Below are 507142 nucleotides of genomic sequence, written 5' to 3'. Positions count from 1 at the left end.
GGGAAAGGGTTCATGATTTTAAAAAAAAAAGTGAAAACTCATTCTATTGCTTTCCATGGTAGCAAAAAATAAGAAAGAAAAAAAAAGCATGGCATCAAGATTTAAGACCCAATATTAGATCAGTTTTCCATACGCAATGACAAAGGTTAAGGAAACTGCTTCACAGGGTAACTTAATCTTCAAATGAGAATTTACCAAAATGTTTGACAGTCAAACAACTCAGATCAAAAGACCTCTAAGTTTTACCACAAAAATTCCACTTTCCTTGCAGTGCATTCAAAAGGTGTACTCATTCCAACTTCCAGTAAATCCTTTCAGCAAACATTGAAGCTAAATAAAGTGAACAATCATTTGAGACAGATGCATTGTTAATTTAAATGATCAATTTTGCAAATGCCAACTAAAATTAATAGGTTGGAAATATGAAATTGTTTTTATCTTTGTTTCATTTTAAGTGCATTTTACATGTACATATTTTGTACAAAGAATAAAACTAACTCAATTATCTTAAATCTATATAAATTGGAGTTTTTAGAATCCAAGGTCTTACAAGTACCAAGAACAGTAAATCATTCCTTAGAATAAAGTTATCTGTAATACATTTATAAATTACTTTTTAGTCATTAATTCCACAGCACACATATGCAGTGTCCAAATGCCTTTTTCTTTCAAGTGCAAAACAGAAAAAAAATAGTAAAAAAAATCTTTCTTTAAAATTAGTGTGCATTTAAATATTCAGATTTAAATTTCCATCATGATAGTAGAAATAGAAGAATCATTATTTGATAAATACTTCGGTAATCTGTTGCAATCAAGAATCATGAATGCAGAGCTGGGGTTGTAGCTCAGTGGTAGAGAGCTTGCCTAGTACATGTGAGGCACTGGGTTCAATCCTCAGTACCACATAAAAATAAATTAAAAAAAGGTATTGCATCCATTGGCAATGCCAAACGCGGTGGCACACGCCTATAATCCTAGCGGCTTGGGAGGCTGAGACAGGAGGATCTTGAATTCAAAGCCAGCCTCTGCAAAAGCCAGGCATTAAGCAACTCAGTGAGACCCTGTCTCAAAATAAAGTACAAAATAGGGCTGGGGACATGGCTCAGTGGTTGAGTGCCCCCTGAGTTCAATCCCTAGTACCAAATAATAATAATAATAATAATAATAATAAGTGCTGAATTATTGTGCATATAATAAAAATATGTGACCCCTAAAATTAAATACAAAAAGAAAACCCACAACTTTTCAATAAACAAACCTGGCAGATACTACCTTAACCAAGTGATCAGAGTTAGCCATCACCATTAATGGGACCTATTGGTATTGTGTACCTCCTGATATAGTGCACTGAGAAGAGAACAACTCAATTCTGTAGTAGTCTTACCCAAAATGCATAATCTGAAGTTAATTGTGAGAAAGTACTAGACAAATCCAAGTTGAAGGACATTCCACAAAATAATTGACCAGTACTCTTCAAAAAGCGTCACAGTCATAAGAAAGACTAAGAACTGTCACAGATTAAAAGAAACTATGTAGACATGTCAACTGCGTGCATTGTAAGATTCTGGATTGAATTCTGGATTAAGGAGCGGTGGGGTGGGGGGGGACACTGGTTAGAAAATTGTATACTTGAATAATATCTGTAAATTAGTTAAAAGAGGAGTAGTCATGCTAATTTCCTAGTTATAATCATCGTGCTACAGTTATAGAAATTGTCAATATTTGGGGAAGCTGTGGGAAGAAAATAATGGAATTCTTTTTACAAATTCTGTAACTTTTTTCTAAGTCTGAAAGTGTTTCAAAATGAGAAAAATCTTATCATGTGGTCATTCTAATAAAAACATTAAGGCACACTATTTAGAAGGAATGGAAATATCCTATAAACATTTATCTCCATTTTTATCAAATATGATTTAGGAACGAAGTCAATTCAAATGTTCCTGTGCCTGTAATTAACTAGCTTCAAAATATCTCCTCCTTGAGAGTCGGATTTGCAGGGAGGATGTGAGAGGTCGGGCTGTGAGGGAGACTCCTTGGCAAAGGCGAAAGGGAAGGATTTCAGTGTCAGGAGAAGAGGTGGAGCGGTGAGGAAGAGAGATAAAAGTGCAGAAAATTTTTCTTGACCCTCAGATTTGCTTTGCTGAGAGACTAAGCAGATCCCTATGGATGGGAACCAAGAGGGTATCCAAAGTTCCCAAATGCTGATTTTTTAACTGCATAATTATACGTTCATTCTCAATAATAATGTTCAATGTGTCCGAAATATACAACGTAAAAAGCTAACTCCCTTCATCCGTTCTCCGGACCTCTTCCCTCCCCCATCGCATCCTCAGACCATTCTCGGTGCCTTTAACCCACATCCGTGGGCGCACACAGTTTGGCCCTAGGAATCTACCCACATAAAATGGGATCCGTTATACTTATCATTCTGCTTTTTCTACTTCACTGTATTCAGTTACTATCACAAGTGCAAACGGGAGAGCTCCCCATCCGCGACTCCAACGGCCGCTTCGCGCGCCCCTTCTGCGCGCTGCTCTTCCCGCCGGCTCGAGGCTGGTCCCGCGCGCGCACTTGCACCCGCGGGCTCCCCCCCCCCACCTCGCGCTCGCTGGGCCCCCGCCCGGCTCCCGCTCCCGCCTGCCCGCCCGCCCGCCGCGGCTCGCGCCCCCAGCTCGCGCTCCAGCCCGCCCCGCCCGCGCGCGCCTACTGGACAAAAGGGACGGTTGGAGTTTGCTTCAACGGTACCAGGGGCACGTGCCCCGCCTGGATGGGGGGGCGGTTGCAGCGGAGCTGGGGGTGTCTGAGGGAAAGTGCCACGCGGCTGGGCTGGTACAGCTGCAGTGGGTGTGGGCTAGGGAAGGACTGGACCAAGGGGAAAGCTGCGGGCAGCCTCTCTCTGGTGAAGCGAGGAGGTCGCCACAAAGGGAAGAGAAGGGAAAGGAAATCCTCCTCGTGTCCCAGACTACCAAATTCTTAGGGCGTGTCAGCTCCCCAGCGTAATATAGCTCAAAATAGCGCTACTAACAGTAGATCTCCCAAACCTTGAACTTGCAATATATACGCTCCAGTCAGAAGAGTAGTCAATAAAGTAATCGGACACCTGGAGTTATGTGGCTTATTTTGTGATGGGGGTTGGTATAGTTAGTGTATATGCTATTCGATTACTCCCTGATTCCTAAGTACAGGGTTTGTCCTTTAAATTTTATTTCTACATCCATACCCCAGTTAAAGAAGACGGAGAGTCAAGTCTGCCCAGCTTTTAAAGCATGGTAATCAGATCACTTCACCTCCAACCCCTCATTTTCTTTAATGCTTTTCTCCCCACTTTCTCCTTAGGGTAGTTTACTACCCGAATAAGACAGCTCCTCACAATTTTAAGGCAATGTAAGGAGAACATCAAACTGAAATTGGTTCAAAAAATGTGTTAATGCAATAGATAAAATCAGACATAATGTGAGGATGACTTCTTCAAAGAAAAGCTGGCTGGTGAATGCTCTGGACCCAAAAAAATCTACATTTCTCCCAGCTACCAGAAAAACTGCATATTCTACCAGCACTTCAAAAGCAACTTAATCGAGGGAAGAATCTTTTCTATTCCTATTCTACCCAGATCATCTATCTATACTTCCTATGTATGCGCCCTGTTACCAAGAGCCAATTAACTATCTTTCTGATCAGACAGTCATTTTTCCCTCTGTGATGTTGATTACATCTGCCATCTTCTCAGATAATAACAATAACGTGATAACTCAACCTCCAGTCTATTCCTTTTCCAGTCCATTAATTTAACATATTTATTTGCTTCTAGAAAGTGCTCTCCACTATGCAAAATAGTGGAGATCCAGAAGAAGAAGAAAATTGTTTTGAGCAATCTTCCCCTGCCGGATATCCTTGCCTTACATATAAAGTTAAATTCCTACTTCTCTGACTCACACAAAAAGCCCTCTATAATTGAACTTATCTCTGCCATTCTCATCTCCCACAATGCCTCCAATACCTTCTATCCCCACAATGTAGTTGATGTCCAGTTCCCCACTGCCTTCAGATCTTTGTTGATGCTGCCTCACTTTTTGACTTTTTCTCCATATTCTCCTGGCAAAATCTTTTCATTCAGATTTCAGCTACCTTTTCCAAAAAGCCTTCTCAAATTCTGCTAGCTAGATTTTTTATCTTCTTTATGCTCCCATAGCCTATTATTTGACCTCTAATCTGCTTAATTCGTGTGTGTGTGTGTGTGTGTATGTGTGTGTATGAATGTGTGTATGTGTGTTCCCCACTATATTGCAAGGTCTAAGAATACAGGATCTTTTCTACCCATTTTGTCCTCTTTGGAGATTGGCTCAGTACTTTGCACATAGTGAGCTTTGCATTTGGTTGGCGCTCAATAATTTGTTCCTTGAATCAATCTGGATCTTTGTAGAATGGAAAGCAAAGGTTCCATGGAGTAAGGCAGGTCCCAGGGCTGCTACTTGCTAATTGTGTAACTTGAAACATGTTATTTGGCTCCTTTAAGTTTCAGGTTTCTCAACTGTAAAATGAGATGATTATTATACACATTTATGATGAGGATCAAGAGAGAAAATATAAAATCCCTAAAAGTATAAATTTTATTCTTTGGGGATGAAGTAATGTTGGTTAAATGATGAACTAAAAAGGGCATTTGGATAATAAATAAGTCATTATAAAGCACTTGTTGGGGCTGAGTTTGTAGCTCAGTGGTAAAGTGCTTGCCTTGCATGTGTGAGGTACTGGGTTCAATCCCCAGCACCACATAAAAATATACTGTGTGTTCATATACAACTAAATAAATATTTTAAAAATAAAAAAGCACTTGTTGAGAAAACAGATCTGCACATTCAGAATTTACATGTAGTTTAAGTGTCTGACCTAATAGGTGGTCAATAAATATTATGAGTGATTTCTAAACTTCCACACCAATTTTTAGATAGAAATTTAGTAAATCAAGAGTAATCTGTATGGCTGCTTTAGTTAGATGGTTATGTCACTATAGAGATTACACATTTACATGTAAATGTATTCAGTTCTGTGTTCACCAAGCAACTGATTTATGACTTGAGCTGAAGCCTGGGAAGACTTGCCCCTAACAAGGAAGCACCCCTACTCTAGACAGCTATATGTTTCTTAATTGTAAATGAATTCATTCCAGCTTTTTCACCAGACTTGAGCTTACTTAATGTAAGTACCCCATAATTGCTATTAATTAAGAACACTTCTGGAGAACTAGAATTGAACTGAAGTGGTGAGAACAGTTGGGTTTGGCTCCAGGAAACACTATTGCTCTGTCATTAACTTTTTTGTTTTGTTTTGTTTTTGACATCAGGAAGGCAGAGAGAGCTTTATTCTGCAATATGGAGGAAACATGCTTTGCCCACCTGCCCCAGACATAAATTTTGCAGTGTGATAACTGGTCTGGTTACTCCTCTCTTAAAGTCTAGTGACTTATAAAGGAGGAGACAAGAGAGAAGGAGCTCTGCCCTATCATTGCAGCTAATAAATTACCAAGTAGTGTTTCCTCACAGTACTTCCTGACTGGGAAACTGTCAGGAATCAGTCAATCAACCTCTTAACACACATGATCATGACAACACTAAGACCCACTGAAAAAGTAGCCCCCAACACATGAGAAGTTTGCATTCCTGAGCTTAACATACAAGGAGCGCTAGAGTACCACCCAAGGAGCAATTTGGAGCCTGAAGCACTAAAAGTCTTCTTTTACAAAGCCATAGGGTGAAGAGTTCAAGGGGCAGTTTAAATAAATCCATGCCAAAAGTTGATTAATTTAAAATCCAGCTTTTTCTTTTTTAACTATCTTGTGACTGCTTGATTGTGTACCTTCTTTTCCCAAGTTTTCCAGGGGCTACAGAGACGTTTAGATACAAACTTTTGGGTCTGGGATTTGATTTTATCCTAATTATAATCTAATAAATTAGCCTATTACTGTTTCGTGGAAGTTAGCAGAAGATACACGAAACCTGGGTCAGAGACAAAAAGCTTTATTACAAAACAGCAAGAGGCATGAGCATCTGATTACATCAATTCACTTTGCTCCCATATCCCACAGAGGTGATGCAGAAGGCCCAAATATATATGCCTACTCCCACTGTAGACTGCATTAGAGAAGAGAGGAACGCTTAGCTTGGAGAATTCATGCTTTTATAGTAAGCAATAACAAGGTTGTTTTTTGTCCCAGGTTACTTCAGCCCTCAGGGTGGCTTGCTGCAAGTCAATTCTGAGAAACAATAAAGGGTCATCCTTAGCATATCCAGCAAGACATGTACGAATGCTAGAGACCCTGAAGAGCATCTTCCAAAACATATGTTAGGTTTCTGCTTTTTATTTCTGTAGAATTGTATTACCTCCTTTAAGCCTAGACTGACATAAAAATCACACCCTCTGCCCTTTTGCTCCTTTGTAGCACAGACTTGTAGAAAGAACACAGGCTTTGGAGTCAGAGGATCTGTTGGAATCCTAGTTTTTCCATCTACTAGCTGTGTGAACTTGGCCAAGTCATTTAACAATCCCTTCTAAAACCTCAGTTTCCTCATCTGCAAAATAGCAGTAATAATACACATGTTGGAATGAATATCAAGTAGAAAAGAAATTTAGGGGAAAACTTTGCAAAAGGTAAGAGCCAATCACCAAAAATTGCAAACAACTGAAATAATGCCAAAATTTCCTTCATCTGTTTAAAAATTAGCTGGAAGTTATTTGTAATAGCAAAAAGCTGGATACATACAACCCAGGTGACCTCCCACAGGTGAATGGTTAAACAGTGATATATCCATACCATGGTGTACTACTCAATAATAAAAAGGACAAACTATCTTTAATCTCCAGGGAACTATGCTGGGGGGTGGAGGGGAAGGCCAATCCCAAAAGGTTATATACTGTATGACTCCACATAGATATACTTTTGAAAAGACAAAATTTTGGAACTGGAAAGCAGATTGGTAGTTCTGAATATTGAATTTGGAGGTAAATACACAGAACCTACCCATGTGAAAGAATGTATAGAACTAAATGCATGTGCATGAAAATGAGTATTAGTAAAACTGGGAAAGACTTGAATAAAGTCATTGAATTCTATCAATGTCAATGGTTATAATATTGTACTGTGGTTTTGCAAGATGTTATGATCAAATAAAGTGGGTAACAGATGAACAGAATCACACCATATTTCTTAAAACTGATTTGGATCTACAATTATCTCAATAAAATGTTTTATTTAAACATAGTTAGTGAAAATGGTTAAGCATTTTGCTTTCTAGGAATGAATATTATACATACCCTTAGGTAACAGAATATCATGAGAGCAGGGAACTGAGTCCTATAAGGCCACAGAATTTTTGTTTCCCTTTATATCATTTTCACAGTCTGACTTCAAGATATCTACAGATAGCTCTTAATTTGTTTGTTATAAAGACAGAGTCCTGCTAAATTGCTGAGGCGGGCCTCAAATTTACAAACTCTCTTGCCTCAGCTTTCTGAGTAAATGGGATTACAGGTGTGCACCACCAGACAGGCTAGAAATTTAGATGTCATTGAAATTTTGTTAACCCACAGGGGTTTGTAAAATATTAACATTGTTGAAATTATTACTTCAATTTCCTGACTATTCAGTTTATTAAATTTATTTCTAAATAGTAAAATCATTTAACTACCTTCATTAAAATTCAGTTAATTCTGGGGCTGGGGATGTGGCTCAAGCGGTAGCACGCTCGGTAGCGCGCTCGCCTGGCATGTGTGCGGCCCGGGGTTGGATCCTCAGCACCACATACAAACAAAGATGTTCATACAAACAAAGATGTTGTGTCCGCCGAGAAATAAAAAATAAATATTAAAAAAAGTCAGTTAATTCAAATATGACATATCAGAATCAAAAAGCCCAAAAATGCATTAAAATTTTGCATTCTAAATAAATAAAACTTACATTGCTTGAGGATTTTGTTGTAATTCCTTTTAAGCCATTATACCTCCTTTATTCTAATTGAAACCATGTGTTCAAAGTACAACTGGCCTATAATGTTCTGATTTCTGATACAAAAAAAATTATGTTCACTTATATTTTGCTTACAACATATATTTTAGCATTAATGAAATATGTCATATCAAGAAAAGCCTTTCTCTTTGATTTGTTTTTGTTTTAAATTCTGTACAATCTTACTAGGCAAACTAAGGCATTTTCAAAGACTAAGCCTTTGTCTTTTATCCTTTTAATAATTTGTGGGATGCAGTGGTAGACAGAAAAGAGGGAAACTTAGTTTTTCTTGAGTAAAGAAGAAATCTCTAGACTGATCATCTCCACAGCCTGTAAGAGCTTCACTAACTCCTTCTCAATTTCATTTTCAGTTTGTTCCACTTTCTTCATCTTTACTCTTAACACTAAGATCCAGAAATATCAGAATATATTATGGTTTTATCATTTCTTCTGTTTTTTAGTATACTGATCTTTTGATTAAATGAGGTTTTTCCCTCATGAGGATATTAGCTATTTTTTAAATTGTTTTAGTTACTACATTTTTAAAAATTGAAATTATTTTTAAAACTATAAGTTTACCTTTATTAATTTGAACATGAGAATATCTCATATCTTTGAAAAAACTTAATCCATATATAGTACTTAAGTTTTTAAATGTTCACTCAAATACATAAGTCTACATGAATCACAACACAAATATGACTTGGATCCATGTAGAAATTATATCTTAAGCATTCTAACAAACATTATTTGAAATCAAATGAGGTATATGGAATAATTAATGGTCCAAATTTTACCCTTAGGGCTGGAGATGTAGCTCAGTGGTAGAGGTCTTGCCTAGCATTCATGAAGGCAAGGGTTCAATCTCCAGAACCACACATCTACACACAAAAAAAGAGAAGAGAAAAATTACCAAATTTTTATTAATTATTCAATTATTTATTGGTACTAGGGATTGAACCCAGGGGTGCTTAGCCACTAAGCCACATCCCTAACCCTTTTTAATATTTTAGAGACAGGGTCTCACTGAGTTGCTTAGGGCCTCACTAAGTTGCTGAAGCTGGCTTTGAACTCAGGATCCTCCTGCCTCATCCTCCTGAGCTGCTGGGATTACAAATGTGTGCCACCTGGCCGAATTTTATCTTTGAAAAATTACATGTAGGATATTATAGAGTCCATCTTTTCAATTTAGTAGCTAGCCCATTAGCTGTTATGGCTTGTCATTTGTATTTTATTGTGTATTTGTTGTTTCTAATATATTTTTCTATCATCCCAAATATTTATATGATTTGAAAAAGAGTCAACATGTCTGGGAGCAATATCAAAGTCTAAAACAACTTTCACAGGCTATGAGCAATCCATCAGTTACCAAAATAACACTTCATTGGGCCAAATATAAAAATCTGTATTATCCTTAAAAAAATCAAAAAACATATTCTTCCAAATATTGTTATGGAGGAAGGAGAGAGGTAATGATTAAAAAGCACCACCATATATTCATATGCAGGACAATAATACTACATTCCTATTGCTCTCTCATCAGTTACAAAAGTCCTAAGACTGTATCCAAATGTGTGGCATTTTCCCTTAAGTAAATCCATGCCATGAAACTGCACAGAGGCTGCTGGAGATGAAAATCACTTGCTTCTAACAACAGCCATAGCAGCCTGCTTCCGACTCTATTTTTTTTTTTTTAACAGTAAAGCCCATAGTGATCTCATTTAAGAGCAGATTAATAAGATCATGTCACTCCACTGTTTCTGACTTCCCAAAAGCTAGAATCCTTGGTAGAGCACTCGCATAGTATGTACAAAGCCCTGCGTCAGTCCCCAGGACAGCAAAAAAAAACAAAACAAAACAAGTGAACAAAAAAGCAGATTCATTTTAATAAGACCTAAAAGCCTGCCTCAGCAGCCTGCTCTGGATCCGCACTTGCCCTTGCATTCTCCCTTGAAAGAGTTGTACTCCTTTTCATCTAGAGTTCATTGTGTATTTTTCCCTCTTAATGTCCCTCCTCCTTGACCTAGTTAATTTCTGCTCTTACCCATCACTTCCTCTCTTGATCTTTCAGAACATATCCACCCCTCAAATCATTTGCTCTCCTGACAGTCTCATCTTTTCCTGCTTAGGATGTATTAATGATTCAACCCACAGCAAATGAGGATATAAGTCACATGAGACTCAACTACAATAGATCTCAGTCAAGTCACCTAACTTTTCTTGGCCTCATATCTCCCAGCTATTGTGAGTTTGAATTAATTTCTTCTCTATATTTTTCTGCATTCTATGATTTCAAGTAAAGGTTATTCCAGATAGGTGTAGAGTGTAGTCTAGAATAGAATCAAATTACTTCAAATACCTATTCTACTTACTAGCTATGATATCTTAGAGAGTTATTTAATGTCAGCCTCAATTACCAGGTAAAAACAGGAGTAATCAGAGAACTTTACCATACAGCTTTCTTATGAGCACTTAGTACAGCACCAAACACATGTCGTGTGCTCAAAACACCTATTGTGATTGAGTGCTGCTTCCACTATAATTCATATGCCCCAGAGCATAAGTGGCAAATAGAAATAAAATTTAGGCCACATATTTAAACTTGTGATAGCCAAGGTTTTATAAATATATTTTAATTTTATATTTATGAATATAAATATATAAATATTTTATAAATATAAAATTAAGTAGGTAAAATTAATTTTAAAACATTTTATTTAACTGAATATGTACATAAAATATTATTATTTCAGTTAGGCCTGGTAGCGCATGCCTGTAATTCCAGCAGCTCAGGAGGCTGAAGCAGGAGGATTGCAAGTACAAAGCCAGCCTCAGCGATGGCGAGACACTGAGCAACTCAGTGAGACCCTGTCTCTAAATAAAATACAAAATAGTGCTGAGGATGTGGCTCAGTGGTTGAGTGTCCCTGAGTTCAATCCCTGGTACAAAACAAAACAAAACAAACAACAACAACAACAAAATATATACATATATATACATACACACACATATATATAATTCCTAAACATGTCATCAATACAAAATTGTTAATGATATATTTTATTTTTTAGTTCTTCAAAATCCTGTGGGTATTCTACAATTACAACACACCTCAATTCTTACCATCTAGATCTCAAGTGTTCATTCAATAGCCACAGGTGGCTGGTGGCTACCGTATTAAAAGACAATGCAGCCCTAGAGAGTTTTAGTAGCTTTTTCCCTTCTCTTCCCTCAGGCTGTCTGCTATCTAATCTGACTCACACTGGCCTCCTCAACTAATTGTTCATTCACTGGGTACCATTTCTGGTATTTAAAGTGAGTAATTGCTTAATCCCATTATTTATATAATTGAAGATTTCCTTATGAGACTGGTTAAAAGAACAGATTATCAATGGAGACCCTTAAATCTCCTGGAGATTTATAAAATTCCCATAAATTTACATATGATTATCTAAATTTGGTATTCCAAACAGAATAAATTAGAAATCATATACATTTCATCTCTAACCCATTTTTTTCAATGCCTCATTGCAAAAGTTAGGCTCACAGGTTGTTCTTCTAAATTGAACACAGTAAGGCTGAAAGATTGAGAATAGACATTATCAGCTGGGAGCACTAGCACACACCTGTAACCCATCAGCTCCGGAGGCTGAGACAGGATGACCTCGAATTCAAAGCCAGCGTCAGCAACAGAGAGGTGCTAAGCAACTCAGTAAACCCTGTCTCGAAATAAAATACAAAATAGGGCTGGGGATGTGGCTCAGTGGTCAAGTGCCCCCAAGTTCAATCCCTGGTACCTCCCAAAACAATGAAATAACAGACATTATCATGACAAACTAAAACATTATTATTATCACACCTGTTTAGGTACTTGGTCTAGCCTCCTCAAAGGATGCATATGGAATAAATTAAAAGAACACTTTTCTTTCCTGAAGGTGGTGCTGTGAACATAAAAAGTCCTTAGCTCTGTTCACTATTTTATTTTGGAATTATAAGACTATTTTATTAGATTTTTTAAAGGTAATATAATAAGCATCTCAATTATTTTGATGATTTTGATAATCTTAATCAAAATGGAAGGGAAATAGCAATTCTTTTTCCTTCCCTTTGAAAATCAAATGTTATTGTCTATAGTAACTGTACCCACATTAACTTTTTTCTTTGTTTTTTGTTCTGAAACCTTGCACACACTAAGCTTCAGCTATACTCCTATCCCATCATTAGCTTTTTTTGAGTGAATTTTTAATGTTAAAATACTGTTTTTTAAAAATCTAATGGCTAAAATTTATTGAACTATGTTCAGACACTGTACTAAGAAGTAGTGGAATTCAGAAAGGAGAAGTCAAATTTTTTTAGTTTGTTGATAGACCTTTATTTTATTCACATGTAGTGCTGAAGAATCGAATCCAGTGCCTCACACATGTGAGGCAAGTGCTCTACCACTGAGCCACAACCCCAGCCCAGGAGGAGCTGTTTTAAAAAGATTATTTGAGCCTGGCACTGTGGTATACGCCTGCAATCCCAATGACTCGGGAGGCTGAGGCAGGAGGATCACACACAGTTCAAGGCCAGCCTGGGCAAGGCCCTGTCTCAAAAGAATTTTTAAAGGGTTGGAGGTGTATCTGAGTGATAGTGTCCCTAGGTTTAATCCCCAGTTTCAAGGAAAGAGCATTTGAGTCCTATAGCTTTAACTTAATTTGATTTTTGTAGAGAAATTAAGAGTTTATAAACTTGTTTCTCTGCTTTTTTTGGGAGGGGGGACAACATATAAGGAAATAAAACATCAAGTTTTTATTAAATGAAGATCTGATTCTTTTGTTACCTGTTACCAAAAAGGAGAAAGGGAGGGAAGGAAGGAGGAAAGAAGGGTAGAGGGAGTGAAAGGGGAAAGAAGGAAAGGAAAGGCAAAGGGAAAAAGAAGATCAAATCAAAGACAATTTCTGTTTTTTTTGAACAAACAGCCACTAACAATGCTAGAATCAGACCTAGTTTAGCAAGGCATAAGCCAGCCAAGAAATTTTGTCATCCAATATGGGAAGTTGTGATTCAAACAACCCAAAATGTTGCTGCTCAAGAGACTAAAATTTTACAGTATCACTGGAAATTTAAGGCAATATAATTTGAATACATGAATTTGGTATCTCCTAGATATTTAGTCAAAAACAAAACAAAAACTTGATTGACTTACATTGCAGTGTGGAAAACTTACCCTTCAGCTGCACCACAAGACTAGCAGATCATCACATTTAAATGAAACACTTCCAACTATGCTTATCCAGCAAGTAAACATACCTGTGTAAATACAGAAGCATTTAGTTAACATTTCATGAAGTTCATATTAGCACGTGGGTCATTATTTCAACACAAATGTGTTGACATTTCAGTACTATTACACAGAAAGACCTGATTTATTAGAGCAAGACAGTGAGGAAAAGCCCTTAAATAATTCTTCATGGGAGTAGGAAACAAATAAGAGCATACTAGCAAGATTTATGGTCACATTCCTGGCAATTCCTTTAGAAATTCATAAAAGTTAACATTGTGACTAGAGGCAGGACCAAAGTATCCCTGCTCTCGTCCTTTGAAGTATCATGATTATATTCAACTTGAGTTTTTTAAAAAATATATGCTTCAAACAGCACACACTGCATGGGAAATAGAAAATAATTTCCTCTGGGAGATCTTGGGTCAGAAGGGAAAAGGTATTTAAGATAATTATTCTAATATGAACAGAATGTGAGAGTGATATAGTGAAAATACAAGGTGCTATCAGGGATTATAGGAGTTATATATTATAAATGTAGCTCTAACCATATTTAAGCTTTCTGTTCTTAAGTTTAAATAATTTCAATTTCTATTTCTCAATGCTTTGTTTACTGTCCTCCTCTGAATCCTCAGGTTTCAATATTTATCTTAGATTATAGAACTCAAAATTGTACCACCAGGTTCAAAGGTTGAATTTTGGAAGAAATGTCTTGCTTACTTTAGTTTGCTAGCATTTCATTCACTTTTGAAATAATTAAGTAAATGTTAATGATCCAAGCTGGGTGCAGTGGTGCAGGCCTGTAATTCTGAAAGCTGATTTAGTAGGTTTAAAAATTCAAAGCCACCCTCAGCTACTTAGTGAGATCTTGTCTCCAAATAAAATACAAAAAAAGGGCTGGGGATGTGGTTCAGAGGTTAACCGTCCCTGGGTTCAGTCCGTGTACTAGAAAAATGATGATGATGATCCAGTGCATATTTGTTAAATAGTCAGGGCAAATTGATTAAATAATATCTATATAATGAAATGAAGTCATAAATTATGTCAGCTGAAGATACAGCTCAGTGGTAGAGTACAGTTTTAGCAGGTATAGGGCCCAAAGTTTGATCCCCAGAACCAAAAAAAAAAAAAAAAATCAGAAAAATCATAAAAGAACCATAACCACTGCTAGTTAGAAGAAGGCACACAATGGGTTATGATTCCTATCCTAATTTACCAAAATTATATTTATATGTATGTATATGTGCTTTATACACACAAGAGTCTGGAAGTGCCAGGTCTGGTGACACACATTTGTAATCCCAATGACTGGGGAGGCTGAGATAGGAGAATTTCAAATTCAAAGCCAGCCACAGAAACTTAGCAAGGCTCTAAGCAACTTAGTGAAACCCTGTCTTAAAATAAAAACAAGGACTTCGGGTGCAACTCAGTGTTAAAGCATCCAGGGATTCAATCCCTGGAAGGAGAAGGAGAAAGGGAAAGGAAGAAGAAGGAGAAGGAGAGGATCTAGAGGGATCATCATGGCTGTCTGGAAGTCTCCTTCAAAATGGAAGGAATATGAATGTTTTATGTTGACTTTTTTTTTTTTGCTTTATTTTGAAAGAAGACAAAACTAAGATACCTCATAATATTCAAAGTTAAAGTAAATTATTAGCATGAGATCTCATAAACCTAAAAAGTATACATTGTACAAAGGAGATGATTCTTAAATTTTAGAACTTTTAAGCTAATTTTAAAGTAGACACATTTTGCATACCAAATACTAAGCTAATCACCAAAAAAGTCAGAACCATAATAATTGGAACAGGCTTCTCTAATAATGTGGTTGGGGATTTTCCAGTGTTTTGGATGCTACAAGTTCTTTTGGTTTTTAAGATTTTGCTTTTAACATGGAAATGTTCTTGGCTGGGTCACATTTTTTAGCTGATACACAACAATTTTACATATTTATGGAGCAAATACCAGGCAGCGTTTTGAGACATGTATACATTGTATAATGTTCAAAACAGGGTAAACCCATCTACTCTTCAAACACTTATTAGAAGAAAGGACTGTGAAATTAGGTGAAAGCAAGAATTAAATAGTGACAAACCCTGAGTGTTATGGGTGGAGGAGTGGTAAGAGAGCTCCAGATGTGAGCAGAGCTTTGAGTGCCAAAAACAAGTTGCTAAAAACATTACGGAGGCAGAAGGAAAGAAAGTTCCCTGGAGTATTTGCATTATGAAATGAAAAAATGTATACGAGTGTTTTTAAAATGTTAGAGTGCTCTACAAATGATAGCTAACATTTACTAAGCACTGATCAAGAATGCTGTTCATGAGCTTATTACTACATTTATGCATAAGGCCTGTGTGCATATCTACCTATAAATGAAGTAGGCCATACCATTATCTCCATTTTCCAGACAGCAAACTGAGGCACAGATAGGATAAATAACATGACCACCATCCCACAGCTAGCAGATAGTTAACCCAGGTTAACACACAAGTGGTCTTCCTCAGGGTAACTCTTAACCAAGTACCTCTTAATTTTTAACTGAATGGTAGTGTCAACTTGTGCTTTCTTCATAGACGCCAATATTTTAAAACAACTTTACTGAAATGTAATTCACATAGTATAAAATTCATCATTTAAAGTGTATGATTTAATGATCTTTAGTGTATTCAGTGTTGTAGAACCATAAATGCAATCAGTTACAGAATATTTTGATTCCTCCAAAAGAAATTGCTTACCATTTAGCAGTCAGCCTCCATTCCTACTTCTCCTCGGCCTTAGGCAACCACTAATCTATTTTCTGTCTGCACAGTTGCTTATTATGGGACATTTTACATAAATAGAAATATGCAATCTGTGATCTTTTGTGACTAGTTTATTTCATTTAGAATAATTTTTCCAAATTTCATGTATGTTGTAGAATATATAATACTTAATTCCTTTTTATTGCTGAATAATATTCTATTGTATGTATAGACATAACCATATTTTATTTATCCATCAATTGATGCACATTTAGGTTGTTTCCACCTCTGGATTATTGTAAATAATGCTGCTATGAACATTCATGCAAAAGGTTTTGTGACGGCCCTTTATGTCTCTATTTCTCTTAGATAAATACCTACAAGAGTAAAGCTAGGTCATACAGTAGCTCTGTTTTTAAGGAACTGCCAAGTTGTCTTCCAAAGCAGCTGTACCATTTAACATTGCCAAGAGTAGTGTATGAGGATTCTAATTTTTCCATATCTTGTCAACACTTATAGCCATTTTAGTGGGTATAAAGTGGCATATAATTGTGGTTTTATTTGTATTTCAATGATAGCTAATGATGTTTGCATCTGCTATGGGCTGATTGTGATAGTAATTGCCAAAAAAATGCATATGTTAGAAACTCAATCCTCAATGCAACAGCACTGGGAGACAGAGCCTTTGGGGAGGTGTTTAGGTCATGAAGCCTCTGCCCTCCTAAACAAATGCAATGCTACTGTAAAAAGGGCTTGTAAGAGGGATTCTCTCTTCTGCCACATGAGGACACAATATTCCTTGTCTCTGGAACATGAAACAGTCAGGCACCTTTCTTGGAATCAGAAACAAAGGTGCTAAGACAAGCACCTTAATCTTAGACTTCCCGGCCTTTAGAACTATAAGAGAATAAAATAATTTATTAATTGCCTACCCTGTGGTATTCTGTGACAGCAGCACAAGATGGTATCTTTTCATAAAACACTATTTTTTTTATTATTTCTAAAACTTGGAAAATTAAAACTTGTCCCAATAATAATATGGGAAAGACCCTAACCAAGGGACAAGTTTCTGACAATAGAATCCTGGTCTCATTCATCTTGTAGACATTCGAAGCACAAACGTCCATTTTTACACAGTAGAGATGTTCCATAAATGTTTGCTGAATTACCTCCCTGATGTTCTTTTGTAAGTCAACTGCATTTCCCTACAGAGTTAACTTTAGAAGGTGTATAAAATTAGTTCACAAAAGGCTTTTCAACTTATAGCAGAGCCATGGTATTAATTGCCAAGCCTGAGTCCTAGTGCCTGTGAACAGTGAGATGCAGCTCAGGAGACAGCAGAAGAAACCAACTCTAAGCCTCTCCCACTGGAGCAGAAGGGCAGCCCAAGGGGAAGCGTCACTTTTTTGCTGATATATAACTCCCATCAAGTGTGCTAGTCTGAAGTGTATAGCTTGATGATGATTCTCCTGTGAATACACCTATGCAACCAGCATTTAGATAAAGATGAGGTTTCTTCATCCTCTTTCCCTGGTCAACACCTCTCGCCAATGGTTACTCTGACTTCAACACCCTCAGATTTACCTAGGAAAATGTCATACTGAGGAGTTCTTTTTGGTAACTTCCCCCCTTTATTTCTGTACTCGTTTCTCTGATGATCTTGGAAGATGTAATCTTCATGCTTTTCATAGTTCTGCCCTGATCTGTCATATCTCCCCAAGTATTCCAGGGTTCTCCCTCTTTGTCAAAATTCTCATCCTTTGGTTGATAGTTTTTCCCAAGTTGTCCACGAGCTCCTCTAGGACCAGGCTTCTGCCTTCATTCAAAGCACCAGTCAAACACAATATCTTGGGTAGGTAGGAGGAGAGAAATAACCTGGTATAAAAATCTGCACTAAGTCAGGAATGCTGTGAAGTCTCATGTTCCTTCTTTGAAGCTGTCAAAAAAAAAAAAAGCTGTGTATTTATGGGAGAGGTATATTAAAAAGTGAAACAAAATTGCTAAGTGTTATTGACTGGATAATCACAACTATGGGGAAAATAGAACCAATAGTTATCAAAAACCAATATGAAATGCACTAAAATATTAACAATGATTGTTTGGAAGGTGAAACTAGGGAAACTCTCTATTTTCTAAGACAATATTAATGAACACATACTAGTTATAATGGGGGAAGTCATATTTTTAAAAGAGGCTATTTATTAACCAAAATTAATTATTAATCAAAGGAAAGTCCAACAATGTGTCTGTCTAAAAGAATTGAAAAGACTTGAAGGAGGTGTACCTGGGCAGGGCAAGAGGCCTTCCCTGGCTTGACATGAGATTTCCTAAGCAAACAGTACTTTTTACAATTCTTTCTCCAATGCCATTTTTGAATCCAAAAATGTTTCCAAAACACCCACCTGTTTTCCACAACATAAAACCACTTTACAAATTGAAGACTCCCCAGACCCTAGTAATAGTAGAAATTTCCCATAGTTTACTTAAAAGCTAAAATTAGAATAAGGAACTCCATTACAAAACACCTCAGATGTTGTCTTTGTATAGGCAGGAAGAGGGGTCACTGAGCAATTTTCAGAATTTTGCAAGTCAAAATTGATTTTGTGGAAAACATCTAGAAAATCAGTTGCCTCAATTTCACTTTATGTGTTTAGGAATATCCTTTGTCTTTCAATTTTTCATTAAAACTCTTCTGTATTGACAACATTCACCTGAACTTTCAACAATGCAGGCATCCACACTTCATGTGTTGACCTTATAAACCTCATTACTACTCTTGATAGAAGTAGTCTTAAATCCAAAACATATCTCAATCTATTTTTTTTTCTTTAACTTATGCTTTTTAAGTTATCTTCTCAACATTTATATTGGCGATAACTCAGTCTTAAGACAAAACCAAAATAACCATGTGTTTTTAAATGTCATTCTACATACTTATAGTGGTCATTACTTTGATTTTAAAAAAAGAAAATATTTTCTGCTTGCATTAACTTAATCATATCCCCTTTTAAATTCTTAAGGATTGTTTATGAATTTATCTCTGATCATAGAGGAAAATGCCCATAAGGCCTAGTCTCTTTTTTATCTTTTCAGGTGAGGAACAAACCCAAGGTTTGTTTACTCAATTACATAATCTCTGAAATAATAAAAAAAAAAACATTTCCTGTTAACACTGAGCCTAGATTTTTTTTTCTTGACTGAAGCCAAGGCAATTTATAAAACCTCTTCTCATGCAGCCAATGACAATTTAGTTGGTTCATTTTATAGACAGAATAAATAAGTATTAATAAGCATTTACAGAATAATAATTTAATAATTCTACTGTATTAATTATTCATGTTGATAATTTTAATCCCACCTAAATTTCCCATACCATACAAATTTGCAGAATAAGAAATAAAAACATAAACAGACAACACTGTGGAGTATCATTAATGGATTCTCCCTAGTTTAGGTAGAAAAATCTATAATTGAAGAGCAACTGTGAACAGAATGCAAATCCTGCAATTAGCAGATTATTCAAAGAACCAGTCAATTTCAAATGAACTAGTGTAGACTATCAGAGAATACAGAAATGGGAAATGATATAAAAGAGGAAAAATTTTTAAAAGAGGAGGAGATAAGCAGGTTATATTAAGTAATTCTGGCCCAAGGTTTAGTCATTACCTTTGTGGGAAATGGCTGGTTATCAAGTGTGCAGACACACAATAGGGCTATAAGCCCTTTGTCATTCACTGTGCAAATGCATGTACTTGTATAAAAATCATGCATGATTTATTTCATCTGGTTTGAAGATTTTCTTCAATTAGTTTTCTTTATAATCTCTCAAAGTAAAAGAATCTTTTCAGGCATTTTTAAGGAGAAGCACTAAAAATAATGAGTAGAACCAACAAATATCCACAGATACTAAATTAGTTAGCTTTTCAATACTGTAACAAGTAAGTGAGATAACTTAAAGAGAAAAAGTTTATTTTGGCTCACAGTTTAGAGGTTTTAGTCCTTGATCAGTTGACCCCACTGCCTGGGGCCTATGGTGGCACATCATATTGGAATCTCACAGTTAAAGCAAAATCCGTCACCTGGTGTCAGAATAGCAAAAAACAGAGGAAGGGCCCTGGGTCCCACTATCACCTTGAAGGGCACATCTCAGATGACCATATGACCTCCCTTTAGACTATACCACTTAAAGTTTCCATCATCTCCCATAGTGCCAAGTGGGAACTAAGCTTTCAGCACACGGGCATTTAGAGAACTTTCCAGACACTATCCTGGTCAACATACCACGTCCAGCCCAAACCTTCCCACAGTAACTATATGTCAAAAAACCCGGGGCTGGGATTGTGGCTCAGCGGTAGAGTGCTTGCCTAGCACCAGCGGTACCCAGGTTCGATCCTCAGCACCACATTAAAAAAAAAGGCATTGTGTTGGAAAAAAAAAAAAACTCAACTAGCCTGTGGCACATGCCTGAGGCTTAGGAGGTTCACAGGAAGATCACAAGTTCGAAGCCAGCCTCAGCAATTTAGCAAGACCCTGTCTCAAAATAAAAAATATAAAGGGCTCAGTAGTTAAGCACCTTCAACCCCTGGCACAAAAAACAAATACAAAGAATAATAAGTGCTGGAGAATATGTGGAAGAAAAGGAACATTTTCACTCTATTGGTGGGATTATAAATCAGTATGACCACCATGGAAATCAGTATGGAAGTTCCTCAAAGAACTTCCAAATATGGAAACAAAATATGACCCAGCTATGCTACTCCTCAGGATTTGTCCTAAAGAATTAGCATACTACAGGGATACCTGCATGCTCATGTTTATAGCAGCATAACTCACAAAAGCCAAACTATGGAACCAACCTAGGTGTCTGTCAATGAATGAACAGGTAAAGAAAATGTGGTACATATACACTATTAAGGTTTTTTTCATTCTTTTTTCTAGTGATAGATGGATGCAATATCTTTTTTTATTTTTATGTAATGCTGAGGATTGAACCTAGGGCCTCAAGCATGAGAGGCAAGTGCTCTACCACTGAGCTACAACCCAAACCCATTCTATTAAGTTTTATTCAGTTATAAAGAAGAATGAAATTATGTCATTTCCAAAAATGGATGGAACTTGAAAACATTATGTCTAACAAGCCAAACTCAGAAGTCAAGAGTTATATGTTTTCTCTCATTATGTGGAAGTTATAGAGAAAAAAGAGGGAAAAAGGCAAAGAGGGTACTGTGGTTTTGATATTAAGTGTTCCCCATAGCTCCTGTGTTAATGTAAGAATGTTCAGAAGTGAAATGATTGAATTCTAAGAGCTGTAACTTAATCAGTCCATCCTAGTTTGAACAGATTGGGTGGTAACTATAGGCAGGTGGGGCATGGCTAGAGGAGGTAAGGTCACTGGAGGGGTGCCCTGGGAAGGGTTAATATTTCTTGCCACACACCCCAAAACCATGAGTGGAGCAGTACTCATCCACCCTGCCCTTCCACCATGATGTTCTTCACCTTGAGCCCAGAGCAATGGAGTCAGTGGTCTATGGTCTGAGACCTCTGAAACAATGAACCAAAATAAACTTTCCTCTAAGTTGTCCTTGTCAGATATTTTGGTCATAGTGACAAAAAGCTAATGAAAACGGGGAATGTCATGAGCATAGAAGGGAGACCAGTAGAATAGAGGAAAGATATGTGTGGGAAAAGAAAGGGGGAGGTTCTAAGGAATGAAACTGACCAAATTATATTGTTATATTGAATGCATATACAAATATGTAACAATAAATCTCACTATAATTATATGTGCTAATAAAAATTGTTAATCCTAAAATATTTTTAAATGCTATTTGTAAATAACCAAAAGTTCTGGAATAGATGGGAATTTCATTAATGGTTAATAAATATTGGTCTACAGGCACTTTCTTCCCAAGCAGGTCTGGGTTTTTGTTAAGACTGAAAAAGCATTGTATATATGCCATCGTCAGTTTTTCACTGAAAAGAGAGGAGATTTCCAGGAATCAGAGTGGCCACTTCTTTTCTGTCATAATTTTGGCATGACCAGATCTGTAATGGCACCAGCAAATGTATTTTTATCATTACAATGAGATTACAATGAATTTAAGGTTGTCTAGAGTGTCAATATGGCATTTGAATCATATGGAGCCAGTCTGGAGTTCCTTTGTTATTGGGAACATATGAAAACTTGATGGTCAGCAATTGGGATCATATGGTTTTCCACATCCAGTTTTATCTTTCATAGAAAATAGCATCTGTAAGCAAACAGAGCTGATAGGGCAATAGACTATCAGGAGTTTGGGGGCTCAATCTGGTATCACTATGATTAATATTTTGAGGGATCTAACAGATAAAATACAAAGCATGCAAGAATAGGTGTGCAAGCTGGGCACAGTGGTGCACGCCTGCAATCCCAGAGGCTGACAGGAGGATCAGAGCCAGCCTCAGCAACAGTGAGGCTCTAAGCAACTCAGTGAGACCCATCTCTAAATAAAATACAAAATAGGGCTGGGGATGTGGCTATGTAGTCAAGTGACCCTGTGTTCAATCCCTGGTATCAAAAAAAAAAAAAGATAGGTGGGCAATGTAAATAGCGAGATGGAAACCCTAAGAAAGAACCAAAAAAGAAATGATACAGATCAAAAACAGTATATCAACAATGTAGCCTGCCTTTGATGGACTTATGAGTAGACTAGACACAGTTGAGGGAATTCTCTGAGCTTGAGACTATATCAATAGATTAAGTTCCAAAACTGAAAAACAAAGAGGAAAAAAAGACTGGGAGAACAGATAACAGAATACCCAAGGATATGGGACAATTGGAATACAAAAAGGAAAGAAAGAAGCAGAAAAAATATCCAAAATAATAATGACTGAGGATTTCCCCCAAATTGATGTCAGACACTAAACCACAGGTCCAGGAAACTCAGAAGACACAAATCAGGATAAATGCCTGAAAAACTTACCTAAACACATATTTTTCAACTTTAAAAAATTACCTATAGAAAAACAAATAATCACATCATATCTGATATCTGATATCATTACCCTTTTCCTCTGAAAATCATGAAAGCAAAAAAGAAAATGGAATAAAATATTTGAGAGTGAAAAGAATAACTTATAATTCTTTATTTTACAAAATTATCCTTCAAAAGAGGAGATGAAGATCTTTCCAGAAAAATAAAAATTGAAGGAATTTGTTGCCAGTAGACCTGACTTGCAAGAAATGTTAAAAGAAAATTTTCTAGAGTGAAAGAAATTATATAGGTAAGAAATTTGGATCTATATCAACAAAGGGAGACATCAGAAAATAAGTGAAGGTAAAAAAATTATTTTTCTTATTTTTAATTGATATACTAGTAAGAATTTGTCCAAAATGTATTCAATATATGTGTACATGTGCTTATGAATGCTTATGTATAAGTGAAATTAATGGTAGCAATAACAAAAGGGAGGAGAGGGAGAAATTGCAATAATTTTGTTATTATAAGGTATTTCCAACTATCCACAAACTAGCATATGTATTATTTGAAAGTGGTCATAGGTTATTTGTAAATATACAGTGCAAATTCTAGGGTAACCACTTTAAAAACCTTTTTTTCAATGTATAATTGACATACTAAGAAAGAAATAGAATCATATAAAATACTCAATGAAAACCACAAATGACAGAAAAAGAATGGAAGGCAAAAATAGGAATAAAGAATAAAGGCAATAAATAGAAAACAGTAATCAAAATGACAGCTACTAATACAATTACATCAATAATCACTTTAAATGTCAGTGATCTAAGTATACTAACTGAAAGACAGATTGCCAGAGAGAATCAAAAAACAATACCCTCAACTATATGTTAACTTATCTTAAAAACCAACTTTATTGATAGATATGTAGAAATTAGAATAGATTGACATACCATGTGAATACAATAAAAAATGAGAATGTAGTCATTTGACGAGGTGCCAATAATACACAATGGGAAAAGGATAGTCTCCTCCATAACTGGTGCTTGGGAAACTGGATGTCCACATGGAAAGAATGAAATTAGACCCTATCTTACATCAGTTACAAAAATGGCTTAAAATGGATTAAAGAATTAAATGTAAGACCTGAAACTATTCTTAGAAGAAAACATAGTAGAAAAAGCTTCCAGATATTGGTCTAGGTGATGATTTTCTGAAAATGAACCCAAAAGCTCAAGGAACAAAAGCAAAAGTAAGCATGGCTTCATCTAGCTAAAAAGCTTCTGCATAGCAGAGGAGAATTCAACAAAATTAAAAAACAACTAATAGAATGGGAGAAAATACTTACAACCATATATCTGATAAGGGGTTAATATCCAAAAAATATACCTCACAAAAACTCAGTTTCACTGCTGAGCACTTCCATGTGAACCCTGCTGTGAACACTGAGGCTGGCCACCATCTGCTTCTGTCTTGGCAGCTGGACTTCTTTCACAGCCAATAGATGCCTCTGTAGGTGCCACCTACTCCTCCAAGCTTGGGGAGGGCCAAGGACATCCCCTTCCATGCATGCTGACTATTCAGACTTCTCAGAGGATTAATTCAATGATTGAGTTAAGGCTCTCAAAACTGAATCATTTCACCTTTAAACCTTTTTGCATTGTCTAATTCGTGAGCTTTTGGGGACTCCTAGTGAATAAACCATAACACATCTTCATCAAATAGCAATATCTTCTTCATAACTTGCTGCAGCTTCTACATCAGCAGTTGCTTCTTCACCTTGCACTTTTATTTTATGTAAATTGGGCCTCTTGCCATAACATCATGAATCAAACTCTGGTACCTTCAATTTTACGAAACTTTTTCACATTTCTTAGCATTAAAATAATTTAAAGTTACTGTTTTCTCTGGTTTTACTTTGGCTTAACAGAATGTGGTTTGTAGCAAAAAAAAAAAAAAAAAAAAATCAGGAGCCACTTGCCAAAAGAAACGAACTTTATTTTTAGAACACACACACCACACCACACAGCTCCTCAGGAAAAACCCTCAGAGCCCAACTGCCACCACTAGCTTCCCACATGCCTCTCAACCTCCCCACCTCCTCCTGCTCTTGAGGCCAATTGGCTGGGTCACGTGGGCAGAGCCAAAAAAAAGTCCCCCAATGAGCAGCTCTGTGGTCTGAAAGGGCGGGGAAACAGCCCAATGAGCATTACCGCAGAGGAGCCAATCAGTTGGCAGCTAGAAGTTTGCTGGGGCCACTGTGAGCCAATCATCAGCTGGCAGCTGGAAGTTTGCTGGGGCCCCTTCGGCTGTGGCTCTCAACATCTCCCCCTCTCTGTTTAAACAACAAGCATGTGGCTTAGGGACTGTGCCTGCCTTAGGTTGTCCAATAGTACATATGGTCCTTACCCGTTATCGGATGAGCTGACCTCAAGGCGTCAGCCTCCTGTCTTAGGTTGGTACCATTGCAATTGGATCTTACCCGTCACTGACTACCAGTCCAGTATACAGCCACACCTGTGGATAGGTCTTTGTACCATGGGGGGGGGGGTGAGGTTCTTTGCCTCACCTCTGTTGGCCCCAAATTTTAGCTGAACGACCATCACAAGCAGAAGGGAGGAAGATACACCAAGCCAATTGACGGCTCCTTTTGGAAAAATTGTACCTACATAGATATTTCTCCAAAGAAAATATACAAATGGCCAACAGGCACATGAAAAGATGTTCCACATTACTAATCAATAGGAAAATGCAAATAAAAATCCCAGTGAGATATCACCTCCCACCCTCTTAGAATGGTTATCTAAAACAATTGGTGACGATGTAAAGAAAAGACAACTCCCTTATTCTACTGATGGCAATATAAATATGTACAGCACTTTTGGAAAACAGCATAGTTTTCTTTAAGAAATTAAAAATAGAACTACTGAGCAATCCAGCAACCCCTCTTGTAGGTATATATCTGAGGGAAATAACAATCAGTAGCCTGAAGATATATTCATCCCAAACTCACTGCAGTATTATTCACAATAGCCAAGGTACGGAAACTACTTAAATGTCCATTAACAGAAGAATGGATAAATTGTGGTAATATATACAATATATGATTCAGACGTAAAAAGAAATTATATCATTATATAATTTGCATGTAACAATGGGTCCCAATATTATATGTAATTATAACCCATTAAATATTTTATGAGGCAAAGCTGGGTGTAGTGGCACACTGTGGCCCCAATAACTTGGTGGGCTGAGGCAGGAGGATCACAAGTTCAAGGCAAGACTCAGCAACTTAGTGAAGCCCTAGGCAGCTTAGCAAGACCCTGTCTCAAATATTTTAAAAAAGATCTGAGGGACTGGGGTTGTAGCTCAATGGTATAGCACTTGCCTAGCTTGCGTGAGGCACTAGGTTCGATCTTCAGCACCACATAAAAATAAAGGTATTTACATCTACAACTAAAATTTTTTTAAAGGGCTGAGGATGAAGCTCAATTTTAAAAAATATTTTTAAAAAATAATTTTAAAAAATATTTAAAATTTTGTTAAACCAGAGTGACTAAATTAACTTCAGATACTGCAATCTTCAGAGCAAGGACAGTTATCAGGGATAAAAAAAATAAGGATAATGGTCAGTTTACCAAGAAGACATAACAATCCTTAATATGTATGGGTCTAATAACAGAGCCTCAAAATATGTGATGCAAACACTAATAAAACTACAAGGAAGAATTGATGGACCCATTATTTTAGTTTGAGGCTTCAATACCCCCTTGTCAAAAATAGACATATCCAAAATGTAGATTAGTAAACACATAATTGAACTCAGCAACACCAGTGGTCCACTGAATGTAATGGACATTTATAGACTACTTCATCCAACAACAGGAGAATATACATTATCAAGCTCAGATGGAACATGTACCAACATAGTCACATTCTGAGCCATACAACACACCTTGACAAATTTAAAAGAATAGAAATCATAAAATGTCTGCTTTCAGACTACAATAAAAATTAAATTTGAAATAATTATCACATAACTTGGGAGGTCTACAACTACATACCTTTGTTTTCCCTTTTTTCTCTCTAGCTTCCACATAAGAGGAAACAGTACAACCCTTGACTTTTCGAGTTTAGCTTATTTTTCTTAACCATAATGTTCTCAAGTTCTATCCATTTTCCTGTAAATGACAACTTCATTCTGCATGATGACTGAATAAAATCCCATTGTGCGTTTGTGTATGTGGAACATATAATCACATTTTCTTTGTCCATTCATTCATTGATTGACATCTAGGCTGCTTCCATATTCAGCTGTTGTGAATTGTGCTACTATAAACACGGGTATGCTGACCTTAATTTTTTAGGATAAATACCTAGTCTTTTGAGGAACTTCCACACTGATTTCCATAGTGATTGTACTAATTCACAATCCAACAATATAAAATTGTTCTTTTTTTCCATATCCTCTTCAGCATTTATTATTTGTATGATGGTTGTCATTCTAACAGGAATGAGATAAAAGTGTAGTTTTGATTTGCATTTCCCTAATTGCTAAAGACATTGAACATTTTTTTCATATATTTGTTGACCATTTGTATTTCGTTTTTTGAAAAGTGTCTCTTTAGTTCATTTGCCCATTTATTGTGTTATTATTTTTTTGGTGTTAAGTTTTTTAAGTTCTTTATTCTGGATGTTAATCCTCTGTCAAAAGAGTAGCTAGCAAAGTTTTTCTCCCATTCTCTGTTTACACTCTTCTTTTCTTTGTTGTGCAGAAGCTTTTAAATCTGATATTATCCCATTTATTAATTCTTAGAACTTCTAAAGCTCAGGAAATAATACTATTAAGGGATTCATTGACTGTGCTTATATGCTGAAGTGTTGGTCCTACATTTTTTTTTTAAGAGAGAGTGAGACAGAGAGAGAGAGAGAGAGAGAGAGAGAGAGAGAATTTTAACATTTATTTATTTTTTCTTAGTTCTCGGCGGACACAACATCTTTGTTGGTATGTGGTGCTGCTGAGGATCGAACCCGGGCCGCACGCATGCTAGGCGAGCGCGCTACCGCTTGAGCCACATCCCCAGCCCTGGTCCTACATTTTCTTCTAGAAGATTCTTCTAGTTAGAATGAAACTTATAGCATTGAATTCATATGTTAGAGAAGAAAAAATATAAGAAACTAGAAGAAAAGCAAATTAAATCTGCAGAAAGCAAAAGAAAAAATAATACATATTAAAGCAGAAATCAATGAAACCAAAAATAAGAATTCAACAGAGAAAAATCAATGAAACCAAAAGCAGCTGCTTTTGAAAAGTTCAAGAAAATTTATAAACCTCTAAGTCACAAAAGAGACATAAATTAAGATCAGAAATGAAATAAGGAAAGCTGGGGTTGTAGCTCGGTGGTAAAGCACTTTGGAGAGGGAAATAGACAATCTAAATGAGCCTATATCTAAAGACATTAAATCAAAAATTAATAGCCTTCTAGCGGCTCGGTGGCACACACTTGCAATCCCTGTGGCTCAGCACTCATTTGCAATTAGTGCAAGTGATCCAATCATATCAATAGAGGGAGAAAAAGTATTTTATAAAATTTATCAGTCATTCATGATAAGAACTCTCAGTAACTAGGAATAGGAATAGAAAAGAACTTCCTTAACTTGATAAAAATATCTACAAAACTCATATGGCTAACATCATACTTAATGGTGAGAAACTCAACATTCTCACTAAAATCAGAACAAGACAAGAACATCTCATCTCTGCTTTTGTACGTCATACTGGTAGTCCTAGCTAAGGCAATAAGATAAAAACAGGAAACAAAAGGTGTATACCTGAAGAAAGAAGAAACAAAATTATCTTTCTTTGCAGAAGAATGATCATCTATGTTGAAAATCTTGAAATAACAAAACAAAAACTCATGAAGCTAATAAACAAATATAGAAATGTTCCATAATACAATATTAATTTACAAAGAAATCAATTATTTTCCTATACACTAATAATGAACAAGATGAAATGAAGTAGAATTTGAAGTTATTAACAATACTATTTACATTAGCCCCCCACAATGAAACACTTAAGTATAAATTAACAAATATGTACAATATCTAAAAAAGCAAAATTATAAAACTCTGATGAAAGAAACTTCAAATAAATGGAGAAATATTCCATGTTCATGTTAGGAAGACTACATTGTCAAGATGTCACAAGATTGTCAGTTTTTCCAACTATCAAAAAGATTCAATATATTCAATATATTGGAGTCAATGTAACTCCAATCAAAATGCCAGCAAGTTATTTTGTATATATTAGCAAATTTATTCTAAAGTGTATAAGGAAAAACAAGAGATGCAGAAATGGCTAAACGACATTGAAGGAGAAAATTAAATTGTAGAACAATTATTACTCAGGGCTGGGGTTGTGGCTCAGTGGTAGAGCGCTTGCCTAGCACCTTCAAGGTCTTGGGTTCGATCCTCAGCACCACATAAAAATAATAATAAACAAAAGTATTGTGTACAACTATTAAAAAAATAAAACAAATACTACCCAATTTCAGGATTGATCATAACATTACAGTTTATCAAGACAATGTGGTATTGGCAAAAGAATAGACAAATAGATCTCTGAAACAAAAGAAGGAGCTTAGAAATAGACTGACACAAATATATTCAACCGATTTTTTCCAAGGAGCAAAGTTATTTCTACTGCTACCACTGTAGAAAAGATAGATTTTTCAAAAAATGATGCTGGAACAATTGGACATCCACATGCATAAACATGAATCTAGACACAGAGCATACAGTCTTCACAAGAAATTAACTCAGAATGGATCACAGATATAAATGTAAAATGAAGAAGTACAAACCTCTTAGAAGATAGTATAAGAGAGCATCTAGATGACCTTTAATTTAGTAATAAAACTTTTTAGATACAACATCAAAGGCACAGTCCATGAAAAAATAAGTTAGACTTTACCAAAATTAAAATTTTCTGATCTGTTAAGGACACTGTCTAAAAAATAAACATGCAAGCCACCTATTTGGGAGAAAATATTTATAGAAGACATTTCTAATAAATTATTGTTATCCAAAATACACAAAAAATTCTTAAAACTCAACAATAATTAAATGACCCATCCAGGCATGCTGGCTGGCAGGGAGCTAAGGCTGGAGGCTGATTTAAGCCCAGTAGTTTTTGTTCAGCCTGGGCAACATAGCAAAACACCATCTCAAAAAACAAAAAAGAAAAAAAAATGACCCAGTTACAAAACAGCCAAAGATTTTAGTGGACACCTCACTGAGAAATACAGATGGAAAATAAGCATATGAAAAGATGCCTCATATCACATGTCATCAGGGAAATGCAAATTAAAATATAATGTGATATGACTACACATCTATTAGAATTGTCCAAATCCAGAACACTGATAATACCAAATCCTGAGAGGGTGTAGAGCAACAGGAATTCTCATCCATTGCTGGTGGGAGCAAAATGTTATAGACACTTTGGAAGATAATTTGACAACTTCTTACAAAATTAAACATGACCTTACCATGCAATCCAGCAATTATTCTCCTTGGTATTTACCCAAAGAAACTAAAAAACATATCCAGACAAAAAAGTCTTTTCCAAGATGTTTAACAGCTTTATTCACAATTACCAAAGTTTGGAAGCAATAAAAATGTCCTTCAGTAGCTGAATGGCTAAATAAATTGTGGAATGCCCAGATCATGAGATGTTATTCAGCATTATTATATGAGTTGTCAAGCTGTGAAAAGACATGGAAGAAACATACATGGATATTACTATGTGGGAAAAAAATAGTCTGAAAAGGCTACATGCTGTATAATTTCAATGATATGACACTCCAGAAAAGGCAAAACTATGGAGACAGTAAAAAAGATCAGTAGTTTTCAAGGGTTAGAGGGGAAGGAGAAATGATTAAGTGGATCACACAGGATTTGGGGGGAATTGGATCTACTCTGTATACTATAATGTTGGATACTTGTAATAATACATTTGTCCAAACTCACAGAAAATGCAATGCTAACAGAGACTTCTGATAATAACAATATGTATACCAGTGGTAACAAGTGCACCACTCTGGTGGGGGATGTTGATGATGGAGGAAGCTGTGTTTGTGTGGAGTCAGGAAATAGAGGGGAAATATCTGCATCTCCCACTTAATTTTGCTGTAAACCTAAAACTACTCTGAAAAGTGATTTGTTGTTTTTTTTAAGTTGAACAGTTTTTATTTTTATTATTTTTTTAATTGATTTTATTTTTTTAAATACACGACAGGGGAATGCATTACAATTCTTATTACACAAATAGAGCACAATTTTTCATATCTTTGTATATAAAGTATGTTCATGACAATTCATGTCTTTATATGTGTACTTTTTTGCATTACAATTCTTATTACACATGTATACCACAATTTTTCATATCTCTGTATACAAAGTATGTTGACACCCAATTCATGTCTTCATACATGTACTTAGGATAATACTGTCCATCACATTCCACTGTTCTTGCTAATCCCCTGCCCTCTCCCTTCCCCTTCCACCCCTTCTCTCTAGAATTCATCTATTCCTCCCATCCTACCCCTCCCTACCCCACTATGAGTCAGCCTCCTTATATCAGAGAAAACATTGGCATTTGTTTTTTGGGGATTGGCTAACTTCACTTACCATTATCTTCTCCAATGCCATTCATTTACCTGCAAAGGCCATAATTTTATTCTCTTTTATTGCTGAGTAAAATTCCATTGTGTATATAGGCCACATTTTTTTAATCCATTCATCCACTGAAGGGCATCTAGATTGGCTCCACAGTTTAGCTATTGTGAATTGTGCTGCTATAAATATTGATGTGGCTGTGTCCCTGTAGCATGTTGTTTTTAAGTTCTTTGGTTATAGTCTGAGGAATGGGATAGCTGGGTCAAATAGTGGTTCCATTCCCAGATTTCCAAGGAATCTCCATACTGCTTTCCATATTGGCTACACCAATTTGCAGTCTCACCAGCAATGTATGAGTGTACCTTTTTCCCCACATCTTCGCCAGTACTTATTGTTGTTTGTCTTTATAATAGCTGCCATTCTGACTGGAGTGAGATGATATCTTAGAGTAGTTTTGATTTTCATTTCTTAATTGCTAGAGATGATGAGCATTTTTTCATATATTTGTTGATTTATTGTATATCCTCTTCTGAGAAATGTCTGTTCAGGTCCTTGACCCATTTGTTGATTAGGTTACTTGGTTTTTTTGGTGCTTAGCTTTGTAACAACCAAAAACAAAACAAAATCAAAACCCAACAGAGTTAATAATATCATAAGGACTCCAACTCTTGGAAGTGTATTTATATTTAGAAGACTTTATACTACAGGGCTTCCTGATTTTGGTATAAGCAGGAGTTACCATTGATTTTCCCCCAATGCTTTGAAGTCACTGAGGAGGGGGGGAGTTTAACCTAGGCATGGAAACTTTTCCACTCAGACCTCCCTAATCCAAACATCTCCCTTTTGTTGTTGTTGTTGTTCTGGAAAAAAGGAGAAGGGCTTTATGCCCCCTAGTTGTCAGTATCCTTTTGCCCTACACCATTCCCCACCCCTACAAAGAGTTCCTTTGCATGGAAAGTTTCACTTACTTCTCTTAGGCACAATGAAGCTCTTCTTCCAACATTTAGAGATCATTTCATTGATGGTCATCACATGGAATGCTCCACCCACAGTTCTCTCCCTGAATGGTGTTCCCCTCCCAAATGTTGATGTTATCAAGTTTCAGATCTTCTCCTGGAATACTGACATCAAAATGACTATAAATCTCAAACCGTTCAGTTGCAAGGGTTTTTTTTTCGTTTTATTTTGTCTTCCTGGAAAGAAAAACAAGAATCTTCTGGATCTGAAAGTCAAAACAATAATAGAATAAAAAATAAGTGGTTATCTCAGTAGATGCAAATTAAACAGTACTTGGAAAAACGCAAAACTCTTTCATGACAAAAAATAGTAACTTAGAGAAAAAAATGAATTTCCTCAATATAAAAAATGTGAACATCATGCTTAATGGTAAAAGACTGTTTTCCCCCCTAAGATAATGAAAAAGACAAAAGAAAACTGCTCACCCTACTGCTGTTCAATATTGCATTACAGGTATTCATGAGGGCAAGTAGGCAAAAAAATAAATGAAGATATTCATATTAGAAAGAAAGAAGTAAAAATATCTTGGTTACAGATGTTATAATCTTGTATATAGAAAATCCTAGGACTGGAGGGTATGGCCAATGATAGTGTGCATGCATATATGCATGAGACGCTAGGTTTAATCCCCAGCATCAACAAAAAAGGAAAAGAAAATCCTAATGAACTTCTTTTTTAAAAAATAAAACCATTAGAACTAACTAATATAACAAGGTTATAGAAAATAAGATAAATATACAAAAATTATGGGGCTGGGAATGTGGCTCAGGTGGTAGCACGCTCGTCTGGCATGTGTTCGGCCCGGGTTCGATCCTCAGCACCACATACCAACAAAGATGTTGTGTCCGCCGAGAACTAAGAAATAAATATTAAAAATTCTCTCTCTCTCCTCTCTCACTCTCTCTTTAAAAAAAAATATACAAAAATTAGTTATAGGGGTTAGGGGTATAGCTCAGTGGTAAAGTGCATGCTTAGCATGTGTAAGGTCCTGCATTCAATCCCCAGCACCCCACCCCCAAAAATACAATCTGAAAATAAAACTAAGAAAACTATTTCCATTTATAATATCAAGAAAAATAAAATGTTCATGAATTTAACAAAAGAAGTTTAAGCCATTCACTAAAAGCTATAAAACATTGTCAATAAAATTAAAGAAAATAAAAATCTAAATCTTTTTAAAGGAAAGACATTATTATATCCAGAAGACTTAATATTGTTAAGATGGCAATACTCCCCACATTGATTTACAGATTTAATGTAATCCCTGTCAAAACTATTTGTTTGTTTTCAGATAATTATGTTAATTCCAAAATTTATGTGGAAATCCAAGGACCCAAAATTGTCAATCAATCTTGAAAAAAGAATAAATTTAAAATATGCTTTCTGATTTCAAAACTACTACAGTCCTACAGTAAGCAAGACAGCATGATACTTCAAATGTAGACATACTGCTCAATGAAACAGTATTAAGAGTTCAAAAATAAACCCTTACATTTATGTTGGATTGATTTTCAAAAAAGGTGCCAAAACTATCCAGTGGAGAAAAAATAGTCTTTTCAACAAATAGTACAGACATAACTGGATATCCAATAAAAAAAAAAGCAAACTTGGATCCCTCCCACTACATGTAAAAATTAATTTAAAATGTAACAAAGGCATAAATTAACAGACATATAAAACTCTTTGAAGAAAACATAGAAGTGAATATTTGTGATTTTGGGTTAGGCAATTATTTCTTAGTTATGACATTAAAATCACAAGTGACAAAAACAAAAAATAAATTGGATTACATTGAAATAACCACTACAAATGATATCATCAATAAAAAGAAAAGGTGAACCACAAAAGGGGAGAGAGTATCATATCACATATCTGGTAAGGATTTGTATCTAGAATATATAAAGAACTCTTAAAACTTAGCAATAAAAAGACAATCTAATTTTAAAGTGGGCAGAGGATTTAAGAAATCTATTCTCCAAACATAAACTAATGACCAATAAGCACATAAAAAGATGTTCAGCATCATTAATCATTAAGGAAATAGAAATGAAAATCATAAGATACCACTTCACACTAATATAGTTATTATAAAGAGACAGTAACGATTATTGGCAAGGATGTAGTGACAAGCCTCATATGTGGTGAGCTGCCTCTGCCGCTTATGCAGATTATGGTGGCCATTACAAGATGGCGCTGGCTCCGCTCTGGTATGTGACAAACAACTCCTTATTTGGGAGAGTTGGCGCATGGTTTTTCAGCACCCTATGAGAAAGTTCCACGTGGCAGCTTCGCATTGGGGCTTGAGATGCTTTATTAAGGCTGGGAGGGGCATCCGAGGGATGAGTAGAAGAAATATCAAGGGCCTGAATAAACCGCTGAAAGAAGATTCCCGAGTTTCGTCTTCCTTGCGGGCAAGGGGTCGCGACACTCATATAGTGTTGGTGGGACTGTAAAATGATACGGCTGCTTTGAAAAACCGTTTGGCAGTTCCTCAAAATTCTAAGCACAGAATTAATCTACAATCTGGCAATTCCATACCTAGGTATACCCAAGAGAAATGAAAATGTATGTCTACACAAAAAATTGTACAGAATGTCCACAGAAGCATTATTCATAGTAGCCAGGGAGTGGAAACAACTCAGGAATCCATCAACTGATGAATGGATAAATAAAATGTTCATACAATGTGCATACAATGAAATATTATTTGCCAATAAGAAGAAATGAAGGGCTGGGGCTGTAGTTCAGTGGCAGAGTGCTTGCCTACCAAGTGTGAGGCACTGGTTGAATCCTTAGTACTACATAAAAATAAACAAATAAAATGAAGGAATGCTGTCCATCTACAACTACAAAGAAATTTTTTTAAAAAGGAGTGAAATCCTGAGGAGTACTATAAGATGGATGAACCCTGAAAAACAGCTCAGTAAACAAGAGAAATCAGTCACAAAAGGCCATATATTCTAGAACCTCATTTATATTAAATATAAGCAAATCTATGAGAATAAATTAGTGGTTGCCTAGGGCTAGATGATGAGGAAGAAGACTAAGAAGTGACTGCTAATAGAGACAGAATTTTTATTAGGGAGACAACAATATTCTAAAATTAGATTGTGGGAGTTGGGCACAGGGACACATGTAATGCCAGCTACTCAGGAGGCTGAGGAAGGGGATTGAAAGTTTGCGACCCATCTGGGAAACTTGGTGAGACACCCTGACTTGAAATTTAAAAAGGGATGGGGGTGTATCTCAATGATAGAATGCCCCTGGGTTTAATCCCCAGAACCACAACAAAAAATGAATAAAGAATTGATAAATAAGATTGTGGAGATTGTTGCAAAACTATGAATATATGAAAAAACATTGAATTGTATACTTTAAATGGATGAATTATGTAGCATGTGAATTACATCTCCATAAATCTGATGAAGTAATCTTTCTGCTCAATCAGCTATTGCTGATAATGTAGAAGACACTTGGGGTGAGGGAAGGGCAGTGACAAACCCAAACCAAACAGATTCAACCACAGGCATTTGGGTCTGTTCCCAGAAAAGAGGGAAGAAATCACTGAGTTTGGAAGCAACCCAGAAGGTATCCTCTACATTAGGAATTTCCACTTTAAAGAAGTAAAAGTAATACAAATCCTGAAACCTTGGGAGTTAGGCTTGATCTTGTGCAAAGTTCTCAAAGCTATTATTATCATTCACAGAACATGTTATTCATCTGTATTTACTTTCAACCATGGTATGGTTTAGAAATAGTTGAAATTTCCACATCCTATAATTAAACGCAACTTCTAATTATTGCTTGGCTGCTCATATAAATCCTAAATAAATCTGTGGAGTTTCTTTTCCTGGTAAAACATGAATAAATATAAGTAATTCCATGTCTGATTTACATAGTATTTTGTTAAGTGGCTAAAAGTAAATATTGGAAATATTTGGCAAGTTTGAACAGGTGTTTGCCTAAAGGAAAATTGTATGTCTTTAAGTTTAGGAATGATTTAAATCTAAGAATAATCAAAGCCCTGTCTAACTGTATCCATTTCCTTCCATTTAATGGTACTCAATTTTTTAAAAATATATACTTAGTTGTAGATGAACATACAGTATCTTTTTTTATTTTTATGTGATGCTGAGGATGGAACCTAGTGTCTCACGCATGCAAGGTAAGCGCTTTAGCACTGAGCTTCAGCTACAGCCCAAATGGTACTCAATTTTATTTGTCCTGTTTGTGTAAATTTTCATCACAAATGATCTTAGGTTAATTTTGGATGCAAGTAGTAATAAAATATTAAACTACTAGATGAAAATAACATAAAGGACCTCAATAAATAAAGAACTGAATCCAAGTTCACTCCAGACAGGAGGCACTGGATGAAGATGCCATGTCAAAATATGAGACTGGGACTTCTCAGAGCCCCAGTTAGGTACTTAGGACAAAACTCTGTTAAATAAGTTGAGGGGAGGTGGACAAACATTTAAACAACATTCTCTAATAGCCATTGGTAACATAAGAACACGATTTGGGGCTTAGAGTTCCAAGACATCAAGATGTGTGGGGAAATGTCTCTTCTCAACTCAGTCAATATTTTCAAAGTATCACATCAGGACCAAGATGCCTCCAAGACCCTGGCAACTATCCTTCCTTAATTCAGTCAGAAGTCCCTTAAGGAAGTCCACTAGGAAGCAAGAAATGAACTCTATTTCTAGGGTTTTTCCCCACAATTGCCTAGAAGTGCCAAGAAACTGTTGTAAAAGTCTTCCAACGCTCCTCATGAAAGTCACCTGACACCTTGACTTCCAAGAAAAACCCACCACAAGGAAACCAGCAGAATCAATCTAGACTCCTGACATGTGACACTGTAAGACAATAAAATGTGTGTTGTCTTAAGTCACTACATTTGTGGCAATTCATCACAGCAACAATAGAAAACCAACAAAAAAGTAACATGGATTGAGTACCAGATAACAGACATCGTGTCCAACATTTGCTGTGCACCACCTCACTCACCATTCTTATTATCCCAGTTGAAGAATGAGGGCCAGGTCACCCAGCTGTCCCATCCTAGCTGTGCCAAGATAGGAACCCATCTATCTGGGTATGACTCCATAACCCTAACCATTGCTATACAATGCTATACAATTGTTGCTACTCAATAATAATATGTATAAAGGTTCAAACTTCTAAACATACACTCAAAAACAGCCATGCACATATACATACATTCACACACACACACACACACACACACACACACACACACACACACACACACCTATAAAAATGTTCTAAAAGAAAATACAGGAGCCCCAAAGCCAAAGTCGCTAACTCCAACCTCCCGTCACCATCAACACCAACTCCTGGAGGTCTTTTCTCCAGACACACCTGCAACCGTAGCCACCCAGATGTCTGCTGCCAGATTGCCTGCAGGTTTGATTGCACGCAGCCACCTCCATCTTGGGACACTGGCCAGGGCCTGAGGGCCCAGGGTGCCAGCAGTTTTGTCACCACCACCATCTCAGGGTGCAACTATCTCTGTCTGAAGCCAGGACCTGTAGGTCCAGTGTCGGGGTCCCTGCAGGGTTGGCTTCACCTGGGATCTTCCTGTTGGGAGTGTTGGTGACTGCCATCTTGCTACTTCTTCTGAGGGTCACTCCTCTGTGTGAACATATCCCTGGTGGTCTCTCTGCAAAATGGAAGGGCATTGAGATCTTAGAACTTCAAAGTGACCAAGCCTGGGGTATCTGAAACCCAGATCCATGGGATAATGACTGGGTCTGCATGGGCCAGCCTAAGCCTGCCAATCCCATGAGAAGTTGGAGACAGGGCTGAAAAGCTTTTGAATGTGGATGGAAACAGGTGTTTAATTTTCCATAGAGGTTTTTTGCTTCTTCTCAAGCATCTCTACCATATTTGAAACCAGGTATGTTTCATGCATCAGTTTATTAAAGATTGTGATATATGAATGATATTTTTGCAATTTTGTTGTATATTATATTTCTTTTTTATTTTTTTAGTTGTAATTGAACACAATAACTTTGTTTTATTTATTTATTTTTAATATTTATTTTTTAGTTATCAGCGGACACAGCATCTTATTTTGTTTTTTTTTTGTTTTTGTATGTGGTGCTGAGGATCAAACCCGGGCCGCACGCATGCCAGGCAAGCGTGCTACTGCTTGAGCCACGTCCCCAGCCCTATTTATTTATTTTTATGTGGTACTGAGGATCAAACCCAGGGCATTGCACGCACTAGGCTAGCGCTCTACCACTGAGCCACAACCTCAGCCCTGATATTCTTATATTTCTATTTTTTTCTTTGTATGTGTTTTTTCTCTCACTTTACTGTTTTTCTGGATTCTCTATCTTTTCTCCTGCTAATGGCCAATTATTACAAGCCATCCATGGGCTGTATGTGGGCGGCCGAACATCAAAGCCTATTGAATAGGAGAATCTGGTGTCTGGGAATGACCAGTGGACATTTCCTCTGGTAGACTGCCTTGACTCATCGTGAGTCCTATTCAAGCTCTGCCACAGGTCCCAACAGCACGGGAGATGCCAATCAATGTGCTGACTGCAACCCATCAGGAAACAAGACTGCACCCTTGAAACCTTATCTCTACCTTGATGTACCCCCTTAAATAAACCACTGGAAGCATTTCCTTTTTTCTAGCTCTTGTGTGGACTGGATCTATCAGGGGCTCGCTCTGCTTCTGAAAATATACTTCTGATCTTTGTCTTTTGTTCTTCACTAATTATTCTAGACTTCAATTTCTCAGGTGGCTTATACCCTCCTTGGCAGGAAGAAAAACCTCCCCCCATGGGACACTGGCCATCACCCCACAGCCAATCTCTATCAATTCCTCTTCCACTCTAGAATCTAAAGATTTTTACTTCTGGCTTCTCTCCTCCTCCCTCGTAGATATCACGTCTTAACACTACTCCTGTTCTCTTTATCCACCATTTGAAATTGTAAGTCCTTTTAGCAAATTTACTGTATATATTGTAGAAAATAATTGAATTCATTTTTGTTTATTGTGAGAAAACTGTAGATGTCTTGAGAGGAGCTAGTATATTTAATTAAGACTGTATATTGTTTACATTGGGTGCTGTTAATATTGGTCTCCCCCTTAAAGGCAAGGTACTGGAAAACTTCAAGGGACTCAAGTCTACAGGGTAGAATCTTACTGCCTCAGATCCATTTGCTAGATGGGAAAACACACAAACAACATGAAAAAAAAACAAGGGAACAAAGCACCCCAAACAAACCCAGATGCTCCAATAACAGAATCCAATCACAGCACATTAGAAGAAATATCAGAGAAGGAGTTTATAATGTACATAGTTAAACTGATCTGTGAAGTAAAGGATAGTATAAGGAGTGAAACCAAAGAGAAAATAAGGGAAATGAAAGATCACTTCATTAAAGAGAGATTACTGAAAAAAAAAACAAGCAGAAATCCTTGAAATGAAGGAATCAATAAACTGAATTATAAATTCAATGGAAAGCATCACCAACACACTAGATCACTTGGAAGACAGAACCTCAGGCAATGAAGACCAAATATATGATCTTGAAAATAAAGCTGACCACTCAGAGAAGATGATAAGAAACCATGAACAGAACTTCCAAAAATTATGGGATAACATAAAAAGACCAAATTTAAGAGTCATCAGGATACAGAATACAGCAAGATGTTATGGTAGTATCTTTGGATACTAGGATTGTTTTCTTATTTTTATCCTTTTCTGTTTGAAGTAGTTCACAATGAATGTGCATTATTTGCATAAAATATTCATTTCTGTTTTTTAATTTAAAATGAAGATTAAAACTCACCAAGGATTGGGGCACTTATTATTTCCTTCATCTCCTTTCCAGATGCTTCAGTACTTGAAGAACCTTACCACACATCAGGCCCCCAGCTCCAGGATTTATCACTGAGCATTTTCAGGTCCCCAAGAGAAGCCCAGAGAAGGCCAAATTTGGAATCAGGATCTGAGGGCAGCATTCTTCCTATCTTTCCCCTTCAGACATTTCTATGTAGAGACCAACAAAACCTCTCTGACACACGCTGTTAGTTGGATAATGCAACAGGTTTTCCCCAACATCCTTTTCTCTTGTCTATCTTCCACTATAATGACTAGGAAAGTGAGAAAATAAATTCCTACCCTCCCTTGCAAGTAGGGATAAAAATATAATTCAATAGACTCAAGTCTACTGTGGCTTTTCTGGAAAAGCTTTTTAAACTTCCCTAATAAAGTTTTTCAAATGGTCTGTAAAATCCTTTCCCCTTCTTTCTTCCTACTTTGAATATAGACATGATGTCTGGAGCTATAGCATCGATCTTGTGATTCTGAAGCATCCAGCATGAAGACAACAGGCTATTAACTAAGAGGATAAAGTACAAAGAGTCTGATACACTTGATGTCATCATTAGCAACTGAGTCAAATATTAGCAACTCCTATCTCAAACTTATTATTAGGTGCAAAATACTATTTTATGTACTTTATTGTTTGAAAACTCAAGCAAATGCAGTCACCTCCATTCATATTTCAACTCCCTGGCACAGGGCTTTAGGGTACTGGTGCTCTTTTTTATGACATGCAGAGATCAAGGATGGAGAACTTGAAGAAACCTGCTTGTGTATGTTTTCCATATGTGGATGCCTTCACTTTCCTAATTTTGTCATATTCTCAAGCTCATATGCTGAAGCTGAGCCATCACCATATGAGCCATCACCTAGGATACAGATTTTGGCCCAGAATATCCACTTCAAGGTAGACACCTTAAGGTTAGATTCAATCAGATGACCTTCAGGCTTCTCTGCCAATGATTCTTCTCATATTCACTATCATTTTGCATCTTTTTTAAAAATTTTTTTATTTATATATGACAGCAGAATAAATTACAATTCTTATTACACATACAGAGTACAATTTTTCATATCTCTGGTTGTATACAAAGTATATTCATACCAATTTGTATCTTCATACATGTACTTTGAATAATAATATCCATCGCATTCCACCATCATTAATAACCCCATGCCCCCTCCCTTTCTACCCTTCTGCCCTATCTAGAGTTCATCTACTCCCCCCATGCTCCCCTCCCTACCCTACTATGAATCAGCCTCCTTATATCAGAGAAAGCATTCAGCATTTGGTTTTTTGAGATTGGCTAAACTTCACTTAGCATTATCTTCTCTAACTTCATCCATTTACCTGCAAATGCCATGATTTTATTCTCTTTTATTGCTGAGTAATATTCTATTGTGTATATATGCCACATTTTAAATCCATCTATTGAAGGACATCTAGGTTGTTTCCACAGTTTAACTATTGTGAATTGTGTTGCTATAAACATTGAATGGCACCAAAACAGACTGGTAGACCAATGGTAAATAATAGAGGATGCAGAGATAACCCACAAAATTATAATCATCTTGTATTAGACAAAGGCATCAAAAACATGCATTGGAGAAAAAATAGCCTCTTCAACAAATGGTGCTGGGAAAACTGGAAATCCATATGCAACAAAATGAAATTAAACCCCTATCTCTCACCATGCACAAAACTTAACTCAAAATGGATCAAGGACCTAGGAATAAAACCAGAGGCCCTGCATCTAATAGAAGAAGAAGAAGAAGACCCTAATCTCTGTCATGTGGGATTAGGCCCCAACTTCCTTAATAAAACTCCTTTGGCGCAAGAATTAAAATCAAGAACCAATAACTGGGATGGACTCAAACTAAAAAGTTTCTTCTCAGCAAAAGAAACAATCTGGGGGCTGTAGCTTAGTGGTAGAGTGCTTGCCTAGCACAGTGAGGCCCTGGGTTTGATCCTCAGCACCACATAAAGATAAATAAATAAAAAATACTCTGTCCATCTACAACTACAAAACAAAATTTTTTTAAAGAAAAAGAAACAATCTGTGAGGTGAACAGAGAGCCTACATCCTGGGAGCAAATCTTTATCCCTCACACATCAGATAGAGCATTAATCTCTAGGGTATATAAAGAACTCAAAAAGCTAAGCACCAAAAAATAATAATAATAATCCAAACAATAATAAATGAGCCAAGAACCTGAACAGACACTTCTTGGAAGAGGATATACAATCAGTCAACAAATATATGAAAAAATGTTCATCATCACTAGCAATTAGAGAAATGCAAATCAAAACTACTCTAAGATTTCATCTCACTCCAGTCAGAATGGCAGCTATTATAAAGACAAAAAAACAACAAGTGTTGGTGAGGATGTGGGGGGAAAAGGTACATTCATATACTGCTGGTGGGATTGCAAATTGGTGTAGCCAATATGGAAAGCAGTATGGAGATTCCTTGGAAATCTGGGAATGGAACCACCATTTGACCCAGCTGTTCCTCTCCTCGGTCTATACCCAAAGGACTTAAAAACAGCATGTTCTCCTTTTGGTAAAACAAAGACAAAAAATAGCATTAGTTAATACTGTAAACTGATTATTTTATAAGTCTCTACCTATAATTATTTTTATATATGACCTCTTGAGTTAATTACAAGAATTAAGACTAGATCCTGATCACTTTGTCCATGTATAAAGGCCAATTTGGATTCTGTTTTAGAAATGCTACTTTACAAGAACATCTAAATTGCTATGATAAGGTCATATGCTTAGGAGAAATCTAGTTAAAAAGAGTGTGCCTCCTTTTAAAAACTGATTTTATTATTATAGAAACTGTTCTGGAAATACTCCAGCCATGTTATTTGAAATAGTAAATCTGATCACACCTCATTCCTTTTCTGTGTATCTATCTGTTGAGAATCTATTTATTTAGTGTCTCCCTCACTATAATGCATGTTCCATAGGGGCAAGGACTTGGTTTTGTTTATGGTTGTCTCCCCCAACAACCAAAATAGTGCCTGGTCCAATTTGAAATGAGGTCCTTCAAGCTAACACGCCTTCCTGATCTAGGTTAGACACACAGCGTATCTGTGTCCAAAGAATAATGGGAATGGCTTCAGATTAGTTTAAAGTTGCTCTCACTAAAGTTTCCTACTAAGCCAGTGACAACCACTGCAAAAGATTCTACCTGTATTGGGACACAAATGAGCAGGTACCAGTTCCAGCTATCTCCCTCGTTGCTCACAGAAGCACTCAGTCATTGCAAGTTAACCTACTCAAAGGAGCAAAGAAAACAGTAGGTTAGAGGAGCTCTGATCTGTGGGCTCACTCAGCTGGGGCCAGCCCTGAGACTGCTTATGCTTTGCAGATGCTTGTTCATCAGGGGACGCAAAGGGTCTAGTCCAACACTGCTCCATGCTCTGGTACCCCACTCCCTTACATCAAAGCAGGGCCTTTCCCCACTATTCCACCTCACCTTATCAGAAGCTGGAGCCTCATGTCACTGGCATATGTTCTTCAAATACCCTGGAAAATCTCAGAAAATCAGGGGTCTAATTATTACTTTGCATTTTGCTCAGAGAGAAAATGTTTAACCAATGTCAGGCACAAAAAAAAATGTCTTTGTGGGGGTGGGGCTATGGCTCAGTGGCAGAACACTTGCCTAGCATGTGTGAGGCACTGCATTTGATCCTCAGCACCGCACACAAAAAACAAGCAAATAGAATAAAGGCATGCTGGTCATCTACAACTACAAAAAAAAAAAAAATGTCTTTGTGGCCCAATCATGTCAGTCAAGACAAAGTTAATTCTAATTCAGTTACTCAAAATAGTACAATAAAAAGCAAATGGTATTCAATAAGTCAAATTCTCTTTTCCAAAATGATATTATCACAATATTCTTTGAGAAATTCCCCAAAATGTACACTGTCATCTACTCTTCTTTCATTTTCCAAAGAGTGATAACAAATGAATCTCCTATAAAATTATATTTGTTAGGCCAGGAAGAGTGGTACATACCTGTAATCCGAGCTACTCAGGAGACTGGGGCAAGAATCTCTAAATTTAAAAAAAAAAAATTTTAAAAATGACTGAGGACATAGCTTAGTGGTAGAACACTTGCTTAGCACGAATAGGGGCCTGGCTTCAATCCCCAGTACCACCAGTTATAGTAGTCATTATACCTTTAATATGTTACCTTTACTATACACAATAATTATTTCCCTATTCATTTTCCTTTAAGTGAGTTGTTTTCTCACAGAGAAATCTCTTATATTTAAGTACTTGTATTTTCTATGGTTAGCTTGCATGCTCTCCTCATTTATAAAGTTTTTGTACATAATTTCCAAATTTCATTTTTGAACAAATGATCCATTGTTAAATTTTTCTATTTTTTCTGGGAAGAAATGAATGCTGAACAAATAATAATATGAGTGTTATAAAGAAAATGAAGATCTACTGTTAAATCTTTGTCTGAGATTCCATAAAACAATCCAAGCCAAAACATGGAAACATGGATCTTAAACCTGAGGTACATCTATAACAGACCACCTGTTTTATCCAATAAAATCTTAGACACCCTAGGAAGAGAAAGTACTTCTCTCCTCCCCCTCTCCCCTCCCCATCTCATTCCCTTCCCCCACTCCTCCATCTCATCTCCATCTCTTTCTAACAGCAAGCCTTAAGCAGAACTCAAGACTGTACTTGAATGGCTTCCTCAGCTTTCAGATTAGATGGTTAGACCACATGATCTTTATTGTTCCTGTAAGTTTTCAAATCCCATTCCATACCTTCCTTCAAATAGCAAAATACACATTTCATTGGGTTACTTTGAATTGAAGGACTCTCTCAACAACTGAAGAAAAGTACCTTCTTTAGATGATGACTTGTGTGGATAAACCTTTCACACTTCCACCTTTGGTTTGAACAGACATCCTTCCTCATCGCCACAGGAGTGGCAGGGTTCAGTCCCTATATATAATTACTGTGGAGGAACTAATTCTGACATATAGCCTGCATTACCATACACAGATGATTTCTCCAACTCCAACCTTTTCCCTGAAGTCCAGACAAATATCCAGCCTACTTCACACATCAAACAATTGGATATGGAAGCTTAGTAAGTCCAAAAACAAATTTCTAATTTTATTGTATCCTCTCCAACAATCTTCCCCAGCTTACTCTGTACAAACTCCATTCTTTCAAATAATTTGGTTCTTCTTTCTCACACACCCTTTAGCCAATCCATTAGTGTCCCAAGTACTCCACTTTCAAAATAAGTACGGGATCTGACAACTTCTCACCACCTCCATCTCCGCCACTATACCAGTTTCTAACACTGTAACAAATTAGTACAAACCTAGTGACTTAAACTGACCCAAATTTATTACTTATAATTCCATAATTTAGAAGTCTACAATTGGTCTTATCACATTAAAATCAAGATGTTGGGGCTGGGGATATAGCCCAATGATAGAGCACTCATAATAAGCATAAGTCCCTGGGTTCAATACTGGTTTTATTGAGTGAGATAGAAAGATGGGGATCAAACCCAAGGCATCTTGCCTGCTAGGCACTTGAGCATTCTCCTGCTGAACTACACCCCAGCCTAATCAAATTTAAAGTAAAGTGTCTTAGTTGTACCAATAAATAAATAGAATCAAGAGGTTGGCAGGGCTGTGTTCTGAAAGCTCCATTTTCTTTCCTTTGGCTAGCTTCTCAGCCTCATGGCCCTCTCCTCACATCTTTATAGCAGCAGAGGGTCAAACTACTTTCACATGGCATTAACCTAATCTCTCTGCTGTCTCTGTGTTCCACATCAAAGGACCCTACTGGTTACATTAGTTCCACCCAGAAATACAGAATAATCTCCCTATTTTAAGATCAGCTAATTAGTGACCTTAATTCTATCTGCAATCTTAATCCCCTTTGCCAAGTAACAAAACATATTCACAGGGATTAGGACATGGACATCTTTGGTGGGTGTGAGGAGAATCATTCTGATTGTTCTTCCTATTATAACCACTTTGGTATAAATTTTATTTATCCCTCATCTAGATTATTCTAATAGTCTCCAACCTTGCCTCCTCATGCCTATACCACTATGATTATCACAAAGAAACTAGAACATTCCACTCAAAATTTTAAGTGTGATTGGGCTGAGGTGAAGCTCAATGATAGAGTAATGAAGTGCCTATCATGCCCTGAGTTTGATTCCCAGCTCTGCAAAGACAATAAAGGGGGAAAAAAAAAAAAGTTTAATGTGATCATGTGACTCACCAGCTAAAAACCTCTAATGGCTTCCCATCTCACTCAGTAAAGCCCAAATTTAGAAGGACCCTGCTAACTCTCCTACTCAGTGTCCCCCACCCCCAAGTCCCCTTTGTTCATTCAACTCTAGTCACAATAACCTCTTTGCTGTTCTTCAACAGTCAGGCAAGTTCCCCTCCCCAGGATCTCTAAACTTCTTGTTCCCTCTGCCTGGCACTCTTCCCCCAGATATTTATGAGGCTTATTCCCAAATTTCCTCAGATATCTGTTCAAGTGTTACTTTATCAGCAAGGTCTTCTCTGAGCAGACCACTCTATCTAAAATAGAAGCCCCTTCCCCCAATATCCTCTGTCTGCTATGGACTGAATGATTGTGTTCCCCAAATTAATATATTGAAGCCCTAACTCCCAATGAGATGGTGTTTGAAGGTAGGACTTTGGGGAGGTAATTGATTTTGAGGAAGTGTTAAGGATGGAGCCTCCATGATGGGATTAGTACCCTTATAATAAGAGGCCTGAAACTACTCCCTCTCTCTCCCCGCTCTCCTCTTCTCTCTGTTATTTCCCTTCATTTCTATCTTGCCCCCCACACACACCCATGTGCATATTGAGCAAGAAGGTGGCCATTAGCAAAACAAGAACAACCAAATAAGCCAGCACTTTCACCTTAGACTTTCAGCTTCTAGAACTGTGAGAAATAAATGTTTAAATCACCAGTCTACTTGCTATAGCAGCCCAAGCTAAGACACTATCCTTACTTTTCATTTTCTTCATAGAACTTACAATATTATTATTTAATTAGCATTTATCTCTTCCCGGGGGGGGGGGGGGGGGGGGGAAGTATATGTTTGTTCTTTCACTGTTTTCTTAGTACCTGTATTAACTGAAATTCTCAGTAACAATAAATACCTGTTGGATGAATGAATGAAACTCTACTACTGCTAACTAATGCAGAGCTGGATCTTTGTACTGTTCGTTCACAAAACGTTCTCCCCCCCAGAAACAGAAGATTCTTATGTAGACAATTATAGGGCTATAAAATGAAGGGGAAGAAGTACATTTTTTTTAAATCCAGGCATAAGATATATAGAAAAAAATTAATAATTTTTAAATGTTTTGGTCATTATGAGAATACTAATAGAGGAGTGAGAGGGAAGGAATTCTGACTAGACCATTGTTCTTCAAAATAGGTCAAGAGTTTTATTTTATTTATTTTTTGTTTGTGTCCATTTTTTTTTCTGATCCTGAACTGTGGCAACTTTATCTTTGGCTGATGAAAATAATCTGAACCATCCACTGTAATTTTTAGTCTGTTTGTTGGACAAAATATGAGGAAATGTGGCCCATTTTACACCTTTTTCTTTTGTTTCAAACAGGAGGAGCGGGTTTTGCCACCCTAACCAACTCACCTGTTACCTGATATGTCCACTCAGATGGCAGAACTAGCAATGAAGTGTGGAGCAACATGGTTGGAACCTTGCCCATGCTGAGCCCCAAATGTAAGAAATTGCCCTCATGTTGAGAATCATGGAGGTGGGACAATTCACTACTTGAAAAAAAGCCACTGGTGTATTAGGACAAAGGCAATAGAAGAAAAGCCAAAGTGAAGGCATAATCATATGTAAGTTTTTCTAGAAGATCAAGCCAGTTGTGTAAAACATGGTGTGCATTCCAGCTTTATCTCTGGAATTCATATAGGTAATTTACTTTTACCAAGATTTCCCCACTTAGTTTCCAGAAAAAAAAAAAAACATTCTTTTTCATGTGGTATATGCCATTTTCTTAAAACAACTTACCTTTCTTATTAACAAAAGTTTGCTTTGGCGGTGGTTATTTTGTTTTCACAAATAAAATTCTGTGTGTGTTTATCATAAATTTTACAAAATTATATGAATGATCATTACAAACAAATGTGCTTAGCACCTGTTTTATTGCTAACAATTACCTCTGAGAATCTGTCTTTTCCTAAGGCAACTGGCTAGGCTACCTCTCCTGATTTTTTTTTTTTTATTCTAGCAACTGAAATGAAAGTTTTCAATAGAAACAGAATTACATATTCTCCCAGGATATGTTGTGTGTATTGAAACTTTCACAGAGACTAGGCTTCTGGGACTAGAATCCTTAAATATTAGTGATTGGAAGATTCCAGTAATGCTTCTTGTAGTTATTTAACTTACAGCCTCCTTTTCCTTCTTACGAAACAGGGCATTATATAAGTTTAAAAATAGTGAATTAGTTTCTCTTTCTTAACCCCCACCAGCAATGGTACTGGGGAGTGAATCCAGGAATACTCTACCACACGGAGCCTCCCTGCCGCCCAATTTAAGAAAGAATGTTTCTTATTTAACTAACTGGCAATCCTCCTGCCTCAGCCTCCCAAATAGCTGGGATTACAAGTGTGTGCCACCGCACCCGGAGAACCAATTGATTTCTAAATCCCTTCCTGCTCTACATAGTTCAAAGATGCTAGAAATAAATATTTTTAAAATAGATTGTGGTGTGTGTGTACACACACATGCGTATATGTATAGATACACGCAGTGAAAAGGAGAAAGACTATACAATGCTTCACAGCTGTGCATTAAAACTTTACAGTGCATTAAAATCAAGAAGTTTTTGTTAGAAGTTTCAGGGTGGCATTCGCCTGCAGAGTGAGTTTTGAAAAGCCAGATTTGGGAAATGGTTCCAGTTACTCCTACTCAACCTGCAGGCGCTTCACCTGTGTTCCAGGGCAGTGTTTGATGGGACCACATCCCAGCTCAACTAGGTACCCAGCGGAATTTGTAGCCCCCACTGGCTGTTCGGATGGTGAAGGCATTGCCCTGGGGGAAGGCGAGCGTGCGGATAGTGCAGTGGCTGCGGATTGGAGTGCTGAAAGAGCCGCCCTCCTCCAGCTCGCTGTGGTTCAGGTTCAATGAGCTGCGACCGCAGTCCGTGCGCAGTCCTCGGAAGGCTCCGTGCAGATTTCCAGGCCAGCAGTCAGTGTTCCTGGGCTCGGTTTGCAGGCGGGGCCTCTTGGCATCGCGACTCTGTAGGGCTTCATCACAACGCTCAGAAATCTCTTTCAGTATGGCGTCTACTTCCGCGCAATCCTGACCGGCAGCGCTGAATATCTCCTCCAAACTCCTTTTTGCAGTCGTTTTGAACAGGAAGGGCTCGGCGGTGGCCCCGCAATCTCGGGACTGCGTGATCATCAGCTTCTATGAAAGATGGGGAAGAGCGCCACCCTGGGGCCAGCGGGAATCGCCCCAAGCCGGGCGCGCAAAAGGACACCCGGGTGTACTACGCACTGCACTACGTCCCTACTCTCCTGAACCCCACTGGGTTCCCACACAGGGAGCAGAGTGGGTGTGCAATGAAACAGCTTCCAGAGCCCCGCAATGTCCCACACGCTTGCTCCCTACTTACATCCAGCACCGAGGCCAGGTGTCTGGTCCGGCTGGCGAGTTCTTTCAGCTGCACGTTCCGTTCCTTAAGCGAGGCGATCTCCTCCTGTTTCTGAGTTAGCGTCACGTGCAGCTACAGGAGGAGATCCAAACGTTCAGGGACTTGGCCACCGTGCTTGGTATCATCTGCGTGAATTAAACCCAGATCCTGACGTCTCACCAGGAATTGAGCACCCAAGGGCATTTACACTTCTGAGAATCATCAATTTATTTGACTTTTCCCCCCCACGGTACTTGGATTAAAATGTATCTTCAGTGTGGCCGTGGTAGTGACTAGTACCTGGTTGGGCAACAGGCAGATCTAGCTTCTGCCTCTGAACTTCAAACATCCTGTTTTAATTATTAGTAAAATGAAGTTGGTAAGTATGTTTTAGCTCAGTACTTAATAAATGAGAAGAATAATTTAATAAGCACGGTGCCAGGCAAAAAAGAAAGCCTTCAATAAATAAAATATTTGGTAAAGTGGAATTAATACCACTTAGTGAAGTTGGAAAGTGGGGTGGGACCACTGGAGCAATATGTGAACCACTAGCCTGTCCACAGGGGAGCGTCCCAGTCCTTTCAACCCCACTTCTGCCTTACTCCAGTCCCGGCCCTAGGATTCCTGGTCACTAGTTCAGTGTCCCTACTTGGTTATTTTCAACGAGAGCGTTCCCCAGTGCTCTCTGGTTCTGGTCGGCCAACTCCTTCCAGTACTGTTCTGGCGGCGGCACCTCTGGAGGGCGTAGTGGTGCTGACTGGAGGGCCCGGGGCTCCAACCGCTGGGAGAGGTAGGACCCGAGAGGTGATACATCGCAAGGAGAGAAGGGGAAGTCACTGACGGCCAGGGTAGGCGACATCAAAGTAGATGAGTCTGGGAAAAGGCGAAAGCTGGATATGTTGCTTCTGATTCATCCCCAGCTAGCTAGCTACAGGGTCAAAATGCCACGCCAGATGTATGCTTTATACGGAGATTTTTTTTCTTTATTAAGGAAAGCACCCCCTCATTCCTGATATTTTGGACATATACAGCAGGCGCTCCATATATATACCTGTTGAGATAACCCTAGGGTAAACAGGCAACCCTGCGAGGACTTGGAAGTTACACAAGGCCTTCCCTCCTCTGCACACTATTGTCACTCAAGCTCTCCCAGGCCACATCGCAAGGACCCCTCTTCCAGAACCCACCCCGACAAACCAGCTATAAATTCAGCTATCCAATTTCTCCACTGGAGAAAGGAAATATCCTAAATATAGAAGCCCAAGACCCTTTTGTGAGGTGATGTCCAATCATTTACTGGCGGCTGGGTTCACCACCTTCAGAACCACAAAATCTTAACTAGTCTCATTTGGAGATGGGAGACATCCCGGCTGTTATTTAACGACTAAGAGACTGCACTTGCCTGCAATGAGGTCATCCACTGTGTCTCTGAAATTCTGAAGACTGAAGTCCACTTCCGTTTCCAAGGTGTGGCTCTAAAATAAACCCGGGGGTGTAAAACGATCATCGTTGATTCTGGAGGGTCCAGAACAATCCCCAGGTTGCGCCACTTGGGAGGTGGGGGGACGATCTGCCGGCACTCGCTTTCACAGCGGAGAGTCTCATACCTGAAAACCAAGCCCTACCCGAGACAAGGAACCCAGCAGCCTTGCACTGCGCTGGTGGAGAACCAGAGGTGTAGAGTGTGCGGACCCGGTCAGCTAGACTTGGAGCCACGGATCTTCACAAGGCGCCAAAACTATTCCCTGAAGTCTTTCTCCGCAGACTGTGCGGGATATCTGCGGGTGCGGGATATCTGCGGATCTGGGCTTTGGACAGCTGGACCGTGCTGCAGATAACCAGCTGCCTCTGTGCGCTGTTCTTTGTGCACTTGTCAACCCTAACTCCAACTTACCCCCAACCAACCAAGAGGCCACGGCTCTAAGAGTAGAGAGTATGGCATGAACCCAGGTCTTTCCTCGGAGACCCGACAGCTTGCAGAGTCCTTCAATGTGGTAACTGGAAACTGTGCTTCCCAGAAAGCTCAGACACAGCTAACCAAAAAGGAGGGTGAAAGATGATCTATGATTGGAGGAGCCAGGGATGCTATAAAAAATGCTTCTGTTCAGCAACATGTGTTGCCTCTATTGATCTTTTCAATTTATTTCAGTTTATTACAAAGTTGGAGTTGACTCTCCACTCCCCCCTCCCAGGATGCACCTCCAACTTCCTGAACTGTATGAATGCTTTTCTGGCCTCCAGCGAGGTGTCTAGGTAAGTGAAGGGGAAGAAAACTTAAAGGCTGGATGCCCAGGAACCTTCTTATTCTCTTAACTTGTGGATAATTCAAGTTGACAAAATTTTATTTTCTATATAGTCTCCCAGTTAATCCTCACACCAATGTGGGAGGCAGGTAGGGCTCAGGAAGTGCTTCCCCTTTCACTGAAGGAGAATATGAAGCTGGAGAAGTGGAGTTACCCAAAGTCCTCCCACTCTTGCAATGCTAGTGCCTATTCCAGTCATCTTTCCTATATAACTCAATACCTGTCTTTTGGGGGGGGGTTGAGGGAAGGCCCAGCTTACACTAAAGATAACACTAGGAAGGGGAAGGGAGTCTCTAGAGCCATGATGGGAGGGGGACATATTCAATACACCCATCAGAAATATCTTCTCTGATTCTGCTACTGATTCATGTGTGTCAATCATATTGCTCTCCCCAAAGCACTTCTCTACTAGTCATATATTTGGGGGAAAAGGAATTTACTCTGACCCAAACTTCAAGTATCAGTTTCTCTCAGAGAAGAAAAAGTCAAATCAAAGTCTGGAGGCCTCAGTACCATTTGAGCACTGAGGCCATAAGAGGAAAGAATCTGAGAAAGGAAGGACTGAGGGACCCAGACAAACCCTGATGCAGGAACTCCGCCTTGGTGGAAGTAATGAAATATGACAGTCTTCACAGATTGAAAGGTCTCTCTCTCTCTCTCTGCAGGTATTTGAGAAAAGCCCTTACGTGAATAGATTGGAGGCCAACTCAGGAAATGTGGCTCAGGAAGTGCTTTCTCCTACAATATCCCAGGTTTTGGTCAATTCTAGACCTAAAACAATTCTGCCTTCCCCTGTGGGACAGCAGCTAGCAAATGTAGTGCACTGGTCAGGTGTTTGTTAGGGAGCTCTTTCCCTATACCAGCTCTTTCCCACAGAAATCCTGGACTTTCTAGTCCATGTGGTGTGATCCCTGGCCTTAAAGATTTGAATCCCACTTTCCCAATGAAATAACTCCGACATTTCTACAACTACAACAAGAAAAAAAAAATGCTGACACACAACATATTGTCAAATTTAAATTCAGTAGACTTAAGTGAGAATTCATCAAGAGGCCACTTGATTTTGTTGCTTGCAAAATAAACATGTTGGAGTAAGGGAGTGATCTAGGTCTCTGGGCCAAATGAAAGATGTCTTTGCTTATTTGCACATCCAGATCTTTAAAAAAAAAAAATTAAATGGCCTCTACAGTTGCAGGGAACCACACACTCCCACCTCCTGCCTTAACAATCTCTGCTCTTAGGGCCACCTACCCTGAGTCCTCCTGAGCTCTTTCCCAAAGTTCTAAAAAGCTCTAAAAAGCCTAGTTCTGAGAGGTGTGTGTGTCTTCTGGAGAGTTCTGTATGGAGACAACGACCTTGTGACCCCAGCACCTGCTGACAGAAAGCAGGAGTTGTCACTCTTCTGTGGGTAGCATCTGGATAAAATCACCTGTCCATCGATGAGCCAATCTTCTGGCCTTCTAGACCAGTGCTGAAAGGCTCCAATGTCTGGGAGTGTAAGCCCCTGCCTCTTTGCCACATGGTGGCAAATGATTAGAACTTTTTTGGGAGGGGGCAGAGGATAAAAGGACTTTTTGAAAAGTGCCTAACTGCTGAAGGACCATCTCTACAGACAGGAATCTGTTCTGTCAGATTTCTTCCACAGTCCTTTGTCCTTCTTCTCGCTTCCCCTCAAATATAAACTCTTCCTCTTTTCCAGTGTTGATCGAGAAGTTATCCATCGATTTCCACTCTCCTTCAATACCCTCAGAATGAAAATGGTTAGTGAATGGCTGGGAAGAGGGTGTTGAGAGAAAAACAGGTCAAGTATCCTGTACGCTGGTGCCCAGGGCAACTTTGCCCAGATTCACCCACTCGGTCCCTCAGTGTTCCATCTCCTCCCTGCCTTGTCACAGCTCCAGGGAATAAATGCGGAGAGGAAGGGCAGGAGTGAATCCCACTGTAAAACTTGGCTAAAACAGCTCTGGAAACAGCAGCCTTCACAACATACTATGGGGGAAGAGGACACTCGGATCTGGGAGGCTCGGGTTTCTGCATGCCTCTTCCCTTCACCAGTTCAACGTGATTGCGGTGGGTGCCTGCGACAAACCTTTGCGGAAATAAACCCACTTTTAGGAATGAGGTTTGTATTTTCAGAGGCAGCAACGCTCCTCAAGGGGAAGTACCTGAGAGGCAGCCGGGTCACCACTAGGCGGCGCGTCGGACCCGAGTAGAGAGGAGCAGTCTGCGAGGTCTTGCAAGTCTATGGTGGTAAGGGCTGCGCAGGGAGACCGAGAGACACACACCAGGCGGACCCTAAGCCTCTTGACCAGATTGGCCGCTGGGACCCCCACCAGGACGTCGGAGACACGGGGAAGTTTCCCCTAGGGGAAAATGCAGGGTCGCGCACGTGCCTCGGGGCTCACCTGGCAGGGCAGCGGGCTCCACGTCCGGGGGGTCCTCGTATACAGACACCGGGCTGCCGCCGCCGCATCCCGAAAAGAACTTCCGCGGAGGGGCGAACTAACCGAGCACAGAATAGTGAATACCGGTCAGCCCTCGGGACAGGGAGTTCGCAGACCCCTCCGGGTCCCCACCAGAAACCCCACCTTCCTCTCCGGCTTCACCGGTTTGCGGAGAGGCGGGCCTGGCAGCTCCAGCATCCTGTTAGGGCAGATGCTATCGAAGACCCGGCGTCCCGCCGCGCTGCTCCCGCACACTTGCATCCTGTGTGTATCGCTGGAATGGCGACCCGCACCCCTACGGTCCCTGCGCTACCTGCGCCTGTTGGCTCAGAAGTTAGTCCGAGGTCGGGGAAGTCGCGTGGCCCGGGAGGAGAAGAGGAGGGCGGAGAGGAAAGGGAGGATGGTTGCTCGGGAGGGGTGGCTCGCGCCTAAGCGCCAGAGGTGGCGCCTTTAGTCTCTGGCAATCTGCGCGCAGGCGGAGGCGTTAACTCAACCTGGCAACCCGGCTTCCCCCGGGAGAAGCGAGCGCGGGGCCCAGGCCCATGAGCGCCCTTTCCGCCAGCGTTGGCGCCACCGCCTCCTGGCCGCGCCAGACGCCGAGAGCGAAAGAACTGAACTAGAAGCGACCGATCCCCAACATTAGTTACTGCCTTCCAATTTACGGACAGCGGGGATGGAAGAGTTAAAAGACTCATATTTCCTTTTCTTTGCACCCCAGTCACAAAGCACGAATAAACGTGAACTGACAATTGCCAAAGGCTGACTTCAGCATTTTGTTCTGTCTGGCAGGATTTAGTGGGGATGTAGCATTCTGGAAGGGATTCCTTATAATAATCCCAGTTTACAGAAACCCCTTCCCCAAAATCTGAGCAGCATTCAGGGTTTTGACTCAGTTGACTTTTATGGAGACTCCTGAACTAATGCAAAAGCCCCACCCCGTAACACTAGCCATGCACCTTCCTAGGTAGAGGCACCTGAGTACAATCTTTAAATTTTTTTTAATATTTTTTTTTGAGAGAGAGAGAGAGAGAGAGAGAGAGAGAGAGAGAGAGAGGGAGAGAGAGAGAGAGAGAGAGAGAGAGAGAGAGAGAGAGAGAGAGAGAGAATTTTTTTAATATTTATTTTTTAGTTTTCGGGGGACACAACCTCTTTGTTTGTATGTGGTGCTGAGGATTGAACCCAGGCCGAACGCATGCCAGGCGAGCGCCACATCCCCAGCCCTGAGTACAATCTTTAAAATAAATAAAGGATCGATTAAGAAAAGTGACATCCATAAATCCTCCTCCAGCTTCTGAAAACTTACCAGTGGACAATCCCAAACTCCTGAAACCGGTCCGGCCTCCCCTGATGGTTTCAGCTGCGCATCCCAGCGTTTAGCCTGCAGCCTTTACAACTAGGCTCTCCTGCTGTGCCACATTCTTAGCTCTCCATCCCAGGCAGGAGTTTATCCCCCAGGAAAGGGGTATCTCTCAGAAACATCCTTAGTTGGGGAGGGGGGTCTCTCTCAGGGACACTTCAGAACCATCCAATTAAAAGAATCATTTGAAATTGCACATTATTTTCAAATTATACCTGGTAGTGGAAGTGAAAGATCCTCCTTAAAAATGTCATGATCCTCTTTTATTTGCACTCATTGTCTGGATTAAGAAATAAAATACCTACCGTAGGAGTGGTGGAGGAAAACCAGTGACAGACCTGGAGACCCTCTGACCACATCTATAGATTCAGGAACTGAGTAGAGGTGAAGCCAAATCAGCCAGCTAGAGCTGGTTTGATACTCAGGTGGGAACTTGGGCTTTAGGATCAAAGTGCATAAGGATCTGGACTAGAGTTCACCAGATCTGTGAGCCCAGATCTTTAGGAAAATAGGTAGCTCTGCCCTCAATAGAGTTGAAGTGAAGATGAATGGGATTATTTATGTAAAATGACTGGTGTTCCAAGTGGATGAATTTCATGCCTTTTCAGTCACACTTCCAGCTTCCTACATCTTGTTCCTGGCTCTCTGTCCACTGAGTCTTCCCTGAGTCTATCTCCACCCCTTTCTTTACCCACCTTCTGGTCTGTAAAATGAATAAGGGTGCTCTTGAGTTTTGGGGTGATCTTTACACATGGAGATGATCATAGATTTTCTAGGACAGGCCCACTTTTCAAGTCTTCATCAATGAGTTCCAAGTTGGGATAGAAAATATAAACATTATATCGTAAGAGTATCTGTGGCAACAGGAACTGGAAATATATGACTCCTAGTCTGGATGATTGTAGAACTAATCAGCAAGTTCCTGGAGAATTTAGCACCAGGAGAGACACGGATGGAATTTTAGAGGATATGGCTGAATGAGAGAGTCATTGCTGGTAAAGACAACTTCCAGTCACCTCCTTGCAGCCAGGCTGAAGGCTTCAGATTCTTTGGACTTGGGCTAGGCATTTTGGTCTTTCTCCTCCTCTTTTTTCACCATCACAAAATAGCTTTTCCACAGATAGGGGAATCATCATTTCCTTCTCCTGGTACCAAGGAGGAAATGTTCCTGGATACATGTCAACTTATCAGGACAACAGAGGTCTAAAGGACCCTAGGCTCTAGAGTACTCTCTATGTGGAGAGAAGTACAAAGAAGCTTTAGTTTGCTTTGAGTTTGTTTGCTTTTTATTTGCCATACATTTTATTTTAAATGCAGTATACATGACTGGGGATTCCCCTCCAAAACTTTTTATTATAAATTTTTTCAACCATACAGAAATTTTTAAAAGGCAAAAACAATTAAATGAACCATATATCCACATCCCCCATTAACATTTCCCTCTATTTCTTTGTCCCAAGTTGGGTTTTTTTTTTTTTTGTTTGTTTGTTTGTTTTGCCCCTGTAGGATCCTTCTCCTAATTGTGTAGGTTAGTCTTTGCTTTTCGAAGACACTATTTGCCACCTGTGCTTATATAGAGCTTCTCATTACAGTCGTACTTCAACACTTTCAAACAGATGCTACCATTATACCCATTTTTATAGATGGGATGTGGGCATATACCTGCATAAGGTCAACCATCAAATTGACTCCAGAGCCTTACTTGTTGACTCACTACTTGATACTGCCTCACATTTAAACTCAATCTCACTTAGACTCTACAACATCCCTGGTTTCAATTATAGAGTTCAAAGCTGAGATTCAGGGCCTAAAGGAGATTCTTGACAGGGAGAATGATGGTGTGACAACTGTAGCACCATAGAAACCAAGCAAGCTTCTATCTCAATTCCCAGCCCAGTTTTCCTATCTATAACATGAATCCTTATGACTGGAAGTAAGGACCATGCTTACTTTGCTTTTGTGGAGCTGGGGATTGAATCCAAGGCCTTGTGCATGTGAGGCAAGCACTTTACCAACTGAGCTATACCCCTAGTCCCTAATGAATGGTGAACACTGAGTAAATAACTGTGTGGCAACTATTTTGGGAACAGATTTTGTTGAGAATGGTTAAAAACCTATAAATTGGAGAAGCTTAGCAGTGTGGCTAAGGGTGGTACTCTGGACTCAGATCACCAGCCTTCAAGTCCTTTCTGTGTGCCAGTGTAATCCTCTGAAAACTGGGATAGTAGACTGCTTGAAACAACCATTAGATGATCAAAATAACTAATGATAAACAGTGCCTAGTAAATCACAAGCACTCTATATAACCTTCACTACTATAATCCAGTCATTACCTTGAGCTCACATGTAGCAGCATTAATGAGGTGGCTACAAGGAAATGGGCTCAATAGCCCCAACAGCCTGCAAAGCCTTCCTTTTCAACATCTGTTGGTAGATGTAGGATTCTATACTGAAATATTTCTTGCTTTTTGCCCTCTGCTAGTGTGCCTACATGGTTTCCCACCTCTGCCATCACATTCACTAGCAAGTGCAACCTATAGCCCCTCTGCACATCACAGACTTTTGTGGGTTCTACTCTGTCTCACACCCCAGCACACCCTTTGTAACCCTGGGTTGCACAGTCCTCATGCTCCTAACACAAGAGTCACAGAATTCAAGCAGACAAGTGACCCTGATTTGTCTTATTATTGGAACAGTGGCATCCCAAACCTTGCCAGATGGGTTTCACAGAGATGCTAACTCCAAAGTGAATGAGTGGGAGGAGAGCATCCCTGGAACAGTTTCAGCTGCCCCATTCTGAGGCTGACTTCACCTTCCTTCCCCAGGACAGACAGGGCAATAGCAGCATTCAGATTAAAAAAAAAAAAAAAAAAAAAAAAAAAAAAAAAAAAAACAGCCTCTTTACTGGGGAAAGGAGGAAAGACAGCTCCCTCATTTGTTTAGTGCACAATAAATTATTAGATTCTGCTATGCTGAGGTGCAAGATGGACAACCCACAGGATGGCGAGCAGGAGTCCTGAATATTCATTCCCCTGCCCCCAATACTGCACTCTTCAGAAGCAATGCCCAACCTCCGGGTCTAGAGAATAGAAGAAGCCCAAGGGTCTGCTTTATTTCAAGCTTGGGAACAGGTTGCACTTCTTGCAAATCTGGAGGGGCAGCATGTGAGTCAGAGAGGTACTGTTTATGGCCACCAGCAGCTGCAGCTTTCCCAGGCAGTCCTGCAGCGCTGTCTCTGAGTGTTCGCCCAGGCGCAAGTCCACCGGGTGTGGAAGCCGCAGCATGCGATCTGCTAGCGCTAGGCAGCAGATGGCCAGCAGGGAGGGAGCATAGCTAGAGAAGGCATAATCAGCCAGGCTTAGCTCAGCCACCCCCCGCGCCAGGGTTTGTGCTTCCAGGGCTTCGGAGACTTCAGCCTGTCCGGCCTCCACGCGGGTGTGAGTGAAATGCTCCAGGAAGAAGCTGATGGTGGGGGCACCCAGGCTGAAGTGCAGCTTGTGCAGCACGATGCATTCGAGATTGCAGAGTTGCTGCCGGGAGAAGGCTCCGCAGCACAGGGCCAGAAGCTGTTTCACGCGCGGTGGGTGCACCTCCACCTGCAACACAGTGTGCATTCATCCCCTGCCTCTCTGCTTCCAGGGCTGAGGCTTTACCAGTCTGAAACCCAGTAGAAAACTGTGTCTCCCCATCATTCCTTCCAGAGACAGAGCCTGGCTTAACCTTTCCACCACTCCACCTAGTATGTACTTCCAAAGTAGCTTCTCTACTGTTTGACTAAAAACAAGGTTTGGGAATTTTTGAGCCTGCTCCCCGACCCGACTAGAACAGAGGTGCCACAAATCTTTTGGGGATTAACTACGACTTACTTCTTGGGGGGCTGAGTGAAAGGATTCTTGGTTTATAGGAGGATCATGAAGTTAAGGCTTAGAATCTATAGATTCGCAAGCCTCTGGCAAAAGAAATCAACACACTGAAACCTTGCGCTGGAGAACCGGGTGGCCAGAGAATGGAAGGGAGTTTGGCTGCACCCGAAGCCCCATGCCTCGTCAAGATACCTGTTTGCAAGCGATAAGCAGAGAGGTGACTCCGAGCAGCTGGAAGCAGTCTGCAGCCACTGGTGTGGTGGTGAGGAAGCGGTCCAGAGTGTTCACTGTCAGGCACAGTGACTCGAACGAGAGGCCGAATTGGCGGTGCACTGGGATCAGCCAGCTGAGCAGTTTACAACGGGATTCCGCAGTCACCTGCCGAGAGGGAGGAGGAAGGCGAGGAGGCTGAGCCTAGAGCTAAACTGGGGGGAAGTGGGGGCGGGGAACTCCAGAAAGGAAGGGTCAGGTCGGCCCAGGGAACTTTCCCCAAAGAAAGCGAGAAGAGGAAAAAGCTAAGTGCCCTAGAAACTGAGAAACAGGAGGGCAGTGCCGCTGCGGAAAGAGGGCTGGACTGCTGAAAACCGAAAAGTTTGGATTCGTGCCCGGCGCTGTACCAGCTCCGCATACTCATTGCCTCGAGTAATCCTCTCAGCAATTCGATGGAAGGTAGGGGTGGATGAGAAGTCCATTTTGCAGACGAAGAAACGAATTTAGGATTGTTAAGTAAATTGCCCGAGGTCTGTAGGAGATCGGGCTCAACCCAGAAACTAACTCCTTTGCACTCTTCACTGCCCCATTAGTTTGAAGACTTGCGGCAGGTCACTTAAGCCATCTACTTTTCTCCCACTGTAAATTGAGGACCGTGACCTGGCCCTGGAAGGCCTCTCTTGCTCTGCCTGGGGGCAGGGACTGAGATGCGCTGCTCACGGCGCCGCGAAAGGTAAAAGCAGAAAAGGAGAGAGCCTGGGAGAGCAAGAGCAGCGGCGGGGGACTGGCTGTGCCAGCGCCTCACTTGTGGCTGCCTCGCCAGAGACTCCCGCGGATGGAAGCGGCTCTCCTGAGCCTTACGGAAAGCGTAGCAGCTCTGGCCGTAGTCCCGGAAGGTTTGTAGATCTAGCGGCTCCAGCGGCCGGGCACGACCCGGCAGGGGGCTACAGTCTCGCGCCACCGACTCGGCGGGGCTGTCTGCAAGGTCCGAACCAGAGCTGGGAGACTCGAAAAGGTCGCAAACTCCGGAGTCTCCTCGAGGCGTGCAGGGGTTCCGGGGCTGAAGCGGCTCTTTCCTCCGGAGGCGCGGGCGCCTGTTCTTCTTCACGGGGGCTCGAAAATTCTGGTTGTTCTCTAGCCTCCCTGCTCCGGCAGAGGGGCTGGTGGGGCAGGGGGTCACCATGGCGTAGCCAGGTGGCCGCTCTACTACCCCCAACGCCCGGGCTGCGGCAGGCTGCAAACGTACGCACCACAGATACGCGTGGGGAGGCGGGGTCCCGTGGCTGGTGCGGTCCTAAGTAGTCCACCTGCCCCTTCCCTGGACCACACCCCCTGGCTCCTCACTGGCTAAGCCCAGAGCGGCACCAGAGCCGCGGCTGAAGAGCCACTCCTCTCGGAGTTCTAGCTGCGCGTCGCCTCCGCGTTCAACTGAGCTGAGCAGGCGCTACTCACGCCGCGCACCCGCCTTCCGCCGCCGGCTAGCGCGCGTCCCGAGTTACCTGGGCAACCAGAGCTCGGCTAGTGGCGGTAGCTGGGCGCGCGGAGCCGATCGGAGTAGGAGAGTCTGCCCAGCCAGGTGAGCCACGGGCCCAGCTGAGGAGTTCCGGCTGCACGGGGAGAAAAAAGATTCTCCAGGGATTATCTGCCTGTCCGAAGCAGATGGTCTAGATACGTGCCAGCCCCTTCACGCTGGCTTTAACTCTGGTCGGTGATTTTGTAAATCAAGGTCTGTTTCTGAGCTCCAAACGAAGGTGGGGCTAGAATTTTGTCAGCAGCTTTTTTGTTTGTTTGTTTGTTTGTCTTCAGAGACCCACACCAGTAATGTGAATTCATATGCATAGGTGTTTTGTTTCAGTCACTACCCTTCCTTCCGCGGGTCTCGGGGAGCGAAGCCTTGGCAGTGCTGCTCTGTGATGCTGTGTTTGTAGAAGCTAGCCCCACAGACAGTCATTCATGATCCAACAAAACATAAAACTGTCCAAAGATACATCAAAAAGCATGGCTGCAGCCGGGCGTGGTGGCTCACGCCTGTAATCCCAGCAGTTTGGCGGGGCTGAGACAGGAGGATCGCAGGTGTGAAGCCATTTAGCAAGGCTCTGAGTAATTTAGTAAGACCCTGTCTCAAAATAAAGAATAAAAAGGCCTGGGAGCCAGGCGTGGCACAAGCCTGTAATCCCAGCGGCTGAGGAGGCTGGGGCTGGAGGATCATGAGTTCAAAGCCAGCCTCAACAAACGCGAGGGGCTAAGCAGCTCAGTAGACCCTGTCTCTAAATGAAATACAAAATAGGGCTGGGGACGTGGCTCAGTGATCTAGTGCCTGTGAATTCAATCCCCAGTACCAAAAAAAAAAGGGGGTGGGGGGCTGGGGGTGTGGTTGGGGGGTAAGCGCCCTTGGGTTTATTCCCTGGTTTTAAAGAAGAAGAAAAAAGTCTGCAGCTTTCTAAACAGTACTTTCTCCCGCACTTTTCTCCCCAAGCCAAATAAGTCTAGAAGCTGCAGCTATTGAAGAACATAACGTTGTAATGGGGTGGCAGTTCTAGTTTTATCAAAGCGCTCACAACGGGCTGTTCTGTTTTAGGTCATTAGCTTCTAACTCTCTGCCCTGAGAAGCCCAGTCCTTCCTTGGTTATTCCCTGCTCCTTCGTGAAGAGAGCTCAGGGAAATACAGATGGAATGTTGGGGAGGCGCCCAAACAGAAGGGAAGGGGTTGGACTGGACAAAGCACTGAAGGGCGCTTCACTGGTTTAGTCCACAGACTCCAGTCCTGGTAGAAGCTAGAGTCCTCCTTTGGCCTGAGTGAATCTTCCTGAGGGTCTAACCCATCTTATGAGCATCCTAGAGCATAAAGTCCAGATACACTAAGCCTGAACTTTCCAGAAGTGCTCCAGGAAGCATAGTTACTAGATGCCACACTACCAGCAGGTTTAGCCATCCCAACCTCCTTCCAGAAGAAAACTGATACATGTGTGTAATCAAAATGCAAATTTCTGTCACTAGAAATTTTAGTGAGAGGGTGGGTGGAGTCTCCTAGAGATGCAAGTGAAAGAAAATGAAGACATTTCAAGTTCTGGCCTCTGTTAATCCTATTTCCCTGTAACTCTAAGACAGCTCTTTATTCTCTCAATTCAAATAAATGGTGGCATCTGTACCTTGGGAAATTAGCTTAGACTCATCTAGGAGAAGTTTTCAAAATGCAAGGTGCCTGGCCTGTCTCCTCTCTATTGTTGGGGAACATTATGGGAGGGGCTAGTGAATTTGTAGAGAGGAGTCAGATATCAGAGTTCTTCTTGGAAAAGCTTTCTGGGTGAAGAGAACAAATTCAGGAGTTCTGATTTTTCCTTTCAGCCCAGATTACCAATGTGGTACAGTGAAAAGAGCATGGGTCAACTCCCAGGATCGAAACTATTGCTCCATATATTGGCCATATTGGACAAGACATTTCCAAGTCTCCACATTTCCAAGTCTCTGTTATATGTAGATATTATTAATTTCCTTGAGGGTTGAGTGAAATAGGTGTAAAAACTCAAAGTCCTTTTGAAATGTAAAATAATGGGGTCACCTTAAAACTGTCCTTGTGGAGACAACAATGTTACCACATTGAGACATTTTGAAAAGTAGTACTATCATTTGTTCACTTATGGATGTGAGGCTCTTATTACCTTGCTAAAAATGCTTTGTACTCTGAGGGTATTGCCTGAGTTTTAGCTCAGAATTTGTGGAATGCCCGCTATGCCAGATGCTGTTGCTAAAGCAGTGAGCAATATTGTGTAGGCCCTGCCCTTGCAGAGATGACACTCTGTGGGGAAAACAACAAGTCACTGATTTAAATTATTGAAGGGAGATAATAGTGATAACATAGGGTCTCCTGGGTTTAGGGTTGATTGAGAAAACAACATGTGCTTATTTGAAAGCCAGATAAATAAGAAATAATTTTTTAGCATAAGTATGTCCTAAATATTGCATGCTACATATTTATAGGAAAAAACCTATTCATTGTTTATCTGAAATCCAGAAATTGCATGAGACATGCTTTTACTGAGAGATTATTTTTTCATTTTCTGACATTCAAGTTTAATTGACATCTAGCAGTCCTTCCTGAATGCCAGAGAAACCTGTAGTAGGAGCAACTTGCCTGGCCTGGAAAAGCTTCCCAAAGCAAGTGGAGGTTGAAGAAGGAAGATGGGAAGAAGAGAGGAGTATTTGGGCCAGAGTATTCCAGGTACAGGAGCAGGGTGTGGGAGGTCCTAGGAGCAGATTCCTGGGAAATTCTATATAGGGCCTATCTGATACAGAATGACTAGAACAGAGTCAAGGAGAAGCAAAGAATTAGGGAGATAATAGCTAATACTATATAATAATATAATAATTATTATATAAAATTTATGTGCCAGGTTCTGTGTTATGCTATTTGTGTAATTGATTCAGTCTTCACAACAGCTCCAGGAGATAGCATCTACTATTATCCCCATTTATAGATGAGAAAACTGAGGCATAGAGAGGTAATTTACTCAAGGTCACACAGCTAGAAAATAAAACTGGGATTCAAAGTTAGCCTCGCTCATGATGCTATACTGATTCAGCAGCAAAGTCAGCCAGTGCCCTTATAGGCTATGTTAAATATTTTGACTTTATTTGAATCTATTCAAGAAGCCTGACAAAAGGAGAGAGATGATAAGTCTTTTGTTTAAAAGATTACTCTGTCTTGAGGAAAACTGTTTTGGAGGGCAAAGTGGAAGCCCAGTTAGATACAGCAATTCAGGCAAGTGATGATGATGGGTAAGGAGGATGGAGAAAAGGGATTAGATTCTAAGGATAGTTAGGAAATAGACAAAAAGGAAGGCTCAATGTTAATGTTAGGAGAAACCAGGGAGGACTGTGAGTCTGACTTATGCACTGGGCAAGTGAGTGGATGGTGATTAAAACAGTGAAGCCTCTATAGTTCTGGTTAAGGTCAAAGAGAAAACTGAGTGTTCCATTAGGTACCTCTTTAAAACAAAAACTCAACCAGGATTCAAGAATTAAAGGACACCTATTTAAATAATGAATATGTATGTCTATTTAAATAATGAATATGCATGTATAATTATAAGTGGTTACCTTTTATTCACAGTTGTTACTTATTTAAAACAATATCTCTAAGATTTTTATTGAATTGGTTCACTTTTAAAATATTTGTACATTCAATATACATTTATAGAGAGAGCGCAACTGTAATTTATAGAATCATCAAAAAAAAAAAAACATGTTTAGAATCCCAGCAACTCTCTGGGCTGAGGCAGGAAGATCACAAGTTCAAGGCCCACCTTAGCAACTTAGTGAGGCCCTGTCTCAAAATAAAAAAGGAAAAGGACTGGGGATGTAACTCAGTGGTAAAGTGCTCCTGGCTTCAATCTGCAGACCAACAACAACAACAATAACAACAAAACAGAATTAAGCAAAAGTAAACCTTGAAGGGAGTTTTTCTGACTTAGCATCCCAGTGGTAAAAAATCTGTAATTTTATTACAGGGGATGGTTTTTATGTCTTTTTCTAACTCTGAGTGTTGAATAAAACTTTATTTCTAGCTGACTTAACTTGGATGTAAGTCCCCTCTTACAGTTAGTTGCCTTTAAAGCTGAGGGCTAAATTTTATATCTAGAACTCCAATCCACTGCTTCCAAAAAGAGCTCCCCTGGGTCATTTATCTAAACCCCTGAGGGTTTTTGTAGCTTTTTTCTACAAATAGAATAGAAAAGCAAAGACTGTCAGCCATCTCCCTATTTCAGGGCTAGCATGACATCTGTACCTCTTTCCCTCTATTCTCTGTTTTATAGCTTTTGCTCATTGCTAAAAGCATTGTTTACTTTTACTCATTCATTCACTTATTCCTCAAATACTTATAATCTACTATGTGCCAGGCATTTTCCTAGTTGCCAGGAATAAAGCAGAGTATTCTCTGACTTCATAAAAACTTATATTTGAGTGAGAGAAGACATAATAATAAAAAATTTAAATTAATTATTAAATAAATAACATATTTAGTATGTTAACTGATGAAAAGAACTAAAGTAAATAAAGCCATAAAGCATGAGCATTGTAGGAATTTTATTTATTTTATTTAGTGTTGGGGATGGAACTCAGGGGTGCTTTGCCACAGAGCTATATACCTAGTCCTTTTTTTTTTTTTTTTTTTTAAGACAGAGTTTCAATCAGTTGCCAAGAATGGCCTTGAAATTGTGATCCTCCTGCTTTAGCTTCCTGATTAGCTGGCATTACAGGCCTGCACCACTGCACCCAGCTGGGATTCTAGAAATTTTAAGTTGGGAGGTGATAAAGGAAAAGCCTCACTGAGTAATTGACATTTGAGGAAAGGCCTGAAGGAGCTGAAGGAGTGAGTCACACATTAATCTGGGGAGAGGATTCCAGGCATGTGCAAAGCCCCTGAGGCAGGAGTGCATATGGAACAGAATAAAAGCTGAAAGTAACAAGAGATAAAAACAGAATTTCTGAAGAGATGCCCAGATTCTATAAGTAAAGTATTATTATTAAAATTCATTTCATCTGACCTTTTCCCTTTTTTTAAAATATGTAATTTCTAGTTGTTGATGGGCCTTTATTTTATTCATTTATTTATATGTGGTGCTAAGAATTGAACCCAGTGCCTCATACATGCCAGGCAAGTGCTCTACCACTGAGCCACAATCCCAGCTCCTGACTTTTTTACTTTTTAAAAAGTGATTTCTGGAGACTTTAAAATTACATATGTGACATCATATTACTATAGCACAGAACTGATTAGAGGGATCAACCAGGCCGAGAACTCATATAGACGGTGAAAAGGAGACTCAGAGAAAAGGACACCACTGAAAGGCTCTTAAAACAATCCGACTGGGTGATGGTGATGCCTTGAACTAGGATGGTGGTAGAGGTGCTGAGAAGTGGCTGGCGCCTAGATGTATTTTGAGCACATGCCGACATGAAGATGTAAGATACGACAGAGTCACGGATACCCAGGAGTGATGGCATAAGCTTGTGATCCCAGGGATTCAGGAGGTGGAGGCAGGAGGACTGCAAGTTTAAGGCCAGCCTCAGCAATTTAGTGAGGCTCTGAGCAATTTAGTGAGACCCTGTCTCAAAATAAAAAATGGGCTCAGTGGTTAAGTGCCCCTGGGTTCAATCCCTGGTAGGGAAGAGGAGGGGAGGTAAGGAGAGAGGAGGGAGAAAGAGAGGGAAGAGAAAGAAGAAAGGGAAGGGAGAAAGAAAGGAAGAAAGAAAAAGGCAACAATGACCCCAAATATTCTGGCCTGAGTAACTGAAAAGATGAACTTTGTCTATAACTAAGATGGGAGAGTCCAAGGGAAGGAAAAGGTTTTATGGAGAAAATCAGGAGTTTTTGATTTGAGCTTGTCAGGCCTGGGCCATCTGTTAGGCATCACATGGGGATGCTGAGTAGGTATTTGAATACACAAGTTGAGAGTTCAGGAGAGAGGGCTCAGCTAGAGGTGAGACTTTGAGTGCCATCAATATATAAGGGTAAAATCACAATTGACCTTAAACAACCAGTTCTGTGTCTTCTTCCATTATACCATCATGTTTTCCTGACATGCCACTCCCTTTCATAGAACACAATGGTTAAATCCAGTTCAATGTGGTTGTAGATGGGACCTGTAAAGTGACATCCCTGCTTCACTGCTCTACCCTCTAAACGTTTCTAAGACAGTCGTTCAGAGACAATAGTATCACATTCTCCTATCCTCATCACTGTGGTATAGACAATCTGGTGCAAGTCCAGGGCTTTTTATTTTCCCTGTTAAATGTCTATAAAATTAATTTCTGTTTATTAATCTCTCTGATTCCTGGGCCCAATGTGTCTTAAAGGTGCTAGGTAAACCTGAAATACCTTAAAAATACTTTTAAAACCTAATTAAACATAAGCCTCTATCATGAAAGTTGCTTAACCATGGTTTGACCTGTTTGTTTTCAGGTGTGGCTTATGAAATGTGCAAGGGAGTATTAATATAATGGAACCAAAGCTTTTTTTTTTTTTCCTCCCAGGTTGATATTTTAGCTTAAAGCAAATGCCCCCAACTTCACTCTGCCCCAGCTTTAGGATTGTTGTGTTGAAGTAGGAACAACATATTTACTGTCAGTGCCTTGTTGCCACCTAAATGCAGACAACTTTGATAGTGTTTTAAATAATCTTTAAACTCAGTTTGATGTCACTGAAAATTATAAAGCTCTCTCTCTTTTTTTTTAAATTACTGTAGTTAAGCACCAAAATTGAGAGGCAGTTAAGGTACTTGAAGTCAGACAAGTTTTGCTGGTATTTAGTAAACAAAGGGCAGGAATTTTCATTTTTTAAACCCAGATGTTTGATTTGCACGTCTGAATGACCACCTGGGGAGAAGGCTGTCTCTTTGTTTCCACCTTCTTGGTATTTTGCCAATTCTCAGTTCATCAAGGGTCAGCACACATGCTCAAGGGCAACCCCCTCCCCTCATGTATAGATGTGCTTTTCCCCCCATATTCCAGTGGCAGTCTGCCCAGTATCACACACTGGATAAGACCCTTGGCTTTAGAGTCAAAGTCCTTGGGTTCAAAGCCCAGCTGCAGCACACCAGCTCTGTAGACTCAGGCAAGTTACTCAACCTCTTTATTCTTCAGTTTCCTTAGCCATTAAAAAAAAGAAAGAAAGGAGGGGTCAGGGTTAGGGTGGTCAGACAGGTGGTGCATGCTTTCTACAGTACAGAAAACAAAGTGACTTGTTTCTGTGAGCCTGGAAAGCTTTTCCTTAGACTGTGATCCTAGTCTATGTGATCCCAGACTGTGAATCTCTCTGCTGGGTTCCTTCTGGATGGGGGTAGTGGGTGCTGACATGTAGACTCAGGGGTATCCGGAGGAGGCCTCCTAGCACTGTACATTCCCATTCCTTAAGATAGATTGAGATGTTGTTATGCCATTAGACTTTATGGATATTTATTATGTAGTTTTATTATTAAGTCATTGCCCATGTATGGAGAGCAGTGTTTTAGCTGAATAATTAGGCTATTTATAATGGCATTTGCCTGAAGAAAAGGTATGATTTTCAGAAAAGAAACCAGAATAAGTTAGAGATATTGATAATTTGCAAGAAGGAAATGTCTCTTTTTAATATTTGCCCCTCTCCAGGTATTTGGAGATTTGCTCATTGATCGTGTGTGTTAAAGTGATATGTGTCAGAGTTTATAATACTTTCAGGATAGTGACATATGCCATAAAATCAAGAGGCTGTAAATGCAAAGACTGATAGGGACTAAGGCAGAGGCTCTTGTGGCCGGCCTAATCACTTTTGAAGTCCTGACTACCTAAAACTATCACATTGTCAACACCTAAATTTCTAAGAAGTAGAAAGACTCAAACAGGACGTGAGTACCCTAGGAGCAAAGTTATATAACTTTGTGACACTGGTTTTGCTTTTGTTTTAATACTTGGATTATATTAGTGATCCTGACAGAACATTTGTGCAGCTTACGTGGGGTGGCCATACAGAGAGAGACAAGCAGCATAGGAACTGGGGCATTGGGAGTGCCAATGGGTAGTTCACAGTATTTTAAAAATATTTTTTAAAATATTTTTCAGAATTTTTGACCAGGTGTGTGGAGGAACACCAAGGAGGCTATGGAGTAAGACTGAGGAGGAGAGTAGCAGATGACATCAGTGAGGTATTGGAGTCAGATCATGTAGGACATTATCATTAAGATTTGCTGAGTTCTTAGACTTTTAAGTTTATTTTATACCACTGTAGCATTTAGTGACCACCTCAACCATATATGATAGGTATAATTATTGTCCCTATTTTTCAGATGAGAAAACAAGTTCAGACAAATTAAAAAGCTTTCTTAAAGATATACTGATATGAAGTATAATGTTCAGGACTTAAATCCAGCATAAAATTCACCCCTATACTGTTCTATATTTATTTAATGCTAAAAGAGAACCCCCCCCCCTTGGGCCACTGCTTTGAAAGGAGAGCAAAAACAAGGGGTCAGAACCCCACCAAGGAAAGGGGAGCCCCCAGGGTGGGAGCTGATTGCCCTTCTTGTGGTTAGTCTTGGGGATTCTGTGGTGTGTTTCACCAAGACAGGTATATTCCCAAGTATGTGCCAGGAGGTAAAAACTGAGCTGAAATCAGAAGGGAGGTAAAAGGAAGCAAAGCTTAGAGGCCAAAGAAGTATGAAGCTGTGTGGAGTGTGATAACTACCCTGTGAACCAGCCACCTCTCAGCAGGTGATCACTTAAGGAGTGAGTTTCCTTAATCTCTCAGAAATTGCAATTTCCTCTGTTTAGTGGCCTGGCTGGGAGTGAGAGAAAGCCTCAGAAAGCAGTTGGAGGGAGGGAAGCTGGTGCCTTTGTTTGAGCCAAGCTGTGACTAACAGCCTGTTAAAAAGTACATACAGCTCATCTTTCCACCTTCCATCCTGGTGCAAACCTGTATTTCACATGAAGGAGCAGATCTAAAACAAACCACTCAAGAAAGCGCTTAAAGAGTTCACCTGGTACTAGGATGTAACTGGATGCTGAGGGTTGTAAATGTCCTTCCGCTAATTGTTGTTTGACCAGATCATGGGCTACTTTTATCTTTTCTTTAGTCAGGGGCCACTGAGGAACCCACACTGGTCTTTCTGATTTCCAAGTAATTTTGATTGTCTCAGTGGCCCTTTCTGAAAATCCAACCCATGTCTGTCTGTTCCTTGATCTATTTGAATTGGTGCTGCTATACCTTGTTTTCCTAATCTTTTTTCTTTCCTGATACCTTGTCTAGCCCTAGTAGTGGGTGCATTAGGATTGATGTTATTTGTTAATATCAAACCTAGTTGATCTAGGACATCTCGTCCCCATAAATTAATAGGAAGGTGATCCAAAACATATGGCTGTATAGTTCCTTCACATCCTTCAGGATCCTTCCAATCTAATACCATAGCACTTCTATGGGGATTAGTCGCCACTCCTAGGCCTCGAAGCGTTTGAGTGGCTTGTTGTAATGGCCAATGTTTTGGCCATTCTTGAAGAGATATGATGCTAAGGTCAGCACCTGTGTCCAGCAGTCCATTAAACTCATGACCCTGAATATTTAGTTTTAGCATTGAGCGAGAATCTAAATTTAAAGACAACATAGCCCAATCTACCCCTGTGGAGCCTAATCCCTTGGAACCTCTTTCTACATTAAGACTAGAGAACTTATTATGTAGGCTGGGTATTATTAACAACTGTGCTATTCTATCTCCAGATGAAATTACTGATATACCTCCTGGAGAACTAGCTATAATTTTTATTTCACCTACATAATCGGGATCAATTACCCCAGGACTTATCATAAGTCCTTTTAATGTAGATGAACTACGTCCCAATAATAAGCCTACTGTTCCTTGGGGAAGAGGTCCTTTTACTCCTGTAGGAATGATTTGAAGTCCCATCTCTGGAGTTAATACTGCTCTGGCAGAGGCACAGATGTCCAACCCTGCGCTCCCTCGGGTTTGTCTGATGAGGGATTTAATGGACAATGTGTCCTGGGCACCACCCTGATGGTGTTGCTGGGTTCCTCCACTGCCCCATATATTTGTGGTTGTGGGCCCCGAAGCATTGGGCCCCCTAGTCCGTTTTTTGGCAATGAAGCCTGATGCCTTTCTCCACGATATCGTGGGTAAATACCTGATCCTTGTCTGTTTTTTGATAAGGGAGTACCTTCTATGGTGGTTTGAGAACGGCATTCATTAGCCCAATGTCTCCCTCTACGGCATCATGGGCAAATACCCGGTATTCTATTCCTTTGATTTCTAGTTTTGTTAAACCCTCCTCTTATGGGGCAACTCCTTTTAAAATGTCCTATTTGTTCACAATTATAGCATGTTTCTGGCCTGGCATCTAAAGCCTGTTGTACTGCAGCTGCCAAGACTTGCCCTTGTTCATTAACATCTCTATATAATTTAATATATGTGTTTAAGTCTTCATGTCTCCATGGTCTAATAACCTCTCTGCAGCAACGATTTGCTTGGTCATAAGCCAGTTGTTTTATTAATGGCATTGCTTGTTCTGTGTCACCAAAAATTTTGGCAGCTGTCTGAATAAGCCTATCTACAAAGTCAGCGTTAAGTTATTACCTTAGATAGCTGACCTTGTAAATCTCCATGTCCTCGTAAAGTCTTCCATGCCCTAACTGTGTCGGCAGCAATCTGTGCATATACAGCAGGATCATATTCAATTTGTTGCTGTTGACCCTCATAAGGTCCTTTTCCTAACAACATATCTAGATTTCTTTGAGGGTAACCGGCTGCTGCATTTCACCTAGCTGTCTCCATGCAAAATTCCTCATTGGCAACCTTCCATAACAAATATTGTCCTCCATTTAGCACAGATTTACACATGCTAGCCCAATCTGCTGGCGTCATGTCCAAGTTAGTAATGGACTCCACCATGCTTACCGTGAAGGGAGCTTGAGGACCATAGGTTGTTACAGCCTCCTTTAACTGCTTCACTGTTTTAAATTCTAAAGCACGGTGAATTCACTGCCCTCCTACCTGTTCAAATACAGGGCATGCTAATCTTTGAGGTCCTGTCTCAGGATCCCACTTATCAACTACGGGGTTTGAGGGCCACTCAGCTGTCTCCATCGGTGGGGCTGTTGGTTGAATTAAACCCTCTGGTAATAAAACGGAGTTAGTAACAGCCTCTTGTTGTGGCCTTTTTCCTAATAACACTTTTTCCTTTAATTTTCTTCCTCTCTCTGACTAGCTCGAGAGAACTTCTCTTTTGCTTGATCTAAAATGTCTTTCTCCATGGTCTGAATCTCTAACAATTTACTTAACATCTTTTCGGTTTCTTTTTTACTAATTTCTAATCTTCTGTAAAGATAATGCAACCCAATAAGATAACACAAAACAAAACCGCAACTGAATGAAACAAAAACTGAATAAAAATTCGCTGTATCAATTTTCTCTTTCTCGGGGCTAACAAACTTCAAACCTTGAGCCAACCATTTTTCCCAGTTTGCCTGAGAAATTTCTAGGGACAGGCAACTTGAAACAAAAACGAAATAAATCAAAACAAGAACACATTGTTTTTGAAATGGTCACCCATTCTCTCGCCTTCCCTCAGGGACGAGCGATTTTACTCACCTCCAAGTTTCAGATGTTCCCCGTACGGGCCACCAAATGCCAAGGTCTCGGCTTGGCACAGAATCACGAGCCACCACACACTTGTAGATTCAAACAGCAATTCTTTATTCCTGAACTCACCCCACCTCTACACCAACACGTTCTGGGAAAATCCAAAATCTGCCCGCACAATTCACGTCCTAAATACTTTTCCTCCACGAGAACTCAGCGGGAACTCAGGCAGCAGGCACGCCCTACTCCCAGCAGCAATAATCTTCAACCTCCAACTTCCCTAAAACTCCTATTGTCTTAAACCGGGAACGCCCTAAACCCAAGGACGGGGATACTTCCTCAAACCTGCAGGATACACCCTAATCCTGGATCCACCCTGGTCATTGAGCAGGGTCACCTTTCTCAAACACACATGCAAGGTCACAGCAAATTTCCAAGGCAAGTATATTAAACATGGGGTACGCTGGCAAGGATTTCGATGCGTCATTCCTACTTGGCAATGGCCCTCAGCAACTGGACATGAGTACTCTAGTTGTCTCTCTCTCTCCCACAACCAATGTTTAATGCACAAGATCCCTGCTCACATGGAGCAAGAAGTGGGGACACTGAAGGTAAAACAAAACAAAATATCCAATATCAAACAGTAGTAAGTCTGTGCATCGATGTAAAAGTGTGATGGCCTGAATGTTCTCTCTGATATACAGATGCTGACTCACCATCTTTATTGTACTTAATAATATTAAGACTGTTTCAGCAGGGCTGGGGATGTGGCTCAAGCAGTAGCACGCTTGCCTGGCATGCGTGCAGCCCAGGTTTGATCCTCAGCACCACATACAAACAAAGATGTTGTGTCTGCCGAAAACTGAAAAATAAATATTAAAAAAATTCAAAATTCTCTCTCTCTCTACCTCTCTCTCTCTTAAAAAAAAAAAAAAGAAAGAAACATTGTTAAAAAAAAAAGACTGTTTCAGCAATCTGGTGTCCTTTCAGTTCCATATCAGTTTTAGGATTATTTTTCTATTTATCTAAAAAATGCCATTCAACCTAGGGAGGCTTGAACCCAGGGGGCATTCTACTACTGTGCTACATCTCCTATCCTTTTGAGACATGGTTTGCTAAATTATCCAGGCTGACCTTGAACTTGTACTCTTCTGCCTCAAACTCTCCATTAGTTGGGATTACATGTGTGTGCCATCACTCCTGGCTCAAATACTTTATTCATTTTGATGCCATTGTAAATGAGATTGTTTTCTGAATTTCTTTTTGGGATTATTTTTCATTAGAAATGCAACTGCATTTTGGTGTCATATCCAAGAAACCATTACTTAATCCAAGGTCCTGAAGACTTACTTTTTTTTTTTTTTGCAACTGGGGATTGAACCAAGGGGAGCTTTACCACCAAGCCATACCCCTACTCCAGCACTTAAAATTTTTTTAGTTTGCGATAGGGTCTTGCTAGTTGCCAAGGGTGGCCTTTCCTTCCTGTAGTCCTCTCTGATGACGACTCCTTCTACTTCCAAATGTCTCTAGCATAAGAATTGATTTAATGGGAATAAGTGGCATCCTATCTATACCAACACTAGGATTCAACAACTTATTTGAAAAGCATGACATTTTCTCGCCTGATCTTGTTTTTCTTGCCACATTATATTAAGCTTCAGGGTATCCTCCCACTTTCCCCAATGACTATAGCACCTGGCCTGGTCTTCTCCATCCCTTTCCTGCATTCAGTGCTGATGAACCACATGCTTGTCACACTATTCCTGGACCTATCTTCAGTGACTTCAATCTCCATTTTGCTATGTATCAACAGGGAGACTCTTTAGGTTTATTATTGGAACATGTACATGTTAGACTTTAAGTTATAAAATTATCTTCTTTAACCAACCTCCCTACCTTTCACTTATTCACAATAAATTTGGGATTAGATTGTAATCCCTTTGTTTTCCTGGTCCATGGCCTGTTCTGGACCCTTTTATTTCTATCTAAACATTTTTAGTCAACATGTTTCAGTGATAGTCTCCTTCATTCTAAGATCCTATAATCATGTGATAAAAACAACCCCACCACTGACTTTATTTGCTCACCTTAAGCCATTAAGCCTTGCAGAAGAAAGCCAAGAGGCTTCCAACTTGTTCCCTGTAGTATGCTTCTTTAGTTGTTTTTGGGCTTTCTCTGATGTCATCCTTACACCCTGCTGGGTATTTCCATCTTGTCCAATAATTGGTAAGAGTCTTCCCACCTAAAATCATCTCATTCTTTAACCTACTATGCTCTTTTCCCTCATCATATCCATAAAGAATATTACTTACTTGCTGCCCCAGCTTTTCATTTACTCTCTAAAATTATGATTTGTGCCTGCATAGAAAAGAGTTAACAGAGCAGGCCAAAGGTCTTTAGAAGGAACTGCTTTCAAGAATGGCAATTTGGATAGAGCCTGGGAAGTAGGTTTTTAAAAAATTCTTGCTTTTTAGGAAAAACTGTTTTGTTCTAGAGGCATGAAATATCTATTTTTCTTTAGGAATTCTGAAGTTTTGGTAGGTATGCCTGGACTTTGTGTCTATGTGATATCCAAATGCTTGGAATGATCTAAAGTGGGCTACTCAGGGCTGCACAACACAGAAGAAGCCTGTGTAGATTTTTCTAAACTTCACATTTGTGTCTTTTCCTATTGTATATCCTTTCTCTATAATAAAAGCCTCTGAGTCCTGCATAAGTACTTCTATTTAATCATCAAATGTGTGGATAGTTGTGGGACTTCTGACAGTGTTTTTTTCTTGCAACTTTCAATTCAAACTGTTCGAAAAGATTGACATATTCATCAGGGGGAAAAAAATCTAAATCTAGTAGCCTTAGTCCATAGCATCTATTGACAATACTCCTGGTTCCAGAAACTCTCCCTCCTTGGCTTCCATGATAGCCCTATCCTGGCCCTTATTCATCCAGCATATACTAATTACCTGTATGTGCTAGGCTTTGAGCTCAGTATATATTAGTGAAACAGTCATGAGGCAAAGTATGGTTTAGTGGAGAAGAAAAAAAACAGATCTGAGAAAAGTACTATGCTGTGTTACTAACAGGGGGATGTACTTCAGTAGGATGGTTTGTTCTATAAAGATGCAGTACATTATTGCAGAATTTATGTGAAAATGCTTAAAAAACTGCTGGGCATCTTCTAGGAATTGAAAAGAAGTCTGGGGTGACTGGAGTACCATGAGAAATGGGAAAGCAGAGAAAATGAAGGTAGTAAGGTCCAAGTCATTTAGAACTTTTTAGGTTACATACAGAACTTTATATTTTGAGAGTAATGTGTGGGAGGCCAACCTTATGGGTGACTGAGTTACACTCCCCAGCTGGGTGCCGAGGTGCTCAGTCACAGAAATGGATGTGTCTTGCTACAGCCCCATGGGTGAAGTTATGCTCACCTCTTCCTTTGTAATATAATCCCTTGCCCTGTTTAGGATAGAATCTTCCATGGAAGATTGTGTGTGTCCTCTTCTCTTACTGTGCCCTTGGGTGGGGCCTACCCAGGTGTCAGTCAACCTGCTGACAGTGGACATCATGAAGACAGACTCAGCCTCCTAAAACCTGACCCCTTGCCTCATTTAAATAGCTTCTTTTCAATAAAAGGGGTCAGCGCGTGTGCTCTCTCTTTCTGCAGACCCATAAGGTCAGAGGAGCCGTCACAGTGACCCCAAAGAGAAAGGTATTTGTGTCTCTTGTGTGGTTATTTCGTGCAGCCCAGTTAGCCCAGTTTAACTAGAGTGACCCCTGAGCCTTTTAGTTGCGAGAACAGAAACCTGGCAGTTGGCGCCCAACATGGGGCGAAAGGTCTTTAAGCCGCTGGGACAGAAGCAACAAATTCTGGCTCCTAAGAGGACTCCAATTTAAATATTAAAGAAAGTTAGTGAAGTTGAAAGTTCTCTCCAGATGTTAAGCATGCTTAGGATTGCAGAGTATTGTGGGCAGAATTGTAGAAAATAAGTGAATTAGACAAAAGGAAAATCTGTGACGTTAAAATTTTTAATATTGGGGTATAATTGTAGAGACTCTAAATAAATATAGTTATTAAGATGATTGATGGGCTATGTTGTTGAGTCCTCTCCATGGAAAGTGCGCTTTTGTGGATTTTTTAAAATTGTTTTTATAAATCTTTATAAAAGATTTTTTGGGGTCTAGGATTGTTGCTCAGCGGTAGAGTGCTTGCCTAGCATGGGCGAAACCTGAGTTCGATCCTCAGCATCACATGAAAAAAAAAAAAGAGGAGATTTTTTGGTCTTTATGTTCTAAAAGTTTGCACTAGGAGAGTGAGAAAAAGGGAGAGAAAATGTGATGTTTACCTGGAGAATAATAAGTTTCAATTTTCTATTGTTTTTGTCAATACTCAGAAAGTATGTACGGACCTTTTTACTACATGATTGTCCCATGAATCAGAATGGTTGTAACTCAGTCGCTGGGGACAAGAGACTTTAGCTGCTGCTGCTTGCTGCTCGCTTTGGGGTCCTAGCCCCTGCGGCCGGAAGTGCTTTTAACCCTTGAATTACTTGACCTAAATGCCAAACACAGACTAACTTAAGATCTGATGGTAATGCTAGCGTTCGCTGCTAAAAAACCTTTGGAGCACCCACGTGCCACAGAAAAAAGTGCAGGATGTACACGAGCTGCAACCGCAGGTCGCAGAGACAAAACAAGCTGCTACTGCAGTAAGATCTTGGCCAGGCAGGGGAAAATACAGACAAAATCAAACAAAATGCAATCGGCTAGGAAAACTTGGGGAACTTTTGCTCCAAAAATGAGCAGCGGACTCCATGTTGTTTGCATCACCATGGTAGCCATGGGGTGCCTGGCCGGAAGAGAGGCTTCCTGGTCCCACCTCCCACACTTTTTTGGGCTTCCGATTGGTTCTTCCACAGTCACTCAGACAGGACTTCTAGCCCCGCCTTCCAGCCACTAACCTGTACTACTGTGTTTCAGATTTCTACTGGAGCTGCTCAGAGCCTGTATTTTTAAAAATGCCTACCTGTAAATGCTAACGAAAGATATCTTTTCCAGACAAAATTTAATGCCACAGGTTTCTATGTTACAGTCCTAAATTTAAGTTAGTTCTAAGTTAAATAACCTGACTTTTCTCTATAGTTGTGTTACTAAATAATGTTCTATTGATGAGAGATATCAAACATGCTTCTTTATATTTTACTTTTAATTTTGGAGGTTATGAGGATGCATTTGCTTGCCACAGGAACAAAGCCAGCAATGTTCCTGTGATGACCAAAAAATCCTTATTCTCATTTCTGACTATAAGAAGTAAATATGTATGCACAAGGATTTTATTTCTGTTACATCAAGTGACGTCACATAGAAGAGTACACTCCTAGTTTAAAATAAATTAAAATGGATCCAAATATTTTAAGACCACGTGGTTACATATAAAGTTAATACAATTATAATTTATGTTCTTATTCTTAATATATATTTTTTAGATATTTAGATAACCTATATTTGTTAATCTATAGAATAATTGGCACATGCCTAATTGATTAGTTAATATATATTTGCCTAATTGCTTTTCTTCAACAGAAAACCCATAATTTATGTTTTATATTTACATTTATCAGATACTCTGCCTGTTCAGTTACAGATATTTGAGATAAATGTGTTTACTATAAATTTACTTTTAAGTAAAAATACAATCTTCAAGTAGTTTCTAATTCTCAAAGTTACTGTTCAAACTCATAAGATGATAAATAATTATGTCTACAAAATATGTAAGGATTTTAACTATATTTTCATTGATATTTCTTATCAAAGTATAATAATTTGTTTATAGATTCTAAGGTTTTCAGAAATTGTTCCAAAGTATAACCAAAAAAAATTTTTCTAAAAGAAAAAGATGCTTCAACAAAGAAAAAGCACACATGGATCCTAAAAAGAAGAAAGAAATCATCTTTGGGTAAAACAAGGTCTTTATATTCATTTTCCTAAGTAAAAAAGATTTTTATATTGTTGTCTAAACAGATGATGTATAAAGTTAGAACAATTAAAAAAGAGATTTATATATACTAAACTGACTATAATTAATTTAAGGATTCCTAATTTAACTATACTAATGTGAGCTAAAATTTTGTCCATATTTTGACATGATAAACACCTATGTAAGTTTATTTCTTTAAAAAAGATCCTTATTGCCTAATAATTCTTACTGTTTAAGATAAAGATTAATTTTGGTAAATAAATTCACATTGTTGATTAAACATTAAGTATATTGAACTACTAACTTAAATCCCGATTTTAACAATTGTCCTTAGAGACTAAAACTGATTAATTCTAAGACACTGAGATACTAATTTTTACATATTTTGTTTGTTAGATAATTATAAAATTAAAAAAACATTTTATTAAGACTAATGTTCTCCAAATTAAAGTTATATATTAATTTTAAACAATAAAGGTTACAAACTTAAAAAATTCATTGACATTATATAAGTTCTCTAATTAGATCTATTGTCCATAAAAAATACAGTAAGATTTATATACCGCTCCCTACACAGAAAATAACCTTCATCATATTTTTTAAAGGCAATTAAGAGATACCTATGTAAAGGATAATATTCTAAAATATAGAGATTTTGAGACCTTCTCTCAAAAAAATTGAGGATTCTTTCTAAATTGTTAGGATGGATCGACTAGCCTATATTAAAAAATTTTAATAATCAATAAAAGGTAAATCTTTTCTTAGTCATTTAAATACTTGTACTATTATCTATAACTCAAACTAATAATACTATGACTTATGCCAAGCCTTTACTCAAATTTATTAAATAAGGTAAAGGGGGAATACAGGATCCCAGAGACACTAGATTTTACAAAATACTTTAAAAGTTTTTTCTTAAATTGTAATATTGAGAGTCTTAATGTTACTGAACATGATCCAGTAAATTAAATCAGATATCAAAGGAGAGTTTAAACCAGTCATCATGATAATGACTGAGAAACCTGGCCCAGGAAGGTCAATTTCCAGCTATAGAGTTTATAGCCATGCAGATTCACGAGCTTGTCAGGTAAATAAAAATTATGAAAAGACTTGTATGGACCCATTTTCCAGGTCCACCTTTAATGTGTCTTACAGTGTGGACTGGAAAGTCCACCCATGAAACTAAATTAATTGTCCTGACTGTAATGGTCAGTTATACCTATATATTGATTCTATGGTAAACAGACTGTCTGGAAGTATCTTTTGAGAAAAAGACAGTGTTGAAATAACAGATTGTTCTGCATCCGTATGGATAGCAGCTATAGACCAGATGTGAGTAACACCAATTAGGGCCAGTTCTGTATGAGGGATCTCTCTTCATCTGTCTCTCTCAGCTTTGTCACTATATTACAGTTTGTCTGTTGCCTGTCTCCTTCCTTCCTGAATGCATCCCCACCAGCCCAGTGCTGAGAGCTGAGCCCTCCATGGAGAAGAAACCTGAGTTTGCTGATCCTAGGGTAAATGCTGGTGTGGAGGCCATGGGGGCATTATCTATCTAGGAGACAGAGAGCCCTCTTGGGGACGATGCCATGCACAGTCCACATCACCCTGTTTGGCCCCGGAGAATGGCTGGTTAGCCAGTGACGGGTAAGATTCCTCAAGGGAGGGACAACCTAAGACAGGCACAGTCGCAGAGGGGCCATCAGGAGAAAATTTGGGAGCCAACAGAGGTGAGGCAAAGAACCTCACCCCCCCACTGGTGCAAAGGCCTAATTCTTCTCCCCTTCTGAGAGAGGTCTCCTGCCCCATTGCTGCTTCGCTCCCCACATCCAGCTCAGATCAGAACCCTAGTGACAGAGACTAGTCAACAGTGACTGCCTGCTCACCACAGCAGGAGACAAATGCAGCTACAGGAATGGGCCATGTCTGGATGCTTTTCTCTTTCTTGGTTCTCATTTTTTTCTATGCCTTTCCTTTTCCTTTCTTTTCTCATCAGGGTTATCCTTTGACAATAAACTTAATAGAAGAAGAAAAAATGTTAAAAAAGCCTTCAGTTACAACTAACAGTGACGAACATATGGAGTTTCCTCACAGTATGGTTACACTAGGCAGAAGATGATTGGCTTATGGATATTATCTTGTTTATGTAGATTGACAGGCATGCCCCACTCAAACCCTATAACAGTTGTGTACATTCCAAAAAGAAACTGAGCTACTGGACATTGACTTGAGGTTTGTCACCAGTCAGTTATCACCAGCTCCCGTGACTGAGGTAGCCAAATAGCCGAGCAACAAATTGACCACACAGAAACTTATGCTAGACAGCAGATAAAAAACCCAAGCCAGCCAATTATGCTGGACTTTAGTGACTAAGACTACATTTACCTTTATGGACAATTGTTGGAAAGATTATTAAAATAAATTTTTCCAAGGGTATTTGTATTACTGACAGACCTAATTAACTCCTTAAATATGAGAGTGAAAAAAATGATAAATATCCTGTAGCCTATGAGAATACAACTTATTGCCTCATTAATTATTGCCAGCTAATATTTCAGAACTATAATATGCTGAAGATAATATTCAGGCTTTAAAACAGGTGTATGTCTATTATCCAGACCTAGACAAACTGCTGGTCTCATAATCCCTAAAGTAACTACTTTAAATATTATTCCTTGCTTATTCAATTTTGGCCTTTGTCTTAAAACTTACAATGTATGGATTTTCTTAATGTTTGACTTAAATTACATCCAACTTCCTTCATGGTCAGATAAGTGCTGATGGAAGGATGAGAACTAAGTAATGATGTTCTAGAAGACGATGTAATGAATAATGTGAGTGAGCCCTTTACTCTATGGTTTATGGAGAGGCCTAAATGCCATGGCAATGAAAATGTCTGTTACTATGGCCAAACACAATGTGTCCCAATAAAATTGGGAAAAGATTAAAAATCTTCTGATGAGTGTTTGGCAAGGTAATAATAATCCAGATTATTGTGTTGACTGTTATAAAGATAGTATGTTTTCTACTAATTCTTTTTGTGTTTCAATAGCAGATTGTGATGACCTTGGACCAAGAGCCAAGTGACTGAAAAAAAATTTCCCAGTTACATTTTTTTTTTTATATTAAGAAAGGGGGAATATGTGGGAGGCCAACCTTATGGGTGACTGAGTTACACTCCCCAGCTGGGTGCTGAGGTGCTCAGTCACAGAAATGGGTGTGTCTTGCTATACAGCCCCATGGGTGAAGCTATGCTCACCTGTTCCTTTGTAATATAATCCCTTGCCCTGTTTAGGATAGAATCTTCCATGGAAGTGCCTTGTGTGTGTCTCCTCTTCTCTTACTGTGCCCTTGGGTGGGGCCTATCCAGGTGTCAGTCAACCTGCTGACAGTGGACATCATGAAGACAGACTCAGCCTCCTAAAACCTGACCCCTTGCCTCATTTAAATAGCTTCTTCTCAATAAAAGGGGTCAGCGCGTGTGCTCTCTCTCTTTCTGCAGACCCATAAGGTCAGAGGAGCTGTCACAGTGACCCCAAAGAGAAAGGTATTTGTGTCTCTTGTGTGGTTATTTTGTGCAGCCCAGTTAGCCCAGTTTAACTAGAGTGACCCCTGAGCCTTTTAGTTGCGAGAATCCGGCAGTAATGGGAAGCCAGTAAAGGGTTAATCACCCAAGTGTTATAGCTTTTATCTTTCAAAATAGGGAGTTCTATGAGATTTTAAAATTTAAAAATATTTTCTGTTCTTTGATGATTACTCAACTCCTGTATCTTTTTTTAAAAAAATATTTAGTTATAGGTGGATGCAGTATCTTTATTTTATTTTTATGTGGTGCTGAGGATAGAACCCAGTGCTTCATGAATGGTAAGAGAGCGCTCTACCTCTGAACTACAACCCCAGCCCATCAACTCCCATATCTTAATCATGTCTGAAGAAGACTAACTTTATGACCCTAGTCTTTTTGTGTACATGTGGTGCTAGAGATTGATGTGAGATACTTGATTCACAATATCAAAGGAATAATGGTTATATTTCAGAAATTTAAGTAGTTCTAGAGTCATGATGCTTCTGCCACTTATTATCAGTATGATTCTAAACAAGTTATTTCACTTCTCTGTGCCTCAGAGCACAGAGAAATGGGGTTAACACAGTTAACTACCTCACAGGATTTTGTGGAGTACATCAGTTAACAGACAAAACATTTGGGGCAGTAGCTTGCCCATACAAAATGACTGATCAACTTTAGTTCCATCTGTAGGACTCTAGAGTCCCTATGCCTCTGTGTGTCTCAAGCTGAACTGCCTCCAGCACCCCATCTAGCACTTTCCACTGGCATTCTTCTTTATATTAACGGCACTTAGGAGGGATTCCAAACTGTTGTCACATGGACTCCCAGCTGTCAAATTCAAATTCCTTGCTATACTGCAAGTAAAACCTAAAATTAGAGACTGTTCCTAAGTATTATTATTTACTTCCATCTACATATAAGTTGATTATTTGTCAACAAATATTAAAACTGAGTATCTATTATCAGAGTCAATTGTACTAGGTTTCTATAAAATTTTAATCTTTTGTCCTTCAGATATAATTTCTACTGCTTGATCTAAGAACGACTGTATTTGAAGTTCACTAACAATCTACTAATGTAAAATGAGAAAGTAACCGAGTGCAGTGGTGCATGCCTGTAATCCCAGCAGTTTGGGAGGCTGAAGCAGGAGGTTTGCAAATTCAAAGCCAGCCTCAGCAACAATGAGGCACTAAGCAACTCAGTGACTGGGGATATGGCTCAGTAGTCAAGTGCCCCTGACTTCTAAAGATTCTCAGGAAGCAAAACAAATAAAATGACTGAAAAATATCTAAACCTGCATGTGGTAGCACGTGATAATTCCAGCTACTTGGCTGTGACAGGAGGATTTTGAGTCCTAGGCCTGACTAGGTAACATAACAAGACCCTATCTAAAAAAAAAAAAAATAAATAAAAAAAAAATAAAAAGTAACAAAAAGAAAAATATCTATGCATGTTTTACTATCTCAACTTACCTGTTCACTTGTGGGTACCAAAAGTTTGGTTCAAAGGTGGTAATGTTAAAGCTTTGGAATGACGAAATAGGGAAAGCTATCTAACCCAAACTTGATAAATAAAGCATTTGTCATTTCTGGCCATCCTCCAGCACTATATCTTTATGTTTTCTGCTACAGAAAGAGGTGGAATCTATTTGTTGTACTCTTATTTAGGTTCCAATTTTGAGTATCAATTGTTAAATAACTAACTTCTGAAGTTGTTCTTTTTTATGGAAATTTAATTATAATTGCTTTTAAGTTCATTTTGTTTTCTGGGCTAAAATGGTCTAAATTCTCCAAACCTCAAAGGCTGATAGAGGATGAGGCAGCTACTCAGGAAATCACAATACTACGTTATAGATACTACAGACAAAGGTCTTGCCCTTAAGGCACATGGATGATACCAAAGAATTTATTGTAAATGTAGTGGCAAATACACTGAGAATAATCATCATCAAAAAGTAACTAGAAAATTACACATGTTGAAAGTCTGTGCTTTTTCTTCCCCCACAACCTTTAGGTTAATGGCTAGTACCAACATTTTAGATAATGAAATACTTAATAAGATGGTCCATTTTCACATAATTTCACGATTGTATCTTCATCTTAATTTCAGTATCCATTACTATTCTCTGTTTTAATCAATTCTGTAATGATCTGTAGAATCTTGTCATCTGAGTAAAAGGAAAAAAAAATACCCATGAATAAATTCAACACTGGCTAACTTTCCAATGTATATGCATGTAAATAAGAGGAATTCTCTTTAAAATATTTTCTTAAATTAAGAATACAAAATCAAAACCAACAATATTCACTATTTTATAATACGAGAGATGCCTATAAAATATTATTTGTTGTCCTATAAATGTTATCTATTATTATAGTTTCACTATAATTCAACAACAATAACAAAAAAAATCAACATTTTGGAAAAAAGTCAATATTGATTATATACAGGCTAAGGTCCAAAGACATAATGTGGTAAAAACGGTTTCTTTTCTTTGTAAGAAATAATTTCTTTAAAAATTCAAGATAAGATGTTTGCTTACAACTTTTTCATCTGGTTGAAATAATCTGAAGGTCCTATTGACTTTTCCATGTTCCTCAGAGTATGGCAGGATTTCCATAAAATGGGCAAGGAAGAAGAAACTGTTATCAGTTTCTTCATGTTTAGACCAAAGGAAATAAAAATTTCTAACAGGGAAGTGTTCTTGGAGAGGTGTCAATGGGGAAGTGACAGGCTTCTCTACATAACAAAGGGAACTAATACCCACTGATTTGACAAACATCAAGAGAGGAGGCATTATTTGCTAAGGTTGTTTTGTTAACAACTACTCTGAAATTGTGACTTCCTAAGAATCTCATAATCACTCTTTTAGAAAAGTTGTAATTATCAGAGCTAATTCTAAATTCTAATACTGAATTCTGCATTTACACTTGGATTAAATGCTCTGAATTTCAGTGGTTGCAATGGAAATTAAAAAAAAAAATTTGTAGTTGTAAGTGGACAAAATGCCTTTATTTGTTAATTTTTATGTGGTGCTGAGAATCAAACCCAGTGCCTCACACATGCTGGACAAGTGCTCTGCCACTGAGCTAGAGCCTCAATCCTGCAATGGAAATTTTGACAAATGTTATGTGATGGTGTGATGGGAAGCATATAGCACCAACGGGAAGATATTCTCTTCCTACAACTTTATTCTAATCAAGTCTCTATTTTACAACCACTAGTTTACAAGAAATACAGGGACTAGAAAACATGTTAAATCAAAGCATAAGAATGTAACCAATCAAAGCCTAAATGAGGAACATTCTCCATTAGAAACACAACCCAAATTATTAAATAAATGAAGTTTGTTAATTTTAATAAATTGCATTTAAAAAGGGGATGATAGTAAAGCAGAAGTGTACAGAATAAAAGACTGAAAAAAAAATGGCTACAGGTTTCTCCTATAGAGAGATCAGTATGTCTGGGATATTCCTTTGGACCATGCATTTTTATACCTGTCAGGATGATTTTTATGGTTTGGGAAGATGACTTAGGTGTCAATTTCAGATTTCTGTTGAAGGATAATTATTTATTTTTTTACAGATTAACAATTCTGCATTTGTGAGAAATGCGTGGTAAACCTAACAGGAAGTTCCTAATTCTTATTTTTTTTTTAAATAACTATGTTACTAGTTTACTAGGATGCTAATTAAGTAGCAAAATTTTATGCTCATTTTTATTATCCCTTTTTTTTCTGTGAAATGGTCAGTTTAGAAGCAAAGTTTAGAAGAGGTAGGAGTTAAAAGATTTTTTTTTTTCTATTTTTTGATACTAGGGATTGAACCCAAGAGTGGTTAACCACTGAGTTAACCCCAGCCTTTTTCTTTATTTTGAAACAAGATCCTGTTAAATTGCAGAGGGCCTTGCTATCTTTGAACTTGTAATTCTCCTGTCTCAGGGTCCTGTTCTCTGGGATTACAAGTGTGTACTACTATGCCCAGATAAACTAAAAGAATCTTAAGAGAATATGTAAATTGTGAATAATCAGAAATTATCTGAGTTTGATGGAATTCAGCATAAAATAGATTTTATTAAAATTTTTTTAGTCACATGGAATTTATAACTTCAATGTGCTATCGTGTGCTTTAACTTAAATTATAAATACTGTCTTCCACATATATATTCTCTTCCACTGTCATCATAATCAAACACTTACTTTCAAGGGACATCTTTGGATTTTCAAGCTTTTTTCTTAAAACAGAATCAATGAGAATTCTTAGCTGCTTGAAAATTACAGCTATCTTTACAGGAGCCTGTTGAGAGAAGATGATACATTGGACAAAATTGATCCAGGTGAATTTGAGTGTCTTTAAATAAATTAAGGTAAGACTATGTATCTTTCATCTTACCTGCCTTAGCAAAGCTTGATTTTTAACATAAAACACAATGGGAAAACATTAGCAAATTACTTCTAGTAGTTAAGCTATGCAAACATATTGATATTCTTACTAAATTTGATATCTGTTCCCCAAATAAAGCAACTATTATTCCAATAACTTTTCTCATATAACTCGTGGGAGTTAAGACTAAAGTTTGGGGATGGAAATTTTTTAAAAGCTTTATTGAAGTATAACTTAACAAACCATAAAAACACACTCATTGTTAAGTATCTAATTTCAATGATTTTTAGCAAATTTATAGAATTGTGCAACCATCACCACAATCCAACAATAGAAATTTCTACCACTTAAACTTTTTTACAAAGTACCAGATAATTTTTTTTTTTTTTTGTACTGGGGATTGTACCTTGTAGTGCTCAACCACTGAGGCACATCCCCAACCCTTTTAAAAATATTTAGAGACAGGGTCTCTCTAAATTGCTTAGGGGCCTCACTGTTACTGAGGCTGGCTTTTTTTTTTTTTTTTTTTAAGATGTAGATGGACACAATACCTTTATTATATTTATTTATTTTTATGTGTGCTGAGGATCAAACCCAGTGCCTCACATGTGCTAGGCGAGCACTCTACCATTGAGCCACAACCCCAGCCCCTGAGGCTGGCTTTGAACGTTCAATCCTCCTGCAACAGCCTTCTGATAAAGCTGAGATTATAGCTTGTGCCATTGTGCCTGGCCAGATACATTTTTTAAGTTACATGTAAAATTCACCTCTACAGTCCTGGGCATACAGCTATCATGGTGAAGCCTAATAAAATTTTTTAGATTTGCTTAGTTTAAGCTGGTTGTTGTTGATGGTGCTACAAAGAAACAGATGTACTTATCGCCAGACAGACTTATTGGTCTTTGTGTGGCCAAACACAGTGGAATGAATGATCTTGAATTTGGGGATCAATATTGCTCTACCAATAACTAATCCATGTAATCTAGAAAAGTATTTCTATATAGCAGCATCTCCATAGAAAGGAAATTATAAAAAATATCTAATAAGATTATTAAAATATCATATTTGAGATAATCCATATGAAATTAACTATTGATATATCTAACACATGACAAGTTAATAATTGTTACTGATAACAAATATATATATACTTTTATAATAGCAATATAATTTGATTTCTAAATTTAATAGATTTAAAACCATACAGGCAGGATAAAATAAAGAAGTCATTTATTTTAAATTGTAAGAAGAAAGTAAGCAAATCTCAAAAAAACTTAAAAATCTACTTCAATAGTATTAGAAGTTGAAAATTTTTATATAATGAATAAAATCAGCTGTGCTCTGTACCTGAAAATAGATCCAGCCATCAACAGAAAGAAGACGTTCTCTGTGTTGAACTTCTATATCACCACCAAAGAGTAAAACTGGAAAAGGAGTTATTAGGGTTGTTTCCCTCAAATACACTCTGGCATACCTTATCTACATTAGGAAAAAAAGGGGAGAGAAACAACTTCACAGTCTAAAAACAAAAAATTCATTTACCTGTTTCATATAAGCATTTTTCAATAATGTGACTCTATTTTAAATCATTCTCTTATGTGAATTTTTAAATTCTGCAATAATTACTATTATCACCTATGTATTAAAAGGCATTTTAAATATTATCTGTAAGGTTGAATTATATGCCTTGACCATAAATGAAACTATGTATAAGTAATTATTTAATGATATTAAATAATTAATGTCATAATAATGTTATGATTACATTTCAAAGTTTCTGGTTTCTAGATAAATGTTCAGTCAGTCAATAATTTCTCATGTTTTACATTTAAGTTTGATAATATATTGAGTGTTTTCAAGCCAGTGCTAGAAATTATAGATTCTTGTTACTTGGTCTTTTTTCCCTTTTGAAACTTTATTAACTGATACCTTAATTAACTATCTGTTATAACTGTCTTTATTCCAAGTAAAAAATTCAGAGAAAATTCTACTATTTTTTTGAGAAGCTATGTATGTACATCTAGATTTCAAATACAAAATAGAATAGCTCAATTTGAGAACTAAGTTAGATATTTGTTGGGACATAACTTGTTATAAATGACTTCTAGAAAAATGTTCTGAAAATTAGAATTTAAGAACAAGTACTTTACCTTCTCCTGGTATAAGAGCCATCCATGAGTTTGTAAATCACGATTTACTGAGGATGGATGTACTTGTGCTTTGCCTTGGGCTGTTTCCACTATGCAAGCCAATTTTTCTGTAACATCCACTGACTTTGTATAGATTATCTTCCCCACATTGTCATACAGTCCAGCAGCCAATACAGCTTTAAGAAGGGCAATTTCTTGGAAAGAGAGGGTCTGTGAGGCTCTGTTTTCCTCCCAGCTGGTAGAAGTTGAGGCAGATGAAAATCCTGCAGCCTTAACCAACTTTATTAATTCCTGCTTTACATCCTAGATTGATTTATGATTTTTAAAAAAGACATAATCACAATTGATTAAAATAGAGAAATTTCCAAATAACTTTGTAATTTGTATTACTGTTTTCCATAAAAAACAGACAAGATGCCAAATTATTATTTAGTTGACTATCACCCAAATTAAGTTAGGGTAGAGAAAAGAGATACTGGAAAGTAAAGAATTAGAGCCAGATCTTTCACCATGGAAAGATTTTAGATGTTATAAAATATAAGCATTTCCATGAGAGCTGTTTCAGTAGTAGCTATCCTTTTTTTACTCAATGAGGATGGTCACAGAATAATAATGAAAAAGAATTAAAGAACTGTGATTACGTTCTCTACCTTTTGTCTCTGGAAATCTCACCTTAATTTCCTAAAGAATTGGACTTCTTTTAATCTAAAATTGTGACCTAAAACATTTTTCTACCTTTAACAGTGCCAATCAGCAAAGATTACTACAGGAAGGATGAACATTTTTCAAAGTACACAGGATATAAGTAATTAAAAGGTGACATTTACACTTAGGATATTCTTTAGGCTTTTGGTCTGGGGTAAAATAAACACTGATTCCAGGGGAGGAAAGACCAAACAGCTGCTCTAACACCAGAGTTGGCAAAGAGATCTAAAACCTTACAGGTCAGAGTAGGTGAAGAAAAGGATCAGACAAAGAAGGCAGTGAGAGACAATCTGGAGGTTGGGGGAAGGTAAGGTTTGAGTTAAAGGAGAAAGGGCTAAATTGAAGAAATTGCCACCTTTGGGCTAAGTAACCAGTATTTCCACATACTGAATCTCAGTCAGTTGGCCCAGAGTGGCTATTTTCAGAATGTAAGAAACTCTATAGGATGATTTACCTGGTTTGTTAAAAAACGAAACAAAACAAAAAGGAAAAAACAGGAAGGGGAAACTATAGATTAAGAGACTTTAGGGATATATCAACCAAATTTAATGGGTATTCCTTGTTTGGATCATGATTTGAATTAAAAAAATTTATGAGATCATTAGGGATATTTAAGCACTGTATAAATATTAAGAAATTTTTTAAAAGGTGTGAAAATATTAAGGAAAACAAAAATCCCATATTTCAGATATACATAATGATCTGATGCCTTGGATGTACTTGAAAATAATCTAGAGGGCAATCAGTAGGAGAATATAAATTAAAACAAGATTGATCACATGTTGATAATTATGGAAGCAGGAAATGCTTACCCGGAAGTTCATTATAATAGTCTGTCTACATTTTAGTATATTGAAGAAAACAATTTTCCAGATTCAGAACTGTAAATTATGCCCCTTTGACATTCTTTTTTTAAGTGGAACCGAGACTGATAGAGGTTAACTATCCTAATTTCCATACTAGTGTTATTTCTAAGGAAATATTCTGCCTCTTTAAAACAAAAAATCATTTTCCAAATATATATAATTGTTAAGTACTATTTTAAATCACTTTGTCATACATATTGGTTACTTGTTGAAGTAACAATGGAACAAAAATTATAAAGTTTATTAATTCAGTAAGTATTTATTAAATTCTTACTGTGTGTCAAGCACTATCCTATACATTCTTCTTCTTCCCCCCTCCACCTAAAAATAAGCCTATCATAGTTTTCCATTTGACTTTAGAGAAGTGTGTTAATTACCTCTAGGGTTAACAGTGATGTTCTATTAAGAAAGTTCCTTCGGCAATACATGATTTCAGATCGATAGCCTCCTTCTTGCCGTGCTTTCTTCCATCTAGATAAATGAAATGTTGATAAATGAATAAAGTTTATATTTTCTTTCTAAGCTTTCTTTTTCAGAGGTTGTAACCAAAGTAAGGTTTAATTAAATTATAATCATTTAAAGAGAAAGGTTCTTGCTTTTTGTAGCAGCCACATTTATATAAGAATTTCAACTACAACATAAACTTTTTGTTTACATATAGTAATAAATTACTAAATGACTCCAAACATGATATATGAATATATGTAATCTCAAGAAAATTGTTTTTAAATTTTTTTTTTAAGAGAGAGAGAGAGAGAGAGAGAATTTTAATATTTATTTTTTAGTTTTCAGTGGACACAACATCTTTATTTGTATGTGTTGCTGGGGATCGAACCTGGGCCGCACGCATGCCAGGTAAGCGTGCTACCGCTTGAGTCACATCCCCAGCCCTTGTTTTTAAATTTTAAAGAGCATAAAACTATGAAATTCTAACATACTGTGACAAATGAAAAAAAGTTGAAATGTCAATAATTTTAATGACAAAGATTTCATTTCTTAAAAAGTAAATAACCTCAGGTCATTAGCATATTGATACCATGTAGATTCTTTCTTTTTTTTTTTTTAAGAGAGAGAGAGAGAGAGAGAGAATTTTTTAATATTTATTTATTTATTTTTAGTTTTCGGCGGACACAACATCTTTGTTTGTATGTGATGCTGAGGATCGAACTCGGGCCGCATGCATGCCAGGCGAGCGTGCTACCGCTTGAGCCACACCCCTAGCCCACCATGTAGATTATTTCTTTACCCTAGATAAGCATTGTAGATTGTCAGATGGTCTGAATCTGCCATAGCCAAAGCTGATTTTGCAAGATCTGCTTCATCTTTTCGACCAATTGGTGTGGTAAAAGGAGACTTCTCTGTCATAACTGCTGCCAGTGTTGCCTATCCATAAATAACCAAATAATTTATCATTAGAAGTATACACTGAAACAGATTTATAAAAGAAAGCAAATCATAAAACAATCACACTGTAAGTTGTCCTTATTTTTAATAATACCATATTCCATCATAGCTAACTTATATTTTCATTTTAAGTAGTAACTCTGTTTCATTTTAAAAATGCATTACTTTATTTTTATCTTCTGTAGGAGGTAAGGAACCCAAATTAGAGAAAAAAACTGAAAATGTATATAAGTGATTTATAGTCTGTCATGTAGGTAGAGGCACTCTCAGAATCACAGCTCAGTTATCTTAACTCCTACTGCTAAATCATGGAATGCCATGCCCTTTAAGAAAATATGTTTTAACTTGTTGCAACTTTTCAAACTATCATGGTAGAGGTAATTTTTTGAATTTGGCACAATCCTGGTGAGTAACCCCTTCCTCTCTTCCTTCTTCTCTCCCTCCCCCTCTCTCTTCCTTCTTTTCTCCTTTTGTGGTGCCAGGGATCAAATCTTGGGTCTCATGCATGGTAGGCAAGTGCTCTACCATGAATGACATCCCAACCCCATACCTAGATCTAATTACTAAAGAAAAAGAGAGAAAATAATAGTTGTTTTTAAACAACCTTTATTTATACCCAGAAAAGGACACAGCTTGATAAAGACAGTGCAGAATATGTGCCCAAAGATTCAGACAGATGCATAGAATGAATGAATGAATGGAGAAAACAGAATCCTGATAACTACTGGCCCAGAAAGGAAACACAGATAAAAGAAAAAAAAAATAAGTTTTGATTCTACTTTTCAAAATCTGTGGTGTTTAAAACTTCCTTTGAACTATCTACCATATATTCAACTAAATAAATATTTCAAGTGGGTTGTTTGATAGCAAAAGTTCAGACAAACTGAAGTCACATAAAAGTACCTGTAGTATACTTAAGTGAATGAATTAGATTTTCAAGTATATAAAATAAAAATTTAAAATTTAAAAATTATTTCCAAACTTGAAAATTTCCTAGCAAAATGACATTTAAAGTGAAGTAGCAGCAGTATCATTTCACTTACCACCGGATCGAGACAGCCAAATATGGCACCAAAAATAAGCATCTTGCCAATTTTGACATTGACAGGTAAAGCTGCAAGGTGTTGGCCCAATGGAGTCAGTTTAGGTTCATTTAGTTCACAAGCTCCAATTTTTCGGAGTAAATTCATTGCATTGCTGATTACTTGAAGCTGAGGAGGATCTAAAGCTTTGGATAGGAAATCCTCAGGAGAACCAAGATTACATTTCTGCAGATTGAAAGAGTGATAAAATTGGTATGTGAGCAGAAAGAATTGATACTACACAAACAGTGGAACTAAATTTTGAGTTCAGTAAAATTTTAAGCAAAGAGGGTAAATGTGTAAGGTTATCCCTATTATTTTTCTTATAGTGGGGCTGGGGGAGATGTATGTGTTTGGAGGCAAAGGTAGAAAAGAGGATGAGATCTTCTAGTCCACGTTTTTGGTTTCTTCACTACTGATTTTAGTCAAAACTCTAAGAAAAGGAGGATATTATCAGTCTAGAAGTCCTTGGTCTGTTAGTGCTTCTCAATTTCAGCATTACTAAAAGTGTGTGCTGGGTAGTACTTTGTTTTAGGGAGCTGTCCTGTGCATTATTCATATGTTCAGCAGCATCCCTCATCGCTACCCACTAGAGACCAGGAACATTTATCCCCTGCCAGTTATGAAACCCCAAAAATGTCTCTAGACAACTCCACATGTCCCCCTGATAAGAACTACTGATCTAGGTTGTATTTCAATACATATGCTGTATTTTAATAGAAAGTATGAGTATTTATGGCAAAATCAAAGCACAGTGGATTTATACTTATAAAAAGATGGAAAGGAGCACATATTAAAGAATAAGATACTTGAAAATCTATAAAGTAACATAAGGCCAGATAAGTTTATATATTTTTTTTTTTTTGTAAAAAGGGTGAAGAACAAAAAAATTAATCTAAGTTCCTAATAACAAATACCATAATATGAAGACATAATTCCTCCAGAGGTACACGCAAGATTTCAGGAACAGAATAGTCCATAAAGCCTTCAAATCTGAAAAATAAGATAATATTTATCTGGAATGCCACCTAGTATTGATTTGGTCTTTTTGAATTTGAGTGTGGTGCCATACCTCTCTCTCGTGTATAATCGAAAGCAGAAGCCATCTCGGACCCGCCCAGCTCTCCCCTGGCGCTGCAGAGCACTAGCTTTACTCACAAAAGTTTCGACCAAAGAACTCATTTGACTGCTTTCATGGTACCTAAAGAAATGTTTTAGGAGAAAATAAGTAGATAACTCACATCAAAATTGGAAAAACCCAGCAATATTTAACTCTTAACATTAAGTTAAAAGTAGGTTGTTTTGATAATGAAGTTTTTAATACCAAATTAAAAGCTCTAGTACAAGGAAAAAAGACAAGCTTGTGTCACTTACCCTTTCTCAAATTAATCTGATCAAGGATTTTTTTTTTTTTTTAGTGGAATACCTATGTAACAAGAATTCTTTGAAATAGTTTCAGAAGTGCTAGTGTCAACATTAAAATTCATCATACCTTTCATAAGGTAAGTTAAACACTGAAAACATTTCCTCTAGAGGTACAATCAAGAACTTATTTTTTATTTGAGAGTATGATTTTTCAAATATTTCTACAGTGTCCTAATATTAGGAATAGTGTATGTAATTATAAAGTAGTAAAGGCAGTGTACCCAATTTATGCAATATAAATATTAAAATATTTATAAAGTAGTAATTGTTTTGTTGGTGATTTAGTTAAGATTATCTGTTATGTTTCAATTACTGTACAAGGCACTTTCAATTAGGATATCTTCATTTTTCTCACACATAAAAAAACTGATGATTAGAAAGTTTTTACTTCCTTCAAGATAACAAATCAGAGATTTAAATCCAGCTGACTCTAGATTTATGTCCTTTTGTTATTATCCCACAAATAATGTTTTTGTTAAACAATTTATTTTAGAAACAAATCTACAAAAAGTAATGTAAAATTTTTTTAGCACTTTCCTAAAAGTAGTAGCACAATGGCCTCACAACCCCATGAAATGAAATTCTTAACATTTAGCCTCAGACATTTTAAAGTTTCCTATAGCTTTTCTAAAGCTTTTTGCTTTGGGCAGAATTAAGACATTTGGGATTTTCCCTATATGATTCTGTAATTTCTCCTAACAATTCAAGAGCCCCAAACTCTTTCTAGGTTAAAAATGTCTTGATCTGGGAAATTCAAACTTACTTATTTTCTTTTGTTCTTCCAGTATCAATTACAAATACAACATCTGGAATAGTGATACCCGTCTCTGCAATATTTGTTGCTAAAACAATCTGAAAATAAACAAAACGCTAAAACATTTAAACAACTTTCAGCAACATATCATCATTTAAACTTCTTTAGATAGTTTGAACTGATGAATTTTTAGTATTGTTCGTTTTTGAGACAGCATCTCATTAGGTTGCCCAGGCTAGTCTCAAACTCATGGGCTGACGATCCTCCCACTTTAGCCTCCCAAGTAGCTAAAATTACAAGTGTGCACCATCATGCCCAGCAGAACTGATGAATTTTTAAAAGTGAATTTCAATTTCATTCACAAAAAATTTGTTATTATTTTGTAATTAATTTGCTCTAGTTTCATCAGCTCAGTTTATTAAAGTTGATTTTTATTATAAGAAAAGCAACATTCCCCTAATTCTAGTAAATCATCTTAAAAATGACAGAAGTAGAATGGGAAACTGGGTCAGTGAATGGAGACAGCTCAGTACAACCATTCAGATTTCTTAGAAGGAAAAAAAAAAAAAAGCAGATGATTGACAACTGCTTACTATCCTGCTTCTTTATATCTTTGCTTTATGAGTTTGTCCTGAATTACCTCACCTGTAAATCAGGAGGTAGAAACAGATAAATTCTGCAGTCTAAAATCTCTAGTTCTAAAATTATTAACAGTGATTACTGAATAGTGCAATCTTCTGCATTTTTATGTTGTTGTTGAATAATTGGAGATAAAACTTAGGAAATTCTGAGTCAAATCCAATAAGCATTGCTCTACTTCTGTGTATTTTGATATTGAATAATTGCTTCTTATTCATTTATTCTAGGAAATGAAACCCAGATTATGAAGAGCTGGATGGGACCTATGTGATCATTATATTTCAATAGTGTTTAATTTTTAATTTTTTTCCTTTGGGTTAAGAGATGGAACTCTTTTCTTCAAACAAAATCTTACAGGGAAGCCCAAATGTTGAAGATCAGAGCATAGCCTCAGGGTCCCTATAGTTCTCAAGGCACAGTTAGAAAATCATCAGTTTAATTCAACCTTTCTTAAAGAAAAGTGAGGTTGAGTAGTTGTCAAAGACTACACAAATGGTGGCAATTTAGCAACTAGAAACCAGGCCTCTTGCATTACAGTCAGGCTCTTTCCAACAGCTATCTTTCCCATAGTTCCTAGATTGTGCTCAGAGAAAGGGTTCAGAATCTGAGATATTCTTTGTCAAGAAGAATCCTGAGGAGAGGACAAAATGAAAATACTGAGACTATTTCCATAATATAATGATCTTTGTACTATAAAAATATTCAGGAAAAAAACAGCTTAGAAATAAAGAATTCTCCTGGGACTTAAACAGCTCCTGATATCCAATTTCCTTCAAAATGCCTTCCTGGGAAAAGTAGTGATTTGTTTTTTTCACAAGCAACATTTATGCCATATTCTCAACTACTATTCCCGTCAAAAGTCTTGTCCCTTTAATAGCATGTAATGTAAATATTCAAATGCTTGAGTTTTAATATTGGGTTCACTTCTGACTCAAGTAGAGCACTAGGAGTCTGTCATGAGTGAGTACTTAATAATTTCCTTTGATCATAAAAAGTCATAATGTTTTCATGAAATATGATCAGGTGGATCACTATAAATTTGATGTACTGAATTTTACCTTCCTGACTCCTGGAGGAGGAAGTGTGAATGCTGCTGCTTGATCTTGAGTTGAAAGAATAGAATGCAGAGCTATCACCTTATATCTGAAAGTTAAAATCATAGTTCTTAGCAAGAGTTTCCCTTTAGAAGACACTGCAAAGAATAACAAAGTTTATTTGCATATAGAAAGCAATTTTCAAAGGTTTATCATGAAAAATTTAAACACACAAAAGTTCACAGAATAGTTGAATAAAATCCCATGTAATATGAACAAGTTACAAATTGAATATCCCTTCTCTGAAATGCTTGGGGTAAGAATTGTTTCAGATTTTTAAACATTTAGAACTTTGAATTTTGTATTAAGGTGGCTCAAATTGTATATGAAATATAGGGTCTAAAGAATTTTTTAAAATGTCATAATGTTAATGTGAAAACCATGATATCAATAGTAAACTATATCAGAACAGATGAACAGTTGCTTAAATATGATAATTTATAATGTTGTTGAGTTATTTTGTGGGGTGGTGCTGGGGATTGAACTCAGGGGCCCTCAATCACTGAGTCACATCCCCAGCCCTATTTTGTATTTTATTTAGAGACAGGGTCTCATGTGTTGCTTAACACCTCACTGTTGCTGAGGCTGGCTTTGAACTTTCGATCCTCCTGCCTCAGCTTCCCGAACTGCTGGAATTATAGGCATGCACCACCATGCCTAGCTTCTTGTTGTTTTTATAAGATTAAGTGGATTGGGGGGAGAGTCACCATATTATGCTTAATCACAGAATTCTCTCTACTTAATCATACTAAGAAAATAGAACAAATGCAGCTATAGTATGTAAAAATTTTTACTATATGAAATGCTATAATAGAAATATTAAACACAAAGATTTAACTCATTGTTTACAATTTTCACTTAAGGTGAAAAGACTTTGAAAACTCTGATTAAGACTTTTTTGTTAATATGTATTTTTTTAGTTGAGGGTAGATACAAAATACCTTTACTTTATTTTTATGTGGTGCTAGGGATCGAACCCAGTGCCTCACGTGCTAGGTAAGTGCTCTACCACTAAGCCACAACCCCAGCCCAAGACTTTTAATGTTTCAAATGTTTTTCTATCTTAAAATTACAAGGAATATAGTGAAGATTTGTAGTTACCGTTCAGAATAAAATCTTCTATCATTTGACAGGAGATCATACAACTGTTGAATATGAGCAAGACCTGGTAAAAAGATCAATACTGCTCCTTCAATATTTCTGAATTGGGGACTTTTGTCTGAAATTTTTAAAAAAGATAAAATATTGAAGATTAAAAAAACAGCATCTAAAATACTAATAAAATAGCTAATAAAATAAAGAAATATTTTATCAAGACAGAGAGACACTAGAAATATACCTAAATATACAAGAAGTTCCAGAATGAGATCCAGGTTGATTTTATGAGGATTCATGTAGGAAATAGCATGCTGAGTGCGGTTGCTGTACTTTTGGTAAAAAGGATTTAAGTCGGCACTTGTTCCAGTATAAACTGGAATGTGTTCCTAAAAGAAACACACCACAGAGAGCTGAATGAAAACATTAAATATTTTTGTAAGAAAAACGAAGTTATTTATATCCATTCAAATCTACTTTTTTCATTGTCACCATTACTGTTGTTAAAATACAGCAAGAGTACAATTTTCAAGTGGAAAAAATTTAAATTTTTTCAAATCTCTCCTATAATTTATGTATTATTCTGTGGCATTTAAAAAGCAGTCAGGCCAAGAGAGGACATAATAATTTTAATATGGTAATTTATACCTATCTCATTCCTCCTACATTCTACTTTGGCTATAAATTCCAATAATCTCTTTTGAAATAACTAAACTTTTCTAAAGTTGTTTTTTTAGTTTGTAATTCCTATCTTTGGAATTTTAGAGAAAGATTTTAGCTTTTGCTTTCTGGGGTTATCTGTCTTTTAAAAGATAAAGTAACTTTAATTTTGTATTTCCATCAGTTTGGATATTTGCATGAAATACAAATGAAATGTCATAGATGTACTCAAAATGCTGGATGTAGTACCACTGGTTAAAATGTCAGATAATGTAGCTTTCCTGATGTTTCTAAAAACACACAATTGAGACTAACTCCCTAGGAAGAATGTGCTTGCCCCAAATAGTGTCCCTATATAAGGAAGACTGGCTCTTGCCAGGAGGGAGGGTACTAAGAAGACCAATGGCAAAGATCTAGATTTTGGGCCTGCACCATCTAATCACTTATGGTGAAAAGGCAAAGTATATAAAACCACTATGAGGGGCTGGGGATGTGGCTCAAGCGGTAGTGCGCTCGCCTAGCATGCGTGTGGCCCGGGTTCGATCCTCAGCAGCACCACATACCAACAAAGATGTTGTGTCCGCCAAGAACTAAGAAAAAATAAATAAATGTTAAAATTCTCTCTCTCTCTCTCTGTCCCCCTCTCTCTCTCACTCTCTCTTTAAAAAAAAAAAAAAAAACCACTATGAATTTACTCCTTAATAATTGATCACTGCTATGAAATTGTTATAAAAGCTGCTTCTTATTTACATAGTCCTTGAATTTTTTATGTATTTGACTGGCCCAGAACAATGTAAGAGAACAATTATATTACAAATTAAAGACTATAAAACAATACTTAAAAAATGATCTTTAAACTTTATTCACACTCTTTATCTGTTTCTCTTCTACCAAACTGTACCCAAATCTACTGCGTGAGCCATATGAAATTCACATGGCAGGTTATGCCCTGGATATCAACACTAGATCTCTTTCAAAAGATTTTCTTCTTACGTGGTACTTTTTTATCCCCCCAGCTTTGCCAGTGACATTAAGGGTTATTTCTTCTTCCTCCTCTAGAAATTTTTGACAATATTCCGAGTCTTTTTCCAAAACAAAGCCTGTTTCTTCTATTATATCTTCAAGATGAAAAACCTGCATAGAGTAAGGCAGATAAATGGGTGAACCCAAATTCATTTCAGAAATATAATAAAGAGAAAAAGGGGATTATCACCTTTTGAATGTTACCAAACTAGATTATGAAAACAATTTTTTTCAGTATTACTTGGAAATGAAGAATTTTGTTAATACAGGTGGGTTTGTCACTTAAGTCTCAGGACAAATTACATTATGGTGTATTTTTTAAATGTGAAAATGGATAAAAGAATAGACTTCAGCAGCTGAACTAAAAAGATAAGCATTAAAATCAGGCAGAAGGGGCTGGGGTTGTGGCTCAGCGGTAGAGTGCTCGCCTAGCACATGCAAGGCCCTGGGTTCGATCCTCAGCACCACAAAAAAAATAAATAAATAACAATATTGTGTCCAAATCAGGCAGAAAAGAAGCTTCAAAGGCGACCCTAAGTTTGAGAATAGGTTTAAAAAAAAAAAAAAAGGAGTTCTTTAAAGCCAGGTAGCCACTCTCAATCTGGATATAATGGTTTTAATGTAGAACTAAGTTTTATGTTCTGTAGCCCTTAGGTCAGTTGTCAGAACACTCCTTTCCATCCTGTCCTCTCTCAGGCAAGGCAGCACCAGCCATGTCATTCTCAAGGCTATCTCCAGGCCCTCTCTCGACTTGTAGAACCCAAGGAATAGTTTGGGGCTCAAACTACAAGGGACTATGTTCTGGGAAAACTCTATGGTACAAATGCAGCTTTTGCTTACACACATACTACAAGAAAAACTTACCTCAACAGGATAACTTCTTCCTGAAATTCTGAGAATAGGGCAGTGTGTGAAATACGTAGAGAACTTTTCACTGTCCACAGTGGCACTCATCAGAATCAAGTGTAGATCAGAACGTTTCTGTAAAATTTCCTTCAAGATAACTAATAGGAAATCTGATTGGACACTTCTTTCATGAACCTAATATAAAGATATACCAAAATTAATCATATATAAGGCCTAGTAAGAGGTTTAAACAATTCCACTTGCCACACTGTAGGCTTCTACCCCAGGATATGGCTTGGAGATCAGACCACATGTGGCTGATAAGAGTAGGCTGTCTCTCAAACTTTAACTCTCTGCTATTAATATAAAACTCTACTATTACCATTACAGAAGACAGATGGTTTATCTACTATGTAGGAAAAATGGAGATAATCAGTAGCAATCTGACAGGTTCACTATTACCATCCACCAAAAAGAATTTTATGCCCTTCAGTGCATGCACTTTAGGGAAGATCACTGTGAATCTCCTATACAGTATAAACAAGATATATTCTAAGGATTTAACAAATATCTGCTAAATTTATACAAGTCTATCTTCTTTCTGTACTCTTATTTCTATCCCTTTTATAACAGACTGAAAGTAGCATACAAGATAAACTACATCAAGATAACAAAACTGTGTTCATCATTCACTGGCTTGGAAGGCAGGCAGTAGTGGTTAAGTGTTTGAGTTCTGGAATCAATTATTTGGGCTTAGTTCTTGGCTTAGTGATTTCAGTCAAGTTATTTAACTATCTCCAGGTCTATTTCTTTTTCTATAAAAGGAAAACACAAATTATGTAAACTTCATAGAGCTGTTGGGATAATCAAATGAGATTAAACAAAATCTTCAAAACAGAGCCCACCAAACAGTAAGTTCTCAGCATTTTGTTAGATGCTGAGCTTTGCAAAAAAAATCCAGACAGTTTTCTTTATTTAAGGATTTTTAGTCATTCGGGATATTGTATATGGTGGCCCAAAATCACATTGATAGGTAGCTAATTCAGGTGATCAGGAAAGGTACCAAGAAAAATTGCCAATAATTCTGAGAATTGAATGATGAGTTTGAAAAAAGGTAGTGGGAAGATAAAAAAACAAAACAAACAAACAAACAAACAAAAAACCCCAAACAACAACAACAAAAAAACCACAGGATGAGAAAGGGAGGACAGGGTGTTAGGTTAAGGGACACCAGCATATAAAATCATGGTATATTCACAAGGCCCTATGTTTAATCTCTAGTACTAAATAAATAAATAAATAAATAAAATAAGACGGAAAGGGAGATTGTAATGTACTTCAGGGGAAAATAGAAACTCCAGAGGTACCCTTTTAATAGTTGTGTAAGATCATGTTAGAGAGCTGAGACTTTATGCTAATAAGTCAAGGAGGGCAGTGATTAAAGCATTTTAAAGCAGGGGAATCATGTGGTTTGTGTTTTATTTTAAAAATAAATGCTCAGGAGTCTGAGGCAGGATTGAGAGTTCAACATCAGCCTCAGCAACTTAGTGAAGACTTGTCTCAAAATAAAAAATGAAAAGGGGATGTGGTTCAAAGGTTAAGTGGTCCTGGGTTCAATCCCTGGTACAAAAAAAAAAAAAAAAAAAAGGTTACTGGCTATAGTTGGTCAATGTAATAGAGGAGAACAAAACAGAAAGCTGAAGTTCAATTCATGAGAGGCTTTTATAGTAATTAATAAGATGTTGTGGTCTCATACAAGGGTGATACCAGTGAATTTAGAAAAAAGTGAATGAGCTTCAGAAAGGCAGAATAAACATGAATAGGTGAAAGGATTTAGGGGACTTGGGAGAAAGAAAGAAAAGCTTAGATGTTTTTACTTTGGGGGTTTGACTAGGTGATTGTCAGGATCATTCACTGAGATTCAGTGAAGAGAAGGGGCAAGATACAAGGAATGAGCAGAAGGGGTGATGCTGAGTTTTGGAAATGCTGAATTCCAAGTTCCTGAGACTGAAAGTATCTAGAAGGTGGTTGGATATTTACATTTGAAGGTCAGGGAAGAAAACACCTGATGGATGACATGGGTCTGGCAAACCTCATCAAACAGATGATAATCAATACAGATAAAGATTGCATTAAAAATAAAAGAAGAAGATAAAATATGTAGACTATTAAGATCACTTGGTATAGGTGTTCAGAAATTGTATGTTAGTATATGAGCAGCCAGCAAAAAAAGTTACTTAATCTACACATTGACTATAAACTAAAACCAATCATACAATTCCCCAGGGAATGGCCAGTAGTACTGTTCTGAGCATCTTCATAAAAGAGTCTTGTATAATATAATGAACTCGGCCCAACATCTCTTACATCCTTATATTTAACATGATAATGAATTTCACTGGGCTTATTTTATTCTTACTATATTGTTCAAGGGGTTGATGGTATGGCAGGGAAGCTCAATTCTGTTAATCATGTCTACAATATACGGCTAATACCAAACATCAAAGAAAACACCTTCTGGAAGTTGATCTGGTTTTTAAATTACAGTTCATCTGGATCTCTATTTACCAAGCAATTTTCTGCTAATAATTTGGAGGTTCTGGGAATTTACTGACTGACAGAAATAATTCAACTCACCTAGGAGTAAATATTTCTCATTATAAATATATTTTTTGCCTCATTCTGACTCTTGATGGTACTGATATAATCTAGGTCTAGGCCATGCAAAGCCATAGCTGTGACACTCAACATTCTGTGCACCCTATGAGTAACGCTTCCAGGGAGAAGGAGTTACCCAAGGGCCTACTAAACAGCCATTTGGCCTCCTTCTAAGGTACAATCTGCCCCCATTAAGGAAAAAAGACCCCTTACATAAAAATTCCTATACTTACCTACTACCACAATATTAATTATTAATATTTCTATTAACATTTTCTAACCAAAAGGAGGAAAATAACAAAATAATCTCCATATTGTTGTTGACTGATTAAAAATCACTGAATGACTAAATTTTTACTATTGCTTTCTTAGTGAATGAATTAACATTTACAAAAAACTTCACACCAGAGAAATTTTTAGTATTTTCTTAATAATAAAAATGCTATATATCTTATCTCTTTTTGAAAAAAAGATACACAATCAAATTACTTAACATAGATAGGCTAGTATGCCATTTAAAATAATTATAGTGTGAAACTTTTGGTATAACTCAGTGTGTATTCCAATTTGATTCAAGTAGAGGTAGGTACATCTGGAGAGAAAAAAAAAATGACATATTAATGATTTTTTTTGCCTTTTGCTTAAGAGTTAGAGCAAACCTTTTAAAAACTAAGAGGCAGCATAGTGGTAAAGAGCCCAGACTGGTGTCAGAATGCCAGGGTTGAAGAACTTACTGGCTGTGTGAATTTAGCAATATGTGACATCTATGTACTTTGATTTCCTCAACTGTAAAATAAAGATATCTATTTCATTAGGTTGCTAGAAGGATATAATGAATTTATATAAGTGTGTGTGTGTGTGTGTGTGTGTGTGTGTGTGTATTGGTGAATGATCCTTTGAATAATATCAAGCATATACCAAATATTAAAAAGCATTTATTAAATAATTAATGAGACAATGGTTAGAGAAAATTAAATAATTATTATTTTTAAAGTATCTGGCATTTGCACAGACAAATGTTACCTAGTATTAAAAGTAACATCTTCCTGTTTTTTTTTTAATTTTTATTTTTGCTGCCCTGGGGATGGAACCCATGAACATTCTATCTCTGAGCTATATTTCAAGTCCTTTTTATTTTGAGATAGGTCTTGCCAAATTATACGGCTGACTTGAACTTGGAATCCTCTTGCCTCAGTCTCTGGAATAGCTGGGATTATAGGAGCATGCCACTGGGCATGGCAGAAGTAGTATCTTTTTAATAGAAAAATGTTAGAATCCATTTGGACACAACTATAAAATTTACTTACCTCATCTACAATAACATGAGACACATTAGTTAGAAGACCATCTTCTTGAAGTTTCCTTAGTAAAACTCCTGTAGTACAATAAAGTAACCGGGTAGATTCACTAGCTCGAGATTCCATCCGGATCTGATATCCACACAAAGCATTCTGAAGGAGAACACAAAGCTGTGATTACATTCTCGCAAGTAATTTGGGAAACAGGCTGTAAAAAGTGAAATAAAAATAGGCTGGGGATGTGGTTCAGTGGTTAAGTGCCCTGGTTTCAATCCCTGGTACATAAAAAAGTAAAAAAAAAAAAAAAGAGAAAAGAAAAAAGAAGCATAAATGCTGATCTTGCTGCTATAGAGTAGTCTAAATCTATTTAATGCAATTTATTATCATCAAGTGTTTCCCTAGTTTTCAATAACATAAAACTATACATTGCTTTGTTCCCTTTAAGGAAATGATGCAAAAAACTGTTCACCTGGCTTCAAATACCATTTATATGATTATTAAAACATTGGTAAATGTTAAACTAATTTTCTACCATAGTATCTTGGAACAAAAACATTTGAGGTACTCAGGAACAGAATGTTAGAATAGCTTCTGTACTTTGGTATGTCCTTCCACCAAACTCCTGTAAAGCAGCTGAACAAAGTGAGTATCACACCTAATGGAAATCTTCAAGTCTCATCCATTCCTATCATACTTTCTTACTCCTGAAATCTTTCCTTTGACTTATGCATATGTGTGTCACCCCCTACAGCTGCAGCAAAGAAACTGTCTTTCTATCCTCTTCCTTGTATTCTATGACAGAAACCCAATTAGCTAAAAAAAAAAATTAACGAGGTTGCTCATCTTAGAGATGAAAATATTGTATGCCATCTCCAGAAAGAAAAATTCAAAGTAAATAAACTGAAAGTTACATGAACTATATTTGTTATACTTGGTTCTAACCAGCTTAATTTATTAAATGAATCCCTAATTCTTTATAGCCAGCCTGATTAAGGTTTAGTCAATTTTGCGCACATGAAATGCATAATAATAGTTGAGTCCTTTTTCCGGTTTTAAAAAAGATATGTGGTTTGAAAATAGTTTAGAATTTTCATTTATGCTGTTTTCCCCTTCTGCTCATTAAAAAGAATGAATGAAAATCATTCAGGGATGCATTCCATAGAAAAGACTTGCAAAAGATATGATAATAGATTAAAATCTGGATCTGTTTATATTTTTTGTTTGACTTTGTATGTAACTTATTTGAACATTAAACTATAAAGATAATATAGTCTTCTTTTATATGAGAATTTTAATGAGAGGATTAGTGAAGGACAATAGCATAATATCCTATTAGAAAAAACATGAGAAGTGCCCGAAACATGCTACTGCATGACCAATAACAGCTAGAATCAAATACGGTCCAGGTTCCAGTTGGATCCCAAGAGCAAAAATGAGTAATGTCATCATTCACTGAGGTGGATATCTTACCCTTCCTCCAGGTCCATTTTCACAGCCCAATTCATCACACACTCTGGTGGCTAAACTCACTGCTGAGATTCTTCGGGGCTGGGTACAGACAATGTTACATTTACTTGTTTCCCGCTCATTTAGGAGCAAATCTTCCAATAAAAAATGTGGTACTTGAGTGCTTTTACCACTCCCTGTTTCACCTGCCACAACTACTACCCGGTGCCTTTTAAGGGTTTCCACAATTGAATCCCTATGTTTGAACACAGGTAACTGTTGTCTTTCCTTTAGAAGTTTTTGATATTTGGGTGTGCTTTGCAACTTTCTAAAGAGGTTTCTAACAGGTTCTAAATCTTCTGTATTTGCTGACTCCAAAGACAGTGTAGAAAAATCCTCGTCAGAAACTAAATTTTCCCAAGATTCCTCAGGATCATCAGAATTTTCTCTTTTATTTTCAGAATGCTGTTGTTGCTGTTGCTGCTGCTGTTTCAACTTATTCAAAAGTTTGGCAATAAAAAGATCACGTGGCTTATTAGTTTCCATTTTATTTAATTCTTCCCTTTTCTTTTCTGCATCACTCCACTCCAGCCAAACATCTCGGTAAGTGGGAGGTAGTAACTGATGAACAGACTATAACGGGAGGGAAAAAAAAGCAGTATTTTATTTTCACTACTGGATATCCAAATCAGCAGATCAAAGCTTAGAAGGATAGTTACATTCTTCTTAAAATGTAATTGAACAAACTAGTAAGTTACTATTTTAAGATACATATGCAAATGATGCAAGTTCATAAGTAGCTTATTATTTTCAGGTTTCTTGATTTACTAGCTATGTGATTTTGGGGGCAGTGACTTTTTTGTGCCTTAGTTTCTGGATTTAAAAATGACTAACAATAGTCTCTTCATTATAGTCTCCTCAATGTCTTATGAATATTCTTCATAAGATTATTCCAAAGTTAACTTTAGGTCAGTACATGTGAAGTGCTTATTCCTAGAGCATGGTAAACTATAGAATAAATGTTTATTATTTATTCCTACAGCGGTACTATATAAAATGTAAATGAACCATAGAGCACTTAAAAAACATACAAAACTCCTTTTGAGATTCTGAAAGTTATAAATTAAAGTATTTTAAATGAACTATATTGAGTGGAATCTAATTTTATAGTATGAAAGAACTCAAAATTATCTCTCTGACATTGTAATTTTTATCAAGTAAATATAGCTTACAATACCTTATCTTGCAAACAAAAATAAAGTCATTACAAACTTGGCCAGAAATTAGAAAAAAATTACTATTTGGAGTTCCACTTAATTAGTAGCTAAAATTTTCAATGGCTCTAATTTCCCAGTTATTATAAAAAGGAAATGCCAACAAGCCAAGTTTTAAAAAGAACATGAATTCTGTTAAAGAGAATGGAACTGAAACCATTCCTTCAGTTGTACTTTATTCTTATCTTTCCTCAAACTGGAAATATATAATTCATATAGCCTAAAGCTGAAAAAAACCAATGTCTATAATGTTAAAGTTAAGAGACAATATAACACTAAAAGAAAACAAGCCAGTGTGGTGGCCTGTAATCCCAGAGCTCAGGAGGCTGAGGCAGGAGGACTGCAAGTTCAAAGCCAGCCTCAGCAAAAGCAAGGTGCTAAGCAACTCAGTAAGACCCTGTCTCTAAATAAAATACAAAATAGGGCTGGGGATGTGGCTCAGTGGTTGAGTGCTCCTCAGTCCAATCCGTGGTATCCCCCAAAAAGAAAAAAATCTTTGAAAAAATTCTCTTTAAGTGAACCAAATTGCACTTTTAATCTGTAAATTAGTATAGCTAAAAAATTAGATAAAAAAACTGTCTCTTTTGGACTTCAACTTCTGTTGAAGGAGAGAGAGAGAAAGATTGAGCTGTGTTTAGGGGGTGAAAGGAAGCCAAACTACAAATGGTTTAGTATTCCTTATCCAAAATGCTTGGGACCAGAAAGATTTTAGATTTTGGAATATTTGCATATACATAAGGAGACATTTTGGGAATGAGACTCAAGTCTAAACACAAAATCCATTTATGTTTCATATATACCTTATACACATAGACTGAAGACAATTTTATATAACATATTAAAATAATTTTCTTTGTGAATAAAGTTTCTTGGTATAAAATTTTCCATTTGTGCCATCATGTCAGTGCTCAAAAAGATTTGGATTTTGGAGCACAATTTTAGATTGGAAATGTCTAACCTGCACATCCATTATTTCACAAATCATTTTTGAAGCCTCTAGGCCTAAAAAGTCTCACCTGCCCTTTCACTAAACGATACAGAGCTAAAGTAGCTCCCAGGTGCTGAGCTTGCATGCCATCCTCTGTTAAGATTGTAGGGCATACTACTAGGACATCATCATCAGACTTGATTACTCTTACCCTACAGAGGAGTCAAAGAAAAAAAAAACGCTGAGGTCAGATTATCAATAAAGTGAAAAATCCATTAACAACTTAAATTTATATTAATTATTTTAACATTTTCATGAAAGATGCTGCATAAGGATTTATACACACTATGAACCTGAATATGAATTCAAGTTGCTCAAATGAGTTTCATTTTATACTTTTCTAAAAGTCATTTCAGTTAACCAGAAAAACATACCTACATTTCCAGTATCTACCTACTGGGACTTTTTCAAAGGAAGGATTTGGACTCTTAGGAAGATTCTTCCTAACCCAATCGATCAGAAATTGTTTGGGAGACTTTCCAGTCCAGCTTCGAGCAGTATAGTCAAAATTTCTTACATCATGAGATTCTTTCTTTTTATCTAAAATGGAAGACAAAAAAATGGTTCTTTAAACTAGTCATGCAGTAATATAAATTCTCTTTTGAGTGATCAAAGTCCTCTTGCCTTTGGGAACAGCACTTTTGGAAGACAACAGGAAAAAGGTTAGACAGAAAGGTTTGCTTTTCCTTAAGTAGTGACCTAGACCATAGAACAATGATTCTTTTATTCTGCATCTTTAAAAGAAACTGTCTTGTTGAGCACTGTGGCACATGCTTATAATCCTAGCTACTCTGGAGACTGAGGCAGAAAGGGTTTCAAATTTGAGGCCAGACTCAGCATCCTAGTGAAACCAGTTCAAAAAATAAAAAGGGATGGGGATGTAGCTCAGTGGTATTGCATTTGCCTAGCATGCACAAGATTCTTGGTTCAATCCCCAGTCCCTGCCACACACACTCTTGAGGAATTTATATATTCTTATAAAATGTCCACCTGAATGACAACATTTGGTAGGCTAACCCATAAGCAGTTACTGAAAAATAAGTTAGATGTCACTTTAGTTACTACTACCAACTTCAAAGGTTTCCTGTTATATAAAATATAAAATGCAAATTCCTTATTATTGCCAAAACCTTCAGTGGCCATTTCTGCCCACCAGTTGCCACTCATCCCTCATGTCCATTATGCTGCGATCACACTGGCTCTCAAGTCAATTCCCCAAATGCTCTAAGTCTGCCTAACTCAATACAATACAATAGCCACCAGGTACATGTGGCTAATTAAATTAACTAAAATTAAAACTCAGTTTCTCAAATATAATAGTCACATTTTTAGTGTTTCATATTCATATTTCCTAGTAGTAGGATTTCACAGATATAGAACATTTTTGAAAAGTATTTTTTAGATGTTGATGGGCTTTTATTTTATTCATTTATTTATATGTGGTGCTGAGGATTGAACCCAGTGCGTCACACATGCTAGGCAAGTGCTCAACCACTGAGCCACAACTGCAGCCCCTAATATAGAACATTTATATCACAGAAAGTTCTGTAAAACAATGCTGATATAAGCTCTTTTTTCACCAGCTTGCTACCAGGCTAATATCTACTAATGCTGACATAAGCTCCAAAGAAGTAAGACAGAACATTAGAAGTCTAATGTTCTGTCTTACTTCTTTGGAGGCTTTTTTCACCAGCTTGCTACCAGGCTAATATCTACTCATTTGTCAGATCTCAGAGCTTAAATCACAGCAAAGCCTTTCCAATCAAATTAGGCCATCCTGATACCTCTATGTTAAAAACCAGTTTTATTTGATAGTGCACATCACAATTCAAAATTACACATATATTTGTTTAAAGTTTACTGTCCCTACTTAGGCTACATACATGAAGAGGGCAGAGACCAGGTTATTTCGTCCACTACTATATACCCAACACTTGTCATCATGAACAATGATTCAATAAATATTATTGAAAGAATGGATATTTTAATATGTAACAATTCAGTGTAGAACTATAATATGCAATCTACAAATAAATAAATACTAGCTATATAAATATGTAAGTACTAACTATATCAAAAATTTACTTAGGAGCACACAGAAGTTCATGATCATTTATGTGTGGTGGCATGGAAGGAGCTAGGGAAGGCTTAAAGAAGAGCTGCTGTTTGGGTTGCACCTAGGGATAGGTTGGCTAGTAGCAGGTAGCAAGATGAGCAAAGTAATGGAACCATGAAACAACAAATGATGTGGCTGGAGTATATATAGCTGAGAAAACAAGGTAGAAAGGTTGGTTGTGGCAAAGAATTCTGAATGCCAGCTAAAGGGTTTGACCTTGTTACTGATGTAGTCTTTATCAGGATGAAGGTTTCTATCAGGAAGGGTTAGGGATGTAACTCCTGACTTGAGTTCCTGGGTTCAATCCCTAGCACCACGGAGGGGGTTAAAAGGTGTGTTTGTTTTAAATAGGAAACTCTCATTTCAATCTGTGTTACAGAAAAGCACCTGGTGTTTGGAGAATGACTGGAGAAGAATGAGGCTGAGACAAGGTATCTGTAATTCCAAAATGCTCTACAAGTAAGTTACCACAATTGTTACTGCTTTTTTTTTTTAAAAAAAAGCGTATCAAAGTGTAACTACATGATTACTTAGGCAGTTTGCAAAAAGTCAAAGTAACACACTTTATTACTGATATTTTGTTACTCATAAATTATATCCTGACCACTTTCCCTTCATTTTACCTTTCTCTTCTTCCATAGCAGCTGCAGATTTTTCAAATAAATTAAAGTTCAAAGCACTTTCCCCTTCTGTGGCTATAGAAGGCTTTTTCCTTTCATTTTGTTGATGTGAAACCTTTATGGCCGGGTTGAATACTGGATGGTCTTCTAAAGTTTCCATTTCTACCAAGAAAGATATTTAGTTTCATTTACTTTTTAAATTTTATATTGTTTTAAAAAAACTTCATCAGAAATAAATACAAGGGGGTTAGGGTTGTGGCTTAGCGGTAGAGTACTTGCCTAGCACATGTAAGGCACTGGGTTTCATCCTCAGCACCACATAAAAATAAATAAAATAAAGCATTGCGTCCAACTACAACTAAAAAAATAAATATTAAAAAAAAAGAAAGAAATACAAGGAATTGTGTTCATGTCTTTTTCTTGAATGGACATAGTATTTTAATGTATAAATCTGGGGTTGGTGAACTATGTATAACTTCTAGGACAAATCCAGCCTGCTGCCTGTTTATGTGTGGCTGGTGAGTTAGAATGGTTTTTATATATATTTTCAAATGGTTGAAAAAATAAAAATAAGACTACTGGGTGACATGTGGACGCTATATGAAATTTATAGTTCAGTATCTTTATAAAGTTCTATTAGAACTTTATATAGATACTTCTACATTGTCTTATGGCTGCTTTTATGTTGTAATAACAGAGTTGAGAAGTCATGACAGAAGCTGTATGGTCCACAAAGTCTACAATATTTATAATTTGGCTTGTTATAGAAATAAAGTTTGCCAATCTCAAACACAAACTGTCAGAAAAGAGCAGACATATTTTTAAAAAGACAATTACATTTCTACACCTAAGAATTTGAAAATGTTTACCTCTTTGAAATTTCCTTATTTTTTCTTGAGCCTCTCTTTGGCCTTGTTTGTTTTTTTCTAATTTAAAGGTAGCTGCCTGCTCCTTTGCATCCAGAAGTTTTGCTACAAGAGTCAAGTATCGTTCATTCTGTTCCAAATAAAATAACCAAGAAGAAATAAAAAGAGCAAGATTATCTATGGCACTATATTATATTAAAACCTATGATCTTTTGGCTTGACCCTTTGACCCAACAGATCTACTTTTAGGACGTTTTCACTAGAGAAATAAAACAAATGGAGCAGAGAGACATTTAAAAAACAAAAATGGAGTTCTGAGGAAAGTGGATGTGACAAAACAATGACATGACTCTGCCAAGCAAAAACTACAAGAGTTGAAAGCCAGACTCAAGTTATAGTGTTTTCCCCCTTTAGGTTAATAATTGATAGCAGACTATAAACACAAAAGCATGTGATAGAGAAAATAAAAGCATATGTGGTGCTGCTATGAAATAATTGTTAAGAGAAAGAGGAAAAAGACAACTAAGCAAGCAGAACAGGGTGAATTCTGGGACCATTTTGTGTAGAAGCAAACATCAAATGGTATTAAGAGGAAGCTTAGGTATCTCCTCAAATTCACCAAAATCATATTTATCCTTTCAATCTTTCCATATAAGGCACTGATACTACCATCCCTTTACCTTTGTATCTGCCATCTTTGGCCCCTTAACAATTTTATCCCCAAGGAATGTATTGCCTTAACTTTTTAAGTGGAGAGTTCAGTGGCATTAAGAACATTCATATTGCTGGGCAACCATTGCAATCACAGTGGATCTCCAGAAGTCTTTTCATATGGAAAAACTAAAATGCTATACTGATTAAATAGTAACTTCCCAGTCCTCCTCCTCCTCCAGCCACCAGCAACCCCTATTCTACTTTCTGTCTCTATGAACTTGACTATTCTTGGCACCTCATGTAAGTGGAGTCATACAGTATCTGCTTTTTGTGACTGGCTTATTTCACTTAGCATAATGTCCTTAAGGTATACCCACCTTATTGCATGTGCCAGAATTTCTTTTTTTAAGGGTGCATATATTCCTTGTATGTATATATATGAAGCATTAAATTTTTTTAAATTGTCAATGGACATTTATTTATTTATATGCAGTGCTGAGAATCAAACCCAGTGCCTCACACATGCTAGGTAAGCACTCTATCACTAAGTCACAACCCCAGCCCCTATATGAAGAATATAACTTATCCATCAAGTACTGGTTGATGTGAATTGTTCCAGCATTTTAACTATCAAAAAAAAAAGAAAAAAAAGAAAGAAAAACAAAACAAACCAACAACAACAACAAAAAAAACAGTGTAAGTATCTCTTCTAAGACTCTGCTTTCAATTCTTTTCAGTATGTACCCAGAAATGGAATTCCTGGATCATAAGGTAATTCTATTTTTAGAGGAACTGCCAAACTATTTTCCACAGAGGCTATACCACTTAATGTTCGCACAAACAGCACACATTGGTTCCAATTTCCCCATCTTTATCAATACATTTTTTGTTTTTTGGTAGTCACCACCCTAAATGGTAAGAAGAGGTACCTTGCAGTGGTTTTGATTTGCATTTCCCTAGTAGGTAATAATGTGGAACATCTTTTTTTGTGTGTTTAGTGCCATTTATATATTTTTGGAGAAATATTCCTTAGCCTGTACATTCAGTAGAGCACCAATTTTTGCTGATTTTTCCTTTGAAATATCTGTCTTCCTTTCAAATTTCAGTCATTATATCACATCTGAGTAAGTGCAACAGCTACCAAAATGGATAGGGTAGCTTTTCAAATTACTTTGAACTCCCTCAAACTACTAAATTTGAGCTAAAATGTCAAATTCTTCTTGTCAGTCAGCCAGTCCTATAGTGGCTTTTTACCATGTAGTTAACATTCATTTTCTGGGTATCAAAGTCTTCCAGCTTTAAGTGAATTCATTTATTTACTCCTAACATTTATCTTTGCACATCTATTTTTTAATACCTAAGGACCTGTGTATAATTCCACCTCTGCACCCTTGCTTCACATTATTTTATTCATTTGGCCATCTTTCTATCATTTTTTGCCTGTTTGAACTCTATGCATCTTTCAAGTTTCATTTCTTTCAAGTCTTGACCTAATGCTCCCATCAGAAGACACCTCTTCTTTCTCTGAAACCTAAAGTAGACTTAAATTGCTCTAAAGAATTTTATTTTGGGCCTGGGGTAGTGGTCTAGCAGTAGAGCGCTTGCCTAGAACGTGCGAGGCACAGAGTTCAATCTTCTGCACAAACAAAGGTATTGTGTCCAACTACAACTAAAAAAAATATATATTAAAAAAAATTTTTATTTTCATGATTTTAATAAGGCAGAAGGCTAAAAAACTCGTGTAAGAAAAAAAAAGATTTCTATCCTACCTTACTCTTCTAAACCTTATCACTAATAAGAGCTTTCTGTGTGTCTTCTAAACTTTAAGACTATCAATATGTGTTTTTCTTTTACACAAGTGGATTCATCATAATACACAGTCTTCTATAACTTATACCACAATGTTTGTTTTTTTACCTATTGACAAACATATGTGTGATCTGCAGTGTTTGGCTATTATGAGTATTTGCATACAATGTTTTCATTTTTAAGGAAATATCTGCACATGAAATTGTTGGGCCATTTGGAAAGTGCATGTTTAACTTTATGAGAAAGGGCCAAAGTTTTCCAAAGTGGTTATATCATTTCATACTCCCATTAGCAATGTATGAGTTTTCCAGTTGCTCCAAATCCTCTGTAACATTTGGTATTACAGATCTATTTTAAAATTCAGCCATTTTACAGGAAATATAGTAATATCTCACTGTAGTTTTAATTTCTCTGATGACTAGTGATATTGAACATATTTTATGTTCACTGGCTATCTAAGTATCTACTTTTATGAGGTGTCTGGTTTTTACAAGCTCTTAGGGTCCTTTGTCAAATATGTGTATTTTAATATTTTCTTACTACAACTTGCTTTATTCACTGTAATTATCTGGATCTTACATGTTCCCAAAGACCCTTAACATAAAGGCTTGGCCACTAGCTTCTGGTGGTACAACCTATAAGAGGTAGGCCTAGTGGAAGGAAGTTAGGTCACTGGGTGAGAAACTTCAAAGAGAATACTGGGGATTTAACCCAGGGGTAATTTAACCAGAGAGCTATATCCCTATATCCCAGCCCTTTTTAAATTTTGAGATAGGGTCTCACTAAGTTGCTCGAGGCATCACTAAATTTCTGAGGCTGGCCTTGATCTTAACATCCTCCTTTCTGAGCCTTCTGAGCCACGGAGATTTCAGGCATGTACCCATGACCCAGGCAAACATTTCCTCTTTATAAGTGGATTCTCTATGGTATATTGTCACAGTGACAGGAAGCTAACATATTCCTTTCTTAGTATATTCTGCCTTACATTATTATTTTATCACATGATATTTATTTTCTCTCCAAACTATAGGTTTACTCTATAAGGAAATGTATTTTACATTTCTTTATTATTTAAAGCCCTACCTCTTATAGGTTCTTTATTATTTAGCACACTCCCTACATGTAATAATCACTTAAGATATTTGATGATTATCTCTTTAAATGTGGGGAAAATGTAACATCTATAAAGAAATTACTCTGGGTCAATTTTTTACTTACTTGTTATTTTGTTCCATCTTTATATCAATCTATAGAGGTATGTCTCCAATTTACAAGTAAGGAAACTAAGGGTCAAAAGTTAAAAATCTTATCTAGGAATATTCACTTAGAAGCCTACTTACAGGGTCAAATTTCTCTTCCTCTTCTAAACTTTTAGAATTCTCACTCTTATCTTCTTCATTTTGTTGTTCAGCATATCGCAAAATCCACTCTTTCATATTTACTTCCATAGGTTTTTCTTCTTTTTTTGTCTAGGAAGAGAAAGCAAATATCTGAAAAACTTAAAGTTAAAAATCATAATCTTTATTCAGTGAAATAAAAATAAACGCAAGTCAATTTTACTTTGAGAAGTCTAAACTGGCAAAATCCAAAAAATATTTTTACATAAAGGGGTAAAAAAGAATGAAAAGAACACTGTTAAAAACTAGTATTGTTTCTTGAAAACAGGGGTTTTATGAGGATGATGCTTCCATAGGTGTTTGATAACATGAAAAATATTTAAGTATAATGTCCTAATAAACTACACTTCCCAGGGTTCACATCCTCCCACAATTCTCTTCTATAGAGATTTTAGGTTTGGCCATGTGACTTGCTTCAACCAATGAGAGATTAGCAAGACTGATTAAAGCACAGGCTTGATAAGAATTTGTATACTGGGGCTCATTGTCTAAAAATACATTTGGGCTTCTATATCTGTTGGTTCTGCATCTCTGGATGTAACCAACTTCAAATACAAAATATTCAAGAAAAATTGAATCTGCACTGAACACATAAGAACTTTCTCTTGTCATTATTTCTCAAGCAATATAGTGTAACAACTATTTTATATAGGATTAAAATATATGAGAGGATTTGTCTAAGTGATATACCAAATACTACATTGTTTTCTTTAAGAGACCTGAACACCCACAGATTTTGGTATTCTCATAGGTCCTTACAGATATCAAGAGACAAGTATATTTCTTCTTGGAAGCCAGATGCCCTGTAAGAAAATCCAACTCTTCAGAGACCACCACATGAGGAAACCCACATTTATCAAATGAAGAGACTGCACAATGAATGGATGCCTGGACAGTCTCTAGCAGAGGCCATCAGTCATGTGATCGAAGATGCCATTTTATTTATCTTTTAAAATCTTATTAATTTTGTTTTTACTTTTTTGGTTCTTTTTAGTTATACATGACAACAGAATGTATTTTGACATATTATACATATATGGAGCCTAACTTCCCCTTCTTGTGGTTGTGCGTGATGTGGAGTTACACAGGTCATGTATTCATATATGAACATAGGGAAGTTATGTCCAATTCATTCTACTGTCTTCCCCATTCCCATCCCCTCAGTACAATCTGGTGAACCTCTACTCCCCTCCACCCCCATTGTGAATCAGCATCCACATATTAGAAAGAACACACGGCCTTTGGTTTTTGGGGATTGGCATGATAGTCTCCAGTTCCATCCATTTACTGACAAATGCCATATTTTCATTCTTTTTTATGGCTAATATTCCATTTTGTATATGTATTATGTTTGAAGAAGCCATTTTAGATGTTCTAGCCCCAACAGATATCTCCTAGAACAGAACTGTACAGCTGATCCAGAATCATGAGAAATAATAAATAGCTGGTGTAAGCCACTATCTTTTCCGGTGGTCTGTTAGTGCAATAATAGATAATTAAGACAGGCTGTGATAGAAAAGTCTGGCAAACCATTTATTATTTTTAAGAAGTAAAAATGTTATAGAAACCTAATATTTGTATTCTTAAAACTATATGTACTTCACTCTGATTTTATATAACTTTTAATGTTTAATTCTTAAATTACCTTAATCTTATGGTCTTCTTCCTGTTTTTTTGTTTTAATTTGCAACGGAGGTGTAATAGTGGCTTGTATTTGAGGAGACTGAAATTTTGCCCTACTTTTAGGTTGCGGCTCTTCAAATTCCTGACTGAATCCTTCAGGAAGCGCATCTTAAGATAAAACAAACTGTGTTGAAAATAAACATGCATATGATACATAAAACACATTTGCTTTACAACAGACAACAAATACTTATTTGTTAAACATAAATCCTGAAAAAACTTAAGAGCATCTAATTTCCTTCTACCTCTTATCTTCTAAAAATAGAAATCTTAATAATGAGCCTGGTTTTACTTGTCAAACTAGATGTAGGTATACTTATCAGGCTCCCACATTTTTTTTTTTTTTGTTAAATATTTTTTTAGTTGTTGATAGACCTTTATTTTATTTATTTACTTATATGTGGTGCTAAGAATTCAAACCCAGTACCTCACACATGCTAGGGGCAAGCACTCTACCACTGAGCTACAACCCCAGCCCTTCTCCCCAATTTTTTTTTTTTTTTTTGTACAGGGGATTGAACTCAGGGGCACTCAATCACTGAGCTACATCTCTACTCCTATTTCTGTATTTTATTTAGAGACAAAGAGTCTCACTGAGTTGCTTAGTGCCTCGCTTTTTGCTGAGGCTGGTTTTGAACTGGCAATTCTGCTATCTCACTCCTGAGTCGCTGGGATTATAGGTGTGCACCACTGCGCCTGCTCCACCAAATTTTTAGAAAGAGATCATAACACTTTCTACTCTTCCTTTCTGTCATAGCATGTGGTAGTATCCTCAATCACAAAAGCTGTTTTCACTTCAGATTCTTTCCAAAGATTACAACCATGATCCTCTGTTTAATCAAATGTTATTAATCTAAAGACAGCCCTAATTTCTAAAACCAAAATCCAGGAGACCTAGCCTAATAAATTATAGACAGACAAAATTTAAATTTTCTTGCAACCATAACTTTCATGGAAAATACAGTGACAACAGATGAAGGTAAGAACATTTAAAATAAAAGTAAACAGCTACAACTGTGAAACATTTTAAGGACCAGTCAAAAATTTGATATGAATACTGAAACTATTTAAAAACATTTTAGAAACTGAAGAAATTTAATGACAATACTATTTACCATCTGAAAGATTTAAACAGAGCCAATCCAAGGCAGAATGAAGATCACCTCCATGTAAGAGTGTATTGGTCATGGCATCTTCTATGTCCTTGGTCTTAAATGAAAATGCTTGTAAAGCCATGTATAAATCCTATAAAAAGGAAATGTAAAAAAGTCACATGTCAATTTTCTTTCAATCCTAATTTTATTCTGTCATTCATTTTAAACTAGAAAGTCTGACACAAATTAGAATTTCAAAAATATCTTTTGTAAGGGAAATAGGGTTATAGCTCATGGATAGAGTACTTGTTTACCATGCACAAGGCCCTGGATTCACTCCCAGCATCCCCCCCCCACCCCCCCAAAAAGAGAATAAAATAAAGAGAGGGAGAAAAATAGTTATTTCACTCCCTCTTATTTGAAAAGTTAAATGTGCTCACTGTAGTGAGAATTTGGGAACTACAGATATATTTTTAAAAGATGGATCAGGAGAGATTGCCCATTTTCTCACTGTTCAAAGATAATATTTGTAGTATAGTATGTTTCCTTTCAGTCATTTTTCTAAAATTTGGAAAACAAATTTCAAATAACATTCTAACATAAATCTCCTCTCCAAAATTACTAGAAACTGTTCAACAGCACTTATAACAGTTACACAATATGCCTATTGGTAGATATAATTACATACTTTTGTAAATCTGAATACTGAGAATTTTTTATTAGCAGTGCTTCAATGGACATCTTTGTATATAAAGCAGCTTAACATTCTTTCTATAGCATGATCTTTAGATTGGGCAGAATTGGGTTTAAATATAGATTCTGCTTACATGTTACTTATTAATAATCTTGGGCTATAACCTGTCATTTTCTTAAGCCTCAATTCTTTCACTTGAAAAAATGGGATCAAAAACATTACTTTGTAAAATTATTCTATCAGAGAAATGTAAGCAAAGTACTAACAAATAAGGGCTTAACAATGTAATTTTGGGACTGTAACTTAGTTTTCATGTCACAATTTAAATGTGTGCACTTCTATCAGGTATAATTTCTTCTCCATTCTTGCAGACAGAAATCGTCTACATGAAATCTCAAAGGAAACTGAAAAGTCTTTTTTATCTCATATGTGGGCCTTTCTTAAAAATACCCTGGTAAAACTACTAAGGAACTTACAGAGGTCTGCAAAATACCTGTAACTTTTTAGCTGTAAGTCTTCCAGAAATCACTCCCTTGTCATTATTTTGCTTTTTATGTTCATTGATCACTCCAATAATTCTTTGCTCTAGTTTATTATTAATTACCACCTGTTGAGGTCAAAAAGGTCACATTAATTAGAAGCTAAATTATTAAAAGATTAGAAGCATATCAAACAGCTTTTTATCAGCTAAAAGCAGATACAATAATAATAATAATTATTTTTTAAGACTACCATTCATCTGACCACAATCCTACATTATACTTCAGGAAAAATGGGATATGAAAAAAGCATTGAAATAAAATTCCCTATCCCAGCCCCCAAAATTATCTTATAAAGCCTCTTGAGAAGACACTGTCCTTGGACCACCCTTGAGTTGCTATGATAAAGACAGATTACTAAATCCTACACAAAATACTGACTAAAGAAAACTTAGAAATGGAGCCCAGAAATCTGCCTTAATGTAAATCAGCCCAACCAAGCACAAAGGCTGAAGGAATAAATGCTACCCTAAAAAAAGACATATCAAATAAAAGTAAAATCTTTTTCTATATAGTAATAATAGGCTATACAAATTCTTTTTCTTTTTTCTTTTTTTGTTACCCGGGATTGAACCCATGGTTGCATAGCACTGAACCACATGCCAGCCCTTTTTAAATGTTTTTTTGAGACAGAGTTTTGCTAAGTCCTTAGGGCCTCACTAAGTTACTGAATTTTCGATTCTCCTGCCTTAGCCTCCAGAGTCTTGGGATTACAGGCCTGTGTCACCATACCCAGCAGGTTACACAGTTCTTTTGGCTCCTAGAGTTCAATTCCCACTTTTTCCTACTAATAATTTATCTTTTGTTCTTTCCCTATTTTTAACCTAAGAAACACACAAGCATCTACTACAAAAAATACCTTTATTGTTTCTTAACTGAATGTGTAATAACAGCTAAGCACAAAAATATACTTTGGGCATTCAGCCTAGACAGGAAACAGACAAATAACCCAACATGGCAATGCTTTGCAAAGATATTTTCAGTGTTGTGAAGGGACTTCATGGGGGCCATACAGGTAACAAATGAAAAGGGGAAAGTGATGGTAATCCAGGCAGAAAGCAAAGGCTTAAAGGCATAAAAATCATGTGGGATCTGGGGAAACAATGAATGTGCCACAAACTAAAGTTTTAAAGTAGAGAACAGGCAGGAAAGGTATACTAAGTCAGATCTGAAAGGATTTTATGTATGCCATGCTTAGAAACTTGATGCTTTTCCAGACCCTTTTAAATTTCTTAGACTCAACATACGTGTATGATTTATTTCTAATTAGTAGAAATTAGTTCTTAGATTACTATGCATAAAAATTTTAAATAACCCATCATTTTCTTATACTTAAGGATACTTTTTTTTTTTTTAAAGGGAACATTTCTTGAAATGACTTAAAAACTTACTCACTTTCAAAATTGATTTATCCAGATTTGCAGGACCACCAGAATCATTTGCAGAATTAAAACTATAAATTTTCGGACCTGTATGTAACAGACAACAAATAGTTAAGGCAATTTAATGATTAATATCCAATTATATTATTTTCCTGTAAATATTGTATGCTGAATTTCAGCTATCCCCTACTTTACCAAACTCAGCAATCTAGTAGTTAGTAATACCCCCTCTAAATTTTCTAAACCATTTTATCAATTAACATTCTTCTTGGTTAACCAGTTTCTCTTGAACTACAAATGCCTATATTATCTTTCAGGTTAAATCCATCATTAACTTTGTATTTTTTAATCAGATGTTTTTCTTCCTGGCATGTAGCTAAGGCAACTTCTTGGAGAATATGAGATTGTTAGGAAAGAAGATGGTAATTCTGAAGACAAAGCACTCTTCCTTGAAAGTGGGAGTGAAATGGAAGTAGGTGTTTCCATCATCTTTTCTCCTTGAACTCAAGCCCAAAGTTGCTGAATTAATTCCCTATGGCTGCCATAACAAATCATAACAGACATGATGGCTGAATACAACAAAAATTCGTAGGGCAGAAGCAAAAAATGAAGGTATGAGCAAGACCATGCTCTTTCTTACTTTATGCAAGACTCCTTCCTCTCCTCTTCCAAGTTCTGGTAGCCACAGGTGTTGCTTGGCTGGTGATAGCTTAATTTATCTCTGTCTAATTCTTTATATGGCCTTCCTATGTCTTTCCATGTTCTAATATTCCTCTTTTTTCTTGATATTAGTCATTGGATTTAGGGCCCACTCTAAATGTAGGATGATTTCATACTGAGATCCTTAACTAATTACATCTGAAAAGACTTTCCCAATAAGGTCACATTCTGAGATTCCAGGTGGATATTACTTAACTCAACCCAACAGTTGCCAAGCCTGTTCCAGTCAAGAAAAACACTGTATATTCTCAGTCCTCTAACAATGAATAACCCGGAAGGAATAAATACTATTTGCAAATTTTTGGTCACATGATCTCTTTATCCTCTTAAAAATGAGATTCCAGATAGTTTTTATATGGGTTATATCTGTTGATTTAATTTACTACATTATAAATTAACAGGGAAAACTCAAGTATTCATTAATTAAAAATAATAAACCCATTGTTAATATAAATACTATATATCTATATTTAAAAAAATAGTTTCTATTTTTTGCACCCCCGCCCCTCTTATATTTGGTGCTAGGAATTGAACTTAGGGACTCATGCAACAAATCTAATTAATAGCTAGTATCTTTGTCAGCTTGGGCTGCCTAACAAAATACTATAGACTTCTGGGTGACTTATCTAACAGAAATTTATTTCTCACAGTTCTGGAGTCTAGGAAGACTAAGATTAAATTGCCAGGTAGGTAGACTTCTTTTCTTGGTAAGTAAGTGGCCACTATCTTGCTATACATTGTGACTTTTCCTCTGTGCTTCCTTGGAGAGAGATTGAGCTCTGAGAAATCTCTTCTTAGGAGGATACTAATTCTATTGAATCAAGACCCCATCCTTATAACCTCTTTTAACCCTAATCACCTCCTTAGCAATCTCCTCTCCAAATACAGACACACTAGGGGTTAGGGTTTCAATATATGAATTTTGGCAACAGCCAATAATATCGGTTTCTGCATTCAGTCTACCATAGTAACACACTTCACGTATCCTCTGGAAAACTCCACTTTACACTCAGGAGAAAATGAGCAAAAGAAAAGACAAGAAACAATTTAAGAATAATACCAGAAGGGCTGGGGTTGTGGCTCAGTGGTAGATGCTTGTCTAGCATTCATGAGCCTCTGGGTTCAATGCCCCGCACCATATAAAAATAAAAAAATAAAATAAAGGTATTGTGTCCATCTACAACTAAAAAATTAAAAAAAAAATAATACCAGAATCTTATAAAACCTAGCTACTTTTTGGGAAGTAGAGGGTACTGAGGATTGAACTCTGGGGCACTGAACCACATCCCCAGTCCTATTTTGTATTTTATTTAGAGACAGGTCTCACTGAGTTGCTTAACACTTTGCTAAACTGCTGAGGCTCGCATTGAATTTGCAATCCTCTTGCTTCAGCCTCCCAAGTCACTGGGATTACAGGCCTGTGAAACTGTGCCCGGCTACCTACTTACTTTTATAAACCCTAAAATAAGGAATTTTTTTTTTTTCACTTTGAGACACTTAAACATCAAATTTAAGTGTTGCTTATTATGGTTTCAAAAATCGAAGTCTTTGGCTTACATTAAATTCTGTAAGATTTAATATAATTAGACATTTTAAAAGAAAAAAACTTTTTGAAGGTAACTTTGGAAAGTAACTACTATTCTTTTACTTTTGGGCAGTTTGAACAAGGGATATTTGTGGTTTCCTGAATTTCTGCTATGCTATATAGTTACATAAGAGGTACTGAAGGCTACCTGGAATATTTTAAAAGATAATACAAATTCTATAATAGTGTTAGTTTTCTTCTAGTCTTAGACTTTACCTTACTTCTAGTAGTTTCTCTTACAAATTCATGTCAATAGTCATAGAATGCATTTCTGGAGAGTCTTAATTGTTATTGTAAGCTCAAGCACACACTTAGCCTCCACAGTTATAACCCTTCTTTGTGTGTATGTGTATGGTACTGGGGATTCAACTCAGGGATCTCTACCACTGAGCTATAATCCCAGCTCTTAAGCTTGCCTTAAACTTGTGATCAAATTCTCCTGCCTATATACCATTTTGGGGGGAGGTACTGGGGATTGAACTTAGGGGCACTCAAACACTAAGCCAAATCCCCAGCCCTATCTTGTATTTTATTTTAGAGACAGGGTCTCATTGAGTTGCTTAGCGCCTTGCCATTGCTGAGGCTGGTTTTGAACTCGTTATCCTCCTGTCTCAGTCTCCCAAGCCACTGGGCTTCTTTAATCAGCATGAATAGATTCCAAGATTTGGAATACACAACTTTTGACGAAAATCCTCCATTTAAAATGTATCTATATTTCCTGACATAGTACAAAGTACAATAAGCAAAATCCAAAGTTTTATGATGCGTTACTACAAATATAATACTTATTTAATGAATCTTAGAGAAACTATTGAAAATGCTTAGCTTATGTTTTACTGATTTCTGAGATTGCTTTAATTTTCTCTTTTGTGATTCTTTCTTCTTCTCTCCTGTCAGCTGCCAATTTTCAGAATGTCAACCTAACTAACAGCTTCCCACCCTCAGCTTTTACTCTGTTACACAGCAAAAAGTGAAGGTGCCAGAATAAATGAGATATTCAACCTTATTAAGTTAGTAACTCTAAGTTTAAATACAATTCTAAGTCAGTAGGCCATGAAATGAAGTTGGTTTTTACTCTTTTGCCAAGAAAAGTGCTTGACAGCTATGTTCCTTACTGCATATAGACATTTTCCAGTAAAATTTGGTTCTATGTTGCAAGTAGTAGATGTCATAGGAAATCTAACTAGAAGGATGGTGGTATGCAGCATCTCCAAGACAAAAGTATTAGGAGTTCCAAGTTTATAAATCTGAAAGGTCATGGAATAATGCAACATTTATAACTGTCTTTTAAAATTTTATTATATTGAAATTGAGGCAAAGAAACTGATTTTCTCAAAATGATTTGGTTGATTAAAAGAAAATTAGCCAGAATCAGTTTCATATTGCCAAGTACTCTTTCTTTTGAAACATATACATTTTATACTGTTTTGTATTTTAGATCAAACAATGATGCTACTATCCTCAAAAGACAATTGCTTTTGAGTTGTTAGACTGTCTTCTAATCAAGGTTATACATTGCTCTGGTCAAAAATAAGATCTTGTCTCTATCCTCATGGCGCTAATATTCTGAAGTAATATAATTACCAAGCAACTTATTACCCAAATAAGCTATGAAAAGGAAGTACAGAGTGCCAAGAGAATAAATGAATGAATTGATGTAATCTAAGCAATTATGGCCTGTGAAAAGTATACACTACCAGAGCCACGTGACTGATCATTTTAAATTGCAAACTGGTTAATGTATGTTCCCTATTTAATATAAACACAAACCCCTCAATTCCCATTGCACTTGGTCTGGACCCTTCCTAGACCTCAGATGTCATTTAACACTTTCCTTCTCATCTCATTTAAACTTTACTATTTTCTGTCCTTCACATGTTTTATTTTGGTGATCTCACCCCCAAATATTTAAAATGACATATTTTATGAGTTTATTCATGACATCAGTCTCCCAGTATTACTTCCCTCTTAATATTTTAATTCTTAAATAAATTCAGATTTTCAGAAACGCTTTCTGTTGGAGGAAAAAAATTATTGACCTTTTTATTTTAGTCTCATTCATACCATGACAAAGCTGCTGAACTAATTATAAGTAGACTAAAGGCAGTGACGCTTCTAAGGCAAAAACACAGAAACATAAAGGACAAGGGCAAAGTAGGGAAAGGTCTTACATCTCAAGGCTTTTTTAACTGTTCCCTCTGCCTAGAATGCTCTCCACCCATTTATTTGGGTAATTAAACTTAATACACCTCCTTTGCTTAAATATCACCTTCTGTGTGATGCTTTCCCTGACCACCCTCTTTAAAATTGAATCTCTCCATACCTTCCTCTCTAATCCACCTAACCAGTTTTATGAAAACTTCACAGCACTTACTGCATCCAATGTAGAAGAGATTTTATCTTCTGCCCCCAAATGTCCCCACCATTTTTCCTCCTTGCCTTGCTATAATGTAAGCTCCTCAAGAACAGTGATGTTTTATTCTTATGGTACCCCAGTGCGTAAAATTTTGCCTGGCATATAGTAGCTCTTCAAAAACTTTTTTGATGAGATGAGAAAACAAAAGGGTAATACCCAAAATTGTGCCAAAAGCCCATTTGGTGGCACCAATGGTTTTATACCTTTAGAGTACAGCACAATTTTGATATACTCTGCTATGAACAATCCTTCAAAGTATTTAGAAAGATACAAAGAAATGGAACAACACTCTATGTGAGGAAATAAAAAGAATTGAGTGCCTTACCACTTTTTCCCTCCAAAGTAGGCCTATTATCTGAAAAGATTCAAAAAGAAAAACAAACAAAAAATTCTGTACAAATTTAGTAGATAACCTCTTGTCTTTTTTTCTTTTCTTGATTTCTTGGCTTTGATAATTTCTTTGAATTTTTCTTTATCACCTATCCATGGATTCTTTTGAGTGACAATCTGCATAACATTAGGGATGAAGATATTAATACATATCAAATATATTCCATAATTTTATAGGATATATAAAATATGTAATCCCTCACATACCATAAGGCAAGACCTAACTGTCAAAAAGAATGATATAAATAACTATAACACAATAGTTAAGGATATCTGGGTGAATTCAAAAAGGAGTTGATACCTAATATGGTATTATAGAGTTTTGACAGATGTGCTACAGACAGATGGCATTCCACAAAGAGAAAATGGCAGAAAACCAATAGTTTCATTTAGAGCAATAAGAATGCACCAGATGTCAACATACTTTATATACAACCAGAGACATGAAAAATTGTGCTGTACACATGTAGTAAGAATTGTAATGCATTCTGCTGTCATTTATTTATTTTTAAACATCATTTTTTTTTTTTTAAAAAGAACACAACAATAAGTATTAGAGAGGATGTGGGGGAAAAGGATCACTCATATATTGCTGATGGGACTGCAAATTAGTGTGCCCAATATGGAAAACAGTATGGAGATTCCTTGGAAAGCTGGGAATTGAACCACTATTTGACCCAGTTATCCCTCTCCTCCGTCTATATCCAAAGGACTTAAAAACAGCATACTACAAGGACACAGCCACATCAATGTTTATAGCAGTAAAATTCACAAGAGCTAAACCGTGGAACCAATCTAGATGCCCTTCAGTCAATGAATGGTTAAAGAAAATGTAGTATATATACACAGTGGAATATTACTCAGCAATAAAAGAGAGTAAAATCATGGCATTTGCAAGTAAATGGATGGAGTTGGAGAATGTAATGCTAAGTGAAGTTAGCCAACTCCAAAAAACTATATACCAAATGTTTTCTCTGATATAAAGAAGCTGATTCATAGCGGAGTTGGGAGGGGAAACATGGAAGGATTAGAAACTCCAGATAGGGCAAAGAGGTGTGTATCCCCTTCTCTTACTGTGCCCTTGGGTGGGGCCTACCCAGGTGTCAGTCAACCTGCTGACAGGGGACAGCATGAAGATAGACTCAGTCTCCTGAAACCTGACCCCTTGCCTCATTTGAATAGCTTGTCCTCAATAAAGGGGGTCAGCGTGAGCTCTCTCTTTCTGCAGATCCTTAAGGTCAGAGGAGCTGTCACAGCGACCCCAAACAAAAAGGTATTTGTGTCCCTTGTGTGGTTATTTCGTGCAGCCCAGTTAGCCCAGTTTATCTGGAGTGACCCCTGGGCCTTTTAGTTGAGAGAACAGAAAGCGGGCAATCAATATTAGATGAACAACTTGGATTTTCCTGCAAAGTCAGTGAGGAAGCCATGGAAGAGAATGGTATCTATAAAGATCAAAGCAACATTTTTGGAAGATCAATCTGATGCTGATATATTGGAGACTGGAGGAGAAAAACAGAACAAAGTTGGGTAGACCCATTAAGTGACTCTGTTGGTACTCCAGGGATTTGTGATTATTAGACTAGAGTGTAAACAGCACATGAAAAATGAGAGAGTATACAGAACAGATATGCAAGTGAAGACTTTACAGAGCCTGGCCATAGACTGAATGCAAAGAATAACAGAGAGCATGAAAAGTAACTTTTGGGGTTGGGGTTGTGGCTCAGTGGTAGAGTGCTTGTGTAGCATGCATGAGGCACTGGGTTCGATCCCCAGCACCACATAAAAAAACTAAAAGAAATAAACAAAATTAAAATATTGTGTCTATCTACAAATAAAAATATTTTTTTTAAAAGTTACTTTTGATCTTGGATAAACACTTATGTGGGACAAGAGAAATAAGGAAGTAGGAAAAAAGTTAATTTGTGGAGAAAAGAGCAGTTTAGTATTAGCCATGTTAAATTTGAGATGCTTGCAAAAAAACAGGTCCAGGTTAATGCTGAAATGGCTGATTTCTGCTTGAAAGCAAGGCTGGTGTATGTTGGAAAATTACCTATAAAGTAATGGAAATAGGTGAACTCTCCTAAGAGAGCTGGAGGAGGGATCTATATTGTAAAGGATAGACACCTTGGGAAAGGTTCACATTTTGGAGGAGAGTGGAGGAAATAGGAGTCAAAGAATACAACAAATGATTATCAGAAAGTTAAAAGAATTCAAAGAAACTTCAGTAAAAGACAAAGGGAAAACCGAGATGTGGATGCAGAGAGTAAAATTACCACAGACTAAATTAAGGAGAAATTCTACATATTGGTAATGACAAGCATAACAACTCTATAGTTAAAAGATAACAAACTGCAGGGTAAAGAAATCTTACCCACCTTTTAGCTGAAGGTTTGATATCTGCCCATTTCTCTAGTCTCATCTCCTTTCCTCTTTAGCAATGCTCATATTCAATGAATTCCTCAAGAGCTCGTTCTTGACTCCAAATCTTTGCATGTTGTTCATTACTATTTGCTTGGAATACTATTTCTGTCATGCCTTATCAAGTTAACTTCTCATCTTTTTGATCTCCCAGCTTGTCACCTTTTCTGAGCTCATTTACAATTCCTGCTCCTCACCATAAGAATTAGATTATCTTATTAAACTTTCCCCACACTTTGCAGCACTTACCAATTATAAAGCAATTATGCATATCTGTGTGATTAGTTAATGCCTATCTCTGACATTAGACTGGCAAGCTGCAGGAGAGGCAATGTTTCCATTTCGCTCATTTCATTCCCCCCGCCCCCATTCCAGATCCTAAGTATTTGTGTGTATGCACGTATACACACATGCTTAGCTAGCAGAAGGAAACAGTGTATTAATTTCATCTTTTGAAATCCGCCTTAATAGTGGCCTGCAGATATGCAGCAGGAGTTGGACATCTCCAAGGCGAGTTTTCAAACCAATGTACAGAGTAAGCAAAAAATGCAAGGATGCGGAACAAGAGTGAAGATAATTTTGCAATAGGTTACACCAATGTTCAGTGTGTAAGTACTGTAATTCCTATTAAGTACTGATTTTTCCAGAGCATATAGGATACTACATCATTACTAAACATGATAAAAATCAGGCAAGAAAATGGGACAGGCACGAGGAGATGGAACTCCACTACTACCTGTCTCTGCCTTAGCCTAGCCCGCTGGGTTGATGGTTCAGAATGGATCCCCATTGAAACAGCAAGAAATGCAATTACTTTGTTCTTGGAAGAAAAGGTAGAAGGGAAAGGTCAGGCTGCAACAGTGCTACTGCAGGAATTCTGGAGGCTCAGAGAGCTTAGATTTATCTCAAAGGCGGCTAGAAGCTAACAGCTCCGGGTGTGGGAGATACAAATTTTTAGCATGATTGTCCGCCCGGGTTCGAAGGTTCTTTCCTGGGGACAAGGAGTAGAAAGTTCAGGGTGGAGAGTTCCTCGTACCTTGCTTGACTCGGGGCTCCCGGGTGACGGCAACGGCGGCAGGGGGCGGCCTGGCCCCTGGCTTCTTGCTTTGGGTTTCCCCGTCGGCTCCGGCCTCTGCAGATTTGGCTCTGGAAGCAGACACCGCGGCTCGGACCACCGCAGCTCCCGGCGCCTTGTGTTTCTTGTTCTTACCGCCCATGCTGTTGCAATTGCAGCAGAAGATTCTTCCAGGTCTCGGTCTGGCCTCCACCACAGCAGAACCCACGAGAGTTCTTCACATTACCCGGCACCCGCACCGCCACCCAGCGTCCTCCATCCGGGCTTCTCAGACCAGGGCGACTGCTTCACTCAGTTGGTCAGATTCACCAGGCTCCGCCTCTTTGTTCCCCCCACCCCGCTTCGGGAACCTGCCGCATGCCGGCTACCGAGTGTTGCGGTACGCGTTCTCTTTAAAACCACTGGGCTGTCTATCCACTAGTAATCCAAAAGGAAAGGAAAAATCAAAACAAAGAAACAAAAACAGAGAAATTCCTTCGGTCGAGCGACTCTATTACTTTTGTCTCCTATGGGCCACCGTTGAGCCTCCGCTTGGCGTCACTGTCGGGGCGGTCGCGGGGCCTCTTGGGTAAAAGGAAGATTCGGTCTGAGCTCGGAAAGATGGCGGATGCGTTTGGGGATGAGCTGTTCAGCGTGTTCGAAGATGACTCCACCACTGCGGCCGCAACCAAAAAAGACAAAGAAAAGGAGAAGGGAAAATGGAAGGGCTTGCCAGGGTCTGCAGAAAAGGCCGGGTAAGGAAGACGTCCAAGATGTTTTTTTTTTTCTCTTGGTGCCGAGGGCAGAAAACACGATTCTTAGGAAAAGCACAAAATGTGTGTACTGTGAGTGAAGTCGGAAAGTGAAGGGGTTCTGGAAGAAGAGAGGGAGGATAATACTGATTGGGGGGAACCCGGTCTCGGCTTTCCCCCATACCGCCAGGCAGCCTGAGCCGCTGCCACAGCTCTTTCCTTTGGCCCACGTTACTGACTCCTATCTGCGTCGCGGGGCGGTGAGGTTTCCCTTAGGTTCTGGGCAAATGCCCAGTTCCTTGCACGAAGTCTTTTATAAACGAAATTGATGACTAGGTGAGGGGCAAAGAAGCTTGGAAGAAACGACGTGGGGGGTTAAAGGACAAATAGAAACAAGGGAGAGATTCTAATCTCTACGCTATAGATTTCTCGCCCGTAAAATGGAAATTTGATAGTGTCTACCACTTAGGCTGTCATGAAGATTAAAGAGACAATATGTGTTAATCTCCTAACATGAGTTTAGTACATAATAAAACCAAATAAATGCAAGCTATGAGGAGTTTATTTAGAAAATATTTAAAATTACTAGACCTTAAACGTGTAGAGTAATGCATATAACCACCATAAAGTGTTTATAGCAGAACAACGGAATTCTATTATTTGAACTATAGAAAATAAGGTGGTTCATTATTAATTAACAATATTTATTTTTGTTGTTGCCTGGAAAATACCAAATAGGTGAATGAATTAGGCATGATTTCATTCTTGAGGAATTTTCTAAGGGGACAGAACACATTTTAAAGAGTTGTAACTTTGCATTAGTCAGCAATGGACATAAAATGAACGGTATGTACAGTTAAGTCCTATATAAGTTTGAGATATCTGTGATGTTTTGGGGAGCTTAGATAACAGGATATTCTGGATTGAGGAAATAGTAAATTAAATTAGTGTTTCCTAACTTGGGGATGGGATAAGTAAAAGTATAGTTCAGGAAAATTACTTGATTAGTGATTGGCAAAGTATATTTAAGAGTATAGACAGTGAAAGCATGAAAGTAGGTTGGAAAGTATTTTCATTTGTCTAGTTTTGAGATGAAAAGAACCTCAGGAAGTAGGAGAAGGAAGGAAAAGATATGAATATTTTGTCAAGGACAAAATTAAGGAGAACAACAGAAGGGGGGTCAGAAGAGACAGGTTTTTAAAATGTGTATGTCAGGGAGAAGAAAAATAGGTAAATTCAGAAGTTTTGAGACAAAGTGAAGCAATGGTAATACATCCTTATGGAAATGTACATTAGGTAGTTTTAATGAGGATTGTAAGAGAGACAGACTGTAGTACTGGCAGTCTCTTATCTCAGTAAAGTTATTTGAATTGGTGCTGGTTGAGGTGGAGATCCCTATGGGAAAGTATAATGACACAGCAGAGAACTTCAAGAGAAATACTTACGACCAAAGAGAGATTAGAGGGATAGCAGAAAAACCCGGAGTGTGAAAAATAGTTTTCACCTCTCATTGAGTTGAAGGAAGTGGAAAAGTTTGGGGGAGCTTAAGTATTTTTCAATAGTTACCTGTTTAAGTGAGCAACTACAGTATTACAAAAATAATATATGTATGATTTCCAACTTTATACTTTACTTCACAGATACTAATTATTCTACTTTCCAGTGTAGTAGGGATAAGTTTAGTAGTCTGAAATATAGAAGTTAATTTATATTTTAATTTTAATAGGAAATATGTGAACATTAGAGAAGGGAAATATATAAGAAAATACAGAGCATTAGTAACTTCAGGTACTTTTTTTTCTTTTTTTTTACTACCAGGACTTTAAGTTAGGCTTTCTCATCTAGGCATTTTAGGAAAGAATCCAGTTTGCCTGGGATCATAATCATTGTGTATAATGTGAAATTCTATCTGGTCTCTAAAGCAGTAGGGCATATTCTGAAACTGTAGTGAAAATTTGAAGATCCCAGGTTCAAAGACAGCCTCAGCAAAAGTGAGATGCTAAGCAGCTTAGTGAGACCCTGTCTCTAATAAAATACAAAATGGGGCTGGGAATGTGGCTCAATGGTTGCGTGCCCCTGAGTTTAATCCCCAGTATTCCCTCCCAAAATAATAATTGTCCTATGTATTTAATACTTTAGGCCAAATGCTTTTAAAACTAGGAGATTATCAAACTATATATATATATACACACACACACACACACACACACACACTTACATATGTTATGTAAAAGGAATGTCATGTACCTACAATTTTGTTTCAGCAATATCAAGTAATGGTAAATCTATTTCCACCCATACTAGGAGATTGTCAAACTATATACATATACTTATGTTACATAAAAGGAACATCGTGTACCTATACCTTTGTTTCAGCAATATCAAGTAAATCTATTTCCACGCATATCCTCTTTTAAATCAAATACTACCTATCATGTTATTTCTCTCTCTTTCAGTATTCATTTCATCCCACCCCCTCTAAACAAAAACAAAACTAATAATAATTCTTTGATAGTGTCTACTCAGTCCATAGTGAGATTTCTTTAATTGTCTTTAAGGGGGTTTTTTTGGTAGGTGGTTTGTTTGAATCAGAAACCAGACAAAGCCAGTACACTGTTTTAGTTGTTACTCCTTAAGTCTTTTCTCCATCAATCTCCCTCTTGTTTCTTTATGTCATACATTTCTTTTTTCTTTAAGAAAGAGATAGACTGAGAGAGAGAGAGAGAGAGAGGGGAAGAGAGAGTTTTTTAAAATTTTTTTAGTTTTCGGCGGACACAACATCTTTATTTGTATGTGGTGCTGAGGATGGAACCCAGTGACACATGCATGCCAGGCGAGCGCCCTACCGCTTGAGCCATATCCCCAGCCCCTGTCTTACATTTCTTTTTGGAAGGATGAGTAAGAGAAGAAACCAGGTCACTCGTTCTGGAGAGTTTCCCACATTCTAGATTGCTTTATTAGTCATTTAACTTGTTTCTCCTTCCTAAGTATTTAGTTTTAACTTATATTTAGTTCCACCATTGTCCAATAGTCACTATTCACATGAAGCATTTAAAATATGGCTTGTCAGAACTGAGATGTACAAAAAGTATAACATTAGATTTTGAAGACTTAATATGAAAATAGAAGGTAAAATACCCCATTAATTTTTTAAACATTTTATTAGTTATTGATGGACCTTTATTTATTTGTTTTTTTATATGTAGTGCTGATAATCGAACCCAGTGCCTCACATGCCAGGCAAGCACTCTACCACTGAGCTACAACCCCAGTCCCCATTAATTTTTATCTTGGTTATAATTAACATATTTTGCATAAATTGGGTTAAGTAAAACAAATTAAAATTTATATTACCTGTTGTTTTAAATCTGTTAAAGTGATTACAAAATTTTGAATTTATACGTAGCTTACATTATATATATGCAAATTCATTTGGCAGTGGTAATCTGGAGACTTGATTAGATTCAGGTTCTTTTGTTTTAGATAAGAATAATTTATAGTGGCATGATGTATTTCTGTTGCCCTACATCATAAGATGCAGATTACCTGTTCCATTCCAAGATTAATCAGTAGGTTATAATGTTAACCAAGATCCCTCATCAGCCTTTCACATAATTGCTTTAGCATCTGCTACTGGTTGCCTAAACCCATTATTTCATTAGTAGTTGCAAAGTAGAGATTTTTCTGTTTTTATCATTTCTTTTTGCTTGAGTTACCTGTAATGTCTCTTAAAAATATTCATTCCCATATTAGCTCTTTATCTTGAATCATAGTTTGTAAAGAAAAGGCAGAATTAATGCTTGATTCTTTTCAGTTTTTAGAGAAATGAATTCCTTGAGAACATCCTTTCTTTTGTGTGGTTGCCCACCTGCCTGCCTTTCTTCCTTCTACCTGCCTTCTTCCCTTCCTTATATACTTGAAGTACACTAAACCATTACCACAATCAAGATTGAAATATTACCATTACCTCCTGAAGTTTCTTGATTTTTCCATTGAAATGCATACCCTTTCCTGCAGGCAACCACACAGATCTATCTGTTCCTATAGAACAGCTTGCATTTTCTAGAATTTTACTTGAATTGAATATTATTTAATCTGTTCTGTGGACATATCATATTTATCTGTTAATGGACATTCATTCAAGTTGTTTTTATTATTATTTCTGATGCATAGATGCCCAATTACAGATTAGTGAGAACCCTGCATGTTGGTTCTTACATCAAAAACTCCATCAATTTTAATTACTTGTGCTTTTTCTTTTTCTTTTTTTTTTTTTTTTGAGGGGGGGAATACCAGGGGCATTTAACCACTGAGCCACATTATATTCTTAGATAACCCTTTTTATTTTTATACAGGGTTTTGCTTAGTTGCTTAGGCCTTCACTAAGTTGCTGAGGCTGGCTTTGAACTTGTGAACCTCCTGCCTCAGCTTCCCAAATTGCTGGGATTAAAGGGTGCTTTCTGCAAAAGATTGTCTGAATTGCCTAAACATTTTCTGCCCCAGACTGGGATTGAGATAGGGATTTAGGATAGAGGGAGAGAAATACTGAATCTTAAAGGAAACACCCACAGGCCATTGAGATGTAAAAAGCATAGGTATAAATTTCTAGCAACAAGCTACTGACCCCTGCCCTTGTAAAATGAGGGAAGTAGACAAGTGCAGAGGACATTGGTACAAAATTGTGCAGCTCCACCCTGGATCCACCTCCGAGTCAGGCCCCTGATACAGCTCTTCTATAAAATATTGTACATCCAGCCCAAGTCAAAGCTGCTTCTCACTCTAGAGATGACCTTCATTTTCCCTTGAATGTGTATCAGCCTTCCTAAATAGAGTATGATGAACTTAGATTTTTGTTTATCCAATATATGAGAAATTATATTTCAATTACTACTAATTTATAATTTTCTTAATATGAATAAAGCAAAGCATCACTTCTTATGTTCAGAAGTTATTTGGTTTTCTTTTTTGTGAGTTGGTCATTTTTTTTTTCATATTTTAGAAAATGGATAGTTAGTCTTTTTCTTCTTAATTGTAGGAGCCCTTTTATATTATGGATATTGTTTCTCTAATCTAAATTACATGTATTTTTCCCCTTTTTTGACATTTAAAAATATTTTAATGAGCTACATGCCTTGCCCTGGTTTTACATTTTGCATGTGTATCTCACCATTTTAGTCCAGTGCCTTTTATGGTGTTGAACAGGTTTCCCAGGTATTCTGAAACAATTCCTTTACAAGTATTGTAGGTATTTACAAATGAACAAAAATAATGCATGCATTCTATTATGACATATAGCCAAACTTAACACATTAGGAATTAATGTTAACTTGCTTTTGTATAGTTCTCCAAATAAAACTTTCTTGAGTACTGGAATTATAAGCATGTACCACCGTGACTGGCCACCATTCTGTTTTAAGCCTAGTCTTTGGCATGTGTTATTCTCCAGGCATGATAACAACAATTGGTTGTACTAAACAATCAGTGCTCAATTTTTATTACAGATATATCTAAATGTCATTCAGATAGTATAAGTACTTTTAAAAACGTCTTTTGTTTGTTTTTGGTACCAGGGGTTGAACTTGGGGAGCTTAACCACTTAGTCACATCCGCAGCCTTTCTTTTTATATTTTATTTAGAGACAGGATCTCGCTGAGTTGCTTAGGGCCTCACTAAGTTTTTGAGGCTGGCAGAATGTCTTATTTTTTATACAATTTATTATTATTTTTTATATATTTTTTATATAATTCTAGACTTTACAGAAAAGTTGTAAGAATGGTATTAAAATCATTATACATTTCACCTAAATATCCCAAATATTAGTATTTTTACCCCATTTGCTTTCTCCCCACACATATATGTATATGTGTGTGTGTGTGTATGTGTGTGTGTATATATGTTTGTATGTTTATACTTTTCTTTGAACTATTTAGAATAAGGAACTATTTAGATTAAGATGCAGACATGTTGCTTATTTACCTCTAAATTCTTGGGTACTTCAGTGTTATCTGAAAATAAGAGCATTCTTTTATATAACCACAGTACAGATTGCAGTGATCAGAATTAGGAAATTAACATTGACATAGTGTTATAATCTACAGATTTATTCAGATTTTGACAATTACTTTAATATCCTTTATAAAAAAAGGGATTCTATGTTGGAGTACATAATTTGGTAGTCATGTCTTTTTAGTTTTGTGTAGCCTGGACCAATTGTTTGACTTTCATGAGCTTGCAGTCTTTGAAAAATTACAGGCTAATTTTTTTTTTTCCAAAATTTTTTTTAGTTGTCAGTGGACATTAATTTATTTATATGCTGAGAATTGAATCTAGTGCCTCACACATGCTAGGCAAGCGCTCTACCACTGAGCCACAACCCCAGCCCAGATTACAGGCTAGTTCTTTTGTAGATTGTAACTCAATTTGGGTTTATAGTCTGATTGGTTATAATTCTTTTTGGTCAAATTTATTGTTTGATAAATTTTTTAAAAAAACTTATGTGACCATTTCTTTTACTCTGAGTTTAAAAGTACTTTAGAATAAACCTAAGAAAATATGAAATAAAAAAGGAATAGTGTTCAATTTTACTAGTTATAGAGTATTCTGAGCTTTGATTTGCACCTTTCATCTGTTTAAGTAATGATGTTTTTCTTCTTAACGATGTATACAATACATGGAGCAGTAGTTTTTAGTATTCCCCTTAAAGTAAGAACTAATATATTTCCATTCAGGAAACGTTTTGATGCCAAATTGCAATCAGAGTCAACTACTAGTGGAAAAAATAAGAGAGATGTGGATTTTGAAGGCACGGATGAAACCATTTTTGGAAAGAAGCCCAGGATAGAAGAGTCAGTAACTGAAGACTTAAGGTAATATTTCCACAATAGTAAATGTTAGTAACTCTTAATTTGGTATGAAGTTTTTAAAATTGTTTATATATTGGTTTTTTAAAAATATTATTTTAGTTGTAGATTGATACAGTATCTTTATTTATTTATTTTTATGTGGTGCTCAGGATCAAACCCAGGGCCTCATGCATGCCCGTATATGTCGGCCAAATATATTATATTTTATAATATACTTTTTGCTGAGTTAGGAAAATGAACATGATATTCTTTATATACTATGCAAACATGTAAATATAGCACATTTATGTAAGTTTGGAGAATTAGAAGACAATATAGAAATGATTCATATTTTGATACTTTAAGCCAATTTTGGGAGAAGAATCTTGAAACCTGATTTTTTTTTAAGGATAAGTTATGTTTCCTTTATTTTTATCTCAAGGTGATCACTGAAGAATAAAATAGGAGAGAAGAATAAAACTGACCCAGTGGAAGGAATAAGTGGGAAGGACCATTAGAAGAAATTAGATATTTATTGTCGCATGTAGCAGTAGAGTGGTTATGAATCCTAAGACTCTTGTCAGTGAACAAGACCCATGGGTATATATGGCTGAATATTCCTTGGTATTTGAATTTCTCAGATTTTGAAAGCTGTAACTTTCTACAATGATACTAGTATTTTTGGTTGACCTGATTTCAGTTGTGGTGATGATCTTTGCAATTGTTTTTTTAATGTATTATATTCTAGTTAGGCACTACCATGAAGAGCTTATTCTTTCTGAGATTATTTTTGACCAGTGAACTAGTAAAATTATCTGCTACAAATGATGGTAGATGTTTCACTTAAATATTTAATATGTACCATTTACCCAAGCTAGTGCATAATATTACCCAAAATTAGTGTGTAATATTGGTAGTTTAAAAATCTTTGTTACTGGGCTGGGGTTGTGGCTCAGTGGTAGAGCGCTCACCCAGCATGTGCAATGTCCTGGGTTCAATTCTCAGCACCACATAAAAATAAATAAATAAAATAAAGATTTTATTTTAAAATAAAGATATCCAACTACAACTAAAAAAAATAAATAAATAAAATTGTAATTATTGGGTTCTATCCAGATACATGGATAAGTATGATTATTGACTCTAGCACAGAAATATATATAGTTTTCTTGAATTTTTCGAGTCATGTCATCAATAAACATAATGCAAGATTTTGATGAGAAGGAACATTTCTGTAAATTATAGCAACATCTAAATTAGACTACTTTATCTTTTGTGTTATGTAATGATTTTTATAACCAGCTTCATGTTTTGAAGGAATGACAGTACTTTGAAGAGGTATTTTCTGTTCAAAATAGTCATTGGAACTAAACTGACATAATTCTTTCAATATAATCTTCTTGGTGATCTATTTGTTCTGTTTATAATAAATTCCTGGAACATGTTGAATTCTCAGTATGCATTTGAGTAATGTGACAGATTTTCAGAGTATTAGTAGTACAACTTTTTCCAATATGAAATATTGATAATTGGGTAGTATCATTTTCTTTAACAATACAGATTGGGGGCTTATTTATAGAAAAACAATTTGTGTCATTTTAACAATTTTTTTTCTTTAAGTTTGGCAGACCTGATGCCCAGAGTTAAGGTACAATCAGTTGAAACTGTTGAAGGATGTACACATGAGGTAAGCACAAAAGACATGTACTGCATTAGTAACCTAAGTGGGATTTTTCTTTGTACTCTGTGGTCTGATGATTAGCAAGTAATTTAACCCTGAAGGCCTTGGAAACAATAAATGGTTTTTGTGGCAATTCATACTCAAGCGAAAGAACGTGGGAGCTTTGTAATAAAGTCTTGGTTCAGAAGGTAGCCAACATTTTTTCTAGCTACAGTCTTAAGTAAATTTTTTAACCTCTTTGAACATTGTCTTTTGAATTTGTAAAATTGGAATGATTGTTTTTACCTCCTGGAGTGTTAGTAAAGATCATATAAGAAAATTCACTGGAGTACTCAGCACAGAGTAGATGTTTAGTATCTGTTTATTCTTATACTCCTAAAGTCAACTAATGGTGATAGTTTTGCAGGTAACTTGATATTTCATGTCTTGCTCTAATGACTGATAAATTGAAGTTTCTTTGTTCTACCACAAGATGGTGATCTTTGGCTTTTAGTATCCATTTAGAAGGGAGGATTTATATTTCTAAGTCAGGACTTTGACACTATTTCTTTTTATTTCAAATATAGCAAGTTATTACTGGTAATTAGAGAATATTTTTCTTAAATATATATTTATTTATTTATACACAATGCTGAGAAACAAATTCAGTGTTTCACACATGCTAGGCATACGTTATACCTCTACCTACAATCCTAGCCCCCTGGAGAATCTTAAAGTATCTATTGAATGAGCAGAGAAATTCCAAATTAATAAAAAATGGTTTTTATATGGATTTAGAACTTTATCTATTAAAATAGCTATTTTACTAGAACGTTAGGTTCTTAAATATCTATTCCTTAGATAATATTTAGTTTTTCAGATGTAATGCCAATTTGATCATTCATTTCACTCTTAATTTTAGACTCTATTCTATCTGGGCTTATGAAAGTCAGGAAAGAGGAAAGGAAAAAATGTCTATATGTCTATATCTCCTGCATTGAAGAGCTCAAAAGTTTCCCTGTGCTCTGTGATTATCTTTAATTCTGCCATTCTGTCATCCCCTCTTACTTTCTGAGCAAATAACTTTATCAGTTACTTTATGTAGAGGCTTGAGTTGGAAAGTATTATAACCTCTTATCACCAAGCCTATCTGTCTCTGTCATTGTCTACCAAAAGAAAAATACATTACCACTTCAGGCTAACTATGATTGTTCTTCCAGTGGTCTTGACTATATCTTATCCTGTCTTCAAAGAGACTTTCTCAGTTTTCTTTTCCCTTGTTTGTGGAGTTTCCTTTTCTGTATTTGCCATTTCCTATCAGCATCTGAACATTCAAAAACTTCTCTTTTGTTGAAAATTATTTTTCATCCACTATATGTACTGTATTGTTTTTCTCCCTGGTTATAGTTATTCATTCAACAATATCTTTTGAGTGCCAGGTACATTTTACTGCATGCTGAGTATGAAGAGATAAAAGAGATACAGTCCCTTCTTAGAATTGCTATTGAATTGTCTTCTTCAGGAAACCCTGTTAAGATTTCTTAACCTTTCATTTCTTTTTCAATTTACTACAAATAGATTTTTCCCTATTTCTTTGAAATTGCTTTGGTAAAAATCACTAGTGACTAATTACTAAGTATTTAATTTTTGATCATTCTACTAGTGTTCCACTTTTCTGACTCCTTAGTCTCTATGTGCTTCTTTTTCTACCTCTGTTATTTTGTTATTATTCAGATTGTTTTTAGAGAATAAAAACACAACTCTGATTCTTATAGAAGTAAAAATATAATTTTGTTTTTGGTGCTAAATCTCAGGAATGTTAAATTCTTAATTGCTTACTGTTGATATTCATTATTCATATGTTAGAAAGTACCAGGAGAGATGTGGTAGAAGTCAGTTAACTTAGTCAGATATGGCTTACCAGTTTAAGCATACCTTGGTGGGGATCACACCATGATTTGAGGCATAACTTTCATACTCAGCTCTAGAAAATTGATTTTGTTATTGTAGCAAAGGTTGGGTACTCTAGGATAGACTCAGATTCATCATACATACAAGATGTGGTAGGGATGGGGGCTATACCAAAGAATCTCGTTTCTTTTTTTTTCCTAGTTGTTGATGAACCTTTATTTTATTTATTTACATGTGTTGCTGAGAATTGAACTCAGTGCCTCACACAGTGCTAGACAAGGGCTCTACCACTGAGCTACAACCCCAGCCCAGATGTTTTCACACTATTAAACTATCAAGGAATCAAAGTTAGTAACTTGGTCTTGGAATCATAATAAAGAGAAATATATAATCTTAAAGGAAAAACTGATGAGAACACTTCATATCCCTCATGTTTGTTTACTTGTGAGTTGTTTAAAATATCTCTTAGGTTAATTTTTATAAATTGTGCTGTATAAACTACCAAATTCTGACTTCTGGTTTTACTCTATAGATTTCATTTTGAACATCACATTTCTTCTGACACATCATTCATACTTGGTATTATTCATTGTTTCATATTTTCTTAATTATTCGATCTTTAGTCATTCCTTACTGAAACTCTACTCACGTTATTTATAGAATAAATAAGCAACTAATCTTATTCAATATTTGTTAATCGAAGTTTTGACATTTAGAAATGATTCCTAATTTCTGTATGTACCTTACTTTAACCTGTGGATTTTTACACTAACTGTTTACTTTCCTAGTGTATGGTTAGGAATGTGTAAACATTGGTGATATTAATCTTTTTAAGTCTTGAGAGTTTGGTTTTATGAACTCCAGATCTTAATCTTTACTGGAAGGAAATTAATTTCCTGTTCCAAGCAATCAGAGGTATCATTCCCTAGACTTTTCTTTCCTGTGGTGACATCCCATTTTCTATTCTTCAACCTTTTTGAGTATTTTTAATGTCAATCAATATATTAGGTATGGAAAATGTAAATAATAAATACAGTTTCTTAATAAATACAGTTTCTTCAGGGAGATAACCTTACAAGTTTCAGTTACATTACTGTTAGACCAAAATTAGTATTTTTAAATGTTGTAGCTTGACCTTTTTGCTTTGTTAGGCAGGGTAGTTAATTTTATGTCTAAGACTATTGGAAACGTTCTAGTTGATCACTCTGATTTTTTTCAAACCATCGTTGATTTTTGAAGTGCTAAATATCAGTTTTTTTTTTTTTTTTTTAAATTTTGATATCAGGTTGCACTTCCTGCAGATGAGGATTATTTACCACTTAAACCTCGAGTCGGAAAAGCAGCAAAGGTATGGACTTTGGATAACACAGTTTATAAAGTTTGAGAGACTTTTTCCTTAGAAATCTTAAAAAAAATTTTTTTTATACTTGTGTGTGTGTGTGTGTGTGTGTGTGTGTGTGTGTGTATCAGAAAGATGACAGCTAAAGAATATAGTGGGAACTATATTAATATATAATCATGCTGGAAACTAAGAATTATGCGATAGATTTTACAACATTGGAATAGTGATTGTTAAACCTTATTAAAGAATCTAATGAAAGTTGTCAACCTTTCTTTAGAAAAAAATGCACATTTGTAAGTGGTGCTGTAGTTTTAGAGGTTCTGGAAAAACAGACTGATTTTATTAGATGAATTTTGAATTCCTGATTGACCTTAAATGATTAACAGATTTTTTTTTAAACATTTAATCGTTAGTTGTAGGTGGACACAATACCCTTAATTTAGTTTTTATGTGGTGCTGAGGATTGAACCCAGTGCCTCACGCATGCTAGGCGAGTGCTTTTCCTCTGAGCCACAACCCCAACCCCTGATTAACAGATTTTGACGTAGTTTTTTCCACGTAATTTTCTGAAATAAAAAAAGGAAGTATGTAGGAGTAAGCTTGGAATTCTTAAAGCCTCATAGTTATTTTATTCTGCTTTTGTTGAATAAACTGAACTAAAGGACTACATTTTTCAGAGCCTTAGAGTACCTTTCTCTGAAATAATCCATACCTGTTTTAGGGGTTGTAAAGGTGAATTATGATATATGGAAAATGTGATGCACAGTGCCTATCACACAGCATGTTTTTTTTGTAAATACGAATGATTATTTTATTATTATTTAAATATAATGTAATAATTAAAAGATTAAATGGAAGAGTAATTTATGCCATTTGGAAAAAAAGTGTTTTTACTCTTCCTAATGTTTCCTTGTGGTGGTATATTTCCTAAATAAAATCATAAAGAAATGCTCCTAGAATGCTTTTGGCGGCAGTCTTTCTCTTGATGATAGCTAGGTTTTTTCATGCAGATATTAATGTTTTGTTTTTGTAGGTGTACCCGTTTATTCTTGATGCTTTCCAAAGAGAAGCCATTCAGTGTGTTGATAACAATCAGTCTGTTTTAGTATCTGCACATACATCAGCAGGGAAAACTGTATGTGCTGAGTAAGTAACTTTCTTTTTAAATAAAATCCTGAAATCACTAGAAAGGGATAAGAGAAGGCATCCTTGCTTTGTTCCAAGTAGTAGGGAAAATACATTCCATTTTTCATTATTAAACAGAACATTACCATAGGTTTTTCATAGATACCCCAGTCAGTTTGGGGAAGATCCTTTCTGTTGTTCCTAGTTTGCAGAATTTGTGTATGTATATGTGTGTGCACACACATGTCTGCATATAAAAATATCTGTACTAATTTTGTCTGATGTTTTTTGGGGTTATGTATTGAAATGATATGTTTTTGTTTTGATTTGTGTCCTGCTATTGTGACGAAATATGTTTATTGGCTTTCAAATGATGAATAATTCTAAGAAAAGCAGCATTTGGTCATGATGGTCTTTATTACTATGTTGTTGGATTTGGTTAGTTTAGTTTTTGTTAATTTTTATATCTGTTCCTGAAGAGTATTGCTTTTTAGTTTTATTATAATGTCTTTTTCTGGTGTTAATAACAGGGTGATGTTTACTTCTATATTTTTCTTTGGTTGATCTGACTAGAAGTCAATTCATATTAATCTAAAATTTCAACTTTTGATTTCATTGATTTTCCTCTATTCTGTTTTCCTTTTTATTGACTTTCTCTCTGATCCTATTCTTCCTTTCGTTAATTTTGTGCTTTAGTTACTCTTTTAATAGTTTCTTTAGGATAAAAAGTTGAGGTAATTAATTTGAGATATCTTTTTCCTAACATACGCATAATTTAATGAGGTAAACTTAATCTAACATTGTTTTAGCTGTATCCCACAATCTTTTTATGTTTTGTTTGATATATTTGTAAAATGTTTTTAAAATCTTGATAAATTATGTTTGATCCAAGTTCTGTGTGGTGTCATTTTCCTTCTGCATGAAGAAATTTTTTAAATATTTAATATTTAAGTTCTTTAAATATTAGTGTAAGTCTACTAATGAGAAATTATGTTAATTTGTATACCTCTAAAATAGTCTTTCTCATTTTTGAAAAGATATTTTTCCTTAGTTAGAATTCTAATATTTTTAAGATCATCTTTTTGACTTGCACAGTTTGTGACCAAAAAAATTCTCTGAGATCCTTTGTTTCTCCGTATATGTCTTTTTTTTCTGGGTCTACATTAAATATTTTATCTTTATCACTGGTTTTAAACATTTTTGCTTATGATACACCCTAGTGTAGTTTTCATGGATTTCGAGTTTGTTTTTTGCAGTGTTCCCATGGTTGTCCTTCTAGGACTCTACTTATTTTATGACAGTTATCTCAACTTACTGATTCTATGTTCTGTTTTTTTTTTTAATGTTTTATTTTGGGGTCATTTCTAATACAGCATCTCAAATTCATTAATCCTCTGAATTGTTAAATCTGCCATTAGTCTCATTTAGATGCCTTATTTTAAAATTTCAGATATTGTGGTTTTCTTTGCTGGAAGTCCAACTTATTTATTTTTTGTTCCTTATCATAATACCATAAAGTACAATCCTGAATGTCATAGTCTTTCAGGAGTATTGAAATCCTGGAAGATGTAAATCTCTAAAGTCCTGAAGATCAGTCCCAAAAAATAAAAATCCCAAAAGTTGAAAATTTGACAAAATCCTGAAAACTACAGTTTCCAATGGGGAAAAAATGTCTACATGAAAGTTGTAGAAGGATTAATTCTTGGAAGGAATTAGTGTGTTTTCTGTTGTGAGCACAATTCTGTATGTATGTGGCTCAAGCTGTAGCGCGCTCGCCTGGCATGCTTGCGGCCCGGGTTCGAACCTCAGCACCACATACAAACAAAGATGTTGTGTCCGCCGAAAACTAACTAACTAACTAAATAAATAAATATTTTTAAAAAATATTTGAAAAAAAAATGAGAGTGTTTCTAGTGGAGATGAGTATGTGAATCTCAAGTGGGTGAGGAAGATCTGCTTTATAGAGAATGAATATGAACATATTCTTTAAGAAGAGATGTGCCTAAAAGAGGAAAAACAGCTGTGATAGCCACATGATGCTTGGAAATAAAATTAACAGTCATGAAAGTTGGCCAACTCTTAAGACTACATTGGTACAGTTGCCCAAAATCTGTCCCTATAGGCAGTTTTTTATATGTTGAAATTTTTTTTCTTTTTTGTAGCATTTTTTTTTCACTTTTTTGTGTTTCTTGCCATTAGACCCAGGCAAATGATCATACTGGGCACGTGCTTTGCCATTGAATTATATATACTTCAGCCTTTTTTTCCACTATTTTCCAGCATTAAAAAAAATAAAAAAGTTATGCTCTGTGTTTCATCTTTATTTCACTTCTAATATTGGAGAATAAATTAAATAAAGAGAACTCTAATTTATGTTTTGCGTTTTTTGAAAATTTAATTATTTGAAAGTACATTACTGCAACATTGATTCGTATTTAAGCACTATCCCTGAACAGAAAAACATTGAAACTTTATCAGTAAATAAAAGAGACATCCTTTTTGTACATCTGCCTTTGTGAAAGTTAAAGTTTCTTGAGATCTTGATTCTTTGGGCAAGCTGCCCATGGAGTGGCAACCTATCAATTTTTGATAGGTCTCCTTAAAAAGATGGGTTGTTTATTACATTATTTCAAATGATTGAAATTTAAAAGCTGAGTACAGACAATTGTTAATCATAGTGATAATACATTTTACTTTTTGACCTATTATGGTTCATCTGCTCATAATTGTTACACCCATGTATCTGTCAATATATCTGAGTGTTTATGCTCACAAAAATAATATGTTAATATAGCCTGCTATATTATGTAAAGTAGCCTATTAAGTGTTCTTCTGTGTTTTATATATTTCTCAGATTTCCTTACAAATGTACATAAACATCTTCTAAAGAATTTGAAATTTTTTCTTTTACCTTTTTGAGTTTTTGAGTTTGGGGCATTTTGATTTTGGGAGATTTCAGCATTAAGAATTACAGTGTTCAGGTTTGTATCTTTCAGGATTATGACTCAAACCTGTATTTTTAATATATCCCATGTATCTTAACATTCCTTTAGTTTTTTGAAAATATATATTTTCTATATAAAATATTTTGAAAATACAGTTAGAAAACTTTTTAAATGTTCTGGTTATTACCGCTTTTGTCTGGGTTATTTTCTGATCTGTTTTGATATATTAGACTTTTTCTTTCATTATGGAAAAGTATATTCCTGCTTCTTTACGTACTGCTTTGATTGGTTGTTTGGCTGTTTTTAGTTTTTAATCGCTTGTCCATGTTGTGACTTTACATGATATTTTTCTGTTTCTCGTGCTTGAGTTTGTTGGCCTCTTAGATTTGTGGGTTTGTTATGGTTTTCATCAAATTTGGGAAATTTTAAAATATTTTCCCATCACTCTAGTTTTTTGAGGATTTCAATCATAGTTGGCCACTTTAAGTTGTTCCAGAATCCACTGATATTTTACTTGCTATTATTTTTTGGTGTTTGTTTTGATTCATTTTCGTAGTTTCTATTGCCATGGCTTCAAGTTTATTCATAACTCTTCTGCGGTATCAAATCTGCCTTTCTCCTATGTTTTTCATCGTAGACACTGCATTTTCATCTTTAAAGTTTGACTTAGGTCTTTCAGTGTTTTCTAGGTTTCTACTTAACATGTTATTTTCTTGAGCACGTAGAATATAGTTATGTAATGTTTAACATCCTTATTTACTAATTTGGTCGTTGGTCTTATGTTTCATTCCTGTACATACGTGAGATATATGTTTTGTGTTATAAATTACTTGGGAAAATGTCTTCCTATTGAGGCTTACTTTTATGATTATTTTAGGCAGGATCAGAGCAGCATTTAGCCTAATGGTGGGCAAATGTTTCTCACTACTCAGTACTCTTCTTGCTATTCCACCCAGTGTCTTGTGAATCATAAAGTTTTCCATGGTGGTTGGTAGAAATCCAAATTACTCAGTTCTGAGTGAGATTTGGTCATTTTTATCTTTGCTTCTTTGGGTTGGTTTTTGCCTGGTCTCAAATAGTTGCCTAAGATTTTACTGGTCAGTATTGTCCGAATACTTATAAAGGCTCAGCAGATATTCAGCACCCTCTCTGTGCAACTTTCTCCTCTCTGGTATTCTGCTCTGCAAACTCTTAATTGCCTTGTCATCCCCAGACTTACATGTTGATCCATTCAAGTTAGGAAAACCTCTAGGTTCTGCCTGGGATCCCCATCATGGAACTGTCTTATAGTTTTTTCAGTTGGGTGGGTAAAGGTAATCCCCATTACTCTGTCTTAACAATAATTGGATGTTTTCTGTATTTTTAAAAAATATTTTTTAGTTGTAGTTGATGCATACCTTTATTTTATTTTATTTATTTTAAAATTTTATTTGTGGTGCTTAGGATCGAACCCAGTGCCGTGCGCGGGCCAGGTGAGCGCGATACTGCTTGAGCCATATCCCGAGCTTCCTTTATTTTATTTATTTATTTTTATGTGGTGCTGAGCCACAACCCCAGCACTTATGTTTTCTGTATTTTTATTTTTTATTTTAAAATATTATGTTATTAAGTACTATATTATATTAAATATTATATTATAAAATATTAATATTTTATCACTTTAAAGATTATAATTTGCATTTTTAATGTCATCACCAAGTGATATATCTGTATTAAAGTTAGAAAGGAACTGGGCCAAGCTAAAAAAAGTAGATTGTGTTCTTAGAAGAATAGCATTACCTTAGATTATTAGAGGGAAGTGAAAGGAGAGGAAGGCAGGGGATGGGGATAAGAAAGAGAGAATGAAACAGACATTATTTATGTATGTATGTGACTGTATGACCAATGTAATTCTACAATAAATTATATATTTCAGTCATTCCTTGGTATTGGTGGGGAATTGGTTCCAGTTTCCCCCTTGAATACCAAAATCTATGGATGCTCAAGTCACTTATATTTAAAATGGCACATTATATACATGTAATCTACATACATCCTCTCATATATTTAAGTCATTTCTAGATTACTTATAATTACCTAATACAACGTAAATGCCAAGTAAGTAGCTGTTATCCTGTATTGTTTAGGGAATAATGATAAAGTCAGGTTTAATACAAAGTTTTTCCCTATCTTCTGTCTGAGGTAGGTTAAATTGTAGATGCAGAACCTATGAATATGGAGAGCCAACTGTTTTTCAATAGTGCACGGATCTAATGTAGGAACAAACACACCTTTGTTAAATATGTTTAAACTTTTATTTAATTAATATTTTTAAAAATATAAGACAATTTAAAGCAATGATTATAACTGTATTGCTGGGTTTACAGTATATGCAGTTGAAATAGATACATACATGAGATAATATTAAATAGCACAAAAAATATTACAGCCAAGATTTCAATATAGTATTTTACAGAAATTGTGATTGTGATAAAGGTGAAGAGAAAAGCAGTAGAGTAGCTACTAAAAAGGTAACTCGAATAAAAGTAAAGACTCAAAAAGGGAATTAAAATGGTATACTAAAAAAATAGTGATTTACACAATAGAATGTAGTAAAGGAGAAAACATGAAACAGAAAAGAGACATCAAAATAATATCAAAATAATTGCCAAGTCAACAACAAAAAGCAAATGTAAATCCAACCATATCAATCACTAAATTACTAAAATCATATAAAATATCTTCTCCAACCAGAAATTAAATTAGAAATAAAGAGCACAAAGATATAGGAAAATCACCAAATGTTTGAAAAGTAAACAGCATAAGAGAAAATCAAAAGGGAAATTAAAAAATGAATGAAAACAAAACCATAGTATTAACAAAATTTATGGGGTACATCTTAAGCAGTATTAAAGAGAGAAATTTAGAGCTTTAACTATTTACGCCTGAAGAATTACTTAAAATCAATGGTTTGGATGCAAATTTCCCACAAATGCTCACATGTGAGACAATGCAAGAAAGTTCAGAGGATAAATGATTGGGTTATGAGAGCCTTAACTCAATTAGTGAATCATTCTCCTGATGGGATTAATCAAGTAGTGACTGAAGGCAGATAGGTTGTAGCTGGGGGAGGTGAGTCATTGGGAGCATGGCTTGGAGTATGTATTTTGTATCTGGCCATGAAGTCTCTCTTCCTTTCTTCCTTTCTTTTTTTTCCTCTCTCTCCCTCTCTCTGCTGTCTGATCATCATATGAGCTGCTTCCCTCTGCTAGAAAGTTAAGACAAGAGTATTGTGATTTGGAGCCCAGCCTGGGCATCTAAGACTTGTCTCAGAATTTAAAAATAAATTTAAGTACTCTGAGGACTGGGTTCAATCTCTGGCACTGCCCTACCAATAAATTTACTCATAGAGTTCTTACAATGCAACAAGACTAACAAATCAATTAAAAATATCAGCAAAAATCTGAAATAAACATCAAAATTAAATCACCAAAGATCGATAAATAGATAAGTACATGAAACAGTGCTTACCAGCATCATTAGTCATCACAGAACAGCAAATTAAAACCACTATATGACATCACTACATACTCACTAAAATAGATATAATAAGAACTAATAACACCAAGAGTTGGCAGTGATACAGAGAACTAACACCTCATATATTACTGGTAGGAATAAAAAAAGGTAATGCCACTTTGGAAAATAGTTTGACAATTTTCAAAAGAGTTAAATACTTATTTTCATTAAAATGTAGAAATTAAATTTCTGGGTTACCCAAGAGAAATGAAAACACAGACCCAAAGACTTACACAGGAATGTTTTTACCTGTATTATAATAGCCAAAAACATGATCATGGTTATCTGTGGCTGAAGGTACAAGTGAATTTGAATGCAAATTGTATGGATGCAATTATATAGTTGAAGTAACTTAGTAAAACTCACTGACCTGAGTAGTTATAATGAGTGACATTAACTGCATGAAAATTATATAATAGGAAAACCCTGACATATTTTTTAGAATACTCTCTCTGATTTTCTATCCTAGGATTTGAGAGCAGGTTTCTGTATACATGTGAAAACTTTCTCTAATGTAAATTCTCCTCTTTAGGAAAAATTAAAACCAGGTTACATAAATGGCCAGAATGCAAATGACTATATACGTTAACTTTAAAAGCATAGTGCACCCAATATAGCACTATTCTATTTGTCTCTCTAAGTGAGATAAATAATTGAACTAAGAGTAGTTAAACTTATTTTTTATAATACCTATGCCTTAGGAGGAAACTAGCATCTAACTGCAACACCTTTTGAAAAGGAATGAACTGGTAAGAAATAAGTCAACTCCACTGAACAGAACTGGAGTGGGAGAGGAATGTACTGTATTTGGGGCTGGAAAATAGATCAAGACATCTGTGAAGAGTTGATGCCATAAGATGACACTGAAAATCCAAAATCACTCCTCTGTTTCTGAGAAAATTTCATAGGCTAAGAAAGTATGGACAGAACTAATAAATAGGTGACTAGATAAGTGTTGACTGTACCAAAAACATGAAATAAAATTCTAGGGGTTGGTGTTGTAGCTCAGTGGTAGAGTGCTTGCCTAGCATGTGTGAGTCACTGGGTTAGATTCTCAGCATTGCATATAAATAATAAAATAAAGGTCTATCAACAACTAAAAAAATACTTAAACATTTTTTTTTCATTTTATGGCGCATGAAATATATCACTGTGCCAAAGTAAAGGGAATGATAGGGTGATTGGTGTCATTTTATGTGTTTCTTTTTCCGTCTTTACTTTAATTGCCTCCTGTTAATAGTAGCTAATTCAGCTGCCAGCAGAAAAGGTAATAGAAAAATAAAATATTATAGATTATTAAAAGTCAAACCCAAAAAGTCAAGTCTGCAACAGACTACAAAATATCATCCAAATGTTGAAAAATACAATCTACTTTTTTTAGCTTGGCCCAGTTCTTCCAACTTTAATACACATATATCACTTGGTGATGACATTAAAAATGCAGCTTATAATTAACATTATATTAAATACTATATTATAAAATATTAATATTTTATCACTTTTAGATTATAATTTGCATTTTAATGTCATCACCAAGTGATATATGTATATTAAAGTTAGAGAGGAACTGGGCCGAGCTAAAAAAAATAGATTGTGTTTTTAGAAGAATAGCATTACCTTAGATTATTAGAGGGAAGTGAAAGGAGGCGAGGGCAGGGGATGTGGGGATAGAATGAAACAGACATTGTTTATGTATGTGTGTGACTGTATGACCAATGTGATTCTAAAATATGTATACTCAGAAAAATGAGAAATTATATCCCCTCTATGTATGATCTATCAAAGTACATAAGTGCATTCTACTGTTATAACTAATTAAAACAAATAAAAAATTTTAAAAAAGAAAATACTAGCAAAAATTTAAAAATTGTATTTTATTTTCCTATATTTTGTCCAATAGAAAGACTCTCATAAGTTTATTTAACCGAAGAATGTAAAAGAATTTTACATATAAAATAATATATAAAAACTAGAAACTTTAAAAAAAATGCAGATTATGATTCAGTGATTATAGATAGGGTGAGGCCAGAGATTATCCAGTAAGTTCCCAGGTGAGAATCAGTGTGTCTGGTGTAAGAACAATACTTTCAGTAGCAAAACTCCAGGATAATTTTATTAATTTTTTTTATTGGTTGTTCACAACATTACAAAGCTCTTGACATCATATTTCATACATTAGATTGAAGTGGGTTATGAACTCCCAATTTTTACCCCAAATGCAGATTGCAGAATCACGTCGGTTACACATCCACAATTTTACATAATGCCTTATTAGTAACTGTTGTATTCTGCTACCTTTCCTATCCCCATTCCCTCACATCTTCTCTCTCTACCCCATCTACTGTAATTCATTACTCTCCTTGTTTATTTTCCCATTCCCCTCACAACCTCGTATATGTAATTTTGTATAGCAATGAGGGTCTCCCTTCATTTCCATGCAATTTCCCTTTTCTCTCCCTTTCCCTCCCATCTCATGACTCTGTTTAATGTTAATCTTTTCTTCCTGCTCTTCCTCCCTGCTCTGTTCATAGTTGCCCCCATTATATCAAAGAAGACATTTGGTATTTGTTTTTTAGGGATTTGGCTAGCTTCACTAAGCATAATCTGCTCTAGTGCCATCCATTTCCCTGCAAATTCCATGATTTTGTCATTTTTTAATGCTGCGTAATATTCCATGGTGTATAAATGCCACATTTTTTTATCCATTCATCTATTGAAGGGCATCTGGGTTGGTTCCACAGTCTAGCTATTATGAATTGTGCTGCTATGAACATCGATGTGGCAGTATCCCTGTAGTATGCTCTTTTAAGGTCTTCAGGGAATAGTCCGAGAAGGGCAATAGCTGGGTCAAATGGTGGTTCCATTCCCAGCTTTCCCAGGAATCTCCATACGGCTTTCCAAATTGGCCACACCAATTTGCAGTCCCACCAGCAATGTACAAGTGTACCCTTTTCTCCACATCCTCGCCAGCACTTGTTGTTGTTTGACTTCATAGTGGCTGTCAATCTTACTGGAGTGAGATGGTATCTTAGGGTGGCTTTGATTTGCATTTCTCTGACTGCTAGAGATGGTGAGCATTTTTTCATGTACTTGTTGATTGATTGTATATCCTCCTCTGAAAAGTGTCTGTTCAGGTCCTTGGCCCATTTGTTGATTGGGTGATTTGTTATCTTATTGTCTAATTTTTTGAGTTCTTTGTATACTCTGGATATTAGGGCTCTATCTGAAGTGTGAGGAGTAAAAATTTGTTCCCAAGATGAAGGCCCCCTATTTACCTCTCTTATTGTTTCTCTTGCTGAGGAAAAAACTTTTTGGTTTAAGTAAGTCCCGTTTGTTGATTCTTGTTATTAACTCTTGTGCTATGGGTGTCCTATTAAGGAATTTGGAGCCCGACCCCACAATATGTAGATCGGAGCCACCTTTTTCTTCTATCAGACGCAGAGTCTCTGATTTGATATCAAGCTCCTTGATCCATTTTGAGTTAACTTTTGTGCATGGTGAGAGAAAGGGATTCAGTTTCATTTTGTTGCATATGGATTTCCAGTTTTCCCAACACCATTTGTTGAAGATGCTATCCTTCCTCCATTGCATGCTTTTAGCCCCTTTATCGAATATAAGATAGTTGTAACTTTGTGGATTAATCTCTCTGTCCTCTATTGTATACCATTGGTCCACCTGCCTGTTTTGGTACCAGTACCATGCTGTTTTTGTCACTATTGCTCTGTAATATAGTTTGAAATCTGGTATCGCTATACCACCTGATTCACACTACCTGCTTAGAATTGCTTTTGCTATTCTGAGTCTTTTATTTTTCCAAATGAATTTCATGATTGCTTTATCTATTTCTGCAAGAAATGCCGTTGGGATTTTGATTGGCATTGCATTAAACCTATAGAGAACTTTTGATAATATCGCCATTTTGATAATGTTAGTTCTGCCTATCCATGAACAGGGTATATTTTTCTATCTTCTAAGATCTTCTACTTCTCTCTTTAGAGTTCTGTAGTTTTCATTGTATAAGTCTTTCACCTCTTTTGTTAGGTTGATTCTCAAGTATTTTATTTTTTTTGAGGATATTGTGAATGGAGTGTTTTTCCTCATTTCCATTTCAGAAGTTTTGTCGCTGATATACAGAAATGCCTTTGATTTATGCGTGTTGATTTTATATCCTGCTACTTTGCTGAATTCATTTATTAGTTCTATTAGTTTCTTTGTAGACCCTTTTGGGTCTTCTAGGTATAGAATCATGTCATCTGCAAATAGTGATAATTTAAGTTCTTCTTTTTCTATTTTTATGCCTTTAATTTCTTTCGTCTGTCTAATTGCTCTGGCCAGTGTTTCGAGAACTATATTGAATAGAAGTGGTGATAGAGGGCATCCCTGTCTTGTTCCAGATTTTAAAGGGAATGCCTTCAATTTTTCTCCATTCAGAATGATGCTAGCCTGAGGCTTAGCATAGATAGCTTTTACAATGTCCAGGTAAGTTTCGGTTATCCCTAATTTTTCTAATGTTTTGAACATAAAGGGATGCTGTACTTTGTCAAATGCTTTTTCTGCGTCTATCGAGATGATCATATGGATCTTATCTTTAAGTCTATTGATGTGGTGAATAACATTTATTGATTTCCGTATATTGAACCATCCTTGCATCCCAGGGATGAATCCTACTTGATCATGGTGCACAATTTTTTTTATGTGTTTTTGTATTCGATTCGCCAGAATTTTATTGAGGATTTTTGCATCTAGGTTCATTAGAGATATTGGTCTGTAGTTTTCTTTCTTTGAGGTTTCATTGTCTGGTTTTGGAATCAGGATGATGTTGGCCTCATAGAATGAATTTGGAAGAGCTCCCTCTTTTTCTGTTTCCTGAAATAACTTGAAAAGCATTGGTATTAATTCTTCTTTAAAGGTTTTGTAAAACTCTGCTGTATACCCATCCGGTCCTGGGCTTTTCTTGGTTGGTAGTCTTTTGATGGCTTCTTCAATTTCATCCATCGATATTGGTCTGTTCAAATTGTGTGTATCCTCCTGACTCAGTCTGGGCAAATCATATGACTTAAGAAATTTATCGAAATCTTCACTATCTTCTATTTTATTGGAATATAGGTTTTCAAAATAATTTCTAATTTCTTCTGTATTTCTGTAGCATCTGTTGTGATGTTGCCTTTTTCATCCCGTATGTTAGTAATTTGAGTTCTCTCTCTTCTTCTCTTCGTTAGCATGGCTAAAGGTCTGTCTATCTTATTTATTTTTTCGAAGAACAAACTTTTAGTTTTGTTAATTTTTTCAATAGTTTCTTTTGTTTCAATTTCATTGATTTCCGCTCTGATTTCAATTATTTCTTGCCTTCTGCTACGTTTGCTGTTGTTTTGCTCTTCCTTTTCTAGCGCTTTGAGATGAAGTGTGAGCTCATTTATTTGTTGTTTTTTTCATTTTTTGAGGAATGACCTCCAGGCGATGAATTTCCCTCTTAAAACTGCTTTCATTGTGTCCCATAGATTCCGATATGTTGTGTCTGTATTTTCATTTATCTCTAAGAATTTTTTGATTTCCTCCTTTATGTCTTCTGTAACCCATTGATCATTCAGTAACATATTGTTCATTTTCCATGTGATGTAGGATTTTTCCTTCCTTCTTTTATCTTTGATTTCCAGTTTCATTCCATTATGATCAGATAAAATGCATGGTATTATCTCCACCCCTTTATATTTACTTAGGGTTGCCCTATGGCATAATATAAGGTCTATTTTTGAGAAGGATCCATGTGCTGCTGAGAAAAAAGTATATCCATTTGATGATGGTTGAAATATTATATATATGTCAGTTAATTCTAGATTATTGATTGTGGTATTGAGTTCTATAGTTTCTTTATTCAACTTTTGTTTGGAGGATCTGTCCAATGGTGAGAGAGGTGTATTGACGTCACCCATAATTATTGTGTTGTGGTCTATTTGATTCTTGAACTTGAGGAGAATTTGTTTTTTGAATGTCGCAGCACCATTATTTGGTGCATAAATATTGATAATTGTTATGTCTTGTTGGTGAACGGTTCCTTTTAACAGTATATAATGTCCTTTCTTATCCCTTTTGATTAACTTAGTCTTGAATTAGATGTGAAGATGGCCACCCCTGCTTGCTTTTGAGGACCGTGTGCATGGTATATTTTTTCCCATCCTTTCACCTTCAGCCTGTGTATGTCTTTTCCAATCAGATGTGTCTCCTGGAGGCAGCATAGTGTTGGAGTTGTTTTTTTAATCCATGATACCAGCCTATGTTGCTTTATTGGAGAGTTTAAGCCATTAACATTTAGTTACTATTGATATATGGTTTGTACTTCCAGCCATGTTTGATTATTTATCCTTTTTTTTTTTTTTAATTTAGTTTCTTTCTCCATGATTATCTTTCCCCCCGCCCTCTGTCTTTACCGAGGTACTTCCCACTGATGGTTTTGGTTATTGTTTTTCATTTCTTCCTCGTGTAGTGTTTTGCTCAAGATGCTTTGTAATGCTGGTTTTCTGGCTGCAAATTCTTTTAACTTTTGTTTATCATGAAAGATTTTTATTCCGTTGTCATACCTGAAGCTTAATTTTGCTGGATACAGAATTCTTGGTTGGCATCCATTGTCATTCAGTGTTTGAAATACATTGTTCCATGACCTTCTTGCTTTCAGCGTCTGCGATAAAAAATCTGTTGTTAACCTTATTGGTTTACCCCTGAATGTAATCTGCCTCCTTTCTCTTGTAGGTTTTAATATTTTCTCTTTGTTCCATATATTGGATATCTTCATAACAATGTGTCTTGGCGTTGATCTACTGTGATTTTGTGTGCTTGGTGTCCTGTATGCATCTACAATTTGTATAACTGTTTCCATTTTTATTTCTGGAAAGTTTTCTGTAATTATTTCATTCAGCAGGTTACACATTCCCTTGGTTTGAATCTCTGTACCTTCTTCTATCCCGATGGCTCGTAAGTTTGGTTTTTTTATGTTATCCCATAACTCTTGGATGTTTTTCTCGTGATTTTTTACCAGCCTTTCTGATTTGGCTAGACTCTTTTCAAGATGATATATTTTGTCTTCATTATCTGACGTTCTGGCTTCTACTTGCTCCGCTCTGTTAGTGATACTCTCAATTGAGTTTTTAATTTGGTTTATCGTTTCCTTCATTTCTAGAATTATTGTTTGATTTTTTTTCATAATCTCTATCTCCTGATAAAGATGCTTAACTTTTTCTTTTATCTGTTTATATAATTCGTTTTCAATGTGTTCTTTCACTGTTTGAATTTGCTGTCTCATATCCTCTTTAAGGTTCCATTCCATCTGTGTAAGGTGTTCCTTGTGTTCTTTATTTATTTTTTTTTATTTTTTATTTTTTTTAATTTTTTATTTTTTTTATTGGTTGTTCACAACATTACAAAGCTCTTGACATATCATATTTCATACATTAGATTGAAGTGGGTTATGAACTCCCAATTTTACCCCAAATGCAGTCCTTGTGTTCTTTATATGACCATTTTTCTGACGACTCTAGGTCCTCCTGAATATTTAGGCTGTCCTTCATTGTTTGTACTCCTTTTCTTCCTTGCTTTTTCATGCTGCTCATGTTACTTCTTGTTCTGTTTGACTGCTGAGTTACTGTTTACTCCTATAAATTCATTTGGTGCTTGGGAGGAAAGGTATTAGAAGGGAAGGGAAGAAGTCACTAAAGAGAATGAGAGTAAGCAGGTCGAATTCAAGGAAGGGGGAATAAGAAAATTGAAAAGAAATGAGTAGACAAAAGAAGAAAAACAAATAGGAAATAAAAAAAGAAAAAAATTTTAAAAATAATAATAATAAAAAAAATTAAAATTAGAAGAAAAAAAATAAAAAAATTTAAAAAATTTAAAAACCAACAAGAAAGAAAAATGAAAATGAAAAAAAACCCCAATTAAAAAAAAAAAACAGAAAAAAAAACCTTATAAATGCAGTCTTAGAGTTTGATTAACTTCTCTTCCAGTAGGTGGAGCTGTGCCCACCAGGCCGTGCTTCTCCTGTCAATACGCGGGAACCAATCACTGTTCAGCAGCTCCTCCTCCCAGACTGGGCGAGTCTCCAATCCTGAGTGCCTAGGGCCTCCTCTTATGTCTTGTCACTTCCCTACTTTTCTTCTAGCCAGGCCCCTCTCACCGGTGACGCTCACCACAATACTGGCTACACGCCAGGTCTGCTGCTCCCGGGAGCCCTGTTTTCATGAACGACTGGGCACACTCTCCCTGTTTGCCATTCCCTCAGACCCTAAGTTTGTAGAGCTTGGGGCTGAGAATCCTCAGCGAATTTTACTTGCCCTCCGATAGCCACCCCCCTGGTAGCTGGTGCAAGAGACCTCAGTTGTCAGCACTGATGGGAGCGGTAGACAGGAATTCCGCGCCGCCGCGGGTCCTGTGCCCCGTCTGATTCCCTTGGTCTCGCCATCTCTCACAGGAGAGCTGGGAGGGGCCCTTAAGGTTTCCCCGATGTGTGGAGAGGGAAGGCTAGGGGATTACACACCTGTAGATGCAGGTTTCAACGAAGTTATCTTCTCTGCAGTCTGGTGACGTCATTTCTCTGCCATGGTGGTATCTCTTGCAAATGGCGACAGTTCGTTTCCCTTTGCCGGGTGACCAATGCAACGGGTGGGTCCTTACTGTCTCTCCCAGGCCCCGTTTCAAACCTGTGGCCACTACCTATGAAGACTCAGTTGGCATTTACCTCCGTAGCATCAGAAGGGCTGACCAGTTGTTTCAGCAGGATGGATTAATGCTGAGTCACAGCTGTTTGTCTTCGGGAAGCAGGCGAACGGGAGCTTGAATTCAGCCGATCCGGGCTCAGTGTGTGTTCTGAGAGGCCCAGACTGTTCACCCCAGATCCACATCAGCTCAGCATTGCCTAGTGATCCTGAGCAAACAGATTTAGGCTGTTTACCACTCCCTATGCCCGCACAGCTGAAGAGGTCAGAGACTTGATCTCTCCGCGCCCGCCGCCATGTTGGATCCCTTTAATATTTTTTTTTTTTTAACAGAGAGAGAGAGAGAGAGAGAATTTTTAATATTTATTTTTTAGTTTTCGGCGGACACAACATCTTTGTTTGTATGTGGTGCTGACGCACACATGCCAGACGAGCGCACTATCGCTTGAGCCACATCCCTATCCCTTTATTAATATTTTTAACTTTTTATTTTAAAATTTGCAGACAGGAAAGATTTAAATGGAAAAATTTTTCAACAAGCTTACCATGGAGGCATAATTCAACATTTTGCAACATTTTTAAGAAGAAAAAATTGGAAATAATCCAAATACAATCAGGAGATAAATAAAACCATTGTGATCTATCCATATATAATACACTACAATTTTAATTAGATGTATAAGTGTGCTTTTGTCCTGTATATCCTTATGAATAACTCTAAAAACAATAAGTATTTCCTTATATCCTTACTAATTCTAGGCTATAATGTAAAATTTTTATCAGTCAAGCATATCTGAAATGATATTTAGTTATTTTCATAAGCATTCCTTAATGAATTATATCTTTATACCCTTACATATTCCTTTTTAAAAATTTGTTATTTTTTTCAGTATACATGTAGAATGGATTTGGACATATCATACATGTATGGAGTATGACTTATTCCAATTAGGGTCTCATTTTTGTGATTTAACATGATATGGAGTAACATTGGTTGTGTATTCATATATGAACATAGGAAAGTTATGTCTGATTCATTGTTCTGTCTTTCCTATTCCCATCTCCCCTTCCTTTTTATTCCCTTTTTGTAATCCAGTCTAATCCCCCTACCCTTATTCTATGTTTGCATTCACATATCAGAGAGAACATATGCCTTTTGGTTTTTGGGGATTGGCCTATTTCACTTACTGTGATAGTCTCCATTTCATCCATTTATTGGGAAATGCCACAATTTCAAGAATAATGGTCTTTAAGTACACCCATGTATTTATTTTTTTCTTTATTTCCTTTGTCACAGTAGTGGGGATTGAACCCAGAGGTGCTCTACCTTTGAGCTACATCCCTGCTATTATTTTTTATTTGAGAGGAGTCCTTAAGTAAGTTGCAGAGTCTGGCCTGGAACTTGGAATCTTCCTACCTTAGCCTCCTGAGTACCTCGGATTTTAGGTATACACTATTGTTTTTGACCATACAGTCTTGGTCTTAATTCCTTGATTCTTTGGTTGTGTTTTCTTTCAGCCTGAAGTATTTTTAAGAAAAATTTTCATAGATCTGTTTGTTAACACTGAATTTCCTCAGTTTTTATTTGAATCTTCTTTGTTTTGCTTTTTGTTTTTAAAGGATTGTCACTGGGTGTAGAATTCTTGGTTTTTTTTTTTTTTCTTTCAACACTCAGGACAAATCATTCTCTTAATGCTATTTCATTCTACTTTATTGTTGGTTGGTTGGTTTTGGTACCAAGGATTGAACACAGGGGTACTTTATCACTGAGCCATATCCCCAGCCCTTTTTATTTATTTATTTTTTATTTTGAGATAGGGTCTTGCTACTTAAAACCTCACTGAATTGCTGAGGCTGGTTTTGAACTTGCAATCCTCCATTCTCAGCCTGCCAAGCCACTGGGATTACAGGCATATGCCCCTGAGCCTGACTACTTTGTTGTTTCTGATGAGAAGTCAGCCTTAATTTTGGTATTCTTTTGTATTTTGTTCTCCTCTGCATATTGTTTTCTGTTGCTGCTGCTTTTCAAAGACTTTGTTACTCAGTAGTTTACTATGATGCTTACTTGATAAGGTCGTTTTTCAAATTCTAATTTGGTTGTGTTTTTAATCGTTTTGGTTTCTGTTGAGATTGCCTACTTATTGAATCTTTGTCCTGTTTCTCTTATTCTTAGAAAGTAACTTCTAACATTTTAAGGACATTTTTCTAATTGCTGTTTTGAAGTTTTTCTCTGCTAAGTCCATTATCTGGGCCACTCTGAACAATTTCTTTTCTTTCTTTCTTTTTTTTTTTTTAAATATTTCTTTTAGTTGTACACAATGCTTTTATTTTTGTTTGTTTATTTTTATGTGGTGCTTAGGATTGAACCCAGGGCCTTGCATGCACCAGGGAGTGCTCTACGGTTGAGCTGCAACCCCAGTCCCACTCCGAATAATTTCTTAATTCTGACTTTCCTTTGATTATAGATCATAATTTTCTGTTCATTTTAAATCTTCTAATTTTTTTTTTAAAGTAGGCATTTCAGATAATGCATGTAGCATGATTGTATTTTTTTTTCATGCCTTAAAATTCCTGTTTGATCATTTGGGGACAACTTTTAAATTTTTAAATTACTGGTTTCATTATTTTGGGTGATAATATTGTTTTAGTTCCTCAACTAGATCATAAGGCTGTAGTGGACAGAAACTGTATCTTAAACAAGGAGGATCTACCATAGTGTTAGAGGTGATTCTAATTTCATGGTCTTTGTTTAAGTACTTTACAGAATTTTTGTTAAAAACAAATAGTATTACTATAAATTCCATAGCTGCAGAAGAACTTTTCTACAATCAGAATCTACTATAACTTTTAGTTAAGAACTGATTTGATTACTATTATACTGGGAAAAAGAGTACATATAGATTGACTTGTTTTGAAACTCTGGAGAACAAATACCCACTGGTTTTCTATGGTTTTCTCATCGTACTCTGTAAATGTATAAACTGACAGGAAGAGAGGTTCTAAACTTGGAGGCCCATTAGTAATATCAAAGTTGTTTTCTTGCAGGAAATAGGGTAATCATTAGTAGTCCATTCGTATTGGCAATCAAGTTTTATTAACTGAATGAGCAGAGCTAAAATTAAAATGTTCTTATTCATTTATACTACTATATTTAGAATTTAAGATTTATTAGTATAATTGTAATAAATAGAATAGATATAAATGTTCTGCAAAGTCAGTATTGAAAATAATGAAGGAAAGATTGAACATTAAATTACATATTAACAATTTAAAAAAAAATTTTTTTGTAGTAGTAGATGGGTGCAATACCTTTATTTTATATATCTTTATATGGTGCTAAACCCAGGGCCTCACATGTGCTAGGCAAGTGCTCTATCACTGAGCTGCATCTTCAACCCCTACATAGTAACAATTTTTGAGATTCTGTACTTGAAAGAAGTTTTATAATTTCTTTATTATTAATTTCATTTTACATTTTTAGGTATGCCATTGCATTGGCCTTAAGGGAAAAGCAGCGTGTAATATTTACCAGCCCAATTAAGGCTCTGAGTAACCAGAAGTACCGTGAAATGTATGAAGAATTTCAAGATGTTGGTCTCATGACTGGAGATGTGACTATTAATCCTACAGCATCTTGTCTTGTTATGACTACAGAGGTAATTTATATAGTGCCTCACTTAACTTTCCCTTTTAAATTTAGCTAATATATCTATTAAATTAGAATGTAATATTTTGTCACTTTTTAGATAAAATACAATACTTTATTTTCTCAGTAGACTTATTAGAAATGAATACAATTTATTTTAAAATGTTCTAGTAACATTAAATGTATTTCCAAATTACTGCTACTTCTCATGTTATGTTGTATGGATTATTTTTTTCAAGTACTTTGAAGTTTTTACTGTCAGTGACATGAAAATATTTTGTTGGTTATGTATACATAAGTAGTGGCTCTTTTTGTTCCATGTGATTTTTTTTTTCCTCTGCATCATCTAATTGTTGATTAAAGTAGGTAAAATAATCAGCTTTTTAAAAAATGCAGTATTTAGCCTCTTATAATCATAGTTAAATTTTGCAATATTTAATAACTAAGGATTACACATGATTAACTATCTTTACTGTTTGAAGTACTTTTGTTTATAGTTTAGTAATATCCTTTCATTTTACAAGAATATAGTATAATAGCATAAATTAGGTTCTGTCTGGAGAGTCAACAAAAAGCATCTCTCACTTTTCATTTTGGTGTTCAGTATGACTTAGGCACCAAATCTATCTATGAAAATTTTCTTTTAACTCCAAAAATAAAAATAATAATAAAAAAGATTGTTACAAAGAGTCTGTGTTGTGAAGTGATGATGCAGTAAACAAGGGGCAAACTGTGGGATCCATTGTCTCAGAAGATAGTTTAACTTTCTTTCAAATCCTAGGAAGTGCAGCCCTTGGGAAAGTGCTGTGCATAAAAGAAAGTGGCTTTATATCCTAGAGAGTAGAGAAGATAATGGTTCTCTTCTTGGATTATATTTGATTAGTAATTCAAGTTGAGAAGTCAGAGATATGTAGCCATCTAATATTATTTTAATATATCCAAAGAATATCCAGAATTCCTTAATGGGAAAAAGAAAGTTTTTGTCTATTAGATGTTGTGCTAAAATCCTGCTAAATTCCCCTCCCCTTTTTTTTAAATAGATTTTAAGAAGTATGCTGTACAGAGGTTCTGAAGTTATGCGAGAAGTTGCTTGGGTCATTTTTGATGAAATCCATTACATGAGAGATTCAGGTATGTTCTATAGTGCTGAGATGTGTACAATGTATTTCACTAAAGAATGGTATTAGGAGCGCTGGGGTGGTGGCGTGGTTGTAAAGCACTTGCCTAGTATATGTGAGGTGTTGGGTTCAATTCTCAGCACTGCATATAAATAAATAAGGGTCCATTGACAACTAAAAAATATATATGCATGAAAAAGACTCTGACCTTAAAAACAAAGGCATTAAGATTTTGAACCAAAACTGCTCAATTTTGCTTTCAGGTTTTGTGTTCCTAGGATTCTAATAAGTTATAGCTTTTTTAAATTGTAGAAATCATCATGAAACATTTTCCTCAGGATTTCAAGTAAAGTTCCTTAATAACTTTTAGTAACTTTTGTTGGGTAAGAAAATACTAATTCAATCTAGGTGCTGTGGCCCATGCCTATAATCCCAGGGGCTTGGGAGGATTTCTAGTTCAGAGCCAGCTTCAGCAATTTATGAGCAAGGCCCTAAACTATTCATAGAGACCCTGTCTCTAAATAAAATACAAAAAAGGCCTGGGGATGTGGCTAAGTGGTTAAGTTCACTCCCCAGTACCAAAAAAGAGAGAATACAAATTCAAATAAAGCAAATTAGGATGGGGATATAGATCAGTGTTAAAGCCTGAGGACTTGGGTTCAATTCCCAATATCACAAAAAACAAAACAAAAAAAAACAAAAAAAAAAACTGGCTTGCTTTTAATACAGAACTCTTTAATATCAATAACATTAAAGAATTTCTAAAACTTCTTACAAGGTTAACGTTCTTGATTTTTATTGTTAGTTTAGTTTTTTACAGTAAACTGAAATGTGTGTTTATGGTAAAAAGTGGAAGTAGGCATGGAAAATGAGCAAAGAGAAAAAATTATTTATATCCTTTACTCTGGCTATTACATTACTATAGTGGAAAAGTAAGTATACTGGGAATTTTGGGAGTTCTGAGAGAGTTAATGTTAACAAAGAGGTTTAAAGGATAATGTTTCATATGTACACACTAAAAACAGGATTTGATATTTTATTTAAAAGCACAGAATTTGCTGTGTTTTTGATAAAAGTAATAGGATTTAACAAAGTTTTTATTAGTATTTCATCCTTGTCAACTTCACTCTATTAAGCCGTGAACAGAGTGGTTTTTGGTTTTAAAATCATGAATCCCGTGTTGATTTGTATATTGTAGGGAGGAAACTGTCAAATTGACTTTCCTGGTTTTTTTCTATTTTAATAAAAACTGACTTATTAGAATTCTGGTGTTCATCAGATCTTTCTTTCATCTTCACAGGACCATTATGGTAATTTAAATGAAAGATGCCATATGGAACAGTAATAGTTTTAACTTTCAAATTTGTTTTCATAATTTTCTACAAGCCATTAACCTCAGCTTTTTAAAGTGTAGTGGAAATACTGTTTCTCTGCCTTGTCACTGGGACTCTGAAGGAAAGGATTCAATCTGGAACTGCTTTTTTTTTCAGGCTATTTCAGAGTAGATGGTGTTTTAATGTACCAACTTTCTAATTCATAGCTTCATGATGAAAAGTAATTTTCAGTAGGTTTTGTCACTAAAAATATGCTTGTGTAAAGTGTTCTGCATTTTAAATTACTAAGCTTAAGAGAAAATAATTTTAGATAATTGTCACCAAAATCTCACTGAATTCCACGGTATATTTATTTTTTCAGAGCGTGGCGTAGTATGGGAGGAAACTATTATTTTGCTTCCTGATAATGTTCACTACGTCTTTCTTTCGGCTACTATTCCAAATGCCCGACAGTTTGCTGAATGGATTTGCCATTTACATAAACAGGTATTTTCTTTCTCTCTTTTGATGATGCTATTATTTTTGCAGATTGGCCTTCCTGTACTTTTCTTCTAATGCTATTCGGATTAGAATAGCCTTACTATTTCTTATACAAGTAGCTTATCAAAATCATCTAACTTTTTAGAAATGCTGATTTCCTAGTCCCATCTCAAACCCTTGGAAGATAGATTTTTTTCTAAGTTTCTAAGTTAATCCTGATTATCCACCAGGTTTGGAAATGACTGTATTTACTCTGACAATGAGATACAAAATACAAAGTAGAGTTTCTTTCCTCTTAGGGCTTTGATACCTAGTGGTCTCTTGAACATTTAATTTGATTTGATTTTTCCCATGTAACATTGTCACACTTTCTTTTGTTTCCATTTTTTTTGCTAGTGCAGATTTAGTGTCTGTCTAGGCCTTTGTTAACAATTATTTGTTTATGCATACTGAATTTTTTTTTGTCCTTAATTTTTCCTCTGCACTAATATCCTCATGAAAAATTATTTTTAACCTATTTATGAGCACTCCTATAGAATGTTTTTAATACTCTCCCACCTGATGTTGCCTAAAGGAGAGAAACCCAGTGGATCTAGATCTGCTGGGATAGCTAGATCAGTCTGCCGCTTTAGAAAGATTTTGAAAAACATTTGTGGGATATAAAAAGTTCATTTACCTCAGGAATCCTTTGTATCACCATATTATTCCATAGAAACAGAGCATGTTCTGTGTACTTACATTATCCCAGGAGTAGGTAATGGGTACTTGAAATATAGGATCACCAATTAGGGAATTGATGAATTGAGACAGTCTTGTATGATTTTGGTAGACTTAATTTTTTTCTCTTTCCTCTTAACTAGTTTTAAAAATATTCTTTTAAAGTATTTTATTTTTGCATGCTTAAATCACCATTTTAATTACATGAGATCTTTTGGATGGGTTAAATGTACATTTTTATGTTGAGGAGATAAAAAGTTTGTATATGTAATTATTTCTTTCTTTTTACAGCCTTGTCATGTCATTTACACGGATTATAGGCCTACTCCATTGCAACACTACATTTTTCCAGCAGGGGGAGATGGCCTTCACCTTGTGGTTGATGAAAATGTAAGGGTTTGTCATTCTGTCATACTTCATTATCTTGTTTTTCCTTGATATTGAACTAGAGAAAAATGGCAGAGATGCATATTTTTTTCTCAAATAGTTTTGCATTCCAAAATTTATTTTTTAAAATATTTTTATTTCAGAATTTGTATTTGATGCCAGGCATTGTGGGACATGCATTTAGTTTCAGCTACTTGGGAGGCTGAGGCAGAACGATTGCTTAGTCCCAGGAATTTGAGGCCAACCTGGGCAACCTAGCAAGACCCTGGCTTAAAAATAAATAAATAAAATTATATTTGAGATTTGCATTTTTCTTATACATGAATTTTCCTATCTTCCTTTTCTAGTATTTAAAAACGTCTGAGAATTGAGGCTCTAGATGTGTTTCAGATGTTTTATGCCTTGCTTTTCACAATTCCATTCCTTCTTATTACCTTTTATTACCTTTCATCAAGGATTATGTTTTAATTATTTTAGTAACCTTTGTTTTATTTATTGTTAAATTGTTTTTATTATTTGATTAAGCTTTGTGTTTAAAGTTATGAAAAACGTTTGAATTATGATTAAATGTAAATTACTTAAAAAGATATTTGATTTCAGGGTGACTTCAGAGAAGACAATTTTAATACTGCAATGCAAGTGCTTCGAGATGCAGGTGATTTGGCAAAAGGAGACCAGAAGGGGCGGAAAGGAGGAACAAAAGGTAATTTGGAACATTGTTTCAAGAGGATTTTACACGTAAATTGTATATTCAAATTATTCCAATATTTTATGTCTTTAATGTTTTTCTCAGGAACCTATTTAGAGATCTAGATGATATATAGCAAAATTGAATGAATAAAGATTGATCTCTACATTAATTTTGATTTAATTTGAATAAAATAGAAGTCACCCAATTAAAGTGCTCAATTCAGTGGTTTTTAGTAAATTCACGTTATTATCGAAACTTTTTTATATTTACACATAATTCAATTAAAATACATAACTTGGAAGTTTTTAGTATATTCTTTGAGTTTTAAAACCATGACCACTATGTAATTCCAAAATATTTTTATCAACCTTGAAAGAATTCCTGCATACATTAACAGCCATTATCCATCTTATTCACTCCTTATTTTATTTATTTATTTATTCTGTGGACTTAGGCAATTACTAATCTCCTTTCTGTCAATGGATTTGCCTTTCTGTACAGGTCATATAAATGGAAATCAAAAGTGGTCTTTTGTGACTGGCTTCTTAAAGTTTTTAAGATTCATTCCACTTATACTGTGTGTCAGTATTTCATTCTTTCTTATGGTCAAATAACATTCCATTCTATGAATAATACCACATTTTATTTCTCCAGTCACCAGTGAATGAACATTTGGGTTTCTAGTTTTTGATTATTATGAATAATGTTGCTGTAAACATTCTCTTATGTACTGCATGTTCTTGCAAGAATATATGTGTTTTATTTTTTCCTTGTTATGTACCTAGGAGTAAACTGATGGGTCATATGAAAGGAATATGTTTAACCTTTGGAGGACTACCAAATTATTTTCCAAAATGGCTTCACCATATTACATTCCCATTAGAGTGTATAAGCGTTCCACTTTCTCAACGTTGAATCCAGGGATGCTTAACCACTGAGCCACATCCTTAGCCCTTTTTGTATTTTATTTAGAGACAGGGTCTCACTAAGTTGCTGAGGCTTGCTTTGAACTTGCTATCCTCTTGCCTTAGCCCCTGGTATTACAGACATGTACCACTCTGCCCTGTTCTCCGCATTCTTGCTAGTATTTAGTGTTTTGTGTCTATTCGAGTTTTGTGTCTATGCATGTAAATGTGAGTGATATTTCTGTGTGGTTTGATATACATTCCCCTGATTGACTAGTGATTTTAAGCAATTTTTTATATGCTCATTGGTCATTTGTACATCTTTGAAGAAATGTCTATTTCTTAAACTGTGTCCACTTGTAAATTAGATTGTTTGGCTCTGTTGTAAAACTTCTTTTTCTATTCCGGATTTTAGACCTTTATCAGACAGATGATTTGTAATATTTTTTTGTGTTTGGATGGGAGTTTTTTTCTTTTACTTTATTAATGAAGTCCATTAAAGTATGAACGTTTTTCATTTTAATGGAATCTAGTAGTAGATTATTTTCCTTTTATTGCTTTTGTTTTTGGTGTCATATCCAAGAATACTTTGTCTGACTTAAGATTATCAAGATTTTATCCCATATTTTAAGAGCTTTATAGTTTTAGCTTTTATGTTTAGGTCTGTCATCCATTTTTAATTAATTTTGGTGTATGGTTTATCTACTTTTTTTGTAGGACCATCAAATGTGTTCAAGATAGTGAAAATGATTATGGAAAGAAATTTTCAACCTGTAATTATTTTCAGTTTTAGCAAGAAGGATTGTGAAGCTTATGCTCTTCAAATGACCAAATTAGATTTCAACACAGGTACTACATGTCTGTAGTTTTAATGTGGTGTGAAAATTAATGTAAAATATATTTCTAGTAATGTATCTGTTGTTACTTAGTACTCAGAATGTTTGAAAAGTTTTAAGAGACCCTTGCTTTAAATTTCTTTCTTCTCTACTCTCTTTTATTAATAAAGATAAGTATTAAGCTTTATATTATTCCCAGATAACTCTATGGAGAAACATTAAAATCATACCATCTTTCTTTTCATTGCAGTTGGTTATTGTGGTTCTCTCTTCTGCTTCTTAAGAATTAGTCTCTTGATCAGACTACCTTGTCTTATAAATGTTGTGCTTCATTCCTAATAGGTAATTAACTATGTTGAAACTGAACGTAGTAAAAACTTCTAGGAATATATATTAACTATGAATATACCTCACTAGCCTAGCCAAGAATTGCAGTTGTGATTAATACTAGCCCAGTTGTCATTCAGTTCTGCTGATTCATATGCAGTTCTTACAGTGAGTAGTAAATGATATCTTGAATCATCCAAAAATCAAATTTCCATTTTATTGTTTTCTTTATCAAGATCGAGATTTCTTTCTTTCTTTCTTTCTTTCTTTCTTTCTTTCTTTCTTTCTTTCTTTCTTTCTTTCTTTCTTTCTTTCTTTCTTTCTCTCTCTCTTTCTCTCTTTCTTTCTCTCTTTCTTTCTCTCTCTCTCTCTCTCTCTCTCTCTCTCTCCCTCCCTCCCTCCCTCTCTCTTTTCCATGGGTAAAAGTAAAACGACAGATGGTAACTACACAGCTTCCTAATGCCAATATTTTTTGAGTGAATTGCTCTGCTTAGAATTGTTTTCTCTAAAATACCGGTGCCAAAAATGTTAAAAGTTTCAAGATTATATGTTGATTAATTTAACAAATATTTATTGAGTAATTATTTGATAGTACAAGAAAACAGTCCAGTGATTAAGAGCATGGGTTTTGGTATTGTTACTCTTAACAGTTAATAGCAGTGTTGATTATATACACTAAACCTCACTTAATAAAAGGTGGGTAATAATAGTTGTTGTGTCCTATTTTGTTAGAAATAGATGTTACTTATAAAGCACTTAGTGTAGTTATTTGTTACTATTTTTATTTGCTTTTTTCCCTGAATTTAGTCTTCTAGATACATTTTGAGGCACAGTAAATTTTATTAATTATGTGGTGATTTTTATCTGCTTTTTAAGCACTGATTCTTTACTTTTACTCTGTAGACTCCTATTGTAATGTGTGAAGTTTGGTATCAGACTCATTTTAATATTTATGTGCCCTTGAATTTTCTCTCTTAGACGAAGAAAAGAAGATGGTTGAAGAAGTATTCAGTAATGCAATTGACTGCTTGTCTGATGAAGATAAAAAACTCCCTCAGGTAAGTTTTTAAAATTACCAAGTGTAGATGTTAATAAATGGCTAATATTAGCTTTTGTTACAGTATAGCACTGCTTGTACTTTGCAGCCTTGTATACTGAAATGATACCTTAATTTGTATTTTAAAGTGCTGAAAAGGTAACTGGAGAAAAGATTTGGGAGCTTTTCACCAAAAAAAAAAAAAAAAACAAAACATGATCTGAATATTACTGCTTTTGTTGCCACATTATGAAATTTTTAGTGCTAGTACAATTTCTTAATTCATAAGAATACCAAATACAACAAAACAAGAGAGTACCTAATCAAAATTATGTTTAGTGAGGAAATTAACACTATTTTACTATAATCATGTTTTTCTTTTGAACGTTGAAATTGCCTGAGAATTCTAAAATATGCTGATACTTAGGTGCCCATTCACAGAGATTCTGATTTGATGGCTCTGGTTTCTATACTGTTACTAGATTTCTTTCAAAAACTCCCTATGTGATTCAACTATATATCCAAAACTGAAAACTACTACTTTAGATCAACATAGTACATGAAACTTTTGTTATATGAAGACAAATATTTGGAGTAATACTCTGCTATATAAATGAATGCTTCATTTGTAAGGGATTTATCTAAGACAATAGCATGTTTGTTGACCTTTAAAATGGTATTCATAAATCTGTTTTGTAATTTTTCTTCTCAACTGAATTATTAGTATAAAAGGAATGAGCCATATCTTTATACAAAACTTTGTTATCTTAACACACTTCTAATAGTAGGTATTTGATGTTGTTTTATAGATGTTAATGATTATGTGTTTATTTTTAAATGAAGTTCATATTTATGTTAAGTCTGGTCATAGTTATTTTTCTTGCTTATGAATGACCAGTTACATTTTAGGTTTGTCTGTTTATTTTTTAAGATACAGAGTTTCACCCTTTTGCCCAGACGGCTTGGAATTCTAGATTAATCCTTCTACATCAGCTTTCATAGTAGCTTGAACTATAGGCACATACCAACATGCTGGTCTGTAAATTTATTTTGCACAGATAAACTCTATTCTCTTAGCTCATGATTATTTTGGAGGAGATGAAATGATCCTGAAAAATTTGAGGCATCAAAGGATTTGTGAAATTTATTCACACATACTTATCATGTCATAGATAAAGGAAGGCCAGAGTTTGTTTATATTTTAAGTTAAATAATCTGGCAATATGGGGTTTGGGTTTTGCTTTTATTCTGATAAGATTTTATGAAAAGGTTTTTGTTCTGAAAACATTTTATGCTTTCTTTAAACAAAACATTCTTTTTAATTACCCATTTTTCTTAATATTTAGTTTAACATTTTAAAATGTCCTATCATAAATCTTATTCGAAAATCACAGGTTGAACATGTACTTCCTCTTTTGAAGCGAGGGATTGGTATTCACCATGGTGGTTTACTTCCTATTTTGAAAGAAACTATAGAAATTCTCTTTTCTGAAGGATTGATAAAGGTATGGTTTTATTTTTATTTGTAATGCCACTGAATTGTGTCCTATAGACAGTTTGAAGATTACAGTTAACATTGTTGTGAGCAGTTTTATTTTGTTTCTTCTGTGTGGGGGATTGAACCCAGGGCCTCACACATGGCTAACCAAACACTCTACCACTGAGCTATCCTCACAACCTCTCTCGGCAGTGTTTTGATTTTTGTGTTTATTCTTAAAGAATAAATTTTGGCATGCAGATTAAAAAAGAAATCATGTTTCCTTAAAGTAAGAAATAGTATCACTATTGAATACCTTTTGGAGAAGGTGCTATCTACTTATTAGACATGGAGTTGATTTAATAAGTGAACTTCTTCCTACTGATTAAGAGGACTCATTTAAAGAAGACAAGAACTGCTTGTTAAAGTTAGGAAAGAGAGGACTGGGGTTGTAGCTCAACAGTAGAGCACTCGCCTCACACATGCAAGACTCTGGGTTCTATCCTCAGCACCACTAAAAATAATTAAGTGAAATAAAAGTATTAAAAAAATAATTAGGAAAGAGAGTTATAGAATGTTTTGATTGAACCCATGGAGAATCTAATTTGATTTTCTAACAAAAAATTACATTGAAGCTTGAATCCAGAGGGTTACAGTTTCACATTGGAAACATGAGCTTCTATATGACTCTCCAATTATTTTATATTTAAAAATCATTAAAATTTTAAAAAGGATGGAGCGTTATTGAGAATTTTAAAGCCTTACATAGAATTTTTTTAAGAAATAATTTTTCATCCTGAAGAATGTATTTGAGGTACTTTTTTGAGGGGGGCCAGGGTATCAGGGATTGAACTCAGGGACACTCAACCACTGAGTCATATCCCCAGCCCTATTTTGTATTTTATTTAGAGACAGAGTCTCACTGAGTTGCTTAGTGCCTCATTATTACTAAGGCTGACTTTGAATTCACGAATTCAAAGACAATCCTCCTGTCTCTCCCTCCCAAGGTGCTAGAATTACAGGTTTGAGCTACTTTAATAAAGATTTGGTAATGTTTATACTGGATCTTAATAAGTCCCTTTTTTCCCTTCTAGATTATAAATTTGTGAAGTTTTACTTTTAAAGGATCTTTTTAAAAAAGTATGAATGATAGTTGTTTGTTGTAAAATTCAATTAATTATAAATAAAATAAAAAGTGAAAGGTATGCATTCCTTTCATTTCCCACAAATACCTTCATTCCTTTTAGCCAATGAATAGTATTCTTTGAAGTATTATCTTTCCTATTGAGGAAAATTTGATGTCTTAGTGACATGTACATATATCTTTTTATGCTTCAACTATTTTTATTGGTTCAATCTTAGTTGTGATCCTAAAGACTGAGTCCGACCTCCCCTGAGATCACAGTGTTGAAGTGATTTCCAGATCTCTTGTATTATTAGTGAAGAAGCCAGGAAATTTTGCAGTTATGTTTAGAAAAACATTGTACAGTTTGAAGCTTTTTTAGACAAGTTGAGAGAATTCTCGTTACCGCCACTAGAATTTAGAGTAGGTTGTTTTCCTTGAACTAAAAAATTTGGGGATACAAGGGACATCAAATAATATCTAATACTTTTGTATGCAAAATATTGCAATACATTTGCAAATAACATCTTCTGTTATTTTTGTAGGATCTTATTAAATAATTAAAAATTATTGATAGTTTTTTACTCCTGAAAATTGTAAGACTGATTTTTATCTTAAAATACATGTTTAATTATATATTATTTGTTTAGGCCTTATTTGCCACAGAGACTTTTGCTATGGGAATTAACATGCCAGCTAGAACTGTTTTATTTACAAATGCCCGTAAATTTGATGGGAAGGATTTCCGATGGGTGAGTAAAGTAATTCATATATTGAAATAACTTTGATTTTTGTCTTACCTAAAATGACTTTGCTTTGGAGATTTTTTAGTCCCAAATACTTAAGAAATTGTACCTGTGCTTATATGGTAGAGATTCCTTAATTTGAAAAAACTTCAAAATAATAAAACACTAATGACCAACATGATGCTCAAAAAATTTTGGCTTTTGGAGCAGTTCAGAGTTTTGTATTAGGGTTGCTAAACTGATAAAGTCTATACATGTTCCAAAATCCAAATTCCAAACATTTCTGATATGGGATATAGAAATCTGTACAAATTACAGATTTGAAATCTAAATATTAGTCAAGAGTAAACCATGGATCCCTTATCTATACAGTGAGTCTCAGAAGCTCCTTTGGATGAAGGAGTTTGGTGATGGAAGATAAGTCTATGAGTTATTTTTGAATTCTTTTAAACATTTTAAATCTAGAATGTTCATTTCTAGTCTATGAGTTATTTTTGAATTCTTTTAAACATTTTAAATCTAGAATGTTCATTTCTTAAAAGTTTAAGGTATGTAAAACACCCCTATTACAATGGCTGTTTACAGCTCACTGTTTTCCCCTTCAAGTATAAAATAGAAGTTCTAATGGGTTTACATACATATTTTGTAAACACAGAACAAAATAGAGTTGGGAGCATGGGTGAAACAGTGAACTGGGGTAAATAGTAAATCTTAAATCCAGAGAAAAATGCCCCATTCATCAAGCAGTTACCAAGGTTAGATACTGGGATGCTAATGTAAAATCAAGAACTAAAAAAACCCCAACTTTAAAGATAATAGTACCACATGAAAGTTACATGCAACATGTCTCTAATTTTATATCTAAATATTATAGATGCTCTGAGAAGTATTTATAGAAGGATAATATTGTAAGAAGGGAAGTCAGTTGTATGACTCGTTAGAGTCAGGGGAGACTTCATAGAGAAGGTAGTTCTTTACTATCACCAGATGCGTCTTTATCAGGAAAGCAGTGAAGCACTGGTAAGGGTGAAAAGCAGTGATAAACGAAAATTTTCTACATTGAGTATTCAATATGAGCCAAAGACTCATTTAGTATAACATTTGGGGAGAATTATGAGTAGTCCTTTACTTAACCTTTTATCTTTGAAATTTATCATTGATTCTTAATATAATTTCTCCGTGATTATTTTCAGCTTTAGAGATGTTTCAGGCAGTAATTACTAATCATCAAAACCCTGACAAGTACCCATGGTAGAAGTGTAATAACAACAGTGTTTTTCTTGATTTGTTTTGTTTCAAAATGTATTAGATACTATAAAATAAAGAGAAATTTAAGCATAATGGGCAATGTCAATTCTCTAGACATTTTTTACATACCCTTCTAAAATGTTTTTAACTTACTTTTTTAAGTTGAAAGGAGTAATTTTTGTAGAATATGAATTTTAATTATAAAGAGCTATCTTTCATGTTTTGTATTTTAAATTAATGTAATTTTTGTTTTCCATAGTCTATCAGCTTAAAATTAAGAGAATTCTATGTGTAAAATTGATGCTAAAAGAAAATACATACTAAGTCTTTTGTAACTTGATCCTTGGCATTCTTTGTCCTTTTGTGGGAAATGTTATAGTTTGGATACGAGGTGTCCCCCAAAAGCTCACGTGTGAGACAATGTAAGAAGACTTTGGGGCTGTGAAAGTCTTAACCTAGTCAGTGAATCACTGATGGTATTAACTGAGTGGTGGCTGGAGGCAGGTGCGGTGTGGCTGGAGGAAGTGATTAATTGGGGCCTTGGCCATGGGGTATATATTTTCTGTCTGGAGAGTGGAGTTTTTCTTTTCTGCTTCCTGATCAAAATGTGAGCTATTTATTTCCCTCTGCCACACTCTTCTGCCATGATGTTCTGCCTCACCTAGAGCCCCATGAAATGGACCAGCCTTCTATGGACGAGGACCTGTGAAACCATGAGCTCTCAAATAAACTTTTCCTCCTCTAAAATTGTTCTAGTCAGGTCCTTTAGTCACAGCAGGGAAATAGCTGACTAAAACAAGTAATACAAGATCTCAGGATAAGGGTAAGTAAGGAGCTGAATTTAACAAAGCAGCCTCTTCTTCATGATTCAAGATCATAATTTCCTAATTATGATTTAAAAATTATCATTGATGCCCTTTGATCCTGTTGATTTTTATTGGATGTTTTTTAAAAAAAATGTTTTGATGCTTATAAGAGTTGCTATTTTTGTTGTTTTTATAGTACTTCCCTTGTTCTAAGATGACTGATCTATTCTTATTTGATGCTATAAGTAGTATGCCTTCTTGTAAGCATAGTGTTTCTTCACTCTTTTTGAGTTTTTTTTTTAAATGGAATTCAGACTTATACATGTATTTATACAAATAACTATTCCCAGTGTTCATGTGGTTCAGTGCTGCTTTGAAAGGTTGCATATGAAAGATTCCTAATGTTTCTCCACTTGTTTATCCTCAGTGGCAGATGAATTGTACCAAATCCCAAGCATACATATCAAGAATTGTGCCTTTTTTAATTGTAGTTTTAATTATCTTAATCTCACTTCAGATTTAGAAAATTAATTATGGTCAAGTCACTATATTTGGTTGAGTTTGGTTCATTGTTTGCTTTCTCAGATTTCTCTGTTTTTCAGACTATTAGACTGAAAGTTGTTTTTGTTGTTGTTTTTTTTTTTTTAAATACCAGTGAATAAGCCAGTATTTCCTGGTAGCTATGGTGTATTTGAAAGCATGAATCAGCAGTTACTGGCTTAGAACTAAAATTTAGTTTTGTAACATTATTCTCAAGTGTTTTGCATTTGGGAACTTCTACTTAAATTTTTCTATAAGTTCATGTTGTTTTAAGTCGTGTTTTCTTTCTTGGAATGTAGAAATTTTATTTGTAAAATTTAAAATAAAAATTCTAGAGCATGGGGGGAAAAAGGAGTTTCTCCTAAACTCTATTTTAATTGTGTTCATTCAGATTTCCTCTGGTGAATACATTCAGATGTCTGGGCGTGCTGGAAGGAGAGGAATGGATGATAGAGGAATTGTAATTCTTATGGTAGATGAAAAGATGAGCCCAACAATTGGAAAACAACTACTTAAGGTAACTGAGTTAAGGTTCCATGCTTTTACAAGAATTGTAGAAATATACTTCAGGAACAACTTCACAATTAGTTGTGTCAGTTCAAGTACCTTTCTAAAAGTAGATGATTTTCATTGAACTATTTAAATTTAGGTAGGTAGAAGAAAATGACCACTCAAAATACTGATATCTTGCATTGTACTTCAGCTAAAAGATGAAGAGCAGCTTATACAATGGAGGTGGCTGGGAAGATGCCCAAAGAGGGCAGAAATGTTTACTTCAACCTCCAGATTTAGGATACCTCTATTTGCTTCCTCCACTGTACAAGTTGCAGTTTACCTATCTGATAGGAAGTGGGACACATAATATTGATGTTTTGGACAGTCATCTTCCTCAATCTTTTCAAGCCCAAATGCTTTAATAAATTCATCTAGTAAATATACTTTTACAGTTCACTTTGTTAATTATAAATATCTTAATCATAAATTTGTATTTTAAGCTTTGTTGAAAATTAGCTTTTTATTTTGTTTGCTTAGTTTTTGAGTTTTGGATGGTTGAGGAATTTTCCAGAAGTTTAATTGCTTGCTTTCCTTCTTTATTTAGTAAGAAGTCCTTAGAGAAAACATAATAAGATAGGAAACATAAAATGAACTAAACACGTAACATTAATTGCTAGCCAATTAGCTCCTCAAATGAAGCTGTAAAACATTTTAAGTTACACCTATGTCTATATGTATCAAATAGATTTCTGTTTAACTTCTAAAACTTGGGAAGAATTTACATTGGGTAGTTATTACATACATATATCAAGGGAAAATTAGATAAAGATGTCATGTATATTTTTCTTTGTTTTTATAAAAGTGAAGACAAAGCATGACTGTACATATTCATAATGGTCATATGGTATCATGTTTTCAGTTTTAAACATCAACACTTGAAAGCCTTTTTACAAGGATTCATATAACTTTAATTTTTCATGGAAGGAAAATTATACAAGACCAAAAATTTGTATTATCCTTCTCTTTGACAAGTGGCAGATGTAACAAGTACTGTTTTTCTTTCTTTGTATTATATGTATGAAAAGAACAGAATCAGATTGCCACATTGTAGGAGGTAATATTTTTAAGGATAGCATCTGGTTCTTTAAGTACAGTTTCATTCCATTCACTTGACATTTCTGTATTTGTTGCTCTGTAAGTGTAAAGATCTGTTGTCTTTCATTTAATTCTTAGAACATTTTCAGCAATCCAAGAAAGAAACCCTCCACTTCTTAATAGTCACTGTCCTTCACTACTAAGATCTGGCTTCTTAAGTTCTAGACAGCTACTAATCTTTCTGTTTCTATAGATTAGCTTATACTGAACATTTTAGATGAACAGGCTCATATAAAATGTGGCCTCCTGTATCTGTCTTTGTTTGCTTAATGTAATGTTTTCAAGTTTCATCTTCTTGTCTTATGTGTTAGTACTTCATTTCTATTTTATCAGTGAATATTCCATTGTATGGGTATACTACACTGTGTGTGTGTGTGTGTGTACATTGCTTGATTGATTTCGGTACCAAGAGGGAATTTATATAGTCATATATTACTGCTGAATAGAGAAGTGATCCCAATATCACAATGAAATTATAGTTAAGAAGATTCTTTTAACAGAATCTTAGATTCATCATACTAAATAAATTGAAATTGAACTAGAACAGTTAAGATGGTAGTGTAATTTAGGTATGATTTGTTGAACCACTGAACTGAAATGGTAGCAATGGTAAGAAAGTAAAAACTAATCTGGAATGTATTGAGGAAATAATCTGTAATGATTAATTAAAAGGAAGGGGGGAAAAACAGAAGAAAGAACTCCTAAATTATAACTTAAGTGAGAAACTCATTTTCCTTTAATCTATGAGAGAAATAAGTTGGTTAGATAGGGAAAAAACAAGAGAGATTTTATTTTAAATAGTATAACTATCTTATTTTTCATTCAAACTGGAATACTGTAAGATTAAAGAAAGGGGCTATTAGTAATTATACCAGTTCAATAGGGAAAGGTGGGACTACCTTGGGCTTACTTGGATACAGTGTCAGAATCTATGCTGAATTTCTGGTGACTGAAAATTCAATTGTGTGTCTTGTATAGCAGTTAAAAATACAGAAGCATGGACTGTGGTTGTAGTTCAGTGTAGAGCACTTGCCTTGCACATGTGAGGCACTGGGTTTGATCCTCAGCACCACATAAAAATAAATAAATTAATTAAAGATATTGAGTCCATGTACAACTAAAAATATTTTTCATAAAATACAGAAGCAGGGCTAGGGTTGTGGCTCAGCGGTAGAGTACTTACCTAGCACATGCAAGGCCCTGGGTTCGATCCTCAACACCACATAAAAATAAATAAATAAAATAAAGGTATTGTGTCTTAATACAACTAAAATAAATATTTTTAAAAAATACAGAAGTAGAGCTTGGGGTTAGAAATAAACATTTGGCATATTGAAACCCCAGATTTCTTAGAGAAGGTAATACAGAAGATAAAAATAACAGAAAATTAAAACTGAGCCTGTTTGCAGAATTAAAAAATAGCTGAAAGTTGTCCAGTTTCTCTTTTCTAGTAGTCTGTTATTTATGCTAAAATTGCCCCTCTTTTGGGCCTTATTGTTAAGGTAAGTGAATAAATTTCCGAATTTTATGGCTCTTGAGGTTTTCAGAGTTAAATACCTTCATTTGATATTCTGGTAAAAGATCTACTTCTTTTTCTCATAAAAGCTGTCTACATACATTTCAAAGTCTGAATTCTAAATGGTGGGTCTGTAGTTCTCAACTTAAGATACCCTGAATAATAGAATTTGCATATTTTAACTACACCATTTAGAAATATTTAGCATACTTAGTAAAATTTCTAAATATTTCAGCATATTTCCTCAATGATTTAGTCATTCTTTTATATAATTATATACTTTCATACTTATGAGGTATTAGCATTTAAAAACATACTTCCGAAGAAAACATTGCTTAAAAAAAAAGTTTAGATGTAAAGGCAATATTTTGGATATAAACCTTATTGTAAGTTAAGGTCACACTATTTTAAAATTCCACAATAAAATTTGTTGTATTTTACAATAAAATATACTATCTATTCCTTAGTCTAGCCCTTCTTTGGTTACAGCCACAATTAGGAGGACAAAAAGGAATTATTGAAATATACATAAAGAATGGTCTTTAAATTTAGCAGTTTGTTACAGGAATTTCAGGATACTTTTATTGGACTGGGGACGGAGGTAAGTGGTTAGAGCACTTGCTTCACACATGGAAAGTTCTCTCTCCAGCACCATCAAAAATACATAAATAAAAATTTGAAAATACATTTTTATCTGAGTATCATACCAGTATAATTTTAGTGTGCTGTGTCAATATACATTAACTCATGCTTCACTAACAGATGTAAATTTAGGAACTTAAGACTTGTTTCTCTTACCTGCTATGTATTCATTGCTGGTTGGTAGAGGAGATTGTACTTATCATTGTTAGATCTGATGATACCACAATAATCTGGTGCATTATTAGTCACTGTGCCAGAGGGGAAATGATAGCTTTTCACACCAGCAAGTAAATATGCAGCCAGGAAGTGAGTGACATGTCACTTTCCTCTCACTTTATTAGGGGGCCAGAAAAGCACAATCCTACCATGTGCTTGCAAAGCAGAAAACTAAACACATTTGGCATAGAGTGTTTTAATTACTATTGTCCTCACTTTAATTACTATTGTCCTTCACTTTCCCAAACATCAACTATTTTATCACTACATTAGTCAACTAAGGGAAAGAACTAGTATAGTTCTGTAGTATCACATAACATAGATTAAATGATTAAGCATTATAACATTAAAAATGCTTATAAAAATGTATTTAAGAACTTATGAAATTGATATGTTATTCTCTCTTAGGGCTCAGCTGATCCTCTAAATAGTGCTTTCCATTTGACTTACAACATGGTTTTAAACTTACTACGTGTAGAAGAAATTAATCCTGAGTATATGTTGGAAAAATCCTTCTACCAGTTTCAGCATTATAGAGCAATTCCAGGAGTAGTAGAAAGTAAGTATAAAATGACTGTAACAGAGAAAGTAAGTATAAAATTACTATAATAACAAAATGACTGCATTGCTGACTGCATTTTGTCACTTTTTTTTTTTTTCCTAGTAAGGCAAAGCTTGGTCTCTGTATAAAAAAGACTGCAGAACTAAATTCTGGTCTTTTTATAGAGAGGAACATTTGGCAATACATTTTTTTCTAGTTGGTTCCACCATAGTACAATTTATTGGTTTAGATACAGATATATGTATCACATTATTCATGTTTTGGAATAATAGTACAACCAAAAGCTTGACATATTAAAATTTGATTTGTAAGAAACATGTATATTTTAGTCTTAACCTTTAATTACTTCTCATTATGAGAGTGTCACAGCATAAGCTTATGAATGATTATTGAAATATAACACTTTAATGTGGATTCATTTCACTGCCTTTAGAACTTCTAATTCCTGATATTAAGATAATTTTTTTTAAAGTCCCAAACTAAATTTTCTATGGTAACTACATTCAAATTATTCATTGATCTTTATAGAGGGTAGTGTGGCAGATCATCATATAGTGCTGATTTAAAAGTAAATAAAGGCAAAAGTTTAAGTTACTGGTTTACATAAATATTATAAAAATAGTTCACAGTTATTGCAAAAAAAGAAAAGTGCAGTAAACAGAAAAGCTAAAACCATTTATAATCTCATACAGGTGGCTGTACAACTACTGTTAACAGTTTTCTTTCTTCCATCCTTTCTCATGTTTGTGCTTTTCTTTTTTAATAAGGTAAATACAGTTGAGCTTTTTTTCATAATAGTTACTATTGTGCTTGTAATTTATATCATTGCTTATTGTTTGTATCATATGTTAAATATTTACCCTATGCCTAGCCTGTATTAAATATTTTACATTTACTAGCTTGTTAATTGTAGCTTTTTAAAATTGAAGTTCAAGGGACTGGGGTTGTGGCTCAATGGTAGAGAGCTCACCTAGCATGCACGAGGCACTGGGTTCTATTCTCAGCTTCACATAAAAATAAAGATATTGTGTCCACCTAAAACTTAAGAATAAATATTTTAAAAAGTAATAAAATAAAATTGAAGTTTAAATTCCTTTGAAAAAATGTGATTTTTTGTTGTTGTTGGGTGTGGTGGTGCACACCTGTGATCCCAGCAACTCAGGAGGCTGAGGCAGGAAGATCACAAGTACAAAGCCAGCCTCAACAAAAGCAAGGTACTAAGCAACTCAGTGAGGCCCTGTCTCTAAATAAAATACAAAATAGGGCTAGGGATATAGCTCAGTGGTTGAGTGCCCCTTAATTCAATGCCCAGTACCCCATTCCCCCAAAAGAAAAATGTGATTTTTAAAATAAGTGCATAATATTTTATTTTGTGAATATATCATTATTTATTTAACAATGAGATTTCTTTCTGTCTCAAGTATGTAGGTCAGTTCTAATCTGTTTTTTTTTTTAAAGTGGGGACTTACAACATGACTTACAACGTGGTTTTAACTTACTACGTGTAAGTAGAGACCCACTCACCCACTCTTTTTTGTTTTTTAATTTGTTGTTGTTGTAGTAGATGGACAGCATGCCTTTATTTTATTTTATGTTTTTCATCTGATGCTGAGGATTGAACCTAGCGCTTCACACGCCTCACCCACTCATTTTTATTGTCGCTAAATTAAATGAAGTATAATGTGCCCTAGAGGAATGGAAAAGGCTTAGGAGATCCAAGAAAGTTAAAGTCTGTCTCGGTGGCTGCTTCAACAGCACATATACAAAAATTGGAACGATACAGAGAAGATAAGCATGGCCCCTGGGCAAGAATGACATGCAAATTCATGAAGCAGTTCATATTTTAAAAACAAAAATTTTCTCTCATTGTTTTTTACCTTTGCCTAGATGATAACCATAACTATTTCCCCTTAATACCTCTGGTGTTAGATAAAATTTTTTCAACATTTAACTAGAAGGAGATTTGGCATCATTTTACAGATTTAAAAATGGGTGTGGGTTAGAGCTAGAGAAATTAAGTCGGTGTCTTAAGTTATACATTTGATTTATGGCAGAATCAAGATTAGAATCTTGGACTCCTGCTACCAATCAATTTTTTTAATAAGAGAACAAGAGTATCTCTAGTAACTTCCTTAACTGACATAAAATAAGGATGACAAAAGAATAAAAAACTTGAGCTAGGTGGTTTTAAGACTCACCTTTAAATTTTCAGAAAGTTGTTGAATTTTTAAAGCACATCTATAAAATCAATGGCAAATATATAATTTCAGATGTTTTTATTATTTTCTTATAAAAATATATAATTCCATTTGTTGATAACAAAAAAAAGTATATTTTTAGTTTTAGAGAACTGTATTTTCTTTTTATATATTTTTTTTTAGTTGTTAATAAACCTTTATTTTATTCATTATTTATGCATGGTGCTGAGAATCGAACCCAGTGCCTCACACATGTCTACCGCTGAGCCACAATCCCAGCCCTAGAGAACTGTATTTTTAAGGGAGCTGTAAGTCTCCTCCCACCAAGAATTATGTAATAATAAAATAACAAGATCAAGAAGATTTAAGTATACTTTGGATTTGAGTTTGAATCAAATTTTGGATTTGAGTTTGAATCAAATTAGCATGAGAGAAGGAAATTCATGAATTTTAGCTCATATCATAGAAATTTCAGATATTTTCATTGAAATGGGTATATGGTTACAATAGTTAAAAGAATTAAAGTCTTACTAGGCAGCACTAAGTTATGCAAAGTAGGATAATTACATTTATATGTACCCAGTGGTTAGACTGGTTTATAAACTGAATAACCAAGAGAAACAGAGATGTGTGTTGGTATACTTACATTTGCACCCCCCCTTCATGTAGTCCAACAGTCTACTTTTTATACTTATTTTGCATTTCCGTAGAAAATACCATAAGTACATTGGGATGTAGAGGGAAAACTTCACAAATATTTTCTTATTTATTTAAAGCCCTTCTATGACTCTAGCTGAGTTCACATTTTTCATTATGACTTTGACCAAGACTCTCTTACTTACTCTGTAAACTTAAAATATAACCCCTATTTCTCCATTCCCTATCCTCTATTTTCTCAGACCTCAGCTTTTGTTTTGTTTCATTTTGATGTAATTCCTGATGTTTACCCTTCCTAGTGTTGCTTCTATACATGCATATCTTCTTGTAGTATACTCAGTCCCTACATATGTTTTTAAAGAAATGATGCCGTTTTTCTAATACTTTGAAACCTGAAATGTAGACTATTATTTTTAAAGATACAGAATAAATCTTTATTTAGTAATACAGTGCTTTATTTATTGTTGTACATCTTTTCATACAAGAGATACTTTTAATTTGGTTTACTGAATTATAGTAAAACTAGGATTTCACTGTTATTTTATTGACTAAAAAATGCATACCTAATTTAATCCTTTTGTTTAGCTTCATTAATTGATTATACCATGGCTAATAGCAGAGCTGTGGAATTAGACATGGTTTTGAGCCTTAATTATTTGTTCTGTGATATTGGGATAATATCCAATGCATGTCATGAAAATTAAATGAAATAATGTTACATGCTTAGTAAGTGCTTGTTGTAATTACTGAGAGTATTACTCTAGATCAGTAAAGCAATTTACACTTGAATCTGTTGAAAATTTTGCATAGTAGTGGGAGGGGCAGTTTGTTTCTCTGTCACTCACAGGTCTTTTCTACATATTTGGTTGCAAACTGTCTTAAGAGTTTATAGGTGTGTTTTAAGTGTTACTTCCTAAAATACTGGGATTCAAGTACTCATAGGATCTTCTACTTTTTACCCTTCATTGAAACCAGCTTCGTATGCTGATGTACTTTTACTCTGAATGTGATAGGAGATATGTAGTTGCCCTACCCACCCACTCCTACCACCATCCACAGTTGAACATTGCTTAGTCAGCCACCCATGATCAGCTGTAGGTAAAAATACTAAATGGTCCAGAAATAAAATAATTCATAAGTTTTAAATTGCACTCCATTCTGAGTGCCATCATGAAATCTTGTACCATCTTACTCTGTCCGCCCTGGGACATGAATCATCCTATCATCGTTGCTGTATATACTGACCACTTATTAGTCACTTCATAGCTGTCTGAATTATCATATCTATTATTATTGTATCACAGAGCGTTGAAGAAATAGCACAAAGGTAATGATGCTGTAAGTTCAGACATGCTAAAAAGAAGAAGGTCATACATAAATTGCTTCCTTTCAGTATCATCTTACATTATCACAAAAAGAAGAATGTAGTACAGTAAGGTATTTTGAGATAGAGACCACATTCATATGGCTTTTATTATAGTATATTGTTTATTCTATTTTATTATTATTCTTAATCTTGTACTGTGTTTGATTCATATATTAAACTTTATCATAGGTTTGTATGTTTAAGTTAAAACATGGGATTTGGTACTATCCATGGTTTCAGGCATCTACTGGGGTTCTTATAACATTACCTCATGGATAAGAGAGCACAACTTTTTTGCTCTTTCTTTAGCTTTTGAGAAGAGATTAGAGAAATTGAATTCTTTCAATTTGGAGAAAAATCAGGGCTTGCCTATACTTACTGACTTTCTGGGGTGGTACAAAACTGTAGTAAGTCTTAGATACAAAATAATGTGACTTTTAAAAATATCTTTAAATATTTTATCTCATTAGTTAAATGATCTAATATAGAAGTGATTTGGAGTAGAGCAAGGTAGAAAATAGGGAAGCATGCAAGCAGATAATTTATTATCTCCTTAAACTCTTTCTGTTAATGCTGTGTTCCAGTGAGTGCTTCATAGTGTTACTTTGTAAATTTAGGTGGAAGAGCTGGATTATCATTTCATTGTCCAGTTTTTATTTTCATATAACTTCTTAATGACTTCTGTTTGTTAAGTATCTTTTTGTAGGTTTTTAGTTTTTTTTCTTTTTCTGATAATTTACTGCCATATTATGTGTTGTTATGGACAGTGTTCTAGCCTTTAATGAATTAAATACAATTCCTGTAAGCAGTGATGCAGTTCATTTAAAAGTAACCAGAGCTGGGTGTGCTGGTGCATCCCTGTAATTGCAGCTATTGAGAAGGCTGAGGCAGGAAGATCACAAATTCCAGGCCAGCCTGAGCAACTTAGCAAGACCCTGCCTTAAAAATAAATAATATAATTGCTAGGGATATAGTTTAATAGAGTGCCACTGAATTCAGTGCCCCAGTATTGCGCCCCCTCCCAATAAAAAAGATCCAGTCATTTAAAAATAACCAAGGTAATGCTTTATACTCAAGGGAATACAAAAGACTAGCTATTTGAGAGAACAGTTTGTGAAATGGTTGATAATAGTATTAAAAATGGTTGATAATAGTATTAAAATTAGCATATGTGAGACCCTGAGTTCAATCCCTAGTACTGCCAAGAGAAAAAAAGAAAATGGGAGAAAATATTTGCAAGTTATCCATCTGGATAATCTGTCTAGTATCCAAAATATATCAAGCACTGTTACAACTCAGTAACAAAAGGGAACTCAATTAGACATTTTCCTAACTTATGTAGAAATGGCCCAACATCATTAGTCATAAAGGAAATGTAAATCAAAACCACGTCAGTCACTGAGGTGAGGTTTTGTTTTTTTTTTTTTAAGTAACTATACCATTTTCTTAATGCTGTAGTTACTGTGGACAATAGTTTGGCAGCCATCCTCAACAGATTAAATACAGAATTACTTTGTGACTCAGCAACTCCACACCTGAATATATAGTCAAAAGAATTGAAAATATGTTCATATAAAACTTGGTCTCATATGAATGGTCATAGCAGTACCATGAACAGTAGCAAATATGTGGAAACAATCCAAATGTTCATCAGCTGGTAAATGTGTAAACAAATGTAGTATATTCATATAGTAGAATATTATTCAAACATAAGTCATGAAATACAGATACAAACTACATCCTGGATAGACCTTGAAAACAATATGCTAAGTAAAGGAAGCCAGACACCAAAGGCCACATATTGTATGATTCCATCTATATGAAATATGTAGAATAGGCAAATGCATAGAGAGACAGAAAGTATAGAGAGAAAGATTGGCAGAAGCAGGAATAAGGAGTATTTGCCTAAAGGATATGGAATTTCCTTTGGAGGTAGTGAAAAAGTTCTGGAACTAGATAATAGTGGTAGTTGGGTACATTGTGAATGTACTGAATATTACTAATGGTACAATTTCATGTATAGTATGCCACAATAAAAATAGTTTGTTAACAGTGGGTTGGAGGTATAATGAAATGAGTAAAGAAAGGCGGTCAGCACTAGAAGCAAGATTAGGGCAGCAAGTAGAATCCAGTATAATTTGATTAACTAAGAGATAAATTGGAGACAAAGAAGGTAAATCTTAACAGAAGGGGGAAAAACGAGACATCATGCCCTACAGTCATCTCTGAAGATCTTTTCCTTAAAACATCTAATATAATCTATGCAAACTAACTTTTCCAAATGTAGTTCTAGTGGGAAAATAAATTTCTTGGTTATAATTTATGTAAGGTAAATAATTTTTTATATCATGTATGTGTTTTATTTACAGAGGTAAAGAACTCAGAACAACAGTATAATAAAATAGTAATTCCCAATGAAGAAAGTGTAGTAATCTATTATAAGATTAGACAGCAACTTGCCAAACTGGGTAAAGAGATTGAAGATTATATTCATAAACCAAAATACTGCTTACCATTTCTACAGCCAGGCCGTTTGGTAAAGGTATGTCTTTGTTCCTTCATAAAATATTTAACTATTTGAATATTTAAAAATATTCGGATATTGTAATATTTTCTTTATCTTGATAAAATGCTTCTTGCTACAATGGTTTCTCTATTAGTTATATTATTTAACTATTTCACATTGCTCAGGTAAAGGCCTTTTTTTAAACTTTATTTATTTTAATTAGGTATATATGACAGCAGAATGCATTTTGATTGATCGTCCACAATTGCAACACAACTTTACATTTCTGTGTACACAGTGTAGCAGTGAATGAGACATATATGACCATATGTGCAGTCATATGTGTCTCTAGGGTAATAATGTCCATCTGATTCCACCATCTTTCTAGGTGAAGGCCTTTTAATCACCACCAGTTTTCATTGTGGGGAATATAATTTGAAAAAGTCTTGGGGTTGCATATAAATTGTTTTCAGTTATGAAATATCTTTATAATGAGGCCATTTCAATTACTAGAAAAATTTATTAGATATAAAAAGACTTGAAATACACTGACATTTTTAGCATTTGTTTGCCAACTGAGACATTTCCTGTTATTGCTATTCTAGGGTCTATGAAATTTGCCGTTAACTTTTTCCCCCCTGTAGTATTAATGTCTTGTTCCTGAAATTTAGCAGTGATTTTTAACAAATATTAGGAAATTCAAGTTTTATTAGCCTATAATATAAGACCTGGAAGACTACAATTGTCTTTTTTGGGTGTAAACATTATTATTTTTTGCTGTCTTTCAGGTAAAGAATGAAGGAGATGATTTTGGCTGGGGTGTAGTGGTGAATTTTTCAAAAAAGTCAAATGTTAAGGTAAACCAATTTCCTTTGAGTAAAATTTCATATATATTGTTGTTATTGAAATGTTAAAAAGACTCATGAAGATCATCTAAATATAAATTTACCCTAAGAGGAGAAGTAATAAACTCTTATCTTAAGGAATTAATGTTTTGAATAATTTAAATTTTATACCCCATAGTTAATTTTAAAGCATTTCATCACATCAGAAGGAAACTTTTTTATCCTTCACTTTTCCTCAGCCCCATACAACTGTTTGTCTGTTTTCTATCTGCATAGATTTGTCTATTCTGGAAGTATCATGAAATAAATTTTATATAATATGTAGCCTTGTGATAAGCTTTTTTGACAGTATAATGGTTTCAAGGCTTATCAGTTTTTCATTCTGTTTTATGGCTAGATAATATTCCAGTATATAAGGATATACCTTATTTTGTTATCCATTTATCCGTCCACTGACATTTAGGTTGTTTATACCTTTTGGCTATTATGAATAATACTCATGTAAACATTTGTTTACAGGTTTTTAGTGAACATAGGTTTTAATTTCTCTTGGGTATATACCTAGGAGTGGAATTACTAGGTTCTTTGGAAACTGTATGGGGTAAGTGGTTGAGGAACTGCCAGATTGTTTTCTAAAGTAGCTGTACCATTTTACATTCCCATCAGCAATGTATTGATGGTTTAGATTTCTCAGCAGTCTTACTACACTTACTATGTGACTTTTTAAATTCTGTTTGGTATGTAATGGTATTTCATTATAGTTTTGATTTTTATATTTTCCTGATAACTAATGATGTCCGAGATTTTTTCAGCTTCTTATTGGTCATTTGTTTATACTTTGGAGAAAAATGTTTCAGATCCTTTTTCTGTTTTCAAGTTAGAGTTATGTGCCATTTTATTGAGTTATATGAGTTCTTTATGTATAGACTATTTATAATTTTATCAGGTGCATGATTTCTTTTTTGTTAGAGTATCAAGTAATTTTATTTAAAAAACTTTATTGATTGCTCACTTTTCTAAAACATGAACTGAGAACACAATAAACTCATCCAAGAGTCACTAATCTTTGGAGGACAGAATGAAGCCCTATACAGGGAACCCACAAATGTTTTTCCTATGCTTAATGTCTTAGCTTTTGCGTTCACTCCAGGCTTCCATGTTTTGTCACCTCTGAAAACAGGAAGGACAGTGGTTAAAAGAATTATGTACAAGAGGGTCACAAACAACTTTTAGCTTACCTGATGCTAATGACTTGTACGTTCTAGTTTCTAACTTTGAGAAACAGTATTGGATAAGCACTGTCAAATACCTAATCCCTACTTACACTTACTATTCTTATTCTTTCAGTCACCTTTGGAATTGGTTTTTCTTTTATTGCAGCTTCTGTTTATCCTGGAGCACAAACCCTGAAATTTATGTGTAGTGTCCATGTTGAAATAAAATGTTATTTCAGGCCCACCCTGGTGACTGTAGTGTTTATACTCTGTAGTGTGTATTGGGTATCATACCCTTGGTCATGCTGATCACGTGGCAGTCCAATGCAAGGAGCACACAGGGACAACTTTTCCACTGTCAGTCTTGTTACCTGTTCTATGGTCCTTGGACATTACTCCACAGTCAAGGTAAAAATTTTGAATTCACTGGCCCTTCCCTGCCAATTGAAATTATGCTCTTATAGATCAGGGATCTACTTCCTTGCCTTTAATTCAGTGGAGTTTTCAAAAGGTGTCAGGAATATTCTTTGGACACGTCCTGGGATGGGGCTGGAGGTTCCTGGCTTTCACTGTAAGGAGAAGGTTCCAGCATAGCTGATTTTTTCTGGGTCATCAGAAACTCAGGAATTGCTTTTTAGATTGTGGTCTGAATATCTAGTTTAGTTTTGAATCTACCTACTGAGAAGAAATCCTGTCTATGATTGCCAGGCTGTCCCAGCAGAAGCTGTCAAACAGGTCCTCACTCTTGAGCTGCTCCATGATGTTGCTGGCAGGGTTGGGGGTATAAGGCAGGACTGGTGGTGCCCCCACATTGTCCTCCAGTCCTTTACCCTATGCCTGCAAGGGAAACAATCTGGCTTTTGCCCTGGGTCTGAGAGCCCCACTGAATTGATGGTGGCAGAGGCAACAGCAGAAGAAGCAATCCACAGGTGCATAGTTCCAAACATTGTCTGTTTTGTGGGTTGTCTTCACTCTCTTGATAGAGCTCTTTACAGTATAAAAGTTTTTAATTTAATGGAATCTAGTTTCACTTTTTTTCTTTTGTTGCTAATGTTTTTGGTGTTATCGAGACCACTACCAATATCAAGGTCTTGAAGATTTACCCATTTTCTTCTAAGTATTTTATAGTTTTAACTCTTACATTTAGGTCTTTGATTCTTTTTGAATTAATTTTTATGTATGTTGTGTGATAAGGGTGCAAATTTATTCTTCTCCTAGCACCATAGGTGAAAGTTCTTCCTCATTTGAATCATTTTGGCACCCTTAACAAATCTCTGTTTATGGTAGACTCATGGGTTTATTTTTGGACATGCAATTCTTTCCCATTGATCTGGATGTCCAGTCCTCAAGCCAGCACTTTTTCTACTCTTTCAGAATTGTTTTATTGCCATCTTAAAAATATTAAACCTTCTAATTCAAGAACACAGCATATTTTTCTGTTTATTTAGGTCTTAAGTTTCTTTTTTTTAATATTTTATTAATTGTTGATGGACCTTTATTTATTTATATGTGGTGCTGAGATCGAACCCAGTGCCTCACACATGCTAGGCAAGCGCTCTGCCACAGAGCTACAGCCCCAGCCGGGTCTTAAGTTTCTTTCAGCAATATTTTATTTCTAATATTTTAGTGAAATATTTAGGATTTCCTATATATTGAATCATGTTGCCTACATGATTCACTTCTTCCTTTTCAATCTGGATGCCTTTTCAGTCTGGATACCTTTTCAATCTGGATGCCTTTTTAATCTGGATGCCTTTTATTACATCTTCTTGCCTAATTCCCCTAATTAGACATTTTAGCAAAATGTTAATAGAAGTGATATCCTAATGTTAGGGGGAAAATGTTGAATATGATGTTGTTCTTGTTTTTTTTGTAGGAGCCTTTCATCAAATTCAGCAAATTCCCTTTTTTTCTGGCTTGTTGGATGTTTTTATCACGAAAGAGTGTTGAATTTTGTCCATTATAGCTTATGTGCCTATTAAGATGATCATGTGGATTTTTTTATTCTGTTTTCTATTCTGATGTGACATATTACTTTAATTGATTTTCAGATGTTAAACCAACTGGATTCCTGTAATAAATCCCGCTTTGTTGTGCATGTTATTTATTTTGTATATTGCAGGGTCCAGTTTGCAAGTTTGTTTTTGAGAATTGCTCCTAAGAGATACGGGCCTTGGGCTGAGGGTGTAACTTAGTAGTACAGTGCTTAACTAACATATGTTAAGCCCTGGGTTCAATCACCAGCTCCACGAAAAAGGAAAAGAAAAATGAGATACTGGTCTGAAGCTTTCTTGTGGTGTCTGTCTTATCAATGAGGTAATGTCAACGTCATTAAATGAGTTTAGGAAGTGTTTCTCTCCTTCTATAAATATTTTAGAAGAATTTTTGAAGAATTGATATTTAATCTTTAAATGTTTAATTGAATTTGGCAGTGAAGCTACCTACCCCTAGACTAGTTCTTTGTGGGTATTTGTTTCCCGGATATGACATATTCAGATTATCTGTAACATTATTCAGTAACATTCAGAAGTTTGTATCTTGTTAGGAATTTAGTCTTTTTCATCTTGATTATGTAATTTATTCATATACAATTAAAATATTGCTTTATAATCCATTTTATTTCTGTAAGGTTGTTCATATATAATATCTCCACTTTCACTTCTGATTCTAATAATTTCAGTCCTCTCTTTGAGCAAAGGTTTTCAGTTTATCTCTAGGTATTTTCTAATTTCCCTCTTAATTTATTCTTTGACCTCTTGATTAGTTAGGAGTGTGTAAATTTCCATATATTAGTGAATTTTCCAAATTTTTAAAAAAATTTCTTTCCATTTTTTCAAGAACATACTTGGCATTGTTTCATTCATTTTGAATGGATACAGGTTCGTTTAGTGGTCTAACATAATGTTCTATCCTTCAGGTTTTCTGTGTGTAGTTGAGTAGAATGGATATTCTGCTATGTGGGGTGGGATATTATAGAAATGTCTCTTAAGTCTAGTTAGTTTAGGGTGTTATTCATGTTTGATATAGCATAGACATTTGAATGGTTGACTTTTACATGATGTATCTTTTCCTTTCTTTTATTTTCTGTCATTTTCATATCAGTAAATTTGATGTGTTCTCTGCTCCTATATACAGAATATAGTGTGATCTTGTGTTTTTATCAAACCTAAAAGTCTATTTTGGGGGGTTGTTTAACCCATTCACATTTAAAAAGGAATAGTTGAGTTTATATCTGCCATTTTTTGTTTTATTTTCTGAGTCTCATGTCTTATTTCTTCTATTTTTCCTTTTTTGCATTAAATGAATATTTTGCATTGTAGCAGTCTAATTTCTTTTCACAATGTATTTCCTAGTGATTGCTAGGTTTTTCCATATACATTGTAAATTACATCAATAGGCCTTAGATTTGTACCAAGTTATTTCCAGTGAGATATAGAAACATGATTTCTATTTATCTCTACCTCATTTTCCCATCTCTTTACCCGCTTAGATTCTCCTCCTTCTCCCCCTCCCTCCCTCTTGTTTCTTTCTTCTTTCTTTTTTTTGCAGTGGTAGGGATCAAACCCAGAGACTCAAATATTTTAGGCAAGCATTTTACCATTTTTCCTCTTTTTATGGTATTGTTGTAACACATATCTATAAATGCATTGTTGTAATTATTTCCTTAGTATAATTTAACAGCTTTTCAGTATTTTTGGTGTTGGAAATCCAACACAGGGCCTTGTGCATAAGAAGCACCTACTTTACCACTGAGCTATAACCCCCAGCAGTTTTAATGGCTTTGAAGAAGCTTAAAGCTTTTAGAAGAGAAAAGAGAAATATTATTTTTGTAACTATAGTTATACTGACATTTATCATTTCTTGGTTTCCTATGGATTTGAGTCATCCGAAGTTACTGGTTTATCCCAGAAGAGTTTTGTTCCCACCACCTCTTTTGTGCTGCTAAATATACTGCATTTTGATATATTATAGCTTAATAAAACAGTATATACATACTGTTTTTACATTGCTTCTTCAATAACTTAAAAGGAAAACTCATTATTACCTCTCTCTGTGTGTGTTGGGGGGGAATTTATATAAATGTCTGGTGTCATTTGCTCTCAGACTGAAGAACTTTCTTTAGTATTTCTTTTGAAGCAGGTCTGCTAGCAACAAATTCTCTGTTTTTGTTTATCTGTAAATGTTTTTATTTGGCCTTAATTTTGGAAATTTTTCTGAAGAATTATCAGTTAACAGTTGTGTTTTATAATTCGGAGTGTTTTTTTTGTTTTTTCCTTTGATATGCCAACCCACTGCTTTCTATATTCCATTATTTCTGCTGAGAAGTTTCTGTTAATCTTGCTGGAGTATTGTAAGTGTTGTGCTGCTTTCAAGATTTTCTCCTCATGGTTTGTCTTTCTTCATTTTTACTGTGGTAAATTTCTAAGTATAAAACTCTGCTGTGTACTTCTTTGCATTTATCCTAAAGTAGAGAAAATTATATGTAGATTAAATATTTTTCCCCCTGTAAGTTTGGGCAGTTTTCAACCATTATTTTGAGAAATTTTTTTCTCTTCCTTTCTCTCCAAACCCTCCTTATATGTATAGTTTTGAGTTTATTGGTGTCCCACATTTCTGTGACATAGACTAAGTTCATTATTTTAATTATTCCCTTTTCTTTGAATTGAATAATCTCTATCCATCTGTCTTTAAGTTTACTAATGATTTCTGCTGCCAGTTCAGATCTATCATTGGGCCCCTCTAGTGAAAAAAAGTTTTTTTTTCTTTTCAGTTATACTCTAAAATTCTAGAATTTCCTTATGAATCTTTTTTATAATTTATAATTTATCTCTTCATTGATATTTTCCATTCAACACCACATTGTTATACCTTTTATGTTCCCTCATACAGTTTATCAAACATCCAGTTTCTTATATGCCTCTATATATTCTTGGTACATGGGTCATAGATAATAATTGCCTGTTTCTTTGTACATTTCACTATTTTATTGGAAATTGGACATTTTAGATAGTATTGTAAGTCTGGGTATCGTTCTCCCTTGATTTGTTTTGTGCCTATCTAAATTATTTGAGTGAAGTCTCTTGTATCCCACTTGCCTCTTTTACATCATTAAACCTTTTATGTTGCTTCTGGGTGAGTAGGGGGAACATAGCTGAGAGAGAGAGAGAGAGACAGACAGACAGACAGACACAGACACAGACACACACCACCATCATTAAACTTTTACGTTGCTTCTGGGTAAGTAGGGGGAACATAGCCTAGAGAGGTGTTGGGGAGGGGAAGGGGGAGGGAGAGAGAAAGAAAGAAACTAGGTTTATTCTGCAAAGTAGAAAGCTTACAATTTAGTTTATAGCTCTCATAAATATATAGGTCTACGAGTTCTTTTCCTTACTACTTCCACCATTTTTTAGTTCCCTTATGCTTGAACTTTCCAAATATTTCTTTGGGAAAGTATAGCTGCCTATTTGATGGATTGCCATTCTTCCTTGGAAAAAAATCTCTAGAGCCAAAGATCTAAACCTGGGAGTGAGGGCATTGTCTCACTTTGAGTAACAAACTTGCTTTTAGGAGCTGAGGGCTGGGTTGAGGATGGTTGCAATAACCTCAAGTCTTCCCAGCTTTCTTCTCCCAACATGAAACCCGGTACCTTATAAGGCAAGGGAAAGGCTGTTGAGACCCTTAATTCTCAGCAGCACCACATCCAAGAATGGAACCTTTGGCTGTCCAACGGGTGCTGAAGAAAAGATCCCTGCTCTTCAGCTTCTCTTGCCCAGAACTTAGCCTCAGCAACAAGTAATTAGGAACAAGATCAGAAATGGCATTCACTTGAGTACTGTGGGGAGAGGGAACTCTCCTGTATTTTTGGATTCACCAGTCTAGAGTTTCTGCTTCAAGCATGGGAAGAGTGAGAGAAGGGAGTAGGGATCTGTTGTTCTCTCTGAATTTTAGCAGACTTCCTTTTTTTAAAAAAATATTTTTTAGTTGTCAATTTATTTATTTTTAATGTGTGGTACTGAGAATCCAACCCAGTGCCTCACACATGCTAGGCAAGTGCTCTGCCACTGAGCCATAACCCCAGCTCCTTAGCAGATTTTCTTGATAGGATGTTTCTTGTTTGACATATATATTCTCTAAGAACACTTCCAGGGACATTAAATGGTTGGTTTTTCAAATTTTCTCCAATTTTGCTAGGAAGTGAATTTGCAGAGCTTTTTACATCACTGTAGCCAGTACTTTAGTAAATCTAAGATTTTATATATTTAAAAAAAATTCCTTTTTAGTTGGACACAAAACCTTTATTTTACTTTTATGTGATACTGGAGGATCAAACCCAGTGCTACGCACGCACTAGGCAAGTGCTATACTGCTGAGCCACAACCCCAACCCCTAAGATTTTATATTTTTTGGGAGAGAAAAGTTTCAACTAATATAATTATGTGTAGACACACTATAGCCAGAGTTTTAAAAAATTATTTACCTCCATTTATCTTAATCCATGTATAAAAGCTGTACTACTCAATGAGAGTTCTTTTAGGTAGAAGTAGAAAGAAGATTAAAGTGGAATACATTCATTTTTTTCTGTTTAAATTGGTAAGTAATTTTTCTATTGAGCCACTTGTATTTGTCTTTTCACTAAAAATGTGAAGTATATTAATTTTAGAATTAGGTCAAAAACACTAATCTAAGTATTTTTGTGGCCAATAGATTTTGACATCAATGGAGAAAAATATACACTGTTGAATAGTTTGATTCATTTTAAGGAAATACAAATTTAACTTTGAACATTTCACATTTTTTTATGTTCTACAGGTTTAGAATTATCAAAATTACACTTTAATATGGTAATTTCAATTTATAGCAAGAAATTAGTCACATTTTAAAAAGAACGAAGAGAAGTTAGGAAAACGTAAATTCAATTATGATTAAAATAGAACATATAAACAAAATTTTTAAAAATTTAAGGTCTGACAATTATTGGAAAACTTAAACAACACAATAGCTGTTTTTTATTATGTGAAAGATGATGTTGATCCATCTTACAGCATGTTAGGTGAGAAAAATTTTATAATCTTAGGAAATATTTTCAGTAGCAAATTTTTATTTAGTGTTATAATTAAGAAAGCTTTCAAGTGTCTTCAACCTTAGTAACACTTGAGGGTATTTGCATAATGTTGTTTTAAGTGGTAGCTATATGAAGGCAGATGATCATGTATGATATGTTTCAGTTATCTATGTGATTGTTCTATAGATGGAGAATACTTAATTTATTAAAATCTAAAGAATTGTCTATAACAGTTCTAGTTATCTAGAAACATTAAAGATTGCTCCTAAGTCTTAACAATTTTCTTTTATCCAGATATCATATGTTCCCTAACACTTTGGAGTTAATTCATTCTTCAAACTATACAATACAACTTACTTAGAACCTCTAAGGTTCATTTCACCCTCTGAAAAGGGAACATGACAATCACTGAGATGCTTTATAATCTTTGGCTTCTGAAGAAGAGTTGACAGTTGGTCATAACTTTGTTTAGCTCATTGTTTATAAAATTGATTTCTAAACTACTAGGCTGTATGATCTTTGCAGACAGATTATCTAAATCATAAATACATCTATTTTTGTTCGTGTCTAAATCAAGCTGTTGAAACTTCTTAAATAATCTCCTTTTGAAAAAGTTGATGTTGGGAAAAAACTAGCTTGTTTTCCTTTTGGATTGGAAAATGGAGTTTATTTTTTTATTATTATTATTTTTATTAGTTATTGATGGGCCTTTATTCATTTGTTTATGTGTGGTGCTGAGAATTGAACTTAGTGCCTCACACATGCTAGGCAAGCACACTACCACTAAGCCACAATCCCAGTCCCTGAGTTTATGTTTTTTAGGTTTTTTTTTTTTTTAATTTTTTTTTGTAAGTCTGAAAATTCTAATCGTGTTTATGGTTTGTATTTGCAAGTATGTTTTACTTTTGTTAAATATTTGTTAGTTTTTTGCCGAAATAGTTTGTAGATACAGATTCATTTTCATTTATTGACAGATTTTTATTTTGTAACGTCTTGGGTAGAAGTCAGGTCTTTGCCATGTTCCCCTTCAACCAAAGTAATTTTCCTTTTATATATTTCATGCAAAGAGATTATTTGAATATTTTACTAAAGAGTAAGGAGTAATTCTTTTTTGGGGGGGGATTGAACTCAGGGGCACTTGACCACTGAGCCACATCCTTAGTCCTATTTTGTATTTTATTTAGAGACAGGGTCTCACTGAGTTGCTTAGCACCTCGCTTTTGCTGAGGCTAGCTTTGAACTCAGAATCCTCCTGCCTCAGCCTTTTGAGCCATTGGGATTACAGGTATGCACCACCATGCCTGGCAAGGAGGAATTCTTTACTGTAACAAAAAGATCTATTACTGTTTGAAATTACCAAACAAATTATCATAGTACAAAAGATGTGATTAGTCCTGAGATCTAGAGATATAAAAAAACAAAAAGCCAGGCATGGTGGCACACACCAATAATCCCAGCAGCTAGGAGGCTGGTGCAGGAGGATTATGAGTTCAGAGCCAGCTTGCAAGGCTCTGAGCTACTCAGCAAGACCCTGTCTATAAATAAAATATTAAAAAGGGCTGGGAATGTGGCTCAGTGGTTAAGCACCCCTGGGTTTAATATCTGGTACCAGGAAAAAAAAAAAAAAAGAAGACTTTGTAAAATGATATGAAATCACATTATAGAAGTGCTAGTACACTGAATAGTAAAATCTGCTTTATCTATTTTGCTTGTTTAATTGGGGTGACTTGGATATTTTATTAAAATATTTTGGTGACTTGGATAATATTTTTTTATTTTCTGATACTGATCATTTTAATTTATTTTTCCAATTTTTGCATTTTGTGTCACAGTGATCTTACTATTAAATTAGAATTCATAAGTACCAAATTGTTACTGTGTTTTCTCATCCAGTGGCACATGTTGAAGAATGCTAAAACAACCTTCATTTTATGAAGTAAGCATTTATTGCACAGTGTGTGACAGTCAATGCTAAATGCTGAGAAAACAGATCCTGTATTCATGGAACTTAAAAATTTGGGGTCCATTTTTCAAGAATTAATGAACTTTCTTTATCCTCTTTTCCTAGCCTAATTCTGGTGAACTGGATCCCTTATATGTAGTAGAAGTACTTCTGCGCTGTAGCAAAGAGAGCTTGAAAAATTCAGCTACTGAGGCTGCAAAACCAGCTAAACCTGATGAGAAAGGAGAGATGCAGGTTTGTACTTTCTTAGGCTTCAAATACTTTGTGAATTATTTTTTTATCACTGGAGTTTTAAAATGTGATTATAATGAGCATAGTGTCATCATTTCTAAATTAGAAGGCTTAAGGTATTTTGGCATACATAATTAGAGCCTCTAATCATGAGGATGATTAATGAGATTTTAGTTATTTATTTTATTAAATTATGACCAGATAATAGTAATAGTAATAAAGAGAAATTAATAATTTAAGTTTCACACAAAGCTGCATTTTATGAGAGCTGTGAATATTTTTCATTATCACTTGTGACTGATTTTACAGTTTGAATCCATTTGTGATGTGTATTTCATTCTTATGGCAATAATGGTTGAAATAGTGTTTCAATAATGAGAAATTTCTTCCCAAGTTTTCTAAGTTAAAATAACTTTTTAAAAATATATTTTTTAATTTTAGGTGGACACAATATCTTTGTTTTATTTTTATGTGGTGCTGAGGATTGAACCTAGTGCTTCACATTTGCTAGGCGAACATTCTATCACTTGAGCCACAACTCTAACCCTAGTTAAAATAATTTAATTTACTCATGCTTTTATTAAATTTAAGACATTTGACTCACCACATGAGATGCCTGTATTTCTTGAATGTTTTTTATTTTCATATTGGTATAAATAAAATTAATTGTTTGCAAAATATTTTATCATAGATTGCAAGTATCTCCTTGAAATCTAATATCATGGTCAAATTTTGTTGTTTTGAAATGTTGCTTATTAAAGTATGTAGTGTGTTGGCTAAGTCATTTAGGAAATTATATGTTCTAATAAGCTTGGTTTCTAGAAAGTAAAATCTGCAGCTGCAGCATCATTGACTGCTTCTTTGGATTAATAAATCAATTTGGTATTTGGAATTGGCAGTATTTAGTATTTGTGTTTTTATTAATTAATTAAAATTAATCAGTGCCATGATGAATATAAAACGCAGGGCCTCATGTGTACTAGGCAAACACTCTACCACTGAGCTACATTCCCAGCCCAAGTTGGTAGGCTTTTAAAAAATACTTTATTATTAAACATTTTTAACTGGTGATTTAGAAGTTTGTTTATATTTCTGAATACTATCCAGCCTTTAATCTGTCTCCTTTTTTTCTTTTATTTATTTTTTTTCCTGGTGGCACTGGGGTTTGAACAAAGGCTTGCACATGCCAGACAAGTGCTCTACTGCAGAGCTACAGCCCCAGCCCAGCAACACTTTGATATTGTTTTAGTCAGCTTTTTTGCTGCTGTGACTAAAGGTTCTGACCAGAAAAATTGTAGAGGAGGAAAAATTTATTTGAGTGCTCACAGTTTTAGAGGTCTTAGTCCATAAAAGGCCAGCTCCATTTCTCAGGGCTCAAGATGAGGCTGAATATCATGGAGAAGTGTGTGGTGAAGGGAAGCAGCTCACATCATGGTGATCAAGAAACAGAGAGGGAGTCTACTCTCCAGATACAAATATGTACACCAAAGCCACACTCTAATTTCCACCTCCTCCAGCCACAGTGGACCAAGTCAATTATCACCCCGTGAACCCCTGTCAGAGGATTAATTCACTGATGGAGTTAAGACTATGACAACCAATCATTTTTCCTCTGACTATCATGCATTATTTCATGTAAGCTTTTGGGGGACACTTCACATCCATACCCTAACAAAGTTTTTTTTATTTGTTCAATTTTTTTGCAGTGCTGGGGATATAACCCAGGGCCTCATGCATGCTAGGCAAGCACTCTTATCACTGAGCCACATCCCTAGTCTTATTCATTTTCTTCTAACTTGTTCTCCAGACTTTCATGGACAAAAAAAGTTTGTATAACTTTTCCCCCAAGAATTTATTTTACCTATTTACCATCTAGTTACAAAAGAAACTAAAATCCTACAATTTGGTACACATTCATTAAGCCCAAATGTACCTTAGAAGTTACTGCAACTTGAAATAGTAAATACATGGCACTCATCCTACCAGTCTTTCTCCTGATGGATGTTGCTAATAAGTCATAGCGCGCTTTTACACTGAAAGTTTTTCAAGGAAGTGGTCCAGGCAGCCATGACTAATGCATTGGAGGTTGTATTTTAGGTTAAAATTATTTACTGCTTCTCTTTGTTAGGTCCACATTTTTTTTTAAGAGAGAGAGAGAATTTTTTAATATTTATTTTTTAGTTCTCAGCAGACACAACATCTTTGTTTGTATATGGTGCTGAGGATCGAACACAGGCCGCACGCATGCCGGGCGAGCGTGCTACTGCTTGAACCACATCCCCAGCCCCAGGTCCACATTTTTAAGCCTAGCTGCTTTGCCTTTATTATTTAGTGATACCAGAAACTTTGCAATTCTTAATAATCATGATTCAGTTCTGTTTAATAAATAATCTATAGGAAATTCTATCACTGAACCCTGGACAAATCTTTTCTCTGTACTGTAGCATTTTTAAAATTTCCATTTATTTCAGGGTATGCTTCTAAGGTAATTAATCCAAAAATGTTGACTGATGGTCTGAAAAGAACAAAAAGGATTCCAAAAGTTTATAACCTGAATTTGATGATTCCTTATGATTAGACAAACCCAAATTTGAGTGCCATTCTATAAATTAACTAATGTATTTCCAAGTATTAAGGTCTTGAGAGACATTGAAAAATGGTTGTATATTAAAAGAGAAAAAGGAAGTAGTACAACCAAAGTCAGAGTATGATCCTAGTTTGGATCCATGGAGTGGTGTGGAAAAGGGAAGTTAGTATAAAAGACATTTTTAGGAAAGTGGATGAAATCTTAACATGAACTATAAATTAGATGATATCATTATGTCAACATTATATTTCCCCTTAATAGTACTTTTCTGTAATTTTGGATTTATATGAAAATGTCAGTACCATAAGAGAACAAAAAAGGTAGAGAACTAAAGAGATATGACGACTAAATGAAATATTTGACCCTTGGTTTGACTTTGGATCTAAAATTGTAGTAGTCATACTAGTAGTAATAAAGTCACCTGGGCCAATTGGGGAAATTTGAATTAGACTATATATTAGGTTATGTTATTTTACTATTAAATTTTTAGGATCTTATAATATGTGGCTATACAGGGTAATACACTTGTTCATAAAAGATGCATGATCTTGGGACTGAGGTTGTGACTTACCAGTAGAGCACTTGCCTATTACGTTTGGGCCTTGGGTTCAGTCCTCAGCACCACATAAAAATAAATAAATAAATTAATTAAGTAAAGGTATTGTGTCCAACTAAAAAATAAATATTAAAAAAAGATGTATGGTCTTAATTAAAACATGCATGTTGGTGAAATGAAGTGATATTAAGTGTAGCTTATTTTCAAATTATTTTTAAAAGAAGAGGAGGAAAAAAGAAGGCAAGAAGAAATAAATCCCCTTTTACTCAAAACAAAACCCCTAAAATTAATCAGGGAGAGAGAGAGAAAGCATTGTTAGTAGTTGGAAACCTATTAACAGTTTGAAAAATCTAGCTGGGAAATTGTTGAGAAAATGCAATGAGTAATTCATGGAATTGTTCAGTTGTTTTCAAATAGAAAGTTAGCTGATGATGTAAGAAAAACTATTTTTTTAGAAGCTGGGAAATAAGAAAAATGTAAATTAGTAATGAAATTTTAAAGATTAGGACTTCAAAATAATGCTTTAAAAATGAAAGCTTTAGAAATACAAGTACTACATTCCTCCCTGGCAACATCTCTTTAAACGATGTATGTGTAGTCTCTCCAGTTTCAGTCTCATGTCACTTATTAACATGGAAAATAAATATAGCCTACCTTTTATTTTTCACATTTGAGTATATGGTCTCTACTATTTTTAACACTGTTATTTACAGATTTGTTGACATTTCATGGAATCTAAATAATTTATGCTCAGTATTTCATGTACATTGTTTGATTTTTATACTCAAAACAGTTTAATGAGATATAATTGTATCCCTATTTTTATGGTTGAGGAAATTGAAGCATAGAAAAGTTATATAACTTGTTCAAGGTCACACAGCTGAAAGTGAAATTTAAACCCAGACAGTATTTACTTTAGAACCCAGGGACCTTCTAAATTTAAGAGCATTGTAAGAATGCAAAATGATATATTGATGGTAAAGGCATTCTTGGCTGGAAAAAACATGGACATTTGTAGATACATGTTCTTGAAGATTATAGCTTAATGTAAATATGCTATTTGCTCTGTTTGAATTGTTTTTTTTTTTTTTTTGTAATCTTCATTTCAGTCCATCTAGAACTTGATCCATCTTACTTGGCCATATTGACTCTGATTTAATAGTGAGTCTTTCTTCTACAGTACTGTTTTTGAGTTCAAAAAGTGTCATATACTGAGAACATAAAAATGAGTAAACTTAAAATTTAGTAAACTATGGATTCTATAGTCATCTTTTATTTTTGTATACCTGTTTAAAGATTTGAAGTAGGTTTTATTTTTTTAATATTTATTTTATGAACTCAGGGGCACTTAACTGCTGAGCCACATTCCCCTCCCCCTATTTTGAATATTTATTAGAGACAGGGACTCACTGAGTTGCCTCCAGCCTCATTAAGTTGCTGAGGCTGGGTTTGAACTCAAGAACCTCCTGCTTTAGCCTCCCAGGTAGCTGTGATTATAGGTGTACACTACCACATTCGGCTAGGTTTTACTTTTTACTTACGATCTACTAAGATATAAGGGGTAGAGAGCTGTTACTACTTATACCTGTGACATACCATAAATATGCCTGCCTTTGATGAATCCAGGTTTAAGAAATGACAGGTTTTGAAAATGTGTAATATTAATTGTGTTTTTATTTATAGGTTGTTCCAGTTTTGGTACATCTCCTGTCTGCTATTAGCAGTGTCAGGCTTTACATTCCTAAGGACCTTCGGCCAGTGGACAATAGACAAAGTGTTTTAAAATCAATACAGGTATGCATGTTCATTTTATAACTTAACTAGAAATTTTACATAAGTAGAATTCATAAAGAGGCAACCGAAATGCTTTTAAATATAGTCCTTTCAGAAAAACTATAAAGAGTACCAGTAGTGGCACTTATTTTCATAAAATGACTACAGCAGATAGATATACATGTAGACTTGTGCTTTCTTTGAATTTGTCAGCAAAGTACATTACTGTTTTGTACTAAATATGATTTGCTTTGTTCATTAGGAATGAAAATAACTATAAGCTCAGACTGTAAAAAATAGTGTTATGTATAAAATCATGTGCCAGGACTTTTAGCCATTTTTAAATATACTTAATAAATGGGTGAAATAATTTAATTTTCCCCTAGAAAAAGGAAGGTTTCAAAGTTATTTTGTCAATAAACAATTAAGTAGCATTTACTATACATTGAGGGCTCTGTACAGGAATCTGAGAAAACAAAAATAAATACATAGAATGCTTTTGGGTTAACATAGGAATTTTTAAGCTATGGTTCATAGGGGGATTTCCAGAAATAAATGAACATTCTGGAAGACTTTAAAAGTTCCCAAAGAGTTTAAAACTCTCCTAACTAGGCTGATGATAGATAAATGTATTTTACAAGCTTATCAAGTATAATGTCCTGCTGAAATCTTTTTTTTCTAATATTTTCAAAACAGTGGTTTAGTTATGAAGAGAAATACACGTTAGTCATTATTAAGTTGACATAAATAATGCAGTCATTCTGAAAACATGATTTCTTTGTGCATCTGCATTAGGTCAGTTTTTCTGCTAAATTTAAACTTAAATTGAAATGAATTTTTGTTTGGCAAATGGCATTCTTGTCCTTTTGTCTTATAGATCACTGTGCTTTGTCCACAGAAACACATTTCAGCTTTGACATTATCTTGTTAGTAACTTCACTTCATCTCTCTCTCCCCCAACCCCCTGGTGTTGGGGATTCAACCCAGGACCTTGTGCAAGCAAGGGAAGTACTCTACCAACTAAGCTATGTCCCCAGCCCCTACTTCATCTCATTTTTATCTCATTATTTTTAAAAAGTTAGTATTTAAAGGGATTCCAGACACTTTAAAAGTTTCTGTTTTCTAATTCAGTAGTGCCCTGTCTAGGAATCAACTCCAAAGAAAATTCTGGAAAATTCAAAACAATTTGCACATAAGAGATTTTAAATACAGAATTATTTTACAACAATCTAATATTGATGATGGCCTTATTAGATGAGTAAGTTGTAACGTATCCTATTCTATTGACCTATTCGATACTAGATTTATTAGAGACTTATAATAATATTTCCCTTTATCAGTAACTCATAGCATAGCAATTAAAAAGGAATTTCAAAAACCATTGCAATTGGAAAATGTCTTCCAGTTTAACTGAGAAAAAATATATGTAGCATCCTTTTTTTATGCCTATGTGCATATAGAAAAAAGATAAAAGGAAGTATTGACTTAGTTTACTGTTATTAATTGTCTTTAAGAGAAAATGAATTTTACATATTATATTTTGTTTCAGGAAGTTCAGAAGCGTTTTCCTGATGGTGTTCCTTTATTAGATCCTATTGATGATATGGGCATTCAAGATCAAGGTTTGAAAAAGGTCATTCAGAAAGTAGAGGCTTTTGAGCATCGGATGTATTCTCATCCACTTCACAATGATCCAAATTTGGAAACTGTGTACACACTTTGTGAAAAAAAAGCACAGGTATGGCAGAAACTTCATTTTTATGATAGAATTCTGTGTACTTTATTAAGTAAATGTGGTTTTCATTTCCTTGTCCTATTGGTCTGATCAGGTAAAGTAGAATTTCTGGCTCGCTTTTAAATTATCAACTTTCAAACCTATCAGCTCTCAATAACAAATCAAAATAAAGTCATTATAGTATAGTTCTGGGTTTAATGGATGAGGTCTTTTTTTTTGTTTTTTAAACAGCACAATACTCACACTTTTAAAGTGTCCCAATTCAGTGGATTTTTGTTTTTTTGTTTCTTTGTTTTTTACTACATTCACAACACCAATTCAGAACATTTTCTTCACCACAAAACAAACACATCCAATAGCAGTCACTCTCCGTTTTCTCACCCTTCAAACCCTGGCAACCACAAGTATACTGCCTATTCCAGACATTTAATATAAATTAAATTACATAATATGTGTCCTTTGTGTCTGCTTTCTTTCACCTAGCATATTACCTTCAAGGTTCATCTATATTTTAACATGAATTGGTACTTTATTCTTTTTATAGCTAAGTAATATTTCATTGTATGGATATACCATGTTTTGTTCACCCATTCATCAGTTCGTGGACATTTGATTTTATCCCACCTTGGTTATTTTAAATATGGTACTATGAACCTCTTGTACAAACTTCTTTGTGAACATGTTTTTTTTTTTATCTCTTTTAAGTGGAATTGGGTAGAATCCTGTGGAAACTAGGTATATTTTTGAGAACCTTCCAAACTTTTCCAAAGTGGCTGCATCATTTTTGTTATCCAGCAATTTATGAGAGTTCCATGTTGTCCACATCTTGATTAAAATTTACTGTTGTTTGTATTTTTTTACTTTAGCCATTCTGATAGTTTGAAGTGGTAATAGATTAGTTTTTTAAGGTAGTTGTAATTTCTACTCAGTAGAAGCATTCTTACAGCCATTACGAATAGTGAACAATTTTGAAGTAAAAACTCTTCTTTCTAATAGTCTCTCCTCTTGAATTATAATGTTTAAATGTGTGCAGGTTTACCTTCCTCCATTAAAGTTATAATTCCTTTCTCATGCTTTTTCGGCTTTTATTACAAACTGCTTTTTATCAATGCATTTGTCTTTCTTTTTCACAAACTAGATCTTAAGTTCCTTCAGTTCAAATGTTCCATATTTGTAACTCTCCCATAGTGTTATATGTTTATTGTAAAGTAAATGTCAAGAGTTTCTGTCCTTTGGCTTAGTAGAATAATACATTTAGTTCATAGTTTTAAAACATTCTTTTTCTAGCTTTTTGTGAATTGTGATCTCTTACGTGACTACAAGACACATTTTGCATCTCTTACCCCTAAGAAGCCTTCCAAATCTGGCCCCTCAATTGTCAATTGTCAATATTTTAAGTTCTTACATCTACTGACATAGGTTTCTCACTTAGTGGAATTGAGACTGCAAAATGAGGCAGTAAAAAGGATATTCTTGTAGCATTATTTCAAAAAGCAAATGACTGGGACTGGGGTTGTAGCTCAGTGGTAGAGCACTCACTTAGTATGTGTGAAGCATTGGGTTCAATCCTCATCACTACATAAAGAAATAAATAAAATAAAGGTATTGTGTCCATCTACAACTTAAAAAAAGAAATTCTTTATTAAAAAACAACAACAAATGACTCAGATACTTGGGAACTAATCTAACCAAGGAACTAAAAGAGCTCTACAATGAAAATTACAGAACACTGAAGAAAGAGATTAATTTCTTAAAAGATAGAAAAATAGGGCTGGGGCTGTAGCTCAGTGGTAGAGTGCTTCCTAGCATGTGTGAGGTACTGGGGTTGATTCTCAGGACTGCATATAAATAAAATAAAGATCCGTCAACAACTAAAAATTTTTTTAAATGTTTTTTTAAAAGATGGAAAAAATCCCGTTTTTTTATAGATAGAATTAATATTGTCAAAATGGCCATATTACCAAAAGCAATATGTAGATTCAACACAATCCCCATCAAAATACCAATAGTATTCTTCACAGAATCAGAAAAACAATTGTTAAATTCTTTTGGAAGAATAAGAGAGCCAGAATAGCCAAAGCAATACTAAGCAAGAAAAGCAAAGCAGGAGGCATCACAGTACTTGATCTGAAATTACACTACAGAGCTCTAGTAACAAGAATAGTATGGTATTGGCATCAAAATAGATAGAAGGACCAGTGGAACAGAAGACAAGACACAGAGACAAACCTATATGTCTACAGCTGTTGGACATTTGACAAAGGTACCAAAAATATATTTTGCAGAAAAGACAGCCTTTATAACAAATAATGCTGGGAAAACTGGATAGCTGTATGTAGAAAAATTAAACTAGACCCCTGTCTCTCATCCTATACAAAACTGAAATCAAAATGAGTCAAAGACTTACACCTGGAACTTTATAACTACTGGAGGAAAACACAGTCAACACTCCATCATACAGTCTTCCTTAACAAGACCCCCTCTCCCCCAAAGTGTAAGAAATAAAACCAAGAATCAGTAAGTGGGATGTCATTAAACTAAAAAGCTTCTGCACAGCAAAAGGAAATGATTAAGAGTGTGAAAAGAGCCTTCAAAATGGGAGAAAATCTTAGCCAGCTATTCCTCAGATAGGTGGTTAATATCCAGAATATGTCTAGAATTCAAAAAACTTAACACCAAAAAAAAAAAAAAACTAACCCCATCAACAAATGGGCAAAAGAACTAAACAGAAATTTCTTAATAGAAGAAACAAATGGCCAACAAATATATGAAAAAATGTTCAACATTTCTAACAATCAAAGATACGCAAATCAAAACTACACTAACACTTCCTCTCACTCTAGTCAGAATGGCCGTGATCAAGAATATAAGCAGCGATAAATACTGGTGAACTTGTGAGGAAAAAGGTAAACCTGTACCTTGTAACCACTCTGGAAAGCAGTATGGACATTCCTCAAAAAACTATACCACATGACCCAGCTATCACACTCCATGATATTTTCCCAAAAGATCTAACATCACATACCACAGCAAATTAGCCACCTTAATGTTTATAAAAGCACAATTCACAGTGGATAAATTATGGAATCAACCCAGGTGCCTGTCAATATATGAATGGATTAAGAAGTTTTGGTGTATATTTACAATGGTTTCTACTCAGTCATTAAAAAAAATGAAATTATGGTATTTGCAAGTATATAGATGGGAATTGAGAATACCTTGCTAAGTAAAATAAGCCAAATTCCGAAACTCAAAGGTCTAATATTTTTTCTCATGTGCGGAAGAAAGAAAGGAAAAGAAGCAAAATAAAGGAAAGGGGGAGGGAAGGATAGAATAACATAAAGGGAAGATTAGTAATGCAAAAGGAGATTGAGAGGCAGAGGGGAGGGATGGGTTAGCTGAGGCAATGCGCAAAGAATCCCTTAAAAACCCACACACATACTACAGGAAATTTCACCTTTATGCATAAATAAAAAGAACCAGTCAAATATTAATAAGTAGATAAGCAAAATAAGGGAAAAGGGGGAGGAGGTTATGAACTAAAATTGAATTTCATGCATATGAGCTTATTGGGGTGAACCCAACTAGTAGGTATAACTATAAAGCTCTAATTTAAAAAAAAAGAAAAGAAAAAGCAATTTAATATAAACAATCTCAGTGTTGATTGGTAGGAAATGCTGATCAATACAATGGAAACCAAGATTCTCATTAAAGAGAAAGTTGGATTTATATGTTCTCTTTGGAAAAGAAATCCTAATATTAAATGGGAAAGGAAGCTTATCTCACTCATGTGTCATGGGGGAAAGCTCCTATGCTTATATATCCGTGCATTATACAGAGATGTGTATTCTTTTTCCCCCAGGTAGGGTCTCACCATATTTTCACTTTATAATTGAGCTTTCTTTACTTTCTCTGCCTTAGATTGCAATAGATATTAAATCTGCAAAACGAGAACTGAAGAAAGCAAGAACTGTCCTACAAATGGATGAACTCAAATGTCGCAAACGTGTTTTAAGAAGGTTGGGATTTGCTACTTCTTCTGATGTCATAGAGATGAAAGGACGAGTAGCTTGTGAGATAAGCAGGTAAAATATGGTTTTTCTGGAAAGTTGATTTTAAGATAAGATACTATTTTTAAAATGAAAGGTGTTCATCTTTAGCAAAAAGCTGTGTTAAATATAAACGTGTCATAATACCTTTCACATTACATATAGTTTTAGATCACAAAATTAAGATATTAGAAAAAGGTCGAGTCTCAGTAATTAATACGCACGCACGCACGCATGCGTACCTCAGCCATTTGATATATTTTCTATGAAATAGTTTTTTAGGGGCTGGGGTTGTGGCTCAGTGGTAGAGCGCTAGCCTAGCATGTGTGAGGCCCTGGGTGATATCCTTAGCACCACATAAAAACAAATAAAAAAATAAAGGTATTGTGTACAACTAAAAAATATTTTTTAAAAAGAAATAGTTTTTTAATGCATAATGTAATTTTTACATAATCTTAGTTTATGCATAATCATGAGTGTGTAGAGAAAGAATTTATTTATTTTTATTTTACATATATGAACATTTCTCCATCTAGAAACTAATAGATAACCATTATCCTTTTATGTGTGTTGGAGATTTTACTGAAGTTTTGGGCTAACCATAAGATATTATAATAGCATTTTAGAGATCATAGCTTAAAAATGGATGGATATAAGATAGAGTCATCTTTCTGTATTCTCAGGGTTCTGCATTCACGGATTCATCCAAATGTGATGTTGATATATGAAAAAAACATACAGATGTTTTTTTCTGGTCATTATTCCCCAAATAATACAATATAATAATTATTTATTGCATTTATAATATGTATTATAAGCAATCTAGGGATTACTTATATAAGTTTGATCTATTTATTCATATGCTAAAATTCATGTTACTAGAATTATTTTTTTCTGGTATAACCTACTGGCTAACAATAAAAATTTATTAAATCTGTAGCCAGATTTAGTCTTGGAAGAATGTGTATTGATTTTATCTTAAGATACATTTTCTGTTTATAGAACTGATATTATATCAAAGTACATTAATATTTTCTCAAAATTTGCAAAAATTTGGGGTCATTGTATACTCCTTCTGTCTTCCTATATCTAATCTCTGCCCTTTTAAACATTGTCACCTACTAATGTACATTCATTATTTCTTGCCTAGTTTACTGCACTAGCTCCCTATTTATTCATTGCCTACTTTCTTGAGTTTTTTACATCCTTCAGACTGCCTTTACAATATTCTTTCTAAAACACAAATTCTTGCATATCATTCATTGGTAAAAGTTTTTTTGTGATTCTCTATTGCTTTTAAGTATAAATACTATAACTTTGTATATTCTTGCTCTTCCTTCTTCAGCCTATTTATTGACACATTCTTCAAATACTGTTGCTTTGGTTGACATGACTTTTTCTTTATCATTACCTTCCATCCTGCTAATTCCTTAGTCTTTTTTTCCAAGATCTCTTAAAATTTGCTGTGGGCCTCTCCAGTCTGACTTTAGGCTCCTCAACTTTTTATACATAACCACCTGTATGAACTTCTTTAGAGCACTCTGTTAGACCACTGTTCTGTGATGTTTGGTTTACTTGTTGGCCTCCTACGTTAGACTGTAGTTGGTGGTCTTGTCTTGTTGGTATTGTCCTCTTTTGACTTTACTCTCGATTTACCTTAGTGGATCCAAATTTAGTTTTTTTACTTTTATTTTTGAAGTTACATTTGTAAAGATTAATAGTTTGTAGCCATATGTTTTTTTATTTTTAGTTGTAGATGGACACAACACCTTTATTTTATTTATTTATTTTTACATGGTGCTGAGTATCAAACCCAGTGCCTCATATGAGTGAGGCAAGCGCTCTGCCACTGAACCACAACCCCAGCTCTAGCTGTATACTTTTTTAGAGATATTCTAAAGTATGAAGAAAAATTTATACGGTAAGCAACAGTTTGTTTTATTCAAAGGCTGTTGCCCATCTTGATTGTAGACACTAGAAAAATAAGGTGTGAAATGTGGGCTTGGTGGGCATAAATTGTGATTTCTAACAAAGTTGTTTTTCATATCTTGATGTAGGTTCTCATTAAGTTGCTGAGATTGGCTTTGAACTCATGATCCTCTTTTCCTTAAGTCTTAGTCGCTGGGATTACAGGCGTGCACCACCATTCCCAGCAAAATAATATATTTTATTTAAAAAACAGCATGCTAAAGGTATATATAGTCAACATTTGTTTTATATGCTGACATTTGATATTTATTCTTTTTTTTTTCCTTTGACAGTGCTGATGAGCTGCTTCTAACTGAGATGATGTTTAATGGACTTTTCAATGACCTTTCTGCAGAACAAGCAACGGCGTTATTAAGCTGCTTTGTGTTTCAAGAGAATGTGAGTAAATAGATTTAGCATATTTGATTTATTAATTCACATGTGCTGTGGTTTAGGTTAAATTAGTGTAATAGATGCTTCTTTTTTTGTGGTCTCGGTCAAAGCACATTTAACACAAATATAGTAGAAAAGAATTGAATAATTAAGTGTGTACATTATTAGAAGAGTAAGATTTTATCTGTGGACAGTTCATCACTAATCAGGTTCCAAGTTTTTTATTTGCTTTTATAACCCAGTTTATTACTCAGTTCTAGAAGGAAAAAGATAAGTGGAAATAAAATTTAGGAATATCTAATAAAAATGAAGATAGATAATAATAGATAGATAGTTGAATTAAACACATCCCACTATTAACTGCGAAGCAATTAATCCTGTGAGAAACAGAAGTCTCAGTTTTCATGGGCAAGGTTTAGGGCAGTGAAGATAATCCTTGTTGGTTTAATATGAGTAATTAGTAATTAATTTTTAATATGAGTAATTAGTTCATTTTTAAGAACTCCTAAAAATACAAAAATGGCCATAATTCAGTGGTTGAATGCTTGTCTTAATATGCACACTTCCCTAGGTTTGATCCTTAGTGCCACAAGAAGATATTTGGAATAAAATGCCGAATGGAGCACACAGAAGTACTAATTACCCTTGTACTGTTTTCCCCAAACCAAGATGATTTGCTTTTAAAAGTAAAATATATTCTAGAGATTAGTGCTCTATCTGATGTGTGTGTGGTAAGAATTTGTTCCCAATTAGTAGGCTCCCTATTTACCTCACTATGAATTGTGATACATTCTTGTTGTCATATATACCAAATTAAAATTTTTTTAAAAAGTAAAATATATTGTTTTACTGTTCAAGTTTAAGGTATAATTCACTGTAGAGAATTAAGACAAGGACTTAAGCCTTGTAAAAATTTAATCTTGTTTTCTAAATTTTTAGAGGATGTTTTACTATATTCCATAGTTTGATTTTTAAGTAAATTGTATAAGACAAAGTGTTTTTTTCAGTTCTGCTATTGATCTGTTTACCTATTAATGATTTTCCTTTTTTGTAACATGCCACAATTTTTATTGCAGTGTAGCCATTTTTGTGAAGGTGAAGAGTTTGATCTTAAAGCAATGTTTCATTTAAGGCTTTTTTTATACAGAAATTGCCATCATGACTGACATTTGAAGTCTCTTTAATGTTGCAACACTCATGTGATAAACATAAAACTATACTTATTCAGTAGTGTAAACTCAGTGGAAAACAAAAAGGCATTAATAACAGGTATTTCTTTTAAGAAGATATGCAGATAACAGGAATGAGCACTGAGGCACTAGCATAAATTGATAACATAGTTAGCAAAACAATCGGCATTTCTTTTGAGAGATTGAACTCATTTTTTATAAAGTTTTTCATGCATAGTGTAATATGCGTACTGTCATGTCTCAAAAAAAGACTAAGGCAGGTGAGGTGCATGAATGCTCCAGTGCCTCACAGAACTACTGTCAAGTGCAACAAAAATAATACTGAAAAAATTTCACTATCTGACCAGTACAGGGTTATTTCAAGACATTCAGTGCACTGCAAGAGGGGCATATAACCAGTTGTTTGGGGAAAAATAAGATAGGAAGGAATCCTTGGGTTCTACATAAAAGTACCATATTAGAGAATAGAATGGCAACACTTAATAGGAGGCTTAAATGAATCATACCTCCTTCATTCATTATGTTGGAAAGGCCAGGTGGAAAGGGAAAACAAAACAAAAGAAAACAAAAAACCACCTAATGCTTTTCCAGTGGACTGGGCTGGAGAGGTGAAACCCTCTTGTGATCCAGAAGGCACATGTCAGTCATTTTACAATGGTTTTCCTTCATGTGAAACTGTTGGACTATCTCCCAGTTTCTCTGTAAGTATCGAACGGTCCTTAATATCATCCAAGCCATTTATTTGCCACTTGTTTAATACCTGTAAATTTCTTTTTAATGGCATCTTTAGAGCAGCTCAAGATACAGCAGTTTCTGCCTTGTCTCTGTCAGCCTTACTCCAGGCACCAGAGATACAGCAGAAAGTTTTACTTTCATGAATCTTAGATGCAAAGTTAGTGAAGATATATAAAATACAAACATATTCTGTCAAGTAGTGATGAAAATTGGGAGAAAAGTAAAAGGGTTGGATAGAGATCCCTGGGTATTGGGGTTACTATTTTAAATAAGATTATTAGAAAAGGTTTTCCCAGTAAACTGTAATTTGATTGAGATCTGCAGGAGAGATGAAGGGGCATGTTGTGTTCTTATCTGGTAGGACAGCATTAGTAAAATTGTACTTGTTCCTCTTATATCAAGACCAGTACTTTGTACCTATAGTGGCTAGAAAAAAGGAAGGTGATAAGTTGCTGTTGCCCATGAATAGACATAATGTCAAAGACATTTAATGGTCTTACATTATTTACTAAACTGAGATGTTGAGTTCATACTGGCTCTTTTGCTTTTTCCTCATTCATCAATAAACTTTGGTTTTAACAGGAACAATATAGAGTCTAGTTCATGCTTTATTACATAATATGCACATGTGCATGATACAAATCAAAACTAAGTCATTTGAAACTACTGATGCTTAAAATGTAGGGAGGTGCATTTCAACTAATCTGTAATTGCTTTTTTAAAAAATCACTTGTAATTACTTTAAATTCTGTCCTACACATACCAGTCTTCCTCCTCCTCGATTGTGATTTCCCACCCTATTACCTCCCAGCTTCGGTCCCTTTCCTCGACTTCACTGCTCTCTCCTCTATTTTCATGAGACCACCACCCTCTCCCACAATATCCCTGCTTTTAGTACTTATTTCTAAGTTTCTGTATATAAGAGAAAACATTTAACCCTTAATTTTGTGTGTCTGGCTTATTTCACTTAGCGTGGTATTCTCCAGTTCCATTCATTTACCAGTAAATGGCAGAATTTCATTCTTTATATCTGAGTAAAACTTCATTGTGTTTATATACCACATTTTCTTTACCTTTCATTTGTTGACACACAACCTTGGCTAGTTCCATAACTTGGCTATTATGAATTGCACTGCTATAAACATTAGTAACATTTATACCATTCTTACAATAATCTTGTTGTATATTAACTCTACCTTTGTCAAAATTTCTTTATTAATAATATTTTTATTTTTATCACAAGCCTGTCAGTTTTGAGAACCCGGCTTTATTATTTCTAACAGGGCAAGAGTTCAACATTCAGAATTCAAGGAACTTGTCCAAGTGTATTTAGCTACTTAGTGATGGACATGAAACTTTATTATAATCTAAGTGAAAAATTGATACACTTTATAGTGGGAAAGCAGTAGTAAGAATACTAAAAGGGTCGAGCTTGGAGCTCAGTGGTAGAGCACTTGCCTAGCAGGTGTGAGACACTGGGTTCAGTTCTCAGATTGCAAATAAATAAATAAATTAAATAAGGTCTATCAACAACTAAAAAATATTTTAAAAAATACTAAAAATCAGATTGAACTTTGTTATGCTTGTTTTAACAAGCTGGAAATATCTGGGTAAAATAAAAATTAAGGGCAATATTTTTAATGTCCTTTATCCATCTCAAATTTCCAGTTCCTATAGAGTTCTTAGGAGTTTCCTGTGATTAAACTGTTTATGGTGTTGATGCAACTAAACTGTGTATGTTTGCAATATTTGCTGTCTTTCTTGGTTCCATTTGTAATGATAAAAATAGTACACTTTGTAAATTTAGCTGTGTAATATTTTCCTCTGAAATGTTGAGGATGAAAAGTTATATTGCTTGTAGAGTTGATTTGAAATGCAAAATGCTAATGACTCTAAAAATCATTATAATTTGATATTAATGGATAACACAGAAGCTTTGTTTGATTTTTAGAAACAGGTGATATGCACTGCACTCTAAACTTATATTTTTAAACTTTTTTTTTCATAGTCTAGTGAGATGCCCAAATTGACAGAACAGTTAGCAGGTCCACTTCGACAAATGCAGGTACGATAGTATATTGTAAAATAAATGTTGTGATTGTGTAATCCTAGTACTTTATTATTCCACAGAGACAACTGTAGTTGGGATTAAATATATCATTTGATGTTAGTCATGTCATTTAATGCTGTTTTATTAACATTTTTATTATTTTCATTTTAGTAATTAAACGTTCTCTTTACAATGAATCGTATATAGTCTCTGAATGCAGATTTAAAACTGAATAGTGTGGATAGGGTATTGACAATTCATTGCTTACATCATTTTCTTCTTTAGTGGGAAAAATGGCATTGCATACATTTAGTATACTTTTGGCACATTTTTCCATTCTAGTTAATAACAACATTTTAAAATCTGCTTTATCATTAGTTATTTATCACTAAATACTCAAAGCCTCAGTATCTTATAGAAATAAATTTGTGTCTTTTTTTACTTCCTGAAAATGAACTATTTTTTATCTGCCTTTTAAGTTAAATAAATCATAAAAAATAGCTCTCAGTGGAACATTCAGTATCTCTTAATGTTACTAAGAAATGAGAAAATAAAATGTTAAGATTTATATACTTTTAAGTATTGCTGGAGAAATATATACTTTTCCATAGGATTTAATTTCTTCTAAATGCTTTGTTATTGTTTTGGTTTTATTAATGGAACAATTAGAGATTTTTCATTTTTTTTTTAAGTTGTAAATGGACACAATATCTTTATTTTTATTTATTTATTTTTATGTGGTGCTGAGGATCAATCCAGTACCTCACGCTTGCAAGGCAGGCACTCTACCACTGGGCTACAACCCCAGCCCAATTAGAAATTATTTAAATAGTACTTTCTGAATAATTTTAATATAGAGATCTCAGGTTTTGTAGAAAAGAAACAAGTGGCTGAAAATCATGTTCTTGGTATATTTCTTAGCCATTTCAACATGAAGAAAAAAGCTTAACTGTTTAATCACTTAGCATTGTGCCTCCTTAGAAATAAGACTATCCAAATTGCAGAATAATATCTAAACTATAGGGAACTTTGTGTAATACTGACTTTGGAATCCTAAAGAAAAAAGTGATGTAGGAGATCATGAATAAGGAATTTTAGCTATGTCTTTTATTTTTAAAGGAATGTGCTAAAAGAATTGCAAAAGTTTCAGCAGAAGCAAAATTGGAAATTGATGAGGAAACTTACCTAAGCTCATTCAAACCTCACCTAATGGATGTGGTATATACCTGGGCAACTGGAGCTACCTTTGCCCACATCTGCAAAATGACAGATGTCTTTGAAGGTATGGTTAAATTTTGTGTACATGTGCGTATTCCCAGTATAAGAAATATACTCAAGATAGTCTTGTTTTAATTAAACGTGAACAATATATTTTTTTTAAATTTTGGTAGTAAAATGGAATCTTCTGCCCTATTGGTTAAAAAAAGTATTTTTTACAGACCTTTTGTATTATTCAATAAGCACAGTCTGCTTCTACTAAATTACTTAGGAAACTGTTTTAACAGAGCATAATTCTGTGCCTAAGTGTCGGCACTCATAAATAGAGAGAGGATCTTAGTAAGTTTTATATATATATATGTGTGTATATTTTTGCAGTTTGCTTTTGTTCTCTTGGTAAGAACTTAATGGTTTGCTATAAGATTTCATGAAAAATAGCAGAGCTGAAATGATTGATCATTGCATGTGTAATAACAAACATGGCTTCATTCAGACTATTATTACAGAATGAAGCAAATTAAAATTAATGAGCAGAATTTTAAGAAACTGAAGAATAACTGTTATCTACCTGGAGAGAAATTTTTAAGTGAAAAAGTAAAAAGAACTTAAAAATGATTACAAATGAATTATAAGAAATAAAAGTATACAAGAATATTTAGAGAAAATCTTATTCACAAATGCTGCATTCATTGGGAATAGATTGGTTTTGTAGACGTTTTTCATGGTGAATTGTATTTGGTAAATTAGATATTTACATTGTACTATTAAAAATGAAAATAGCTGGGTGTGGTGGCACATGCCTGTAATCCCAGCGACTTGGGAGGCTGAGGTAGAAGGATCATGAGTTCAATGCCGGCTTCAGCAAAAGTGAGCCACTAAGTAACTCAGTGAGACCCTGTCTCTAAATAAAATACAAAATAGGGCCAAAGATGTGGCTTAGTGGTTGAATGCTCCTGAGTTTAATCCCTGGTACCTGCCACCCCCACCCCACTCTACCCCACCCCGCTCCACCCCCACCCCCCAAAAAAGAAATGAGCTTGGCTTTCATAGAAATTTTAAGAATATTTAAAATACTATTACTATTGCTTTTAGGTCTAATTTGAGAAAAATTACATTTTGATATACCCAATATTATATGACTTCCAGCTGATAATATTATGGAAATAATACATTATTGATTTTATTAAAATAAATGATAGCAGAATACATTACAATTAATATGACACATATAGAGCACAACTTTTCATACCTCTGGTTGTATATAAAGTAAGTTCACCCCAATTCATGTCTTTGTACATGTACTTTGGATAATGATGTCCATCACATTCTACCATCATTGCTAAGCCCCTGCCCTCTCCCTTCCCCTCCCACCTCTCTGTCCTATCTAGAATTTGTCAGTTCCTCCTCTGTTCTCCCTCCTTACCCCATTATGAGTTATTCACCTATATCAGAGAAAACATTGAACATTTGTTTTGTTGGAATTGGTTAACTTCACTTGGCATTATATTCTCCAACTCCATCCATTTACCTGCAAATGCCATGATTTTATTCTCTGAGTAATATTCCATTGTATATATATGCCACATTTTTTTATCCATTCATCTACTGAAGGGCATCTAGTTTTGCTATTGTGAATTGTGCTGCTATAAACATTGATGTGGCTGTGTCTCTGTAGTATGCTGTTTTTAAGTTCTTTGGGTATAGACCAAGGAGAAGAATAGCTGGGTCAAATGGTGGTTTTTCATTCCCAGTTTTCCAAGGAATCTCCATACTACTTTCCATATTGACTGCACCAATTTGTAGTCCCACCAGCAGTGTATGAGCATACCTTTTCCCTCACATCCTCGCCAACACTTATTGTTATTTGTCTTCATTATTGCTGCCATTCTGACAGGAGTGAGAAGAGTAGTTTTGATTTGCATTTCTCTAATTGCTAGAGATGATGAACATTTTTTCATATATTTGTTGATTAATTGTATATCTTCTTCTGAGAAGTGTCTGTTCAGATCCTTGGCCCCTTTATTGACTGGGTTTTTATTTTTAATTTTTTTTGTGTTTAGCTTTTTGATGTGTGAAGGGTAAAAAATTGCTCACAAGATGTAGGTTCTCTATTCACCTCACAGATTGTTTCTTTTGCTGAGAGGAAACTTTTTTAGTTTGAATTCATCCCATTTATTGATTCTTGCTTTTAATTCTTTTTTTTAATTATTGATAGACTTTTATTTTATTTATTTATATGTGGTGCTGAGAATCAAACCCAGTGCCTCACATATGCCAGTCAAGTGTATATGATTTAATTCCTAGGTCTTTGATCCACTTTGAGTTGAGTTTTGTGCATGGTGAGAGATAGGGTTTAATTTTGTTTTGTTGCATATGTTTTTCTAGTTTGCTCAGCACCATTTATTGAAGAGGCTATCTTTTCTCCAATGTATGTTTTTGGCACCTTTGTCTAATATAAGATAGTTGTAATTTTGTGGGTTAGACTCTGTGTCCTCTGTTCTGTACCATTGGTCTACCAGTCTAATTTGGTGCCAATACCATGCTGTTTTTGTTACTATTGCTCTGTTTAAGGTCTGATATAGTGATGCCACCTGCTTCACTCTTCCTCCTAAGGATTGCTTTAACTATTCTGGGTCTCTTATTTTTCCAGATGAATTTCATGATTGCTTTTCTATTTCTATGAGGAATGCCATTGGAATTTTGATCAGAATTGCATTAAATCTGTATAGTGCTTTTGGTAATATGATCATTTTGATAATATTAACTCTGCTTGTCCAAGAGCAAGAGTAGATCTTTTCATCTTCTAAGGTCTACTTTGATTTCTTTAGGGTTCTGTAGTTTTCTAAGGTCTGCTTTGATTTCTTTAGGGTTCTGTAGTTTTCATTGTATAGATGACTTTCATTGACTTGATTGCCAAGTGTGTTTTCTTTTTTTTTTTTTTTGAGATTATTGCAAATGGGATAGTTTTCCTCATTTCCCTTTCAGAGCGTCTGCCATAGAATATAAAAGTTCTAAATTAAGATGCTTTATTATATTGATCTTTATGGGTTTTAAAGTTTCGTTTTTGATTTTCAGGGTCCCCCCCCCTTTTTTTTAAGTTGTAGATGGACATAATACCTTTATCTATCTATCTACCTATCTATCTATTTATTTATTCATTTTTATGTGGTGCTGAGATTGAACCCAGAGCCTCACACATGCTGGGCATGTGCTCTACCTCTGAGCTGTAGCCCCAGCCCAGTTTTAAGGTTTTTAATGTCATAGTTCATACATCGTACATTGTTTTTTAATTAATTTAATGTGGTGTCTTAGAACTTTCCCTAAAGATAATAAATTTCTAAACCATCAATTAGTGAAAGGCCCCAAATACTCTGCTGAGCATTTTGTTACTGAGGTCACTGTTAAGTAACTCATCATGCTAAGAGTTTCGTAAGATTTGCATCTAATCACTAAAATAGCATTTCATTGTAAATAGTATCACCTCCATTTTGTATAAGGAATTCAAGGTAAATAATTTTGCCAGTGTCATCATACCATAATTTGACCTCTGTGACTACAAGTTGATAACTTTGTTTAATCACTGTAACAACTTATTATTAAACTTTGAACACCTGAAGACTCCTTAAACCCTACCCTAGAATATATCATCTTCATCCACAAAAAATTCATGCTTGTGGGAATGGTAAGAAAGTTAATAATAGTTCATGGTAGGTAGCAGCAGTTGAGTCTGAAAGTTAGGTGTGACATATCTTAGTTGGGAATATTGCTTGACACACAGGAACGTAGGTCAGTGATGGCAGTTTTTGTGTTTCAGAGATATCAAGGTAATGAAATACAGCAGTTCTACTCTTCATTCAGCCAACGTTTTGAAAAATACAGATGAAATTCTGTGCCTCAATAAATACCTGCTTTTCAAGTAAAGTCAAAACACTGACACAAAACAATAGTGAAACATAGCAGAGGTTAGTTTTTTTTTAATAAAAATCAAAGGGTTAAAAACCCTAAGACTAACTAATAACATTTAGTTATTTCTATAAATTTTTTGTGGATTATTTTTTCTGTCCTTTTCTATGCTTAAATGGAAATGTTATCGCAATATAGATGATAAATCCTGAAGCTGTATAGTTCTGCCTAAGTACCTGTTGCCTCTGTGAATTGATCTTTTTCACAGCATACTGCCTCTTTTGAATTTGGGTGGGAGTCATTTCTAGATTATAATTTGCTCCAAATCTAAGTTTGAAGAATTTGAGAAATTCAGTTTTATAATTATAACTTGAAGTCAGGTCTAACATCATCATGATTTTCATGTTTTTCTGGTCTAAAAGCCATTAGCTAAATCTTTTCTTTCTAAAGTTGGGACAGACAATATATATTAACTCTTAAAAACAACATGATTAGCCAGGTGCGGGGTGGGGTGGGGTGCACGCCCATAATCCCAGTGGCTTGGCAGACTGAGTCAGGAGAATCGCGAGTTCGAAGTTCACCTCAGCAACTGCAAGGTGTGAAGCAACTCAGTGAGACACTGTCTCTGAATAAAATACAAAATGGGGCTGGGGATGTGACTACGTGGTTGAGTGTCCCTGAGTTCCATCCCCAGTACCAAAAAACAAAACAAAACATCATTAAACAACAAAAAAACTTGAGAACCTTGATTTACTTAGAATAATAGTTTCTTTTTCCATCATAGTGTTTCTCTCTTCTTAATTTTTATCATGTTATTTAGTTATTCTATTTCAAAATAAGCATTCTCTCATCTCATCTTTTTTTTTTTTGAGAGAAGAGAGAGAGAATTTTAATATTTATTTTTTAGTTTTTTTTCGGCGGACACAACATCATTGTTTGTATGTGGTGCTGAGGATCGAACCCAGGCCCCATGCATTCCAGGCAAGCGCGCTACCGCTTGAGCCACATCCCCATCCCGCATTCTCTTATCTTGTTATTTTACATTTTTATATGATGGGGAAAATATTGTAATCAAAGCTCTAGCTCATAGTGTAGTGTGTCTTTCTTTTTAATGTCATAAAATAGTTACATTGGAATTTTTTAATGTGCTATGTTCAAAACATATTTGTTCCTGATAAGATTCTTAATTTTTTTTTATATAAAATTGCCTGATTTGTACTCTGAGCCTCAGAAGTAGTTACACATATTCTTCAACCATTAACTGGGGCTAGTTTACACTGTAATGATTAAGAACATGTGTTTTGAGAATGTCTAATGCTAGCGAACTATTTATAATGGTATTCAGTTCAGGCATTTTGAAGACTATATTTAAATCTACTCTGTCCCCCTAAGAAAAGATAGAACATAATTGTTTCTTATTTTTATTAAACTGAATTTAAACATAATATTTTTGTGGGCTGACGCCTAGGGTTTCAATTTGCCAACCTTGTAGTTGATCTAAAACACCAGCTATTACTACTTCCTGACTACGCATAAACAATATTATATTTTTAATTGTGCATGAAGGATGAAAAAAGAAGTTGCTTTGCGTTGAGCATTCATCATTAGGAAAGCTTCTGTGGTGAGCTATCTCTTGAAATTATTCACTCTATTCCTGCCCTCCTGCCTCCTGTGGATTTTTTATTTATTTATTTAGTTAGTTAGTTAGTTTTAGGTGGACACAGTATCTTTATTTTATTTTTATGTGGTGTTGAGGATCGAACCCAGTGCCTCACACATGCCAGGCAGGCGTGCTACCACTTTAGCCACATCCCCAGCCCCCCTCCTGTGGATTTTTAAAGCAAAATCTTTGTAGTGCACTGCCCAACTCTGTTGCCACATGTTCTTTATATTTCCTTTCCTAGGACAGAGTACCTCAATGTGGTAAAAAATTTTCCAATGAATTTGGGTTTTTTGGTACTTCTGCTAATAATAGAATAATAGTTTATTAACATGTTTGTGTTTAAATTTTGGTACATTTTGAGTGCCAAGTGAATTAGTAATTAGTATCTGATACTTGTTCATTTGATGACTAATTCAGAGACCTTACTGGGGATCAGGTACTGTGCTGAGTTCAGTGTGTGAAGCAACATCTCTGCCCTCAAGATAGGGTTCAGCCTAAGCTGGGATTTAGTGGTAAGTAGTTGCAGGTTATAGTTGTGATCCTAACCTCAGGCCAAAGTAGATGGGAATATTAAATTAGGGCATGAACTGTAGGTAACCAGTTTAGGGATGCCAAAAAACTGAAGGTAGAAATATTGTCTAGAGAAATTTGCGCTTTCTGTCCTTAATGAGTATGATACTGTTTTGTGTGTGAACTAAGTAACCCTGATGTTTATAAAATGTCATGAAAAGTAGTGATTCATGCTATACAATATGGATGAACCTTGAACACATTAAGCTTGAGTGAAAGAAAGCAGATACAAGGGCTGCATATTGTATGATTTCATTCATATGAAATGTCCAGAGTAGACAGATTCATAGTCAAAGCAGATTAGTGGTTGCCAGGGGGTGTGAGAAGAGAATTGGGTGTGATAACTTGCGGAGATATAAAATATTCTAAAATTAGGTAGTGATGCTTGTTACACAACTGTGAATATACTAATAACCACTGAATTGTACCCTTACTTAAAGAGTGATCTTATAGAAATTAGTTCTTCCAGAACAGTGATGTGAACATGAATCTGGAAAAGGTCAGTAACACTTTAACAGGTTTAAATGGTGAATTTTATGTTATGTATTTTATCACTGTTTGAAAAAGGGGGGAAAAAAAACAAGGACTAGGAAGAATTTGATTTCTGCTCTTGCAGGATCAGAAGAAAAAAAAAGATTTGTAGCAAACCAATAGTAGGTTAGTGTTTATCAGCATCAGATAGCATGGGAATCAGATGGCTTTGAAGCTTTTATCTTGCACCCAGTCTGGCTGTTCCTATTTGCTGAGGCAGGATGACTTTCAAAACTGGGAGTGATAAGTATTGGGTTACAGAGGATTGTAGTAGGATTCTAGGGAATTCAATACCTAACAGTAGTCTTCACTAATCCCTTTGGGGAACAACCTCTATTCTAGGCAGCTGCAAACAGGTTTATGTTTATACATACACTGTGATTTGTTGATGAGACTGTGGGCAAACAGCCAGACCCACTGCATGTGTCATGCGGTACTAGTGGCCTCGTTTTCTTAATTGCTCTGTAATCCAAAACTGTGTCAAATCTAAATTTTCCAGATTTTGAAGTGTTTACAAAGTGTAATATGAAAGTACACTCCTCTGTACTTTATCTTAATAATTTATTTTGTATGGTGTAGCCTCTGGAAACTTCCGCAGATAGTAGTTAAAGTGAGTTACTTAAATGTGTAGAAATATTAAAACAATATCAGATTGTGTTTCCTATCTGGTTATGTAGGTAATATGATAATTATCTCCCCTATTCAAACCCCCTGCCCTATGTCTAGATATACAGAAGCTTCTGCAACTGGATTCCCTCTTTCATTCCAAGATAGCATTGGAGGCCAGTATTCAAAGCATCTGAAAACAAATAACTAGTCAACATCTATTGATTTGTGTCAACATTTGTTAAGCACTTGACATACGTTATTTCCTTCACAAATTAGGGACCATTATCTCTGCCTTACAAATTAGTAAATTGAAGCTTTTCATAGGTTAGTTAATGGAAGACATTTGGAAGGAAATATAATCATTTACTTTGGAGAAATGTTGAGTTTGAGGTTCCTGTGATATATTTAGGTAATCAACTCTTGACAGTAATTTCTAGCTACAGTGGCATTGTTGGGTTTTGTAGGGTTTTGGTTTTTTTAATAACTGTGGCCTACTTTTAAAGATTTAATGAGTAGCTTTCATTTGTTTAGGTTAAAAGTGATACAGCAAAAACATGAGTGATGTTCTGATGATTCAGGTTTGTACCTACTACTTTTAAAAGATAATATTGAGGGTCTACAGGAGTTAGTTTCTCTCTCTCACACACACACACACACACACACACACACACACACACACACACCCCGCAAACCATCCAGAACCATATGATAGAAACAGACTCATCAACTCTTCCTATTGATATTTGAATTAATAGTATCAAAATTTTATGGGCAGTTAGAGAATAGAGACACATAGGCTCCCCACCTGCCTTCACAACTGCCACCTTGTATAAAGACACACCAATAGAGGGGTGAATAAGAGCTGATTGAAGAGATGAAGGTGCTGTCCATTCATTGAGCCAGGAATTTACCAATGAAGCTAGAGACTGCTGCCTTCTAGTTGAGCAATAGCTAGTGGCACTCCTGGCTGCCTCCTGTTCCCAGAGTATATGCTTAACTTTTTGACCCTTATTTGTGAAAATGGTTGCATATATTTACTTAATGGTTTTGCTTTAAGTTCCATTTCACATTGTTATAACCTGAAGATGCTTTGTGCATCCTCCCTGTCTCACCATAGGCAACCATCCTTCAGATGCCATTAAGACCTGCTAAAACATTTTTTCTTTTAGATCCTTATTCTAAAGGACCTCAGTCAGGGTCACAGCAAAAACCCAGTACCATCAACTTTTACACATTCCCAGCTTGTAAAAATCCGAGATTCTTCCTTGAACTCTTTCTTAGCTCCAAGGTTGAAAGAGAAGCTATTTCTGTAAAGAGTACACACCCTTTCTCCACCATTTCAGATTGGAGGATTTGTGTGGAGGGGCAGAGTCAGGAGTCTTCTAGATCTAAAACTATTGACCTGGACTTAAGGTACTGACTCCCTCTTACGTTTCTCACCTCCAGAATAGTAGCAGCAATGTTAGGAGTGGCTAGTGACACAGTCATATCTACCTAGAAACAGTGTCTTCTGTGAAATTACTGTTTTCTCCATTAAAGGTTTCTAGTAAAGAAACAGCAGACCTTATCATTAATCTGTTCTTCTAACTTTCAAAATCTTGAAATACCGTATAAGTGTCAATATGAGTTGCTTCAATATAACAATGGAAACTAGAGGGGACTGTCATATACCCCCTGATTTCTTTGGAGGCTGCTAAGGAGAGGACCCAGTCACTCTGTTTAGATTAGAGAACCTTTCCATTAAGTCCCTCATAGTTCCCTTTTTCCAGCCATGGAGGTAGAATTAGGAAGTAACTGGAATTCTTGTTCTTTGCCTCATACATCACCAACCTGGATCAATTGGGTAACTTACTTCCTCTGTTACTGTTCTTCTGCAGAAATGTTCTACTGCAGAAATATAATAAGCTGTTTGACTTGGTGCCACCAAACTCCTAGTCTGTAATCTTAGTAGTACAGACCTTCCTAGTCATAGTAGCAGTAGTAGAAGATGATCTTTATTGAGCACTTTGTACTTCATTTAGTCTTTCCCATAACTTGTTAGTACCATTAGTGAGTACAGTCACTTAGGTGATAGATGGTACCACTGAAATGCACTCTCGGGTCTATCTACTGCCAGAGACTGTCCCCTCCACGCAGGACTTTCTGGGCTTCCTCTGTCACTTTCGTTAGAGGAAACTCCAGATCCTCACTGCTTTCCTTGAACATCAGCCTAACTCTGCCCCAACTTTCCCTTTGATCACTTCTGTTCTAGAAGAAAGAAGAAGCCATTAGATCTGACTTACCTAGAAATTCACCTGTCCTTAATCTTATCTTCATCAGAGGAAACCCACCTGTTTCTCTGAATCCCATAGCCTTCTTCCACACTTCTTGCCAGTCTCCTCAGTCTTGAATCATATCCATTCTGCTGCTGCTGTTTTAGCATATAAATCTGCTGTAATAATCCATACCATCCTCTAGCTACCAAGGTAACAGTGGTTAGGAACAGAAATCCTGAGCTTAAATACTACCCACTCATTAGATTAATGATCCTGGGCAAGTTTACTTAAGTGTGCATCAGTTTCTTTGGGAAGGATAATTACTCTTACCTTATTGTGAGAATAACACAATATGTGTAGAATCTTATGCACAGTGCCTGTCACATAGCACTTAATAAATATTAGCTGCTGATACCATTTTTTAGATTTGTTATCTTTCTCATTTCAGTCCTTCATTCCTCTTATAGCCAGTCTCTTGGTAAGAGTAGTCAGTTGCCTGCTTCCTATTTCCTTCTTAATCTGCAGTAATCTGGTTCCCTATTTCACTTAAATTATTACACTGTTTGATTGCCAGAAGGTATACCCTTTGTCTGACTAGATCTTACCTACCATTTTTCATTACTCCCTAGTTCTTGAAACCTGTTAGATAAATGTAAATTCTTTGGCATGACCTAGCAATCAAAATTTTTACTAAAATCTAGTTGTTTTAAATATATAAACTGAATTTAATTATGTTAAAATTTATAAATGTAATATAATATGCTTACTAGAGAAAATTGTAGAAAATCCAGATAAATCCTTCCTATGTGGGTTATCATCATTTAAATCTTTTTTGCAATACTAAGGACTGAACCCAGGAGTACTCTACCACTGACCTACATCCTTAGCCATTTTATTTATTTTTATTTTGAAATAGGTTCTCACTAAGTTGCCTAGGCTGTCCTCAAACTTCGGATCCTGCCTCATCTTCCAGACTACCTGGGATTATAGGAATTTGCCACACCCAGTTTGGGCATTTAAATCTTACTGTTTGGATTCCACCCTGTATTGTGGCTCTTACCTTGATCAAGTTATGTATGTAACTTCTCTGAGCATTTCCTTTTCACTTTTTGTAAAATAGGGATAACAACAGTACTTGTCTCACAGAATTGTGAGGATCAAATAAGAGAACAGACTTGGCACAAAATAAGTACTTAGAAAATGTTGGATAGTACCAACATTTCTCAAACATATTTACCTTTCCTGATGCCTTAATATCTTTATAAACATCTATTACTCTCAGCCAGGCACTGTGGGGCACGCCTGGCTGAGAGTAATAGATGTAATAATCCCATTGACTCCCAAGGCTGAGGCAGGAGGATCACAACCTCAAGGCAAGCCTTAGCAACATAGTGAGCCACTATTTCAAAACAAAACAGAACAAACAAACAAAAACAATAAAGGGGGTGGTTTTATTTGGGATGTAGCTAAGTGATAAAGCATCTTGGGGTTTAGTCCCCAGTACCACAAAAAAATGTTAGAAAATCTTCTAACATATAGGAAAACCTTCTAGGTTATTGTAAGATGTGAATATATGTGGAGGTGATATACCACTCTTGACCCTAGTGTTTGATGGCTGGATTTTATGGAATTAGTGTCTTTTTTGCTACTACTTTTTGCTTTTGTCTTTCATTTAGTGAGCTTTCCCCTGATAGAAGCCAAATAATTTTAAAAAATTGTATAGTAGAAACAGGCTGAAATTGAGAGCCGGAAGTTTTTTCCGGAAACTGTGTGGACCATTTGTAGACCTTTTGATACAAGGATAGAAGGGTAAAAAAATCTATGGACTTTTAATATTTTGGCTAAAGAGCCTTACGTAACTTTACATTCCTTTAGAGTTTGCCCTTTTTAAAGAATTTGTCTCTTAAGTGAGACAAAACCCAAAGGGACCAGAGAGTACCCTCTTAAATCTTAATAATTGGGACTTGGATATAGCTCGTTCAATCTGCAGGATCACAAATAAGAAAAAAATAAATAAATTGTATTTTTATCTTACAAATGAGAAGTAGAAGAGAGAGCAGCATAAAGTCCTTGTTTTGGCTTAGATATGATGTGTTCCCCAAAGCTCATGTGAGACAATGCAAGAAAGTTCAGAGGTGAAATGTTTGGGTTAGGGGAAACCTTAACCTAATCTACGTATTAATGTAGTTGAACTAATGGATTAACTGGGTAATAACTTTAGGCAGGTAGGGTGTGACTTTGAAGTATATATTTTGTCCTTGGTGAGCAGAGTACTCCCCCCATCCACCCCACCCCTGCTCCCTGATGCTATGTTCTGAACTACTTTCCTCTACCACATCCTTCTGCCATGACATTCTGCCTCATCTTGGGGCCCAGAATAGTGGAGTTGGCCATCTATGGACTGAGACCTCTGAAACTGTGAGCCCCAAATAAGCTTTTTCTCTACTACATTGTTCTTGTCAGGTCTTTTGGTCATAGCAACACAAAGCTGACTGAAACTGGCCTAGATGACAAAGCTATTACTTAGCAACAGAATCTAAACCCAGGTTTCTATGTAGTCATCTTTTCTTTAAACCCCAGCTCACTTCTTTGAAGCAGAGGTAACATGGATGACATTATACATGTAGAAAATGTATTTCAAGTGAAATAAGCCACTGGATTGGATAATATGAACTAATAGATAATTTGGCAAAGACATACTATTAGTTGCCTTTCTAAACACTACATCCTATTACATTTATTACTAAGCTCAATTGACATTCATAGATATTTATTATCCATAATGCTAGACTTTTTTTTACATGAACTTTTATATAGAATAACTAACCAAAATAAACTGTGACTTTATTTAAATCAGTTTCACAGGGGCTGGGGATATGGCTCAAGCGGTAGCATGCTCAACTGGCATGCCCGGGGTGCTGGGTTCCTCAGCACCACATAAAAATAAAATAAAGATGTTGTGTCCACCAAAAACTAATAAATAAATAAATAAATCAGTTTCACAGCAATAAACTGAAGCAGGGATAAGTTAACATACCTTCCCATTGTCCCAGCTAGGGTCTAGGGTAAGTAGTATACAAGCCTGTCAGTTCCTTAGAGCTAGTGCCCATGTCCTCCTTATAGCATCCAAACTTGCATAAATGGAATATAGATATATAATTTTAATAGTTGCATAAGTTTTCAATCTCTTAGTGCTGGACATGTAGGAAACTTAAATTTTTGCTATTTCAAACCATGAAGCCTCAAACATAGTTTTGCACACTTATGCCCTTAAAGCAGAATTAATATTTCAGAAGAGCTTTGCATTAAGTATTGAAACACCATATTCCCTGTGTTTTCATTCTCCTAAATGAGTTGAATTGTCTCATCTGTTCTTCCCCTCTTGTGCATATTTCAACATAATATGAGGGGCATTAAAAGGTAAAAAGGAAACATAATGGGGGTGGCATTAAAAAGTAAAAAGGAAACTTCAAGGGCTGGGACTGTAGCTCAGTGGTCGATCACTTGCCTCACACATGTGAGGCACTGGGTTCGACCCTTGGCACCACATAAAAATAAATAAATAAAGGTCTTGTGTCCATCTACAACTAAAAAAATATTTAAAAAGAAGAAAAGGAAACTTCAACATCAAGCAGTGATTTCAAGAACTTGATAAATGCTAATGAATTATTCTAGTATTGCAAGTAGTTAAAATGTTATTCACTGTTCCTACAGCTTGAGTTTTGTTTTTTTTTTAACTTTTATTTTTATGTGGTGCTGAGGATCAAACCCAGTACTTCACATGTGCTAGGCAAGCACTATACCAACTGAACTATAGCCTCAGCCCCCTACAGCTTGAGTTTTGATAACCAATATTCCCAATGTATTTCAGATATTAAAAGCGAAATCTGACAATTTTGGTTCAGGCAGGTGGCACTGGGAGAAGTGATCCCAGACCCCTTCTACAAGTCTGACAGAAGTGAAACTGTTTATAGCTTCAGTGTTTTGTTGTTGCTGGCTTTGGTTTTGTTTGTTTTTGGTACTGGAGATTGAATCTAGGGCACTAACCACTGAGCCATATCCCCAATCCTTTATTTTTTTTTTTTTTTAATTTGAGACAGGGTCTTCCTAAGTTACTGAGGCTGGCTTTAAGCCTGGAATCCTCAGCCTCTTGAGTCTCTGGGATTACATGTGTGCACAACCATCCCAGCTTAAGCTTTGATATGAGCATTTATTTCACTCAGTCAAGATACGTAGCAAAAAGCTTATCTCTTTGTGCTTCCATGAGGGGATACTGTGAAGAAAGCACTGATGAAACCTATTAAGGTCAAAAAGAAAGACCTTTCAAACACCTTGTCTGATCCTGTTACCTTCTCTCCACAAGATAGTAGGCATCGTATTCAGGTGTCTCAGTAGGTTATACCCAGGGTTTCGTAATAGCTACAATTCCCTTGCCACCACCTGACATCTCCTCATTTATTGTCATGTTTGCTAATCTTCCCCAGAGGTGTTCTCTCCTTCTTCCAGGGCATTTTGTTTACCTGCTTCTAAAACAAGTGTTACCATTTTATTAATCTGTCTCTTTACCATCAATCAAAGGTGGGAATTAAACCTTTCTTCTTTGTAGTCTTCCTCACATCTAGCTGGCAATTAGTCAAGTTTCCTAGCTTATTTATTTTGCAGAAAGTGCCCCAAAGTACTAATTAATCCTTGCATGTTCTTATGCCTTGCCTCTTAACAAAAAGTCTGCTGTTCCTGATTATATCCATTTTACAAGTGATTTGTTTTTCCATCCAGGCAGCATAATTCGTTGTATGAGGCGCCTGGAAGAATTGCTTCGACAGATGTGTCAGGCAGCAAAAGCCATTGGAAATACTGAGCTGGAAAATAAATTTGCAGAAGGTCAGTATCCAGTTCGTAAGCTTTTTCTAATAATTTAGGTAATTTTGAAGTGCTTTTTGTTAGATTGCCCTGGAGTACCAACTAATAGTGTTTCCATAAAATTTTAAAGGATTTATATGGTAAAGTTTGACTATATTTGTGTGTGTGTGTGTGTGTGTGTATACACACACATACTCATTTACATGCATTTTTTTGGTGTATTTACTATGTGCCAGGTATATTTTAAGCACTAGGAGATATAGTAGTGAACAAAGATAGAAATCCCTGCCTTCCTAGACCTTTCCATTCTGGTGTGGGAGAGATGGACAGTAGAGCCAACAATTAAAATATATCAGATGGTCATAATATACTGGAAAAGAAAAGAATTGGAGGATGGATGAGATGACCCAGAGTGACATTAAAGGCTCTTTATAATACTTGCTATGTTTAAGTAATAGCAAGAGGTTAGTGTGGCTGGTACAATGAGCAGGGAGTAAAAATAAGGGTTGGAAGGAGAGAAAAAACGATTGTGTAGCTCCCAGCCCTGCTATTTTTACTGGGTTTGAAGCACTGGGGTGGTGTGCTTTAACTGGGATTTTGTAATAATTATCCTTGAGTCTGTAGGATAGCAGGGTGGGAACAGGAAGACCAGATCAGGAAAGGCTGGCTTGGTAGGGGAGCCATATGAATCATGACCAAGAAAGGCCATGAACTTACACATCAAAGAATAGCAGCCATGTTGTTACTCTAAGTCGGTCAATTTCTGCAAACAACTTTGGTGTTGGAAGAAAAGGTTTGTAAAAACTGGCTTACGTTTCCACATGGATAGGGCCGGGCTCATTTAATCACTTTTTACAAATGAAGATTCTGAAAGCAGTATATTTCTATTTGTCCTACCTTAGTCCAGAAAGAATTTCACATGGTAACTGAATGTCTTTGGATGTGTAGGGCGAAGATTCTTGGTTTTGGATCAACTTCCTTTGACCTCTTAGTCCTTTCTGAAATGTCTTTAAGCATCTCCTCCCCCACTCCCCCAAATACACATAGGTTGGTTCCTCAGGTTTCTACCATATAGGTAGCTGTGAACTATACTGTATAGGTATCTTTTAGACTAGCAAGATTATGTTTACTTTCTTGGTTGCTCTCTCACCAATTTAATCTGGATATGACTGTCATTAAAATCCTCAGTAAATTAGAAGGAAGTTTTGTGGTCTTGAAAGTTTTAACCTTTTCTTTTCTCTTCTCTTAGGAATCACCAAAATCAAGAGAGATATTGTGTTTGCCGCTAGCCTCTACTTATAAGGAGCTTAAAGAATGTAATTTTAAAGATTATTTACCACCCGTCTGATTATAGTTGACTACAAATGCTTAAAAGTGTTGACGTAGTTCTTCCATCTCAACAGTTGTCCTCAAACATTTTAATATATATTTAAATCAAACATTCTAAGAAAGCATATTACATACACATGTGTACATAAGCATTACTTTTTTAATAAAAATTGTACAGGTGGGGTATTGTTTTAGTGGAAGGCTTGAAAATTTTTTAATGAACTTAGAGCTATTGGATAATCATTTTGATAAATGGAACTATATACACAGATAAAGTGGGCATCGAAGAGGTATAGCAGCAGTAGCAGCAGTCCCTTAAAGGCCTGTACACTGGGAAGAAAGATGCATCCTCGTGCCTTCTGGTTGCAATCATTTTCCTTTAGAAAGTAGGCCAGCTTCATCTGGGTGACCTGCCACCCTTCAAGGTTGGTGATTGTTCCCAAAGTGATTTCCTGTTGGTGTTTCATTCAAAGTTGTATGAGAGTCCTCCTGTTTTCTTTCTTTAAAAGGAGAATTCCTCTCCTTGAAGAAATCTGATACATATACAGCCTACAGAGAGAACAGGTTATACTTAGAACAGGGCAAGATATTTAATGATATAATTTACAAAAATTTATAAACCATATACCAAGCTGCAGGAAGCTTCGGATGGTATACATTGTTATGCCTTTGGCAAATAGTTTCATTCTACAAATACTTAATGAATTATTCTTCATGTAAATTAATTGTTTTAATTCATACCAAAAAGAAAACTAGTTTATAGCCAGAGGCTTTTACAATAAAAATTCTAAGATTTGTATGACTTTTGCAAAGAGTTACTAATTTTTACCTGCTGTCTATCCTATCATGACTTAACACCACTGGGGTTCTTGCCCACTAGAGTTACTGAGCCACACTCCACCTGTTATAGTTTTTTCAGTGAGGAATTTCTTTTGTCTGTTTATATATCCAAATTAACTTAGCAGTATCAAAATGTAGGCTGCTGCCCTGTATACTTACAACTAATATTGCAACCACCGCTCCTTGAATGAGTCCAGTCAACACATCACTCCAGTGGTGTTTGTAATCAGAAACTCGAGAAAGGCCCACATAAATGGATACAGCAACAAGACCAAATTGCAGTGTGGGACGTAAGAGTCTTGCCCAATCTCCCTTCATCCTGGCTTGAAGATAAATCTGGTAGGAAAGAAAACAAAATATTTAACATGCCAACTAAAAATTGTACTTGATTATCACCACATCTCTAAAGACGTGGCATTTAAAATGATTATCAAAATTACATATGGAATAAGACTTCAGGCAAACATTCTTGTACTCATTAATACCTAAAAATTCTTTGAAACAAAAACTATTCTTATGCCAATAACTTGTGTTTAGAAGAATTTATAGCCTATTTAGCTACACTATCCTTCAAATGGGAAATAAGGCAAGAGTTATTTATGACTTTTAAGACAGGATCTCAGGGCACCTTTTCCCCTTATAGTTGGGCTTGTAATTCTAATGGGCAAAGGCAATGCTGTTATTAGTTCTGAGTCTTGGGATAAACTACTAGCATTTCTGCGCACACCTTGCCCTTGCCCTGGGCCAGACTACTATGTTTTCCGTCTGGCCTCTCTGGGCATAATTTACCACTTTGAGAGCTCTGCTAGCCTCAAACCATATCTATCACAGGGCAAAGAAGACTAAATCATCTGTATAAGTAAATATAATCTGCCCCAGATAAGTAATGCAGGGTGTGATTTAGTCATCATCCAGCAAAGGAATATTTTCTTTGAACAGCACCCAGTGTACACCTCTTAGACCTCTTGAGACCTCCTTTCCCATATCTGCCTGCCTTTGACTTTGGTTGCATCAGTATCTAAAGAAATTAATACAGAAAGAACTCTATAGTGAATCTGCTCTCATTTAGAAGAAAAAAAACCTTTTCATTTAAAAAATTCTGTTCAATAGTTTATTGATTCACTAAATGCTGTCCTCAGAAAACAATTTACATGGCTCTGTTCACTGATGCTGCCTGTTCGATACATAAATCCATTCCCCATTTCTTGGGCAGTGCTTTGGGTGTTCAGTTCTCAACACTGGCAAAGACCCAGAGGTCTAACTTTATCAAGTGTATACTATAAACATCTGGTACGCTTGAGCCTAACTCATGTAAGTGTTACTACTGGCTTTCTACAGAGCCTCACCTCCTATCTTTAAATGATTAAAACTCAAACTGAAATAAGTAGTAAGAAGATTCATCTAAAGATTTTGAAAAACGTCATTTTATGGAGAAAAGTTCCTTGACTGTAGCTAAAGCCATGTTTTGGATATTAACTGTCAGAAAGTTCAACTGTCACCAATAAGGCATTCAGACAATAAAACACCCTGGAATTACACTTATCAATACAAACATCTTACCAGTATCCATCTCTGCTAAAAACAAGGCAAGAAAACAACTCTAAAATGGGCTTAAGTTTGTCCCATTTTGTACTTTCTACCTAAGGGAAAACAAGAGACAGACATTTTGAGATCTTTACTGAGGATTCCAAAAATCCCTCTAAACAATATTTTCCTTCCAATGAATCCTGACTTTGACTCTTAAGTATTGTGGAGACATATGTAAACTGTTATTTTGCCCAAACTGCTTCGCTAACATCCCAGGGGAAAGAATAATTCACTATGGATCAATAATCAAATAAGCTCCAAAACATTTGAGGTGAAACCTTTTACCCTAAAGTAGCTGATTTTCTTCTTATAAATCTACATTAAGTGTAGCTGTTTCCCCATCAGTCAAACATTAACTGTGGACCCAGAAATTATTTCACTCTGAGGAGATTCTCACATCTCCCAATTAGGGTTCTAACCTTAGATTCTAGATTCTGGCTCCTCTAGTGACCATAGCCATCACTTAAGTGCAGTGTGTGGACACAATAACTATTTATGCACTGTGTAACCTCCCCAGGGCACTCAGTATAAGCCTGCAAAAAAGGCAGGCACATCATAGAGCCCTATTCTTCCCTGTGAAGATCCTTATATTTCAGTTGAGCTTGAGGAAATAACATCAGGAGTTTCCTAGACCAACTTTCAGAGTTATTATAAGAACTCCAGACACTTCTCCCCTCTGGACCAAAAGTCTCCTATACAGCACACAGTGATAGTGGCTCCACTCTTAACCCTTTTGGGGGGGGGCTATAGTGCAAACCTTAAGATCCCAGCCTCTACAGACAATATGCATATGGCTTTCTCTGCCACTTACTTTCCAAAATTGTTCCCTTTTGCCTACCATGATACTTCCCATTCCTTGAATTTATACCTTTTTTATAAAGTTATGACCTTAAAAATTCTACTCCTTGCCTTTGGAGTTTCTTGACAGAAGAAATAAAAGTCTGTGGTCAGCTTGCTATTTTTATCCTGAAGTTCCCAAACACATCACACTAGTGCTTCCTCCCCAAAGTAAAGAACATGACTACTAACAAGTGGCCAGACCATAGGCCTGCTTTGGATGCCGATAGTGTCATTCTACGTTGCCCGTGATTTGGGGCAAAGCAAGTACCAGTATGACTTCCTTTAAAAGGAAGTCTCCATTCCTCCGTATTTCCCCAACTGCTACAAAGAAACTGAAAGTCTGAAGTTTCTCGGCACTCTTAGCTCTCAGAACTAGAAAGAGGGACAGAGCTCATGCTTTAAATGTCTAAGCTAACAATAAAATGATGCACTAGGTCCCTGATTTGCAAATTCATTGCTTCCCCCCCCTCCATGCATACCATTTGCTAATGATACACACACTGAGCCTATCAAGGGTAAGGCATTTGGTTGCTCACCTCAAGAGCTGTAAGAATTCAGGCCCACAACAGATATTATGTGTGGTCCCAGCCAGGCTCAGCAGCAGTGTCTGTCACTTTCAGATTTCCACACAGGCAGTTGAAGGGGTGAGCCCTATTTGGACACCATCACCCTGCCTTCTCTCCTAGGAAGGCAATGACTAGAAGACTTAAATCAGGCCTCACTCAGATGTCCTGGGCTGTTTCTCCCTCAGGACTCCTACTGGAATTATGAAGTAGTTCTCTATTTTCAGAAGTTGTAGAAAGGGTACCTAATGTGTAATATAATAGGTTTTTTTGCAAACTAAATTTCTGAGGAAGCAAAAAGCTACAGTTAGGTAAGAGAAAGAATGAAGGAGAGTGGCAGCCACACTGAAAACTCAAGTGGCCCTTAAGATACACAGAGAAGGTAGGTCCTATCTTCACTATACACCCCTTTTAGGAGGTCTGAGTGCTACTTAGAACCAAAAGAAAGTCAATTAAGAGCCTCCCTGGTGTGTGTAACCAAATTTCTGGGTTTTAAATTTTGGATTTCTAGGATTCAAATAGTACAGTTTTACTTCTAAGATATAAATTGAGAGGGGAAATGGTCTGTTTATATACTTGGGTTCAAACAGTGAGAAAAACAGAAAATAAAATCCCTTCAGTTGCAAACATACTCAATGTCCATTGAAGGCATCACTACAAGGTTCACTCCTGGGACTTTTTCCTACAGACAGTGCAAGGGTGTAACTCCTAGGCTAAATGTGATGGGGACAATTAGAAAGGGGGATATAGAAGCAACACCCTGCAGTTCTTTAAGGAGGGCTCCTCAGAGGCAAAGACAATGTGCTGCTGCAGGCTCTAGGGAGCCTGCTGCAGACCAACAAAGCAAACAAGGCAGATGGCAAGCAGAATCCACTCATGGCGAGGATGATGTTTTAACTAGGGCATTCTACAATACTAAAGTCAGAAAGAACTTTCCAGCTGAGGTAGAGGCAGTGCTGCAAAAAGAGAGCCTAGTCCAGGAAGCCATGCTGACGGGGATCTAGATTTTAAAGGAGGAAGCAAAGGGAATTAACCCAACAGTTAGCCTGGGACAGGGAGAATGGTTTGGAGAGACTCTCCAGACAGCTGCCCAGACCTTGCTCTGGAAAGAATGATTCCCTCTATGACCTACTCCTGCTCACAAATTTGAACACTGTCCTGTTTACGAAAGGAACACCCCCAGCCTTCCACTGCTGTCAACTGCTATGACAGGAATAACAACTCTAGGACAACTGGAAAGAGATGTGTGGGTTTCCAGGACACACAGCCAGGCTAAAGAATTAACAGCATATACTTCACTAACCTACACACACACCATTCTCATTATACAAATACCTCAGGAGTCTGTGATACACGTGAGTCAACCTCAGGACCTCAGAAGGAAACTGCTGCTAGTTCTCTGGTTTTTATTTTTTTCTCTAGCCCTTTATGAGGAGAAATTCGTGTGAACCCTTCCAGACTGTGACTCTAAGAAAGAGTTCAGCAAAAACAAGTAGTACCACTGAGTACACAGCCCAGATTTAGAAAGCAAAACTAGTTTGAGAAGAATTGACCTTAGAAATCGACCAGTATCCTCCAGCATTGCCCTCAGTAAAACAAGGCATCACTACTGGCCCTTCTGAAAAGGAAGGTTCCAGGTATGGCTTATGCCTCCAAGAAGAGGAAAATGAGCAAAAGTCAGGCTCCTGAGCCACTCTTCCCAGAAGGGGTCCTGGTCAGAAAACCCAACTGTGGGATCAAGTGTTCTGTCTCCTAGCAAAGTCAAGCTCTCCTCCACATAGCATGCAGACAAGCTGCTCTCTCCACTGAGTTTAAAGAAATAATTAGTTCTTAGCTGGGACATTACTAAAGATTTATACAGGCAATTCTTATTCTTCAGAGGAGTAAGGACAGAAAACATCAATTTGCTCAAAATAACCAGATTTTGCAATCTAGAGGTGTAGGAAGCTGGCATTCCACCAGTAGGTGGCAGATGCTTCACCTCTCTGAAAAGTGCCAAGGCCTTCCTCCTGATCCAAACTGATCAACATTGTGGCTCCTCTTCATGAAGACCCCCAAAGTCACTTAACAAAAGTACACAAAGACCTGGTCAAAGTAAATGGTGCTGACTCCACTGCACAGGGAGGGCTATATCAAAAAAAAAAAAAAAGAAGAAGAAGTAATAGTAGTAGTAGTATATACACTCTTTCCGTTATGTAAACAACATGCATTTTTCCTTTATATAAAAAAAAAGTGTTTTTAAAATTAAAAAAAAATTAACATCTGTAGCACTACTTGAGTATGTTTTCATTATTTTACTATCATTAAGGGTTATACGATCTTCATGTTTTTGTCCCCCCAAATTCATACATTGAAATCCTAACCCCCAAGGTGCTAATATTTAGGAGGTGGAGCCTCAGTAGGTGATGAGATCATGTGGGAAGACCCCTTGTTATGGGTTTAGTGCTTTTCCTTACAAGGGACCCCTGGCTCTTTTGAGGATCCAGTAAGTTGGCAGCTTACAGGCAAGAGAAAGGTGCTCACCAGAACCTGAGCATGTTAGACCCAGCTCTCAGACCTCCAAACTCCAGAACTCTGAGAAACACACTTCTAGTTTATAAGCCATCTAGTCTATGGTAATTTATTATAGTAGCCCAAACTAAAACATAGGATATAACCATTTTTGGCTAAAATTTCTGAAACAACATTTAGCTTCCATTAAAGGGCTAATTATAGCTCACTTTTAAAATCAATCTGTTGAACTATATATTTTTTGAAGCTGATTAATTTTGATTTTTTCCTCTCCTTGACTAACCTTGTTAATACTTCTTAAAATACTCCATTCTTAAAAATAAGTAGGATTTGTTCCCTTCCCCACTTTTAAACTAGAGTCAAGGAGTCAGCTTACAAGCTAAGAATGGTTTCATATTTTTAAAGCATTTTTTGGGGGCTAGTGATGTACTTCAGTGGTACAGCACTTGTCTAATATGTGCAAGACCCTGAGTTTGAGCCCCAGCACCACACACAAACAAAACATTTTTTAAAAGAACAAACAAAAACATTTTTTAAAAGCTTAAATATGTTAACTGATCTTTTACTGAAAACTTTTGTTAATCCCTGAACCAGACTAACAGCATGCTCAACACCAAGAAATAGAACTCTTATCTACTTATTTTTGAAACACCACTTCTAAGACCTAGTCAAGAAAACTAACAACTGTAGCCAGGAGACCACTGTAAGGTAGGCCTCACCTTAGCCTTCTCTGGCTTTGATTTTATCATCTTTGGGAGTTCCTAAATTTAGACTTGAAACCCACCTCAGGCAGGACTTGAGGTGTGTGGGCCACAAATTGTCCATCACATTCCCAATCCTTAGTATTCCATAGTTTGGGAAACATCTTCATCAAATATCAACAGTACTAGGTGGTACAGGGTCAGTGCTAAATGAAGGACAGTACAAATCTTGGGGAAAGTGAGTGGTTTGAAAGAGTCAGGAAGTCTTACATAGGTGGGTGGCAGTGTCTAAACACAGGGGGCTGAATAAGAAACTCTCTGAGCAGGGAGGAGAGTGGCTAGAGCACGGTACAGCTACTAACAGCAGTGATAAAAACAATCTGGAGCTTCAGCCTCAACCAGATGGTACCAGAAACCATTCTTATCCCATTTGCTACTCTCCTGAATAATCACGTAAATCTGGAATCTCTGACATTCAACCAAATTCAAGGGAGATCACTAAGCCCATGAAGGCCACATGCAAAGCAGCCCTGCCCTGATCTCCAGCCAGCCATATGCTTTTCACAGACTCCCTGGCACTGTGAAGTACACAGGATTAGGTTTCCTGCCAGAGCAGAACAATGGCCAGGATATTTAACTTATAAGACAATTTAACTAGAAGTTCATTCCTGGGTGTCAGGAATTCTTGAGGAGTTAAATGACTGTACATCTCCACCCATTCTGGGCCTGACCCATAATGCCAAGATGCCTAGGGAAACAGGATGAGTCACTGCCTTAGGAATTTGGGGGAGAAGAGAGGTTAAATGTTGTATATAAATAGGAAAGCAAGAAGATATCTGTGTATTCAGGGCCAAAATAAAAAATGGGGCCTATAGCCCAATCAAGTAAATATTTCCACCATCCAGAGTCAGTGAAATGCAGTGCATGGTTATTCTCAGGCCTTGGTCTCTAACAAACCTGGCTCTTTTTTTCTCATTATAATTTCATCTAAATTTCACTGACCCAATTACTAAATTGTGGTTGAGGTCATTTTCCCTGCGCATATAGCCCTACACTGTCTCCTCATATGCTGCTGCATATCCACAGAGCAAGCCTGCCAATTGAGGCTCTCTTTGCACACATTTTATCCTCTCTGCATGAATTTCAGATTTCACAACTCCGTACAAGTTTCTGTTTGGATACACAGATTTCACAGATGTTCTGAGAAGGGCCAAGGAAGGAGAGCAGAAAAAATGATAAATGAAATATGCATCAAAATGTTCAAGATTAAAAACAGTGGTCAGTCACCATTTTACTTCAAGATCTACCTCACCTGACCTTCAAATTAAGTGGGCAAGGGTTCAGATCAAGGAAGCAATCAAATAAGGGCCACCTAGTCAAGAGATGCCCAGAGAGCTCACAGACCTCAGCAGTCCCTTTCCAAGGCCTCTGCTCCCCATCTGTAAAACTGGCAATTGCTCATTTCTATTCTTCATGGAGATTATTAGAAAAAGTCAAAAGTAAAATTAGCATAGCTAGGCATGGTGGCACACACCTATAATCCCTGTGACTCAGAAGGCTGAGGCTTTCAACTCTGAGCCAGACTGGGCAACTCAACAAAACCCTGTCCCAATTTTTTTTTTTTTAATTATAAAGGGCTGGGTATGTAGCTCCATGGTAAGCACTCCTGGGTTTAACATCCAGTACCACACAGGAAAAGGTAAAAACAGTGTTAAATGCAAATCATCATCAATATCAACCAAAACTAGATTCCTAGGTCTCATACAGAAGGACTGAGATGGCAGCACACGTAGGTGAGTGAATAACAAAACTCACTCTGGCAGACCTAGCTCTGGGGTGGATGCACCCACCCTTAAAATGTCATTCAGTAGAATCACAAACCTATGTTTGGGGGAAAGTTCTCAGGCTCTTAATGGCTGTTACCACTGTCCAGCCTCCACCTTCTCCCCTAGTGCCCGATTTAAAAAGCAAAACATGTTGCTTCTATTTGGAAAGAATGCTGATTTTCCCTAATAAGATAAAAGGGGATGTCAGAATACTATTTGCTATTAACTGCCTTGAAATAAGTCAAATTTTCCATGGCAGGTCTACAGAAACATTTGGGTATGTATCTTAAAAAAAAAAAAAAAAAAAAAAAAAAGCACTAAATTTTGTTGAATTTGTACCTTGTTGCTTTCTCACAAAACTAAATTAACATAGGATGAAAGTTGCACAGTTTCCAGAATGTTGGAAAAGCCAAAATTCTGTAATGGTTTGAGTTGTGGGTTTGAATTTTATATAACACCTGAAATTTACATTCTTTTCATTGTGGGAATTTGTTTTTTTCAAATAAAAACAAGATTCTAGTAAAGTTAACTTTAAATTCTGAGACCAAATTAATTCCCATCAGTCTATCCTTAATATTACACAGCATGGATTTTTTTTTTTTAGTATTTTTCTTTTAGTTGGACACAATACCTTTATTTTATTTATTTATTTTCATGTGGTGCTAAGGATCAAACTCAGCATCTTACACTTGCTAGGCAAGCACTCTATCACTGAGTCACAACCCCAGGCCCATACAGCATGGATTTTTAATCTAAGTCTTAAATACTCACACAGCACTAAATGTAATCAAAGGAAAAACCAAGGGATCTGCAAATTTGCACAGAATACAACTATATAAAAAAACAGTTACAAAGAAAACTAAGAAAAAAATTATAGATGATCTATTAAGACAGAAATCTTATCCCCTTCCCCCTAAATGTTGATAATATACTATACAGTTGTATACACACACACTATATATATATATATATATATATATATATATATATATACACACACACACACACACACACACACACACACATATTTATATGTATATGTAGAGAAAGAACATAATAAAATATAAAAATAAATTTAAATTGACTTTTAAAGATCCCCTGAATATGTCCTAGAGTTTGGTCTTCTATTACTCTCAAAAAAAAAAATTATGTATTCATCTCTAACTTGATAAGCAAACTATGGATGCAGATCTTTTCTAACTCCTCACTGCCAAGCTAGTAAAATGCATCAGCAAACTATGTGCTGCTCAAAAGCCTAGCAGTCAGACTCGGACCTGGAAGTTGAGCAAATGACCACTTCCAGAAGTGGAAGCCTCTCTGGTCCAGTGGAAAGCAGTTTGGGAAATGCTTCAGAATATGAAAGAAAAACAAAACCTGCTCAAACAGGAGCAACAACAGCTGCCCTCACTTCCAATAAGCAGGATTCAGCTCACCAGAGCAGGCCCTGCACATAGCAAAGAGGCTGCTGAACGCCCACAATGAGCAATGGGGAGCCTGCTCCCAATTAGGGTGCCCGGGACTCTGGATCAGTGACCTCTATGAGTATACAGAAGACATCTGTATGTTCCAGAAAATGTCCCAAAGAAGGGTACCCCATCAGTTCATTCTTAGCAGGAGACTTAAAGATTTGATGGTCTGTTTGGCTTTTGCCACTTGCAACCCAAGAGCAGACACTTAGGAGAATCAAGCATCCCACGTATCACATCCCCAACCATCAGCAGACATGAGGTACTTACTGCCAGGAACAGCATGCAGTACATGGAGAACGAGGAGTGGCCGGAATAGAAGGACAACCTAGAAGAGAAACAAGAGAGACATTCATTTTTCTCCCTGAGGCAGAGCCTAGTTTTGGAGGGCCTGCATATATGCTGGTGGTGAACTCATTTTGTTTTGCAGTTCTTTTCTTTCTTCAGTGCAGAAGATCAAACTCTGGGCCTCGTGTATACTAGACAAGCACTCTACCACTACCTGATCTCATAAATCTCCTTCCCTTCAGAGGGCACAAAGCTCCCTCCTCCTACCTTCAGAAATTAGAAGGATGAAGGTGGAGATGCAATTAAGACAGGAACTGTCAAGGTGTCCAAGGAGGACATGAGGTCAGATTCATATGTGGGATCATTTTATTGAAACCCAAGATGGGTGATGAATCATTGTGACCAAACTCGCCAGGCATTTCTGTAGCTGTTGGAAGAGCGATACTGACAAGCTGTAACTGGCACAAAGGGCTTTGACTTGACTGCATAAAAATCCATATGACTGTGATTTAAGTTTTTCATTTGCAGGGTTTGTACCTGAATAAGCCTCCTTTGGGACACTTGGAAGTTTATCCCTTTTCTCTATCCATATTAATAATTTTGTGTTTTAAGTGAACACACATCTTGCTTTAGATTTCCCACAATATGAAATGCTTTTGACATTTATTTTTAAATTGTGCTCTGATCATTCTTTACCAAATGAACATCTTTTAATATTATAATCTATAAACATCTGAGTATCATTTTCCCACCTAAAAATGATAGTGATGGCAAATTTTAATTTTATAGCACTTCTAAAAAAGAAAGATAAAGCTTACTAATATTCAAGATCTAAATCGTGCTCTCAAAGAATTACCTACTGATGCAAGAAGACAAGCACACTCTAGATACAACCTACACATGAAAAAATACCCATACAAATAATTACGATGTTTCTCCTGACTGCTTTTCCCCTATACAAAAATAAGAACAAAGGTATTTTACTTATTCAAAAGGAATTTAATGCCCATGTAGGTTCCTGGGATTCAGAAAGAAAGAAAGACTCCTAAAACCCAAAACAGAGAGTGATGTGTGTAAATCTGGCAACAGAGGATGGGAGAGAAAGTAAAGATTTCTTAAACATATACTGAGAATGATTCTATCAAGAATTTGCTTTTCCCACCCAAAATTTTGATTGTCATATACATTCCTAAGAAATCTTCTAATGTCCTGTGCTACCTAGGAATTATATAACTAAACCTGCTAATTGTTCTGGTTTTAATCTAGGTAAAACAGATAAATAAAGCACTGCTTAGCTTTACTGTTTGGCCACACAGAGTGTGTAGAGTACTTTTTGGCCACATAGAATGGGTAGAGCAGAGTTTTGTACATTTTATAGTTAGTTTCAATAAACTGAATAGCTTACATATTCAAAAAGACAATTTTAGGGACTGTCAAGACCCAATGAGTGAATGTAACTACGATGACAGAAACAGGCTCAAAGTCAAGCCATTTCATTTCACTAAATCCTGTACCTTGTACCATGAAATCACAAACTGGAAACTTTAGTAGTTTAAACAGCTCTCAATCTACAATAGAGCAATTTCATAGGATGAAAATGAAATAGTTGAATCAAGAAGTCTGCCCATGACTTCAACAGGGATTAAAAAAAGAAAGAACTACTCATTATCACTTTCTAAATCTTTGCACACAGTAACTTATCAAACAGATCATGGTAATATGAACTTTTACTTCTGTTAAAAAGAAAATAGACCCACAGAAGACATAAATTCAAATTATTCATATTCCATACAAATCTAGTTCTACTGGAATCTCAAGGAAATGCATTTGCTCCTACAGATACCTTATCATATCCATAACCCACAAATGAACTAAATATTTGTATGGAGCCCGGTGTGGTGGCGCACACCCATGATCCCAGTGGCTCAGGAGGCTGGGGCAGGAGGAGGCTTGTGAGTTCAAAGCCAGCCTCAGCAACTTAGTGAGGCCCTAAGTAACTCAGCAAGATCCTGTCTCTAAATAAAATGTAAGAAAAGGCTAGGGATGTGGCTCAGTGGTTAAGCACCCCTGGGTTCAATCCCCAATGCCTGCCTCCCCAAAAAATTGTATGGGTAGATTAATAAAATCCAAAAATAAGTCCAAATGCTAAAGTGTCTGCTTCACAGTGATCTCAGCTGAAATGTTTAAGACTTTGTCCCTAACTAAAGATCCTTCCCTTGGGAATTTTAACCAATCCCATCTCACTTCATTACTGCCCCAGTGATGAAGAAAAAGTAACAATTAAAGCCAACTATCATCAAATCTTAGGAAAATGTTTTCAGAGGAAAAAATATATTTTCAAATGCTGCTGTTTTCACCAACTCTAGGGAATGGTCTGTTAAACATTAAGGAACCTTCAATTAGTAAGTACATTCTTTGGTCTTGATTATGTAACTTACTGTGAATGAAGTCTTTTTACAAATGGCAGATTTAAGATTTCCCCCTCTTCCTTCATTATCCAGGGTACCCCCTTCTTCTTGAAAGGTGATTAAACTCAGTTTGAACCTCAATATCACAGCCAACACCCCAACCTTATATCTGAGTTCCCACTGGATTCAGCCATACTGCCACCTCTGTACTCCCAACATCTACATCCATATTTGGTCTTAAAATCTGCAAAGACAATCAAATCCAGCCTTTATCAGTCATCAGAAACAATTAGCTCATATGAACCATTTCTTAACTAAGCGTTTTGGGGCTCATGAGGTTAAATCACAAGAAACCCAGCCAATCATCCCTGGGCTCTTCCCTCAGTAACAGACTTTCTTCCTTCTTTCCTCCCCATTCTCCAGAGTTTAAAAGCACTGTAAAACACAATTTTAACTATCCTTTTACTTTGGAAGTATCTTTATATCTTTGTGGGAGGAGCAGTACTGGGGGGTTGAACCTAGGACCTCATTCATGCTAAGCAAGCTCTCTACCACGGAGCTACATCTCCAGCCCTCGCTTACATTTTTTTTTTCTTTTTTCTTTTTTTTGTACCAGGGATCGAACCCAGGGGCACTTACTACTGAGCCACATCCCCAGCCCTCTTTTTATTTTCTAATATATTTTATTTAGAGACAGAGTCTCGCTGAGTTACTTAGGGCCTTGCTAAGTTGCTGAGGCTGGTTTTGACACTCAAGATCCTCTGGGCCTCAGCCTGCTGAGGGGATTACATGTGCACACAACCATGCTGGGCGCATTCATTCTGGAATAATTTTTTTTTTTTAATACAGAATTCTAGGTTAATGATTTTCTTCCTCATGACTCTGAGGATATCATTACATTATCTATGGCTTCTGCTTTTGCTGTTAAAATATAAGCCTCTGTGCCATTCCTTTCTGTATTCTGTCTTCTCTCTTTCATTGCTCCCCACTGCCCCCCATGCCCAAGTCTTCAAGAGTCTACAACTATCATATATCAAGTAGGGACTTCCTTTTATTTACCTGGTTTGGTACTTATTGGCTTCCTATATCTGAATATTTATACTCTTCATCAATTTTGTAAACTTCCCAGCCACTTGGAATACTGCATATCCTCTATCCTACTATCTTTTTTCGAGTTTCTGAATGACCTTGTAATCTACCTTCCTATTGTATCCCTCTCTATCTCTTAACCTTCCTTCTGTATTTCTGATCTTACCTTTTTAGGTCTACCTTTCACTTCAGTTTTCCCTTTCGCTGTGTCTAATCAATCTGTTCCATTTTTAAAATTTAAATCACTAGATGTTTCATTTTACAGATCTTTGTTTGTTTTTTTTTTCAAATCTATCTGATCAATCCTGTTAACATATTTTCAAGCTCCCCTTAGTCTACACAGCAGACATATTTTTATTCTACATGGTAATTCTAGTATCTGCAATCTTTGAGTTTATGTAACTTGTTATATTTGCTGACTCTCACTTAAGGTAGCTTGTTTCTATGTATGTTCATTATGTTAAAATATGTGTTCATGTCCTTGGGACTCAATCTTTGGGGAATCTCAGATATCCTGGTTTAAAGAGAATTCTTCCAAGAGAGACTTGTATCAACTTGTGCTGTGTTCACTATAGATCCACTTTGACCTTCAAACTTTTTTTTTTTTTAAAAGACATACAGTTAGCATGAATTCTGGCTCCAGACCAGTGAGTATGTCTGTTGGCTTGTGGTTAAGAATTCTTCTTAATATCTCCCACGGGGAGGATACTGCCCTTTGGGAGTGCTTACATTATCCCTGGGCCTCCTGTATGTCTTCTTACTCTCCTCAGTCTGTCTTCATCACCTACACTTCATATTCACAGTCTACCAAACTTGGGTTCTAGCTTTCAGAAAATGGCAGACAGGGCACACATTGGATCTGCAACACTAACTGATCCTGGCCTCGGGTCTCAGCTAAGCTGTTTATACATTTATATGTATGTATGTCTATATGTGTGTATGATATATATAGATATAGTTATAATTTTTTAAAATAGGGTCTTGCTATGTTGTCCAGGGTGATCTTGAATCCTGAGCTCAAACATTCCTCCTTCCTCATCCTCCCAAGTAGTTGGGACTATGTGCAGGTGCCACTACACCAACTACCCCCCACACACACACACATACACACACACATATATTCACACACGTATATATTGTATATATAATTTAAGACACAGTGCATATGAACGTGGGGGGCATATTTTCTAGCATGTTTAGTTGAACAAGATCAGAAGGCATTTCTAACCCTCTATATTGCCAAAAATAGAAATAGGCTTTTAAAAAAAAGTAAAATGCTATCTAAAAACAATCATTTCAGGAGGTGACACAACAGTTTGACAAAATGTGATTTGTTTTTAATCATACAGTGGCCAATGCTCACAAATGCACAAATGTTTCCAATTACTGATATACCACCAACTCCCTGGGTATGCCAAAGTTGGCTCTGATGCAAATTACAACTTCCTTTCCCCCTAAAAATTGTTCTAAAATTGATTACTTAAAGCAATCCAATGCAGAAAAGTTGTCAAACCACATAAATTGTTATAGAGTTACTGAGTACATTCAGGTACATGATACACATTACCTATGTTCCTCACAAAACTCTTATGTGCACACACATAAGATGAGCTTCACACAGTTTCAATAACTTGCTCAAAAGCCCCAACTATCTCTTTCATGCTCAAATCTGAGTCTTCCCAACTGTGCCAGGATTTCACTACAATGAACAGTAGAGAAATCCAGAAAGATTTTTAATCCTAACATCTCCAGGCAGTGAGAACCAATCAGAAAGAACAGAAATTATAATTTATATGTGGCAAAATGTATGAAGTAGTATGTATGAAGCTGGACAATTTATGAAAAAATAGATGTTGTTAGTAACCATTTGAAGAGAATAATAATTTGTACACTCCAAAGGCAAAATAGGAAGACAATTACAACAAGAGACAGTTTCTTTACAACTTATTTCCTGATTTTAAATATTCACATAAACCATATTAACTTGAACTGTAATAGAAATTTCCCTTTGTGATAACCTTTAAATACGAATTATCCTGTTTTTTTTTTAAAAAGTTTAAAATGTCCTATACAAACGGACAGGTGAGCAATGACCTCTTAATGAACACTAACTTTTCCCAAGTATTAGTCCTACTTTATTTTGAAAGGATGCTGACAATAACCATGCTAAAGGTTCCAGCATTAGATATCAAACATTGTAGATAATCAGCATTAGATTATGTACAAAAATCCCATATCTAGGATACTAAGTAGGTAATGACGGGGAAAATGTGAACTTCACTTACACACTTTCAAGAGGATGGCTTGACTATCTACCCACATGAAAAACATTTTTGATTCATTAATTCTACTTCAAGGAATCTATCCTAGAGAAATGCACACAAAGATTTGTGCTGAAACACAACTGGCAATTCAAGGACTCAAGAAGGGTCCAGCCCGACTTTGTATTTTATTTAGAGACAGAGTCTCACTGAGTTGCTTAGTGCCTCACTTTTGCTAAGGCTGGCTTTGAACTTGAAATCCACCTGTCTCAGCCTCCCGAGCCACTGGGATTACAGGCATGTGCCATCGTGCCTGGCCAGATTACTTTTAAATAATAACTTTTATAACTAATACCTTTCATAAAGTGAAGGATCTTTTAAAATCACCCCCTACTTAATCTTATATGTTGATATTTCCATATAGACATGATTATAAAGAAGGTTGTTGAGCTACTGACATACACATGAATAATACAATAAACCTGAACAAATCAATTTTTTGGAAGTATAAGGAATTATCTGGTACTGTCTACAATTAGACCATTTATAGAAGAGGCAATCCTAGCAGATTTTACCAAGTGCCTAAGTACTACACCCAGCCAGTCTACTTAGAATGTGTTTTACTATTATAGAAGGCATGTGCTCAAATTTCAGCTTTATTTACTAGCATGTGATCTGCATTTAAGAAATTATTTCTCACACTTAATCATATATATTGCAATTAACCTTCTAAACAATACAAGACTGCCATAATCTAAACATGAGTAAGTTTGTTTTGAATATCTGATTCACAAAACTAGAGATCAGCCACTCGGAATTGATCGGAAACACCAAGTTTGCACTTTGAAATTTAGGACTAGAAATGTAATTCACAGGTAGAATACTTCCTAGCATATGTAAGGTCCATTTGCAATGGTAGTCTTAACCACATGTTTTAGTGTTGCAAGCACAGCCCCATTTAATGTATAGCAAATTCTCAAGTATTAATTCTAAACAGTAAGTATAACTTTCTAGATAGTGCAGTTAATAAGTATTCCATTAAAATCCATTTATTTCCTTTTTTTTTTTTAATCTAGGACCTAATGGCCACCACAACTGAAGTCTGGGGAAATTCCTATGATATCAGTGATGGCAGACACAGCACAAGGGCATGCACATGTGCAGGAAACAGAGATGGGGCAAGAAATTAAGTGAATGAAAGGGAAAAAATCAAAAGCAAAACCAAAATTATAGGAGGATATTCTCATCCTAACATGTAACTCTGACTCCTTTATATCATCAACAAAAAATGACTCATTTGGAGTGTTATGTTCCCTTCTCCCCAGTGTCAAGCCATTATAATTTTATTACTAAAAACTTATATGGGGACAGGTAATGAAGGTAAATGAGTCAAAAGAGCAGATTACATCATAATACTAGCCTATAGATAATATTTAAACAGAAATGTTTTTGCATTTTTTTTTGGCTTCTTGGCTTTTAAAATTCAAGAGAAAGGGGGCTGGGGATGTGGCTCAAGCGGTAGCGCGCTCGCCTGGCATGCGTGCGGCCCGGGTTCAATCCTCAGCACCACATACCAACAAAGATGTTGTGTCCGCAGAGAACTAAAAAATAAATATTAAAAATTCTCTCTCTCTCCTCTCTCACTCTCTCTTTAAAAAAAAAAATTCAAGAGAAAGAATAGGAAAGTCTATATCCAGTTAAACTATATTCCACAATAGAACAAAGCCGCAGTTATGTATCATTATTATACAGCTCTAAAACTGGTAATAACATTCTGGAAGCACAAATGAAAATCACAATTTTCTGTGAAGATACAAAGTCTTGCCATAATTTCATTTCTCCATTTGATGATTCTTTCTCCTTGCTTTGGAAGCCCAAAATTAACACAGGATGTTCTCATTAAAAATTACAATTATTTTTAATGCGTATAAGTCTACAGTGTGAGTTACATAGATGCTCATATTGTTTTTAAAGAGGTTGTTTTCCCAGTCCTTCTATAGGACTTGAAGTACACAATTCATATGCAGAATCCTTAAAAGATGGGAGAAAAAAAAAAGCCTATAAACACTTAGGTCAAAATTATAAGCAGAGTGTAGCAGAGCCGGGTGGCACACACCTGTAATTCCAGAGGCTGAGGAAGCTGAGGCAGGATGATCCCAAGTTCAAAGCCAGTCTCAGCAAAAGCGAGGCTCTAAACAACTCAGAATGATCCCAAGTTCAAAGCTAGCCTCAGCAAAAGCGAGACTCCAAGTAACTCAGTGAGACTCTGTCTCTATTAAATAAAACAAACAAAAAAAAAAAAAAACAGGGCTGGGGATGTGGTTCAGTGGTCGAGTGCCCCTGAGTTCAATCCCTGGTACCAAAAAAAAAAAAAAAAAAGGACAATCAGAGTAACTGTACCTGTCAGCCAATTTATACACTCTAGGAAGGGAGTATTGACACATAACAACTGAAAAATGATTTTTATACATTTTAAATAAACTGTATTTCTTAACATATTACCAAAATGTGATAGCTTATATATAGAAACAAAATCTCATCAACAAGAAATATCTTCATAAAAAAATTTTGTGCCAAAATTTATGTACCTGAACAAGAGAAACAAGAGATGTATGAAGAATTTGTGTCTTTTAAGAATCATTTACAAAGACATTTTCTAGAATTCAGGCAAACCCTTATAATGACTTTCTTAAATTCCTTGAATGAGAGAAAAGATTAGTTTCCCTGTCTTTTATGGTGGTTGATCCAGGAGATATATTAGAGAGACAGGCATAGGGCTTGGTGGAAAAGTACAAAACTGAGAATCAAAGTCCTGAAATGAGGTCACAGCACCACAGAACTGCTTCTAGGATAAAAACTTAGATGCTAATCCTCACACTGCTCAAGGTGTTCATTCATGAAAGTGGGACTGTACTACTCTGTTTATGCTGTAAGAATGCTACAAGGATAAAAACAAATAGCAAATGAGTAGTACTGAGAAAATTTGGATATGTACACCATATATTAAGAAGATGGTTAACTCTCAGATTAGTTTTTTTTAATCACTGAAAATAAGCACCCTTCTTTGGTTCCCAGTAAACAATAAACTAATACACCATATTTTTTCCTGTTGATTGACATGTTACCCTTTTTTAAAAACAATAATAAATAAAGTGTTCTTAAAGTTATCTGAATAAAATTAATTTGCAGTCAAAAGAATTACTACAGCTAGGCATAGTGGTTGTAGTCCAGGAGGCTGAGACAGGAGGATCACTTGAAGCCCAGTAGTTCAAGGAGAGGTCTACGATAAATGGCATGACCTATCCAAATAAAAATACAGAAACAGAGAATGGAAAGACAAGTGCAGATTGGGAAAAGATATTTGAAATGCACAGCTGGTAAGGAACTTGTATCCAGAATATACATTTTAAAAAATTTCAATACCCAAGAAGAAAATATAAACAAGAAAACCCAGTTTTTTTAAATGGATGAAAGATTTAACAAGAGTGAAGTGGCAAATAAGCATATGCAAAGATTTCCAATATCATTAATCATTACAGAAATACAAATAAAAACCACAGTGAGATAATTCTATATAAAATAGCTACAATTAAAAAGATTAACCCCATATTGGCAACAATGTAGAGCAATTCAAACTCTCATATACCACTGATAGCAATGTAAACTGGTACAACCACTTTGGAAAAGTTTCAGAGATTCTTAAAAAGTAAAACTTACAACTACTATATGACTTACCCATTCCTCTATGCTATAGATTGAATGTGTCCCTCAAAGTTTATATGTTGGAAACTTAATTCCCAAGGCAACAGTGCTGAGAGATGGGATCTTTAAAAGGTGATTAGGACATGAAGGCTCTCCCCACATCAGTGGATAAATGTCATCATCACAGAAATAGGCATTTCTCCCTCTCCCCAATGAAGCCTTTGGCCAAGCTGCTGATGTTTCCTGATGCAGCAAGAAGATTCTGCTGCATGAATTGGGACTTCCCAGTCTCCAGAACCATGAGTCAATAAACTTACGTTCATTTTAAATTACCCAGTTGGTGGTATTTTTTTTATAGCAGTACAAAACAGACGAAGATAGAAAATCTAAACTGAGACATTTTTTTGTTGGGTTTATAATATACATGGATTTAAAAAACATTTTCTCCAAGTACATATCTGCTCTTGCCACTTCTTTAAACTTTATATAAGAAGTTTTAGCCAATATTACAAGACAAAGCAAAAAATCAGAAAAAAGAAGTAGTACAATTTTCTTTGTTCATAGCATAAATAGGAATATAGAAAATCTTGAGGAATCAATAAAAGTTACTCCAATTAATAAATTAAATTAGCTTGGTTGTAGGACACAAAATCAATGTAAAAACCAATTGTTTTTCTACACAGTCCAAACAACTAGAAATTAAAGATATTTTTAAAAACCAGCTTTTCACAATGGCATCAAGAAACATTAAAAACTTAGCAATGTGTTTCACAAAATGTGCACAAGACCCAGACACTGAAAACTTAAAAATACTGGTAAGACAAACTAAAGAAAACCAAAACAAATGAACAGATATACCAAATTCATGGTTTGAAAGACTTGATATTAAGAACAATTCTTCACATGATGACCTACAGATTTAAAGCAATCGTAATCAAAATTTTATCAAAGAAGGCTGGGGTGGCTCTGTGTGGTAGAGTTTGCCTGGCAAGTGTTTGGAATCCTCAATACCAAATAAAAAATGAAAGAAAAAGGAAGGAAGGAAGGAAGGAAGGAAGGAAGGAAGGAAGGAAGGAAGGGAGGGAGGGAGGGAGGGAGGGAGGGAGGGAGGGAGGGAGGGAGGGAAGGAGGGAGGGAGGGGGGGGAGAGAGAGAAAGAAAGAAAGAAAGAAAGAAAGAAAGAAAGAAAGAAAGAAAGAAAGAAAGAAAGAAAGAAAGAAAGAAAGAAAGAGAAAGGAAGGAAGGAAGGGAGAAAGAAAGAAAGAAAGAGAGAGAGACAAAGAAAGAAAGAAAAAGAAAGGAAGAAAGAAAAAGAAAGAGAAAGAAAGAAAGAAAAAGAAAGAAAAAGAAAAAAAGAAAGAGAAAGAAAGAAAGAAAGGAAGGTAGGTAGGTATTGTGTTCATCTACAACTAAAAAATATTTTTTTTTAATTCTAGCAAAGAAAACAGAGGGCTGGGGTGGTGGCTCAGTGGTAAAGCACTTGCCTAGCCTGAGTGAGGCACTGGGTTTGATCCCCAGCACCACATAATAAATAAATAAAGGCATTGTGTCAATCTACAACTAAAAAAAATATTAAAAAAAAAAAAGAAGGAAAAGACGATCGACAAAACAAGCTTTAAAAAGGACAAAGTAAAAGGATATATCTTTTTTTTTGGTACCAAGAATTGAGGGGTACTCAACCACTGAGCCACATCCACAGCCCTATTTTGTATTTTATTTAGATACAGGGTCTGAGTTGCTTAGTGCCTTGCCAATGCTAAGGCTGGTTTTGAACTCACAATACTCCTGTTTCAGCCTCCCAAGTTGCTGGGATTACAGGCATGTGCCACTGCATTATCTTATTTTAATACTAAATTGAAGTATAATCTTGGCATAAAGAGAGGCAAAGAAATAAATAAAACAGAAGTAGTCTGGTAACAGACTCACATTTATATGGTTGACTGTTTTCCATAAAAAGGTGGTAAGATAATTTGTGAAAAGGATAGTTTTACCAATAAATAATGCTAAAATAACTGGATAGTCAATGGAGAAACAATAAATTGTGACTCTTTCCTCACATTATACCAAAAGTTAACTCAGAAGAACACAGAATGTCTAAAAGACTATCTAAAACCTTCTAGAATGTATAAAAGACTAACCAATAATAAATGATTGCAAAGATGTGACATTAACTGGAACTCCAGTTTTTGTGGAGTGCAAAATGGTACAGCCATGGTAGAAAAGTCTAACAGCTTCTTAGAAACACTTACACATATGCTGGCTGAATGGCCCAGAATTTCCACTCTCAAATATTTATTCAAGAGAAATGAAAGTGTATAACCTATACACAAATGTTCATAGCACCTTACTTTTAATAGCCCCAAATTAGAAACCACCTGAAAGTCCATCAACATTCTGATGAATAGATAAGCAAACTGTGACACATCCATCCAATCTAATACACCTTAGCAATGAAGGAAAGGAAAAAGGGAGGCAAGACTAGAGAGACTAAGGGGAGGGAGAGGGAGAGAGAAAATGAGAGAGAAGCACAACATGAATGAATCACAAAACCAACATGAAGAAGGCAGTCACAATAGTGATCACCACATAATTGCTTTTATACAATATTCTAGAACACACAAAACCATAAGAACAGAAAGTACATCTGGGGATTGCAAACAGGAGTATGAATTGACAGCAAAGGCTCAGGAGCAAACTTTAAATAGAAATATTCAAAATCTTGATTATCATGGTAAACACCTTTATACATAAAACTTATCTAAGTGTACACTTAAGGTGGATAGGTTTTAAATTTATGTGAAATACACCTAAATGACACTTATTTTAAAAGGTGATTCAGCTAATATATACAGACCATTCTAAACTTTTAAAGGTTTGACTTACAATTTTCAACTTTATAATACTGTGGGAGCAACACTCATCCAGTAGAAACTGGACTTCAGATTTTGTTCTTTCCCAAGCTAGCACTATGTGGTATAATATTGTCATGATTTGGGGCAGCAGAGAGCCATAGCTTCCAGTTAGTCACATGACCAATAAGGTAAACAACTGATATTCTACAGAATACTCTGTTGTTAAGCTCAGATGTTTAATAGGTTAGATATATTAAATGCATTTTTTACTTTTCAGTTAATTGATGAACCCAGCCTAATTCCATCTTAAGATTGGGAATCATTTTGTCACAAAGTCAAGAAAAGTTAATTTCTGTTTTACTATAAATTACTGCGATTGCTAAACTTGTTTAGAATTCCTGCCCATGCCTTGAACTCACCCATGCCTGGTTTTCCCTGACCAGATAAAAACCCTCTCTGAAACCTTAGCAGCATCTCATAAATTCTGATGTTGGGATCTGAATTTACTCCCTACCTTGAAATACCATGCCATGTGGATCATTAACCTACTATGATACTTTGATAAGTATAATACAAAGGCAGATAGTAGGTTATCAAAGTCCTGTTATCTATAAGCTCTCAAGACACCCCTTTGCAACTTTTTGTGCTATAAAATCTCATTCTTGAAGAGCTGGGGGGCTGGTCTCTAGCCGTGTTAAGGGAGACAGCCGCTGATCAGCTCCCTTTGTGTACACAAATACAAGCTTACTTTAATTTGTTTTAAAATTGGAGTAGGTGGTCTTTTCTTTGTGTCAGGGTTCAACAATAATGATGGGTTCATTATAACATAACCCCATTATAAGTCAAGGAGCAGCTGTGTTTTTCTTTTCCTTTGTGAGCTAAATTCTTAACGGTAGTTTTCATTCTTCAATTTAAATCCATATGGTATTTTTATGAGGCTGTATAGTTAAACTTCAAATGAAAGAAGAAACTGATAATTTTATTCTACTAACTTTGTTTCTCATGCTGTTTTTACTCAGTTATTCTCTATAATTTGTCCTAAATTTCAGCCTCAGTTCCAGTAAGGTTCCTCAGTTCCCAGCAAATCATTTGATCATTCCCTCCATCCCAACTCCACCACCACAAACTCTGGAATTCCACTTCTATTGTTAAAGTCCTCTATCTTTCCTGTCTTCCAACTCTTCCCTGAAAGTTTATCTATGAGTCATCCAATTAAAGAGCCTTTCCCTAGGTCTGCTTGGCCCCTTAGTTCTATCAAAGCAGCAAAAGAGATCCCCTTAAGAGTCCAGTATTAATATTAGTATCTTCATTACTTCTCAAAGCCATTTCTGGACTGCTCTTACTCTACCCCTCACCTGAGATCAAATAAAAAATATCATCTGCTACCTAAAAATGTCACCTTCTCTTTTTTCAACTGCTACCTCTTCAGTCACTTTTCCCTCCTTTAAGTCTTTACATCCATATCAGTTGTCCTTATCATCTCAAAGCTTGCCATTCAGTAGCATGAGCTCTCCATTCTTCAACCTCATCATCACCAGGAAAGTCCTCTTCCATTCTCATCATTTGTTTAATATGAGTATTCTTCAAAAAAAAATGGGGGCCCAAAGGCTGGGGTTGTAGCTCAGTGGCAGAGCCCTCACCTAGCATGTATGAGGCACTGGGTTTATTCTCAACACCACATATAAATAAATTAAATAAAGGTCCATCAACAACTGAAAAATATTTTTTAAAAAAATGGCAGCCCGAAATGTCTTGTTCACTGCTGAATCCCTAGCATAGGGCATAGTTTATACTCAGCTAAATAAGGTGTTTTTTTCATCCACACTAAATGCAAAACTGCTATCTGTAGGCCTACATTGCTTACAAGAGAACAAAGACAATGAAGTATCTTGAACTCATATAAAACAATCAAAGGATGCTTCACCCAGAAAAAAATGTTTGCTGGATGATGAACAAGTACGGGAAATTAACAGCTATCTTAAAATATAAGAAGGTAACCATACAGAAAAGCCTGGCAATTCTGAGACTTGAGATGAAGAATTGGCTCTGCTGCCAACTAGGGCTTCACTTAATGTTACTGGGTCTGTTTTTTTAACCTCATCTATAAATTAAAGGAATTAGACCTTCTGGATTCTAAATACTGTATTTCTTTTTTTTTTTTTGTTTGGGGGCAGGTAACCAGGGATTAAATTCAGGGGCACTCAACTACTGAGCCACATCCCTAGTCCTATTTTGTATTTTATTAGAGACAGGGTCTCACTGAGTTGCTTAGTGCCTTGCCTTTGCTGAGGCTGGCTTTGAACTCACAATCCTCTTTCCTCTGTCTCCTGAGCCGCTAGAATTACAGGCATGCACCACCATGCCCAGGTTAAATATTGTATTTTATTCATGGCTAACAGTAATTTGGAATACAAAAAGTACTTTAATGAGGGTGTATAAGAAGGCAACCTGGGCTGGGGGTGTAGAAAGTGAGAGAGCACTTTCCTAGCATGATAAGGCCCTGGATTCTAATCTCAATAAGGAGGAGGAAGAGGAAAAGAAGGAGGAAGCAGAAACCTGAGGACCAAGAACTGTCATGATGTGAACCTCCCCTTACAAAAATATACTCTAAGAATACTACAAGACCTAGCAGAGCTTCATAGAATGGTTGGATCGGATCAGGATTGAGCAAACTGACTCCTGGGACAGTTTATTTTGTATAAATAAAGTTTTACGGGATCACAGCCACACATTCATTTACCTATGGCTGCCTTTCTGCTATAATGGCAGAGTTCAATATTTGTGAGAAAGAACATATGGTCTCCAAATCCTCAAATATTTTTAATCTGGCATCTTAAAGTTTGCTGACCCTGGCCTACATGATCTATATAGTTCATTTTATATTCTTACACACTGGCAATGAAAATAGTATCAGTAAAATGCTCTTAAATTGATAAAAAAAAAAAACCACAGTTAAAAGAGGAAAAATGACCTAATCAGAATAAGTTATACTCTACATACATATGTCAAAATATACTCCACTGTCTTGTACATCTAAAAAGAACAAAGTTTTAAAAATTAAAAATATTTTTAAAATAAAGAGGAAAAAAGAATAGAATACAAGACTTGTACGTATATGATTTCAATTCACTCCCCGTGATCACACTACCTTCTCTCTTTTTTCAGATAGCCAATGGCTTGTGTTCCAAATCAGTGAAACCTTCCAGTCCAAGAATACCCAAAATGAAACAAGCATTACAGACTTAACACTCACCTGCCTTCCTTAACTTTGTCTGCATTCCCTCGACATATGTAGTTCTCAATATAGCCATCACTGCAGTTGATTTTTGACCAATCCGGGTCACAAACATCCAAGAAGTGAGGTCGCAGTCTTCCTATTGAATACTTGGCAATGTCAGTCAGAGACTGACTAGCAGCTGCACCAAATAAAAAGGTTCCAATGGCTTTGTAAGTAGTGGCTATGTAATTATTCCTGATAAAGGAATTTGAGTGCAAGAGTTTAAAGTAAACAGACAGAGTTTCTCCAATAAGCATCTGAAAAAGAAAGAAAGAAAAATAATATATTAAAGTTGTAAGCAGGCACTTTAAATAAAAAATAGAAAATAAAATGATAAATCAAAATAAGATCTTTGTTTAAAAACACCCTATCCCCCCAACCTTTTTTTTTTCCTTTACAAATGGAGAGTCAAATTAAGATATCTGAATCTGAACCACCAAAAAAAAATGTGTCAGGTCAATTATGGACACTGCTTACATTAACCACGACTGAGTCACATTTCAAAATACCTGAAAGAGCAAGGCTTTATTTCTTTCATTGTATTCAAATAAAGTGAGCTTTTGATAAGTAGACAGTGATGTATCCTAGAGGGCACATACCATGGCTTATTCAAAGAACACAACTTCCCCAATTAGAATCTCCCTATATGTAATAAGCACTTATCTATGACAGTCTTCATATTTTCAAACATTCCTTTGAAGATATCTATCATATTAAAAAGGGTAGAACAGTTTTAGGGAACAAAAAAATCTAATTAAACAAAGGGATGTAAGACTGATACCAAAGGTCCAGAAGACAGAGATTGAACTAACAGCATTTGAAGTCCTATCTTCCAGGAGTCTTTAAGCTAGTCTCCCATAATGGGTCTCATTTTAAAAGACCAGACATATACTCTCTTCCCCTTCCCACAAAGAAACATTTCAAGCAAATCTTTCCTCTTTGTTTTCCACTGACTTTTGTGAAATTGGAGTTAAGGCCTTCCCATAAACTATTTTATGAACTTCCCCCAATTCTAGTTGTGTCTGTGAACATGGGAAAGCACACCAGCAAAATGAGTTAAAAGGTATGAAAACTTTTCCAAGGGCTTTTCAAGTTCACAAATCAATTCCTTTAGAAACCCAAAGGATACTAAATGGCAATATTATAAAAAATAACATTTCCTGGTTAAATAGGACGATAAGATACACTATACCTTCCTGAAACCTAAGCAAATAGGAAACACTCTCCTTACTAATTTGCACTGGGGAGGCCCAGGGTTATAAATAAAGAAGTTTCACTTGAGATATACACTAGTTTTTTTTTTTGCTTCCTCTTAAATTTGTTACAAAGCATTCAAATATTTCCAATTAGTGAGGATTAGCTGTTTTCTTAAAGTTATTAATACATATGAATTATACAAATTAATAGATTTCACTGTGGTATTTCTATGCATGTGTATACTGTGCATTGATCACGTCCAACCTCCCTTTTACGCTTCCCATTCTCTATTAGTAGTCCTTATTCTATTTTTATGTCTTTTTCTCTTTTTTTTAAAAAAATCTACCTTTAGGGTTAGCCTTACCATAGCTGAAATACATGGTTGTCTCCCAAAAGGGATTTCATGGCTCCTATAATTCCACAATTAGAACATTATAACTTTGACAAATAGACGATACAAAACCCCAAAAGGATTTCTTAATTGTTCAGTATAAAACTAATACCAACACAGTTACCTAAACAAAGCAGATGGTCAAATTTAATTGAAGTTACTATCTCTTGGGTAAAAGTCAAATCCCCTTAAATATATTTAAGCACCACAGATATATAGTCCTTATTATAGTCTTTAATGTGAATGAATTGATCAGACCCTTTCCTGAGAACAGGTCACAGGAGAGGAGAACTATGTGTACTTATGAGGACATTATACCTTCCCAATTTTGTTTTGGGTTATCCCTGCCTGCCTTCAGTAGCCCTAAAAAGTATATATAATATATTACACACACACACACACACACACACACACACGGCCTCCTCCTTAGGTTATTAGGGGTCCCAGTAATTCCTAATAGATTAGTAGTCAGAATGACTTCTCTAATGTTTCATTTTAGAATTGACCTTTGATAGTTAAAAACATATCAACTATCTTTTTCAATTAACTTTTTAATGTTATAATTAGTTATACATGACAGTAGAATGCATTTATGCACTTTGATATATCATACATAGATGGGATATAATTTCTCACTTTTCTGAGTGTACATGTTGCAGAATCACATTGGTCATGCAATCACATATATACATACAGTAATGATATCTGTTTCATTCTACTATCTTTCCTATCCCCACATCCTCTCCCTTGACCCCCCCCACCTAATCTAAGGTAACACTATTCTTCTCTAATGTCACCCCTGCCCCTGCCTTATTGTGAATTAGCATCCGAATACTAGAGAAAACATTCAGCTTTTGGCTTATTTCACTTAGCATGATATTCTCCAACTCCATCCATTTATTGGCAAATGTCATAATTTCACTCTTCTTTAAAGCTGAGTAATATTCCATTGAGTATATATACCACATTTTCTTTATCCATTCATTCTATTGAGAGACACCTAGGTTGGTTCCATAGTTTAGCTATTGTGAATTGAGCTGCTAAAGATATTGACATGAGACGTGGAAGTTTCAACTGCTAAAATTGTGGTTAAGGTTGATATACACAAAGGACTTAAAATCAGCTTATCAACTATCTTGACCACAATTTTAGCAGTGGAAACTTCCACATCTCAGTTGTCAGCTGTTCTCCTTAAGCAATCAACTACTTTCCAGAAACAGGTGCTGAGTTTTGTGAGTGTTCCTAGTCATAATCATTATTGCTTAGGGCCACCCACTCTCTGTGCTTGCCACTGATGACAGAAAATCAGTTTGCTGGGAACACTTGAAGCAATGGCACAGATTACCAAACTGATCTAAAGAAGCTGAAACTTAAACCACTACTATTGGGATGGCTGGGCAAGGGAGTTAAACTAAAGCTGGTAACCACTGAACTATATTCCCAGCCCTGTTCATTTCTTTGAGACAAGGTCTAAGTTGCTTAGGCTGATCTCAAACTTGCAATCCTCCTGCCTAAGACTCCAAGTTTCTGGGATTACAAGCATGTGCCACTGCACCTAGCCACATCATTTTTTAAAACATGTGCTCTCTCTTTATGGAGAGAAACAGACAATATAGAAGTTCTAACTCAAGGGGCTGGGAATGTGGCTCAAGCGGTAGCGCGCTCGCCTGGCATACATGCGGCTAGGGTTTGATCCTCAGCACCACATACAAAGATGTTGTGTCCGCCAAAAACTAAAAAATAAATAATTTTTTTAAAAAAAGAAGTTCTAAGTCAAGTCTTCAGAATTAGGTGTAGAGATATATCCGTCCCTTTGATGTACACAAGACAGCCTTATTTTTTTGGTTTCATTATAATACCTGATTCTGTTCTTTGAGTCATTTATGCTAATTCTTGACTTTTGGTGAAATCTATACCTAAGACAACTGTGGTTCAATTAATCTTAGAACTGAGAAATCTTCTCATGTGTTTTTTACACTCTAAAAATATGATGAACCATTAAAAAAGTAAAGTTTGGGGAAGAAAATCAAAATACTTATGAAGATCAAAGACAATAATTATATAAATCAGCATTTCAACTTTTTTAAACCTATGTCCCAACAGTAGTCTCTCACCATCTGCTTTATATCTCCAATAACCAAGAGTGTATGTCTCTATTATCTCTATAGCTTCAAATCTTTCAATCAGGGCCCACATTCTCAAAAGAACAGTCCAAAATCACTGATACATTTCCATATCTTCCATTCCCTTCCAAATGGCTCTGCCTCTATTCCTTTATTCTACTGAATCTTTATGAAAAGCCAAAAATACATCATCAAATTGAACACATTTGTGTCAACTTCCATTTACTTTGACTTTTTGTAGTATTTGGCTTCACTGATCGTTTCCTTCTTGTTGACATTCTTCGTCTTCTGAGAAACTATATTACTGTTGGTTCCCTACCTCACTCCCTCAATTACTCATATAATTATGGATCGTTTTTGCAAGTCATGTCAATGCCTGGTATGATGTGTGAATCACTACTTTTTAAAAGATGACTTATTTTCTAATAAATAAAATTAAATATATACAAGTCTAACCAAGCATTGCCTGAAAGAAGCTGAGTTAATAAATAACTGCAATTATTTTAAATTAGTACATGAAACTACCACCTTAAGCAGAGTTTGTCTTTGCTGATACTGCTGATATGAAAATAGTATTTTTAGACTACTTTTAAATAATCTGTTATTTTCAGAAATCTATACTCATATGAATGTCATCTTATTCAAAGTAAAGGTAACTTTTTCATGGCTTATGTTAAAATAGTAAAAAAATTTCAGACCCTATCTCAAAAAAAAAAAACACAAAACTTACTCACTCCTTATTGGAAAAATCATAGGCTGATCTCTCTTTTAATAGCAAAAGGAAGTATAAAGACTTGGCAAGATTAAAGGAATCCCTGATTTCTTAAAACTTAACCATACTGTAGGAGAGTCACAAGTTACTCCAAATTACTCCATAGGACATGCCAGGATATATGCAAGTGGTGAGGACAAACAAAATATCATCTTTGCCTTTGAGAAGCTCACATTCTTGTAAGACAAACATTTATATAGTAGAGGTGGTTTTCTTTAGTGTGCACCAAATGTATGAATACGTTAACTTTCATTGCTAATAATCTAGTGATCATTCTTAAGACATTATATTTCTGAATTAAGTATGTTTTTAAAAATCAACTCCCAAGCTGGGTATGATGGTGCACACTTACAATCCCAGCAATTTGGGAGGCTAACCGCAAATTCAAGGTTTGTCTCAGCAACTTAGACCTTGTCTCAAAAACAAAAAATAGCCAGGAGTAGTGGTGCATACTTCCAGTGGCTCAGGAAGCTGAGGCATGAGGATCTCAAGTAGAAAGCCAGCCTCAGCAACTTAGTGAGGCACTGAGCAACTCAATAGGACCCTGTCTCTAAATAAAATATATAAAAAAGGGTGGAGGATGTGGCCCTGTGGTTAAGCACCCCTGGATTCAATCCCTGGTACCAAACAAAAACAAAAAATAAAAAAGGCTTTGTATGTAGCTCAGTGGTAAAGTGCCCCTGGGTTAATCCCCAGGACCAAAAATAAATAAACTCCCAAAACAAATAAGATATATATATATATATATATATATATATATATATATATATATATATATATAATAATCTTGTTGATCTTTCTCTTGCATAGAACTACATCTTCTGGTTTCTATAAAGCTAGAAGTATGGAGCACAAAACTAATTCTGAATACAAAAATTTTTAAAATCATTTAGTTAAATCACTGAAGTCTTCTCCCTAGGGCCATAACCTCTAAGCATTTTCACTTGAAATATTAGAAAACAACAGCTACCACTGTGACTGAAAGACACAGTCTTGTTTTCAGTACCAGTAAAAATTCCTTCATATTATGGAACTTTTTATCTCCCATTTATGGTGTTGTCTAAAAATTATTTAAAGTAAACATGGTTTGAATGAAGTTTTACCATTAGTTAGCAGATTTTCTTTTCTAGAACTCAGTGACTAAAGACAGTAAGTATATATGTATATACACACAGATACAATGAGTTATAAAATACTCTGTATAAAGTATAGTAGAACACATTGCTATAACATTTGACTATATCACACTGCTACTGAAACAATGGCAAATCAGAGCTCTAATAATCATACTGAATGAAAAACATCACCATAAAATCTATACATACTCAATAAAGCTCTTCTAATTAAACACTGTTATCTTCTGGTCTCACTCAAAGCAGCTCAGATTATCTTGATCAAATAAATCTTCAATTAAAGGTAAAAACAAAACTCGCTATTTAATCATTAACAGACTAACTCAAAATTAAGCTAAGCACCCAAAAGTTGGAAAAGTGGATTTAACTTACGACAACAATACTGAATGGAATGATTATTCCACCTAATAACGCATAAGGTATGGTGTCTTCTTTGTAAGGGTACTTGATGGACTCATCATTACAGAATATTCCTCGTTGGAAGGGGGTATGCCTTGAAGTAAGAATTGCAAAAGGCAATCCAGCTAGCAAAAGGGAATAAATGAAAATATCATTAAAAATTATCAAAACTGATTAACGGCAACAATCTCAGCAGATGCTTAAAAATGCATTTGCTATGAAAATAAGTGAGCACATACATAAAAAGGAAATGCAGCAATGCATGCAACAGAAATTAGAAGGATTACAGTTTAGGATAAAGGTGGTTTTTCCTACAGAAAACAAAGCTTCAAAGTCCTCTATTAACAAATTTAACAAAAAGCATCTTCCACTCTTATGTCTGCCTGATACACAAATGTATTTGGGAAAAATCTCTTCTCATGCTCTTGTTTTTTAATCACCAGGTTTTCAAGACTATTTCTAAACCAATCTGTCATGGACTTTGATTCCAAAAGGAAAACATTTGACATTTCCTTTTTATCCCTGAAACTACCACATTTGGCTAACTCATGCTCACTAGCTATCAGAGTATCTAAATAAAACTTGATCTATTCATTACTATCCAGAGCAGGTTGGAGCTACTATGAAAAGGAATTTGAACTCAAGCCAGATATCTTAAGAAAAGATGGACAATGGCATCAAACACAAAACCACCCAAAATACAGTTGTTTTCTTCATAAATGTTTTTTGTAAATATGCCTCACACTCACTTCCTAAAGTGCCTAACTTAAGCCTAAATAAGAACTTTAAGAATTCAATTATCCTTCACTTCACTGAACCTAGTTAACTGATTAATATGGCAGCATACTTACTAGAGCTGCTTTGTAAAAGAATGCAGTTTAGCAGAAACCCTCAATATAAGATTTGCTTCAAGACTGATCCAAGTCTGATCCAAGTTTGAAAGGTTCTCCCCTTTAAGCGTCCAATGCTCCCTGCAGTATACTATAACCACACTAAGCTACCATGCTCACTGCAGATTCAGGTGCTCTCTCTCTCCATGAGGCAAAAAGACTTGATGCTCATTTATGATTTTTATCACTTTCACTAAGGCCCTAAAGAATGAATGACAACGAAGGACTGGTACTGCTACTCTGCCCAAATATATCACAAATACCATAAATTTGTTCAACCAACAAGGACCAAAACGAAGGAGTACAAGTGATCACATTTCTTTTCCTGCTAGCTCTTTAACTTCTCTCTCCATTTTTCATTTAGAGACTGAATATATGAACCAAAGTTTATTACTTTACATTAGCCAATTTGCTAACAATCATTGACTCTTTAAGTCTTGAAGATGTTACAAGGTTCCCAAAGCCATATGTATAGTAAATGCTAGATGTAAAAAACTAAATAAATAAACTTACAATAAGGAAGAAAAGGTGGAAAACAGACTGTTGACGTTTTACATAAGGAATAAGAACAAAAGCGCAAAGCTACTAAAATATACTCTACTCTCTGGAGTTTAAATGAAGAGACTGCATCACAGAAGGCCTCAAAGATATTTTTAAAATTGATAATAATCAATATTTGTCATCTCCCATATAAGCCTATGCAATGCATGACACCAATGTCTTGCCCAATGACATTTCATTTTCACTATCTATTTAAACCTGCTTGTAGACATCCCAAAAGGGGATGGAAAAGAAGACCAGAGAGCAAGTTGTTCACTGACCCACCTAGAACTCAAAAAAGATGAGCTACTTCAGATTCCAACTCTGGAAACTTGGGATTGGCACAAAGATTGAATCCATCTGAGCTGGCCAACAGCAATGGGCAGTATACAAGAGGGCAGAAGATAAAGCAAGTGTGTAGAGGAAGAAGTCACTAGCCCGATCCTTTAAAGTGTGAAATGGACAAAGTAGCTTTGGTTTCCCATTGACAAAATGCCTTACATCCTTTCCAACAAAGTGTAATTTTACTTTAAGCTAGTTACAAAGGGTATCTATCTATTCTTTGCAACCATAAGAGACATAACTAAAAGAAACTTAATTTAACAAGTCTCCATAACTGGAGAGCACATATATTGTTTTTTGCTTTGGTTACCCTATATGATGTTGTGGTAAACATTTCCAAACATGAATCTTTAATTGCATTTCTAATTGCTTCCCTAGCACAAATTTTTATGTGGAATTAAAGATATAAACAGTAATACTCTTAACTACTCCAAAAAAGGTCACTATTCAGCACTATACCAGCCACAGTGTACAAAAGTGTATAAAAATGCTAACGCTTAAAATAGCTGATATTATTTTTGACATTTACTAGATTTCAAGGCAAAAGTGAAAGGACTGGATTTGCTTTATCAATCCAAATCAAACATCCTTTTTCTTTAATCTGAAAAAAAGTGCATCTCTAAGACAATCCCCTTTCATGATTTCTTAAGTTCCAAATAACTTTTCATTTGATATTTCAGCTGGCAAAATTCATTTTCATTCCCCTCTCCCTTTTTAAACAACTTTGAGGTATAATATACATTCAATAAAATACATCCACTATAAATATATAATTCCTTGGTTTAGATAAACTTACAAGGCTACATAATCATCAGTATAATATAGTTTTAGAACATTTCTATTACCCTAAAAATTTCCTTGAGCCTACTGGAGTCCCTATTCCCACCACTAACCCCAGATAACCACTCATCTACTTTCTGTTTCTACACAGATTTGCCTTTTCTGGACATTTCATAAAAACTAAATTAATATGTTTTCTAAGTAACTTACTTAGCATAATGTTCTTGAGGTTTGTCCATGTTGTAGCACACATTTTTGTTCCTTTGTATTGCTAAAATATCCTCTTTTACATATATACCACATTTGGTTTATCCATTCACCAGTTAATGGACATTTGGAGTCGTTTCCAGTTTAGAGTTGTTATGACTAATGCTTTTTTGAAGATTAACATACAAGTCCTTGTGTAGATATGTTTTCATTTCTAAGAGGTAGATAACAAGTGGAATTACTAGGCCATTCAATAAGTTTATGTTTTAACTTTTTAAGAAACTGCCTATTTTCCAAAGAGGCTGCACCATTTTACATTCCTACATCCTGCTTTTTATCATGGCCACATGGGTAGTCACAGTTGACCCATTTAAGACTCTTGATTCCCTACATGGTCAACTCATATTCATTCACAAATAAGCACAGCTTTCTCCTCCTACCAGTGAATATTTATGATTCAAAGGGCAGCATGTGATATGTCAATTCATTGTTTCCACAAACTACCACAAAAATACTTCATCTTTTACCAGAGATGGGAAAAGATAACTAAGTACAAGGTCATACTACAGCTTTTTTTTTTTTTAAACTTCCTCTTGCACAAATACTCAGGATCTTGTTGGAACTATAACAGAAATACTAAGAAACAGTTTTAGTTAGAAAGACTGGCAGCAGGGTGTCAGGGCGTCCAACAAAACTGAGAAACTATAGAACTAATGTAAGTGAAAACTATACCAGTACCTCCAATAAATAATGCTGTAAGGTTCATCTATACTGTTGTACAGGCTAATTATTCTATTCCTTTTTATTGAATAGCATTCCATCATAGGGATATAAGATATTTTAGTATCCCAGAAGAGAATGATATAACTAGAAAGCCCACAGTAACAAATCATTGAAGGACACACTGCCTCAGAGCCAAGAGTAACAGGCAGCAGTCTGAGAAATCCTGACACACAGGTCTTTGAGATTTTTTGCAAGCTTAGAATCCAATTTAACAGACTGGAAGATGAAAGGATCCCATTGGCAGACCAAAAGATCCCATGAAGTATGGAGGATTATGTTCATTTTGTGAACTATTTCAGGTATCACATTCTCCTCATAATGCCTGAAGGGAAGGATGTAGATGGAGGTTAGAAGCCTCAAGAACCCAGAAATCTATAGGCTACACTATTAAAAAAAAAAAATGGGCCAATTGTTATTTTTTGCCCTCTGACTACCAATAGGCTAAATAGACATGTAATGTGTGTATGTATTTAGTCTCTATTAGGCATCTGAAAAATCTACCTCTGTTTTTTTATTAGTGGGGAAAATTCCAAATAGGAGAGTCAATTTTGAAAATACAATTGGGGCTAAGGATATGGCTCCCTCATAGAGCACAGGCTTATGCCCAAGGCTGTGTTTAAGTCTCAGCACCAAAAAATGTAACAATAATAATTAAAAACAGCAAAGTGTTGGTAGTGTAGCTCAGTGGCAGAGCACTTGCCTAGCATGAACGAGTATCCTAGGTTCAATCCTCCAGCACACACACGACACACACACACACACACACACACACATACACACACACACAATGTCTGAGCATGATGGCGCATGCCCCATAATCCCAACAACTCAGGAAACTGACACATGAGAATTCCAAGTTTGAGGTCAGCCTCAGTAATTGAGCAAGATTCTCAGCAACTAAGCAAGGCCTTTCTCAAAATAAAATGTAAAAAGGGCTAGGAATATAGCTCACTGTAGCACTCCATACTTCAATCCCCAATACTGGGTGGGTGAAGTGGGGAGGAGAAAAAAGAAAAAGAAAAGTTGTCAGAAGAGGTAAATAACCAAAATATAATCATGATGACAGTTTAAAAAAAAAAAAAAAGCCAATGTCTTACTTTTCCTTCTGCTTACATTTAAAAGAATGAAAGTCACTCTGGTGACTGCTTGAGAACCTGTCCAGTTACTTTGCTCAGTTCATGCATGAACTGAAAAGCACTGGTGTACATGGAGATAACATGAGGAAACAGGTCAGGAATCAGAAGGAATCAGAAATAAACATAATTATTGAGCTACTTCAAAAAAACAAGAGGGTTAGGGCTGTAGCTCAGTGTAGAATACCTGCCTCATGCATGTGAGACACTGGGTTCAATCCTCAGCATCATATAAAAATAAATAAAGATACTGTGCCCATCTAAAACTAAAAATTTATTATTATTTTTTCATAATTAATCCACCATAATTATTAACTAGGTAATAATTAATAGTAATAAATACTAATGTGTTTGTCTGATTTCTTTAGCAAGCAAACTTTGGAAAAACATTCTCTTATTCTAACAATAAGACATCTCATTAAGAAAATAAGTTATAAAACAAAATTCATGAAGAATCTTTCAAAACTAATACAGATTTACGAGTGTATAATCTAAAAAATCTTTGCCTACATACACATCTAAAAAAATATTTTTTAAAAAAAAAGAAGAAATGGGAACAAAGACCACAGGTACTATATAACTAAAAAACTAACTGGACTACTTAATTCCTTTATTACATAAAGCATGAATGTACTTCCTTTCTTGTAAACAATTCAGAGCAGTGACCTTATGCTTGATGTATTCAGGAGACATGGAGTGTACTTCAATAACCAATTTTTCCCACCATCCCAGATGTGGAACACCTATAAAAACCTAAATTAAGCAAAAATATATCACCTATAGTAACTATGAAATGATTCTTATATTCAGAGTTGTAAACTTGGGGCTTAATGGCTTAACATTACCCTTGACTAGAGGCAAAATAATTATCTGACCTACAATGCAAATTATATAAGCTAAAGACAGAACATTTCCCGATTTTAAAACTCTTTCACCATATCTTAAAGATCCATGAAACAGTTTAATATTTAGTAATATTTAATAATTATTTAATATTTAATAATATAACATTTAAAAAGTACATTTAAACTCAATTCAGCATACAGAACAAAGGCTAAGGAACTCCATCTATAATAAAAGTCTTATGCATTCAAGAAACTTAAAATAATTGTTATTTTTGTCAACATTAGGGAAATTTTATTATAAAAGCTTATAACTCAACTAGAGAGACTAAGATCTTAATACCCTGAGCACCATGTCTTTAACCAAGAAGTACTCATTCTATTCAACTCAACAATTAACTGAGTTTCTACTCTTGTATAAGGCACTAGTTGAGGGTGGAAGATGGGCCTAGCACAATGACCCCAGGTTTTCCACCTGAGTAACCAGAAGTTTAAAGTTGCATTAACTGAGATGGGGAAGACTGGAGATGGAACAAGGAGCCAGGGATAGATACAACAATTCAATCTTGAATAAACAGTCTGAGATGCCTATTAGTAGAGGCATCAAGTAGGCAGTGGATGTAAAATCTGCAAAGTCGGGGAGAAGTCCAAGCTAAAGATATAAAATTGGCATAGAGACAGTATAACAGTCATGAAACCAGATGAGATTACCGAGGAATTAAGTATAGTAAGAGAAGAAAAGAGGATCCAAGCACTGATCCCCAGAGTGCTCCAAATTAAAAGATTAGGGAGAAAAGAAAAACCTTACAGAGAGCTGTGGGAGGCCAACCTTACTGGTGACTGAGTTACACTCCCCAGCTAGGTGCTGAGGCGCTCAGTCACAGAAATGGGTGTGTCTTGCTACAGCCCCATGGGTGAAGCTATGCTCACCTGTTCCTTTGTAATATAACCCCTTGCCCTGTTTAGGATAGAATCTTCCATGGAAGTGCCTTGTGTGTGTCCCCTTCTCTTACTGTGCCCTTGGGTGTGACCTACCCAGGTGTCAGTCAACCTGCTGACAGTGGACATCATGAAGACAGACTCAGCCCCCTGAAACCTAACCCCTTGCCTCATTTGAATAGCTTCTCCTCAATAAAAGGGGTCAGCGCCTGCTCTCTCTCTCTCTCTTTCGGCAGACCCTTAAGGTCAGAGGAGCCGTCACAGCGACCCCAAAGAAAAAGGTATTGTGTCTCTTGTGTGGTTATTTCGTGCAGCCCAGTTAGCCCAGTTTAACTAGTGTGATCCCGGAGCCTTTTAGTCGTGAGAACAGAAACCCAGCAGAGAGCAATGAAAGAAAAGAAGCAGTCATTATTAGGGTAGAATTAAAACCAAAAAAATACAGAAAATCCCAAGGAATCTATTCTCCAAACCTAGAACTATTAAGTGAGTGTCGTAAGATCACAGGATATAAAAATCAATCCTACTTATATACACCAGCAATGAACCATTGGAAGCTAAAGTTAAAAGTACAACACCATTTATGAAAGCATAAAATATTGAAATATCAAGCTTATACAGTATCAGTGGAAGGCTAGGCACATATATGAATGAAGCAAAAACAGAGTCTAGAAAAAGATCCACACAAATAGAGTCAATCAAGTTTTTTGTTGTTGTTTGGTTGGTTTTTGTGTTTTTTTTACTAAGGTATAAAAACAATAAATGGAGAAAGGAGACTCAAAGGTGTTGAAACAATTGGTCATACATATACTGTCTTTTATAAAATTAACAGATGGGTCATAAAGCTACATATTTTTTCTCTAGGGTTAGAGAAAAAATTCTTACACAAGATACCAAAATCACAATCCATAAAAGAAAAAATTATTGATAAAAATTGGAATCATCCAAATTTAAAAACTTTTGTTCTCAAAAAACAACTTTAAGCTGGGTATGGTGGTACACAACTATAATCTCACCTATTAGAAGATTGAGGCAGGAGGTCTGAAAGTTCAAGGCCAGTCTGGGTAACTTAGCAAGACCCCATTTCAAAATAAAATTTAAATCGAGTATAGGCTGAGGATGCAGCTCAGTGGTAGAGCTCTCTCTTTTTGTATGCACGTAAGACCCTGGGTTTAATTCCAGAACCAAGAAAGGGAAAAAAAAATACACACACACACACAAAGAGAATGAAAAAACAAGCTACAAATTGGGAGAAAACAGACTTCATCAAAGAGGATACATGGATAGCAAGTAAAGCACATGAAAGATGTTTAGCATTGGTAGTCATTTGAGAAAGGTAAATAAGGGTCTAATTAGATATTACTAAACATCTACTAGAATGGCCAAAGGGTGGGGAGGGTGATACAGAAAATACTAGTGCTGGTGGAATGCAGAACCTTTACACATTACTAGCAAGAACACAAAATGAGACAGTCACAATGGAAAAGTCAGGCAGTTTCTTAAACGTACATTTACAAAACAACAATAACAATTCACTCCTGCATATATACCCAAGTACAATCAAAACTATGTGCACTCAATATATGTTCATAGAGCTTTATTTGTAATAGTCAAAAACTAACAAAGAACCAAGATGCTCCTTAACAAACAGTGATACATCCATAAAAATGGGGTACTTCTCAGCACTAAAATGGGTACTTCTGAGGCATATAAGAGAACTCAAGGACAATATTGTGAGTTAAAGTGTGTGTGTGTTGGGGGGAGTTACTCTTAGAAACTGAATGAAGAGCAACACAAAAATGGTAGCTGCCACTGAGCCAAGAAGCCAGGACCTATATCATTCCTACTGAATGAGTAACCATGCAAGACAATATCAAAATAGAGAAAATTGGAAAATGGTCTCTATAGAGTTGTATTTAGGAGTACATATCAAGAAAATCACACTAGGACATAAAGAGGAATGGATTCCCAGTACTGCAATTTTGTAAATTTCTCTACTGAAAGAACTCTATGGCTGGGGCTATATCTTAGTGGTAGAGCACACGCTTTATATAAATAAGGCCCTGGGTTGTTCAATCCCCAGCACCAAGGAAGGAGAAAAAAATCAAACTTCAATCATCCAAACATAGTCTTCAAGGTGCTTATGCAGGATTCCAGGTTATATCTCATCTCTGAATTCTCTTCCACGAATCTCAAGAAATACTTGAATACTTGAAGATTGTTTTTCATACTCTAGAAGTGTTCTTCACAGAGATTTAAAACCTCAACATCTACTGACTGATAAAAAAGAAACAATTAAACTGGCTGATTTGGGTGTTGCCAGAGCTTCTGGATACTTACAGCACATATATATGACATAGTAATACTGGAATATATCTCCAAAGTATTGAAAGGGTCAACTAATTACTCAACAACAGTTAACATTTGGAGTATAGGCACCATATCTGCAGAATTAACAACTAAGAAGAGTGGTAACTTTTCTATGAGGATTCAAAAAATGATCAGCTCTTCAGAATTTTCAGAAATGTATAGCCACTTAATAGCTATAAAAGAAAGACCTACCACCTCAGAGACTTGTTAAAATAGAATCTCTACGTATCCACCACAGTACTTTGCAAATAATACTCAACAAAAGAACACAGCCCTCTGTTCATATATATGCACAAAAACTCTTGAGCATCCAAATTATATTTTCATTTTTTTCATTGTTCTTTTTAGATATACATAACAGTAGAGTGTATTTTGACACATTATACATACATGGAGTATTACTTATTCCAACCAGGATTCCATTCTTGAGGTTGTACATGATATGGAGTTTCACTGGTCATGTATTCAAACATGAACATAGGAAAGTTATGTCTAATTTATTCTACTCTTTTTCTATTCCCATGCCTTCTCCCTTCCCTTCATTTCCCTTTGTCTAATCCAATGAACTTCTATTCTCACCCCTCTGCCTTCATATTGTGTGTTAGCATCCACACGTCAGAGAGAACTTTTTGTGGGGATTGTCTTTTTTCACTTAGCATTTTCAAGAACAGCAACATTATATAGTACACAAAACGGGCACCTTTCCATTCATCCATTTCCTTGCCCAATGATTTTCTTTCTTTCTTTCTTTTTTTAAGAGAGAGAGAGAGAATTTTTTAATATTTATTTTTCAGTTTTCAGTGGACACAACATCTTTATTTTATTTTATGTGGTGCTGAGGATCGAACCCAGTACCCTGCGCATTCCAGGTGAGCGCGTTACCGCTTGAGCCACATCCCCAGCCCCCCAATGATTTTCTTACCAGGATCCTTGGAAGAGTTACTTTCCATATTGGCAGGGGTGGGGGGGAAGTAATCTGCTGCAAAATTAAATAAGGGTGTAATCCTTCAACTTATAGAGAAATTAATTTGATAGAAATCTCATTTTTCCTGACGAGTCCCAAAAGGATGCTTTTAGATATGTTAGAAGATTAACACTCAAGTATAATCATTTATCTGCTTAAACACTGGTGCATATTTTACTAAACATTAGTATTATATTGTGCTTCAAAATTCCCATGTGTTCTACTAAGAAAAATCAGTAAATCACTAATTGCCCTGCTAGAGTCCTCAGATATAACAAGATCTGCTCCCATACAAATCTGTAAGGCAAGATAGCCATTAGAAAGTCATCCTATTAAAGATTCCTCACCGCTGCTACCTATTCCCATACCAGAAAGACAGCAACTACGTATCTTCTCCTAAAAGTAGGTTGCTCTAATACAATGCTCTGTCCGAGCTGGTATTGATTACTCAATTGTTCAAAAGCAGATGTTCTTTCTACAAATAATACAGAATTCTATTTGCTATCATGCAGTAAACACAGGTTCATGGTAAAGAAAAGAAAAAGCGCCATTCTTAAGACCCCATCTCCTTGTCATTCTAAATACAAAAGCCTAAAGACAACTGACAAAAACAGGAGAGATATTAATTATTAAAAACAGGAACCCTAAAGAATTTTGCTAAAATGGAATACTGAGTGGTATTCTGAAGAGCCTGATATGCAGCACAAGCTATTTTTGTTTGTAGCTATGCTGGAAACAATAAAGTGGCTTCTTTCCAGAGCACTATTTCTGCTCACACTTCACAATTACTGAATAAGATATGTTCAAAAGCACTGCAATGGACATGGTTATTTCTTATGGTTTACATAACCAATCCTGCATTCAAATTCATTAAAGAGGTAAGCCCATTTATGTCATTCTCAGTTTATAGTTTCTGCTCCTCAACAAAAACTAAATTGGGGAACTGGGCACAATGGTGCACATCTGTTATCCCAGCAACTCAGGAGGCTTAGGCAAGAGGATCTTGAGTTCAAAGACAGCCACAAGAAATTAGTGAGGCGTGAAAGAAAAAGAAAGCTGGTGGCACATACCTGTAATCCCAGTGGCTTGGGAGGCTGAGGCAAAGGATCACAAGTTCAAAGCTAGCCTCACCAAAAGCAACGCACTTAGCAACACAGTGAGACTCTCTCTCTAAATAAAAACAATACCAAATAGGCTGGGGATGTGGCTCAGTGGCTGAGTGCCCCCAAGTTCAATCCCCAGTACCAAAAAAAAAAAAAAAAAAACTAAAATTCTTTTTTAAGTTGCTAAAAGTAACCACAAAATATGGCTAAGAAATTAAATAATTTTAAATTAGCTTTTATTAAAAGGCCCAAAATCCCTTATTGAGGATCCCAAAGTCCTCAAAAATCCCATTTAAAAAAAATTTTTGGCACTAAAACCCATTCTGAAATTATCTTATGTCAAAACCTGCCTGGAATAAATGATGGAATAAACAAACTCTCCCCCACTTACTATGACTAGTCATATTTTACAGTATAAATATTAAAGTATGTTAATGAAGTATCAACCTAGACCCTGCTGAGGGTTGTTCAATAAGGCATGTGAATCTTAAAATCTTTTGAAAATTTCAGAAATTTTCAAAGTGTTTTAGACAATGGACTGTGAACTTTATTTGGATAAAATCTTCATTGTGTAAGGATACTTCTAAATTAAACTCTTTTGTTTTTCAGAGAGTCAAAAAGGTTTTAATTTTTTAAAGGTCTACTGCATAATAAAATTTGAAAAAATAATAGTCCCTTACATAAAATGCACTAAGTACCCCACACATATATCTTCTTAATTATAGGACTAGTGAATACTATAAGATTTTGGTTCTTTATGTTTTTTTTCCATTATAAAAACTAAAAAATATGGAAATTGCTTTCTAAATTTGTCTTCATTAAATTATCTTATAAATAAAGGTTTATTTTATTTACTAAACCATCAGTCAATCCTATACTCCTTCTTTCTGGTAAGACCCAATGGGAAGTGGGCATAGTTCAATGGTAAAGCACTTACTAGCATGAACAAGGTCTGGGGTTCGATCCCCAGCACTGCTTTAAAAAGAGAAGAACCATCTATGATCTCAGGTCAAAAATACACGTAATCATTTATAGCAATCATTATTTAGCAAAACAGCATTGACATATTATCAGACTATATGAATCAACTTCTTAAATAATTTTTTTAAAATAAAAACATTTTGTGTTTAAATTCACTTTGTGTGTATCAATGGTGCTAGGGATTGATCCCAGAATGCTAGGCCAGTGCTCTATTGAATTATAACTCCAGTTGCCAAATTAACATTTTGTTGTTGTTGTTGTAACCACAAAATATGGCTAAGAAATTAAATAATTTTAAATTAGCTTTTATTAAAAGGCCCAAAATCCCTTATTGAGGGATTTTGGGCCTTTTAACTATGAATAAAAATGCTATTTTGTTGTTGTTGTTGTTGTATTTTTTTTATGAATAAAAATGCTATAGACACTCATGTGCAATTTTTTCTGTAGATGTAAGCTTTCAACATATTTGGGTAAATAACGAGGAGCGCAAAGACCATGTTTAGGTTTGTATGAAATTGTCAACTTGTCTTCCAAAGTAACTATACCATTTCACATTCCCACCAACAATAAATGAGAATTCCTGTTATTTCACACCCTCTGCATTAGCATTGGCATCATCATGTTTTAGTTTTTCATTATTCTAATATGTGCATAGTGGTATCTCACTGTTGTTATAATTTGCAATTCCTAATAATATATGATACTATCTTTTTATATGCTTATTTGCTGTTTGTACATCTTCTCTGAGGAGGTATCTTCAGATCTTTTGCCCAATTTTTAATTGGGTTATTTTCTTATTGTTGAGTTTTAAAAGTTCTTTGTACATTCTGGATGCAAATCTTTTATCAGATGTTTTCCAAATACTTTCTACCAGTCTGTGGTTTGTTTTCATCATTTTCTAAACAGTACCCTTCAGGGACCAGAAGTTCTAAATTTTAGTTAAGTCCAACTTATCAACTATCTCCTTCACAGATCATGCTTTGTTGCTGTATTCAAAAACTCACTGCTAGACCCAAAGTACAGCTTTATTTTTAAATACAAAAAAATTTCAAACAAGTCAAAAGCTCAACCAATTTCCCACAAAAATGTAAGTGCATAACATCCTCAGCTAGAATTTTCAAAGCTGCATTTATGAAAAGGGAAAATAAAATCATGAAATATTAACATAGTCCTTTCACTTCTATCTAACAGAAGATATTCCCCAAGTAAGTCATACAGAAATGCTCTGTATTCAAACTCTGGTCCACAGAAAAATATAGATATCTTTGTATTTGTTTTTTATATATTCATAGATGATAGCTTTGTAAAAGAAAAAATATTTAGTCTGTTGTATACAAATATTAGGAATTTATGAAAAAATAAATTTTTTATATATTTTAAAATAGATGCATATTAATCTATCATATTAATCAAAAATATTTGGTCTATTTTTCTGACTGTTTTTGTTCAACAAATATAGAAATTATGTTACTTTTGCTTGGAAAAGTGGGAAGAGATGGAATATAACTCTGAATACAAGTGTGGGTGGCAAGAAGACTTAATTCCTGGTAGTAGCAAACTGAACATTTCTTTTCAACTGTCTTCTTACATATAATTCAAAGACAAAGCTTATTTAGTAGAAACAGTTTTGAGGGTTTCTTTTAAAATAAAATTCAGACTTTCCATCTAAGAGTAACATTTAACCAATTCGAATCCTACATATTTTTCAAGACATGTGTAGTAAAAAAGTTAAAAGATAATGTCTACTAAACTAGTAGAGCTGAACACAGCACAAGGTTATAGGCCTTAACCATCAACCTTAGCAGAGGCATTCCCTGATGTGCTGAAACTACTGTGTAACTCAAAAACTTTCAATTTCTTTGCATGTTTTGTTTTTTGAGAATGTATTTTCACTGTGTTGTGCAGGTTGATCTTGAATTCCTGGGTTCAAACAATCCTCCCATATTTGCCTTCAGAGTACTTGGGACTAATACATGAATACCACTGCACCCAGCATTCAGAGCTTTCTTTTCTTAGAGTGGGTGGTAACTGAACCCAGGGAAGCTTTACAACTATACTACATCCCCAGCCCTTTGTTTTTTAGTTGTTTTTTTTGGGGGGGGGGCGAGGATATTGGGGAGTCAGGGAACCAGGGATCAAACTCAGGGTCATTCAACCACTGAGCTACATCCCCACCCCTCTTTTGTATTTTATTTAGAGACAGGGTCTGAGTTGTTTAGTGCCTCACCATTGCTGAGACTGGCTTTGAACTCACAGTCTTGCTGCTTTAGCCTTACCTGCAAATGCCATGATTTTATTCTCTTTTATTGCTGAGTAATATTCCATTTTGTGTATATATATATACACACCACATTTTCTTTGTCTAGTCATCTATTGAAGGGCATCTAGGTTGGTTCCACAGTTTAGCTATTGTGAATTGTGCTGCTACAAACATTGACGTGGCTGTGTCCCTGTAGTATGCTGTTTTTAGGTCCTTTGGGTGTAGACCGAGGAGAGGATAGCTGGGTCAAATGGTGGTTCCATTCCCAGTTTTCCAAGAAATCTCCATACTGTTTTACATATTGGCTGCAACAATTTGCCGTCCCACCAGCAAAGTATGAGTGTGCCTTTTTCCCCACATCCTCGCCAACACTTACTGTTGTCTGTATTCTTGACAACTGCCATTCTGACTGGTGTAAGATGAAATCTTGGAGTAGTTTTGATTTGCATTTCTCTAGTTCCTAGAGATGTTGAACATTTTTTCATATATTTGTTGATTGTATATCATCTTCTGAGAATTGTCTGTTCAATTCCTTGGCCCATTTATTGATTGGGTTATTTGTTGTTTTGTTTTGGTGTTTAGCTTTGTGAATTCTTTATATGCCCTAGAAATTAGTGCTCTATCTGATGTGCAAGTGATAAAAATTTGCTCCCAAGATGCAGGCTCTCTCTTCACCTCACTGTTTCTTTTGCTGAGAAGCAGCTTTTTAGTTTGAATCCATCACATTTATTGATTCTTGATTTTAATTCTTGCACTATAGGAGTCTTATTAAGGAAGTTAAGGCCTAATCCTACATGATGAAGATTTGGGTCTACTTTTCCTTCTAATTGATGCAGTGTCTCTGGTTTAATTCCTAAGTCCTTGATCCTCTTTGAGTTTTGTACACAATGAGAGATAGGGTTTAATTTCATTTTGTTGCATATGTTTTTCCAGTTTGCCCAGCACCACTTGCTGAATAAGAGGCTATCTTTTCTCCAATGTATGTTTTTGGTGCCTTTGTCTAATATAAGAAAACTGTAATTATGTGGGTTAGTCTCTGTGTCCTCTATTCTGTACCATTGGTCCACCAGTCTATTTTGGTGCCATACTATGCTGTTTTTGTTACTATTGCTCTGTAGTATACTTTAAGGTCTGGTATAGTGATGCTACCTGCTTCACTCTTCTTACTAAGGATTGCTTTATCTGTTCTTGGTGTCTTATTTTCCAGATGAATTTCCTGACTGCTTTTTGTATTTATATGAGGAATGCCATTGGGATTTTGATTGGAATTACATTAACTCTGCATAGTGCTTTTGGTATTATGGTCATTTTGACAATATTAATTCTGCCTATCCAAGAACAAGGGAGATATTTCCATTTTCTAAGGTCTTCTTTAATTTCTTTCTTTAGTGTTCTGTAGTTTTCATTGTAGATGTCTTTCACGTTTTTTGTTAGGTTGATTCCTAAGTATTTTATTGTTTTTGAGGCTATTATAAATGGGGTAGTTTTCCTCGTTTCCCTTTCTAAGGATTTGTCACTGACATACAGAAATACCTTTGATTTATGAGTGTTGATTTTGTATCCTGCTACTTTGATGAATTTATTTATTTACTAGTTCTAGAAGTTTTCTTACAGAATTTTTTGGGTCTTCTAGGTATAGAATCATATCATCAGCAAATAGTGCTAATTTGAGTCCTTCTTTTCCTATCAGTATCCCTTTAATTTTTTTCATCTAATTGCTCTGGCCAGTGTTTCAAGAAATATGATAAATACAAGTGGTGGAAGAGGGCATCCCTGTCTTGTTCCAGTTTTTAGAGGGAATGCTTTCAATTTTTCTCCATTTAGAATGATGTTGGCCTGTGAAAGAAGATAATCTGAAGAAGTAGGAGGTAAGGATATAGAGTTATTATATCCTAGGAAGTGTGAAAGAAATCTAAAGAAGAAGGTTATTAGCAGGAGAATAGAGAGGAAGTAATTTCGGGTAGACAAGTAAGAGGGAAGACAATAGAGTACATAAAGCAAACACACATATATATTAAGAAAAATACAAAATGTTAATATAGTAAAAATTGGATGAAAAAAAGAATATACAACACAACTGTAATGTACTATTCAGTCATCTCAGACCTCAATATTCTAATTCATGCAAAGTACTTAGTTTCACATATGCTGGGGGTGTGAGGGCAAGGGAATAGAAAGGGAAAAGAGAAAAGAGGGGAAAAAAATCTCAAAGGAAGAAATAAGGATTGTTTTGGTTGGAAATCAGTAATCTTTCCTGCTTCCTTTCTCATCCAATAGGTGGGGTCGTCTGTTGTTAGCTGGTATCTCCCCCTCAGGATGGTGAAGGTAATCAGGGAAGAAGGGTTGGTCCTGGGTGGAGGGCACCTGGAAGTGGAATGTGGTACCCGCTGGTCCCCAAAGGGAAACTGCACTCAGGGATCTCTTTTTGGGCCTACTCCTATAATGTAAGCTCTTGGTCTTATCTCCTTATCTCACCTGAAGACTTCCCAGTTCCTTGTATCTGTGTTAGTCTCTAAACTATACCACACTCACCTGCTTCCTTACTGCTTCCTAATAAGGGACCTTTCTCTCCTGGACTCTAGTGTGTGGCACTTTGGGCACCCTGCACACCTGCCTTGCTGAGAGCTGTTTTTTTGTTGGGCAGCCACTTGCCGGGTTAGCGGCTGCTGGGAGAAGATGGAGTTAGAAACTGGGTACCTGGCCAGACAGAGTTCCAAATTGGTAATTGCCCCACTAAAGATGGTGATGAAGGTGACCCAAGATGGAAGCATTTGTTTTCAGTGATGGGGTGTCAGGTTCGGTGAGGGGAGCTGGGCGATGGCATTGAATGCTGAGTTTAGACACTGGTCTGTGGTATGCAGTGTGTGGCTGAGGCTGTCTTCAGAGTCTGTGTGAGGTTCCCCAGTGCAGGCAGGCTATGGCACATAGGGGATTATCTCCCTTGCTGTAGAGTCCCAAGATGGAGGTGACCAGAGAAGCCACATGTTGGTTGATGGGGGTCTATACAGGAGTGGCGGCTGGAGATCCTGCACGTGAGTAGCTGCCAGGTGTCCTGCATGGGAGCTGCATCCAGGATTTCTACTCAGGTGGGTGGCCGAAAATTTTGCACAGGTGGTGATGCCAATGGTCCCGCTTGGGCACCTGGTAGTCCTGTATGGGTCAGTAGTTGGAGACCTACTCTGATGCTGAGGCCTGGAGCCCTGCACGGGCACAGTGGCTGTGATTCCTGTGTGGAAGCAGGAATATCAATTGCAAAGAAACAGTCTTCTCACTTCTTGGGTCCCAGGCCACAGAATGACACAGAATGATGCCCCCCTCTGGCCCACCACCTTGGATACCCTAAGCAAATAGCTTTTAAAGAAGCCTTTAAGAGCATATATTTCCCTTAACAAACCACACCATCTGGAAAATCACAGGATTTAGTGAGCTTGGGTAGGTGAAACTAATAAAGCTTCAGTTTTCATTAACAGTATATACTCTATAGTTACATGATTTATCTTTCCATTAATTTTATTCAATACTTAGTAAAATTTATTAAAATATTTAAGTGTTCTATAAAGTAAACATATATGGCAAATACTTAAACATACCAAATCTAAGCATTCAGTATATTTTTATGTCAAAAGGCTATTTAGGGGCTGTAGCTGTAGCTCAATGACAGAGTGCTTGCCTAGAATGTGTGAGGCACTGGGTTTGATCCTTAGCACCACATAAAAATAAACAAATTTAAAAAAATACAATGAAGGCATGCTGTGCATCTACAACTACAAAAAAATACAAATTCATTATTTAAAAAAAGATATTTAATCCTACCCATTACTTCTTCCAAAGGTCTCATGTAAAGCAAAGTTTTAAAGAAAATGTCCATGATTATATTGCAAATAATTGAGAAATGAATGCATCTGGCATTACTTCATCTTATGGCAGTATACAAAGAAGAGGTGCTGGAACAATTATTCATAAGAACTTATAGTATGAGTATTTACCACAATGATGTACATAGAAAACACAGTTCCAAATGGAAATAAGTGAGAAAACTCATTTTCAAACTAGGAAACCAACTTTTATAATATGATATTTCTTCAATTCTAGTAGGCATTTCCCCATAACTTAGATCAATATAATAGTATCCCACGTTTTTTCCTGAAAAGCTTTTTAATAAGTTATCTGATATTAAGAGATAACTTTGGAAATATATCTTCAAAGTATTCATGTATTTCCAAAGAATTAATCTGAATTTTCAGGATAATAGTTTTTAATCAAACACTAACAACAATCCTGCTCTATTTCATACTATATAGTTTTTCATTAAAACTTTCTATCTCTAGGGGTGGAATATAGCTCAATTAGTAGTTAGTAGTGTCTCACACACACAAGGCCCTGGGTTCAATCTCCAGCACCATAAAAAAGAAAAAAAAATTCTGTCTCTATTTTATTAAATGTCTATTACATTCTAAGCTCTGTGCTTGGCTGGCACTAAGGATATGATGGTGAACAAAACAAACCATCCCTACTCTTAGTGAAACATATTGTCTACCAGGTGATAGCAGTACAGCACCTTTATCATGGAAAACAGGGAGACAAGAAAGTTTTAAACAAGACAATGTCTATGATTACAGCAAATCACTGAAGGATGCATCTAGTATAACTCCACTGTTGGAAAGAAGAAATTCAAATGTGGTGATAAGCTGTCTGGATACCAGCTTCTCAGACCAGTACAAGATAGGAGATTAAGAGAGACTTGCCATGCCATAAAACCCCACAAACACCAATGCCCTCTTGCCATTGAGTAGGGTAAAATTCCAAAGCCTCTTTTGCCATAAACACCACTTTACTTACATATTACTTACTCCTTGGAAAAATAAATATGAACACATCCATTCCTTATTACTTACTACCCAACTTTTTATCTCTACATAAGCACCTTGAAATAATAAAAAATGGACCTTATTTATCTGCTTTGGGGAAATATTCTTTACAAGCTATGTACCAAAAACAAAGAACTTCAGAAATCCCATATACCCTCAGTAAATGATTTCTCTCATTTCCCAAATATTATCAAATATCATTCTTCACAGATATAGTATTTTCCAGCAATTCAATTCAAAAATTTTATCCTATAGTCTTCTCACCCTCAGGTGTTAATAAAGGGAGTAAAACTGATTTAAAAACAAAAAATTAGGACTAATTATAGTACCAAAACTGAAAAAATATTTTTCCAAGTTGTAGTTTATCATTTAAAGTTGTGGATATTGGGGCTGGGGCTATAGCTCAGTGGCAGAGCACTTACCTAGCACACAAGAGGTACTGGGTTTAATCCTTAGCATCAAATAAAAATAAATAAAATAAAGGGATGCTGCCCTTTAAAAAAGGTTTTAAAATATTAAAAAATAAATTTGTAGATATTATCTACTTTAAAAAATATATTATACTAATAACACTTGTAATATAAAAATCTGAGAATGCAAAAAAAAAATACACACATCTTATGTAAAAGCCTGATATCTTCTCCTATGCTAGTACACAGGTAACTTCACTTGAAAAGGATAATTTAAAGTACATTATTGAAAATTTTGATTTAAGATGCTATTTTTATTTTTTTTTTCAGAATAATCATTTAGAAAGACTTCACTTGGCACTTTCTTGGAAACAGATGAAACTTTATGTATACATAACAATGAAGCTTCTACCATTAAGAGAAAATAAGTATATAGTTAATAGTAAATTTCAGGTACAGGAAAATGAAAATGATATAATTTCTATTTTTTTCCAATCTAAAATAGGTTTCATTACTTGAAAAAGCAATGTATATTCAAAGAAGGGAGAAAAAACAGAAAATGTAGATGGAAAAAACAAAAATAATTTCAAATACTAATAAACCCCACAAACACCAATGCCCTCTTGCCATTGAGTAGGGTAAAATTCCAAAGCCTCTTTTGCCATAAACAACACTTTACCTATATATTACTTTACCCCTTGGAAAAATAAATATGAATACTATTAAGAGAACCCTCACTATTCTCCCTTCCACTCACACTTTATATATTACAAAAATATTTTCATGTCAATAAATATCACAAAAAATATAAAATAAAGTATTTGTTTCATCACCAAAATAAATCATAACTATAACAGCCCCCCCATAGTTGGCTTAATTTATCTCTTTCTGCTATTAAAAAAAAAAAATAATGCTATCGGCTGGGCATGGTGGTGCATGCCTGAAATGCCAGCTACTCAGGAAGCTGAGGGAAGAGGATTGCAAGTTCAAGGCCAAACTGGGCAACTCAGCAAGACTGTCTGAAAACAAAATAAAAAGGGTTATGGATGCAATTCAGTGGTAGAGCATTTGCTTAGTGTGCACAATTCCCACTACCACAAAAATAAAAGGAATCCTATCATGAACATTTTTGTAGCTAATTCTCTGCACGAAACTATTATTACTTCCCTATTATAAAATATATCCAGTATAATTTCTAGATCAAACAATGTATTATTTTTAATATCAATTTACAGTTCTGCCTAGCATGTAAGAAAACTTTTTTCTATGCTTGACAAGCTAAGAAAGGTTCTTACCTCTGCTAATGTGACAGATAAAACTGTCTTCTCAGTGTTACTTTAATATAAATTTCTGTATTTCTTAAGAACATTAGCAGGACATGGTGGCACATATCTGTGATACCTGTGACTTAGGAAGCAGAAGTAGAGGCAAAGGAATCCCAAGTTCAAGCCAGCCTCTGCAACTTAACAAGACCCTGTCTCAAAAATAAAAAGGGCTGAGAATGAAGCTCAGTGTTTAAGCACCCTTAAATTCAATCTGCAGTGCGCATGCACGCGTGTGTACGTACACGTACACACACACACACACACACACACACACACACACACACACACGCACACACACACACACACTCTCTCTCTCTCTCTCTCTTTCTCTCTCTCTCTCTCTTTGGCCATCTTTCTTTGGAGCATTCATGTATTTCTCACTGATTTTTAAGAAGAGATTAGGCCTTTTTCACATATATCCACATGCATTTCTAGTTTGTAATGATGTGATTTGGGTCCCATGAATAAAACACTATCTCTTTATATACTGGTTATGAAAAAGCACCGACTATAACCATTATTTTAGGTAAAACATTTTTACTAGAAGCTTATATCATAGACTAATCAAGACCTAAGAATAGCAACTGCTCAGGTGAGTACTCAAGTCAATTTAAAATAACAGGTCAGAAGTAGATAAGAATTTTCTATTACCAAACTATATATGTTAAACCCTAGACATAGTGTACTTATTCATTATAACATGTAGATTTGAGATTTAACACTGACTTCATTGTTACTATCAAAGTTAACTCACTATTCTCAAAGTTTATACATACATTCAAGTTTTTAACCTTCTTCTAAAAATGTAAAATTTTGCAAAATTAAACATATGGGAACCGCTAAGGGATAAGTACACCTACAGAAAGCCAAAAAATATGGCGGGTGGGGGAAACCCAAAACAGAAAAAAAAACTTTGAGCCATATAATTAAGAATTTAAAATCTTCTTAATCTGGTACCTTTTTTGCTAGCTAATACAGCAGAGCATACATTAATTTTTAAAAAAGATTATAGACCACAGATTTTTAACTATCACTGCTTTAAAACGTAGATTTTCTATCATCAAAATCTTATTGATGGGCTGGGACTGTAGCTCACTGGTAGCACACTTGCCTTGCATGTGTGAGGCACTGGGTTCGATTCTCAGCACCACGTAAAAATAAATAAAATACAGATCTATCAACAACTAAGGGAAGAAATATTTTTTTAAAAAATCTTATTGCTTGTCAAATTATAAAGTATATGTATAAAGTTACAAACATAAATCATTCATATTAGAGAAAATAGTCGACTACATCTGATGTTATGTATAAAGATTAAACAAACCTACCCTAGGAATTTTCAGGCATCCTCTCATATTAATCCACAAGCCATAAGCACAGCTAAGGCCCAGAAACTGGACAAATACTATTAATATTTCTCTTAATATAAGTAAATTTGCATTAAAATATCTTTCCAGGTCCATCCTCTCAAACAAGCTCACAGCAATCAATATCTAAGATTTATACCAAGTCTTTTCCCACTACATTTTTAAAAATATAAGAACTTATAATGTTTTTCATCTAAACTGATACTTTCATATTTATTTCAAAAACATGTCAAAGTAAAACACAGGGCACAAAATTGAATCTGCAGCATGCTCTTAATATGAAAATGGTTGCACTATAGGAAATAACACTGAAATGTTAATAAAATAGTTGTCTTCAGGTAACAGAAATATAAGGGTTATTTTCTTTCTATTTTTAAGTTTGATTTAATATATAAATGAGTATGTACTATTTTTATAACTAAATTTTTAAAAAATAATGGACCAAATTAAGCAATTAAAAATAACTTCCTAATCTTCAATCAATTATCTCCTCAAATACAGGAGTAGTTTTTTTTTGTTTGTGTTTTTTTTTTTAACTATGTGATAATTGCTTGAAAGAAAAAATGGTTACAACAAATACTTTGTGCCTCCTGCAAGTTCAGTAACACTAACTATTATCATGTAAGTGACAGTACTGTATGCTTCCCTGTGCACTGTTCACAAGCCTAATGGCTAAAATAGGTATTGCCAGTTAAGGTAGAATTTACTTTTTAAGAAAAAGTAACTCCTTAAACTAAATCCCAGATTTTCTCTCCTTTATTACTATAAAAGTGGTTCCAATCAAATTAGAATTGTTATTATATAACATAGTAAAATCCAAGTCCCTTTCACACCTTCAGGATGAACATCAAGGGGGGGGGGGGAATCTGCCAGTGAAAAAGCAAAATGAACTCAGATACATGAACTGGAAAACCAAAGAACGAAGTTATTATTCATAGCCAATTTGAAGGCAAAATAGAAATGAAAATCCAAACAGTCCTGTTGTGAACCATGACTGCTGAACTGCTAAGAGACTAAAATTTTAAGTCAAGTACCTGGGAAAGCCAACCGACAAGAGGCAGGAGGTCAAAGAATGCATAAATATGGCCTGATCTGCTGTACTCTTTAGACATTCTAGACGTTTTAAGTCCCTTCTATTTCAAAGTAACACAGAAAGACAAAGGGTAAGGTTTAGGAACTGGGACCAATTTTAACTCACTGGTGAATCTTAACCTAGAATGGAAAAAAAAAAAAAAAAAAAAACAGTGAAACCCAATATTATCCTAAAACTATCTAAAGACCAGCACAACTTTAAAAGTCGTGGTAATTTTAATGTATTCTTAAGATTTTATTTTGCATGTGTATTTAAAATCTTTGTTTTGTTTCCTCAAATTTAGTAAGTAAACCTATCTCCACTTTTATGATCTCAATTTTCACTTATTAGTATGAAAGCAAGCATAATCTTAGTTTCAGCATTGCCATAAAATAGCTTACTAAACTTGAATAAGTATATAGGCCTAAGTTTCTTCATTTGAATACTAAGAGGAATTGGTCCAAATTATTTAAATGAACCCTTCCATCCTAAAATAATCATGCTATAATTCTTTAGGAGATATCAAGTGGGTAACACCCACCTTTAACAGGAGAAACACCCATGAATTGAAACAGTGGGTATATTCTTCAAGCCACCATATACCACATCAACAATGGTGAAGATAGGTCTTGATTCACTCCCACCCAACTCCATCACATCATCCAACCTTAAGCACAACAAGCCCAACACTACCTACTTATTAATTTACTTACAGAGGAAATGGGTAAGCCAACCCCCACTATGATGAGGACAGTAGATGTGACGGTACTGTCATGGTACGGAAACTTGATGCTGTTGTCTGTACAGAAAAAGCCTCTCTGAAATGGATATATTTGGCCCCAATTTAGAACAGTCATAGGCATGGAAGCTGTTGGGGAAGGGAAAAAAGACAGACATGATTAAACTCAATTCACTTCTTTAGGAAGTAAAGTCTACTGAATGGAATGCAAATCTTAGTTACATTTTGCCCTTTGTGGAAAAAGATAAATACTTCATAATATCCAAGAGTGAATTCTGAGGAAACCATGCAACATTTGCTTATCCAAAAATAAATTCTCTTATTTGCATTGACCTCTGATTCTAAGGACAATCCATAAAAGAAATCTCCAAAGGAGAGGAACAAAATTGGCCCACTGAAAAATAAATTTGAGAAAACAGCATGGTTTTCTATTTTAAATTCTATAACTAATTCAGATTTAATTTAATTATTTAATATCTTAATTATTAAAGGAAAAGGAAAAGTTCTGGAAATAAATTTAGTAATGGCATCATAACAGTCAAATGTAGTTAAGTAGAAGAAAGATGTAAGAATTTGTTTCACATTAGAATGTAAACTAACAGATTTAGAAAAATAAAAACCTTAAGTATACTTGATCACAAAAAAAGAAAGAAAGGAACAAGCCCTTTGTTTTCCAAAGACAAATTTTTTAAAAATGGGCTTTTATTAACTCAGGCAGAGCTCTAAAACCATTTTAACATGATGTAGAGAAATAGTTTTCAGTTAAAATTTTCCATCTAAATAAAATGACCCTGAAAGACCAAAGTTAAATAACTTAAAGCAACAATGTTTTTGGTGATGTTTGTTTTGCTCTGTTTTTGTTGTTGTTGTTTCTGGTTTTTGTTGTTGTTGTTGTTGTTGTTTGTTTGTTGTTGTTTTGTAGGTTTTTTTTTTTTTTTTTTTTTTTTTTTTAGCAGGGTCCTGCTATTTTGCCCAGACTAGCCTCAAACTCAAAAGTTTTCCTGCCTCAGCCTCCTGAGTGGCTGGGATTACAGACATGCACCACACAATGCCCAGCTAGCAGCTTCTTAATATGTTTAAATATACCATACTTTTAAGCTTTGTTTTATAAAATTCAAACATTCAAAAATCTACTCACTGTATGCACAACACTAAGCTAAGCCATATATAGTAAAAACAGAATGCACACTCAGAAAATTGTTTTTAAAAAAATACCAAAATATTTTTTGGGAGAGTGATTCAAGGGTTCTGTATCTTTATTGTGATGGTAATTCCACAGCTCTATTTTTATTGTATATACATTTTAAAAGACATAAGAGGCAGAAATATGCCATAAAAAAGAGGAATATGAGTAATTATTAAAATGGCATAAAAAGGTATTTGGGAATTCAGAGGTCAAAGTAAATGAAAGTGAGAAAAGATCATTAAAGAGGAGGAACAAAGTAGAACTTGAAACAGCAGATAAATCACAGGCAATTGGGAGGGGCACAGAAGAGCAATTAGTGGTTGAGGGATGCAAGGGCAGCATGAGAACTGCATCAAGAGCACAGAGGGAACAAGCAAGGAGTGTCCAAGGTACATTTTACAGCATGCTAATACGTACTGCATGCTCACACATGCCAGGCACTAGGCTACACAGATCACCTTCATTCTTACTTCAACCCTGTATAGCAGGTACTATCCGTACTCCCATTTTTTACTCAAGTTAACATCGAAGTTTAGAGAAATAAAGAAATAAAGAACACTGTTGAAACTGTAAGTGGTAGAGCCAAGATTCCAAAACAATCATTAAACATATGTCTTCCCATGGATTCAAATGATCTGGCTAGAGTAACAGGATAAAATTGTGGCAAGAAAGATAAGAGTGCAGGTCGTGGTGGCACATGCCTGTGATCCTAGCGACTCGAAGGCTGAGGCAGGAGGATCTAGAGTTCAAAGCCAGCCTCAGCAATGGCAAGGTGCTTAGCAACTCAGTGAGACCCTGTGTCTAAATAAAATACAAAATAGGGCTGGGGATGTGGCTCAGTGGTTGAGTGCCTCTGAGCTCAATCCCTAATACAAAAAAAAAAAAAAAAAAAGGTAAGAGTGGGGGCAGGACATGTCCTTAAAAACAGCTTGTTCAATCAAATACATGTTGCATTCATAATAAAAACTCAAAGTTAATGAAACAATATCTTCTTTTCTCCAAATTTTGCAAGGTTTTTAACTGGGCTTAAGATTTTTGTGTTTATTAAAGGATTATGGCTTAAAATACTGGCCTAGAAAAGACCTTATCTTGTGGGGATATATGTGTGTGTGTGTGTGTGTGTGTGTGTGTGTGTGTGTGTGTGTGTGTGTGTATCACTGTCTTCTTTTGCTCAGGGTCAGCAACATGGTAAAATGAGAGTTTTAAAATTAACATCCAAACCAGCCTAGGTGTCCAATGGATAAATGGATAAAGAAAATGTATGTTTAGATACTCAAGAGGCTGAGAAAGAAGGATTTATAAACTCAAGGCCTGCCTGGGAAATTTATTGAGACTCTGTCCCAATAGAAAATAGAAAAGGTAAGGGATGTAGCTCAGTGATATGATCTTCATAGCATGTGTGAGGCCCTGGGTTTGACTATCAGTACTAAAAGAAATTCTATAATAATCTTACACTGAGTTTTACCTGTTACGATAAATTCATACTGTACATAACTCCCAAAAAGCATTGTTTTCGTTTTCTTGCAGACATCTTTCCAGGAAACTTTCTACCATTTTTCATTTGAGACAGGGTCTCAGTAAGTGGACAAGGCCAACCTCAAACTTGCAATCTTCCTGTCTCAGCCTCCCAAATTACTGGGATTATATAGAAGTGCACAACCATGCTCAGCTACCACTTGTTTTTCTTTACGTTTGCTTCTATATACTAAATATTAGCATTTACTTACTTCAGTCTTTCTCTAAAAATTTTTTTTAGATTTATTCCACTGGAATATTTTGTAATAGCACATCTTTAAGGAAGTATACACTATATGTAAAATGGGAGGGATTTCAATTATCAATTAGAAAAGAATCAGAAAACACACACACACACACACACACACACACACACAATCATTCCAGGTATTCATTTATCTACCTTTCCTAACAAATCATAGAAGAAACGCACTAAGACAAACGTACACTGGCTAAGAGTTGAAAAGATTGAAATATTTGTGCAGCACTGTCGGCCATGGTCCCAATAGGAAACAGACGGCACGGCACATTAAAAATGAATCATTTGAGAATTAAATTAAGGAACTATTCACAAATAAGTAGTCAGTGTTTAGAAAATCAACCAAAAGACAATGAAAAGAGGTGGGGGCGTGGAGGGAGAAAGGAAGGAAGGCTAGCCAGGTAGCAGGCCATTCTTCTTTTGCCATGTTTTCCACTGTCCAAATCCACCTAGAAGCCAAAGGACAAGGTCAGGCTCCTAGCACAGAGAGTGGGGTAGACAATGATAGAAAGAGCAGGTCAACTGAGACAAATACAGACATTCCAGTTCTGGAGGTAAGAGAAATAGATAAGGCTAGGCAGGTTTTCAGTAGAGAATAGCCTTGAAGTGGCTAACTCAAGAGTTTAATAAAGGAACAGGATCTGTATTAAGACTACAAATTAAGAATTTTGGACTTTATTCTATGGGTAAGGAGACACACAATTTAATCTGTGCTTTAATGTAGTATGGAGAGTTCTAAGACAAGCTATGTAAAGGGGAAAGCAATATGAAGCAAGAATGGAGGAAAAGGTGAGAGACAAGAAATACTGGTGTATATGAAGGGTTGAAATGGCATAGCAATGGAAAGAGAAAAGAGATTTTAAAGATGTCTTGGAGTTGTAGTTCAGTGGTAGTGCACTTGCCTAGCCATGTATGAGGTACCACATGTAAACAAATAAATAAAGGTCCACATGTAAATGAATAAATAAAATAAAGATTCATTAACAACTAAAACAAATATTTTTAAAAAAATAAAAAGAGGGCTGGGGATGTGGCTCAAGCGGTAGCGTGCTTGCCTGGTATGAGTGCGGCCCGGGTTCGATCCTCAGCACCACATACAAACAAAGATGTTGTGTCCGCCAAAAACTAAAAAATAAATATTAAAAATTCTCTCATTCTCTCTCTCTCTCTCTCTCTCTCCCCTCTCTCTCTTTAAAAAAAAAATATATATATATATATATAAAATAAAAATAAAAAAATAAAAAGATGTCTAGAAGGTTGTTCCTATAGATTGTGAACCATTTAGGCAGAATGGATGTGTGTGTCTCTAAAACAAGCACATACATACACACTCTTCAAGCTTGGAATCTTGCAGAATATTTTTCATTTTGCCCTTACCCTACGTAGATTACCATTTAATAGCATTCCCTCCACAATCTTGCTTACAGTAAGCACTTCAAAGAATATTTATGGAATGAGTGAACAAACAAATGAATAAACAAATGAGCAAAAGCCTCTGAAGCATGTAAATAATTATATGTATAACCATAACTTGGATCCTGAAAGTTTTAAATGATTTTTCTCTCCAAAAGACTCAAGCTCAAATAAACCAGGAAAAGAAAAGGTAGAGAGGTTGTGAGAAGAAAGGGTAAACAATCTGAAATTCAGGGATGTGCTGGGGAGGCTAGGTGTGCTCAGTAATAAGAATGCTTGCTTAGCATGTATGAAGTCCTGGGTTTGATCTTCAGAATCAGGTGGGTGGGGGGGTGGGGGGGAAGTACTTTCAATTCTGTACTCTAAACAATTATTTCTTCAACTTATTGTCCACTGGGAACACAAACGTCTCAAAAAAATAAACAAACTGAATATACCCATGTTAATTGCTAAAACAAATTCACAATTCACAAATTCCTGAAATCTTGAAGACAATTTTTGTACAACACAGCATTACCTCCAAGCAAAGTTTCAGACAGGGCTGTTATAGAAGCACTTCTCTCAGCAGTGCTCCTTACTTTTTACTAGTGAGAAAAGAAATTGAGGACCCAACTGCCTCCTCTTTACTGATCCACCCAAAACAGAGATCTGCAGAGAAGCAGAATGATCAGATTTCCAAATAAAATGCTAAAGAGTAAAAAAAAAAAAAAAAAAAAAAAAAAAAAAATCATACTTCAAAATAAGACTTTACAAGTAATTAACAATCAGCTCTTAGTCTTTTCTTTAGAACCACTAGAAACAATCAAATCTGAAATGGTATCAAAAATCGCACATATACTCCACTCCATAATATAAATGTCATCTGACACATCTTCAAAGTTAGCAGAGAAACTAGTCATCTGTGACTTTGCTCCAAGATTCCTAAAGTTCTCACATTACATTCAACTTTATAGTATATAAGATATTATGCACTCTCACTAAAAAGGACAAATCATAATGTGGTTTCTTCTTCACCAATAAAAAAAAATATTTGCTCTTACTAGAAGTACTTAAAATAATCTGGACAGCCCATCTTATGAGCATTTAAATAGCAATCCTGCTAGTTTGGGAGCACAAATATGCTTAAGAAAAAGATTTGCTTTATAGCAAAAAGATTTATATCATGGTTGTTTGTGGATATTTACTTTGAGTCCTTAAAAATTTTACTACTCAAATGAAACATTCAATCATTTTACATAGCCCTTCACATACATGTCCAAGAAAAATAGAAACATTTATTGAGCAACTATTATAGGTCAACACCATGCTAAGGCATGTGCACATATAAGTATATACTGTCTTCATGTAATAATATGTTTATATTTCACATTTCCTACAATATAAAAAAATTCAAAACAAAAAACCCTAATTAATAATATAAATAAGAGCCATATCCATGGAAATGTGTTCATTATATTGTTCAGTAAGCAAAATAATTCATAAGAACTTTATATATGGTATAATTTCATCTATCTAAAATAAACTATTTGTTCAAATATAAATCTACATTTGAAAGCACAGAAGAATATATAACTGACTTTTAAGCAATTATCTCCAGAAGATAGAAGATTTATTTCCTACCATATATACTTGCATGTCGAAATATTTCCCAACAAAAGTTCATCATTACATTTGAATTTTTAAAAATGCTTTATCATGTCAATTGCAGTGCCACAACCTATAATCCAAGCAGCTCTGGAGGCTGAGGAAGGAGGATGACAAGTTCAAAGCCAGCCTCAGCAATTTAGCGAGGCCCTAAGAACTCAGTGAGAGATTGTCTCAAAATAAAAAATAAAAAGGGCTGGGGATGTGGCTCTGTGGTTAAGCACCCCTGGGTTAAATCCCCAGTACCTCCCCAACCCCCCGCCCAAAAAAGCTTTATCAATGAAAACATTTTTAGGTATGTTTCCTAAAAATATGCTTACAACTTTTCTGAAATCATACATACTATCCTTTTCCTGAATTTCCCTTTTCTGATATTATATGTACAAGTATACTAAAAAGATGAAAAAGTAAAGAGGTGTGAAACCAGTCTGTTTTCTTATTCTGTTTAAAAAAAAAGGAAGAAAAAAAAAACAGCCTTTCGTTTTATCGCTGGTTGGTACACTCCCAAAGAAGTAGGCTATAATCAAATAATTACTTTGTAAATTATTCCTCTCTTGCAACTTTTTAAAAATTTGTTCTGATTAGTTATACATGATAGTAGAATGCATCTTGATACATCAAACATAAATGAGGCTATAACATAACATAACATAAATGAAGTTACATAAATGAAGATACATAAATGAAGTTATAACTTCTCATTCTTTTTTTGGTGGGGGAAGATCCTGGGAATTGAACTCAGAGGCACTCAATCACTGAGCTAGGTGGGCAGCTCAGTAATAAGAAAGCTTGCCTAGCATGTGTGAAATCCTAGGTTCGATCCAGCCCTATTTTGTTTGTATTTTATTTAGAGACAGGGTCTCACTGAGTTGCTTAGCACACCTCGCTGTTGCTGAGGCTGGCTTTGAACTCACAATCCTCCCGTCTCAGCCTCCAGAGCTGAAGAGATGTGCACAACTTCGCCCAGCTTAATTTCTCATTGTTCTCTTGTACATAATATAGGATCACTATGGTCACATAGTTATATATGCACACAGGATACTAATGTCTGATTCATTCTACTATCCTCCATCCCCCCTCCCCTCCCTTCACTCCCCTCTGCCTAATCCAAAGTACCTCTATTCTTTCCTAGCCCCATCCCCCTTATGGTTAATTAGCATTTGCATATCAGAGAAAATATTCAGCCTTTTGTTTTGGGGAATTGGCTTATTTCTCCTAGCATGATATTCTCCAGCTCCATCCAGTTACTGGCAAATGCCATAATTTCATTCTTCTTTAAGGCTGAGTAGCTCTTGCAACTTTTGAGATCTACGATGATCTACTACATATAAAGTAGATAAATCATGATAACAATTAAATCTAATATCTCCTAAAAGCAGGGCTAATTTTTCACATTACCATTTCATCATAATATTTTGGGTCCTTCTAGAACATGTTTTTATAGAAAGCAGAAATAATCTTTTGAGACTCAACAGGCTGGTAAAAAGGGTTGAATATAAACCACAATGATGAATTAGTGATAACTTCTTGAAAAATCTTATAAAATAATGGCAGACCAGCAAGTGATTATAAAAGGGTGGCAATGCCTTTAATCATATAAAAAATAAATAAGTAGCACTCTAGTGAGTTTTTAAAATTTCTCTTTTAAAAAAACTGTCAAAGTTAATTACATATTTATATAAGCTAGCTTCACTCTGATGGGAAAGAGATGATAGAAAATAATTCAGGGCAGTGCTATCTAGTAAGATTTTCTTTTTTTTTCTTTTTTTTTTTTTTTAGTAAGATTTTCTTGACAAAAGAAATGTTGAATACAATATGCTATCCAATATAGTAGACAGTAGCAGTGTAAGGCTACTGAACACCTGAAATCTGGCTAATGTGACTACATAATTCTAAGAATAACCAAATCTCACTAAAGTGAGATATAGTCATTGTTGTTATAGCAATAAAAAACAATTCTTTCTTGTTAGGCTTTCAAATATTCCAAATTTCTCTTAAGTAATGGTTCTTAACTTCTTAGGGACAATGGGCCTCTTAGGACCCTAATGAAATTATGAACCCTTTACTTTAAAATATACAGATTTTTGACAGTTTTACCACTTGCATCCCACTGCAAAGAAAAGGACATCAATTAACACTTTCATTATAAGGATATGAGAAATATAACTTAATTAGTATTCTGAAGGGCACAGACTATGGTGATGAAAAAAATATGACTTCAAAACCAGCTAGAATTAACTTAATATTCCTGATTCTTCACATTTCTGGTTTTCCTTCCTCTCTTCTCTTCCCAATTTTGCCCTCCTCTGCTCATCCCCCTTTACTTTCCTAATTATTATTCTAAAATGTGGAACTGAAATCATTTATAGTATTATTAATGTTTATTGGTAATTTTATGTTTCCTGTTCTAATTTCAAAGGCAAAGGCTAGGGATGTAGCTCAGTGGTAGAGTGTTTGCTTAGCATGCACAAGACCTTGGGTTGTATCTCCAGCACTGCAACAACAAAAACAAAAACAAATTTAAAGAATAAAGCATAAATATATTTCTTTAAGGAAAAGTGAAAACATTTATTGAACACCTACTATTTACCAGGTATTGCCCTACATATTATCTCTAATCATAACAACTCTATGTGGAAAAAAGACAGTCCTCTCAAAATCTGAATGTTTGAGAGAAGTCAGTAAATCATAGATCAAGATACATCAAAATATAAATTACAAAATAGCTGGAAAGCAACAATGAAAAGACAACAAATCAAAAGTTAAAGTATACTGCTAAAACACCACACACAAAAATTCCAGTCTTGCCAGGTGCAGTGGCACATGCCTGTAATCCCAGTGGCTAGAGAGGCTGAGACAGAAGGATCACGAGTTCAAAGCCAACCTCAGCACCAGCGAGGCACTAAGCAACTCAGTGAGACCCTGTCTCTAATTAAATACAAAACAGGGCTGAGGATATGACTCTGTGGTTGAGTGCCCCTGAGTTCAATCCCTGGTACTCAGAAAAAATTATAAAATAAAAAATTAAATTAAAAAATAAAAATTACATAGTCTTAGCTGGGCCCAGTAGCACCTGCCTGTAATCCTTGTAATCAAGGGGCTGAGGCAAGAGGATTTCAAGTTCAACGCCAGCTTTAGCAACTTAGCAAGTCCCTGTCTCAAAAATTTATACATATGTTCATATATGAATACACCACCAGTGAAACTCTACATCTTGTAAAACCACAAGATTGGGATTCTAATTAGAATAAATTACACTCCATGTATGTACAATATGTCAAAAAGCACTTTACTATCATGTATATCTAAAAAAGAGCAAATTAAAAAATAAAGGACTGGGGATGTGGTTCAGCAGTTAAATGCCCTTGGGTTCAATGCCTGGTACCAAAAGAGAAAGAAAGAAAATTATGTAGTCTTAAATTCTTACATTAGAAATTAATGAAACAAATATTTGGTGCAATAACTTATTTTTTAAAAAGTTCAAGAAAAAAAGCTGGGGATGTGGCTCAAGCAGTAATGCCTGGCATGCGCAGGGCGCTGGGTTGGATCCTTAGCACCATATAAAAATAAAATAAAGATGTTGTGTCCACCAAAAACTGAAAAACAAATATTAAAAAAATTCTCTCTTTAAAATAAAAATGCTCAAGAAAATAAATGAACTATAGAACAGAAATTTAAAAATACGAAAATAAACAAAATCAAGAATTTGGTTTTGTGGTTTTGTGCATCAATAATCAGTCTTGCTTTAGTTTAAAAAAGTAAGAGAAAACTGAAACAAATTATTTTTTAATTAATAACATTACTCAGATAAATTTTATAAGAAACTCACAGATACTAAGTAACTCATTCAAGAATAAACAGTGCTTGAGTGTGTACTAGAGCAGATAACCAGTATTCACAGCTGGTAAACAAGGAAGACAAGATTTTAACAAAATCTTGACACTATATCACATTACCACCTATCCTTCAGGGACTCAGTATCAATAATTTTTTTTAAATGATCTTATCTCTTAGGCCACTTTCAATGTATGATTCCATGAGCCCAAGCTGCTCTGTATAGACAAGCACCTGATTTTCATCTGTTGGCCAGACTGACATGGAGTTAGAGCTGCTCCATGTGACCTAGGAGATCTCTTACTCTACTACACTTGGACGAGTAGCCATCCTGAGGTCTAACTGCTCTTTGCTGAAAATGATGAAAGAGAAATGTGGAACCCCAGCAAAATTTATAATAATAATAAACAGTGGAAGAACTGCTTGAGGAACTAATGCTTTACCAAAAATGTAATGGATAAAACTCATACAGAAGAAACACATTACATTAAAAAAAAAAAATCCAGTTTATGTAAATGTAACCATGTTTAGGCATTTTTCCACATGTATATATTTGGATATGACAAGTAAGTCTACAGATACTTTAGTGAAGTTTGCCTCTACAAACTCTTTCATTTTCTCCTTTTAGCAGTTGAAGGTAAGAAGTAAATAATTTTTTTTGTCTCTTTACCACTTTGTGTTAGATGAGCACGTTTTAGAAAGTTCTATTCATTCCAAACTTAAGTAATGTTCTCTGTTTCCAAGTGAATTTGGACAAAATACATTTGGGGGAAAAATATGCAGTATTTTTGCTTTCTTTGGATGTAGGTATTACAAATTCTGTCCAGAATCAAATTAAAAATTCTACTTATCAAGTTATTTCTGAACATAAAGGCTTTTATTAATCTTCATTATAAAGGAATTAGATGTCCTAAGGTAAAAGAAGTCATTCAAAATTTTACCAACTTAGTGAAACTAACTTCATAAGACAACTAGCTATCTAGTTTTCCTCTACTATAGATCAAATGCACAGATTACTTTCTGATTATTAATCCTGATCATTTGACGAATGTTTCATTTCTAGTACATGGCTACCCATTTATATCTGGCACTCAGGAGACAAATCTGACCAAAGAGGATTTATCCATCTGGATTATCAATCATAAAGGGAATAGTTAATCACATAAGATCTTACTTATTATTTAAGCTTCCTCAGAAAGAAAGACAAAATCCATAATTTTGGAAAGCAAACAGAAAATCAACATAGCAAACTAAAAAAGAAATCAACTACAGATGAGTAACCCTTATCTGAAATGTTTAGAACCAGAAGTGAGTCAGATTTCACAGAGTATTTTTTGGATTTTGAAACCTTTGCATAGATTTTACAGGTTAAGCACCCTTAATCAAAAATCCAAAACTCACAATATTCCAAAAATCCAGAACTCTTTGAGCATTAGCACTGAAAAAACTTCAGATTTCCAATTTTCAGAATAAGAATGCTCAACTTGTATTCAGGAAACTAGGATGAGGAGAATAAAAGAAAAGTATACAGGAAAATGAAAGGGCATTTTTCAAAAAAGCAGTTACAGGCTACTTTTTACTTAACTCTCATATGTCTTAACAGGGTGATAAATGTTGTATCTAAATCTTCAATAATGTTAAAAGTAAATATAATTACATTCTGATGAGAAAGAAACCTGTCCAAGGCCAATTAGGTTGCAGATTCACACAAAAGCCACTTACAAAGGATCAGAGTAGGAAAAGAACAATGTGTAGAAAAGAGGTCACTGGAGATCTTTAAAAGACTGCAGCTCTCAGAGAGTAAGAATTCTTTAAAAGAACTAAGGAATAGATAGAGATAACTTTAAAATGCTCTCTGTTAAAAGGAAGGAAGGGAAGAGGAGACAAATGGGGCAGAAGGGTAAAGATTCTGTTTGTTTGTGTTCTAAAGAACAATAGTGAGCTGAAGTGGTGGAATGGGGTGAGGGGTCAGGAGATTTGAAAACTCAAGAATAAGGATGAATGGACAGTGCTCCAAGGGAGATGGCAGTAAATGTAAATGCAAGTAGACAACCAAGATCATCAAGAGTGGGGTAAGCTCATGTTGAAAAAACAAAACAAAACAAAACTTTCACATTTGATTTATATAAGTTTCATTGCAGTCAAGCCCTGGGTCCTCTTTGCAGAGGCCATGCCTCTGTTTAGTATTGGCCCAGTGATGGAAATAGTATGGCAAAGACAGCAAGCTAAGATACTGTTAGCATCCATGTCTACTGCCATATAGAACATTTACAATGTAATCCTTGTAATTCTAGATCACAGCTCCAAGAAGACACAGATATTTTTGTTTTTATCCCAAGCACCTAAGTCATTATCCAGAATAAGGCCCTCAACAAATATTTGATGAATGAACAAAGTCACTCTGTAAAACAGGTATCAGTAAATATTGCAAAGATTAAAGAGTGACTCAGAGAAGTAACTTAATTAAGTAACTTAATTAAAGTCATACACATAATATACAAGGGTGAAATTTAAGATATTTAACAACTAGTACCATGCCAGCACTGTCATTCAGAACAGACACAGGTGATGCTGGGGAAGCTGCAACCTTTTAGTTATAGGATCATAGGGAAGAATCAGGAGAAAGAGGGGCTAGGGTTGTGGCTCAGTGATAGAGCACTCACCTAGCACACCTGAGGCCTGGGTTCAATCTTCAGCACCACATAAAAATAACAAATTAATGGTTAAAAAATAGGAGAGAAAAAGGTAGATTACTGGCAGGGCAAGGGAGACTCAGATATATACTGACTATCAGCCTTCACATTAAGTGGGACACCCAGGATTCTAACCTGTACTCATCTGACTCTAAAGCCTTTTTATAAATAAATCTGAAAATAGAACTGTTCGGTAAAGAGCAAGAACAGAAGACAACTGGAGGTTATGTAAAGAGTAGAAAAGCTATTCAAACCAACTGGAATGAAAAAAGGAATTAGAAATGAATTAAAGATTAATAACTGAATTCAATCTATTGCTAGACAATTAAAAAAAAACAGGATGGGGTTATGGCTTGGTGGGTAGAACACTTGCCTAGCACGTGTGAGGCACTGGATTCAATCCTCAGAACCACATAAAAATAAATAAATAAGATAAATGTATTGTGTTCACCTACAACTAAAATATTTTTTTAAAAACAGGATAATCCAACTAAAGTAGGGTAGAGATAAATAAGGAAGAAGAGAAATACAAACAAGCAGAGCAAAACTACAGCATGGAGGTCTTCAATTTCAGGTAAATAATTTGATTAAAAAAAAAAATCAACACTGAAGCCAGGTGCAATGGTATGTGCCTGTAGTCTCATCACTCAGGAGGCTGAGGCAGGAGAATCACTTGATCCCAGGAAGTCAAGACCAGCCTAGGCAGCACAGTAATGCCACCAGAAAGAAAAGAAGGGGGGAGAAAGAGAGGGAGAGAAGGAGGGAAAGAAAGGAAAAGGAAAAAAATGAAGGAAAAAAAAAGCCTGGTTCTTAAGCAAAGAAAGATGGTAAGTAAGATGCATTTCCAGGACCATGAGTTTTGCACAGTAGAGGTGGAGAAGCGGCAAAGCCCAGAGGCAGGTGAGAGGGATCAGTGCACTGAACACCTGGGTGGGATTCACAGATGATATACATACTGTCAACAAGCAAGAGTGCAAAGAACAGGATGCCCTCAGCTTTTATACACACCTACATTCTGGTCAGTGACTTGCAGCCACCACCCCTCTATATCTAACACAGTTCTATTATAAAAAGCACTCGGTAGGGCCTGGCATGACGGTTGGTGGACGCCTATAATCCCAGAGGCTTTAAGAAGCTGAGGCAGGTGGCTCACAAATTCAAAGACAGCCTCAGCAACTTAGCAAGGCCCTATGCAACTTAGTAAGACCCTGTCTCAATAATAAAAAGGACTGGGGGAATAGTTAAGTGGTAAAGCGCCTCTGGGTTCAATCGCCAGTACCAAAAAAAAAAAAAAAAAAAAAAAAATCATTCTCTCTCTTTAAGTTGAAACAGATGGGAGAAAAAGTGATATTTACCACAAATGGTTTTTTACACTGCATGGTTTGGAGCCAAAAACTATCTACAAAGTCTTCAATGCTGTAGTATCTAAGTGTATCTTAGTGCACTAAGACATTTAAAATAAAAGTATACATTTAAAAGAGTTTTCTAGAAAAACTCAGGACTGAGAATGTAGCTAAGTGGTAGGAATCTTGCTTACTAGTATGCCTGAGGCCCCTGGGTTCAATTCCCCACACTGAATAAAATAATTCAGCCAGGTATGGAGGTGCACCCTTTGATCCCAGCAATGTAGGAGGCCAAGGAAGGAGGAACCCAAATTCAAAGAAAGCCTCAGCAACTTAGTGAGGCCCTAAACAACTCAGTAAGACCCTGTCTCAAAATTTAAAAAAATGAAAAGGGCTGGGGATGTGGTGCTCAGTGGTAAATGCACTGGATTCAATCCCTGGTACCAAAAAAAACTTCAGAGTTATTAGGGAAGGTCACTTTACTATGGCTCTGAGATTTCTGCATAAATAAAAAACAAGTTCAATTATTTATTTTATTTATTTATATACCAACAAAAATTAAAGTGAAGAGGTAGTTACCTGTTCTTTCCTCTCCCAGAAGACACACTGAACACTACCAACTGGCCAAGAACAACATTTATTCCTTCCAATCCCTCATGGTAACAGCTTCTCCCTGCCCTTCTCCTCAAGTTGGCAAAGTTCATATCATTAGTAACATTCTATACAAAAGTCTTCTTTTTCCACATCTTTTGTTGGTGTTTTACAGTTGCACATATTGGCCAGTTATCACTCCGCAGTACTTTCCCACTTCCTCCCTCCATCCCTCTCATCCCTTAGTTCCTTTCCTCTACTGATCTTCCTTTGAATTTCATGAAATCTGCCACCATCTTTCTTTTCCTTTTCCTCTCCAGTTTCTGCAAATGACAAAAAACATACAACCTTAACCTTCTGAGTTTGACTTATTTCACTTAACATAATAATGGTCTCTAGTTCCATTCATTTTCCTGCACATGACAATTTCATTTTTTCTTTATGGTGGAATAAAACTCCATTTTGTATACATACCACATTGTCTCTACCCATTCATCAGTTAATGGACACCTAGGCTGGTTCCATGTACATTATGCTGCTATAAATATAGGTATGCATGTATCACTATAATATGATGACTTTAATTCTTCAGGATAAATACTAAGGAGTGATATTTCTATATGCAATAGGCAAGGAGATGACTTCAGTGATTGAGCTGATGTTTTTTCCTATTTTTCCCTTCCCTGGGGCACTTACCAGGAAATCTAGCTGAGGTTTCCAGGTACATGAGGCTATAACTTAATCATTTCTTAGCAAAAAAAAAAAAAAAAAAACATTGCTTACATGAAATTGGAGTTAGGATAATGTAATCATATTGAGAGGGGACAAAAACCTACAGCAAAATTGTACAGTAATATTTACATCATAAATGGCTGGTCTAATCAGAAATATATTATACTAAGTGAAAGAGACCAGACCAATCATGCTATATACTGCATGATTTCATTTATATGACATTATAGGATAGAGAACTAATCATTGGTTGCCAAGGGAGGAGGGCAACGAGAGAAGTCATTTACAAAGGAGAAGAATAAGGGAATAATAGACACATTCAGAGGAGTAGTTAACCAATTCTGTATCTTGACTGCATTGTGGCTACATGACTAAATTCTAAATTGCCAAAATTCATAGAACTGTACATGAAAGAAGTAAATTTTGTTATGTGAATTTAAAAAAAATACTAAAAAGATTTGCTTAAGCTTCATCTCACCTCTCTACTCCCATTACCCTTTCAAACCTCTTGACATGACCTAGCAATGACCCCACCCCATCCACCTAGCTAATGCATACTTGCCATTCTGGCTTCTATTAAGCTATTCCTTCCTTAGGTGTGGCAGGATGGGGTCCTAGACAAGTTGGGTAGTCAAATATACCTGGCATGGTTTACTTCTGGCATTCTCCCAGATACTACTTGAATGAGATTGAGCAAATTTCTTAACCTGAGTTCAGTTTCTTCATCTAGGGGAGAAAATAAATATTATTTACATATCTCCCAAAGCTTTTGTAAACTAAGAGCCCAATAATGTGTCTAATGGGGCACATTAAGAGTGTTTAATAAGTGCATATTCCCTAATGTTTTTTCTCTGCTCTCTGAGAGCATGCACCTCACATACATAAATCCATTACAACGTGAAATCCACATATTATTAACTGTCTCTGAAAATGAAATCTGTGTGTCTCTAATCCTTGAATTTACAGAAACCAATATGTTGTCTGATATCAATAAATTGTTAGAAAAATAATTTGTCTACCTGATCTGATTTTGTTAAAAGAGCTACTGGAAGACAGAGAGATACAAACAGAAAAGGACAGAGTACACTGAAATAATCTGGGATAGATGATCTGAAGTTTTGAAAGTTTCTATAAGGATGTTGTATGTAGCAATAACAGCACAAAATTGCAAATAACCTAAACATTCAAAAATGAAGGTAAACTGGGTTTGGCAGCACACATCTATAAGATTGCAGGTTTGAGGCCAGACTCCAGAACTTAGCAAGACTCTGTCTTAAAATTCAAAAGGGAGGTGGGGGGAGAGGGTGCTTAAGGATGTAGCTCAGTGCTAAAGTTCCCCTGGGTCCTCAGTACCAAAAAAGGAAGCAAGGGTGTGAACAAAGTGGCATATGCCAACTACAGTGAAATACCACATAACCATTAAAATTTTGTAGAAAACTATGGGAATTTTTACAAAGAACATAAAATGGAGACAGAGGAGCAAAGCAATAGACCCGCTACCTGAGAGGCTGGAGCAGTAGGATTGCTTCAGCCCAGGAGTTTGGGAGCAGCCTGAATGACAAAGCAAATTCCACCTCAAAACAACAACAACAAAAAAGAAATATATGCAGTAAGTTCCCAACTTGGTTTTTTAAAAAAAAAAAAAAGTGTGGGTATATGGTCATTTTAAAAGCACCAGAAAGATTCCCAACCAAAATGTTGAAAGGGTCTCTGGGTTGTGGTAAGAAGATAACTACATCAGCAGTTTTAAGAGCTACTACATCATTTGTTTTATGGGCTTTTTAGAGCTTGCCAATTTATTACAGCTCATTTTAGAAGGTTTAGAAATAAAATAATAATTATTCTTTTTTTTTTTTTTTAAAGAGAGAGTGAGAGAGGAGAGAGAGAGAGAGAGAATTTTTAACATTTATTTTTTAGTTCTCAGCGGACACAACATCTTTGTTGGTATGTGGTGCTGGGGATCGAACCCAGGTTGCATGCAGGCCAGGCGAGCGCGCTACCGCTTGAGCCACATCCCCAGCACATAATAATTATTCTTAAAGAAAAAAATCTAACCTAGAATTTACAATGGCAGTATTCCATACCATCCAAGATTCTAATATCTAAAAAATGGGGGTAAGTGGATTATGTCATATCTATCTAATGAAATACATGTATTTTCAAAGTCAAAAGAGTAAAGTATATTATAAACTATATACCTTTGAAAAAGCAAGGCATGAGGTACATGCCTGTAATTCCTAGCAACTCTGAAGTCTGAGGCAGGATAATCACAAACTTGAGGCCAACTTGGACAATTTGGCAAGTTTATTAACTTATCAAAACCCTATCTCTAAATAAAAAATACAAAAGAGCCGGGTATATATCTCAGTGGGAAAGTATCCTTGGTTTCAATCCCCAGTGCCACATACATACACACACACACACACACACACACACACACACACACACACACAAAAGATAAGTGTTCCTCTAATTTAAAAAGTAGTCTTTTTTTGTTTATTTGTTTGATGGATCAGACAGGGTCTCCCTATGTTGCCCAACCTGGCCTCGAACTCACAATCTTCCTTGTTGAGCCTTCTGAATGGCTAGGAATACAGTGAGTGTCACCATGCCTGGCTTGAAAAGGGTATTTTCAACTTGGAAAATCTAGCAGATGCACAGGAACACTTTATCAAATATTAACTATATGTATTTAAGTTGTCTTTCTCTTTAGCCAGCAAACTACAAAAGACAATACAGGATAGTGAATCAAGAGGAAAGTTCCCCCTTTGGATGGTTTCTATGGAGTTTATTTAGTGTCTAATTTAAATGTGTAATCTATATTATTTTATTCATGTATTACTTAAGCTTGTAAAACAAAGCACTGTATTCGGGTGAGAACACCTAAATTACATCTCCCTTTGAACCAGTGATGGGACTTTCATTCTCAGCAATCCCAACTATGAAATTTCCTTAACCAGTGAAGTCACAAGAAAAACTTTTCCCATTCAGCATTAAGGTCAATGTTCCAAAGAATAATAAATATTGATTTTGAATAAAGGTGACAAACTCCAATGCCCTTACAAAATTATGAAAAAGGTTAACACATAGCCAGACATGGTGGCACATGCCTGTAATCCCAAAACTCAGGAGAGTGAGGCAAGAAGATGGCAAGTTCAAAGCCAGCCTCAGCAACTTAGTGAGGCTCTTAACAATTCAGTGAGACCCTGTCTCTACATTTAAAAAAAAAAAAAAAAAAGGTGGGGTGGGGTGGGTGGGTAGGGTGGTGGTGGTGGTGGATGTGGCTCAGTGGTTAAGCTACCCCCACCCCCAGGGTTCAATTCCTGGTAACAAAAAAAAAAAAAAAAGGTTAATACATAGATGCCTCAGAAGTAGTTGTACAGAGTGGTACTTAAGAGTACATGTTAAAACCTTTAAGCTTTAGCAACCATACTGATGGAAATCAGATTGACTTGGTTTCATAATATGGGACGAAAATAAGTTATCTCAGTACTCAGTATGTAGAAAAAAATTCAAGAATCTATAATAGGAAGTGGGGATGTAGCTCAGTGGTAGAGTGCTTGCCTAGCATGCACAAGGTCCTGAATTCCATTCCCAGCAGCACAAAAAAATGAAAAACTTCTGAATAAAATTCAGACCTAAGACCTAAAACAGTTCATATCCCCCACACAACAAATAAAAAATATATTTTAATTCTTGAAAGCGTTAATGTGAATTCATCATATCTAGTCTGAATTATGCCAAATGGTAAGACCTAAAAACTAAAATAAAGTGATACTAACTTTAGCATCTCAGAAAAAAAACATAAAAACTCTTACTTTGGCAGGAAGTCACCAAATTGGCATATCTAAATTAGTACACTTTGTTTAAAATACACACTTTCTTTTTTAAAGGCACACAAATATAAGGCATACAAACAAAGAAGTTTGGAAAATTTCTTTTTACCAGTTATGATTATAATAGTAACAAATCATATATCCATTTTTCCAAAAATGTATGTTTATATTCCTAAAGTCATCTTATACAGAACATGAGCTGAAGAAGGAAAATATCCCACAAATTATTTCTTTAAGGCTAAAAGCAAATATTCAATGCTGGAACTATACAATAAACAGCTACTAAAGGCATAAATTGGTTTGTTGAGTGACTAACACCAAAGACTTAATTTACAGATACTCATTTAATTCTAGGAAGCAGACAGTATTCTCTCCATTATGCAAGTGAAAAAACTGAAGCTCAGCAGAACTAAAGAACCAACAGTGTGACCTGAAGCAAACAGAATTTTGAAATTTTGAATATCAGGCTCCAAATCTCAAACTGTATCCACCACACTTGGTGATAGTTTTTGAAAAACAATGTATCAAATAATCCATTGATGTTAGCAATGAAGGTTCTGTAAAGGAGAATTCAACTATTTCTTTACAACTGACCTAAAAAATTATTTCCCTTTATCTGGCAAGATCATTCTCATCTGGCAGGGGGTCCATGCCTGTAATCCCAGCAATTAGAGAGACTGAATCAGAAGGATCACAGATTTGAGGCCAGTATGAACAATTGTGCGAGATCCTCTCTCAAAATATAAAAAGGGTCAGGGATGTAGCTCAGTGGTAGAGTGCCCCTGGATTCTATCCACAGTACAGACACACACACACAAACACACACACACACACACACACACACACACACACACACACACACACACACACAATCATTCTTCAGCCAGGCACAGCGGTGCAAGCCTGAAATCCTAGAGGCTCGAGAGACTGAGGCAAGAGGATCTTGAATTCAAAGCCAGCCTCAGCAAAAATGAGACACTAAGAAACTCAGTGAGACCCTGTCTCTAAATAAAAAAATACAATATAAGGCTGGGGATGTGGCTCAGTGGTCAAGTGCCCATGAGTTCAATCCCTGGTACCAAAAAAAGAAAAAAAAATTCTTCTCCCATCTCCCATCCAGCACATCATAGGAAACCATGACAACCTATTATTGTATAGGTTATCTTATAATTTATATCTTATTATAGGATAAAAGTTTATATCCTATAATAAGACAAGTATAGTGCTTCAGATGATGTCCCTAACAGATCTTCCTCCATTCTCCTCAGAAATGATTCTATTATTCTATGCTTGAAATTTTCTCAAGGTTGATGATGCACTTATTCACTCAGCTAGTATTTAGGTGTCTTTCTTACCTGCCACATTCTCCCTTCTTTCTCATTCTGACTATTTAAAAGAGTAACATATACCCAGCAATTTCCCTTTCTTCACCAACTACCTGTTTCTCTGTTCAATTTGGCTTCTACTCTGAAATGGCTTTACATAAGTCTCTCACTGATCTTTTGTATCTAAACCCAAACTCCATTTTCCAGTCTTTATACAGATCTTCCAGAATATAAACATTGTTACCACTCTCTCCACTTGGCTTTCCAGAAACACTCTCCTCATTTGTAAACACTCCTTTTCAGGTTGTCTTTATTTTCTCCAACCAATCTGAAATGTCAGTTTTCTCAAAGCTCAGTTCTAGACCATCTTCTCATTTTATAACTTCTTCCTGGGATTTCATCAATTCTCATGACTTCAATTGCCACAAAGATGCCAATGGTTCCCAAAAGTCAGAAGTTTTCTCTGAGCTCCAAAATAATTTATTCAACTAAGGACTTCATACTTCATACATATTCCAAGGACATCTTAAATATAACATGACCATTACCAAGCTCACTATATCCTTCCTATCAAATCAGGTTCTCTCCTAGTTTTCTCTAGCTCAGTGACTAGCAGGAACCAAAATCCATCCAATTATGTAAGTCAGAAAATTCTGAACTATCTTACATCTCTCTATATACCTTTTCTCCACATTGAACCTGCCACCAAGATGAGTACCCTTAATCTCATAGATGCTATCTACTTTTATCCTTCTCTACCACCATCTCCTTAGTCTCACTACCATTATCTCACTTCTACCATTACAAAAAGCCTCCTAACTGATCTTAAATCCAAACCAGCTCTAATCTGGTATTCTACCTACCAGCCAAAGTAAAAGTCCACACTCTTAACTTTTAAGCATCCCAAGAACAAAATTTTTTTTTTTAATTCTGCAAAGTTTCTACACATAAGTAAAAATAAGTAAAAATGTTTTCTTTGATATAAGGAGACTGATTCATAGTGGGATAGGGAGAGGGAGCATGGGAGGAATAGACAAACTCTAGATAAGGCAGCAGGTTGGAGGGGAAGGGAGGGGACATGAGGTTAGAAATGATGGTGGAAGTGATGATCATTATTATCCAAAGTACATGTATGAAGACATGAATTGGTGTGAATATACTTTGAATACAACAAGAGATATGAAAAATTGTGCTCTATATGTGTAATAAGAATTATAATGCATTCCACTGTCATATAAATTAAAAATAAATAAAAATGTGTTTCATATTTTGATAAAATACAAAATATTTTAATAAAATTCTATTGAAACTGGAAGTCAGCCTAGCATTCTAAGTTGTTTAAAATAGGGCAACAATCTCCTCTTGAGTAATTAGAGTTTGTGCAGATATAATGCTAGCTCACTTTAAAAGTTTCCATTTATATTTCCCCCCACCCCTTTTTTTTAACCAGGATTGAGAATTGAACAGAAGACACTCTACCTCTAAGCTATACCACCAGCCCTTTTTATTTTGTATTTTGAAACGGGGGTCTCATTAAATTGTCCAGACTAGCATCAAACTTGCCATCGCGTGGCCTCGGCCTCTCAAGTAGCTAGGATTACAGGCATGTGCCACCACACCCAGCTTCCATTTACATCCTTTATTACAGAAAGTACTATATCCTTATTGTCCAAGTATTAGTTCATCTTCATTGCCATTATCAACTATAACATTTCTGCCATCATTCCATTTGATATATATATATATTTTAATTTTTCACAGTGACCCATGCTTCACAGCTATTCAGAAGGATGAAGCAGGAGGTTCACAAATTTGAGGCCAGTCTCACTAAAGTCCCTTAGAGGGAACATGTCTCAAAATGAAAAATAAAGAAGGGCTATGGATGTAGCTCAGTGTTAAAGCACCCCAAGGTTCAACCCCCAGAACAACAACAAAAAATTTAAACTCCTTGCTTTGACAACAATTTTGCTTACAAAATGTTCAATGAAATTACAGGCTTCCTAATCTGGTGGGGTTTTTGTTGTTGTTACTGTTGTTGGTTGGTTTGAGATGGGAGTCTTACTATGTTTCCCAGGCTGGCCTCTAACTCCTAGGTTCTAACTCCTCTAACTCCTAGGTTCAAACAATCCTTCTGCCTCAGACTCCTGAGTAATTGGTCTATGGACAAGCACCACCAGCTCTGGTATTTCATTCTTAATCATAATGCCTGAGGACATGAAAAAAAGAACAACTATAACATTCTTCCAAAGTTCTTCCAGTGATCTGCTCTTTTTCCTAGAAAATCCTAAATATAGATCTAATTAATTGGCTAACTAAAAGACAAAGTCTTTACTTCAGGAAATTTGAATTGCTATGTGACCCTTATACCCTTATTAAACGGAAAATCAGAATCTCCACTGAAATCTCTTAATTGGACAGCAACTTCATCCATTGTGAAGCATGTCCTCATGATGAATCCTCTCAAGTGACCTCAATTCCTTTCAAAGAAGCCTCATCCTCTCCTGAACCCCTCTTAAAAGCCAAGAACATACCACCTGGCAAAATTCTTTCATTTTTTTCTTCTTCTCATTTTTCCACTGTCTTCTGTCTCCATTTTTATCAGGAAAAACACTTTTTCTGCCAAAGCCCACATCAGAGCCTCTGGGCTAGAGGTTCCCTTGAGGTTAAAATTTCAGTCCTGATTATTAAATAGCTCAATGCTTTTAAATATGTTTTAAAAGACAAGCAAAAATATGGCTCTTATATAGAACTCAATTTTGCCAAGTTTTTTTTTAATAACTTGGGCCATGGTATTATGATATCTGAATTCTGGTGCACATATTTTTAGTTATTGTTGGGTCTCTATGGCTATAGCATAGACAAATCTCCTTGTGTTCAATATCTACATCCCAATGCCCTACCCTAAGTAAGAAAGTATCCTGCCAGCTACAGCCTCTCAGTAACATTCAAGTCTTACCATTCTAATCATAAATTGGCTAATGAAATGTAAGACTAGTACAACTAGTACTGAGGAAAGTAGAAAAAGAATCTTATTTTTTTAAAGTCTGGTTTCCTATTTATTATTCTACACAACATAGGTAGATTGCAGTGTTAAAGAGATTCCCCTAGTGTGTCAGATCTTTGCCCCAACAGAAATGTCTCTTTATATTTAGTAGACTGTTAGAAGTGAGGTTTTTTTCTTTGTTGTTGTTTAATTGAACAATAAGTAAATATGTCTGTCATTTTTCAAAATTGGAAATCCTCTTTGCCAAAACTTTAGTGAATCTGACCAAATTATATTCTGTTTGGCTTTTCCATGTAACATGTATCACCATTTTTCAACAGTGTAACTGACAAAGGAATACCTAATAAGCTGCAAGATGTCAGGAGCTACTTGGCCATAGATAAAACTGTATGCCTATCCACATATGGCAAAAGAAATTCAGGCAAGAGGCCTACATTACTTTGTATATTGGAGCCCATTTTCCTGTATTACTACTTTCTAAGTGCATCAGTCTTCAGCTTTTCCCCCATTTTCTGCTGACAGTAATACCCCATTCTTGGTCAGGCTAAATTTATAATTAATATCCTGAAAGTCTGCTGCAGTTTCTCAAAATATTCCCTTGTACACCAAGTGTTCATTGTCTTCCTACCCTGAGTTCACTGGTGTCAACTGCTGCAACACGTTCTGTAGCAACTGATTCTCCTTAATAAGTGAGGTTCATTTACCACTATCATCTAGCAGTCATTATTTTCATTATAACTTAAATACGAATAAATAAAATAGCCATGTGATTTATTCATGAAGATTACAGGGAGTATAGAGGTAAGATAAGAACCTGACTTCCAAACCAATGGCTTTTAACTTGAAGTTTCACTTTAAACTCTTTCAATAAAGTTACACAAATTAGCAATCAATGAAAAATTACCTACAATGTCAAATCCTAAGCATGGGGAAAAGTCCATGCAAAAACTTATCTTCATAAAATGGAACTATTCATTTGTATATTCAACAGCAGTACTTAGAATTTAACTCACATTGCCTGACACTTTAAAGTAAGTTTTAATGTAGATATCCAAAACTTGCTACAAAGTTAGCATTACCCATAACCTGCCTAACAAGTTTTGATAAAATCGTGAATTAGGAAACCTTTTCTCCATGTGGGCCATTGGGTCAGACGTAGGCAATATTGGGAAAGGAGCACATTTAAAATTCCTGTTTCTTATCCATGCCCTTTGAAAAAAAGTGAAATACAATTAATGTCACTTGCTTCTGCTACATGATTTAACTAAGCTAGGGATATTTTCTAAATCAAAATTGAGATGTTATTTTTGTGTTTTTAAAAATCATTTCTAAGGAAAAATTTTATGAAAGTATGAATTTTAATTATACTTGATCATATACTTAACAAGCTACCCTCTCTGAAGAACACGGTTATCTAAAATTAGAATTATCCCAGAACACTAGAGATGAGTGTAATTGTAATGTACATCCCTTTCTTATACTGTGGAAAGAAGAAAGGATAAATTCTTACTTATCAAAAGAAGTTATAAAGGCAACTGGTCTATTTACCTTGGTCAACCTATACCAAAAGCTTCCTGTTTTAGGCTCTGAGTACTAAAGTTAGTTTAGGCTCTGACTACCCAAGCCATGCTATCCTCACCTCCCAAACACCTTGGTTTATTCTTATTTCTGGCTTGCTATTCTCTCTTTAACCATAAAATTTCTTTTGGATACCTTGCCAATGAGCTGTGTAAATGCTGCTCACACAGAAGTACAATGAGGTTATATGACCCCAGAAAAAAAACTGATTAGAAGTAATCAGAACATTTTTCATTGTAATCTGGGCACTGAAAACTGAAAAACTAACCAGATTCCCTCCTCAATGCTATTTAAACTGTCACTAGGTCTACACCAATAATTTTCCAAAAGAAAAATCACCAGCTCACAAAATCAGATTGAAAAAGCATAGTGTCTCAAGGGTACCAAATGGGCTTGTCAGCTTGATAATGATAATGATGACAACAACAATTGCAGAGTGCCTACTGCAGTTCAGGACTATGCTAAACACATCACATTGTCACACACATTAGCTCATCTGATTTCACAGCGCTATAAGGCAGGCATGATTAGCTGCAACTTTTTCCTCATTAACTGAGGAAATTCATAAGGAAGTCAGGTGACCTTCCAATAACACATAGTAACAGATGGAGCTAGAATTCAGATCTCAGAAGAGTGGTTGATGCAATTATGTTGCCTATTCCTTTTTGTAACAAACATCTGAATGCTTATTATGTGCCACATACTTTCTAAGCACCCATGTTAAGAGTGTTTCCACCTCTTAATGTGTATCCTCTAAACTTTCTATCGGAATTATTTCCAGAACTAGCCAAAAGTAAAAATTCCCAAAGTTTTATATTATCTCTGTTGTAAAGAAAAGCAAAGATCTCAGGGGAAACCATGCTGAAATAAAGATAGGCTTCATTAAAATATCTACCTATCTCCCCTTACATGGCTCTGTATATCTCTTGAGGATTGAGATCTTGTCTCACTTGATCTCGGTAATCTCAGTGCTAAGCTATTACATATACATTATTATTTCTTATGTGTCTGTTTTCTACCATAATCAAGAAGCTATCAGACAACCATGGGTTTTGTTTTTCCAATCATTTTTGTATCCCCAGTGGTAGAGCATAAAATGAAGCTAATACTATACACCTCATAGTTTGTGATATTACTTGAGTTTATATAAAATATTTACCAAGGCACATCATAGGAATTCAGTAACTAATGGTGTTCTTCTCTTCTCATTTACCTTTCTAGCACTGAAGCAGCCAACCCATGTCTCCTGCTGCTGACACAAATGAACCAAAAGGCAAGGCAACACATGGCTTAACAGCTAGCAATTAACTGAAGAGCTCATCTGCTACACATTTCCTATGTTATTTTTCTGGACACCCCACCCTGAAAAAGACTCAGGAAACATTTCTAAGCAGTGACAACTTAAAACTGAATCACAAGGTTCTAACTATATCTGCTGGAATGCCTTACCAAAGGTAACTCTGAACACTGTATACATGATTCACTCAAAAAACAAGAAAGGCAAAGGTCTTCTTTCCCTGTGAAGATTAACAGGAATGCCTACAACAACAATGCTTTTTTGAAGAAAAAAGCTATGGGCATGTTATTTGAACAGGGCAATTTAGTTATATCACAAGTTATTTCTTGATGTTATTAGGAGTTTGAAATATAAAAATTAGAGTGCCTCTTTTAAACAGTAGATACTTGTTCAAACTATGGTAAGCAGAAATTGACTCTTGAATATACATCATAACTAAGCATGATTAAGATAGTCATAAGGGGCTGGGATTGTGGCTCAGCAGTGGAACGCTCACGGGCGGGACCCGGGTTCAATCCTCAGCACCACATAAAAAAACATAAAGGCATCATGTTGTGTCCATCTACACCTAAAAAATAAATATATATAAAAAAAGATAGTCATAAAATATTTAAGCCACCTAAAATAATCATTGCTTTTATATAGCCAACTAAATCTCCCAACTCCTACTTCTTCACCTATAACCTTTCCCAATCTAGACTAGTTAATCAGTACTCAAAAGTTATAAGCCTCAAAAATGCACTTCTCTCCAGGCACAGTGGCACATGCCTGTAATCCCAGTGGCTCAGGAGGCTGAGGCAAGAGGATCATGAGTTCAAAGACAGCCTCAGCAACTTAGCAAAGCCCTAAGCAACTCAGTGAGACCCTGTCTCTAAATAAAATATATAAAAATGGTCTGGGGATATGGCTCAGTAGTTAAATGCCCCTGGGTTCAATCCCCAGTACCAAAAAAAAAAAAAAAATGCACTTCCCAATTCCTGACCATACCACTTCTTAGCTGGGTGGCCTTGGGTAATTTCCCAACAATTCTAGGCCTCAGTTCCATCATCTGCCAAAGGAGATGACCAAGCATCCCTCCTGAAGCAAGTCATTGAGGGACCGCACAGGCTACACAATATCTAAAGAGCACTAAATAAACAGCAGTTATTATAATTATCCATTCTGATATTTAAAATTAAAGGTGACGATTAACTATTAAGAATACCAAGTTGTCTAGTGATTAGAGAAATGCAAATCTAAACGACTCTACGATTTCATCTCCAGTCAGAATGGCCATCAATCATCAAGAATACAAGCAACAATAAGTGTTGGCAAGGATGTGGGGGAAAAGATAGACACGTACATTGCTGGTGGGATTGCAAATTGGTGCAACCACTATGGAAAGCAATATGGAAATTCCTCAGAAAACTTGGAAGCCAGGCGCAGTGGTACACGCCTGTAATCCCAGTAGCTCAGGAGGCTAAGACAGGAAAATCGCAAGTTCATAGCCAACCTCAGCAAAAAGTGAGGTACTAAGCAACTCAGTGAGATCTTGTCTCTAAATAAATATACAAAGTAGGGCTGAGGATGTGGCTCAGAGGTCACGTGCCCCTGAGTTCAATCCCTGGTATCTCCCCCCCCAAAAAAAGAAAAGAAAACTTGGAATGGAACCACCATTTGGCCAAGTTATCCCACTCCTCAGTGTCTACCCAAAGGACTTAAAATCATCATGCTACAGTGACACAACCACTTCAATGCTTATAGCAACACAATTCATAATAGCCAAACTGTGGAAGCAACCTAGATACCCTTCAATAGATGAATGAATAAAGAAACTGTGATATAAATACACAATGGACTACTATCCAGCAATATAAAGAGAATAAAATTATGGAATTTGCAAGTAAATGGATGCAGTTAGAGAATATCATGCTAAGCAAAGTAAGCCAATCCCAAAAAACCAAAGGCCAAATGTTTTCTCTGATGTGCTAATCCATAATGGGGGGGGGGGACAGGATGAGTGGAGGAACTTTGAATTGGGCAAAGGGAAGTGAGGAAGCATGGGGATAGGAAAGATGATGAAATGTGATGGACATCATTATCCTAGGTACATGTATGATTGCATGAATAGTGTGACCCTACTTTGTGTACAACCAGAGAAGTGAAAAATTATGCTCTGTGCACAATGAATTGAAGAGTATTCTGCTGTCATGTATAACTGATTAGTATAAATTTTTTAAATTTTAAATGTGATCCATATACACAATGCAATATTACTTAGCCTTAAAGAAGAATGAAATAATGGCATTTGCAGGTAAATGGGTGAAGCTGGAGAATATCATGCTAAGTGAAATAAGCCAAACCCAAAAAACCAAAGGCTGAATGTTTTCACTGATGAGCAGATGCTGATCCATAATGGGGAGGGGGGTATGAAGGGACTTTAGATTGTGCAGAGGGGAGGGAGGAAAGGGGAGGGGAGGGGTATGGGGGTGAGAAGGACAGTGGAATGAGATGGATATTATTATCCTTTATACATGTATGGCTACACTACTGGTATGTGACTCTGCACCATGTTCAGCCAGAGGAAGGAGAAGTTGTGCTCCACTGATGTACAATGTGTCAAAATGCATTCTACTGTCATGTATAATTAATTAGAACAGGTTAAAAAATAAAAAAAGAATACTAAGGAAGGAGGAGCTAGGAGTATGGCTCAGTAGAACACTTGCCTAGTAGGGGTGAGACCCTGGGTTCAATCTGAGGGCTGAGGGGGATGGCCATGGATGAATACCATAATCTATTGATACATATAATAATCCAGCCAGAAAACTGGCCTCTTTTCTATTATAAAATGCCCTTTCCTCCTTTGATCTTCAACACCTGCTCTCCCCTATGCTCCTCGTAGCCAACTCATTTTCATCCTTAAATCTCAACGTAAATAGCTCTCAATTCAAATCTCCCTTCCTCAGAGAAGCCTTTCTGGAAACTATCATCCCCCAAAGTCTCACTGTTATAACCCTATTTTAATTCTTTCATAGCCTCAGTAATTATGATCTCAGTACAGAGAACTTACCTTTTTCACAATTATTTTCTATTATATTAAGCACTTAATGTATGCTCAATAAATAATTAAATGAAAGATGTTGAAAACTCAAATACTTTTAAAAAGTTAACACTGAGCTCATACAACATTAAAACAATTTCAGGTTAATATGTGTTAAAACAAATATCTGAAAAACAAGGATAAGAGAAAGAAGGTATGAAGAGGTATAACACAATAGCTTTTTTTGCTGCTTGCTGAACTGCAGAGAGGAATTCAAATGATAGAATTTACATAAGTGATAATGTAAAATTATGTTCATTCAAATGTCTTAGGACTATAACTCTACTTTTTTACAAGGGGAGAAATCATTTCCAAGACCTTGGCAAAAAAAAAAAAAAAAAATAGTAAAGTTGCAGCTAAGTCTGTTTTCTGGAATAAGCTGAAATTCAGGACTTATCACTGCATAAAGTAACAGTTTTTCCATTTGTCTAAGTATATTCTACCACAGATCTATACAGATCAATTTCCACCTTGCCTGGAATACCACCAGATGAAGACCCATATATGTGGTTTCACACATGACTGATAAAACACTAGGCTTCAAAAGCATTCCATGAGGACTAGTGGGAAACGTTTTAAAGTTCCTAGCACAAAACTAGCTGATATTATTTCTACTGAATCAATTATCATGCTATAGATGGTAGGATTATAAAGGATTATTTTACTTCATAAACATATATATTAATAGGAATTGTGACCTATTCACAGAATTGGGAACATCTCCAGCAATACCACATATAGCAGCAGGGAAGCAGATCTCCCAGGCCTCCTGCTGATGTCCCTCATATTGGCCAAAGCCAACCAGAAACCAAAAAGCAAGGGCTCAGCTGATGTAACGCATGTAAACTACTTCCCAGAGCACAGTACAGGATAGAAAAAAGATCTGGTGAAGCAAATGGAGAATGTGTACAGAAAGGTACTCCAAGTGATTCCCACACAGCAAAACATAAACATATGGTTCACTTAAAATTTGAAAGTTTAGTCACTTTTGTTGCCAACTTCTTTTTTAGTAGGGTAAATATTAACAACCTCAACTTAAATTTCTTATCCAAAAAAAATCAGAATAATTCCCCAAAGTTAACAACATATCAAAAGTTTTGGTACAGTTCAGCCAGAAATGACTAAATGAGAAAGAGATTAAGATTCATAGCATGTCTCTGAGTTTCCAAAAGTATGTTATTCAAAGAGAATATAAAGGAAGAATTTAGATTTCATAAAATATATGAGGAAAGTTCTCTGAATATTTCCATACTCTATTCCAAACAAGGTAAATTTAAGTTAAAACTCAACTGTATAAAACAAGTAGGGCCAAATAGTTATAATCCAGGCCTCTTCTTTGTTCCAAAATGCTCACTTAAAGGAAGAAAAAAGTCTGATTCAACAAATAGCCAGTTCAACAAACTTTTTTCAATTCCTTCCTTTTGTGGCTAGAAGAGAAAAATTAAATGATATACATAAAACAAACCAACAAACTTTTATCAGAATCAAGTTTCATTAATTGAAGCTAGTAGAACTGAACTGCCCAATAGTCAGCATAGGCATTGTGTCCTATTGGTTCACTGGCTTATTTTTATCTTCAGTGCCTAAACAATGTCTAGCACCCACCCGATAGTCAATAAGTATGTACTAAATAATGAGTGGATGAATGAACAAATGTTATGAGAAAAGGGAAAGCACAAAATGCTGGAGGTTATTCAACAAAAGCAAATTGTTTCAAAATCTTCACCACCACCACCCCCCTCCCCTAAAGCCACCTGAAAGGAATCCAAACTGGGAGTTGGGAAAGGAACAACTCCTTAGGGCATATTAGTTGCGTAGAATGATGTCAGCATTATGATAATGACATATGTCATCAGTATGATATGATTACTAATAGTAGCAGGGGTTCCACAACCACCTGGCTTGGTTATGTTATTACTGCCAGATTTTTTTCTATACTTACTGACTTTGATTTGGCATAATGGTGATACAACATTTAGAGCATGCTGGGGGTACCTCAAACCCCTCCCTCCTGAGAAAGCCAACACTGGCATCCATGGGCTTCTGTTTGCATCTGCTACTAAGGGAAGCTGTAGTTGATGTCTAGTGCAGAGAGAGAGGCTGTATCAAATCTGTTCTGCACATAGATGAGTATTATCAGTTAGGGTCCTAGCAAAAAGAAGCACACTACCTGATATATTCAAGAGAATGTAATGAAGGGAGCATTTTCAAAGGTGTAAGCAGGATTTGGGGAAAGCAGTAAAGGACAATGCTATATCTTCAGATGGCAACACCTGAAAGTCATTATCATCTCTAGGTCTGAAGAGGCAAGAGAAGGGTTACCAGAACCCATAAAGATCTCTGTAGCTGACTGGAGAAAGGGCCACTGAATAGGAATGTGACCTACTCAGAACACCCAAAATCCAGCAGGAGTGAAGTGGCTCTTCCAGGCCTCCTGCTGATATCCCTCACATTAGCCAAAGCCAACTAGAAACCAAGACAAGGGCTCAATTGACATAGCCCATGTAAGTTCTTCCCAGAGCACAGAGCAGGGTGGAGAAAAGAGCTGGCAGGGCAAACAGAGAACAGGTAACACAGAAAGGTATTCCAAATGATCAGCACCCAGCAAAACACAGATATATAGCTTTTGCCAGTTCTACCTAAATCTTGTAGACAACATGCAACTTAGGTTCCTAATGCCCTAGGTCAAGTTGGGAAAAAAAAAAAAGATAGAAAGAAAGTCTACAAGTAATTCTAGGCATCTTCTGACATTCTGCATCTCTAAAAGTAAACAGATAAGCCATCTCTCTATAAATGGAATACAGCCAAGATAAGGCCCTTCTCTGCTCCTCTGCTCAAAAGGTACCTATTCCATACCTGCATTATTAAACTTATCATGACATATTATAACCTCTTATTTGTCCAGAGACTGTCTATTCATCTTTGTATCACTAGTACCTAACAAAGTACAAAGTTGGCCTTTCAATGCGCACTGAATCAATTAAAGGACTCAGGGTCAATTAACTGGCTGCCTAATGGCATGGTGGCTAAAATATGGAATGACCTTTAGCAATTAACTAACAAGTTATATTCTGTACATGCCTTAATAAACTGGGCTAAAACAGTATCAGCCCACCATCATTGTCTGCAGACCAACTTTTCTCATGTGCTCAATGTATATGGCCTTTATTATCAATCATTAAAAGAACTAGGGAAAGATGGCAAGATTATGATTCATTTCAGAAAGGAGTCAAATATACTTAACCTTTCAAAATGCTCATTCTTTTTCCAAGGGCTTACCAGATTTCCTGAAGGAGCTAACAATTCAGATAGAGAATTCATGTTTCACACTGATAATAAAGATGATTTAGGGACAACACACACACATACACACACACACACACACACACACACACACACACCAAGAGAGAGAGGCATATTTACTGATCACATCAACAGGCATCATCCTTGGTAAAATTATAAGCACTTATGTAAGAAAATCACATAATATCATTAAAATGGATATACTGTACAATGTTCGGGTGGTCATTAACAGAATCTGGAACATATGCACATTATAATTATGAATCATTTTCACATAACCCTGTACTTATGAAGTGCTTAATCATCTTTTTGTTGGTAGTCAACTTCTACCTATGAATGCCTCACAGAAAAAGGAAAAAGTTAATAACCCTTTTCAAGCTGCCATGATTTTAGGCAGCCAACCTCCTGCTGTCAGTGAGGTGAATAAAAACCAAGTTTAATATGATACTTAGACTCTACTAGAAAGGATAAGTTTGCTATAAATGTCTTCCAAAAGTTGGCATGACAAACTTTTCAATCTTCTGGACCACTGCTTTTACTCACTGTTATAATGGAGAGTTGATGTTAACTCTAATGTCATCTTACGTATCTAATTAAATCAGTACAAAAAAAATCACTTTCTATTTAGGAAAAGGGAAGTCTGACCTTATCTTTACAATACACTTAATATACTTCAAAAGAAATTTCAGTAATATGAAAACAGATAAATATGTTTCAAATACATGAAGTATTTTAAACTAAATGCATAAGTCCCCAAAGAAAGCTTTTTCCAAAACCACCAAAACATTTCAAATGTCTTTTTCAAAGTCATCATAGTTACTTTACTGCCAGGTCAATGTAGCACTAAAATTAACCTCTAATAGGACAATTATGTGATGTATGCATCATATTAAAAATATAGGCCAGATGTGGTGGCACATGCCTGTAATCTCAGTGGCTCAGGAAGCTGAGATATGAGGATCTCAAGTTCAAAGCCAGCCTCAGCAATGGTGAGGTGCTTAGCAACTAGGTGAAACCCTATCTCTAAATAAAATACAAAAAATAGGACTGCGGGGTGTGGCTCAGTGGTTGAGTGGCCCTGAGTTCAATCCCTGCTACCAAAAAAAAAATTATATATATAATATATATATATATATATATATATATGCCACAAGAACTTGAAATTTATAAAGTTATACTGCTTATGGGTTCCCCGACTCTACATAATTTTTTAATACAGATCTACCATATGGCTTTGTGTTTAATAACTTTAGTTTCATCTATCTAAGAGCAGTATGTATGTTTCATCCCTACTCATCAGTGTTAGGTCCACAGGGAGAAAAAAAATCATGCTTTATAAATTAATAACTCCCAGTAGGCAGGAAAGGGTACAGTTGATACATAAAAATTACACAATATATAGCAATGAAGGATGTTATCCAATAGACTGAGATTACCAAAATTCCTGACTGAACATTTTCCTCTTCCTTCACTAAATATAAATGAAGTTTAACCAAGTTCCACTGATGCAGAATACATCATAGTATATTTTCAATGTAGGATCTTTAGCAAAGGTAAAGTTTTCATTACAAATGAATAAATCTGAATATATTTTAATTACTATGCCCTGACATCTGAAAGGACTATTTCTATAAAGACTGTTCCAAAACTGTATTCCCCTCTCCTAAGCTTAATTCCTAAAATTCACCGTGGAGCTATAAAGTAGGTGTCCTGGTAACAACAACAAAAAAATTATATATATATATATATATATATATATATATATATATATATATATATATGATAGATAGATATAGATATATAGATATCAAAAAGAAATTTTGTCTATAAAAACAATCTTGTCAAATTTAAACGGATTAGACAATATCGAAATCACCTAAAAGGTCAAGTTTGAAGCAAGAGACTAGAATACTCAGAAACTATTGGATTAAAACCAGGGGAATTTCCTTTCTCTGAAAAGCCATTATTCAGATTTGCATCTAGGATGCTAAAAAACAGACATCTCAGATCCTGGGAATTTGCCAGTAGTACTACTTAGATTACTTAAACATGAGTCGGACTACTCAAAGCTCCAGCAGATCTTGTTGTTTTCCATAACACACATAATTCACAACATAGCTGCCTTCCATAATATATATTTTAAAAGGTGAAACCAACTCCTTCCAACGCCTAACCCAGATGATTCCAATTCTTCATCAACAGGAAGAAGCACCTGACCATCAGAAACCCAGAACAGAAGTTGTCCAATCAGGAAAACTTCGCCAAATGTGCTGCAGCTTAAGAATGTCTAGTGCTTCTTGTGGGCTGTCATAGGAAATGGAAGCTATACCACGGCAAGGTTTGCGCAGAAAAAGAAACAGCAGGTCTGAGATACATTCCCCTAAAAGAAAGCCTCTTCAGAACTATAGGCAGAAACTTGGCATCCTCATCCCCATATGCAACCTGACAATTTACAACCTGGCAACACCTTCTAATTAGAAACGTTCTAGCCTTTTATAGCCAAAAAATTAAACTGCTTCCCACAAGTAAAATAAGCCAGGCACTGGCGCCTGCTACTGAGAAGCCCTAGTGCATCAAATCTCCAGTTTCGCTACAGAACCTGAGGAGCCAGCGACCAGGTTTCTCTGAGTTGAGAGGGAGGAGCCCACCCTGCCTGCTAGAGTGGACCGGGAAACACAGGACAGCAGCAAGGCACCAAGCGCAGAGGCGTGAACAGCGTCCCAGCAGAGGCCGGCTCAGCATACCCGCGGGCGACAGACAGGAGGTCACGCGGGGGCCAGGGTGCAGGTTGCAAAGCGGGGTCCCGGGCTGCAGAAGCCGCCCCCGCGTCTCGCCCCGCTGCAGCGCGCGCGTCAGGCACACCCCCCAGCCTCGCCAGTCCTCGGCACTGCAGCAGTCAGTCCTCTTCCAAAAGACCCCGGCCCACACCCTTGCGCACCCCACCGCGGGCCCGCGCGCACACGCCCCTCGGCCCGGAGCGCGTACGTACCCAGCAACACGCACAACACATCGAGGGCCACGTACGGCAGCCGCGTCTTGTCAAACATGGTCTCGGCCCGGACCCCCCCCGCACAGGCGGCGGACAAAGCTGCGGGCGGACGGCCGAGGCACCGGATTCTCGAGCCCGGCCTCGGGACTGGCCACAGCCCCTCCCAATCGGAGGAGAACAGCGGAGGGCAGACTGGAGCCCGGCGGAGCTCCGGTCACTAGCAATGGCGCCGGGGACCCCTCCCCTCGCGGCTCCCGCAAACACTCGTTCGGGTGCGAGGCACTCGCGTGCCGGCCGCAGCAGCCCTGTCGCCCGAGGCCCTGTTCGGTCGGCCCCGGCCTGCCCCGACGGCTCGCAGTGCGGATCCCGGCGCCCTCTCCAACAGGCGGGGCGTGGGGACTCGTGCTTTAAGGATGAGGACCGGTAGGGAGGGAGGAACGCAGGCTGGGGCCCCACCCGCCGGGCAGCGCCGGACCATCCAGCGCGCGGCCTCGCAGGCTGTGGGAGCGCGGCAGGGCGGGGCCGGGGAAACCCCGGCCGGGGCGGGCAGCCAATCAGCGCGCCGGCCCCGCCCTGCCGACCTGCGGGGGCCGCCCAGAGGTTGAGTCCCGGCTGGCGGGGCAGGCGTGAAAGCAGCAGGGTCTGGAGCCTTTGCTCCCCTGCGCGTTCTGCTGGTGATCTAGGCAGTTCTGCTTTCAATGGAGAACTAGGCCTCCGGTCCGTGACCCCAGAGCCTCGGCTGCCTGCCACCCCTCTGTTCTTCTTTGGAAATGGGTAATGAAGAGGTCTGAGTAGAGAGAGGGTGACAAAGATTCTCCGTGACCGAATTTTAGTTAGGCTTCTCTGAGTCTTCTGTCTACTGGGCTGTGCGATGGCCTTCCTTTCTGTCCTAGCAGAATACTGCTAAGTCATCCTCTCGTCCTGACACCTGATCACTCTTGGTATTTTGACACTTGATATCTGAGGATATTTCTTTTATTCCCCCGCCTGTGATGTATAAATTCTTGGCCCGCCTTTGTTAAGAATCCCCCTGCCTTTGATGTTCTTCTCCTCCTAGTAATTTTCCATCCACTTTTTCTCGACTATAAGTCTCCAGCTGTCTTTGCTGTTTTCTGAGTTTAGCTCACTTCTCCCCCTCTTCCCCCCCTCCCCCATATCAGTTAGAACTGCTATTACAATGGACTTTAATGAATACTTCATCAAGGGGCCTGGGGATGTGGCTCAGTGGTCGAGTAAGCTTTCCTAGCATGTGCCAAGCCTACTTTCATCTCCAAGAGCGTCAAAACAATTTTAAAATTATGTGTTAATAAGTATCCAAGTATTTTTTCTTTAATAACAGCAATCTCCCTGCCACATTCCCAGGAGGACCATAGAGCATATTTTATTTATTTATTTATTTATTTTTATTATTAGTTGTTCAAAACATTACAAAGCTCTTGACATATCATATTTCATACCATAGAGCATATTTTAAATCTCAGTTGCCTAATCAATAAAAAGGGGGTGTTAATAATCCCTGCTCTGTGTTCTAGTCAAAGAGAGATAGTGAAGCCCAGAAAAGATAATATGAAAGTTGCTGCTTTATAAAAATTAAACTGATACAGATGTTAACAATTGGTATCTTTCTTTATTTATAATTTACCCTCTTTTACAAAGATATAAAGCACAAATCACAAATATGCCAACTTCTGAGGATGGCCTCAGGCCTGAACCTAAGTAACTGTATTTTAAAAATTCCAGTTTGAAACCTGCAGTCTCACCAGGTACATCCACAGAGCCCTCCAGTATGGCCTCAGACAAGTTACTTCCCCTCACCCTGATAAACAGAGTGAAGCCCCTGGCAGGCTGTCCTTGCCTGATGAGAGGGAAAAGCAAGAAGATCAGGGTGGATACCACCAGACCAGATGTTTCTGACCCCACGGTAAATGATGTCATGGAGAAATCCAGTGGTAGCTGATAAGGATTGAAAGGGGGGATCAAAAGCCCCAAAATTTAGTATGAATAATAGAGCTAGTGAACAGGGTTCAGGCAGCCGAAACAAGGATACACTTGAGCTGGAGAACCTGATGAGGACCTGACATCCCATCACTTGTCATTATTTCCTGATCCTCTGTGTGATCCTAACAGCTCCAAACTTTACCGCCTCATCTGGACCCTGGTGAGAGCCACAACTTCTCCCTACGACTCTCTCCTCAACAGGCTGACCACTCCATGCCAGGAAGAGCCTGCCTTGGTTCCAAGCCTGGTCACCGCGGTCTAAGTGAGTGTACATCTGGTGGACCTAAAGCCTAAGGCTTAAGACTTTTGAACTTAGTGTGCAGAGGGAATGTCTGTCATTAGCCTATCATGATTAAGTGTGTTTTGCAGTGTTTAGACTTAATCTAGAATTATTTGCTGTGAATTAATTAATCTAGAATTGTTTGCTGTGCATTGATTATGTCTATTGCAGTGCCTAGCATTAAGGATTGTTGTTTTCTTGATTAAGAACTTATAGAGTGACTAAGATTTCATCTCACTCCAGTCAGAATGGCAGCTATTATGCATACAAACAACAATAAGTGTTGGCGAGAATGTGGGGAAAAGGTACACTCATACACTGCTGGTGGGACTACAAATTGGTGCAGCCAATATGGAAAGAAGTATAGAGATTTCTTAGAAAATTGGGAATGGAATCACCACTTGACCCAGCAATCCCTCTCCTCGGTCTATACCCAAAGGACTTAAAATCAGCATACTACAGGGACACAGCCACATCAATGTTTATAGCAGCACAATTCACAATAGCTAAACTGTGGAACCAACCTAGATGCCCTTCTGTAGATGAGTGGAGCTGAATGTTTTCTTTGATATAAGGAAGCTGATTCATAGTGGGATAGGGAGGGGGAGCATGGGAGGAATAGACGAACTCTAGATAGGGCAGAGGGGTGGGAGGGGAAGGGAGGGGGCATGGGTTAATTAATAATGGTTGAATGTGATAATCATTATTATCCAAAGTACATGTATGAGGACACGAATTGGCATGATTATACTATGTATACAACCAGAGATATGAAAAATTGAGCTCTATATATGTAATAAGAGTTGTAATGCATTCTGCTGTTATATATAAATAATTTTTAAAAAGTAGTGAGGTACTGTTTTGGGTACAAAACTGAAAAAAAAAAAGGAGCTATCGAGTGAAATTGTATTGAGTGATTTAAGTCAATAAAGCATTGAAAGGGGCAGAAGTGCGTGGACATTCTTTATTTCTCCCCTCGACTGATACATCGCAATTTTGCCCCCTTTCCACAGTACTACTCAGACTTTTCCTGCAAACCACTCCTACTATCAATGGAAAAATAACACTAAACTCAGAAAGTCTGAAAATAAAGCTCCAAATGACCCTGAGAAGCAAAATATATATTTGAAGAAGTATACTTTTCTTTAAAAGGAATGTAGATTTTTTTATTTCACCTTTTGTTTGAATAACTTCCAAAAGCTTCAAACAATTTATACTTGAGAAAGGTGTGCCATTGTTTATTCTGTGGCTTCCCTTGCTTACAGAGCTATAAGGGCCCCAGATTGCAAGGTCACAGTAAATTGAAAGTACTTTTGATAGATTCTAAGTATTCATTATTCAAAAAAAAAATACTTATTGAGTTGGGCCTGGTGGAACATGCTTTTAATCTCAGCAACTCTATAGGCTGAGACAGGATGATCTGAAGTTCAAAGCCAGCCTCAGCAACTTAATGAGGCCCTGTCTTGAAATAAAAATAGAAAGGGCCATGGATGTACTCAGAGGTAAAGTGCCCTTGGGTTAAATCCCCAGTACAAGAAGAAGGAGAAGGAGAAAGGAGAAAGAAAAGGAGAAGGAGAAATATATTTATTGAGCACCAACTGTATGTCAGGTACACAATCTAGGCTGTGTTTTATTTAAACAGGATTTGAAATAAACATTTACTTTTAAAGTTCTTTTTCAAAAGGTTTTCAAAAATCTTATTTTGCTCATTATTCTTTCAGCTTTTTTTTTTTTTTTTGTATGGGGGATTTAACCAAGGGGTGCTTTACCACACTTAACTACATCCCCACATCCCCAACCCTTTTTTTTTTTTTTTTTTTTTGAGACAAGGCATTGCTAAATTTCTGAGGCTGGCCTCAAACTCTCAATTCTGTCTCAGCCTCTTGAGTTGCTGGGATTATAGGTATGCACCACCACGCCTGGCCTCAACATTTATTTTTTAAAACAGCTTTATTAAAAGAGATAATTCATATAGCATATACTCACCCATTTGAAATATAGACTCCAATGCTTTTTAGTATGTTCATAGAGTTGTACAATCATCTCCACAACTTTAGTACATTTTCATCACCCAAGAAACTCCATAACCATTAGTAGTTATTCCCAATTTATCTCCCACCCCCAAGTTTCAGGCAATCACTTGTTTGCTTTCTGTTTCTATATATTTGCCTATCCTGAACTTCCCCCCCACTCCTATCTAACTGTAAATATATGTCCTTTGATAAGCATCTCCCATACCCCAACCATCTAAGCCTCTGGTAAACAGTATTCTATCTCTGTCCTTCTATGATCATTTTTTTAAATATTTTTTGTTGTAAATGGATCTTTTACATATATATATATATATATATATATATATATATATATATATATATATATATATATATATATAGCTGAGGATCGAACCCAGGGCCTCACACATGCCAGGCAAGTGCTCTACCACTGAGCCACATCTCCAGCCCCTATGATCACCGTTTTTTTAGTTTACATATAAGTGAGATCATGCAGCATTTGTCTTTCTGTGTCTGGCTTATTTCACTTAATATAATATTCTTCAGGTTCATCCATGTTGTCACAGATGATTTGATTTCATTCTTTTTAGAGCTGAATAGTATTCTATTGTGAATATGTACCATATTTTCTTTATCCACTTACCCACTGATGGACACCTAGGTTGACTTTGAGTTCATGTCTTGACTATTGTGAATAGTGTTACAATAAATGTGGAAATATAGATATCACCTCTATATGCTGATTTCACTTCTTTTGGCCATAGACCCAGTAGTGGGATTACTGGATCTTATGGTTGTTGTGTTTTTAGCTTTTTGAGAAATCTCCATAACTGTTTCCCATAATAGCTGTACTAATTTACACTCTCACTGACAGTGTATAAGAGTTCCCTTTTCTCTACATTCTTGCCAACAAGAATCTTTTGTCTTTTTGATACTAACTGTTCTTACAGGTATGAAGTGATTTGCATTTTCCCTGAGATCAGAGAGTCATGCAACATTTATCCAGCCACCCCGTATTATATATACCAGACCCAGAACACATCTGTGGAGAAGCCAAAATGAGCAAGAGAAAGTTCACTTTCCTCAAGGAGGACAATTCAGAAACCTGGCATATAACTAACTGAATACAATATTGTGACCGTGTGTTGGTGTACAGTAGACACAGAGGAAAGAGTGGGAACTTTAGAAAGATGCCATAGGAAGGTGATATTTCCATTATTTTTTAGTATTTTTGAGTCAATAAAGCATTGAAAGGGGCAGATTACAACAAGGTCCCCTTGCTCTTTGGGTCCCTCATCATCCTAGGTCAGGTCGGTCCCTAGCCTTTCTCCCACACCAGCAGACATTTTCTTAGGCTAAAAGGAAGTAAACAGTTTTGTTTTTGATTTAGTGTTGTTTTGTTTTTGTGCTTCGGAAGAGTTGCAGATAATAGCTTTAAAAATAGATTAATACACCAAAGTCCATTAAAATTCCTTAAGTCATTTCCTGTTGTTTTAAATGGTGTTTGTGCTCTGCACAGACTACAACAATCACTTTTAATTTGAGCAAAGAATAACTAAGAAATAACTTTGTTTTAGAGTGGAGGGTTTTCCTTGTGGGGGAATTGTTGGTTTTGGTCTATTGTGATTGGATTCTGGTATGAAATCTTGGAATTGAGGATGAGTTAAATAACTTAGAAATGGTGGTGAAATAATTAAAAAAACAACACTGATAGAATGGTGACACCATTAACACCCCCTGGAGGACAAGTGTAAGTATGTCCCTGGACTGAACTCAGCGCTTTTCTTAAATGCTTACCAGTTTATCCCAGGGGCTGTATTTTTCCTCTCTATAATACAGGCATCAAACAAAAATCAAGATAGAATGATCTTGAGAAGAAAAATCCTGAAGACACTAATTTCCTCTCATCTTTTATTATTGAACTTCATGAAGGGAGTCTGTAATCTACAAGCAGCATTTTCACCTTCTCTTTCAATACTTCTGTATGCTCAATTCTGTCCCCACCCCTCTACTTACACCACTTCTCACTATATTATTGGTTGGTCTCCCTCTTTCCATTCTCACAGTGCTTCCTCTCTTAACTACTTACTTATTTCAAAAAGTGTCTGCAAAGTAATAAGAATGAGGTATTTGTGTTTCCATGTGTGTATATCCTTTTGCCCCAAGTGAACTAAAGTAAATATAGTTTTTATTATACTCAAATAGCATCATAAAACTAAAACAATTTAAAAAGTAAACAACTGGTTTCCCAGTACATGTGCCCCGAGAACAAAATGTCACAATGTGTTATACTAGCATCCTTTTTACATTTACTGTCAAAGCTGTTTTTTCTTACTTTATTAAAGTTTTTATCATGTAGCAGGGCACAGTGGCACATGCCTACAGTTCCAGTGACTCAGGAGGCTGAGGCAGGAGCATCCAAGTTCAAGATGAACCTCAACAATTTAGCAAGGCCCTAAGCGACTTAGACCTTGTCTCAAAAATAAAAATAAAAAGGACTGAGAATGTAACTCACTGGTAAAACACCCCTGGGTTTAATCCCCAGTGCCAAAAAATAAAAAAATAAAGAAGGGCTGGGGGTGTAGCTCAGTGGTAGCGCATCACTGGGTTCAATCCCCTGTACTTGTTAAAGTCTGTAAACAAGTCAGGATGGCGCCTGGCAAAATGCCAGAGGGAGTGGTTTGTGAAGTAAGGCCAGGAAGCCATTAAGTGTGGAGATTCCTTATTGGTTGACTGCTGTATCTAGTTTATTCTAATTAAGATAAGCTATGTGGAATGTATAAATACCTCTGTTGTCCTACAATAAACAGCTCCCACTCCTGCTGTATCAATGTACACAAGTTGTTAGTCACCCCCCGGTTATTTTGCTGCAACTGGACTGTGGCAATACTGAAAAAATATGTAAAATAAAAATATACATTATTTAGCTTACTTGCTTTTTAGCTTATAATCTTAAGGTCTTTTGCCATTGATTTTTTTTGTTTGTTTGGTTTGGTTTGGAATTGAACCCAAGGGCATTTAATCATTGAGGTATATGCCCAGCCCTTTTAATTTTTGTTTTGAGACAAAGTCTCACTAAATTACTGAAACTGACCTCAAACTTGTGCCCTCCTGCCTCAACCTCTGAAGCCACTGGAATTACCGGCATGCACTAACATGATCAGCCTGCCATTGATTTTTTTTTTCACTCAGTTATATTTCTTACATTAATTTCTGCCACTGTGGTTGCAAGTCTATCATATTACTATGAATTTATCACTTTATTTATTCTCTGACATATCATCTGGGTCATTTCCATATTCAAAAGGAATGCTGCTATATGCATTCATGTACATGTTTCCTGTGTGGAATTACTAGCTATAGGCTGCATCATGAGGTATGCTCACCTTCAACTTCACAAAATAATCCCACATTGTATTCCTAAATGGTTATGCCATTTCACCCCTACCCCCACCACTGAGGGGTAAGACTCCATCATCAACACAATGTTTTGGGAATTCTTAATTTTTTACTAGTTTAGTAGGTATAATGTTTATCTCAATGTAATCTTAGTTTGCACCTCACTAATCATTAATGTGATTGGATTTCTTTTCCTAAAATTTTTCTCAAAAAATGTCTCCTCCTCTATTTTCTTTCTGTTAAAGACATTTGGCAATTTATCTTATTCTTATTAAACTATAGGTGTTCTTTATATATTCTCAGTAGCAGTCCTTTGTGCTGTTATATTATTCTCTTATTGTAAAGCTTTTCATTTTACTCCTTTATGAGCAGCCATGTGATGAGTTCTTGTAATGTAAGCAGAAGTTTATGGACAGGTTCCTATGAAAGTTATTACTTTCCTGACCAAAGGAAAAGACTGGTTTCCCCTTTTTTCCCTTTCCACCTTCATAGACATAATGTCTAGAGCCACAGCAGGCTACGGATCACAACATGTCTTGTGATCATGAGGGAAAGACCAAGCAAAGCAATGTCACTGCTCTTTACAATGTTGAGTTACTTAATCAACAACAGGCTACCTCTGGATTTCTTATATGAGGAAAAAAAATCGTATTTAAATCTAAAATCTTCACAACAGATGCAAGGCTTTGATTTATATTTCTGAGAAATTGCATGTTATATTATTCTAAATGAAACCATTTGATGGTATGGTGGCACATGCCCATAATCCCAGCAGCTCAGAAGGCTGAGGCAGGAGGATTGCAAGTTTGAGGCCATCCTCAGCAATTTTGGGAAGCTTTAAGCAACTTAGTGAGACCCTGTCTCAAAATTAAAAATAAAAAGGGCTAGGGATGCGGGTCAGTGGTAAAGCTCCCCTGGGTTCAATCCCTGCTCCTCCCTGCCAAAATTTTTTTGAGATAACTTAATTTCTGGTCCTTGAAACTTCAAAGCCCTGAATAGAACAATTTTAGTAGGTAGAAAAGACTGGGCATGCCTATAATGCTAGTGGCTCCAGAGGATCATGAGTTCAAAGCCAGCCTCAGCAATTTATCCAGGCACTAAGCAAGTCAGTGAGACCTTGTCTCTCATAAAATACAAAATGGGGCTGGGGATGTGGTTCAATGTCGAGTGCCCCTAAGTTCAATCCCTGGTACCTCCCCAACTCCAAAAAAACGTGCTGAGGGAGAATGAACCTCAAGTGATTGAACACAGAAGGAAAACCAAAAGTCTGAAGTCTTTGAGTAGGAAAGACTGTACAACAAGGATCTCACACTGGGAACTGATGGGACTTAAGATTCTAGAAGGTATATGATTGCAATATATATATTATAGTTAAAAAACACTTTCAGAGGCATAGACAAATTACTGAATAGGTACTGGCATGCTAAAAATAAAAATAAAAAGATAGTCATTTAAAACAAGTAATCTGGTAGTGAGAGGCAGTCAGTATCTCTGCAGTGGCTTGTACACTAAAGGCATATAAAACTTATCTCGTAAATTAGATTATCTGCATTGTGGTCCTTTGCTAGGTTCACTGTTTATTTGTTTGGGTGCTAAGGAACTCACTCAGAGCCTCAGTAGGCAAACTCTCTATCACTGGACTGTACGTACCCTTAGCCTTATCTTATCTAAATTGTTATTGCTTCCCTCACTTTTTTAAGCCTTGTTACAAAGTACAAAGAGAAAAGTCTTCTGTTAATACTTATGCCAGTCAACCAATGAGGGGAACTTCCTTGCAATCCTTAGTGAAAAACTATAAAAAGGAGATTGAACACCTTGGATTAGAGTTGAGGCCTATGGATGGGCAAGCTTATCTACAAAGATAATTCTCCTTCTTCAAGACTCTCCATCAATGTCAAGCTTGGAGGACCTAAGGGCTTGTCCTGTTTTAGGATGATATAGTTTAAAATTTTGTTGTTGCTTTTTGTATTGGGAATTGCATATCCAGGGCCTCCTGCAGGCAGAATTTTCTTGGTAGGCTTATTATAATGGTCAGATACAAAAACGTGGGCACAATTGCTTAGCATGTGTCTGACATGTGCAGTCTCATGATACCTATTTTTTCAAAACAAAGACTTCTGTGAATCCCCACCCATTATTTCTGCTTCCCTACCACCCACTCAACCCAGCATCTACCATGGTTCCTTAATCTACCAAAGAAACGGGGTTAGTTTGACATGTCTTGTTTTTAGTAAATCCACACCTGGCCCTGGTATTCACCACTTCCTTTCTCTAAGATGCTCACAAATTATTTAATAATTTCTCTAAAACTGAGTCACAAGATATATGCTAGTAACCTATAAATATGTGTAGTCTTAAGCCATCACATATATTTTTCTTTTTAAAAAACTGTGAATGGGAGTACTTGGCCCTCTCCAAGTACTCATCCTTGTATTGTTAGGGCTGGTTGACATGTCCTTAAGAAAAAGGAAAAGGTCCTCTTTAGCTCCTAGAGTTGTACTTGGCACATAACAGTTTTCTTTTTTTAACTGCTTGAATAAACAAATTAATGAAAAAAGAAAAGTGAAACAAGCGTTTAAGAGAGAGTCAAGCTCGACCACCACCCCCACACACACATAGCTTTGGGTATTGTCATTCTACATTTGTCTCCCCACAAAGTAAAGCTTGTCTGGGTTTGGAGATGAGAAGTAGGGTTAATTCTTCTGCCATTATTCTTTCAGATCTATGACGCACCTTCATAGACGCACTATTTTTATGTCCTTGATGATATGAATTATTTTTAAAAGTGCCCCTACCCCCTTCTCGGTGTCTTGATTATAGATGACTCCTCTTTGCACTGTAAAGGAACTTTTCAGGTCCACCTTGTGTTATCTTCTATGCAGATCAGACTCACAGATGCATCTCTAGAAACTTCCTAATCCTCAGAGCACCTTCTTTGATTTCAGAGTTTCTCACATGATGAATCTCGATTGACTGTCCTTTGGACTTTTACAACAATGCCTTTGAAAAGTCTATGGCAACGATACTCAGACTTTGCACATAAGAACTGACTGGGGCATTCATTAAATATACAATCACCAAGCCCCACCTCAGAGATTCCAATTCAGAAGGTAGTACAGAATCCAAGTATTGTTTTGTTATTATGTGCAACAAATTCCCCAAGGAGATTCTGATGCCCAGCAGAATTTGAGAACTTCAGGCCTATTCAGCCCTCTATTTTCACATCTTATTTTAATAAAATGTAATTGCTTTCTTCAAAGAAATTGCTACATGTTACAATTTTGCAGTACAACCTAGTAATTAAACGTCTGGGCTCAGGAATAAGACTCCTAAACACTCCACTGAATACACCTGGGCAAATTACTTAAAACTTTCTGTTGCTACGTGTGGTGGTGCATACCCATAACCCCAGCAGCTCAGAAGGCTGAGACAGGAGGATCATGAGTTCAAAGCCAGCCTCAGCAAAAGCAAGGCACTGAGCAACTCAGTGAGACTCTGTCTCTAATTAAAATACAAAATAGGGCTGGGTATGTGGCTCAGTGGTTGAGTCCCCATCCCTGAGTTCAATCCCCAGTACAAAAAAAAAAAAAAAAAAAAAAAAGCTTTCTGTGCACCAGTTTCCTTATTTGTAAAATGAGAATGTCAATAACAATAGTAGCTATCTCATAGGTTTATTGTGAAGATTAAATGAGCTATTATGTCCCTAACAGCACAGGACCAAGGTGTATCCCAGCTCAATAGATGCTGGACACTATTATTCAAAGATTCCTGTAATTCTCATAAGATTGAGGTTGATAACATGCCGTATTAACCTTGAGCCTAAGGATAATGTTAAGGGATCCTCCAAATTCTTTGCAATTGCATATTCATGTCTATGTTTATGCATTTTGCTTGAACTGGCTTTATAGCTGTCCTCTTCTCAGAGGGATCTCCATACTATACAGAGCTCTAAAGCCTTGCTTATCAACATGTACCCTACACTAGCAGTGTCTGCATTAGTAGAGATTTCTAAGAAGTTTCACCAACAACAGACTACCTCCAGATTTCTTCTTATGTGAGAGAAAGAAAAAAAAAAGTTTAAGCTTAACATCTTCACAACAGATGCAAGACTCAAGAGCACAGAATCAAAGCTACAGAATCAAAACCTGATTTTTAATCAGTATCCCAAGTGATTCCACTGTATATTCAAGTTTGAGGAGCGTGTGTCCAGAAATCCCCCAAGTTTCCATAATGGACAGAATCATCTGGGACATGCTAAAAAGCAAAGACCTTGAGCAAGTTTATCAAAGTTTATTTGAGCAAAAACAACAATGATTCATGAATTAGACAGCCCTTAAGACCGGAACAGGTTCTAAGAACTCCTACTTGTTACATGGTTAGGCAGCACTATGGAGAGAAAAAGGAAGTGGGCAAAAAGAACAGCTTAATTGGTCACAGGTCAGAATTTTGTCTTGTTTGAATCAGTTGGCTGCCCATGGTTGATGAAAGCTCAATTGCTATGACTGACTGAAACTCAGCCGTGCGTCTACTCTCAAGTTGGTTTCACTGAGCATGAAGGACTCCATACTGGTTTGCAAAGAAAACTTTCAGTTCCACTACAGAAGGTTAGTTTGAATCAAGGGCCTCCTTCAAATTTTATTTAACAAATGTGGGTTAAGTATGTAGATTATCCAGCATATCTCTTGGAAGTTCTGATTCATTAAACTTGGTAATTTAAAAAATTACTCTGGATTAGTCTTATATTTAGGGAAGGAAACATACAAATAATCTGTCTTTAGCTGAAAGGCCTTTCTTGCAGCAGCCTCTTCTACCTTTGCACAGAAATTTGTATTTTTCTTACAGTGCTTGCCATATCTTACCTTTTAGTCATAATATCATAGACTCCCATACTTTCCAAATAAACACAGAAACTCAGCTGGTCACGGTGTCATACCCCTGCATTTCCAGCTACTCAGGAGGCTAAGGCACAAGGATTCCAAGTTTAAGTCCAGCCTGAGCAATTTAGGGAACATCTGTCTCCAAACAAAAATTTTTAAAGGGAGGCTAAGGGTGGCAGAGCACTTGCCTAGTATGTGCAAGGCCCTAGGTTACATTCCCAGTACCACAAAAAAGAAAAGATAGAAACTCAGTGAAAGCAAGAATTATTTTTCACTCACTTTTTATATGACTGACGAATATAAAGCAGTGCCTTAATCCATAGTAAGAACTCAATGAATAGTTAACAGGTTTCAACCAGCATCATTAAAGGGATGTGTTGCCGTTTAGTAATCCAGAAAAGTGAAAAACATGAAACCTTAAATAGTCGTGAGTCACTTAATGGAGGAAGAGCAATAAATGAAGTACTTTATACCAGAAACCGTTAAGTGTCTTACATCCATCTCTCTCCATGAAAAATGGCTGGGAGATATTAACCAACTTGTTTGCTCGAGATAACCTAGCAAAGTTATTGGTAAAGCCAAGAGTCACATGGCCTGATCTGACCACGTTATGCTAGGTGGGAGAAATAGGAAGAAGAAAGTACTAGGCAAGTTAATGAAGCAAGTGAAATAGATGTCAAACTGGTCAAAAACATGCCAAATGTCATAAAACCAACAGCTCAAGGCAGAAGATTGGAAGCTTCATGTTAACAATGGACAGAAAGTGACAGTCTGGGACCACTGTAGGGAAGGAAATCTAAAGTGCAGAAACGATGAGTGTGAATTTAAGAACCTCAAAAACCACCTGTGTCTTGACTAAGAGAAATATACATGTCCTTTCTCATTTGCCCCATTCCCCTTCACTCTCCAGAATAAGTTTTGCATTTTTAATTTTTTTAAAATTGGTCCTGGGGATGGAAATCCAGAGGCACTTTGCCACTGAACTTCATCCCTAAACTGCTGAGGGCTTAGGGATGAAATTGCTGAGGCTGGCCTTGAACTCACAATCCTCCTGCCTCAGCCTCCCAAATCACTAGAATTACAGATGTGCACCTGGCTGGTTTTCTTTTACAAGCAGGCCAAACACGAGAGCATTCAGCGAGTCAGATTTTCTTGAGTGCATAATTTTTTAATCCATCCAGCTACCCAGGTAGAATAGAACCACAAGCTGCTTTGTGAAAGGGAGGCCTACGATTTGCTGGTCTCTTTGCTTCATTTGTGGGCTAGCTACCTCCCTCTGTCTCATCTTTTAAAACAGTGGCCAAGAGAAAACATCATTAACATTGACTTGAAATAATGCCTAACCCCTCTCTCTGTGGTTTCCTGTTTCTCTTACTGCTATCTTTTTTTTTTTTCCTAGTATGGTTATGCTGTAGTATGAATGTCTGTGCCTCCTCCTTAAAAAATTTGTTGTTGAAACCTATATATATACACACATATATGTTATATGTATGTTTGTGTGTGTGTGTGTGTGTGTGTGTATAATTTGTCAGTAGATCTTTATTTTATTGATTTATATGCAGTTATGAGAATCAAACCCGGTGCCTCGTACGTGCTAGGCAAATGCTCCACCTCTGAGTCACAACCCCAGCCCCTGGTTGAAACCTCAATCCCAAATGTGATGATATTAGTAGGTGGGAACTTTCTTTAAAAGATGATTAGGGATTAGTGCCCTTATAAAGAGGTCTCAGAGAGTTTCCTCGCCCCTCTGCCAGGGAAGAACTTAGCAAGAAGGTGGTTATTTATGAACCAGGAAGGAGGCCCTCAAAAAACACCAACTATGATGGGGGCCTTCGCTTGGACTCCCTAGTCTTCAGACAGTGAGAAATAAATTTCTTTTGTTTACAGGCTCTTGGTATGTGGCCTGTCGCAGTCTGGTTGGGCAAAATAACCGGGGGTGGGGTGGGGGGGTGGTGACAAGCAACTTGTGAAAGTTGATACAGCAGGAGCCGCTTTATTACATTATGGGACAGAGAAGTATATATACCCAAATAATTACACACAGCTTAACTTAATTCACATAGACTAGATACAGCAGTCAACCAATAAGGAATCCTCATCATCTTAATGATGACACACAGCTGAACTTAATTGACATAATCTAGACACAGCAGTCAGTCATTAAGGAATCTCCATCATCATAATGGTTCCCTGGCATTACTCAGAAACCACTCCTCCTAGCATACTGCCAGGCGCCATCTTAACTCGGTTGTGGCCCTCATCAGTGGCCTTCTGTTATAGAAACCCAAATGGACTAAGAGAAATGAGATGGAGTCTACAGGATTCTCTAAAGAAAAGTTGCCTCTTCCATTCATAGAAAACTAAGTAGGATACACATGTTCTACTCTCAGGCTCTGTTGGTCTGGAAGTCTTAGTTCCCAGCAGAGGGATGCTACCACTTGGAAATTTCTTTTACCAAACCGAAACCTGTTTTAGTCAGCCTTTTCTCTGCTGTGACTAAAAGACCTGACAAGAACAATTTTAGAGGAGGAAAAGTTTATCCGAAGCTCACTGTTTCAGAGGTCTCAGTCCATGGAGAGCAGGTTCCATTCCTTGAGGCTTGAGGTGAGGCTGAACAGGATGGTAGAAGAGTGTGGCAGAGGGAAGCAGCTCACACGATGATCAGAAAGCAGAGAGAGACTCCACTCACCAGATAACAAAATATATACCCCAAAGGCACACCCCAATGACCCACCTCCTCCACCCACACCATACCCACCTTATTTACCACTCAGTTAATCCTATCAGGGGATTCATCCACTGATGGCGTTAAGGCCCTCATAACAATCATTTCTGCTCTAAACCTTCTTGCATTGCCTCATACATGAGGTTTTGGGGGACACATCACAGCCAAACCATAACAAAATCTGAAACTTCTCCAGACCATTTGGGGCTCTCTCTGTCATCAAAGTTGTCACACAGAATGACACCCCCTTGGTAGCTATGATGACAGCTAAAAGCAAAGGATACACATATCGGGTTTCCAGAAAGGAATTTATAAAGATCAGCTGTATACAGGTGCAGAAATAAGGAGCAACTGCCTTTGTCTGTATCTACTTATTGTTGAAGTTCCTCCTGTTAATATGTAAATGTTGTGTTTTCCCTGCCACTCCCCACTACCACTACCATACATAGGATGTGTTAAAGCAGTTAAATTTTGCTGTGAATCTATTAGTAGCAGAATGATGAAAAAAACAGCAGAACCAAAGGAAAAATGGACAGCAACTTCATTTCAAGTCTGAGGTGTACCTTGTGTGTTCGTATTGCTGGGGAACAAACCTAGGGCCTTGCACATGCCAGGTAAGTGCTCTACCATTGAGCTACATCCTCGGCACTGAGGTGCAGCTTTTGATGAGACTTCCTGTCATTTTGCCTTTAGATGCCATAGCAGGAATTGTCTTTGGTTGTCACTCTGAGGAAAACCAGAGTATGTTTGTTTGTTTGGGGAACTGGGTATTGAACCCATGGTTGCTTAGCCACTAAGCCACACCCCCAGTCCTTTTAATTTTTTCTTTTTTTTTTGGCGGGGGAGGGGGACAGTAAGTTGCTGAGGCTGGCCTTGGACTTATGATCCTCCTGCCTGAGCCTTATGAGTTGCTGGGATTACAGGTGTGTGCTCTGCACCTGGCCTCAGAATATGATGTTAAACATATAATATTTAGCCTTTGTTAGAAAGGGATGGAGAGTGTTCTGTCCTGCCCAGGAAAGGTTAGAATGTTCTGCACAATCAGGAAGTCTTTCAGAGTGTTTATTAGTTCCACTGTCCCCTACTAACCATTTACCAAAAAAGGACCATAGGCTTAGAAGGGAAATGAATTTGGCTAACCTGGTGGCCACAGATGATTACACCAGTTTATCCACTCCACAGCCTGTAATACCAGGTACTCAGGAAGAATGAGGTAGGAGGGTCACAAGTTAAGGCCAGCCTGGGCAACTTAGTGAGACCCTGTCTCAAAATAAAAAACAAAAAAGGGGCTGGAGTTGTAGCTTAGTGATAGAGTGCTTGCCTAGCACATGTGAGGCACTGGGTTTGATCTCAAGCACCACATAAAAAAAAAAAAAAGAAATAAGGGCTGGGGTTGAGGCTCCGTGATAGAGTGCTTGCCTCACAGGGGTGAGGCACTGGGTTCGATATTCAGCACTGCATATAAATAAATGAATAAAATAAAGGATCAGCAACAACTTAAAAAATATAAAGAAATAAAATAAACTTATTTTAAAAAAGGACTGGGAATGTAACTCAGTGGTAAAGCACTGGTTCAGTCCCCAATACCACCACCACCACAGTGAAGCAGAAAGGAAACTATGCTGTGAAGGAGGAGAGAAGAGAACAGTTGTTACTCAGGGTGCTTAAGTCTCAAATGCTGTCCACTCCCTTAAATATGCATCTTTGCAGTAAATTGTTTTGTGTTCTGCAGCAAACTTAAGTGATTCTGTACCTAGCTATGGTAAAGGCCTAATGTGATACCACTAAATATTTCAGTCATTTTATTTTATTTTATTTTTGCAGTGCTAGGGATTGAACCCAGGACCTTGTGCATGCAAGGCAAGCACTCTACTGACTGGGCTATATCCCTAGCCCTTCAGAAATTTTAAAAATACACTCTGATGCATACGAAGGCACATTTGTCACATGTGTAAAATATAAAGCATAACAAAATAAGAGCTCACCACCTAAAACATCGCCAGTGTTGTTAAAGTTTCTCAGGTGCTCCTCTCTGAACCCATAACCCCAGCCTGCTCCATCTCCACCAACACACAGCGATGGTGATACTAAACTTTGTCTCTATCATTGTCTTTCTTTTAAAAGAAAATCATGTCTTTAAACAATTTGTCTTTAACCAATATTTTATGTGTTTTGACATTTATAAAACCAGTATCATGCCATGTATACCAGTGAGGAATTGCATTTTCTTTATATATTTATATATTAGTTGTAGATGGACACAATACCTTTATTTTATCTTTGTTTATTTTTATGTGGTGCTGAGAATCAAAGCCAGGGCCTCACACGCACTAGGTGAGCGCTCCACCACTGAGCCACAACCCCAGCCCAAGGACTTGCATTTTCAGTATTTCATAGCATGCTTTGTGTTGTTGCCTGATAGTATAGATTAACCATTTATGATGGCTAGATTTCTGTTTGTGTGAATATGTCACCCTTTAATTATTCACTCACCTATCTATAGGCCTCTGTGTGGTTTCTAGGGCTTTTTGTGGTTCAGAAAATGTACCTAATTCAGAAATGAACACTCTTGAACATATTTCCGGGTGCACTTGGGTAGCAGAACTAAAAGAGCACTTAATTAGGGCCTGTGGGAGGCTAATAAGCACCCCTTCAAATGTGTCCACATCCTCATCCTCCACACCTGCGGCTGCTACCTTGTACTGAAAAAATGTCATTGAAGATGTAATTAAGAGGAAGATCTTGAGTCAAGGGGTTTTACTGGATAATCTAGATGGTCCCTAATTGTAATCACAAGAGTCCTTTTGAGGGAGTATGAGGGAAATTTGACTACAAACAAGAGAAGAAATCAAGATGCCCTGCCAGCATGTTTTCAGCCCAGGAAAACTGATTTAGGAGTTTTGGTCTCCAAAATTGTGGGAGAATAAGTTTCTATTTTAAGCCACGAAGATTATAGCAGCCCTAAGAAAACAATACAACACACATAAGTTGAACTTTACAAAATAATACCAAGCTGTTTTCAACCAATATTGACAAAAATCCACCTTCAATGATGTGTCAATATTGCATATCAAATATATATATATATATATATATATATATATATATATATATATAGAGAGAGAGAGAGAGAGAGAGAGAGAGAGAGAGAGAGAGAGAGTGTATCAGGGATTGAACCCAGGAGTGCTTAACTACTTAGCCACATCCTCAGCCCTTTTTATATTTTATTTTGCCACAGTCTCTCTCTAAGTTGTTTAGAGCCTTGCTAAATTGCGGAGGTTAACTTTGAATTTTGGATCCTCCTACCTCAGCCTCACAAGTACTTTTGGGGATCTTGAAGAGATCATTTGGTTGGTCCCAAGTCACACGTATAGCCAGTACTCTGATGCATGAACAGTTTTTTAGGCTCATTAACATGCCATTCTTTATTTGAAAGATTTCTCTGTTTATTGTTGTTAAAACAAGAGCAGGTTCATGTAGAAACACTGACCTGGCCTCTGCAACTTGCAGAAACAGCTTTTTCTTCTTCATGACTGAGCCTCCAAGAACAGTGAAGAGTTTGAACTGCAGATAAGCCCTACGTTCCCTTTACTCCTTCCGTATCAGGTTTGATTTGATGCAGTTCATAACTCTTAGTCCAGCCAGACTTCCAACGGTCTAGGAGTTTTGCCACTGTTACTGAGAGTAGCAACCCATAAAGGATAAAAGCATGACATTAAAAACAGTGTTGCATTTCTATTTCAAAATCAGAAGAAGGGAGGTATGCTAGTTTCTTAATGCTGCTATAACAAATTACAACCAATTTAGTGGCTTAAAACAACACAGATTTTTTTTTTTTTAATCTTATAGCTGTGTAGGTCAGAAGTCCAACATGAATCTCAGGGGCTAAAATTAAGGTATTGTCAGGGCTGTGTTCCTTCTGGAGAACCTAAGAGAGAATTAGTTTCTTTGCCTGTTCCAGCTTCTAAAGGCTGCCCATGTTCCTTGGCTCATGGTCCATGTCCTCCATCTCCAAAGCCAGCAACTGGTATCTCTCTAACTATATTAGAAGGTTCTCCAATTTTATGACACATATGACTTTGGATTGGGATCACCCAGATATTCCAGAATAATCTCCCCTTCTTAAGGTCTTTAAATTTAACCATGAAAAAAAATTCCTTTTACCCTAAAGATCAACTTATTCACAGTGTTTAGGACTTGAATATCTATGGCGGTGCGTTATTCTGCCTGCCAAAGAAGGTTTATATAAAGAGTAAAAACACGGGGAAAATGTGATGCTTACTTAACTGCAATTGCTATAGATAGATAAGCCACATGTGTTAGTTTTCCATTGCCTGAAGTAAACAATTTATAAGAAGGAAAGATTTATTTAGGCTCATAGTTTCAGAGATTGCAGTCCATGGTCAGTTTGCTGCATTGTTTTTGGACTTGTGTTGAAGTAGAATATCATGTCAGGAGGCTCATGGTGGAACAAAGCTGCTCCCCTTATGGTGACCAGGAGCAAAGAAAGAGTGGAGGGGGCCAGAGTGTGTCTCAATATTTGCTCTGATCATTTATTCAAGGGCACACCTCCAGGGACCTAACTTCCTTTCACTAAAGGTTACACCACTTCCCAACGCACCATCAGTTGAGGACCAAACCTTCAATGCATGAATCTTTGTGGGACATCTAAGATCCAGACCAAAACACCATATTGTTCAGGAGGTCCATTAGTACATTGTAAAGCATAAAAAAATAAATTAATTTTTGCATGATTTCCATTTAATAACAATAGAATTACATAGTATATACTATCACTGGAATAAATGAGTTTTATAGTCTATACATCTTTCACTTATTACTTTCTTTTCATTTTTAAAAAATTTTTAAAGGAAAAGCATTCTTTTTTAATGTTTATTTATTTATTTATTTTTTATGTTTTGCTGAAGATCAAACCCAGTGATCAAACAGCAGAATAAAATAGACATTATTATTGCTATGTGTATATACATGACTGCATGACCAACGTGATTCTGCAACCTGTACACTCAGAAAAATGAGAAATTATATCCCATCTGATTCAAATGTATGACATGTCAAGATCATTGTACTGTCATGTGTAACTAATTAAAACTAATTTAAAAATTATAAAAAAGGCAATTTGACAATTTATATCCAAATTTCAAATGCAGATATCCTTTGATCCAAAAATCTGACTGAATAATTTATTCCTCATGCAACTTAAAACTGTCTCAAAATAAAAAATGAAAAGGACTGAGGATGTTTAGCTCAGTAGTAGAACACTTGCCTAGCACCTGGGAGGCCTTGGGTTCAATTCCTAGTACCACAAAAGGAAAAAAAAAAGCAAGAAGAAAGAAATCAACCAAAATTCAGTACCCCAAAGACAAAAACAACTGATGTTACATAAACTTTTTATTTTTCATATTAAAAAGTACATATACTATTATTGAATGAGACTAATTACATGAAAAACTTGATTTCATGAAACTTAAATAAACGATTATTTATATACTATAGACTAAAAAATTAGCTCACTAATCTCAAAGTATTTTACTTTCTCCTAAGTCTTAGTTGTTCTCATGGTAAATTAAGATTTTAATTTTTTAGGAATGTTATCAGTTTTACTAAGAAATTATGATAAAAACCTAGTATTACAAGCATCTGGCATTGTTTATCTCATTAATATGCACTTGTTGCAAAAGTAAGATACTAATATTCCTTGCCCAGTAGATAAAAATAAATTCTTAGTTCATAAGCTTGGGTTTTTGTAGTTTAAAAAAAAATCCTAACTTAAATCCAAGAAGATATTCCTCAGTTCAAAAAAAAAATTCTGGGTGCTGAAAAATAAAACTAAATAACTTTAGAAAAATAACCTGCCACTTCCTTTTCATTGGCAAAAATAATCACAGATAAAGTAAAAGAGAATCTCTTTCGGACTCGGGTTGTAGCTCAGAGGTAGAGAGTTTGCTTCACATGCGTGAGGCACTGGGTTCAAACCTCAGCACCACATAAAAGTAAATAAATAAATAAATAAATATATATAAATCTCTTTCAAATTCTTCCCACTAAATCTGATCAGATAGTTTCCATCACAAACTATGGACATCCAATCAATTCATAATTCCTAAGCAGCACTATATGCTAGTCACTCCACTGGTATGACTTCTGGAAGACCTTAATTCCCTGTGACCTTTATGAAGAGACCCCAAGATACAGCCTATGGAAGGCACAGTTCTTCCTCACACATTTGGAGAATCCTAAAGTCTCCCTATGTCTGCAGGTCTCACCAGTCCCATCTGCCCCAGGAGTGACTGGTGGCCTGGCTCTGAACCATACCTAGCCCTGCAGCTGGAGTCCTAAATCAGTCCAGATCCAACAAGGAAAAGAGAAAGTGTTCTGACTATTTAGAATAGAGGGAATTTAATGAAGGGAACTGCTGACAAGGGTGATGGAGTAGTGGAGAACCAGTAGAGGATGTTAAAGCATCCCAGACAGCAGCAGTAGCAGGGAGATTACTTCCGCCTCTACACTAGAGGGACAGAGGAAGAAGATGATATGATTCGAGCCCAGGAGCTCTGATCTGCTAGTGTGAGCAAGAACCACAGTTGGAACCTAATGAAGACACAAATGCAACCAGAGAAGGGGGCTAAGAGAGAAAAGAGAGAGAAATGTCTCCATTCTCCCTTCTGTATTAGAAATTATTGCCAGTACCTCTCCTTGGCCAACCCTGGCTGGAAGACAGTCTATACAGGCTACAAAACAGCCCTCAGGGATCAGACCCCATTACACTGAGCAGAGCAGAGGGAAAAGCAAATCTTACATCCTAGGACTGGTGTGGGACTGGTGCAATATTTCTTGGATGTCACATGCTTCCCGGTTGCTGATTTCCTTGCAGCTGAGCTCTGCACACTGGCCACCAGAATTCCCTATCATCTCAGGAACACCTATTGCCAACTCCTTGCCTAAGTGCACATTGGAATCAATTGGAGACCATTTGAAAAAGTAGATTCCTGGGCTTCTCCCCAGAAACTGAATAAAAGAGTCTTTGGATATGAAGTAAAGAAACCTGTATTTTTAACATCTCGAGGCAATTCTGATATAGATGGAATCATCTAGACTCATTTTTTAAAAATATTTATTTCTTTAGTTTTGCATGCTGAGACCAAACTGATGTCCTCACACATGCTAAGCAAGCACTCGACCACTGAGCTGCATTCCCAGTCTGGGACTCATTTTTCAAAGCAGTGCTTAAAGATAGGGCTACACTAGCTCCAAATTTTCTGGACTCTCCAAGTCTTTCATCCTACTAGAATAAAATCTATCATGTCTACCTGGTTTGTAGAATGAAGGCGATCTCCAAACAGAGTAATAATATTTACTATATATAAAAAAAGAAGGCTAGGCTTGTGACATAGGCCTGTGACACCAGCAACTTGGGAGACTGATGCAGGAGGATGAAAATTTCAAGGCTAGCCTCAGCTACTTAGTGAGACCCTCAGCAACTTAGCAAGACCCTGTCTCAAAATAAAAAAATAAAAAGGACTTGAATGTAGCTCAGTGGTAAAGTGCTCTTGGGTTCAATCCCCAATAGCTAAAAAAAGGGGATGGGGATGGATGGCTTTAGAGATACTTACATCATCATTAAAATCCAAATGATGGATGAATTTCATTATCATTCTTATTAACTGTATAATGTCTAAAAATATTTGTGAATATACTATTTTTATAGTTTAACTTCCCAGGTTGGCCATTTTAGATTGTAGCCATAATTGTATATATTAATATAGTTTACAAGGCACTAAACATCAGAAGTGTGCATCTGTGGAAGACAGAATGGTTGTTTTTGTTTTTGTTTTCAGATTTGGTCCCTCTTCTTACAAATATCTTGCCTATGACTTTGTTTCATTTTTTCTTGCTTTAAGGAGGTACCTCAGGGACCAAGTACAGGGCAAAGATGGAAATGATGAAGTGAGGCTCTGAGCCCCCTGGTAACTTGAACCAGAGTGTTTTCTTTAACATTTTGCATGTTAGGTTTCCATATAAAGTTTTATTTGAAAAACAGTTGCACTTTTTGATTTTTGACAATGCTTTATACTAAGCTAATTAATAAAAAGCTTCCAGAATTTCAGACCATTTCTAAGAGCCAGGTTCTTGATCAAGGTGATTCCCACCCCCCAGGATTGGGGATGAATTCCAGGGATGCTATACTGAGTTACATTCCTAGCCCTTTATTTTTATATTTTTATTTTGAAATAGGTTTTGCTAATTTGTTGAGGCTGGCCTCAAACTTGTGATCCTCCTGCCTCATCCTGCATCACTGGGATTACAGGCGTGAACTACTACACCTGGTCAAGGTATGACTTAGTGCAATATGGAACCACATTTAAACAGGCTCACTAATCTCTAATTAACTATAAGAATGTTATGATAGTAGTATAAAATATCTGAGAGCTACAGGAACACTGTAAACAGAAATAAGTGGAAGAGAAATCAGGTCAGCAAACATGATGATCAGAAAAAAATATTGTGGATTCCTAAATCAACTGCTAATGAACTATTTTAGTCAAAAACTCTCTCTTGTTCTCTTTCCCCCCAGTTCTGGGGATTAAACCCAGGGCATCATGCATACTAAGCAAGTGCTTTACTACTGGGCTACAGCCCAAGCCCCATGATGTGACTATATTTTTAGAAAGATTTTTCACTGAAATGTACAGATTATGTGGTTTGGATTTGCCATCAAGTACTAATTCTTCATCTTTGAAATATTGATTTATTTCCTCAGTAAAATTATGGAATGTGACTTTTTCTACCTTTATCTTTTCCCTACATTTACAAATATAATACAATTTTTGAAACCACTTACATATTTCTTTGCCTGCTGCAAGACATATTTTATAGTCACACTGAGCCCCACTTAGGATGTAGTGAAAGCCAGCTACTAGTGTTAGTTGTTATAAATAATGAGGGAGAGGGGTGGGTATAACTCAGTGGTAGAATACTTGTTTAGCATGCTCAAGGTGGAGGAAAAAGGTGTGTCTTATGTATACTATTTGCAAGATGAATTAGTATAAGTGCTAGTGACTTGAGTTATATTTATCTGACTTAGTATGAAATCACTTGTAGCCATTAAAACAAATTTACAGGGCTGGGGTTGTGGCTCAGTGGTAGAGTGCTTGCCTAGCATGTGTGAGGCACTGGGTTCAGTTCTCAGCACTGCATATAAATAGATGAATAAAATAAAGGTCCACTGACATCTAAAAAATATTTTAAAAAACACAAACTTACAATGTTAATGTAATGCCATGAGATAATACAATATTTAGTGAAAGTATAGGACACAATAATATATGATGAATTATGATCAGAGTAAACATGTATGCCCAATGTCCTTTGATTTAACAATCCTACTTCCCAAGTAAGTGTGAAAAGATAAATATATAATGAGGTCCACGGTATTGTTTATAATAGCAAAAAATTAGAAACAAATTTTTATTAGTAGGGATTCGATTTTTAAAAGTATAAAACATTCATGCATTCATGCAGTAGAATACTATGCAGTCCTTTTGAAAACAGAGTAGATAGACATATCTGGACTTTGAAAGATGGCTGGATACATTATTAAATGAAGTTAAAAAAATGACAGAATAGAATGTATAGTATAAAACAATTGGTAAAAACATCAAATAAGTATCTATAATATATAATAGTATGTGATAGACACATTAGATACTATATATCAAGATAATATGTAGATATAAATATGTATCAAGTTTTTCACAGTAATTGGTTCTGTGATGATTGGGATTATAGGAAATGTTAGTTCTTCCTTTATTCATTTTATGTATAAATTGTTTTGTAGTATGAATGATGATTTATAATATATCATAATTTAATGCAATAAATACAATTTAACTTGTAATGTAATATGATCATATTATTAGGATACAAAATACTAAAATTCCAGCACAGAAAATAGAGTAGAACTAAATAAAGTAACATGATCTCAATGGTTATTTCCAGCTGATGGAACCATGAAAGATTTTTTTTTTTTTTTTGTACCAGGGATTTAATCCAGGGGCCCTTTATCACTGGGCCATGTCCCCAGTCCTTCATATTTTTTATTTTTGAGATACAGTCTTGCTATATTGCTTATAGCCTTCCTAATTTGCTGAGGCTGGCCTTGAATTTGCCACCCTCCTGCCTCAGTCTCCCAGTTACTTGGATTACAGGTATGTGCCACTACACCTGGAATCATGAAAGATTTTTAAAAGTATTCCTGCTGTAATAAATTGTATTCGATGTGGGTGCTGCACTTTAGTAATTAAATAAGAAGGTAGGGAGGCTGGGATTGTGGCTCAGTGATAAAGCACTTGCCTCACACATGTGAGGTACTGGGTTCGATCCTCAGCACCACATAAAAATAAATAAAGAAAGATATTGTGTCCACCTACAACTGAAAAAAAAATTACAAAAAAAAGAAAAAAAGAAGAAGAAGGTAGGGATTCAGAAGGAGTGTTAGGAATTGAATTAGGTAATTTAAACACCTAAATATTTTCTAGCTTCTCTTCTTCTTTATTTTGGTGGTGGGGGGGAGGGAAGTTCTAGCTTCAGTTCACTCTGCAGCTGTTGATAATGAACTTGAGTACACCAATAGTGCAATGAGCTGGATCAGACCATGTCATAAAGAGACCAAATGACAGGGGAGAAATCTTCAGGGATAGATACATAGATTGCTTTGGCTGGGGATTTCCACATTATTGCCACTGTGGTAATCATACAAACTGCTGACCCTTGAGTTTCCTGGTGCAAAGGGCATTTGGTCCTGGGGCACAACCTCTCCATTTGTTTGCAAGAAGCATCAATGCATGTGACTCCAAGTTTGAGTCCATTTTAAAGAAGCAGTGGATTTGGCAGGTATCAGGGAGCATTAGAGACTTCAGGCAATCCTTCAACCCTCTGATATCAGCTTATTTCTTAGAAGAGTTCACAGCCTAGTTTTTCCCAGAAATGACCCTCTGAAGCAAAAATATGGATACCAGCTCCTCACCTCAGGGATTCCTTTACTGGTAAACTCCCTTTCTGGCTGATTTTAATATGCCAAGAAAACTTTTGCAGCAGCCTTCAGCTGCCCCACAATTTGAATTCCAAAGATCATAATCCATAAATGGTACCACTCTCAGGAGACTTCTGCCTGGAGAAGGAGACTTCTGTTTTTCTCAGCATCTCCAGTCCTTGCTGGTTTTCCATTTTACTGACAAAGGAGGGACAGGGAAAGGGCACACCAAAGGGCTGCCACGTCAATAACTAAGATGCCATAGGTGGGATTCCCTGAAAAACCAGAGAGACAACCAAATTTATGACAACCGAGTCACCAAACAACACTATTATTTTGTAAGGAAATTTGCTGAGGGAAACTGTTTCATTGATGGAAAAATCATCGAATTGCTTCAGTTCTTTGTTGTGTTGTTTTTAATTAGTATGCCCTGAGGCTTTGTGGCAAGGGTTACAGAATACATAAATAAGGTCATTTCTTGACATAAACCCTTTCAAATGCCAAAATTAGAGGGGAAAAAAAAAGAATAGTTATTCAAATGCCACAGAGACAAAAATCTGCTTTTCTGGGACAAAGGGAAACGAATGATTTAAGTTTGTGGCAATTTTTAGTCTCATTTACGCACATACAAATAATCCTCTTTAAAAATTCTATTCAGCACTTGGGTACAAGTACATGGCGTACCCAAGGAAGTTCAAATGTCGATTATCATTATTAATAACCTTGGTTTCCTTGCTTGTTGACTGCCAAATAAAACAACACATTAAGCAGAAGCTGATGCAGAAAACGACCAGGAGCACAAGTATCCTAGATAGAAAAGGCTGGGTCAGTTTTTCCGTTTCCTCTGGGGAAGGGCTTCTCCACTTGCAAAGGCGGACCCTTGGAGAAGGTTACCACAATGTGTCATGCTGACAAATGTCCCATTTCACAGGCAAAAAAAAAAAAAGATCCTGCATTTCCTTGAATTAGATGGAAACAGAGACAAGCACTCCAGAGAAGGTGGTTTGCTCAGCAGGCAAGAAAGAAAGAGCCCCAGAGGGACACACCAACTCAGAGGCTGTGTTTTCTCTCTGGACATGCAGCCTCCATGTGGGGTCAGGTGTGGTTTGGTGTTGTTTTCTCTGGGGATTTTTGCACAGAGTCTTCCTATCTTTGTAGACAGTTCTCAGTCAGTTCTGAGACAGCAGACGGCAGCGGAGATGCTTTCGCCCCAGAGGTATGCAGTTTTCAGCTAAAGTGGCCAAAGGAATGTCCCAACCAGGCATTTCTACCAATGAGGCAAGCTAAGGGATTCTTTCCACTTTTAGGAACTTCTCTGAGCTGTGGAAGGAAGAAATGAGTATGGTTTTCTTTCTTTCTTTTTTCTTTCTCTTTCTCTCTCTCTCTTTCCTGCAGTGCTGGGGATTGAAGCCAGGGCCTCTGCCACTGAGATACACCTCAGCCTCCCCCCACACACACACCTTTTAAACCTAAAACAGGAACAGTAATTGTAGTTGTCACAAGCTACCGTGACAAAAAGAAAAAAAAATCATATATATACACACATGATTATATATATATATATATATATATATATACACATATATTAATAGCACCAAAGATTTTTAAATCCTTGGAACATTAATGAGAACTAATGATTGTGCTGAAACCTCTATATTAATTGAGAGTGTGTGAATGTGTGTGTTTGCACAAGTATGTGTGTATGTGTGTGTGTTTTGTGTCTTGTGCAAGTTATATGTGCACTGTACCAGCCATCTATTAAGTGGCTCTATATCTGAAGAGACTGGGTAAAGCAAATCATTCTACCCATGGTCTGGAATAACTTAAGATTGCAGAAGAATAGACTTTAGTTCAACAGTCTGAAAGTGGAAGAATCCGAATGAGGTTTGCAGCAAGCCCAAGAATGTCCTTGACATTCAAACCACGCACTCTAGCCTCGCTGACGGTACCAGATCCGTAATTCTACTCCCACCCCCGCCCGTGCAAGTTCTGGGCAGTGTCAGAATTCATCCTGGAGGCCTCGAAACTCAGTAAGGATTTTATTTCTTGGAGATAAGCCTAAGATCCAGTTGTACAGGGTTGATTTCAATCTTCCATAATGGAGGCCATTGCATTAAAAATATATAGCAAAAAGAAGACTGTGTGGCTTGAAGAATTCACAATTATCAGATGTATACCAGGGTGATTTAGCATTTATACAGTCATTGGTTCCCATGTTGAAACATTTTTTAAATGAATCTACGGATCAGTTCACTGGAATGTTCACCAGGTACTCTTGCAATTGTAAAATATTAGCTTTTAAAAGGGTTGTTGAGCCAGTTTACATTCGATTTGACCCTTAGGAAATCTCAGTGTCTCTTGGTAAAGGTCAGAACTATGACTAGAAAAATGACAGAAGAGATTTCTTTCTATAGTAGATCAGTTCAGGCATCTTTCATGTGGGGAAAATGGTGAGTTATTATTGTCAAAGTATAATTTTTTAGAAAGTAAAAACATTATCCTTTATACAAATCTTTAAATTAGCACATAACAAAATTTTATTTACCTTATGAACTTGGAGGTCATCAAGATGGTAAAACTGGTAGATAAGAGTATTCAAGAGACTGAAAAAATATACATTTATAATGAAAGAGTATATTGAGTATGTGTGTGTTTACACATATATATGTATAATGAAAGAAAGAATCTAGGAATAAGATTGATAACTATTAAAACAAAAACAATTGGGGATGGGGGGAGCATGGGAGGAAGGAAGAAACTTTAGACAGGGCAAAGGGGAGGGAGGGGGAACGAGGGGGCATGGGGTAGGAAAGATGGTGGAATGAGATGGACATCATTACCCCAAGTACATGCATGAAAACACGAATGGTGTGACTCTACTTTGTGTACAACCAGGGATGTGAAAAATTGTGATCTATGTGTGTACTATAAATTGAAATGCATTCTGCTGTCATGTATAACAAATTAGAATAAATAAATAAATTTTAAAAAACCAATTCATAGGAATGCAAAATGGTACAGTCACTTTAGAAGACTGGCAGTTTCTTACAAAGCTAAATATACTCTTACCATACAATCCAGCAATTATGTTCCTAGGTATTTACTCAAATTAGTTGAAAACCTACGTCTGTACAAAAGCCTGCACATGAAATTTTATAGCAGCTTTAGTTATAAGTGCCAAAAGCTAGAGGCAACAAAGATGCCCCTTGATAGTTGGATAAACTGTAATATATCTATACACTGAAGTATTATTCAGCATTAAAAAGAAATGAGTTATCAAGCCACAAGTAGAAGTGGAAGGTTTTTTTTTTTTTTTTTCCCAGTGCTGGGCATGTAACCCAGGGTCTCACACATGTTAGTCAAGTGTTGTACCATTGAGTTACATCCCTAGTCCTGAGATAGAGAAATCTTAAATGCATAATGCTAAGTGAAAGAAGCCAATCTAAAAAAGCTACATATTATTATTTCAACTATGTGGCCTGGAAAAGACAAAACTAGTGACAATAAAAAGATTAGTGGTTTCCAGTTTAGGGTGGGGAGGAAGGGTGAAGCTCAGGGGATGTTCTTAGGACAGTGAAACTATAACTGTAAAGTGATACTGTAATGGTAGATTCGTGGCATCAAGCATTTATTAAAACGCATAAAACTATACAATTCAAAGAATGAAGTCCAAGGCACATTGTGAACTTTAGTTAATAAAATGTATCAATATTGGTTCATCACTTGTAAGGAATGTACTACACTAATACAAAATGCTAATAGGGGAAATTGTGATGAGAAATGGAGACAGGATACATGGGAACTGTCTGTGCCATCTGTTTATCAGTAAACCCTAAACCATTAAAATAACTTTTAATTAAGGATTTTTAATTTTAAAAAATTTAATATTCTATAGGGTAATAATAGCCTTTGTGATTCCTTTTTCTATCCAACAGAAATTATTTCTTCTGGTCAATTTTGCAAATAAATTTCCAAATTTGAGTTCCCTACTTGCATCAGTCAGAGTCCAATAAGGATACAGAAATTATTACCAATTATTTCATCAGAGAGCAGCTAATCTAAAAGATTGCTTACTAAATATTAGAAAGCCAGAAAGGCAGAGAGAGAATATTAAAATATTATAGCAGCAGTAACTTTGGGAAGTGATTATCACCCTTATGTCTGAAGAAAGGAAGGGAAGAGGCTGGATTATTAAAACTAGAGCCTTGAGAATGGGACTGGAAGATCTAAGATGCTGTTTGCTTGATGCCTCAGGACCTCAGAGGAGGAAGTCAGATCTCTGAAGAGGGGCTGTGGCTGGACAGTGCTAATATCGCAGAGGAGTGCAATGAGGCTGTTCTTGGGAACATGGATAGCCCACAAACTGGAATCAACTGCTGCTACTAGAAGTAACTGCTACTGCCATGGTGAAGATCTGTTCCAGGGACACTGACAACAGGAAGAGAATGGGAAGGAAGGAGTGCCTCCTTCCCCACACACCGCCCCCTATTGGCAGCAGCAATGGGGTGGGCGGGGAGCAAGCTGGCAAAAGAGAACTCCTCTGCATATAAAAAGCAGAGAATAGATGAAGGGGAAAAATAGCTATAACAACCAGCACGCTGCTCTAACTGGAACACCTGCAATGGATATGTTTGTTCTCATGGCAAAGCAATGGGTTTGGGATTCAGATAGACCTGGTTTTGTATTGTAGTTTGAATATCTTGTCATGGGTTACTCTGGCAAATACTGTATTTTATTTCATTTACCAGTAAAAGTAAAACAAGTAAGGCCTCATATGAAAAATAGGGACAAGAATGCCTATCTCCTAAGGCTTTTGTAAGCATTAAATAAGATCATGGTGGCACATGCTATAGTCCTAGCTGCTTAAGAGGCTGAGTCAAGGGGATAATTTGAGCCTGGGAGTTCAAGGGATAGCCTAGGCAACACAAAGAGACCCCCTCCCCTGTCCTCCTTCCCCCTCCCCTGTCCTCCCTTCCCCCTCCTCTGTCCTCCCTACCCCTTCCTCCCCGTCCCTCTCCTCCTTCTCCATTTTTTGATACTGGGGATTGAACCCAGGGTGCTGTACCACTGAGCTATAAGCCCAGTTCATTTTATTTTATTTCAGTTTGAGACAGAGCTAAACTCAACTTAGCAAGAACTGAATTGCCCAGGCTGGCTACAAACTTGAGATTCTCCTGCCTCAGCCTGCCAAGAACCTGGAATTATAAGAGTATGCTACTACGCTTGGCTAGAGATCCTCATCTTAAAATTATCAATTACCTACCACAGTGGCAGAGCCAGGATCCAAAATCAGGCAGTTACACATTTAACAGTTACACATTTATTTGCATGCATAAGAGGGAAAAACACAACCTGAACTTCATGAACATGTTACTTGCTGCTAGGATCTATTGCTTAGGAGGAAGTCAAATTAGAAGTAAGTAAAAGAAAATGGTACATTGAGTTAGTAGAAACAGCAGGATAGGAGGTCCTTGGTTACCATAAAAAATTGTGAAGGTGGCTCGGAATGTGAAGATGGCTTGGAATGCTGAAGCGTAGGAATGCTCTAAGCTTAAAACAGGGAGCTGGTTGGAAGGCCTGAGGGGCTCTACCCAGTAGCCGGAACCCAGGATTCTCACAGGAGCACATGGTCCATCAAGAGACCCCATGGAGAAAAGCACGTGTTAATCTGTTCTACAAGATACCTTAGTGATGTTATGAAGCAACAAAGGTGATTTTTATTAAGAGAAAAAGGTCTTCTCCGTGTGGCCTAGGCGAGGCAGTGATTGCAGGGCAATCTGGGCTGCAGGGCCAAGGTGAGACTTGGGGACACAAGTGTGGGGGATGAAGGGACACCTGCCCTGGCACCATTTTGAAGAAATTTGTGCTTGGATGATTGTGTGAGGGATGGGCACAGCCCCACTTGAGGCTTCAGGAAGGACACTCAACCCTATCCCTGTCCCCTAACATACAAAAGACACTAAATCTGTTTCTGTTGATGACTCACTGCAGCACCCTGGAGGAGGGCCAGAGGGCAGGTGAAGGGCTGCTGATGTCCTCAGGTATCTGTGGATCACCTCCCTCCCTCCTGCCACTGGCCCAGCCTCCTATCAGTTTGACATGTCCCAGAGCAGGGAAGCCCAGGGCTGTGTCACCAGTTGGTCACATTCTGTACATTTGTGAACCAAGAGGAGGTATCTGTTGAGATTTTGCCCCACCCAAAACCAAATTATTAAAAGAAAAGATTTATCTCCCACAAATGTGAAAAATACTGTTTCCCATCATTTAAACCTCAAAATTCTCCTTCTCTCCCTCCCTTTCTTGCTTCCTTTGTTCCTACCTTTCTCTCTTAGACCTTTATGGTTATACACAATAGTTGGGTTCATCCTGACAAACTCATACATGCATAGAAATTAATTTCAGTTCACGATCCCCCACTTTTCCCTCCTGTCCTTCCTCCCCTCACCCCTTCTCCTTCATCTACTCTAATAGACTTCCTTTCACTCAGGTATTGATTTGTGTTTGATTGGTTCTTCCTGTAATCTTAAACTTCCCTCCTCCTTTCCTTTATTTTACTCTAGTTTCCGCATATCAGAGAAAAATATGACCTTTGAGTTTCTAAGTTCAACTTATTTCACTTAGCATGATAATCTCCATTTCCATCCATTTACTGGCAAATGCCATAATTTCATCCTTTTTTATGGCTGAGTAGAACGCCATTGTATATATGTACATATAATGATTTCTTAATCCATTCATCTATTGACAGGCATCTGGGTTGATTCCATAATTTAGCTATTGTGAATTTTGCTGCTTAAAACAATATGTGGCTGTGTTGCTGTAGTATGCTATTTTAGATTCTTTGGGAAAATATGAAGAAGTAGGATAGCTGGATCATATGGTGGTTCCATCTCTAGTTTTTTAGGAAACTCCACACTGCTTTCCAGAGTGGTTTTATTATTATGTAGTTCAACCAAAGTTTAAAGGTGTACATTATCTCCCACAACCTAGCCAGCATTTATTGTTTGTGTTCTTGATCATTACCATTCTGATTGAAATGAGAGGAAATCTTAGTGCAGTTTTAATTTGCATTTCCCTGATTACTAAAGATGTTGAGCATTTTTCATATATTTATTGACCTTTTTGTGTTTCGTCTTTTGAGAAGTTTCTATTTAGTCATTTTGCCCATTTATTGATCGGATTATTTGTTTTTTGGTGTTAAATTTTTTTAGTTCTTTATTATATAATTTTTTTAGTTCTTTATTATCTATATTCTAGATATTAATCCCCTGTTAGAGGAGCAGCTGGCCAAGATTTTCTCCCATTCTGTAGGCTCTCTCTTTATGCTCTTAATCATTTCTATCTATGAGAAGTTTTTAGTTCAATGGCATCCCACTTATTGATTCTTGGTTTTATTTCTTACACTTTGGGGGTCTTGTTACTGAAGTCAGTGACTACACCTATATGATGGAGTGTTGACCCTATGTTTTCTTTTAGCAGTTGCAAAGTTTCTGGTTTAATTCCTAAGTCTTTGATCCATTTTGATTTGAGTTTTGTACATGGTGAGAAAATTTTGTTTTCCTACATATAGCTATCCATTTTTTCCAGCACCACTTGTTAAAAAGGCTATCTTTTCTCCAAAATATATTTTTTTGGCACCTTTGTCAAGTATTAGATGGCTGGGGTTTGTGGATTTGTCTCTGTGTCTTCTATTCTCTTGCATTGGTCTTTCTGTCTATTTTGATGCCAATATCATACTGTTTTTATTACTATAGTATAATCAGATTAGTAAATCTCAAAATTCTTAAAAAGTACTTTTGGAGATTTTCCTTACCCAGCTCAGCCTTGTACTCTGAGCTGCTCTCAGCACCTTTTACTAGACAGTTAAGTGTGAGTGCTAGGGACACAGGTACCATCTGGAGATGTGGAGAAGTTGAAAGTCTGAGGAACCACTGTGTACGGCACACATTTATGAGCCCAAGGTGGCTCAGCTCCCTGAATCTCAGAAATGCTAGGCTGAGCTGCATCTTGGTCCCCAGTGAGGGGTGGAAGAGAAGTGTGCAAGAGTACATCAGGAAGGGAAACCAAGTCAGGGAAGGGCCCTGGCCAGGGCTGGCAAGCACTCCCAGCAGCACCCTGGGGCACTCTGCTTCATGTAGCATGGCTTGCAGAAGAGATGGTCCTTCGGAAGGTAGCAGCCCCTAGTCTATGGGTTCCACAGACAGAAGATACTGCAGTTCAGCATCTGCAAGAGTTTTCATGAAAGTTTCTTCCTATGAACTCGATTTTGAAGGCATCCTTCCTACTCAGGGGGATGATAGGATTCTCACAGATGCTGAACACAGGGCAAATTTCCTGTAGAAGTCCTCCAGGAAGTACATCTGGTCTGGCTGTCCAGGGCAAAGCTCTCTTTCCTGATGCACCTCACCATGTGTGAACCTGGTGCAGTTCACTCATGGGAAGGAGGCAGAGTAGAAGGCCTGGCCCAGGGCCCTGGCAATGTGATACCAGACCACCTCTTCACACTCTGCCTCACTTCTCCAGGGTGTCCTGGTAGCAGAGTTCACAGGGGGCTGCCCATCCTTCTGATAGACGCTCTGCCTGGCCAGCTGGTGGTGTCAGGGACAACAGGTGAAGCACTGGGCATGGTGTTGCCTCTTCATGGCCTCCATGGCCGGTTCTCAGGGGGACACTATCTTATGGCAGAAGGCACAGACATCTGTGGAAATCTCTCTTTCCAGGAAGTCAACGGGTTCCTTTGGGAGAGGTGGCAGCTCCTTCTCTGAGGGCTCGAGGTGACTGGGTCAAGGCTGGACTGATGTTCCCTCTGTCAGAGCCTGTGGTGGGGATGGGGGCAGGTGCAGTGGCTCCAAGTCCAAAATGAATGATGCTCCTTTTGGGGGTTCCTCATCAGAATGTGGCAGGAGGAGGTTCAGGTCACCAAGTGTGTCCTCGCCATTTGGGGTAGGGAAGAGGGAGAGCATCTTCGGTTGGAGAGCTGAGGTGGTCTAGTTGGCACAGGAGCTGCAGTCCTGCTAGAGGGCACCCAAGGGCTGGGTTTCCCCGCTGAGCCTGCCCCAGATGCCTTCATGGAGGCAGGGGACTTCCAGGGATGGCCATGCCTGGCCTCACAAGCCACCTGCTTCTTCAGTCATAGCCACATACCTGCATAGAGGTACGAGGGTGATAAACACAGATAAGGTGACCCTCTTCTTGGGCTGTGAGACCATTGATCCAGCTCCTGCTGGGACAGGGAGACCTAAATCCCAGAGGTAGGCCAGCTCTACTGCCTGGCCTGCTGGAGATTGGTGCTCAACCCTGGTTAGGCCCTGGGATTTGCCAGGGACCTGAGTCAGACATGGGCTCTCTAGCCATTCCCTGAACATGTGACCCTGGGTGGCAGGCCATCTCCCTGAGCCTCAGTGCCTTCCTGGCACCTCTCCAGCATGGCCTTGATTTGCTCACAATGGCATTTTAAAGCCTATGCTCTTGGTCACTTAGAAACTGCTTTTTCCATCCACACAGAGAGCTAATTGATAGGACAAAACAATATAACTTGGGATGTAGGAGGGGTATGTGTGTGGTAGCAAAAAGGCAACACAAGGAGTCTTTGTGTGGTGGAAATGTTCTATATCTTGACTTTGGTGTATATACAAAACTACCTAAGTGACAGCATTGTGTAAACACACACACGTGCACACACCATACAAGTAAAACTAGATGAACCTGAATAAGATCACAGGATTGCATTAAGTCAATATCCTGGTTGTGATATTATGCTATGATTTCAGAAAACACTACCATTGGAGAAACCTAGGAGAAGCAAATAAGGGATGATCCTATAGTATGATTTGAGGGGATCTACTGATTTCTCAAGAACAATTTAAATCATAAAAGAATACAGTTTGTTATTGGTTCTGAGACTGCCTTCCTTGATGAACTGAAGAGTAACTGCAAGATGGACAGAATATCCTCTGAGGATATATTCTTCCCTAACATATCACACTACTTTTCTGATGATATATATAAATAAATAGTTGAGATTTGATGCCAACGAATATAACTTTATGAACAAGTGTAAAAAGCTATAATAGCTTTCAATGATTTTTTAAAAATATGTTTTAGTTGTAACTGGATCTTTTATTTAACTTATTTATTTATATGCAGTGCTGAGGATTGAACCCAGGGCCTCACACATGCCAGGCAAGTGCTATACCACTGAGTCACAACTCCAGCCCCTTTCCATGATATTTTACCTCTGTAAACCTTAATAAATTCCATGTTTTGAAAGATTTAGGACACTATCCCAAACCATAAATATAAAACTTGAAGCAACACAAATTGTTTAGTCTCTGTTCATTTTACCCCATTTACTGAAAGTGCAACAGAACTAAAACAGGCTCCAGACTACCAAAAGAGGCCTTTTTGAGCCATGTCCTCCAGCTGCTTCCCAAGATTCTCTACTTCAGCTTGTGTGGACAGTCAATAAACTAAACTTTAGCCACCATTGGGAATGTCAACATGAAGTGACATTTCAAGAATTTAGCTGGTTCCACAATAGCAAACTTTTAGAAAAATACATAGCCTTGTGCGGTGGCACATGCCTATAATCCCAGCTACACAGGAGGCTGAGGTAGTAAGATTGCAAGTTGAAGGCCAGCTTCAGCAATTTAGTGAGGTCCTAGACAACTTAGCAAGGTCCCATCCCCAAATAAAAAGGGTATGGGGTATAGCTCAGTGGAAAATAAACCTGGGTTCAATCCTCATCACTATTTTAAATAAAATAAAATTACATTAAATTAAAAAGTAAAAAGGAATGAATATGTAGCTTAGTTGCAGAGTGCTTGCCTAGCATGTGAGAGGCCTTGGGGTTCAGTCCTAAATAACACACACACACACACACACACACAAATACGAGTCAAAAAACTATTGCCAAACATCTCAAGAAACTCTTGAAATCCAGCTGGTTTCCTCCAGAGCCTTGTCTTCCTTCTGTGGGTTTGCTCTTATGCAAGTGTGGAGCATTTATTTGGTTCAGAGTATTTTCCTGTTGTGTGACTGTGGTAGAAAAAAATCAGTTGTTTTGAATCAGTTGCACATTCTCAAAGACTATTCTGTGATTGAGGATGTATATGAACTGATTTCTTTGTATCAGGATTCCTGGTTAGAGAAGTGATTGATAAGAATGAAAAAATAAAATCACGTTTTTCTAGCAAAACAAAACCAGAGTTGCCCTGAGTATTCATTCCTCATCTCTTCTGCACCAGATGCTGCTGCTGCATCTGCCTTTCAGGCTTGGAGCATCTCTTCCACCCCTAACACTGCTTCTGCCCGAAGTCAGAAGAGGACAGAGAATTAGAGAAGCCCTTTTCTTGGTGGCTTCATCTCATAGACCCATCTATTTGGTATGAGCTGGAAACTTATTATCAATTATTCTTTATGATACTATATACTTGCATCATTGAAATATAGTTAATCTTTATTAACAAATGGCTATTACAGAGGGGGAAAATCAAACTCTTTCATTGGGCTTAGGGAATTAGCAAGTTGTCCTGAACCCTGAACAATGGCAGTTCTATTATTGTGCTCTGAACAAGTGTATGTTTCATAAATTTTTGTTATCTGTGATAAGAAGTGAGAAAAAAATCTATACATGGACAATCATGGAGCTATCCCCATAGAAACTTGGTGAAGACATTTGGCTTAAAAAAACAAAAACAAAAAAACCTTCCTTTTGAAATGTTTCTATTATTGCTTTATTTTAAATAAAAATCTGCCTTTACTGCCAGAGCTATGAATATATCTCAGAACTTTCCAAAATACCTGACAATTGTGGTGTGAGGTCAAACCACTGAAAAAGACAATGGAGTGGATTGATGCACAGAGGAGAAAATCGCCTGCATGTCTGGGCTTCTTCCTCTCAGGCTCCCACGAGCTCTGCCGAGAAGAGGCTGCCAATGGTGTACAAAGGTCTGCCTTTGGCTGCAAATAACTGTGCTATTCTAAGGATATCAAGGCCTCTCTAAGGCCATGAAGCCAGTCTACTTGGGAGTTGAGCTCAATTGTAAAAGAATTTCAGATTCCCACAAGGAAGGTTCTAGTGGAGCACACTAAGTCAGAATGTAATCAGAATGAGATGAATGCCTTTAGAAAGGTACGTGTGTGCTGAGAGTAGGCAGAAAGCCAGAATTCACTATTCAGTTCTTACAGTCTCAGCCCTGTGGAGGACTTAGTTTGGCCTTGGTCCCAGCATGTAAATTTCCCTCTCCCTTCAAGTAAGCTGTGTTACCAATGACAGTTGTAATGACGGGTAGAAGGGGAGGAAGAAATCTGCACACCCATCATTCCTGAAAAACCAATTGTGAGCCCAGCAGCTGTCTTTATAGGCAAAAGGTAGAATTTTCACTAATAATCAGAAAACTAAGGTCAAGTTGCCTCAAATAATGTTTCTTCTGCTATTGTTCCCATAGTACTCTGGACCATGCCAGGATATAAAGTTGTTTGGGGCAATGGTTGTGGGTGTTTAATCAGAGGAAATTGTCTTAAGTCAACATGCTTCCCAATGTCTCTATTTTTGCTAATGGTACCATCATTTTCCTGTCATCCAGCCTTGAAACCAGAGACTCACCATGAACTCTTCCATCACTTGTTTCGTGTCAGAAGCCAGTAGAGAGTTGATCTATTACTTTCCTCCCATTCACAATATCTTTCTTATCTGTCCCTGTTCATTTTCATTCCTATCATATACCTTAATATGGCCATGGTCTTTTAACACTGCAGTTTTGTTCCCCTCTATAAACTCATGTTCCATGTGGCTGGGTTTGTAGCTCAGTGGTAGAACACTTGCCTAGCACGTGTGAGGCCCTGGGTTCAGTCCTCAACACCACATAAAAATAGATAAATAGAATAAAGGCATTGTATCCATCTACAACTAACAAACAAACAAAACAAAATGAGACTCATGTTCCAAGCAGCATTTCATCATGTCACTCCTTTGTGTGAAAGCTGTCCACGGGCACATGCCTGTGTACTAGTAGATAAAGGTCTAAATTCAACCAAGTATCCTCAGGCTACAAATATCTGGCCTGGAGTTGTACTTTCAATCCTATCTCCCTATGTGTGAAATATGCATTCTTCCCAAATGAGTCTATTCACTGTCCCTAAAACATTTGACTCATTCCTATTTTCTTTGCTTTCCCAAGACTGTGACTCCCGCCTGGAATGCCCTCCCTTGCCACTACTTAAGTCATGTGCCCCGAATGCATAGTTAACTTCTCTGGGAACAGCTCTTGCCTCCCCAGCTAAATACCATACTTAGTACTGGGCTGGTTCTGTAACCTTTGCTCTTTCGCTTTGAAGAACTTTGTCCTTAGAGGTATGTGGAGCTTTGTTTCTATAGCTTCCTTATTTCAAATAATGAAATTGTGGCAGAAAATTATGGAATCCAGGCTGTGGTCAGTTGCTGACTTTTACCCACATTTTGGAACTTAGTGGGTTCTATATAGTAAAATGGCTTCTATATATTATACAATTTAATCCTATGTGAAAATACTGAAATTGACTATTATTGCTGAAAAGAAACTGAGAGACTGTCTTATACCTTTCTATTTCAGGTGAGGTTCACAGACCCTGGTGACTGCAGTAAGAAGATCATTAGTTCGAGGCCAACCTGGGCAACATAGTGAGATCTCATTAAAAAAAAAAAAATTGAGGTTCACAGACCAACAACATTGTATGTATGACCTGGGAGCTTATTTGAAATGTTGAATCTTGGGCCCTAAGCTGGCCTACTGATCCCAAGATTCCTAAGTGATCTGTGTGCACAGTGGTGTTAGAAGCATTAGGACTCTCCCTACCTCTAGATCCAGAACAATTTTATGGAAGGTGAAAAGGAGGCGGCCATGTGAGCCAGTGGAAAGTATTCTGAAATATGAGCCAGAAGCTGTGTGTTTCATGCCATGCACCAGTTTGTGATTCTGAAAAAAAAAAAAAATCACTGAATCATTTTGGGCCTAGTTTTCTGATATTTCAAATGGGAATAATACCTCCCGGTTGTTTTATGAGATTGAAAACAATTAAGCAAGAGAACAAATGTGAAAGTGATTTTAAAAATCACATAAGGTTCATATATGTGGTTAAATCATTATTATCGGTGTTTTAAAAAATTTGCTTTTGTGAGTCAGACATCTGGGTTGTGGCAGAATAAGGGCCTATGACGCAGCGCAGCTCTCCTGCCTTCTAGTCCCATCCACACGGAGTGAGGCTCCATCACCACAGGCTGTGCAAGGCCCTCGGTGTCGCAAGGAGCAGCTGGAACCATCTCTCTGAGAAAGGAATTTGTACATTTCAAGAGTCTTTAAATGTGTTAGTACCCTGTGACCCAGTCGTTTCTACTAGAAATCTGCCTCGAAAAAATAAACAGGAATGCAGATGAAGAATTTTAAGTAATTATGTTCAATGAAGATTGACTCAGAAAAACAGAAACAAGAACAAAACAACTGCAAAAAATCTGAATACCCAACAGTAGGGAATGGTTAAATAAACTGTAAGACCCCCATATGTGGTACGTCATGAAGCTATTAAGATTTTTCTTTAAGGGGCTAGTGCTATGGCTCAGTGGTAGAGCACTTGCCTGGCATGTGTGAGGCACTAGGTTGATTCTCAGCACCACATATAAATAAATAAAATAAAGGTCTATCAACAACTAAAAAATTTTTTTTCTTTAAAAAGAGTTTTTAAGGACATGAGAAAATGTTTGATGTCATACTAAGCCAAAAAAAAAAAAAGAAAGAAAAAAGAGGTGGATCATAAAATTATATATTAAGCATGATCTCAACTATGTTTTAAGAGCTGTGTGGGGAAAAGTCTACTAGGAAACATAGGAAAATATGAATAATGCTTGTTCTGGGAAGTGGAATTTTTTGGTTTTGCTTTTCATTTTTTAAAATGATACTGATTTTGATCAATGTGCATGGGAATGCCTGAAAGAATGATTACTTTTTTTTTAGATAATATGCATTTAAAAAAATTTTTTTAGTTGTCAATGAACCTTCATTTTATTTATTTATATGTGGCTCTGAGAATCGAACCCAATGCCTCACGCATGCTAGGCAAGAAGTGTACCATTGAGCCACAACCCTAGCCCCATGATTACATTTTTTTTTTTTTTTTAGGAAAAGTCATCTTTACTCTAAAATGCATGCAATGGAAATATAGTCGTGTTTGTTGGTTAGTGGCTGTGGCTGCTTTATAAATAGTTTGTCTTATTCTTCCCCTATCCCTTCCCTCATTTTGAACAGAAAATACATGCACTAGATTAAAATATGTGTGTGTATACGTGTATATGTACATGTATAATTTTTTAGACCCAACAGTACAATTAGACACACAACATATTATATCTTCCTCCCACCCATTTCCTCAGACCAATTCCTCTTCCCAGAAACAATTACTGGTATAATTCACTATATTAGTTTCTCTGTTCCCTTTCAGAGGCAGTATGTGCATTTCCCCCCAAAGGTAATACACTATGTAGATTTTTCTTACTTCTTTTTCTTTTCTTAAAATAACTTTTTATTTTAAAAAATTCAAGTCTTCAAAAGTTACATAAATAGTAAAACTCCTACATATCTTTACCCAGATCATCAATATTTTGCAATTGTAGTCTCCCTCTTGTATATATATATACATCTGTGTATTTTATTTCAATTTCTCTTATTATTATTATATTTCAGAGTAAGTTGCAGACGTATTTACTCTAAATACTTGTTTTCCTGTTTCCTAATTACAAAAATATTCTCTTATATAACCATGATACAATGATCAGATTCGAGAAATTTAACATTGATATGATACTATTATCTAAATAAAATTTTATCCAAATAAAAAATTTTTCCAGTTGTCCCAGTACTCTCCTTTGTGGCATTTTCCCCTCATACCAAGATCAGAACCAGCTGGACACATTACATTTTGTTGTCATGTGACTTTAGTCAACCTTACCATGATATATTTTAGAGTCTCTCTATCTTTAATGACATTGACATGGTCAAAGAGTACAGACCGGTTGTTTTTCATGCACCATCTTTTATTCAATAACATGCCTTGAAGAGAATTTTAAGCTATTAATAAGCCAGCCTTTAAAAAGATTGCTTTTGGTAATGGGGATTGAATCCAGGGCTTAATACATATTAAACATGTGCTCTTCCCCTGAGCTATACCCTCAGTTCAGGCTATATAAATATACATACATATGCCTATATATATTACAATACTGGACGTTGGACCCAGGCCTTGCGCTCTGAGATATAGCCCTAGCACTTTTATTTTTTATTTTGAGACAGGGTCTCACTGAATTGCCCAGGTTGTCCTCAAATTGAGAATTTTTCTTTCTTTCTTTCTTCTTCTTCTTCTTCTTTTTTTTTTTTTAATTTGTTGTTTTTAGATACACATGACAATAGGGTGTATTTTGACATGTCATACATACATGGGTTGCCATTACAATTTGTATACCATTCTTGTGGTTGAAACTGATGTGGAGTTACTCTGGTCATGTATTCACATATATGAGCATAGGAAAGTTATGTCCAATTCATTCTATTGTCTTAAACTTGGAATTTTTCTGCCTCATCCTCTGGAGTAGTTCAGATTATAGGTGTGTGCCATTGCACTTGGCTTTCTTTGAACAAGTTTTTGATAACATGGGTTTTCCTGGTAACAAGCTAGTACAAACACTATGTCATCTCCAGGTTATCCTGACAAAACATATAAAACCACGAAATAGTTTATGCTTACTTTCATACATATGTTTTTTTTTTTAAGGTAGCCCACATCATTGGAGAGCAGTATTCTTGTTGTTCAAAGAAAAAAAATTATTTTCTTTCTCATGCTATCATAAGAATAATATATGAAAAAAAGAGTAATATATGCTCATTATAAAAAACAAACCCAGACATTTCTTAGAAGTATAAGTAAAAATGCAAAATACACCTATTATCTCAGCATTTAGAAAGAACCACACTTCATAGTTTGGGATATAGCCTCCTAAACCTTTTGCTGTGAATATTCACACATTTGCTTTTTATCCCCAAATGAGATAATTCTATTCATGTGATTTTATACCTACTTTCTTTCTCCCCTCCCCCCATGGTGTGGGGATTAAACCCAGGGCCTTGTGCATGCAAGAGAAGCACTCTACCAACTGAGCTATATCCCCAGCCCTGCTTTTCCTTTTAACAATACGTGACAGACAGTTTCCCATTTCAATAAACATATATCTGCATCATCATTCTTAATAGTTACAGAATTTTCTACTATATTTTTTTGTTAATTTATTCAATAAATATTCCTATATAGAATAGGCACTGATAAAAGCTCTCGGGATGCATTCATAAGTATTAAGTCTTTGTTGATACAAATTCATTAATTAGCCCTGTATTACTGGATGGCAAAGTCATTCAATTTTTGCCATTATAAAAAGAGCTATGATGAATATATGTCCTTATTTTTTGTGCCTTTGTCTAAATATTGCCTTAGAATAAATTTCTAACTGTGTTAATCACTTGACCAAAAATATTTATATTTTAAATCAATCGTGGTGGTGCATACTTGTAATGCCATCAACTCCAGAGCTGAGGCAGGAGAATTGCAAATTTGCACCCAGCCTCAGCAAACTAACAAGACCCTGTCTCAAAATAAAACAAAAAAGGAGATGGGGATTCACCTCAGTGGTAAAGCACTTGCCTATCATGAAGCTTCAACACCAGCACAGCTAAATAAATAAATTAAAAAATTAATGGGAAAGGGGTATAATTCAGTGGTAAAGCACCCCTGGGTTCAATCCCCAGTTTAAAAAAAAAGAAAAAGAAAAAAGGGAAGGAAGAAGGAAGGAAGGAAGGAAGGAAGGAAGGAAGGAAGAAAAAAATACATATATTTTAAATATTAAATAAATGCAGATTGTCTTTTAGAAAAATTTTGCCAATTAATACCCAGTGCCCAGTATGGTTTGTATTCTTGCCCACACTGAGTAGTAGTAAGTTTTTAATCTTTGCCAACCTGATAGACCAAAAATTAAAATAAATGTTAACTTGTTGGTTTTTGTAAGTTTTAACAACTCATATTTTCTACCCTGGGATGTTCTTTTTCTTAGTGATTTATATAAGAAAATTATGATATATTTTACAACTACTTTCCAATTCTTTATTTATCTTTGTCCTTGGTTTATGGTATTTTAAAAACCATATTAAACCATATCGAAGCTAATTTATTTTTCACTATAGAACAACCGTGTGACTTACTTATCCATGTTTGTTTGTTTGCTTATGGTGCCAAGGTTTGAACTCTGGACCTTACACATGCTAGGCAAGTGCTCCACGACTGAGCTACATCCCCGGTCCTATAGGTTTTAATAATGATTGATGATTAATAAACATACTGAGTTGAAAGTGTTTGAAATAAGCAGAAGATAGGCTTTTTGTCAACTTGAACATCTCCTTTTGAATTTCTGGCAGTGCATGTAGGAGGTGATCTGAAATCCGTTCCTTGGTGGGGTAGGTTGGAGTAGGTTGGGGTAGGTTCCTGCTAAGTGAAATGCAAGCTGAGCGATTTAAAGAAAGGGAGTGGAAAGAGAAGTAACCATCAGCCTGGCTGCAAGAGATCTGGGCAGGAAGATATGGTGCAGAGGAAGAGATGTGGTAGCTGAGGTAATGAGTGGAAATTTGAGGAAAGAAAGAAGTTTAAAGATAATTTTTAGGAAGATTGTCAGTAAGATAGCCAGTTCTCACAGAACCTGTAATAAAAACCACATCTATACACCATGCTTTGAAGTTGGACTTAGACCTACTTTGTGATGCCAAGTGGAAGACAAGCCCCAAGGCAGGTGCCAGTGAAGCAGGGTGGCCTAAGGCAGCCGACTGTGTGGAAGGTCTGCCCTGTCGTCCCACGGAGGGTGACTCTGCAACAATCACGCCACCATTAGAAAACCAATTCCACCCACTCAAGGTAACTCTTCCTCTCTCAGCAGAGGTCAGTCAGGAATTTGTGCCAATGAGATGTCAGAGGAGGCTTCCTAAGGGACTTCGGAAAAGAGAAGTGCATGGCTCCCGCTGAAAGAAGACAAGATCTGTCCCAGATCATGTGGACTGGAGGGGAACTTGCCTGAGAAGCTAAATGGGGAGGGCGAGCCATGGCTCTCTAAAGATATTCAGCCACTGCAGCAACCATCTCTGAAGTCCACCCCACCTCGAGTCCATCCTGTTTCGTGAAATAATAAACGTCCTTAATACTTCAGCCTGTGGGAGTTGAAACTTTGGACATTTTGACACACAGAGGAAATTTCAAGCAGGAGTTCGAGCAAGTTGGAACTCTGGCAAAAGTGCTAAATTCCTAAATGTAGTAGTCTGGACATGGTGCCAGATGTTTAGACTGGGCCTTTGCTCAAGAGCTGTTTTGAGCGGTCTTGGTTCCCAGAACATGTTATGTTCTCTCACCTCAGGGTCTTTGCCCAGGCCATTCCTTCTTCCTGGAAGGCTCCTCCCTCTGCTCTGGCTCTATTAGGAGTCAAAGACTCTAGAAAGATTTCTCTGAGCCTTCAAGACACAGTTGGGTGTTCTCATGTGTGTCCTGGTATTTTCCCAGGCAAAGACCTTTGCAAACTGTGTGGAAACTGCCTCGATCTCTTTGTGAAGACAGGGACTACATCTGTGTAAGTCACCACTGTCTACACTGAGCCTGGTGTATTGCCATGCTGTGTTCAATATTTGCTGAATGAATGAATAAAAAAGCTTTTATTCTTCCTACTTGGGCTTTAAAAAGATTTTTGCCTCTTAAAAGAAAGCTCCAATTTGTTACAAATATAGATAAAAAAAAAAAACAGCAACCATTTAATTTTTCCTACAAAAAAGCAGACTCTTCAGTACTGACTACTTAATATGTAATAAAGAGCTATAAGAATTTTGAGATATACTTCACATAACGTAACATTCACCCCTCTAAAGTATGTCATCGTGTTTTTTAGTGTATTCATAGGTTGTACGACCATCACTGCTATCTAATTTTAGAAAAAATTTCACCATCTCTGAATCCATTAACAGTCACTTCCCGTTCCCTTCTCCCAGACTCTGGTAATCACAAATCTGTTTCTGACTCTACGGTTTTGCCTATTCTGGAAATTTCCCCCCCCCCCAAAAAAAAAATGGGATTATACTGTATGTGGCCTTTTGTGCCTGGCTTCTTTCACTTAGCCTAATGCTTTCAAGTTCATCCAAGTGGTAGCATGTATCAGTACTTCATTCCTTTGTATGGATGAACAGAATCCCATTGTCTGGACGTATCCCATTTTGTTTATCCATTTATCAGTTTGTCACAGGAAAGCAGGGAACCAAACCTCAATTCTTGTGTTCTGACAAAAGAAAATTTAAAGTCAGCCACAAAAAAAAAAAAAAAAAACCATGCAAGAGTAATTTTTTAGAAGTGAAAGTAAAATTAAAAGCAAAGTGAGGCTCAAGCAGAGAGCACTCTCAAGAGAAAGTGGGCTGAGTGTGGTGGCACATGCTTGTAATCCCAGCGTGCTGAGGCAGGAGGATCCTGAGTTCAAATTCCAGCCTCAGCAATTTAGCCAGTGAGACCCTGTCTCTAATAAAATACAAAATAAGCCTAGGGATGTGACTCAGAAGTCGAGTGTCCCTGACTTCAGTACCTACTACCATCACCCTCCCCCCCACCCCCCGAAGAAAGAGGGAGTGGTCCATCTCTAAGCAGAGAACAACAAATGTGACAACACTGTCTCCAAATTTATTACCAGTTTGATGTTTACTGGGAAAACTGGGGATCACCTTTTCCGATAAGGTGTTCAACTCCTCTTTCACATCAGGCCGTGGAGTTTTCAAGCTTAGTTGGTCCTCTCCAACTGTCATGGTGGCCATCCTATTTAGGGGGTCTTTATGTACAAGTCAATCCCCTGTTAATGTGGGCACTGGGGTCAGTAACCAGTCAGAAGTGACCTTAGTGCACCTAAAGGTTATCTAGCGCTACTAAAGGACAAATGGAGACATCCATAGCCATAATTCCTAGCTTCACATCACCTTCAGTGGAGCTTGTCAAGAGTTAGTCCCATTAATCTTCTTTTTTGCTGTATTTTCACATTAGCTCCTTTGCTTCTGTTTATTTCTACAAATTACTACCACCCTTTGCTTTCTCATCCACTTTGAAAGTAACTTAAAGGAGACTCTAAAGTAATTTAAAGAATGCTTGTGACCTTGCCATGCATTTAACTGCTCATTGCTAGTTACTACCTAACAAGTTGAAGACCATTTGGGTTGTTTTCACTTTGGGGTTATGAGGTATAATGCTGCTAATGTAGCAGGTTTTTATGTGAATATGTTTTCCGTTCTTTTGGTATATCTAGGAATGGAATGGATCATGTATATGGTAACTCTATACTTAACTTTTTGAGGAATTGTTCAAGTGATTACCAGAGTGGCTGCACCATTTTACATTGCCACCAGGGATATATGAGGGTTCCAATTTCTGAACATTGTAGTAGAGGTTAATTTGAATAAAATTATGTTAGGCAAACAGAATGCTGACATGGAGAATTAGGAATGATGCACTTTATACTCATGGTTAATGCATATGAATAATAATCTCATCAATCTGTCAATCATTTGCTATCCAAGAGCTCATGAGCACAAGGCAACAGAAAATGACTAATGGAATATATGATGGATGTAACCAGTTATCTGTATTTTTTAAAAAGCATTCATGTTGATGGGTAGAAGAGCCTGAAAGAGTTGAAAGTCATGGCCGGGCACAATGGCGCATGCCTATAATTCCAGTAGCTCGGGAGGTTGAAGCAGGAGAGTCACAAATTCAAAGACAGCCTCAGTAACTTAGCAAAACCCTAAGCAACTCAGTGAGACCCTGTCTCTAACCAAAATATAAAAAAGGGCTGGAGATGTGGCCCAGTGGGTAAGCACCTCTGGGTACCAAAAAAAAAAAAAAAAAAAAGAAAAGAAAAGAAAGAATTTCATGAAGCAGTGGCCTTAGTCTAATTAAGCCTAAACCCAATGGCATTCAGACATGTCTGTGCCTGTCTGGGAGACTGAGCTGCCAGAACCTGACTTTAAAGAGGAACCAATGAGCTTGGGAGAGAGGACTAAGCTAATGGAAACGAGACTTAAATAGGAAAGTTTGTTAAGGTTTCTGGAGGGAAGCACAGTTGTGAATTTGGATTCCCCAAAATCTAGTCCTGTCTTCCTATATCTAGGACTGAATTCCAGAAGAGAAAGGCCTGTGTGTAAAATCTGAAAGCATTATTTTCTTTAAATATTCTTAAGACCCTGGATTCGAAGGAGCACTGTCTCAATTAATTTGCTTATGTGGTTACATATCACACCAAAGGGAAAAAGGCTTTCTTCATTTGGTCAGCAAACTTTCAGACTTCCAAAATATTCATTTCCACTTAAAGGCCCCATGTTTCAGGGTGGTGTCAGTGGCAACAGGCCTATTAGGGAGCAATGACTGAGGACATGGGAGACAGGCTTGGAGCACCTTATAGGCAGTGAAGTCTTGCCTGTGGAAAAGAGACCGAGCAGAAGGCAGTGGTGGTAGCTCATGGGGGTCCTGAACTTTTTGGTAAGCCCTGGCGAGATGTTCCCTGGACATTGATGGGGTCTATAGGTCCTTATCAATAAAATAAGAGTAGGAGACACATGAGTCATCACTATTTGTATGTTAACCGTGTATAACATCCTGACTGGGAAGTGTAGTCTAACTATTAATGAAATAAAATGAAAAATAACTGGGTAGCTGAGGAATGAGCCACCCAATTTTGAGTTGAATGATTAAAAACACATTGTTCCTTTTGAGATGAATAGTAGGACTATAAAATAGAAAATTTCCACCTTAAAAGTCTTTGTTATTGTTATAGCTGATGTAATAAAACTGGTTAGTGGCCTTTCCCACCATAGGTTGCTGTGTTATTCTCACAGCTAGGAATTTTCCATTGCTTTAGAGATTAATTTTTCCCACAGTTTTCTATCCCACGATCTTTGGAGTTATAGATGAGAATGTAGCTATTAGTCAATGGCAGGAAAAGTAAATGGCTGGTACAATGTGTAACAACTGAAAAAAAAAATGAAGCAAGTTCAAGTTCAATTGGATCCAAGATGTTGAATAAATATAAAGCCATTGCAACAGAATCTGTGAGGAGAGCCACACCTAGGGGTTCAAAGGGAGAAAAGAGAAGAACCCATGAATGCTACCTTTTAAACATCACAAAAAATGAGATCACACCTTTATTTTTCTAATAGGATGAACTAGTTCCCCCGACTCTCCACCCCCATGGTACTGGGATGGAACTCAGGGCCTTGAGTAAGCTAGGCATATGCTCTACCACTGAGCCACAGCCTCAGCTTAATAGGATGAAACACATTATTTCAGGCCAATGTTCTTTTTTGAGAATATCATGAGTTATCCCATTAAAGGACACTTTCAGAAGCATTAAGAAAGAAATGCAACAAGAGTTCTTCTGATAAATTCTTGGTACATATTAAAGCATAAAATTAGCTTGGATGGGGCATTGTGTGAGAAGCACACAAGAAAGCATGATCAGGAGGAATGCCGTATACTCTCTATGTGTTGGGAGGAGAGATTAAGGCAATCTTTTCAATTGCTGGTGTCTTAGTCCTTTTCTGTTGCTATAACAAAATACTGGAAACTGGGTGCTTTATAAAGAAAATAAGTTTATTTAGCTCATAGCTCTGGTGCTAGTATCAGCTCAGTTTTGGTGAGGGTTTGGTGATGGATGGCATCAAAATGGCAGGAGTGTGTGCAGAAGTGACAGATCATATGGCAAGACAAAAAGCAAGAGACAGGGGAGGGGCCAGGCTCATTCTTTTTATAATAACTCACCCTTTCAGAAACTAATCCACTCCTACCAGACCTGTCCTCACTCCTGTTAGACAGCATTAATCCATTTTTGAGGGTGGAGCCTCCATGACCTAATTATCTTTCTCTTTTCCTTTCTTCCTTCCTTTTTATTTATCTGTTTCTCTGGTACTGGAGCTTGAACAAAGAGCCTCACACATGCTAGGCAAGTGCCCTACCACTGATCTACATGTCAGACCTTTTTTTTTTTTTTTTGGTACTAGCAATTGAACTCAGGGGCGGGGACTCAACCACTGAACCACACCCCCAGCCCTATTTTGTATTTTAGAGACAGGGTCTCACTGAGTTGCTTAGCACCTCGCTTTTGCTGAGGTTGGCTTTGAACTTGTGATCCTCCTGCCTCAGCCTCTCGAGCCCCTGGGATTACAGGCGTGCACCACTGAGCACAGCCCAGTCCTTTTAATTTTTTTTTTTTTGAATTTTTGATATTTATTTTTCAGTTTTTGGCGGACACAACATCTTTGTATGTGGTGCTGAGGATTGAACCCGGGCCGCAGGCATGCCAGGAGAGCGCGCTACCGCTTGAGCCACATCCCCAGCCCTCAGTCCTTTTAATTTTATTTTGAGATAGGGTCTTGCTCCGTTGACCAGGTTAGGTTCCAACTTGTGATCTTTCTGACCCAGCCTCTAGAGTTGCTGGGATTATAGGCATGCGCCACCACGCCCAGCCTAACTCTCTTCTTGAAGCCCCATTTCTTAAGGGTTCTGCCACACACCAACACCGACCTTCTAGCACAAAAGGGGGCAAGCCATATCCAAACCACAGCACCTAGTTTCTATGGGGGCCCTAAAAACACTTCGAAAGTGTCCTGAGATAGGGCTACTGAAAGGGGCCATATAGGTCCATGGTCCTCACAAAAAAATCAGACAAGCTGAGTTTTGATTTCTTTTGTATATTCATTCATGCCTTAGGTTTTTAGTTGAACATGGGGATTTTCTGCTTAAAAAATGGAAAGAAAGTGGGGAATGAAGAGGAGAGAAACAGACAGAAAGAGGTTGGACTTGACAACCACCAGGGTTTGCCTTGAATCCACTTTTGCAAATATTATGGTTTCCCAGGAGGAGCCATCTCCAGGCTGAACCCTGCACGTTAATCACAGTGGTAGCAAACTCAGCTGCTGTTTTCTTTACTCACACCGGGAATTCATCTACTCCTGGCTCCCAACGTGGTCTTGGCAACACTTGTCATGGCTGCTTTGTTACTGAGCCACATGGTTGGAAACTAAGCAGAGCTCAGTTTTGCTGGACACATCACACCAACCCCTGGCTGACCTCCTGCTCTGTACATCCCCATGTATGGGGGAGAAATTTTAGCGAGGAGCTGGTTAAACCGCTAGCCTGTCCAGAATTTGGAAATCTCTTCTCAGCACCACTGAGATTAAAGGAGAAGTTGGGAAGGAAAAATCAGTGGTTCCTTTAAGTGCCAGACAAGTTATGAAAATGCCAGGGGATGACAAAGCTAGGGGGTTTGGACGCTTGTCACTTTAGTACTCAGCTGTGTGACTTTGGGAAACCGTGTGTCACATTACTGAGTCCAAAACCAGCCTTAATAAATTTTTTTTTTCACCTTCATACTCAGGCATTTTAAGACACGGTAGAGAGGGCTTCTAATATTTTCCACACATCATAATGGAATAAAACCAGGAGAGGAACAAGAACAGCCAGAAAAGAATTACAAATAGAGAATAGAAGTTAGAAAAAACGGAAATTAAATGACATCTGTGGGTTTCATCCATAACTGAATCTGGCAATGAACAGTTTACTCAGGAAAGGCAAACAAAAGCCAGTAAGTTCCCTGCCTCCTGATGGGACCCCTACCTCCACCTTGGGCTTTTCGGCTCCTTGGACAGCAGTGGACACGTCAGCTCCTGCTGGCTTCAGTCCTGTCTGGCCTCTCGATTGAGCATTCAGCATTTCCTGAGTCCTGAGCCTCCAATGGCCACACATGGCACCCTGGAGTTCTTTGCTTGTTGGTGGGTCTGGAATTTGCTTGCTGCTGCTGCACCTGGTCTCCAGATGGAGAGGCTGACACAAGGCTTCCAGGTGTGCACTGAGCTGCAGGTTCCTGAGTTTGTGGCTGGCCTAATTTCTCCCTGTTCCTGCTTTTTTTTTTTTTTCTCCTGGAACTAGACCCTGGTTCAGAAGCTGTCTGGGGCTGTTCATGCTGTTACCTGGATCCTGCCAGTCTGTTCCTATCATTTTCCCTGTTACTGCCCATTCACCCACTGCTGGAGTATGCTAGACTTCTAAACTCATTACTTCAAAAAATGTCACAACTACAGCAAAGTTGAAAACAGTGTGATGAATAACCATACACTGTTCACTTAGATTTGCTAATTTTTAGCATTTTGTTACATTTGTTTTTACATGCACACACACACACACACACACACCACTGTTCTTATATCGTTCTTTACAGTTATGTTTTTTTTTTCAATCCAATCAGGATTCAATCAGGACCATGGATTGCATTTAGTTGTCATGTCTCTAATTATCTGTAATGTGGAATAGCTCTCTTGCTTTGAAAGAAAAATCCTATTTGACATCTGCAATTTTGAAGATGTTCAGGCCAATTGTAGAATGTTCACATGTGGATGTCTGATTATCTCCTTACGATTAGATGCAGATTAAGCATTTTAGCAGGATTATTGTATAAGAATCACTGACTCAGTCTAGCCTGTGCTCAGTGCTCACTTGCCTTCCTTTGCATACCCCAGTACAATAACCATCTTGTTGTCTCCCACTTCCACCCCAACAGAAGGCAAAGCACCAAACATGGCCAAAGAACTTTGCTGGGCAGACGTGGGCTTCCAGGGGACAGGGCAGGACTGCTGCCACTAGATGCCACTCTGACAACTCAGATTGGATTGGTTGGAAAAATTAACAATCAAGTGTTCCTATTGGGCTTCTACTGTCATTTGTCTCAGATGAGATCTCAGACACACTGGGCTTTTAGAACTCTATCACAATCCAGGGTTGGTTAGGCTGAGGGTGGACCCAAGAGGAAACATGGGACAAAGATTCCATAGAAGCAAATCTTAGATGTTCCATAGGCCCCAAGGCTCTTGTATCTAACCTTCACTGTTTAACAGACCTTCCAGACTCCAGTGGAAAGGGGCTGTCATTAGACTTCAGGCAGAAACAGGAAGGATGAGAAGTCAGGACTGAAAGTCTGGTTGAGGACAGAAATTGGCAGATACCCATGTTCTGCATTAGCAAGGGAATAAAATTCTTCCTTGAAAAGGCAGCTTTTCCTGTTATTCTATACATCCCTATGACTGAGCACCTGCTCAGTAGATGGAGACACCCAATCCTTGCTTTGGAAAAATGAATGGATACATAGATATGATTTCCAAAAGGCCAAGTGTAGTACCCAAGAGTCTTATTTAATTGAGAGGAACAAAGAGTAAGTGAGAGATAGGGACAAACTGCAAAACATAGAACTTTGCAGTACGTAAGTCAAGAATACCCAACTGAGGAATGGGGTTGAACCACGGTATGTTTGAGCATGTATTATAATTTAGCCCCGACCCACTAACACTGGATTTTTCTTTCACAATGAGCTTGTCAGTGTCCTGATTATTGCATGCGGAGCCACCGTGTAGCCAGGAATATGCCTGCTCCATCAGACACTTGTTTGGCCTTCAACTAGCTCAGAGTCAGGCTAAAAGGAAATCTCCCCCGCCCCCTTACTATTCTGCTTTACACAGCAGAAAGATCTGGAAAAGTGTGGTCACACTCATGTAGTATCTGGGATCCTCAAAGCCAGAAAGAAGCATCTCCATCTCAGTCTTTAATCTAACAGCTGTGAGGAAAGTCCAAAAGTTAGGGATTTCTTGAAATTACACAGAGAGAAGATGCTCTAATAAAACAGATCAAATATAAAGATCTGGCATATTCTTAAGACAAGGAGCAGGGCTGGTGTCAGCAACTGAGCTGCCGACTGTCTGCATTTAGCATCTGGAAGGCTGGAAGCTTCCAAAAAGATCTACTAGGTTGATGAAATGGCTCTGGAAGATCTCTTACTGGATATAAGCACCAAGCAGGGGAGGAAAAAAAAAAGACTCATCAGGTGATTCAGGAGAAAAGTATTTTTAAGTAGAGAAGAGTGCAATCGTACTACCATCTCCACATTTAGAGATGAATAAAAAAGGCACAAAGAGAGGAAGTGGGCTGTTCCTGGGCCTCCCATAACTACAGTCCAGCTCTGCTTCCTTATATAGGTTTCTTTTGCACACATGCCCTTAGTTTAGGTTTCTAAAACCAATGTTTTTTATTTATAGGTAAGCAAACCCCAATTTTTCTAAATTCTCACTAAAGATGATGTTAGCCAGACCTTAATTTGTGTGATCACTGCGCCTGGAGCCTCCTCTTTCCTTCCTTCCTGTCTGAGTCCCTTGAAGAAACTAGGTGACCTCTTCAATTCTATAAAGTTCCCAACTTTTTTCTTTCTCTCTCTCTCTCTCTCTCATTTTTTTTTTTTTTTTTTTTTTTTGCCAACGTGTCAGTACATCTGAGCCCTCCTGATCCCTGTTGGCTGCATGGGCTCAGTTCCAGTTCTATCCTTTCCCGGGGAGCTGCTGTCAGCCTGGCTGGATTACAGCCCGGCAACGGTTCTGTTGCTAATGAATTGGCAGGGAGAACAAAACACTGCAGCTCTCCTGGAACTATTTTGTCATCTATAGTTGGAGCGCATAAAACCTTGGGCTCTGGAAAAAAACAAATGTCATTCAAGTTTGACTATTAGCTCTAGGATGTCAGGACCCCGACTTCACCACACCCTGAAAGTTTGTCCCGTTGCAGAACTCAAATGACAAAGGTTAAAGGAAAACTCCACCCTTGTAGCATTTCCTCACTCATTTCCCACCCCAGGACTGGCTGGCAGGACCAGGAAGGGAAAATTCTTGTATTTATAGCTCAGTGGATAACGGGGCCAGGCTTGGCAGCTTCCAAAAGGCTGAGCAAATCTTGGAACACTGGGATTAAAAGAGCCCTTAAGGAGCATTAAGTCCAATGTCCTCCTCTAAAGATCAAGAAACCAAAGCCAGAGAGATTGTCTGGTGTTGTGGGTTGAATTGTGTCTCTCCAGAGTTCATATATTGAAGCTCTAATATGGAGTTCCTCAGAATGTGACCTTTTTTGAAGATAGGGTCCTTAACAGAGGTAATTAAGTTAAAATGAGGCAATCAAGTTAAAATGAGGTCATTGGGGTGGGCCCTAATCCAGGATTACTGGTGTCCTGATAAGAAGGGGAAACTTGGACACGGAGACAAGTATACAGGGAACCACTGAAGACGGCCATCTGCAAGCCAGAAAGAAACAGATCCTTCCCCCACAGTCCTCAAAAGGAACCAACCCTGCTGACTTCTAGCCACCCAAACTGTGAGACAATACAGTCCTGTTAAGCCACTCAGTTCATGGTGCTTTGTGACAGTAGCCTTAGCAAACAAATACACCTGGAAATCTCAATTCAGAAGTGGCTGAATTGGGTGTCTTGACTGTATCCAGTGGTGCACTGTCCCTAGACTAGAGATACACTGTGAGGTTGCTATGTGCAGAAAACCAGGGTGCTTTTCAAGAGCAACAATTTGTCTAAGAATTTGGAGAGCACTGTCTCTGTCTTTTATAAGTAGAGGTAGAAGATGCTCCCATCCCTTGTTATCTAGCTTTAGAAGCTCCCCCTACTGAATTCATTTTTGCAGAGTTCAGGAAATACACATTCTCTTTTTATGTAATTGGCATGGCATTTTTTAGTACTTGTATTCAATTTCTTGAATACAAGAAAATTATCTGGGCCTTTCATTCTTTCAGTATTCCTTTTTGTGAGAACATTTTCAGCTACTGTTCCTGATTTATGAATGGCATCCTAATTTAAAGTTATGAATAGGCTTGAATTTCATTTTTATGCCGATTCATAATGACATTTTTCTTTTGGAGAAACATATTTGAGAAATGGAGTGATCTGGATACTCTGCAATAACTCTTCACAATAGTGAAATTGTGACCACAGTAGATTTAAAGCAACAGCCCCAAGAAGGATAGCCTTTAAGGCACCCTCTCTTCCAAAGCGTGGTCTCCCTACAGCAGGAATGTCAAAGACTGGGCGACTTAATTGAGAACTTGAGTAGGCTCTGTTCCCTTCATGTCTACGTGTTGAGGGAGGGTAGGCACCATAAAGCATTCTAACTGCCTGGCACAAGCTTAGGAATTTTCCAGAGAAATTCTGGTGGACAGGTGAAGAGTTAGGGATAGGCACTGGATACCAGGGGGAGGGATTAGCCAGTTGGCCCCATGAGAATGCTTCATGAGAAATCTGTGCCTCTGCTACCACATCAAAGCATATTAGTCGTGTTGGCCAATTCTGTCAGGGACCAGTCAGTTACACAGTGGCTTTACAATGTGCAGCCTGTAAAAAACCGTGTGCCACAGAAAGTGTGTTTCCATGGAGGCTCCCAGGATTTAGGATTTTTTGACCCCTTCAGCAAACTGGGAGCACTGAAAGATGGTCGGTAGCTTTAAGTTCTGCTAAAGAAGAATATTATTCAATAGTTTTTTTTTCTAGTTTTTAGAAAATTTTAACAGTGTTTCAGATTTATGTATTTATTTTTTGGGTACTGGGGATCAAACCCAGAGCCTCACACCTGCTAGGCCAATGCTGAACCATTGAGCTATATCTCCAGCCACTCCCCACCCCTGCCCTCCATCTCTCTCTCTCTCTCTCTCTCTCATTACACACAATACCTTTATTTTGCTTATTTATTTTTATGTGGAGCTGAGGATCAAACTTGAGGGCCTTGCATGTGCTGGAGAGCGCTCTACCACTGAGATACAACCCCAGCCCCACAGCCCACTCTTTTTAACTTAAAAAGACAAAACCTAAGCACTTTTCATCAAATGACATTCAGAATCCTAAAGTGACCCTTTTTCTTTTTTTAAGAATATACCTATAATGTTTTTCAAATGAGAAATATCATGACACTATCTTCTGGTTATCATTGTCACCTATGGTGCAGTTCCTGGTGGTGCTGGAGCCTGAACCCTCTCTCCGTAGTCCCAGGCTCTTGGGGGCACACAGCACAGGAAACCTGAGTATTCTCTTGGCAACCCCAGCATCTCACTGCTTCAGTAGGCTAGGGGCTCCGATCTCCTTTTTGTAGCTCCTTTGGTGTCCCCACCCTGCCCCAAGAATAGTTTTGTATCTTTTTACAGAGTAAAGAATAAAAATTCTTTTTTTCTTTCTTTCTTTTTTCTTTTTTTGGTACTATGGATTTAACCCAGGGAGCTCAACCACTGAGCTATACCCCTAGCCCATTTTATTTTATTTTGAGACATTTCCCTTAATTTCGCAGGCTGGCCTCAAACTTGAGATTCTCCTGCCTCAGCCTTCCCAGTTGCTGGGATTACAGGTATGCACGATCACAACGGGCTTGAAGAATCAAAATTCTTTATTACTTACAGGAAGCTCCTTAAAATACTTGTTAGCTAATATCAGCTCTCAAAAAGACGTGTCACTCCCCGGGGCTGGGATTATAGCTCAGTGACAGAGTGCTTGCCTAGCATATGTGAGGGACTGGGTTTGATCCTCAGCACCACATATAAATAAATAAAATAAAGGTCCATCAACAACCAAAAAACAAAAATGTCACTTCCCACTTTGGTGATGGTCCCCTTTGTCTTTGGTTAGATTTTCCTAGAAATAGATTTTGAGACAGGGATTGGAGTACAAGCAGGTTATTGAGAAGGGCTACAATAGGGGAATGAAGATGGGAGACATAGAGAAGGTACATTAATAAGCTGATGATCACTGGGGCAGCTGGGTGACACCTGGGAAACTGCAAAGAGTACCCCTTGGAGTTATGCCACTGGAATATTGTCCCATAATTCTCATCTGTTACTGGCTAAATTCTGCTCCTGAAAGTGGCATGGATTATCCAGTGCTTTGTATCTGCCCCATGCACAAGCCAAATGATCTCTTGCAGTCAAGTCAAGTCTTCAGGCAGAATCACAGAAGCCACCTGTCTTAAAGAAAACAGTGAGTGCCTAACAGACCTGGGTGGTGCATCTGTTCTACCTCCCTTCTGCAACCTCTGAACTCTTGATCTGAAATTATAGCACTGACTCTGACCTTCTATTGAAAGCAGTAAGACTGTGACTCATCTCTGCCATTGAGTGGAAAAAGGAAGGACCTTCTTCCCCAAAGAGCTTCATTCGATTTTTTCCATGGGTGACCAGACCACTCCCAATAATGTCTCGAGTCCATGGGCAAGATCTTGGATTTATATTTTGGTGATGAAATACATACACTCAAGACAGAAATCCCTCGGAGTTACCATGAACCATTTACTAAATGACCCAGACCAGAGATAGTAAACTGATTTCACTTGTGTGACCAAAGAATTTCCAGAATACTGTTCAGAGAATTCTTTATTTATTAAATATTTATTTTTTAGTTGTAGTTGGACACAATATCTTTATTTTCATGTGGAGCTGAGGCTCAAACCTAGGACCTCGCCCATGCTAGGTGAGTGCTCTACCTCTGAGCCACAATCCCAGCCCCACTGAGACTCATGGAAAAAAGAATAGGTTGATTATTAATTCATAATCCATAACTGTCAAGGTACCAATCCCTAAGGGTATATGTTAGTCCATTCTCTCTTGCTGTCAGAACACCTGACACTGGATCACTTATAAAGAATTTTTTTTTTTTTTTTTTTGCTCATGGTTCTGGAGGTTGGAAAATCCTCAAAAGATGTAAAACACAAGGAGTGGTCTCATTTTAGAATGATCTGCTCTCAAGGTAACTGATCCAGTCTCGGGGAGAGAAGTCATTCCTATGAGAAAGGCATTAATCCCTTTTAACAAACTAATCACCTTTTAAATTTCAACATGAGTCTTGGTGGGGACAAGTCACATTCAAACCATAGCAGGGTAAAAAAAAAAATCCATGCAAGGTTGGAGATATGGCTCAGTAGGTAGAGTGCTTGCCTCACATGCACAAGGCCTTGGGTTCACTCCCCAGCATCACAATAATAAGTAAATAAATAAATAAAATCCATGCAAGACATACCTGAATACATAGGTTTCCAGGATAGTATTCTCCAGAGTCAGGAATTAACTGACCAGTCCCTAGACCCTGCCTATAAGACTGTATTAGTGAGCTAGACATGATGATGTATACCTGTAATCCCAATAACTCCGGAGGCTGAGGCAAGAGGATCACAATTTCAAGGCCAGCCTCAGCAATTTAGTGAGGCCCTAAGCAACTTAATGAGACCCTGTCTCAAAATAAAAAAAATAAAAAGAGCTGGGGATGTGGATCAGTGGTAAAATATCTCTGGGTTCAATTCTGTTAAAAAAAAAAAAAGCCTATCGGCAATATTACCAATAATTATTGGCTCAGTTAGAAAATAGCCATGTGCTCATTAGGGGGAAAAGGGAGCTTCCAGAGAAGTGACCGGAGTATTCTGACCCAGTTAGAGGAATTCCAAGTTTCATGTGTCAAAATCCCAGTCTCCCATGAATCCATGAAATGGAAAGGCTTTTATTTTTAAACAAACACAAGAGAGAACCTAAGGATGAGGAAGTGTCTTTTCCACTTTGACTAAATTTCCATAACCACTTGATAACTCAGAGTTCCCTGTTGTGAGAGTAGGAAATTCGCTTCAGTTTTCTGGGTCTCCCGCTTCCCCATGCGGAGAGAGTTATGGAATTTTTGACTCATCTTTTGGGGCCACTTTGAAGAAAGGTGAATATTAGAAAAATCCTGAAGGCAGTGGAGAATCTAAACATCAACAACGGAGGGAGAATCAGGACTTGGAGTTTAGCAATCAATTACCTACTGCCACACAAAGTCCTGGATTCGATACACAATCGATGTGTGTTTTTATTTACAGTCAGGGAGGACTCTGAAGCTCATTACAATCTAGAATTACTTCATAGCCTGGGCTGGAAATTTCAAAGGAAAATTTTAGGAAATTTCAAAGGATTCAAATCCACTAGCTGCTTTGCTCTTCAATAACTATTAACTTGACCATTTACTTCTTAAAATCAGGCTGAGTTTAGTACTGGCTGAGCCAGCTTCTATCTGTCTTGGGTGATTCTTTGCTATTGTCACTGTAGCCATGTGTGGACAGAAGAGAATATGGCCCATTATCCTACCAGATGCAAATATGATCCTGATTCAACAACAACAACAACAACAATCTGTCCTCCATGCAGCGAAAATAACAGCAGACTCTGAAGCCGAATGGAGCTTTTGTGACAGACAGGGCAACCTGCTCTTTAGGAATTCACACTGTGGTTTGTGAAGAGCAAGAAAAAAGAATTCTGAAATGGACATTTCTAATTTTGTCTTGAGGCCTGTGCTAAGGTGAAATTTTTTTTTCTTAGTTGATGTACCTTTACTTTTTATTTATTCATATGTGGTGCTGAGAATCGAACCCAGTGCCTCTCACATGCTAGGAAAGTGCTCTACTGCTGGTCCACAACCCCAGCCTCTAAGATGAAATTTCTATCAAATTTCTATCGGCTCAGAGCTAGGTGTGGTGGTGTCCCTGTAGTCCCAGCCATTCTGGAGGCTGAGGCAAAAGGATTCTTTGAGCCTAGGAGTTTGAGGCCAGCCTAAGCAAAATAGCAAGGCCCTGTCTCAAAGCAAAACAAAACACACAAGAAGAAAACAAAATCTGCTGAGAGATAATGAACGTTTTTTTGAAAGATAAGATTTTGTAACAGAAAAATTTTTATTTGTATTATGTGGCTTATGTGTGGCTCATCATTCCATCGCACTCTCTGTACCTCTGGGAAACCAATACCCAATAAAAAGCAGTATCAGTAACACAAGTAACTTCACCAATAATTCTTTGATCTAAGGCATAGGTGACTGAAATAAAGTGTTGATGAGCTATCTGTAGAAAATACTACCAATGAATAAATCACATTTGATTTCTACCTATGTGTAATGGAATAGTACTTTAATATTAATCTACCAGTTTCAATTCCTTGTGCTTCTAGCCTTCTCCCAATGTTTTAGAGTCACTGAAGTCTTTTGATATGTGTTGCTCCTATGGTAAGGTCAAAATGGCTAAAATGCAAGGAAAAAAAAAAACTGAATGTCTTGAGTTTCAAAAAGTTGACTTTGAAGATCTAGGAGGGTATGCCCCATTCCCTGTGCCCTACTCAGCAGTACTATAATTACTGTCTTTTTGTTAATAACAGTTGTTAGAAAATGGTTTTTCTTTGTTATTGTATAGCTCTTAGTCATTTGTACTTTCTCATTTGAAAATTGTTTTATGTTCTTTTCTCATTTTTGTATTGGAATATCTTAGTTCCCTTATTTCCATATTGATGCATCATACATATGTGTGGATGAATGTATTTATTTGAGGGGTGTGTGTGTATGTGTATACATTTGAATATACACACACACACACACACACACACAATGTTTTCCCAGTGTGATACTTCTCTTTTGATATTTTTGATCTATAGAGTTTAATATTCTATATAATCAAATCTACAGGGATGGGATATGGCTCAGTGGTACAGAGCTTGCCTAGCACACACAAGGTCCTGGGTTTGATTCCAGAACTGGAGTAAAGAAAAAAAAAATCTTTTTTTCCATGTGACTTCCTCCATGGCTTTGAAACTTAAGATGATAGCTTTTACACATAGTGAGTTGAGAATAACATCTATTTGTAATTTCTCCCATTTTGTTTGCAGTTTGATTTTGACAACAAACTCTTTATTCTTAGGAATTTTATTCATTCCATCAATAAATATTTTTTGAGTTTGATAAAATGTAGGTGCTAGAAATAGAATAATAACCAAAATATTTAGAGTAGGAGAGATGAGTGAGCAGCCATCAGGAGCTCTTGCGCAGTTGGGGCTGTGTTCAAGGTGCTGAGCCTAAATGAAGCTGGCCAGGGTAGACAGCCCTGGAACCTCTCCAAATCTTAACTTTGTTCTCAGAGAATTCCCTTGAGTTAACTTAATAAACTAAAACAGTTTCTGCAGCAGGCTAAATGTGATTAACCATGGAACATTATTCATGCTCTGGCTGTTAGGTGAAAAGTCATCAGAAACAAAGGAACCATGAGAACTATTTTTAAAAGATTTAGGAAAACAACAAAATATACCTTCAGCAAGATTTAGAATCAGGATTCAGAGTATCAGGGCTGTCTGAGATGATTTAGCCTTGGCTTCTGTACAACCAATAAAGGAAACCTCAAAATGACCAGTAAATGTGAAAAATAAAAACAGAACAATCTCACTTATAATCAAACTGAAACAAGAAGATATCACGTTAGGCCTATCAAAAGAGCAGATATGTTTTATATATAGAATTTGGGGAAATATTCTTTTAAAAAATATTTTCTAGTTGTAGATGGACACAATACCTTCATTTTGTTTATTTTTATGTGGTGCTGAGGATCGAACCCAGAGCCTCATACATGCTAGGCAAGTGCTCCAACATTGAACCACAACTCCAGCCCAGAAATAGGTATTTATTCTTGTGCTGATGGTGTGAGTATAAATTAGTGTGATTTTCAAGGAGATAATTTGGCCATAACAAAATAAAGGCTATAATACTTATAGCTGTTGACCCATCAATTCTACTTCCTAGAATTTATTTCATGTGACTGGATATAGTAAAAAATATGTATGCAAAGATTAACAATAACAAAAATCATAACTAAAATAGCAACACTGGAAAAACTGTCCAATAATAGAGGGCTGATTAAATAAATTATAAAGGAGCATGTGGTTAATCATTTAAAAATATTAATGTTAGGAAATTGCTTATAATGTTAAGGAAATCATGTTTCAATTCATTTTTCCTTCTGAACACTAAAATATTAAACAGATGGTAAAATTATGGTTTTTTTAAAAATACTTTTGTGCATTTTTGAATTTTTTTTTTCTTTTTTCTAAGAAAGTGGGTGATATCTGTACTGTTGTGTTTAGAGAAATTACTAAGTGGGAAGTGGTGGGCTCCTGGGCATAAGGGAGAGAGGAGAGGCTCTGAGTGTTCCATGGGGAAGTTGTTACCTCAACCTGATCTGTTACTGTCTTTTGGGGCCAATCTTAGTTAGTGTTGGGCCCCAATGGACAGGGATGAGAACTACTTTTCCATTTTCTATTGTGCTTGAGCAATGTCCTGACCAGAGGTTCTAATAAAGCACCTCATCTGGGGCCCCAGGGCTGGTTAGCCAATACAAGTTGTCCTGGTTGGGCTCTGCCCATTAGTGCTTCAGAGATGTCTGCTGGTCCTGCCATCATGTGACATGCTATTTCCCTAATATGGCAAGTCTAGCATCATTTCTGGATAACTGGCAGGAAGAAGGGGAATAACTTCCAACCTGTTGGTATGTTTTGTCACTGTAGCTGTGCCATGGTACCCAGATATTTGGCTAATCACATCTGGACATTTCTATAAAGGGTCTGTTTTGAAATAAGATTAGCATTTAAATCAGTAGATTTTTGAGTAAAATAGATTACCCTCCACAGTGGGGTAAGACTCATCCAGTCAGTTGAAGTCCTTTGGAAAAAGACAGAGGTGTCCCAGAGGAGACAGAATTCTGCCTGCAGACAACTTTTGTAGATGGACATAATCTCTTTATTTACTTATTTTTATGTGTTGAGGATCAAACCCAGTGCCTCATGCATTAGAGGCAACCACTGAGCTACAACCCCAGCCCTACTTATCTCTATCTTACCAGCCTATCCTGCAGATTTTCAACTTGCCAGCCTCATGACAATTAGTAGATTCCTTAAATCTCCCCATGTCCCTATATCTATATATAAATTTCTTCTATTGGTTCTGTTCCCTGGCTATTATAGTGAATAAATAGCTCAAGTAATTCTACTCTGGGTTCAGTCTGAGGCAGGAACCAGGAAGTAGAATATCTTCTTACTTTCTATTTGCTTACATTTGATAGAATCATGTTTGGTTTTTCTTTTTTTTTTTGGTACTGGGTTTGAACTCAGGGGCACTCGACCACTGAGTCACATCCCCAGTCCTATTTTGTATTTTAATTAGAGACAGGGTCTTGCTGAGTTGCTTAGCACCTCGCTTTTGCTGAAGCTGGCTTTGAACTTGCGATCCTCCTGTCTTAGCCTCCTGATCTGCTGGGATTACAGGTGTGTGCTACTGTGCCCAGCTAGAAACATGTTTAAATGTCTGCAAATACTATGATAATATATCAAACCAGTGTGGTATATCAGTGGTATAGAAATTGTAGCTTTTAGTCATTATTTTCATCAATCAATAAACACTAAAATTACTACTACTGTGGTGTATGAAGAATTTTTATTCCATGAAATTGACCAAATTATCTTGTTATGGGAATGTACAAATGTTACAACAAATCTCACTATTATGTACAATTATAATGCACTAATAAAATTTTTTTGTTCTTTTTTAATGAACACAATACCTTTAGTTTTATTTATTTATTTTTATGTGGTGCTGAATATCGAACCCAGTGCCTCACACATGTCAGGCAAGTGCTTTACAACTGAGCCACCCACCAGTCCAGAACTTTCCTTTCTGGACTGTTCTTAATATCAAAAATGGTCCCTACAGTTTTAAGTGATGAGAAGTCAATGAAAGATATTTTTAAATAAAAAATTTTTATTGCTTTTTCCCCATAGAATATGATACATTTTACTTAAAATTTTATAAAATATAAACAAAAAACAATAAAAAGGTGCACCCAGAGGTAATCAATGTTCATAATTGTTAAACTTCCAGACCTTTTTCTATGCATGTGTACAAACAAATATTTTTATAATTCTACACAAGTAACCGTAACCCCCCCTTATAAACATCATTGTGACATTTATTACATATATACATCAGCATCATCATTTTAAATAGCTACATAGTATTGTTAAGGAGATTTCATAATTTATCTCCTAACACTGGACAACTATTTCTAATTTTTCCATTACATATAATAAGGAGATTAACATCTCTGAGTGACTGACCACATTTGTCCAATTTTTTCATTGGGATTTTCCTTTGGAAGTAAGTCAAATGATATGAGGGTTTTTTAAAAAAATATATTTTTAAAATCTTATTCATTCATTTATGTGGTGCTGAGGATTGAACCCAGTGCTTTACACATGGAAGGCAAGCACTCAACCACTGAGCCCCATTTTGAGGTTTTAGTATAAATTTCCCAAATTACTTTCAGAAAGTCTGCACCACTTTTACACCTATTATTTGTGTACAAGCATATGCTTTCCACATCTTTGTTGTATTATTGTTATTTACCAAGTAGAAAGCATTATTTTTCCTTTCCTACTAATAAGGTTGAATTGTTTTTTTTAGATTTTTTTGTTTTTTTAGTCGTCAATGGATCTTTTATTTATTTATATGTTGCACCTCATATGTGCCAGGAAAGCGCTCTACCACTGAGCCACTACCCCAGCTCCCCCTCGGAGGTTGAGTTTTTTAAAACAGCTTTGAGGGATCACTTACATATCATAAAATTCAAGCAATGTCAGTGTGCAATTCAATGATTTCAGTAAATGTACAGTGGCAACCAATACCACAATCCACTTCTAGAACATTTCTACCACCCCAGAAAGTTCCCCTATACCCATGGATAACCTCTGCTCCCACTTCACGTTCTAGAAAACCACTGTTCTACTTTTTTTTTTCCCTATAATTTGCCCTTTATAGAGATTTCATATCAATGGAAACATACAAAGTGTAGTTATTTTGCAGTTGGCTTCTTTCAGTTGGCATAACGTTTCTGCGATTGTGTGTTGCAAATAAATCTGTTTAGAAGTCATTTGTTGCTAAACTTTTTTCTCCTCATGTTCATTTGCAGTTTTCTGTTACAAAGGCCCTTGCCTGTTTTTCTACTGAGGCATTAAAAGATTTTACAGGGAAGGGCTATAGTTTCAATTAAATAAAGAGAAATCTGGTACTTATTCTGATTTTATCTTTGCACTTCCAAATCTAGGATAATTAGTGAAAGTTTTGTGCATTAAATATTGGCTTTTATCTACAGTACAGGATTATAAATGATATGGCATTGAGGAGTAATTATTTATTTGAATCAAATTTTCGTTTTCTCTCTTCAAGGAATATCATAAATTTCTAATGCTTTCTAAAAAGTCTTCAAGTTAGTCCTTTAAAGTTGATTTTCTTTAAGAGAATAAAAATATTTTCTTTCAGGAACAAGGTGGAATATAAATCAATAAATGTTGCCTTACTTTAATTCTGCTCTAGGTAACTTGTTTTCTTTATCAATGGCCCTTAAAACATTACTCATCCCTAAGGTAGACAAAGACTACTATTTGAAAATTAAACAGCATTCTTTGAATTTTTGTTATCTCTGTAGAGATTAATTAAAACAACAACAACAGCAACAACAAAATATTAATAGCTTGCAAAACCCATTGCCAGGTAAAAACTCTCCAATCTGGAAAAAAAAAAAAATGTCCCTGGTACCAGGGATCGAACCCAGGGGCACTTAACTCTGAGCCACATCTCTAGCCAATTTTTTTTTTTTTTTAATTTTATGACAGGGTCTCACTAAGTTGCTTAGGGTTCTCACTAAGTTACTGAGGCTGGCTTTGAACTTTTGATCCTCCTACCTCAGCCTCCAGAGTCACTGGGATTACAGGCATGCACCAATGTATTCGGCAAAGATACAGTTCTTAAAGGTGGCAGAGAAATGTAAAGTTTGACACATTGAATAGGGAGTCTGAAACATTTCCGGATTACTCCTTCTTCAGCTTTCAAACATTTCCCTTCTCCCTAGAATGGTTTGTGTGTGATTTATTTTAATGCTAAAAAAGCTAAAGCTAGAGTTCCTCACGTCTATGGGCTCCTTCCTAATTTGAGGCTCCTAATTTTATATGTTTTTCTTTAAAGAGGTAACTCCAAATTATATAAACTTTGGGCCCCATAAAACCTGAATCTGCCCCTGTAATCAAAGCTGTCTGTAATCCATTTGAAGGTTTTCTACCTCATGGTTGAGTGCTGATATACTTCCACAAGATTTCTGTGCCATGATTTATCCTAGAAATCTTTTTAGAAAAATTTGCTAGGCAAATGTCAAAGCAAGAACAAAAATGATTCACCTAGAATCCATCACCTCAAAAGTCACCTATTCATCTGTGGCACCTTCCAGTTTTTGTCCACCTAATTTTAATGTGATTATAATTAACCTTGGATTTGAAAAAATACTATGCTGGTAAACATGGCTCACTTTACCAAGTGAGCAGCACTATCCTATATACATCTTTTTAAAATGTGTATGATGTGGCTCAATCATGGCACTCAACAGACAGGGAGGTGGGAAGTGATACCTAAGGAAGACAGTCGACCCAGTTGCAAAGGATGACAAACTGTGAGGGTCACGTCTGGCTTGTTCCTCACTGTAAGCTCAGTGTTTAGTACAAGATCTGGCATGCAGTTAGTATTCAAATATTAACTGAGTGACTAACTTTGAATGTGACTGACCCAATATTTTTGGAGGGGAAGATGTATGGAATAAAATCCTAGATGATAGCAATTAACTTATCATTTTCTACTAAAGAAGAATCCTGTATAGTTAATTAAACAAGTGTAAACTGAGTGCCTAGATTACTTGGTATTGACAGAGAACCAAAGGAAGAAAAATCTGGAGAGTGAATGCCTTTTCATCCCTGTCCCAGGCCTGTACTATATGGTCTGAGGTCAATAAAGAGAATGGAAAAGTTTCCAATCTTTTAAAAAGACATAGCCTTATTTTACCTTTTCAGAAGAACTTGGAAATCAATAAAAATTATGTTGGGGAAAAAAAGTAATTTTACTTAGGGAAGTCAGAAATTTAGAGGCCTTTTTTGACTTAAGGGACTCTGGAAAATGATGACACCAACATTTTGCTAGAAACAGGACCAAGCATATCTGCAGTGTCATAGTCATTTAGAAGTCTGACCCTGCAAAAGATGGAACCTAAGGTTTTCCTGTCCTGGGGCCAAAGCAAGGAGACAATAGCACTTCCCAGCAAAAATTAAGTAAACAAAATCCCAGAAATATTTTTCTTTCAAATAAACTGATTTAATTTCTACTTTCCTATGAAAAAACGAATTACATTTCAGAGAATACTATTTAGGTTAGGAGGTTCCCATCAGCGCTGTTTTGCAATATGTGTTTACATAATCTGAAGTGAAATGGCAGTTAAGTATAAAACTGGGGCCAGTCAGGTCATTAAGAGGATTAATTTTATTTTGGATTACAAACTAATGTCACATTCTACTGTTTAAGTATCAACTATATTTGAATTTGGTTTTGGACATTCCAATTGGGATGAATCTGAGAAAAAAACAAAGTCTGGGGACATGGCTCAGTGGTAGACTGTTGGCTAGCATGTGCAAGGCCCTGGGTTTGATCCATTCCCCAAAGCACAAAACGAAACCAAAAACAAAACAACTACCAGATTCTAAAAAGCAACAGGTCAGTGATTTGTAAAGAAAATATATAGCATCAATATTTCCTGCTGTTATCAATGGCTCAAACATTTGAGATTATGAATATTGACATTTAAACATGTGAAATTTCTGGAGAAAAGTGTGTGTGTGTTGGGAATCGAACCCAGGGCCTCACACGTGGTACATAACTGCTCTACCACTGAGTTACATGCCCAGCCTGACAGAAAATTATATAGAATGTTTTTGTTTGTACCACCCAATATGTTTCTAATTATTTCCCCTATAAATCAATTGGCTTTGCTGTGCATGACTCACAGAAGTGAATAACAGACTGTGCTAAGAACGCAAAGAGTAACAGCATTAAGAAGCAGTTAAACACATCTTGTAAAACTTGACTTAGAGGAAATTTACCCAAGTGAAAGCAAATATACTTAACATATGATTCCATTTGCTGGCAAACATCAAATATTTAAAATTTTGGGGGCTGGGATTGTGGCTCAGCGGTAGAGCACTCGCCTAAGCACGGGTGGGACCCGGGTTTGATTCTCAGCACCACATAAAAATAAAGGCATTGTGTTGTGTCTATCTACACCTAAAAAATACATATTAAAAAAATTAAATTTTTGGCAGTTATTAGGAGGGGCCTGACAATGGGCCCTGTTGCTTCATAATTCAGCTTGCTTTACCAGCCCACCCTAGGATGCCCACCAAAGGTGCTCAGCATGAACTGTCTTGCAACATTCATTGTTGTGAACACAGGTCCTTTACTAGATTGAAAGTTCCTTTAGAACATGAATGATGTCTTATACACCTCTGTCTCCTCCAAAGCACAGAACATTGTAGTTTATTCAATATTTATGGAAATGAGTATATCAAAACACAAAAAATTCTACCAGTGAACTCCAAAGAGAAACAAAAAAGTGTACTACTAGACTTTACATAGTATTTACAAAATATACTTAATGTATATAAAGCATTTCCATATAATATAGTCTCCTTTTTTGGATAAATTTATTTTGTACTCCCATGAGTTTTTGGATTTGCTCATGAAATTGATCTCAGATGATCCTCCATAGGTATCAAACTTAGTTACATTTTCTTTGTCCTTTCTAATTTAGTATTGGCATATGCCACATATTCTTCCACAGCATTTCTAAGGAAGACCTCTCTAAAGAAACCATTTTAAATTTTATAGTGTCCTTCAGTTGTATATTAAAAAAGCTACCTTCAAAGCAGCTAAAGTTAACCTCATCAGAGCAAAAAGTAAAAAAAAAAAAAAACTTAATTAGAAAATTCAAAAAGATAAAACAGTAGAGGAAAATCTCAAATTAATTGTCATGTGATCCTAAAGAGTTCATATCTTGTTATGCTAATGTGTGAGTCAGGACACATACATTCAAATACAAAGTGTTTAACCATGCCAATAACAGGCCAAAGGAGATAATCTCTTATGCCATTAAGCATATATCTAACAGGATTTTAGAAATTCTAACAGCTGACAAAATAACACATTCATTGTCATATTTCCTTTGTCCATTAAATGGGCAAAACACATCAAATCATTTTTGCATGTGTTAAAGCATTCAAGTACATTTTCGAAAAGAGGCAATGAAAACTTTATCTCTAAAGTTCATAAAGAGAAGGGAAGTAATTAGGAATAAATAGGGATTGAGCCTAGAAGATCCCTCTAGTGTAGTTGCATCTTATATCTCTTAACTGAATAAGTCGTATAGATCCAGAGGCTCTCAAGCACAGAGTCATTTCTTCATTCCTTATACTTGGAGAGGTTAACACAGGAATTGAGACATCTAATACAGAATTTTCCAATTGACCTAGTTTTTACCAGCAGTTTCTGCTACCAAAAACTTTGAGACTATCTCCATAATAAATGTAACTAAGTTTAAAAGGCTATTAGCTGCATATGTTAGGGTATGTAGAAATGAAATGACATAATGTCTGAGATTGACTATAAAAATATTTCAGTAGAAAAGAACAAAAAGGACAGGTGAAACAAAAGCAGCTAAGCCTTGCAATTACTAAACTCTGGGTATGGATGTGTAGGTGTGTACCATATTATTCTATTTTTGTGTGTGTTTGAGAATTTTCATGATGAGACTTTTAAAAAAGCTTCAGGAATTATAAATTATCATTAATATAGACATATGGGTCAATGAATAGAATGGAAAACTTTGCTGGAAGAAATTAAGGCTGGTTTTAAATATGGAGCTCCTTACTAGGCATACAATATGATTTTACCCATATTTTGCACGGAAGGAAATAATACAAATCTACGCATTATCCTGGAATGTGAAATCTTTATCAACACATTTATGAACTTTAGCCTAAAATCAGAGAAAAAAGATTCTTAATTCTAAGAATCCAGATTTCTTAATCTTTTTTTTTTTGATGTAAGTTTTTCTTATGGGGATTGAACTCTCCCTGGCCAATTGCAGAAGCAAGCAGATGGGGGTCTCCTTTTAGAAGTCATGTTTAAACAGAATGAATCCTTCTCTGTGGTAGAGAAACCACTCTCACTCCCAGAGGAGTCAAGATATGCTGGGCAGAGCCTTACCTCCCCAGGCCTCTTCTCCATTCCCTTTTCTCTTCTGCAGGGCCTCATATGCCTCTCTCTGCCCATGCTTTCCCCATTGGGCCTGTCATGACAGCCTCTGCAATTCAGGGATCCAGAAAGCAGAAGGGTCCCCTGAGTCTATGGGGACAATCATTCTTGTTCCAATGCAAAACTTGGTTTGGGCAACTATAATTTCAGCCTACAAAACTGAAACTGGATTAGAAATAAAGGAGGAGTCAGACAGCAACAAACTCTTCTAATTCATTTTGCATAATTTTCTGATTATGAAGCCCATACTAACACTGTTTTAAATTTTTGCCCTTCAAACAGAGATCAAAGATTCAGTTAAGAATTCATTCTATTAACACTGATGCCACGGAAGCATTTTTTTAAAAAATGAGGTATTTGGTTTACAGTCCCAAGTGGTAGAAGTTTAAGCCTATAGACATACTCTAGAAAACGAAAATGAAATTGAGTACATGGAAACATAAAGCAGAAACAGGATCTAGTAATATGCTAGCAAATGCTGTGAAACCCTGAGAATCCTTATTATAGCTAAAATAAGTCCACCTACCTTATATTTCTAAGCAGGACACCCTATGATTTTTTTCCTATATATCTACTTAAAAAAGACAAATGAGAATGAAGAGGTAAGTGAATATGATAAAGGTAAAGAGACTATTCATTCTTATTGATCCTTTTCCCACTCTAATAAAAAATATTTAGTAATAGACCTTTGCTTTCAAATTATTTTAGAAAAAACATTTAGAATTACAGCAGCAACAGCATTTACAAGTTAAGTTTATGTAGAACTATTGTCAAGGCTCAAAATACCATGAAAGATCTTAAGAAAACAGTTTTCACATAAAAAACTGCACAATCAGGTTAGCCAGACCCAAAATGATGATGAAAATATGAAAAATTAATTTAGGCCATGTCAGACGCTCTTCTTGGTGGAGGGAAATTATATAGATGAGAGATGGATATATGAATACAAAGGCCAGACCGCAAGCTGCTCCTGAATATCTGCAAAATAAAAGCTTTGGGGATTAATATTCACCTTACATTTTGCTTTTTCTGTTTTATAATTAAGGCAAATACAGTAAACTTTAAATCTTCCTCAGTCTCATATTGTGACAAAATTACTTTGATTCTTTTATTGCTGACATTGGGCTTAAACTTATTTTACTTGTTAATAAAAACAATTATTTCCTGCTCATCTTTATAACATCTGCTTGACAAAGGGTTTTTATTCATCCCTCAAATCTCCATAGTTCCTCTGTGCCTCAGTGATTGTAGCTACTTCCTCAGAAACATCTGGAGACAGGCTTCCCATCTTTGATCTTTATAAACTAATTACACATTTTGAGTTTGTGAGGGACTACTAGTATCTGCTTAAGAATGAAAATAGATGAGTACCACTGTGGCATTTAGCATAATTATCAAAGATAGTAACAAAAATATCTAAACATGAGATTGTGACAGAAAAACAAGCATTTTCCTCTCTCTTTCCCAGTTTTCTTTAGGAATGGCTTAATAGAAACTTAAGAGACCAATACATTCAATATGTATCAGGCTAATAATCTCCTCTCTTGTTTCTTTTTCCCCCTACACCTGTTTTATTTAAAATAAGACTAAGTATTTCTTTTTGTATAATGGCAAATGGCTCAAATAATGCTGTTCATGAATCATTGATTTTGTTACTTTTTTAGATAAGGGCTTTCAAAAAAGTGACTCAGCCTTGCTGTCTGTATTAAGGAAGAGAAATCGGATCATTCTGAACCAGTTTAACATAAGAATCTGAGGTCACAATTTTATTTCCACCCTACTCAATCTGTCACAACTTTTTAGGGAAAGGTTATTAAGGATAGAGTCTCCTCTGGGACCTAAACTCTTACTTTTTGACTAAAATGGATACTGACATATGTTTTTGAATAGATGGATTAAGGAAGTTGACATATAAAGGGCTTCCTGGGCAGTCACAAGAATTTATGTATTATACAGTAAGAATACCTTTTTTGGGGTTGAAAAATAAAGGAAATACAGTGGGATAAAACAAGAGAAAGCAGAGGGGGGGGGAGAGAGAAAGAGAGAAAGAGAGAGAGAGAGAGAGAGAGAGAGAGAGAGAGAGAGAGAGAGAGAGAGAGAGAAAGGTGCCTGAAGCTTTAGGGATAATGGGGCTTCTACAGTCTATTCTCCACCAGAAATAAACAGAAATGAAATTTAATGAGAACCTCAACTGATACCAGGGAACTACATTTGAATGCTACCAGTTTTAAAAACTAATAGAATTAGATACAATTAAAACAACAATGACAACGACTGTGACAATGACAACAAATCAGGAAAAGCCTAAAAATAAAGGCCAATGCACCAAAAGGGTACAGGCAGTACCTTATGATCCCTCCTATGTTTGGGTAGAAACAGGCCATGATCACTCCAGCTCCCACAATAATTAGATTAAGAATCAGCACGTGGAAAATGCTACAAGGTAAGAAGAGAATTAAAAGGAAAAATTATATATATATATATATATATATAAATAAGCAAATTGTAACCACTGATATAAGAACAAAATTCATTCTTAACATCTTTAAAATGAATTGCCAATAAGATCACAGCAAAAATAAAAGGTAAACAATAGTACTCACTGCTGGTCACAAGACAGTGAAATTGGCCCTTTAATGCAATTACATAAATAGGCCAAACTTGTAGGTGCAAACTGGTAGCATGTATCAGAATTCACATTCTTTGATCTATCATTCCATTTGGAATATCTTGAGAAAATAATCAAAACCATGAAAAAAGCTATTAAAAATGTAAGGCAACAATTTACCTGACAGAATATAGTAACAATTATTAAAAATCACATCATTATTACCTAGGTGATTTAAAAAATTACCTAAGAAATTTGAAAAAGAGCTAGCTAGATTTTCACTACAGAAGAAAATCCAAAAATATTTGAAAAAATATTAGATGTAAACACTCTGGAAAAGCAGTAATATGGATAGTATTAGGATTTAGAATTTCATGTAATGTTTCCTCTTTTCTATACTTTAATTGTTTGTAAAATGTTTACCTTAACATTTATAATAGAAAAAATTTATATATTAAGGGAAAGGCAATATATATGGACAAATATTTATTTTTCAGATTTATCTAAAGCTATTCATGAATAGAATATTTACTAAATACTTTAGCTAGATATTAACAATTCAAGGTTGGGAATTAATTTTTGAAACAAATAACAATAAATGTACATAAACACTGATGCCAAGGAAATAAATATTTCCCTCCAAAATGATTCTTGGAAGCCTAATGTACATATCAAAGCAACATTTTGGACCAAATCATTAGAGATTAATTAATCTCAGATAAAGATTACAGAGAACTAAAAATAAGGAAAATCCCTATGCAAATAAGTGGTCAGTCATACATCTTGATAAATTACAAAGATATTAGGCTTTAAGATCTTACTATTTATTTAGGAACTCAAATCTTAAAATTGCTTCAGGGCTTTGAGAACTGGCTGGGCCTTTGTTATTTCTGTATTGTAAAAGGAAATAACTTTCTATATTTTCCAAAGTGGTAGTTCTTAAAGTGTGATCATGAAGTTCAGGGCTTCCCAATATCCTTTCAGGTAGTCCCTGGGTAAAAGATTTTTCAGACTACAAGATGTTATTTGCTTTGCAAAGGTAATGGTGATTCAAAATGCTGGCCCCTTAGCATGGGTATAGGTAATTGTACCTATCTGTAATTTGTATTCTTTATGCCAAATACTGTGGGGAGGGAGGAGAAAGAAAGTAAAAGAAAAAAATGCTGTTGAGGGCTGGGGTGCAGCTCAGTGGTAGAACATGTGTTGAGCATGTGCAAGGACCTGGGTTTGAGCTCTAGTCTGAAAACAACAGAAAAAATTCATGCTTTGAATATATATCTTTTTAATATTCTATTGATCAAATGGGAATTACATAATAGAGCATATCTCCTGTATGTTCTTGGGAAAAAGTGCTTGAGCAGTAGAACTGGAAGCCAAACTAGCTGTTTTTCCCAAATGCTGCTATTTTTACTTGATATGCAGACAATGATGGTCATCCAAACTTGGGTGGTTTTTTTGTGTGTGTGTGTGTTGGGGGGGCTGCTGTTGGTGCATACCTGTAATCTCAGCTGAGGCAGGAGGATTGTAAGTCTGAAGCCAGACTAGGCAATTCAGCAAGACCCTGTCTCAAAGTGAAAAATATAAAAGGGGCTGGGGATATAGTACAGTGGTAAAGCTCCCTGGCTTTAATCCCTAGTACTGTAAAAACAAAAACAAACTTGGGTGTTTGACAGACATTTTCTTTAAAATAAATGATGAGCTTATCACTTTAGGAAACAACCTGCAGTATTTATTGCCAATGATAGCATGTGAGCTTTCAAATAAAAATTATAATTTTGAAGAACTTGCATTTGCCACCTGAACTTGAGAGTTTCCCAAAACTTAAAGAATTTCATGATGAAATTATTGATAATAATGAATGTAGGTTTTGGTAATGTATAAAAAAGAGTGTTAACATTTGGGAGATCTGCAGAACTCAGTGAACCAATATTGATCATGCATGATAGGTAAAAGAACCAATGTACAAGAAACACCAATAAATTTTAATGTAATTAAATTCCTGATTATACATTGCATCTATAACAAACTACCACTTGTCAAAGTTTTGACATAGTATCAAAGAATATCCACCATTGTCTGAAAAGGCTGTTTAAAATACCCCTTCTTGCTGGGTGCGGTTGAACATGCTTGTTATCTCAGCTGCTTGGGAAACTGAAGTAGGAGAGTCACAAGTTTAAGGCCAGCCTCAGCAACTTAGCAACACCCTCAGCAACTTAGTGAGACTCTGTCTTAACATTAAAAAAATTAAAAAGGCTGGGTAGGTAGCTGTGGTAGAGTGTCCCTGGGTTTAATCCCTAGGAATGCAAAACCCCCCCAAAACAAAACAACAACAACAAAAAATCCACACTCCCCCAAAGAACCCCACCCCACCCCCCAAAAAACCCTCTAGTTTTCAAGTATATCCATGTGAGGCTGGATTTTTCTTCACATATTTAAATGAAATCAATATATTATAACAGACAATGCGGAAACAAAAGGGAATCCAATTGTCCAATAGAGAAGCAGACATTAAAGAGTTTTAAAATGTTAAAAAAATTGGAAGTAGTTATATTTTGAAAAAATGTTATTAATGCTAACAAATAATGGTTTTATTATTATTATTATTTGAGGCAGGGTATCTCTGCATTGCTTATGTTGACCAAGCTGGCCTCGAATTCAAGATTCTCCTGCCTCAGCCTTCCAAATAGCTGGGACTACAGGTGGTCACCACTGCACCTGGCCTTAGTGATTTTTAAGGAGATTAATAAATACTTTAAAATTCTTAAATCTTATTTTTTCATATGTTAAATATTGATATATATACCTGCAAAAACTAAAGCTCCTGGGGGTCCTCAATAAATTTTAACAGCATAAAGGGGTCCTGAGACCAAAGTATGCAGAGGCTGCAGCGTACTTGTAACTGTAGGATAAATGATAGTGTGTTCTTGGTGACAGGGGAAGAAATGTAATGTGAACACGAAAGGGAAATCCCAGACATTTTGCAAGAAGAAAAAACAGTCTAACAGCCAACATTCTGCAAAATAATGGCAGAAAACAGAAGTAATGCATTTGTCCAGAATTTGTTCATCCATAAATTCACAAAATTTATTTTATGTTGGTGAATATAAGTATAGCACAGAGAATAAACACAACAGGAGTCTTATATTTACTGAACTCCAGTCTTCTAGATTAGCAATGTTAGGAATGTAGTTTGTTGCTACTATCAATCTTAGAGATCTGGTAACTCTTTTTTTTCTCTTTTCTTTCAGTGCTGGGATAGAACCCAGGGCCTCATGCATGCTAGGCAAGTACTCTACCACTGAGCTATGCCCCCGACTCCTGAGACCTGATAACTCTTGACTTTTGCTTTGCTTTTAAACCAACATATTTATAGATATAATTACTTACTGAGGGAACAGACTACTTAAAGTTCATTTCCAACAAGAAGTGGCTAAGATCACTTATTCAGTTTGTCATGGTAAAATGCAACTTTCCCCATATTTTAAAGTTTTCTTCCTTTAAGATAATTTATTCCCAATAAAATAGGACTAGGTACTTTTCACTAAGACAATCCTAAAATAAAACAACGTAAGCCTGGTGTGGTAATTATAGGTGCACACACCTGTAAGCCCAGGGACTCAGGAGGCAGGAGGATCACAAGTTTGAGGCCAGCCTTGACAATTTAGCAAGACTGTTTCAAAATAAATAAAAAGGACTGAGGATGTCAGTGATAAAAATCCCCTGAGCTTGATCCCTAGTATTGCAAAAAGAAAATAACAACAACAATAAAAAACCAAAGTAAGAGTAGGAAGGAGTTAATCAGGGATCCACAAGAAGATTTCATGGAAACCCTTAAACCATACATGGAAACTTCTCTTGGATAAGGGTAACAAGCTTAGCTTAAAACTGATTTTCAAAGGGACTCACAATTCCCCCATATCCAACAGGAGATTAAAATTTACCACTGTAATTTAAACTTGTCATATATCAAGTAAGAAATACACTCATATATCTCATCTTCAATTCTAAACGTCTGATCATTTATGTCAAAAATGCACAAATGTCAATAACACACAAGTAAGTATCAATGACCAATAATTTACATAAGAGTGTTGCTTCTTATTAGCACACATAACAACACAGGTATGACATATTTTGTGCTTCTTAGCAATATGTAAAATAATAGCAACTAAGTCATAAGATATATATAACTGATATCAGTTAATTAGCTATACTGGAAGGAATGAACCTAAATCTATTCTGGACAAGGGAGTGGCTTCTATATTTAAAGCTCTTCTGGGAAAGGGACACCAATGATCTATCCTTAGTAACCATTTCATTAGGCAAATTTTTATAGCAAAAGGATCAGTCACACTTTAAACTGACCTGTTTGCATAGTCATTTGTTGCTTGGCACATCCTGCTGGTCAAGAGAAGAGTCCTTACCTAGGATAAATGTCACCGAAGATATGGCCCAATAGCTGGACTCGAGCCAAGTAGCCTAAGAGCGGGTATACAGTCATCATCTGGAACAGCAGGAATATCCTTGCAATGAAGGACAGGGTGTCACTGCTAGGGAAGTTGTCTAAAAAATTCTAACCCAAGAAAGATAATGAGGTAATGTTAAAACTCAAATTCAGTACATACAAATTCATAAAATGGATAGTCTTCTGCTTATTTTGAACACAGGTGCTACTCAAATTGTGGACTGTGAACTGGTGCCCATCCACAAACTGCTCCTTAGCTATTTTTCAATGAGGAAAGTACAAATATTGAAAGTAAATGCTGAGAAATTTATAGAAGTTAAGATACTGCCATATATTTACTCTTTTATAAAAGTATCAGTCCACAATTGCTTTGAATTTAAAACAAAAACAAAAACCTTTTTAATATATTTAAATGGCAAATTAAATTTAATGCTGTTTTAGCTTTCTTGCTTTTCCTCCTCTGAAGTACTGTAGTGCTTTCATAGTACAGATTATAGAATAAGGTGAAAGTATATCTATTATCTAGTACCACCACTGTTTACAGTATAACATTAAGTAAAAAAATAATTTATTTCTACAGTGTTTCATAACCCCTTTAGTTTGATATCTTAAAAAAAATTAGTCACTCAATTTAAAACATTTTTCCTTTCAAATACAAATACCACAAATATCCCTATTCCCAAGGGAGTAGGCTTTTTATGGGATTGTTCATATCTGGGAATTCAGCAAATATCTGCCTGACAAAGAACTTCTGGAATCAAAGAAATCAAGAGAATAAGAACATTTCAAACTATTATAACAGCAGTAACCTCTTCCTCTTAGAGAAATGAGAATAGTACTTAACACTATTCTGCTGAAATAAATTTTATAATTCAGTTGTAATAAATCATTGTATATACCACTATATTCTACTGGAGGAATATCTTTTGACTAGAAAGGAACCATGAAATGCTGTTTTTTGTTTTTTCTTTTAATGAAAAATTCTGTAGTCACAATTAAAAAGTATACTATTCCTAGCTAGGAGCAGTGTTACAAGCCTGTAATCCTAGTGACTTGGGTGGCAGAGGCAAGAAGATCGGGAGTTCAAATCTAGATTCAGCAAAAGCAAGGTGTTAAGCAACTCAGTGAGACCCTAATCCTTAAATAAAATACAGAATATGGCTAGGGATGTGGCTCAGTGGTCAAGTCCCCCTGAGTTCAATCCCTGGTATCCCCGTCCTCCCAAAAAAGAGTATACTATTCCTAAATTTTTGATGGATTAAATTGAAGAAAATATTACTTATGGTAACTTTTTAGTGAAAGATTTTTTTTCTCTTTTTTTTTCTGTCTTTTTAAGCAGCCAAATAGTCTGTCTTTGTTTTCAGTAGCAACTCAGTATCTAAATGAGTCAGATCTATCATTAGAGATTATGAACTCAAAACAGTTTACCCAGGGCATTTTAAGATCTGGGCTTTGGAAAACAAGGCAGGTCAGGGAATTCTCTGTAGAGTTTTTATAAATTCATAACAATAACTGTAACTATTCTCCACACAAAGGTAAATAATATACATCATATAAGCCATTTATTTGAATACCACAGGTGCCTGGTATCTAGTATGTTATTTCAGACAGAGTATGTACACTATCTAATGGAAAAGGAAATTGAAGCTCATAAAAGATTGGGAAAGGTGTCCAAATTCCTACACTTTGAGGGTATGGTAGAGATGGTATTCAAACCTAGGTCTGTCTGATATTATATCTTGTTACTATAGCATAGTGCCTACAATTCATAAACGAAAGTATAAGGAATCACACAAAGAGGGCACACAGTGCCTTACCTGCTCAATACAATCTTTGGATAATGGTGGTGAAGGAAATGAAGCAAAAACCAGGACTCCAATATAGAGATAAGTTAATGTCACCAGCAGGTAAGCAATGCACAAGTCCCTCACCTGTAAATATAAAAAATTGCCACAATATGAAGAAATTTACAGCAAGTCGACTTGTCTTTTTAAAAAATATTTATTTTTTAATTGTAGATGGGCACAGTATCCTTATTTTATTTACTTATTTTTATGTGGTGCTGAGGATCAAACCCAGGGCCATGTAAGCACGTGCTAGGCAAGTGCTCTACCGCTGAGCCACAACCCCAGCCCTACAGAAGTCTACTTAAATACACCAAATAAGAAGACTGACAGGGCTGGGTTTGTGGCTCAGTTGTAGAGTGCTGGTCTAGCATTCATGAGGCACAGGGTTCGATCCTCAGCACCACATAAAAATAAAATGAAGATATTGTGTCCATCTAAAAAAAACTAAAAATAAACATTAAAAAAAGACTGACAAATAAATACAAAATATCTCTTTTACCTGTGTATGTCTGTGTATACTTTCTAGGTACCCAATCTGTTCATACAAAGTAGTTAAAACAAAATCCACATGCTTTAAAATTAGTCTGCCAATTTTTTTTTCTTTTTCTTTTTTTTTACTAGTCTGGAATATGTAGAGTAAGCTGCCTGTTGGCAGACTCAGGAAAATTAACAAACTGTTGCTTAATATAATTTAAATCCTGACTTAATTTCAATAGACAATTCATCAAATTATAAAATATTTAACTACAATGATACAGCTAAGGAATAATAATAAAGTAAGTATAAGCCATCTTCATTATGAGCTGCAAAAATTTAAAAGTTCTTTCTTTAGTAAATTAACTTATATACATCAAAGCATGCTTTGATCACAAGAGTGGTACATATTAAAATATATTCAATAAAGAAGGAATGCTAGTTAAAGAGCAGACAATAAGTATTAAAGACAAGCTTAATAAACCTAAACACTAAACAAAGAAAATCAAAAGGCAGCTGTTCAAACAGCTGCACAGTGTTATTACTGGAATCAGCAAACAAACACAGAACATTAAATTAAGTGGATTGCTTTCTTCTACTGCTGTTCCCACCCTCCCAATTTCCCCTCCTCATGCAAAGTAAAAAGCTCCAAGATATTTAATATAGCCAGCTGTCAGATCCAAACAGAACACATTCCACAGTTTGAAAATTGTCTCCATCACCACTAAAGTTACAGCCAAACAATTTAGCACAACTAAAGTGTGGCAGTAAGCCTATTCATTTTTCGTTTTAAACAAATTATTTTGAAAGCTAAGAAAAATAAATTAGAAAAAATATATACAACTTTTTTTTTTGTTGTTTATAACACAGTAAGAATGTTTGAATATTTGGAATCAAGGAACATTCAGATTTTCTAACTCTTCTCAAGTGGGTGAAATTGTAATAGTGGAGTTTTTATGAACTTGAACTTTGATAAGCTCAGTTAAAAAACAAGTAACAAGCTATGAGAAATCTTATGGTTAGGAGGTAAATTGACAATGAGCTTGAAAACATACCAGAAATTTCATATGCTAAAATAGATGTTGGAAAGGTCTAGGGAGCTGAAGGCTTATGCAGATTAGTCCCAGGCCTCTGGAAGAGCTTATTGTTCAGGGTTGAAGAAGGGGAAGATGACTAAACCTCTAGGAAGGGGTGTGGAAAGTCTTCCCTCAGTAGTATATGCAGCTAAAAGGGCCTATGGCATAGTTACCTCTAGGGTTGCCTCAAGCTCTGGTGTGGGATAAACAGCAATGAACCAGGCAATACCTATTTTCATATTTAAGGGTAGTACTCTCCCATTCTGACTTCTGAAAGTCATGTCATGCTTAACTTACTTGATACCATTCAAGAACAGAAGTAGCCTTATTTAAAAAAAAAAAAAATCTTGGAAGGCAAGACAGCTGTGCCAGAGAGAGAGGTATGCATATAAAAAGAGGGACAGACATCAATTTACATGACTGATTACCACACTCCCTGCAAAAAAAAAAAGGGGTATCTAGTATAGAATATACTAGTATACTAGTAATATTAATTCTAAGATGCAATGGCTTCCTCATAGTACAGTTTCCCCTTATGCTTCTGTTTTTTTTTTAATTAAAAATTGACACACAGATTGTAAATATTTATGGGGCACCATGTGATTCAATAGTTTATTCTGTTATGTTTAGATGAAGTTGACTCTATCTCCTCCAATATTCACCATTAATTTGTGATGAAAACATATTATTTATAGTTACCCTATTGCACATTAGAACATGACAGATTTCTTTATAAAAGACTCTTTTTATCATGCAACTTGGCTTTTCTCTACACAATCTATATTCAATACAGAAAAAGAATAAATGCTTGGTGTCATGATTTTGTGTACTGAGTGCCATATTATATACCTAAAACAGTTATTCTAACTAAATATGCAGTCTTCTCAGGTATCTTTGGGAAGTAGTCAATTAAACAAAAGTAAAATGGGGCAAGAAAATAAACTGTTTGGTCCTGATGCAGAGAATAAGTTCTTTTAAAAACAAGCGTTAGGTGGGCTGGGGTTGTGGCTTAGTGGCGGAGTACTTGCCTAGCATGTGTGACGCACTGGGTTTGATTCTTAGCATTGCATATGAGCAAATAAATAAAATAAAGGTTCATCAACAATTAAAAAAAAACCCACAACACCAACAAACCAAGCGTTTAGGGCTGGGGATATAGCTCAGTTGGTGGGTAGAGTGCTTGCCTTGTATGCACAAAGCCCTGGATTCAATCACCACCACTACACCACCACCACCACCACCACCACCACAAATATTAAAAAAAAAACAACAAAAACAATGACATTTACTTTGTAGTCTCCTGTCATGCCATTTGTACATTTATATGCTGATGTCAAATTAAGATTCTTTGGAAAGAAATACAAGCATTATTTTCAATTATGCAAATTCCTTCTGTGTATGCTACCATGTTTGGGGATAATGGCAACTAAGACTATGTATCACAGCACATGCTTTGCTTGGTATTCATGGTCTTCCATTTACTGTCAATTAACCTCACCCATCTTGGCTTCTGGATGGAGAAACTCTTGTTTCTTATCATTATGTCCCTGCTTTGTTTATTTAGTCAGATACACAATCTAATCTGTTCTTGCTAACTTGGACTCCTAGCTTTTCATTTTCTTAGCTCTAATTGTTCCTAACCCACCCCTTCTGTCTTCACTGGTTTTGGGGAATTTCCTTTCCCATATGTCACTTCTGTGGGCAGCCTTCTAACTGGTCTATTGCCCATCTTACTTTAGATATGGTAATTGTATCTGAAGGCAGGCAACAGGAGATGCTTCTCTCTTCTCATATTCTTATACACAACTCAGATCAGCAATGATTACACTGCATTGTAACTATAATTTTAATTATAAAAGTAACCCATGCTCATGATAAAAAGATTCTCAAGGGGCTGGGGTTGTGGCTCAGTGGTAGAGCGCTCACCTAGAACGTGCAAGGTGCTGGGTTCGAGCCTCAGCTCCACATAAAAATAAATAAAGGTATTGTGTTCAACTATAACTACAAAAAAATATTAAAAAAGAGATTCAAGTGGAGACAAATGTCCCTTGACATTAAAAAAAAAACACAGCTAAATTTAGTAGTTCTTATATCATGTTTTTAAAATTTTTTTTATGAACACAGTATTTTATTTATTTATTTTTTGTATGTGGTGCCAAGGCTCAAATCCAGTGCCTCACGCGTGTGAGGCAAGTGCTCAACCACTGAGCCACAGCCCCGGCCCAATATATCATGTTAATACTAACACTACCCTGTGAAATCTTGAGGAAAGGGACAGTGTCTTTTTCATCATTATATATCCTCAATACCCAGGACAGTACCTGGCACATAGGAAGAATTCAGTAAATATAGATAAAAAACAGTAAGCACATAGACTTCATTTGTTAATTGCTTTTAGTTGCCAGGCAGGGGCTGAGCATATTTCATATGTTATCTCATTTAATCCTCATACCAACCTTATAATGTAGATAAATTTCTTCATTTTATTGAGGAGTAAATTAAGTCTAGCAAAGTCAAAAACGCATTCATGGCTATAATATTAGTAGTTGGTTTGAAAATATATATATATATATATATATATTTTTTTTTTTTTCAAATATGTATTAAAAGCCAACATTCCAATCAAGGTCTTTCTGACTCCATGCAATTAGCTACTACAAAAGAGAGTTTATCAGTCTTATGCATTTATGTCACAGTTAATAAATAATAATAATGAAAAAAATGAAAGAAGCAACATGCTATGAAGTACGGAGAACAAAGAAATGTAAGAGAATAGCAAAATCAGGAAAGTTCTATTTCACAGTATTCAACATACATTCAGTAGAACTGAGGGAGGAGTAGCATATCTGGTTTGTTTTGTTTTGTTTTTGTTTGGTACTGGGGATTGAACCCAGGGGCACTGAACCACTGAGCCATATCCCCAGTCCTTTTCTGTATTTTATTAAGAGACACGGTTTCACTGAGGTGCTTAGGGCCTCACTAAGTTGCTGAGGCTGCTTTGAACTCATGATTCTCTTTCCTCAGCCTCCTGAGCTGCTGAGATCACAGGTGTGCTCCACAGATCATATCTGTTTTTATCTGAAAATACTTCAATGAATAGAAATGAAGCTTTTATTATAAAAGCATATGAGGTTTAGTATGATCCTAGGTTTATGATTAGCATGCATATATGTGAGACTTGCTATTCTTTGGCTCAAACCCAAGCCATTGGCTCAAACCCAAGCCATTAGTATACTAGACCTAAAGATATGGCCTCTTGAAAGCCCACTTACTGGAAAAGGGCAGAAAAATGTTATATTTTATAAAACGAGGCTCTGAGTGAAAAAAAAAAACACTTAAAAAAGAGACACATGTGACAATATGAACTAGTTATATGTCAGGAAGCCTACGTCATTACAGTAACCCAATTTGCTTCATGAGTAAGAAATGGCTAATGGTAGGGAACTAAAGACAGGTAGAGTATCAATTTAAAATGAGGAGTAGGTATACAACAGGCCAGAATAAGTCTGGGAGCACATTCTATTCATCAAACCTAGTTTACCATTTGTTCCATACACTGTTCATAGTGAAAATACTATCTAGTAGACCATTTACTAGAGAATAACAGAAACTGACCACACAGACCTACCCCAAACGTTTACATAAAATCTTTTTCTGGTGTATAGCCAAGTAAACTCCAGACTCACATGAAAAAGGAAAATGAGATACAAAGCATTTCAAATTGTTTCAAATAAAGTAAACAGGGAGGGCTGGGGGATGCACTTCAGTTGTAGAGAGCTTGCCCAGCATGTGTGAGGCTCTGGGTTCAATCCCCAGCAGAGCAAAACAAAACAGAAAAACGAAAAGTGAAAACCCCACAAAAAACATAGCAGGGTTTTATAAGTAAAGACAGACAAATCCAAACAACAACAAAAGCATTATATAGCTGGGCACAGTGATACACATCTATAATTACAGTTATATAGGAGCTTGAGGTAGGAGGATTGCAAGTTCAAGGTCATCTGGGGAACTTAGTGAGACTCTGTCTCAAAATAAAAAATAAAAAGAACTGGGATTGTTTTCAGTGATAGAGCACCCCTGAGTTCAGCCCACAGCACCCCTCCCCACAACACATAGAACACTATGCAGGTTATGTAGGTTCTGACTCAAACACAACAAAGAAATATCAAGACGTTAATCTACATATCCAGGAAGGCTATAAGGATTACATATTTTGATGATAAGGAATTGGATGATCTTCTTCAAACCCCTATTTTTTTTTTTTTTTTGGTAACATACACCTTAGTAAGGAATAGGAATAATAACCTGTTTAGTTATACATATATAAAAAGTTAGGTTTAGTTACAAAACAAAACAACCCAGAAAATTAAGTTGAATTGGAAAACTGGAAAATTCAGATTATTACATCTGTTTAGGGGCTTTATTTATTTATTTCCTCACACTGTCTTTAGATCCAAGTCCAACTATAGTTATAAAGAAGAGAAGGGAGGAGACTTTTTTATTCTTTTGTCTTCCACTATACTTTCAAACCTTTGTTTACTGAGCTTGGGATGACCAACTCAGTATCAACACTGTGAGTTCAGAGTCCTTGAGAAGCTTCACATTTTCTGACTTTAATTCCAAGAAAATATCATATCCCAATATTAAGTGGATTTCTTTTCTTTTTTTTACATGGTGCTGGGGATTGAACCCAGGGCCTTGTGCATGCAAGGCAAGCACTCTACCAACTGATCTATATCCCCAGCCCTTAATTGGATTTCTATAAGTCAAATTAGTGAAAACTGTTGAAAGGCATAATCATTAATTAAATGACAAAAGTTCTTCTCAGTATTATAATATTTACTTAGCTTGATTTATGTCAACACTTATGTTAATCAAAAGGAGATTGTAATTATTTGCATATACTCAGTATTTAGAATATTGTTGGCACAGAGTGATTCATAAATGTTAGTTTTATCATTAGTACTCATAATTATTAGTAATTATTAATATTTTTAGACTTTAACACAAAGTACAACTGCTTTTTTTGAAAGTCACACCATTATCTAGTTTTAATTAAGTAAGAACACATCATCCATTTAAATATTTACTTTTGAGGCTCCGTTTTGAAAATATTTCCCATAAGTGACAAAAACTGAAGTTAAATTTTATTGCTAACCTATCATACTAATTCTACGAAGCCCATTCCACAAACTCATTGTAAAAAATAACTCATTTTATGGTACTGAAGTTTCTACCTTTTTTTGTGTGTGTGCTGGGGATCAAATCCAGGGCCTCACTCATGCTAAACTAAACTACCCCCCACAGCTTCCCCACAGCTTCTTGAATGTTCTAAGAAGGGGGCAAAAATCCCTCCCTTCCTCAACGCTCACAAGACCATGAAATAAAACACCCTTCCCTCTATCCAGTCCTGAGCTTTCCATGCTGGTTTATGTGTTTTCCAGATATACTTTTGTGATTTTCTAGAAAACAATTGTACTTGAGAATTCTGGAGAGCAAACAATCAAGTACAGACTGGCCTCATTTTGTATGGTAGTGCAAGACTAAAAATTATTGTGTAACCCAAAGCTATGCAAAGCAATCACAATAATCAAAGGGTAAAAACTATGATTATTCTGTGATCTTTAACAATTTTTGTTAAAACCTTAAAATTTCTCTGTTTATTACAAATGTATAAGAAAATAAAAAATAATAAAGTGAATATTTACTTATTATCATAATTTAAAATATCAGAGGGGCTGGGGTTGTGGCTCAGTGGCAAAAATGCTTGCCTAGCATGTGCGAGGCACTGGGTTCAATCCTCAGCACCACATAAAAATAATAAATAAATAAAATAAAGGTATTGTGTCCAACTACAACTAAAATTTTTTTTTAATAAAATAAAATATCAGAAACAGCTAGGCACATACAGTCCCAGCTACTTGAGAGGCTGAGGTAGGATAAGTGCCAGCAGCTTGAGAGGCTGAGGTAGGACAAGTGCTTGAGACCAGGAGTTCAAGGCTAGCCAGGGCAACATAGTAAGATCTCATCTCAAAATACAGAAATAAAGGTTGGAATTGTGGCTCAGTGGTAGATGCTTACCTAGCATGTATGAGGCACTGGGTTCAATTCTCAGCACCACAAAAAATGAATAAAATAAAGGTCCACTGACAACTAAAAAATATTTAAAGAAATAAAACATAAATACAATAAAACATCAGAAACACTGAGCATTAGGATGTTCAATTTCTTTATATAAACCTAACAAGAGTAATTTGAACCATGCTTGCTTCTTTTCATTGCATAATTTACAATATATAGCCAGCATCTTTTCCATGCCTTGGTGAACTTTCATAGTTCTTTATTCTAACTTTGCATCACTCCTAACATTTCATTCTTTGTGCTTTCAATATTGTGAAATATATCTGAGAATTCTTTTAATGCAAAGTCTTCTGACTATATTACTTCCTATAGAACTCTTCATAATCGCCTAACGAATAGGTTCCCTTTCCCCTAAGCTCCTCTGGCTGCATATCTAGTCTGTCAAATGGTAGAAGCATCAACATGTACCCAATCAGCTATTTCTTTTATAGCTCATTTATGTTCAATTTAAATTTCATTTTGAGCATTATCACATATTGTTTCTCTATTGCATTTTTACCTTTGATTGCTAATTCCTTCGTTCAATTATCAACTTTAAAAAAATCATGTGGGTCAATTACAGAGAAGTAGGCAACACAACCACTCAATTTGCACACTGTACATAAAATAAATAGTATGCACAGGGATCGGTCACTGACAGATTTTGAAAGAAGTGTTGTGACTGGTCACTAATTAAGAATGTGCACCTGTTATTTACATGTGATTTGTGAACTGAGGGCTTCCAGCTATTATTTTATTATGCATGCACTTATAGTTCAGATCCTGTGGTACACTGAAATTAGAATCATGTTCTTGGGGGGAAACTGATGAATTTAAACCACAGTTAACTGAACTATTTAATTGTAGGAACCATGCAATATGAGAACTGCCTATAATATAACCCATTATTTTTATATTCTTTTCTATAGGACACTAATTATGAGTGTGACAAAAATATGAATGATTTAAGATTAAAACACGAGACTTCAATGAAATTGTGTTCTTCTTTCCTAGATTCCCAGATATGGGAGGTTGTTTTCTGTTATCAGGGAGACTTTGATAGTAAAATTTGAGAAGCTCAGCCTTATGGATAGAATGATCCCATACATGAGAATTCCACTTCACAGAATGGGCTCTAGGGTACTTGGTCTATGTAGGCATAATAGGCTGTAAATATCAGGAGAGAAAGGGTAAAGGGGATAAAGAAAACAGCCCCTACTATATGTAGACATGCTTCAATTTTATAACAGTTATACTCTTATTACAACCCTGACTGGCAGATATTATTAATGATAAAAATATGTAAAAGTTGAATTTGAGCCCAGGTCACCACATTAAGAAGTATGAAAAAATCTTAGGCTGAAGCTGAGACTCAGCATTGGAGCGCTTGCCTTTGAACATGTGAGGCACTGGGTTCGATCTTCAGCACCACATAAAAATAAATAAATAAAATAAAGGTATGTGTCCATCTATAAGAAAATATTTAAAAAAAATAAGTATGAGGGGCTGGGATTGTGGCTCAACAGTACAGCGCTCACCTAGCTCGTGCAAGGCACTGGGTTCAATCCTCATCACCACATTAAAAAATAAATAAATAAAATAAAGGTAATAAAGATATTGTGTCCAACTACAACTAAGAAAAAAAAATCAAAAAAGTATTAAAAAATCTATGTTAACTCAACTCTAACTCCATTTACAAATAACATTCAGATATATGGGTAGTAAGAACGAAGGTAGAAGAGATGGACTTTTATGCTTGCCCTAATTTGAGAGCTAATTTTCCTCAATTTAGGAAGTTTTTTGTCTTCATAATGATTCTGCCAAACATTTTTTTAAAATTAATTAATTTATTATTTTTTTAAAAAAGAGAGTGAGAGGGGAGGGGGGGAGAGAGAGAGAGAGAGAGAGAGAGAGAGAGAGAGAGAGAGAGAGAGAGGGAGAATTTTTAATATTTATTTTTCAGTTCTCGGCGGACACACATCTTTGTTGGTATGTGGTGCTGAGGATTGAACCTGGGTTGCATGCATACCAGGCGAGCACGCTACCGCTTGAGCCACATCCCCAGCCCCTCTGCCAAACATTAACGCTTACTCGAAGCCTTCTCAGAATCCCCAGGCTTAGGAAACTCTTCCTCAATATTTCACTAACAACTGTATAGACCTCTACTAGATTTTCATCATCTTTTTTGCTTATATGGTTATAAGAAGTCAAACGGAGATCAATAATTGCAGACAAGGCAATAGGGAACTGACTATGATTAACTTTTACTTGCATTGGGTTTAGTTTGCTCTTCTTTTTCCAGTATTTTTTTTTTTTTCTTGGTGCTGGGGACTGAACCCAGCTCCTCATTTTTATGTAGGTGTTCACAACTATACATTTCCTGCTAAGCACAGCTTTAGCTCTAATTCCGTAAGTTTTGGTATATTAATTTTTCATTTTCTTTTTTTTTTTAAAGAGAGAGTGAGAGAGGAGAGAGAGAGAGGGAGAGAGAATTTTTAATATTTATTTTTTAGCTCTTGGCAGACACAACATCTTTGTTGGTATGTGCTGCTGAGGATCGAACCCAGGCTGCACACATGCCAGGCGAGCGCGCTACCGCTTGAGCCACATCCCCAGCCCTAATTTTTCATTTTCATTTGTCTCAAAATATTTTCTATTATATTTCTTCCTTGACCCATTGATTATTTAGGAGTATTTGTACATATTTGTTAGCTGCACAAATGTCTTTGTTATTAATTTATAATTTTACTCCATTATAGCTGGAAAACATACCTTGCATATTTTTAGTCTTTTTAAATTTATTGAAACTTGCTTTTTGACCTACCATATAGTCTATCTTGGTCAATGTTCCTGTGTATTTGAAAAGAATGTGAATTCTGCTATTGAGAGAAGACATACATATCAGTTAGTCAAGTAAGCTGGTGGTATTTTTCATGCTTTTTATACCCTTACTTATTTTTGTCTATTTGTTCTATGAATTATAGAGGAAGATGTGATAAAATCTCCAGTTGTAATTGTGGATTTGCCTATTTCTTATTGCAGTTTGTCAACTGATAAACTTCATTTGTTTTGAAGCTCTATAAGTGCATACACATTTAAAACTACTAGGTCTTCTTGATATATTGATCCTTAAAGATCATTATGTGATGCTCCTCTTTATCTCTGGCAATACTTTTTGTCTGATATTAATACAGCTGCTCCATTTTTCTTGTGTTTAGTACTTGAATGGCATGTCCTTATATTTAAACTAAGTTTCTTGTAGACCACATGGTTAGACTTTTTTTTATAATAAATCTGACAATTTCTATCTTTTTAATTGCAGTGTTTGGACCATTTATCTTTAATGTAATTATCAATGCACTGGGTTTAAATCTACTAACTTGCCTTTTGTTTTCTTTGTCCCATCTATTTTTCATTCCTTTTTCTCTATCTTCTTTTGGACTATTTGGGTACTTTTTTTTGGGGGGGGGGGCAGGCACACTGGGGATTGCACCCAGAGGTTCTTTATCACTAAGCCACATTCCAGCCCCTCTTAAAATTTTTTATTTAGAGACAGGGTGTCACAAAGTTGCTTAGTGGCTGAAGCTGGCCTTGAGCTTGTAATCCTCCTGCCTCAGCCTCCTGGGTCACTGGGATTATAGGTATATGCCACCATGCCTGGCCGTTTGGGTACTTTTTGCAATTTTATCACCATCATTGGCTTATTAACTACATTCTTATTTATTTATTTAACTTCATTTTCTTACTTATTTATTTATTTTTAGTGATTGTTCCATGACAGGGGCTGGCACATAATGGCACACAGGCCAAATCTGACTCACTGTTTTTGTAAATAAGGTTTTATTGAAACATGTAACCTACATCCATTTGTTTATCTATTGTCTATGGATGCTTTCATGCCATAACAGCAGATTTGGATAACTATAAAAAACTATAGGGGCTGGGGATGTGGCTCAAGCGGTAGCGCGCTCATCTGACATGCGTGCGGCCCGAGTTCGATCCTCAGCACCACATACCAACAAAGATGTTGTGTCCGCCGAGAACTAAACAATAAAACATTAAAAATTCTCTCTCTCTCTCTCTCTCTCTCTCCTCTCTCACTCCCTCTTTAAAAAAAACAAAAACAAAAACAAAAAACAAACTATATAACGTGCAAAGCCTAAAATATTTACCATCTGAACATGTACAGAATAAGTTTGCTGACCACTGCTCTAAAACTTGAAAATTAAGATCTTGAAACACATTGCATAATTGTACTCCAAATACAAAGTGTCTCAAACACTGACTTAGAAAGTCTATCCTCAGGAGATATCAAAGTCAATTCCTCAGATAATTACTCACATTGTTTTCCTGGTTCTTGTTATTTTTCAAGAGTGTGATAATACAATTATGAATAAAGAAAGCAAGAGTAAGCACTCCAGTCAGCTGTGGGAACTGATATCTTATCTCTAGGAGAAAAAGAGACAGAAACAAAAAAGTTAAAACTGACAAGTAGAAAATGAGTATCAGTAGTCAATAAAAATCAGTTGTCTCTGTTTTGTCCAGGGAATAAGAATATTAAAATATCTTTACAATGTTCCCAAGGTCAGTATTATACTCAAGCAAAGGAAGGAAAAGAATCAAGAAATGTCTATTCCGGGGCTAGGTTGTGGCTCAGCGGTAAAGAGCTCGCCTAGCACGTGCAAGGCCCTGGGTTCGATCCTCAGCACCACGTAAATAAAATAAAGATATTGTGTCCAACTACAACTAAAAAATAAATATTAAAAATAAATAAATAAAATAAAATAAACTTAAAAAGAAATATCTATTCTGTATAGGTACTTTATATCAATTATTCCTGATTGAAGTCACATGACTATTATATAGCTGAGCAGAATTCAAATTCAGGGTCTGACTCTAAAATCCTCTATTTTTCTAAGATCTGAATTTGCCAGAAAATTACTTCTAGAAAAGGATGGAGAATAAAAATGATCATTTAATATTTTTTAATGATGTCTAAAAAGCAATACTTAAGCTGGACAAGGTGGTGCATTCTTGTAATCCCAGTGATTTGGGAGTCTGAGACAGGAAGATAGCAAGTTTGAGGTGAGCTTCAGCAAAATAAAAACTAAAAACTTTAAAAAAAAAAAAGAAAAGGGACTAGGAATGTGGCTCCATGGAAGAGTACCCCAGGGTTCAATGACTAGTACTGGAGTTGCAGGGGAGGATTGCTTAAGTTTTAGAGATAAATGTCTGCTTAGAGGGGACTGATTAGACTATAATAGAGTTGTACAGTGGTATACAATATTTAAAAATTATGTTGTTGAGGAAGATTTTTTTTTTTGGACTTATTTTTATTTAAAAAAAATACATGTGTGAGGCTGAGGTTGTAGCTCAGTGGTAGAGTGCTTGCCTAGCATGTGTGAGGCACCGGGTTCCATTAGCACCACATAAAAATAAATAAAATACAGGCATAAAATATAATAACATTAAGGGGCTGGGGTTGTGGCTCAGTGGTAGAGCGCTTGCCTAGCATGTGTGAAGCACTGGGTTCAATTCTAGCACCACATATAAATAAATGAATAAAATAAAGATGCATCAACAGCTAAAAAAAATTTTTTTTTAAAAATTTAAAAAATACAAAAATATACGAATGTATGGGCAAAGGAAGGATAAGAACCAAGAATTGTCTATTCTGTATAGGTATTCTGTTTTTGTAAATAAGGTTTTAAAACTTTGCTGTGACAGCTGTGGGTATACTACTCCGATCTCTTTTTGAGTGAGAACTGGAAACAAGAAGTACAGTTAGCTGATGGCCTAAAGCTGCATGCCCTCATGGATCTGCTGCCCTGATCACGCACCAGTCATATTTTACTGGGCCTCGCTGAGCCAACAACTGAGCACAGCAGAGTACTCGGGCCTGACCACTTCTGCCTATTCCTGGATTTCTACACTGGTAATCTTTAACCAGAGGTTCACATTTGGGTTGTCTAAGACTTTCTGAATCTATTTCTGCTCAGTCCATCTCCTTTCCTTCTCTCCTTTCATAGAGCTCTGAGTCACACTGTGGTCCTACTAGTCACCTATGACTCCTGCTCCCCTCCCCCAATCCCTTTATCTTTCATTAAGGGCTACCACAATTTCTTATACTTCTCACTCCATATCTGTGTTTGCTCGTAAGAGAACCTGAACTGACGAGAGTTGGTATTGGAAGTGATGTGATAAAGAGGGCAGTAAGAAGGGATTTGGGTCTTGGGTCACTTATTCAACTTTCAGTTATCATCCATGCTGACCTCATGCTATCTTCCAAGGTTCTCCGAGTGTTTTCACTATCATTATTTTGAGGGATACTGTGTTAATTTAGAGAGAGTGGATAAATGAGGCTATAGTACTTCTGACCTTTTCCTTCTTTTTGGTATTATTGGACTGCAGCAGTCCTATTATGAGTTCTGTTTATGGGCAGGGAATTACAGGACTATCTTTCTTTGAGTCTCCTGAAGACAGAAGCCCATCTTCCAAGTAAGGAGGAAGGACAGTCTTATAGCTGGCCTTCAAAGTTATTTTTAGTTTTAAAAGAGAAGAAGGCTTTTGGGGCTGGGATGTTGGCTCAGTGGTAGAGCGCTTGCCTAGCATGCATGAGGCACTGGGTTTGATTCTCAGCACCACATACAAACAAAATAAAAAATTTCATCAACAACTAATAAAGATTTTTTTTTAACAAAAGAGAAGGCTTTTCATGATTGAGCTTCTGCCTTTTAGCCCTTCCTTTTTCCCTATTACTTCCTCAGCAAATATTCTTTCACTAGCCATTCAAATCCTCATAATTTCCTAAATAAGTCATGTTATTTCAGGCCTTCACTGTTGCTTGAACATGTTGTTCCCATGACCTGGCATATTCCTGTCCCCCAGTTCTTCTCTTAGAGAACTCCTGTTGGCTGGCCCTTTAAAAAATTCCCTTTTGAACCCTTTTCTGACCCCTAACTTATTTATAAGCAATTCCTCTATCCTGTTATATCTACTGTGCATATCTTTGTATTATGATTGTTAATTCACAACAATTAATTGATCTTAATGCTCAGCTGTAACCTCATGGAGGGCAGTGGATCATCTCTTATATTACAGTTTGTCAAGTATTAGGGGTACTCATTTATTCTTAAGAACTGAAGGACTCTCAGCCATGAGAAATGTCCAAATTCTATTTTAAACTGCTTTCAGAATGATTTTGATTTTTGCTAAGACTTATCAGTTTTCAATAAACTCTTTTTCAATTTGGCTGACCTTGTCTTTCAGAGCAGCCAGCCTCTATGACCTCTAAGTCATCTTGTGAAGTATTTGTTAGTTGGTCCTTTGCCACCTTTTCTAATTAATTCAGATGACATCACTTCTATGTTTCTAACTTGTCAAATTACAGTAGTAAATATCCAGCTTTTTGCAATTAACTAGACAAATCACTTTTCAAATAAATTTCTTGCAAACCTGAGATTCTCTTAAGCACACATTTCATTTTTTTTTTCTTGGTTGTTCAAAACATTACAAAGCTCTTGACATATCATATTTCATACATTAGATTCAAGTGGGTTATGAACTCCCATTTTTACCCCAAATACAGATTGCAGAATCACATCGGTTACACATCCACATTTTTACATAATGCCATATTAGTAACTGTTGTATTCTGCTATCTTTCCTATCCTCTACTATCCCTCCTCCCCTCCCCTCCCATCTTCTCTCTCTACCCTCTCTACTGTAATTCATTTCTCTCCTTGTTTTTTTCCCCATTCCCCTCATAACCTCTTCTATGTAATTTTGTATAACAATGAGGGTCTCCTTCCATTTCCATGCAATTTCCCTTTTCTCTCCCTTTCCCTCCCACCTCATGTCTCTGTTTAATGTTAAACTTTTCCTCCTGCTCTTCCTCTCTGCTCTGTTCTTAGTTGCTATCATTATATCAAAGAAGACATTTGGCATTTGTTTTTTAGGGATTGGCTAGCTTCACTTAGCATAATCTACTCTAATGCCATCCATTTCCCTGCAAATTCCATGATTTTGTCATTTTTTTAGTGCTGTGTAATACTCCATTGTGTATAAATGCCACATTTTTTTTTTATCAATTCATCTATTGAAGGGCATCTGGGTTGGTTCCACAGTCTAGCTATTGTGAATTGTGCTGCTATGAACATCGATGTGGCAGTATCCCTATATTACGCTCTTTAAGGTCTTCAGGGAATAGTCCGAGAAGGGTAATTAATAGCTGGGTCAAATGGTGGTTCCATTCCCAGCTTTCCCAGGAATCTCCATAATGCTTTCCAAATTGGCTGCACCAATTTGCAGTCCCACCAGCCATGTACAAGTGTACCCTTTTCCCCACATCCTCGCCAGCACTTGTTGTTGTTTTGACTTCATAATGGCTGCCAATCTTACTGGAGTGAGATGGTATCTTAGGGTGGTTTTGATTTGCATTTCTCTGACTGCTAGAGATGGTGAGCATTTTTTCATGTACTTGTTGATTGATTGTATGTCCTCCTCTGAAAAGTGTCTGTTCAGGTCCTTGGCCCATTTATTGATTGGGTTATTTGTTATCTTATTGTCTAATTTTTTGAGTTCTTTGTATACTCTGGATATTAGGGCTCTATCTGAAGTGTGAGGAGTAAAAATTTGTTCCCATGATGTAGGCTCCCTATTTATCTCTCTTATTGTTTCTCCTGCTGAGAAAAAACTTTTTAGTTTAAGTAAGTCCCGTTTGTTGATTCTTGTTATTAACTCTTGTGCTATGGGTGTCCTATTAAGGAATTTGGAGCCCGACCCCACAATATGTAGATTGGAGCCAACTTTTTCTTCTATCAGACGCAGAGCCTCTGATTTGATATCAAGCTCCTTGATCCATTTTGAGTTAACTTTTGTGCATGGTGAGAGGAGGGGATTCAGTTTCATTTTGTTGCATATGGATTTCCAATTTTCCCAGCACCATTTGTTGAAGATGCTATCCTTCCTCCATTGCATGCTTTTAGCCCCTTTATCAAATATAAGATAGTTGTAACTTTGTGGATTAGTCTCTGTGTCCTCTATTCTGTACCATTGGTCCACTCGCCTGTTTTGGTACCAGTTCCATGCTGTTTTTGTTACTATTGCTCTGTAGTATAGTTTGAAATCTGGTATTGCTATGCCGCCTGATTCACACTTCCTGCTTAGAGTTTCTTTTGCTATTCTGGGTCTTTTATTTTTCCATATGAATTTCATGATTGCTTTATCTATTTCTACAAGAAATGCCATTGGGATTTTGATTGGCATTGCATTAAACCTATAGAGAACTTTTGGTAATATCACCATTTTGATGATGTTAATTCTGCCTATCCATGAACAGGGTACATTTTTCCATCTTCTAAGATCTTCTTCTATTTCTCTCTTTAGGGTTCTATAGTTTTCATTGTATAAAAAAGGGGCTTGGGATGTAGTTCAGTGATACCAAACTAGTACCACAACAAAACAAACAACAAGAAAACATCATTCTAGCTGCTAATGTAGAACAGATTGTGGTCAGGAAGACACAGCAGAGATAACAAGATTAACTAAGAGACCACTGTAATAATCCAGGTGAGATTAGTATCTTGACATAGTTCTTTCTGATAGAAACGGTAAGAAGTATTCAGATTCTCATTTTTTTCCCCAAAGTAAAATAGACACACTTTGCAGATGGATTAGATATGGGATGGTAGTGAAGAAAGAACAAAGACTGAAAAGTTTTTGGCTTGAGTAACTGGAAAACTGAGCTATTGTTTTTAAGAGAAAAAAACAATAGGAGAACAGTAGGTTTAAACAGGTGGGTGGGTGGGGCCATGTGGATGTTGAAGTTTTTTACATATTTGATTTTTGTCAATTTAAGTTTAAGACATCTATACGGAGATGCAGAAGGGGGAAGTAGATGTATGCTTATGGACTTCAGTGGAGAATCTAGGCTAGAGACATACAATTGGGACTAGTCAAGTCACCATATGGATAATATACAAAGGCAGGTAACTGTATGACATTACTTAGGGAATAAGGGTAAAGAGAAAAGAGATATGAGTACTAAACCTTGGATGACTTACAATTAGAGGTCAGACATTTGAGAAGCAGCCAAGTTACAAAGAAGAGTCAAGAAAGAATGAGGCTTTAGAAATGAAGTAAAGAAGGTGTTCCAAGATGGAACCAAACACGAATAAGAATCGTGAAAATCACTGGTTATCATGGAATGTCTAGGGCAAAAGCCTACAAAAATTGTGGTATGTATGTGTATTAAGAATTGTAATGCAAAAAAAAAAAAAGAAGAAGAAGAAGAATAGTGTTACCTTAGATTAGGTAGAGGGAAGTGAAAAGAGGGGAAGGCAGGAGATGTGGGGATAAGAAAGATAGTAGAATGAAACAGACTTTATTACTTTATGTATGTATGTGACTGCATGACCAATGTGATTCTACAATATGTACACTCAGAAAAATGAGAAATTATATCCCATCTATGTATGATATATCAAAGTATATAAGTGCACTCTACTGTCATATATAACTAATTAAAACAAATAAAGAATTTAAAAAACTTATATATATATACATATAAATAAATAAAAGAAGAGAGTTCAAGGCAAAATGGAAGGAGAACTTAGAGAGAGTGAGCATATGTAAGTCTTCCAAATTGTTTCTTCAAAGGGAGGCAACAGCTAGAGGGAATCATGGGACCACATAATTTTTTTTTCTTTTTAGATTGGAGATTATTTTACATATTGGTAGAAATAACTCAAAAGAGGAAAAATTGATACATGATTTCAGAGAAAAAAGGGATAATTTTAAAGGTAAAGTCCTTCAGTAGGGAAGAAAGGGAGGAAAAAAAGTTTACATGGGTTTTTCTTATCCTCATTTCCCCCAATTACTTGGAAGGAAGAGTGATGATGGCATCTACACGACTTGAAGAGTAAATTTTTGGAAGAAAGAGTATATAAGATTCACCAAGAACTATAAGTTTATCTGAGGAAAGATTTTATCTCCACTAGTCTTTCTTTGGTGGATTGAATCCAGAGTCCAGTAAATGGTAGGCAAGTGGTCTACCAAAAAGCTACCTTCTTTTTATTTTATTTACACTTTTTATCTAATTTTGAGGCAGGCTCTTGTTAAGTTGCTCAGGTGGGCCTCAAACTTGTGATCTTTCCGGCCTCAGCTTCTCAAGTAAGTGGTGTACCACCATGCCTCATTTCAATTTCTGGTTTTCAATTAGTCTCTACTGAAAAAGGTTTACAGCATATTTTCATTCTTGAGAAATTTCTTAATGACAAATAAAATAATTTTAGGATCATAAATATCAATACAAACTTTTTTTAGTTTTATGACTCTTCCTTTATGTCATTTTTAAATGAAGTCATGTGAAATAAATTACCTAGTATCTATTCAAATGTTTTTTGTGTTTTCTATATATTTATCTTTTCCCTTTCTTTATCTCTATTTCTAATCTTCTATCATTAGCAGAAACTTTTATCATTAAGAGGTTTTACAAATCACAGTAGACCTAATTTTAGAAAATAATATCCTAGACTTTTTAATCAATCAATGAAAAAACTAGCTTTAAATTGACATTTTCATCAGTATCCAACTTTGAATATAATCTTGGAGAGAACAGTGCCTTTTATGTCCCAGTACTTCCTTTATCCTGAATCTACACTGACTTCTAAGTCTTTATGGGCTTCGAATAAAAATGAAGAATCAAAGCTAACATAATCAAATATTCTGAACACAAGAAGCCACAGTAATTGGACTCTACAATATCCAATGAATAGCATCTCCATGCACCTGAAAAACTCAGGAATGTACTAACAATGGGAAGAAATGGGGTGGTAGAGAACTGTAATTACATATTTTGGAAGATAATCCAAGATACTGAGTAGATACTAGAATTCTTGACTGCCTAAATCAATGACTTAAGAATGAAAAGTGGTCTTTTTACACCACCAACAAAATTATGTACTATTTTCTTATTATTAGTTTTCAAGGCATTTGTCTAATAGCTACTTCCATTTTCTAATCTGTCTCCTCATTTAGCATTATTTATTTATTGTTTCACAGTACTTTTCTCATGTCCAAAATATTCTTTTTTTTTTTTTTTTTGGTGGTGCTGGGGATTTGAACCCAGCATGTGAGGCAAGCATTCTACCAACTAAGCTATATCTCAGCCCCTCATGTCCAAAATATTCTATATTTGGGTAAAGAGGAAATTACCAAGCTATAAGCATGAGGAAGGAAAGGGGCAAGGAGAGGCAAACATTAAATAATCACAATTTTAGCCTGAGAAACAGTAAAACCCATAAGGGGAACATTGTTTTAATAAGAAGTATCATCCATATATATCACTGACCATGTTCTAAGTCTTTGAAATTCTAGGGGTATATTTCTTAGAAAAGCCTAGAGAATTATTAAATTTCCAACTGCATTGTAACATAAACGAATCAAGTGGAAAAGACAAAGGGCCCTGGTTATCCCTAACTGTAAGAAATCCCAATTGTGGTCCAATTTTAAGCTTACTAGCATTAAGTGTTCAATATAAAAGAAAACACTATTTGGTTTAAAATAGCATATAATAATAATTTAACTTACAGATCACATTATTATAATTTATTAGTATGTTATTTTGCCAAAACAACTCACCTGGTACAAAAAATTCTGTTGGCATAAACCAGTGAAATTCCAAATGAAATCCCAAGCGAATAGCTTTCAAGGTAACAAGAAAAATCAAATAGAGAACAGATACTGTGCCTGCAAGAAAAAAAAAAAAATCCAGAAACTGTTTATCATTTTTATATGTGTATGTGTATGTGTGTGTGTTTTTTTAGGGGGGGGGTTGAATCTAGGAGTGCTTTACTACTAAACTTCTCCCCAGCCCTTTTTGTTTTTTGAGACAGGGCCTCACTAAGTTGCTGAGGCTGGCCTTGAACCTGTGATCTTCCTGCCTCAGCCTCCCTAACTGCTGGAATTACAGGTGTACGCCACTGTGTTCAACTATTCTCTTTGTGTGCTTTACAGACTTTTTAAAAATCAAACCTTGTTTCCTTATTCTTGCCAAAGTGTGAAAAATTGTTACCTTCATTGATTATCTCTACTAAAATCAAACTGGGACCTAAAGAATAGAAATAAGTAATATGAGTTACCAGAAAACAAAAACTTAAGTAGTAAGCCTAAGAAGAACTGGATGAAGGTAGCTCACATATTGCTAAATGCAAAATGCTTAATTTACTTATGAGCTGAGTTTGATGGAAGACACAAACAAAGGGTCCATTACAAAACTGTAAGGTTACACAGGAGAAAAAAACAACATGAAACTATAACTTTTATTCTTTGTATTGATGCTAGTGACAGTCAATAGGCTGAAAAAGTCTGTCACAAAAATTAATGTGAAATGATAAGAAAGGAAAGAAAGTAATAAATGTAGATCATAAACATTTGAGAAAGTCAAACAATCCATAAACAATCTGATCTAATATTTACATGAGTGCTGAATGATTAGTGCTGTTTGTTCTTGAAAAAATTCCAGATTCCTTTCCCAGGTGTTATATACAAGGTGGAGTGGGCAGTCACAATGTTTTAGCAGAGCAGAAGTCAGAGGATTATTTCTTTTGAGGAAGTTAAGTCCAGTCATTATAGAGCATAGTCAGGAAGTTTAGGAATATCCTTAGATGCTAAATTCTCTAAAGAAGGTTTAGTTGTAAAATAAAGGCAAAGTACCAAGGAAAAGAACAAAAGCTTTATATCCTTCAACCTGGTTAGAAGTCTGGTGATTGTTTTGCTGAAATGAGCAAATCCTTCCACAAGTTTCTATGCTTTCAAAAGATTTGTTCCACTGGAAAGTCAGCAAGCAAATCAGGAAACCACAAATGAGCCATATAAGCTCTACTGTGGGTTTAGAGATTAGCTGATTCAGAAAGGATGAAAACAAGAGGCCAAAGCTTATATAACCACAAATCTATTATTTTCTGTGTCGTGCGTGTAAAGTAGCTTATAGTGAATTCGGTTCTAAGGCAGAAAAGCAGAGAATGTATCTTAACCTCCTCTTTTCATCTTCTGGAAACCCAGCTACATTTTGGGTTTCCACCATCAAGTTCCTTGATGTGATGGATAATCTGATTATTTTATGCTATACTGCCTACCAGGGGATAAGATACACAGGGGGAGATAAAATCCTACAGTCTACTTGGGCCTATCAATTCTTTATGAATGACATCCTTGCATTTTCTCTAGTTAACCAGATTTGAGCTTTCCCTGCGGATCGAAAATAAGGTTAAAACATTGCTTTAGTGAAAAAGAATCACTGAAAGAGGTCTGTTACTTTAAGGAAACAATAGTATTCTAAGAAAGAAAATGCACTGAGGAAGAGAGCAAAAACAGAATAAACCTTAGAAGCTCGAGCTAGATAATGATATTCTAAGTTCAAATGATAATTCTATGCAATACTCTTAAATGGAAATGACAGGAAAAAAACATTCCATAACGTCCTGTAATAAGTTCTAATGTTTCCAAACCTTAAAGTTGAGGATTTGTATAATATCCATTTTGATCTCTCCTCCTGAAATTTTAGTCAATTTCCTCTAGTTGTACTCTCAGAAAAAATATAGAAAGAGTTATCTAGTAAGGTTAGAATGGGAAACAAAATAACTTATATCTCAAAACACCAAAGAACAAAAAAGGACTTGAAATGATCATCTACATTTTTCTCTGTGCCAAAAAAACACAACAAAATGCAGAGCACTATATGAACAAATTCAACATAGATGAATAGGCCTAGCAAGTAACTTTCTCCCCAGAACCATATTTTCACAGAATCTAACATGTATTCTACTACACAGAATTTCCACAATACAGTATCATGTCTTACCTAGGATATTAAATTTTGAAAAAAACGAAGGAGATTTAAAATTGAGCAGTGGCAGGAGAAGCCCTATGAGGTAAAACGGCACGGTCTTGGACTTATTCCACCACTTTTCAAACTGTTGGACTTCTGTGTCATTGGCACGGAAAATCATAGAGCCATTGTCAGGATGGTCACCACTCCCAGCATTTGGACAAATCACTGCAACAGTAAAACACCACATTAGAGAAGACCATGAAGTAGAAATGTCCATCCCCACAGACTGATATTTGCTCAACTTTTACTAAACACTAAGCTTCTCCTCTATGACAAAAATGTAGAAATATATTTAGTCACATTAGGAATTTTTCATCTAAAAATGAATTAAAAATGAGGGAATCTTAGAAAATTTTGAGGTACATTCTTAATTTCTGTTGAAAACTATAAAATATCCCATCAAATATCCCTTGGTTCCAATTCGAGAGAGAAAATATTGGACTAAATGGCATTCAGTCCTATTTGTTCAATAACACAAAAAATGTCATTCAGGGTTAACTGTTGTACTATTAACTCATTAAAGGACAAAGGGTAGGTTTCTTTTAATACAAATAGAATATATAGGTTTGGAATAAAAAGCAGACATTTCTACAATAATAACTACCATGGTACTTCCCAAACCTAATCATTGGTGAAAATTAAACAGCCTTGAATTTTAGCAATCCAAAATAATTCTGGAAGTTTATCACCCTTGATAGAAGCCCAACAGCTGGCTGACATTACTAGAAAATTAGTAAAGTGCACATATGTGTGTATTATGCACATACACATGCATACACACATACACATATTGTTTGTTTGTTTGTTTTTGGTGGTACTGGGATAGAACCTAGAGATGCTCTATCACTGAGCTACATCCCCAGATCTTTTTAATTTTTATTTTGAGATAGCATCTCCTTAAATTGCCTAGGCTGGCCTCACACTTGCAAACGTCCTGCCTTAGCTTTCCTAGTCATTGGGATTACAGGCATATAGCACTATGCCTAGCAAACGTATTTTTTCTTAATATTGATTTACAGGTGGCAATTTCTTCTATTATTAGATACTGTACAAATCATTCTCATTGTTTCTAATTTTACAAAAGAGCTTTTGATAGTAATCAGCATTCTTAATACTAGTGAAAATCACTTATACTCAGCAACTGTCATATTCATCACTAGTCAAAGAGAAAGAACATTTATTTTATTATGAATTTTATTCTCTACCTATTTTTTGGTATGCCACAAAACCAAACATTTAATTTTTTCTCTTGTTCTTTTTTTTCTTAGCATCTTCTCTCTCTCTCTCTCTCTCTCTCTCTCTCTCTCTCTCTCTCTCTCTCTCTCTCTTTTTTTTTTTTTTTGGTGATATTGGGGATTGAACCAGGGCCTTGTGCATAGGAGGCAAGCACTCTACCAACTGAGCCATATCCCCAGCCCCTTTTTCTTTCTTAGCATCTTAACATGTACCTTTTTCTTCTATGCTCTGGAAAAAAAATTGTCTTTGCTAACTGTAGTAGTAAAGAGCACAGGCTATGAAAGTAAATTGACCAAAACATCTGCTACGTAACAGATGTTTTTGGGCAAATTAACTTCTCTGTGTCTTGGATCCTACATTTACAAAGTGGAGCTAACAGTTTACCTTATAGTGTTGCTGTGAAATGTTTAGAACAATGTCTTTGCCAAGTAAATATTCAATAAATATGAGCTACAATTATTTTGCACTAACTAAGATGGGTTGTTTCATACTTTATTTACCATACTGTTTCAAAATGAATATTAAAAGATAAATCAAGACATGCTGATATTAACACAAGTTATCACTATGCAAAGTAAACTGACTTTGCTGATGGTACTTTCCAAATTATCAACATAATTGTAATATTTATGACCTCATGGATGAAATTACTCCCTGCTGCAGAAGAAATTCTATGAGATAATTAATAAGCTACTTCCATCAATGGTATCAGAATAGCTATACAGCAAAATCATTTTCTCCTTTAAGACAAGATTCTTTGAAAATTCTGGAGTAAGGAACAAGGTACAAGAGATTTTAATAGAGCAATTCAAATGAATTATTTTATTCTCAGGAATAAAAGCTGGTTATTCACTCATTTTCAATAGTTGACAACTGACAGGTTAATCAGGCTTAATTAAGGGGTAAAGTAAGACACTGAACAGCAAGCATTGGAATGTATGCTTCATGAGAAGTGTGACTACTGTCTGTTCATTATTATAAACCCAGTGCTTATAACAGCTCCTGACACATACTGGGCTTAATAAATATTAGTGATCAATGTGTACCTCCATAAAAATGGCATCAATTTAGCATTCCTGAAACCTAACTCACAAAGCTTTAGGTAATGTTCAAGATTAACAGCAAAATTGAAAAAAAAAAAAAAAAAGAACAGCAAAACTGTCAACAAGGTTACAACCGTGTTTACATTCATTTTCCCTATGGTTTCTATCCTGGTTTAAACCCACTGGCCACAATGGGTTTATTTTAATTTTTAAAAATTTTTATGTTTTTGTGGAGCTGAAGATTCACCCTAGGATCTTTCACATGTGCTCTACTGTTGGGCTACACTGCCAGCCCCAAGAATTTATTTTTAGTAAATAAATTAAAGGAAAATTTTATTAGTCTCTTTTCAGTATCAGGAAATTATTTTATTAATTACAAGTCTGTGTAGCCTATAGATTAGTAACTAAAATATTACACACCTAAAATTAAGTTAACAAACTGAAAACTATGCTTCTAGACACCTAACCCAAGAAGTGATGTAGGTTCTTGAAAATATTGATTATTCAGGTAATACAGACACTCTGAGCTTAACTATGTGTTGTATAATACAGGTTGCATATCCCTTATCTGAAATGCTTGGGACCAAAAGTGGTTCAGATTTTGGATTATTTGCAGTGATTTTACCAGCTGCACATCTCTAATTTTTGCTTTGTTTTGGATGATGCTGGGGGATAGAACTCAGCACAACAAGCATGTAGGCAAGCACTCTAGCATTGAGCTATATCCCCAGCCCCCCCCCCCAATCTGATTTTGGAACATTTTAGATTTCAGGTTTTTGAATCAGGGATATATAACATGTATGAACTAAATATTTTCCAGCTCACATTAACACAACCTATTGACTAGTTCATATCAACATAAACTTTTTTGGAGTTTTTTAAAAAAATGTATCAGTTACCAATAATTTAGTAGCAGCTCTGTTAACATAATAATAATAATAATAATAATAATAATAATAATAATAATATTGCACTTTTCATTTACCTAAAATAAATTCATAGGTTTTAGCTTAAATTCTTTTTGGACAAAGCGAGGAATAAAGAAACAAATTAAATTCCAAACTACTTACCAGGGTTGCTATTATTGGTTCTCAGTGTAGTGTCTGTGTCATTAATGTGATGAATAAAATCTAAAAATTAAAGACAAAAATGTAGCTTAACACTGAATGAAAGATGCTGAATCTATTACCCTCTAAAGTTTTTTATTTACAAAAATATTAAAAATATCTACCATGTGTATTATAGTATCTAGAACACTAAACCAAAACAACTTTATTATTTTTTTCTTAAATATTTTTTTAGTTATACATGGGCACAATATCTTTAATTTTGTTTATTTATTTTTATGTGGTGCTGAGGATCGAACCCAGGGTCTCACACATGAGAGGCGAGTGTTCTACTGCTGAGCCCCAACCCCAACCCCACAACTTTGTAATTAACAGTTTCACCTTCTATAGCTTTCTTCACTTACAGGAATCATAATATTGGATTCAGAGTCCCACTTTGAAAATTTTTATATAATTTAATATTTTTTAAAAAAATCTACCTACAAGGCTAAATTAATAGTAGTAAAAGCCCTGGAATGTAGATAATGTGTACAATTTATTTTTCTATATTCATGTTAATTACAGTTACATTTTACATAAAGTTCTAAAATATGCAAAAAGGGAAAACAAAAATCATGTAGCTAAACTTACTGGGAAAAATCACTTAAGCTCTTTGTAAAGTACAATACGTGCTTTTATGGACCCAGGGCTGTATAGTAATTATTATACTCCCAAGAACCATTGAGTTAGATTAAAGGAAGTATCAAAGAAAAAAGCATATACAGCCATAGTATATTAATATGAAGTCATACTGATTTAGGGTAAGCCCTAAAGTCAATGATTGGTGTCCATAAAGAAAGAGTGAAATTGAGGTGCACACAAACACACACATCTACACAAATACATGTATGTATATGTTTGTATGTATTTATATGTGTGTATGTATACAAATATAAATGTATGCACATACATACAAACCATTTAAAATAATGAGTAGATAGGATGGAACTTTCTTTATGAATGATGTGACTATCTAAATAGAATATCAAAAAGTACATCCAGGGCCCTGAGTTCGATCCTCAGCATCACATAAAAAAATAAATAAATAAAAACAAAGGTTAAAAAAAAAAAGTACATGTACAAAATTATTAGAATTAACAAGAGTTCAGCAAGTTTGCCAGATTCAAACATACAGAAATTGGTTTATAATCAACAAACAATTTGAATATGTGATTAAGAGATATCATTATTTCAGGAGAGATAAAAATAGAATTCTGTTTCTTGAAGGAGGCGTGGGTTATATGAATGTATCCATTTAATCATTAATCCACTGAATATTGTAAGTCAAATATTCAAGTATTTCAATGAATAAATTCTTTCTAAAAAAGAGAACTATATATATAAAATAATAGCTGAACTGGTGTGGCAAATGTGTATAATGTGGATCATGCTTTCTTAATGGATGTGGTATTGCTCCCAATGGGAGGAAAAAAACCTTATTATTTTTATATATCAAGTACAGATATACATACAATTCATGAACAGATTTATAGTATATCTGAGATATGCTATATAAGCTATAGGGGAGAGGAATATGTAGGATCCTTATACTGTTGTTTCCTTTATTTGAAATTTTCTATAACAAAAAGTGCACATGTTGTATATTAAATCAAAACCACATTTACAAAAAAAATTTAAAGTACTAAGGAAAAAGTCTTTAAAAAAGATATGCAAGAGCTTTATCAAGAAAAATTTAGAAGATATTTTAAAAGCTTATATAAACAGAGAACTATGCCATGCCACAATCATGGATAGGAAAACTAAGTATCCTAATTATGTAAATTTTCTCCACACCTATAAATCTAGTGTAACTCTAATCAAATTCTAAACTCAGTACCTTAATGGCATCAATAGGGCATTCTGACTAAAAAGTTCAATGCAATTTCAATCAAATTTAATTGGATTTCTCTGGACCTTGACAAGTTGATTTTAAAATGTTGGGTCCATAGACTTTAGTGGAAAAAATTATAGATTTGAAATTAAAAGTAAAGCCAAGCCACCAACTAGAAGATATTTGCAACTCGATGGATAAAAACATTCCATAAAAAAGAAAAAGACCAATAATCCAATAGGAAAATAGGAGAACATGAATAAGTTACTTAACTGTTTATATAATTAAGAAAAGATGCCTAGTGTTACCCCTTATGAACAGATCTTGAGTGACAAAATCTGTCATAATACCTGTGAGGAGAACACGGAAGGAGGGACTTTCATAATTGCTGGTACCAGTGTAATTGATAAAACCAGGATAAAGAATAATTTGGCAATTTCTAACAAGGTGAAAAAGTGAATATTCCAATTTCTAGAAGTCTGTCTTAGAGTTACAAAGCCAGGAGAAACTCCCACATGTATGAAGGAAACAGAAATAGAGATGTTTAATAAAGTGTTGCTTGTACTAGCAAAATAAATTAAATGTTCATCAAGAGAATGGATAAGAAAGTTGGGGTATATTCAAATTATTAAATATGATAAAGCAGTTACAATGAACTGTGTATTAATAAATATGACAAAAAGCAAGTTGTAAAATAACTTGAATAGATTAAAAACACGAAAGACAACACTACATGTTGTTCATATAGTTATGCCGTAAAAACACAAAAACATGCATGAGTGAAAAACACCAAATTTAGGGAAGAAGGAAAATGGGACTGTGAAGGGGAATACACATGTGGCTTCAATTATATCTGTAATATTTGATTTTTTCATAAGAATAGAGAACTAATACAAATATGGCAAATGTTAAAACACTAAAGCTTGTTAGTGGGTACAATGGTATTTATATTAACTTCTGCATTTTTTTGTAGATTGAAATGTTTCACAATTTTTCAACAATAAAAATGTTTGGCAATAAAACATCTAATTAAAAATGCTAATTTTATTGTTTAAAATAAAAATAGAATTCCTGACCCCTCACTTAAATACTGTAGAGAGACTAGCTTTCATGTAAATCCATATTTTAAATATATAGTTTACTTAAAGGCAGCTAAACATACTAAGTTTTAGGTCTATCAATTATTAGGCAAAAATAATTTGGAATCTTATTCAATAAGATGAACTTCCTCTATCCAACTTAAAAAACATTATAAAGAGTATGTGGTCTCTTTTCAGAATTCAAGTAGCTTACCTGGGCAGATTACAATTTTGTAGTATATAAATAATACATTTATCAGATAAATTCTAATATTTTTAAAATAAGTAACTGAAATTTGTTTCTCCTAATCTACACATCAAATTCTTTATTTTATTTACTCTTTTTTTTTTTTTTTTTTTTATGTGGCGCTGAGGATGGAACCCAGGGCCTCGCATGTGTTAGGCGAGCGCTCTACCCCAGAGCCACAATCCCAGCACATCAAATTCTTTAGCAACAAACACTAATGATTTTCACAAAATTTTCTGTTACAATACTAAAATTTTAAACAATGCTCAAAACAGTCACTGAGTTATGACAATATTTTATATTAATTAGATACTTTGAAGGAACATTGTTTACTCAAAAATTAATGTTTGGAAATGAACATACACGTTATATTTGAGATCATAACCATGGAAAACAAACTGAATCATAAATTTTCCAGAATTACATACTTACAGTACCTCTTATTTTGTAATATCCCAAGTCCTGGAGTTTAAGGCGGGAACTACAAGAGTAATTGTACTTGAAAGTAATTGTGTTAAAGTATATGATATCAATACTTACTAAAAATAAATTTTCCAGTATTAAAAAGAAAATTAGACATAAGCACCCAATAAACTATCATTGCTCCAATGAGAGACACCAAGGAGAAAAGGAGACTTGACCACTGCCCAAAGGAACCAAAATAATATCTGCAGACATCTGGATATTCCCAGGTAGTGGTATCCAATGAAGCTAGAGAAAATTTAAAAAAAAAAAAGAATAAAAACAGATGGAGATCACATATTCTATATTAATAATAATTTGTATTTCCCAAATTAACTCAAAACATTTAGCAAGATTACTGATATTTTACCACCAGAAATAATAGCAATTAAAACACAGTAGAAGCTGGGCAGTAGAGCACACTTATTATCCTAGCAATCAGGAGGCTAAGACAGAAGGATCACCAAATTTGAGACCAGTTCGGGCAACTTAGTGAGACCTTGTCTTAAAATAATAACATGGTCTATTTTTCTCGCTTGTTAATATCTTGTTCTTTGCTCTTAGATATAATTTTATATTTTTCTTCCAGCAGATGTGTTGCTAAATTCATTTCTAAGCTTACTATTGTGAATGAAATACGTTTCCTGCTTTGTAGTTCTAGTTGATTCTTGACCTTATATGCAGCTTACTTTCATGTTAATAGTGTTAATAACTTTGCATTTTTAATAAAAATCTTTTTGCTCATGACATCATTCTAAGTCTCTTCTACTTTTTTGTTTTGTTTTGTTTCATTTTGATTTTTTGCGATACTGGAGGTCTAACCTAGGGCTTTGTATATGCCAGGTAAACGCACTACCAAGCTATATCCCCCAACCCATTCTTTTCTAGTTTTTTGATTATTTTTATTTTTGCTGCATTTGATGACTCAAAAGAAACCCTGAACAATTATGAGCATTATTATGTTCTAATGGAAACATTAAAATGGAGCATTGCTACTTTAAAGGGAATAGCTTTAGCATTTTATCGATGCTTGTACAAGTTTGGGAATAAACAGACATTAACATTGCTTTTTGCTTGTTTGGTTTGTCTGGGTACTAATGCTTGAATCCAGGTGTGCTTTACCACTGAGCTACATCTTTAACTCTTTCTTTTCTTTCCTTTCTTACTTTCTCTTTCTTTCTCTCTCTCTCTCTCTTTTAATTGTTGATGGACCTTTATTTTATTTATTTATATGTGCTGCTGAGAATCAAACCCAGTGCCTCACACATGCTAGGCAAGTGCTCTACCACTGAGGTACAACTCCAGTCTCTCAAACCCTTTCTTAAAATTATTTTTTATTTTGAGACAGAGTCATACTAAGTTTCTTAGGGCCTCACTACCTTGCTGAGGCTGGCCTTAAACTTGAGAACTTCCTGCCTCAACCCCTTCCTTGAGTTGCTGGGATTACAGGCCTGTGCCACCAGATCCTGCACTAGGCCTTAATAAATTTAAACAGTGCCTTTTACTTAAGAATTTTAAACAGGAACAGCTACTTAACTCTGTTAGTGCCTGTTTTGGATTCTGTTGATAGTTGCAGATATTTCTTTTAAATTAATGTAGTGAATTACATTGGATTTCTTAATAATGAAACATACATGCTTTATGAGAATATACCTTACTTTAAACATAGGATATTATCCTTTTGAAATGCTGCTTTTTCTATCTGACAATGCTTTCTTAAGAAGTTTAGCCAGACGCAGTGGTGCATGCCTGTAATTCCAGCAGCTAAGGAGGCTGAGGCAGGAGGATCTCAAGTTCAAAGCCAGCCTCAGCAACAGCTAGGTGCTAGGCAATTGAGTGAGACCTTGTCTCTAAATAAATACAAAATAGAGCTGGTGATATGGCTCAGTGATTGAATGCCCCTGAGTTCAATCCCTGGTAGACCCCCTGCTCAAAAAAAAAAAAAAAAAAAGAAGAAGTTTACAGCCAATGCTGTAATCCCAGCCACTTGGGTTGTGAATTAAGGGCCAGCTTTGGCAATTTAGTGAGGGCCTGGGTTCAATCCCCAGTACCCAAAAAAAAGTTTACAACCATATCTTTTTCTTTTTTTAACCCCAGGGATTGAACCCAGGGGTGCTTTACCACTGAGCCACATCTCCAACCTTTTTTTTTTTTTTTAAATTTAGAGACAAGGTCTCACTGAGTTTCTTAGGGCCTCACTAAGTTGCTGAGGCTGGCTTTGAACTCCCAATCCTCCTGCTTCAGCCTCCTAAATCGCTGGGATTACAAGCATGCACCACCATTCCGGGCTATTTTTCTTTCCTTTTTGGTACTATCAGGTTTTATATTAGGTTGTGTTGACTTTGTGAAATGGACTGATACAAGTTTATCCTTTTAAATTTTGTGAAATAGTTTAAGTACCATGGGTGTTTCTTTTTTTTTTTTTCTTTTGTTTTGGTGGTGGCTAGGGATTAAACCCAGGGCCTTGTGCATGTGAGGCAAGCACTCTACCAAATGAGCTATATTCCCAGCCCTGTTTCCTATTTTTTAGTAGCTACAGAAAGATCTCAGAGAAGCTATGTTCTCATTTTTAAAAAGGCCCTGGATTGGGGCTGGGGATGTGGCTCAAGCGGTGGCGCGCTCGCCTGGCATGCGTGCGGCCCGGGTTCGATCCTCGGCACCACATGCCAACAAGGATGTTGTGTCCGCCGAGAACTGGAGAATAAATATTAAAAAAATTCTCTCTCTCTCTCTCTCTTTCTCTCTCTCTCTCTCTCCCTCCCCCCCTCCTCTCTCACTCTCTCTTTAAAAAAATAAAATAAATAAAATAAAATAAAATAAAAAGACCCTGGATTAAGATATGCAGTCACTACATATGTTTAAAGAGGTTTTCCAAGTTCAGTCAAAACTGAAAAAGAGCAAAACTAAGGCTAAACTTTTTCATTTAGGAACTAGAATGAATCTTCTCTTAAAACTTTAAAATAATACTCCCCAAGTGACTAAGAGGATATTTGGTACCTAAATAAAGAAGCTGCTTAAAGCCAGGCAAGATAGTGCATGCTTGTAATCCCAGCGACTCTGGAGGCTGATACAGGAAGTCCACAAGTTTGAGGCCAGTCTCAGAGACTTAGCAAGACACTGTGTCTCAAAATAAATAAATAAACAGGACTAGGACTGGGGATATAGCTCAGTGATAAAGTATCCCTAGATTCAATTCCTGGTACCAAAAGATGAGAGAGGGAGAGAGAGAGAAAGAAGAGAACAGAAGAGAACAGAACAGAACAGAAGAGAAGAGAAGAGAAGAAAGAAAGCTGCTTAGTAGAGAAAGGGAAAAAACAAGAGGTACAGTCTGGTCAATTGGTTTATATATACTAAGAGCAAGTGAAATAACACATGTGTATTTAGGTCCTAAAAAGATATTTCCCTCATCCAATAGGCAGGTGTGATACAGTCTCAGCTATTGGGAAGGCTGAGGTGGAGGATCACTTGAGTTTACAAATTTGAGACCAGCCTGGGTTGAAGACAGCCTGAACAACATCTTGAGACTCCATTAAGAAAAAAAAAAAAAAGATCTTCCCTAATCCAGAATTTTTATAGATGAGTAGAGGCAATGTGTTCACAAAACTTTAAGAATTGTTGAAAGCTGTGAATTAGGGAAGTAAATCTTTAAGTACAAAATTGAAAGATGTGGAATATTCACATTTGGATCTGCCTCAATGGCAAGTGACTTACTAATACTCAAATCAATAATCTATTTTCACTGTATCAAACTCTTACATATCATGGTTCGTGATTTCACCACTCTGTAGCAGCAATAAAGTGTTAAAAGGCCCATCAGTATGATGACGCACATTCCAGTGGTAAATCCAGCCTGTTCAAAATAAAAATGTAGAATGACATGTCATCATGTAAGAATAAATTCATATAAAATCATACTAAGTGACCCTAAAAAATCATAAAACCTGATAATCAAAAACTATGTATATCATCTATTTAATGAAATTTATGTCAATTTCTTATAAAACAATATATAGAGAAAACATTTTCAGACATAAAGTGTGCTAAAAAATTATATTACCTGTTTTATGCCCCAAGGAATACTTAGTATAGATGTTCCCATCATGGTATTCCAAATCATAAAACTGAAAACACAGAATAATAGCCATAAAAATATGGAGTTAAACTCCTAAAATATTTTCATTAAGGAAAAAATTAAAATAATCAGTAATTTGTATTTGTATACCATTCAAGTCATGCTCCAAAAATTAATTTTTACTCACATGGTTACTAAACTGGTGTTTTTACCATATCCTTCAGTGCAGCTTTGAAGTTTATATGCAGAACCCAATGGACTATAAACATAGCATTCCTCAGGAGCTGGAACTACATGGTCTGGAGCAATCTGGTGAAAAAGAAACAGAAATGTCAGAAAAAGTAAATGTGTTAAACAGGATACATTCTATACATCAGAGTACATGATGGTACATATGTTTCTAGATACCATGAACAAAGAAAACAGTATGCATCCCTGATTAGTGAATTAAAAAATTATTTTTCAAATGTAGTAGTAGATCTACAGAAACGAAAATTTATGCAACTGTCAAAATATTTTTCTCTTCACCTTTGTGAGAAAGGAAGAAAAAGAACCAGCAAAGAATAAGATTAAGGAAATCTAAATGCAGAAGACTGGCCTTAAATGAGGAGAATTTCAAGAACCAAATGATTACTGAATTCTGATGAGAAGATATTTTCAGCAAAGAGACAAGCAGGGAATCTCAGAATATAAAGAATCAAGGAGTCAACAGATGGTAAAGAAATAAATAATAAATACAGACTGTTAAAAAATATTTTGTTGCCTGGGGTTGTAGCTCAGTGGTAGAGCGCTTGCCTAGCATGTGTGAGGCACTGGGTTCAATTCTCAGCACTGCATATAAATAAAGAAACCAACAAACCAACCAACAAATAAATAAAAATAAAAGTTCATGAACAACTAAAAACAATATTAAAAACAAAAACGAAAATGCTTTATAACAGAGGAAAAAGGTAACCTAAAGGGGCTTAAGGAAAAGGCAAAACAAAGATTTTTTTTTTTTTTGGTACTGAGGATTGAACCCAGGGGTGCTAAATGCCTCACTAAATTGCTGAGGCTGGCTTTGAACTCGCAATCCTCCTGCCTCAGCCTCCAGAGCTGCTGGGATTATAGGTGTGCAGCACCATGCCCAGTGCAAAACAAAAATTTTAAAGGAAGAGTTTTAAGTATGTAATCAAAAGGGAAGAAGCCAATAGAGGTTGATGATATAACAGAGATGTTTCTTATACACATAGCTCCCAAGTTATCCTCTTCATTTCTTCCTAATTCTACCTTCCTATTTTAGAGGGAAAAGAATACTGTTTCCTGATGCAATTCTGCCCATCTCCGTAAGAATAGTTCTTTAAGAATAGGCAGTCTAAGCTGGGTGCAGTGGGGCATGCCTGTAATCCCAGTGACTCAGTAGCTGAGGCAGGAGAATCTCAAGTTCAAAGTCAGACTCAGCAACTTAGTGAGACCCTGCCTCAAAGAATAAAAAAAAAAAAAAAAAAAAAAAAAAAAAAAAAACAAGAAAAGGGCTGGGGATGTAGCTCAGTGGTTAAACATCCCTGGTACAAAAAAATAAAATAAAATAAAAATAAAAAAAATAAAGCAGTCCTAAAAGGCATAGAATCTGATGCATAAACCAACAATTTTTATATTTAGCAATTTTTATTTACAAATAAAAATTTACAATTCTGTGCTAGGTTTAGCATTTAAGAAAAAAAAATATATATATTTGTATATATATATGGCTTCAAACTTTAAATTCCAGTTGGAGGACAGGAAGCTAGAAGATAATAAAAATTGACTCTATGGTATACTGTACCATAGGAATAACAAATAACAACAATAATGGGGCTAGAATAGTTGGAGAAGAATACATGGAATAGATGGAGTATCAGGAATAGAGGATATGGATTGTGGATTGGTACAAAAAATGAAAAAGTGGTATCCTTTTTCTTTTCGTGGCGGTTCTGGGGATTGAACCCAGTTCCTTGTGCACGCTAGGCAAGTACTCTACCACTGAGCTACATTCACTGCCCTTTTGAATTTTATTTTGAGACAGGGTCTTGCTAAGTTGCCTAGGTTGGCCTAAAATTTGTAATTCACCTGCCGCGGCCTCCTGAGTAGCTGAGATTACAGGTGTGTGCCACCAAGCCCTGCACATTCTTCTCTTTATGTGCATTTGGGTGGTGGTGTCTTGAAGGCAAAGAATATCTTCAGTGTTCTGCATGGTGTAGCTTTGAAAACAACTATTTCCGAGAGATACAAAGACATATGGAAAGGGTCTTTTGCCTTCTCTTTACCCATAGTCCTCTTGGGTCTGAATTCTATTGTCCTCTGCCATGAGTAAAAATTTAAAAGGACGGGCTGTGTCCATGTGAGGCAGGAGAAAAACCACTATGGCTAGCAAAGCAAATTGAGAAAATGTGAAAATAAAAAGTTATAAGGGGCAGGATTAGTAAGAAGTGGCAATTTCTGGCTGTGTTCTTACACTGACTATATAAAGAAACAACCTCCAGATCCTGTGCCTGGTCTGCACTGTGTGAATGGAGAGACATAAAGCATGCCGAAGGGCAGGGGGTATAAATTCACAGGAGAGACAAAAAAATTGAAGAGTAGATCCCACTCTGGCAGTGGTCTAGGGTGGTGCTTGTCAGACTGAATATTACTATAAATCACACAGGGATCTTCTTAATATGTAGATTTGCTTCAGTAGTCTGAAGTGAGGTCTGAAATTCTCCATTTTTTTTTTTAAGCCCTCGGTAACACTATAATACCAATCTGTGCAGGCTATACTTTTATTAGCCAGGATCTAGGAGATGATGGGAGACAATGATTTTCTTCCCTTTCCTATTATAAAATAAAAATGTCAAGGTAAATGGAAAATTTTTCATAAATAAAAAGGTTTAACTCTAAAACTGAGACCAGTGATTTTATATTGTTATTCCCTGAAAAAAGAAAAACAAAAAAAACAAAAATATATTTAGGAAAAGTAATTTGGGGATTCTTTTGTTGTTGTTGTTGTTGTTTTGTTTTGGGGTACTGGGGATTGAACTCAAGGACATTCAATCACTGAGCCATATCCCCAGCCCTATTTTGTATTTTATTTAGAGACAGGGTCTCACTGAGTTGCTTAACTCCTCGCCTTTGCTGAAGCTGGCTTTGAAGTCAAGATTCTCCTGCCTCAATCTCCTGAGCTGCTGGGATTACAGGCATGTGCCAGTGTGCCCTGCCAATTTTGGGATTCTTCTGAAGGTGAATGTGGATATTCAAATACATTCATTAAAAATGTTTATATCAGGGGCTGGGGTTGTGGCTCAGCAGTAGAGCACTCGCCTTGCATGTGCAAGGCCCTGGGTTCAATCCTCAGCATCACATAAAAATAAATAAAATAAAAGTATTGTGTCCAACTACAACTAAAAATATTTAGAAAAAGTTTATGTCATATTGTTTGTTAATTGTAGAACTGTAGATTACTGTTTATATACTTTGATTCGCTAGAGTCATCTCAGTGTCAGTTAACAAAAGGGATTCAACTTAGTGCACAATACAGTCTTAATTTCCAAGCAAATAATGTATGCTCAGGCCTAGACTCCTGCCTAATATCTCTGAAATTTGTTTCCCAGAGTACAGCTCTCAGAAGGTGTGAATTAGAGCATTAGATAGAGGATTGCTTGTACTTTTCAAAGGGCTTAGATAATTCTATAATGGAACTAAGACTTTATCATTACTATGGATGTAAAGTCCTACAGGGGGTTAGGGGAAGCCCTCAAAATTGAAAAAAAAAAATTATCCTACCTATTACATTTGGAAGTCTTTACTTTGGCCATAAAAAAGGAGAATTAATACTTATTTCACATAGCTATTGCAAAGATTAAATAAAATAGAAATATTCAAGTGATGTCAAATCCCATATGGTGGTTCCTTTTTCCCTCTTATTACTAATATCTATTTTAAAAATCATATTTTTCTCCAAGAAGATTCCCACTTATTTCAGTTTTCAAGATTCTGAATATCTTGTATGTGACCATTTTGATAAGCAACCAAATTACTTACATATTTTTCATTCCACAATGATAAAACAAACAAACAAAAAAGATCAAGGGTCCACAAACTGTGGCAAATCTAGCCTTCACTTGATTACTTATAGCCCCTTTCCTAAGAATGTTTCTTATTGTTCTTAATGGCTATAAGACAAAACAAAGAAACTGTAATGGTATGTAGTCTACAAAGCCTAAAATTCTGTAGTATCTGGCCATTTGATTCTTGTTTTTGACCCAAAAAAGGATAAAGGGAAATAGGAAAATGCTAAATAGGAAAATATTACATATATGAATAAACATATTTCAGTTTCTTACTCTAAAAAATTTCTAAAAATATTTTTCCTTTGTAGTTTCCAAGTTAAAAATTGAACAGACTAACTATAATTTTATGTTTTAAATCAATGATCTAAGCTGCCACTTCAGAAGTAATTTATCTTCCTCAGAGGTCTTGGGAATGAGGATAAGCAGAATTGAATCCAAAAAAAAAAAAAAAAAAAAAAAACCCAGGCTGTTGTTAATACAGAGAGAGTTTCAAATCTCTCTATGCCAGGTTGGATAAGAATAAACTAGACAGAGATGTAGATCATGTATTAATTACTATCTTTGACTTCACATAATGCTGTCCTTGGAACACAGCCAGCAAAAAGTTCAACAACTGGGAGTTGCCCTGGTTTATGTTGTTCACTGTTCATTTCAGTTTAACTTCAGGCGATTAGTAATGCTTTGCCTCTTACCAGGGCCTTGTCTGCAGGAGTGGTGAGCCGGCTGTAGTAATGAATCCTCTTGTTCATAGCAGAGGCATGGTCACTAACCCTCTGAATGACATCATTCACGTTGACGATGTTTGTGGGCTCTATATAGAAAGGCCTAAAGAAGGGAATATATACTTGACAAAAAATGTTCAGGCAGAAATTCTGGAAGTCAGCCATTGAAGAAAATAACTTCTTGTCCTCCATTAGAAATGGGATGCACAAAGGCAAGGCAGTCACTTCTCACTTTCGGTGGGAAAAGAAAATGTCACAAAAGAAGTATTATCCTAGCCACAGAATTAAGTCTTTGTCTCATAATACTTTTACTTTAAACATATTTTTAATCGTAAGGGATTTTCCAACAGATGAGGCATAACAGGAAGACCTTATTATTAAAGAGAAATTTTGAAATGTTATCAAAAAGAAATTTAGCAAAGAAAAAAAAAGAATTATAGCAGTTGTCAGTTTCAACGATGAAACTTAGAAACAAACAACTTTAACTAGTTTCTCAAAAAGCTTCTGGCACTCAATCAGAGAAATTACAGATAAAAATATCCCTCTACTGAAGAGTCCCTACTCTTTCCTTATAAGACAAGGTTACCTCTTAAAATAAACAAAATTCCTATTTCTCAATTCATGTATTAAGGACTAATGATCTCAACCATTTTCCTTGTGAGACACCCAAAGTAGTATCAAATGGAAAATCAGGACACTAAAGAAAAGACATTTTGCCTCATTCTACTCTTATTGAATTTTGGTCATATACTCTATTATCCTATTATTTATGTATATATTTCCTTCTCATGACTGTGTCCTAATCAACTGCAGATTTTGGTTTTCAGTCATTAACCCCTTTAGTTTCTTTCCGAAATCCTCTCCATTTCTTCCTTTCCCCTTTTTCTTTCTTTCTTCTTTCTTTCCTTTCTTCCCTTTCCCCTCTTCCTTCCTTCCTTCCTTCTCCTCCCCCTCCCCCCTTCCCCTCCTCTCCTTCCCCTGCCATCTCTCTCTCTCTCCTCTATCTCCTCTTTTTGCAGTACTACTGTATCACTGAGCTATATCTTCAGCTCTTTTTATTTTGAGAAAGGGTCTTGCCAAGTTGCCCAGCTAGCCTGGAACTTGTGATCTTCCTGCCTCAGCCTCCAGAGTAGCTGGGATTACAAAAATGTGCCACCATACCCGACTCTCAATTACTTTCTAAACCTCCAGTAACATATTGCCCAAATGGAAAGACCAGAGTTGCACAAAAGGACTGCATTTCTCTGCTAATTGTCAGACCCCTAGAAGTCACAAATAACACTGTACCCCAAACTGTAAATAATTTACTATATTACATTATATACAGATAAAAATAATAAGAAGGAAAAAAAGCCAGGAGATCTATCATTGGTTTCATATAACTCTACACATATGGTTCTAAAAAAGCTTAAAATATATTGATACAGTGGTGCATGTCTGTAATCTCAGGGGGCTGAGACTGGAAGATCTCGAGTTCAAAGCCAATCTCAGCAAAGGTGAGGTGCTAGGCAACTCAGTGAGACCCTGTCTGTAAATAAAATCCAAAATAGGGCTGGGGATGTGTCTCCATGGTTAAGTGCCCCTAAGTCCAATTCCTGGTACAAAAATTAGAAAAAATATGTATAATCATTTCTGGAGATATTAGCATAAAGAATCTTGAAATCTTTTATTATTTACTCTCCACCACAGCATCTAAATATTATGGGTACTATCTAGGTCAATTCAACAAATATGTACGTAGAGTACACACACACACACACACACACACACACACACACACACACACACACACACATACACCCCCAAGTATATTACTGCTGAGTGCATTAAGTGGAATCAATAAATTTTAAGGGAACATAATGAAAAGACATGGTTCAGAAATGGTTCACAGTCTGAATAAACAATCCCTACTTACACATTTAGTAGCCTAACATAACTACCAATCTTCCCTAAGCATTATGATGTGCTATAGAATTTCTCTCTCTACTATGACATTCAGTAGTACTAAAAAGCAGTGTTAAATATTGCTATCTGGCCAAGCACAGTGGTACACGTCTGTAATCCCAGCGGCTTAAGAGGCTGAGAGAGGAAAATCACAAGTTCAAAGCCAGCCTCAGCAATGGTGAGGTGCTCTGGAATTCAGTGAGACCCTGTCTCTAAATAAAATACAAAATAGGGCTGGGGATATGGCTTAGTGGTTGAGTGCCCCTGAGTTCAATCTCTGGTACCCCTCCTCCCAAAAAAAATGCTATCTGGAAAAGGATTTTATCATACCTGGTGTGACAATCTGTGGGAAGAGACATTCTCTTCGTATTTGCAAGAACAGTGCCCCAAGAATGCTAATATTCAGAGACTGAAACTAACCATGGATTTCTAAAACATTAATAAGTACAATATTGATAGAAAGAGATGCATATGTTCTACTTATAGCTTTTTACTCTGAAAATGTAATGATATTAATATCAACCACTATGTGGGTTTGAAGGCCTGCTGAAAAGCAGTTTAGGAAGTGCTAAACTTCTTGGCTCCTGGCCTCTTACAGAAGTGTTAACTGTACCAGTTCAGTTGGCATGGGTACTATGGGAGCAGAATGACTGAAAATTTTTCTTTTCCAACCGTTTTCATCAAGATGCTGAGTGCCTGTTCAAACAAATATTTGAGAATACAAATTCTCTTTAAAAATATACAACTCAGCATAATTTAACTGAATTATTAAAAACATATGCTCAAAGCTTCATTTGAGAGAGTGAAAATATATTTTTGAAGTGAATTTTAGTTGGATAATAAAACATTCTAAAAATTAAACAATACTACATAGAGGGAAATATTCAGAATAAGACTTTTGAAACTGGAGCTTTTTTCTTTTGAATACAGTTTCACATGATAGATTCCTATCAATGTTATTTCCCATTTTATGTAGCTCTGTTCTGCCACACTGAAAATAAAGAAGTTATATCTGTCTCACCTTGTAAATATTTATGGTCATGCCACAGGAAAAAAATGCCTTTAATATTAAGCAAAATTTATAAAATATTTCAAAATGTGACTCAAATTCCATGTGTTCATTTAAAATAACATTTATAAACAGAGAAACCTTATTTCTACTAACACCTTTCCTAAGTTCCACTCCTTAAATTCCTTAAAAATTTTTGGCTTTTAAATCTGTCTCCACCCTTCTTCCAAGCAGTTATGCTTCTCTGAAGTTTAATAACAATTCCATGATTCTTAAGAAGGTTAATATCCAACATGACAACCTTGACTTAAAACTGTCCATTTATTCACATCCCTGACAGGTTGGGGTAATTTGTTAAAAAACAAAAAGGGAATTAGGTGTTCCAAAAAATCGCATGCAAATAAACATTCAAAATAATGAACCAACTGTACTTGCTTCTACCTGCTTGGTATTTAATATCTGCTGGGCAGCTTTTCACAAAGTTGACAGAAAAGAAGTTAAGAAAGTTATTATACCTAGCCATTCCTTATTGTTACTAGAAAAATACTGGTAATCTCTGGCTTGTTGATGTTTCTCACTTCCTCTGATATCTATTAACATTCTCTGTCAACAACCCTGTTCTAGGGTCAACAAACATGAAAAAATGTTCAACTTCTCTAGCAATTAGAGAAATGCAAATTAAAACTGCATTGAGATTTTTTTCTTACTCCAGTCAGAATGGCAATTATCAAGAATATAGGTAACCATAAATGTTGGCAAAGATGTGAGGGAAAGGGGTTCACTCATACATTGCTGGTGGGTCTGCAAATTAGTACAACAATTCTGGGAAAGTGGTATGGAGATTCCTCAAAAAACTAGGAATAGAACCACAATTTGACCCCGTTATACCACTCCTCTGCATATGTTTGAAGGCTTTAAAAACAGCATGCTACAGTGATGTAGCCACATCAATGTTTGTAGCAGCTCAATTCACAATAGCTAAGCGATGGAATCAATCTAGGTGCCCTTCAACAGATGAATGGATAAAGAAAATGTGGTACATATTCTCAGTGGGATATTACTCAGCCATAAAGAAGAATGACTATGACACTTGCCAGTAAATGAAAGGATCTGGAAATTATCATGCTAAATGAAATAAGCCAATCCCCCAAAACTAAAGGTCTCTCTGATATGTGGATGCTAACGCAAAACACGGGGGCAGGGAGAATAGTAGTTTATTGAATTAGACAAAAGGGAATGAAGGGAAGGGAGGGGAGATAGGAATAGGTAAGACAAGGGAATGAATTCCTATGTACATATGTGAGTACACTACAGTGAATCTCAACATTGTGTATATCCACAAGACTAGAATCCTAATTAGAATAAGATATACTTCATATATGTATAAAATGTCAAAATATATTCTACTGTCACATGTATTTAAAAAGACAAGTAAAAATAAATAAATAATCAACACTGTACGCTGCAGGGAAGTAAATGGTGAGAGAGATGGTAAACCTGGTCCAGCATATAAAGGATTTCAGATGTCAACAAAGGACTTAATCCTAAATGGAAGACTCCTCAGTTTTCTTTGCTGATTACTTTCCAAATCCACAAACTTTAAATGTCAGAGTATCCCACAGTTCAGTCCATAGACATTTTTCTCTATTCTCACTCTCTTGGTGGATTCATGTACTCATATAACTCTAAATCCATGTATATGATAATGATACTTGAACTGTATTTCCAGCCTGAATGCCTGATTGATAAATCAAACTGCTCCGCCAAGCCTCCCTTACCCCATTCTCTTGGACTTCACCATCTACCCTACCAGCCTCTTCATCCTTCCTGAAATACTATAAGCATATACCTCCTTTAGGACCTTCGTTATTAATCTTAGGTAAAAATCAAAGGCTTTGAAGACCTTTCATCTATACATTTGCACAGTTTACTTCTTTACTTCATTCAGCTCACTCCTCAACTGCCCCTTTCTCAATGAGGCATTTGACTACCCTAATCATCATATCTGAAATTTCAACACCTCTTCTCTACCCTTGCTATTTCCTGTCTACCAGCTCTGCTTTACATTTTCTCCTTAGCATCTATACTATCTAACATAATATATGCCTAATTATTCATTTTTAGTTGCCTCTGCTATAATATATCCTCCAAGAGCAAAGCTTTTTGTCAATTTGGTCAGTCGCATATTCCCAGGGCCTTATATAGTACCTGGCATATCATAGAAGCTCAATAAAATCTGATGAATGTATAAAGGATAAACCTGCATTACTCTAAGAAAAATTAATTATTTTGAAGTAACTTTAGATTGATACACAGAAGCTAGAAAAAGAATAAACAGAGTTGTGAGTTCCCTTATGCCCCTCACTTAGGTTCCCCTTCTGGTAACATATAATCATCAAAACTTGTATTACTTTTATAGTCAGAAAATAAGTCAATAAAAATTATGGTGATAATACAACTTTTACATAAGTTTAAATTTTTTTAAAATAAAAATTTGAGGGAGAAATGATGGGAGAAGTAATCAAAGGATCAAATGCAGCACAAATGAGAAGACTCGACCTGTAAGAAAATCAGTCTAGTTGTGATATCCCCAAGCCATTTTATCCATACAGGAAACATCTCAAACATCCAACAACAGTAAAATGTATAAATAACTACAGATACCCAAAAATAACAAACAGAAATGAAAGAATTGATTACATATAACTTGTCCAAAGATTACAATGTTGAACAAAAATCAGAAAAGAACACACTGAATACAATCCCATCTATATAAGGTGTAAATACAGGCCAACTAAATTCATATTTAGGAATATACAGATAATAAAACTATTATAATAATAAGGAAATGATCATACAAATCAAGATAGAGGTTACCTTTATGGAGAAAGAGATTTCTTTGGGGAAGATCCCATGGGGAACTTCTGGGGTGCTGTTATTTCTTGAACTTGGTGTTGGTTAGATGGTATTGGCTTTGTAATTTCTTAAATTCCACATATATAATGAATTTTTGCATATATATCAAATGATACAAAATCTTTAAAAATAGATACTAAATGAACAAATTCCTTTAAAAAATAGTAAGGGGATTAAAAGAAACCAAAGTATCTTTTGTTCTGTCCAGAAATTCATTGGTATTTTGTGTCAAAGTACCTTAAATTACTTTCAAACAAATATGAATTGTATATTTTTCTTTTACAAAAAGAAAATTGCTCTAAATTGGCTGATCTCTTTTATAATGACATGTGGCTACCAACATGGAAGACATTATAAACAAAACAAACCCAAACCAAACAACCCCACATTCTTAATCCTTCTCTCCTCAAAGTAAAAATATTTTAATAGTAACTGAGAAAGTAGTTCCTTTTTTTAAAAAAAAACTCATGTTATACACAGAACATTTTGATAATGAATGTTTGAAAATATTTCCATTGTTACATGAAATTATTGCTGGAAATGATGTCTGTCACTAATAAAAACTTACATCCACAATATGAGTATGCATGGATTCAAAATTTTCTAAACTAAAAAACTTTCAAATGAAGAATTTAAATGGCCTTTGAATCTGTTATCAAACATAACAAAGAAATCAAAGGAATAAAGTACTAAAGCAAATGGAACTACTAGTATCTTGGTGTTTATTTCATGAATATATGTATTAATACAAATATTTTAATTAAGTGTTCAGTTCAGGTGTAGTGGTGTATACTTGTAATTCCAGCAGGTGAGGCAGGAGGATCAAAAGTTCAAGGCTAGCCTCTGGAATTTAGCAAGATCCTCTCTCAACATAAAATATTAAAAATGGGCTGGGGGTGGTGGCAGAGCACTTGCCTAGCAGGTAAGTGGTTCCATCCTTAGCACCACATAAAAATAAACAAAATAAAGCATGCTATCTATCTACAACTACAAAAAAGAAAGAAAAGGCAGGGGATATAGCTCAGTGGTAAAGTAACTTAGGTTCAACCCCTAGTACCATATATACACATGCACTCACAAAAGTGTTCTGAAGTATAAAATGTTCTAAAATCAGTGAATATTCAATATATTTCAAATGTGGAGACTTACAAACATTGTAAAGCATCAAATAAAACAATATATAAAAACAAACACTAAACAGTTTTTATTCTAATATATTTTCAAGATGTAGCCAATGCTTCTTTCACTTTTGTATTTTTCTGCCCAGTGTGACTTCCAAACTGACACCATGAAGGAATGGACACAGAAAGGCTTTAGGACCTTCCTGAAGTGTTCAGCACTCCTCCTGTGGAGCTTTCAGACCAGTGAGGTAGCTCTTCCACTCTGTCGAGAATGCGCTGAGTTGCAGCAGCTTTGATTTCTCTACCAGTTAATTTGGAAAGGGTGATTCTGTCCATTAATCCTCTCTCATTTCTCTAGCAGAGAGATCTGCTACCTTTTGAGGATTCCCTCTAAATCAATGTGTGTGTGTTTGTGTGTGTGTGTGTCTGTCTGTCTACCAGGGACATTGTTGCTGGAACTGGGCAATAAATAGAGTAAGGAGGTGTCAAGAATGAAGGGAAAGGCAGAGAAATGGAAAAGAGGAAAAGAGGCTGGGGGACTGGAAAGAGAGCCAAGAAAGGTGAAAAAAACTAATGGTTGTTTACAAATTAACAGTATTGAATCAACAAAAACACTAGTAATTTGAGCTTTAGAAATAGCATGGTATATCGGAACACAGATAACCAGACTGCAATTACCACATGCTATTAGGTTGTGTGTGGTGGCGCAAGCCTGTAATCCCAGCGGCTCAGGAGGCTGAGGCAGGAGGATCGTGAGTTCAAAGCCAGTCAGCAATCTTGAGGTGCTAAGCAACTCAGTGAGACCCTGTCTCTAAAAAATACAAAATAGGGCTGGGGATGTGGCTCAGGGATTGAGTGTCCCTGGGTTCAATACCTGGTATTCCCCACGCCCCCAAAAAAATTGACTAGGAAAATTTCAACAAAATTTTCCATATAATTGTTGGATGAAAGTGAAGTAAACTTCAAATTGGTCTGAATTACTGCATGACAAAATATAAAATTGAAAAAAAGAAAACATACTGAATTATTATTGGTATTATAAAGTGAAAACAGAAATTTTACTGCACCGGTAGTAAATATTTATTGAAACTTTCATTATTATGTGTTTTTAATAGGAAATATACAAATAAATGTATGTACATAATTTGCAAATGAATATGCATACATACATATGCAGTCCCATTTTTTAGACTGTTATTGTTTTTTAACTGAGAAGAGTGTATGATGAAAAATATGAGAAAAAATTAAATTTGATAAATACCTGGGTTGAAGGTTATGAGTTCCCTATTTTAGAATTTTATGCTGTTATTTAGCTGCAAGTAAACATCTTCAAAAACATGAAGAACCTAACCTGAAAATTCCTTTAAGAATGAGTTTTGAAATTCTTTTTGATGCAATTCATGCTTTCAAATTTTCTTTCTTAAAATTTCTAATAATTATTGTTTTAATTCTATTGTGCTAAAGACAAATAATCTTTTCTTTTACGGCCAACAAAAGGATCAGTAAAAGAAATGCAAAGTTTCAGTTTTTCTGTTTTCTTTTTTAGTATCAACACTGTATAAGGATTAGAGAATTGTATAAATACTAGGAACATTTCAATCAAGTTAAGATGCTAGATGTACTTGCAAGTAAATACCAACAAACAATTCTTCAGTTTTTCTCTAAGTTAATATAAAGAGTAACACAGTCACTCCATTTCATCTTCAGTTCAGAAAGAGCAGTTCCAAAGAGGACATGATGAGTGACACTCCACAAAAGATTAGGAATGTGGGAAATTTCCCAAGAGGGCACAGTTCTCCAAGCAGCTGCTTCTTTATCCACTTTATGAGAATGCCAAAATAAATCATAAATTGTCTCAATTTACTTAAGTATAATAATTAATAAGAGTAGTATTAACAATATCCTGAAATGAAGAGCTTGTTTTAATCCTAACAAAGGGCTTCAGCCAGCAATGCCATGCCAATTTTACCCGCCCTCTTACACAACCTACCAGAAGAATTTCTGAAAAAGATAAAATGTCCAGTTTCATAACTATTCCCCATGGGAAAAAAGAAAAGTAAGGAATAAGAAAAACGACAGACTAGCATTTCAACTAAAATTCCTTTCCTTAGAAACTAGAAAGATAATGAAAAGGTAAAAAAACTCAATAAATATTAAATGTAGAGAAAGAAATGTTTAATAAACATATCTGATTGTTCAGATAAGTACTAAAATGGCTTTTGTCTTATTATGTTATTTTTTATTTTATTTCATTTGGACACAGGGTCTTGCTATGTTGCCTAAACTGTCCTCAACTCCTGGGCTCAAGCAATTCTCAAGTAGTTGGGACTACTAAGTGCGTGCCACCAAATCCAGTCTGCTTCTGTCATCTCAATTATCTAGAAATTGAAAATACACAAACAAAAAGAAACCTACATATACTCTCTAAACAGATGGGGGCAGGGCGTGGCAACTCATATTTGTCTCATAAAATGCTATAGTTCAAATGTGTCTCCTTCAATATTCAGGTTTGCCAATGTGATGGTGAGAGATGGGGCCTATAAGGGGTGAAGAGGCCATGAGGGCACCTCCCTCATTAATATCAAGGCCTTTTTAATAGAAGCTTCACACAGCATTCGATTAGCTTGCTCTTCAGCTTTTCTGAAAAATGCAGCAAGAGGCCCCTCAAACAAACCAAAAGCTGGTGCCTTGATTTCAAACTTCTCAGCCTCTAGAACTGTGAGAAAATAGATTTCTGTTCTTTATAAATTACTCAGTCTCAGGTGTTCTTCTATAGCAGCACAAAACAGAAAGAAATGGATTCTATATGCCAAGCCTTCATCATGGCTCTCAAAAAAGGTAGATGGACTAAGAGAACTTCTGCTTTACAGAAGACACTAAAAACAAATAGTCAACTTAACCTGGCCATCCAGGTGATGATGCATGTATTTTCTTTTTTGGGGGAGTGGGGTACTGGAGATTGAACCCAGGGGCACTTGACCACTGAGCCACATCCCAGCCCTATTTTGTATTTATTTAGATACATAGTCTCACTGAGTTATTTAGCGCCTCGCCACTGCTAAGACTGGCTTTGAACTTGAGATCCTACTGCCTCAGTCTTCAGAGCTGCTGGGATTACAGGTGGGTGCCACTGTGCACAGCTGATGCATGTATTTTCAACTCAGATAGCAAATATTATAGAAGGCCGACCAGAACCCACTGCTAGTTGTATGGCATGTTATTGAGCAGACCAGACCCAGAAAAAATTACAGACCAGTTAAGGCAAGAGTTCAAGGTGAATCCTGCCCTGCCAACTGGCTCCTATCAACTAACTTTTACATACTGAAAAATTTTGTAAGCAAAATACAAGAAATATATTAGGAAACAAAGAAAACAAACAGTGCTAGAAAGGGTATATATTGAAATAGGAACTTTTACAAGTGGCTGGTAGGAGTATAAACTGGTACACTCTTTCTAGAAGGCAATTCGGCTCTATGTATCAAGAACCTTAATAGTGTTTATTATCCATTAAGAATTGAGATCAAAATGTGGTATTAAAATTATGTAGAAACTACTAATCACAGCATTTAAACTAATTAAAATTGGAAATGGCTTAATATTCAAACAGTGTTAAGTGAGGCACAGTGGTACCCATGTGTAATCCCAGTGATTTAGGAGGCTGAAGTAGGAGGATTCCAAGTTTGAAGCCAGCCTGGGCAATTTAGCAAGAAGCTGTCTCAAAAACTTTTTAAAAGGAGTGGGGAGGCATCTCGGTGGTAGAGCACCCCTGGGTTCAATCCCAGTATTGCAAAACAAACAAGTAAGCAAACAAACAAAAAAACCTACTACCACCATCACCACCACCCAAAACCCCTCAAAACAAAAACTATATTGGTAAAATGATTTACATGTAAAGAATACAAGTTTATTTAAGATGATGTTTAGAAAGGTTTTTGTTTTTTTAAACTGGGGTGCTTTACCACTGAGCCACACATTCAAATGGTTTTACTGTTTATTTATTTTGGTTCTAGGGATTAAACCCAGAGGCACTTAACCACTGAGCCACATCCCTAGCCCTTATTTTTTTAATTTTGAAACAGGTTCTCACTAAATTACTTAGGGCCTCACTAAGTTGCTGAAGTTGGTCTCAAATTTTTGATCTTCTGTCTCAGCCTCCCCAGTCACTGAGATTACAGGAACGTGTCACCACAACTGGCTAAAAAGAATTCTTAATACAGAAAAATTCTTACGACAATTCCTTTTTGACATTTTAGTTTTTTTTTTTTTTTTTCATTGTGGGGATAGAACCCAGGGTCTACATATGCTGGGCAAGGTCATACCTTTACGCTATGTCTGCAGTCCTTTTCTTCCCTTTCCTTTAATTATGAAACAGGGTCTCGTTAAGTTGCCCAGGCTGGCATTGAAATTGTGACCCTCCTGCCTCAGCCTCCTGAATGGTTGAGATTACCAATGTGTACCCAGCTTTGATGATTCTTTAGGACAAATCTGACTGCAAAACTTTTTGCTATTCTTTAAAACCTAGCAGTTTCTTCTTATCTATTTTTCTTAGCCTATCTCTAGGGTTTATGGCAATTAAAATCTTTGAATTACCTTGCCAAAAGATTCTAGGTTTGCTTCAAGAGCATGAAGTTTACAAAAAGGCTAAGGACTAATATATTGTTTTGTTGTTTGTAGATCTATTCTGATCAGAATGATTTTATTAGAAGCAATTGTGACGTGAAGTGAAATTGAGGTGAATGGATCTTACTTTTTTAACTTCTTCCAGAAACAAGTCAAGAGGTATTCCTAGGGGTCACAGCAATATCAGACCCTATGGTTGTTTATGCTTGAGCCCCTGCAGTTCCTCCTAGCAGATCAGGAGACTATAGCCCAGTGGGACCAATATGGACTCATGGCCTATTTTCATAAATAAAGTTTTAATGAAACCCACCCAGGCCCAGGCAATTATGTACTGTCTGTGGCAGATTTCATCCCACAATGGCAAAGTTACATCCATATGTCCCACAAAGCCTAATATATTTACTATCTAGTCCTTTATTGAGAAAATTTGTTAGTCCTTGTCCTAGACCACTAAAGGTCTTAGGGACTTATGAGCTGGAGAAAAGTCTTCCTTCATGCTCTTCTTACCAGATCTATGTCAGGGAACAGCTGAGTAGGTTTTTCCTTTAGAAATGTTTATGACCAGATGTTCCTAGACCTCATCCAGTTAATCCCTTGCAAAATCTGCCTCTTGCATATCCAAAATAAAACAAAAGCCTAACAAAAGAACAACCTCAGCCAAAACAACACACACAACAAATGTTCTTATGCAAGGCAGCACCTGCACAGCACCAGACTCCAACCCCACCCCCAAGAACAAGTATAACAAATGGCCCTGGTTCACTTCAGATTGAACTCAGCCAGAACCTGTAGAACACTCACAAGATTATGGTAATACAAGGTTTTCAGCAATGCTGGCTCAAAATGATGAGAACAATGAGTATTTTTCCTAAAATAGTATGTATATATTTAAAAAATTTTTTTAGTTGTAGATGGACATGATACCTTTATTTTATTTATTTATTTTTGTGTGGTGCTGAGGATGGAACCCAGTGTCTCACATGTGCCAGGTAAGTGCTCTACCATGGAGCTACAACCCCAGCCCATTAAAATAGTATTTTTACTTTTAGTTGTTGATAGACCTTTATTTAATTAATTTTTTTACTTATATGTGGTGCTGAGAATCAAACCCAGTGCCTCACACATGCTAGGCGAGCACTCTACAGCTAAGCCACAACCCCAACCCCTAAAATAGTATGTTTTTAAAAAATAGGCCAGGTGTGGTAGCACATGCCTATAATCCAATAGTCTTGGGAGGCTCTCAAGTTGAAAGCCAGCCTAAGTAATTTAGGGAGATCCTAAGCATCTTAACAAGACTCTGTCTCTAAATTAAAAAAAAATAAAAAGTGTATATTTAAATAAATAAATATATATATATATATATATACACACACAAACACACACACACACACACACACACACACACACACACACGTGTTTATATAGAAAAGCTGGGGATGTAGCTCAGTGATTAAGATCCCCTGGGTTCAAGCCATGGTACCAAAAAAAAAAAAAAAGTTTTTTTTCCCCTGAAAAATGAGTTCTGAAGAAATCTAGATAGATGGTTACATATATACACAGCTATCTTCCCCCCAAATATCTTTAACCTTTCATCAAAGTGCTTTCTTTTTTGCTAAAGGGAGGAATTGTGTTTGAGCCAAGTGTCTGGTACATAGTAGGAGCTTAAAGAACATTTGCTCGGGCTGGGGATGTGGCTCAAGCAGTAGCGCGCTCGCCTGGCATGCGTGCAGCCCAGGTTCAATCCTCAGCACCACATACCAACAAAGATGTTGTGTCTGCCAAAAACTAAAAAATAAATACTAAAAAATTTTCTCTCTTTAAAAAAAAAGAACCTTTGATCACAAAAGGAAGGAATGAAAAGAGGAAGAAAGGGAGGAGGGGGAAACAGGAGGAAAGAAAAGGAGGCAGGAAGACAGACATCTAGGTAATAACTTGTAATAACTAGGTAATAACTTGTAGAAATAAAACACCCCCATGTAATATAAATTAAACTGACAAGTAACTCATTATATTTTCTATACTAAGTGACCTCATCTAAAAACAGAAGGCAAGGAGCAAGGTATTTGTGGGGTTTTTTGTTTTGTTGTTTTGGGTACTGGGGATTGAACCCAGGGGGCGATCTACCACTGAACTACATCCCCAGTCTTGTTTTTTAAATTTTGAGACAAGGTCTTGCTAAATTGCCCAGACTGGCCTTGAATTTGTGATACTCCTGCCTCAGCTTCGCAAATAGCTGGGATTACAGGAGTGAGTCACTATGTCTAGTTTAGGAGTAAGGTTTTCACATTTGCTTCTATGTGATGAGATTATATTTTTTCATGCTTCTAGGTTTTTTTCTGGAAATAAATTTTATAAATCCTCCCCCTAAATGCTTCTCCAACTGGAAAAAAAAAAAAACCTTTTTTTTTAAATCATCCTACAGAAGTATTAGGCAATTTAACTAGTTTTAAGCAAATGAGTTATTTATCTTATATATGGTATCTTAAATTATAGAAATTTTCAACTTTTTAATAACTTTGTTCTCCTTAGAAAACTAGTAAATTGTTTATACTGCAGACAACATATAAGTTATTAAAGAAAATAAAATCGTCCATTAGATTTTTTTTCCTTAATATTTTCCACAATTATAGTTTTTATATTTGTAGTCATCACCAAAATTCTCAATCTTGTTTCCCTGAACAAATACCAAAATTCTCAATCTTGTTTCCTGAACAAATTGAGGGTGTTTAAGTCTTTTCTGTTAACTCCATTATCTGGATCACTTATGTGAGTCTTTTTTAATTTCCAATCATGATGTCTTGTCTCTTATGCCTGGCTATTTTCAATTACATTTCTGATTTTGTATATGGAAAACTGTATAAATAATTTGATCCTAGAATATTTTCTTTAGAGAAAATTAATTCACATTTGCTTTAGTAGCCCTTTGAGACAGAAACAATCCTAGATTACCTTAATCCACTTTTTAAGAATTTAGATGAGTTAATATTGGGCTTTAGTCTCTGGAAGAAATCCTTTCTCTTTCTCTCTCTTTTCCTTTTTTTGCAGTGCTGAGACTGCATCCAGGGCCTCACACATGCTAAGCTAGCACTCTACCACTGAGCTATACTCGAAATCCAAGGCCATTTTGAATTCACTCAATATTTCTAGATTGTAACCATTTGGGCTTTTAATTCAGTTTACATGGGACTTATTCTTTTTTTTTTTTTTTAACATACATGACCAATAGTGGAATGCATTACACTCATTATTACTCATTTACAGCACAATTTTTCGTAACTCTGTGTATAAAGTATGTTCACACCAAATTATGCCATTATACGTGACTTGTCTTTTTTTGGCATTATAATTCTTAATACACACATATACCACAATGGGCCATAGATTCCAATTTTTTTTCCCTCTATCTCTTTAAGGCTTTCAAAAGCTCTGTTCTGTTTTAAGCCTCTCAGCTTAAAGACTGTAATTGGCAGACATTCTTGAAGAAATGCTAGGCTTCCCTTTCTGGGTTTCCTTGTTTGTCCTGCTCTAGACTACAGTATTCTTTCATTCTTTTATTAGTTCTCCCATGTCTTCAAGAACATTTAAAATTTTTTTTCTTGACAACTTTTTTATTCTCAGCAATCTGTGGTTGATCTAAATTTCTTAATCTGTCATTCACAGAGTTTGCAACCATCACCACAATCAACTTTAGAACATTCTCATCACTCTCAAAGAAACCCCAAACCCCATTTTCCTCTGTCCCCAACCCCTGGCCACCATTAATCTGCTTTCTGTCTCAATGGCTTTAATTCTCTTGGTTAGATACCTAAGAGTAGAAATGTTGAGTCATGTGGTAAACTCTATATTTAAGAATTTGAGGAATCATAAAATTGTTTTTAAAAAATGGCTGCATCAGGGGCTGAAGCTGTAGCTCAGTGGTAGAGCGCTTGCCTAGCATGTATGAGACACTTGGTTTGATTCTCAGCACTATATAAATAAAATAAAAGTCCATTAACAACTAAAAAAAAAAAAAAGAGAGAGAGAGAGAGAAAACTTAAAAAAAAAATTGGCTGCATCAGATTTCAATCCACCAGCAATACACAAGGACAAAGCCCTTTTTTTTAAAAAAAAATTGTTTTAGTTGATGATGGACCTTTATTTTATTTATTTATATGTAATGCTGAGAATCGAACCCAGTGCCTCACACATGCTAGGCAGGCACAGTACCACTGAGCTACAACCCCACCCCCAATCCCCCAAGTAATTATTCTATTTTTCTTTTTTGGTACTGGGGATTGAATCCAGGGGTACTTTACCACTGAGCTATATCCTCAATCCTTTATATTTTGAGCAAGGTCTTGCTATAAGCTGAAGTTATCCTCTAACTTAAAAATCTTCCTGTCTCAACTTCTAGAGTTGGTAGTATTACATGCATTTGCCATGGTGTCTGGCTTTAAATAATTATTCTTTATATCCCATGTGTCAGCCTTAATAAAAGTGATAGAAATAATACATATACATATGATATATATATATATATATATATGCATGCATAGGTATTAAAATAAAAATAGTTCTCTAATGATAAAAGAGAAATAAAATAATAAATATTTTAATATGTAGATGCTGCAGCATAGCTACACATAAACATATGTCGAAGTTCAATGCCTGATTCTATTTGTAGTGAGTGAGCAGTATTTAACAGAAGTAGTGATGACACAAGATAAATTGTACACTACTAAAGCAAAAAAAAAAAAAAAAAAAAAAAAGAGGTAATATGATGTTCTTAACAAATAAACAGGCTTTGTGTGTGTGTGTGTGTGTGTGTGTGTGTGTGTGTGTGTGTGTGTGTGTGTTATGGTGCTGGGGATCAAATCCAGTTCCTCAGACATTATAGGCAAGTACTCACCACTGTGCCATATTCCTAGCAAATCAGGCCTTTTCATAAGTTAGCAACAATTCTCTTGTTATTTCACAGAAAATATACTTCCTAACTTGAATTGTGAAGGTATTCACTTGTTTTCTAATACGACCTTAGAAACCATATCTTATGATAAGAGAATAAAGAATAGATTATAAGAGAAAATATTAATATAAGAGGTAATAGAAATAATAGACTTTGGGGTACAATTTCAGAATAAGAGTATAAGAACAGGGGGCTGGGGTTGTAGCTCAGTGGTAGAGCATTTGCCTCACATGTGTGAGGCTCTGGGTTCGATCCTCAGCACCACATAAATACAACTAAATAAAGATACTGTGTCCATCTAGAACTAAAAAAAAAAAAAAAAATAAGAAAAAATTTTTTTAAAAAAAGAGTATAAGAATAGGAAAGCCTAAGATATATAATTTGTGATTTTTTTTCTTTTTTTTTGAGTACCGGGGATTGAACTCAGGAGCACTCAACCACCAAGCCACACCTCCAGGCCAACTTTGTATTTTATTTAGAGACAAGGTCTCACAAGTTGCTTAGTGCCTTGATTTTGCTGAGGCTGGCTTTGAACTCATGATCATCCTGCCTCAGCATCCTGAGCCACTGTGATTACAGGCATGTGCCACTGTGTCCAGCTTAAATATGTGATTTTCATAACATCAATTCTTTATCATTGGGCTATAGATAGCCAGTGGGCTTAAACAAGATTCTTCTATTTCAGGTGACTTCATTAATTTAATATTTGATATTTGCTTTTAAGTGTTTGTTAAAAGAAGTCTCAAATCATTTATTATATCTTAAAATTGGCTTCATTGCATTTATAGTACTAAAATAGTAATGGGGTGGGGCTGAGGCTCAGTGGTAGAGTGCTCGCCTAGCATGTGCAAGGAGCTGGGTTCGATCCTCAGCACCACATAAAAGTAAATAAAATCAAGGTATTGTGTCCTAATAAAACTAAAAAAATTTTAAAAATATATATATAGTACTATAATAGTAAAATCCGTTTGAGATACACACACACACACACACACACACACACACACACACACACACACACACTTAGAAATAATATTGAGTATAAAAGGAAAGAACAAAACCAACCCTTCATTCCCTTTCCACCTAGAAAACATACTTTTGACTTGGCTCTAATGAGCACTAGTCAAATCCAAATAGTCTCTCTCCTTTCTTCAGGTTTCTCCAAATAATATTAATGAAGGGGAGAGAGAAGAAGATAAAATATGACTAAGTTCTAGGCAAGTAAACAAAAAGTAAATCACAACCGACATATCTAGGAAAGAGAGACGCAACTCAGGGAAGCAGATATGGATATATGGGAGAGGACAGTGAAGTAAACAAAGATATCTGGAACGAGAGGCAAAAGGAAAAACATTATAAGAACAGAGAATTTGAGAGAACAAGAAGATGCCAGTGTAATAAATAATAATATCCTAAGCCAGGTGTGGTGGTGCACGCCTGCAATCCCTGTGACTTGGAAAGCTGAGGTAGGAGGATTGCAAGTTCAAAGCCAGCCTCAACAATTTAGCAAGGGCCTAAGCAACGTAGCAAGACCCTGTCTCAAAATAAAAAATAAAAAGTTCTGAGGATGTAGCTCAGTAGTTAAGTGCTCCTGGGCTCAATCCCTTGTACCAAAAAAAAAAAAAAAAAAAAAAAAAAAATTCTAATCTAACAAAGTCATATTTAGATTTAAGGCATCTCTAACAACAAGGCCAAGATTGTCCTATTTAGGCATTCAGCAAAAAGAGAATTCTTTTAGGAAAAAAGAATAGTGTAACATGTGCCTTGTCTTTTGGGTCTAGGACCTGAAGAGCTGGTAGAAGTCGCAAACTTAAAAAAACCCTTAAACAAGGAAGGTAAGAAACTCAGGACCAAAGCACTGAAGATTCAGGATGTTGTCACCCCATGTGTCCTATAACACAATCACTGGCACATTACTCTAAAGAAACATCATATTAAAAAAGATAAAGAGAAGTCTGAAAAATATGCTAACTTTGGCCAAAAGAATGAAAGAAGCTAAAGAATAGGAACAGATTGCCAAGAGACGCAGGCTATCCTGAGGGTTTCTACTTTTAAGTTTGAGACCAGTCAAAAATTAGAATTTTTAAGAATAATAAACAAATAAGATCAGACCTCCAAAAAAGAAAAAGAAAAAAAAAACCCAACTTTTCTTTTCTTTCTTTCTTTCTTTTCTTTTTTTTTTTTTTTTTTTTTTGGTGCTGGGGATGGAACTCAGGACCAAGAGCATACTATGCACACATTCTAATACTGAGCTACACCATACTCCCAGCTCAAATGTTTCCATCCTTTGTTGTTTATCTATATAACTACCAACTATAAAATCAATAAGCCTGGAGTCTGACCTTAAATGGAAGAAGGAGCTTGTCCTTCTAGAGGAATGACATAATCATTTGGATAATGTGGGGAATGAGTTGCTTCCAATCAAATTCTACCTTTACCTATTACTAGATGAACTCCTCACTTTGCCTTAATAAACCTCCTTTGTCTTATCTTCTTTGTTTTTGTTTGTTTGTTTGTTTGTTGGTTGGTTGGTTTTTTTTTTTTTTAGGGCTACAAATACCAAAAGGAGTCAATTCAGGCTGCTCTACAGTGCTGGTATTCATGGCAGGTGAAACAGAGAACAGTTTACAAATGCATAGACTAGTTGATATTAAAAAAAAAAAAAAAGTCGTAGCATACCTTGTATGTTTGAAGGGCATGAGGAATGCTATCTATTTTAAATATCTCCTTTACCTCAAAATGGTTTATCAAAGCATTTGAAATGTTACCAATTAGAAAAATCTTGAACCTTTAGGTTGGGTTTTTATATATCCAGGACTCTCTATTTTAGAATGCAAATAGCCACAGGAAGGTAATAGACTAAGTCTCTGACACATCAGATTGTTTTGCATTCTAACAATAAGCTGAGAACAGAGTCCTAGAAAAACAGGGCAGATAAGTTCTGGTGAACAAGGGGCAGAAGACAAGTATGGTATACAAAGCACTCCTGAGTAAACACCTGCCTTGGGTAATATTGGGCATACAGAAAAGGAAATGCAAAGTTCTAGCCCCAAAGAAAAGTGGGGAAAGAGTAAACAGGAAGACTAAAAAGACTAAAACTCAAAACCCAATTAACCATTTCACAATTTGTTTGTAGGCTGGCTGGAATGGTCAACTGCCCCAGGGCATGGTCCCAGAGCAACAGTAGAAAATGAAGCAATCCTGAATACCAGTTCTATCTTTGGTTACCAGTGGTCTGGGGAAAGTAGGAAAATAATTTCTTAGACTGGTAATTGCCAGTGAAATATATCAAATTCACATGGGATACTTTTAAACCTTCCTTTCTATCTCCAACCATATAACTCATCCCACACCTCAAACCAGGTAAAAAATTTGAAGAAGGAAGGGAACCATGCTGAGTAAGAAGTGAACCTTCATAGTGTGAAAACGTTCCCCAAGTGATCCAAATGATTATGTAATTCCTCTAGAAGGACAAGCTCCTTCTTCCACTTAAGGTCAGACCCCAATTTCACCAAAATGAGAAGCAGATCCAGCAGTCCATAGCAGTTGTTAAAATTCTTTATAGTTGAAGATATAAAATTTTGATTGCCACCTAGTGGAAGAGATAGAAAACCACATGCTACGGTGAGGCTAAGTAATCTACAAGTATCAAATGTTTTCTGTACTTTGACAAGCAAGAAAGTTTCCGAAGTATGGTAATATGAAAGATGATTTTAGAGAGCACAAGGATGAATGTTATGTTAGCTAGCTGGTATTTGCTGCAATGCATACTAGAAAAAGGTATATACAACCTTCTGATGCATCAGTTCACAAATATGTGATAAACTAGATTAATCCTAATTTTAAAAAGTAAATAGATTTTTAAGAAACATCAAGTTATATTATACAGGTGGTACTCATATATACCCAAGTAGTAAGATGACTCTAAAATGACTTAAGTTTTATAAATAGTTGTCTAAACTACGTCTTCTAATGAAAAATACTTTCCCCTCAATGTGTCTGGTTTTATTTATATTTCCAAAGTAAAGTAATCCATATTTTAACAGAAACATTTTTTTATGGTACTCACATTTCTTTTTCTCATCAAATAGTTTATGTTTTTGTAAGCAAATTATTTCACAAGCAAATTAGCACTCAGGATTATTAAGTTCCTGTGTGTATCTACCTTCCTTAAAACATGTTTACCTAGGGATAGGGAATATAGCTCATCTACTTGCCTAGCATGTTCAAGGCCCCGGGTTCAATTCCCAGCACTACAAAAACAAAACAAAACAAAATAAAACAAACATGCTTACCTAGGTAGTTATGCCATGTTCATAAATAGTTGATGCCTTTTCATTTTGACAAGTTTCTTTATAGAAAATTGAGGTGGGGCCTCAATTTCATTATAGAAAATATATTTCCATCTAATCTACCCTGTTAACCAAATTTTCAGAGAACTGTTTGAACTCTTGACAACTTATTGTAATAGAATGTACATTAATGACCTATGTCCTATTGTCACAGTAGTCAATTATTTATCATAGAATTTAGAGGTTTAAAGAAGACCCTAAGTACTAAGTCAGCATACATTAATGTTTATATTCCCTGATGTTAGAACACAGAAGTGCAAATCACAAGATTAATTTCATTATCTTTTTTTTTTTTTTTTTTTGGTACCAGGGATTGAACTCAGGGGCACTCAACCACTGAGCCACATCCCTAGCCCTATTTTGTATTTTATTAGAGACAGGGTGATTTCACTGAGTGGCTTAGCGCCTTGCTAAATTGCTGAGGCTGGCTTTGAACTCGGGATCCTCTTGCCTCCACCTCCCAAGCCGCTGGGATTGCAGGCATGTGCATCAGGCCTCATTATCTTTTTTGATGGCCACTAAGAATGGCAATGATAATTTTCTCCTGAGATAAATTTCACATTGCCACCTCTAGATGCAGGACTAAAAAACTGAGTACTAGAAAAAAGAAACAAAATTATCAAGATTAGCTTAAACCAGTTCTCCATCTCCTATATTGGTAATTACTGCAGCTCTTAACCAAATTAGGATTTTGTTGACAGGGAAGAGAAGGGGGCATTGAATAATTCCTGGGTATCAACCTACAGTATCTGCCATAAGACCCCACCTCAAGCATTTGGTTTCTCTCTAAGGTGGCATCACTCTTAGTTTTCTATTTATTTCCTCAGATTTTATTTATACAAGTTGTATTATATGTAATGTATTAATTTATTGTTACCCAAATGGAGGCATACTATACATATTGCTCTGCACTGTACCTTTTTCACTTAAAAAGTTGAAGTCTTATTCCATTTTGATATGTAATAAAACCACCTCCTAATAGGATAAAAGTATTCCATTGTATGAATATGCCATAATTTATTGAGTCCTGTAAGAAAAGACATTTTGGATACTTTCAATCTCTGCTACTATAAAAAAGACTACACTAAACTACCTTATACATGTGTCATCTGATACTATGAATTAGTGCTTAGAAGAGAAATTTCTGATCCATATAAACTTTGGAAATGGCTGCTGGCATTTGGGAAGAGGAATCACATTGAACTTATGGATTAAAATGTAAACAGCATGGCATCTTTATTTTAGAGCCTTTACATTGAGAGTAGAATCTGTCTTTTCATCATGTCATATTTTACTAATTCTAATATACACAAACATTTATAAATAAGGATGTATCTCATAATCTAAAACAATTTTTAATTAGTTAGTCAGCAGACTACGTGACAGTAACTATTCCTGATGGCATGACAGATAAATGCCATCCCTGGTCATTTCAGTCATCAAACCATTTAAGGACCATTGGAGGAAGAAACGTGAATCATGTTGTTAGAAAACCTCTTGTGACATCTTCTGGTAAGATTAGGAAAATGCAAAACCAGTGTCCTAAGTAATTTGGAAGAAAATCAAGAAATGTGACATAATCGAGGCTCTTCATGGCATAAAGAACAATTCTGGGAGGGGGGAAGAAAACTCCAATTTTGATGATTCCAAGTCAAAAAGTGATTCAGAAGAATCAGATTCTAAATGTGATGTGTAAGTAATATCTTAACAGATACACTTTGTATTTTTGTTTTTATAACTGCATGAGATAAAATGATAAAATACCAACTATGTCTAAGAGTTCTTTCCATAAATACAAAACAAAATTTTAAGTTCTAAAAGATTACTGCATCAGAGCTACTGGCAGCAGTTTTCTTAGTGTTATATTTTTTAAAATGCAATTTATAATCAGTAGTATCTCGAATTTCATGAAATACACTCAATATTATCTTACATCCCTCAGGAGTATCATTTTAAAGTTCCTCTCATAATTTTGCACATTCTTGTTAAGATTATTTCAATGTATTTTCTCTTTTCTTCCATTACATTTTCTCATTAGTTTATTCATTTTTGCGTATTTTGTAAGCAACTACTTTATTGAATTCTCTTACTATATATATATATATATATTTTAGAAGATTCTTCTTGGTATGGGGCTGGGGTTGTGGCTCAGTGGTAGAGTGCTCACCTAGCACAGGTGAGGCCCTGGGTTTGATCTTCAGCACCACATAAAAAAATAAATAAATAATTAAGATATTGTGCCCAACTACAACTAAAAAATAAATATTAAAAAAAAGAAGATTCTTCTGGGTTTTCCAGATATAAACTGAAATAAAATTTAAACTCAAAATTATCTTAAATTATCTGCTGACATTTTAGTTCAGTGAAGGTAAAGACTGCTTCCATTACTTTTATTGTTCTATCTCTAGCACCTGGGATATACATCTTACTTTGTAAAACTTACTCCAATCCTTCTTTTCCCCAACAGAAATGTTAAGTCAAAAATAAATAAATAAATAATTATTTTAATTTTTATTTATGTATGAGGAGATAATAGTCACACTCCCAGAAAATATACATACAAATCCTGTAAGAAATTAGGTATCTTATAATCAAATTCATATACACTTGATTATAATTTGTTATATTTTAGTCATTAAAAACTCTAATATGAAAAAATTATTTTAAACTCTTACCTTTTAGATCTTAGATCTGATGACTCAAACTGGATATTCATAGGTCCAGGATTTATTTCATGATTTACTTCAGAGTTGAGAAGATGTCTAGAATCATTATCCATATTTGCCATTTTTCTCAGATTCTAAGCACTAGGGAAGCCCTACATAAACAGGAAAAGATAGCAGTTTAGTTTAATTTCAAAAACATTTTACTTTCATAAGTAATACATTTGCATAGAGAAGAAATGGAAAAGTAGAGAAATTTGCTATCTTTTTTTCGTTTTCTTTTTTGAGATGAGGTCTTGCAAAATTGCCCAGGCTGGCCTCAAATTTAGGACCCGGGGCTGGGGATGTGGCTCAAGCGGTAGCGAGCTTGCCTGGCGTGCGTGAGGCCCGGGTTCGATCCCCAGCACCACATATAAAACAAAGGTGTTGTGTCCACCGATAACTAAAAATAAATATTAAAATTCTCTCTCTCTCTCCCTCTCTTTAAAAAAAAAAAAAATTTAGGATCCTCCTGTCTCAGTCTCCAGTGCAGCTGGAACTATAGGCCTTCAGTTATTGCTAAAGATATTGTAATGAATTATATGCCTGAAATATTTATCAGAGACTGAAATGTAGTTACTTCTTACTTCACAGCTCAATTAAAAAAAAAAAAAAGTAAGTAGGATACTCCATTTCCAAGAATAAAACAGATTAGATAAAAAAGAATTTTTTTTCTGTAATTTTTGAAAGCACACTAACAATAGGAAAATCAGATCATTTGTTGGTGAGTTAAGGAACCTAGAGGTGTAAATGACTCAAAAAAATTGTTGCTGCCCTAGGAGTATTTACTATACCAAGATAATTTGAGTTGATGTTTACAAAGTCTTAAGAAGTATTAGAGAAACAGAAGACAAGTCCAGATTTAATTTAAAGTAAGGAATAATTATAGTAGAGCTTTACTAGCCTAGGTTTCATTCCAAATAAGGAATGTTTATAATAAGAGCTTATTAGAGTTGGAGTTACCAAGAAAGTAATTTACTTTTTCTCAAGGGACTTGCCAAGTTTCTTAACAATGAGTGTATGCCAAGTATTTGTGGAGGGGGAGCTATTATAACAATTTGTTACCATATGCTACTGCTCATGCCAATCTGCAAAGTATCAAGGTACACTTAAAGCTGTGAATACAATTTAAAGTTAACCTACTTGGTAGCACTTTTAGGTAACTGTCAGAAACCAATGTAAATCTTTCCTGTGAGAATACACCTTCATTATAGCCCTTTAAGAAATCCTGTTAACAATCTTTTCAGGATAATGAATAATACACAGTCAAAAATAACCTAGTGCTGGGCGCAGTGGCATATGCCTGTAATCCCAGTGGTTGGGTAGGCTGAAACAGCCTCCTGTCTCGGGAGTTCAAAGCCAGCCTCAGCAAAAGTGAGGCACTAAGCAACTCAGTGAGACCCTGCCTTTAAATAAAATACAAAATAGGGCTGAGGATGTGGCTCAGTGGTTGAGTGTCCCTGAGTTCAGTCCCTGGTAGTCGTCCCTCCCCAAATTATGTAGGAAATAAAGTGCTATCAATGAGAACCTGAAGAAACAACAGCAGAAATAGATCCACAAGGACTTTAATTATAGAATTATCAGAACAAGATTATAAAATATTTATGCTTTCTATGTTTAAATAAAGAAAAGAAAAAGTAGAAATTTGTGGGGACAAGGGTATGCAGTACTGCATACATGGCATACCTTAAGGGCGTCTGAGTGGCAGGCCACTCGCCTTATGCTAGGCGCGGGAGCAGGAGACCCCTTACCCATAGGCACAGCCCTGGGTGTGAGGCCATGTGTTGCAGTCCCTGTGCTTGCTCCACAGCCCACTCCTTGATTGGTCACTGCAAGGACAGTTAGCAAGAAAGTGTATTGGTGGCTGCCTATAATCTGCCTAGCTACCCCCTGAGTACATGATAACTGAGCAATAAAATCAAACCTGCTTCTTGCTCAGTTTCTGGAGGTCTTGATTAGCAACTCTGCAGCCACACTCTTCTCTACCCTGTTCTGTGGACCTCTTCATTGGATGAGAGAGAGCCTACACAATAATTTTCCAAAAGTGTCTTACCTTATTTTGAAAAAATTGTCAAAATTTAACCCTCAATGGTTAGGTTTAAAAGTTGGAAGAGAAAATTAATGAATTGGAAGATAAGTCACAAGAAACTCTGTAGGAAAAAAGAAGAAGAAGCTCTCTAGAATGGGACAGAGAAAAAAAGGCCCCAAATTTGGAAGTTAATGTATATGAAAGAGAGAATGATTAGGTCTAACAAGCACATTATTGGAGAATCAAAAAGAAAAAAAAATGATAAAAGGTAATACTTGAAGAGATAATGGATGAGAACTTTCCAGAATTCATAAGAAACCAATCAGCAGATTCAAGCAGTTTAATGAATCCGAGAGAAATAATAAACTATTTATAGGGTTAAAAAAAAATTAAAATTATAGATCAAAGTAAATAAAAAGTCAGGTTAAGTTCTTAGAATTAAAGTGTTTTAAGATCCTTGTATTGTCTAGATCAATTCCATATTGGTAGAATATATGTTGTAATTTTAAGGTAACTATTAACATGACATAACATAACAGTATTTAACAAAATCTAGTAAAAGGGAAAAAGATTAAAACATTTTATCTAAAAGCAAGAAAGGAGAGGGGACAAAAAGATGGCAGAGTAGAGGAAAGCTGCATTCCAACCACACCATGGCTCAGGACCAAAGCAGCAGGTGCACAGCTTCTCAGTGAGGTGATTAAAAAAACAAAAAAGGACTTCACTAAAACTCAACATTGGTCTCTTAAAGTAGCTTAGGACTCAGCTTGGTACAATAAACAAATAAAAAAGACTATATTAGAGCTGACCAGGCGCTGTGGTGCAAATTCACCACAAAGGAAGGAGGAACACAGTTTTGGTACAGAAAAACCCGAGATTAAAAAATGCCACCTAGCTGCACTGTGTACCTGTTCTTGAAAAGTGCATTCTGTATCTCAACTCATCTTGGAGAGCTGGACAGAAGCCCTGGAGATCAGAAACAACAACAAACATAACCACAGTATCCTGGCAGTCACCTAGCCTGTAGCCTAGGCTGTGCTGGCGGACTGTGAGTGAAACAGTTGCTGAGTAGACTGTACCCAGAGAGATTCAAGTTGGAAGGGCAAAGAGGAGCCCAACTAGCTTCTCCTTTTTGAAGTGGTGCTTCTCGGCAGCAGAGAGTGAAGGATTGGCCTGGCCTCCTTGCCTCACAATTGGTTTTCTTGGTAGGGTAATAAGAACCAGATGCACATCAGAGATGGGCTACTGTCAAGCCCTACAGCTGGGTAGATTTAATCTCTCCAAAGCCAGTACCACCCAACAAAGCCCCTGAGTTTAGGTCAGACCTAAAGCCCACCTGGAACTGCCCTCACAGAACTCTGCAGAAGCTGTTCTCTGGGAGTGCACCAAACTGGTCTGAATGAACAAAATGCCAACTGACAGTACTTCCTCATTTATCCCAATTTATACTGGTGAGAAGGGAGGCTAAACCTTGTACCAAAAGGCTTCAATGTTAAGCCAATCCAACTGGCAGCTCAGACAGCAACATAAAAACAGGAAGGGGTTCACAATCCTCACCTCTTGCTCTATCAGTACATAACTCAAGAAGAACTGGAAAGAAAGACAGTTTTGACCACCTACATGAAGACAGTTCCTTTATTCTTCATTAATTTTCAAATTTATTTTATTATTCTTTCTTTGTGTGTGCACATGTGTGTGAAATCTTGTTGTGCTGCTGATTGGTTCAGGGATATATATACATATACTTGTTTCTTTTTCAACATTTTAAAAATGTAATTATTTTTTCCTAGAACTGTCTTTTGCAGGTTCAAGTTGGTTGGTTTGTTTTTTATTTCATATTTTGGTTTGGTTTTGTATTATTTTCATTTATTTATTTCTCTCGTTTCTCTTTCTTCTACTAACAGCCAAATTCTATGGTTCTCTGTCCCTCTCTCTCAATGCTTTGCTTCTTCTATTTTTTCTCCTTTTGTACAAACATCACCCGCTATATCTCTTCTGTAGTCTCTGTTCACTTTTTGAAACTGTAAACTCTTTTCAAACTTCTAACACATTGCTTTGCAACTAATTAACTGTATTTTTACTATATTTCAGAACTAACTGGATTATATAATTCATCCACCGCCCCTCACACTGATACTATCATTACTGCTGTGGATGATATATTTGACACCTGTTGAACTGCTTTAAAGCCAGTTCTAGTCATTGTTATTGTTTTTACTGTTGTCAATTGCTGAACCACCATTCCTGTTTATTATTGTTGAAGATGTCATAGTAGGAACTGGGTATTTACTTTAACAATATGTCTTTATTTTGGGGGGGTGGGGGCGTACCGGGGATTGAACTCCGGGCAATCGACCACTGATCCACATTCCCAAACCTATTTTGTACTTTATTTAGAGATAGGGTCTCACTGAGTTGCTTAGTGCCTCACTTTTGCTGAGATTGGCTTTGAAATCACAGTCCTCCTATCTCAGCCTGCTGAGCCGCTGGGATTACAGGTGTGCACCAACTACACCCAGCAACACTGTATCTTATTTGCAAGGTTATTATTATTGTTTATTTCACCCTATTCTATGAGATGTTAGGAACCTAGAGGAACACTAAAAGTTCACAGATCAGAGACTCTGCTGCTAGACTAAACATTCCCTGACATTACTTCAACTCAAAGAAGTGAGGAGACAAAAGCCCCAAACCAAAAACCAGGACCCAAGAAGGAACAATCAGAGAGGGACCTCAGGTCCTACCTCCTGTTTTGATGTATGAGTAGATAAGTCCAAGAACAAATGAGATAATTACGAGAGAGAGAGAGAGAGAGAGAGAGAGAGAGAGAGAGAGAGAAATCCACCTCAACTGTCACAAGCCCAGACCTCTGAAAACATGAGGAAACAGACAAACGATCTCCCCCCAAAATTCACAATGCTCCAACAAAGAATCCCACTGATAGTGAGGTGGACACAAGCCCAGAGAAAATTACTTAAAAATTCATTATTAAAGTGTTCAATGAACTAAAAGAAGATCAAAGGAAGGAGTTAAGTTAGCAATTAAAGGAGATGAAAGACCACTTTAATAAAGAAATAGAAATAGTGAAAAGAAACCAAGCAGAATTTCTAAAAATGAAAAGACTCAATCAATCAAATTAAAAACTCACGTGAAGGCATCACTAACAGATTAGAATGTGTAGAAAATAGAATCTCAGTTCCTGAATACAGAACTTCAGGCCCTGAAGACAGGGCATGTGACTTTAGGTACACAGAGTGCAATAAAGGAAAAGAAATATAGAACATGACCAGAATATACAAGAAATCTGGGAAAACACTAAAAGACCACACCTGAGAATCATTGGGATAAAAGAGAAGATCGAGATACAAACTAAAGACATAAAGAACATTTTAAATGATATAATTAAAGAAAACTTTTTTCACATATGAGAAATGAGATACACATCCAAGAGGCTTACAAGACCCAAATGGACCTAGTCAAGTGAGAAGCTTGCCAAGATATAATCAAAATGCCTAACGTAGAAAATAAAGAAAGAGGGGCTAGGATTGTGGCTCAGCAGTGGAGCGCTCGCCTAGCACGGACGGGACCCAGGTTCAATCCTCAGCACCACATAAAAATAAACGCATTGTGTTGTGTCCATCTACACCTAAAAAATAAATATTAAAACAAAAAAAAAAGAAAGAAAATAAAGAAAGAATAGTAAAAGCTATAAGACAAAAGCATCAGGTCACATTTAGGGGCAAATTAAAAAGACTCACTTGTGATTTCTCAGCTCAGACTTTAAAATCAAGAAGGACCCGAAATGAGATATTCCAAGCCCTAAAAGGGAACAACTTTGCCAGCCAAGGTTACTATAGGAGCAAAGCTCAGTTTCACATTTGAGGGGCAAATAAAACCTTTCCACAACAAAAATAAACTAAAAGAATTCATGAGCACCAAGCCAGCACTACAAAGACTACTCAAAGATAAACTGCACAAAGCAGAACTAAAAAACAATTCCCAAAGTCCAAAGAGTTCAATAGAAGAATAATCCATTAAATGAGAATCAAGACAGGTTAAAATATAGCAAAAAAACAAAATGGCAGGAAACCACAAACACATATCCATACTAATGCTGAATGTTAATGGTCTCAACTTCCTAATTAAAAGACATAGATTAGCAGAATGAGTCAAAAAATAAGATCCAACTATGTGCTGTTTACAAGAGACATATCTTATAGGAAAAGACATCCACAAGCTGAAGTTAAAAGGATGACAAAAATATTCATGCATATGGTATAAGAAAACAATCAGGAATAGCTAGTCTCATATTGAATAAGGCAGATTTCAAGCCAAACGTAATCAGAAGAGAACAAGAAGGCCACTATATCCTTGTAAAGGGAACAATCCAAAAAGAAGATAAAACAATAGTAAACATTTATGGCCTAAACATCAACACAACCAATTATTAGGAAAAAATTCTCCATGACATCACATCCCACATAGACTGTGACACTAGATGGTTTCAATATACCCTTATCACCAATAAAAAGGTCATAAAAGCATAAAATTAACAAAGATATCTCCAATCCCAATAACACCACAAATAAATGGACCTAATGGATGTCTGTAGAATACCCCACAAATAGCTAAATTTATGTTCTTCTCTTCTTCTTTATGCATGGAACTTTTCCCAAAATAGATCATATACTATGCCACAAAGTAAATCTTAGCAAATACAAAAAAATTGATATAATCCCATGTATCCTATCAGATCATAATGGAATAAAGCTAGAAATCAACAGCAAGAAAAATAATAGGAACCACATAAACATATGGTGATTAAACACATGGAGATTGAAGAATGGATCAAAGAAGAAATGAGAACAGAAATCAAGAAATTCTTATAAGTGAATGAGAACAGAAATAGAACATATTAAAATCTTTGGGACAGCAAGAAACCAGTTCTAAGAGGAAAATTTATAGCACTGAGTGTCTACATTAAAAATTAGAGAGATCCCAAATAAATGTTTATGCTCCAGCTCAAGGCCTTAAAAAAAGAACATACTAACTCCCAAACCAGTAGAAAACAGAAAATAATTAAGATCAGAACCAAAATCAATGAAATTGAGAATAAGAAAACACAATCAATGCAACAAAGAGTTGGTCCTTTGAAAAGATAAATAAGATTGACAAATCCTTAGCCAAACTACCCAAAAGAAAATAAGAAGACCCAAATCAACAAGATCAGAAATGAAAAAGGAGATATCACCACAATCCCTTCTGAAATTCAGAGTATTATCAGAACCTATTTTGAAAATGTATACTCCAATAAGCTGGGAAATCTAGAAAACATCAACAAATTTCTAGATACATATGACCTGCCCAAATTGAAGCAGGAAGATATAGAAAACCTAAATAGACCAATATCACATAATTAAATTGAAACAGAAGTCAAAAACCTGGAGCTGGGATTGTGGTTCAGCGGTAGAGTGCTCGCTTAGCCCCTTAGTACCAAATAAATAAATAAATAAATAAAATGAAGGTATTATGTCCAACTACAACTAAAAGAATACTTAAAAAAAAAAAAAAAAGCCCAGCAGCACTTGATGACTTGATGGATTCTCAGATGAGATCTACTAAGACCTTTATAGAGAACACCAGTTTTTATTCCATGAAATTGAAAGAGAAGAAATTCTCCCAAATACATTTTATGAAGCCAGTATAACCCTGATACCAAAACTAGGCAAAGACACCCTAAGGAGAGAAAACTACAAACCATTATCCCTGATGAACACAGATGCAAAGATCCTTAATAAAATATTAGCAAACATTCAAAACCACATCAAAAAGATAATACAGGGGCTTGGGTTGTGGCTCAGCAATAGAACGCTAACCTACCATGTGCAAGGCACTAGGTTCAATCCTCAGCACCATATAAAATAAATAAATAAAATAAAGGTATTGTGTCCAACTACAACTAAAAAAAAATATTTAAAAAAAAAAAAAAGGCTGGGCATGGTGGTGCACACCTGTAATCCCATGACTCGGAAGACTGAGGCAGGAGGATTGAGAGCTCAAAGCCACCCTCAGCAACTTAGTGAGGCACTTAGCAACTCAGTGAGACCCTATATCTAAATAAAATACAAAAAAAAGGGCTGGGGACATGATTCAGTGGTAAGTGCCCCTAGGTTCAATCCCCAGTACCAAAAAAAAAAAAAAGATAATAAATCATGATGAAGTGGGTTTCATTCCAGGGATGCAAATCTGGTTCAACATAAACAAATCAAAAAGTGTAATTCACCATTTAAGTAGAATTAAGGACAAAAATCACATGATCATCCCAATAGATGCAGAAAAGGCCTTTGATAAAATCCAATACCCATTCATGTCAAAAATGATGTAGAAGCTAGGAATTGAAGAGATTTAACATCATAAAGGCCATTTTTGACAAATCCAAAATCAACATCATACTAAATGGAGGAAAAAAGTATTTCCTCTAAAATCAGGAACAAGACAAGGCCATCCACTCTCACCACTCCTATTCAATATAGTCCTTGAAACATTAGCCAGAGTGATCAGGCAAGAAAAGGAAATCAAAGGGATACAAATAGGAAAAGTGAAACTATTTCTGTTTGCTGATAATATGATCCTGGAAGACCAAAAAAACTCCACCAGAAGACCTTTAGAGCTTATAAATGAGGTTAGCAAAGTAGTAGGATACAAGATCAACATGCATAAGTCAATAGCTTTTCTATATTCCAAAAGTAGTTCAGCTGAGAAAGAAATCAGGAAAACCATCCTATTCACAATAACCTAAACAACAACAACAAACAAACAAACAAAAAAGCTAAAATTAAAAACAAAAACATGGTTGGGGTTGTCACTCAGTGGTAGAGTGCTCGCCTGGCAAATGTGAGGCCCTGGGTTCAATCCTCAGCACCACATACAAACAAATAAATAAAATAAAGGTATTGTATCCATCTTTAAATAAAAATAAAACAACAACAAACCCCACCATCTTAGAAATTAAATCTAACCAAGGAGACAAAAGAGCTTTAAAATGAAAACTATAGAACACTGAAGAAAGAAATTGAAGAAGGTCTTAGAAGATGGAAATACATTTCATGTTCTTAGATAGGAAAAATCAATATTGTCAAAATAGCCATACCACCAATGCAATTCCCCATAGAAATATCATTAATAGACTGCACAGAATTAGAAAAAACACTTCTTAAATTCACTTTTAAGAATAAGAGATTCAGAGTAGCCAAAGCAATACTAAGCAATAAAAGAAAAGCAGGAAGCATCACAATGCCTGATCTGAAATTATACTATAGAGCTGTAGTAACAAAAACAGCATGGTATTGACATCAAAATAGACATAAAGACCAATGGAATAGAACAGAAGACACCCGGACAATTCCACATACCTACAGCTGTCTGACATTTGACAAAGGTGCCAAAAATATATGGAGAAGACAGTCTTTTTAACAAATGATGCTGGGAAAACTAGATAACTCTATCTAGTTATGCAAATCTGGTTCAACATAAACAAATCATTCCATCATTGTAGAAAGTTCTATTGACATAGGCAATGACAACTTCCATGTTAGTATTTCCAGCCTAAATTTTTCTCCTCAGAAATGAAATTAGAACCCCTATCTCTCACCCTGTACAAAACTCAAATCAAAGTGGATCAAAGACTTGGGAATTAGACCAGAAACTTTACAATTGCCAGAAGAAAACACAGGGTCAACACTCCACCATATAGGTGCTGGCAAGTCACCTTAACAAGATCCCCCAAAATGCAAGAAAGAATTATTAATTGGGATGCCATTAAAATAAAAAGCTTCTGTACAGAAAAGGAAATGATGAGTGAGAGAGCCTACAGAATGAGAGAAAATCTTGGCTGGCTACTCCTCTGATAGGGGATTAATTTCCAGAATATACAAAGAACTCAAACCCCCCAACACAACCTAATTAGTAAATGGGCAAAAGAAAAACAGCATCTCAATAAAAGAAACACAAAAAAACAATAAATATATAAAAAATGTTCAACATCTCTAGCAATAAGGGAAATGCAAATCAAAACAATACTAACATTTCATCCCACTCTAGTCAGAATGGCAATGATCAAGACTATGAAAGATAATAAATGCTGGCAAAGTTGTGGGGGAAAAGATACACTTGTACATTGTTGCTTTGGAAAGCAGTACAGAAATTCCTCAAAAAACTAGGGATGAAACCACCATATGATCCAGTTATCCCACTCCTTGGTATTTTCCCAAAAGACCTAAATTTGGCATATAGCCACCTCAATGTTTATAGCAGCACAATTCACAATACTAAATTATGGGATCAATCTAGATGCCTGTCAACAGATGAACACATTTAGAAATTGTGGTGTATATATATACAGAGAAGTTCTACTCAGAAAAAAAAAAAAGAAAGAGAGAGAGAAAAAGAAGAAGAAGAAAATTATCATTTACTGGTAAATGATGGAAATGGAAAATATCATGCTAAGTGAAATAAGCCAAATTCAGAAACTTAAAGACAGCATATTTTCTCTCATATATGGAAGCTAGACTAAAATAAGGAAAAGAGTGAGGGGAGGACACAAAGAACCAATCAAATATAAAACAATCAAATATAAAACAATCAAATATAAAATAATAGATGAGCAAAAGGAAGTCTAGTAGAATAGAGGAAGAAGAATGGGAGAGGGGAAGGAAAATGGAAGGAAAAGAAGGGATCATGTACTGAATTCAATTTCCTTGCATTGTTGGGATGAACCCAAGTACTACGTATAATTATAAAGCTCTGATAAAAAATATTTTTAAAAATCAAGAAAGGTGAAAATTAAAATAGATGAGAAAAAAAGAAAGCCCAAGATAAGTAAGATCCTCTTATTCTTTCTCAAATGTATGCTAACATGTCTATCTTTCCTATCACTACACAAAAGTTGTTTTGCTGGATCACCAATGACCCCTATATTGGTAAATGACTCAATGGTCATTTCTTAGTCTGTAAAAATTGACCTATCAGAAATATTTGCTTACAGGGATCACTCTCCATCTCCATGATCAAAGAGATTCACTAGGCATCTAGGTTTTCTACCTATCTCATAGGTCCCTCCTACTTCTCTTATCTCCTTTACTGTTTGTTCCTCATCTCTTAGATCTCTTTGAAGTTGCAAAATTCCAAGATTCAGTCTTTTCCATCTACTCTCAATCTCTTCATAATTTTACCCAGTCTCATGGTTTTAATACCACTGTTTGTGTTGCCCAATAAGGTAGCTACTAACACATGATTAAATTTAAATTATGTAAAATTAAATAAAGTTAAAAATTTAGTACCTCAGTCATAATAGTTACATTTGAGGTACTCAATAGCCACGTCTAGCTACCATATTAGACAATATTAGACAATGTAGAAATAAAACATTTTCATCATTGTAGAAAGTTCTATTGACATAGGCAATGACAACTTCTATGTTAATATTTCTAGCCTAAATATTTCTCCTGAATATCAGACTTACATAGTAAATTGGCTACTCAACATCTACCTGTTTATAATATACAACTCAAAACTAACATATCTAAAAATTTATTTTCTTCCTCCAAAATTACCCCACCCACTGTTTTCCTCATTTTAGTTGTTGGAATCTTTTCCTAGTTGCTTAGGCTAAAGTTCTTGGAATCATACAGCACTTCTGTTTCTCAGTCTGCATTCAATCCATTAACAAACTTATTGGTTTTCCTTCAAATATATCCAGCATTTGACCACTATCATTACTTACCAAGTTACTACAACTGCTTTTAAAGGAGCTCCCTGCTTCTACTCCTTTCTCCCTATAGTCTATGTTCCAGACAGCAAGTAAAGAATTGTGGAGAGATGTAATAAGGAATATGACCTCATCCAACTATTTGTTACATTTGGTGGGAGTGCACTGGCACCCAAAGGGCAGAAATCAGGGATGCTGCTAAACATCCTACAATGCATAGGAGAATCTCCTTCCAAAAAAAAAAAAAAAAAAAGATAATTCTGAGGCTGAGAGGACTTACTCTAGGGGGAAAATAGGAGATTGTGATTAGGGGCCTTATATGGAAATGGCAGCATTTCATTTCTTTAACTTGATTCTAGATACATGGCTTTTTGCTTTATAATTATTCTCTTCTATTTATTTTCTCTCTCCCTAAACTCCCCCTCCACTATACACACACAATACCTTTATGCACTTTTTTGTATATATATTTCATAATAAAAAATGCAGAGAGAACTGAGTAAGATTTAGCTCAGTGGTAGAGCATTTGCCTAGCATGTGCAAGGCTCTGGGCTTACTCCCTCCATCAAAACCAAGACAAATGCCATACCTTTATTCCTCACTTTGTAAGTTACTATTATAATATTCATTTTATAGATAAGAATATAAGGCCCAAAGAAGAGAAGCAACTAATCAAAGTGTTAGAATAAAACTGAGGCAGTGTTAGTCCAGAACCTGCACTGTTTGCCCCATAAGCTGCACTATCTATCCTGTTCTCTCTTTGCGTTTCACTTTCTTCTGTTTGTTACTGCCCAGACCACTTAAAAATTATAGTTTCATTGTTGTTGTATTTGTTGAATGGATAATTATGTCAACTTATCCTAATTTTCCAGATGTAACATTTATAGAATAGAAATAAAATATTTGAATCAGAAATCCTGTATTTACCACTTACTACCTGTATAATCTAGCATTAATTATTGAACCAGTTTAATTAATTATCAGTTATTAATTATTTGAGATGATTATTAATAACACCCATCTCACTGGGTTGTCAGAGAATTAGCATACTACATTTATCAGTTTTCAAGAAAATAAATGTCTAGGTATATTATTATGATTCTCAAATACCAAATGAAAATACTTGGTTTTTAACAAACATAGCCTTTTAAGGTCTCTCTTTTTCCTCTTTTTTTGTACTTCTGCAGATGGAACCCAGAGCCTCAGGTGTACTAGTACTAGACAGGCACTGTACCACTAAGTCACATCCACATGCCCCACCTGAGATGTACCCTTTTTTTTTAAGAGAAAAATTCTTCAATAGTGAACAGTTATGCAAATGTTAATCTGCCATTGATTTTTGAGATTCAGAAGCCATTAATAATGTACACTGTTTTTCTTTCTCTGTTTCTTTCCTTTTCTTTCTCCTTTCTACTTTATTGCTTGATATTTAAACTAGTAAAAACCCTCATTTAACTTAGTCTTATTGGTGACAAGCAAATGTTAAAGAAAAATGTGAAAGCAGTACCTTATGAAAGTAATATTTCAAAACAATAGAGGGGCTGAAGGTATAACTGGTAGAGCACTTGCCTAGTATGCATGAGGCCCTGGGTTTGATCCTCAGTGGCAGAAGAATAATATAAGGATAATACAAGGAACTTGGGAATAACTTAATCCTGAAAAGCAACTTTTTTTTTTTTTTTTTTTGAGATAAGGTCTTCCTAAACTACCCAAGTGAGCCTGCCTGAATTTCCAAATCTTGTGCTGCCTAGGTGGACCTAGCTAAATTTTTACCTTGCCCTAATCTTGCTTATCTTTGAGGAGAGGAGGCCAAAGGCCAGAAGTCCTCTTCAGGTAGGCTAGCTAAAACTTGTTAGATCTAAGTGCTGCCAAAGCTACAGCCAGTCAATCTCTAACTTCATTTCATCTGCAAGCTAAAAGACAACCCCCCACCCCCTCATGATAGTTGATAGTTGCCATGACCCAAACCAGAAAGAATCATAAAGAAACAAAAATGAAGTGGTGTCTGAATTCCTGGAAACTCTTTGCCTAGTCCCAGAAAAGACATAAATAAGCCCTCCCTTTTATTGGCTTCTCCCTCCCCCTCATTTTTCTCCCTAAATCTATACACTCCCAATACCGAACAGACAGGAAGTTGGTATAGGAGTTTATCTCCCACTTCTATTCTTGGCCAAGAATAAAGGTCTTCTTCACTGCTCAGTCAGTGCTTGGTCTTGCTATTGGTTCCACAATTCCAAGAGAGAAAAGGGACCTAGCTTTTGGAGTCAAAAATTAGTAATATGCAGGTTGGTTTTAAACTCCTAGGCTCAAGTGATCCTCTTGCCTCAGCTTCCCCCAAGTAGCAGGGACTACAAGCATATATCACCATGTCTGGCTAAAATACATAAAGAAATTTTTATATCTCTAAGTTCATATGTATAAACATTTAGAACCATGGCAAATACTACTCTGTATCAGAGCTTGTTATTATTATTTCTGAACTTAATAAAACTAAGCCTAATGTAACTCTATTTTGCAAGGAGGAAAACAACCTATATATTAAGTTGCTAAAAAATGCTAGAGGGCTGGGGGTGTAGCTCACTGGCAGAATGCTTGCCTGGCATGTGCAAGGCCGTGGGTTCAATCCCCAGAACCATTAAAAAAAAAGAAAAGAAAAATGCTAGAGAAAGAACCATATTATTCCTTAACCCCTAATTGCTTAAAAAAAAAAAAAAACCTTCAGAAAGATTTGTTTATATTATACACAATGATTAAGCTTATTAAGTAGTGCCTGAATCTTACTCTTGGCTCTGCGTTTGCCAACTATCACTTTGGACAATTTATTTAAATTCCTTAAGATTCACCAGTTTGGAGGATAATAAAATTATGAGTCTTACTGGGTTTGATATTTAAATGCAATAATACATGCAAGGTGCCTGATACACAGTGGAAAAAAAAAAATATATATATATATAAAGCTATCATTTTCATTATGAGTTTGGCTCTTCAAAAGTACCTATAAATGAAATCTGCATTGGCTTACTTCAGGCCTGAATAAAATCAGCTAACATACCTTCATACCCTTAGTAACTCAGCAAGGTTAAAAAAAAAAAAAATTAAATGGGGGGCTGGGGTTGTGGCTCAGTGCCTCGCACTGGTGAGGCCCTGTGTTCAATCCTCAGCAGCACATTAAAAAAAAAAAAAAAAAAAAAATTAAATAAAGATATCGTGCCCCTCTACAACTAAAAAAAAAAAGAAAAAAAATTAAATAGTTGACCATCATAAAATGAACGAACTGCCACAAACAAAAGAATACTAAAGGAAAATAATTTATTTCTGAAGAAGAAAATGGTATCATATTAGAGGAAAATTCAAGGAAAAAAAAAACAAAAACAAATCGATGGAAAGGCAGTGGGAGATGGAAAGATAGAAATAAATTTTACTTATTGAATGCCTCCTCCTGGCCTAATGGCTTACCTGGTATTGTTTAATTCCAATTAATCATTAGAATTTGGGAAATAAGTTTCATCTTCATGAAAACAGACAAAAACAGAAAACAGACAAAGAAAGAAAAGAAATTGAAGGTCAGAGAAGAAATTGTCCTAAAATCACTTAGCTAATAAAGTCTGGGATTAAAACAAGTCACTCTGATCTGATCCCAAATGTTTTTTCTACTTGATATATGCCTCAAGAAAGAATAAGATTACCTAAAAGACAAAAGAAACATCTATAAATCAGTTCTTTCTTTTCCTATTTTCCTTCTTATTTTTTAAAAAACAAATCTATTTGTAAATAAAAATGAGCAATAAGGGGCTGGGGCTGTAGCTCAGTGGTAGAACACTTATCTCACATGTGTGCACTGGGTTCTATCCTCAGTACCACATAAAAATAAATAAATAAAGATACTGTGTTCACACACACACACACACACAAAAAAAAAAATTCAGTCTACTGTTATATCTTAAAAAAAAGAACAACCACAAATTAAAAAAAAGGACAATAATATACAAAGTGGCAAATAGTCTTAAATTATTTAAAACACAACTGGGACTAGGATGATTGAAAATGCATGCCTGGGTATCCAGACAGCAATTTGAACACATTGAAATTTGTTTTCTTGAAGTTAACTAGTTTAGATGAATCTATTTCCTATTGCAAACTTTTTTGTCTCAAGGTTAGGTATTCTTTAAGCAGCAACAACGCTTCTAGTGGCAGTGAAACAGGAAAAGGACAATAGCCGAGTAGAGTAGCAAAAAGATACCTGCTTAAATACCTGTAGAAATAGATGGCTACTCTTCAAAATTTACTTTGTAACCAATATACTCTGCCACATAATTTAATATGAGAATGTGACTGAGTTTAGAGAGACTAGATCCTTTTACCTCCTGAAGATTATATTTTAACTACAGAGTGAATGCTAGGAAAACAGGAAAGAGAAATTTAGAAAGATCCTGGAATTTTAGTCAGCCTTACCAAAAAATAATAATCAAGAATAGAAAAATTTAAGTGTTATTCAGGAATTAAAATAAAGGTTCCAGTTTATTAATATATGAATATTTGTTTTGAACAAGCCTGAAATTTTGTGCCATAGTAAAATTATTTATTTCAAGGAAGCAGAAAACTGACAATATCTTAGCAATTTAAGTAATTAAAGTTGAGGAGTCCAAAGTTCCTGGTGCCTTTTAATCCAATATTTAATAATTTTCAAGTAAATATGATGAACTTGAAAGGAAACTGGTAATTTCCAGCTGCCTCAATTAGCCTGAATGTCAGATTTCCCTAGAATGTTGTTTAAAAGGAATTTAATGCCTTTTTTAAATGTCTTGATGAGAACTATAAAATATTTTGGAATAAGATGAATTTGGTTGAGAAGTGAATTAGAGTTCCTTAGATATTATTATATAGATGATAATGCAGAAAAGTCTATCAACGATTAACTAAAATGCTAAATATTCTTCCAGTATTTATTTGCCATAGATATAACACTGCTATGATTTTTGGTAAATATGCAAGTTGTCATAAACAGACATATTCACTTCAATATTTCATTCAATATTTTAGCTTTAAAACAAAGTCACAGATGTGAGACTATTAAGTCAAAGCTAAGTCAACCAATAAGGAGTTCCTAATTGTTTAAGATTGGTTTAAAATGGAGTCCTACTATGGTTTGCATATTTGTATTCCCTCCAATATTCATAATGGAACTTAATTGCCAATGTTTTGGTGTTAAGAAATGGGGCCTGAGCCAGGCGCTGTGGTGCATGCTTGTAATCCCAGGGGCTTGGGAAGCTGAGGCAGGAGAACTGCAAGTTCAAAGCCAGCCTCAGGAACTTAGTGAGGCGCTAAGCAACTCACTGAGACCTTGTCTCTAAATAAAATACAAAAAAGGGCTGGGGACATGGTTCAGTGGTTAAGCGCCCCTGAATTTAATCCCCAGGACGGAGGAGGAGGAGGAGGAGGAGGAGGAGGAGGAGGAGGAGGAGGAGGAGGAGGAGGAAGAAGGACCTGCTAGGCACAGTGTCACAGACCTGTTGTCCCACCTATTTGGAAGGTTGAGACAGAAGAATCACTTGAGTCCAGGAGTTTGAAGCTAGCCTGGACAATAGAACAACAGGAAGGGACCCCTTGTCTCAAAAAAAAAAAAAAAAAAGGAGATGAGATGACTAAGTATTAGTCCTTATAAAAGGGCCAAAGGGAACTAGGTAGGCCCCTTTTTACCCTTCTATCCCTTCTAACATGGGACACACAAGTATCAATTTGCAATAGAATACCAACAAATTTAACTATGGACCCATCACACAATTATTTATGTTCTTTCTCAAAGGCTAAAAATTTAGTCTTCTGGAATACATATGTGTTCCATGGTAGAAGGGAGAGAAATATACCAAGAAGGCATCATTTTAGAAGGCTCTCACCAAACATTGAATCTGATTGTACCTTCATCTTGACTTCATGCTCCAAGAACTGTTAAATATAAACTTGTTATTTATAAAATATTCAATTTGAGGTATTTCTTAGAGCAGTATGAACCAAGTGAGGTAGGTCCCAATAAGAAATCAACGGTTTACCAGATAAATGTGATAACTTGAAATGTTATTTAAAATGTTGGTGCCTTTAATGAAGCACTTATCCTCTTCAAAAAGACATAGAGAGGGGCTGGGGTTGTAGCTCAGTGACAGAGGAAGGGAGTTAGATAAATTTGCCACTGATCTTTCAATTATGGACTTATACAGAAGAAAACACATATGCCATAACAGAAATACAGGACTGGTAGAAAATTTTAACCTCTTAATCCTTTTTTAAAACTTGAATGGCATTATATCTTTTTTTTCTTTCTTTCTTTCTTCTTTCTGGTACTGGGGATAGAATCCAGGACCTTAAGCATGCTAGGCAAGTGCTCTACCTCTCAGATACATTCCCAGCCCTATTCTTCTAAAAAAATATTATAGAGTATCATTTTAATTTGCAATTCAGGTTGGTATTCCTATCTTTCTGTGCTAATTTTATCCATTATTGTAAATATTTAGGGTATTATAAAATAAATTTAAAAATCACAATTAACAGCAATTTTTATGTAACTGCAATAGACAGTACTTAAGATTATGAGGGGAAAAACGATTTTCTAACTGTTCTCAGAGCTCTAAAGGGCATAAATAGGAAAGGAAAGGTAAACTTTGTTTTCTTAGAGGCATAGAAACTATAGGTGCTATCTTTGCTATCAACCTTTTATCTTCATATGAAGAATTGTAGTTGTTTAAGGCAGAAATTTTTCTTAAAGTTACGTATTTAGGGTTACTTTGAACTACTGAAAAGTTTAAATAAAAGCCTTTCCCCTGAGCAGTTGTCTATTATTCTGTATATGTCAATTCAATATCATGGCCCACAAAGGCATTAAAAAGAAAAAGGAATTAAAAAGAAAAAGGCAAGCTGGGCTTGGTGGTGCACAACTGTAATCCCAGCGACTAGGGAGGCTGAGCCAGGCGGACTGCAAGTTCGAGGTCACCCTCAGTAACTTAGGAAGCCCCTCAGCAACTTAGCAAGACGATGTTTCAAAAATAAAAAAGGACTGAGGACCTGGCTCAGTGGTTAAGCGGCCCTGGTTTCAAAAAAAAAAAAAAAAAGAGGGGGTGTACTCAGTGTGTGGCTCAGGGGTAGAGGGCTTGCCTAGCATGCATGAGGCCCTAAGTTCTATCTTCAGCATCGTGAAACAGAAAAACAACTTACTACTGAATTATTTAACAATGTAACGACACAAAAAGATCCCCAGAGATTAAGAAAAAGGAAGGGGTGCGCCTGGTGATGAATGGGTTCCTCTAACTCGGAGGAATCTCAGTTTCTCATTTGTAAAGTGAGGCGAATGCTCTCGGCCAGATGTTCTCCCAGCTCCAGTATTCTTAGGCAGCTAACATACCAAGCCACCCACTATCAGGATCCTCAACTGGCACCAGTCAATCTCGTGACAAGCGTGCGAAGAGCTTACCAGCGATGGCCCCACCAAGCCATCTGTGGTCCTAGCTCAAGGCGAAAAGGGGCTTCCGTCCTTAAACCCTGTCGCCAGCTATTCCCCACTCTGAAAAGAGAAGGGTACTGGGTTCCTGCAAAACCCCAACTCACCTTCTCTCACCTGGGGATCAAGATGTTCATCTGTCTTACCACTTAACACTTGCCTTTTCCCCAAGGCTTCAGTAGACGCCCGCTTCCTCTCCCGGGGGCTCCCTGACTTTACCGCTCTCCAGCCCGTGAGGAGGCGAGGAGCGCGCGCAGCCTCCGGGGAGCAGCCTCCGGGGAGCAGCCTCCGGGGAGCAGCCTCCGCGGCCCGGGATCTGGCTTCGCGGCTCCCCCAAGAAGCTGCAGTGCCGACTCGCCACTCCAAAAAACTACCGCAGGTGACAGCCGGCTTCGGCGCAAGCTCAGCCCTCCCTGCCGCCTCCCGTCGGCTCCCTGCCCACCCTCCGGAGGGGATAATTTGTTTGCAAGACCAGAAACGTGCTCTACCTGAGCAGGCCAACTGGACGGGAAGGCGTAGACCCTTTTCCAAACCCCGGCAATTCGCGGCCGCCGGACTATTAGTCACCCAAACAGGAAGAGGCAATGGCTTGGGCCGCGGGGACCGGCGGGCAATGGAGTTCTGTGCGCGCTGTGCCCGCGGCCTCTGTCAAAGCTCGGACGCCGCGGACTACGATTCCCAGAAGGCCCTGCGGCCGTGCGCTCCTCAGGCGGAGCCGGGTCGGCGTCGGGAGGAGCGCGCCCCGCGCGCAGGTGTGCGGTCCGGAGGGCGCTCGAGGCTCCAGGTCACCTGGGAGGAGTGGCGCGGCCTCCTGTCGTATTTACAACCTCGGAGGCGCTGTGAGAAATCGTTGATGGGCAGTCCCCACGTCGGGCTGACCTCCCTTTGTCTGTCTTCTCAGGCTTTCGCGGCTGTTTTTGTACTAGGTGGTCACGTGCTTGGACCTTACAGACACCTATCGGACCTGGTTTTGAAAAAAAGAAAGAATAGAAATTAAGAAAGGGAACCAAGTAGAATTGCTGAGTTGTCCATCGTATAGACATTTAGGTTGGTTTTCTATGTGTTGATAAATTAGTGTCTAAACTAAAAGACTTTGGGGGATTTTAGCCCCCTTCTTCCCAGCAGATTTCCCAAAGCCAACGCAAATAAATATACAACCTAGGTAAAAATTATGTGATTGTTAGAAAAATCAGCTGAAAGTAAATCCGTGAAAACCATATGGCAACCCCTAAGCCCTTCCTACATAGGCAGCCAGTGGCTCATAGAAATAAACCAGCAAAAAACAAAAAAACAAACAACAACAAACCCCGAGCAAACAAAACCCCCAAACCAACAATGTGCTGTAATGTCATCAAGAACTAAATTTAAAAATCCATTTAACAGATAGCACTGAATGTCAAGTATTTTACATATATTTCCTTTTAAGCCATTATCACAATTTTGTAAGTGTATATTATCTCTGTTTCACAGGTAAAGAAACCGTCTTAAACCAGGCACTGTGGTGGCAGATGCCTGTAATCCCAGGTACTGGGGAGACTGAGGCAAGAGGATGGAAAATTTGAGACTAGCCTAGGCAGCATGGCTAGACCCCATTTCAAAGAAAACATCCCTTCCCCCCAAAAAAAAAGTCTTAAAAGAATTTAAGTGATTTGCCAAGGCTAAACACCTTTCAAGTGGCAAAATATCTGTAATTCAAAAATTAAGGTCTTATCCCAAAGCCTGTGTTTTCAAACTTTTATCAAATACTGGCTCTGTTATTGAGTACCCAATGAATACAACCTAGGTGATTTTGTGTATGTTGCCTTTAAGAAAGATAAAAGTTACTTTGTTGATGATGTCTATCTAGTGCTTTTGCAACTGTTCTCTGGCCCTGCTTTCAAATCAACATTACATTCTTTTGATAGTTTCAGAGATAGCAAATTTTCTTATTCTCTGCATTCCAGACTGAGAAAAATAAGATGGGGAAGTTCAGAAGTAAGTGATATGGAGTGTTGTCCACAAAAGTAGCAAGTAGGGAACTTGGTAACTTTGTCCATAAAGGCAATGAATAAGCTGGCAAAACTATTGGAATCGCCTTTTTTTTTTTTTTTTTGAAACTAGAAATAATCATTTTTAAAAATCTTACAACAGCCAGAGAAATACTGGGGGAAAAAACTACTGAATTTTGGTCAGAGTTCTATGGTCATCTACTCCCCAGGTTGGTGGCTTTGAAGATGGCAGCCCACATTCCTGATGTAGTTGTATGTTTTGACCTGTCTGGTGGTTCCTTGAAGGTTCAGCTAAGGACTTGTCTTAGTTTCATCTGCTTCAGCACTTCTCTAGGGCAGTGTTTGTCAAAAACATTAAAACACACACATCAACTGTTGCCACAGGTTGCAGAGAGGGCAGATGAAGCAAGAAATAAACAGATCAATAATACTGGGAAGAAAGAAGCTGAGGAAGGAGTTTCTTGAGGGAATAAGGGCTCTGAAAAGCTTCCTTTGATTCTGGAGAATCTAGAAAGCCATACACATGTCCTGATCTGGAGGTATGCTCAGAAAAGACCCCAAAACATTTCTCTGACTCACCTTCAGGCTATATGCAAGTTCAGTGAAGGCTAAAGCTGTGTTGTAAGTTGCCTGGCTATCCCAACACATAGTTAATTGACAAAGGCTGACAGTGTTTTCTTGTATTTGGCTATTTATCTTTTTTGGCTCTAGGCATTTAATAAATGAAATCACTAACTGACCACTAAACCAATAGAGAATTCAGTGGCCACAAAACAAAGAATACAGACTTCATAGAATTAGTTCAGGATAGTCACTAAAGAAACAAAAATTAGTCACAATAAACAGCAACAACAAGCCCTGGTGTGAAAGGGAAGAATCTGGTATCCAGAATTGTCACATTGTAATTTGCAAAATGTCTAGTTATCAACGAACAAATATGAGGCATACAAAGAAAAAAAAATACATCATATTTTCAGGGGGAAAATGTTAGAAGGATCTTTAGGAAGCCCAGACATTAGAATTGCTAGACAAAGGCTTCAAATCAACTGTTTTAAATATGTTCAAACAGTTAAAGGAAACCATGAGCAAGAACTAAAAGAAACCAGAAGAACTTGATTTTTCAATGGAGGTTATAATTAAATAGATAGAAATTAAGAAAGGAAACCAAATAGAATTTCTGAAGTTGAAAAGTACAATAATTGAAATGAAAAATTCACTAAGAGAGATTCAATAGCAGATTTGAGCAGGAAAGAGTAGGGAACTTGAAGATAGGTCAACTGAAGTAATCCAGTTTGAATAACTGAAAGAATAAAGAAGGAAGAAAAGTGGAAAGAGCTATGTGAACTGTGGGACACCATCTAAGCAAACACATGCATAATGGGAAATCCAAAAGGAGAGGAGAAAAGAAAGGAGTGTAAAGAATGTTTAAAGTAAAAGCTGAAAAGTGATATGAATCCATACACCTAAAAAATGCAATGAAATCTAGGAAGGATAAATTCAAAGAGATTCACAGCAAGAAATATTAAAATCAAATTATTGAAAGAAAAAAACAGTTTTGAGACTAGTAAGAGCATAGTGACTGATCATGGATAAGAAATACTCAATATTAACAGTTGGTTTCTCATCAGAAATCATGGAGCCCACAGCCAGTGTCATAATTTAAATGGTGAAAGAAAAAATAAAGAATTCTATGTCATAATTCAAGTGGTGAAAGAAAAAAATAAAGAATTCTCCAAAAATAAAGAAAAATGAAGATGATCCCAGAATAACAAAAACAGGAACTTTTTATCATGACTAGACCTGCCCTACAAGAAATGCTAAAGTCTTTGCTTGAGTTTGAAAGGGAAAGATGGTAGGTATTAGATGTGGAATGACAAACCCCAAAATAGCATGGCCTGGGAAGAGTGAGGAAGAAGGCAACATATTGATAACATTGATCTTTTCCCAATACAGTCTTTCCCAGTGTCTGAGACAATCCCTAGAAAGGAAGCAAACATCATCCAGTGGCAAGAGGATCCCTACAGAGGAAATATCCATCAAAGCCTAGACTGGCAGTCTCTGGGAAGAAGCCAAAGCATTGATCCTTCTCAAAATAAATCCTTTCCCATGTCAGTACAGTGGAACCCTGGAGGGAAAGAGATAAATACCGAATGCTGATCCGAGACCCTCCGTTAGACATGCTTTGGCAAATTAAGTTACCTCACAGCGTAACCCACATAATCATAGACTCCCCTTTTGGCCAGGGACTCATTTTCCACCAGGAAAGTGGGTCTATCAGAAGCTGACTCAATTGCTGAATAAAGGCTCTGATCCATGAAGTTTGCACCCGGTTCAGTTCTTTTGTGCTAACAATAGGCAGTAATTCAAAGTCATGTGAAGAGATGAATGCTTGGGTTGGGGTTGTGGCTCAGTGGTAGAGCGCTCACTTAGCAATTACAAGGCCCTGGGTTCGATTCTCATTAACACTTAAAAAGAAATAAGTAAAATAAAAATATTTTTTTAAAACCCCATAAATTAAAAAAAAAAAAAAAAGAAATGAACACTAGTAAATGTAACTACACAAGTATAAAACTTGTTCGCTTGTATTTTTGACTTGTAATTCTTCTTAATAAAAGATTTAAATGATGGGTCTGGGGGTAGCTCTGTGGCAGAGTTCTTGCCCGGCATGTGTGAGACACTGGGTTCAATCCTTAGTACCACATTAAAAATAAATAAATAAAATAAAGGCATTATGTCCATCTACAGCTACAAATAAATAGGTAAATAAATATTTAAATGACAAATGCATAAAACAATAATAACAAATCTATGTTAATGGGCACACAATGTATAAAGATGTAATTTTAGACAGTTTTACACTAATAGTTGGAGACTTCAATACCCTACTGTTAATAAAGGACTAGATAGGACTGGGGCTGTAGCTCAGTGGCAGAGTGCTTGCCTTGCACATGTGAGGCACTAGTTTCGATCCTCAGCACCACATTAAAAATAAATAAAGGCATGCTGTTCATCTACAACTACAAAAATAAATAAATAAAGGACTCGATGGAATATGGAAGATGTACATGGAATTAGAAGACTTGAACAATACTTTAAACCAATGAGATGGAACATTTATAGATCATCTTATGCAATGACAGAATACATATTCTTAAGTGTACATTGAACATTATTGAAATAGAATATATGTTTAGTTTCAAAAACAAGTCTCAATATGTTTTGAAAGTTTGAAGTCTACAAAGTATCTTTCCTGACTGTATGGAATGAAATTAAAAATATAAAATAAAAAAATATGGGAAATTCACAAATATGTGAAAATTAATAAATTTCTAAATAACCAATGGGTTAAAAGAGAAATTACAAAGTACTCTGAGATAAATGAAAGCAAAAGTATACCAATACTTATGACACGTAGCAAAAGCAGTGCTTATGGGAAAATATACCCATAAATTTATACCCATAAATGTCCATGTTAAAGAAGATCTTTGGGCTGGTGTTGTAGCTCAGTGGTAGAACACTTGCCTAGCATGTTTTAGGCACTGGGCTTGATCTTCAGCACCACATATAAATAAATAAAATAAAGGTATTATGTCCATCTACAACTAAAAATACATAAAAAGAAGATCTTTAATCCGTAAATCAAAAATTTCTACATTTTTTTAAAAAATAAATCTTTATTTATTTTTATGTGGTGCTGAGGGTCGAACCCAGTGCCTCATACGAGCTAGACAAGCACTCTACTGCTGAGCCACAATCCCAGCCCCCAAATTTTCTATATAAATAACTTGAAGTCAGGTGCAGTATGCATGACTGTAATCCCAACAACTGGGGAGACTGAGGCAGGAGGATCACAAATTCAAAGCCAGCTTGGGTAACTTAATTAGATCCTATCTCAACATTAAAAAAATAAATAAATAAAAGGCAGGGGGGAGGGACTAGGGATACAGATGGCTTGTGTAGCATGTGCTAGGCCCTAGGTTCAATTTCAAGTATTGTCAGAAAAACCCAAAATGCAAAATGAAACAACAACAAACCACAAAGGAACTTGAAAAATAAGGACAAATTAAACTCAAAGCTAGCACAAGGAAGAAAATAATCAGGAGTAGAGCGGAAATAAATGAAACAGAGAATAGAAAAACAATAGAATCAAAAGAAACCAATAGTTGGTTCTTCCAAATGATCAACAGATCAACAAACCTTAGCTAGACTAGCAAGAAAAGGAAGACTCAAATTACTAAAAGCAGAAATGAGATTATGATAATTATTACCAACCTTACAGAAATAAAAACATTATAAGAAAATACTATGATCAATTGTATACAAACAATTTAAACTAAATTAAATAGAATTATTTTTTAGAGAAGTAAATGGTATATGAAGAAGAGAGTGGGAGTTGATTGGATAGAGTCTGGATAAACCACAAAAATGAAGTGGGAATCACAGATTGGCAAAGAATTATTGTGTGGAAAACAACTAGGATTGATACAATTCTTTTTTGCTGCTGTTGCTGCTCCTCCTCCTTCACTTCCTCCTTCCACTTCTTTGAGGCACTGTGGATTGAATCCAGGGGCTGTTTCATGCTAGGCAAGTTATTTACCACTGAGCTACAAACCTAGAATTTTTGAAAATCTTATTTTGACACAGGATCTGCCCTGGAACTTGTGATCCTTGAACTTGTGATCCTCCTGTCTCACCCTCCAAAGTGACTGTGATTATAGGTATACACCACCATGTTTGGCTAATCAAATTCTTCAAAACTCTCTAATTTAAAATTTGTAGTTCTAGTACACTAGATGTCCCAATCCTGGCTTAGTTCTTCTATGAAAAACTTAAACCTCCTATCATATATTTGAGTGGAGTCTCTTTTGGTAATAGCTGCGTAAGCTTCCAACACACTAAATTCCCCTGATGACTATGATACATCTTGACCTGTAAGTAGAACAGAAAATACTACCTATTTGTACTAGAGAGAAAACAAAACTGACTCTGGAGAGAAGATGATATTTGGAAGAAGTGTACGGCTCTGGATGAGTTTCTTCATTTTTGAGGATTTAGCTCTAGTCTACATTATGAGAAGTGGCTAGAGTTCTGTTAGATCTGTCTCAGGGTAACTTGAGACAATCACAGCTGCTAGAAAGTAAGGGGGATACCACAAATAAGAAATTCAGAGACAGGAGGCCCAAATTTTATGTATAAACTCTACCCAATCTTTTAAACCTAGTGTTCTACAGTACAATAGAGTGATTATTACTTACAAAACATTATTATATATTTTATAAAGAACTAGAGTCTTCAATACAAAATGATAAATATTTAAGTACATCGGAATGGTAATTACCTAATTTGATGACTATAGATTATATTCATTATTAAATTATCACACTGTACTCCATAAATATATACAATTATTATGTGTCAAACTCTTTGAAAAATCCAGATTTGAATGGAAAAAGAAACCTTACCAGTTGAATGATAATTTTTATCCAACTAAACAAACATAGTTTGTGTGTGTGTGTGTGTGTGTGTGTGTGTGTGTGTGTGTGTGTATTTCTGTGTGTGTGGTGCACAGGATGAAACCAGGGCCTTGTGTATGCTAGCAAGTGCTCTATCACTGAGATATGTTCCCAGTCCCATAAATAGGTTTCTTTTTAAACAACTAATATTCATTATTGTTTAAGTTGATTTAAACTTAAATCACCTTAATCTGGGAGTGAATAGGACTAACGTATTTTCTTCTATGAAGGAACTTACATTTAAGTGGGAGAAATAAATAATAATTAACAAACATTTTATTCAATGATAAGTAAAATAAAATAAAATTCTATTACATAAGTAAACTGTTTTTTTTTTTTTTACAGTATAATGGGGTGAGGGTACTACCTTAAATTAAAAGATGAGAAAATATGACTTGGACTAGTCTCAATGAAAGGGGATGGCCAGCCACTAACCTATGTTAGTGACAGATTAGTGAGCACATCCAAGGAATAGAAATATTAAGTAGAACTGACATATTTTGCTAACTGAATGTGGGGAGTGATGGATGTTGGGGAATAAAAAATGTGATCCCCAGGTATGCAACTTGTACATGTGTATGGATGGTTGTATCCTGTATTGAGATTGGGAATAAAGAGAGAGGGAAAACAGGGGAAAGGCTGAGAAAATGAATTCAGTATTGGACAACTTGTTTTGTTTGGTACTGGAAATTTAACCCAGGGGTGCTTTACACTAAACTACCTCCCAGCCCTTTTTATTTTTTATTTCAAGACAGGCCTCACTAAATTGCTGAGGGTCTTGCTAAATTGCTGAGGCTGGCCTCGAATTTGTGATCCTCCTGCCTCAGCCTACAGAGTCACTGAGATTACAGGCATGTGTCCCTGTGCCTGGCAGCATTGGGAAACTTAAGAGTAGGGTACCTATAAAATGTCTAATTGGACATATTCAGTGGGTTGCTGGGTGATTAGACCTGGAGCCCAGGAGAGCACTGCATTTGAAATGTCAACATACAAATGGAAATTGTAATGGTTCCTTTGTTTAGGGAACTGGAATAGCTAATTTTATTTGTCTAGGAAACATTGGGCTTTCTTATGATAATATACCCTGCTGTCTTGACTGGACCCAGGCTTAGACAGTCATCCTATAGTATCCTCCAATAGTATCAGCAATTATCCAAATGTAAGGAACATGGCTCAAAAGATTAATCCTTTTTTTCCTAGAGAAAGAAACTCTTTGTTGGAGTTGCTAACTTGGCAGTGGATAGCTAAGCTAGGTGAATGTGATTCTGGACCTGATAGAAGTCATCATCTCGCTTGCCTCACGGAGAGAACCTATCTGTAAAGCAGACATTCTGCCTGAAGCATGGAGAGACAGTTCTTAAGTTTAAGAGTGAAGTTGTGTTTATACTACTTTGATCTTGATTCTGTGTTTGACCCAGATGTATGAACCAATAAATTTCCCATTTGCTTTTTTCCTAAAGTAAGTCAGATTTTCCACTGAAAAATTCTTAATTTATACACTAAAAAGTTCTTGATTTATACTTTAGGAGAAAAGATAAACATTACTTAGGAAAAAGAAAGGATGGGACCGGGAATTGAGAACAAATCCCAAGAAATTCCAACATTTAAAGACTAGATAGAGATGGAAGAATCTGAAAGAAAAAAAAAAAAAGGGATTGAGGGGCGGGAGTTGTAGTTTAATGGTAGAACATTTGTTTAGCACATGTGAGGCACTGGGTTCAATCCTTAGAATCACATAAAAATAAATAAATAAAATAAAGGTATTGTGTTCATCTACAACTTAAAAAAAAATGATTGAGAAGAAATTGGTCATAGAGATAGAAGGAAAGTCAGGAATAACCAGAGAAGGGAGTATGAGTTTTTTGTTTTTGGAAATTTTTATATATATTCAAAAGTAGAGAATATAATTGTTACTGTTTATGGGTACTGGGCTCACTGTCTTTGTTTAGCAAAGAATTGAAGAACAGGAAAAAGGTAGCAAGCAAGCAGCGAGTTTACTACAGAAGAGACAGAGACAGACTTCTCTGAAGAGAAGGGGCCCCAGAGCTGGAAATCCAGTGGTCGAGTTTTGTCCTGTTCTTGTTATGATCTCTGAAATGTCCTCCTTTCCTTATCTCCTCCCCTGTCCACATGTTCTTTTTTTAAAAAAAATATTTATTTTTCAGTTTTAGGTGGACACAATATTTTTATGTGGTGCTGAGAATCGAACCCAGTGCCTCACACATGCTAGGTGAGCGTGCTACCACTTGAGCCACATCCCCAGCCCCTGTCCATATGTTCTTTACTATTATTGATTGATGCCCCCTCTGTCCATGTGTCTGTTTTAATTTTTCTATTGGATTCCCCTGCTTAGTAGCACAAGTATGGGAGTGTCTATCTGACTGGGTCCCCTGCTTATGTCCAAGAGCACTTTTGTCAAGCAGGAAACTGACCTCTCCATTCTCCTTTGTTCTAGCCCTGTTCTTTACTTCCTCACTTCCCATCTTGCCGCCTAAGCCCTTCTATATCTCCCTCATAATGAACCTCTATGTATCTCTTACTTATAAAAGTAATCAACACAGGCCCAATCTTGTTTAATCTATAATCTCACCCCCGTATATATTTCTAAGATGTAAACACTCCATTAGAAATTATAACCACCATATCATTATCATACCTAAAACTTTGATATTAGTTTAAGATCATTGTTTAGTCAGTTTATAAATTTCTTGAATTATATCATACAATTTTTAAATAGCTCATTTGAGTCAGGATCCAAACAAAACCTGCACATTGCACTTGATTATGTTTTTTATCTCTCTTGAAGTTTCTAAGCTGCCCACCTTCTTTTTTCCTTTTAAAATTGTTTTTAGGGCTGGGGTTTTGGCTCAGCGGTGGAGCCCTCGCCTAGCACATTTGAGGCCCTGGGTTCGATCCTCAGCACCACATATAAATAAATAAAATAAAGTCATGTGTCAACTATAACTACAAAATATTAAAAAAATAAAAATAAATAAAATTGTTTTTATAGGCAGGAATGTTGATGCATCCCTGTAATCCCAGTGACTGAGGAGGCTGAGGCAAGAGTTGAAAGTTTGAGGCCAGCCTTAGCCTGCATGCAAGTGGGACAGACTCCAGTTTTGGCCTGCATCATTGTTACCCTTGAAGTGGGCCTGATCATTTCCCCCACACCATCTTGCAGGTTCCTGCAGTTGTAAGACTCAGGATTGACCCAGCGTTGTATTAGCCTTGGTGGACAAGGGACTGTCTCCAGCACCCCTCTCCCAAATTCCAACAGCACAGCTATCCCCTGGCCAGTGTTTGCAGATGGAGCTCTAGCTCTGCTCTAGTACCAGGCACAGTTTTGAACCCCAGTGGGACAGATTTGTTTCCACTTGCATCACCACCAGATATAGTGTGGGCCTAGGTGCACCCTGAGATTTGTGTAGATTCTTGTGGCTGTCAGACTCATATGACCCAGTTTAGTATTAGTCTTTGTAGCCAAAGGACTACTTTAACCAACACTATCCCAATTTCAGACAGCATAGTGTGGAGCAAAACTTTACTCACTGGGGCAAGACTGGGTAGTAAGCTCATGACTTTGCTATAGAACTCAGTGCTAGGCTGCTGAAACTTAACACTGAGCAGGCAGATCCTAATGGCCCCTGCCTCCAGTCTTCTCTGTAGGTAGAGCCTCTGGTTCTATCTACTGGTGATTCCAGTGCCAGGAAAGACATGCAGCTCTTGCCTATATATCTTCTGTTCTAGCCAGCATCACCCACGGCTAGTTGTAGTAGTTAGTCTTAGACTCTGAGTCCACCTCAGCAGGAGGCAGCCCACAGCAGGGTGGGTCTTGGCCATACCTCAAAACTGGGCTGCTCTTGACTGGTTGTGGGCCATACCTCAAAACTGGGCTGCTCTTGACTGGTTGTGGGCTCAAGGTATAATAGTATTGCAGTTCATAGCTACAGATGTGGCATAGGAGCCTGGGCTGGTCTCTCTATGGTGATTCTGCCCAGGTAGAATTCTGAGGGTGTTTCGGTTTCTGAAGAGGCCTTTGGGCCAGGGGGAGGTTTGCATGGATGGACTACTCTTTGAAGTACTCTCCCAATTCATGCTGAACAATGCATCAACTCCAGACTGTGGACAAACTGAGCCTGGTCTCCCTCTAGTGCTGAAACAGTGAGGATTTGAAGTTAACTTGAACTTAGGGCTCTATCTAGTGCTGAAATAATAGGAGTGACTTAAGGCTCAGAGAAAAGAAGTAGCCTGCTTGAATTTCTAGAAAGACAGGCAAAAACAAAGCTAAATTGGAAGACTGGAATAAATAACCAGTCCTTCAATGCTTAGACTATGTCACACACCAAAAAGCATCAAGAACTTGTAGGGAATCATACCTGTCTAATGGTCAAAATAACATGCCAGGGTGGACTGCTGATGTAGCTCAGTGGTAGAGCGTTTCCTTAGCATGTGTGAGGCACTGCGTTCCACGTCAAATTAATTAATTAATTAAAGGTATTGTATCCATCTACAACTAAAAAACAATAAAAATAAGGTGTCAAAAACTGTCAATATGGGTGATTCTCAGATGGAGAATTTAAAACAGCAGTTTTAAAGAAATTTGAAGACTTTAAGAGACCATTTAAAAATGATGCAGTACTGTAATCCCAGTGACTCTGGAGGCTGAGGCAGGAGGATCGCGAGTTCAAAGCCAACTTTAGCAAAACCAAGGCACTAAGCAACTCAGTGAGACCCTGTCTCTAAATAAAATACAAAGTAGGGCTGGGGATGTGGCTCAGTGGTTGAGTGTCCCTGGAGTTCAACCCTTAGTACACTCCCCCCAAAAAAGATTAAATAACAAAAAATATTAAGAGAGATTGAAGCAATTTTAAAAATCTTTGAGCTAAAAAAATACTAAGTGGAATTTAAATTTCAGTAAGAAGGCATCAAGAGAAGAATAAATTAAACAGAAGAAAGAACTAATGAGCCCAAAGATTGGCTACTTGGGCTAGGGATGTGGCTCAAGCGGTAGCGCGCTCTCCTGGCATGCGTGCGGCCCGGGTTCAAACCTCAGCACCACATACCAACAGTATGCCAGGCGAGCGCGCTACCGCTTGAGCCACATCCCCAGCCCCTCACTCTCTCTTTAAAAAAAAAAAAAAAGATTGGCTACTTGAAAATACACATTCAGAGGGGAAAAAAGAGAAAAGAATGAAGCAGAATGAAGAAAGCATATGGGAACTTTGAGACAGCTTTATAAGAGTAACCCCAGTTATTGGGGTTGAAGAGGGATTTAAAAATGTCAAAGGGTTTAACTGGTATACATTGGTTATCATCAACAGTGTCTTTAGTAAACCACATCTCCAGTTTTCATGCCATTATGTAGTTCCCTCTTTAAATCTGGACTGATGTTGTGACTTTCTCATAAACAATAGAATGTGGTAACTGTGACTGCATTATTTCTTATGCTTAGATCTGCAGAAGTCTTGCAGCTTCTGCCCTGGTCTCTTGGAATGCTATCCTTGGAATGTTTGTTCAGTTGGAATTCTCACTATGGGGGTAGGCAGCCACCATAGAGTATCTATCTGACTGAGACCACCAACCAATCTGTGAGAAAGCCCAAACCAGCCACTTGGAGAAAGAGAAGATTGGCCACTGCGCAACTGATTTAGCTATAAAAGCTACAGTAAAGAAGACACCAATTTGTTTAAATAAAGAAAAAGAAAAATGTGTGCTAGACAACTCTGAGTGAATTTGTGACATCATGTGACTGTTACACAAAAATATAAAACAATTATATCAAAATTTTAAAAGCAAACAAAAGGAAATTTTAACACAATTTAGCACAAAAGGAAACAACCAAAGCACCTAAATAAATATACATTTAGTTAATGGCTTAATCACACAGGGAGGACCTGAAAATCAATATTAAATTGTGAAATGAATCAAGTCCCAGCTAACATCTAAATGGACTGTATGAAAAATCCCATCTGGGGCGATGTGGGATTGTGGCTTAGTGGGAGAGTGCTTTCCTAGCACGTGTGGCACTGGGTTCAATCCTCAGCACCACATAAAAATAAATAAATAAAATAAAGGTATTGTGTCCATATACAACTAAAAAAAAAAAAAAAAAAAACTTAAAAAAGAGAAAAATCCCAACCCAATTCCCTCAATCCACAAAACCACAAGAGACAATAAAAAATTGTTTTAAGTCATCAAATTTTGGAGTAGTTTGTTATATAGTAATAGATAACCAGGATAGAACTGTTAACTGATCATTTGGTTAAAATAGTGTGTGCCTGTTTTCTCCATTCTATGGTTCTTATTTTTCTTTATAATTGATAAAAAAATTATTGGGAGACACCTTATTAACATCCCTTTTTTCCATCAAACTTTCAGCTGTTGGTTTTAGTAAACCAGAATCAAATATTACTGTGATAGTTGCAAGATGGTGACTAAAAAGTCTCTATTAGTTTTATTAGTTAGAATTCTGCTGAAAGAGATTTTCATCCTTTCTTATTTACTTATTTATTATCAAGGGTTCTTTCTTTATTCCACAGGTTATATTATGTTACTATAATTGTTTACTTTGTTGCTCAAATTGTCCCAGGTTTGGTCAGTGAGAGCCCACTTCAGTTGGTTTCTTATACGTTTTTGGCTTTTGAAAGTTTCCTTGCTTTTTGCTAAGGAAGTTGGTTTCTTGGAGAGACCACAATCTGTGTGCTAACATGCTTAATGCTAGTGTACTGATCATTATTTGTAGATTTTTCTAATGGATAGTTAGGGAGTTATTTTTTTCCAGGTAATATGTTATGGTTTCATATCAATAGCTTCAATTAAAATTTAAAAATACAGACTTATTTCTTCACTCTGATTTTATTTCTTTTTTCTTCTCTTTCCCATATTTTTACTGATACATTGTAACTATACATAATGTTTGGATTCATTGTTACGTATTCATTTATGCACACAATATGACAATATAATTTGGCCAATATTATTCCCCATTACCTTTCCCTCTTCTCCCTAACCCTAATCCTGGTCCCTTTCCTCTACTGTTTCCCCTTAGATTTTCTCTACTCCCTTAGATTTTTCATGTGCCCACCCCCAATATTTCTTTTCCTTTTTTCCTCTCTATCTTCCTCATATAAGAAAACAGATGATCCTTGACTTTCTGAGTTTTGCTTATTTTGTTTAACACAATGTTCTAAAGTTCCATCTATTTTCCTGTCAATATGTAATTTAATTTTTCTTTATAACTTAATAAAACTTCATTGTGTATATATACTACATTTTCTTTATTCACTCATCCATTGATGGTTCCATGGTTTAGCTATTGTGAATTGAACTGATATAAACATATATATCATGGATCTCTATACCATGCTGGCTTCAATTTTTAGGATAAATACTGAGGAGTGGTATAGCTGGGTCATATGGTGATTCCATTCCTAGTCTTTTGAGGAACTTCCATACTAATTTCCATAGTGAATACACTAATTTTCAACCCTACCAACAATGTAAAAGTGTTCCTTTTTCTCCATATCCTTTCCAGAATTTATTGTTGTTTGTATTCTTGATGGTTGCCATTCTGACTGGAGTGAAATCTCAGTGTAGTTTTGATTTGCATTTCCTTAATTGTTAAAGATATTGAACAGTTTTTCATGTATTTGTTGACTATTTCTTATTTTGAGACATGTCTGTTTAGTTCATTTACCCATTTGTTAATTGGATTATTATTGTTATTTTGGGGGGTTAACTTTGTGGATTATTCTTTATATATTCTGGATATTAATCCTCTGTGACTGGCAAAGGATTTCTCTTAATATTCTTGATTATTTTCTTTGCTATGCAGGATTTTCTTTTTTAAATTTTTTTTTAGTTGTAGATGGATGCAACACCTTTATTTTGTTTATTTACTTTTATTTGGTGTTTAGGATCAAACCCAGTGCCTCACATGTGCTAGGTAAGTGCTCTACCACTGAGCTACAACCCCAGTCCCTCCCACCCCTGCCTTTTTATATTTTATGTAGACACAGGTCTCACTGAGTTGCTAAGTGCCTTGCTAAGTTGCTGAGGCTGGCTTTGAACTCACAATCCTCCTACCTCAGCCTCCCAAGCTGCTGGTATTACAGGCATGCACCACTGTGCCAGCTGCTATGCAGGACTTTTTAATTTGATGCTGTCCATTTATTAATTCTTGGCATTAGTTCCTGAGTTTTAGCATTCTAATGAGAAAGTTGTTGCCTGCACCTATGTTGGAGTGTTGGCTCTATGTTTTCTTCTGGCAGTTTAAAAGTTTCTGATGTACTCCCTAGGTCTTTGATCCATTTGGAGTTAATCTGTGTTCAGGGTGACAGACAGAGATCTAGTTTATTCTTCTAGATATGGATAATGAGTTTCCCAGCATCTTTTGTTAAAAAGGCTATCTTTTCTCCCATGTGTTTTGCCACCTCTGTCAAGGATCAGATGGCTGTAACTGTGTTGGTTTGTCTCTGTATTTTCTATCTGTTGCATTGATCTAGGTGGCTGTTTTTTTAGCAGTACCATGCAGTTTTTGTTACTGCTGTTTTATAGTCTAATTTGAAGTTAGGTATTGTGGTGCCTCCAGCATTGTTTTTGTTTTGTTTTGTTTTTCTTAAAATTGTTTTGGCTAGCCGGCACAGTGGTGCATGCCTATAATCCCACTGGCTCAGGAGGCTGAGGCAGGAGGATTATGAGTTCAAAGCCAGCTTCAGCAACTTACTGAGGCACTGAGCAACTCAATGAGACCCTGTCTCTAAATAAAATACAAGAAAAGAGCTGGGCATGGGGCTTAGTGGTTAAGTGCCCCCAAGTTCAATCCCTGGTACCAAAAGGAAAAAATAAAAGAAGAAGAAGGAGAAGGAGAAGGAGAAGGAGAAGGAGAAGAAGGAGGAGGAGAAGAAGAAGAAAGAATTGCTTCAGCTATTCTAGATCTTTTATTCTTTGAAATGAATTTTAGGCCTTTTCTTTTTTCCTAGTTCTGTGAAGAACATCATTTGTATTTTGATGGGTATTGCAATGAATCTGTATATTGCTTTTGGTAATATGTCCATTATAACAATAGTAATTCTGCCTGTTTATGAGCATGGAAGGACTTTCCATATTCTAGTGTTTTCTTCAATTTCTTTCTTCAATGTTCTATAGTTTTCATTATAGAGTTCTCTCCTTGGTTAGATTTATTCTTAGTTTTTTTTTAAAATTTTTAAATTTTGGCTATCATGAATGGGATCGTTTTCCTGATTTCTTTCTCAGTAGATTCATTATTGGTTATAGGAAAGCTACTGATGTTTGCATGTTGATTTTGTAACCAATTACATTGCAGAGTTTGTTTATTAACTCTGGTGGAGTTTGTTTTGTTTTGTTTAGTACCAGGAATTGAACTCACGAGTGCTTAACCACTGAACCATATCACCAACCCCTTTTTATATTTTTATTTAGAGACAGGGTCTCTCTGAGTTGCTTTAGGACCTCACTAAGCTGCTGAGGCTGGTTTTGAACTCAGGATCTTTCACCTCAGCCTCCTGAGACACTGGGGGTGAAGTTTTTTGGATCTTCTAAGTATAGGTTCATATCATCTACAAATAGTGATAAATTGACTTCCTCCTTTTATATTCTTATGCTTTTAAGTTCTTTCTCTTGCCTAATTGCTCTGGCTAGAATTTCTAGAACTATATTGAATAGGAGTGGTGAGAGGGAACATTTTTCTAGATTTTAAAGGAAATGCTTTTAGTTTCTCCTCATTCACTATGATGTTGACTTTGAGTTTGTCATATATAGGCTTTATGATGTTGAGGTGAGTTATTTCTATCCTTAGTTTCTTCAGTGTTTGTATCTTGAATGGGTACTGAATTTTGTTGAAGACTTTCTGTGCATACATTGAGATGACTATGTGATTTTTGTCCTTATTTCTATTTATGTGGTGATTACATTTATTGATTGTGTATGTTAAACTATCCTTGCAACCCCAGAATGAAACCAAATTGTTCATCCTGCACAATCTTCTTAATATTATGTTGGATACAATTTTTTAATAATTTATTAAGTATTTTTGCATGTAATTTCATCAGGGATACTGGCCTGCAGTTTTCTTTCCTTGATGTGTCCTTATATGGTTTTGATATCAGGGTGATACTGGCTTCATAGATTGCATTTTGAAGTGTTCCACCCCTTTCTATTTCATGGAATAATTTGAAAAGCAATGACCTTGGTTCTTCCTTACAGGTCTGGTAGAAGTTAGCTCAGACTCCATCTGTTACTGGGCTTTTCCAACATTGCTTCTATCTCTTTCTAGTTATTTGTATGTTCAGATTTTCCATGTCCTCTTAATTCAATTTGGGCAGGTCATGTATGCCTAGAAATGTATTCCTTTTTTTAGACTTTCCAATTTATTGGAGTATAAGTTTTCAAAATAGTCCCTAATGATCCTCTAGATTTCTGTGATGATTTTCTTTTTTCATCTCTAGTTTTATAAGTTTAAGTCTTTTTTTTCTTTTGGTTAGTTTGGCCAAGTGTTTATGGATCTTATTTTTCTTTTCAAAGAACCAACTTTTCATTTCATTAATCCTTTGTATTATCTTTTAAATTTGATTTTATATTTCAATTTGTTATCTCTCATATTGTTAGTTCTTAACAACATTAATCTAATTATATACCATTTTATTACAAACAATATGATTTCCAAAATTATTAACTGTTTTGCAGTTCTTTTCCCATTTGAGTCTCTCCTAGTAGGAACATATTGTCAAATTATAGTATTTTAAATAATCTGAAATAATTCTCTCTGTGTGGTTAAGTTATAACTGAACATATATGTATTTATTTATATTTGTATTAATTCTCTTTAAAAAATTCTTTTTAGCCAGGCATGGTGGTGCATGCCTGTAATCCCCATGGCTCAAGGAAAAAAGGCAGGAGGATTGCATGTTCAAAGCCAGACTCAGCAATTTAGGGAGGCACTTAGCAACTCAGCAAGATCCTATCTCTAAATAACATATAAAAAAGGGTTGGGAATGTGGCTAAGTGGTTAAGCACCTCTGGGTTCAATCCTCAGTACAAAAAAAATTTTTTTTTAGATATACATGACAGTAGAGTGTATTTTGACATATTATGCATACATGGAGTATAATTTCCCATTTTTGTGATTGTACATTATGTGGAGTTACACTAGTTGTGTATTTGTATATGAGTATGGGAAAATTGTGTCCAATCATTCTATTGTCTTTCCTATTCCTCTCTCTTTCCCTTCCCTTCATTCTCCCTTGTTTAATCCAATGAACTTCTATTCCCCTCACCCCCTATTGTGAGTTAGCATCCACATAACAGAGAGAACATTTGCCCTTTGCTTTTGGGATTGGCTTATTTCACTTAGCATGACAGTATCTCCAGTTCCATCCATTTACCAGAAAATGCCATAATTTCATTCTTCTTTATGGCTGAGTAATATTCCATTGTGTATATATACCACATTTTATTTATCCATTCATCTGTTGAAGGGCACCCAGTTTGGTTCCACAGCTTGGCTATTGTAAATATACATTATTTAGGTTCTTCTGTTTCCTTTGGTGTTAAATTTTAGGTTGCTTTTAAAATTTTGATTTAATTTTGTTTTATAATTTTGTGTAACAGCCATATGGTTTCACAACCAAATTCATTCAGAATTGCCAAGCACATATCATTCTACTCCTTTACCTGTTCCCTCTTTTCTTTCTTATGGGAAGTCATTTTATTAATTTTTTGATTTATATTTTCATTTAAAAATATGCCATCAAATATGTCTCTTTTTAGATATCTAATGAACTGGACACATTACTCTGGCTTATTTACAATAATACATCCTGCTGGTCATTCCATAGCAGTATAAAGGCATAATCTTCTTTACTTTTTATGGCTGCAGAATACTCCAATGGTAAATGTTTCTATTAATTATTGAGGGTCTTTGGAGACTTTTTCAGTCTTTAGCTTTTAGCCCTGCAATAACTTTGTGTAAAATCCTTTTGTACTTTTTGTCAGTATATCTTAGAGATAAACACTAAAGATAGAATTTCTGGATCAAATGGTAAATGATATGTTATTTTGCTAAAGATGGTCAAATTTTCTTCCTTCAAATTATGCCATGAAGTATCTCCAACAACAATTTGCCAGTTATTTCAGAGCCTAACAGGGTCTGCCATTTTACAGCATGAGAAAAATGTATCTCACTATTATTTTAATTTGCATTGCTCTTGTAACAAATGAAGTTGGCAATCTCTTTATGTATTCAAGAGTTATTTGCTTTTCTTTTTCTCTGAACTTTTAAAATATCTCTTGCCCATTTTTATTTAGATTTGTCAATTTTTTTCTTTTTTACTTTTAGAAGATTTTATTATAGATTTTGTCCCTTTTTTCTTGATTTATGTTGGAAGTATTTTTTTTTCAGTTCATCATTTATCTTTCGATTTTGTGATGGTAACTTTTTTTTTGCCATGAAAAGTTTCATTTTTTAATCTTTATGTAGTCATATAAAATTTTTCTTTCTGTATAATAGGCAGAAAAGTTTTTGCAAGTATAGGGGATTCGTCAATATTTTCTTCTAGTTCTTGCATAGTTTGTTTTTATATTTGAATTTTTTATCTTGTTATATGGTGTGAGGAACAAGTCCAATACTATCTTTTTCCACATGGCTCTTCAATAACACATAGAGACATTTTCATAAAGCAGCAGCAGCTAACAGTGTCAAGGACTGCTAAGAGGTTTGTTAGATTAAGAATTAAAAACTGTCAGGCTGGGGTTGTGGCTCAGAGGTAGAACACTCGACTAATATGTGTGAGGCACTGGGTTTGATCCTCAGTACCACATAAAAATTAAATAAAGATATTGTGTCCACCTATAACTTAAAAAATAAATGTTTTTTTTTTAAATTAAAAACTATCAACACTTAGAAAAAGGGAGGTCAATGTGACCTTGACAATAGCAGTTTTAGTGAAGCAATGGGGCAGATGTCAGATTGAAATGGTTTGGGGATGGAAAGAAAGTGGATGCAGTAAGTATACATGACTTCTTATTAGGTCCTAAAGTGATAGTCTTTTTTTTTTTTTTTTTTTTGGTGGTGGGCAGGTACTGGGGATTGAACTCAGGGGCACTTGACCACTAAGCCACAACCCCAGGCTATTTTATATTTTATTTAGAGACAGG

General features: G+C 36.2%; 7 protein-coding genes, 5 long non-coding RNA genes, 1 other non-coding gene and 1 pseudogene across 25 annotated transcripts; 7 read left to right on the top strand and 7 right to left on the bottom strand.

Moving 5' to 3' along the window:
• Positions 1 to 6000: 6000 nt before the first annotated feature.
• Positions 6001 to 10258, bottom strand: LOC144366858 (uncharacterized). The gene is made up of 2 exons (XR_013426005.1): positions 8797 to 10258; positions 6001 to 6250 (listed from the first exon to the last, which is right to left on the bottom strand). It is a non-coding gene; the product is annotated as an uncharacterized LOC144366858 (long non-coding RNA).
• Positions 10259 to 47970: 37712 nt separating this feature from the next.
• On the bottom strand, positions 47971 to 55445 carry Mcidas (multiciliate differentiation and DNA synthesis associated cell cycle protein). The gene is made up of 7 exons (XM_005319631.4): positions 55126 to 55445; positions 54943 to 55039; positions 54703 to 54794; positions 51637 to 51709; positions 50884 to 51107; positions 50217 to 50327; positions 47971 to 50008 (listed from the first exon to the last, which is right to left on the bottom strand). Exons 1-7 carry the CDS (start codon positions 55240 to 55242, stop codon positions 49568 to 49570), a joined length of 1155 nt encoding a protein of 384 aa, XP_005319688.2. The 5' UTR covers positions 55243 to 55445; the 3' UTR covers positions 47971 to 49567.
• Positions 55446 to 59425: 3980 nt separating this feature from the next.
• Positions 59426 to 61865, bottom strand: Ccno (cyclin O). The gene is made up of 3 exons (XM_005319630.4): positions 61217 to 61865; positions 60394 to 60579; positions 59426 to 59934 (listed from the first exon to the last, which is right to left on the bottom strand). Exons 1-3 carry the CDS (start codon positions 61592 to 61594, stop codon positions 59449 to 59451), a joined length of 1050 nt encoding a protein of 349 aa, XP_005319687.2. The 5' UTR covers positions 61595 to 61865; the 3' UTR covers positions 59426 to 59448.
• A 23095-nt stretch (positions 61866 to 84960) lies between these two features.
• Positions 84961 to 130735, bottom strand: Dhx29 (DExH-box helicase 29). Its single transcript, XM_005319629.4, has 27 exons — positions 130280 to 130735; positions 121728 to 121801; positions 120287 to 120400; positions 119121 to 119250; positions 117968 to 118113; positions 116266 to 116394; positions 112466 to 112592; positions 111600 to 111758; positions 109235 to 109400; positions 108889 to 109012; positions 106623 to 107231; positions 105162 to 105305; positions 101215 to 101391; positions 100321 to 100461; positions 98912 to 99056; positions 98674 to 98791; positions 97537 to 97621; positions 95849 to 95937; positions 94733 to 94861; positions 94578 to 94653; positions 93622 to 93846; positions 92421 to 92557; positions 91552 to 91645; positions 89604 to 89906; positions 88801 to 88932; positions 87270 to 87366; positions 84961 to 85238 (listed from the first exon to the last, which is right to left on the bottom strand). Exons 1-27 carry the CDS (start codon positions 130458 to 130460, stop codon positions 85177 to 85179), a joined length of 4113 nt encoding a protein of 1370 aa, XP_005319686.2. The 5' UTR covers positions 130461 to 130735; the 3' UTR covers positions 84961 to 85176.
• Positions 87350 to 99969, top strand: LOC120885316 (uncharacterized). Of its 2 annotated transcripts, XR_013423613.1 has the most exons (4): positions 87350 to 87436; positions 91960 to 92029; positions 95079 to 95162; positions 96706 to 99969. It is a non-coding gene; the product is annotated as an uncharacterized LOC120885316 (long non-coding RNA). The 2 variants fall into 2 exon arrangements; XR_005727849.2 differs by lacking the exon at positions 87350 to 87436 and having other exon boundaries at positions 91640 to 92029.
• LOC110597602 (uncharacterized) lies at positions 111262 to 117990 on the top strand. Its single transcript, XR_002483340.3, has 3 exons — positions 111262 to 111435; positions 113854 to 113887; positions 117074 to 117990. It is a non-coding gene; the product is annotated as an uncharacterized LOC110597602 (long non-coding RNA).
• Positions 130736 to 130854: 119 nt separating the features above from the next.
• Mtrex (Mtr4 exosome RNA helicase) lies at positions 130855 to 233953 on the top strand. Its single transcript, XM_005319625.3, has 27 exons — positions 130855 to 131052; positions 137778 to 137915; positions 139512 to 139578; positions 142748 to 142810; positions 143838 to 143950; positions 162616 to 162790; positions 163821 to 163911; positions 165594 to 165718; positions 166721 to 166819; positions 167417 to 167519; positions 169130 to 169261; positions 170554 to 170633; positions 172006 to 172116; positions 173862 to 173963; positions 176943 to 177068; positions 180984 to 181134; positions 187728 to 187900; positions 188653 to 188721; positions 199055 to 199183; positions 204007 to 204117; positions 205646 to 205834; positions 209753 to 209916; positions 212142 to 212247; positions 216175 to 216231; positions 217336 to 217498; positions 231742 to 231846; positions 233075 to 233953. The coding sequence occupies exons 1-27, from the start codon at positions 130919 to 130921 to the stop codon at positions 233125 to 233127; spliced, it is 3129 nt and encodes a 1042-aa protein (XP_005319682.2). The 5' UTR covers positions 130855 to 130918; the 3' UTR covers positions 233128 to 233953.
• On the top strand, positions 182879 to 182983 carry LOC120886068 (U6 spliceosomal RNA). Its single transcript, XR_005728841.1, has one exon. It is a non-coding gene; the product is annotated as a U6 spliceosomal RNA (small nuclear RNA).
• Plpp1 (phospholipid phosphatase 1) lies at positions 233297 to 325300 on the bottom strand. Of its 5 annotated transcripts, none has more exons than XM_005319628.5 (6): positions 324913 to 325300; positions 289266 to 289420; positions 259341 to 259621; positions 243759 to 243816; positions 234154 to 234330; positions 233297 to 233703 (listed from the first exon to the last, which is right to left on the bottom strand). In XM_005319628.5, the coding sequence occupies exons 1-6, from the start codon at positions 324968 to 324970 to the stop codon at positions 233575 to 233577; spliced, it is 858 nt and encodes a 285-aa protein (XP_005319685.1). In that variant the 5' UTR covers positions 324971 to 325300; the 3' UTR covers positions 233297 to 233574. The 5 variants fall into 5 exon arrangements, with proteins under 5 accessions (XP_005319685.1, XP_005319684.1, XP_021578191.1 ...); XM_005319627.4 differs by lacking the exon at positions 289266 to 289420 and adding an exon at positions 265353 to 265504 and having other exon boundaries at positions 324913 to 325297; XM_021722516.2 differs by lacking the exon at positions 324913 to 325300 and adding an exon at positions 324668 to 324906.
• A 118-nt stretch (positions 325301 to 325418) lies between these two features.
• On the top strand, positions 325419 to 371028 carry LOC120885509 (uncharacterized). 3 transcript variants are annotated; one of them, XR_005728174.2, is made up of 4 exons: positions 325419 to 325686; positions 327040 to 327172; positions 362503 to 362640; positions 364849 to 371028. It is a non-coding gene; the product is annotated as an uncharacterized LOC120885509 (long non-coding RNA). The 3 variants fall into 3 exon arrangements; XR_013423603.1 differs by lacking the exon at positions 362503 to 362640; XR_013423606.1 differs by lacking the exons at positions 362503 to 362640; positions 364849 to 371028 and having other exon boundaries at positions 325419 to 325697; positions 327040 to 328139.
• On the top strand, positions 352877 to 356022 carry LOC144365306 (uncharacterized). Its single transcript, XR_013423618.1, has 2 exons — positions 352877 to 353286; positions 355511 to 356022. It is a non-coding gene; the product is annotated as an uncharacterized LOC144365306 (long non-coding RNA).
• On the bottom strand, positions 356281 to 360896 carry LOC144365266 (filamin-binding LIM protein 1 pseudogene; annotated as a pseudogene).
• Positions 371029 to 389790: 18762 nt separating the features above from the next.
• Slc38a9 (solute carrier family 38 member 9) lies at positions 389791 to 487145 on the bottom strand. 6 transcript variants are annotated; one of them, XM_040271904.2, is made up of 16 exons: positions 486957 to 487145; positions 482439 to 482490; positions 467161 to 467303; positions 443549 to 443681; positions 438977 to 439098; positions 438775 to 438838; positions 438474 to 438567; positions 434796 to 434966; positions 431063 to 431122; positions 427684 to 427878; positions 425463 to 425570; positions 417162 to 417268; positions 405121 to 405234; positions 403263 to 403411; positions 398577 to 398666; positions 389791 to 397208 (listed from the first exon to the last, which is right to left on the bottom strand). In XM_040271904.2, the coding sequence occupies exons 3-16, from the start codon at positions 467271 to 467273 to the stop codon at positions 397043 to 397045; spliced, it is 1686 nt and encodes a 561-aa protein (XP_040127838.2). In that variant the 5' UTR covers positions 467274 to 467303; positions 482439 to 482490; positions 486957 to 487145; the 3' UTR covers positions 389791 to 397042. The 6 variants fall into 6 exon arrangements, 5 of the variants coding, with proteins under 5 accessions (XP_040127838.2, XP_005319681.2, XP_077872519.1 ...); XM_005319624.5 differs by lacking the exon at positions 482439 to 482490 and having other exon boundaries at positions 486957 to 487143; XM_078016393.1 differs by lacking the exons at positions 482439 to 482490; positions 486957 to 487145 and adding an exon at positions 468874 to 469012.
• LOC144367392 (uncharacterized) lies at positions 486265 to 490774 on the top strand. Its single transcript, XM_078023489.1, has 3 exons — positions 486265 to 486552; positions 486641 to 487515; positions 487939 to 490774. Exons 1-2 carry the CDS (start codon positions 486265 to 486267, stop codon positions 487463 to 487465), a joined length of 1113 nt encoding a protein of 370 aa, XP_077879615.1. The 3' UTR covers positions 487466 to 487515; positions 487939 to 490774.
• The last annotated feature ends 16368 nt before the right edge of the window (positions 490775 to 507142 follow it).

Source organism: Ictidomys tridecemlineatus, chromosome 1 (assembly GCF_052094955.1).
Source record: "Ictidomys tridecemlineatus isolate mIctTri1 chromosome 1, mIctTri1.hap1, whole genome shotgun sequence".
Taxonomy (NCBI): domain Eukaryota; kingdom Metazoa; phylum Chordata; class Mammalia; order Rodentia; family Sciuridae; genus Ictidomys; species Ictidomys tridecemlineatus.
Note: the sequence above shows the minus strand (reverse complement) of the source record. Positions and strands in the feature narration are given on the sequence as shown.

Bases quoted from the DNA above. Each gene is read 5' to 3' on its own strand.
- Mcidas (XM_005319631.4), bottom strand. From the start codon at position 55,242: ATGCAAGTGTGCGGGAGCAGCGCGGCGGGACGCCGGGTCTTCGATAGC. The intron at 55,040-55,125 runs GTGGGGTTTCTG...GTGCTCGGTTAG, and splicing joins CGGTGAAGCCGGAGAGGAAG to TTCGCCCCTCCGCGGAAGTT. The intron at 50,328-50,883 runs GTAGGGACACTG...CTCCTCCTGTAG, and splicing joins CTCTCGTTGAAAATAACCAA to CTGCACGTGACGCTAACTCA.
- Ccno (XM_005319630.4), bottom strand. From the start codon at position 61,594: ATGGTGACCCCCTGCCCCACCAGCCCCTCTGCCGGAGCAGGGAGGCTA. The intron at 60,580-61,216 runs GTGAGGCGCTGG...CCCTCTCGGCAG, and splicing joins CTCTGGCGAGGCAGCCACAA to GTGACTGCGGAATCCCGTTG. The intron at 59,935-60,393 runs GTATCTTGACGA...ACTGTGTTGCAG, and splicing joins TGCTTATCGCTTGCAAACAG to GTGGAGGTGCACCCACCGCG.
- Dhx29 (XM_005319629.4), bottom strand. From the start codon at position 130,460: ATGGGCGGTAAGAACAAGAAACACAAGGCGCCGGGAGCTGCGGTGGTC. The intron at 95,938-97,536 runs GTAAAATTCAGT...GTTTATTTTCAG, and splicing joins CTCCTCCAGGAGTCAGGAAG to ATTGTTTTAGCAACAAATAT. The intron at 87,367-88,800 runs GTACAGAGCACA...TTCTCTCAACAG, and splicing joins ATGGCTGGATCTATTTTCAG to GCTCCTGTAAAGATAGCTGT.
- Mtrex (XM_005319625.3), top strand. From the start codon at position 130,919: ATGGCGGATGCGTTTGGGGATGAGCTGTTCAGCGTGTTCGAAGATGAC. The intron at 167,520-169,129 runs GTAATTTGGAAC...CTTTTTTTGTAG, and splicing joins GCGGAAAGGAGGAACAAAAG to GACCATCAAATGTGTTCAAG. The intron at 172,117-173,861 runs GTATGGTTTTAT...TTATTTGTTTAG, and splicing joins TTTCTGAAGGATTGATAAAG to GCCTTATTTGCCACAGAGAC.
- Plpp1 (XM_005319628.5), bottom strand. From the start codon at position 324,970: ATGTTTGACAAGACGCGGCTGCCGTACGTGGCCCTCGATGTGTTGTGC. The intron at 289,421-324,912 runs GTACGTACGCGC...CTTCCCCAACAG, and splicing joins TGTGTTGTGCGTGTTGCTGG to CTTCCATGCCTATGACTGTT. The intron at 259,622-289,265 runs GTAAGTAAATTA...TTTCTTTTTCAG, and splicing joins TTGGCTTACCCATTTCCTCT to ATGCTTATTGGAGAAACTCT.
- Slc38a9 (XM_040271904.2), bottom strand. From the start codon at position 467,273: ATGGCAAATATGGATAATGATTCTAGACATCTTCTCAACTCTGAAGTA. The intron at 438,839-438,976 runs GTGAGTAAAAAT...CTGTGTTTTCAG, and splicing joins AACACCAGTTTAGTAACCAT to TTTTATGATTTGGAATACCA. The intron at 434,967-438,473 runs GTAAGAGTTTGA...AATTTTCTCTAG, and splicing joins GAAATCACGAACCATGATAT to CTTCATTGGATACCACTACC.
- LOC144367392 (XM_078023489.1), top strand. From the start codon at position 486,265: ATGGGTTCCTCTAACTCGGAGGAATCTCAGTTTCTCATTTGTAAAGTG. The intron at 486,553-486,640 runs GTTCCTGCAAAA...CTTTTCCCCAAG, and splicing joins TGAAAAGAGAAGGGTACTGG to GCTTCAGTAGACGCCCGCTT.